The following is a 576,716-nucleotide window of genomic DNA, read 5'->3' as shown; positions in this document are numbered from 1 at the left end:
ACGTTGGATTTCACACTGTTTCAAACCCTAAAACTGAAATGCATAAATTTATCCCTGTTAACATGTAATTCCCTTTGTTTTCCTTTCTCTTCACTGTTTCTCTAGACATCCTCTTTGATTGTCATTAGCTAACTTCCCAAATGAAGTCTAAGTTTCAGGAATTGTATATGTCTTCTAATGTTGGACAAAGCCCGTTTGAGAACAAGCTGACACTTAGACTATTCACTGTCCCAACCTGAGGAGTAAGTGAAATAATATGCCAATTGTTCTTTAACAACAACAATAGCAAACTAGCTCAAATTACAGAAGAATAAGTGTTTTAAGGGACTCTTTTATTGATATAACTCTTTTGAGGTCATAACTCAAGGTCTTTTCCTCAGGTTATAAAGGAACCATTTAGATGAGCTTGTGTTTTCTTTCTCAATTTTATGCCAAATAAATATCTGGCCCTAAGGCAAGACAGCACAGGACAAGATGATAAACAGTTTTCAGAATTCTCTTTAAGAACTTCCATCTTACCTCTGGATCCCAGCATGCCAAGGCATGTGTTGGTACATCACAGCTGTGTTTATACAAGGAAAGTGAACTGGGAAGTTATACATCCAGCTAGTGAAATTGATCCAAACTGGCTAATTGGGGTCCCTAACTTATCTTTCTTCACTAATGTTTATTTTGGGGGAGTCTGAAAACTCCTGAAAACTGCTGTAATTATATTATCCCTATAAACATAGCCGAGGTGACCTGTTTCAGCCATGCTTTAAGACTAATCAGTTTATTTCATACCGTCACCAAGGATTATGAGAGAATCCTGATTAATCAAATCTGGAGTGGGAATTTCTAATTTCATTTGAACAAATAAATCAAATTCAAACCAGTGGTTCAGATAAGGGGCTTCAGAGTGAGTGAGACCAGAATTCAAATCCTGTGGGATTGTAGACAATTTACTCTGGCACTCTAATCCCCAGTTCTTCATATGTATGATATGGACGTTAGAGCTCTACCTTGTAGGATGGTTGTGAACATTGAATGAGATAATGAATCAGTCATTTAGTGCCTGATACGATACTGAATCAGTAACAATGAGAATTGATGACTGTGTTTGTTTTCTCTCTTATCACCTCCGTTTCTTTTATTACGTGAGAAGATACTCATGCAAAGTTCAAACTAGCTATAACAGACATCTGGGCAGAGTTCAGTTCTTGGGACAGTGTGATTTCTTATATGGAGCTTTGGGTATTTTCTTTTTTCAACAAAAATATTAAAATGCTTAAACACTTCCAGACTATGCTTTAGTGTACCTGCTGCATCCTGCCATCACTTGTGAACCATGGGACATGCATTCCGAATATAAAACCGGGAAGAACTATGCTGGCTTTGATGAATGCAGTCCTGTGCTTTACCAACCCCATGTAACAGGCCAACAAATTATGCTCCTTCTCTCCTTCTGTGCTTTGTACAGCCCCAGGAGGATTGTACCATCGTCAGCTGAAAATCCCCAGAGTGGCTGGCTGGGAAGCAAGGAAAATGGCTCAGCAAGGAATAGCAAGAATATTGATTGGAGGGCCACCTCTCTAATTAAGGGAACACTAGGTTTGTGATTCTGAGGAGCTTACAGTACCAATTTCCCAAATCAACTTGACATACTCGCTTTTCTAGCTGATGTCCCCTGAGGTTCTACCAAAGGCTTTCTAGTCAATGTAAGAGAAGCAAGCCCTGCAATGGCACCAGAGCAGCTTTTCATTTGATTTCCAAGGGTGGACAGTACATACTGAGACCAAATGCTTCAAATTAATGTTCCTAAGACCCAGGCAGCACAAGCTAGGATGAACGGAGAACACCAAGTTCTACCTATGATGGGTCTCTACTTTGCCAACTGTCCTACTCGACCAAGACCACCACCTTCTGAACTGAAAGAAAAATGGGATGATTACAATCTCAGTCACAGGGCAAGCAAGATGGCATAGGGGTTCACAGCATAGTCTCTGAAGTCCAAGAGTGGCGTGTTACACTACCAACAAGTTCCTTAAACTCTCTACTGTCCACTGTCCTCATATGCTAAGTAAGGATATAATGATAATGTCTGCTTAAAATTGGGTTACTGAGACTTGAATGATGTAATTCATTAAAATGTTTATATGATTGCCTAGTAAATACTGAGTGTTTAAAATACGTTGGCTGATAAGTAACTCATCATTCAGCAAGAGGTTAAAAGTTCTCTATTGAGATGAATCATGAGCTTAGTCTAGCTAAATGGAGAGAATTAAATTGCAGAAGAAGTAGCAGTGAGGTTTATTTGTCCTGCAATTATATAATATTAGGACCAGATGGTGGGCTTCCCTAGTGGCTCACTGGTAAAGAATTAGTGTGCCAATGCAGGAGACATGGATTCAATCCTTGGTCAGAAGATCTCCTAGAGAAGCAAACGGCAACCTACTTCAGTCTTCTGCCTGGGAAATCCCATGGACAGAAGAGCCTGGCAGGCTACAGTCCCTGGGATTGCAAAAGAGTCAGACACAACTTAGCAACTAGACAACAACAATGGCCAGGTGTATGAAAATACAGACGACAGCCATTCTTTCAGGTAAGAGCTCAGGGGTTATATGTGAGCAAGTAATAATGTTAGGTGGAAATCAAAGTAACATTTTTAGCACAGGTGTTGGCTCTAAACCTCAGTGCAAAGAGTTTTAGTGGACTGGACAGAACCATATGGAATACTGTTTTTGCCTAGGTAGACAATCAATCGATCACACCTGCCAGCTCCAAAATGAATAAACCCAAACATCCACAGACTACAAATGAGCATGCTGCAGCACTTGGCATCAAACTGCCCCGGCTGTGGTCCATGCAGTAGCTGTAGACCTAACTGCCACATGAGAAAAGAAAGAGCAAAGAGATAGCTCAGCTTGCTCCTGAAGTAAGGATCCTGCCCATGCCACTACTTAGGCTGCATGGAAGGAAGAAACAGAAAAGAGGAAAGGTAAATGGGAGAGACAGAGAGAAGCAAATACAGACACCAACCATTTGACGATGTACTTATGATCCCAGGAAGAGAATTATCCAGAAATCTAGAGACAGAGAATTCCTCCACTAGTACGCGACCTTGCCTACATCAGCACATACATAATGACTCGACTCCACACTCACATTTTCGGTCCAATCATTGTGCTTGAGTGCTTGAGCTTCACCAAGCCTTATCAGAGGGAAGATTAAAAAAAATGGGACTGAACATATTCAGTGTCAGGGAGACTGAATAAAGAATTCACTGGAATAGAAGCAAAAGAAAAAAATCGGTGTGATTCCACTTCACATTTGCTTCTTAACTCTTTCAAGCCACATACACAAAATCAGAGTTTCTCAATGTTGGCACTATTGATATTTTGTACTAGATATTTTGCTCTGCGTTCTTTGTTGTGTGGGGCTGTCCTGTCCATTGTAGGAAGTTTAGCAACATCCCTGATCTCTGCTGACATGCCAGTGGAACCCCTACACCTTGCCCCAGTTGTGACAACCAAGATGTCTCCTGACATTGTCAAATGTTTCCTCAAGGGCAAAATCACCAACAGGTTGAGAATCACTGCACTAGATTATACTGTTAGGAAAATCACCGAATCACAACCAGTGATCTTTATTTCTTGCTTCCACTACAAGCTGTTGTGGAACAGCTTAGTTAGGCTGACGACTCAGCTCCAGGATCAGACTAATTGAGGAGCCACCATCTGAAGCACTGCTGTTAAGCATGACACAAAAACACAGACTTTTGTAAGCCATGTACTGACAAACATAACATCCATCTAAAGATGATGCATACTTCCTTTCACTCACAGTTCATCAGCCAAAGCAAATCACAACGACCGTACACAACCGTAAGGATCAGAGAAATGCCATCCCATTTGCTTGTAAGTAGAAATATTTCGTGAACAGATTAAGGACAACCCCAGTTAGCATTTGAAAAAGTTCAGTTTCCTCCTCCATTAATTTTTTTATCTTTACTAGTTTCTTGCTTTTTATTTTTATTGGTATTGCTTTTCCAACTTAGAGTGTTTGCTTATTAATTTAGCCTTTCTTCTTTTCTATTATACAGCTTTGAATTTTCCTCTAGCACTTCCTTTCTTATATCTCACAAATTTTAATATGCCCTGTTTTATTTATTCTTCAGATTCAAGAATTTCCTAATTTCCACTATAATTTGCATTGGATGCGTGAGTTATTTAGAATTATTATCATTTCTTTTAGTTTATCTAAAAATAAGGTACTTTGTAGGGGATTCAGTTTGTAATCTCTTACTATGGGAAGAGAATAGTGTGTTCAGTATTCATATGATGCTGACTTTTTTTAATGCTGATTTTTAAAATTTGTTCAGAGTTGCTTTATAGCCAAGTAAAGAGTCAATTTTTGTTAACTGTTATATAATCCTTAAAACTGAGGGTCTTCTGTCAGGCGATTGTTATTATATATGATACTTAGATTAATGTTGTTTCACTTAAATATTCCTTATTCTTACTAACATTTTATCTGTTTGAGCAGTCAGTTTTTGAGAAAGAGAGGTTATGTTAAAGTTTACAATGTTCATTTGTCAGTTTCTCTTTGCAATTCTTGCAGTTTTTATTTTATATAATTTGAAGGTGTACACCAATTTTAAAATATTACCTATCTCTGAGGAGTTGAAATATTTTCATCCAAATGGGAACCCTCTTTATCTTCAGTCATGCTTTTGCCTTTAAAATCTACTTTGCTTGTTATTAATTAGCACAGCTACACAATCTTTCTTTTGGTTGCCTGGTATATCTTTTTCTATTCTTTTATTTTTAACCTATGTCCTACTTATTTTTAATTTTGCTTCCCTCAGAAAAGTTTAAGTTTTTTAATTAAAGTATAATTGATTTACAATGTTGTTCTAGTTTCTGGCATACAGCAAAATAATTCAGATTATATATATATATATTCTTAGAAATATATATATATATTTCATATACATTTTTTCCTATTATTTTCCATTATGGTTTACTACAGGATACTGAATATACTTCCTTGTGCTAAACAATAGGATCTTGTTTTTCATTTATTCTACATATACTAGTTTGCATTTGCTAATCCCAAACTCCCAATCCATCCCTGCCCCCTCACTACTCTACACCACATTGACCACCACAGATCTGTTCTTTAGGTTTGTGTGTCCTCATAATTTTAGACCAGTCTCTTAACATAAAACTGGGCTTTGCTTTCTTTTTAGTGCTATTTTTCTTTAATCAAATCCTAAAACATTTGTCTTTTAAATATATCATTTTTCCTATTTATAATAAACTACAGTTACATTTATATTATTTCTACCATCTTACTTTGTACTGTCTATTTGTCCTATTTGCATTTGTGTGGGTTTCCTTTCTTGCTTTCTTTTGAAGTGCGCGTTTATTTCATTCTATTTTTTTTCTGAGATTATTTCACTCCCTTCTGAAGTCTATCCTTTAGAAGTGATTTTGTTAAGAATTGTTGGTAGCCTATGAACACTGTTTTTATTTGTCTGCAAGTTTTTTTCAACTATTTTTGAAAGATGCATTAATTGGATATATTATTCTAGGTTGACCGATTCCTTCCTTTGATTTTTGAAGCAATCATTCTGGATTCCATTGCTGCTACTGAAATTCAGTTCTCATTGTTTAATTATCTTCTGCTTGCAATTAAATGTATAGGTAACATGGGGGAAGGATATTTTTCTGTTTGTTTTGAAAATTTCTTCAGTTTGCTATTTATGAGGCTTTGTTCATAAATTTGTTTTGTCCTGTTTGATATGATTTTAATCTGAGAATTCATGTCTCTCATTAACTCTAGAAATTTATCAGTCATTATCTCCTCAAATATTGCCTCCTCTTCTATTCTCTTCTTCCACAACTGTTTAGACAGTTTAGAGTCTTTTACTCTATCTTCCAGGCTTCCCTGATAGCTCATTTGGTAAACAATCCACCTGCAATGCAGGAGACCCCAGTTTGACTCCTGGGTTGGGAAGATCTGCTGGAGAGGGGATAGGCTACCCATTCTAGTATTCTTGGGTTTCTCCTGTGGCTCAGCTGGTAAAGAATCCACCTGCAATGAGGGAGACCTGGGTTTGATCCCTTCCCTTCTCCAGGGGATTGGGAAGATCCCTTGGAGAAGGGAAAGGCTACCCATTCCAGTATTCTGGCCAGGAGAATTCCATGGACTGTGTTCCATGGTGTTGCAAAGACTCAGACACAACTGAGCAACTTTCATTTCACTTCACTCTGTCCTCCTTAGCTCCTAACATTTTCTATTTCTTTGTTTCTCTGTGTTGCAATCTGTAATTTCCTCTGATTTATCTTCCAATCTAATAATTTCCTTTTTAATTGTATATAATCTGCAATATGTCCACTGACTCAATGGACATGAGTTTGAGTAAGCTCTGGGAGTTGGTGATGGACGGGCAAGCCTGGTGTGCTGCAGTCCCTGGGGTCTCAAAGAGTTGGACACGACTGAGCAACTGAACGAACTGAATATGCAATATGATCCATCTATTTATCTCAATAACACTATTTTTTAAATTTTATATGCTGTATTTTTAAAATCTGCCCAAGAGTTTTATTGATTCTTATTTATTACTCTCAGCATAATTCTCTCATGGAAGGTCAGTATAAAGAGCACCTAAAAGGAAAAAATCTCTTAACAATAGCAATCAAGACTTGATGATGCTACTAACATAAATAACTTCAATGCAAATTTCTCCCTTAGTTTAAATTTCGAGAATAAAAGAGGTTGTCTCGTATAATGCTATCTTTTATTGGATAACAAGAGTATGCAGATATTTTCCTTTTGCCCTAATAGCTCAAAAACCTGGAACTTATATTTATGCCCAACTGCAACAGATTTTCTCAGCCTAACTTTTTGGATTCAATCATTCCTTAAAAAATCCTTAAAAAATCATTTCCATCCTTCCTTTAAAAAAACAAAAAGCTAATATCCATGTACTCATTTCTATTTTAATATGTATTCTCTATTATAAGCATACTCAGATCCTTGAGGTAGTACGTGAGGTATAATCATAATAACAAATGTCCTGAGGCTTCAGTCTCATCATTGGTCAAATGATATTTACAGTTTTAAAATTTTTAATAGTGTGGCATAAAGAAAAATGGAACTTGCAGCAAAACATAGCTGAAAACTCATGGTAATTCCTCCAAATGAAGTCTTTCAATCCAGAGAACATCTTAATATACCAATATAATTTAAGTTTATTTGGAGGAATCATTAAAATAATAAAATAATCATTAAAATAATATTGTTAGATAGTGATAGCTAAATTTACTAATACAATTATAATCACTATTATTTCATTTCATTTGAGTCTCTTCCAACCTTGAGATAAGCAGGATGGATAATATCCCTCATTTATCAAGGAAGAAAATAGGCCATATTACTTCTCTATCACAATGAACTCTCAAACGTGACATGTGAAATGATTAATATGGATGTGAAAACATTATATATTATTTATCTTCAAATACATTACATATTATTTTATCTTTAAATACATTAATACATTAATACACCTATCTTTAAATACATTAATACACATGTTGTATTTATGCTTTTGCCTAAAAAAGCAAATAAGTGGAACCTTACCAATATACAGCAAGAAAGTAATATATATAATTTATAACAACTGTGCACACAGAGATGCACGCTCAAAAATATTTTATTGATAGTGATGTGACATTAAAAAGTTTAATGACATTAAGTTTATAAGCAATTGCTCTAAGCAATATAGTAGAAGGTACAAGATTAGAATACAGATCTATGAATATATATCCCTACCTGGACTATAGGACATCCAAACCCAAAGAAAAGGAAGAATTGAGGAAAAGTTTTAAATGAACAGGAGATTTACTACAACAAATAATAGAAGTTCCAAGACTAACTGCCTTGCTTTGAGAAATTAAGCATGATAGTTAAAAGTTCAAATTATATAGTTTTCTAAACAAGAAATAAAATATCTCAGTACGGAAGGAATGCATTTTTTAAAAAGCAGAATAGATTAATTTAAATTATACCCTAGTGGACATTTCATTATTAGGTTTATATATGATTGCATCTGGAAAACATCATTCTTCTCAATAGGAAAATTATGCAATATGTATTATATTCTGGAAGTATCACATAAAATTACTTTAATTCTCTCATCAGCATGTAGGTCCCAATTTGCTATAAGAATAATTGTGAAACAATCCTATCATATATGCTTTATGGAATGAAAAAAAAAAAAACTTTAGTCTCAAAATTCCACATATAACCAATATGAATAAAAAAGTATTTTTGGAATTCATCAATAAGAACTTTAACTGGGTTTAATGTCGACAATGGAAATATATTGGAATCCAGTTCTGTGATCAGCTGACCAGGCATTCTTATATGGCTGTGTTTATGAGGAATTGTGAAGATTACGTGGGTTAATACATATCAAACTTTCAGAAAAGTGTCCATCCCTCTTGTCTCTGCACATGCACACACCAGTAGCTCCAGGTAGGAGCCGCTGTCATTGTCAGCCCGGTGCCTCAGAACTGATGGTCATCTAAGTCCATCTTCCTAGAATCTCTAGTTTTACAGATGAAGAAACAAGCTTAGAGGAAATAATGAACACTTACAGGCCTTTGCTCTTTCCATATATTAGGCTGCCCTCAACCATCATTCCAGGACAATGTAATTTTCTCTCAGAGCTAATGTGGTTCTTAGAAGGAACTTCCCAGACACTTTGGGGTCCTCTCCCTTCTTCTAGAGTCTAAGCTGAACTGCTCAGTTTATAACCAAAGGGGTCACAAGCCTGAAGCCCAAAGATGTAACTCCTGGTTGAGGTCCCCTTGCTCACACATACATAAACCCACATGGTTTTCAAAAGCCCTTTAAAGCTTTGCTTTGCAACCTTTTCACCTTCAATAGTGTAACACATACACATCATTTATACACATTGTGAAAGGAAGGCAAAATAAACCCTCTTTCAGAGTTCAGCTCAGCCTGGGCTTTCCTTTAGTACAACAGCTCTCAACTAGGGTGATTTTCCTCCAAGGAGACATTGGCAGTATCTTGAGACATTCTTGATTGTTACAAATGGCAAGGAGAGGGTGTGCTACTGGCTTTTAGTGGGTAGAGGCTAAGGGTGCTGCTAATATGTACAAGACAGCCTCCTACAACAAAGAATTATCTGACCCAAAATGCCAATATTGTCATAGTTAAGAAACCCTGCTCTAGTAACTAGAAAACTAAGGTGCCTCCTATAATAGCACAGACATTTCCTGGCTGACCCGAGGCAAACTTCTTTGACTCTAGCAGCCTCTTTTGGATTTGTCAATAAAATGAGGGTAATAATAGAATTTTAACTGGATACAACAAGACAATCTATGTTAAACCTTCAATATGGTGCCTGTTTTGCAATCAGCAATTGATTAATTCATTCAGTAATTCATTCAATCAATTCATTAATTGATTAATTCATTAATTCATTCATTAATTCAACATTTATCGAGCCCAAGATGCTATGGACATAGAGGTTTGTGAAAACACTTACTGTTTCTGTGCTCAGAGAGCTACAATCTAGAGAGGAGATATTAATCAGAGTCACATGAACAATAAAAATTAGCTATTGTTATTGTTATTATTAATAAGAGATTTCTCTGGATTTCCCCATGCTTCTACTTCTAAGCCTTGCTGTGATTTTCCCATTACAACCCAAGAAGGGCTAATACCAAAGGTGAGTGGGCTAAAACTCTTCCATGCCCATACAGGGACGGAAGAGCAGGAAAGCTCTTTGCTCATCTGTCAGCTCATCGACCTCTGAGAGAAGCTGCCCTCAAGTTCTAATTGCCTGCTGCAAACTCCACAGTGTCTGGGGAGGGGGGCATGTGATCCATGGACAGCCCTGCCATCACGCTGCGTTGCTATAGTAAGGATGCCCTTTATTGATCAGACTAGCCTGGAGTCATGTAACTCCCTAGGCTGCCACTGGGCTCCGCAAGGGGCAGTTGGCAGCAGCGGCATCTGTCTGGACCAAGAGTGACCCCCAGCTCTGCCCTCTCTCCCACCCCGGACACATGAAGGCTGCCCACAAAACACCTAATGCTTCTTTGCAGTGTCTTGTCATTCACACACTAATTTGAAGTCACAGATCAAAACTGGATAGACACACCAGGGAAAAGAGATTTGAAGATTCCCTGCCTTCCCTAAAGCAACACTACAACCTTGCATCAGCAGCCAGCAAACCCATTGTTTTCCCCAGAGAATCTCTCTCCTACCCTTTAATTTCACCACTTTCTAGAGTCCTTCCATCTTGCCAACATTTTTATTATAGGAAGTTTGACACTGAATCTTAGCAGAAGTGCAATATGTCTGCTACCGATTAGAAAGCCAGTGTCCTGAGAGGTTAACAGACATATTCAAAGGTCATAATACTGGTTAATACAGCACAACAAAGACAGAGATCCAGGTTTTTGCTTCTTTCTAGCATCCTCAGAGAATGAGGCACCCAAAAGGTGTTCCCACATAGGCTTTCTTTTTCTTTAGCTTTCTAAAAGACAAGTTTAATTGTTTCTTCATATATCTGCTTATAAATTTAGGTGAGAAGCCATTATTTCTAAAAAATAAGATATTAAAATTTTCTTGCATCCTCCAGAACTCCAAATGTCACTGAATATTCACATTTATCTACTGAATACCCACCCCCATTGCCTCCCCACCACCATTCACATGTGTCAGTGATCTGTGAATTCACTAAGGGTCCTTGTTGGTGAGAAAGCTCAAGTAAAGTAGTCACATGACTAAATGAAACTCATACATTAAGTCAGCAGCAAGGCCAGAATTTAGGGTTCTAGTTAATGGCAAAATCATTTAAACCAAAGAAGGAAAATACACAGAAATTATCTTTCAGCTCTTTATTTTTGTGATGTCAGTGCCAGGCAACACTAATCAAGCACAGCACTCTTTTTATTGGAAACTTGGATTCAGTCTCAGAATTCTTAAGATGATAATCCAAACATCTATTACTCGTCAAGTTCAACATGTACTGATTCAGAAAGGCCTCTTCAAGCAGGATCCAGTTCAGAGGGGATTAAAGATGAGACGAAGACAGACATGTAAAGATTCAGGGAAAGAGCATTCTAGGCGGAAGGGAACAACATACGAAAAGTGCCAGATAGGAAATGATATTGACATATCCAAGGATCTGGAAGAGATAATTGTGGTTGCATTGCAGTGAGCCAAGAGGAGCAGGAGATAAAGATGGGTTAGGTGGGAGTTCAGGGGATTGTCCCCAAAGCACAATGGCCTCCTAACACCTGAGTGTTAATTTAGTGTGATTTAATTTGATAGGTAAGGTTAATACCAAGAACACAAAGTTTCTGCACAGCAAAGGAAACCATAAACAAAATGAAAAGACACCCACATAATGGGTGAAAACATTTGCAAATGAAGCAACCAATAAGGGATTCATTCTCTAAAATACACAAACAATTCATGCAGTTCTCTGTCAAAAAAAAAAAAAAAACAATCCAATCAAAAAATGGGCAGAAGATCTAAATAAACATTTCTCCAAAGAATACACACAGATGGTCAAAAAGCACATGAAAAGATGCTCAACATCACTAATTATCAGAGAAATGCCAGCCAGAATGGCTATCATCAAAATATCTACAAACAATAAGTGCTGCAGAGGGTATGGAGAAAAGGAAACCCTCCTACACTATGGTGGGCAGGTAAATTGGTATAGCCATCTATGGAGAACAGTATGGAAGTTCCTTTAAAAACTAAAACTAGACATACCATATGATGCAGCCATTTCACTCCTGGGCACACATCCAGAGAAAAGCATAATCAGAAAGGATACATGCATCCCAATGTTCATTGCAGCACTATTTACAATAGCTAGGACACAGGAGTGACCTAAATGTCCATCAACAGCGGAATGGATGAAGAAAATGTGATAGATACAATGAAATATTACTCAGCCATAAAAAAGAATAGAAAGTCATTTGAAGTAACATGAATGGACCTAGAGATTATCACACTAAGCGAAGTGAGCCAGAGTAAAACAAATATCACTCATATGTGAAACCTAATTTTTTTTAAAATGAAACAAATGAACTTATTTACAAGATTGAAACAGACTTACAGATATGGAGAACAAACTTATGGTTACCAAAGGGGAAACATGGGGGAACGGATAAATCAGGAGCTTGGAATGAACATATACATACTACTATATATAAGATTAAATATAGATAACCAACAAGGACCTACAATATAGTACAGGGAATTCTAGTCAATATTCTGCGATAACCTACATAAGAAAAGAAGTCTAAAAAAGAATGAATATATGTATATGTATAACTGAATCACTGTGCCATACACCCAAAACACAACATTGTAAGTCAACTACACTCTAACAAACTTAAATAAAGAAACATTGGTAGAAGGGGGAAAAGACAAAGACGACCCCCAAGGAATAGTTTTGTGTAGAGGACCTAAATACGAAAAAATAAACAGAAACACTGGGTATCTTGGTAGAAAGTAAGAAATCACTGTCAGCTCAACTCTGCGAGGGTACTGACAAACTACACGAGTCTGGATTCAGTCAGAAGCAGGACCCCTAGGAGGCAGCTGTATGTGTACATGTGCATGTTACAGGATTTGTTACAGGGATCTGACTTTGCACAACCGTAGGAACTAGTAAAGCTGTATCTTTAAGGCTGTTGTCTTTGCATCTTATGCTGGTTCTTAAAGCCTGCAGGGCAGGCAGCAAAAAAAGGAAAGATGGATGAAAAGTGAGAAACATCAAAGACAAGCTGGAAGCCACTGTATGAGCTGGAGTTCCCATCAACTGGAGCCTCTGTCAGTTCTCATTACCTCTGACCCGATGGTGTGGATTTCCTGCGGAAGTCAGAGCCTTTCACCATGGAGCTGAGCATGCACATTGCCCAAGAGTCAGAGAGAAGCTGAAGGAGGGTCCTGAGGAAGGAAAAATAGTTGCAGATCTGCCTGGCTGCAGCCAGATGCCAAGGAGGTGAGCCTTCAGATAAGGCACACTGTGTGTGAACTACAAAATGACTCCTACTTCCCTTCCAGCCTCCAAATTTCACACACGGACTTTCTCTGCAGCCCAGCCTCACTGGAAATACACCAGGAAGTGGGCTTCAGCCTAGATATTATATCACATCACATCTATCAACCAGAGGGTAGACTTGTAAGGCCAGCTTTTGCCTACTTACCAGCACCCCTTCTACTCTGCTCCCCTCTTCAACCCCACAAGGCCATGGTCATCTCTAGGTACACATGATAGGACTAAAAACTCACCCCTTTCTCCCTCTCCCCCTCTCTCATTTGCACCAGGACACACACACGCAGACTGTAGATATCTGAGAGGTAGAGTAGGGTGTAGCGGACTTGCAGAGGTAGAGGAAGGTGGAGGCTGAGGACAGGTGAATGGGTCTGCAAGCAGGGAGAGCTGGAGAAGAGCAACAAGCAAGGACGAGAGAGATTCTGTGACTCCTGAGAAACAGAAAGGCCCCTCAGGTCCTCCCTTTCTCTGAGGGGCCTAATTGTGCTTTTCTTCCTGTGTAACATGTGATGGCCAACTGCAATTATAAAAACTCCACTCGCAACTTTACTTTTGCAAACTGGGCTTTGTTTCTGGAGCCAATCCATCCCTAAGTCAGACAGTGGGGGTTGAAGACAATCTGTACCTGCTTCCCAGTTCTCCCCAGTTACTATATTGCATGACCCAGATGGCACAATTTAGAGGTGCTTTGATTCACACCCACAAAGACATGCCACAAAGTCATAGTAGATTGGAGGAAATGGCAAAACTAGGGAGAACTCAAAGAATCATGGAAATCTCTCCCACCCGTGCTGAGTGCTGGGCACGTCACGTCATGTCAGCAGAGGCCTCATAAGGTACTGGAGAGGTGCAATTTCAACTACTGCATCTCCTAAAATGTGCACTTGAGAGATGGCGCTCTTCCCAGAGCTGTCAATCTTCCAGCATTCATGATCCTGAAAACTGATTTAATAGAACATTTTAAAGTAACTTTTTCAAAACTCTATGCCAAAAAGAAAAAGGAAAGTGCTAATTGCACTTTAGAGCTTCAGGGGCTTTTCAGTCCAGGATCTCAAAGTACTTGATGAACGCTCGTTTCACACAACCTCGCCTCACCCCTTAGTGGGAATAGATCAGTATTGTTGAGCTCATCTTACCATATGGAGAAACCGAGGCCTTTCTGAAGAAAGATGAGAATGTCACTGCTTCCAATTTTCCACCTTAAGAAGAATTAAGGAGTAGTGTGGCTCATTCAGACCAAGGCTTGGTAAATGCCTCAGCCTGAGACATCATATCAGGCATATTTCTGTTGCACATATTTAATTTAAGGTGTAAGTTTCACTGGCCAGTATGCTTCACCACAAGCTAAGAGAGACACAAGCAACTGATAGCTCCCATCCTTGAAATTCTACAAAAAAAAAGCGGAATGAAAGTACATTCATCAGAGCTTCATTTTTCTAAAAGTCTCAAGGAAGAGTTTTGACTGAGTGGTTTGGATCTGCATACCCACACCTGGACCAACTGCTGAGGACCACAGAGATGGATACCGCAAATCACATGGGTTACCTTGTGGCCGATGGGGACAGGGAATACTACACAAAAAGGAGAATTAACCAAGACATAACCAGCAGGAGAACTGCAACCACTTTAAATTGTTCTTCAAGAAATCTACCTCAGCAAAACACACACCTCTTATCCTCTCCCTGCCTCAAGCACTCTACCCGGGTCTCTTATGTCTCCTGCATTGGCAGGTGGGTGCTTTACTGTCTGAGACAGTAGGGATGCCCGAATATGAAGACGACATGCAGCTAAGTTTTTGTGTATGTACACATTTGATTCCTTAGGGTAAATTCTTACAAGTGGCACACCCAAGTCAAATGGTACTCATTTTTTGAAGATATTGATCCTTTTTGTTGATCTGCTTTTCAAAAAGGGGGTACAAATTTATATGCCCATATAATATGTAAATGCATTATCACTATTCTCTTATCGACTTTTTAAGGAAATGGTGAACATGCAGTAAAATGGTCCAAAGAAACTGGTGAAACAGAAAAGAAAAGGACCCAAATATATTACTGCTTAGACAATTAGAATCTGAACAACTAAGAGCTGTTTATACTGACAAGGTATGAATGAAATCAGGCAAAATGAAAAAGAAGGCTGGATCTTGTCTCTGAGCAAGGGCTATGACCTTCCAGAATCAGGCAGCAATGTAAACTAGAAGTTTTCTTCATGCCAGCCAACTGAGCACTTAGAAGGAGCTGGCCAGGCACAGCTTACTTTCCCAGGCTTCACCCATGGGAAAGCCAGATGAACGCCTGGCAGTATGCCATGGGATTACATTTCTCAAGGATCATGGCTCTTAGAGCCATGGAGGCATACCTGTCAAAGGCAGACACTCTGGCCCATAATTGCCCCAACACACTGTGGCTAATTGCCATTGCTGAAAATAATCTCTGAAGATTATAGCCGGCATCATAAATAACTGGGAGTTCTGCACCGACACACTATGACAAGGTCTAAGTCCCTCTTATCTTTTACTAGAGTGAAGCTTGTGCATTCGTGTTACTAATGAATCTTTTTCATTTGTGCAAGTGATGTTTCCATTTGACAATGACATGAACATAAAGTGGAAGTTAATTCACTCCATTGTGAGAGGTTCATTATTTAACTTGATGTTGAAGACAAAACAATGTAGCTTAATAGATGACAAATAGAAATTAGTTGTGATGAATTTTGCCATTTAATTCTAGCAGGCTCATTGAATGTTTGCCATAAACATGGCAAGAAAGCCATTGCTGCCCTCTCTGTGGGTGGGATTTGTTCATTCTGCTATTTCCAAGGTATCACCCAAGGATTGGGAAACTCATTGGGAAGTTACACTGGGAAATGAGCAATTCCCAGTTACACAAACGACTTGAGACTAATGGTGATACACTGACACCGGGTCAGATTTTTCTTTTTATTGGATCACTTTTCTTTATCACTGGATAAACAATTAACTTACACAGCTGAACACTAGAAGTTGTATTGAATTTTGATAGCTGTTACCATTAGCATCTAAAACCTACACTTGTGGCTTTTTATTCTTCCATATGGAGATAGCTAAGTAATAAAAGAAAGAGCTATAATTCTAGAATTAAATAGAGCTTATGTTGGAATCCCAGACCAGTTAGTTACTAAGTAGGTGCTTTTAGGTTAGTTATTCAACTTCTCCTATCCTCAATTTCCTCATTCATAGAGTAGGAATATTATTAGTATTTACCTCATACTATAGATGGGATTCTGTAAAGGGAGTGATATGTATAACTTAGAATTTTTATAAAGTCAATTTCCTTGAAAAATGGTTAGCAATTCAGTCATTAATTCTGATGCTTTTCCCCTCCATCAAGACATACAATCTGTAAGAAAAGCAGGATATGTCATTTACACCTTCATCCCTTCAATAGACTCCTTCTCCCAAAGCTATTTGCATTCACAGTCAGTTCAGCTGCTCAGTCATGTCTGACTCTTTGCGACCCCATGGACTGCAGCATGCCAGGCTTCCCTTTCCATCACCAATTTCCGGAGCTTACTCAAACCCATGTCTATCAAAGTTGCCATCCAACCATCTCATCTTCTGTTGTCCCTTTCTCCTCCTGCCTTCAATCTTTCCCAGCGTCAGGGTCTTTTCAAATGAGTCAGTTCTTTGCATCAGATGGCCAAAGTATTGGAGTTTCAGCTTCAGCATCAGTTTCTTCAATGAGTATTCAGGACTGATTTCCTTTAGGATGGACTGGTTGGATCTCCTTGCAGTCCAAGGGACTCTCAAGAGTCTTCTCCACCTCCACAGTTCAAAAGCATCAATTCTTCAGTGCTCTGCTTTCTTTATAGTCCAACTCTCACATCCACACATGACTACTGGAAAAACCATAGCTTTGCTTAGATGGACCTTTGTTGGCCAAGTAATGTCTCTGCTTTTGAATATTCAGTCTAGGTTGGTCCTAGCTTTTCTTCCAAGGAGCAAATGTCTAAATTTCATGGCTGCTGTCACCATCTGCAGTGATTTTGCAGCCCCCCAAAATAAAATCTCTCACTGTTTCCATTTTTTTCCCATCTATTTGCCATGAAATGATGGGATCGGATGCCATGATCTTAGTTTTCTGAATGTTGAGTTTTAAGCCAACTTTTTCACTCTTCTCTTTCACTTTCATCAAGAGGCTCTTTAATTCTTCTTTGCTTTCTGTCATAAGTGTGGTGTCAGTTGCATATCTGAGGTTATTGATATTTCTCCTGGCAATCTTGATTCCAGCTTGTGCTTCATCCAGCCCAGCATTTCTTATGATGTACTCTGCATATAAGTTAAATAAGCAGGGTGACAATATACAGCCTTGATGTAATGCTTTCCATATTTGGAACAGTCTGTTGTTCCATGTCCAGTTCTAACTGTTGCTTCTTGACCTGTATACAGATTTCGTCAGGTGGTCCGGTATGCCCATCTCTTTCAGAATTTTCCACAGTTTCTTGTGATCCACACAGATAAAGGCATTGGCATAGTCAATAAAGCAGAAGTAGATGTTTTTCTGGAACTTTCTTGCTTTTTTGATGATCCAGCGGATGTTGGCAATTTGATCTCTGGTTCCTCTGCCTTTTCTAAATCCAGCTTGAACATCTGGAAGTTCATGGTTCACATACTGTTGAAGCCTGGCTTGGAGAATTTTGAGCATTATTTTGCTAGTGTGTGAGATGAGTGCAATTGTGTAGTAGTTTGAACATTCTTTGGCATTGCCTTTCTTTGGGATTGGAATGAAAACTGACCTTTTCCAGTCCTTGTCCACTACTGAGTTTTCCAAATTTGCTGGCATACTGAGTGCAGCACTTTCACAGCATCATCTTTGTATTAGTCCATGCCTTTTCTCTGAGGAAAGACTTTGTCCCCAATTTAGGTCCAACTGAGAATGTAATGAGAGAAAAGAAAGAAGGCCATTTTAGGAAAAATGTGCAAAGCTTTGCAAAGGCTCTGTGTTAGTGAGGAGTATGGAAAGTACAAGGCCTGAAAGAAATCCAGCTTGTCTTGAGCATAGAAATTCAGAAGATTATGGTAAGATAATAGGCAGAGTCAAGATTTTGCAGACCTCAGAAGGCCATGGTGAAGAGTTTTGTCTTTATCCGAAGAGCAATGAGGGAAGGCCAAGTGTTCCAACCAGGACCATAATACATTTAGATTATTTCAAAGAGATAACTCTGAAAGTAGTATGGAAATGAGATTTGGAAGTGGGCAAGAGTAGCTACAGCCTGACCAGGCTGGAAGCTACTGCAGTGGCCCAGATCAAGATGGCAGTAGCTTAGATGAGGCAGAGGTAGATAAAGTATGGAAAGGTTTGGTAAATATCTAGGAGGTGAAATTCATTAGACTTGGTAATAGATTCGATATGGATATGGGGATAAAGAAGAAGGAGGTATCAATGAGTTGCATGAATCATCAGGTCCAGTATCCTTGTTTAGAAATTAGGCTCAGAAAAGTAAATAAATTTTCTAGAAATCAACCCACATCTATTAATGACTGAGCTCATGACATGTGTATGTATATATAGTGTGCATGCATGCACATGATGTGTATGAGAGAGAAAGGATGTTTTTCTATATACTGTGTGTTCACATACAATAGTTTTATATTCCTAAATAAAAGTTAGAACCCTTGTGCCCATCTCACACCTCTATTAAGTGCATCCCTTTGACATATTATTCATTCTCTGTGCTTATTTTTCTAAACTGGAGTGTATATGCAATGCTCTATATACTTTTTTTTTCATCTCTCCACTGTGTGGTCACCTCATTTTTATTGTTATTCTGGATTCTATTCAATATATTAGTTTGTGGCTTATGTGAGCATATTTTAATAATTTTGAAGGAATCTTTTCATCATTGAAGTTTGCCTAAAGAAGGCCTGAAATAATCAGTATTTCAGATTTTTACTGCTCTCCACCACACACCCCCCCAACCATGCACACACACTCATATATGTTTTGCTATTTTAAAGAAAGAGATTTAACAGCCATAAGGCACTTTTAAAAATAACATTCACATCTGGGCTGACCACCTGTATGCCAAAATTTAGCTTGATGTTAATTAAAACAGGCATGTTATAAACCTCAGGAAATGGCAGCTGACCCCTAACTATGAATGTAATGCTATAATAATACGTAGTAAAAATAAGACATTTTGAGGCTGTTGCCCAAACCACTCATGCATTAAAATTCTCACCACTGTATACCCTTGTGCGAGGACGGGTAAATCAACTGCAGAAGTGGTCCAACCAAAAAATAATAATGATAACAATTCAAGGGGGTAAGAGCCATTCATTCATTTAACAGATGGCTTTAAATGCCTGTCCTGGACAGCCATTCCACCTTCTGAGAAAGATTCTGCCTGGAGTTTGGAAGAACAATGAGATTTACTGTGCCAGATATTATGATAGTATCAATGTGGCTGACATTTATTGAATATTTTACTATGAGTCTGGCACTGTACTAAGTACTTAACATAGATGATTTCATTTAATCCTAACAACCTTACAAGTCAAGTACTATGATTATCCCCATTTTACAGATGAGGAAACAAAGGCTTAAGTGATTTAGTTAACCTCTCTAGGTGGCACAGTGGCAGTACTGGGGTTGGAATGCAGCCACCTGACCCCATGGCCCAGCTGTCTCATAATGGCTCCACACAGCCGCAGAAACTTGCCTTCACTCCTACTTGGACCGTATTCCATCTGGAAACTTTTCCCATTCTTTTTCGATCCAGCCACAAGTGACCTCCTGCATTTTCTACCACCTCTTTCCCTGACCTTTTCTTTGTCACTTTCTCCCATGTGACCCCAGAGCCCTCATGTTTCCTTTTCACTTTCCCATCAGCTCTACTCATTTGAAACTACTTCTCTTAATTGGCTCTGGCACCCGGGCATTTGGCAACTCAGCTTTTGCTCTGCTTTTCATTTGCTCCAGCTAGTTATCACTGCATCTGGATTCTGAAATGGTCCTCTACTGCTCACACCTTCAAGTGTTGCTTCTTCAAGCAGGGTATTAGAAACTTGCATTTTAGGAAGGACATGTATACACCAAATGCAACTAGATGGTATGTATTTATACTGCAACTGAATTAGAATACACAGACATGGGCATTGCTTTCAAAAATAGAAATTCTCTACTGTACAAACTATGCTTTCCTGAGTACCCACTGGCACAGCTGTGAAAAGCACCTGAAGCTGTGAGTCCAAATTCATATCTGAAATGTCCATACTCATTTCTAAAACTGTACTTGTAAAAAGATTTTTTTAAAACCTCTGAAATTCAACTGTGCTACAGTTCCTGAAGCTATAACAATGGCTCTACAAGATGTGCAAGAGTCATTAAATCCATTGGTATGCAGAATGCAACAAGATTCAAACCAACTCTGATCCACAGGACCTGAAAGGCTTTAGGCATCCTGGTCAGGACACCAACTTTGAATCAGAAATATCAAGGTTTTATTCCCACTTCTCTGCTTATTAGCTAAGTGACTTTGGACAAGTCTTTAACTTGGCTGAGCCTTGGTAAATTACCTTTAAAACATAAATAGACTTAGAGGACCTTCCACGTAGAATTCTGATGAGAATCAAATGAGATAATACATTTCAAGTGCCCAATCTCATATGTACTCAGTAAATGATGCCTGTTGTTAATACCAATTCTTTCATAGTTGTTTTAATACTAGCAGTAGTGGTTGTAGTGATTGCTGCAAGAACATATCCAAGTTCTGTGCTACAAAAATTCTGACTATTCCTTCCCTCTTCAGCAGTATCTTCAGCCATATCAAATTTCTTATGTTTACCCCCAAACACCTTTCTATATATTCTTCTCTTTCCCTAGAAAAGACCCTATAAATTGGCCTGATAAAATACAGCTCTCAGATCAAATACTAGCACTTCTGTGAAGTTCACTCTTACTCTCCAAAATAGCCTTAAACATTCCTTCATGGGGTCGCAAAGAGTCGGACACGACTGAGCGACTGATCTGATCTGATCCCATTTTTAATAGAAGTATCTCCCTATTAGATTGAGCTGGTAGAGAAAAGTACTATGTTTTATTTTGGTGTTATATTCCCAACAACTCGTATCGGTTCAGTTCAGTTCAGTCGCTCAGTTGTGTCCGACTCTTTGCAACCCCATGAATCGCAGCACACCAGGCCTCCCTGTCCATCACCAACTCCTGGAGTTTACTCAACTGGTATAGAGGGTAGTAAATTGTAGAGGCCTATGTAGGAAGCTTTGACTCCAAGGACCAGAAAACCTCATCTCAAACTGAGCATTAAGCAAGTGTGTTATCCAATACAACATGAAATACAAAGACAGGGTGATGTTGAGGGCTCATTCAATGATTCAATATCACACCCCTCATCCACTCATACTGTTGCCCTAGTCTCAGACTTCTAGCCTCCAGAAGCACTTGAGAAGTAAATTTTTGTTGTTTATAAGCTAAAAAAAAAAAACAAAAAAACACACCCTTTCCCTTCCCATCTCCCTGCTGCCATCTCAGTGAGGCAGGTGTTACCTTCAAGTGGGAGTCCTCATGGGCATAAGATAGATGCCATCGCTCCTCATCCAGGTGCAACAATGACAAAAGAAGAAAGGAATTATACTGTCCTGTGCCTTTTTTAGAAGAGCTAGAAACCTTTCCCAGAAGCCCTTGGCATAGTTCTGATATTCCATTTCCCAGGATTAGGTTTTATGTTCATTCCCAAACCATTCATCCACAGGGGAAATGAGATTACCATGATTACTGCTGGACAGGAAATCAGCAAACTTTTTCTGTAAAAAACCAGATTGTAAATATCTTAGATTTGGCAAATCATACGTGTCCATTGCAACTCCTCAAGGTGCTTCTGTAACACAAAGGCACCCATAAACAATGTGTACATGAATGAGAACAGTTATTTTCCAATAAAACTATTTACAGACACTAAAATTCAAATTCCATATAATATTTGCATATCATGAAATATTCTTCTTCTGAATGTTGTCCAATCCTTTAAAAAATGTAGAAACGATTCTTTGTTCCAAGGCCACAGGAAAACAGGTAGCACGTTAGGTTTGGCCCAAGGGCTATAGTTTATGAACCCTTGGCTTACATTACTTGGAGTCAATTGTTCATTTAAGTCCTATTTACCACAATTTCCAAAGTGCATCATCAGTATTTTAAAAATTAATAATCACAGAGAACACAGTTCTTGCCTGAGTGAAGTTCAGAGAATATACATGTATATGGTTTTCCTGAAAGATGTGTTTAAAATTACTGCTTTTCCTACTAATGGTGGAGATACTAGGACTAAACAAACAAAAGAATTGTGTTTTGTGACAGCTTAGATATTAAATTGTGAAAAATGGAAGGTAAATAGTATTTGGTGTTACGATATGTGGGAAATACAGATTTTAAAAATTCATGAATATAAAGTCATAAAAGGTTTGCTTTGATGGTAAATAGGTGAAAGAGATTACTTAATGCATGTTTTCTATGTTAACATCTGACTTCACAATTTTCCAAACATAATGTTGTATGTATCTGATGCAGGCAAAGAGATAATTATAGAATAACTGCTTGCACTCAGTGTAAATTAATCAAACGTAAATTAAATAAACTGTAAATAGAAGATACTCCTTAGTTGATACGGCAAGTGAATCACCTCCATTATAGACTCATTTTTGCAAAATTACATCTAATCATAGTATTTTAAGATAGTGTTTGGTGAAACATCTCTAAATCTGTCAACAAAAGCAGCAATTACTTCTTTGCGGCTGAATACCTTTGCCAACAAACACCCATCTGTCTAGAAAGATTTATGTATGTTTCTGCCTAAAGACAGGGCTAAAATCTCAATGACCTCTGGAGGTTTCTTTCACCTTTGTGCTCTGAGCATCAATAAAAATTCATTTTAGAGTAATTTTACTGTGAACCTTAAAAAAAAAACAAAAAACTACAAACCTAAAGATATAATCAAGTCTGTTCTAAGAATCCCCAAAATAAATATTTTTCTGCGTCATTATAGAGCTTATTTTGCTCAATCAACATTTTAATGTTCCCTGTCAGTTGCTGCTTTAATAGAGTCCCAACTTCTTCATCCAGCTCATAAGACCCAGTGTGGTCTCAGCTGCAGTCAGCACCACTGCTCTTTACGCTATTCTGAAGGAGATCAGCCCCGGGATTTCTTTGGAAGGAATGATGCTAAAGCTGAAACTCCAGTACTTTGGCCACCTCATGCGAAGAGTTGACTCATTGGAAAAGACTCTGATGCTGGGAGGGATTGGGGGCAGGAGGAGAAAGGGACAACAGAGGATGAGATGGCTGGATGGCATCACTGACTCGATGGACGTGAGTCTGAGAGAACCCCGGGAGTTGGTGATGGACAGGGAGGCCTGGCGTGCTGCGATTCATGAGGTCGCAAAGAGTTGGATACAACTGAGCGACTGATCTGATCTGATCTGATCTGGACTGGTTCTCTATGTCCATCAAGCACTTGCTTTCAGACCCTGCCCCATGCATTTCCTTCTGCCCGGGCCACTCTTTCCCTCTCCCTATCTCACTTACCTCTTGACACAGTTGGCTTATCCACTTCCTTCATGCCTTGTCTTAGTTTCTGCTCCATCATAAAAACTACTGGCCATGACTTTAATTTAGGGCATTTTTCTGCCCCTTTTGCTAGCTGCCATGGGCTCTCCAAGTTTCCCAGTTCAAACTCCTAAGGGTGAGATTCAGATTTGTTCAGCTCACTTCTCACCCTAAGCTGTGTTAAGTTCAGTTCAGTAGCTCAGTCATGTCTGACTCTTTGCTACTCCATGGACCGCAGCACACCAGGCTTCCCTGTCCATCACCAACTCCCGGAGCTTGCTCAAACTCATGTCCCTTGAGTTGGTGATGCCATCCAACCATTTCATCCTCTGTCGACTCCTTCTCCTCCTGCCCTCAACCTTTCCCAGCATCAGGGTTTTTTCCAATGAGTCAGTTCTTCATATCAGGTGGCCAAAGTATTAGAGCTTCGGCTTCAGCATTAGTCCCTCCAATGAATATTCAGGACTGATCTCTTTTAGAATTGACTGGTTTGATCTCCTTGCAGTCCAAGGGACTCTCAAGAGTCTTTTCCAACATCACAGTTCAAAAGCATCAATTCTTCAGTGCTCTGTTTTCTTTATGGTCCAACTCTCACATCCATACATGACCACTGAAAAAACCATAGCTTTGACTAGACGGACCTTTGTTGGCAAAGTAATGTCTCTGCTTTTTAGTATGCTGTCTAGGTTTGTCATAGCTTTTCTTCCAAGGAACAAGTGTCTTTTACTTTTATGGCTGTGTAAACTGAAAGCTTATTAATTGGTCACTCTTGAGTCAGAGAGTCATCCCTAATCTAACTATTTGTGACCAGCTGCAGGGAGGTACAAAGAGTAAGGGAGTTTCCCTTAGCAAGTACTGTGGGTAGGAAAGTACATGCTGAATTTTTAAGTACAAGGAGTTTCCCAGACCATTGGAGTTAGGAATAAAATAGGTACATAGAATGCCTACCCTCTATTTTGGGCTTCCCCAGTGGTGCTAGTGGTAAAGAACCCACTGGCCAATGCAGGAGACACAAGAGACAGGTTCGATCCCTGAGTCAGGAAGATCCTCTGGAGGAGAACAGAGCAACCCACACCAGTACACTTGATTGAAGAATCCCATGGACAGAGGAGCATGGTGGGCTACAGGCCACAGGGTCGCAGAGAGTCAGACATGACTGAAGTGACTTAGCATACACGTACACCCTCTATTTGGAAAGTACCCAGGCAGAAAGTTCTTCCGGAAGGAAGAAGGGTTGGAGATACTATGACTAAACCCTAGGTTACTGACCTAGATGTAAAAGGAGATTTAGCATATTACATAGTGGAATATCTCTCATATAGCTCTCAATCCGACTTCCTTTATAGGAACTTGTTCCAAGACCCTGGAGATAAGAGCTAAACAAATAAGTTGAATATCAGAAGAGAAGTTAGAAAAACTAAGCCATGCTGTTTGGAATCCTCATCAAAAGAATGAGATGTTGGCAGAGAAAGAGGAGGGACAGACGGCCTGGCCATGTACGATGGCTGGTGAAAGATCAAGACAGCCAGGATGGCCATGATTGTCCTTCCTACGCTAACAAAGAGTAGAAGCAAACACCCAGGATAATAAGCCAAGAGGTCCTGGTTATATCATGGCATTCCTTAAAAGGCATCAACTGATGCCCTTTGATTTCTGTGAGATTTTATTTCCACCCAGGCACACAAAGAATAGAAGAGTGCCTAATGGTATAGCTATCATTGTTCTTTCCATGGAAAGAAAACATGCATCTTTAGTAAATCTTGGAGCAGATTTGCTTCTCTCTTCTGAGAAGTTGTCCAATGAGCACTGAGAGTTTGTCTTCCAAACATGGACTGTGCCCAACTACCAACCAAGGATGTCTCCAAGCACTCAATTATTTATTTTATTGTGCATCTTCTCTGTGCTTGGGTTGCCCCATGGGCGTGGCTTAGTTTCATTGAGTTAGACAAGGCTGTGGTCCTAGTGTGATTAGATTGACTAGTTTTCTGTGAGTATGGTTTCAGTGTGTTTGCCCTCTGATGCCCTCTTGCAACACCTACCATCTTACTTGGGTTTCTCTTACCTTGGGCGTGGGGTATCTCTTCACGGCTGCTCCAGCAAAGCACAGCCATTGCTCCTTACCTTGGACAAGGAGTATCTCCTCACCGCCGCCCTTCCTGACTTTCAACATGGGATAGCTCCTCTAGGCCCTCCTGCGCCCGCGCACCCACGGCTCCTTGGACATGGGGTTGGTCCTCCCGGCCACCGCCCCTGGCCTTGGGCATGGGGTTGCTCCTCCCGGCTGCCGCCCCTGGCCTTGGCGTTGCAGCAAAAGATGGAGAAGCTCTATACAGTCAGCAAAAACAAGACCAGGAGCTGACTGTGGCTCAGACCATGAACTCCTTATTGCCAAATTCAGACTGAAATTGAAGAAGTAGGGAAAACCACTAGACCATTCAGGTATGACCTAAATCAAATCCCTTATGATTATACAGTGGAAGTGAGAAATAGATTTAAGGGACTAGATCTGATAGATAGACTGCCTGATGAACTATGGACAGAGGTTCGTGACATTGTACAGGAGACAGGGATCAAGACCATCACCATGGAAAAGAAATGCAAAAAAGCAAAATGGCTGTCTGGGGAGGCCTTACAAATAGCTGTGAAAAGAAGAGAAGTGAAAAGCAAAGGAGAAAAGGAAAGATATAAACATCTGAATGCAGAGTTCCAAAGAACAGCAAGAAGAGATAAGAAAGCCTTCTTCAGCGATCAATGCAAAGAAATAGAGGAAAACAACAGAATGGGAAAGACTAGAGATCTCTTCAAGAAAATCAGAGATACCAAAGGAACATTTCATGCAAAGATGGGCTCGATAAAGGACAGAAATGGTATGGACCTAACAGAAGCAGAAGATACTAAGAAGAGATGGCAAGAATACACAGAAGAACTGTACAGAAAAGATCTTCACGACCCAGATAATCACAATGGTGTGATCACTGACCTAGAGCCAGACATCCTGGAATGTGAAGTCAAGTGGGCCTTAGAAAGCATCACTTGGAACAAAGCTAGTGGAGGTGATGGAATTCCAGTTGAGCTCTTTCAAATCCTGGAAGATGATGCTGTGAAAGTGCTGCACTCAATATTCCAGCAAATTTGGAAAACTCAGCAGTGGCCATAGGACTGGAAAAGGTCAGTTTTCATTCCAATCCCAAAGAAAGGCAATGCCAAAGAATGCTCAAACTACCACACAATTGCACTCATCTCACACGCTAGTAAAGTAATGCTCAAAATTCTCCAAGCCAGGCTTCAGCAATATGTGAACCGTGAATTTCCTGATGTTCAAGTTGGTTTTAGAAAAGGCAGAGGAACCAGAGATCAAATTGCCAACATCAGCTGGATCATGGAAAAAGCAAGAGAGTTCCAGAAAACATCTATTTCTGCTTTATTGACTATGCCAAAACCTTTGACTGTGTGGGTCACAATAAACTGTGGAAAATTCTGAAAGAGATGGGAATACCAGACCACCAGATCTGCCTCTTGAGAAATTTGTATGCAGGTCAGGAAGCAACATTAGAACTGGACATGGAACAACAGACTGGTTCCAAATAGGAAAAGGAGTACGTCAAGGCTGTATATTGTCACCCTGTTTATTTAATCTATACGCAGAGTACATCATGAGAAATGCTGGACTGGAAGAAACACAAGCTGGAATCAAGATTGCTGGGAGAAATATCAATAACCTCAGATATGCAGATGACACCACCCTTATGGCAGAAAGTGAAGAGGAACTCAAAAGCCTCTTGATGAAAGTGCAAGTGGAGAGTGAAAAAGTTGGCTTAAAGCTCAACATTCAGAAAACGAAGATCATGGCATCCGGTCCCACCACTTCATGGGAAATAGATGGGGAAACAGTGGAAACAGTGTCAGACTTTATTTTTCTGGGCTCCAAAATCACTGCAGATGTTGACTGCAGCCATGAAATTAAAAGACGCTTACTCCTTGGAAGGAAGGTTATGACCAACCTTGATAGCATATTCAAAAGCAGAGACGTTACTTTGCCAACAAAGGTTCATCTAGTCAAGGCTATGGTTTTTCCTGTGGTCATGTATGGATGTGAGAGTTGGACTGTGAAGAAGGCTGAGTGCCGAAGAATTGATGCTTTTGAACTGTGGTGTTGGAGAAGACTCCTGAGAGTCCCTTGGACTGCAAGGAGATGCAACCAGTCCATTCTGAAGGAGATCAGCCCTGGGGTTTCTTTGGAAGGAATGATGCTAAAGCTGGAACTCCAGTACTTTGGCCACCTCATGCGAAGAGTTGACTCATTGGAAAAGACTCTGATGCTGGGAAGGATTGGGGGCAAGAGGAGAAGGGGACGACAGAGGATGAGATGGCTGGATGGCATCACTGACTCAATGGACGTGGGTCTGAGTGAACTCCGGGAGTTGGTGATGGACAGGGAGACCTGGCGTGCTGTGATTCATGGGGTCGCAAAGAGTCGACACGACTGAGCGACTGATCTGATCTGATCTGATCTCTGTGCTTAGAATTGGGTCAGATCTGAGAATGATATTGATGGAAACACAGAACACACCAGAGCAATTAAAGAACAGAGGACAGTGTGTGGTCAGGTATCACACAGGAGAGTACAGATGACAGACCAAGTCAGGCAAGGTTAAATGAACTAGAATCATGATAATGAGATCAGTGATAAAGAGAGGATTAAATCTGAGCTAGCCTTTAGGAGCCAGCCATAATGGCCATTAAAAATTCTCCAAAGGATTTCCCTGTCTCCCCCCTCAAAAATAAGCTAAATATTAATAGTATATAAATAATTCAATTTTTAAAATAAACATATGACACACCTGTTACTTTTAAAAGGGTGGGGGGAGAGGTGTTAGCAAATCAAACCATTAGGTGTCACAAATCCAAGAAGGTTGGAAATCACCACATTCAAGTCCCCCTTGGATTTGGAGAGATTTATGCTTCTTAAGGGCGTCCAGACATTAGCAGTTCAAACCCCTACACTGTATCCTGGCTTCATTTAAAAGACCCAAAGGTCAGACCAAAACACAACAGGGCTTTATATGCCAATTTTCCTTGACTCTCTGTGGGTCAGGGGAAGTTAAGCTCATGTAATTAGGGGATAAAGACGGAGGCTGTGAGGGGGGATGGAAGCATGATGAAAGTTCCAGAGTTTAAAGTCTCAGTAGGAAGCCAGAGGAAAAGTCTGATAAAGTCATGTCTTTATGAAACATGTGTTTTCCATGGTAGAGTAAACGTATTTTCCATTTCACTCAGGGAATCTCTCTGCAACTTGGCACTCACACCTACCTCTGGGACAAGGACAATTCAAATTCATCACGATGGGGGCCTTCCCAGGTGGCACAGAGGTAAAGAACCTGCCTGCAATGCAGGAGACATGGGCTTGATCCCTGGGTTGGGAAGATCCTCTGCAGTAGGAAATGGCAAATCCATCATGATGATTATGACACCGTTGTTATCCTGAGTTGCCTTCTTACTCAGTTACAACCAGTTACCTTCATTCTAATATCAGCACTAAACGCATTTCATTGCACTAACTTTATTTCACGATTGATAATCCAAGTGACTTTTTATGATACTTCTCTTAAAAATAACTACACATATGATTATATAATATGCTTGAATTACCCATAAATGATGCCAAAGAACATGGAGGTTCCTATAGATGACATAGCCAGAGTCAGAAGTATAGTGTCAGCATGTAATCATGAAAAGAGATCAGGAAGAAAAGTCCAGCAAGAGTGAAAACAAAGCAGTGAAAATTAAGAACGTACTGAGAAAAATAAATGGAGAAAAGCCCTGAAATCCTCAGAACAAATACACAGAAAAGAATCTCAGATTGGAGGGAGGAGCCAAGATGGCGGAGGAGTAGGACGGGGAGAACACTTTCTCCCCCACAAATTCATCAAAAGAGCATTTAAACGTCGAGTAAATTCCACAAAACAACTTCTGAATGCCGGCAGAGGACATCAGGCACCCAGAAAAGCAACCCAACTCTTCGAAAGGACAGAGAAGAAATACAGCTCCACCCACCAGAACACCGACACAAGCTTCCCTAACCAGGAAACCTTGACAAGCCACCTGTACAAACCCACACACAGTGAGGAAACGCCATAATAAAGAGAACTCCACAAACTGCCAGAATACAGAAAGGACACCCCAAACTCAGCAATTTAAACAAGATGAAGAGACAGAGGAATACTCAGTAGATAAAGGAACAGGATAAATGCCCACCAAACCAAACAAAAGAGGAAGAGATAGGGAATCTACCTGATAAAGAATTCCGAATAATGATAGTGAAATTGATCCAAAATCTTGAAACTAAAATGGAATCACAGATAAATAGCCTGGAGACAAGGATTGAGAAGATGCAAGAAAGGTTTAACAAGGACCTAGAAGAAATAAAAAAGAGTCAATATATAATGAATAATGCAATAAGTGAAATTAAAAACACTCTGGAGGCAACAAATAGTAGAATAACAGAGGCAGAAGACAGGATTAGTGAATTAGAAGATAGAATGGTAGAAATAAATGAATCAGAGAGGATAAAAGAAAAACGAATTAAAAGAAATGAGGACAATCTCAGAGACCTCCAGGACAATATTAAACGCTACAACATTCGAATCATAGGGGTTCCAGAAGAAGAAGACAAAAAGAAAGACCATGAGAAAATACTTGAGGAGATAATAGTGGAAAACTTCCCTAAAATGGGGAAGGAAATAATCACCCAAGTCCAAGAAACCCAGAGAGTCCCAAACAGGATAAACCCAAGGAGAAACACCCCAAGACACATATTAATCAAATTAACAAAGATCAAACACAAAGAACAAATATTAAAGGCAGCAAGGGAAAAACAACAAATAACACACAAGGGAATTCCCATAAGGATAACAGCTGATCTTTCAATAGAAACTCTTCAAGCCAGGAGGGAATGGCAAGACATACTTAAAATGATGAAAGAAAATAACCTACAGCCCAGATTATTGTACCCAGCAAGGATCTCATTCAAGTATGAAGGAGAAATCAAAAGCTTTTCAGACAAGCAAAAGCTGAGAGAATTCTGCACCACCAAACCAGCTCTCCAACAAATACTAAAGGATATTTTCTAGACAGGAAACACAAAAACGGTGTATAAACTCGAACCCAAAACAATAAAGTAAATGGCAACGGGAACATACTTATCAGTAATTACCTTAAATGTAAATGGGTTGAATGCCCCAACCAAAAGACAAAGACTGGCTGAATGGATACAAAAACAAGACCCCTACATATGTTGTCTACAAGAGACCCACCTCAAAACAGGGGACACATACAGACTGAAAGTGAAGGGCTGGAAAAAGATTTTCCATGCAAATAGGGACCAAAAGAAAGCAGGAGTAGCAATACTCATATCAGATAAAATAGACTTTAAAACAAAGGCTGTGAAAAGAGACAAAGAAGGTCACTACATAATGATCAAAGGATCAATCCAAGAAGAAGATATAACAATTATAAATATATATGCACCCAACACGGGAGCACCACAGTACGTAAGACAAATGCTAACAAGTATGAAAGGAGAAATTAACAATAACACAATAATAGTGGGAGACTTTAATACCCCACTTACACCTATGGATAGATCAACTAAACAGAAAATTAACAAGGAAACACAAACTTTAAACGATACAATAGACCAGTTAGACCTAATTGATATCTATAGGTCATTTCATCCCAAAACAATGAATTTCACCTTTTTCTCAAGCGCACATGGAACCTTCTCCAGGATAGATCACATCCTGGGCCATAAAGCTAGCCTTGGTAAATTCAAAAAAATAGAAATCATTCCAAGCATTTTTTCTGACCACAATGCAGTAAGATTAGATCTCAATTACAGGAGAAAAACTATTAAAAATTCCAACATATGGAGGCTGAACAACACGCTGCTGAATAACCAACAAATCACAGAAGAAATCAAAAAAGAAATCAAAATTTGCATAGAAACGGATGAAAATGAAAACACAACAACCCAAAACCTGTGGGACACAGTAAAAGCAGTCCTAAGGGGAAAGTTCATAGCAATACAGGCACACCTCAAGAAACAAGAAAAAAGTCAAATAAATAACCTAACTCTACACCTAAAGCAACTAGAAAAGGAAGAAATGAAGAACCCCAGGGTTAGTAGAAGGAAAGAAATCTTAAAAATTAGAGCAGAAATAAATGCAAAAGAAACAAAAGAGACCATAGCAAAAATCAACAAAACCAAAAGCTGGTTCTTTGAAAGGATAAATAAAATTGACAAACCATTAGCCAGACTCATCAAGAAACAAAGGGAGAAAAATCAAATCAACAAAATTAGAAATGAAAATGGAGAGATCACAACAGACAACACAGAAATACAAAGGATCATAAGAGACTACTATCAACAATTATATGCCAATAAAATGGACAACGTGGAAGAAATGGACAAATTCTTAGAAAAGTACAACTTTCCAAAACTGGACCAGGAAGAAATAGAAAATCTTAACAGACCCATCACAAGCATGGAAATTGAAACTGTAATCAAAAATCTTCCAGCAAACAAAAGCCCAGGTCCAGACGGCTTCACAGCTGAATTCTACCAAAAATTTAGAGAAGAGCTAACACCTATCCTGCTCAAACTCTTCCAGAAAATTGCAGAGGAAGGTAAACTTCCAAACTCATTCTATGAGGCCACCATCACCCTAATACCAAAACCTGACAAAGATGCCACAAAAAAAGAAAACTACAGGCCAATATCACTGATGAACATAGATGCAAAAATCCTTAACAAAATTCTAGCAATCAGAATCCAACAACACATTAAAAAGATCATACACCATGATCAAGTGGGCTTTATCCCAGGGATGCAAGGATTCTTCAATATCCGCAAATCAATCAATGTAATACACCACATTAACAAATTGAAAAATAAAAACCATATGATTATCTCAATAGATGCAGAGAAAGCCTTTGACAAAATTCAACATCCATTTATGATAAAAACTCTCCAGAAAGCAGGAATAGAAGGAACATACCTCAACATAATAAAAGCTATATATGACAAACCCACAGCAAACATTATCCTCAATGGTGAAAAGTTGAAAGCATTTCCTCTAAAGTCAGGAACAAGACAAGGGTGCCCACTTTCACCATTACTATTCAACATAGTTTTGGAAGTTTTGGCCACAGCAATCAGAGCAGAAAAAGAAATAAAAGGAATCCAAATTGGAAAAGAAGAAGTAAAACTCTCACTATTTGCAGATGACATGATCCTCTACATAGAAAACCCTAAAGAGTCCACCAGAAAATTACTAGAAATAATCAATGACTACAGTAAAGTTGCAGGATATAAAATCAACACACAGAAATCCCTTGCATTCCTATACACTAATAATGAGAAAACAGAAAGAGAAATTAAGGAAACAATTCCATTCACCATTGCAACGGAAAGAATAAAATACTTAGGAATATATCTACCTAAAGAAACTAAAGACTTATATATAGAAAACTATAAAACACTGGTGAAAGAAATCAAAGAGGACACTAATAGATGGAGAAATATACCATGTTCATGGATTGGAAGAATCAATATAGTGAAAATGAGTATACTACCCAAAGCAATTTATAGATTCAACGCAATCCCTATCAAGCTACCAACAGTATTCTTCACAGAGCTAGAACAAATAATTTCACAATTTGTATGGAAATACAAAAAACCTCGAATAGCCAAAGCGATCTTGAGAAAGAAGAATGGAACTGGAGGAATCAACCTACCTGACTTCAGGCTCTACTACAAAGCCACAGTTATCAAGACAGTATGGTACTGGCACAAAGACAGAAATATTGATCAATGGAATAAAATAGAAAGCCCAGAGATAAATCCACGCACATATGGACACCTTATCTTCGACAAAGGAGGCAAGAATATACAATGGATTAAAGACAACCTCTTTAACAAGTGGTGCTGGGAAATCTGGTCAACCACTTGTAAAAGAATGAAACTAGACCACTTTCTAACACCATACACAAAAATAAACTCAAAATGGATTAAAGATCTAAACGTAAGACCAGAAACTATAAAACTCCTAGAGGAGAACATAGGCAAAACACTCTCCGACATACATCACAGCAGGATCCTCTATGACCCACCTCCAAGAATATTGGAAATAAAAGCAAAAATAAACAAATGGGACCTAATTAACCTTAAAAGCTTCTGCACATCAAAGGAAACTATTAGCAAGGTGAAAAGACAGCCTTCAGAATGGGAGAAAATAATAGCAAATGAAGTAACCGACAAACAACTAATCTCAAAAATATACAAGCAACTCCTACAGCTCAACTCCAGAAAAATAAACGACCCAATCAAAAAATGGGCCAAAGAACTAAATAGACATTTCTCCAAAAAAGACATACAGATGGCTAACAAACACATGAAAAGATGCTCAACATCACTCATTATCAGAGAAATGCAAATCAAAACCACTATGAGGTACCATTTCACACCAGTCAGATTGGCTGCGATCCAAAAGTCTACAAATAATAAATGCTGGAGAGGGTGTGGAGAAAAGGGAACCCTCTTACACTGTTGGTGGGAATGCAAACCAGTACAGCCACTATGGAGAACAGTGTGGAGATTCCTTAAAAAACTGGAAATAGAACTGCCTTATGATCCAGCAACCCCACTGCTGGGCATACACACTGAGGAAACCAGAAGGGAAAGAGACACATGTACCCCAATGTTCATCGCAGCACTGTTTATAATAGCCAAGACATGGAAGCAACCTAGATGTCCATCAGCAGATGAATGGATAAGAAAGCTGTGGTACATATACACAATGGAGTATTACTCAGCCATTAAAAAGAATACATTTGAATCAGTTCTAATGAGGTGGATGAAACTGGAGCCTATTATACAGAGTGAAGTAAGCCAGAAGGAAAAACATAAATACAGTATACTAACGCATATATATGGGATTTAGAAAGATGGTAACAATAACCCGGTGTACGAGACAGCAAAAGAGACACTCATGTATAGAACAGTCTTATGGACTCTGTGGGAGAGGGAGAGGGTGGGAAGATTTGGGAGAATGGCAATGAAACATGTGAAATATCATGTAGGAAACGAGTTGCCAGTCCAGGTTCGATGCATGATGCTGGATGCTTGGGGCTGGAGCACTGGGACGGCCCAGAGGGATGGTATGGGGAGGGAGGAGGGAGGAGGGTTCGGGATGGGGAACACATGTATACCTGTGGCGGATTCATTTTGATATTTGGCAAAACTAATACAATTATGTAAAGTTTAAAAATAAAATAAAATTGGAAGAATAAAATGAAAAAAAAAAAAAAAAGAATCTCAGATTGTCCCAGTGACAAACATTAATACTCATATTAACGTTAGATCCCAGAATCAGTCCCCAAGATTCCAGCTGTGCTGCTAACAAACTAATGAAGCCCATGATTCCTTCAGACTGGAAACTGGGGTTATGGATCTGGTGAGCTTCTTCCAAAAATTAAGTGTTACACTAATGACCATTAATAGTACATACTTACACAATTCACCAGGAACTATTATCACCAGTACTCATGACATGTGACAGTCAGTGTGTCAATTAGGAATTTTTGGTATATATCATTACAATGGGGAGTGATTTTTATGTCCTTGAGTTTTTTCAGTATTTATTCATAATCATAATCCATCCATCCTTCCATCCATCCAACCAACCTTCCTTCCTTCCTCTTTCCTCCTTCATCCTTACCTCCCTTCTTCCCTCCCTCTTTCCAAGGAACGTGTACTGAGCATCAGCTAAATGACAGACACTATTCTGAGCTTTGAGGAGACAGTGGTATACAAGAAGCACAAGGGCCTCACTCCAGAGTAGTGTATATTAATAGTTTAAAGAGAAAAAGCAGATAAGAATCAAGTAAAAAAACACACAAAGAAAATTTCAGATAAAGCCTGGAGCTGAGGGGGGAAAAAAAGTAACGGGAGAGAGTGTAGTTGCTTTAGAGAAGGTGATGGGGAAGACCCCTGTCTAAGACAGAAGTGACATTTGAATGTTGAGAAAGATTAGCTATAACTCAGGGTTTCTCAGCCTCAGCATTGGTGACATTTTGGACTAGATAATTCTTTGTTGTGAGGGATTATCCTGTGCATTGTAAGATGTTCATCAGTATCCCTGGTGTCTGTCCACTAGATACCAGTAGCAACCCTACATCCAAGTCAGAACTATAAAATATCTCTCCAGACACTGCCAAATTTCCCCCAGAAAACAAAATAAGCCCTACCTCTGTTCAAGAACCACTGAACTTTGTGAAGATCTGGATTAAAATTATTCCATAGAGAAGGACTGGCACAAACCCTATGATGAAAACAAGCTTGATGTGCTGAAGTAAGAAGAAAGAAAGCCACTGGAGAGAGAGTGCAGTGAGCAAAGCAAGATGAGGTTGGGAGGGCACTAGTTAAAGCGAGGACCTCAAACACCACTGTAGGGTCTATACTAAGTCATGAAAACACATTCTTGATGTGGAAGTTGTTAGTCCAATGGAATGAAGAATAAACATATGAACTGAGTATAGAATTGTCTACACTTTGGTACCCTTGAGCTAGCATTCTATAGCTTGAGGCATCATGCTGCATCTAAATGACCATACCTATGGCAACACTAGAGAAGAATCACCAAGGTACCTATTTTACCTCCATTCTAGTAATTATCTCCACAGTAGCTTATTGTATTTCATTCATCCCTCTTCATAAAAATGTTCCATTTCATCTTCAAAAGAGTTTGCATTGAACATCACCAATACTACGTGAAGAAGTACTTAATTTATTATCTTCTGTGGCTTTGGATGGGACCAGAATTGTCAATAATATAATAAGTCTTAGGTCACACTTGATTTGCATTCAGTTTACATGTTATTTTATCAGAGGTTAACAAAAAAAATTTGGCCTTGAATTACCAGCATAGGAATATCTTCTGATATAGGAATAAATATATTCTTCTCTTTTTTCCCAAAATTGAAAATGAAAGTCATTCAGTTGTTTCCAACTCTTTGCAACCCATGAGTCAGTCCATGGAATTCTCCAGGTAAGAATACAGGAGTGAGTACCCTTTCTCTTCTCCAGGGGATCTTCCCAACCCAGGGATCGAACCCAGGTCTCCTGCATTGCAAGTGGATTCTTTACCAGCTGAGCCACAAGGGAAGCCCAAAATAGAGTAAAATTAATTATTCCCCCAAATAGAATAAAATTATAAATAAATGAATTATAAATATAAATAAATTATAAATAATATAGATTCCATAAAATAGAATAAAATTAATTATTCCCCCAAATAGAATAAAATTAATAAGGCTAGCCCCTCTTGAAAAACGAAATAGACACAACTTAACACAGTAAATCAAATAGACATTCTCAGCTGGGTCATATCTGGAGAAAGTAGTGCTGAAAGCTGTAAGTGATTCTTCAACACCTTCCAAATTTAAACGAACACAAAAGTTCCCTTCAAAATTACACGAGCATGATTAATTGAGCTGCAAGCTGAGAAAGTGACTATATGTCAGGCATAACAACAAAAATAGAGATTGGAGCAATTTGTAAGTGGTGTGGCAGATACAGACCTTGGGTCAAGTAACAGAAAAAAAGGCAAGATTTTGCAAATAAGTAACATTGACAAAGGGAACAGGAGTGCAAAACATCTGTATCCTCCTTTCAGCTCAATACTCACAGAAGCTACATGCTCTAGTGAGGCGAGTTTGGGGTGAGGAAATGCAGTTTCTAACTTAGCACCACTAAATAAGTGTCTGACTTTGGCAAATCTCCATGTCCTGCCTCTACTTTTCTTCCTTGTCAAATGGGTGTAACAGTAGCAGGTGTGTTAACTCACGGAATGGGTCACGTGACCTAACATTACAAATGTGCAAGAAATTACACATAAAGTATCAAACTTCCAAAATATGTAGAGTGTGGTCAGCAAATCACTGCAAGGCCTGGCCTTTTATCCTATGAGTGGTCTTTTTTGACTGAAAAGAAGAAATTTCAGTAAAAAATTCCTTTTCAAATCATCACATAATCCATAGATCCAGATGATCTGGAGAGAATTCTCTATTCATTTCCCTCACATAGAAACAGATACCAGAATGAGACACAATAGAAAGGTAACTTTTCTAGGCCTGTCCTCAGTAGTCAACTTCACTGATCCCCAAGCACCCGCTTCCCATGGAGGACTAGATTCATTCAACAAGTCGTTATGGAACACCCACTCTGTGCAGGAGCAGTGCTAGGCCTGGGAAATGGAGAATCAAACTAGGTGTTTGTCCTTGAAGAGTTCACTCTACGGTTGACAAATGGAAGAGGGAAACCCTACCATTTGTTGAACACAGCACTAGCCAGGTACTTTCTCTATGGTCTTACACATTTCATGACCATTTTGCAGGTGACAAAATGAAAAATGGCATTTAAAAGAATTCTTCCTAAAATCACAAAGCTGCTAATTAGAGCACAGCATGCTAGCCCATTCTTTTCCTCGTGCACTTTAATTCCTCATGGATCACCTACTATGTGCCTGGCACAATGCCAGACACTGGGGACACAGCAGAGATTGAAATACACAAAATTCTCTCTTACAGTATTTACTTAATTGTGAGGGAAGACACAAAGAGCAATAGACACAGGTCTGCCTGAACCATAATCTAAGATCCTTCTACATGCTGCCTTCCTCAAAGTCGTCACTTTGCAGGGGTGAGCAGGGGTGGGGGCGGGGGGAGAGGGAAAACCTGTATACACAAATAATAAAACCAAACTGAATATCCCTAGTAAACCAGAAATCTAGAAAGAATGAAGCCAGATGACAGAGGTTGCCAGACTTAGAATGTCCTCTTCCAAAATTGAACTTGAATATGTTTGCATTTTGGTTGAGGGCCTGTCAGCTCAAAGGCAGGCTGCTCACAGACCACCAGCAGCAGCACAAGGACGATCCCCGTCAGGCCACAGATATGAAAACCAGCTCTCCACCAGAAAGACCCGAGTTTTACAGGAATTAAAAGGCCTGGGTGCCTGGCTCCAGGAGATGGTGAGACATGATGAAAGCATACGTCTGCCCGCCTGGCAGCGGCTCTCCCTGGCCTGGAGAGAAGGTGTCTACGCCAGCCAAGGGAAGCTGGCAGCAGCCGTGGCCTCGGATGGAGAGAAGCTGCCGCCAGCCAGCACCAGCACGGGACTTCCCTACAGGCGGCCCTTGCTGAAACAAAGAGGGGCGAAGGGAAGAGCATGGATGTCCAGCCTCCAGGCTCAAATCTGAATTCAAGAGCAGTGCTTTGCTAATGGGATGCCGGATCTGCTCCAAAACCTTCACACCATCAGGGATGCAATCTGAGTAATTTCCTGATGACTCTTCTCTGCATAATGGATTTGAGTTATAAAGGAATTTATGCCCTCAGGACCAAATTACCCAGATAATTGAAGATACAATAAGATGGAGGGGGAGAAGTGAAAGGAGAGAGAAAGGCCTCTATTATAGGGATTTCTCCTCCACTCTGAGGAACTCTGAGTTTGAACATTTGAATTCACTACAGCATTTAATTTTTAAAGTCATTTTATATCCACAAACTGCCCTGGTTTGCCCAAGAATTCCATTGCTTTCTTGAGTACAGTGAAGCTGCATCAAGGTCTAATTTAGCGCAGGCTTGCAAGTTTGGGAGACTAAACCCACCCACTCTCCCCTGCCCCCGTCCTCCGAGATGTGACTCCGCTTCCTAGTTTAAGCTTAGCAATCATAATCAATCTGTAACACTGCATTAAGGTTAGAAAGGCTCAATATAAAAACAGGGTTGACTAAAGCCTGTAGGCTGTCAGGGTCATTTTGGGAATGCCAGCTCATCCCCCAGTCATACTAAGGTTTTGATGGTGATTTTAAAGACAGGTTGGTTTGAATTCCTCAGAGCTGCACACCTACTCTGTTCCTCCTCACAGTGGTTCTCATACTTGAAGGTACACAAAAATTACTTGCAGGATTTTAGGCACAAAAACTAGTAACACTGTCCTGTATGGGTGCATTAAGGGACTTCCAAAGTTAATTTTGTCACCTCTGTGCTGACTTGACACCCCAAGCCCAGGGAAACTGTGTCCCCAAGGACACTGCTTGTAGGCCTAACTTTGGGATTAATAACAATAAGGCAAGTGCAAAATCTTGCTCCATTCCTCACTCAAAAGAAGAAATTCATGAAATGTCAGTGTCTAAAAGATTTCATAAAATATCCCTTTATCCATGTCTCTCATCCAGGTTCTCTGCCCTGCCCTAGGAGGTGGGAAAGGGACACAAAGAAACTACGTTAGGAAACTTTCCCAGGATTTGTTTGAGGTTTACTGAGAGACTTAGGCATCTTCACTATAGATTTGTTATTCATCTGAGCCCATTTTACTGTATTTAAGAGCCTCATTTTGTCAATATTTACAGAACTGGATGGACAAATGAAAGTCAAAGGCTCTAAAATATGGCTGGAGTCTTGAAGTCCCAGAGTCAGGGCTAGAACACATGGTGGCAAACATTGGTAAATTTGCTAAATTATGCATAGAATTCACAAGGCACCCAACACTGGCCAGCTCCAATAAAGTCTTCCATGAAATACCAAAGGGCTTGGTGGATGAGGGTCAGAGGGTGGTGAGTAGTCTGTGAACAGGTGTTAAACCACTTATTCAAGCACTCCTCCAAATGGCCTAAAAGATTTTCCCAGCATCCTCCTGCTCTCGATGAGTCACTGTGGGAATGGCAGTGAGGTTTGGAGCTGAATTATAACCATTCAGTGAAGCATTTCCCTTCAGACTGTAAAGGAAAGGAGCTATGTTAGTAAATTTATTGACTATTTCATTAGATCAATATGGAATATGATTTAAAGGGCTCTGCCCAGGCTCTTTAAATCTATTTAATCAAACCAATTAATGAAAAAAAGTAAAAAGTTGAAGCATATCCTGTAAGGTGCATCATAAATATATTCCCTTACTTGGGCTTTTGATCTCACCCAGGTAATTAACAGCTTTAGTTAAGTTCAGTCATTCCTTCATGCCTGGCTATGGTCATAAAAATCCCCAGGCAATGTGTAGCTCTTGGATTTATTATGTTTTTCTTACTGCAAAAACGTCTCTCACATTCTGCTTTCTCCCCGCCCCCCCCACCCTTGAGAAAGTTTATGTAGCCATTGCTTTTGCAGCTGTCATGAAGCCTACACTGGCTGGTGAGCTTTGTCCTGCTCAAGAGGCTGGATACTCTCAGCTGTTGGTACCCAATTTGGGAGCGTCTTTATGCTCACCTAATTGTTGGTGGGAGACACTAACATCCTAAAAGCCTGACTTCTAAGGTTCTCTGCTTCTACTGTTTTTTGTTTTTTTTTTTTTTTTTAATGAACGAAATGGCCTGTCTTTTACACCGACTATGGTTTTTCTTGTGGAAATAGTCTGGTATCCCTCCTTAAAACCACTGAAAATCAACCGTTCTAATCAGCAAAAACAACTCCACTCCATGAATCACCCTTCTCTCTCATTAATTCTTCTTTAAGTCCTTCTTCTATCAGTTCCTCAGATCCCTAGCTACAAAGCTTTGTGATGCCTGGGCAAACCAACACATTACCTAGAGATGGACAATGAAGTTAGGTGTTCCAGAGTTAGTGCCAGCCTGGCCTCTGAAGCTGAGCTTATAGCTTCATTATGCTTTACAGGTAGAGGAACCTCTGTTTAGAAGGGTGGCAAATGTTTCCCTCAAAGCTCTTCCCTATCTGCATTTGAGGAGAAGCTTGGTACGATTACCCAGGTAACTGCTCTAGGGTCCTTCCTTAGCGGAGTGCAAGGACTGAGAAAATGGTCTGGCTAGCTATAAAATTCAAACTGTGTGTCAAAAGGTGACCTTATTAAATATTCTTTGTGGAAAAAGAGAGATGAAACCCTTCATGACCAGTTTTCCATGGGCAATCAACTTGTGTTACCATGCACCAAAATCTATAGTATATATAGAAAGTCACTCAGTCATGTCCGACTCTTTGCAACCCCATAGACTATGCAGACCATGGAATTCTCCAGGCCAAAATATTGGAGTGGGCATCAATTCCCTGCTCCAAGGGATCTTCCCAACGCAGGGATCGAACCCAGGTCTCCTGCATGGCAGGCGGATTCTTTAGCAGCTGAGCTACAAAGTTGGGAAGGCTCAAAAAATTTTATTGAGAGGCTAAAACCAGGGAAATTGTTTTCCTCATTTAAGAACAATAGTAGCCCATTTTACTTTTCCCTCTGTTTACTTTTCCCTCCTTCTATTTACTTTGATCCAATTAAGTGTATACTGAATACTTACCATCCTATGTGTTGTCAGAAAAACACAAAAGAAATACATAACACACAGTGAACCCAAGGATCTTTTCATCTTTGCAGGAGATAAAAGTAGGCTGAGGTTAAATGCTCTGTTTCACCATCTTCCCCTTGACCAGACTAACAAATACTTGTTCACACAAACTCTGGGCCATAATTCATTCAACATTTATTGAGCATTTACTCTATACTATATACCAAGCTATAAATAGTATGTGCGTGACAAAAAGATAAGTGAGCAATCACTTATCTCTATGGGTTTACTGTAGAATAAAGGAGATATAAGATACTTACAAATAATTCCATGGCTCTTCATACTATGGCATTTACATGAATAAAACCCAGAAGAGTTTAATTCAAATCTTCATCATTTTAATACAGTCTAAGCTACCAATTCTACTGTACACTGAAACCACAATTTGTTTAAAATATGTAAAGGTCCATTTAAGCACACATCTGCTTTAGACAATACTTAATAAACTGGTATTTTAAAACTTGCAGTAATTCAAAATTCTGTTAGCAGAATGTTTAGCAGAAGGTACACTTGGATAACTAACTAGAAATAATGTGATTTCAAGGTTTCTAAGACACCTGAGGGGACTTGAAAACTGTTCTGAGTTGATTAACCATTGCAATCATGTTACATCACTGCCTTAAACAGCACATTGTTTCAAGAAACTCTTCCTTCCTAGATTAAATTTACAAAGAAATAACCCCTTCAATACTTTAATAAACTTTAGCTTGGCCTCTAGTTACATAATCCCTAATACTGACTTGCAGAAATAATATTCACTATTATATCTAAAACTTTTGAGCCCTTGCAGAAAGTCTCAGATATTGGGCTATAAGTGCTATAAGGACATCGTATCACTGACCATCACAACAACCCTGTTAGATAAGTTGTCTTATTAGTTCTATTTACAGATGAAAAATTGAAGCCAAAGGTCCCACAGCTTGTGAAGACTGAATTCAGAGTTCATACTTTTGAAAGTGAAAGTTGTTCAGTCGTATCTGACTCTTTGTGACCCCATGTTCTATACAGTCCCTGGAATTCTCCAGGCCAGAATACTGGAGTGGGTAGCCATTCCCTTCTCCAGGGGATCTTCCCAACCCAGGGATTGAACCCAGGTCTCCCGCATTGCAGGCAGATTCTTTACCAGCTGAGCCACCAGGGAAACCTAAGAATACTGGAGTGGGTAGCCTATCTCTTCTCCAGCGGATCTTCCCAACCCAGGAATCGAACTAGGGTCTCCTGAATTGTGGGCAGATTCTTTACCAACTGAGCTATCAGGGAATTTTAAATGAATCCAAAAATCAATGAACTTGTGTCACACCTATGCCATTCAGGGTTAAAATAAGTAAGTAGGTTGGCACAAGTCCCAGAAATATCCACCAGCACAGAGGGAACAAGTGTGATTTTTTTCCCTACCAATTTCCTTTCAACCTTCTGATTTCTAGTGGGACCGTTTTTGCTCTCAGACTCCTGTTCTTTTGCCTGCCCTCCAATCAAAGATGCTCAAGTGGCCAGATCCACTTAAAATATAGAAAATGTTCCTTCCTCTTGCTTCAGGTGCTTGTCTGTATGAGGCATCTCTGGGATGCTTCACAAAGAGGGAGCTCAGAGAATGGTGTATAATTCCCATCACTACAATTAAATTATTAATTTTTTTATCAATTAATTGGATGAGGATTGGTGGGAAAGACAGGCCCCAGCTCAGCAGAGCTCTACTGGGTGCTAGATGAAACAAGAAATCTGCCCGGGTGAGATGGGTAGAGGGGAAGAGAAGCCACAATAGTAATAAAAGTGAGAATCCCCTGGCTTCAGGAGAGGGAGAGCAAACCAGCTCCCAGGAGGAGAGATGCGGAACCATTCAGATTTCTCCAGGGGGGACTTGATGAAATCAGCCCTCCAGGTCTTGTAAAAAGAGACTACCACTTGCCCAGGAGTCGCTTTTCTTAATTCTCTTGCATACTGAGGAAGATCAAATCCCAGAGAAGAGAGGCTTCAAGCCTCCTTTTAACAGATGGAATGTATTCTTATTCAGAGTACTGTTCTTTAAAAAAATGAAAATAGCTTGTATTTTCTAGGTATATAAATAAATAACATTCATTATAAAAAATAAACTATTTAGAACATATTTTTCAAAAATTTTTTCTATTTACATGAAACTCCACTACCAAGACAGCAACGTTTAACAATTTAGGGAGCATCATTCCATACATTTCTTTTTGCTGATAGGGAGGTAGGGAAGAGCTACAAATAACCAGTTATTTGTTTATTAAAAAGATATTTACCAAATACCCACTCTGTGCCCAGGATCATAACTACATGTGCTTTTCTAAACCTTTTTTATTATTCAATAATATGATGAGAACTTATTTTTTATGTCAATAAAGATCTGTGTAATCATTTTGAATCATTTCATCATGTTTCACCAAAATTCCAGGGATGGGTCTTTAAGGTTTTCCAACTTCTTGCTATCAAAAATAATGCAACAAGAATTCTTTCAGTGTTTCTTTGATTCTGTCTTTCAGATAAAATAAAATTCCCTGAAAATTCAAAACAGCTTACATTCATATAATTCTTCACTACTCAAGTTGCTGTCATATTTACAACATGGCAATAAAGAGACTGGTTTCTGTAAAACTCACATCAGAATTGGTCTCACTATTTCACAGTTACATCACCTACTTCTGGCTTTCCCTAATAAATCTGAGAGAGTAAGGTTTTGACAGATGAGGAAACTGAATCACAAAATATATGTGTGTGCGAACAGGAGGGTGAGACACACCTAAAGACAATTCTCTGAAACTAGAAACCAAGTATCTCAACACCAGAGTGAAGTATAGCACATGTGTGTCCAATATACCAAAGAAGGCTCTAGTAGCCTCACAGACCCTTCTAGATAAAGGATCCTTGAGGGTGGACATTACCCTGTCTTACTCACCAGTGTACTTCCAGAACCTAGCTTGCAGCTTGAGATACGGTAGGTACTCAATAAACAGTTCTGGATTTAATGAACAAAACACAAAACAGGTCTTCCAGGACCACTGCAAACCATAGTCAACTTCCTACCCTCATGCCCACCTGGTGATAGAAACTGTGAAATAAAGCAAAGGAATCCATAGCTGATAATTACATATAGCTTTTATCTTACAACGAATTTCATGTTCTGAAGGACCTGTGAATAGTAAGTCTCCTTCAAAGCAGTGTCAGATCCTTGAACTGAAGGACTTAAACCAAGGGAAACTGATCAAACAGTAAACAGAAAAGAGAATTCTCTCAATGAGTGTTTTATTTTGCCCTTCCTGAAAATTTCCTCCCAGCTTCTATCAGCAAATTCCATTCATCTCCTCCATTTCTGCCCCTCCTTCTCAACCCATAATATTACCTCACCGTCTGCTGCTTTGTTAGAAATCTGTCTTGCGTGCTAATTTATATATACACACGCTGTGTATGTAAAGGAGCATTACCAAGTGGGTGGTTCTTGAAAATCAGCCATTCATCATGCATATTGATCACCAAGGTAGTACGGTATGAATCAGAGAGCAGCAATCATTAAATCAAAGATTTATACTAGTAAAAGAGCACCAAAGCAATTCGTCAATTCCATACCACCCTCAGTGATTAATTAGGTTGCAACCTGACAGCCTGGAAGCTGGTTCACAATTAACACTATTACAGTTAGAGGTTGGTTGTTTATTTATTTTTTTCCCCCTTCCCTTAAGGAATAAAAAAGGGAAGGCATTAGTCTTTTGGGTTTATGGCATTCTGTACTTTTCCTTCATTGCTTTTACCACAGTTGGTAAATAGTTATCATTGGATTATATGCTTAAATTCTCTTTTAATCTCTTAGATCCCCAAAACTTAAGAGCCTGTAGCACACAGTAGGTGCTCAATCAATGTATGTTGAACAAATGAAGTTTTAAGTAGATGCTTCTGATTCTTTGAGTACAGATGTAGCATCACTTATAATGGAGCTTCTTATGTTCCCCTTGGGTCCTATCCTTTAAAAAGTCCAACTCAATCTTTTTAGACTGGAGAACACTCTGGAAAATTGTTTGACAGCATTGACTAAAGACAAAACATGCATTCCTATAACCCGGCAATTCTAATCCTGGGTATGTACAACAGAAATGTGAACAAATGTTCAAAAGACATGTACAGGAATGTTCACAGAAGCACTGTAATTAATAGCCTAAACTAGAAACAGTCGACTATTCATCAACAGAAAATGAATAAATAAGTCACGGTCTGGTCATACAGTGAAAACTACACAACAGTGAGGATGAACAAACTACAGCCTCATTCAACAACATGGATAAATTTCACACCTCTATGCTGATAGAATGAAACCAGACACAAGGAACTACATGCTGCATGATTCTATTTATACGAAGTTCAAAACCAGGCAAAACTGATTTGTGGCATCAGAAGTTAGGACAATGATTGCCTTTGAAGGCTTAGTATGTGGGAAACGGCATGAAGGAGGCCTCTGAGTGCTGGTTACACAGTAAGTTCACTTTGTGAAAATTCGTAACCTTTTCTGTTGCCTCACTTGGGGATAATAAATAGAGCTATATGATTTACTGTCCTTTCCTATAACAGATGATAGTTCAACCAAAATTAATTTTTAAAAAACAAGTTAATTTTTTCTCTGTGTGATAGAAGAGTGATAAACATCTTCATGAATACCCCAGGCCCAGATCCAAATTTCAGAAACTATCTCTTGGTGGGATTCCAAAGAAGGAGATATTGTTTCAAATACAGGATTAAAATTACAAGTTCTTCAGGGTCCCTTCCACTCCTAAAGTTCTACGATAAGTAACCTTTTGAAAATTGATGGAGAATTCAATGGCCATGGATTTCTTGTGCTAACCTTGGACATTCTCAGAAGAGGGAAATGAGACAGTTAGAGGAGAACTCCTTCTGACTTACATTCAGGAGTCTGCATCACCTCTTATAATTTCCTCCTACAATACTTGAAAAGCAAGTAGGGGCCTCCTGTAAGTCAAGGTGGGGTAGAAGAAATGGATATGGTAAAGAAATGCTGTGGGTTTTGGAAATTCAGAAATTTCTGACAATTCCTAGAATAAGACCAGAAAACTAAACCCTAAATTTGTTTAAAGCCCTCCAGTTTCTGAAGGCCTCCTATACACCAGGCCCTTGGTTTATGTACTTTTTACATATTGTTTCATTTAATACTCAAAAAACCTCTTTGAGACCAGCACAGATTCCCTTCTACTATAGACAGGGTGAGTCATTTTCACTGTCTGAAACTCAGATTCTAATCTATACAATTGGGAATAAAATACAATGCCCATATAGGAGTGGTTATGAGAATAAGTTCTGGAAAAAGTTTCGCAGGGTAGAAAACCAAACTGAGCAACTTGCTAGGTGTGTAACCTTTATAAAATATTTAACTGTTCTCTGCTTCAGGTTTCTCATCTAGAAAATGAGATTGCTGATAGTATCTACTTCACATGATCATTATGAGAAGTACATGACATTTAGAACCAACCATGCATAGCACAGAGTAAGTTATCAATGGCAGGTATTTATTAATATTTATTTTATTATATACATGTATATACTTTACAGGAGTGCTGTACAACCACCAAATATTACATATTCAATTAGCCTAATTTTTAGTAAACCAAATTAACAGTAATGCTTCTCTACTAGTTTAGGATCTATTGGGGATATTTTAGTCTAGATCCCTGAAATATAGAAGAAATACTCCAAATTTTTGAAAGTAAGATCACATTGTTCTTGCTCACTTTTGTATCCCTGAGACCAACCACAATGCCTGGCATATCATAAGCACCCCAGAAATATTTGATAAATGGTTTATTAAATACTTCCATAATATACCTACTTTATCTCCCCACTTTGTACTCATCCAGAAGAGAGCCAGTTGTTTTCAGTAATTTTCTGTTAACAGTAATAACCACAGATATGCTCTAATGTTTTTTAAAAGGAACTATTTTATAAGATAAATATGTCTTTTCAGAAGAACTTACTATGTATTTTCAGTATATCAAAATCTGACTTACCCCTACCTGCTTTTCAAAAATTGCTCATCCTCATATGATACAATAAGAGACTTTCATCTTTAGTACATAAACCTCAAATCTATTCATGTGTTCATTCATTTATTCACCAAGTGTACATTAAGCACCTTGTATCTGTCTTTAGTAATCTCAGTTGCAAATTATAGAAAACTCAAACAGCTTTAATAAGAAGGGAACTTATGGCACATAATAGAAGTCCACAGGAAGCTGTGCAGGTTTCTTATTTGGTTTGATTCAGCGGCTCATTATGTCATTAAGGACCAAGATACTTGCATCTGTCTACCTTGTCATCTTTGATGCTGGCTTCACTCAAACTGGTAGTCTGACAACTACAGTTGTTGTAGGGTATGGCCAACCCTATTGGTTATCTATCCAACAGTCATACTCTCTCCCACTTCTCTCTCCAAGAGAAGCCCAGTTTTATTCAAGTATCAAATAGTATATTTCATCTTCCTTATGACCAACCTAAATAGCATATTGAAAAGCAGAGATATTACTTTGCCAACAAAGGTCCGTCTAGTCAAGGCTATCGTTTTTCCTGTGGTCATGTATGGATGTGAGAGTTAGACTGTGAAGAAGGCTGAGTGCCGAAGAATTGATGCTTTTGCACTGTGGTGTTGGATAAGACTCTTGAGAGTCCCTTGGACTGCAAGGAGATCCAACCAGTCCATTTTGAAGGAGATCAGCCCAGGATTTCTTTGGAAGGAATGATGCTGAAGCTGAAACTCCAGTACTTTGGCCACCTCATGCAAAGAGTTGACTCATTGGAAAAGACCCTGATGCTGGGAGGGATTGGGGGCAGGAGGAGAAGGGAACAACAGAGGATGAGATGGCTGGATGGCATCACTGACTCGATGGACGTGAGTCTGGGTGAACTCCAGGAGTTGGTGATGGACAGGGAGGCCTGGCATGCTGCGATTCATGGGTTCTCAAAGAGCTGGACACGACTGAGTGACTGAACTGAACTGAAGTGTAGATGTTAATTATCTAAGCCAATTATGGTCATTTCTTTCATCTACCCACAACTGTTTTGAAGAATGTACATGCAACAATTCTTGGCAACATAAGAGGAAGTCAGCTTTGGCCCTTCTAGGAATGTTTCCCACACAAGTCAGGAACTTGCCACCTTTCCTGCCTCTGGACACTCTTTCCTCTCCCGTGTGAGGATTCCTGGAGCTGCTACTATCATCTTGTCAGCACAAAGAAAGCTACCAACACACAGTAGAGAATGATGCAAGGAATCTTGCACCCCTGGGATTAACCAACCCTGTAACCATCCTACCTCTGAAACTCTTATGTGAATGGTTATAAAATAAACATGTATTCTTTAAGCTGATTTTAGTTGGGTCTTTGAGAAAGTTATAAAACACTGTGAGACATGCATAGTTATCACAACACAAACATAGCTACTTCTAAAGGAAAGAAAAAGATAATCTCTGAGAATTTCCCTTAAAATAGAAGAAAACTGACGCAGATACCTAACTTCTCTTCCTCCCCTGACATCCTCTCATTTCTAATTGGCCAGTATCAGATCATATGCCCACTGTTGAACCAATCCCAGGATAGAAAAATTGGATTGCTAAACCTAATCAGGCCCACCCTTGGGATCTGGAATTGGGATCAGCTGTGTTTAATTGGCCACATGGGGCAGGGTGACTGCAGGAATAGAACTGAGTTCTGTTGGGAAGAAGAGGTCGGCTAATAGATATTGATCTTCAGTATCCTGCTGACTACCATATGCATGACATGTACTAGACTTGGGACTCCCCAATAATCGGAAATGTTTAGCACAGCTGTACTTCAGTAATCAAAGTCTGCATCCTTCTTGAGACCCCTGTGTTTGGAAAATCTTTTAAATCTCAGCCAAGTCATCAGATCTCTAACAACTCTGCTAGGGCTCAGGTCCAAATGTGGAATTTGCTAACAGATTTCATCTAAAGAAAGGTTGGAGTAGGTTTCTCCCTACCTCCCACTAGTTGTGTGGAGCTGTAGAAACCATTCTTAAGCACACTGGTGTATATCAGGAATATTAACTTACTCCCAGGTACATTTCTAATATTCTCATTTCTGATCAAATTTTTCTGAATCTAAGTTCTCAGACTTCCAGGAGCCTAGAAAACCATTCCCCAAATTGGAAAGAGCTTCTCTCTTTGGGGCAGTATTTGTAGTGGTTAAGAATGGATTCAGATCCCTGATCCACCAACTAGGTGGTCCTTGAGCAAGTTACTTAACTTCTCAATGTCTTGATTTCCTCAACCATAAAATGTAAATGATAACCATAGGTTCCTAAATCATAGGGGTGTAGAAAGCATTAGTCAGTGCATGGAAATGCTAAGCACAGTACCTGTAAAATAAAATGTCATCTTAATAAGTGTTCCTTGTGTTTCTCCATCTCCAAGTCTTCCCTCTTAGTGCATCATCATAGAGGTGTAACATCACAATTAAAGCTAACTGATGAACCTTTCTGGTTGGGTGTTGTCAGTCAATCAAATAGCTTGAATTTTTTCTCCATTTGATTAGACAAATTCACTATTTGGTATAATAGTTAACTTGATCAAGTAAATGAAAAAAATAAAGCAATATTTATACAATAATTATCTTTACTCTTGAGCTTCCTCAGACATCCTAAGACTGAACCTTTCTGGACCAGTCCTTTGGAGACAAGGGTGGCTTCATCCCCTTCAAGCTGCATTCCTGGATTTTAGTCAGTTCCTCTCCACAGCCTCAGAAAGCCTGAGTTCCGAGAGTGCCTTAGGGACTCAACTTCATTGACTCACAAAATCAAAATATACAAATCCCCCTTTAAACCTTGATCTATAACTGGGAGAATATTGCCTCTCCACTGCATTAAGGCCGGCCCTATTACCTTACGGAATTACCCACAGTGGCAGAAATCCATTCACCTGATCCACTGACACCCTGGGGGCAGCTCAGATAGCATAAAGCCAATTGATAGATGTATATTTGATATATATTTTATGCCTGGAATTTATGTCTTCTGCATGTTTCATTTGCTATTCTGACTCACTTTATGCCACAGGAGAGCTGGGAAAATTTTGAGAGGGACCAAGAAAGAAATGGCATAGAAGAACAGGGTGGAAATCAAAACAGCCATTTTTCTTTCTAATCTAAGCCCTTAAACCTGAGATCCTGATAGCTCTAAAAGCAAAGAGGAAGTACTCCCTCCCTTCCTCCTCCCAGGAAGGGATGATGAGAAGGAAAGGAGCTAAAGCTGGTAGAAGAGAAGAATCCTGCAAAGTAGCAGCTGAACCAGGGCCCCACTACAGTGTGTGTGGTAGGGAGACCAGTGGTAGTGATAAAGACATAAGCAGTAATAGAACTCAAGTTATGCATTTTAATCTACAGTTATCAAAATTCTACCACATAGTTGAGCTCACTTCACTCTCAAGGTAGTCAATACTGGTATTTTCAGCTCCATGTTACTGATATTCCAGAGAGGAGAATGGCTTATGGCAAAACTGGGATTCAAATTCAGCCTTCTATCTCTCTAGTGTATGTACAACTTTTATAAGGCTTCTTCGTAAGCTTCTGTATATATAGAGAGAATTCATCATTATGCACATTATTCAAAGGCCTACCATGTGTCCTGTCTTTTCCAAATGCTTAAGTTTTAAAAAAGAATTTATACCAATTTATAATAGTAGCTCACATACACATACATGCTGCTGCTAAGTCGCCTCAGTCCTGTCCGACTCTGTGTGACCCCACAGACGGCAGCCCACCAGGCTCCGCTGTCCCTGGGATTCTCCAGGCAAGAACACTGGAGTGGGTTGCCATTTCCTTCTCCAATGCATGAAAGTGGCAAGTGAAAGTGAAGTCGCTCAGTCGTGTCTGACTCTTAGCAACCCCATAGACTGCAGCCCACCAGGCTCCTCCGTCCATGGGATTTTCCAGGCAAGAGTACTGGAGTGGGGTGCCACTGCCTTCTCCAATACACATACATACAAACACACAAATTCAATTCTCACAGTAACCCTGTTAAAGTAATACAAGGGAGTCTGACTCCAGGAACTGTGCTCTTACACACTCTGCCATACGGTTTTTCCCTCTTATTTCATGAGTGGAGAAATGGAAGTCTACCTCTAAAAGATAAAGTTGGCAATAAGACCAGGTCTCCTATTGGCTCAAGACTTGACATATTAAGGATGGGGCCAAAGTAGAGACATCAACTGAACCCAGTCCCCTTAATTAATTTCCTCTATTCTAATGGCTAAACTGCTCCATCGACATTGTTTATCGTGGGTGACAACCATTCATTTCACTTCACCAAGTAATTACTGACCACAAAGCTCTATGCCAGCCCCTCCTACTTCAGTGTGAACAAAATAGACACAGTCCTCATCCTCACAGAGCTTTCAGCCTGAAGAGTAAAGCAGATACTAAACTAGTAACAATGAAGAGTGAAAGCAATGAGGCAGCCAGTCTTTTTCATAGATTCTCCATAGGAGAAGACTGAAGAAGTCATGTAGTCTGACCCATTCAAAGCAGAAGTCTCCTCTATAGATGGTCACACAGCCTCTGCTAGAATACTCAAGGCCAGAAAGCTCCCACTTCCAACAGCAGCACATTCTAATTTAATCCTAAAGTTTTTGTACTGAGTCTATCTTAGGCCCCATAATATACGCTGTTGTTCCAAATACTGTCTTCTGCAGCCCATAGAACAGGATCTAACCCTTTTCAACACATCAGTCCTTCAACAGATTTGAGGACAGTTATCAAGTGGCCTGACCTTTTCCTCTTTTTGAGACTAAACGGTTTCTCTTCCCCTCAAACATGATTCTTAGGCCATGGCCTTCCAAACTCTTCCCTACTAGGTAGCACGCTGGGTGCTATCAAGTTTGCCAATGGTTCAGGTTAAAAAAAAACTGAAATGAATACTTTAAATGTAACCTGACCAATAGGGTGAAGTAGAACTATGGTCTACCTTGGATAGGATGTTGTTCTCCTATTAATTCCTGCATTCACTGTTTTAATACTGATCACACAAATTGTCACACGTTGTACTCAGGTAATTGCCCACATTTTTAAAGAGAAAGCTATCAAAGTCAGGTCCCCTCCAAACCTCTACTACTTCAGGCAACAGATATATTTTTTAATCTACATGCAGGACTTTACCGTTGCCCTTTTTAAACTTAATTTACCTTCTTGGTGAAACTCAGATGACATTGACATCTTTGTTGAATAACTGTCTTAGCTTCACAAAAATGATTTTCCTAAGAATCTATCAAGACTTAGCACTTGAGTTGAATAGGATTCTACTGTAACTAAAAATCCTTTCTCTGAAGCTCCTTAGTCCCTTTACCACTAGCTTTAGGGTCTGTGTCTCAGACTCCAACCTTTCTGTTCACCTGCTCCTTCTCCACTATCCCAAATTCCTCTCTCCTTTCTTATGAAAATAATTTAGTTCACCTCCAGTTCCAATCAATTAATTTACTATCTCAATGTACACAGAAAATAAAATTTAAAATTTCTTTTTATGTAACAGGCCTACCCTCCTTAGAAGAAAATATATGTACATAGATGATAATCATTATTCAGAAAGTACTTACTGAACTCATACTATAGGTCAGGCACTGAGCTCCTGGAAGGATGCAGTGATGTGTAATATCAGACATGGTCCATGACTTCATGCCACTTACCAAATAGTAGAGAAGAAGATGACATTAACTACACATAGTCAATGTAAATTACAGACCTAACAAAGCACTGGGAAGATAAGACAGTTCCATGTAATTAGAGGATTTAGTGTAGTCAGAGGGTCAGGAAGGGGCTCTCTTAAGAAGTGGTAAATAAGCTAAGAAACAAGAAAAAGGGGTGGACAAGCATATTCATTGTTACTTACAATGTTGAAAAATGGAAATGACAAATCAATGGCTCTATAAGGGAACAATGCTGCTGCTAAGTCGCGTCAGTCGTGTCCGACTCTGTGCGACCCCAGGGACGGCAGCCCACCCGGCTCCCCCGTCCCTGGGATTCTCCAGGCAAGAACACTGGAGTGGGTTGCCATTTCCTTCTCCAATGCATGAAAGTGAAAATGGCATTAATTTGTGGTATAGCCACATGATAGACTACTTGGAAACCATTAAGAACTAAATTTTTGATAAAAGATGAAACATGCAAACCAACCTAACTTTAAAAATAGTAGCATGAAAAACCCTAAAAATCTTAACAATGAGAATCCAGCAGTACATTATGCAAATTGATTCATTCCAGGAATTCAAAAGTATTTCAATCTTAGAAAATCCATTAATGAAATTCATCAAATAAATAAGTCAAAGGAGAAAAATATGATTACCAAGAAAACTGTCAAAAGTTTTTAATAATATTCAAATATATGTCTTGCTTTAAAAAAAATTTACTTCTTGAAAAAGGACATATGTATCCTCCCTCAAAATTAAGAATTATGCTAACTATTGAAACACTAGAAGCATCCTCACTAAAGTCAACAATATGACTTGAGGTTTTTCTTTTACATTTGTTATTTAACACTGTTCTGAAAGTACCAATTAGTGCATATAAAAATCAACAATAAGTGATACAACTATTAGAAAATGAACTAGCAATTATTTGCATATGATATGATTATACACTTGGGAAACACGGAAGAACAAAAAAGTAGAAACAAGCATTCATGAAATGGGCAGTTACAAACACAAAAATCAATACTATTCTTACAACTTACAGATTATAGAAGGAAAAAATTCCATTCACACAAGTAAAAAACAATTAAGGCTAAAACTTTAAATAAATTTAACAAAAATTGAGTGTAATATATATAAAAAATAAAATTACTGAGAGGTACAAATAAATAATGAAGAGACATAACTTGTTCCTGGATAAGAAGATTCAGTATTATAGAAATACCCATTCTCCTCCAAAAATCTAAAAATAATCAATGTAATTCCAGTGAAATTTGACCAATAATTATAAAAGTCACCTCTGGGAGGCTATTCACAAACAAATGAAAACATCCCAGAAAAATCTGGGGAAAAATATTAACGAGGAATGATTTGTCTTATGTATCATAAAGCTATTGTAACTTGAAATTGTTCTTCCTAAAATAAAAAATATACTCACAGAAGGAAGGAAGTAAATAGTAAAATCTAATGCTTTAGAAGAGAGGACAAACCAATAAACAAATAAAATCTGGTCTTTGAAGAAATCAACAAACCACTAGCTTACTTAATTTAAAAAAAAAAACAAAAAACAAAAAAGGAGAAAGCACAAACATCCAAAATAAGAAAAGGTAAACAGTAAACTGAAATACACCATTAGAAAATACTTGGTATAATTCTGTGTAATAAATTTGAAAACCTAAATAATGAATAATTTTAATACCACTCACCAAACTGATTCCAGTAGACCAAAGTTTGAACACACCAGTTTCCTACGAGACAAAAAGTAAGTTATCAAAGACCTACTATGAAACAGCAAACAAAGTGTCAGGCCTAAAAGATTTCATGCAGAAATCAGACCTTCAAAGAAGATATAATCCCAGGGCTACCCAACCTGTTCCAGAGAGTAGAAAAAGAAGGAAACCTTCCCAATTCCCTTTGTAAGTGTAACACTGATACCTGAATCTGGTAAGTAAATAAGTGTTAGTTGCTCAGTCATGCCCGACCCTTTGCGACCCCATGGACTGCAGCCCACCAGGCTCCTCTGTCCATGAGATTTTCCAGGCAAGGATACTGGAGTGGGTTGCCATTTCTTTCTCCAGGGGATCTTCCCAACCCAGGGATTGAACCCGGGTCTCCTGCACTGCAGGCAGATTCTTTACCGACTGAGCTACAAGGGAAGCCAAAAAAACTACAGACCAATTTCACTTATAAACATGGAAGCAAAAATAAATATAATATTAGCAAACAATCAATTAGCCAATTAGAATAATGTTCCAGCCATGCAGGGAGTGCTCAATCTATGGAGATTTATTAATATAATTCACTGTGCTAATAAATCAAAGGAGATCATACAAACCATGTACACTGGGAAAGCATTTGACAAAATTCAAATTTTTGTGAAATTTGTAAGAATGTGAATATTAAAAGAATCAGTCCAGGAACCAGAGGAAACACTGGCATTTCTGATTGCTTGAGGACAAAACACACTGACTCAGGCAGACAAAAGTAGCCGTGGCAGTCAACACACTGCATGTAGGCCACTCCCAGGTGGGTCCGGGGTGTCTGGGCAGGATATGGCACTCTGCCTCCTGCCCCTGCCATGTTAGAGAACAAACTGTGATTGTAAACCATCACTTTCATAGACTACTACGTTACAAAATGCAACAGAAAACAGACCTTTAGAATGGAGAAATCTAGCTAGGTATTTTTTATGTGAGTCATCTAATTTAATCCTCCTCACCACCACCCAAGAAAAAGGTAGATTCATTTCTATTTCATAGACAAAAATTCGAGGAGCAGATATGCTTAGTAGTGTACTCAGAGACTGGGTTTCTAAAACTGTTTTAGACTTAGCCATCCCTTTAATTGTCTCATCAGGGATCTTGACTGGCCAAATCCAAAAGTAAGCCAGAGGGCAGGGGAAGGAGTGGTGGATGTGACTGGTATCTGTCAGCCTCCTAGGCTCAGAACAGAGTGAAAGAGTAAGGTACACACCCAGAGGGGCCAATGCCAGATAACAGCCATATCCCACTTGTTAACATTAAGAATAAGAGAGTCCCTGCTACATAAGTTGTTCAAAGGTTAAGACGCTGCATGCAAATATCTCAGCAACTTTTTGGCACTGATAGAACTCTCAACAAATATTAGCTATGTCATTAGTGTGTATTGGTTCGGTTCAGTCCAGTTGCTCAGTCGTGTTCGACTCTTTGCGACCCCATGGACTGCGGCACACCAGGCCTCCCTGTCCATTGCCAACTCCCAGAGTTTACTGAAACTCCATTGAGTCAATGATGCCATCCAACCGTCTCATCCTCTGTGGTCCCCTTCTCCTCCCGCCTTCAATCTTTCCCAGCATCAGGGTCTTTTCAAATGAGTCAGTTCTTCGCATCAGGTAGCCAAATTATTGGAGTTTTAGCTTCAGCATCAGTCCTTCCAATGAATATTCAGGACTGATTTCCTCCAGGATGGACTGGTTGGATTGACTGGTATTGGTAAAATAACCTGAATTATATAAACTTCATTTTCAAAATTTAGCTTTTATCAGATCAGATCAGTCATTCAGTCGTGTCCGACTCTTTGCGACCTCATGAATAGCAGCACGCCAGGCCTCCCTATCCATCGCCAACTCCCGGAGTTCACTGAGACTCACGTCCATCGAGTCAGCAATGCCATCCAGCCATCTCATCCTCTGTCGTCCCCTTCTCCCTCTGCCCCCAATCCCTCCCAGCATCAGAGTCTTTTCCAATGAGTCAACTCTTCGCATGAGGTGGCCAAAGTACTGGAGTTTCAGCCTTAGCATCATTTTTAAACTTTAAGAACAAAGAGCAGCCGAGAAAAAGACACAGCTGGTTCCATCCACCAATATCCCCTGGAAAACTGGTTAAATATCACAAACAAACATCTGGGCAAAGAAGGATGCCTAAAAGATGAGCAACACTGATTTTGCCTCAAAACAACACTTTAAATCAGTTTTTATAAGTACTGCCAATGAAGAACAGTCTTACTAAGAGAGCATTTTTTTTGAGCTGTGGTCTCATTCTGAGAATATGCTCTTTGCACCATCTTCAAGATGCAACAGTTCACATTTAGTAATTTTGGTCATAAATGGCCACCTAAGTATGTCAGGAATAATTTCGAATCTGTGACCCTTAAACCTTAAAATATAGACGAATGTAATTAACCTACTTGCAAAAGTATAAAAAAAAAAATCTGCTCTATACGCTCCTGACTTGGGAACATATGGTGTCGGATTACATGGTTGGCACCTGGCTGACTGCTGGGTCCATGTGTCACATTCTTACACAAACAGGCAGAGGCGGCACAAAGCCTGCCCGGAGGAGTCTCGGCCAAATCCAAAATAGGCAGCAAGAGCCACAGGCTCGGCCAGAAACTACTATAACAGCCTGGAGGAGGAAATGGAGCTCTCAGCACCACCTCTGAGCCCCGTTTCTCCTTCTGCCCCACAACTTTCCCGTAAGTCTCTTGAGAAGGACCCATGAAGGTTGGTTTCTCTGTTGACATGTATCTGTCTACACCCCTGGCTCTATTTATTAGGAAGAAATTAAGATAGTTTCAACTCATCTTCAGGGTTGGCTCTCTTAAGGCATTTTGAAGCAAATTAATCCACACAAATGCTTTCCAACCCAATTAAACTTGTGCTTATCATTTTCCCCACCCCCCACCCCCCACCCCCAGCTCCCAAATCCTGGCTTGTCTGTACTTAGTAAAGGACATTCACCTCCAATGTAGGACAAAAAAAGCAAAGTGGAGAGTCAGCAGCAGCTCTGCATCCCTTCTCTGTTCTCTCTTGAAAGTGCACCAGTTTGAACCGGTTTTGCCTCCTTAAATAGCTTGTCAATTAAGTGAAACAGCACCAGCTGAAAAGAGTTTTGCTGCACAGGTTGTTGATTAATCAGATCTTAAGTTACTTTACAGAGACACAGCACTAGACATGTGCAAAACAGGAACCCACATCCCCAAGATTACCCTGGAATCAAGAATCTTCAGTCTACAAAACTCAAAAGAGTGAAAATGTTGCCACTGGAGCTCTTTACCAAGCAAGAAAATTTTCAATTAGGAAAACTTGGCTTCCAGCAGGACTAGTAGCCTATATGGACTAATTCTAAGACTAGCCAATCAGCTTCCACATTTGAAATTCCTCTAGCCCTTTAAATTTCACCTTAACCCTGGATCAGGGAGACAAATTTGAGAGCTTTGCCTCATGCCTTTTTTGCCTGTCAACCTCACAGTAAAGCTCTTTCTTTTCTTGAAAGCCACTGCCATAGTATGGGCTTCTCTGTTCATAGGGCAGGGAGTCCTTGTTTGGTAATACTCAGCCCTTATTGTAGAGCCCATCTCTATCTCTGAAAATCAATTCAAAATGCACTGAGGGAGAATATGCCCCTCCACAGCCCAGTTCCCCAATTTCCCATTGCAATACTGAATGTCCCCAAACTCTTATTATTTCTTTTTTCTTTTGATTGGTATCCCTCTTTTTTGCTTTTAAAAAAAAAAAAAAATGTGCCTACCCAGTTCAAGCTGAATCATGAGTCCAGAGTATGTAGCTGACGTCTGCTGAAGGGAGTTAAGAAACCCTAAGGAACTGGGTGGAGTTGGTACAGTTAGAATGAGAAGCAGCCTAGGGAAAGAGCCTGAGTGGCAGATGCATAGCTGTTTTGGCTCACCTGGGCCATCCCTTCACAACAAGCTGAGATGTGGAAGATATTAGTGGCAAGGAGGACAGGTCACTGAAGGGATTTAAAAATAGGTCTTTTTCAACCAACTAGAAAGATCCTTAGGAGAAGTCAATGGCACCCCACTCCAGCACTCTTGCCTGGAAAATCCCAGGGACGGGGGAGCCTGGTGGGCTGCCGTCTATGGGGTTGAACAGAGTCGGACATGACTGAAGCGACTTAGCAGCAGCAGCAGCAGAAGGATCCCTAAGATCAAAAGAGAAAAGACCAGCTACATCCACTAGTAAGGAATATACTCCTCCTACCCGCTTCCGATGTATACTGTCTGGTCAGAATAAGACAGTGAATGGGAGGACTGTTCTTTGCTTTCCATGTCCATCTTGGTGGCTGTAGTAGACATCTGCTCTTTCTGCTTACCCACAGTCTATTTCCTGTATCTTCTGTTAATAACCCTCCTGTTCTCTTAATGGAAGACTTCTTTCTTACTCTAACCAATTGTGATGAAGGTGCCAAGCTTAATACCTCGCCCCCATCCCATCACCACTGGCCACAGGGATAAGCATTCAATCCAAGTAGGTGAGGCAGCTTTTTCATTTTGTTGGCATAAATGAATTAATCCCAAGAAGTGGGCATGTAACCCAAACTAGGTCAATGAAAACCTTCTCTGATATTTACATAAAACTGGAGTCTAAAGCATTCTTTTTCCTCTGGCATCACCAAGCTGGGACTAGGTAAAGCCGGAGCTGCCTATGCCACATCCCCCACTATGTGGAGGAAGCCATGACACAGTCTGTATGAAGAGGCCGTAAATGGGATGGATATGTAGGAGAGAGAAAGATGGCACAGAGGGAAATGAGTTGACAAGAGATAAAAGAAAGATGGGAGAGAAGTTGGGGAGGATAATGAGGGAAGAGAGATGGAAGAACAGAGAAAGATGGGGGGAGAGAAAGAAGAAAGACAAAAATTGGAGACAGAACATGGTGCAAACGTGGGTAGAAATGGGGCGAGAGAAAGATGAAGAGAGAGAAAATGGAGAGAGATGGGAGAGGGAAAATGGGGGAGAGAGAGATGAGATAATAGAGTGGTGGGGGAAAGAGAAAGTTGGGAAGAGGGGTGGAGGAGGGAGAGAAATGAAGGAGAGAGGGAAATTAAAATTGGGATGAGAGAGAAAGACATAGGGAAAGGCAGATTGGAAGAGAGATGGGAAGAGGTGAAGGAGAAATAAGAGACAAAGGAGAGAAGACAGAAACCCAGTGGCTTTGCTTGGAGTCCTCCTTCCAGGCTACCCTTGAGGCCCCTGGCACCCTTGTGTACATGAGTTTACAACCAGGTTTGAATTGATCCTAACACTTGCAACCAAGAGTGGTAACCACTCTGATGCCCTTTATTAAATCCAAACCTATTTACAAGCCTTGCTCTCACAGCTTTGTTCTAGAACTCCAAGATGAACTGGAGGTTTCACCAATCACCACAAAGCATGATCACTCTTAGAATCTATCCACACTTCAAATAAGTGGAGAAAATATAATTTCCTTTCCTCTGCCTGAAGAGAGCATGTAAAGATCCTTATTTCTTTGGTATCTGGCTATCAGAAACCAATCTTCTGCCAAAAATACAAAAGAAACTACTTGGACGTTAAAAGCAGCATTTAGGAGAAATAATGTTGTACATCATACCAAAATCTAATGTGGCTTTATGCAAAATAGTAATGTGTCTAGTAATGCAAAGATTCTTCTAAAGTAGGTTAATAACAATCCAATATTATTCTCCTTTAAAAAAATGAAAATGTATGTTAAAAAAAAAAAGAGGCCTAAAGTAGCTGAATCTTGTACCCATTGATGGAGCTGATTTACATAGATAGCATTTAACATTCCATCATCATTATGCTATCAGTCTCCTGTCTAACATGCAAGTCTAAAGACATTTGGTGTGCTTAGAGGTTAAAAAAAAAAAAAAAAAAAAACTCTATACCCGCCAGCCAAAATGGTAGTAAATGACAAAAAGAAAAAAGAAAGAAAAGAAAAGAAAAAAACAGGAAAAAAAATTTTAGGCAGCCAGATGAATATTAACTGGGATGAGAAAAAGACTGTCTCCCCCTACCCCACTTCTGTATCAATATAGTAACCTAAAAGATTGAATAAAAGAAAACTAAATATTTAAGAATAAAATGTGATTATGAAATGGGGATCAGGGAGAAAAGGGAAGCATTATGGTAATAGTTGAGGCTGCTAGAGGAAGCAGCTTTGAGAGTGCCCGCACTGACTTAAATGGAGAGCAAATGTAAATGAACCCCAGTTCTTTGAGTCCTTTAGACTCAACTGTGTGAATATTCTCAGATTTTTTTTTTTTCTTTTAAAATGTTAAGTGAATTTAATTCTGATGAGAAGAATCAGAGAGAGTGCTCTGGGAGTCACGTCTGTCTGTGCAGTGTGGAGAGGAGAAGCAGGGGGCCACGGGTACGTGCATCCTCCTCAGGGTGAGAGCTCCTTCTTGGCCATGCATTGAGCTGTGACCTTGCAGATCTTACGGCCTCTTTAGTGCCTCTGCCAGCATATCAAGAGGGCCAGAAGGATCAGAGGTACGGTAGAGTCTGGGGCTTTGTAAAGCCATTGACCTCCATCACCCTAACCTCTAGGGGGTTCTGAACTGTATCCAGACAAGCTGAAAAGAGCCTTGGTTATGTCACATGTGTGCAGCCAGGGTGCGTGTGCAGAGGCACCCTTTAAATCACCTGAAAGAGAGGTATATGGAGGCAGAGGAGAAAGGAAACGAAAAACAATAGAGCATGGGGAGAAGCAGCAGGCAAGTAGAGAGGGGAGCAAGAAGGCAATGATGAAAGAGAAGATGCGGAAGAGGTGGAGAAAAGATTAGTCAAGGAAATATATATTTTCTTCACTTCTGCTCATCTGGTTTCTTACCCTGAACATCTAAGCCTTCTAGCAATTGCTCCACACATAGCTGCCCATTCCAAGCCCCTGGGCAGTCATCACTCCCATAATATGTCCAAGTGCGCATCAAAATCCTTTCAACACAGCTTGCTGACAGCCACTACTGTTTAAAAGGACAATGCCCTTAATATACAAGTGCCATCTCTAGGCCTTTTCCTTAGCCTTATATCCCAGACTGTGTGTCCTCTAGCAAATGTCAATAGCCTGGGATTGCTCCTAACATTGTTGAAATTTATTTACAAGGCAAAGGGACAGAAGTCAATTAAATAGAGTGTGATACCAAGAGAAATATGCAGAAACTTCCTGTTTTAAACTAACAACCTTGGGCCATGTTTCTTTTTGTCCTGCTCCACAGTGTGACAAGACTAAACCAGACAAACCAGGTTCTCCCAGCCAGCAGTCTAGTCTACGAAAGAACAAAGATAAAATAAAGTGACAGCTTTTGAATATTAATAGGGCATATCAGCAAGGGTGAGCAGCAAACAGTAGAAGTCATCCACAAGTTCTAAAAGCAGTTCCTAAAAGCCCGAATTCATCTCATCACTCCCCACTTAAGAATTCCACTAAGAAAATGAATCTTTATTTCAAAAATAAACTTCTGAGATGACTAGAGATGAAAGCAGAGAAAGAAATACTGAAGCACCGCAGGACCAACCTTCACTCATCCTCTCCCCCCGGGGCCCATCATGATGCCAAGCATATTATAGATGCCCAATAAATGTTTGTGGCACGAATGATATGAAAAGAAAAGGAACGTTTTAAAATCAACCTCAGAATGGGAATGGGCTTTGAAAACAGGCTGGCCCCAATCAGGATCACAGAAATAGAAAATGGAGTTTGAGGTCACTGAGATCTACTCCAGACATTACCTATAGAATCTTTGGAGAGTTTTCCTTTTTAAAGAAAAGTGGAAACAAAGTTTCTGGGGCACCCCATTTCTATCTTTCGTATTCACTTACCTACAAACTCATGTATTCAATACTCCTTCAATAAATGTTACTGAGTGCCTATTATGTGTCAGGCACTGTGTAAGGCTCTCAGACACTAGTGATAAAGACAAGGGACCAGTTCTCAGGAAACTTATATTTGCTTTGTTCCTCCTCTTTGCCCTAAATCTAAGCCTGGGCCAAACCATGACATGCGTTAACTATTTCAACAGCCTGAATTGCTTCCCTAACACAAATGTCCTCCACCCCTAATTCATCTTTCCCATCTAATTTTTCTAAAAGATTGTCATCATGTTGTTCACCTACTCCAAAATCTCCAGTGGTTCCCTATTATCTGTGATTCACTTTGCACGCTCAGTCGCTCAGTTGTGTCCAACTCTTTGCAACCCCATGGACTGCAGCACGCCAGGTTCCTCTAGTTCATGAAATTTTCCAGGCAAGAATACTGGAGTGGGTTGCCATTTCCTATTCCACGGGATCTTCCCCACCCAGAGACTGAACTTGTATCTGTTTCATTTCCTGCATTGGCAGGCAGATTTGTTACCACTGAGCCACCTGGAGAGTCCATAATTCACTGTAAGATCCAGTTATCAATCGTCCCTCGTGGTTCCCTTGGGCTTCCCTTGTGGCTCAGCCGGTAAAGAATCTGCCTGCAATGCAGGAGACCTGAGTTCGATCCCTGAGTTGGGAAGATCCCATGGAGAAGGGAAAGGCTACCCTCTCCAGTTTCTGGTCTGGAGAATTCCATGGACTGTATAGTCCATGGGGTTGCAAAGAGTCAGACATGACTGAGCAACTTCAAAATTATCAATCAGGTACTCTGTATTAGGCATAAGGCTAAGATAAAGTCTGTACTCCCCAGCACACACTGAGGGGTATATTGGTTATTTATTGCTATATAGCAAGTTACTCTGAAACGTGGATGCTTAAAACAACAAATGAGTATTATCTTCCAGTTTATGTGGGTCAGGTAGCCAGGAGAAGCTTAGCAATTAAACTGAGATTACAGTCAAGTTGTCAGCCAGGGCTACAGTCCTGTTTTCAAATTCTGTTGCTGGAAAAGACTCACGAAAGTTCTTTGGATAGCAAGGATATCCAACCAGTCAATCCTGAAGGAAATCAACCCTGAATGTTCATTAGAAGGACTGGTGCTGAAGTTGAAGCTTCAATACTTTGGACAACTGATTCAAAGTACTGACTCATTGGAAAAGACCCTGATGCTGGGAAAGATTGAGGACAGGACGATAAGGAAGCGACAAAGGACCAGATGGTTAGATGGCATTACCGACTCAATGGACATGAGTTTCAGCAAGCTCCAGGAGATAGTGAAGGACAGGGAAGTCTAGCTTACTAGTTCATGGAGTCTCAAAGAATCAGACATGACTTAGCAGCTGAACAACCACAACAGTCACCTGCAGGCCTAATCAACGCTGGAGGATATACTTCCAAGAAGGCTCACTCACATGGCATTGGTGGAAGCATAGTGACTAAGATCCTGGATTCAAATTCCACCTCTACTTTTGGCAAGTTACTTTAGCTCTGCCTACCTTGATTTCCTCAGCTATAAAATAATCTACTCTATATAAGCTGTCATGATAATGAAATGAATCAATATTTATAAATTACTAAGAAGAGTGCTTGTCATGTAATAAGTTCTATTATAGGATCTGTTAAATAATATAGATATTGTTTTTCTTCAAGTTCAAGTTCTATACTTCCATCAGATCAGATCAGATCAGTCGCTCAGTCGTGTCTGACTCTTTGTGACCCCATGAATCGCAGCACGCCAGGCCTCCCTATCCATCACCAACTCTCGGAGTTCACTCAGACTCATGTCCATCGAGTCAGTGATGCCATCCAGCCATCTCATCCTCTGTCATCCCCTTCTCCTTCTGCCCCCAATCCCTCCCAGCATCAGAGTCTTTTCCAATGAGTCAACTCTTTGCATGAGGTGGCCAAAGTACTGGAGTTTCAGCTTTAGCATCAGTCCTTCCAAAGAAACCCCAGGGCTGATCTCCTTCAGAATGGACTGGTTGGATCTCCTTGCAGTCCAAGGGACTCTCAGGAGTCTTCTCCAACACCACAGGTCAAAAGCATCAATTCTTCAGCACTCAGCCTTCTTCACAGTCCAACTCTCACATCCATACATGACCACTGGAAAAACCATAGCCTTGACTAAACGAACCTTTGTTGGCAAAGTAATGTCTCTGCTTTTGAACATGCTATCTAGGTTGGTCATAACTTTCCTTCCAAGGAGTAAGCGTCTTTTAATTTCATGGCTGCAGTCAACATCTGCAGTGATTTTGGAGCCCAGAAAAATAAAGACACTGTTTCCACTGTTTCCCCATCTATTTCCCATGAAGTGATGGGACCAGATGCCATGATCTTCATTTTCTGAATGTTGAGCTTTAAGCCAACTTTTTCACTCTCCACTTGCACTTTCATCAAGAGGCTTTTGAGTTCCTCTTCACTTTCTGCCATAAGGGTGGTGTCATCTGCATATCTGAGGTTATTGATATTTCTCCTGGCAATCTTGATTCCAGCTTGTGTTTCTTCCAGTCCAGCGTTTCTCATGATGTACTCTGCATATAAGTTAAATAAACAGGGTGACAATATACAGCCTTGACATACTCCTTTTCCTATTTGGAACCAGTCTGTTGTTCCATGTCCAGTTCTAACTGTTGCTTCCTGACCTGCATACAAATTTCTCAAGAGGCAGATCAGGTGGTCTGGTATTCCCATCTCTTTCAGAATTTTCCACAGTTTATTGTGATCCACACAGTCAAAGGCTTTGGCATAGTCAATAAAGCAGAAATAGATGTTTTTCTGGAACTCTCTTGCTTTTTCCATGATCCAGCGGACGTTGGCAATTTGATCTCTGGTTCCTCTGCCTTTTCTAAAACCAACTTGAACATCAGGAAATTCACGGTTCACATATTGCTGAAGCCTGGCTTGGAGAATTTTGAGCATTACTTTACTAGCGTGTGAGATGAGTGCAATTGTGCGGTAGTTTGAGCATTCTTTTGCATTGCCTGTCTATACTTCCATACTATAGCCCATAGTGAACTCCCCTTCACTAAACTGCTAATGTTGTAATTGTGACCCGTTTTAACCCTGGTCAGAGCTACAAATTATCCCTGAATTACCTCATCTGCAGACATTTCATCTTTTCTCCCAATTGTTGTTTCCTGACAGTCTTTAAATTCTGTACTTCCTTAGAGTACCTAGGAAAGAGTAAGCATTCAATTCAAAAAAGAATAAAAAAAGTAATTAATTCACATTAGCCCCTAGGAAAAAAAATTCATGCTGCTAGTCTAGTCTCCCCAAACACCAAGGAACCACATTCTCATTATTTCCACGTGACCCTCTCATATCATAGAGTTGACCCAAATTAGATTTTCCTGCAAGATCAGCCATATATTGGTCCCCTTCCTCACAAAGGAAGACTAACAAAAACACCCAAGATGATGGGGTGGAGTCTCCTTGGATCTAGAGGTAGAAGAAGACCTGAGCATCATACAGGAAGGCCCAGTATTGCTACAAAGTTCTGTAAAGCAAATAATATGTATCGTGGGATTATTAAATCTTAAGGAACCTAACATTTCAAAATCATTGCCAACAAATGCTCCTTTTCCATCCTGGACTCAAAACATTATGGAGTTTTAGGACTCTCTACCTACACTTTTTTTTTTAATGGTGGTATTTCCTTCCTTAGTCTTAGTCTATAAAATGAGAAGGTTGGACAAAGTCTCTAGGGTCCTTTTCATTTTAAAAAAAGATTGCTATTTTTCTGATTCTAATGCCTTCTCTGCTTTGCCAGGCAGGGTTTCTATGAAGATGAAGTTAGAAAATGTGCATGAAAGTGCTTTGAAAACTATAAAGCACAAATCAAAATGTGAGGCATTATCCTCATTGTTGTTGCCATAGCCCCAAAAATCCCTAGAGAAAACTTTTCAAAGACCTGCTTGATAACATCCCACTGGGATCCTAAATAAGAAAAGCTCTTCCTCAAGATCGCTCCTGCTGCTGGGAAGTCCACAAGGTTGTTTCTGTACATTAGCAGCTTCTCACAGCAAATGCTTTTCAGAGACTAACTGCCCACAGGAGGGGGGCAGAAATTATCAGGTGACCTAATCCTGAGGTCTAGTCTAAGTCCTGAAGGAACAAGGCTGTGCTCAATTAGTGATGTCTGCTATGGGCATGGGATGGAGAAGTGGTCTCCAGCTGATTGATATTCTTAGATTAGGTCCTTTTGTAGCTGGAATGTACAAGCATCAATTATGTGCCTGGGATTTTACTAAGGGTTTTACAAAAATGATTTCATTTTTGGAGTAGGTACTAATGTTAATCATTTTACAAATGAGGAAACTGAGACCCAAAAAGCTGACTAAGACCACACTGCTGGTATGAGCCAAAATTAGAAACTTAGGCTGAGCAATCCCAAGGCCAATGTACTTTATTATAACATCACACTGAACTTTAGCTAGGATCTTAAGACAGCATACAAGGAGCTAAACCAAAGAGGCTTCCTTATGCTTTTCCTGAATAATGGATGAAGTTGCTAGTATCAGCTCAAGGTTGGGAGATTATTGGCAGAATCTGGATTAGTACAGGGAGTGAAGCAGAAGTCTGTAAACTTCTTTTATTGCACACTCCATTAGTTAAAAATTGTGTCATCCAATTAAGCATAGATATCTACTTATATATGAAGGTATTTATTTTCAAATTGCAGGCATATATCACAATGCTAATGTATTAATACATATTAAAACACATCAAAAATAGAACATTTTAAACTGAGAAGCCTACACAAATACAAATTTTAACATTTTCTACCCAAACCCCAAAGGGATTAGTGTGCCCAGTCTCAGGGTACACACAGCCACTTTCTGTTACACAGAGCAAGAATGATGTGTTTTCTTTATTATACCTCTGTTTGTTTCCTCTTTGGGCTCAAGTTCAGGGCTAGACCTGGGCAAAAAAGGATCACTTCCTCTCCCTACCCTCCCTTAATTACCTTTGCTCCCCATCCCCACACTTCATCCCCATACTCTTTCCCAGGTTCCCAGGCACCCAAGCATCTTCAAGCTTTTCATATCCACTGCTCAAAGTCTCCCCTTTGAGTCCTTGTCTGGGGCTGGGACCTCCTGCTATGGCCAGCTCAGTTCAGTCACTCAGTCGTGTCTGACTCTTTGTGACTCCATGAATCGCAGCAAGCCAGGCCTCCCTGTCCATCACCAACTCACGGAGTTCACTGAGACTCAGTCCATCGAGTCAGTGATGTCATCCAGCCATCTCATCCTCTGTCGTTCCCTTCTCCTCCTGCCCTCAATCTTTCCCAGCATCAGGGTCTTTTCCAATGAATCAACTCTTCGCATGAGGTGGCCAAAATATTGGAGTTTCAGCTTTAGCATCAGTCCTTCCAATGAACACCCAGGACTGATCTATTTTAGGATGGACTGGTTGGATCTCCTTGCAGTCCAAGGGACTCTCGAGAGTCTTTTCCAACACCACAGTTCAAAAGCATCAATTCAGCGCTCAGCTTTCTTCACAGTCCAACTCTCACATCCATACATGACCACTGGAAAAACCATAGCCTTGACTAGACAGACCTTTGTTGGTAAATTAATGTCTCTGCTTTTTAATATGCTGTATAGGTTGGTAATAACTTTCCTTCCAAGAAGTAAGCATCTTTTAATTTCATAGCTGCAATCATCATCTGCAGTGATTTTGGAGCCCCCAAAAATAAAGTCTGACACTGTTTCCACTGTTTCCCCATCTATGTCCCATGAAGTGATGGGACCAGATGCCATGATCTTCGTTTTCTGAATGTTGAGCTTTAAGCCAACTTTTTCACTCTCCTCTTTCACTTTCATCAAGAGTGAACCACACATTTATACATTCATTCGTTAAAACACTTACTGATCACCTGTTATAGGCAAGCACTGTAAGAACCTGGGAAATCCAAAGCTGAACCAGTTCCAGGCATACCTGGACCAGAATAGGAATTAGTGTACACAAATAACTTGATATGATACTAAGTTGAAAGTGGTAAGTTCACTAAGAGAGACAGGGGAAAAATGACTTCTCATGAAAGGATCCATGGAATGTGTGTGAATAAGGAGACTGTGAACATGAGTCGGTGGGATTCAGAAATGGTAGGAAGTTTCCTTCAGGATCAGGAGCCAATGAGGAGGAATGGAAAAGAGGTGGGGTAACTTTCTAAGTAAAACAAAAGATGTGGGCAAGAGTTGATTCCATGATATATGGCACGACAACAATGTTCAAACAGAAAGAAAAGAACAGAGGGGCTAGAGCAACCAATCTAGAGAGTGCAGAACTTGATGCAGCTGATCGATGGCCATGGCTCAAACCCCAAAAGGCTCACAGGCTGAGTTAATTCCTTGAAGGCAAAGTATGCAGAGCAGCCAAAATCAGATTTACCTCAAGAAATGCTGCTCCCACTGCAGTGTACAGAGTAGACAGAAGGCAGGTAAAGGAGGGCACATCACCCTAACACTTTCCTCTGGAAATGAGTGCATCACCCCAGGTGTACCTTGGAACATTCTGGCAGGGTAAAAGACTGCTCTGAAGAATGTTCTTAGCCTAGCCTATTCCTCAGCTACTCAGGAACCCATCTTCCATCAGAATTAACCACAAAGCCCAGACTGCCAAAAATACAAATAAAAAAAGGCAGGAGATCTCCTACTCCAAGCCCTGCACATTTTGTACATCAACCCATCTCTACTGCCTGGTGACTTCAGGAAAAGATTTCCGGCCACTGGCCCTTGACAGCCTGGGCTGGGTCTCCTCCTGGCAGGACAGATTTCTTCTCTTGGTCAGTCAGAAGCTGGGGAATCAGATTTCCCATTTGGTTCCCAGGGTGCTCTGGCCTGAGCTGACACACTGCTTCCTTAAACATATTATGAAGATTACCAGCAATGTATCAAGGTGTCTTTGCAGAATGGTATAAACTTCGGCTGCACTACTTATTGCCATAAACCACACTTCCAGGTTTTTATTTATATGCGCATTAGTTCAATATGATTGGATCTGTAGGCAGCAGAGGGGATTGAGGTAATTTATATATATATCAATAAAGGTCTCCAGCCAGCCACTGGGTGCTCTAAGGGGAACAGTAGTTCCATTTAAAACATTAGGAACTGGAGAAATTGAAAATAACTCTCTATTTAGAGACCAAGGATTAAGGCATTTTGCAGGGAAGGTCTCAGCCCAGCCAGGATATGCTAAAAAGGTTGTTAAAATGTCATTTGGCTGATAGTTAAGCCACAGAATTTATCTTAACCCCTTCATTTAAACTGGATTGTTTTCTGTGAAGCATTGACCCTAACAGGCAGATAGCACAATGTGGTGGGAAAGGTGGCTGAGGGTATGAGCATATGTTCATGTTTGCCTCCTAATGACATTTCCACTTTCTACTGGAAGCATCATCTCTGCTACACCCACGGAGTGAGGTCTTCCTGAGACTTTTGGTCAAGGTTCTCTGTGGTCCCCAGCCAGAGGCCTCCTTGTCTAAGCTGAGCCAATCAGACTATCTTCCTCAGATTTCAACTACTGATAAAGTGCCACAAGGGGGAGAAATGGTAAAGCCAGCTCTTCCTGGTAGTGGTGCCCTGAAGAGACTGTTAGTTCCTACCGTCTACTCCAGTGGAGCTGCCCACACACCTGGGTCTTGTGCTTTCTCTTCCATTTTATGAACCATGATATAGCCTTCCAATGACTTTGGCTTACATTAGCCAGTGTGTTTGTTGCTTGCAACTAAGAAGCCAATCTAAATGTACCCCTGGGGCCAGGAGCCCAGGGCTTGGTCTCATCATCAGCTTTGTGACCATGGACAAGTGATTTCCCTACTCGCAGGTGTCAGTTTCCTCACCTGCAAAATGAAAGCACTCAAAAAAAGCCAATGGTTCTTAAAAATTAGGAACTGTACGAATCATCTGGGGATCTTTTTGAAAATTTAGATTCTGATTTCATCATTTTGGGGTGGGGCAGACATGTACTTGGCAGCCAGCCATGGTGCCTATCAAGATTTAAGAGCTCATTTTCAAATTATACTCGCCAGTATCCTCAGTTCTGGGAAGGACCCACAGTGACAGCTTTTGAGTGAAAGAAAAGATGACGAAGGTGGCCGTCTTGTTTCAACTAAGGCAGCTCTTCTATTATGTTTTATATATTCAGATTCTTCATTAAATTTCCTCTGTGAAAAGGGATCTACTGCTGACAGAAAAATAATTGATATCACTGAACTAAGATCACTAGATGATTTCCAAGAAACCTGACTGTTCTGATCCCATGAGGCAACTCCTGCATGGATTCCGAAGGGAAGCGGGTGTCTAACCCTTTGGGGAACTGACCACTGCATTTATTTTCACTTGAACTTGAGCTTAGAGAAACAAAAGCAAGATTTCAACCCTGAAATCATCTTCCTAACATATCCATGAACAGGAGTTGATTACCCCACTGGTTATGATGCAGCAGGTGAGGCTCTGAATGGCTGGCCCAGTGCGATGCAATTAGATGACAGCAGAGCCCAGTGACCTCTGTCATATTGGAAGGCTCTTCCTATGGTGCCTCTTCCTGCCGTGATATTTGAAACACCATAAACTAAAGCCAGAGGAGATCCATAAACAGCCCAGTTCTTATTTTTTTACTTTAGAGTCCCTATGTGGCTTCATTTATTTTCAAAAGAGCATGTGACATGTTCGTTGGCACCTTCCCTGCCATAAAATATCTGTTGACATTTGTGGTTTGGGGCTGGATTGGATTAGTTGCTGTTTCATTCCACTTACCGACTGCATGTAACACCAGGGGAAACACCACTCTTCCCTGAGCCCCCTGCCACATCTTTTGTTCTTTACCGAGAACAACCCTTATATGCCCTTTGCTGAATGGGAAGATAGAAAAATAACTATTCTATCTTTTATCAGCTATGCGGCCTTAGACAAGGTATGTCACCTCTGCCTCCATTTCTTGGCCCATAACTATTTCAAGGTGGGAGGAGAAGGGGACAATAGAGGATGAGATGGTTGGATGGCATCATCGACTCAATGGATATGAGTTTGAGTAAACTCCGGGAGTTGGTGATAGACAGGGAGGCCTGGCGTGCTGCAGTCCATGGGATTGCAGAGTCGGACATGACTGAGCCACTGAACTGATACTGAACTATTTCACTGCATTGCTATGTTCACAGTGTTCTCCACACCTGGTTGAAAAGTTTGATGTATCAGGTAGAGAGAGGGCTCCTAGAGTATATTGGAGGAATCAGATGTGGAGGGTGATTTAGGATAAAAATGCAAGATAATAACATGGTGCAATGGAAAGAACCCCAACCTAGGTGTGTCCTCACTAGTAGTGGGAAAATACTTCCCATCAGTAAAATGGAGGAAAGCAACCCTACCTTGGAGACAGCATATAAAAATATCAATATATGCATCACCACATAGCAAGCACTTAGTACATGCAAGTGATATAATGTGTGGCAACATGCTCAAAGGCAACGAAGGTAAAATATTATCATTCATATAAAGTATCATTATATATTAGAATAACATAGAGCTCCTTCCCAGATTATAAAGTCAACTCAGAGTTTTCTTCCATAAGTTGAACTCACAGAAAGCATGAGTCAAAACTCTACAGAAGCTAAAACAAATAAGCAACAAATTCATAACCATCTTCCACCCATGGGTCAAAAGTCTTGAAATTCCTACAACAGGAAATCTCTATTATATGTCAAGGCATTACATATGAAGGCAATTTGAGTATTAACCCATGAGGAAGCTAATGTTTTTTATACTTATCATCAGAAAGAATTTCTATTTAAAATGCTGATGGATATACTTTTAGATGTATTTCTATATACACATGTACACTCATAAATAAATATTTACTTTAAGGAGATTATATTATACATGCTAACATAGAAATAACTTTTTTTCTTAAAAATATGTCATTCTATACCAATGAATACAGATACCCATCATCATTTAATGCCTTCTAAATACTTTACTTATATAGATATACTAAAATCAAACAATTGGAAATTTAAATGGCTTTAAATTTTTGCTATTATCAACAACACTGAGACAAATAACTCTGTGATGTAATTCTGTGTGCTTATCTTTTAATGTCTTAGGATAAATTCCTAGATATGGATTTGCAAGGTCAAAGATACACACATTTAAGACTTTGCTATTGGAGTTTTCAGGTTGGGAAATGTATTCAGACGCTGAGAGGGATGCACCCCAGTTCCACTGGGACAGAAGGTCTTCCTCTAAGGACCTCTCTGGACTCTGCCCCATGTAACTCTTCATCTGGCTATTGATCTGTACCCTTTATAATATCCTTTGTAATAACCTGGTAAACAAGGGGCTAAGAAACAGAATGTAAGATCTGCCACTGATCAAGTGCTGCTGCCGCTGCTGCTGCTAAATCGCTTCAGTCATGTCCGACTCTGTGCGACCCCATAGACGGCAGCCCAGCAGGCTCCGCCGTCCCTGGGATTCTCCAGGCAAGAACACTGGAGTCGGTTGCCATTTTCTTCTCCAGTGCATAAAAGAGAAAAGTGAAAAGTGAAAGTGAAGTTGCCCAGTCAGGTCCGACTCTTAGCAACCCCATGGGCTGCAGCCTACCAGGCTCCTCTGTCCATAGGATTCTCCAGGCAAGAGTACTGGAGTGGGGTGCCATTGCCTTCTCCCAAAAACAAGTCTATTGGACACCAAAACTCACGTTCTTTTTGCTCTTGCTGGGCTTGCTCACGACTTGTTGGTCTAAGATTCAGGTTCTGGCACTTGGCATGTTGAGAAGAAACTGCACAATGAGAAGACTGTGGCCAGTTGAACAAGTCAAAGACTGAACGATTCTTAACTGACATGATTACAGCAACATTGTTAGCAGTGATGAAGCCAGCAGACTAAATATACCAAATAAGAACCTGTAAGAAACTAGGTATAAGTTTGAACAGAGGAACATGGCAGTGTGATGCTGAGAACTTGAAAAAGCTCTGGAGTATGGATATCAGACCTATGGTGAAGAGATGAACAACTTAGACTTTTCATAGCATGAAGAAAACAGGACTCCACAGTAACTCAATAATGAATATGTGAAGATTTATTTTCTCAGACTGCCTCTGAATCTATGATATGTACATGGCTTGATATGTTACCTTACACACAACTCTCAACATTTACCCTTGAGAGGGTTTAAATAAAATACATTCACATCTAAATTTTCTTTTAATTTTAAAAATAAAAGCTGTGTTATATATTTTCAAACTGTTTTTCTCCAGAAAGATAGTTCCTTAGGAACCTTAGATTCCTATGGACAAGTATAAGAGTAGAGTGACTTATTGTAACTAGTTGGTTGAACCATACAAAATTGTCATATTTGTAAATCAGAAGTGTTTGAAAAGTGGTAAATCATATAGTTCAATCTAATCATTCATCCCTAACATGAACCAGGTTTTGCTTTTCCATTTTAAGCACCATGTTGACCATTCAGAAAGGGGCAATTCACAGATTTGCTTTGTGCACCTTTTTAGGTAGGACGTGAGGATGGAATAAATGGAGACTGTTATCATGGCTCCTCTGAAAATGAACAAATATTTGAAGAACTATTTTCCATTCTGAAAACAGTCTGCTCTTAAGTAAAGTAAGCCATTGATTTTGAGCAGAGTGGATTGTTCCTCTACCACCCCATTTTTATCAAAGGATAATTTCAGTAAAACTGAAAAGAAATTGGTGTGCATTGTCATACATTCTTGAGACCACGTCTCTAAACCGACTAACCCTAAAGAGCCTTACAGTAACGCAGCCATTCCTGGATTGTGTTCCAGGGAGCACAAATCCTGCAAACGGTCTGAGAAGAAAAAGGTTTATAGTCAGATATGTTGGGGAAATAGGACATTTAAAGTTTTTAATTTATTAAAAGTAAAACTTTCAGTTCTCCTGGCAAGCCATTGTGCACTGAAACCTTCAAGGCTCTGAAAAGTCTTGTGGGAAAGAAACCTGCTTCTTCACTGAACCCTATGTCTCTCACACTCGTTTGGCCACAAATCTCTTTGATCATATAACATTTATTAACCATCCAGGGGGACAGACTTTCAAAAATGCCCGAAACTCTCATTTTCTTAGAGAAGAACCTAGATACAAAGGTGATACAGGATTAGAACTATTATCTCAAGCCATTCAGCAGGTGTTTATTGAGAACCTGCTGTGGGCCAAAATGCATGCCAGGCACTGGCATATGGTGACCAAGGCCTAATCCTTGATCTCAAAGTCGTTATGCTCTAGTGGGAGGAAAAAAGAAATCAACAGGCAGTTTCAACTTGTAATAATCTAGAACATGTGGATATTGAACACGTACCCTGTGCTATGGAATGTGTGGCTTCTGAAACTGAAGAACTGAATTTTTAATTTAATTTTAATAAATCTCAATTAAAAAATTAAAGCAGTGTAAAATATTTTTCTATTAATTGTACCTCTGTTGTTTTGGCGAGACTACGCTGTGCTGTGCTTAGTTGCTCAGTCATGTCCGATTCTTTGGGATCCCATAGACTGTAGCCCACCAGGCTCCTCTGTCCATGGGGATTCTCCAAACAAGAATACTGGAGTGGGTTGCCATGCCCTCCTCCAGGGGATTTTTCCAACTCAGGGATCGATCCAGGTCTCCTGCATTGCAGGCCGATTCTTTACCGTCTGAGCCACCACGGAGGACCTGGCAGGACTATATTTCACCTTAACTGGTGAAAATTCAGCATCTAAACTGAGTTGAGCTTCTGTGAGTGTAAAATGCACACAAGATTTCAAGGACAGCTCCCAAAACTGTAGACTATCTTATTAATAATTTTGTATTGACTATGTGCTGAAATATCAATATTAATATTTGTGGCTAAATAAGAAAAAATGTTAAAATTAATATCATCTGTCTCTAATTTTTTAACATGGCTATTAGAAAACTTGAAAATACATACATGGTTCATTATATTCCTTTTGCACAAAGCTGATCTAAAAGATTTAGGACTTTCCTGGTGGTCTAGTGGTTAAGAATCTGCCGGCCAATGCAGGGGTCCCAGATCCCATCCCTGGTCTGGGGAAATTCCATATGCCACAAGGCAACGAAGCCCATGAGCCACAACTACTGAGTCCCCGTGTGGCAACTACTGGAACCTACATGCCCTAGAGCCCATGCTCCTCAAGAGAAGCCACCACATTGAGAAGCCTGCCCACTGCAGCTAGAGAGTAGCCCCAACTTGCCACAAGTAAAGACAGCTTGCACACAGCAACAAAGACCTAGTACAGTCAAAAGTAAATTAATAAAAAATTTTAGATAAATTAAAATGTTTAAAAAAACAAAAGATTTAGAATGCACAGGAAGCAGGGATACCTAACCAAGATCTGGGGAAAGCTTCCTAAGTGACAATTTCTAATGTGAAACCTAAAGGAAGAGGAGAAATGTGATAAGAAAAGAGAGGAAAGAAGAGTGTTAACAGAGGGAATGGCTGTTCAAAGGCCCAGAGACCGCCTGGATCCAGATTAATATCATTTCTAGTGCATTGCACCTTCTCTTCTCCAGGCCAAATATTCTATAGATCATTGCTTATAAAACCACTAGACATTCTTTATTTGGTATGAAACATCTCTGAAACCACCCACAGATATTAAGGACTTGGGAAAGAGTACTATGTTCATATTTCCTGTATCTTAAAGCTAAATATAGATTCTACTCTCGCATAGGCTCCTGATTCATTCAAAACGTGCAGCAATTTTTTATGTGTGCAAATGAATATTCTTTAAGGAGACAGCTTACAGCAAAGCAAACATCATGTTACTCCCAATAAGTGTAAGGACAATTGGCTGTGGTGAGGACAGGTAGGTGGTCGGGTGCAGGGGCAGGAGAGGAGCTCAGAGGCAAAGGATGGGCACAAAGGGGGATGTTAGGAGGCCATCTAGCACAGTGGTGAGCACTCAGGCCCTGGCAGCTCCACTACTTACCAGCTGTGTGACGCCGGACAATCACATAACCACTGAGTCTCAGTTTCCTCATTGGTAAATGAGGGAAGGAGCAGCACCTATGATAGAATGTCCCAGCTGCAACACTGCAGACATGCAGGCCAGACAATTCTCTGTTGGGAGGGTCTGCTTTGTGCACTGCAGGAGCAGCATCTCAAGTCTTTACTGATCAGATGCCAGGAGCACCCCTCACCCGGGCTGTGACAACCACGAATGTCTCCAGACATCACCAAATGTCTCCCGGGGTGCAAAATCACTGCCCACTTCGAACCACTGATCCACTGAATGAGTCATTGTGAGGATTAAATAGAATCCTGCGTGAGAAGTGGAGGCACAGTGCTCGATAAACGTTTGCTAAATAAATACCTAAAACAAAGGGATGAAAAGCTCCTATAGGGATGAAAATGGCACTGAGAAGACCTGCCATTTTGTGAATTTAACCAGCCATCACTTTAGCCCAGGAATTTCCATCTATTCCCTCTCCTCCTCTCCCCTCACCCTAAGAAGCTAGGCCATGGGTCTCCAGAGTAATGTGGGCAGAAAGGCCCTGCAAATGGGACATGACTGCCTCAATGGATTTAATGGTGCTTTTTAAATGTGGATAATTATGGGCCCTCTTCTAAGCAAGTGCACCAGTGGCAGGAGGCTGTGGGCTCTGGGGCACCATGGGCCCACATAGCTCAGCTCCGTCGAGCTGATGGTAATGTTATTAAATGTGCTCTCTCCTTTTATTAGGCATCTTAATAACCTCTAAGTTGCACCCAGGAGAGTTGGTGCAGAAAAGGAATTCTGGCCAACCTAATTTGTATTTGAAAATACCCCATAGGCCAACGGAACAAGATTCAGATGAATTTCACAGGCAGCTGAGGGCTACACAAGGCAAGTGTTTCCAAATTGCACTCCATTGTTGAATGCAAAAAGCCTGCCTCGCTGCCTTCCCTATCCCCAGGCTTTGCCCTCCTCTTCTGCCCGTGCCCCTGTATCCCCACACATGCATATGCAGTTTGCACTTCAGCCGCTGGTTAACAAAAAGATGTAATGAGGGTGCTCCCTTGTCTACAGTGAAATGATGATAGGAGTGCATGCTTACTGACCATTTATTACCATGAGCCAGACCCCAGTGCATCCCTGAGAACAACTCAAAAGGTAAAGCACTCTCGTTAGCCCCATCACACAGTTAAGGAAAATGTAGTTTGGAAAGGTTAGTATCTTGCTTGAAAGAATTGTACAACTAAATAATTACAGAGCATGGACATAAACTTTATTCTATATAACTCCCAAACTGCTGGTCTTCACCACCACTTAACATTTCTTTCAATAATGGGGTGGTCACAGGGAGTGAGTCCATTTATTAGTTTACCAAGACTAGGTGACATATTCCAAACATATGTGAAGTGCTGGTAAAAGACAGTGCCCCTACTCGCAGAGATTTCATAATGGAAATTATATACAATGGAAAGAACATTTTAAAGGACTCAGGAAAGAAAAGTCATAACTATCATTCAACAAACATTTAGTGAGAAGCTACTGTACTCCAGGGGACTTTCCCGGTGACTCAGAGGGTAAAGAATCTGCCTGCAATACAGGAGACCCGGGTCAGGAAGACCCCCTGGATAGGGGAATGGCTACTTACTCTAGTGTTCTTGCCTGGAGAATCCCATGGACAGAGGAGCCTGGTAGGCTATAGTCCATGGGGTTGCAAAGAGTCAGACACAGCTGAACAACTAACCCTCAACTATACTCCATGCAGTGTTCTATCTATGGGGGGATATTGCCATGGCCACAAGTAAAGGCAATGGATTTGAGAAACTTTGCAGGTATAGAACAACTTGCCAGTCTTCACTGCTACTGTAAGAAATGGAGAGAAAGCAAAGAGGACTCTGCTTACCTAGACCAAGAGAGACAACAAATTCTGTAAAGCAATTATACTTCAATAAAAAAAAATAAATTCAAAAGAGAGTAGCTGAGGTTCAAAGGTGGGATTTGGGGAAGAAGTGACTTTATTTCCAGGTATGTTAAGATAGATTTGCCATGAGACATTGTATTAGTCTCCTATTGCTGCTGTAACAAACTGCCATGAATTTAGTGGCTTTAAACAACACAAGTTTAACTTTTTAGATCAGAACTCTAAGATGAGCCTCAAGAGAACAAAAATCAAGGTGTTTACAGAGCTGGTTCCTTTTGGAGGGTTCAGGGGAGAATCCACTCCTTGCCTCTTCTAGATTTCAGAATCTGCTGGCATTTCCTGGCTCCTGGCCATATCTCTGCTTCCATCAACACATAGTTCTTCTCTGTCCTCCTGTGTCCCTATTCTAACCACTGCTGTAATCACATCATTCCAAATGGAATAATCCAGGAGAACTTTTCCATCTCAAGAGCCTTAACTAAATCACATGAGCAAAGCACATGAAATATTCTTAATGAGATGGGAATACCAGACCAATTACCTGCCTCTTGAGAAACCTGTATGCAGGACAAGAAATAACAATTAGAACTGGACATGGAACCACAGACTGGTTCAAAATTAGGAAAGGGATATGTCAAGACTATTTATTGTCATCTTGCTTATTTAATTTATATGCAGAGTATATTATGTGAATTACCAGGCAGGATGAAGCACAAACCGGAATCAAGATTGCTGGCAAAAACATCAACAACTTCAGATATGCAAATGATATCACTTTAATGGCAGAAAATGAAGAGGAACTAAAGAGCCTCTTGATGAAGGTGAAAGAGGAGTGAAAAAGCTGGCTTAAAACTCAACATTCGAAAATGAAGATCATGGCATCCGGTCCCAACTTCATGGCAAATAGATGGGGGAAATGTGAAAAGAGTATCAGATTTCATTTTCTTGGGCTCAAAAATCACTGCAGCCATGAAATTAAAAGACGCTTTCTTCTTGGAAGAATAGCTATGACAAACCTAGACGGTGTATTAAAAAACAGAGACATCACTTTTTAGACAAAGGTCTGTATACTCAAAGTTATGGTTTTTCCAGTAGTCATGAACAAATGTGAGAGTTGGACTGTAAAGAAGACTGAGCACCAAAGAACTGATGCTTTCAATCTGTAGTGCTGGAGAAGACCTTTGAGAGTCCTTTGGAGACCCAGGAGACCAAACCAGTCAAACCTAAAGGAAATCAAGCCTGAATATTCATTGGAAGCACTGGTGCTGAAACTGAAACTCAAATCCTTTGGCTACGTGATGCAAAAAGCCGACTCACTGGAAGAGACCCTGATGAGTGAAAGATTGAGAGCAAGAGGAGAAGAGGGTGACAAAAGATGAGATGGTTGGATGGCATCATCAACTCAATGGACATGAGTTTGAGCAAACTCCGGAAGATAGTTCATGGGGTCACAAAGAGTCGGACATGACTTAGTGACTGAACAACAACAGCAACAAGGTAACATTGATAGGTTCCAGGGACTGGGACATGGACATATTTCAGGAAGCCATTATGCCGCCTGCTACTGCTATTATTCAGGAAGAGATGTTGAAATAATAGACATTAATTCATTCAATAATCATTTATTAAGCAGCTTATACTGTGTCCAGAAGATAATCACACCCAACAACTTGATTCAGAACTCATCCTCATAGCTCATAGGTGATGGGTATGTAGAGAGTGAAAATTAAAGAACTGAAGAAAACATTTTGGGGAAATCTACACATTTATGGAACAGACAGGAAAGGGAGAACCAATGTGAATTTGTCCAGGTTAAGACATGCAGCACCATTTATAGGGATTTATTTGTATTATATGAGTGACTATAGGTGATCATATATATATATAGGCTTTTCCAGTGGCTCAGTGGTGAAGAATCTATCTGCCTACAATGTAGGAGACACAGAAGACATGGCTTCCATCCCTGTGGCAGGAAGATCCCCTAGAGGAGGGCCTGGAAACCCACTCTAGTATTTTTGCCTGAAGAATCCCATGGACAGAGGAGCCTGATAGGCTGTGGTCCATAGGATTGCAGTCGGACACAACTGAAGCAACTTAGCACACACACATATATGTGGAATGTGATTTCAAAATATACTGTCTATTGGTGGTATTAGGGAGGAATCCAAGTAGATTCTTCTTGAGCAACAGCATCTCTGGAAAGTCTGTTCTCTAGGCTATGATCACCACTGGTGATTGTGGTTCTGGCCTGTTCTTTCCCCCTCCCTTTCTCAGCCAAGTGCAGCCATTAAGCACTTCACATCCAATCACTACAGCCTGAGTTCTTGGCTGCCCCAGTAATGGAGGCAGCAAGAATTTAATCCATGGCAGCCTCAGGTGCAGAAAGATGATACTAAATATTTCATCCCTGGGATGATGGGAACTGGAAGCCCCTGGAGAGGACCTGGCTGAATCTTTGAAGTGAGCCCTTCCAGGAATCCATTGGGTAGCTGTGCTATTGGCAATAATGACTGCCACTCGGGCCTTAACTTCCCAGTGGGAGGGGAAGCAGCATTAATGTGCAACAGTGCTAAAAGGCCAGCTCCAACTCTGGTTCAAAGAAATTAATTTTTTAAAAAATTTCTGCTTTCAGAGGTTTCTTGTCACCTCTTTGGAGCCAAAAGACATTTGTCACCCATTTTTTCCCCTTTTTTTGTTTTCTGTAAAGAGCCAAACTAAAGGAGAATAAAAAGATCTAACAAAGAGAAATCATTTAAGGTACATTTCTTCTCTTCAGGAAATTACCTGCTTTGGCTTACATCTTTAATGCCTCTCAGTCTTTAACAGCTAGCACAAGAAAGACAGTAAGTGTGAGAATGGAAGAGAGAAAACATGCATTATCTTGGTGGGAAATTGCATAGATTTTGTTGGTAAGTAAATACCATTTGTTAAGCACTGAAGTATTAAAATGAAAAAAGAGACTGTTTTTCCTTAAAAAATTAAGTGTTTGGAAAAACTGGATTAGATTTTTTTCACTACTCTTCACAAAATTGAAAACAGATGGTGTGACTGTAGACTTAAAAAAAGAGAGAAAGTGGAAAAGTTCAGCTGCAGGGAAACAGGGAAGGAAGATGACCTGAAATATGACCCCTCTGACCTTAAAACCTGAATTCAGATCTGGTTTGTGACCTTGGTTGGAGCTGCAGTCCCTGAAGGAGCGAGGTGTAAATTGGAAATCAAAGGAGCAGGGGGCTGGGCTCCCACAGGCACTTGGATGTGCCCACTTGACCTCTCCTCCCAACTTCACCTCTCCTCCTTCCCGAGAAAGCCCCTGTAAGAACTCCACTCCCCAGTCCAGTGAATTTTGCCTCCTCTGAACTTTGTTGTTAACAGGACCACACCCTGTGTCATGGATCCTGCTTACTCAGTGCTCTGTGGTGACCTAAATGGGAAGGAAATACAAAAGAGAGGGGGTATATGTATACATACAGCTGATTGACTTTGTTGTACAGTAGAAACTAACACAACATTGCAAAACAGCTATACTCCAATAAAAATTAATTTAAATAAGTAAATAAGGTAAAATAAAAGAAAGGATGAAAAAGATAGCAAGAGTTCCTTAAGGGGCAATGGGGTGGCAACCATTAGGAGCATGTGTGATCCCTTTCCCTGCACCCAAACTATTACCTGCTTCCTAGATTAGCCTGAGGTTGGCTTGATTGTAGGTGGAGCAAATACTTAGGCATATTTATATCCTCTGTGTTTCCACGGAGTGGTAACTGCTAAAGGAAATGTGAAAGATGACTTCAGGTGGTAGCACACAGATATTCTCTAAAGAGAAAACATTACAAATAGTAAGCATTACTATAGCCTACATAGAAAGCATTTTCTATTTAGTATCAATGAAACTGTTTGGTATCCTAAAAATATTCATATTAAGAAACTCTCAAAATATCATGACTATGAAATATAATAAATATATATTAGTTTTGTATTAACAAAAGTTCACATGAAAATTTAGATATGGAAAAAAATCATGAAGATGATTGATGTACCAAAGCTAAAGTGTTAGAAAACACTGACCTATGCCATTTACTCTTTTTTAATTGTCTAAAAATTATTTGTCAGTTGCTGCTGCTGCTGCTAAGTCACTTCAGTCGTGTCCGACTCTGTGCTACCCCACAGACAAGAGCCCACCAGGCTCCCCCGTCCCTGGGATTCACCAGGCAAGTACACTGGAGTGGGTTGCCATTTCCTTCTCCAATGCATGAAAGTGAAAAGTGAAAGTGAAGTTGCTCAGTCGTGTCCGACCCTCAGTGACCCTATGGACTGCAGCATACCAGGCTCCTCCATCCATGGGATTTTCCAGGCAGGAGTACTGGAGTGGGGTGCCATTTCCTTCTCCAATTTGTCAGTTGAGTGTATCCCAAATACTGTTTTTTGTGTATTATTATCATAGTATTTTTTAGCCTGAAAAAATATCTCAAGAATAAAGAAATAGAAGCTTTCAGAGCAATGACATTTTATTGCTTTGATAGTCAAGGCAATGAACTCTGGAGTAAGAGCAGACCTCTTCAAGTTCTGGCACTATTGTTTTCTAGCTGAACTTCTAAATGTATATAATTACGTACTCAGTGCCTCAGTTAAAGTGTTATGAGAAGAAATTAAATAATGCTTGAGGGACTTCCCTGGTGGTCCAGTGGTTAAGAATCCACCTTCCTATGCAGGGGACATGGGTTCTATCCCTGATAGGAGAACCTAAGATCCCACATGTCACAGGACAACTAACTAAGCCTGAGTGCCACAACTAGAGAGCCCACATGCTGCAACTAAAACTCAATGCAGCCAGATAAATAAATATTTAAAAAATAATATTACTTGCAAAGTACTAGCTTGGTGCCTGGCACATAGAAAGAACCCAATGTATAGTAGCTGTTAATTTTAATAATAATAGTAGCATCAACAGTAACAATAAAAATTGACATTTGTATGGAAATTCATATCTTTTAAATGGCTTTTATCCAGCCATTAGCATTCCTGACTCAGGAAACGAACCCAGGTCCCCCACATTGCAGGCAGACACTTTCCCGTCTGAGCCACCGGGGAAGCCCTAACTCATCTCCTAGGTGCCAAGTACTGTGTAAAACTCAGGGATTCAACCCTAGAATGAGAAACTTATGACTTCAGGGTAGGCATGGTAGAGACACAGACTCTAGAATCAAGTTGCCTATTATCAAGTTCAAGCTTTGCTACCTCTAGTTGTGTGGCCTTAGGCAAGTCACTTACCTTTCCACGCTTCAGTTTTTCTCATCGATAAAGTAGGAATAATTATAATAACCACCTTTGTAGGTTGTTGTGAGGATTAAATGAGTCTAGGTGTATAAAGTATATCAACATGATCAGAAATGTACCTACACATAATACAGTCCGTTTGCTTTAGCTTTTATTGTTGTAGTTGCTTGACCTCACAAGGCTATCATATAGTCTTCCACATTCCTTAAAATGGGCAGCTGCTTTCCAAACTTTGCATTCGCCGCAAATTATACTCAAGGAACAAAGGTGTAGCCATGTAAGAATGTTTGAGCTTTATCTACTGAGAACATTTTGCCACTGAGCTCAACCAATTACTTCATACAGATTCAGATGAAGCCAGTTTTATAATTGGAAAAGGTCACCTGTACTGTGTATTATCCCAGTCACTAGGAAAATTTCCACCATCATCTGCTATACTTAAATACTAAAGCATGCAAACATACACACACACAGACACACACACAGGCACACACACACACCTCCTATTGTGGGAAACTTCCTTATTGAAAGTTGTGCTATTCATGTAAATATCAAACAAAGCAACAACATGCTTTGCACATGAACCTCAGGCCAATTTGGAGCATGGAGACTTCTGTAGGAATAACAGTGATTATCTGAACACATCTATACTATCTGTGCAGGGCCAAGAAGAAATATAAAAAGGCTAATTCTTTTATAATCCAATCTTTTTTTTTTTTTTTTTTTTGCTATTAAGAAAATCCAGACAGGTATCTGAACAGTCAGATTCAACATGCAGATAACAAAGCTGCATGACCCAGCCCCAGAAAGTGTCAGACCACCCATTCTTTTGACAAGTGAAATCAGCCAAGTCAAGACATTCCAGCCAGAAACTGTGGCTGCTCCCTCTGATGGAAAAAACTGCTTCAATCCAGGCTGTGCCAATGCAGCCCCAGACATAAAGGTGATGAAGAGCTGTTTTCAAAGCCCAAAGTCTTGCCTCAGGACCATTTAGAAAACACTGCTGGCTAGGGAGCCATCATACACACAAGTCAATGAAATATTACCCTTAATTGAGTGGGCCATTTGAGAATGCAACCGAGAGCGTGTCCAAGGAGTCAGCACTCCCCTTTACAACTCCCTAAGCCCCTCCCGGGTTAGTATCCATTTAAAGAAAGAGAAAAAAAAGACCACTTTCATCACTTAAGTGTAAATGAATCAAAGTATGCTATGGATAGTGGAGCAATCAGCTTCCCCTGATGATTGATCTGTTAAAGGAAATGAAGGGCTATTCATTCCAGACGTGGTGCTCCTAAAGCACACTGCTGGGTCATGGGTTCCTGACTCCCCCAAATTCCACAGACACAGGAGGATATTCAGGAATTCAGCTGGGATGAAGAATACAGGAGAACTGTGGCCTATAAAAATGAGAAAGCTTTGGAAGAATCAGATCTAATCACCAAGGGCAAGCGAACTTGATCTCTAAGTCATTCTTCAAATTTTCACTTAGAAGACTTTTGGAGAAGCCACTTCTGGAAAAAACAGGTATCTTTCAATACTAAAGAGGCATACTAAAGTCAGCATTAGCAAACTGGCTTGCTTTCTTTGACCCAAATAGTGTTTTGTTTTTAAATAGTTGTCAGTATTTAAAAATCAGGATATTTTGGAATTTTTCATCTCTTGAAGATCATCTGATCCTTTGTTTCTACATGGAGAGAGTCAGCTGCAGCTGAGCAGCAGTTACCTCTTCCTACAGTCGCCATGGTCCCCACCTGACCTCCTTGACACACGTGTGTTAGCATGGCTTTCAAGACACTGACTTTGCAACTGTCATCATGAAGTTGCTCTGATGCCTGTATAGACGTCAATACAGAAACCAATTCTGATCCTCTGGACCTGAATAAGGATATATGTTATGGACTGAATATAAATAAAAATTCATCTCCAATTGGCTTGACATGAGCCCTCATCCAAAAGAAGCCTCGTGCTGGGTGGTGACAAATTGGCTCATTTAGATATTCTCTCTTGAAAAGTGTGACTCATCTATGATGTAGCCTGAGCTAGCTGTCAATTTTCCATGAGGCCTGTTGTACATCCAAGTATTAAAAGTATCAGAATCCTTGCTCAATGAGGGTCACTAAACTTCTCAATAAATTCCTATTTCTGAAGATAATCCAAGTTTATCTGTTTTTAGTAATATTAAAGACAAAAATATATGCCTTCTGCATATCTCAAAGCTTACCAACATGGGATGATACTGTTGTTGAGAAAGCATAGCAGACAAAGCATAAGCAGGGCCTCGGGACTCTAAATGGCTAATTTGAATCCCCGTTCTAGCCTTTGCTAAGCGATTTTAGGCAGGTCTCTTTACCTCCCTGAGCCACTGACTCCTCTTATGCAAAATGAGATTATTATCTATATGACAGTAGATTGTAGTAGTTGTAGTAATTAAAGTAATGCATGTAAAACACTTAATACAGTACTTGTTTATATAACATATATTCCATAAGTATAAGCTTAAAAACAAAATCTACAAATAAAAACTTTCACCTATAACTTGTTTAAATCCTTCACTTTAGTTTTCTCTTTCCTACCATGGGCTATCTAAATATAACTTGTATATCCTTACATTTTCTACTTGTGTCCCGAGAACTCCTTTCTCACTGGTATATTCTTCTTTTTCCTCTGCATTTAATTGATTAAATCCATATATGAAGGCTTAATTCAAGTTTTACTTTTCCAGCAAAGCCTTCTCTGACCATCCCAAGTATAGAATGAACTCCTATTCATCTGTAATCTAACCTGTGAATTGGTAGATATTCCAAAACTGTCCAGATGGTCACAGTGAAAATAATATTGTTATTCACTAGCACAGCAACCCGAAAGTGGCAACGAGAAAGAGTGATGTCTACTTTTCCTCCTCCCATCATGATCAGTATCTGGAACTGGATGATATGACATGGATGCTTCTCATTGCTCAAAAGTTCAGAGGCATTTCACCTCAAAATTCCCTGTAATAAAGTTTTTATACTAATAGCAAATGTCTGCTTCACAATCACTGTAGCTACTGATCCAGATATGGCAAAATTGTAGGTTATTAAAATGAGAATTTTTAAAATCTCTGCTGGAGAATAAAGCAATGAAACAGAGTCAGTAGGACTAGTTGCTGAATTCATTTCAGGGTTTGAAGAAAGGAGCAACTGAGGATGATTCCTAGGTTTGGAGATTAAACCACTGAGTGAACAGTGGGCTCTTTCTGATATAAGAGACACTGAGGGAGATATGGGAAATTTCTTGGGAGTGATAGGAAATCAAGAGTTTCGGCCACATTAAATTAGAGGTGCCTATCAGACATCCAAATGGACCAATGTGAAGGCAAGTGAGGAGAAATATCAAAGTTTGAAATATAAATTTGTGAGTTATTACTCTAGAGATGATATTCAGAGCTATGGTACTGGATCAGGTTACCTAAGGAGTAAAGATGGAGAGAGGAAAAAAAAAAGAGGGCTGACCTCATGAATTGCAGCATGCCAGACCTCCCTGTCCATCACCAGCTCCCGGAGTTCACCCAAACTCATGTGCATTGAATCAGTGATGCCATCCAGCCATCTCACCCTCTGTCATCCCCTTCTCCTGCCCCCAATCCCTCCCAGCATCAGTCTTTTCCAATGAGTCAGCTCTTTGCATGAGGTGGCCAAAGTTTTGGAGTTTCAGCCTCAACATCAGTCCTTCCAATGAACACCCAGGACTGGTCTCCTTTAGGATGGACTGGTTGCATATCCTTGCAGTCCAAGGGACTAGCAAGAGTCTTCTCCATCACCACAGTTCAAAAGCATCAATTCTTCAGCACTCAGCTTTCTTCCCAGTCCAACTCTCACATCCATACATGACCACTGGAAAAACCATAGCCTTGACTAGATGGACCTTTATTGGCAAAGTAATATCCCTGCTTTTGAATATGCTATCTAGGTTGGTCATAACTTTCCTTCCAAGGAGTAAGCGTCTTTTAATTTCATGGCTGCAATCACCATCTGCAGTAATTGTCCACAAAAGGGCAAAAGTCAAAGCAGGAAGACCATTTGGAGGTTATTAAAATTGTCTAAGTGATAAGACATGGTGACCTCTCAGGTATAAGATGGTTATCCAATTCCACTAAAACCTAAAAAAGTAAAGTATCTTTGCTGCCAACATTTTGGCAAAATTGAGGAGATGAGGGCATAACGTTTGCTTTTTTAAAAGACAGAATTAAAAGTACTAGAAATAAGGAGAACCTCACATTATCTAATCAACCATAATTGTCAGTCAACTACCATTTTCCATGTGAAGAAACTAAGGCTACAGAGATGAAATTATGTGTCCAAGGATGGGATTTATCTGTGTAGAAACAAAATTAGAAACTGGAATGCCCTGTTTAGTACTCTCTCCTCACAGCACAAGATCCCTCATGTAGGAAACTACAGCACATCAAAACTCCATTCAACCAAAGTCAAGAGGGAGAAATTTTTGCTTCATGGAGGCAGACATTTTAAAGTAAAGGTTAAGAATATGAGCTTTAAGCTCCAGTTCACACTTGGCCAATTATTATCTACCTCACCTTGGCCAATTTACTTGCCTCCTCTAAACCTCAGGTTTTGCATTTATAAAGTAGGATAATAATCATACCTGCTTCATAGGGTTTTTATGAGGATGAACCGAACTGATGTTCATAAAGTCATAATGCCAGACATGCAGCAAGGATTTCATGAAGATAGGTATTGGCATGACTCTTTGTCTTATTATCTCTAGTAATTCAGATATAAATCCAGAAGCCAAACTCAAATCCTTGTGGAGAATCTTAATAATTGAGAATGATTAGGAAGCGATAGCCCAAGGAGAGAAAAGATTATGACCAAAGTCATCAAGATGGTGGTGTGGGTCATATTTGAGGAAGAGTAAAACAGAAAACAATGACAAAACTTTATTTATGGGCTTAAATCATAGCTAGAAAAAAGGAAATTCAAGTTCACGTAGATAAGAAGTTTAATTTTTTGGAAAATGCTAGTCTATCACATCTGGGGATTTTTCCATGATTCACAAAGCACAGCTATGAGTATTTGATTCCCCATCCCTGCAAGATAAACTAGGCAATTACTGTCATTACTGTGCCCATTTTAGAGATAAACAAATGAGGCTAAGAGAGATTAAGAAATTTATTCAAGGGTTTGAAATCTAATAAGTGCCAGAGACCAGACTAAAGCTCAGGTCTTCAGAATTTTCCATTTAGGTGTCTGATTACTTGAGGGAGCCTAAGTACAGCTTCTGTAGCATTTGATGATTTTATGATGTGCTTTGCGATTTATGGATATTATTTTGTTGGTACCTCTCCACCTCATAATCTACCATGGTAGTGTCTGCCTTTTGTCTATGAAACATATAAAAGCACCCAGAGGTTGTTAAGTGGTGGGTGCATCCAATAAACACATAAATCATAAAAATACAAAAAGCATATGATGACTGGTTTCCTTTCTGACAAATCTGTTTCCTTCCTGACAAGAGATGCTGCCCTGTGGTTCCTCATGTGGGGAAATAAATGTCATAAGTTATCAGCCATTTAGTATTATGCCTTATATGCACCTGGAGTCCTGGGGGGGATTTAAATTTCAAATTGAGGCACATCATTTATGAGAGCTGGCCTAGCCCAGCACATAGGCAAAGTCAATAGGTCCCTTTAAAGTGTTATTTGAGAACCCTTAAAAATGTCTCTCCTGTCCCCAAAATATTTTCTCTCACTATCTTGACAGTCTCTAAAATTTCTTCTACCTTTATGCAATTCTTTGGACCAAGTTATTAAAGGTCCTTCCTTCATTATTCCAAAAATATCTGTTGCATAATGACATCTCAGATACTGTTCTAGGTGTTGAAGATACAGCTGTAAGCAAGACAAAGATCTTACCCTCATGGACCATTTATGCCATTGAGGGATGGAAGGGTAGATAAAAGGCAGGGTTGGGAGACAGGAAATAAGTAAATAAATAGAATATTGTTAAAATGTTTCCATTAAACAAATATCAATTACAGTGCCTACTATTCCCTAGTGGCTCAGACGGTAAAGCATCTGCCTGCAGTGCAGGAGACCCGGGTTCAATCCCTGGGTTGGGAAGATCCCCTGGAGAAGGAAATGGCAACCCACTCCAGTACTCTTCCCTGGAAAATTCCATGGACTGAGGAGCCTGGTAGGCTACAGGCCACGGGGTTGCAAAGAGTCGGACACGACTGAGCAACTTCACTTCAACCTCACTTCAACTATGTGCAAAGTTATCATAGGTCTTGAGAGAGTTTACACAGAAAGTTATTCAGTTCAGTTCAGTCGCTCAGTCATGTCCAACTCTTTGTGATCCCACGAACTGCAGCACACCAGGCATCCTTGTCCATCACCAATTCCCGGAGTTCACTCAAATTCATGTCTATCGAGTCGGTGATGCCATCCAGCCATCTCATCCTCGTCGTCCCCTTCTCCTCCTGCCTCCAATCCCTCCCAGCATCAGAGTCTTTTCCAATGAGTCAACTCTTCGCATGAGGTGGCCAAAGTATTGGAGTTTCAGCCTCAGCATCAGTCCTTCCAGTGAACACCCAGGACTGATCTCCTTTAGAATGGACTGATTGGATCTCCTTGCAGTTCAAGGGATTCTCAAGAGTCTTCTCCAATACCACAGTTCAAAAGCATCAATTCTTCAGCACTCAGCTTTCTTCCCAGTCCAACTCTCACATCCATACATGACCATTGGAAAAACCATAGCCTTGACTAGACAGACCTTTGTTGGCAAAGTAATGTTTCTGCTTTTGAATATGCTATCTAGGTTGGTAATAACTTTCCTTCCAAGGAGTAAGTGTCTTTTCATTTCATGGCTGCAATCACCATCTGCAGTGATTTTGGAGCCCCAAAAAGAAAGTTATTAGAATAGTTTAATTTGTCAGATTAGTCAGCCAGTCACTAACAACCTCAAAGAAGTTCAGATAGTATCAAGCCCTGTACAGTTTCTGGTCTCTCTGCATCTCCCCTCCCTGTCCCTGAAATCATTTGGTACCACTTCATCTGTAGGACCAGTCAGTTCTCACCATTCATGGATGGAAAGGTTTTAAGCAATGCCAGTATCCAACTCTTGAGAACTCCTCAAATTACCCTGAGCTCCCCTCAATTGCTCAAAAAATATTCTTGAGTGTCTGTTATGGATTAAAGGTGAGAGATACAAAGATGCATGAGATAATCCCTACTCTAAAGACTTTACAGCCTCTAGCAAGAAGAGAGACAAGTGAAAAATGAATTATAGCCCAGATGCTGAAGCCCTATTATTACTCAGATTTCCCTGCTATTCCTTCTAAATAAACTCACCATCTAGATTTCCCCTGGTCCAGAGAAGTGCCATCCAGTAGAATTTTCTACAGTGATGGAAACATTCTAAATATATGCTGTCAAATATAGTAGTAGCCACTTGCCACATTTTGAGTTGAACTGTGACAAGTGCAACCAAGGAACTGAATGTTCTATTTTATTTTAATTAACTTAAATTTAAGTCTAAGTAACTATATGGAGCTAGTGGCTACCATATTGGGACAGTTCAAGTCTAGAATTATGCATGTTGCCAGGATGAGAAAGTCTTGATATGAGCTCTTAGAATCCAGATTCTGTGAAGATATAGTTCCCATGAGCATATAGTTCTGCTAATTCCCATGGCTGACTTGCCAAAAATGTTGCCATTTTCCTAGAAGTTTGCTTGGACTTTTCTACTTGGAGGACATTTTTTCTCCATGCTGTGGTTCATGACCCAGGCACCTTTCATCTTATAGCTCCATATCATCCCCAAGGACCTCAGAGGCCTCTATATGTAAGCTGTAGATAGGAAGAGAGGAAGCAGAAAAGGCACACTGACTTCTTGAAAAACCCAGATAGAAAGGGTTTCTCTCCCATTCCATTGAAGAAATAGTCATGTGGCCACATTTGGACTCAAAGGAAGCTGGGAAGTATGTAGGCAACTGCCTCCCAATGATAGCTGCAATCTGTAGACAGAGGATAGCAAATTTCTGGTGGACAGGCATCCATCCTCGTAACAACCAGCACTAGCCCTCTGCTGGGATTCTGGAATTGAGCTGGGGAAAGCACCTAACACATGGCCCCAGGTAAAAGCTACTGCTCTGTCAGTGAAAACAGGAATGGTATTAATAAAAGTGTCACCAAACTCAATCTTCCAAACGGGAATTCAGAGAGTAAATTTGTGGCAAACATCTATGGACAAAATGCCCTTCATAGCCAAGCAGAGAATGTCTCCTTTCTTGTGAATGAGAGAAAGCTTCCTTATTTTCACTGGTTCTTCTCATACTAGACTTTCAACTATCCTCATTTACCAGAAAGTGTGCTGATGGGCCCAGTTGTGATTTTTCCCCATCCCCTCTCCACTCTCCATGATCAGCTTCAAAAGTGCCAGACCTTTGGATAGCTGGAGTCCAATTGGAGGAGAGAATTTAGGAAGTGTGAAACAAATGTTTCACCTTCTTAGCCCTGAAATGCTAAAGCTGTACATGTCAGAACAGGAGGGAAAGTTTGAATATTTGTGATTCATGGCTTTTATTTTTGTTTTGGCAGCTTCAGCTTCAGAGGTTTCCTCAATGGTGAGACCACATAGAATGCATTGCTCTGTTGTCAGGATCATGAATTACAGTTGTATTGATGACACTGGAACAGTGTTATATGAGTATCTTTCCATGAATAAATACAATGTAAGCCATATATTTCTTGTTGTTTATTAGAATGGCCTGAATCACTAAAGCAGGAATATTCCTATGCCAGACAGTTCTTCCCTAGTAATTTCACTGTTCCTTTACTGCAAGAGGAATTAGATTATCAATACATACACTCACCTCTGTAATCATGTTAACACTAAAAACTGTGTAAAATTTACATTATGAAAAGTGATCAATGATTCCATTGCTATTACTCTGTAGAGAACAGAATCTATTTGCTAGAATTGTTGTGAGATATAAATAATATATAAAAAGCACTTAGCACAGTCTCTAATACATAATAAGCACTTATTAATATCAGCTTTAATTATTATAATTAGGCTATATAGTGGACATATATAACCCTTTTGGATACTAATACTTCAGTTTTCTTTTGAGAAACATTTCTACACTAATATTAACCTATGTAGTTGTCAGTGGAGAACTATCATGATCTCCAGTCTCCAAGGGTGAACCCATGCTAAACTTGATCAAATGGTGAGTGACTGACCAGTTCAGGGATTGGTAGGTGATCCATGCCAAGCCACAAAAGCACCCTCTGGAGATCTGCTGAAACCAATGAAAGAAAAGTGGCCTAGGATTTCTGTTATCTTCCTAGCTGGTAGAAATAAGCTTAGAGCAGTCAAGGATCAACCTGTGGTGAGGGTGAACATACAGATAAAGTCAACAGAAAGGAAAGAAATTCTAAGAGATGAAGAGAGAACAAGACCCCAAAATAATATTTAGAACTCTGGGCCTGAAGAATTTCCCTCTCCCCTAAAAAATTTCCACTCTTCTCTAGAGCTTATTTGTATGGGATTTTTTCATTTTCAACATAAAAAAGGTTAAAAAAAAAAAGAGAAAGAGAGAGCTATTAGGAGAATCTAATAATTAACAGCCATCTTTTATAAGTGAGAACATATGAATAATAACTAAAGTATAAAATTTACAATTGTTTTAAAATTTACAGAGTACATTCATATGTTACCACATACATTGGATTATTAACATAAGCTGATACAACAGATAAACTTTAAAAGTTTAGCACAAAAAGGTTTATTTCTCATTCTCATCATAGTCCATAAGACCTAGGCATAATAGATAGCCCTTTTCCACCTTGTTGTTACACATTCTGGAACACATGGTCCTCATGGCAGGGAAGGAGACCACTGGAGGATCACACATGAGGTCATATAAAACCAGTCATGCAAATAGCGTACATCACTCCTGTCCACATTCTATTGGCCAGACTCAGTCACATGGCTCCAACTTAACTGCAAGAGAGGCTGGGAAGTGTAATCTTCCTATAGGCTCACAAAGAAGATATAGGATGGTGAGTGTGACATTATGTTTGCCACATCTCCTTTCATTTGTTCCATTAGCTCTCCCTTACCAGACAAGAACCCAGGGGTCTGGACCCAAATTGGATTAATGGGTCCCAGGAGTCTATCTGAGGTACAAGATGGAGTTGATTACAGAATTTAAAACTAAGGTTAGTGAGTGGCAACATCCCAGAGTGAAACTAAAAGTAACCTGCCAATCTAAAGAAGTCAGAGGGAGGTAAAAGAAATCAAGTACAAGTTCATAGGATGGATCCAGAGAAAGCAGATCCTGATCAGAAAAAACAAAGTGGAGGCTTGGAGGTATAGTCTGTAGGAATTCATCAGCTATGAAAACAGACATGGTCTCTTCTTCTAAAGGGCAAGAAGCTTCCACCAAGCAGAAGAGCGTGGGTATTCATAGTATATTCTTGACATAGGCAGGGTGGATATTCCTAATCCTGTTTGATGGTAAGGCTCAGAGAGGTGAGGGATTTGCCCAAGGTCATGCAGCTGGTAAACTGTAAAAATAAGATTGAAACCAAGTCTCTAACGTTCAATTCATGATGCAGGAGTTGGACTATTAAACCCATTCAGGCCTTTCCACTCTCTCTGCCCTCAGCAAATCCATGTGCCTGTTCATAAGCAAGAAAAGGAGGCAACTGATCCAAGATATTCAAGTTTCTACTTAGCCAGGAATGTGCTGGAATTTCCACATCTCCTTTTATTTGTTCCATCAGCTCCCCTTACCAGACAAGCAGGAGCCCAGGGGTCTGCACCCAAACTGGACTAATGAGTCCCAGGAGTCTATCTGGGGTACAAGATCAGGAGTTGACTACAGAATTTAAAACTAAGGTGCGTGTCACAGAGTCTGTGACTGTGTTCCTTCTTTCCTTATTTGAAATAGTATGTGAGCTTTCACTGTCCCTGAGTCCTGGGAGCTGAGCTGTGTATATTACCCCTGTGTCCTTCCTGCCCATGTAAATCCCTCTGTTAGTATTTGTCACAGAGTGCTGTGATGGCTCATTCAGCTGTCTGCATCCCCCTATCTGTGATGGCAGAAATGATGCCTGTCTAAAACTCACTGACGCCAGCCAAGACGTAGCATAGGACCTGACACACAGTAGGCATTCAATAAATATTTATTGAATTAACGAATGAATGGATGATCAAATAACATTTCTTCTATGGTTCTAGAATTTCTATCTGAACTAGAATTATTCAGCTCTCTCCCTAGATTTTAATCTTTATGAGGGCAAGTATTCCAACTGCCAGAATCTCCATGAGTATAGTCCCTACAGCACAGTTTCTGGCACGGTGAAGATACTCAGCATGCATATGTGTGGAAACATAAGTGAGAGAAAAATAGCTATAGCAATTTTTTTTAACAATTTCTATAGCTAGGTTTTACACTTAGAGTAAGCTTTTCATAAGTCAGCCCTACTTGTATCACCTTCTTTAAACTCTTTTCTGGCTGCTTATTTTGCTTTTAGTGTCCAGACAAAACTCCTTAAAATTACCTCCCCCCCAGAGCCTGCTTGGAGCCCTAACCAGGACAGGCCAGTATCTGTGAGTCACAAACCTTGAGATTCTGATGGGAGCTATGGCCCCCTTCTCCTAGGGAAAAAAAAAAAAACAACAACAACCAGTCATATGTTCATTTACGAGGATATATTTTGCATGCAATTTTATAAGGTTGATGAATTCTCTGATGTCTAATCCTGAGCCCTCCTGGGGCCCATAACCCCAGGCTGGAGGTATCTCAGTGGCCCACCTAATCAGTCCCCAGAGTGAAGACAGAGGTCAGTTCTGCCAAGGGCCTCCCTGCAGTTGCTCAAATACCAGGAAGCCCACCCTAACCTGAGTGCTAGTTCTGTTAGTTAGCAATTTAGAATGACTTTTCAGAGCAATCCCTCAGTCTCCCATGATACTTGTCTGACAACCCCTTAATCTTGGCAAGAGCTGCATTAAACCAACCTGTCATCGTCATCGCCATACACAGTGGCAGCTCAGAGAAAGACGCACACTCACTCAAAGCAGACTGTACAAACCGTTAAGAAAAAAACTAGAATCTGGGGGGCCTGTTGATCCACAATAAGCACTCAGGAACAGACAGACAGGGCATGCCAAGAGGCACTGGGCCAAATTCAGGCTTGAGGAAGGCTGCTTCCATCCTAGGAGCTGTCAGGAGTCTTCAAAAGGAATGTTTAAACAATCACTACTCTCAAAACTCAGGTCCATGCCCCATCGGATTAAAACAAAGGAATGGAACCTTGAAATAAAAAGGTATCAGGGGAAGTTTGCTGAGAATGGGATTTATTTTGACAAATTCAAAGAGCCCTGTGGTTACCTTGGTTCTGGAGAAACTGTTTTATCAGTTACTTTTGTGACCTATGAAATTCTAGACCCTTTCAAAACAAAAAGTGAAATTAGATTCATCTGATACCCCAAAATATTTTGGAAACCTAAAGGACAGGAAAACAACAACAATAGAAAAGCACGATTGGTCAAGCACCTCTTCTGGGTTAACCCTTTGATGAAATCCATAGTTGATGAGATAACTATTGTGATAGTTGTGACCTATCATTTTCTGGTCCTTTATTGTGTGCTAAGTACTTTTAAATTCTTTTTTTGAATATTTATTGAGAGTCCACTCTGGTAGTTTGATTGCAAAATTGGCCCTAATTCTTCATCCTCCCACCTTGAGCAAAGTGACCTGATCATGACCCTAGGCTTTGGCAGGCAACTCACTTTGGTCAGTGGGATATTAGCAGATATGAAACAAGTAGAGACTTCAAAAAGCATTTCCACCTGCATTCTGGTACCTCTGCCATTACTGTGAAAATGAGCTTGGACTAGCATTCTACAGGAGGAGGGCTCTGTGGAATAGAACCAAGTCGACCCAGGCACCATAGACAACAGTGAGCTGACTCTCAGACCCAACAGTGAGCTGACTCTCAGACCACGAGCAAGCCCAAGACAAGACCAGCAGACCTACCTAGCCAACATCCAACTAATGCTTGACATGTGAACAATCAGCTCACACATTACTGCTTGCTATTGTATACCATAAAAGTTTTGTAAAAAAAAAAAAGTTTTGTAAATAGCTGTTACATGGCATTATGGCAATAGATAGCTGATACACCAACTATGCACTGAGCACTAATCTAAAACATGGTATATAAGATAAAATGGATAAGGCCCTCCTTGCATTCTAGACTATGTTGCCTAATTCAAAATGTATAATAACTTTATAAAGTAAGCTATAGCCCCATTTACACATGAGGAGAGCAAGGCATAAAATGACTGCATTACTTGCCCAAGGTATTGTCGTTTAGTCACTAAATCATGTCCAACTCTTTTCTGATTCCATGGACTATAGCGTTCCAGGCTCCTCTGTCCATGGGTTTTTCCAGGCAAGATGACTAGAGTGGGTTACCATTTCCTTCTCCAGGGGATCTTTCCGACCCAGGGATTGAAACTTCATCTCCTGCACTGGCAGGTGGGTTCTTTATTACTGAGCCACCAGGGAAACCCACCCAAGAAACTACAACTGGCAAATAGAGCCAGGATTCCATTTCAAGCTCTATGATGTGGTGGATAAGGTGAATAATTATCTGAAAGGTGAGAATAATGAGAACGCATACCACAAGAATTACTGTGAGGATTATGTGAGATCGTGCATGTCAAAGAGCTTAGCAGAGGGCTCTGTACATAGGAAACTCAAGAAGGTCTTGTCATGGATAACACTATTTCTGTTGTCATTATTATCCTGGCTGTTGTTGCTATGATAGTGTCAGAACCCAGAGCCTCTTTAAGCAGTTCTCTATCATTGGATTGCCTCTGGTCTAGTTTCCTGTCCTTTCTGCCCAAACAGTATATAGATAGGACTGACTGATAAGCCTGGTAAATGTCACTCCTTCTTTTCATAGGGAAACGATCAACTTTAATAACCTTTATCCGTCTGAACCCAGAGCAGGTATTGGCCATCTCTGACAGATTCACAACTGAAGGAAGGTGTCAAACCACTCTGCTTATTTAACTAAGCGTGAGGTCCTTCTAAGTTAGCACCTTCTTCATGGGATTATTTTGAGGAATAAATGAGCAGAGCATTTCCAGTCCTTGTGGTGTCTGGCAAAGAGTGAATACTCAACAGTAATGGTGTAAACTGTGATAGTTAATATTACATGTTCACCGAAGTAATGAAGGGAATCCCACAAATGTGTACCCCTTTGACTTTTTCAAAATTCTTGGAAGACCATTTGCTCACATGATTTTTATAAATAGTTCTGAGAAGCAGGCAGAGGGGAATCTTCCCTGTTTCACAGCTAAAGAAACAGAAGCTCAGAGAGTGGGAATTTCCAGAGGCTACACACTAGGAAGGGATAAAGTCAGTCCAGAATCAGGGATACCCCCCAGCCCTGTCATCTTTCCTCCAAGTCCTCCTGGCTCCAAACTACCCCTGGCCCTGACAAAATTGCCATGTGGACAGCATTTACTTATCTCAGGCTTCGATTAAGGACGTTCTTTGCATAGAGATACACACCAGAGGCCCCCAATTCATTCTGTGGAGTCACCTAACACCCCGTGACTCGTACTAGAATGTAACCATGTGTTGTGAGCAAACTATAGGCTTCCCAAGAAAGAAGGGACAGGGAGACTCATCCAGTGGATGATTCGCACATACACCCTGGAGTGAGACATGGAAATTTGAATCCTGGCTCTACCAGTAACAGTGTGGGCAACCTCTTAACCTGGATAGTTTCAATATTGACAAGTAGGGTAATACTGACACTTTGGGATAGAAATTTCTTTGCTATGAGGAGATGACCTGTGTATTATAGGATATTTTGCAGCAAAACTAGCCTCTACCTACTAGATGCCAGTAGCACACCCAAGCCCTACTCCCAGCTGTGACAACCAAAACTGTCTTCAGACTACCAATTGCCCTCTTTGGGAGCTGTGAGACAAAATCACTCTCAGATGAGAATCACTGACTTAGCCTCTCTGAGCTTCAATGCCCTCAACTATAACCTTAAGATGATAATGATAAAGATGTCTACTTCATCAGGCTCTGAGGGGTGATGAGATGCTCGTATACTGGTGTGGCATAGGGCCTGGCACACAGTTAGATGATCAATAAATATTACATGCTGTTATTATTTACAGCATCAACCAAGGAATAGAGATCTTTGTAAGAGCCCCATTAGCTTACCAAATTTTGAGTTGAAAATTCAATTCAGCAAATAGGTATTGAATGTCCATCTCAACAGATATTTTGCCAACTACTGGGAATTACAGATTGAATAAGATTTAAACCCCACTCTCAAGGAGCTCCCTACCAAGCGGGAAGCTCACAATCCAGATCTGGTTCAAATTCTAGCTCTCCCACTTCCAAGAGTGACTTAAGGCAACTTGGCCACATTTGCAGGAGTCTTTATTATCTCATCTCTAAAATGGAGATAGTAATTAAAAACCTCTAAGAGAGTAAGCTCCTAACCATTAAGCTACATTGTCTCTCAACAACACCCATGCCCCCCAGTTTCCTGTCTGATTTTTTCCCCTCACCATACTGTCTGCAGCAGAAAGAATAAGTTCATAGCATTCCCCAATGGAAGATGCTATTTCCTTCCTGTGAACATCTATAATCCTCCAGGAGGTGACTGGGGTCTGAGCCCTGGGCTCAGACTTGAACTCATGGCCTTCAAAAAGTCACTGCACTTCTCTCATCCATCAGTTTATCCACCTCTGCGATGGGGATAACAATGGTGCCTACTTCGTCAGGCTCTTAGGATAAAGTGAGATCTCTCATGTGAAGCACAACAGAAAGCCCGGCACAGAGGAAGTACAGGATACCCTGTCACCATGGCAATGATAGTGTTGAGAAGGGGAAGAGAATGCTGACCAAGAAGAGGAGGAGGAAGATGTGGCTCTCCATGGTCTGACCCAGTAGCCTTTTGTGAGCTGTAGAAACCCCAAACTCAGTCTCCCTCCCAGACCCTGGGGCATAACCTGCAAACCTTTCAACATCAAAACCTCTTCTCCCCAGGCCCTCCTGGGCCAAATGTAACAGCTTTTTTGCAAGCTCTCACCAAACAATTCAAGTGGATTAAAATATGTATGTATATATTTATGCAGACAAGAAAGACAGAAAGCGTAACTTCTAGTTAGAGCCTAAATTTCCTGCCTCCAAAGCCCAGCTGGATAGCAGGAGTTCTAACAGAAAACAGCCCCACAATTAGCTGGAGTTCTGTAGCTGTCTGCAGCGGACTGCTTACGCCGTTGTCTCGATAGGTGGTCTCCCAGTTCATCAGTTCATAAATAAGTAATTTGAAATGTGTTCCTGAGGGAAATTTTCCTACTGCTCTCCCCAACAGACTGTACTCATCAGTTTTCCTGTTCTCCAGGTAGCTGCCGTCCTCATTTATAATGGCCAGAGGAACTACACTGTTCTAATTCCTGCTTCATTACATTGTCTAATGCGAGCTTTCACCAGCCTTGCACTCTACATTTCTTTATATTGATAAGAAAAAATAAAGGGTTGCATATATTATTTGTTGGTACTTTGAAAGTAGCTATGCTAGTGGTTTAAGTGTAATATTTTTACATACAAAACAAGATGGACAAGTGGAGCTCTGGACAGAGGTTTAGGAAATGTTAATCAGCTCTCAAGAGGCACATATGTGTGCACACAGAGTGCACAAACCACACACAACACAAACCATCACCTGTCTTTTACCTCTTGTTCCTTGGTTCCTGGCACAGCACACATTTAGACTGGCAGATATTTTTGTACACATCTTGATGCATTGTTTCAGCCCTATATTTTTTTTCCACTAGAAAAAATGCACAACCAGATCAAAAGCACCTGGTGACTTAGGAAAACCAGGGTCCCCCACTGGCGAAGCTAATGGAGTCACTAATTTGCCTGGCCAATAAAACCAATGATTTCTGTACTAAAAGCCTTTGAGTGAAGCCTCCAGGGCTTGCTCCAGGGGTAATGGAGAGGGGCTAGTTTCCTCTTAGCCAATAACCTAATTATTTTTTTAAAGCACTAACTGTACCTTTCATTATAATAATGCATATAATTGATTTTACTGATTATGTCTTTCATGGCATCTATTAGTCACCGGGAACTATATTTACTTCTTTTTGTTGTTTTTATGATTATTTAGCTTTGGAGTCTCATAACAGGTAATTAATAAAATATGTTAATCTGAGAGTAATTTACCTAATGAGATCTCCAGGAATGCTTTTCTCTCCTGAAAAAGGAATTCCTCCAAAGGCTTTTGTGAAAGAAAAAGCTTTCCTGGGAAATCTTGGCACAATCTGAAACCTAAATTCAGAGGTACTCATTTCTTTTCCTAGCCTCTGAAAGCTAAAGAATCCCATCAAAAGGATTTAAAAGTGAAAGTCAAAGACGATCCAGTTTCAGAGAAAACTCTCCCCTTCTCTAGCCTGGTTGTATAATCAACACCCTCTCCCTCAGTGACCACCATGTTAACCATGAATAGAGTTGGCCCTCCAGCTATCAGATAGCTCTGTAAGAATAAGACTATCATTCAGGAGGAGAGTAAGATTATTGTGATGCAAGAAAAACAAAACCAAAAGGGTGAGATGAAGAGGAGAAAGAAAAGGGGCTAAACAAGGACAATCTTTTGACTACAGGAGATTTTCAACATAGAACACATCACACAGTGAGAGAGGATGACAAAAATCCAGACTGATCTCCCCTTGTCAGGAGCAATTCACCTAGACCTGTGAGATGGGCCATGTACAGAGGAGCTCATTCTCTGGGATGCTGGTCAGACAGGACAAAGGATGTGTGTGCAAGAGAGTGGTGCTTCACACTGCGTGTCTGGAAGGAGACAGATCTGGCTCACGTGAGTTCTGCACCTGGGACTTGGTAGCCTCAGTCATGTAATTTCTTCTGTCTTCACCATATTATCTTTCATCTTCAAGATGGGGAGTGGACCACTGTACTACTCCCATCAGATCCATAAGACTGATGGAGACATGTCTGTAATGAAGGCAAACAGAGCTTGGTATTCACTAGGGTTTCTCAACCTCAATAAGACTGACATAGGGGTCCAATAATTCTCTGTTGACGGCAGGGCTGGGGGCGGGGTGGGAGTTGCATTGTATTTTATACAGTGGCATCTCTGCTTCTAGCCAGTGGGTGCCAAAAGCACTCCTCTTTCCTCAGTTGTGGCAATCAAAATTGTATCCAAATATTCTCAAATACAGGAGATCAAATAAATCAATCCTAAAGGAAATCAACCCTGAATATTCATTGGAAGGACTGATGCTGAAGCTGAAGCTCCAATACTTTGGCCACATGATGGCCAAGGAGCTGACTCATTGGAAAAGACCCTGATGCTGGGAAAGACTGAGGGCAAAAGGAGAAGGAAGCAACAGAGGATGATACAGTTAGAGAGCCTCACCGACCCAATGGACATGAATTTGAGCAAACTGTGGGAGATAGTGAAAGGCAAGGAAGCCTAGCGTGCTTCAGTCCATGGGATTGCAGAGAGTCAGACATTACTGAGTGACTGAACAACAACAACGTTCTCAAATACCCTTTGGAAGGAAAGGATACTGAGAACTACTGGCCAACACTAAAGACTCAATGAGCACTAGCTTAATATTGGGATGATCTTTTCTGAGAATCAACTAGCAGAATAGATGAGAAAACCACTTGAGGAAAAACACGTAGAGTGTTCTACAGTGAATTCCTTCAACTCCTGTCATGATTACTGGGAATAATCTCAGACTTCAGTTTGAGTTGAGTGTCTCCCATTGACATGAAGAAACTTCTTTCCAGAGGAGGACAAAATTTCCTGAGAGGAAGGGAGAATATGCCATAAACTGACTCCAGGTTATGTATTACATACCAGGATGTGTGGGAACCATCTCAGGCCCAGCTCCCAGAAAGCCAAGCCAATCTAAAACCAAAGGACACCAATATCAAGTATAAACACACATATGCATATAGCTGTAGTTATAAATAAATAGCTATATCACACACATAAGTCTCTGATACAGAAGCACAGAACTACAGTAAAGTCTGTTGATTGAGGGAAAATTGAAAGTTACTTAACCCTTATCTATAAAAAGCAAAGTATGTGAATCAATAAAGCCTAAAACCAACTTGCCTATCTTTGATTCCTATGACATATGACTTTCTCTAAAAATTCAAGTCCTAGATGCTTTTCTAATCCAGGCTACTTCAGGTTCTATCTTTTATGCAGTGAGAAAAAGTAACTTTCTACACTGAGTTTAGGCCACCATATGAAAGGCTCTGTTTACATGTTATCTCATTTAGCAAACTCCAGCCTGCCAATTTTAGCCATCACTTGATTGCCTCACTCTGTAGAAAAAGGAAATAAAAACCTGCATTTGTTATACATATGTATTCACACCTCCCCAGACACATGCACTTAATACCACAGAAAACCACATAAACACAAAAATAACAACAGACAATTGCCCAAACGTGTTCACACAACCCTCTCACACACTGATTCAAATATAAGTACTTGATGACATTCAAAGTCATAGACTGGATTTCCCAATAAGCAGAAAATTCCTGTGCCAAGATACACTGGTAAAATAGGAGTCCTCAAAAAAAATTTTATAAGGAATTTACTACTTAAAAATCATCAGAGTGAAATTAAAAGGAAAAATTAATTCTTTCTTATTCTTTACACTTCCATTACAATTTTTCATTGTTTTTATTTACTGTTACCTATGTTGGGTCAGCAGAGGTCAACATATTATTAATTTTTCAAGTCTTGAAAATCTTTTTTTTCTTTTCTTTTTTTGGCAGTGTGGCATGTGGGATCTTATTCCCTGATTTGGGCCTGAATCCATGTCCCCTGCAATGATAGTGCAGAGTCCTAACCAGTGGACCACCAAGGAAGACCTTTGAAAATCTTTACTGAGCCCTGAGGCACATTCAAATATTCACATCCAAACTGTAAAACGTGGATACTTAGGCCTGTTTTTACACGTACCCTTAAGCATGACTCTGGATGATGGGAAGGCTCTGTTCCAGCAGTCAGAGACCTGTTTTCCACCTTTACCTTCCACTTACCATTGATACTTTGTTCAGGTCTCAGTATCCCAATGTAAAAAAAAAAAAAAAAAAAAAACCCTAAATGGTGGGATTAGCATGGTTTCCTACATTCGATTTAGCTTTGAGTGTGTGTGAACCCCACCTTTTATCCAAGGTCACCAACAGCTGGGGGCCACAGAGTCAGAACTGGAGGTGATTCCTTCTCCTAGTTCAAGGCCTTTTCCACAAAGTTGTCTCCCCACACAGATGCCCCCATCCTGCTCTCTCTTCCCACAGCTCCCCGGATCCTCATTACTATGCATCTCTTCTCTCATCTCCTGCAGCCAATCCACAGCCCTCTCCCCACCTCCCACAGCTCTCGCGGCAGGTAGCACAGGAAAAGATAGCAATGGGGAAAGACAGCTAGGCACATTGAAGGGGTTACTTTGCCTGGGGACCCCTTTATCTGAAGTTGTCCTCAAAAGCGGAAATGAGTTGATTTGCATTTTCCCACTGAAGCATGCAGAGTAGCTGAGGAGTGTTTCTCGTTACCAAGTACCGTCTTCTCTGGTTTGCCCTGAGGCCTTCTCTGGGGCTGGAGCAACTCTGGAAACACCTGTATGCTGCCCATTTAAATACATGCTTCAGACAAATCTTTTTGGGGGTTTCAAAAGGGAAAGACTAATGCTTTCCCTCCGCAGCATACATTATCCTTCCTGTGAATGATGAAGGCAGAAATTAACTCTCTCCAGACTGGTTTATTTCTAGTCTGTGTATCCATACAATGCCTGCATTCCATGTTCTAGGCCTGGCAGTTGACAGCTTTCTCATTCATTTGTTCATTCATTCATTCAGCAAGCAAGCATTTACTGAGCATTGGCTCTGTGCGAAAGCCCTATGATGACAGCATGTCACCTACAGAGATAACTTTGACATGATTCTTGTTCTCAGACTGCTCCCAGCTGATCTGAGATCTTACTTGGGGACCTCACTGCATCTCAGAAATTGGCTTGGACATCATTATGGCTTGTTGCAACCCACACTTGGTCCCAAGACGTCTGCAAATTCCTGGCCTTCCTTCTCTTCTGTGCACCTGAGCCTGTTGCCGTGACTGGGCACAAGCACCTCCTGGCTTTGGTAACTTAATGGAAGAACTGAGAGGAGTGGGAGGGAGCGTCATCATGCACCACATGGTCTTCTGCCACCTCGGGGGCCCTTCTGCCTCATTCTCCATAGGCTCCCAAAGTCAGGGCTCTCAAAGGGTGACCTGTCTCACTGTGTGCATTCCTCAGTGAAGGGTGAGCTCATCCTGCTTTTCTCAGTGTGCACATCCCACAGACCAGTCTTCCCTCCTTGATATTCTCAAAATGTGCAGAATAAAGTTTTCCCTCTCCTTTTATTCAAATATTTAAAGTAGTAATCTTTGGCTAGCAAATAGATCAAACCAGTCAATCCTAAAGGAAATCAACCCTGAATATTCATTGGAAGGACTGATGCTGAAGCTGAAGCTCCAATACTTTGGCCACTTGATGCGAAGAGTCAACTCATTGGAAAAAGACCCTGATGCTGGGAAAGGTTGAGGGCAGGAGAAGGGGATGAAATAGGATGAGATGGTTGGATGGCATCACCAACTCAATGGACATGTGTTTGAGCAAACTCCAGGAGATAGTGAAGGACAGGGAAGCCTGGTGTGCTGCAGTCCATTGGGTCACAAAGAGTCGGACAAAATTTAGTGACTGAACAACAAAGTAGGAAAGTGAAGGAAGTCGAAAGAGTATGCCTGGCCCCAGGCAGGCAGTCAATAAATATAATGGGTGAACATATTTGAAGGAGAGGGTTGGAAAAGGTCTGTGGGTATTCAGGGCAGGAAAAGATTGCTCTCATAAAGAATTCAAAGAAGAAAGGCTTTTCTGCCTAAGCATGTGTTGGTACATGAGCTGCCCAACTCTCCTGTTACCTAGTCATTTCTGAACCCCGTGTATATATGCTTATTCTCTTTTCTTGTTTTGGGACAACTCTTCATGAAAAACAAGGAGATGAAGGGGATTTTGAAGGGCTGAACATAGGACTCAGGAATCATACATTCCTAAAAGGTCCAAGCAAAAAGAAGTTTTAGAGCTCGTCTACCTAGTTTCTCTGGTTCATAAAGGAGTAAACAGACCTATCCAAGGTTGTGCACCATGTTAATGGACCATAATGTACTCAACCCTCTTTTTTCTGTGGCAGAGAAAGCCAGACCTCTGATATGCTTTATCTGATCTGTGGAGAGGTGGTTTTTTTTTTTTTTTTCTGCCTCTTAAGTTGAATGAATGATGAACGTTTTACAACCATGAAATTTCACATAATCATCCAGAAAAAAAGTCAATGGTCTGCCAACACTGGGCTCACATTCCTGACCAGCAGCAGTGGCTGGAGCTGGGTGGTCACGGCTCCCTGTTTACACAGTCCCCTTCGCTCCCAGTTGTCACACTCAGCTGGGTCCCTGCATCACCATCATGGTCATGGCCACTACAGGCTTTTAAACTGGTAAGCCCTGCTCTAAGGCAAGCTTCCTGCTCTAGCCAAGAAAAAACTTTTAGCATAACTAGCTTCAAGAAGTTCTATATATGATGTGATTCTAGAAGAACCAAGAAACTCATTAATTCCTCTCCTCACCAAAAACTAATAAATTTCAGGCAAACAAACCTTTCCCTTTGTCTGGTACTGCCAGGAATTCCACTGTAGACTGGATTAAGTATTGTGATCCTCTGCATTTTGGATTTGAAAGAGAAATGATGAAGAAAGGAGTGGCCCCTAGCACACATCTCATCTGTTTTGATATTTTGGCTGAGGGCCATTCTCAACTATAAAAACTATCAGTCCCACTGGGTTGTGTGCGTACACACATGCACACACACAAACACACACCACACACACACACACAATACATAGCATAACACAGTGTCCTTGCTAGCTTTCTCTCTCTCTTGAAATCAGTCAAATACCCAACCTTGTTGAAATCGGACTCAATCAAAAACACACAAATTTCCCTTTAAAAAAGAAAACAATTTTCATAAAATAAAAATAGAGCAAATTGACCTCTTCGAAGATGCAAATGTGACGGTTTCCTCTAGAAAATCAGAGAGAGCAAGAACCAAAGGAACAGACTCTGGAAGCAGAGGATACTGCCTTGCTTTTATGTGAGGGTGACGACTTTGAGAGGCAGAAGGTATATGAACACATACACTTCCTGTGTATGGACAGAAAGAAAGGGAGAAAAGCCGTCATTTTAGCAAGAGTTATTTTATTGTGATACTGTGCTAACAGTTGGGTAAATAACAAAATACTATGCCAGATTTTAACAGGTCTTCTTCCTTTCTCTTGTTTCCATTGTGAGCTCCGGGAAATGGAGAGAAAATGTAATGAAGTATATTTCTTTTTAAGCGGCACGTAGCTGGCCTCTATATGTATCCTGTTTTCTGGCATCATTTTAATTAGGAAAAGCGAGAATATTATCGATGCTCCCCCACTGTCCTTCCCGGTGTCTAAGTGAGGGTTTCACAGAGAACTGGCAACCAACACAATTTTGACAAAGTGAACTCCTTTCTCGTAGAAGCATTCCTCCAATCCCCAGATAATACCCCTCATTCCTCCCACATTAACTAACACACACAACTTTCTTCCTCCCACCCTCCTCCAGCCCACATTTCTTCTCTCTGAAATGTATAACATAATTGTGAAGGCTAATTATCAAATAATGCTTAAGCCTTTGGGAGCAAGATAGGGGGTTCTAGAAATGTTTTTGAAAGTCCCCAGGCTGCAATAGAAACGTGATTAACTGAAACAAAAATGCCTGGTGAAAAGTTTCAAACTAAAGTCAGTTTAAAAAAAAATTTTAATACATATATATATATATATATATGTATTAAACATATGTATAAGTAATATTGTAATATATAATATATATTGTAGCATATATACAATGTACATATATATGTGTATGTATATTTTATATATATATTATGATATATTAGTTTTTTTAATTCTAACTAAATTCTCTAACATACTAGCACAGGTCCCTTAAAGAGAGAAATAACTAGAAACTGATCCATTCTTTTCCTAATACTGGGCTACCCATCATGTGTTTCTGTCTACTTGCTACCTCCCCTGAGAGAAGACCCTCAGCTGGCTCTTAGTCAAATGGGAGGGGAGAGAAATTCTGGACAATATAATTCTCATGTTGGCCCAAACTTGAGCAGATAGGACCTAACATACTCTTTATCATGCGGCACCCATGAACACCACATTTTCGAAGTACTGTACTGCATGCTATTGCAATGAGCAGAGCTGGGTGGTCCAGGAGGTTGGGAGAAGACAACTGGACCTCCTGCCTCCCTTGCCTCCTCCACTCCAAGCATGGGCATAGGTTTTGTATCGGCATGCTCCAACAAAAAGAAACAGTGGGTATGGATACATGTGTATGGGGGCCAAGGCCTCAGCTGTGATGTGTGGAGAAGTTAAAAGTAGCACACAGCTGGACAGATTTCAAATGTCCTGGGACCCTGAGCAGTTACAGAGCCAAAGGGGCAGGAGGTGGAGGAGGAGGAAAGAAAGTCTGAATAATAACTACGCATGCAAAGATCTGTCAAAAGAAGGTGCCTCACTCTTTCTTCAGTAGAAACCATGACCAGGATGCTGATTCTGTGCACAACAAGCTCTCCAATGAGAAAGAGAGCCCATGAATGAACCCTGGGTCAGAAAAGCAAGAAAAATTCATTCTGAGAATCAACTTGCAAATGAGCATTCCATGAGGATCAGCTATTGATTCAACTCTGGAGGAGGGGATACCCATGAGGTCCAGGGACTCACTTTCTAATTGAAGAGCAAGTCCTACTGGTTTTCTTTACCTCATGCCCAATGGAGACTTACTGCCTTATTCAAGGGACTCAGGCATGAATGGTAATTCTGGGCAAAAGACAGTCAGAATGTATGAGTGACAGTTTCCCTCTAGATTACTGGGCTGAAGCCTGGCTTGGAGAATTTTGAGCATTACTTTACTAGCATGTGAGATGAGTGCAATTGTGCAGTAGTTTGAGCATTCTTTGGCATTGCCTTTCCTTGGGATTGGAATGAAAATTGACCTTTTCCAGTCGTGTAGCCACTGCTGGGTTTTCCAAATTTGCTGGCATATTGAGTGCAGCACTTTCACAGCATCATCTTTCAGGATTTGAAAGAGCTCAACTGGAATTCCATCACCTCCACTAGCTTTGTTCCTAGTGATGCTTTCTAAGGCCCACTTGACTTCACATTCCAGGATGTCTGGCTCTAGGTCAGTGATCACACCATCATGATTATTTTGGTCATGAAGATCTTTTTTGTACAGTTCTTCTGTGTATTCTTGCCACCTCTTCTTAATATCTTCCGCTTCTGTTAGGTCCATACCATTTCTGTCCTTTATCGAGCCCATCTTTGCATGAAATGTTCCCTTGGTATCTCTAATTTTCTTGAAGAGATCTCTAGTCTTTCCCATTCTGTTGTTGTCCTCTATTTCTTTGCATTGATTGCTGAGGAAGGCTTTCTTATCTCTCCTTGCTATTCTTTGGAACTCTGCATTCAGATGTTTATATCTTTCCTTTTCTCCTTTGCTTTTTGCTTCTCTTCTTTTCACAGCTATTTGTAAGGCCTCCCCAGAAAGTGAAGAGGAACTAAAAAGCCTCTTGATGAAAGTGAAAGAGGAGAGTGAAAAAGTTGGCTTAAAGCTCAACATTCAGAAAACAAAGATCATGGGATTTGTCCCATCACTTCATGGGAAATAGATGGACAAACTGTGGAAACAGTGTCAGACTTTATTTTTCTGGGCTCCAAAATCACTGCAGATGGTGAGTGACTGCATCCATGAAATTAAAAGATGCTTACTACTTGGAAGAAAAACTATGACCAACCTAGATAGCATATTCAAAAGCAGAAACATTACTTTGCCAACAAAGGTCCATCCAGTCAAGGCTTTGGTTTTTCCAGTGGTCATGTATGGATGTGAGAGTTGGACTCTGAAGAAAGCTGAGTGCTGAAGAATTGATGCTTTTGAACTGTGGTGTTGGAGAAGACTCTTGAGAGTCCCTTGGACTGCAAGGGAGATCCAACCAGTCCATTCTAAAGGAAATCAGTCCTGGGTGTTCTTTGGAAGGAATGATGCTAAAGCTGAAACTCCAATACTTTGGCCACCTCACGGGAAGAGTTGACTCATTGGAAAAGATCCTGATGCTGGGAGGGATTGGGGGCAAGAGAAGAAGGGGATGACAGAGGATGAGATGGCTGGATGGCATCACCGACTTGATGGACATGAGTCTGAGTGAACTCCAGGAGTTGGTGATGGACATGGAGGCCTGGCATGCTGCGATTCATGGGGTAGCAAAGAGTCGGACACGACTGAGCGACTGAACTGAACTGAGATTACTGGGCAAGGCCTGACTCAGCTATAATTGGGACTAATGACACCTCAATACGCACACTTTCCTATGATGTGATGTCATGCCATCCAAATTAGACAGTTACTACTAGGATATATGCAGTATTCCATATTCCTTACAGCCATGGAAGAATCAGGACATATCTTCTCAGTTCAGTTTTCCTTTTGGTACAGGAAAGTAGGCTAGGGAGATTCTTCTTATTATTAGTTAGTAAGCATAAATGTAAACTACAAAATTCAAACATTGATGCTGAAGCTCCTATACTTTGGCCACCTGCTGCAAAGAGCTGACTCACTGGAAAAGACACTGATGCTGGGAAAGATTGAGCACAGGAGGAGAAGGAGATGATAGAGAATAAGATGGTTGGATCGTATCACCAACTCAATGGACATCAGTTTGAACAAACTCTGGGAGATAGTGAAGGACAGGGAATCATGGCATGCTGCAGTCCGTGGGGTTGAAAAGAGTCAGACTTGACTTAGCAACTGAACAGCAAAAAAACATTAGCCCTCAATGAAATTGCAGGCTTCCAGGAGACTATTCTGAGCTACAGTCTCATCACCAACCTGTAAATGAGTTTACTTTCTCTGTTATTAAGAATTCTTTTGTGCAAAAACCTTACCAATGTGGTATGTTAGATTGTGGCTCCCTCTAAAATATCCATGTTCTAATCCCCAGTTCCTTTCTATGAATTTTACCTTAATGGCAAAAGGGATTTTGCCAGTGTGATTAAGTGAAGGATCTTGAGATGGAGAGATTATCCTGTGTTATCTAGGTGGGCCTTCATGTAATCAAATGTGTATTTATAAGAGGAATGCAGAGACAGACTTGGCTACATGATGATGGAGACAGAGACTGGAGTGATAGGAGTTGAAGATGGAAGAAAGGACCATAAGCAAAGAAATACTGATGACTAGATGCTAAAAATCAAGCTTGCCGGGAGAAATATCAATCACCTCAGATATGCAGATGACACCACCCTTATGGCAGAAAGTGAAGGGGAACTCAAAAGCCTCTTGATGAAAGTGAAAGTGGAGAGTGAAAAAGTTGGCTTAAAGCTCAACATTCAGAAAACGAAGATCATGGCATCCAGTCTCATCCCTTCATGGGAAATAGATGGGGAAACAGTGGAAACAGTGTCAGATTTTATTTTGGGGGGCTCCAAAATCACTGCAGATGGTGACTGCAGCCATGAAATTAAATGATGCTTACTCCTTGGAAGGAAAGTTATGACCAACCTAGATAGCATATTACAAAGCAGAGACATTACTTTGCCAACAAAGGTCCATCTAGTCAAGGCTATTGTTTTTCCATTGGTCATGTATGGATGTGAGAGTTGGACTGTGAAGAAGGCTGAGCGCCGAAGAATTGATGCTTTTGAAATGTGGTGTTGGAGAAAACTCTTGAGAGTCCCTTGGACTGCAAGCAGATCCAACCAGTCTATTCTAAAGAAGATCAACCCTGAGTGTTTTTTGATGGAATGATGCTAAAGCTGAAACTCCAGTACTTTGGCCACCTCATGCGAAGAGTTGACTCATTGGAAAAGACTCTGATGCTGGGAGGGATTGGGGGCAGGAGGAGAAGGGGACGACAGAGGATGAGATGGCTGGATGGCATCACTGACTCGATGGACATGAGTCTGAGTGAACTCCCGGAGTTGGTGATGGACAGGGAGGCCTGGCGTGCTGTGATTCATGGGGTGGCAAAGAGTCGGACACGACTGAGCGACTGAAATGAACTGAACTAAACTGAACTGAGATGCTAAAAAGGGCAAGGAAACAAGTTATCTGCCCCCAGAGTTTCAGAAGAAATCTTGTCAACATGTGGTTTTAACCCAATTTGCACTTCAGATCTCTAGAACTGTAAGATAACAAATTTGTATTGTTTTAAGCCACTAGATTTGTAATTAGTTCATTCCAGCAGCAACAGGAAACTAATATAAAAGTCCAAGTCAGGTGGATCAGCAACTTCACACTATTATAGTGAATTATGTTACTTCAAACCAGAGAACATAGGATGTTGAGGGATATTTATTGTATCCCTTCTCCATTAGAAGCTATTATATTAAGCCACAAAATATGTTCAGTTCAGACTGGCTTCCATGCATTTGTTCCTGCCTTGAGAGCCACCCTCATCTATCCTACTTTAGATTCTATTGTGAAATAATTAAATGAAATCTCCTTAAACTTATGTTTTTGATGGAAGTGAGGTTTTTGGTTCCAAATTGTTATTTAGTCACTAAGTCATGTTTTGACTCTTTTGCGACCCCATGGACTACAGCCCACCAGGCTCCTCTGTCCATAGGATTTCCCAGGCAAGAATACTGGAGTGGGTTGTCAGTTCCTTCTCAAAGGGATCTTCCCAACCCAGGGATTGAACCCATATCTCTTGCATTGGCAGGCAGGTTCTTTACCACTCAGCCACCAGGGATTCCACCTTTGGTTCCAAATCAGTTCAGTTCAGTCACTCAGTCATGTCTGACTCTTTGCGACCCCATGGCTACAAACACACCAGGCTTCCAAATAGGCTTTAATAATTGGAAAAGGCAAAGAAAGATTTCTAATCCTACAAAGGTAGTAAGGTCTTAGCTCCAGTGCCAGGCTCAGATTTTTAGACTGTATAATACAAGAAGTCTCAGGGTACCAAACTGTCATTTCTACCAGCCTGCTGTTGTACTGTAAATGTATACTGTTCATTGGAGACTATGATCCAGTTTCTCCAATTCCCGCAATAAAATGAAAACAAAATTTTTAAATAGTCAGTCATTACCCCAAATCATAAGTCAGCTTTTAAATAGACACATATTTGCCCAGACGTCTTATGAATTATCACACAAACCAAACAATTGAAACTTACATTTAAAAGAGTTAACTGGAAGATAGGCAAAGAGGATCCAGTGCTCAACTAATAGGAGACTTCAAAGAAGAAAGCAAATAAAAATAGGAATCACAAGAGAATAATAACCAAAAAAAAACCCAAGAACTATAATTCAGCAAAGTTTTCCCAATATAAAAAATTATTTGAACTATATATTGAAAGAACATAGCCTATATTTGAGAACATTGACCCATAATGACCAAAATCAAGACATGGTCTAGAAAAATTATTGCATTTAAAAGAAAAAAGAATCTGGGTATCTAGGCAAAAAGAACATATAAGAGAAATCAAATTAAATTATCTTCTGATTTTTTTTTTGACAGCAAAGCTTTTTGCCAGAAGAAATTACAGTAATGTATTTAAGATATTCAAGGAGAGAAAATGTGAACTAAGGATATTTTATCCAGGAAATCACAAACTGCTAATGACATGCAAAGATTCAGAGAATATTATTCCCATGAGTCCTTCTTAAGGAGTCTACTAAAGAACAAGTTTCAGACAGGTATTGCTGGTGAATATTAGATATATAGTTTCTTGTAGCTAAAAGACTAAATGAGGGTTAAAAGGTAGAGATTCCAGTATGTAATGGCTATATGATTTAAAATGCAAATATATGACTATAAAAAAATGGGGAAATGATTAGCATATGCAAAGAAATGTTTTATCTGCTTTCAGTAATAATAATGTCAGTGATAGTACAGCTATTATTATTCTGATAATGTTGTATATGTGAAGCAGAAAAAAGCAAATGCTAATAATGGAATATTTTTAATTCTACTATCCCTTGCACCTTCAAGAATTCTCTGGTGAAAGAAAGGAGTTACTAAGGCAATGTTAAGTAAACATCTTATTTTACTTAACATCCTATCAGATTTAAATCTGAATTAGAAATATCAGTATGAACTCAAGATATTTGTTTATTCCAATTTTTTCCATTAAAAGGATTTAGAAACAAAAATTAACCTGATAGCTGTAAGCATCTCCAGCACTCAGATTTGACTTTCAAGTGACATATCCCATTGAGCGAAACCAGGATTTCTTGGACAAATGGCTAATTTCAGGTCTGCAGCAGGAAATATTCATGAGTTTGGAACATCTTAACATGAAGTTAGAAGGAAGTTGTAAAAAACCACTAAGAACATGTCAAAAGAATTCAGGAAGCACCTTGAAGAATTTTCCACAGCCAAAGATTTGAGCTATGTAGAAGATTGAAGCTCATCAAATACATACAAACCCATGAATGAATTAATGACATGCATTTTAAAAATAATAATTGGTTAACTTCAGACAAAACAATGATCCAGTTGTGATCTTGAAAACTAGGCAAACAAAAGGGTAATCAAACCTTGTCCTACCTATCCTATATGAATTGTAGTATGGTGTGACAAAGCAGCAGATGAGAGATATTATCCCTTTATATTTTTAAAATGTACCCTAAGTAACAAATAAAAATATACTATAAATTAAATTATTACTATTTTTCAACTCCCAATAAATTAATGAATGTCAACATGGAGTATCTGCTTTAATTAATATCAAAAAACAGCATAAACCAGACACAAGACATAACATCACCTATAACTTTATTAAAGAGATCAAATCTGTGTCAGATCAAGCCTCTCGATTTAGCTTCCAATCTGCAGGAAATACAAAAGACAAAGGAAACACACTGAAATGCATAATGAGTGAAAGTGGAGTCATGTCGGACTCTTTGCAACTCAATGGACGGTAGCCTACCTGGCTCCTCCATCCATGGGATTTTCTAGGCAAGAGTACTGGAGTGGGTTGCCATTTCTTTTTCTAGGCACTCTTCCTGACCCAGGGATGGAACCTGGGTCTCCCGCATTGCAGGCAGATGCTTTACTATCTGAGCCACCAGGGAAGAATCATGAGGGAGCAGTCAGCAAATCTGACTGTAGGAAACTTAACAAGCCAAATGGCCCAGACTTGTCCACGAAAAAATTGTAAGAAAGGGAAAGAGATAGAGGGGAAAATCATAGATTAAAAAGACCAAAAAGGTATATCAAGCTTAAAAACATAAGGGAAAGAATAAACTACAGTTCAGGGATACACACTTGAATGATAAAACCACAAATAAATGCAAGGACATCATTACTAAAAAAGTTAGGATAGTGGTTACTTCTGGAGGTAAGGAGAAATTGAGGTACATGGAGAACTTACAGGGGTGGCTGGAGATTCTATTTCTTGATTTGAGTAATATTTATAAGGGTACTCACTGGATAATAATTCACTAAGTCTTATATTTGGGGATTTTTTTTTTCTATCAGTTCAGTTCAGTTCAGTCGCTCAGTTATGTCTGACTTCTTTGAGACCCTATGAATTGCAGCACGCCAGGCCTTCCTGTCCATCACCAACTCCCGGAGTTTACTCAAACTCATGTCTATCAAGTCGGTGATGCCATCCAGCCATCTCATCCTCTGTCGACCCCTTCTCCTCCTGCCCCCAATCCCTCCTAGCATCAGAGTCTTTTCCAATGAGTCAACTCTTCCTGTGAGGTGGCCAAAGTACTGGAGTTTCAGCTTTAGAATCATTCCTTCCAAAGAACACCCAGGACTGATCTCCTTCAGAATGGACTGGTTGGAACTCCTTGGAGACCAAGGGACTCTCAAGAGTCTTCTCCAACACCACAGTTCAAAAGCATCAATTCTTCGGCGCTCAGCCTTCTTCAGAGTCCAACTCTCACATCCATACATGACCACTGGAAAAACCAAAGCCTTGACTAGATGGACCTTTGTTGGCAAAGTAATGTCTCTGCTTTTGAATATGCTATCTAGGTTGGTCATAACTTTCCTTCCAAGGAGTAAGCATCTTTTAATTTCATGGCTGCAATCACCTTCTGCAGTGATTTTGGAGCCCCCTCAAAAAAACTGACACAGCTTCCACTATTTCCCAATCTATTTCCCATGAAGTGATGGGACCAGATGCCATGAACTATCTTCATTTTCTGAATGTTGAGCTTTAAGACAACTTTTTCAGTCTCCACTTTCACTTTCATCAAGAGGCTTTTTAGTTCCCCTTCACTTTCTTCCATAAGGGTGGTGTCATTTGCATATTTGAGGTTATTGATATTTCTCCAGGCAATCTTGATTCCAGCTTGTGCTTCTTCCAGCCCAGTGTTTCTCATGATGTACTCTGCATAGAAGTTAAATAAGCAGAGTGACAATATACAGCCTTGACGTATTTCTTTACCTATTTGGAACCAGTCTGTTGTTCCATGTCCAGTTCTAACTGTTGCTTCCTGACCTGCATATAGGTTTCTCAAGAGGCAGGTCAGGTGGTCTGATATTCCCATCTCTTTCAGAATTTTCCACAGTTTATTGTGATCCACACAGTCAAAGGCTTTGGCATAGTCAATAAAGCAGAAATAGATGTTTTTCTAGAACTCTTTTGCTTTTTCGATGATCCAGTGGATGTTGGCAATTTGATCTCTGGTTCCTCTGCCTTTTCTAAAACCAGCTTGAACATCTGGAAGTTCACAGTTCATGTATTGCTGAAGCCTGGCTTGGAGAATTTTGAGCATTACTTTACTAGCGTGTGACATGAGTGCAATTGTGTGGTAGTTTGAGCATTCTTTGGCATTGCCTTTCTTTGGGATTGGAACGAAAACTGACCTTTTCCAGTCCTGTGGCCACTGCTGAGTTTTCCAAATTTGCTGGCATATTGAGTGCAGCACTTTCACAGCATCATCTTCCAGGATTTGAAATAGCTCAACTGGAATTCCATCACCTCCACTAGCTTTGTTCCTAGTGATGCTTTCTAAGGCCCACCTGACTTCACATTCCAGGATGTCTGGCTCTAGGTGAGTGATCACACCATTGTGATTATCTTAGTCATGAAGATCTTTTTTGTACAGTTCTTCTGTGTATTCTTGCCATCTCTTAATATCTTTTGCTTCTGTTAGGTCCATACCATTTCTGTCCTTTATCAAGCCCATCTTTGCATGAAACGTTCCCTTGGTATCTCTAATTTTCTTGAAGAGATCTCTCGTCTTTCCCATTCTGTTGTTTTCTTCTATTTCTTTGCACTGATCGCTAAAGAAGGCTTTCTTATCTCTTCTTGCTGTTCTTTGGAACTCTGCATTCAGATATTTATATCTTTCCTTTTCTCCTTTGCTTTTCACTTCTCTTCTTTTCACAGCTATTTGTAAGGCCTCCCCAGATAGCCATTTTGCTTTTTTGCATTTCTTTTCCATGGTGATGGTCTTGATCCCTGTCTCCTGTACAATGTCACAAACCTCCATCCATAGTTCATCAGGCACTCTATCTATCAGATCTAGTCCCTTAAATCTATTTCTCACTTCCACTGTATAATCACAAGGGATTTGATTTAGGTCATACCTGAATGGTCTAGTGGTTTTCCCTACTTTCTTCAATTTAAGTCTAAATTTGACAATAAGGAGTTCATGATCTGAGCCACAGTCAGCTCCCGGTCTTATTTTTGCTGACTGTATAGAGCTTCTCTATCTTTGGCTGCAAAGAATATAATCAATCTTGATTTTGGTGTTGACCATCTGGTGATATCCATGTGTAGAGTCTTCTTTTGTATTGTTGGAAGAGGGTGTTTGCTATGACCAGTGCGTTCTCTTGGCAAAACCCTATTAGCCTTTGCCCTGCTTCATTCCGTATTCCAAGGCCACATTTGCCTGTTACTCCAGGTGTTTCTTAACTTCCTACTTTTGCATTCCAGTCCCCTATAATAAAAGACATCTTTTTTGGGTGTTAGTTCTAAAAGGTGTTATAGGTCTTCATAGAACCGTTCAACTTCAGCTTCTTCAACATTACTGATTGGGGCATAGACTTGGATTACTGTGATATTGAATGGTTTGCCTTGGAAACGAACAGAGATCATTCTGTTGTTTTTAAGATTGCATCCAAGTACTGCATTTCAGACTCTTTTGTTGACCATGATGGCTACTCCATTTCTTCTGAGGGATTCCTGCCCACAGTAGTAGATATAATGGTCATTTAAGTTAAATTCACCCATTCCAGTCTATTTTAGTTTGCTGATTCCTAGAATGTCGACATTCACTCTTGCCATCTCCTGTTTGACCATTTCCAGTCTTGATTCATGGACCTGACATTCCAGGTTCCTATGCAATATTGCTTTTACAGCATTGGACCTTGCTTCTATCACCAGTCAAATCCACAACTGGGTATTGTTTTTGCTTTGGCTCTATCCCTTCATTCTTTCTGGAGTTATTTCTCCACTGATCTCCAGTAGCATATTGGGCACTTACCGACCTGGGGAGTTCCTCTGTCAGTATCCTATCATTTTGCCTTTTCATACTGTTCATGGGGTTCTCAAGGCAAGAATACTGAAGTGGTTTGCCATTCCCTTCTCCAGTGGACCACATTCTGTCAGACCTCTCCACCATGACCCACCCATCTTGGGTGGCCACACATGGCAAGGCTTAGTTTCATTGAGTTAGACAAGGCTGTGGTCTGTGTGATTAGATTGACTAGTTTTCTGTGATTATGGTTTCAATGTGTCTGTCCTCTGATGCCCTCTTGCAACACCTACCGTCTTACTTTGGTTTCTCTTACCCTGGATGTGGGGTATCTCTTCACGCTGTTCCAGCAAAGCGCAGCCGCTACTCCTTACCTTGGACGAGGGGTATCTCCTCACTGCTGCCCCTCCTGACCTTGAACGTGGAGTGGCTCCTCTCGGCCCTCCTGTGCCCGCACAGCCACCGCTCCTTGGATGTGGGGTTGCTCCTCCCGGCCGCCGCCCCTGGCCTCGGGCCTGGGGTTGCACCTTCCGGCCGCGGCCCCTGGCCTCAGGTTGGGGTAGCTCCTCTCGGCAGCCACCTATATCTGTGCTTAATTTTACACTAAAAATATTTTTTAAAAGAGTTAATTGCAATGGTTTTGTTCTCTATGTTAATTATTTGGTCTTAATAAATAAGAAACTCTCCCCAAAGCAAGGGCTTCTTGGGTATCTCCAGGACTAAGACGTAATAACTAGTGTCCAGCCATGAACACTGAATTTAGCACATGGCACAGTGATAAAGAATCTGCCTGCCAATTCAGGAGACTCAAGATACATGCGTTCAATCTCTGGGTCAGGAAGATCCTTTGCAGTAAAAAAAATGGCAACTTGCTATACTATTCTTTCTTGCCTGGAGAATTCCATGGACCAAGGAGTCTGGTGGGCTACAGTCCATGGGGTCACAGAGAGTTGGACATAACTGAGCATACACACACAGAGCTCATTAAATTCCTGCTGCATGAATCTATGAATTAGTCAGTCTATAGACAATACAAACACTCCATACTTTACAATGTTCTGTACCTTTCTACTAGATGGCTCTCCAGGCTAGAAAAATCTTCAGGAGCTCTCTATTACATGTAGGAAATGCTTATACTTTTCAGCTTCACATTCCAGCCTCTTTTCCAGAAACCAGTTCCAATCAATCTTTCCAATCTTACCACTGTTACTAACTCAAATGCTGCAGTCCAGCCAAACAGGTCTACTTTCTGGATTCTAGCTCCTATTTTTTCCATTTCCCCACCCTCATGCCTTCTCTGGTAGCTTTCACCTTTCTCTGTACTTGCATAAATTCTACTCATCTTAGAGCCACTTACGGGGTGGCTCTATTCCCATTTCTTCTCTGAAGTCAGTTCTTATTACTCTTCCCCATTTTGCTTTCTCTTTCTTTTGCTCTTTAACTATACCTATTATATTATCACTACTAGACACCTAGTCCTTGCTTGCACTATTATGAGAAAACATTTTTCCTTTGTTTGTTTGGGGTCTGCAAATATCCTCTTTATTTCTTAAGTCTGGAACAGTGGCTGATGCTTTTAAAAATTGTTGTAGAAACCCTACCATCACATTTTACACATAAAATGCTCCCAACCAGTATTTGTCATTTGGCGGTTAGGAGGGTAGGCGGATGAAATGTATGGATGGATAGAAGAATGAGTCAAATTATCATAAATTTGAGAGCATTCGATGGCTACTGACAGACAAAAGATATGCAAGTTTATATTCAATAAGGGCAAAAAAACAAGGGTCTGTTTGATCCTGAAAAAGATTCTGGTCAGAGGATCTCTGGTCAACTGTGGGCAGTTAAAGATGTGGAGCATCTGGAGAATGAGATGCTGAAATGAAAAAAGAGAACATTGAGAAGGACTGAAGGAAATTACAGATGAACTCCCTTTCACTCACAGCTTTTCCACATCTGGATCTATTAGTGATGAATCACACATTTAAATACTGAAATTTCAAGCAAAAATTTCAAAAATCCCATTCTATACTTTTTTTTTTTAATCTCTGTGCAAAAATCACTTATGGCAAGCTTGGGACTGGGCAGGACTATGAATTGTGTTGGCTGAGAGCTCCTTTTGTCTTAAAATCTAGGTATGAGCAATTACTGTGAAAAATCAGAGGCCCAGCTCTTCAGTTACAAAGGCGACATGTGCATAAAGAAAGAAAGAGAAAGTCCCTGAAATGTGTCAGCTATACCAGAGAACTCTGAGCTCAAAGAAATCCCTGTTCTGGTCAAAACACCAGGCTAGTGAGTAGCCTGGTGCCCAGGACCTGCTTCTTCTGGTTCCCTCCTTCCAACTAACCACAGGCCTGCCTTCCTTTTGAAGGAATGGTTCCAGGGAGAAATCTTCAAGGACTAGATCGATTAGAAAGAATAAATGAATGGGAATCTGTGAGCTGAACTGTCAGCAGATATAAGTAAACTGAATTCGAGGTGAAAAGAATGGGAACCTCCAGAATCTACAAACTCCTTTCCCCTCATGCTCAGGCATTTTCCCTCCAAGGTAGCCTGGAAACAAGAGAAAGAGTGTCCGTGGATTGGATACCTCCTGTGTCATGAGAACTACTTTTAACTGCTTCCATATGTGTAATTTTAATATCTAACCCTACCCCTCAACTTGCAAGGAAAGGATTATCTTCCCTATTTTACTGATAATGAAAACAAAGATTCAAAGAGATTAAGACTTGACCAAGGCCACATACCTAGTAAGTGTCAAAACCAGGATTCAAACTCCTGTTTCTTTTTCCTCCAATGCCCTGCCCATTACATCTCTAGCAGAAACAGAATCTTAGCATGTTTTAGCTGAGGGATGACCGTACTGTCATGCCAGTTTCACAGATGAAGAACGTGAAGCTGTTAAGTAGAAGCAACTTGCCTGATGACCTTCAATAACCCAGGCTTTCTTGTTTCCAGATTGATAAGTCACTTCAGTCATGTCCGACTCTGTGTGACCCCATAGACAGCAGCCCACCAGGCTCCCCTGTCCCTGAGATCCTCCAGGCAAGAACACTGGAGTGGGTTGCCATTTCCTTCTCCAATGCATGAAAGCAAAAAGTGAAAGTGAAGTCACTCAGTCGTGTCCGACTTAGCGACCCCATGGACTGCAGCCTACCAGGCTCCTCCTTCCATGGGATTTTCCAGGCAACAGTACTGGAGTGGGTTGCCACTGCCTTCTCCGCGTTTCCATAGGAACTCGCAATCACTTGTACCCACCAGGGTCCTACAAGAATGGCAGACTCAAGTAACATAATGAAGGTATAGTTAAATGCAAGGGCACATTTAAAGGAAGCTAACAAAGGCTGGTGAGACATTCCAGGTGTAGCAGCTACATGGGGACTAGGACCAACCCCTGTGCTGAAAGGATTAGGTTAAGGCCCCGAACCCAGAGAAACCTGTAGCTGAGGCTGAAGCTATAGCTGTAGAGGGCTCTGAACTTCAGTAGAGAAAGCCCCTGCCCACCTGTAGCATGCCCTGTCTCTTCTCCAGCCTGCTGGTGCCTTTCATAAGCTGAACCATACAGAAAACCAGAAAATAAGAAATTCCCAGGATGTGGCTTCCAAGGGTCAGAGCAAGACAGAGAAGGGAGGATAATGGACCTAGACAGGGAATGAAGACTTCTGAACACACTGCTACGTAAGGATGAAAGTGAAAGTGAAAGTCACTCTGTCGTGTCCGACTCTGCAACCCCATGGACTATTCAATCCATGGAATTCTCCAGGCCAGAATACTGGAGTGGTTAGCCTTTCCCTTCTCCAGGGGATCTTCCCAACCCAGGAATTGAATCAGGGTCTCCTGCATTGCAGGATGCTTCTCTGAATTTTGGTCCTTGGAAAGAGTTCTGTCTCAGCAGCTCAAAGTCAACAAAACCATGTAAGTGTCCCCTCCTAGTCAATGTAGGACCAGGAAGGCTTGACATGGGGAAATATAGGGCAGCTAACAGCACAGAGTTGGGTCTGTCACTGCCCACTACAGGAGTGTTATCCTAATCTGGCCAACTTGCCTGTGATGAAGGGGACAGAAGCCCTGCTCTAACCTTCTTGGGACCAAAGGCATGACCTTGGGACTTGGTACCCAGGCTTTGGTACCCAGGTCGGTCCTGGTATTCACTGGGAAAGTAATTGGTGTTTCAGGTGAGCTTATGTAGGCATTTGAGTATTCAAAATAGGAGGCAGGAACATATGTGCTAATTACCAGTGCTTGGAAGTCAATGCCACTTTAAAAATAAAGACAGTCTTATTACTTCTCAGCCTTTTGGCTAAGATCAAGTATCTTATCAATTTAAATAAAAGCAATCACTAAATGAAGGCATGTTAAGCATCTCAGAAAGGCACACTCCTATTATCTATGCCTTTAGCACAGGCATCCTTGCTTTGATGTCTCTCAACACACACGCACACGCACACACCACGCCACATCAGGTCTCTTAGGCCCAAACCAACCTTCCATCCCCTCCTGAAGTTTTAGCCCCAGCTTCACTGAGCACCACCTCCTCACCCTGATTTGGTCATATTTCCTATTTAGTTTAAATCAACAATCTGATTTTATCAACAATAATGCTTTATGGAGGTTTATTTCTTCAAACAGACTGCGCTCCTCTTTGCTATAAAGTTAATTTTATGTTCTTTGTTCACTTTCCTAATCTGCAAATTACATCCTCCTGTTCCCTGATTACTTACTATTGGAAAAACAGCCCCTTTTTGCTTCCAGTTTGAATATTCTCTGCCTTATCTTGATGACCCTAATCTCTCTCCCCTGACTGGCCTCTCACAGCAGCAGTAAGTAACCAGGCAGGGTGCAGCACAAACCCCCACAGCAGCGAGCCACCGGCCTGGAAGCCTGGCTCCTCTGCCGGCCCTTTTCCCCCCACTCCTTTACTCAGAGTATAGGAAGAGGCTCAGTTGCAAAAGGAGAATTAAAGATTCTGGGATCCACTCCACGCTCTCAGAAAGTCCTAGTGGGAAGACGGAGAACTTCCGACACTCAGAGAAACAAGGACAAATGCTTCGGAGGCTGACATTTGGCTGATACTGCATGAAAAATGACCTGACTCTTTTGTTGCAAACGCCTGGAGGGGGAGGGGCTGCAAAAGGAAGAGAGATCACTGGGAATGGAGGGAAAATAGAATCAGTTCTTACATGATCGGGATTTTTAAAGAGGATGGGGAAGAGATGACCTGCCTGTCAGAAATGTCAAGGAGTATTAAGCGTGTTTGTAACTGCATAGAGGGAAGGGAGGGAAATGGGGAAGGAGGAAGAAATTGACAAAAAGTTAAAAAGATGGAGTTGGAAGGAATCCTAGCAAACCTCATGCTTTACGAATGAGAACACTGGGGTCCCAGGATCAGACTTCAAGTTATAATAGCAGTAAAAGATGATGATATTGATGATAATAATAATGGCAAGTGATATTGGCTTACTGTTATTTATCAAGTCTATTCACCCTCTTACTGTCATGTAGCACATGCCATGTTCATTTCTATCTCTGGGTTTCCAACAACAATAAAAGCTAATTATTTATTATGTGGTGTGTGCCAGACATGGCCTAAATGCTTTACATGTCTTATCATATTTAATCCTCCAAAATGTTTCCAGGAGGTAAGTATAATTATCATCTACATTTTACAAGTGGAAAAACAGTGAGATACACAGAGCTTGATAATTTGTTGAAGGTGACAAGTAGGAAGATGGAGCCAGGAATCAACCAGGTCTGTCTATCTCCTGAGCCACATTCAAAAAATATTTGTGGAATGAATACATGACTTAAATCTGTGTATTTTTCACACAGACCTTGCTCCTGCTTTAGTCCAATGCTCTAGTTTTCTGGGGGACATTGCACCTCTCTAGGTTTCCTGATTTCTGGGGCAGAGTCATCTTCTGATACAATAGGCTGGGCCAGAGGTAGGGTAATTCTTTTTGTAAAGGGCTAAATAGGAGGGTTTGCAGACAACATATTTTCTCCGTCACATGTTCTTCTTTGTTTTTTAACAGTCTTTTAAAAATGTGAAAAATCATTCTTAGCTTGAGGGCTCCCTCTGCTCTGTTCTAGGCCCCCAAACCTTGGAGTGGTGCTTAAAATGTCCCTCTGTCAGTAGCATTGAAATATATGCATTACTATATGTAAAAGTAGGTAGCTAACGGGAAGTTGCTATATGACACAGGGAGCTCAACCTAGTGCTCTGTAACAACCTAGAGGGGTGGGATGAGGTGGGAGGTAGGAGGGAGGTTCAGGAGGGAGGGAACATATGTATACCTATGACTGATTCATGTTGATGTATGGCAGAAACAGCACAACATTGTAAAGCAATTATCCTCCAATTAAAAATAAATAAATTTTTAAAACTGTCCCTCTGTCACCATCTATCTATCCAATCATAAAGATTTTTGGGTTTGGAGTGTCTCTCAAAATACTCTTTACGTTTTTTTAGCAGCAGTTGGTGGCTCAGAGGTTGAAGCATCTGCCTGCAACGCGGGAGACCTGGGTTCGATCCCTGGGTCGGGAAGATCCCCTGGAGAAGGAAATGGCAACCCACTCCAGTATTCTTGCCTGGAGAATCCCATAGACAGAGGAGCCTGGTGGGCTACAGTTCATGGGGTCGCAAAGAGTCGGACACGACTGAGTGACTTCACTTTCTTTCTTTACTTTCTTTTTACGTTTTTTCATCCCCCCAACCCTAATCCAGGACCACACTACCTCATGCATACTCTCCCGTTCTCCAAAACAGCCAAGTGTCACCACTGGATCTATTTCTGCAATCATTTGCAAAGACCATTCTCTTGTTAAAATACCTTCAAAACTAAGCCCCTTACTCTGCATTCAAGGACTGATTCCCCCCAAATACAAACACACACACAGAGTTATTTGGTCTTTAGATGATAAAACAAAGAACAACTAACATTCAACGAGCATCAGTACAATCTAGCCACTCAGCCCCATGGATCATCTCATTCAAGCTTCATCAGAACACTATGAGATAGGCAGGATTATGAATCCAATTTTACAGATGAGTAGCTGAGGCTCAGAAAGGTTAAGAAACACATGCTAGTTTTTACAGAATAAAATAGTAAAACTCAGAACCAAATTGTGGCTATAAGACTTCAGACTCCCTTCCCTTAATCTCCCTGCATTACTTTTAACATACCTCCTGCTCTGCCCTTCCAGAGCCTCTGCACCCTGTCCCACCGAGAAACATCCTCCAAGGGACCACTGATTCAAGACACAGTGAGCCGGTCACCCCACAGGATTCACATCTCAACTCTTGGCCTGCAAAGGGCAGTGACCGCCTTGGAAGAGAAGCCTGTGCCTGTGAACTTACAGCACCATAAATTGAACAGGGATGACCTTAGGTATGGAGAGTGGGTTCTATCTAATGTCCCCAGTAGCCGGCTGCCAGCCAACAGGGGGGCAGCCCAGAGCAGCTACATTTCAAAGCAGCAGACCAGGGCAAGCTACTAACGTGTGGACACCACCACTCCACAATTTGCTTAAAAGCCACACTGTGTTTCCTGGACCATGGCCAGAGGCCAAAATACACACATTCCAGTTTTTACGACTATAAGGTAAGCATTCTTTTAATGGTTCTTTCCTTGTTCCTTCAGTCTCTACTGGGTTTTGTTTTGCTCATTCCATCTCCGTGTTTTTCCCCTTCTTCCCAGCTCTGCTCTCTGCCTTCCTTGCTTCCGCCCTCCTGCTTCAGAGCTTGCTTGCCACTCTTTGCTGCCTTGCCTTTCTGCAACCTGCCCATCACAGTGGTTTTCCCCTCCTTTTGGGCCCTTGGTCAGGTTTTCTCTAATTACTAGACTTCCTCTTCCTCTGTTTTCCTGTTTGCCTGGCAGAGCCTCCTTCCCCTGCCTTTTAAGTTTCCTGACTTTAGCACCGATTTGAAAGCTCCACTCTGGCTTCCTGGTCTTCTCACTTCCCCTACTGGTCCATCCTTTCTCTTCCACTGTGGCTCCCTTGCATGGCCCTTTCCTTTCTTTCTGGCCCCCTAGTCCTGTGTGTCCCTCTCGCCCCTCCTCATCCCCTTCACCCCTCACCGCTATTCTTTGTTCCCTTGTCTCCTGTCTTTCCTCAACCCTCCCATCTCTCCTCTTCTGTCCCCTCCTGGTTTCCAGCCCCCCCACCCCCACCCTTATCTTTGTTTTCCTTCCTTCTGGCTGCTGATAGAGGGGGAGTAGTTACAGACTGCATCCCTGATTTCACATGCAGACCCAGATTCAGCACGTCGGTCTCACACTAACATTGCCCAAGGAAAGGGAGTCTCGTCCCCCACAAGCAGTTTCCCCCCACAGTTTGAAGCTGAGCTAGAGGCTTTGGAGTAAAGCTCGAGGAGTGTGAGGCGTCCACCTTGGCAGGCAGCACGGAGAAAGGCCTGGCTGTTTCTTTTTCCCACTGATCTCATTTAAGTCAAGGCCAAAGACCAGTACTGGGACATGTCATTTGTAAGTTACAGCCTTGTGGTGGGACCTCAATGATCTTCCCTGCCCCTTCCTCACAACACACACACACACACACACACACACACACACACACCTCATATTCACTCTGTTCAGAGAAAAAGGCCCTGTGACTTTTCAGATGTGATGTTATGAAACACCCACACTGTAAAATGAGATCTCTAAAGGGAACCAGAACCACCACAAAAGGAGATGCTGCTGCTGGGGAAAGGACTGGCCTCCATCCCCTCTGCCTCTTGCCCATCAATTCTTTCCAACCAACTTCAGTTGTTCCTGTTTCCTTGACCCTTAAAGCTGAGCTGGCGTCTTTCCTTAGAGGACAGCGCCATCTAGCAGGTGAAATGCCAAACCCAGAGTGAGGAGCCCAGAAGAAAAGCGGCTTCCCCAGCTCCCAACCGGTTCCCAACTTCCCTTTTTAACCCTCAGCCAAATTCCAACTGGTCTGAAACAGCGATTTAACCTGTTGGCCTTGTTGGAGATTTCAGTTCATTTTCAGTCACCTCTACTTCTCTAGTGCCTGTTTGAGTTTCAGTTTGTAATCTTAGTTTCTAGAAAAGGCAAAAAAGTTATAGGTGAGCCAACAGGCTCTGCCTGATGCCAGGGAGCTCCAGGTAACTTTTTCAAAGCAAAACAAAAAAGAACATCCTAAAGATATCCAACGGAGAAGGCAATGGCACCCCACTCCAGTGCTCTTGCCTGGAAAATCCCATGGACGGAGGAGCCTGGTAGGCTGCAGTGTATGGGGTCGCTGAGGGTCAGACACTACTGAGCAACTTCACTTTCACTTTTCACTTTCATGCATTGGAGAAGGAAATGGCAACCCACTCCAGTGTTCTTGCCTGGAGAATCCCAGGGACGGGGGAGCCTGGTGGGCTGCCGTCTACGGAGTTGCACAGAGTCGGACATGACTGAAGTGACTCAGCAGCAGCAAAGATATCCAAATGGCACACGCCCTCTCTGGAACTCTGTAGCAATATTTTCTTCTTTTTTGTTTTTCTAACATTTCATCTTCTCCCTTCTTTTCACATGTATTGAGTGCCTCCTGTATGCCTGGATGTATGCTAATTAAGAAATAGTTCCTCTCTCCAGGAACCCACAATCAATGAATGCAGTTGTCAGGCTCTTGGGTTTGCAGAATGTCTGATCTGGGAGGGGGTCTTTATAATCCTAGCTGTTCTAAGGGTCCAGGGGGTGGAGGTAAGCAAGGGATGGTATATGAGTCTATTAGGGATGCCATAAAAGAATACTCCAGGGTGGGTGATTTGAGCAACAGAGATTTATCTTCTTGCTCTTCTGGAGGCTAGAAGTCCAAGATCAAGGAGGTAACTTTCTTCTGAAGCCCATAAGGGAAGGATCTGTCCCAGGTCTCTCTCCTTGGCTTGTAGATGACCATCTTTTCCCTGCATCTTCTCCATCTTCCTTCTGTCCAAGTTACCACTTCTTATAAGGATACCAGTCATATTGGATTAGGACTTTTCCCAATGACCTCATTTTAACTTAACTACTTCTGTAAAGACCCTTTCTCCAAATACATTCTAGGGGTTGGGACTTCAACATGAATATTTGAAGGGACAAGATTCAGCTCGTAACATATGGCAAATAGTTTTTATTTGCCTTGCAAATTTTAATCAACTGGTAGTGGCTGCCTAGACACCCTCCCCTCCTGCTAAAAAGGATAAAAAGACTCTAGACTGAGTCCACATGGAGTCCCCATTGCCCATATAAGCTACAGGCAGGAAAGTGGGAAGTGGCAGCATGGTTGTCACATGTCTGTCATTGGTGATATGTGGCATACAGACAGACTCCTAGGAGCAAGAAACATGTATCTCCACGAGGCATCTTGATGTACCCAAACATTTCAAAGCCATCAAAGCATATTTCTGAAAGAAGGTCCATGGCAATCATGTGGTCCTCTCAAGCCCTTTATTTTACAGATGAGACAAACTGAGATCCAAGGAGGTAACACTTTGCCTAAGATCACTCAGCTCCTCTGGGACAACATCAAGACCAGAACTTAACTTCATATCTTTAATCTGATGTCCTTTCCAAGACCTTGGTTGCCCCTATTAACATCCAATAAAGACAGAAACGCTTGTATTTTCCAAGCAGGATTCTTCAAATCCCCCGTTCCCTCAGACCTGGGAAGGAACCATGTGAAGAGATCTAAACTAAGAATTAGAGGTTCTGGTTGGAGTCTATGGTCAATGCCATACTGCCTAGACGACTAAGTGTTAAAGGATTCTGAAGTTGCATTTAGGCTTTTCCAGAGAGAATACCACCATCAATTAGTGATGTCTGCCATTGTTATGGACACAGGGTTGAGGAGTGGGGAGATGAATATTATATATTTACTGTGTTAGATAATCTCTAAAAGACTGCAAAGAGATCCAGTCAGTCCATTCTAAAGGAGATCAGTCCTGGGTGTTCTTTGAAAGGAATGATGCTAAAGCTGAAACTCCAGTGCTTTGGCCACCTCATGCTAAGAGCTGACTCATTGGAAAAGACTCTGATGCTGGGAGGGATTGGGGGCAGGAGGAAAAGGGGACGACAGAGGATGAGATGGCTGGATGGCATCATCGACTCGATGGATGTGAGATTGAGTGAACTCTGGGAGTTGGTGATGGACAGGGAGGCCTGGTGTGCTGCAATTCATGGGGTCACAAAGAGTTGGACATGACTGAGTGACTGAACTGAACTGAACTGAAAGTGCCTTCCAATCCTGAGACTCTGATGAGAGCCTTGGGCAGAAGTCATTGGCTCCTTCCTTGAACTTAACTAGAAAACTGTTAAGAGACAGACCATGATGAACCCAATGTCCAAACACAGTTATGTGACCTGCTCCAAGGGCGTTTAGCACAGGACTCTTCTTTATAGTTTCCTGACCCAGAAGCTCCAACTATCCATTATATACCCATCCATCATTCAGTCCCACTGAAGTTATCATGGGTGTTTCTCCATGTCAAAATTTCCCCCCAGAGTCATTTGGTGAGACTCAGCTCTGAGTTCTGGATGAACACTGGTAACTTCCATTTACATGATGCAGCAATAGGCAAGAAGTGTTACGTAGAGTTATCACTCTGCTATTGCAGGCCAGGGAACATGCATAGGTCTCTGCCTCATGGGCTCTGGAAGAGGTCAACTGCAAGAGACTAGGTACCATTTTTCAAAGGCTTTCCAACATGCCACAGTTTTATATGAGGCTGATCCATGCGGTTGCTCAGGGAGAGGAAGCAGTTGCAAGGGGAGTTGAAAACATTTGCAAAGGGATTCTCCTGGCAAAAATACTGGAGTGGGTTGCCACTTCCTACTCCAGGGGATCTTCCTGACTCAGGGATCAAACCTGTGTATCTTACATCTGCGGCACTGGCAGATAGGTTCTTCATCACTAGCACCACCTGGGAAGCCCCCATCATACTACCCATTACTATTGCCACTTTGCATATGAGGAAACCTACTGGGAAAAGAGGTAACTTGCTCAAGGTAACACAATTAATGTTGATATGTAAATGAGGGAAAAGGACAGTTCTCATCCCTACCACTACACGTGCTAGAACTGTTTCTAATGATCTGGGGGTCTGGATAGACTCATGAGAAATGGAAGCACAAGAAATGCCATGCCCAGAACTAGACTAAGGTTGCAGCCTAGCACCCTACTTAAATTCAGCTTGCCAACCCCTAGACAGGTACAAAGCATTCTGGGTCTCTTGGTCTTTTGCTGAGAGATCATAGCCATAGCACATCACTCTTTCCTTGTCCAGTGCAGGCCAAGAAGAGCTCAATATGCAAATGACGAGTGTCATTGACACACATCCCCAGAACCTTTCTAGATTAGAGGGCACAGAACACATGCCTGACTCTTGTTGCTAAGTTTCTGAGGCCATTCCTTGGCCAGAGGCTCCAGTCTCACAGGACACCCCACTGGAGGGTTAAGAAAAAGTGGCCCCAAGGTCAGCAATGTCTCCAAGGCACAGGCAGGCAGGCAGGACCAGCTGTGAGAAGCTGAATGGAGGCTGGCTGGGACAGCCTATGGGCTGACTGGGGGAAAGCCCTGGGTACAATGTCTTTTGCATCTGAAGAAGAGAGGAACATCGCTGGGGGTGGCTTCCGGTGCATAAAACATGAGTACAGTAGGGTGATCGTGGGTGCTGGCTGCCTATCTGCTCCTGCTTCTCCCTTCTAGCACCATGTCCAATTTTTTTTCCTCCTTCTCTTTCTCATCTTCTTTCTTATTTCTCACTACTAGCTCTAGATGAAGTTTTCTGAGTCCTAACCCCTATACAAGGCACAGTGCTAAGTGCTTCACATGCATCATCTTGTTTAATCTGGAAAACAACCCTCTGAGGTAAGCGATATGTAAAGATTTCAGAGAGGAAGAAACTAAAGTTCAGAGAGGATTAAATAAACTGCCCAAAGTCACAGATCTGATGCAGCATCCAAATCCAAATTCTTACTTTTGTGATCTTGTGATCTGCCTGTTGTACTACCTCACCCACAAAACCTGTTCGTGGAGAGGGAGCCCATCAGAACACTGCCTACCAGAGACTCAGCTTGGGCTAAATAATTTTCTTTTTTCTCAGCAGAAATTACCAGCTGTGTCACTGTATAAATTCCTAAAAAGAACTTTCTTCAAAAGGGAGATGTAGCTAGCAATTCCCCTACTAAGCAAATACACAGAGAAAATCATAATTCAAAAAGATACATATACCCTAATGTTGACTGAAGCATTATTTACAATAGCCAGAACATGGAAGCAACCTAAATTCATCAAAAGAGGAATGGATAAAGAAGATGTGGTACATATATATGGTGGAATATTACTCAGCCATAAAATGAAATAAAATTGATTCATTTATAGAAATGTGGATAGACCTAGAGACTGTCATAGAGAGTGAAGTCAGAAAGAGAAAAATAAATATTGTTTATTAACATATATATGTGGAATCTAGAAAAATTATATAGATGATCTTATTTGCAAAGCAGAAATAGACTCACAGACGTAGAGAACAGACATATGTATATCAGGAGGGGAAAGGGAGGTGGGATGGATTGGGAGGTTGGGATTAACAAATATACACTGCTGCTGCTGCTGCTAAGTCACTCAGTCATGTCCGACTCTGTGTGACCCCATAGACAGCAGCCCACCAGGCTCCCCGTCCCTGGGATTCTCCAGGCAAGAACACTATGTATAAAATAGGCAACCAATGAGAACTAACTGAATAGCACTACTCAGATTGTAAACAACTATACTCCAATAAAAATTAAAGGGAAAAAAATGAGATATTGTGAGAGTACTAGACTGTTCTCAAATAGTGATGTAATAAAACCTTCTACCTTTTGAGGGATGAGGAGGGGATCAGGGGGAAGAAGCTGGATCAATGTTCTAGGCTAGTGAAGGTGTGGACTTGAAGCCACCCCTTAGCAATGACTCTATTTATCCTTGGAAGACATTTGAACAAGTAAGGATATGCCAAGAGCCCACGAGGTCCTAGGGCAACCATGATGGGACCTGAACTGAAGCCTTGCCCAAGAGAGGTGCAGAATGATGTTTTCCGAGTCATACATGGGCCAGTGAGAAACCACATCACTAGAAGATTGCTCATATTCCACTTCCTTCCTCAGTGAGTGTCCAATAAAGACTGACCACCCTGTGGGCTACTTAAGCAAGCTCTGGGGGTTTGGATAATTCAAGGAGTGGTAGGAAACACTGAGCTTCCTCAATAAGGCGTGTGAGGATTTCAAGAAATTAAATGGAAAAATAAGAAAACCAACCCTTCTTGCACACTGAGGTTGTTCCACAGGCAGTGGTATTTCTGACTTTTTCTTTAGTGTTTCTCCTACTGCTCTTTCTAACCTGTTGGTGTGGCGTGATGTGACAAAAGCGTGGTTATCACAACTTTATCAGGAAATCCATAACTCACCAACAAGAATGGTTTCTTTCCCCCAACCAAGTCAGGGTCGCCACGTATAGATGCACAGGTTGTGCACTGCTCAACTCCAAGAGGTACTATTCACACAGGCTATGATATGAACAGTTTCTCTAGGTGTTATGCAATAAAAAGACACTGAATTGCACTCTTCCATTTTTTAAAGTCAGGTCACATACAACCTTTTCCACCCAGTCTTCCCCAAGCAACTCAGCTGACAAGAAGCACTCCCTGTTCTGTACCCACAGTGTACTCTCTGTAAGATTCTCTACAAGACACTTCCTGCCTGGTAGTTACTGTTTCATGTGAATAGCTGATCTTTCCCACCAGGCTATGATTCTTAACCTTTTTGGAGAAGTTCTGAGCCACTTCTAAAATCCTATCAAAGATATAAACACTTTTGGGAAAAACAACTGCACAAACACATGTAATTTTTTCTCCAATTTCCCAAAATTCGTGGATACCTCAAAAATCATCCACAGCCATTTAGAAGGGAGCTACCAGGGGACCAAAGATAATATCTGCCTTGTTTATCAGGGCATCCCCTAAATTAGCATAGTGCCTGACACAGAGTAGCATAATAAATGCATATTGAAGGAAGAAATGATTGAACCCTGGAAGGTTGTTGAGTGAAGGGAAAGTGTCAGAACCATTTCTGCAGTCTCAGAGAGCTTCCAAGACAGTGGCCCCTCAAAGAGCCTGGTCCTTCCAGGCTCAGCCAGAGAAGGAAACTTCACCAAGCTCCAGAGGTCCCACCATGAAAAGACAATGTCCCTGCTCAATGGAGTTTTTAGGCACTGAAGGGGAAATCTTACACAATGACTTTTCTGGCTATTTTGAGTCCTAAGACTTTATGTTTCCCTTCTTTTCTGCCCAAGAAGATAGTCCATTTAGTGAGGTGAATAATGTTGATAATATGAATAATAATCCCTTATTATAATGTTCAAATTAAATTGTCCTCCACATTTTGATATGTATAAGCTCCCCTAGTCTTCATACATTATCCAGTGAAAATATACACTCCCTTCATTTTCTAGATCAGGAAGCTGAGGCTCAGAAAGGCCAGGTTACTTGCCCAAGTCACACTGTTTGTCAAAGGTCAGATTAGCACCCTGGAATTCTGTTTCTCCAGCATTCTTTAGCTAACCTCACACTGCAATATAAACAATTACTGAATCCTACATTAAACGTCTTCCATATGCAGATGTCAGCACACTCTGAAGTTTAACCTATCTGGGCCATGCCCCAGAGTCTGTCTGCAACCAAGCTATAAAATCTCATCTGCTCAGCAGGTACTACCTGCCACAGGCGTCCAGCTCCCAGAGATCAGGCTAAATGTAGCCAGGGACTGCCACTAGATCTCTCCTAGGTCAACAGTCAGCAAACACAGTGGTCCAAAATGGCCAGCCCTCCCCCAAATGCTGGCCACTGGCACATCTCGGCCGCACCTCTTTCCCAAAGGTGGGTGAGCCGAGTCCTTACTCCTGGGCCACAAGGCAGGACAGGAGTGGAAGGCTTGGAACGTCAAATTCCACAAAGAACCGTTTAGATTATTGACAGAAAGAAAATGAGATTGGGAAATGAATTCAAAGGACCTCTCAGAGCTGGCTGCTGCTGCTGCTGCTGCTGCTGCTAAGTCGCTTCAGTCGTGTCCGACTCTGTGCGACCCCATAGACAGCAGCCCACCAGGCTCCCCCGTCCCTGGGATTCTCCAGGCAAGAGTGCTGGAGTGGGGTGCCATTGCCTTCTCAGAGCTGGGGCCCCTACTTAAAGGAAAAGAAGTCTGTGGAAGGCACTCTGAGTAATCTTTAAGCACATAAAGAGATGTGCTACTATGGATGATTTACACTCATATTTTCCCATCTGTATCATAGGTAAAGAAAGGTAAGAGCTCCCTTATATCAGGCAAATTTTAGGTAAAGTGTGAATAAGGACGTCACAACTGCAGGAGTGAATGAGAGTACAGAATACCCACCCTTCCTCACCCCACTCTCCACCCTGAGAGTTTCAGAGTGGCATTTGCAATCCCTAGTATCAAATCAGTTAAGGGCAAATCACCTCGCACTGAGTTAAAGGTGTAGCCCAGTTGACCTCTACATAGATCTCCCTTCCCTATTGGAAATTATGTTGCTACCTTAAATCATAGTAATGTCTTATATTTGACAATTCTGGAAGGTAGTCTGGGAGGCAATTACCATCTCCAGTTTATAGATGAAGAATGAGAACCTTACAGAGCAAGCTATGGAGAACCATGCATCTTAACCAGCTGGAATCTCAGCTCTAAGCAGCTCAATTGACGAGGTCTGAATCTTTGTGCCAATCATTGAGAAAGCCCAGGGAAGCCCTTACACAGACACTCTAGGATTGGAGTTGGACAACTGCACAGCCAGAGCAGCCAAGAGTGAGAAATCACAGTGACACCCCTTATCTGGCCAGAGCTGCCTGTAGATAAGGTAGAAAATAGTGCACGTCACAGCAACTTCCTGGGTTTGTGTTCAGACAACTGTTCCCCCTCAGTCCTATTAAAAAAGACTCCAGTCATGAAATGCTCCTCTCTTCCTTTCTGTTGCCTTCTGTTCTTTGCTCTCTCCCTAAGCCTCCTTCCTGATCTGATTGCTCCCTCTGCCTGAGACTTGACAGTCCTCACCTCTCACCTTTCACTGCAGGGCAAAGAAACCACTTGGCACGATGACAGGCAGTGGGGAAAGCCCGTGTCCCCCCAGTCTCCCACTTTCAAGAGCTAATGTTCCCAAAAGGAAGAGTAGTCTTATCTGTATATTGGCTGGTCAAATCTCTAGTGACTTGGTGGGAATTATTTTACCACAAAGTCTCCCTTTGCACCAGGAGTGATGTGTCTAGTCATAGAGATATGTAGCCCCAGGCTTCATGGTATTGGTGATCTGGTACAGGGTTTCCAACTCTGCAGCCTGACCTGCCAATGACATTCTCGCTTGTCATTTTCTATGTGTGCTGCAGTGTGTGAGCATTGGTCTGGTGGACCTACAGCAGTCAAATCCAAGACTCCTGAGGGAGGAAAGAAAGGCATTGAAAGGGGAAGAAGACCTCAGATTAGAGAAATGGAAGCCTTGGAGACCAAAGTTACTTCACAATATGTCTGGAGTTTACCCCATTCACTGTCACAACTGCCACCCTAGTACATAGACACACTCACCTCAACCCAACCAAAGAATTTCTATAAACTGCCTTGTAATGGCAACTGAAGTAGGATTTAGAGACCTTATGACCACCTACCTACTTCAATTTCCTAGCCAGCTATTTCACTTTTGTCCTGGTCCTCTTGAGATGTGGGAGGTGAGGTGGCCCAAGACCACACAGTATATGAAAACAGAGTGGATGAGAAATCACACCAGGAACCAAGGTGTCTGGATTTGAATCCTGGCCCATCACCTACCAAACCTACCAAACCTGTAACCATAGGTAGACCATTGCCTACCTTTCCTTGTCTGTACAATGTATATCTGAATAGTCCTTGTATTGTTTCAGTCTACCAAAGAGTAAATCAGATAATACACGGAGATGCTCAGTAGCTGAAACATAGTAATTGCTCAACAATATTAGTAGCCAAGTCTGGAGCTCTTGTCTTTTGTTTTGGTTTGCTTTTCCTTACCAAATTACCCTTTGTGTCATTGGGAAGAGGTTGAGATATTTATGACTCACTTCCTGATCCAGAGGAAAGAAAGATATTTTGAAATGTCACCAGAAATGCACTTTGTTCTTGCTGCAGACTCAGATGAACACAATTTTGATACTTCCCCACTCTAAGACTCATGCCCTGTTTAGAGAAAAGCAGACCCCAAATCTGAGGTCTCCCCCATCATCTCTCAAGACCAACTTCTTAAATCAAATCACAGAAGTATTCTCTTTTCAAATGCAACTTTGACATCAGACTAGCCAAAAAGATACAGTGCTCTGGTCTTGGTGACATGATTCTTACCACACTAGCGATCCTTGCAAAGAAAAGATATGAAAGTCTCATTCTTCCACAGAAGGGCTTGAGTAGAATTGAAGATTGTGCAGTTCAGCAGAGACTTGCTATATAATATCTGAAAGCACTAGACATTTGAAAGCAGAAATGTCTTTCTCCTTTGAGTATTGCATCCTAACTGCCATCTAGAGATGATTTATATGTGCTCATCCTTATTACAGACTACACATAATAAAGGCATGATAGAAATCATATCTGCATAGATTCAGGCAGCTCTGGGAGAGAGCCTGCCAGTTTTGTTTGACAAGACACTCAATCAAGCAAAAAGATTTAAAATATTCCAGGAGGATCCCATTGCCTGCTCAAGACTATATTTTTATCCAGATAACAGAAATCCTAATTGAGCACAACATTAGTACTCATTTTTCCTAACTCCTTCTTGCAATAGCACATGCCAAAAGAAAATTACAAAAACGTTTTGCTTTCATGGGCTAGGATTTTGAATAGGAAGAGTTTGCCATGCCATGATTCCCATAAACTCAGGCATCACCCTTCATTTGGGTGCTTCTAAGCAGAAAGTGAGGACTTCTGTGGCCATCATACTCAGAAAGAACCAAACCCTGGGCTGAATTTTCCCCTATATTTTTTACTCACTGGGTGAAAACTTTCCTTTGGGACTTCTCCACATGTTTCAATCCCTTTTAAAGTACTCCTTGCACTTAGATTTATAGCAGGGTCTGGAACGGGGAGGTGAGTGAGACACTCACTCACCCAGGTGTAAAATTTAAGGAGGCACCAAAAACCCAGGGATCAAAATAAGTAATATTTTAATGCAACACTTTTGATGATACAAATGAAAGCCAAAAAAATCCATGGAAAATAAAAGATCAGAATTTCAAATAAAACAAGACACCAAGTGTGCACTTGTGCAACACTGCCTCACATACCTCACCCTAACCCCAGCCCTGGCCACTAAAAGATTTATTTATAAAAAATCATGCCTGGTTTGCAAGTCATATTTTGTTGTTTTTATTTTTAATATCACTTTAAGATATTATTTATCTTGATCCCTGCATATTTTGGTGCCTTTTTAAATATCGACAGGAAGAAAACAACTTAGTTTTCTGGTCCAGCCTCAATATGTAGACAACAATGCTGAAACCCATAAGGAAATTTAAAAACTCCAAATTTACTTATTCAGTTACCTCCTCTTCTCATGGCATCCCGTGGCACCAAACACTTTTACTTCACACAATGGATGAGCAGGAGAGGTAGGTGGGGGAACCACCATCTCATCTTCTGAAAAGAATCTCTTTCCTAGCCATTACAAGAGCTGACAGATTGATAAAACATTTAAAGGCATAATGTTCAAACAGTGAAAAAAATTAAAAATGTAATAATAAAGTTAAATGTAACTGTTTTAAAACATAATTCTTCTGAGAGACGAGTTTTATGTTGGACCAGCATTTGAAGTAGCAGTAGTCATTATTAACGGGAACCTCTGAGAGAGAAGATTTAAATCACCAAAGTAATAAAAGCCGAACAAGGACTAGCACCTTGAAAGGCACTTGGAGAGAAGATTGCATACAAATGCAATTAAAACGATGCTTATAAAATACTAAGATGTTAATTGGGTTCAGTCCCAGAAGCCCCAGCAGTACAGTATGTCAGAAGTTAGCTGGTTTGAAGTTTAAAAAGAGTAGTTTAATTTGTACACCTTGTCCTAATTACAGAGCTTTCTGCAGCCTGCGTATCTGTATGGTTTATTGTAGCTTGGAGCTTTGTAAAACAAACACACACACCAGTTAATTGGGTTATTGCGATGGAAAATTGGGCTACAGAACAGCAACCTCACTTGCTGGTGTGCCTTTACAGCTGGTAATGAATGCTCCAGCCACGCCAGGGAACCCTGATTTGTAAGGTGTGCCGTTTACAGCTTGGTGATTCTGTTGGTCTGAGGAATAGGAGGTGATGCCATGAAAACAAAGAATCACACCAGATTATGTTCCCTCACGACCACGCTCCCACCCCAGCTGGCTTGTTCAGAACATTTAGCACCGCCCTCACCCTCTGTCCCTGGTCCCTGCCCTTTCAAACATCCCAGCCCGTCTGAAGGCCACATTCTCACACCAAGGCCCCCAGAATGGAGCAAGGACAGCGGCTCCTTCAGTAGCCCTCTTTTTAGAGCACCTGCAGGGAGACCTTGTGAGGTGGTGGTTTTTCTCCTAATCAGCAAATACGTAAAGCTATCAAAATAGGATCATTAAATCGGATTAGAAGTGAATGTGGCTGAATCATTTTCCAAGAGTCCAGTGAAACGTGCCTCTCACCATGTAGGGCTTTGACCATTGCATGCCTGGCACTACAAGCTTTCTTCATGAAGGAGGCCATATGGCTGTGATATATCGTGAGTTTACAGTCTCTTTTAATCACTCTACTGTCTCCTTCTACCTCTAGCTGCTAACCATGAATCCAAAATGAAATGAGATGAGAGTGTTGGGACTTTTATTTCTGTGCCAACTAAATTATTCATCTCTGGGAGGTTCAGAAGCAAGCAATAGGGTAGCAGACATTTGTGGAAAATTGCAAATGCAAGATTCCCAGGCTGGATCCCAGCTTATAGAAAACACAGAACGGCCCCCTCAGTCTTTGACCATGAGCAACAAAGAAATATCATCTTCTGCTACAGCCCAGAGCAGTATTCCACATGGAGTCCATGATCTAGTCTAGCCCAGGGTAACCACCCAGGGCAAACTCAAACCATCAATATCTGACTCCAACTTCCCCTCCTCGTGGGTGCAGGAGTTCCTGGCTCCTCACTGGAAGGAAAGTAATCTGATCAAGAAAGCCACTCTAAGAAATTGATGTCTGAAAATTTCCTCCAACCAAGAGTATCTGCAGTTTCAAAAAGAATGGCCATGGGTAGGCCATTCTTTAGAGAGATGAGAGAAGGAAGGCTTGGGGAGCCAGGGCCCTCACACAAGAGCCCATTTACCATGCTGAATGGACTTTAAAACTCTCTGGACAACCAGGATAAGCTTTTCAATGTGCTGGGTGCTGGGTGCTATAAAGAACCTCAGAGCACAAGGTGTCTCTTGTTAATGAGCTGATATTTTGGAGAGGCAAAGCCCACCCCTGGCTCTCAGGGCTGGTCTGGAGGGTGAGTGGAGTTGAGAACAGTTGCTATAGCAACTTTGTATGGTGTTAGGGTAATTATCTACACCAACGATTTCCCTGGACCTGAAAATTTGGAATTAAAAATGTTTACTTTGGACTAGTCAAAATCCTAAAGGGAAACTTCCCCTGTCCCAGAGCCTGGATTTTAACTAAGCCTAGCCATGCTTGCTGCCACTTAGCATCTGGGAGACGCGGAGCAGAGGCCCAGCTGTGTGAGCAATCTTGGCCCACCATTTAGCAGCTGTGTGGCCTGGGGCACGTTCCTTATCCACTCTCTGCCTCAGTGTCCCCATCTGTAAGCCAAAGACAATTACATAACCTTTCTCATGGGATTCTTAGGAGGCTTCAAGGCAATAATTCAGGTAAAACACTTAGAACACTGCTGGGAACATAACAAGCACTAAAGAAATGTTACCAATTATAATTATTACTATGAATATGATGTGTGTTTTGCAGATGAGGAATTGAAGCTCAGAGAAGTTAAGTAATATGTTCAGGGTCTGTCTCTCTGTCTCTCTCTCTCTCTCTCATACACACACACACACATACACACACACTTAGATGGAAGAACAGAAACTCAAATTCAAACCCAGGAATTCTGACCCCAAAGCCCAAGAGCTTAATCATTACAGAGAACAAGTGTTTCTGAAAGGATGCCTCCTTATAACCCAGGACTTATTTCTTCAATCTGGGTCTTTTCCAGCCCATAAACTGGAAGAAAAGGGGGAAGTGGGGACATTTGAGAACACCGTGGTGCCTGAGAGGCAAATCTGAGGAAAGAATAAACTTGCAGATCTTGAATTCCAACGTCACCATGGGCATACCACCCATTTCACAATTTCCCCCAGATGGGCCCCAACCCTGGGAATCAGACCTAAGGACAGCAGCAAGGACAAGTCCCTGGTGCAAAGCTGCTAGGGTTGCTGCTTAAAATTGACTCTGAAGTTGTATTAAGTAGCCAGAAAGCGTCAGCAAACCCAGCCTCCCTGACTCCGACAAGCCTGCGGCAGGCAGGTTATTATTATTATTTATTATTTGTTGATGGATATTCAAAGCCATCAGTCAGGTCTTCCCTCAGGCCAGGAAGCCGAGGAGCAAAGGCAGAGAAAATCCTGCGCTTGGTTCCCAGAGCTGCTTGGGAACTGAGAGTTATTAAAGTACACTTTGCTATTGCTATCAGCTCTGTGGGGTGCTTGACCCTACATCTGACTTCAGGCTTCTGCTGTCCCTGCAGCACAGGCAACAGAAAGTCTTACAAATTGCAAAGAGGGACGCTAGGGATGAACTGTGAGGAACTGGCGAGAAAGAAGAAGATGCGGGGCTGGTGGAAATGGTGATTTTGTGCCCTTGTTTTGTACCCTCTCTGCCTTTACCTTTCATTACTCCATAACCACTGGACTCAACAAGACCTGAAGATGAAGAAATTGCCCAAGGAAGGATGGATGGAGCCATAAAAGTTCATGGAATAAGGAAAGAGAAAGACTTATTTGCCACATCATGTCACAAGGGTGAATATTGACCATATCCCTCACTGGGGGTGTTCGAACTTTTTTTGACCTTGACTGTGCCTCAGAGTTAGAAATACATTTTGCAATATGCCTCAGACCTCCATGCACACACTCATAAGTGTGTGTGCAAAAAAAATGAAAACTTTTCACTTGAATCAATACTCACTTTTACCACACAGGATGTCCTCTGATATTTTCTATCTTATAATTACCTCTTTTTTAAAAAATCTTGGTGAAGACCCACACAATTAACTTCATACCCACCTTAGACCTTGGAAGTAAGAATCCTCTCAGAATGAAGTCAGGGAACCAACAGTTTTGACAAGCACTCCAATGGTTCTCTTGCACACAAGATCATGCCTTCGACACTCAGCTGCCTCAACTTGCCTTCTCAAGAAACAACTATATATAAAATAGATAACTAATAAGAACCTACTGTATAGCACAGGGAACTCTTTTCAATACTCTGTAGCGATCTATATGGAAGTAGAATCTAAGAAAGAGTGGATATATGTATATGTATAACTGACTCACTTTGCTATACAGCAGAAATTCACACAACATTGTAAATCATCTATACTCTAATAAAAAATTAACTAAGAAAATAAAGACAATTCAATTAAAGAGAAAAAAAAAAAAAACTATTGAAATCATCCAGGAATTCTCAAAGTCTGGAGGTGGCTAGTTTCATAATGCCTAGTCTTGGTCCATGATGATTAATTTTATGTGGCAACTTGGCTAGGTTATGGTATCCAGTTGTTTGGTCAAGCACTAATCTAGATGCTGCTGGGTAGGCATTTTGTAGATGTGATTAACTATTACAATCAGTTGGCTTTAAGTAAAGCCAGAACTCATGAGTGGAACTCATCCAATCAGTTGAGGGCCTTAAGAGCAAAGATTGAGAAGTCTGAGATTTTTGGAAAAAGAAATTCTGACTCAAGACTAACAGAAATCCTGCCTGAGCTGCTAGCCTGCCCTACATATTACAGACTTACCAGCCCTCATAATCTCATGAGCCAGTTCCTTAAAATAAATCTTTTTATATATTGTATGTGTGTGAATGTATATGTATATATATTTATATATTAATATATGTATTTATTTGTTCATATATGCATGTGTGTGTGTATGTATGTGTGTGTGTGTATATATATATATATAAGCATATATACGTAAAACTCTTATTGGTTCCTCCTAGAGGTTTGGTTTCTCTGGAGAATCCTGACTGATATAAAATCTAAAGTCACATTTACTATTAAACTTAATGTGAAAAAGAAAGTATTTATACTCTGGTGACAATTAGAAATTGAAACTAAAGGGAAGGAAGAATGGATTCAGAGACCCAGTAATAGATCTGTAATCTAGCTGAGAAACAAGCCCCTGAGCTTGGGGAGTGGGAATGGAGAGATAAGAGGGTGTGTTCCCAAGGCATTTATGAGCTTTATTCCATGGGAATTAACTGTCTATTTGTTACAGAGGTTGAAGGAGAAGAAGGAGTATAAAACTACACCCATAGTTTTGACTTGTTGAGTAGAAATACTAAACAGAGTGAGCAGTTTGTGGAGGAAAGATGATGAATTGAAATTTATACATATTACATCTGTGATCTTGCAAAACTCTGCATGTAAAGATACCTAGTAGGCATCTATTCAGCTCTATGTATGCACACGTGTCTGGATTTTAGAATCAGGCCCAATCTAGATAGAGATTTTGGAGTCATTCAATATTGTATATGAATAAATAGTATTTATTCATGTTGTATATCTATAAATAGTATTTGAAGAGATGGGAGAGATATGTATATTAGTAAAGACACAAATTGTGTGGAGGGTATTTATTGGCTCATATGCTTTAAAAGTACCAAGATATGCTGGCTTTAGATACAGCTGGGTAAAGATGTCCAAATGTTCACATCCAAATATTACCACCAGGAATCTGTCTCTCTCCATCTCCATCTTTTATCTCTGCTTCTATCCTGTCTAGGTGAGGAAATGGATACCAGCGCCTCCTGGTTGACATCCTACAAGTTTACTAACCACACAAAAAAAGACCATCTCTTTCCAAACAGTTCAAGCAAAAGTTCCATGGCTGAAAGTTTGGGCTGTTCCCCCAGGTCTTTCATGGTTTATGTCTCCTCATTCAGGTCTCAACTCAACCATCAGTTTCCAGAGAAGATTTTCTGACCACACTGTCTAAGATAGCTCCCCACCTGAGTCACTCATCTCACCTTTATTCTACTTTATCACTACATGATATTATCTTGTTATGTAATTTAGGTATTTAATTATTTATTACCTGTCTGTATAACTAGAATATAAACTCCATGAGCTAAGAGATAATTTGGTCCTTTTCACATTGTGGATTGCCAATCTCTAAACAGCACCTTCTGGCACATATTAGGTGTTCATTTACTATGTCCTGAATTAGTAGGCTTTGATGGTGGTGAGAGTATTTACACCAAAGAAATATTACAAATTATGGCCTCCTCCCACCCTGAATTCTGGTTGTTATTTACCGGTACATCAGAATCACATATGCTGAGAGACGTAGAGGTTTTATTCATCCTATCAAAAGAAATCAATTTGCTTTTACTAAAGGAAGGGTGGATGGATACTGGGGGAACAGCTGATGACTGCCATAGTAAAGTTGACTAGGAAGAGTTTATAAAACAAGCAGAGGGATATATCAAGACAAAATCTTGTAATACCCAACATTAAAAGGAGAGGTGGAAGAAGAGGAAGCCACAAAGAACGTAGTGAGAAGAGGCAACCAGAAATAATAAAAGCAAGTCTATGGTGTTACAGAAGTCAAGGAAAAATTGAATTTCAAGGAGGAATAAATGGTCCATTCTACCTTACTCTGCAGAGATCAATGTAGCCTAAGATAGTCATTAAAAACTAGGGTCTTGGCAGTCCTAATAGCACAGTGTTCTCCGTGTCCAGCCTGCGTCTTCCCCTAGGCGGGGCTGCCACTCTTGCCTGTCCGTTTCCTCATGGTGCTGTTCCAACGCCCGACAGCATCCACCGATTTAGAGAATAATGACACAGGAGTTAATTCTAAACCTAAAAGTCATGTGACTATCAGGTGGGAAGTTTTAGAAGAAATTGGAAATTGGGTTACAACCCGAGCCACACAAGCAGCTCAGAAAATCCAGAACACTAAAGCACTTTTTCCACCCACCAAAACAACAAATGTCAACAAGCACCTGAAACCTACTGCTTCTGTGAAACCAGTGCAGATGGAAGTGTTGGCTCCAAAGGGTCCTTCTCCCACACCTCAGGACGTCTCCATGAAGGAAGAGAACCTCTGCCAAGCTTTCTCTGATGCCTTGCTCTACAAAATTGAGGATATTGATATTGAAGACTGGGAGAACTCTCAGCTCTGCAGTGACTACGTGAAGGATATCTACCAGTATCTAAGGCAGCTTGAGGTGCTACAGTCCATAAACCCACATTTCTTAGATGGGAGAGATATAAATGGCTGCATGTGTGCCATCCTGGTGGACTGGCTGGTGCCAGTGCACTCCAAGTTCAGTCTGCTGCAGGAAACGCTGTACATGTGTGTTGCCATCATGGGCCGATATTTACAGGCTCAGCCAGTCTCTCCGAAGAAGCTTCCGCTGGTTGGCATTATGGCACTGCTCTTGGCTTCCAAGTATGAGGAAATGTTTTCTCCAAACATTGAAGGCTTTGTTTACATCACCAACAATGCTTACACCAGTTCTCAAATTTGAGAAATGTACACTCTGATTTTGAAAGAATTGAAATTTGAGCTGAGTCAACCGTTGCCGCTACATTTCTAAGGCAGGCATCGAAAGCCGGGAATATGGATGTTGAATAGCACACTTCAGCCAAATACTTGATGGAGCTGACTCTCGTTGACTATGACATGGTGCACTATCACCATTTTAAGGTGGCGGCAGGCACTTCCTGCCTGTCCCAGAAGGTTCTAACCAAGAAAAATGGAACTTAAAGCAGCAGTATTACACTGGCTATATAGAGAGAGAGGTGCTGAAGGTCATGCGGCACAAGGCCAAAAACATTGGGCGCGTCAACAAGAACATGACCAAGCTCACCACCATCAAGAATAAGTATGCAAGTGGCAAACTCCTGAAGATCAGCACAATTCCTCAGCTGAACTCAAAAGCCATCCAGGAGCTTGCCTCACCTCTGTTGGGACAGTCCTAAGCTCCAGGGCCCTGTGGAAGAGTGTGTCGTCTGTGCACTTTGTCTTGCTGATCTGGAATTCCTGAGTTTGTATATAATCCTCTGGTCTATCTCGTGAAACTTCTTCTCAGACTGGTTTTCTATATGTATATTGAAGAAAAATAAAGCTATTGATTTTCTTAAGGTGAAAAAAAAAAAAAAAAAGCTAGGGTCTTTACTTGATTGATAAGATGGCAAGATTCTGATATCCACTGGTCCACATTTCTCTATTTAGATTTAATGTATCTAAAGTCACTGAATAAGGAGATTTCATCTTGCTTTATAAGACACCTATCTCTTTTTCTCAGCTATTGGGGTTCTCTGTGCCTACAGAGTAAAAGCAGAGCTCTATACTTCATGTGGCTCATTGGGATAACACTGGCACAACAGATACTATTCTCCCTTTGGGTGATCTCACCTTCAAAAGCCCAATTTGGGAATGAAAGATACAGATAACTAATGATCCTATTGAAGGATCACTTCCTTCAAGTATCAAGTATGAATACTTCCATAACAAGTCTCCAAACTAAGTTTTCAGCTTAGACTGGAAACCACTGTTAATTTTGTGTTTTGGGATATTTGTTTACTGCAGAGCTATTCAGTCAAGAAAGAGGAAGGTTACCTGATGCAGGGCTGAGTTTACCAATCGCTTCCTGTCTGCATGTCCCAGCACTCCATCTAAATTCTAGGAGCCTGATCAGGAACCATTAATATCACAGACCTAGGAGACAAGACCTACATCACAAGTCCCAAAATGTACACTTAACACTAAGCTCTGTGATCCTACTTAAGTCACTAAACTGTTCTAAACCTCTATTTTCTATGAGAAGAAGGGTTGGACTATACCATTTCAAATATGTCTTCCGGCTCTAAATTTCTGTTTCTGTAGTTTTAACTACTCCTGTATTCCCAATTATCTACCATCATATGGAGTGTTTCAGTAAATATCCACTGAAGGATTGAAGGGTGAAGAGGCAAAATATTATCTAGCCATCATATCCATACCAGAAAAAAAGTAATGGGGAAAACATAGGCAAGCTACAACCAAGAAAATTAACATCAGGCCATGATGTTATAATTCATGGATTCAGAATAAGGGCTCTCTGTCCTGGCTCCCATTTGTAACTGGTTTATTACTGTAAATTCCAGAAGGCCCTCTTATAACAGTCTCCTTTATATCATGGCCCTACCCCATGGACAGTTTTGTAACACAACGATGAAAAGCCCCTTCCTTACTTTCAGCATTGCACTGACCACCATTGTCATTAGAATGGACCCCCATCACTGGCACTAGCTAAACTGAAGAGATAATTTGTATCAATTAGAGCTCTTTGGTAGAAAGCAATAGAAATTGACTTAAGGGGAGAAAAAAGTAATTGCAAGTCTACTGTGCAGCTTTGCTGAATAAAACGAAGAGTTGGTTAACCAAGCACAAGAAGAACAAGGACCCAGCAGCTCAGGCATATCAGTCACTCAGGATGCATTCTCCAGAGCATTGTTATCAGATGGCTCAGCTTTCTTCTGTCTCTATGTGTCTCTGCCTGAGATTCAAATGCTGGGGGAAAAAAAGCTGATTGGCCTGTTTTGGGTCATTATACTTACCCCTGGGATCAAAGAGCAGTGACTCTTTCCAGAAGAACGGCGTGCATACAGTCTATGCATATGTGTGTATATGTATGTATGTAGTATATAAGTACACACATGAGTGCACGGCACATGCATGTCTGTGCATGTCTGTGCATGTGTGTAGCTACATCTGTATCTGTATTTGTGTATGAGTGTATGTGTGGGATTGTGGACATGGGTGTGCATTGTCTTTTTATATGTACAGGTGCACATGTGCAGCAGAAGAACATGCTGGGAAGATACAGTTCACAGGATCAGGTACTTTTTGGTAAAGTCTTTAAGATGTTCTTGAATTTCAGTAACCTGCCCTACCAGCTAGGTAACTAGCTATATAACCTATTATGTCTATTTTTTAGTTACTCTCGTTTATAAAATGGGAATGCCAATATTTACTTTGTTCTAAGGATGAAAAAAAGAAAGAAAGACAACGCATGTATGCAATAGCAGTAAAACTGGCACAATAACCTCAATAAATAGGAGTTAATATTCTTACTATCTTATTATCTCTGAGATAGGCTAGGATGTTCGTAAATAGGTCAAAATCAAGTCAAAAAAAGTTCTATTCAATCTCATTCTTTCTGCCCCAAGAGCATCCACATTGGGAAAGTCACTCTGTCCCCATCCCCAGGAGGCTACTCCCCCACTCTCAACTCAGAGGCTTTGCTAATGTGCTTCTTTCCACCTGGAATACTCTCTTTTCTTGTAATCCCAGTCCCAAATCCTAACCCCTTCAGGACTGCATTTCCACACACGACCCCCAGTTAAGCCTTTGTCGAGACCCTCCGGATCTCCAATCTCCTGCTCCTCTGAGTGACAACAACACTTACAGGGAGATGGTGGCTAGATCCAATGGTTATATCCACCGGGGGTCCTGCATTGAAAGGGATTCTGAAACCAAGACCAGGTCCAGAATCAGCAGGAAAGAGTGCCACAAGAATTAGAGTTTATGGCATGGGGAGCACGAAGTAAGTGCTGTGACATACTTGGCAGGTGGTTGTGATGCCTGCCATGCTAGTCTTTGGTTGTACAATGTGTTGGACTGCTCACTAAATGCCCCATGTGTGCTCTTCCCTTGAAACCAAGAATCCCACCTCATATTTTTTATTTCTATCCCACTCTAGTGTGGTGCTGAGCATGAGCCAGGGGATCAATCAAGGCTGGTAGGAGGCTGAATTCATTCCTTTACTGGTAGCCAAAAAGCATGAGGTCATGTACTACAAACTGAGAGCATCTGGGGACAATGAACAAATGCAATCCCACAACCTTCTCAGCAGGGAACATGGGGACAGGGGCAGGATCATGACTTTCTGAGTTAGACTAAACTGGGTTAAACTCCCATATACCTATTAATTGGCTCATGTTATGGCCAAGTCATATAACCACACCAAATTTCAGTTTCCCTGTCCAAAAGGAAAGGCACTAACAATATCCACGTTACAAGTCATTGAGAGGATTAGAAAAAATCAAACATATAAAAGATTTGGTCCAAATCTGGAAAGAGATGAAGCATTCAGTATATCTGAGTTTCATTTTAAGATATGAATGAAGGATTTGAAAAGAGTTCAGAAAGTAATAACAACATTATCATTTCCTTGTCATTAGATCAGATCCGATCAGATCAGTCGCTCAGTCATGTCCGACTCTTTGCGACCCCATGAATCGCAGCACGCCAGGCCCCCCTGTCCATCACCAACTCCAGCAGTTCACTGAGACTCACGACCATGGAGTTAGTGATGCCATCCAGCCATCTCATCCTCTGTCGTCCCCTTCTCCTCTTGCCCCCAATCCCTCCCAGCATCAGAGTCTTTTCCAATGAGTCAACTCTTCGCATGAGGGGGCCAAAGTACTGGAGTTTCAGCTTTAGCATAATTCCTTCCAAAGAAATCCTAGGGCTGATCTCCTTCGGAATGTACTGGTTGGATCTCCTTGCAGTCCAAGGGACTCTCAAGAGTCTTCTCCAACACCACAGTTCAAAAGCATCAATTCTTCGGCACTCAGCTTTCTTCACAGTCCAACTCTCACATCCATACATGACCAGAGGAAAAACCATAGCCTTGACTAGACAGACCTTTGTTGGCAAAGTAATGTCTCTGCTTTTCAATATGCTATCTAGGTGGGTCATAACTTTCCTTCCAAGAAGTAAGCGTCTTTTAATTTCATGGCTGCAGTCACCATCTGCAGTGATTTGGAGCCCAGAAAAATGAAGTCTGACACTGTTTCCACTGTTTCCCCATCTATTTCCCATGAAGTGATGGGACCGGATGCCATGATCTTCGTTTTCTGAATGTTGAGCTTTAAGACAACTTTTTCACTCTCCACTTTCACTTTCATCAAGAGGCTTTTGAGTTCCTCTTCACTTTCTGCCATAAGGGTGGTGTCATCTGCATATCTGAGGTGATTGATATTTCTCCTGGCAATCTTGAATCCAGCTTGTGCTTCTTCCAGTCCAGCGTTTCTCATGATGTACTCTGCATATAAGTTAAATAAACAGGGTGACAATATACAGCCTTGATGTACTCCTTTTCCTATTTGGAACCAGTCTGTTGTTCCATGTCCAGTTTTAACTGTTGCTTCCTGACCTGCATACAAATTTCTCAAGAGGCAGGTCAGGTGGTCTGGTATTCCCATCTCTTTCAGAAATTTCCAGTTTATTGTGATCCACACAGTCAAAGGCTTTGGCATAGTCAATAAAGCAGAAATAGATGTTTTTCTGGAACTCTCTTGCTTTTTCCATGATCCAGCGGATATTGGCAATTTGATCTCTGGTTCCTCTGCCTTTTCTAAAACCAGCTTGAACATCAGGAAGTTCACGGTTCACATATTGCTGAAGCCTGGCTTGGAGAATTTTGAGCATGACTTTACTAGCATGTGAGATGAGTGCAATTGTGCGGTAGTTTGAGCATTCTTTGGCATTGCCTTTCTTTGGGATTGGAATGAAAACTGACCTTTTCCAGTCCTGTGGCCACCACTGAGTTTTCCAAATTTGCTGGAATATTGAGTGCAGCACTTTCACAGCATCATCTTTCAGGATTTGAAAGAGCTCAACTGGAATTCCATCACCTCCACTAGCTTTGTTCCTAGTGATGCTTTCTAAGGCCCACTTGACTTCACATTCCAGGATGTCTGGCTCTAGGTCAGTGATCACACCATAGTGATTATCTGGGTCGTGAAGATCTTTTTTGTACAGTTCTTCTGTGTATTCTTGCCATCTCTTCTTAATATCTTCTGCTTCTGTTAGGTCCATACCATTTCTGTCCTTTATCGAGCTCATCTTTGCATGAAATGTTCCTTTGGTACCTCTAATTTTCTTGAAGAGCTCTCTATTCTTTCCCATTCTGTGGTTTTCCTCTATTTCTTTGCATTGATCGCTGAAGAAGGCTTCCTTATCTCTTCTTGCTATTCTTTGGAACTCTGCATTCAGATGTTTATATCTTTCCTTTTCTCCTTTGCTTTTTGCTTCGCTTCTTTTCACAGCTATTTGTAAGGCCTCTCCAGACAGCCATTTTAATTTTTTGCATTTCTTTTCCATGGGGATGGTCTTGATCCTGTCTCCTGTACAATGTCATGAACCTCATTCCATAGTTCATCAGGCACTCTATCTATCAGATCTAGGCCCTTAAATCTATTTCTCACTTCCACTGTATAATCATAAGGGATTTGATTTAGGTCATACCTGAATGGTCTAGTGGTTTTCCCTACTTTCTTCAATTTAAGTCTGAATTCGGCAATAAGGAGTTCATGGTCTAAGCCACAGGCAGCTCCTGGTCTTGTTTTTGCTGACTGTATAGAGCTTCTCCATCTTTGGCTGAAAAGAATATAATCAATCTGATTTCAGTGCTGACCATCTGGTGATGTTCATGTATAGAGTCTTCTTTTGTGTTGTTGGAAGAGGGTGTTTGTTATGACCAGTGCATTTTCTTGGCAAAACTCGATTAGTCTTTGCCCTGCTACATTCCATATTCCAAGGCCAAATTTGCCTGTTATTCCAGGTGTTTCTTGACTTCCTACTTTTGCATTCCAGTCCCCTATAATGAAAAGGACATCTTTTTTGGGTGTTAGTTCTAAAAGGTCTTGTAGGTCTTCATAGAACCATTCAACTTCAGCTTCTTCAGCATTACTGGTTGGGACATAGACTTGGATTACTGTGATATTGAATGTTTTACCTTGGAAACGAACAGAAATCATTCTGTCATTTTTGAGATTGCATCCAAGTACTGCATTTTGGACTCTTTTGTTGACCATGATGGCTACTCCATTTCTTCTGAGGGATTCCTGCCCGCAGTAGTAGATATAACGGTCATCTGGGTTAAATTCACCCATTCCAGTCCATTTTGGTTCGCTGATTCCTAGAATGTCGACATTCACTCTTCCCATCTCCTGTTTGACACTTCCAATTTGCCTTGATTCATGGACCTGACATTCCAGGTTCCTATGCAATATTGCTGTTTACAGCATCGGACCTTGCTTCTATCACCAGTCATATCCACAGCTGGGTATTCTTTTTGCTTTGGCTCCATCCCTTCATTCTTTCTGGAGTTATTTCTCCACTGATCTCCAGTAGCATATTGGGCACCTACTGACCTGGGGAGTTTCTCTTTCAGTATCCTATCATTTTGCCTTTAAGGGAATGGCAAACCACTTCAGTATTCTTGCCTTGAGAACTTGTCATCACCGTGTGGCAATCTGGTTTCCCCGGAAGACAGTCCATACCAATCCTCCTTGGATCATGCCTGTGTAGCTTTTGCAAGGAGTCCCCTCTTCCCTTCCCACTTGGCCCCTAGCATGACCTCCCAGAAAATGCTCTGCCCTTTCACCACCCTCTTGGCTGGTAATTTGGAAATCTCCCTACCATCACAATAGGCTCTCTTCACAAAATAGGTGCGGGGGCTAGAGAGTTCAGACATGCTTTCCACTGAATCAAGCCTGTATTTCTAAGCTTGGAGTTTAGCACACTTATATGTGTGAAACATGAGTCAGGATCAACAGAGACCCTGGATTACCCTTGCTTATGTAATTTTCTGGGGAAATCCAGGGCGTTAAAATCACTAACCACGCAGCATCAGTTGACACAGTACCTGATTTTAGCACTAAAAGTTAATCTGCGATAAACCATATATTCCAAGCCATAGATGGAACATTTACTTTTTAAAAGAACATCTATTTATTGAGTGCTTACTGTGTGCTAGGCAGTATGCTAAGAACTTAATAGACACAGTAATACTTTATCCTCCCAACAACCCTCAGTAGTAGTACAAACTATCGCTTCTCTTCAAATCTATATAAAACCCTGTCATTATCTGAAATAGTGTGTTTCACTGGTAACTAAAATGTACATGGACATTACTGCCCCCTGGGCTATACCTCTGCCCTGCCAAACACTCAGCACAATCATCAGGAATCCAATAGGGAGAGATGCCCCGGGGCAAAGCTCCCATTTCTGCTCCAGAGCACCCAGAGACTTCCTCCTAGAAAGTCCATTAGCCCTGACAGGCATCACTGGTGTAAATCACCACACAGCACTCAAGGAGAATATAGTTATTATAACAATTGCTGCATTGCATGATGCTCATGCCATCCAGAAATGTAGGTCTAATTAGCTCTAAGCTGCAGAAGATTTGAGTATGGTAGTTTCATTTTGGCTTAATGCTCAGTGCCTGGTATAAAATCTGAATTTATTACTCTTTTTTTTAATCATTTCTGCATGGCTCAACCAGTCGTATCAAAACTACTGCATGTTACAGACTTTAAAAAGTGATTCCCTGTAGGCATTTTAAGGTATAGGATCTATTATGGGAAGATATATATTTGACAGCGTTCTGTTTATTACTCATTTCCGCTACATTGTTCATGAACATAGTGAAAAATGTTCACAGTGGTAAGTAACATTTTATTCCAGGAAAAAGAAACAGGGGCAACTTCCTTCAGTATGTACTAGAAACAGCATGTCAGCAACTACAGGACTAATGGGTGAATGCTTTGCATACTCCATCAAGACCCTCATAAACAAAAGAGACTGTTTTAATACTACATATCACCCTAGATTTCAACCAAAAATATTTTCTTATTTAAAGTAGTGTGTCGGAATTCCCTGGCGGTCCAGTGGTTAAGACTCTGTGATTTCACTGCCTGTGTGTGCAGGTTCGATCTCTGGTTGGGAACTAGGATCCCACAGTCTGTGTGGTGGGCAAATAAATAAGTAAATAAAAATAGTATGTCTCACCAGTGCACAGTTTGTTACCTTTCTGAACATTTTAAAAAGCCAAACCCAGGTAGCCTCATCTCTCCTGCTTTGGTCCTCAAGACCAGCTGTTTAGAAATAGGAAGTGAAGACATCTTTGTCATTTGTTCTATTTACTTATTACTTATTTGTGTCTGAACTAGTGCAGCTCTTTTCCCGAGATGTTGAAGGGAGCTGCCTCAAAGAGATCCCACTTTCAGGAATGACCTCAGGCACTACTTTCTGACTCCACTCCACACTTGCTTGCTCAGCTTCAGTCTCTCTAATTTCTCTCCTTATCATTATTCCTTGGCTCCCTAGGTTGTGGCTCTGGTCAGATTCTCTGCTTGACTCTCAGTCTGGCTTTACCTCAGATATTCAACTTAGGATTGCTCTGCAGCCCTTGGGTCACTCCCAACCCATCCCAGGGAATCTGAGTCTAGGTCCAGTGGCCTTAAGACTCCAACTGTCTAAAGTTCAGGTAATATTTTTGAAGAGAGGAGGTTTCAGGTAAAATGTAGAATTTACTGAGGCAACTGACCCCACTCAGTTCCTGTGTGCATATAAGATCTTTGGTGTGGGGTCCTTTCTGCTGCCCTTCGTGCACCTCACCAAAGTCTATGGGGCCCAGAGCTCTATTCTTCATAATGGCTTAGTATAGAGCTGGGCCAAGTGTCATCATGGCAAAGTTGACCCAGAGCCTGACCTCACTGAGCTACCCAATCAATCAACCTGGGCATTACCTACTTCCAGAATTCTTCCTGTGTGCAATTACTCTATCATTTAAACCCATTTTCATTAGATATTCTGTTACATGCAGCCGAAGCATCGTGATTAAATTGCTAGGAATACTACAATCTTCCATTCTCGAAGTATATAAACAAGTAGAGAAGAATGGACATGGACCTGATACTTGGATCTTGGAGGCACATCTTAACTCCCTCAGTGGCGCAACTTCATTTATTGTTTTATCTCTCTACTGAACTGTAAGCTTCTTAAGAGTCTAATTCCCTGTTTGGAGAGAGAGTATACTACTTATTGAGACTTTTACAAACTCAAACATCTTGATTGGATGCCACTGCCACTTACTAGTTGTATGATCTTGAGCAAGTGATTAATCACTCTAATTCAAAAAGGTGAGAAAAATAATATGTGCCATAATATCTACTTTATGAATTATTGTACAATAAACTGAGATAATCCATGTGATAAACAAACTTATCTTAGCACAAAATGTAAGCATTTTTAAAGAAGTTAATATTTTAGTTTTGTATATTCACCATCCACCTAGAATTCATTTTGACATTTAAAAAAAGATTGTTGAGTCAATGAGTGACTGAACAGATAGATGACTTAGTGAATGAATGGATGAATAACAACTTTGTTGCTTTGAGTATTCCAGGAGGCATAAATTTTTGAGATTTGAGACACTGAAAATCAGTTTATGGTGTGATATGACTTAAAATCATAGACTTTTCAGTTGTTTTATATCAAATGTAATGATTTCTTATTCATTCTTACAAATTTGGGAAAGATTTGCCCCAAAGACATGGATTGTCTTTCTTAGTAAATATTCTTTTCTTGCTTTTGTCCCCAAGGACACAGAGTAGAAATACCTCTCACTTTCAGGCCTGATATCAGCTTCCCAAAGCTGAAGGCCAGCTCTGACTTCTGAGACAAGGCCTCAGCGGACCCTCTCCATCTCCTGACCTTGGGAAGCTGCTGCAAGTGGCTGCTTGGTAGTAAGCAGGGAGTCACAGCATGCACCGAGTTCTCAGGGTTGACAGCACTGGAACAGAACAGAAGACACTTCAGATGGAGAGTAGTGTCACAGCCAAGCTTTCAATACCCAGGTATTCAGCACGTGGAGAGGGTGCTGTGGGATACCAGCTCTCCTCATTCTTCAGGACCACGAGCTGCTTGAGAATACTGGCTACTTAGAGCTTTAAGCGGAGTCCCTTTATGAGAATTGCTCAGAGAATTTCACAGAAGGAAGAGGCCTTGCCCAGAATTCTGTTCCTTCTCCAGTAGCAACCCACCTCCAATGACTGCTCATTTCTGAAGTTTAACCTCCTTGCCTTAATTCAGGGCAACCCAAGGGCCATCCCAGATCTGAGGCCATGACGTTGCTGCAATTACCAATCAGTTCTACATCTACCTCTATCCCATCACACTTCATTTCACTTGCTACTCCTATGAACAAGCCCTAGGAAATCTCCTGTGCACTAGTCACAGAGTTCAGTTCCAGGAAGTCTGACTTAAAATAGAATTGTTTTAAGTGTCAGAGATACAGCAAAGAATAGCCCAGAATTCTCATAGACTTAATACTGGAGGGAAGGAAGGGGGAAAGAATGAGAAAAGGAAATAAATAAAAATATAATATATCAAACAGGGATAAATATTATGAAAACAAATGAAACAAAGTAAGGAGAATGAAAAATGAAGTGGATGCTGTTTTCAATAGTCTCATTAGAGTACTCCTTCCTGATAAGGGGCATTTGAGCAGAGGCCTGAATGAAATGAGTGAAGCGTGTCAGAATCTGAAAGAATATTTCAGGCAAGGCAAGGGCAAGTGCAAAGGGCCTGGGGAGATGTGTTTAGTGTGTTTGCAGAATAGTGAGAAAACCTGAGTGGCTGGACAGAGTAGAAGAAGGGGAGAACAAGTGGTATTTTACATTTTTAAGTAATTCTTCTGGCTGCTATGTGAAAATGAGATTGGGACAGGTGGCAAAGGTGACATCAGAAAGACCAGTTTGGAGGATAATATAATACTCAAACAAGAGATAGCCAGCCCCAATAATCAAAGAATATGAGCATCTTCTTACATGCAAATCTGTGACTTACGTTAGAAAATACACCCACCTGTGTATATGCCCTGCCAAATTAGTTAAAAGTTCAAGGTCCCTTTTAAAGGCTCTAGTCACCAATTCTAACCTGTGTGTTTAGTGTGTGTATTAGATTGGAACAGGGAGGGAGAGTCCTCCATCAGTTCAGTTCAGTCGCTCAGTCGTGTCCGACTCTTTGCGACCCCATGAATGGCAGCACAACAGGCCTCCCTGTCCATCACCAACTCCGGGAGTTCACCCAAACTCAAGTCCATCGAGTTGGTGATGAAATCCAGCCATCTCATCCTCTGTCGTCCCCTTCTCCTCCTGCCCCCAATTCCTTCCAGCATCAGAGTCTTTTCCAATGAGTCAACTCTTCGCGTGAGGTGGCCAAAGTACTGGAGTTTCAGCCTTAGCATAATTCCTTCCAAAGAAATCCCAGGGCTGATCTCCTTCAGAATGGACTTCCAAGGGACTCTCAAGAGTCTTCTCCAACACCACAGTTCAAAAGCATCAATTCTTCAGTGCTCAGCCTTCTTCACAGTCCAACTCTCACATCCATACATGACCAGTGGAAAAACCATAGCCTTGACTGGATGGACCTTTGTAGGCAAAGTAATGTCTCTGCTTTTGAATATGCTATCTAGGTGGGTCATAACTTTCCTTCCAAGGAGTACACGTCTTTTAATTTCATGGCTGCACTCACCATCTGCAGTAATTTTGGAGCCCCAAAAAATAGTCTGACACTGTTTCCACTGTTTCCCATCTATTTCCCATGAAGTGATGGGACCAGATGCCATGATCTTCGTTTTCTGAATGTTGAGCTTTAAGCCAACTTTTTCACTCTCCTCTTTCACTTTCATCAAGAGGCTTTTTAGTTCCTCTTCACTTTCCCCATAAGGGTGGTGTCATCTGCATATATGAGATTATTGATATTTCTCCTCGCAATCTTGATTCTAGCTTGTGCTTCCTCCAGCCCGCGTTTCTCATGATGTACTCTGCATATAAGTTAAATAAGCAGGAGCCTTGACAAACTCCTTTTCCTATTTGGAACCAGTCTGTTGTTCCATGTCCAGTTCTAACTGTTGCTTCCTGACCTGCATATAGGTTTCTCAAGAGGCAGGTCAGGTGATCTGGTATTCCCATCTCTTCCAGAACTTTCCACAGTTTATTGTGATTCACATAGTCAAAGGCTTTGGCATAGTCAATAAAGCAGGGATAGATGTTTTCTGGAACTCTCTTGCTTTTTCCATGATCCAGCAGATGTTGGCAATTTGATCTATGGTTCCTCTGCCTTTTCTAAAACCAGCTTGAACATCAGGAAGTTCATGGTTCACTTATTGCTGAAGCCTGGCTTGGAGAATTTTGAGCATTACTTTACTAGCGTGTGAGATGAGTGCAATTGTGTGGTAGTTTGAGCATTCTTTGGCATTGCCTTTCTTTGGGACTGGAATGCAAACTGACCTTTTCCAGTCCTGCGGCCACTGCTGAGTCTTCCAAATTTGCCAGCATATTGAGTGTAGCACTTTCACAGCATCATCTTTCAGGATTTGGAATAGCTCAACTGGAATTCCATCACCTCCACTAGCTTTGTTCCTAGTGATGCTTTCTAAGGCCCACTTGACTTCACATTCCAGGATATCTGGCCATAGGTGAGTGATCACACCATCGTGATTATCTGGGTCGTGAAGTTCTTTTTTGTACAGTTCTTCTGTGTATTCTTGTCATCTCTTCTTAATATCTTCTGCTTCTGTTAGGTCCATACCATTTTTGTCCTTTATTGAGCCCATCTTTGCATGAAACATTCCTTTGGTATCTCCGGTTTTCTTGAAGAGATCTCTAGTCTTTCCCATTCTGTTGTTGTCCTCTATTTCTTTTCATTGATCGCTGAGGAAGGCTTTCTTATCTCTCCTTGCTATTCTTTGGAACTCTGCATTCAGATGTTTATATCTTTCCTTTTCTCCTTTGCTTTTTGCTTCTCTTCTTTTCACAGCTATTTGTAAGGCCTCCCCAGACAGCCATTTTGCTTTTTTGCATTTCTTTTCCACAGGGATGGTCTTGATTCCTGTCTCCTGTACAATGTCACGAACCTCATTCCATAGTTCATCAGGCACTCTATCTATCAGATCTAGGCCCTTAAATCTATTTCTCACTTCCACTGTATAATCATAAGGGATTTGATTTAGGTCATACCTGAATGGTCTAGTGGTTTTCCCTACTTTCTTCAATTTAAGTCTAAATTTGACAATAAGGAGTTCATGATCTGAGCCACAGTCAGCTCCTGGTCTTGTTTTTGCTGACTGTAGAGAGCTTCTCCATCTTTGGCTGCAAAGAATATAATCAATCTGGTTTCGGTGTTGACCATCTGGTGATGTCCATGTGTAGAGTCTTCTTTTGTGTTGTTGGAAGAGGATGTTTGCTATGACCAGTGCGTTCTCTTGACAAAGCTCTATTAGCCTTTGCCCTGCTTCATTCCGTATTCCAAGGCCACATTTGCCTGTTACTCCAGGTGTTTCTTGACTTCCTGCTTTTGCATTCCAGTCCCACATAATGAGAAGGACATCTTTTTGGGGTGTTAGTTCTAAAAGGTCTTGTAGATCTTCAGAGAACCATTCAACTTCAACTTCTTCAGCATTACTGGTTGGGGCATAGACTTGGATTACTGTGATATTGAATAGTTTGCCTTGGAAATGAACAGAGATCATTTTGTCATTTTTGAGATTGCATCCAAGTACTGCATTTCAGACTTTTGTTGACCATGATGGCCACTGCATTTCTTCTGAGGGATTCCTGCCCACAGTAGTAGATATAATGGTCATCTGAGTTAAATTCACCCATTCCAGTCCATTTCAGTTCGCTGATTCCTAGATTGTCGACGTTCACTCTTTGACACTTCACTGTTTGACCACTTCCTATTTGCCTTGATTCATGGACCTGACATTCCAGGTTCCTATGCAATATTGCTCTTTACAGCATTGGACCTTGCTTCTATCACCAGTCACATCCACAGCTGGGTATTGTTTTTGCTTTGGGCCCATCCCTTCATTCTTTCTGGAGTTATTTCTCCACTGATCTCCAGTAGCATATGGGCACCTACCAACCTGGGGAGTTCCTCCTTCAGTATCCTATCATTTTGCCTTTTCATACTGTTCATGGGGTTCTCAAGCCAAGAATACTGAAGTGGTTTGCCATTCCCTTCTCCAATGGACCACATTCTGTCAGACCTCTCCACCATGATCTGCCCATCTTGGGTGGCCCCACACGGCATGGCTTAGTTTCATTGAGTTAGACAAGGCTGTGGTCCATGTGATTAGATTGACTAGTTTTCTGTGATTATGGTTTGTGTGTCTGCCCTCTGACGCCTCTCACAACACCTACTGTCTTACTTGGGTTTCTCTTACCTTGGACGTGGGCTATCTCTTCACGGCTGCTCCAGTAAAGTGCAGCCACTGCTCCTTACCTTGGATGAGGGGTATCTCCTCACAGCCGCCCCTCCTGACCTTGAATGTGGAGTAGCTCCTCTCAGCCCTCCTGCGCCCGTGCAGCCACCACTCCTTGGACGTGGGGTCAAGGAAGTGATCCTGTGCCTGGTGGGGGACAAGGCCGCTGGGTCAGGGCTTGGGGAGACGGGGTGGAGGGGTGGGCCAGACCCCGCTGGCTTTACTCTGCAAAAATATGAAAATATGGTGGAAAATGGCAATGCTGCAGTTCCAGGTGGCCTGGGGGCGTGGCCAGTGCTCCCCGAAAAGGAGTCGCTGGCCAATTTGAGACCCCGACTCCCCTGTCAGCCTCACACAGGGATGCACGTAGAGCCGCCGTAAAGCCGTCAGGTAGTCCTCCATACATCCAAGCAATTCTCTAGCACCATTTACGTATTCTACAATTCAATTCAATCCTGATACTATCTATCTGAATTTAGCATCAGATTCTTTAGGTTACCAGCTCAGGCCCACAGGGCTGCCCACCTCTTTAGAGACTATTCACAAGCCCAGATGTTTCTGACTGACCTGTGCTTTTGACAAACTGGTTATAAATCTGAGGTTCCAGTGATGCCCTTCTTTGGGTTCGATTAATTCACTAGAATGGCTCAGAGAACTCAGAGAAACATTTTGCTTACTAGATTACCAGTTTACTTTAAAAAGAATATAATTCAGAATACAAATGAATGCCCAGATGGAAGAGATGCGTAAGACAAGGTATGTGGAAAGGTCATGGAACATCCATGCCACTCTCCCCAAATATCCGTGTGTTCACCAACCCATAAGCTCTCTGAACCCTGTCCTTTGGGGTTTTATAGGGCTTGATCATTAGGCATGATTAATTAAGTCAATGGTGATTGGTGTTGAACTCCATTTCAAGCCCCTCTTCTATCCCCAGAGGTCAGGGGACAGGGATGGGGAAGGAAGGAGGGGGAATGAAAGTTTCAATTCTCTAATCATATGTTTGACTTCATTAGCAACCAGCCCCCATTCTTAACTGGATTCCAAAAGTCACCTCATTAGCCTAACAAAAGACAACTTTATGTTCTTTTCACACAGGAAATTCCAAGGGTTTAGAAGCTCTGTGACAGAAATGGGGACAAAGAGCAAATATATATTTTTTATTATAAATAACAATATTACACCCTACAACCCTCATTTCAAAAGACGGTCAGGGGAAACTACTTTCTCCAGAAATGAGTTATCCATCACAGCAGGTATTTAACAGGAGACCCGAGGACATAATAGTTACAAAGGTGCTAAGAAGTAACCTGACTCCAGATATACAAAGTGTTTAAGGTAGATTTGCTGATGAATTAGATATGGTTTTGGAAAGGAAAAAATGATGGACAGAAAAAAGGAAAGAAAGAAGGAGGAAGGGGGGCAGGAAAGGGGGAGAGAAAGAGGGAGGGAGGGAGAGAGTAAACAATAACTTTTGAGATTTAGGCTGAGCAACTAAGATAAAAGATAAAACGAAATTGTTAAATTTTAAGCCTGTTAAGTTTGAGTCACCTTTAGATACTTAAATGAAGCTTTGAATAAGGAATTGGGACTCTGAAGTTAAAAAGAAAGATCCAAGCTATAGATATGAATTTGGTTGTTATCGGCATACATGGTATTTAAAGCTGTGAGCCTGATGAGGTCATCAAGAGAATTCAGGGCCCAAGAATACTCCAGTATTTACAAATCTAGGTGGTAAGAAGGAACCAGGAAAGGATACTGAGAAGGAACAATAAAGAGGTAGGAAAAAATCAAGTATGGTGTCCTGGAAGCCAGGTAAAGGAAGTATATTATGAAAAAGGGAGCAATCAACTGCTAATAGATTGAGCAAGATGCATCCTAAGAATTGACATTTGGACTTGGCAACATGGACTTTAATTACTGGAAACTTTGATAAGAACTGTTTGTCAGTGCTGAGGACAAAAGCCTTTGGAAGAGTTCACAAAAGAATGGCAGAAGGGAACTCCAGTTGAATAACAGAATTATCTGGAGTTCTGGGTAATTCTGAATAATAGAATTATCTGGAGTTCTGGTCTAAGACTCTGAAGTTAAGCCCAACTTCAAGGACTGCTGCATTCAATTAGCAGTGTCTGCCATGACTACAGGATAGGAAAACTGTGGTATTTATGCCACATATTTACTATTCTGTTCCAGGATATATAGTGACTCATTCCATATTTTCTATATACCTTTTTGTGCTATCATCCATTTGAGGCACTCACTAACAGTTAATTTTATATTATTCCAATAAACTTTCGGTTTCTCAACATCCAGATGTTCTTGGGTATAAAAGGGTGTTTAACTAAATTATATACCTTAGTTGGATAGTTTTAAACCAGTTTCCAGGGTACCATATAAAGCAGTTTATGACATACTGCAGTGTCCTGAAAGAATTTGAGATGTCTCAAAAAGATATCACATCTCTCTGAATAACTAATTGACTAAGTAAAGGGGCTTAGAAAGGGTAGAAAAACATTTGTCTATGTAGTGCACACTTGCATTTCCTGTCTCCCTCTTCCCTAGGAGTCAAGATTAGATAATATAGGTTTGTGTATATCTCTATATGTATGTATATATGTGTGTGTGTGTGTATATACATATTTTATACACATATTTCATTTGCACTGAAGGTCATATGAGGTTGCTCCATCAAATGGCCACAATGTACAGGAAGAGAAACTTGTAGGAACAAGAGGTACGCAGAAACATTAAAATTTAATTCAATGGGCAACTGATTCCCATTAAGACCATACTTGCTGTTTTGTCCTAATCTCCAAAAGCACTCACCCCTTTGGGAAAATATTTCTTTGCTATGGTTTTCAAAAGTTAATTTCCCTTTAAATTTGCATTCTAACACATACCTTCTCAGAATTGGAAAATGTCTTCAACTATCTTGTTCAAACATCTACCCTCTTTTATGAGTGAATCCTCAGTGTACTGGGCCTGAGAGATGGACCTTGGATCTCTGGTTAAACACCTCCTGTGAAGGACAACTCACTTGATCTGGAGAAAGCAGTTCCCTCCAACTGTCATTCTTTTGAAATGAGAGTTGAAGGGGGACCTAAACATTCAAATAACTGGGGAAATATGCACATAGGTGGTTATGTTTTCTCACATAACCTACAAGTTTGCACAACAAGAGGCTCAGATTCTTTGGTTATCTGGCGTTGATTTATTTTGATGATTCTCTAATTTCTGAGGCACCAAGACAGAGCAAGCATTCTTTATTTGTCAACTAAATGGCCTCCAACTATGCCCCAACTTAAGAGGGCTCCCATTAAAATAAACTCAAGGCTGTCTGATTTTTAAATCTCTTTTGTTCCTGGTCTAGCAAACATGTGTATGGTTGGGAGGGTGGAGGGACAACTAGAATAACAACCTCCTAGTTCTCTAATTATGGCACCAATAATCCCCTTTATATTCTGGTGTTTTGTAGCATGTTTATGGTTTTCATCTTACAGGCTGAACAAAAAAGCTCATTCCAGTTGCAACAAATTCATGCAGCCCCAGCCACAGGCCTCAAGCAAGGAAACAAACAAACAGAATGCATGGGAACCCAGTTTCTCAGATTAAATATGACAATGGTGTAGAATCCATATGTCACAGGAAAAGGGGGGTATTTAAAAGTCTCCAGGGTGCCCTGTCAAATCAGGATTATCCAGGACTCATGCAATTGTTCATTTTTTATCCACAGTGAAGTGTCATATGGATTCTGTCCTTCGCTTATGCTTAAAGATGGATAGCCAATTGTTTAAGCCTGGTGTTTTTCATTAATTAGGTCTCTGCCACCAAAGCTTTAAGTGAAGTCATCTGATTTAGACTTTGCCTAGTAGGCTATAGAAAATCGGTATTAATTACTATTTTTTGTTAATTTTTTATTTTCCATATGACTCAGATAATCAAGAATAGGGCTTTGAAATTTTACAAACCAATTCTCCATTGATAACAGAAACATTCGATTCATTTTCAGGAGTGAGCAATGTCATCAACTGGGCCTAGGTATGCCACAAGCAAACAAAGAAGAGCAAGAAGGTGAAAGACAGATTTTGTCTTTTTCCATGCATGGAGAGATAGAATAAGAATGTGTTTTAGTTCATCTGTTGATTCTAAATGCTGATTTACAGACTCAAGTATCAAAACGACATTCTTTCATTCTGAAGGGAAAACGGTTTTAAAGACCAGCAAGGCAATCTGGTTGTATCCATCATTACCCTTAGTTAATGACCTACTTGTTAGTTAGCAGCTGCTATTGCCAAGGAAAGGTACCTGGTTTCTAACAGTGGTACCTCATTGCTGGTAAGAAAGAGAGAAAGAGAGAAATCAATGGCCTGCCTCAGGGCCATGTGGGTGAGTGGACTCAGCTTGAAAAGGATGTGCTTTTCTTCAAGTTACCTAGAATAAATATGTCTTCGCCTTGAACAAAACCTGAAAATAAAGAACAATCTAGTACAGGATTACCCTCGAAAACTAGACAAAGTCAATTGGAAAGAAGCAAGATTATAAGGAAAGTATTTTCAGGGCTCACATTTCCTTGGAGAAAAATATAAACATAACTTTGACAACAAAATGCCAATTTATCCATTTCTTATGAAAAACTTGACTAGTGAGCAAAAAGAAAATCTTTGTGCCAGTATGATTGGGTACTCTCTTTCTGCTGTCAAGCCACATGCAAAGTCAAACTTGAGGATCAGAAGGGGACTTGAAGCTCATGAAATCATAAGGCTGCATAAATGGGATCTTTAATGACCTCCATCTGACAGTGACAAAGATCTTGCCAAATGGATCATACCTTGTCAAAGTCCTTCAGCTCAAACTCCTTACATTCATCTTCACATGAGCTCGAGCCACTAGAACCAAGAAAATAACCAAGTCTCACAAGCATAAGCACAAATCCATGTATTCAGAATATTAAAGACACAAGAGAGTAGTGAGAGTGAAAGTCATTCAGTCGTGTCCAACTATTTGTGACCCCATGGACTATACAGTCCATGGAATTCTCCAGGCCGGAATACTGGATTGGGTAGCCTTTCTCTTCTCCATGAGATGGTTCCAACCCAGGGATCAAACCCAGATGTCCTGCATTGCACGTGGATTCTTTACCAGTTGAGCCACAAAGGAAGCCCAAGAATACTGGAGTGGGTTGCCTATCCTTTCTCCAGCAGATACAAGAGATACAGATTAAAGGTGCAATCTAGTGCTCAAGTTCTTGAATTAATAATGATACTTTTTAAAAAGCAAGTTAGTTACATTCAGAGGATGTTATGAACCAATTCATTATCTTTATGGTAAATAAAGAGAAAGAATCAAGCATCTCCTATACGAACCCTGCCATTTGGTAGTCAAAGAATAGATGAGGGGAAGCATCTGTTTATAAATTTTCTAGCTAATAAATGAAAAGGAAATGATAGAATTAGACATCCCCATTTAGCAATTCCCAGGCATTGAGCATTGGCTAATGTTAACATCTAAAAACATGCATGTATCAGACTTCATGTGCCTCCTGGTGAAAGAACTCAGTGACACCTACCAAATGGATTGAACCTGAATCTAGTGGGGGGTCTCTGAATATAGTTCCCAACTTTAGAAAATACAGAAAACCTAGGAATTGTACAATGAATATATAATCAGCAACATTAGTATTTTAGGAAAACTCTACAGATGAAAAGGTAAATTGGAATAAAAAGAAAGGGATGTATGAGAAATCTGTAGATTAGAAGAGGCTTGAAAGACATCGATTCTTTTTTAATCAGAAAAACTAGAGTGTCTAAGGATGCTCACTTTCATGGTAAAACTATAACGGACACAAGGAAGAGATTACTATAAAAGTTCAGGATAGTAGTTATCTTGGGGAAAGGGGTAAGATCAGATGGGGCACACAGAGCGCTTTCTGCGATAAATAACACACTTTTATCTCTTGATCTCAGTGGTGGTTAGAAGGGTGCTCCTTCTAACTCATTAAACTATATACCTATTTTGTGTTTCTTTTTATCTGTTTGCTTTAACAATAAAAGACTTGCAGAATGAGTAATTTACTCTTCCTCTTTCTCTTTGGTTTTGTTTTATGGGTACTTGAGCCTCAGGAAAGCATCTAACCCTCCATAAGAAACTCAGCCATCAATCACTGCCCAGTGTCAAATAGTTTGGAACTACTACATGATGGGCTATGTCCATTCTAATTTGCTGACTTGGGTATGTCCTTGACTGACAGCTCTTATGGTTACTCTCTTATGGCCCAAAAGCAACATTTCTTAGAGGTCCTCCAGGAATACAAAGCCACCCCAGGAGACATACTAGGCTTTGTATCTTAGTGGTGACAAATAAGAGTTTGAGATGGCTGAAGTTACTGTCTTTAACAGTCTTCCTTCCTGTGGACCAGAGTGTGGTGGCAGTGTGTCTGTTGGGAAAAGGACAGTGACATCAGCATCCTAGTACATTACCAAGATGAAAAAAAATGATATCCTCAAAGCTAGTCAAGAAATTATACACCATTTAGGATTCCTACTTTCAGTAAAAAGTAGCAAAGCTACAAACAGTTCATAAAAGCTTTCCAGGGCATGCAGTAGGGTTGGGGAGGTAGTTGCTAAAAGTATCCTAAAGAACAGAGAAGATAGGATGACTTCAACTGTATCAGTTTTTACAGATCCTAACCCCCTTCCACTGCCCAAGCAGGCCTTGGCTGCATATGTGTCTACTTGACCAAAAAGAGCTCTGGCATTTTCTTTAGACGAGCCCATTCTTAGGCAGTTTGCAGCCAGTGCCTAGATACAAGAAAACCAGTGCCTTGAAAGCAGAAGTGAAGACCTCAGCTTCAATATCATGAGGTCTACCCACTTGGTTTTGTAGCTCCCTGCTCCCAAATCATTTCTGACTGTTATTTTTAATAATGATGATGATAAATTATTTTTGAAGTTCATGGCTCAAGAACAGTTGAGACTGGCTTATATTAAATTGACCAATAAAGTGTCTTGAGTCAAGGCAAATTGTAAGGGAATGCAGAGATTTGAGAGTATGGGACATGGGAGAAGAGGGAGCTATTGGAAAGCAATCTCTAAGCACAAAGCACTTTATAAGCTTTCAAAGTGCTTTTAAAGTCAATCTGATATGTAACTGAAAACTAACAAAACTGCACATGTATATCCCATACCTAGACTGCATTCACACAGAGCATGTAAAATCCAAAATGCAACGTTTTATGGGAGCTGAAAGTCATGCTGCGTCTGCTTATTAGGAAGCTGATGAAACAAGACTTTTGATGGCCTTAGTCAGAGGCACCCTGGAACCAGGGACAATAGCTCTGCCACACCCAAGCCCCTGTAAGGAAGTTTGGACTCCATTTCTTCAGTGGACACTCTATGGACTCTGTGATAACAATCCTTGAATTAGAAGCCAGTTTGTCCAATAGCCTCAGTTTATTGATGGAGGAACTAAAGTCTAAGGAGGGATACTTGCTTAAGGTCACCAAAGTAAACGTTAATTATATCCTCCCCTTCTTCCCAATTTTGTTTGGGTAATTATTTGCCATAATTCCATGTGCTCAGAAAAGGGGCCACTGCTGACTCCTGAGGGGTCATGAGCTATGCCTGGTCAAAGCCAATCATAGCCTCTCATTGCCCTTAGCAGTGACAGGTACGGCACAGTTGTAAGACCAAACCTGACCAATAGAATCTTGAGACAGTCTACTGAGGAATTCCTAAGAAATACATTCCTCAAGTAAAAACAAGTAAGAAGAAAAAGAAAAATACTCCTTTCTTCTTCATGGGATACTATAATGTCTGCATATGACACCTGAAACTTCTATAGCCACTGTACACCATGACAGGAAGGGCAAGCACAAAGATGGCCGACTCTACATCCTCAATGATGTCATGAACTGCCACTCTGGACTTCCTGTTATGCACGATGGTAAGAATCCCCATTGAAGCTACTCTTTTTTTTTCTTACTGTACTCTCAATTTCTTGCAGTCTGAAGCATCCTAGCTAATACAATCACAGAAAGTTTATGGCAGAACTAGGATTAGAACCAGTGGTCATGATTTCCAGGCCAGTGGAGGTTCTCTCCTTAAGAAACTGATGAAGTGTGTGAATAGATGTATCAGTCTAGGTTATGTCGCAGTAAGAAAAAACCCCCAAATCTCAGTGGCGTACAACAGCAAATTTCTCTTTCTTGTTTTGTAACATGTCCATCAAGGTTGGCTGAAGTTCTGCTCCAAGACTAATGGAGAAATTCTTTTCTGGAATATTGCTGGTCTTGTGACAAAGAACAAAGGAGAGCATGGCAAACCCTGAACTGGCTTTTAAAACTTCTGTTCAGAAATTACACATATCAATTTCACTCACATTTCATTAACCAGAGCAAGTTATATAGTCTAGCCTGGTATCAGTGAGAAGGGAGAAAAGGAAAATTTATTTACAAAACACCACATTTAATCTGTATTTAATGCTTCTAAGAAATATTTAACCATCCTGGATTACTAAGGTGGCTGCTGAATTGTTTGTTTGTTTGTTTGTTTTAACCTGAGGCCACAAGGTAGCTTGCAGGGTCTCACTTCCCCAACCAGGGATCGAACCTGGCCAAGGCAGTGAGACCACTGAGTCCAAACCACTGGACCACCAGGGAATTCCCTACTAAATTGATTTGAAAACATCTCTAAATTTTAGGATATTTTAGAAAACACATTGACCATTTCTTGTTTATAATAAACTCTTCTTTAAAATATATTTTCATCTTAGAATGATCACATGTCACATGTCCATTAAATTTTTTTTCCAAACTGTGTTACATATTTGAATGTTTCTACATGAGTAGACCTTAAATATTCTCACCATAAAAATCAAATGGTAATTTTGTGATGGGATGGAGGTATTAGCTAATGTCATAGTGGTAATCTTTTTGCAATATATAAATGTATCTATCATCATGCACCTTACATTTACAAAATATTGTTATTATATGCCAATTATACCTCAATAAGACACTTGCTTCTTGGAAGAAAAGCTATGACAAACCTAGACAGCATATGAAAAAGCAGAGACTTCACTTTGCCCACTTTGTGGGCTTCCCTAGTGGCTCAGATGGTAAAGCATCTGTCTGCAATGCAGGAGACCCGGGTTCGATCCCTGGGTTGGGAAGATCCTCTGGAGATGGAAATGGCATCCCACTCCAGTATTCTTGCCTGGAAAATCCCATGGACCACGGAGCCTTGTAGGTTACCATCCATGGGGTCGCAAAGAGTTGGACACGACTGAGCGACTTCACTTTCACTTTCACTTTCACTTTGCCAATAAAGGTACATATAGTCAAAGCTATGGTTTTTCCAGTAGTCATGTATGGATGTGATAGTTAGACATAAAGAAGACTGAGAGCCAAAGAATTGATGCTTTTGAATTGTGGTGCTGGAGAAAACTCTTTAAGAGTCCCTTGGACTGCAAGGAGATGAAACCAGGTCAACCTTAAAGGATATCTAACCCTAAATAGTCATTGGAAGAACTGATGCTGAAGCTGACACTCCAATACTTTGGCCACCTGATGCGAAGAGCTGATTCATTGGAAAAGACTCTGATGCTGGAAAAGATTGAGGGCAAGAGGAGAAGGGTGTGATAGAGGATTAGATGGTTGGATGGCATCACTGAGTCAATGAATATGAGTTTGAGCAAACTCTGGACATAGTGAAGGACAAAGAAATCTGATGTGCTGCAGTTTATGGGGTCACAAAGTGTCAGACATGACTTAGCGACTATACAACACCACCAATACCTCAATAAAGTGGGCGGAATAAAAAGCATTTTTTATTTCCAAATTAGTACAAGTTAAAAAAACCTAACTTTCCCAGTCTTACCCACCATATACAAATCACTAATAATTTGGTGTATGTCCTCCAGTCCTTTCCTATGTACTATATATATTCACATGTCTACACACACATGCGCATTTGTACATGTAGTTACGGTTTATTGGAAAAACACCATTTTACACAATTATACATAGTATTTTGGACATTTTTTTGCCTGCAAATATATAGTACTTTTCTTGTTGATAATTACACAGTATCCCATTATGTGTATATTAAATAATTTATATCACAATTTCTCCCAGGATGGACATTTAAGTTATTCTCATTTTCACCATCGCAAATGATTCTGTACTGATCATTCTTTTACATATAGATATATATAGCTGCAAACTCCTATAGTATTTCTGTAGGATAAATTCAAAGAAGTAGAATTGCTAGGGGAAAAGGCATACATATTCAAATATTTCATAGATAATGCCATATAGCCCTAAAAACAGAGAAGGCAATGGCAATCCACTCCAGTATTCTTGCCTGGAAAATCCCATGGATGGAGAAGCCTGGTGGGCTGCAGTCCATGGGGTCACTAGGAGTCGGACACGACTGAGCGACTTCACTTTCACTTTTCACTTTAACACATTGGAGCAGGAAATGACAACCTACTCCAGTATTCTTGCCTAGAGAATCCCAGGGATGGGGGAGCCTGATGGACTGCTGTCTATGGGGCCGCGCAGAGTTGGACACAACTTAAGCAACTTAGCAGCAGCAGCAGCCCTAAAAAAAGATTATACCAATTATACCATTGCACTGGTGACCCACTGAATCTAGTCAACAGTGGATTGGACAGTGATCCTTTTAGACAAAAATATGTGCTGAGATCCTGATATGTAGTCAGTAAAAAAAATACTGAACATATTCATAATGGGCCCTCTTAACAAGCATAAAACTAGTGAGGGAGAGAGAAGAGACATCAAAATACTAAAAATACATAAACGCTTAGCATAAGAAACTGGATCAGGTGCATGCTGAGATAGCTGCAGGAAGAAGCTCGGCAAAGGGAATGCTCAGAGAAAGGAAGGATATCAGTGTAGGGACTGGGAAGCCTTGCTGAAAAGGAGCAAAATCATTAATTACAATTGGTAGAAGAGGGATCTGAGATCAGGCTGATGGCAGCACTAGAAGCACAAGTGATGGCATTTATGGGCCAGTGAGCTCACAGAGTCGGTGTGCTGAGCCAGTCACATTAGGGTCAGTCTCTCCTTCAGGCCAAGATTTTACAGAACAGTCTGCCTTGGGTCATTTTCTGCAGACTGTCTTAGCAACTGGGGATTCTGTGGACAGAGGAGCCTGGCAGGCTAAAGTCCATAAGGTTGCAAAGAATTGGACATGACTGAGCAATTAACACTTTCACTTTCACTTTCTGAATGAATGGCCAGTCTATCTAAGTGAGACTAGAAGAGTTCTGCCCTGCATATTAGAGTCCCTAACTATCAATATAGCTTAACCATTTCATCCTCGGGAGGAAAAAAACCAACCCAAAGGATATATCCAATTCCCTAAAGGGTCTGGATTCTTATGTCCCTCCTAAGTAAAGCAAGAGAGTTCCAGAAAAACATCTATTTCTGTTTTATTGACTATGCCAAAGCCTTTGACTGTGTGGATCACCACAAACTGTGGAAAATTCTGAAAGAGATGGGAATACCAGACCACCTGACCTGCCTCTTGAGAAACCTATATGCAGGTCAGGAAGCAACAGTTAGAACTGGACATGGAACAACAGACTGGTTCCAAATAGGAAAAGGAGTACATCAAGGCTGTATATTGTCACCCTGCTTATTTACCTTGTATACAGAGTACATCATGAGAAACGCTGGGCTGGAAGAAGCACAAGCTGGAATCGAGATTGCCGGGAGAAATATCAATAACCTCAGATATGCAGATGACACCACCCTTATGGCAGAAAGTGAAGAGGAACTATAAAGCCTCTGGATGAAAGTGAAAGAGGAGAGTGAAAACGTTGTCTTAAAGCTCAACATTCAGAAAACGAAGATCATGACATCTGGTCCCATCACTTCATGGGAAATAGATGGGGAAACAGTGGAAACAGTGTCAGACTTTATTTTTTGGGGCTCCAAAATCACTGCAGATGGTGACTGCAGCCATGAAATTAAAAGACGCTTACTCCTTGGAAGGAAAGTTATGACAACCTAGATAGCATATTCAAAAGCAGAGACATTACTTTTCCAACAAAGGTTCGTCTAGTCAAGGCTATGGTTTTTCCAGTGGTCATGTATGGATGTGAGAGTTGAACTGTGAAGAAAGCTGAGCACTGAAGAATTGATGCTTTTGAACTGTGGTGTTGGAGAAGACTCTTGAGAGTCCCTTGGACTGCAAGGAGATCCAACCAGTCCATCCTAAAGGAGATCAGTCCTGGGTGTTCTTTGGAAGGAATGATGCTAGAGCTGAAACTCCAGTACTTTGGCTACCTCACGCGAAGAGTTGACTCATTGGAAAAGACTCTGATGCTGGGAGGGATTGAGAGCAGGAGGAGAAAGGGACGACAGAGGATGAGATGGCCGGATGGCATCACCGACTTGATGGACGTGAGATTGAGTGAACTCCAAGAGTTGGTGATTGACAGGGAGGCCTGGCGTGCTGCAATTCGTGGGGTCACAAAGAGTCGGACATGATTAAGCGACTGAACTGAACTGAAGTACCTTAACTTTAGCTTGCATAGAATCTTAAATCAAATAAACTAATGTGGATATCATCCATTCCTCTATAAGCCTGGATTTCCATGGAAAAAACAGAACTAACTCCAAGCTTAGGGGTCAGGATACAAATAAAGGATAAAAATGCTGCACATCCCCCTTCCCAAGGCCAAGACACATCTGTTCACAACATCCTTTTCTGTCAGACCTAGAAACAGCCTCAGAATGCTTTTCAACACAGCCTTCCAAGCACTCACTACCAATCAAATGGAACTGGCACTGGCATCGAAGCCCATCCATCATTTCTGATTCACAACAACAAATTAGCCATCCCCTCATCAGACATTCCCTCCCACCAATTACTTCAGCAACTATAGCTTTTCTCAGAAGAAGCTATGGACATCGGGACCTCATACAGACCTGAATAGTCCACACTGGGAAGTGGGGGGAAGGCTAATTCACCTCTTCTCATGCCCTTACACCTACCCCACAACAGCATCCACTCCTCCAAGCCCCCACATTCTTATTAAAGGGTTTCCCATGAAAATATTAGCTCTCAATCTGTTCTCCTCCCACCTAGAGGTAGTGACTTCATTCATTATTTCAACAAATATTTAGTGAGTGTCCAGTATGTGTCATGTCATGTTTTAATGACTCAGGATACAACACTGAAGAATATAGGCAAAATCTCTGCCTGATTTTGAGGGAATGACACAGACAAGAAGCAAGACAAATAGGTAAGTGCATAGAGGGCCAACTGCTAAATGCTAAGAAGATCCCAAAAAGCAGGAAAGGGGAATGGAGAGTATTGGAAGATGTGGGGTGGATAGAAATTTTTAAAAGGGAAAACTCAAAAAGGGAAAACTACTTGGGAGTTGACATGTGACAAAGACCTGAAGAAGGTAAAGAAGCATGTCATGACGAAGCACCTTCCTGAGAGAGGTCCTGGGGCGGGAGCAGGTCAAGAGCTGTGAAGAGGTAGATCTAAGTGGACACACTGGAAAATACAGGAGCAGATGTCAACAGTAGAGGAAGAGGATTGACATGGGGATGGGCTGGGGGTTACAGATAGTAAAGGGTCTCATTGTTGTTCAGTCGCTCAGTCATGTCCGACTCTTTGCGACCATGGACTGCCGCACGCCAGGCTTCCCTCTCCATCACCATCTCCTGGAGCTTGCTCAAACTCATGTTCATTGAGTCGGGGATGACATCCAACCATCTCATCCCCTTCTCCTCCTGCCTTCAATCTTTCCCAACATCAGGGTCTCTTCTAATGAGTCGGCTCTTCACATCAGGTGGCCAAAGTACTGAGGCTTCAGCATATTCAGGACTGATTTCCTTTAGGATTGACTGGTTTGATCTCCTTACAGTCCAAGGGACTCCCAAGAGTTTTCTCCAACACCACAGTTCAAAAGCATCAGTTCTTCAGCTCTCAGTCTTCTTATGGTCTAATTCTCACATCCATACAAGACTACTGGAAAACAATTACATTGACTATACAGACCTTTGTCAGCAAAGTAATGTCTCTGCTTTTGCATATGCTGTCTAGGTTGGTCATAGCTTTTCTTCCAAGAAGCAAACATCTTTTAATTTCATGGCTGAAGTCACCATCTGCAGTGATTTTGGAACCCAAGAATATAAAGTCTGTCACTGCTTCCATTGTTTCCCCATCTATTTGCCATGAATTGATGGGACCAGATGATACGATCTGCATTTTGTTTGTTTGTTTGTTTTTCCTTTTTTTTCTAATTTTATTTTATTTTTAAACTTTACATAATTGTATTAGTTTTGCCAAATATCAAAATGAATCCGCCACAGCTTAGTTTTAAGCCAGCTTTTTCACTCTCCTCTTTCACTTTCATCTAGAGGCTCTTTAGTTCTTCTTCGCTTTCTGCCATAAGGGTGGTATCATCTGCATATCTGAGGTTACTGATATTTCTCCTGACAATCTTGATTCCAGCTTGTGCTTCATCCAGTCTGGCATTTCACATGATGTACTCTGCATACAAGTTAAATAAGCAGGGTGACAATATACAGCCTTGACGTACTCCTTTCCCAATTTGAAACCAGTTTGTTGTTCCATGTCCAGTTCTAACTGTTGCTTCTTGACCTGCATACAGATATCTCAGGAGGCAGGTTAGGTGGTCTGGTGTTTCCATCTCTTTAAGAATTTTCAAGTTTGTTGTGATCCACACAATCAAATGCTTTAGCATAGTCAATGAAGCAGAAGTAGATGGTTTTCTGGAATTCTCTTGCTTTTTCTGTGATCCAATTAATGTTGGTAATTTGATCTCTGGTTCCTCTGCTTTTTCTAAAACCAGCTTGAACATCTGAGAGTTCTTGGTTCATGTGCTATTGAAGCCTAGCTTGGAGAATTTTGAGCATTACTTTGCTAGCATGTGAGATGAGTGCAATTATGCAGTGGTTTGAGCATTCTTTGACATTGCCCTTCTGATTGGAATGAAAACTAACCCTTTCCAGTCCTGTGGCCACTGCTGAGTTTTCCATACTGACATATTGAATGCAGCACTTTCACAAAATCATCTTTTAGGACTTGAAATAGCTCAACTGGAATTCTATCACCTCCATTAGCTTTGTTTGTAGTGATGCTTCCTAAGGCCCTCTTGACTTTGCACTCCGAGATATCTGGCTCTAGGTGAGTGATTACACCATCGTGGTTATCTGGGTCAAAAATAATTTACTTGTAAATTGTTACAAGTAATTTATTCTGAATGTAACAAATGTGGTGTATATATATAAGGAGGCGGGGAACAAGGTGCCATGGGAAATACAAGAGGAAAACTCAATGGCATCTGAAAATCTGGGAATGTTTCCTAGAAGAGAGACCATCTAAGCTGAGCCCTGTAGGATACGAAGAGTTTGCCCAACAAAGGATAGAAGAAAGTACCAAACAGAGAGGAAAGTATGTGTCCAAGAAGGTTGGAGGAACTGAGAGACGGGCTTCACCCTCATAGCACAGAGGGCAAGGGGGAGAGGGGTGAGTTGTTAGCCTGGAAAACAGCCTGAATCCGCAAGGCCTTGAAAAACTTATGTATGAAGGATCTTTGACTTCATCCTAAGCAGAAGAGGAAGCTTTTGAAAGGTTTTAAGTGTAAACACAATCTGCCTTACCTTTCTTTTTGTAAAAAATTACCATATCACCATCCCTGCTAACCTCTTAGATCCTTGAAATGACACAATAAATCAAAAAAAAAAAAAAAAAAGTCATCCCTGCTTCTTTTCTAATTAGTCATCTTGAAAGCCCACGTTTCATTTCTGAACTCCCTTCCTGGCCAATGGAGCTTCTGCCCCCTGACTCATCCTTGCAAAACAAAACTTTGCTCACTCTTTACCTGTCCATCACTTGGGAGAGGGAGACCCAGAGATGCTTCCTAAGGCAAAGCATGACATGTATGTATGAGAACACTTCTCAGAGAGTGAAGAAAAGAAAAATCGGGTTTCCTCTTTTTGCTTTAGGCTTTTTCCATACTGAAACTCAGCATCAAAACCATTTCAAACTGGGATGAAACCATATGGTTTCCAGAATCACACATTGTTTTACAAGGTTCAGTGACTAAAACCACCTTACTCTGTTAGTAGAAATGAACCAGACTTTTCCCATTTGTTACTTGGGGTCTTTACATGGAGGCTAATTAATTCATTTGTAACCTGCATGGACAACATGTAAGGTGTCACAGATGATCTGGAACATATATAACATCAAAGACAACATTCTTTCTTTCTGCCTGAAATCATTCTGAGTCCTGTTTTTCTCAAAAAGGAGCGTTTATAAATCTCCAGGCAGTAGGAATTTGTGTTGCTGTTTTGTTGTGTTCTTTGTATTCTAAAGTTCTTGGTATATTCCATACTCTAAATTAGACCTCAAAAATATTTCTGATTAAAAATTTATACAGCGCATGACAGCCTCTTTCTAGAACATAGCCCCTAACTAATTCATGCTCACTTACCCTGCAGTTTTCTATTTATAATATTGTACAATTTCTGTGTGTTTGTATTATAAATTATTAAATGACATCAAGGTTTTTATTTTGATGAGAGAATTTTTGATGAATTTGACAGTGTAATTACTTCAGATCCTGCTCTGGATTGCTGGGAAAATATTTAATTTTATTTACCTCGATGAATAATTAAAGCATGGACGTGGCGGTCTCTCTTGCTGTACCTTCTAGCTTCTTTCTTCTGTTTGCTTCTCTCTAATTAAAATAGTGATGCTTATATGAGTAGTAGCTTAAGAAATAAATTACCAATTTGAGGAAGAAGGGAGAGAAAGAACAGAGGAAGAAGGGAGATGATGAAAACTTGGCTGTGTTTTAGCATGTTTTTATGGCAAAAGCAAGAAAGGGGAAGAGCCATCTCCTTGTTTATTTAGTGAACTATCCTCCCAATTCTAGGAAAACTTATCTACTAGCCTCCCCAACTGAAACAGCAGAAATAACAACAGCAATGATAGCCAGGGAAATACACCACAATTCCATAAAGCCCAGAAGATAACTGATTTTTATATGTACTATCATATTGAATTCATGAACTACATGTTTACATGATTTCCATTTGGTTATCATAAAACTCCCATAATGTGGACACAGTCAACCTTAATATTCCACCTTAAGGAAGAGAAAGTTGAGGTTTAGTTTGATGAACAGCCTAGTCCCACATCACTGGAAAGAATGAGGTTCCAGGTTTCCTGACTCTTAATCCACTGGGATTAAGGCATCAAGGAATGAATTTTTTCTCACCCTCTGATCTTAAGCAATCCAAAATAACTGTTAAAAACAAGATGCATAAGTGTATGCTAAGTTGCTTGTGTTGTGTCCAATTCTTTGCGACCCTATGGATCTTAGCCCACCAGGCTCCTCTGTCCATGGGACTCTCCAGGCAAGAATACTGACTGGAGTGGGTTGTCGTTTCCTACTCAAGGGGATCTTCCCAACCGAGGGATCATACCCACACCTCTTACGTCTCCTGCACTGGCAGGCAGGTTCTTTACCACTAGTGCCACCTGGTGATGGTTTAGTCACTAAGCCATGTCTGACTCTTGTGATCCTGTGGACTGTAGCCTGCCAGGCTCCTCTGGCAAGGATTCTCCAGGCAAGAATACTGGAATGGGTTGCCATTTCCCTCTCCAGGGGATCTTCCCGACCTAGGAATCAAACCCAGGTCTCCTGCATTGCAGGCAGATGATTTACCAACTGAGCTATGAGAGAAGCCCTAAAAGCAAGATAACAGTCCCAAATAGAGTTGTTTATGTTAAACCCCAGGTCACCAAACTGAGATTTAACTTAATGATGGTTTTGGCTTGCTCAGAAATGGAATCTTTAACCTGTCAACAGGAATCACATGATCAGCATTAGTCAGTTAATCTACCTGCCAGACCTCTGTCATCCCCTAAAAGAAAGTAACTGCAATAACCAATCTGATTTTTTGCCTAATATAACTCCCTTGTTCCTGCTCCCTTCTCCTTATAAAAGTCTTTCATTTTTCATAGTTCCTCAGAGTTCCTTTCTATCTGCTAAAGAATTGTTTAAGTAAGCCAATAAGATCTTCAAATTTTACTGAGCTCAATTTTGTTTTATAACAATAAATGTGTTATTTGGCATTCAGTGTATTTGGATATATACACATGTATGCTGTGGTATGTGTGAAAGACTAAAATGCTTGAGATATCAGTGGGCCGAAATAGTACTGAACTGTAGATCAGTACAAGTCACTGCTCTAATCTATACTTGTTTCCTCATTCAAAAATGGAGACAGTATTGGTATCCATCTTTTAAAGTTGCAAACATTGAATGAGATAGTCAAAGAGAAGTCAGGAAGTCCTAGCTATTCCTATGTTCAGTGGCATATAAAGTTAGATATGATACTGGGAGCACCAACCACATCTTTTGTTGTGTTTAGTCACTCAGTCATGACTGACTCTTTGCAACCCCATGGATTGCAGCACGCCAGGCTTCCCTGTCCTTCACTATCTCCCAGAGTTTGCTCAAATTCATGTCCGTTGAGTCAGTGATGCCATCCAACCATCTCATTCTCTGCCGCCCCCTTCTCTTTCTGCCCTCAATCTTTCCCAGCATCAGGGTCTTTTTCAATGAGTCGGCTCTTCCCATCAGGTGGCCAGAGTATTGGAGCTTCAGCTTCAGCATCAGAGCTTGATGGGCTACAGTCTGTGGACTCACAGAAGAGTCAGATACAACTTAAAGACTGAACAACAACAACCACACCTTAGCCATCTCTGTATCCCCAACTCAGAATACAATGGAGCTTTAGGAAGTATGACTGAGTGGCTCTGGCTGGTCCGTGACCAGACAGAAAGCTCATAATTACATCATAAGGTACTGGAGGGCAGGATATTACCTTGTTCTTTTCCCCCACTCAGTGTATTGCTTGCACACAGATGATGCTAAAAAAAAAAAAAAAAAAAAGCCTGCTGAGTCTTACTAGAAGAGAATACTCAGTATCATCCACATAGAGCTGAAAAGGGTTGGCAGCAGATTTTCCCAGGAGTGTTGCCTGAGGCAAGAGCTATAAAAATCCTGGAAGTGCCAAGGCCACCTTAGTAAAGAACAGGGCATTGTTTAGGGCCAGAACCCCTAGTGAGTGAGGTCTTTTTCAATCAAAGACCTAGTCACTCGCCTGTGTTCCACAAGTCCCTGGGGCTCAGCAGTCATTGTGTGGTGGGGCCACTGAGGGTGGGGACGCCCACCTCCCAGACTGTATTGATTAGCTGCTCCATCTGCCACTCTGCAAACAAGCAGTGTGGGCCCTCATTGGATGAAAATGTCACCCATGGTAACAGATCCTCACAGCTGGTGTCTGACCACAGGACCCTCAGGGAGGGAATAATCAGATCCTGAAAAGCAGTCAGACCACACCAAGCTAAATACAAAATGAAAAAAATAAATAAATGTCTATTTTAATCTCCCCCCTCCCTTCTCAATCCTGAGCTCCAGACCTTATTCCCAAATTGCAGTGTCACAGCAGGGGACTGGTGGCTCCAAAGGCAGGTTGCTGGAGGGTCCTAAGAATAGTCTGTGGGAATTGTAACTCAGAGACCTCCCCTGTCTGGTTCAGGAGCTGTAGAGAAAATGCACTGAAATTCAGCTCCAGACACGCCTGACTTCAGTTCTTTCCTTGGAAGTCTGTTTCTGCCTCTCTCCCTCTTTTCTCTCCCTCTTCCTCTTTCTATCTCTGTTTCTCCCTACCTTCTCCTCCTCTCACCCCTTCTTTCCTCTTGGGTCTCTCTCTCTCTCTCTTTCTGTCTAACCCTCAAAGCTCTCCTGATCTTCCCTCCTTTCTACTCCTCTCTCCCCCCAGTTTTGTTCTCTCTGCACACAACAACATCCTTTCTCATTCTCTTTCCTATGTGATTCCTACTCCTTTTTCAGGCTTTGGCTTAAATATCTTTTCCTCTGGGGATTCTGACCCCTTACACCATGCTTTCCCTCTCACACTCAGCTGTCTGTCCTGTCAGGCTGAAATTACCAGAGGAGCAGGGATCCCCAGCACTTAGCACAGTGCCTGGCACACAGCAGAGGCTTAATAACTATTTATTGCATGATTAAACAAACATTGCCAGGTGCAAAGCCATTCTTAGAGGGCTTCTGGATATTATCAGACTCTGAAAAGTCCATGCCATGAGATTCTTTGTCAGTTTCCAGTTACTGAACTAGCCTAAGTCAAGAATAACGGGATTTGTCATTAAGGCACTGGAATAGCTCAGAAAGCTACCAGAACTGCTGACATGTGGGACTGGAGCATTCTTTGTCATGGGGGACTGTCATGAGCATTATAGGATGTGTAGCATCATTCCTGGCCTCAACCCGCTGGATGCCAATAGAACTCACTGCCCCATTGTGACAATCAGAAATGTCTTTCAGTGAGGATTCCAAAATAACAGGAAAAGTGTTCAGCTGCTACCAGCCAAAAACAATGACAGAAGTCCACTGCATCTTTTCAGTTAGACTACTGCTTCTCTGGGAATGATTTTGCCTGCCCACAAACAGAAACATTTACAATGTCCAGAGACATTTCTGGTTGTTACAAGTAGGGGCAGGGGACACACAGCACAGTGCACTGCAACCAGGAATGCTCTAGGCCACATACGGTGCCATGGTTAAGAAACCCCGAACCGCGTGGGTGAGGCAGGCTTAATGTCACAACTAGACGTTTCAACTTTTCACTTTGTGCCTGAGCTATGCATGTTAATCTTGGATTTCAAAAATACACTGGGCCCCTTGCTTCTTTAAATCAGCAGAAACTCCTTCATCCTGTGGAGAGTGCCTGAAGGCTTCCAAGATCCCCAGTGACGGACCTCTGGTAGACAACATGGTGTGCTGTGGTTAGAGTATTATTGTCTATATTTCCTATATTTTAAATCCCAAGTCTACCACTTTCTAGTCATGTTCTTGGACAAGTCACTTAAACTTTCTGAATCTCACGTTCCTCACCTATAATGTGGGGACAATAACATAGCTGCAAATGACAATCCAAGGAAAGTACATGACACATTACTTGGCACAGGGTGGGTATTAGCTGCTAGTTTATGTCACAATAAGCAGTTGAGACTTGAGAACATAGTGTTTCTCACTGATTAAGTTCTTCTTTGTGACAATTCAATGGCTATAATTATTTGATTAATCCATGGTTCTAACAAACGCTTTTATATAGATGAGCATTGTCCCTGGGTGCAAAACTGAAAAGGATAAGAGTACAGGGCATGTTCTGGACAAGGTGACATTCTTGGCCTAGGAGGAGCTTAAAGTGCATGGTTGGAGGGGAATTAAGGTCAGTGGAATTCAGCCATACATAGAGGACAGATTACAAAAGGCCCAGCCAAGGAGTAGGAAAATCAGTTCCCTGGGCATCAGAGGCAAACAGGGACTGTAAGCAGCGAGCGACATATCAGGTCTGTCTTTTCGGAAGTTGCTATGGCAGCACATTAGTGATTGTTCCTTTCCCTCACTGTAAACTCAATTATGCTCTCCCAACCCTGGTTCTTTAAGTTCCAGTGGAATAATTCTGGAGTGACAGGGGTAGGGTGGGGAAACGGCAATCTCATTCACCACTTGTAGTACTATAAATGCATGCCACCTTTCTAAAGTAGTTTGGCAATATGCCTTAAGTGCCTTAAAATATGCATGCCCTTTTGCCCTGGAAATTCCACTTCTAGGACTCTATCCTGAGGAAGTCATGAAAAATGTGCACAAATATTTACCTACAGGAAAGCTCACTTTTTGGCACTGTTTGTAGGAGTGAAAAGTTGAAAACCTCAAATGTTAAAAAATAATTAGCTGGTTACATAAATTAAGGTATGATGACTTACTATGCAACCATTAAAGGCATATTATTGGCATGTGAAAAACAGGTTACAAAAGAGGGCATACTGTAAAATATTTTTAAAACACACACATACTTGTGCACACATCCTCATCTGTTTATGTTATATATGCCCTTCTGTCCCAGCAAATCCTTTCTGACAATTTATCCTAAGGAATTAATGAAGGCAGAAATGGTGACATATGTAAAAGTGTATGCATATATAAACTGACACAAATGCACACAAAATAGTCTGGAAGGGTATATACTAAGGGATTATGGGTGCTCACTATTGGGGAGGGACTTTGGGGGACTATTTTATTTTCTTATTTTTGCTTTTGCAGATTTTCAGGTCTTTCTAAAAGGAGCCTATCTCACATTTATAATGTTAATTTTTTACATGTAAAAATAATAATAAAGGGAAATAAACCTCATCCCCAACAGTTACAGCCAAAACAGAATTTCATAGAATTTCTGATCATACTGCAATTTTTAAATCATTAGAAGGATCCAAGCTAACCCATACTTTGAAAACTGTTGCTGATTCTCCTTAGATTTCATTATAACTAATACTGGGTGTATACTGAATTTACTAAATTGCCATTATCTGTTCAGCTATATCCTAAGTGAGATGAGACTCCTTTCATCAAATTACTCACAGTCAATCCAGGATAAACCAGTCAATCCTAAAGGAAATCAATCCTGAATAATTATTGGAAGGACTGAGGCTGAAGCTGAAGCTCCAGTACTTTGGCCACCTGATGCAAAGAACTGACTCATTAGAAAAGACCCTGATGCTGGGAAAGATTGAAGGCAGGAGGAGAAGGGGACGACAGAGGATGAGATGGTTGGATGGCATTACCGACTTGATGGACATGAGTTTGAGCAAACTCCAAGAGTTGGTGATGGACAGGGAAGCCTGGGGTGCTGCAGTCCATGGGGTTGGAGTCGGACATGACTGAGCAACTGAACTGACTGAATCCAGGATAAATGATATATGTGAAAGAGAAATTAGGACAAATTCAAGGCCACACATGATGAAGTACTAAATAACAAGGCAGAGATGCTGGATTGTACTGAGGTTTAAAGAAGATAATTACAAATTGGAGGTGTCAGGAAAATCTTCCACACAAAAAAAGATGGGATGGTTAAAAAAAAAAAAAAAAGGAGAGAGAGAGAGAAAGGAGCAGCAACATCAAAGGCATAAAGGCAGGAATGATGATGTGAGTTTCAGAAGCAGTAAGAGACCAGCTTGGCTTAAGCACTGACTTCGTACTGAGGGCTGAAGACAGAATAATTTAAGGAGAAGCCTAAATGCTGGGGTCAGAAATTTGGGCAATAATGTCTGTGTAATTAAAGCTCTGGGTCTAAATATAACAAAGAGAAGAGTTATTTTAAAATATCAACTATTAACAAGATATTGATGTCACAAGCATTAATTATCTAGAAACCACCTAAGAGAAGCAAGTAATGCAAGAAGGATCATAATCGCCTCTTTTAAACAAACCCTCAAAAATAAATCTGAAAATAAGTTTTGGGAAAAGGTGATCCTTTCAGCAGAAGGCTGAACCCCAAGGAAGTGGCAAGAGAGGAAGGGGCTGAAGGAAAGAGAAATCATGCTGACAAATGGTAGGTGAGAAATTGGGATGAAATACTAAGTAGAAAAAATTTGATTCAGTCCCCAAAGTGGAAGTTCTGTAATGAGTGAAATTCATTATCTTAAACTTTTGGCTATGAGGTGTAATTGTTAACCTCTGCTGCTTTGGCTCAGGGCTCCCTTCAGTAAAATATATCGCTTGCCATCAAAGCTGATGTGGATTAGAAGCTGAGAGTGTGCCCTCCCTTTTAGGTTATATTAATATACCAAAATCGATAACATGCCATAGCTTTCAGAAGTAGCAATAAAATACCCTAAAATATTCCCAGAATATGTCTATAAATTATTTGTTCAATGTACTTATGTTAAAAAGGTTGTCAGTTACAATGTTCTGGAAGACTCTAAAATTACAAGCCATCGTATTTGTATTTGATAAAGCTCTTGCTGTCTGGGGTCACAGGGGGTTATGCTGTGGGGAAAAAAATCATTATTTTCTCTAATAAATAAATTACTTGCCTATATTTCATGTATCACTCAGGCCAGCCAGTATTGAAGGTTTAAATAATAAATAACAAATAGCTCCATTCATTTATTAATAATGATGCATCATCACGTGTGTGTGTGTGTGTTCAGGATATGAGTTTTTTTTAGACTCTTGGGGTGACAGATTGAACAGTAGTCATCTGAAAAGACAAAAGAAAATCATGCCTCTGAGATAATTAACATTTTTCCAAGTTAAGAAAATCGTCTAGTGCTGATGTATCTTTTCACTTGGCCACCTGATACAGGGAACTGTCTTGAGATGAAGTTCTTGAAAGGCATAGAACCACTCAATGCCTTTATATGATTTAATTAAGGGGGTCTTCCTTACTATTAACTCTTGTCAGTGAAGCACCAAGACAGGGAGTTCTAGGGAAGAAACAGAGGGGAAAGAAGACAATCAGATTCACTCCAAAATTCTCTTATTTAGTAGAAGGAGGAAGGAGGCTAGTCATGTCTACTCTGGGCAGTTTACATCATCATTAGTCTCAGTAATTAACTGACCCCACAGATGTTTAGTATCAGTCTCTGCCATACTGTCACAAAGTGGCTGTCACCATTGCCTGCTTCCATTTGAAGCAGACTCAGGCAGGTCAACCCAGGATACCCATTCCCACAAAAAGCTAGCTAAAAGATATTTTATGCTACAGTCCAGCCCCCAAGGAATACCTGGACCAAGGAAATGGCTGGAAACAGCTGGACCTTGCAATGAGTTCCTATTGGCACTAGGCCAGAGCAAAAGCAATCAGCCTTCCAGTGACTCCCAAAACAGATGGATCCCCTCTGTTCTCCCCTTCTCCATACACCTAGGGCAAACACAGGGCTTGGCAGGAGCTCTAGGGACACACACATATATTTAAAAGGACATAAGTCTCAGAACTACTCTTATAATAAATTGCATACTTTTTCCCCTTCATTATTTAGTTCTAGGGCAAAAGAGCTTTCACCTCTGAAAATTCATACAAGAAATCTGACCTGCTCCAGTGACCTAGCTAATTGGGCCCAAGAATGTTGGGTGGAAGAGCTAAGTTCTGCCTACTGTTTGGGGTCTGTTGCTGATCCCTTTTGCCCTAGGTAAATCTCTTCTCATTCTTTGGTCTCTTCTTTATGTGGCCCTCACAACCAAACAGCCACACAGAGCAGGGCACAGCAGGCTGCCACACTATCCTCCTTGTTTAAAGAACACGGTCAGCTCCTTGCTGTGAACAGATTTTCTTCTGTTGAAACAGGTTCATGTTTATCTTTCAAGTTCCAGCAACAAACTCAGGATTGCCAACATGTGCTGCACAGCTGCTGCAGTGCCTGATTTATGAACAAATCTGCATATAATTGTGTTGGTTCTTTTTTTTCATGGTCAATTTTTTTCTTTAAATAAAATGGCTTAGTCCAGGCCACATAAAGCCCCAATTCTAAGGTCATATAATTTTATGGACAAGGGGTGCGGGTAAAGTAGGGGGGGTTCTTTTGTATAGCACCTGAACTCATTAAAATCCTAAATTCCATAATTTTACACTACCATGTGCCACAACAGAACAGCCTAATTGCTTACCGTCTTTATGAGAACCACAAATGGAGCAGGAAAACCAGGGAACAGGTGGGAAGGCTACACAGGGGTTTGGGTGCAAGCCCCGTCAAGAGGTGGTGATCAGACCAGAACTGGATCACTTTGTATCATAAGAGACTTTATGTTCTACAAAAGTCTAGATGTTGCTAAGACTCAGTGGTGGTGCCAAATATACATCAAAATGAAGTTTTCCCAAATTAGACATCTCCTTAATGTGACCATATAGTAGCGATTTTTTAGTATAGGGCACTAGGGATGAGACAAGGAGAGATGGCTAACAATCATTAACAGGTACCTGCATACAAATAAAGGTTGACTCTTACAGTTCACCTATACAAAAAGTGATTTGTACATCAAGAGATCAAAATTTTTCCCTGGTCCCTCATGACAGCATCACTGATTTGAAGAGTCATGGATATGAAAACTCTTTAGCACCAACTCTACAGACATTTAAAAATTTTTAATGAATTAACTAGAATGACTGAATTTTTCAGCATTTTGATTACTTTGTTTTTGAAACAAAAGAAACTAACCTCTTTAAAGAGGGTATTATAATTTGGTGATTATAGGAAAGGGCTCAGAAATGTGCCATTAGGAAGAAGTTTCTGGTATATTTTTTTTTTCCTTACCTGCCAATTAATAACAAATACTAAGCCATCCAAACCCCAATTGCTGGATCCCATCCTCAAGACTAGACAACTAACCCCTCAATTCCTTCACTTAAAATTAAGAAAAAATTCAATATATCTCCAAAACTCAGTATTTCATTGAAGCCTCAAGAAACCTCCCCTCTGAAAATTAAGGGTGCTGGGGTTAGACTATCAGCTTATATAATCATGAGACACGAGAAGATACATTGATGAGATCCAGCTGCTGCTGCTGCTGCCACTGCTAAGTCGCCTCAGTCGTGTCCGACTCTGTGCAACCCCATAGACAGCAGCACACCAGGCTCCCCCATCCCTGGGATTCTCCAGGCAAGAACACTGGAGTGGGTTGCCATTTCCTTCTCCAATGCATGAAAGTGAGAAGTAAAAGTGAAGTTGCTCAGTCGTGTCTGACTCTTAGCGACTCCATGGACTGCAGCCTACCAGGCTCCTCTGTCCATGGGATTTTCTAGGCAAGAGTACTGGAGTGGGGTGTCATTGCCTTCTCCAGATGAGATCCAGAAATCTGCTAAACTGACAAAGGTTGGAAGATATCAAAAGACCAGAGAAGATGGTAAGTCTGTAGGTTAGCAATGGAAGCCACAGGTAAGAGTTTTTTAGAGCCAGGCACAAAGTCTAGTATGAAGTAAGCACTGAGGTTAAATGGATGGATGGATGGAGAGATAGATGGAAAGACAAGAAGAAGACGGTTGATGAGATCTGATCTCAAGGAGGCGAGTCCTAGAGATGGAAGTGGAACAGTGGTAGCCTGGGCACCCTGATGACGATCACAAGCACTGCTAACAAATGTTATCTCCTAACTAAGGCAGAGACATTACTTTGCCAACAAAGGTTCATCTAGTCAAGGCTATGGTTTTTCCTGTGGTCATGTATGGATGTGAGAGTTGGACTGTGAAGAAGGCTGAGCGCCAAAGAATTGATGCTTTTGAACTGTGGTGTTGGAGAAGACTCTTGAGAGTCCCTTGGACTGCAAGGAGATCTAACCAGTCCATTCTGAAGGAGATCAGCCCTAGGTGTTCTTTGGAAGGAATGATACTAAAGCTGAAACTCCAGTACTTTGGCCCCCTCATGCGAAGAGTTGACTCATTGGAATAGACTCTGATGCTGGGAGGGATTGGGGGCAAGAGGAGAAGGGGACGACAGAGGATGAGATGGCTGGATGGCATCACTGACTCGATGGACGTGAGTCTCAGTTAACTCCAGGAGTTGGTGATGGACAGGGAGGCCTGGCGTGGTGAGATTCATGGGGTCGCAAAGAGTCGGACATGACTGAGTCACTGATCTGATCTGAACTAAGGCACAGAGATACTTTACTGCTGCTGCTGCTAAGTCACTTCAGTCATATCCGACTCTGTGCGACCCCATAGACGGCAGCCCACCAGGCTTCCCAGTCCCTGGGATTCTCCAGGCAAGAACACTGGAGTGGGTTGCCATTTCCTTCTCCAATGCATGAAAGTGAAAAGTGAAAGTGAAGTCGCTCAGTCGTGTCCAACTCCCAGCGACCCCATGGACTGCAGCCTACCAGGCTCCTCTGTCCATGGGATTTTCTAGGCAAAAGTACTGCAGTGGGGTGCCATTGCCTTCTCCGGCTACTTTACTAGACCTGGTAAGACCTAGAAGCATGGACAAGCTCTTATTCCCCAAGTGAATTTACAGAGAGTACTCCTAGGCCTGGCCAAAGCTTTGACCACTCATCAATATTTCCAAGAAGCACTGCCAACTTCTTTAGAAATGTGTTGAAAGATGTCCTGCTTTCTGAACTGGAGGGACAGGATGTTTCAGCTTAATCCTCTCTGGAGACCTGAGATCTCACACCAAGAACATGGTGTCTTGATTAGGAACACACTGAGACAAAATGAGGCCAGATGGATGACTAGTGTGCCGGGTACAGTCTACGGGAGGGCAGAGGTCTCTTATTTAGGCCCAGTAATTAGAAATTGGGTCTAATACAGGAGAAAGAACACTGGGTGGGGATTCTTGCTTCTAGCTTTGCTAACTCCAATATCAGACCCAAAATACCAAGTAGGACAATTCTTTATGTCACTTCCTTTCCCCACTTTCTCTTCTCTTCACTGTGTTCAGAATCTGTTTCCAGGCACATTTCCTCACTAAACATCCCAGACATTCCTCACCTTTGACCAGTTCATGACCATGTAAGTACTTAAGAGCATTAAGCATTTTGCATTTATTGCTTCATCCAACATTAATGGCAACCTAGTAAGGCCAACACCATAATTATTCCCATTTAGCAGATAAAGCAAATGAGGCTCAGCAAAATTACATCATTTGATTAGAGATAACCTTGTTGATGCTTGAGGTTTCACATTTGGTCCACCACCTTCCTTGCTTGTCTCTTGTTTTACGGATCACACTGTAACAAAGCAATGCTCAAAGTTCTCCAAGCAAGGCTTCAACAGTACATGAACCAAGAACTTCCAGATGTTTAAACTGGATTTAGAAAAGGCAGAGGAACCAGGGATCAAATTGCCAACATCTGTTGGATCATAGAAAAAGTGAGAGAATTCCATAAAAACATGGCAAATAGATGGGGAAACAATGGAAACAGTGACAGACTACTTTCTTGGGCTCTAAAATCACTGCAAGAAGGTAGTTTGTTACTGTTGCCATTGTTTCCCCATGTATTTGCCATGAAGTGATGGGACGGAATGCCATGATCTTCGTTTTTTGAATGTTGAGATTTAAGCCAGCTTTTTCACTCTCCTCTTTCACTTTCATCGAGAGGCTCTTTAGTTCCTCTTTGCTTTCTGCCATTAAGGGTGGTGTCATCTGCATATCTGAGGTTACTGATATTTTTCCCAGCAATCTTGATTCCAGCCTGTGCATCATCCAGTCTGGCATTTTGCATGATGTACTCTGCATATAATTTAATTTAGTAGGGTGACTATAAAGAAAGCTGAGCACTGAAGAATTGATTCTTTTGAACTGTGGTGTTGGAGAAGACTCTTGAGAGTCCCTTGGACAGCAAGGAGATCCAACCAGTCCATCCTACAGGAAATCAGTCCTGAATATTCATTCAAAGAACTGATGCTGAAGATGAAACTTCAATCCTTTGCCATCTGATGTGAAGAACTGACTCATTTGAAAAGACCCTGATGCTGGGAAAGATTGAAGGTGAGAGGAGAAGGGGACAACAGAGGATGAGATGGTTGGATGGCATCACCAACTCAATGGACATGAGTTTGAGTAAGCTCTGGGAGTTGGTGATGGACAGGGAAGCCTGGCTGCTGTAGCCCATGGGGTAGCAGAGTCAGACACGCATGAGCAACTAACTGAACTGAACTGAACTGAAAATCACTGCAGATAGTGCCTGCAGCCATGAAATCAAAAGACACTTGCTCCTTGGGATAAAAGCTCTGACCAACCTAGACAGCACATTCAAAAGCAGAGACATTACTTTGCCAACAAAATCTGTCTAGTCAAAGCTATGGTTTTTCCAATAGTCATGTATGGATGTAAGAGTTGGACTATAAAGAAGGCTGAGCACCAAAGAATTGATGCTTTTAAACTGTGGTGTTGGAGAAGACTCTTGAGAATCCCTTGGACTGCATGGAGATCAAACCAATCAATCCTAAAGGAAATCAATCCTGAATATTCATTGGAAGGACTGATGCTGAAGCTGAAGCCCCAGTACTTTGGCTACCTGATGTGACTCATTAGAAAAGATCCTGTTGTTGGGAAAGATTGAGGGCAGGAGGAGAAGGGGATGACAGAGGACAAGATGGTTATATGGCATCATTGGCTCAATGGATATGAGTTTGAGCAAGCTCCAAGAGATGGTGGAAGACAGGGAAGCTTGGCATGTTGCAGTCCATGGGGACGCAAAGAGTCAGACACAACTGAGCGACTGAACAACTAGTACCAAAAAGGCCTGGATTTCTCTCCAGCCTGCCAGGTGTCTACTTACCCAAATAATGACTCATGAACTGACATACTCTGCAGACTGGTAATGAATATCACCTACAAACCACACAAATGTGAAGTATTATTTTACTCTGTGTGTGCGTGTGTGTGTGTGTGTGTGTGTGTGTGTGTGTGTGATGTATTAATCTCTGCTTCTGTCTGATTTCTGACTTGTTACTTATAGTCACCTGAATTTCAGACTTCCTAAATAGAGGTGGGCATTACACACACATGCACAGTAAAGTAAGACTTCACATTTGTATAGTTTGTTATGGTTTATAAAATACTGTAGATATGCCTGGTGCCCCCACTCCCAGCTCCTTTCAAATTTGGAAATGACTTGAGGCCATTTCTGTGCTAGAGCCAGAGGTGAGGTACTATCTTGCTGACAGAAATTCTTTATGAAGCATCCTCTCTCCCAGCATCCTCTAAGTCCCTCATTTATCCCTATGTCCCTCCCATTGAGTCCCGCTGCCTTTCAAATTGGCCTCATATGCACTCTTTTGAAACTTGAAATTGCCTTTCCTATCATATTCCTGTATCAGCAACAAAAAATTTCTATTATGTCCATGGGAAACAGTCACATAGTCCTGGCTATACTACTTGAACATTTACCATATTTATTGCACTGAGTTAAGCATCTTACATGTAGTATCTCATTTAATCCTCACAATATTTCTGTGAGATTTCTGTAATTTTTGTTTCCATTTAATGGGTGGATGAACCAAGGTCAAGAATGTGCCTAAAATCATACATTAAGGGGCAAAGTAAAGGTTTAAATCAGATCTTATATATGTTTCCAAAACATCATGTTCTTAGTTAGTATGCTAGAGGAGGCAATGGCAACCCACTCCAGTACTCTTGCCTGGCAAATCCCATGGACGGAGGAACCTGGTAGGCTGCAGTCCATGGGGTCGCTAAGAGTCAGACACAACTGGAGCGGCTTAGCAGCAGCAGCAGTATGCTATTCTCCACAATATGAGAGAATTTTTATGCTCTGAAATAAAAGAAGGCTTTCCAATTCTTCTGGATTCACCAGGAGTTTCCTGTAATTTCCAACAGTGTCCTGTCCTGACTCCCAGGTCAAGCATATTTTCAGTGGGGAACCACATATAGAACAACCTATGCACAGTCTCTGTGTCAGCTGGTGACTTGGTTGAAGGTCCTATGAAATATCAGTTTCCTGATCTCCAATGCAGGAAGCACAGCTACTATCAAAGATCATAGAACAAGAAGGCACCTTAGTACACCTGAAAAAGGCAACTGAATGCAACTTGGTCTTCCACATAAAAGAGAAACCCATTGTCATTTATTTTCGCTCAACAGGGCTGACCTTCCTTCCAGATATTTAGAAACCAGTGTCTTCCATTTTAGACCCTAATGCCCATTTCAGAACTCCTTCTGCCCATCAGTACATTCCTTAAGTGTTGGAAGATAACAAAGTCACTCATGTTAAAGGAATGACATACAGTATTTGCATTTAAGAGTGTTTACTTCAATTCAATTGACACAAGCAAGTGTTCTGCTGAAGTCTGATCTCCTAGGTTAAAAATACTTGCTTCGTCAATTTTTTTTGACCTCTCTAAGCATCTATTTCTTAAGTTGTCATGAATATCAAATAAAATAATGAAAGTAAATTACTTAGCCCAGACTGACCATTACAGGTAGTTAGGAAGTACACAGAGATGCTAAATCAAAACAAAAAGAGTAAGCATACATAAATCAAGCCAAAGTGCAGGGGAGAGTGATCACGGATGGCAAAGCTGTAGTTCTCTAACTTAGCTATAACAGCCAAAGGAAAAACTACATATGTGAAATTAAAGAGCATGGAAGAATAAAAGGACATGAAGCTCATCTTTTCCTAGCCCTTCTAAATGATACTGGGACTTGAGACAGAGCCTCTGCAGAGAGGCCAGATCTCTAGGTTGGCATGTTTATCTCCCCGTCCCTGCAAGTCAATGGGAAGCATAAGACCTGCAGGCAAGTTGGGGAGTTTCAGCTAAGGTCAAGAGCTTGGTCCTCTTAATGGAAATTTCTTCCTCTTTGGTGGAAGGAGTTAAAGAAAGAAATGAATAAGTAAACAGAACTAAGGATGATGTGGTGTAAGTTTGTGAAGAGTAGGTGAAATATCTGAGTGTGCTTTCAATAGAAAACAAATCTTTGAGCCTACATACTAGATATCACTTCCTTGAATGTGACTTAAGACAACCACATTGTAGAGAACAAACAAGGAGAATAAACAAACCCAGAGCTGTGGAACACATTCTTTTACAGAGGCCAAGAATATCTCCCATGGCCAGTTCTTCAGTGGCAGAAATCTTAGCATTTTCACTGTTTAAGGGCCCATGAAACCTCTGAATGAGGGACAACTCATTTCCTGGCTCTCTCTATTACAATTCCTTCTAATTTGAAAATTATAATGAATGCGAACAATAATCAGTTTGTAAATACTGTTTTTAAGTTCACTGAAGCTTTGCCAGGATATTCCTTCTAGGTAACAAGTATGTGGCTCATTACTCTCTCATTAGCAAGATAGAAATAAAGATGAAAAAAAAAAGGAAGAAAGAAAAGAAAAAACACCCTCTCCAAGATATTGTTGGAGTCTAATTGCCTGCAAGGAATTCTTAATAATGTTTACTAATGCCTTTTCAGCCTTGCCAATTTTATAACGCTCATTCCAGATTCCAGGTGTGATGTCTGCGGTCCCTGCTGTGATCTTAGCTAGTGAGTTTAGACACCTAGAATAGCAGCGTTGGAGAGTTTTTAGCCCCATCTTATGTCCCCAGAAAGCAATCACACTCACTGGGGCTTTAGAAAGCAAATGTGAAGCTCCAGCATTTTTATTTAAAGTGAAATATCTAATTGTACTAAAAAGCAGAGACATCACTTTGCCAAAAAAAGTCTGTATGGTCAAAGCTATGGTTTTTGCAGTAGTCATGTACAATGTGACAGTTGGGCCATAAAGAAGGCTGAGAGCCAAAGAATTGATGCTTTCTAACTGTGGTGCTGGAGAAAACGCTCAAGAGTCCCACAGACTGCAAGATCAAACCAGACAATCCTAAAGGAAATCAACCCTGAATATTGGAAGTACTGATTTTGAAGCTGAAGCTCCAATACTTTGGCCACTTGATGGGAAGAGCTGACTCATTGGAAAAGACCCTGATGTTGAGAAAGATTAAGGGCAGGAGGAGAAGACGGCAACAGAGGATGAGATAGTTGGATGGCATCATCGACTCAATGAACATGAGTTTTAACAAACTCCAGGAGCTAATGAAGAACAGGGAAGCCTAGCCTGCTGCAGTCCACTGGGTCACAAAGAGTCAGACATGACTGAGTGACTGAGCAACAAATCTAACTGGACAGGGACTGCCGTTTACCTAGACAAGACACAACACCATCTTGACCTGGCTCATTGAGAGCGAGGCTCTAAGAGTAGACCTTTTGCTAGACATTGCAAGTGGCTAAAAAGCATTTTTCCCCTTACCTCCTGGAAACTCTGGTAGGGCAAATTATTCCCTTCTCAGAAATATTGACTCTTTTTGTGTTTAATTCTATTTGGTGTTCTAAAAATCCAAAAACAAATGGAAAATATTTTAGAGTCTACATCAAATATTAGTTTTTTGAATCTCACCACTATTAAAGCAAAGAATGGCAAAAGGACTCACCAAGAAACTAGAGTAGTTTGGAGCGGGGTGCTGTTGGATAAAGCAAGGATGGTTTGTTTCCCTTCTAAACAATGTATAAATCATTTAAGAATAATATTTAGGAAATAACTCATTGATTCTTGCAAGAACTTCCCGTGTGAAGAAACCAAGGCAGGGAATTTGTAAATTCACTGAAGGTGAGAGACCATCTATCAGAGGTTTCCCTCACTATTTTGTCCCAGTCCATTCCTACTCTTTCCAAGCCATCTTCCTGCCTTGTTCTCCTGTACTTTAAGCATTGGAATAATCTTCTCAAGCCCATGAGGTCAAGGCTGAGAGGTGAGACTTTCATTTCTGGAGTTCAGTTTGAGGGACAATTTTGAAAAGGACTTACTCCATCTCCTTAATGCTGGTCATCTCTGTCTTTTAGTTTTATAGTGAGAAGAAGAAAAGGGGGAGGTGCATCCTAACTCCATCAAAATCCCCTGCATTCTAGTGTTTAAAGAAAAACTTTTGGTACTGACTTGTTTGCATGAGTCTGCTGTTGATTACACAGGGAAACCAAGCAGAAAACTGTGAACAAGTTCCCTCAACAGGATTCATAAAATAAGATTGAAAAGATATAAGAAGCCATAATTTCAAAACCACCAAGCTAAGATCAGGCACCATGCCCAGATCTGGGGTCTTTTCCTCACACAAGCCAAAGCCTCCAATAGACAAGCAACAACTCCTTTTAGCCTGGGACAGGAGAAGAGGCTTGGACTAGAGTTCAAGGGGCATGCCTCCATGAAAAGGCATTTTTACATGCTCCTTTTCTGTTCCAAACTCACAGTCCACACTTGGCAAACACCAATTCTCATCCTGGTCTAGCTGCCATCAAAGGTTTTCTGCATTCTCCTCTCAGAGAGAATCTCTAGTTCTAAGCTGCTGCTAAGTCGCTTCAGTCGTGTCCGACTCTGTGCGACCCTATAGACGGCAGCCCACCAGGCTCCCCCATCCCTGGGATTCTCCAGGCAAGAACACTGGAGTGGGTTGCCATTTCCTTCTAGCTTTTATTAATTCATTATCTGTATGACCTTGACCAAGTCATTCAACTTCTTGATCAATTTCTTTTCCTGCCCCCTCCAAAAAATTATAAAATCAGCATCTGACTTGACTCTGGGGATAAACAAATGAGAACACAATAAAAAAATACTCACAACTACCATGTATCGAGCAATCACCATGCACCAGACACCATGCTAGACATTTTACATACGGCATTTCAGTTAAATAATCCTCACAACAACCCTCAGAGGCAGGAAGTAAAGAGTGCTGTCACTTGCCAGCTGTTCAGGTCAAAAACCTGAAAGTCATTCCTGAATCTTTACCCTCACATTCTATACCAATCCATAAGCAAATCTTCTTGGCTTTACCTTAAAAAAGAGATTCAGACCATTTCTCACCAATTCTGTCTCCACTGCCCTGATCTCACCAACGTGCCTGAACCTCTGCAGTTGGCTGTAGTAACCACCGCCCTCAGTTTCATGTGTTCTCCACCAGCAGACTGAGCAACCATTTTAAGAAAATAAGTCAAGTCATATCTCCTCCCTGCTAGAAACTCTCCAACGACTGTCCACCACACACAGTAAAATGCATTTTGAACCACAGCTTGTAGGTCTGCCTCTTCTAACTTTTGCAGGGTCCAGGGCAAGAGTTCAAAGGAATGTTCACATACCATGTTCTAACTTTTTTAAATTTTAAATCAAGATAACAAACTGAAATTTTCTGCTTATCTACTTCATAAATATATGAATAATGAAACCTAAAAAAAGTATAAATCTATTTTTAAATGACTAAAAATATAAATCTATGGTTTTTAAATACCTGAAAATTGGCAAAATATCAGAAACTGTTCACTCTATTATTGTGCATTTTGGGTGTTTTCTTGATGGACTTGTTATATAGAACAAATAGTAAATAAATATGTAAATAATTGAAAAACTATAATCTGTAAATATTTTCTCATCTTAATTTCAGCAAAATTAATAATTGTATTATTATAATCAAGATTTTCATATGGTTTGCATTCTATTAACAAAAACGTGTGTTCTATTAACAGAAATGATCTTAAGTACTAAAACACAATTTTATTCAAAGTATATAATATTTTATTAAACTTTCATGAAAAATTTTAGTTAATATAAACTTAAAATCAAAATGCTTAAAATTATTCTCATGTTTACAAAAATGCTATTTTTATTCTAAAATATTCCAAATTATCTACTAGCATTAAAAGGCAAAGGTTATTTATATTAATAAATGTCAATATTTTAAATCAAATTATTTAAATAAGGCTGAAATGTATTTACATTTGAAAATTTAATGAAATCTTATTAAATATTTTATAAAAGCAAAACTATTTGTAATTCTAGACTGAAGGTTCATCTAGTTGCCAATGTAAAGATTCAGTATCACATCACATTTCATACTTTGTACCACTAATATTTGTAAATATATATATATATACACAATGTAAGAATTATAGAAATTTTTTACATTGCAAAACATTCTTCAGCCATCATATGCAATTGTATTCATGAGTACTTTCAGAAGCACATTTTGGAATATGAAGCAAGAAAATAGATGCTTGACACTGCTAGGAAATAATTTTGCACTTCATTATGCAAAAAATTTTGATATCTGAGATATCTTGGAGGAAGAATTGATCAAATCAATTTGTCTTTTATTCAAATACTTCATTTACTCAAATCTTTTCCAAACTCCAAATCAGTGTCTATTTCCAAGGTCAGCAACAGTACAACCTTCAATCAAAGTTCTACAGCTTTTGGATGCAGTGACCTTTTGCTTTGAGGACATAGGGCAAGTGTTCCTCTCAAGCCTCAATTGTGTTAGTTACAAGGGTGGATGTTTAGTGTCTGAGTTGCTCTGTGTCAACACTGAGCACTGAATCACAAGGAATAGAGGCCTATGTGTTTGTTAACATGATTTGCTTACTTGTGACTGTGGTGTTCAGGACCCTCTAATGCTTTCACCTGGGAGTGAGGGTAATACTAAGTCCTATATGACCTGGTTCCTGGGTACCTTTCCACCCCATCTCCTGTCATTCTCTTCCTTGATCATGCAGATTCAATGAGATTTGCTTTCTTGTAGTTCCTTGACTACAACATCCACATTTAATGCTTCAGAGGATTTTCTGTCTCCAACTGGAATGTCCTTTCTCTGATACTGGTGCAACTCACTCCCTCAGGACCTCATGTCTCTGCGCAAATGCCACCTTATCAAAGAGGCCTTCTCAGACCATGTTATCTATAGCAGTACTTTTATCACTTACCCTTTCATGCATGTGGGCTCAGCCACTTCAGTCCTGTCCAACTCTTTGCAACCCCTCAGGTGTAGCCCACCAGGCTCCTCAGTCCATGGGGCTCTCCAGACAAGAATACTGGAAAGAGTTGCCATTTCCTTCTCCAGGGTATCTTCCCAAAATAGGGATCAAACCTGGGTTTCCTGAATTGCAGGTGGATTTTTTACCCATTGAGCCATCTGGAAAGAGACCCTACTATTTCCTAACCCAACTTTATTTTCCACTTCATAGTAATTATCTACCTGGCATTAAACATAATATTTATACCTCTATTACCTGCTTTTTCAGACTAGAACATCCCACTTCTGTTCACAAAATGAAGTACAGTACATTTTCAATAAGTTTTTGGTATATAGGAGGCACTCAATAAGTACTGATTTCCTTTTTTTCCCTGTTGCCCAGTGTCCTTCTTTCTTTGGGGGTGAATGGATATTTTCAGATGAGATTTCTTAATCTTGAGGAAGAATTAGTTGTAGTTTCTCAGAGACTTGAAAGCAGCACAGATGTACCAGGTGTATGTCTGACCTGTTATCCCCAAATGAGGGAGAGAAGACAGAGGTACCTAACAGCATCTCAAAGTCACAGGAGCAGAGTCAATTGCAATGGCTGTCTATACTCTCTAGGACCAGTTGCCTCTGCAAGTGACCCACACATCTGGGCATTAGCACTACTGGACTGAGTTAGTATCTCCCCATACCCTCTCCTCCATAGCCATACCCCTTTCTGTTGTAAGAAAGCTGGGGCCAGCTCTCTGCCACCTACATTCTCCTTTTCCTATTTCCTACCACTAATTAGTGCATCAAGTATAGGCCAAGTTGCCATGCTGTTTCATTTAACCTTAACATCCAACATATAAGCATGCATATAAGCATGCATATCCACAGAGGAGGAAGGCGACATTCAGAAGAAAAACTTTTTTTCAAGGCTAGCAACTAGCAGACTTATATTTCTTGTACAGTTTTGTTTCCCTCCGAAGCCCATGATCTTAACTACTATGTCTTCTGATTCCTCAACTTTGTCTAGACTCGTCAAGTCAACTAAGACTCACTAGACACCTTCTAATGGAATGCCATGGTAGGTGCCATGCGGGACACAAGAATACAAAGATGCAGTCCATAGCCTTAAGTTGCTTTACCCTACAAGGAGAGGCAAGATTCTCACATATTATACCAAACCAAGAGCAAAAACTACAACACGTGAGTTCTCAGCAACATGAATGCTCTAGGAAGATGGAAATTAAAAAAAAAAAAAAAAAAAAGCTGTTTTCTTAAGAATTGAGAAGTAAAGAGGAGTGAATATCTGAACTTAATCCTAAAAGGGATATGGCAATACAGTAAAATATTCCTGGTTGTGCAGGGATACATGTATAGGTGATGTTCCTGTTCATTTGTATATTTACTGCACAGTATTTATTGATGTCTTATCATATGTCTGGCAATTTGCTGTGTGTTTGACAGCCTAAAATAAGCACTTTGTAGAGTAAAATCAAATGGCCATGGAAAAGGACAGATGTGAGCTCTGTGAAGAACAGGAGGCTGCCTTCCTGGCTCCAAAGATCCCATTAGGAGAAAATGTGTTCAGCATTCTTTCTTTATGGCCCAGAGTATAAGAACATTTTGTGCTCAGGAACCACTAAGTGGACCCTGGAGAACATCCATCCAGTCAGTTCAGTTCAGTTGCTCAGTTGTGTCCGACACTTTGCAACCCCATGGACTGCAGGACGCCAGCCTTCCCTGTCCATCATCAAATCCCGGAGCTCACTCAAACTCATGTTTAGAGAGTCGGTTAGCCATCCAACCATCTTGTCCTCTGTCATCCCCTTCTCTTCCTGCCTTCAGTCTTACCCAGCATCAGGGTCTTTTCCAATGAGTCAGTTCTTTGCATCAGGTGGCCAAAGTATTGGAACTTCAGCTTCAGCATCAGTCCTTCCAATGAATATTCAGGATTGATTTACTTTAGAATTGACTGGTTGGATCTTCTTGCATTACAGGGGACTCTCAAGAGTCTTTTCCAACACCACAGTTAAAAAGCATCAATTCTTTGGTGCTCAACTTTCTTTATGGTCCAACTCTCACATCCATACATGACTACTGGAAAAACCATAGCTTTAACTAGACGGACATTTGTCAGCAAAGATCTCTGCTTTTGAATATGCTGTCTAGGTTGGTCATAGCTTTTCTTCCAAGGAGCAAGCATTTTTTAATTTCATGGCTGCAGTCACCATCTGCAGTGATTTTGGAGCCCAAGAAAATAAAGTCTGTCACTGCCTCCATTGTTTCCCCATCTATTTGCCATGAAGTAATGGGACCGAGTGCCATGATCTTCATTTTTTGAATGTTGAGTTTTAAACCAGCCTTTTCACTCTCCTCTTTCACTTTCATTGAGAGGCTCTTTAGTTCCTCTTCACTTTATGCCTTAAGAGTGTTGTCATCTGCATATCTAATATTATTTATATTTCTCCTGGCAATCCTGATTCCGCCTTATGCTTCATTCAGTCCAACATTTCGCATGATGTACTCTGCATATAAGTTAAATAAGCAGGGTGACAATATACAGCCTTGACATACTCCTTTCCCAATTTGGAACAAGTCTGTTGTTCCATGTGCAGTTCTACCTATTGCTTCTTGACCTGCATACAGATTTCTTAGGAGGCAGGTAAGATGATCTGGTATTCCTATCTCTTTAAGAATTTTCAACAGTTTATTGTGATCCATATAGTCAAATGCTTTAGCGTAGTCATTGAAGCAGAAGTAGGTGTTCTTCTGGAACTCTTTTGCTTTTCCAATGATCCAACGGATGCTGGCAATTTGATCTCTGGTTCCTCTGCCTTTTCTAAAACCAGCTTGAACATCTGGAAGTTCTTGGTTCACGTACTGTTGAAGCCTCGCTTGGAGAATATTGAGTATTACTTTGCTAGCATGTGAGATGAGTACAATTGTGCACTAGTTTAAACATTTTTGTCATTGCCTTTCTTTGAGATTGGAATGAAAACTGATCTTTTCCAGTCCTGTGGCCACTGCTGAGTTTTCTAATTCATCCAGTACCAGGTCAGGTTTCAGTGGTGGCTCTTTCTTCTAATTCTCCTGGTGAGACAAACTATAGTGGTGGAAGGAGAAACCTTGAATCCTGGCTTTAACCCATGAGTTCTGTGTTACCAGGCAAATGACTTATCTTCTCTGAGCCTCATTTTCCTCGATTATAGAATAGGAAGGGTAATCCATACTTCTTAGGGTTGCAGTGAGGATTAAATGAGATAAGATCTGTAAAAACACTGGTATATGGTTGTTGGAGACCCAAAACTAATACTTCTTTCTTGTCTTCTTTGTTTTTTTGGAAAATAGTTTCTTGTTTTCTGAACAAAGAACTGTTTATTGTAAGGAACTGTGGTCTGATTTTTTTTCCGAAGCTATAACTTTACTGAATTCACCCACTCCATCCACCTTCTTCCCCTGCAAAGTCTCACCACCCACCATGCTCACTCCAGACACATTCCCAGCCAACCTCCACTCACCTTCATCTTCCTCCCACATTTAAAGCTTCAGCTTCCCTATTCAGGATAAGAATCTATACTGAATGTCTTAGACTTATTTAAACTGAAGGAAATGGCAACCCACTCCAGTACTCTTGCCTGGAGAATCCCATGGAGGGAGGAGCCTGGTAGGCTATAGTCCATGGGGTCGCAAAGAGTCGGACACGATTGAGCAACTTCACTTTCACTTTTCAGTTCAGTTCAGTCACTCAGTCATGTCCGACTCTGCAACCCCATGAACCACAGCACGCCCGGCCTTCTTGTTCATCACCAACTCCTGAAGTCCACCCAAACCCATGTCTATTGAGTCAGTGATGCCATCCAACCATCTCATCCTCTGTTGTCCCCTTCTCCTCCTGCCCTCAATCTTTCCCAGCATCAGGGTCTTTTCAAATGAGTCAGCTCTTCACATCAGGTGGCCAAAGTATTGGAGTTTCAGCTTCAACATCAGTCCTACCAATGAACACCCAGGACCAATCTCCTTTAGGATGGACTGGTTGGATCTCCTTGCAGTCCAAGGGACCCTCAATAGTCTTCTCCAACACCACAGTTCAAAAGCATCAATTCTTCAGTGCTCAGCTTTCTTTATAGTCCAACTCCACATCCATACATGGCTACTGGAAAAACCATAGCTTTGACTAGATGGGCCTTTGTAGCAAAATCATTATAAAGGGCAATCCTGGGCATCCCCCATCAATAATCAGGATCCTTCATTGGGATAGATGACTTGGCCATTAGATGTATAGTTTACCCATTTGGGAACTGGATTATTGTTTCATAAAACTGCTACATGTTGCTGCTGCTGCTAAGTCACTTCAGTCGTGTCTGACTCTGTGCAACCCCATAGACAACAGCCCACCAGGCTTCCCCGTCCCTGGGATTCTCCAGGCAAGAACACTGGAGTGGGTTGCCATTTCTTTCTCCAATGCATGAAAGTGAAAAGTGAGAGTGAAGTTGCTCAGTTGTGCCAGACTCTTAGTGACCCCATGGACTGCAGGCCACCAGGCTCTTCTGTCCATGGGATTTTCCAGGTTACTGTCATCATTTAATTATGTTGCCTAAAAAAATAAAAAAGATCATTTTCTCGAGTACAGTTGTGCAGCATCACTCTAAGTTTTTTGGATTCAGGGGTTCTTTAGGAAGCTAATTCTTCCAGCACATTTCCTGACTTCAAATGTTTTTGAAGGTGGATGATGGAAGGTCATTCTGCTTGGCACACTTTCCTTTACCAGGCTTCTCTCCTAAAAGAGTAGTTTGATCTCTATTTAACATGCTATTTTAAATCCCCCAGAAAATTGTGCTAGATTATATGGCAACATTTTCCTTTCCAAAGCTATTATGTGTTTCATCTTCCTTTATGTGTGTGTGTGTGTGTGTTTGTAGAAACATTGAGTGTCCTAGACACTCAATGCCAGAACTAAATTCTTTAATGCTACATGATTGCTCAAAAGGCACCTGTGGAAATTGCTCTTCCCCAACTATATGATAAATTACCAGTAATTCCTCCTTAAAATGCATCCTTTAGGGTTAATTTATTTTGTCTCTTACAATGCAGAGACATTACTTTGCCAACAAAGATCCGTATAGTCAAAGTTATGGTTTTTCCAGTAGTCATGTATGGATGTGACAGTTGGACCATAAGGACCACTGAACACCAAAGAATCAATGCTTTTGAACTGTGGTGTTGAAGAAGACTCTTGAGAGTCCCTTGGACTGCAAGGAGATCAAACTAGTCCATCCTAAAGGAAACCAGTCCTAAATATTCATTGGAAGGACTGATGCTGAAGCTGAAGCGCCAATACTTTGGCCACCTGATGTGAAGAACTGACTCACTGGAAAAGACCCTGATGCTGGGAAAGATTGAAGGCAGGAGGAGATGGGGATGACAGAGGACAAGATGGTTGGATGGCATCACCGTCTCAATAGACATGAGTTTGAGTGAGTTCTGGGAGTTGGTGTTGGACAGGAAAGCCTGGAGTGCTGCAGTCCCTGGGGTCACAAACAGTTGTACATGACTGAGCAATTGAACTGAACTGATTACAACGCAGTGAGCCACATAAGATGTCTGAGGCTGAGGAAGGATGCAGTAGTTGAAAGTATAAAAGAACCAAGACTTTCCTTAAGTTGATCACTGCAAAGTTTGGCTGGTGGCATTCAGGAGCTCAGTATACTATTCCTGCCACTTTTGTACAGGTTTGAAGTTTTTAAAAAGTTATTGTCTTGCAAGAGGTATTAGGGTCTGTTTCATGTACATTTTAAATCAGTTTATAAGGTCTGATAAAAATCCTTCAAGAGATAATACAAATAAGAACAATGAGAAACTGAAGAATGAAAAGCTTTGTGTCCATCTCCAGAAGACCGCCCTGGTTCAGAGCAACTGTGGATTGTAATCACAGCTGGTAAAATGTGGCCACATAACTGTGTAGAACTTTGAAGGAGAGGGAACTCAAGAAAGGTTTGAATAGCTAGATACTTCAAGTTGTTTGAAGGAGAGGTAGAGTTTGGATAGATGTAGGGAAAAAGGAGAGTACTCCAGAAGACGGAGATGAGGTACTGAGAACAGCACAAACTATTTCCTACATGGTTGTTTAACTTGTCTCTTGCCCTTAGTCTGGTCTTCACATGCTAATCATAGTATTCTTCCTAAAACACACATCCTACTGAAATTCATCCCCATTTTCTCATTGTACTTAGAATAAAATTTCAACTCTCTAGCACTGGCTACAAGTCTTAGTGTGTCTGGTAACCCTCTGTCTGGCCTCATTGTGCACTGTTTTCTCCTCACTCTCTTCTCTCCATGAATGCCAGAAAATGCACTAACATTTTAATAACGGCTCTCTTTGGGTCCACGGTTTATGGGTAATTTCTATATATCTTTTTGCTTGTTTTTCAGTTACTAAATTTTCTAAAATGAAACAAGATTATGTTTTTAGTAATAATAACTGGTTTTAAAGCTGAAAGTTGTATAAAGGAAGAGGTTTAAAGAGGCAATTTTCTCAATAATGTAGGAGGCTTTAGAGAGAGCAAGTAGGACAAGGACTAACTGTGAACAAGAGACAGGGAACTGCAGAAATGAAATAGCCCGGTAGTGGCAGCAGTCAGTCCTGGGGGCAGACCTGAAATCTCCCTGGAAGCACAAGACTGAAAGAAATGTAACATTTAACATCTATTCTTCTGAAAGAGCAAGTGGAAGCAAAGGCGAGAAACTGAGCAGCAGTATGCATGAGTCGCTCAGTCGTGTACAACTTTTTCCAATCCCATAGACTGTAGCCCATCAGGCTCTTCTGTCCATGGGATTCTCCAGGCAAGAATACTAGAGTCGGTTGCCATTCCCTTCTCCAAGGGATCTTCCCAACCCAAGGATCAAACCCGGGTCTCCTGCACTGCAGGCAGACTCTTTACCATCTGAGCCACCAGTGAAGCTCGAGAACACTGAAGTGGGTAGTCTATCCCTTCTCCAGCGGATCTTCCTAACCCAGTGATCGAACCCAGGTCTCTTGCACTTCAGGCATACTCTTTACCATCTGAACCATCAGAGAAGCCTACCAGGGACCAGTGGTATTGGGAACAGGCAAAGTTAAAGTACTTTGTTGTTATTTTTACTTGGTTTTCTTTGGTCTTATCTTGCTTTGATTTTGTTTTCTAACTTGAAGACATTCCAATATGTTTGCAAATAAAGGTAGTAGTCACCAAAAGCTCTCCCCTTCTCAGTCTATATCACATGTAGATTTTCAGTTGTTGTTTAGGGGATGATATTAAGAATAGAAAATATTTCAAACAAATTCTGTTTTCAACAAACTTTAGCCAGGTTTCACTTATTAAATAAATAAAAAACTATCCATAGATGAAAATATCATGAAGATTAACTAAGGTGTTTGGGAAAGGTCCTTCTATTGATATTATCAAAAATGATTCAAACTGGCTTCCAGCCTGATTTACTATATGTTGTTACTCTCACCCTAATTCCTGTCAGCCTCTGGATCTCTATATCAATGCTAATCTGAAAACGTGGCTCCCAGTGACCCCTGGAGTCTAGCTTGTAATGATTCAGTGAGTTAGGGGCTGGATAAATACATATTTTCAAAGAGTGTTTCCCACTGGTCTCAAGAGCTGGAAAGGGTTATTTAATTACATCATAAAGAGGCTAAAGAAATCGATGCTTGGTATCTTCAATCAACATGTAACTCAAAGAATTAGCTAGCCTAAACCTCACTTTTTGGAAAGGAAATTGAGCCACAGTGGCTAAAAGATCTGTCCAGTGGCCCCTACAAATAAATGCTGAGCCAGACTTGAGAATTCAGTGTTCAGACTCTTGATCCAGGGCCTTTTCCATAGACAATCATTTTACTAATAGTGCTCCTAGTCAAGACAAACATTTCTTCCCTAGCCCTCCAGAATTTCAAACTCCCTAGTATTAGTATTTATTATTTTTAAAGAAATCTTTAAAAAAACAGCTGACTTGATAATGATAAACAAGGCCCTAAGACAAATAAATTTCCCAGCATTGTTAGAACCAGACTATCTGTCCAGGCTCCATGATATGTATACCAAGGATATCTACAGGCTTCATTCAGCAAAATGGGAGTCAACATTGGTTAAGTATTGTTTTAACAGTCTACTGTCCAGCAGAACTGCTTCTATGTTTGTTTGGGTCTCTTTTTTCCAATAGCTTTGGACCCAGATCTCATGCTCAGGTGCAAAGAGCTGGCTGAGTGATAACCACTATGTCCACCTGCCCAAGTAAAGTAAGATGGGTCTTCTCGCTGCAGGTGGTAGAAATCCTGCCTTAGAATACCTCCATGGCTCCTTTCCCTGGCTCCTTAGGGCTGTTTCTAGGATGCCCTCCACCCTTCTGAGCCTTGGGCCAGCTTCTTAGGAGCTAGCCTTTCTTAACCCCATACCACCTTCTCTGATGACCCAGTGACATCATGAGGTCAGTGCTGGCAATAAAACTGCACAACTGGCTCCAGAGGAGCAGCTGTGAGCTCCAGAAGAGCAGAGGATTTACAAATCCTGAGAGGGATATGAACCTGATTCAGAGGAGGGGATGTGCCTTGACTTTGTGCACTTTTTTTCTTTTTAATTGGCCTTGTTATGACACAGCCCAGACATTCAGTCACCAAGTAGAGACAGCCTAAAAGTAATGTGATGAAACTTCTGTCTTTTGAAGGGTGAGTGAGTGCATTTTAATAATTAAGTTACCAGGGCTTTGATGAGAGAAAGTTAGGACCTCAAGAGGGACATAGTCCCAAACTCATAAGCAGAACTGTGAAATAAGTTAACCCTATAACCCATCTCCTTTACCTTTTCTCCCCAGTGTGTGCTGTGCTTAGTCTCTCAATCGTGTCCGACTCTTTGTGACCCCATGGACTGTAGCCTGCCAGACTCGTCTGTCCATGGGAATTCTTCAGCCAAGAATACTGGAGTAGGTTGCCATGCCCTCCTCCAGGGTATCTTCCCAACCCAGGGATCAAATTCAGGTCTCCGGCATTGCAGGTGGATTCTTTACAGTCTAAGCCACCAGGGAAGCCCAAGAATACTGGAGTGGGTTGCCTATCCTTTCTCCAGGGGATCCTCCTGACCCAGGAATCAAACCAGGGTCTCCTGCGTTGAAGACAGATTCTTAACCAGCTGAACTACCAGGGAAGCCCTTTCTCTCCCATGAATTCATTGCTCACCAATGGAGACTCTGGCTTGGATATGAGAGTCTGAACATTGGAAAGCTCAAATGTCAATCTGAGTCAGTTAATTTATGACAGAACTAAATGACATCAAGATTTCCCACTAAAACGTAGCTAAACTTGACTTTGGGGGACCTGCCACCAGGTGCCAGTTATCAGGACAAAAAATCAAATACTTTCAGTCATAGGGATGGTGACCTCATACCCCAGACTTAACTGATTTCATGTAGTCCTATTATTTTCAGTAAATCAACTAAGTCCAAAATTATATCTAATGTATATACAAACATGAAATAGAATGGGAAATAGAATGATATAAGTGACTATACTAACAGATTTGTGAGTCAGAAAGACATGTCGTTTATAAGCTTTGACCATGGTTAAGTCTAGTAACTTCTCTAAGCCTTGTTTTCCTCATCTGTAGAACAAACATATTCTTAATACTTACATAACAAGATTGTGGGGGAAAACTAAAGGAGAAAAGTCATGTAGAAACCTTAAAACAGCATTTCTTCAATAAATAAATCACTAAATATCTAAGTATGATTTTCTTTTTAAACCTTTGTTAAAAATAAATTCAAGGACTTCCCTGGTGGTTCAGTGGTTAAGACTGTGCTTCCACTGCAGGAGGCACAGATTTGATCCTTAGTCCCCCTGGTTGGGGAAGTTTTACATGCAGCCAAAAAAAAATTTTTTTTAATTAATAAATACACAAGTAAAATAACTCATAATTCTATGACCACATGATCTAAATTTTGGTTTGGAAATCAGTCACCACACATGCAGATAACTGGAAGATGTAAAATGTAAATGACTCAATAATGCTCTTCTCTATATGCATATCATTTCTATAAGACTCCAAATCCATTCATCAATGCCTTTTTCTCCTTATAAAAATATAATGTCATAAAGTTTAAAAGCAAATCTAAAAGGAAAGAGAACTGAACACACATCAGGAGAACTTGACTTCAAGCTGGCCCATGTCACACTGTGTGAAATCTGTTGGCCTCCTCTGTAAGATAAGGGCTTTGGAATGCAACTGAAGGTCCCTTCCACCCCTACCTTTCTAGTGACAGCTATTTCAGTGATTCAACAAGACATGACTAGTAACAGAGAAGGACTGACATCAGACAATTGTTCACTTCCACTCTTTGCTTTGCAGAAGGCATGTGCAAGATGACAAACGAGCATCCGACAAACAAGGAGTGGAATAGGGTGAAGCTGACAAATTCTGGAAGGCATGTTATTTCATTCTCAAGAAGGCAGAGTCATGGGTTAAGTTTATTAAGGCAGTAGATAACCCTATAGCCAGTCCCTCTATCCCAGAGATAAGGACCTTCACCTGCCAATCAAAAGATGGCCCAGAAATCATTAAGATCTGAGGAGAAATAAATGAAAAATAAAAGATACAATAGTAAAGATTAATAAAACTAAAAGCTAGTTCTTTGAGATGATAAACAAAACTGACAAATCCCTTAGCCAGACTCATCAAAAAAAAAAAAAGAGAGAGAGAGAGAAAAGAATCAAATCAACAAAATTAGAAATGAAAAAGGAGAGGTTACAACAGACAATGCAGAAATACAAAGGATTCTAAGAGAGTATTATGAACAACTGTATGGCGATAAAACGGATAACCTGGAAGAAATGGACAGATTCTTAGAAAAGTTCAATCTTCCAAGACTAAACAAAAAAGAAATAGAAATTATGAACAACCCAATTACAAGTACTGAAATTGAAGCTGTGATGAAAAATCTCCTAAAATACAAAAGCCCAGGACCAGATGGCTTCACAGGAGAATTCTATCAAACATTTAGAGAAAAACTAATGCCTATCCTTCTAAAACTCTTTCAGAAAATTGCGGAGGAAGGAACACTTCCAAACTCATTCTATGAGGCCACCGTCACCCTGATACCAAAACCAAAGTCAACACAAAAAAGAAAACTACACGCCAATATCACTGATGAACATTGATGCAAAAATCCTCAAAAATATTTTAGCAAACAGAATTCAGCAACACATCAAAAAACTCATACACCATAACCAAGTTGGGTTTATTCCAGGGATGCAAAGATTCTTCAATATATGGAACTCAATCAATGTGATACACCATATTAACAATAAAAGATAAAAACCATATGATCATCTCAATCGATGCAGAAAAAGCCTTTGACAAAATTCAGTAACTATTTATGATTAAAACTCTTAAAAAAAAATGGGCATAAAAGGAACCTACCTCAACACAGTAAAGCCCATATATGATAAGCCTACGGCAAACATTATTCTCCATGGTGAGAAACTGAAAGCATCCCCCTAAATCAGGAGCAAGACAGGGTGTCCACTTTTGCCACTATTGTTCACATAGTCCGGGAGTCCTAGCTGCAGCAGTCAGAGAAGAAAAAGAAATAAAAGAAATCCAGGTCGGAAAAGAAGAAGTAAAGCTCTCACTGTTTGCAGATGACATGATACTGTACAAAGAAAACCCTAAAGATAGTATCAGAAAATTACAAAGCTAATCCGTGAATTTAGCAAAGTTGCAGGATACAAAATCAATACACAGAAATCACTTGCATTTCTATATACTAACAATGAAAAATCAGAAAGAGAAATTAAGGAATCAATTCCATTCACCATTGCAACAAAATGAATTAAATTTCTAGGAATAAACTTACCTTATGGAGACAAAAGAACTGTACACAGAAAATTATAAGACACTAATGAAAGAAATGAAAGATGACATAAACGGATGGAGAGATATTCCATGTTCCTGGGTAGGAAGAATCAATATTATGAAAATGAATATACTACCAAATGCAATCTACAGATTTAATGCAATCCCTATCAAATTACCAATGGCATTTTTCACAGAACTAGAACAAAAAATTTTACAATTCATATGGAAACACAAAAGACCCCGAATAGCCAAAACAGTCTTGAGAAAGAAGAATGGAGCTAGTGGAATCAAGCTTCCTGACTTCAGGTTATACTACAAAGTTACAGTCATCAAGACAGTATGGTACTGGCACAAAAACAGAAATATAAACCAATGGAACAAGATAGAAAGCCCAGAAATAAAGCCATGCACCTATGGGTACCTTATTTTTGACAAAGGAGGCAAGAATATACAATGGGGCAAAGACGCCTCTTCAAAAATGGTGCTGGGAAAACTGGACAGTTGCATGTAAAATAATGAAATTAGAACACTTCCCAACACCATACACAAAGATAAACTCAAAATGGATTAAAGACCTAAATGTAAGACCAGAAACTATAAAACTCTTAGAGGAAAACATAGGCAGAACACTCAATGACATAAATCAAAGATCCTCTATGACCCACCTCCTACAGTAGTGGAAATAAAAACAAAATTAAACAAGTGGGACCTGATTAAACTTAAAAGCTTTTGCACAGCAAAGGAAACTATAAGCAAGGTAAAAAGACAACCCTCAGAATGGGAGAAAATAATAGCAAATGAAACAACTGACAAAGGATTGATTTTCAAAATATACAAGCAGCTCATACAACTCAATATCAGAAAAACAAACAACCCAATCAAAAGTGGGGGAAAAGACCTAAACAGACATTTCTTCAAAGAAGACATACAGATGGCTAACGAACACATGAAAAGAAGCTCAACATTGCTCATTATTAGAGAAATGAAAATCAAAACTACAAAGAGTCACCAGTCAGAATGGCCCTCATCAAAAAGTCTACAAACAATAAATGCTGAAAAGAGTGTGGATAAAAGGGAATGCTCTTGCACTGTTGGTGGGAATGTAAATTGATACAGCCAATATGGAAGATGGTTAAGGAGATTCCTTAAAAAGCTAGGAATAAAACCACCATATGACCCAGCAATCCCACTCCTAGGCGTATACCCTGAGAAAACCAAAATTGAAAGAGAAATATTTATCTAATTGTTCATTGCAGCACTATTTACAATAGCTAGAACATGGAAGCAACCTAGATGTCCATCAACAGATGAATGAATAATGTTGTGGTATATATATACATGATGAAATATTCCTCAGCCATAAAAAGGAATGTATTTGAGTCAGTTCTAATGAGGTTGATGAATATAAAACCTATTATACAGAATGAAGTGAGCCAGAAAGAGAAAGATAAATATCATATTCTAACACATATATACGGAATCTAGAAAAGTGGTACTAAAGAATTTACTTACAGGGCAATAGTGAAGAGACAGATATAGAGAATAGACTTATGGACATGGGGAGAGGGCAGGAGAGGGTGCGATGTATGGAAAGAGTAACATGGAAACTTACATTACCGTATGTAAAATAGATAGCCAATGGGAATTTGCTGTATGGCTCAGGAAACTCAAACAGGGGCTCTGTATCAACCTAGACGGGTGGGATGGGGAGGGAGATGGGAGAGAGCTTCAAAAGGGAGGGAATATATGTATACCTATGGCTGATTCATGTTGCTGCTGCTGCTGCTAAGTCGCTTCAGTCGTGTCCAACTCTGTTCGACCCCATAGAAGGCAGCCCACCAGGCTCCGCAGTCCCCAGGATTCTCCAGGCAAGAATACTGGAGTGGGTTGCCATTGCCTTCTCCAGATTCATGTTGAGGTTTAACAGAAAACAGCAAAATTATGTAAAGCAATTATCCTTCAATAAAAAAATTAATTTTTTTAAAAAGAGAGATGGCCCAGATTCTTTCATCCCATGAAGTTCAACAGCAAGGGAAATCCTGGCTTTAATCAAGGCCATCAGACAAACTTCATTAATATCTAAGAATAAGCCCTTAGGTTGTCCCAACCTCATTGTTCCTGGAAGTAAAACTGGCATCAAAATGTTTTCAAATGCAATGCAGTCATGATGCAACCATGATGAAAGTATGAACAAAGAAATTATTTTCCTGATGCAATCTTCAAACATGAACCAATAGCAATCATCATGAGTTCATCACAATATCAAGGACTCAGAACCCTTCTAAATACCAATCAATCTAATGGGCATAAGATTTAAAACCTATTGTCATCACCAATACAATCTTAAGTTGGATATATTATATATACATACACACATATATCATGAAATAAATCATGCTTTTCAAAAATTCTAAGGTTATCCCTGAGTGGTTGGATTATAAGCCATTTTTTAAATTTTACTTTATTATATTTTCCAATTTTCTGCAACAGGCTTGATTACTTTTATACTCAGTAAAGAAATAATTTTAAGACAGTTAAATTTTTTTTAATTCACCTTCATTGCTCTTTAACACTCTTCAAGGAAGACCACCAAGCTTGTCCCCTCATTTGTGAGACTAATTTGAATAAATTGAATAACATCTTAAATTTGCTCCTTTGAAATATTATTCTTACAACAATTCAAATCAAAAAAGAGTGATACGATTAGAAAACCGAACATCAGAAGGCCTAAATTCTAATCCTAGTTCTACCCCCTAGCTAGCTTGAGATTTTAAGCAAGTCACAGCTTCTGTGGACCTGAGAGTATGGGACTAGAATCAAAATGTCCATGTCCAAATTCTGCCCCCTGACATAAAGTTGTATGATCTCAGGCAAATGACTTAACCTCTCTGAACTTCAGCTGTCAATTCAGAAACAGAATAATAATTTTCCCTGTCTGGACTGCTATGAAGATGAAATGAGATAGTCTGCAAAGGTCTTTAGTCTCATACCCAGCACTCTGAAAGTGCTCAGGCAACATTAGCTGGAATATTCACCTTTCCTATCTCAAGCAGCGGAGAAGGCAATGGCACTCTACTCCAATACTCTTGCCTGGAGAATCCCAGGGACCAGGGAGCCTGGTGGGCTGCCGTCTATGGGGTCGCACAGAGTTGGACACGACTGAAGTGACTTAGCAGCAGTATCTCAAGCAGAGGGAAAGCTACCATGTTCCGGAGAGGGGTCTTCCACAAGGGCAACTGTGTCTCCACGTTTCAGTGCCTCCTCAGAGGCTTAGCCAGTTCTTCCCCACAGAAGCCAAAACTCTCTACCACAACCAAGTTCTGCCTTTCCTTGCCATTCACATATTTCCCACTGTCCTCCCCAAACAGGCTTTAAGATCTGCAGTCACCCTGGGGACCAGGAAGGAGTAAAGAAAAGCATGTGTTGCTTGCAGACATCCACAGAACATCAAGATGACCTCCTCTACCTTTAAAAGAAGCAGTTTGTATGTGTGGCTGGAGACAAAGGGAACACTGTTAACTTTTATTTGTCAGAGACTATCTCAGAACCCCTGAGTTTGTTTGATGAATTGTTTTGGGTAGATAAAATAGCCCTGTTCCCACTCTCCCTGTTTCTGCAACTGAGAGCAGATTAACAAAAAATGTGCTCTTCACATCAGAAAATGCAGCCCTACAAAAACAACTCTTGAGGGAGAACATTTTTTTTTGTCCCTGCTGATAATTTTCCCACGCTTTGTAGACAGCCCTGGCTGGCCTGAGCTCGGGGTTACCTTCTCTCATCTAGAAGCATCAGGCGAACCTAGGGTTGAAGACCCTGCATACGGTTTACAGCGAATACTGGAACAGATGGAAGATGAGCCCAGGGAACTCATAGGAAATGCAGAAGACTGACTCCCACAGGATGTGAGCCATGAGCCTGTTACAGGAAAGGAGGGGTGAGAGGGACCTTGGACTGCAGGAAAGTAGAGCCCAGAGAAAGCACAAAGAGTGGCCAAAGGCTATGTAGCCCAGGAGTTCACTGCCTGGGCTTTGGAGTCAGACAGACTTTGGTTCTCATCTCAGCACTGACTCTCACTCAGATAGGTAACCATGCTGAAACTCAGGCACAAGAGAGAAGAAGACTGATCTCACAAGACTAAAAGAAGCGAACGTCGATCAAGCACCTGGAGGGTGAAAGTGGTGGCTTTTATTAAGAGTATGTTCATCCTTGAGTAGGGGACTTTCTCTAGAGCAGGAAACAGTCCCAAAAATAAAACCGTGTTTTCTTTATTCACAGTTTAAACAGAGCCTTGGAGAAACAATGTAACCATTGCACATGCTCTGTACTTTGCAACTGTAGATAATAATACATTAAATTATAAAGGCTTTTGGTTATTGAGACATACCATGGTCCAGGAACCACTCTAGGTGTTTTTCAAGCATCCTCTTATTAGAAAAATCCTTAGATAAATCCTTATAAAAATAAGTATTGTTATTATAATCTTCCTTTTATAGGAAATTGGGTCTTAGAAATTTGCCCAAGGTAACTTAGATAGTAGATGGCAGAACCAAAACTTATCTGTGCACATGCATGATCCATTTCATGCACCTTACTGGTTTGAGTTACTAAAGACTTCAGTTCTTTTCTATAAAGAGATATGATGCTGAATGACCTTTTATCACATTACATTAGCCCTTAACCCATGACCAGGCTCACATATCATATTTGCACCATGCCTTCAATTGGGACCTACTAAAGTGACTGTAAACCATACGGAAGAATTTCTCCACCCAATCCCTGAAAACCCCTCATTTTACATAATCATTCAATGGTACACCCCCAAGGACCCTCAGTGATCATCACTCAGTGGCCTCCTTTTATGAATGAGAAAACAAGACTCAGAGGTGAAGTGACTATAGAAAAGACACACAACCAGGTCCCAGCCCAGCCAAGCCTAGAAAAACATAGCTATCCAAATTCTTTGCTACCATTTTGTGCTGTCACTTCTAGTGTTATAGTCTTCCTTTCAAATAAAGTGTGGGCTTTCACAAGGGTTAATGGTACCATTTCACCTTCCATCCCTGGTTCCCAATGTATGTGCCCATGTGACCACAGGGGAGCCTTCACCACAAATATAGCAAGCTGACAACTGCCACCCATGAGAAGACCTATTTTCAAGCATCACATATTTTCCTAAGCAGAGGGCATCTCTCTGTTACTCCCACCTTACTTTTGCAGCTTATCTTTGCCCTCTTGTTACCCTGTTGGGACCATGCTTGATCATCATACTAAAGTGCAAGTCCATTGTGGATGTTTATCCTCTTATCTATAGATAAGATAGATATCACCAGGTTTTGTGATATAAGGGCCACGAAGAGGATGAGTGTTCATTTATTCATTCAGTAACTCAGTTCAGTTCAGTACCTCAGTTGTGTGCAACTCTTTGCAACCCCATGGACTGCAACACAGAAATCTTCCCTATCACCAACTCCCAGAGCTTGCTCAAACTCATGTCCATCGAGTCGATGATGCCATCCAACCATCCCATCCTCTGTCTTCCCCTTCTCCTGCATTCAATCTTTCCCAGAATCAGGATCTTTTCCAAGGAGTCAGTTCATCGCAACAGATGGCCAAAGTATTGGAGTTTCAGCTTCAGCATCAGTCCTTCCAATGAATATTCAGGACTGATTTCCTTTAGGATTGACCGGTTTGATCTCTTTGCAGTGCAAGGGACTCTCAAGAGTTTTCTTCAATACTGCAGTTCAAAAGCATCAATGCTCAGTGCTCAGCTTTCTTTATGGCCCAACTCTCACATCCATACATGACTACTGGAAAAACCATAGCTTTGACTATATGGACTTTGTTGGCAAAGTAATGTCTCTGCTTCTTAATATACTGCCTAGGTTGGTCCTAGCTTTTCTTCCAAGGAGCAAGAGTTTTTTTTAATTTCATGGCTGCAGTCACCATCTGCAGTGATTTTGGAGCCCAAGAAAATAAAGTCTGTCACTGTTTCCCCATCTACTTGCCATGAAGTGCTGGGACCAGATGCCATGATCGTCATTTTCTGAATGTTGAGCTTTAAGCCAAGTTTTTCACTCTCCTCTTTCACTTTCATCAAGAGGCTCTGTAGTTATTCTTCATTCTTTTCTGCCATAAGGGTGGTGTCATCTGCGTATCTGAGGTTATTAATATTTCTCCCTGCAATCTTGATACCAGCTTGTGCTTCATCCAGCCTGGCATTTTGCATGATGTATTCTGCATATAAGTTAAATAAGCAGGGTGACAATATACAGCTTTGACATAGTGCTTTCCTGATTTGGAACCAGTTTCTTGTTCCATGTCCAGTTCTCACTGTTGCTTCTTGATCTGCATACAGATTTCTTGGGAGGCAGGTAAGGTGGTCTGGTATTCCCATCTCTTGAAGCATTTTCCACAGTTTGTTGTGATCCATACAGTCAAAGGCTTTGGTGAAATCAACAAAGCAGAAGTAGATGCTTTTCTGGTATTCTTTTGCTTTTTCTATGATCCAGCTGCTGCTGCTGCTGCTAAGTCACTTCAGTCGTGTCCGACTCTATGCTACCCCATAGACAGCAGCCCACCAGGCTCCGCCGTCCCTGGGATTCTCCAGGCAAGAACACTGGAGTGGTTGCCGTTTCCTTCTCCAATGCATGAAAGTGAAAACTGAAAGTGAAGTCACTCAGTCGTGCCTGACTTGTAGCGACCCCATGGACTGCAGCCTACCAGGCTCCTCCGTCCATGGGATTTTCCAGGCAAGAGTACTGGAGTGGGGTGCCATTGCCTTCTCCACTATGATCCAGCAGATGTTGGCAATTTGATCTCTGGTTCCTCTGCCTTTTCTAAATTCAACTTGAACATCTGGAAGTTCATGGTTCATGTACTGTTGAAGCCTGGCTTGGAGATTTTTGAGCATGAGAGATGATGCCATTGTGTGGTAGTTTGAACATTCCTTGGCATTGCCTTTCTTTGGGCTTGGAAGGGAAACTGACCTTTCCCAGCCCTGTGGCCACTGCTAAGTTTTCCAAATTTGCTGACATATTGAGTGCAGCACTTTCACAGCAACCTCTTTTAGTATTTGAAATAGCTCAACTGGAATTCCATCACCTCTACTAGCTTTGTTCATAGTGATGCTTCCTAAGACCCACTTGACTTCACATTCCAGGATGTCTGACTCTAGTCCAGTGATCACACCATCATGGTTATCTGGATCATGAAGATCTTTTTAGTATAGTTCTTCTGTGCATTCTTACCACCTCTTCTTAATATCTTCTGCTTCTGTTAGGTCCATATCATTTCTGTCCTTTATTGTGCCCATCTTTACATGAAATGTTTCCTTGGTATCTCTAATTTTCTTAAAGAGATTTCTAGTCTTTCCCATTCTATTGTTTTCCTCTATTTCTTTGCACTGATCACTGAGAAAGGCTTTCTTATCTCTCCTTGCTATTCTTTGGAACTCTGCATTCAAATTGGTATATATTTCCTTTTCTTCTTTTCCTTTTGCTTCTCTTCTTTTCTCAGCTATTTGTGAGGCTTCCTCAGACAACCATTTTGCCTTTTTGCATTTCTTTTCTTGGGGGATGGTCTTGATCACCGCCTCCTATACTATGTCACACACTTCTGTCCATCATTCTTCAGGCACTCTGTCTATCAGATCTAATCCCTTGAATCTATTTGTCACTTCCACTGTATAATTGTAAGGGATTTGATTTAGGTCATACCTGAATGGCCTAGTGGTTTTCCTTCAGATCAGATCATATCAGATCAGTCGCTCAGTCGTGTCTGACTCTTTGCAACCCCATGAATCGCAGCACGCCAGGCCTCCCTGTCCATCACCATCTCCCGGAGTTCACTCAAACTCATGTCCATCAAGTCGGTGATGCCATCCAGCCATCTCATCCTCTGTCGTCCCCTTTTCCTCCTGCCCCCAATCCCTCCCAGCATCAGAGTCTTTTCCAATGAGTCAACTCTTCTCAATTCAAGTCTGAATTTGGCAATAAGGAGTTCATGATCTGAGCCACAGTCAGCTCCTGGTCTTGTTTTTGCTGACTGTATATAGCTTCTCCATCTTTGGCTGCAAAGAATATTATTAGTCTGATTTTGGTATTGACCATCTGGTGATGTCCGTGTGTAGAGTCTTCTCTTGTGTTGTTGGAAGAGTGTTTTTGCTATGACTAGTGCGTTCTCTTGGTAAAAGTCTGTTAGCCTTTGCCCTGCTTCATTTTGTACTCCAAGGCCAAATTTGCCTGTTACTACAGGTATTTCTTGACTTCCTACTTTTGCATTCCAGTCTCCTATGATTAAAAGGACATCTTTTTTGGGGTGTTAGTTCTAGAACATTTTGTAGGTCTTCATATAAATCATTCAACTTCAGTTTCTTCAGCATTACTGGTCAGGCTATAGACTTGGATAACTGTGGTATTGAATGGCTTGCCTTGGAAATGAACAGAGATCATTTTATCATTTTGAGATTGCACCCAATTACTGCATTTTGGACTCTTTTTTTGACTATGATGGCTACTCCATTTCTTCTAAGGGATTCTTGCCCACACTAGTAGATATAATGGTCATCTGAACTAAATTCACCCATTCCAGTCCATTGTAGTTCACTGATTCTCAAAATGTCGCTGTTCACCCTTGCCATCTCCTGTTTGACCACATCTAATTTGCCTTAATTCACGGACCTAACACTCCAGGTTCCTATGCAATATTGCCCTTTACAGCATTGGACTTTACTTCCATCACCAGTCACATCCACAACTAGCCATTGTTTTCGCTTTGGCTCAGACTCTTCATTCTTTCTTGAGTCATTTCTCCACTCTTCTCCAGTAGCATATTGGGCACCTACCGACCTAGTGAGTTCATCTTTCAGTGTCCTATCTTTTTGCCTTTCATACTGTTCATGGGGTTCTCAAGGCAAGAATACCGAAGTGGTTTGCCATTCCCTTCTCCAGCGGACCACATTCTGTCAGACCTCTCCACCATGACCCATCCATCTTGGGTGGCCCAGCATGGCACGGCTCATAGTTTCAGAGTTACACGAGGCTGTGGTCCTTGTGATCAGTTTGATTAGTTTTCTGTGATTGTGGTTTTCATTCTGTCTGACCTCTGGTGGATAAGGATAAGAGGTTTATGGAAGCTTCCTGTTAGGAGAGACTGACTATGGGGGAAACTGGGTCTTGTTCAGACGGGTGGGGCCATGCTCAGTAAATCTTTAATCCAATTTTCTGTTGATGGGCAGGGCTGTGTTCTGTCCTTGTTGTTTGATCTAAGACCAAACTATGGTGGAGATAAAGATAATGACAACCTGCTTCAAAAGGTCCCATGTATGCACTACCACACTCAATGCCTCTGACCCTGCAGCAGGCAATTGCAGTCCCACACCTCCACCAGAGACTCCTGGACAATCCCACAAAAGTCTGGGTCAGTCTCTTGGGGGGTCACTGCTCCTTTCTCCTGGGTCCTGGTGTGCACAAAGTTTTGTTTGTGCCCTCCAAGAGTCTGTTTCCCAGTCCTGTGTAAGTTCTGTAATCAAATCCCACTGGCCTCCAAAGTCAAATTCCCTGGGGATTCTCAGTCCCTGTGTCAGATCTCCAGGTTGAGAAATCTATTGTGGATCCTAGAACTTTCTTAACAGTGTGAGGATTTCCTGGTGTAACTGTTCTGCATTTTGTGGGTCATCTGCTCGGCAGCTTTATGGTGGGGTTAATGGCAACCTCCTCCAAGAGAGCTTATGCCAAAGGCTGTGTGACCAGGTCTCATGCACCCAGTGTAACTCAACAAATTTAGTAACTCAACACATATTTATTGAGTAAATACTATGCAATAGGCACTGGGTTGTGTTCTGGAGTGTAGTGAACCACCAGATGTGAGTCTACAGCCCAGAAGGATACACAAATATTAAACTGACAAGCACACCAACAAATAAATTATGGTGAAAATGCAAGGAATGGTGAAAATGAAGGAAACCAAAAGGGGTGCTATGGAGAGGATTATAGGGAAGACTCACTTAATATGGTTGGATGGCATTGCTGATTCAATGGACATGAGTTTGAGCAAACTCAAGGAAATAGTGAAGGACAGGGGAGCCAGGCATGCTGCAGTTCACGGGGTCACAAAGAGTCAGACATGACTTAGTGACTGAACAACTGAACAACACCTAGTATCAAGCACTCAGGAGAACGTATCTCTGAGGAGATGATCTCTAAGCAGATGCCTAAAAAATTCTTGAGTTTCCCATAAGAAAACACAGATACTTCTCATAATTCTGTCCCTGATCTCCATTCCAGGTTTTTAGCTTGTCCCAAATCAGATTTGCTGCTGCTACTGCTGCTAAGTTGCTTGAGTCATGTTGGACTCTTTGCGACCCCATGGACTGCAGCCCACCAGGCTCCTCTGTCCATGGAATTCTCCAGGCAAGAATACTGGAGTGGGTTGCCATGCCCTCCTCCAGGGAATCTTCTCGACCCAGGAATCGAACCCATGTCTCCTTCAACTCCTGCATTGCAGACGAATTCTTTACCACTGAGCCACCAGGAAAGCAAATCAGGTTTAATACTTTCTAATTATAAAAATTAGATATACTCATTGTAGAATATTTAGAAACTCAATGAAAGAAAAAGTATATTGCCCATACATACTCCCATCATTGCTAACTAGAACATATAGATATAGATAGCTATTATATATACATAATATATGGCTTCCCAGATGGCTCAGTGATAAAGAATCTCCCTGCCAAGGTATGAGACCCAGGAGATGTGATCCTTGGGTCAGGAAAATCCCCTGGAGAAGGACATGACAACCCATTCCAGTATTCCTGCCTGGGAAATCTCATGGACAGAGGAGCCTGGTGGGCTACAGTCCCTGGGGTCACAAAGAGCCAGACACAATTGAGTGACTGAGTACCATGCACTATATATATGTATTATAAAAAGGAAACTTTTATTATTAAAAATGTGTGGAATGGACACAGTAAAAATGCAAGGCATAAAAATTGGTATAATAAAAATTAAGTTACTTTTCCATTCCAGCTGCTACCACCCCCAGATTTAGTCCCCAAAGTAACAATTTTTTGTGTGGACTTCAAGGTTTATATATGCATTTTTTTAACATAAAATGGTATCACTCTATAGACTCTATTCTGTTCTTGCTTTAGCATTTAACAATATATCCTGAAGAAGCAAGTATAGATAATCTTCTTTTTTAATGACTATTAATGACTATTTTTATATAGCTGAGACCATTTTGTATAATAATCTTGCATCCTGCTTTTTCACTTATATTACATCATTCAAAATTCTTACCTCCTCTAAAAGGACTTGCAACTTAAAAAAAAAAAAATTTTTTTAATGGGTGCAAAGCATTCTCTACTTACAGAATCATGAATTCATTTCTACAAAAATTTATTGAGACTCTTCATGAATACAGCATTGCTCTCTAGTCTAATACCAAAGATAGATATGATATACATATTAATATCTTTAAGAATAAGAAGAATATGCATTTGTACTACACACAAATGCCCTCTGCATGTTCACATCTCCAAGAGGTATCAATCAGTTCTGCTCTAGTGAAGTGAAATCACTCAGTCGTGTCCGACTCTTCAGGACCCCATGGACTGTAGCCTACCAGGATCCTCAGTCCATGGGATTTTCCAGGCAAGAGTACTGGAGTGGGTTGCCATTTCCTCCTCCTTCCCAAACCCATACAGTAAGCCAAAGTGAAAGCTGGTCGCACAGTATCCAACCCCACGGACTATAGCCTGTCCAGCTCTTCCGTCCATGGAATTCTCCAAGCAAGAGTACTAGAGTGGGTTACCATTTCCTTCTCCAGGGGATTTTCCTGACCCAGGAACTGATCCCAGGTCTCCTACATTGTGGGCAGATTCTTTACTAACGGAGCCACTGCTACTAAGTTGCTTCAGTCATATCCAACTCTGCATGACCCCACAGATGGCAGCCCACCAGGCTTCCCCGTCCCTGGGATTCTCCAGGCAAGAACACCAGAGTGGGTTGCCATTTCCTTCTCCGGAGCAAGACTAATACTTGTTCTTGCTGTTTTTGCTGTCTGACTTGTTCCTCCCATAACTAACTGTCCTCATCAATAGCAATAAGGTAAAGAGAATCATGAGATCAGAGAAGGGATCAAAGGAGGCCATTAGGCCGTCTTAGATCTAGGACTGAATCTCCTTCTGTTTCAGGAAAAATGTGTTTTCCATATGACCCAGGAGGTTCTACATTAAGGTAGAAGCTTAAAACACCAGCTGGTAATTAGGTGTCCCTTTATCTGGCCTTGTTAGGGGCACGTATCTTTTGGGAAACTTGCTGGGATTAGGAGGGAGTAGCTGAGAAGAGACAGCACGTGGATGCCTACCTAAGAACACCTCCACTCAATAGTTCTCTATCCACTTGAACACAATTACCAGTTCAGCATATATGTAGGTAGGTTCTGGAGCCAGAGAGTCACTACTTCCTAGACAAATTATGTAACCGCTCTATGGGTCCAATTTCTCCATCATTAAAATGCTGATTTAATAAAACCTACCACATAGGACTAATGTGAGAATTTCTTGAGTTAATTTTGTGTAAGTAATTTAGAACTGTGCCTGGGGCTTCCCTGATAGCTCAGTTGGTAAAGAATCCACCTACAATGCAGGAGACACCAGTTTGATTCCTGGGTTGGGAAGATCTGCTGGAGAAGGGATAGGCTACCCACTTCAGTATTCTTGGGCTTCCCTGTGGCTCAGCTAGTAAAGAATCTGCCTGCAATGAGGGAGACCTGGGTTCAATCCCTGAATTGGGAAGACCCCCTAGAGAAGGGAAAGGCTACCCACTCCAGTATTCTGGCCTGGAGAATTCCGTGGGGTTGCAAAGAGTAGTACACAACTGAGTGACTTTCACTTTCACATTTCACTGGCATATTGCTGCTGCTGCTGCTGCTGCTAAGTCGCTTCAGTTGTGTCCGACTCTGTGCGACCCCACAGATGGCATGTTAGCAGTACTCAATAAATGTTTAGCATTATAATTTGTAACAGGTAAAAAATGAAGCTGAGAACTAAAGTCTTAAAAATTTATTAAATTCCAAACAACATGACAGCAAAGACCCCCAAGGAATCAAATACTTCACAGAATCAACTATAAATATTCAACATTTCTCAATATATTATTTGAACATAGGATCTGGGGAACATGGTTAGAATAAAGCAGTGAAACTCTGCTTGATGTGTTGAAATATTAAAACCAAGGACTATTCCTAGCCATATAGACTTCCCTTCATCTATCACACAAACTCATGATAGAGGAGATACTAGTTATTATTTCAATTATCCAATCTTAAATGTTCTAGGAAGGGGTTAGGGTATAAATTTCTCTGAAAGGCACTCCAGGCAGAAGGAAATGTGTTAGCCAAGCATGGAAATATAGTGTGTGCTCAAAGGATGACAAACGGCTCACTGGAGATGATACTGCAGCCTTTCACATGACTGAAGCCAGAATCTAGCAGAAGATGACCCTAGAAAGTTTGGAATTAAGTCAAAATAGGCAGGGCCTTTAAGGCCACATAGAAGTGACTACATTTATCCAGTAATATAAGAAAAAGAGTATCTTTCCATATTTCTATTTTTAAATAGCATTATATGTGGCTATGCAGATAATATACCAAATGGCAGGAAAATCATGGGCAAAAAGGCTACCTTAGCTTGTTGTTAGTAATCCAGGTTGAGAGATGATGAGAATTTAAGGTTGGATGATGAAAAATTCAAGAGGAAGGCATCAAGAGACATTTCAGATATAGAAGCAATGGGTCTTAGTGACTGTTTAATATCGTAAGCAAAAGAAAAAAGAGAAAAGCTAAAGTTGTTACAAAGCATCACGAGGGAAAGACGAGAGATTAGAACACAGCACAGGTGAAGCGTTGGTGGTTAGGAAATGTTCATTGCAAACAAGAGTGTTGAGAAGGGCATGTTCTAGTCATATTGGGCCACAGAAGAATCCCTGGGTATCTGAGTCACTGGGTCCCCCTGGGGTCTAGAGACACATGAAGTGGAAATAAAATCATTAAAATCAGAGATGGAGGATGTTCCAGAGATAGTCTTTATCCATTTGACTATTGCGCCAAGTGTTGTTCCTGCCAGTAAGAACTTCCTTTCATTGCCTTCCAATGCTGTGACATTCTCCCAAGCCGCCACAGCACCTCTCTCTACCTCCCACCAAGAGTGATGTGTCCTTCCTCTGTACTGCCGTGGTACACAACATGCATGTGCATGCAATGTTATAATTATCTGCTCTTCTACCTATTTTCTTCTAGACTATGAGCTTCTTACTGGCAAGGAATGTGGCTTATTTTTTTCCATACTATCGATACATAGCACAATGTCCAGCACACAAGCTGAAATCAGAATTCTTTGATGCAGGATCCCTTTGTTGCCTAATACATGAAGATAATCACATGCAACTGAATAAGCCCCTCACAGATAGTTGCAATGTTAATGTCCCTTGACCTATTGAAATTGTAGGAGATACACAGTTTGATGAATTTTAATCAAGACACTCAGATGTTGTCTGCTGCACTCTAAGTGCACCATAGACCTATCTGCCTTTTCTCATATTCCTGCCACAATGATTTTGTTATCCCTGTTTCTGGAGCCCCACAATTAAAAAAAAAAATTTTTTTTTTAATCTTTACCCTTCCAATACCCAGAAAAATAACAACCAAGAAAGTAGAGACCAAATCCAAAATGAAAAGCTGATGACAAGCAATTTATTTTTCTATTTTAATTGTTTTATTTATAAACCTGTTAGAGATCCAAACGGATTGTAAAGACTATGCCAGGATTTCGAGATTTAATTTGGGTTTTACAAGCAGTGAACGCAAATGAGGCATTCATCTCAAAGTAATTTCTCAACTGATATTATCATCCTTGCTGCACTGAGAAGAAAATCAAGACACAGAATGGGGAAGTAAACAGTCCTAAGTCACATGCAGAATCTGAGAAGAATAGGAAAGGGAATAGAATTCCTGATTCTGAACACAGACCAGGGGCTCTTAACCTTTGGTGGACAGGAAAGCCACCTGGCACTCTTGTTTTAAACACAGATTCCTAGGTCTGTGTGTACGTGGACGTGGCAAATCCTTAGGAAGCTGCACTTGCCCAAGCTTCCAGGTGACTCTTATTCTGCCCTGTTTGGCTGAATCAGAATGCCATTTAGTGAAGAGTCTGGAGGAAGGCAGTCAGTAGGATTACGAAAGGCTCCTCCCGGTAAGCCCTTGGGCTCTTCACCGTGTTCCATCCTAACCAAGCCAGACCTGACCAACAGGAGCCAGCCCCCCACACACCCCGCCCCCATGTCCCAGAACCACTACTCCAATAGGAGAACTTTCCCTTTGGTCTGCTTCTGAAGGGCTGTGACAATGGGACAGCACCCCATTCCCAATCCTTCTAGCAAGTTTTTATTTCCTCTGTACAATTAATTAGCTAATAATTTTTGCTTCTGGTCCATTCCTCATTAAAAAGCTGAATCCCTGAGTTGGGGCTATCGGAACAAAGGTGGGAGAATTTATGTCTTAATTTTAGTTCATTATGGCAGAAAGCCTCTTACTCCCATCACTCTCCCTCCTCAGCCCCTCCCCTCCAAGTTCTGATGGCTCTGTAACCCTAAATGCCTCTCTCGTGGCAGCCACCGTGGACGCACTGTCTCTGCCCTTTATCTTCTGCTGCCTCATTAAGAGAAATGAACCTGAGTCTGAGAAAGATGACACAGGGGAAATAAAAATGTAATCCCTTGGTGCCACCTATAATGAATTGTTATGAAAACCATGAAAATATCTGTCTGCGGATATTGTTCTTTGATTTGAAGTCAGTGTTGTAAGCGGTAATTTTTGTCATTAAAGCTGTTAATCTGCCCAGAGCTCCTCATAAGTTTTTATGAAGAAAAACAGCCCTGCTGCCTCCTTGCTCATTGTAGGGTACTTTGGAGGCCAACACACATGCAGAGCACCATGGAATAATTAGCTTTAATTATGGCTGATACTGCTGTCTATTCAAAGTGGAGGGACTTCATGCTGCTAGGACTGGAGATGGGGTGTGCTGAGCCTTTGCAAGGCCAGAGGAGAGGGGCCTATAGCTTTAAGTCTGCGATCCCAACAGATGTACTCTGACCACCACATGCTCACGCATAGACAAGCACACTCTTGTGCATGCATACACACACACACACAGCAATTCATATCCCTCAATCATCTTACTCAAGTTCAACCACCAGACACATCCATACAATCCATGATCCACATATACTAAACCACAGTATATGTATACCAAGTCATGACAAGACATGTACCAACTAAGACAGGCACCACAAAAACTCAACATACATAATCTGCTACAGCAACAGAAATAATTATCACATACATACCCTCATTCCTCAGCCACAACCCACACTAACCACAACACATACACCTACCCTGACATGGGTGCCTAGGTATACAAAACCAACCCCAAATCAATACTTATCCAACTATGAAACACGCACCTGTGCATTAGCTCTGTGTGTGTGTGTTAGACGCTCAGTCATGTCCGACTCTTTGTGACCCCATGGACTGTAGCCCGCCAGGCTCCTCTGTCCATGAAATTCTCCAGGCAAGAATACTGGAGTGGGTTGCCAGCTCTAAGGGGCAGCCATATCAAACATCCCTTTTTTTGTGAAAAGTCTAGTAGTAAGTTCTGGAGGAGCAAAATGTTCTTGACCTCAGAGAACTCAAATGGTCAGAAATAAGCATTTAGACTAAAAACAACTAGCAATTCATTTAGCACCTGTTGACGTACTGATTATTGACTATAGATCGAGCACTTTGGAGCTTTCACAGATAAGTAAGCTATGGTCTGTGTCTCAATAAGCTTATGGTAGAGACAGATTGCCTTTCGAGAAATAATTTGGCTGCCAGCTGAGTGCTGTTTGCAGAGAGCCTTCAGCTATCTGCCACTCCAGGGATTACATCAACAGCAGAAAGCTGCTTCACCCAGGCTCACTTCCTGCCCAGGGAGGTGACATCTGATGACTGATCACTGTGTGGGTGTAACAGCCTGATCACTTCAGTCAATGCCAGACAACTCTGACCGGTTAACAGCTTCCCTCATCAGTGGAAGTTTTAGTAAGGTCTACATCTCAAGTCAATTTCTCCCTCTGCCCACTCCTCCTTTGTTTTTCTCCCTTCCACTGATGTTGCTCCAAAAGGGCACTCCCTAATAAAGACTCTATCCAACTCAACTCCACCTCAGAGTCTGCTTCCCAGAGAATGCAACTGTGACAGAGCTAAATTCAACACTATGCATGCTGTTGACCAAGTAAGAACACCAGAGAGTAAGTGCTAAAGGGACTATTTGGAAAAAGAGAAGGATTGAGTAGTAAGAGAAGGATTTCTGGAGGAGGTGACATTTAAACTGGATCTGGAATAATTGTTAGCATTACATAGCTGAGGAAACATAGAGATTTTTAGAGAAAAGCAACTTGGGTGGGAAGTACAAAGTGTTTTCTTACCTCAGGGAAATAGTGAGATGTAAAAGTGAAACTAGACTGGATGGAGTTTGAATTGAAAATTTTTTTTGAAAAGAGTTTCATTTCATCTGTTAGACCAATTGATCTCAACATTTGGCACTGCAGATTAATCACAAGGGGGACGTAACCCAAAAGTACATCCAGTATGGTTATAATTATAGTCATGGGAGGACATCATAAATTGAGGAATATTAAAAAAAAGAGAGAGCTGGTTACAGTCATATTCCAGAAGGCTGGCAACCATTGCTATAGCAAAGGCAATATTGGAGTTCTTACACTCAGGTCCTCCAGGCCGCCCATCCAGCCATTCATCAATTCAATATATATCAGGCACACACTCTTCGCAAATAATGTTCCAAATAAGTGCCCTCGTGGCATTTACTCCTCAGTCGTGAAGACAGATATTAAGCCAAGAAATGAACAAAAATATAGACATGATTTCATTTCAGTTGTGATAGTAATGTGAATACAGTATGTAATGTGAACAGATTAGAAGATTTAAATTGACCTACATTGGGGCAGGTCAGCAGTCAAAGTTTTCCCAGAAAAATAAAAATTTTAAACTGTGGGATCATTTTAGTACTCATTACTTAGCTGGGTCCTTCTGGGGTAAGTAAATGAGACCTGCCCTCAATTAAAAACAAAGAAAGGAAGAGAAATGCAAAACTTAGAACTGAAGACAAATTTTGCCTGTTTCACAACTTTTCCATAGGGAAGCTCCTACATGGAAAAGGAAAAGCCGCTAATGCCATTTGCTTTGTCATAATGACACATGGGATTATGGGTGGATTACACATATGTGTTTATTCCTCCTGAGAGAATATATCCTGGGAAGTGAATATATCCTGGGAAGTGGCTTAAGCTGGATTCCTAGTATCAAGTTGACCAAGGTTCATATTCATACTCTGCTTAAGTCCTGGGGTGATGCTGGGGTGAGGGATTCACCAGGTTACTTACTACAACATTAGAAGCAAGAGCTAAAGTCCTGCTGCCATTTCTGGAGCTGGCCACCCCCACCCCAACCCCAGGCCCCCAAGCATTATGCCTTATGTTACCAGATGCGTGGATAAAGGCTTTGTCCACAGCAGATTGAATTTAGAGACATTTGAAGTTCTCCCTTTGTTCCATTTCAACAGTATTCAAAAATATATAGCTTTGGTGCTGCTTTGAACTAATTTCCTAGGGAGTTTTAAAAAAAAGAAAAAAGACTTTTTCTTTGACTCATCACTCAATTAAAAAATAACATTTGGGTTTGGTTTGAGAGTTCAAAAAATTAGTATTCATTTTTTTAGTGATTCAGTTAATTAGTTCAAGTTCCTGTAACTGGCCTAACCCAGAAGAATCTATACAGTGAGGTACTGTGGTTGCTTAGGATTCACCGAAACTTCTCAGTTATTCCTTCTAGGCCTGGGTTTATGGGGCCAGGGGGAAGGCAAAGATGGCCCCAATCTGAGTAAATGAGATAGTGACTTCTAATAAAGTGAAAGTGAAAGTTGCTCAGTTGTGTCCGACTCTTTGAGATCCCATGGACTATACAATCCATGGAATTCTCTAGGCCAGAATACTGGAGTGGGTAGCCTTTCCCTTCTCCAGGGTGTCTTCCCAACCCAGGAACTGAACCCAGGTCTCCTGCATTGCAGGCAGATTCTTTACCAATTAAGCCACAAGGGAAGCCCAAGAGGGCTGGAGTGGGTAGCTTATCCCTTCTCCAGTGGATGGATCTTCCTGACCCAGGAATTGAACCAGGGTCTCCTGAATTGCAGAAAGATTCTTTACCAACTGAGCTATCAGGGAAGTCCAACTTCTAATAAAGGGAACAAACAAATCACACCATAAACTTTTAACTTTCTTAATATATATTTAAAGTATATATCAGGGCTTATCTGGTGGTCCAGTGGTTAAGTATCCACTTTCAATGCAGGAGACATGAGTTCAATCCCTGGACCAGGAAGATCCCACATGCCACAGGGCAGCTAAGTTCGTGTACCACAGCTACTGAAACCATCCACCCTAGAGTCTGTGCTCCACAGCAAGTCAGAAGCCACTGTAATGAGAAGCCAGAACACCACAACTAGAGAGTAGCCCCCACTTGCCACAACTAGAGAAAGCTCACATGCAGCAATGAAGACCCAGCGCAGCCAAAAATAAAAATAAATATATATATATCTGTTCAGTTCAGTGCAGTCGCTCAGTCGTGTCCGACTCTTTGTGACCCCATGAATCACAGCACACCAGGCCTCCCTGTCCATTATATATATATATATAAAATATTTAAATATTTCTATTTTAAAATAGAATATAAATATAATCTCCAGTTATAGCTGACTTGCACTGTTGTGCCGCAAAAACCAACAAACACAACACTGTAAAGCAACTTTCCCTCAATTAGAAATTAATTTAAAAATAAAATAAAGTATATATCAGACACTACAACAAACATGCATAACGCATAATGGTGACATACTAAGGATGCCTCTATTAAAATCAGGAACAAGCAAAAATGTTACTATCACTGTTAATGAGATTTGTTCTGGAGGTCTTAGCAAATGCAGTAGGACAAGAAAAATAAATGTTGAATAAACACTGTAAAGGAAAAGACAAAATTATTATTTGTAATAATGATTATCTTCCTAGAAAATCCAAGGGAATTAACTGAAAAACTAAACTAGTAAAGAACTTCAAGTTGACATAAGATGCAAGACAGGTAGAAATGAGTAGCTTTTATATACACCTGCTAACAGCCATCAGAAATTTTCATATTGAAGAAAGATCCCATTTACATAGAAATACAAACATAAAATTCCTAACAATAACTCAACAAAAAAAGATCAAGATCTATATTTTTAAGACTATTTTCAATAAACCCAGGCATGATTGAAAAGCATAAAATAACCTGAAGCTTAAATGCATGATACTCTGCAGGGGTTATGGATTTGAACTCCCTTCTGTCATAATTTTTATTCTTCATGAATTCTATATTCAAAAATAATGATTTTATTTCATTAGCAACCAGTTCTTTCCAGCCTTGGGTCATGAAAAACAATAGAATGCTGAAAGTCAGTCAAAGGATATGGCTTTGAGGTTGTTGTAGTTTGACCAACTGCATGGTCACCTAACTCTGGAATACATTTATACTCATCTGACAAACTTGAAGATAAATGCCTTACATTGAAAGTTAGTTAATTAAAATTTGCATATAATACAAACACGTTAATTATTTGTTAAATGAATAATTATTTTTACAACAATATATCCAAAATTGTCATGTCTCAAGTATAACAATGAGACTGCTTGATTTTACATGGCACCTTCACTTGCAATGTCTGACTTCATCCTCTCAAAAACTCTATAGTGTGGGTATATGAAGCATATATCCTGCTGCTTGGCATACACAATGTGCTAAACCTTTTATATACAATAATTCACTTAATGATGTCTCATGATACCTGAGATCAATGTTATTATGACATTTATTTTATGGACAAGGAAACAGAGGTTCAGACAGGTTGAAAATCTAATTATAGAGGCAGTAAGAGTCAGAGATATGATGAGTTCATCTAAGCCTGCCTTGAGAAACCTCACTCAATCCTCATACTATGCTTCTTCTGCTAAAGATGGCATCATTATGACTCTTACCACAAGCAGCAGCAGCAGCATTATTATTTACTGCATTAGCTTGACCAGGCTGCCATTACAGAATAAAACAGCTTTGCTGGCTTAAACAACAGAAATTTATTTTCTTACAGTTCTGGAGGCTCCAACTTCAAGACTCAAGGTGCCAGCAGAGTTGGTTTCTGGTGAGGCCTCTTACTTTGGCCTGCAATTTTACATGACAGATTGGTTTCTGGTGAGGCCTCTTACTTTGGCCTGCAATTTTACATGACAGATTGGTTTCTGGTGAGGCCTCTTACTTTGGCCTGCAATTTTACATGACAGATGTAAAATTCCTCACACGGCCTTTCCTCAGAGTGTGCACACCGTGATAGCTCTTCCTCTTCTTATAAAGACACCAGTGCTATTGGATAAGGTTCCCATCCTTATGACTTCAATTATCCTTAATTACCTATTTAAAGGACCTATCTTCAAATATAGTCTGATTAAAGATTAGAGTTTCAACCTATGAATTTCAGTCAATAACATCTATATTTCAAGATAAGGAAACTGAGATGCAAAGAATTTAATGGACTTGCTAAGAGCACACAGGGGCTTCCCCAGTGGCTCAGGAGTAAAGAATCTGCCTGCATTGTAGGAGCTACAGAAGCCAGAGGTTCGGTCCCTGGATGGGGAAGACCCCCTGGAGGAGGGCATGGCTACCCACTCCAGTGCCTGGAGAATCCCATGGACAGAGGAGCCTAGCAGGTGATAGTCCATGGGGTCGCATAGAGTCAGATACAACTGAAGCGATTTAGCATGCACACAAGCAAAAGCACACAGCTATAAAGTAGAGGAACTTGGGCTCCAACCTAGATATATCCCAAGTCTAAATCCCATGTTCCTTCCACTTCCCCACACTAATTATTCACACTGTGAGAAGGGTGAAGAAGGTATATAAACAGTGTAAAAGAACAGATAATACAAAACTCATTTTCATTTTGCTTTGGAACACTCCGGATATATTTTCATATCTTTTTTATCTTCATCATTAAGTGAAGCTGCTCAGTCGTGTCCGACTCTTTGCGACCCCATGGACTGTAGCCTACCAGGCTTCTCTGTCCATGGGATTTTCCAGGCAAGAATACTGGAGTGGGTTACCATTTCCTTCTCCAGATCTTCCCGACCCAGAGATTGAACCCGGGTCTCCCGCATTGTAGGTAGTTGCTTTACCGTCTGAGCCACCAGGAATAATAATCTTCACCATTATTTCTAAACTATTACTAAATGAGTTTGCATTGCCTTACTGTGTCTTCACCCCTACCCCCAACCTGAGAACAAAGAGGGTAGCCCAAAACCAAACTGACATGCACTGCAAAGACAGCAGAACATTTAAAACCTACCATAGCTAACCACACACTTATAAACCAGAACTGACTGTATGTACTTTGAGATACTTAGAGAGAAAGGGCTATATCAATTCAAATTGCTTTCCTACCTAGATATCTAATTCAACTTCACAGGGTCCTAGGATGCAGGTACAGAATTATTTTCTAGATATACTCATTCAGCTATTTATTGAAGTAGCATCTGCTGAGCAGGGTCCAATTAGTCAATCCCAAGCTAACTCATTTAATCAATAGATGGCAGTTTTTCTTACTTTCCCACAGATACAGACACTTCTGGTCAGAAAAGAGTACTTTCTTGGGGTCTTTCCTCAATGTCTCCACCCATATCTCCCACTCCCAATCTTTAAACATCAAATTAAGAAGATCTATCTCTGGTAATAGGTATCACTATTGGGCTTATTTTATAGAAGGGACAGAAAGGATGGAGTTCAATGGGACAGAGGGATGAAATTCAAAGCCACACAACTGGTAGTACCCAGATTAGAATCTAAGCAGCCAAATACCAGAGCTTATACTTCTATTTGCTATGCTGTATATATTTCTTTATGATATACTTCTTCAATTTGTTTATTAACAGAAGAACTGAAGGAACATTTAGACTTGCAAACTTTAGAGAGATTTGTTTAAGAGAAAATTCTTAAGCTGGAAAAACAAGGACTAAGAAGTCAAAGAATTTGTTCAAGGACAGAAGTCCAAGCACATGGATTCCTATCCTGACTACCCTGACCCATTTTCAGGGGTCTAGCACTCCTACAACCCTGGGACCATGGTCTGGAAGGTAAGAGAAACCTAAGTCCAAGCCCACTAATCCACTGTCCATGAGCATGGCATCCCCTCTGTGAGTCAGGGCAAGCAGAGTTACGAGTGTAAATAGTCTGCACTGTGCTCCACTATGGGCAATTCTCCCGATGGGGGGTGACTGAGAAAAATAAACAAATATAATAGATTGTTAATGTACAATATGTCAGAGAAGGCAACGGCAACCCACTCCAGTACTCTTGCCTGGAAAATACCATGGATGGAGGGGCCTGGCAGGCTACAGTCCATGGGGTCGAGAAGAGTCAGACACGACTGAGCGACTTCAGTTTCACTTTTCACTTTCATGCACTGGGGAAGGAAATGGCAACCCACTCCAGTGTTCTTGCCTGGAGAATCCCAGGGATGGCGGAGCCTGGTGGGCGGCCGTCTATGGGGTCGCACAGAGTCAGACATGATTGACACGACTTAGCAGCAGCAGCAGTAGTACAATATGTATGAAAGGGCTAAGTTCTAAGGGAAAGAAAATTGTTGTTCGGTTGCTAAGTTGAGTCTGACTCTGTGACCCCATGAACTGCAGCACACCAGGCTCCTCTGTCCCCCACCATCTTCCAGAGTATGCTCAAATTCATGTCCGTCTGTTATGCTATCTAACCATCTCATCTTCTGCCACCCTCTTCTCCCTTTGCCTTCAATTTTTCCCAGCATCAGGGTCTTTTCCAATGAGTCGGCTCTTCACATGAGGTGGAAAAGTACTGAAGCTTCATCTGCAGCATCAATGAATATTCAGAGTTGATTTCCTTTAGGGTTGACTTGTTTGATATCTTTGCACTCCAAGGAACTCTCAAAAGCAGTGACAGATTTTATTTTCTTGAGCTCCAAAATCACTGTGGACAGTGACTGCAGTCATAAAATTAAGACATTGGAAAGAAAACTGACAAACTTAGATAGTGTGTTAAAAATAGAGATATCACTTTGCTGACAAAGGTCCATATAGTCAAGGAAAGGAAAATAGAGTAAAGTAACTGGGATAGTGAGTGCTCCTTATGAAGAGGAAGGAAGGGAAAAAGAAATAGTTTTATCTAGTGTGGTCAGGGTGAGCCTCTGACATCTGAACAAAGACCTAAAGGAGACAAAGCACACTGTCATGCAGTTATCTGAGGAACAGGTATTCTAGACAGAGTGAGCAGCAAAGGCCCCAAAGGAAAAGGGTCAGAGAGACCTGTTAAGAAGTTACTGAGTATCCAAACTAGGGGCAATAGTGGCTAGAGCAGCAGCAACAGGAACAGGGACAAGTGGCTGAATTCTGAATATATTTGGAAGGCCAAGTCTACAACATTTCCTGACAGATTCATTGTAGAATGTGAGAGACAAAAGTATTCAAGTATGTCTCCAAGCTTTGGGCTTGAGCACATGGAAGGATGGGGATGCTAGCACATAAAGCTGGTTTGGGGGGTGGAGGTAGAAAGGAAAATCAGGAATTCAGTTTTGGATAAGTTGAGTGTGAGATGCCCATCATATAACCAAAACTAAGTAGGCTGTAGAATGGATGAATCTGGGGTTCAGGGAAGAACTCTGGCTAAAAATATACATTGGGAAGTCATCAGCATAGAGATGGTATTTAAAGCCACGCAATAGCGAAACTCTCCAAGTGAATAAATGAAGATGGAAAAAAGAGGAAGACTAAGGACAAGTCCCTGGGAGCACTCCAACATTCAGAGGTCAGGAAGAGGAGAAATAAAAAAGGAGATTTAGACTCAGCAACCAGTGAAGTAGGAGGAAAACCAAGCAAGTGTTTGGTGTTCTGGAAGCCAAAGGAAGACAGTGTATCCAGAAGGCGGAAGTATCCAGTTATATCGAGGTCAAAGCAGTTAGCTACATTAAAGCTGCTGATAGGCCACGTAACACAAGCTCTGAAAATATAACCACTCAATTAAGCAGTACGGAGGTAGCTTGAATACCTTAACAAAAATTATTTTGATGGAGATATAGGGGCAAGAGAGAAAGGGAGAAGAGAAAATGAAGCACAAAAGAGCAAAGAAAGAAAGTCACAATTAGCATGAAACATGGAATCAAGAAAAGATTTTTTTTTAAGATGTAAAAAAATAACAACATAGTTAAATGCTGCTGGGAATGACCCAATACAAGGAAAAGAGACTGAGGCTGCAGGTGAAAGAGGGGGCAATTGCTGAAATAATGTCCCTGAGTAGAAAAGAAGGGATGGGGTGAGGGCACAAGTGAAGATAGAAACATGAGTAGCTCATTTTATCATAACAGACTCAAGACAGAGTATAGCAATGCACATGCTGGTGGGTGGGGAACATAAAAGTGCTGGGGAGAGAGGAGCTGTCAATAAATAAAGACTAGAGAAGGAAGGAAGATCAGACCATGAAGGACCATATAACTTTCATAAGTGATCCAGACCTCATTCTGAGTACAATGTAGAGCAATATTAAACTTTAGGCAGACTTTCACTTTATAAAACTTATTCCCAGGAATATGTAAAACAGATTTGAGGTGGACAAGAGAACGGAAAGGCAGAGAGACCAGTTAGGAAGATGCTGAAGATGTCCAGCTAGGAGAAGATACTTACCAGCATAAATAACGGCAATAGGAAAAGAAATAAGATGCAAAATTTTAAAGCAGTGTGCTCCAAAGAACCTGATAATCAATTGACTATGATGAAAGGGGAGTAGGGATCAGAATATGACCTCAGTTGCCTGGCTAGAGGAACAGGAAGGATAGGCATGCCATTCACTAAGGAATTTAGAAAAAGAACATGATTGGGATAGAAGGTAAATAGCTGGTTTCTAAACCTCTTGGGTTTTAGACATCTGTAGGATACCCAGAATGAGGCTGTCTCCCAGGTTATGGAAAATGTAGAGAAGGAGCTGAGGAAAGAACTCTGAATTGGAGCTAAAGATGTGTGAATTCCATACATTCTAGACTTCTGTAACATGGACACAATGTAAGGAATTAGTTGATGTGTGTAGTGTTGTCTGCTCTTGCACTCAATGGTCCAGACCACTCTGCTCTCACAGGACTTGTCCATTTGACTTTTGTTGTCACTGTGATGTCAGTGGAGCCTGTTTTAATCTGCCTTTATTTCATATTTACTGTATCTGTGTAAAAGCATGAATGTGGCTAGTTCTGCAGAATAAATAACGAGCCTTTGTCACAGAAACTTAGAGATCGTTTTCACTTTCATTTTTATGGCTATGCTCTCTTTTTTTTTCTTTTTTTACTTTACAATATTGTATTGGTTTTGCCATACATCAACATGAATCCGCCACACGTATACACATGTTCCCCATCCTGAACCCCCCTCCCACCTCCCTCCCCGTACCATCCCTCTGGGTCATCCCAGTGCACCAGCCCCAAGCATCCTGTATCATGCATTGAACCTGGACTGGCAATTCGTTTCATATATGATATTATACATGTTTCAATGCCATTCTCCCAAATCATCCCACCCTCGCCCTCTCCCACAGGGTCCAAAAACTGTTCTATACATCTGTGTCTCTTTTGCGCACATACAGGGTTATCATTACCATCTTTCTAAATTCCATATATATGCGTTAGTATACTGTATTGGTGTTTTTCTTTCTGGCTTACTTCACTCTGTATAATAGGCTCCAGTTTCATCCACCTCATTAGAACTGATTCAAATGTATTCTTTTTAATGGCTGAGTAATACTCCATTGTGTTTATGTACCACAGCTTTCTTATCCATTCATCTGCTGATGGACATCTAGGTTGCTTCCATGTCCTGATTATTATAAACAGTGCTGTGATGAACATTGGGGTACATGTGTCTCTTTCAATTCTGGTTTCCTCGGTGTGTATGCCCAGCAGTGGGATTGCTGGGTCATCAGTTCAGTTCAGTCGCTCAGTCGTGTCCGACTCTTTTCGACCCCATGAATCGCAGCCCGCCAGGCCTCCTTGTCCATCACCAACTCCCGGAGTTCACTCAGACTCACGTCCATCGAGTCAGTGATGCCATTCAGCCATCTCATCCTCTGTCGTCCCCTTCTCCTCCTGCCCCCAATCCCTCCCAGCATCAGAGTCTTTTCCAATGAGTCAACTCTTCGCATGAGGTGGCCAAAGTACTGGAGTTTCAGCTTTAGCATCATTCCTTCCAAAGAAATCCCAGGGCTGATCTCCTTATAAGGCAGTTCTATTTCCAGTTTTTTAAGGAATCTCCACACTGTTCTCCATAGTGGCTGTGCTAGTTTGCATTCCCACCAACAGTGTAAGAGGGTTCCCTTTTCTCCACACCCTCTCCAGCATTTATTGCTTGTATATATTTATGGCTATGCTCTTGCTAGCTAACATAAAAGGATGCTACTATAAAGTGCATTCTAGGTCTTAACTACAAGCCAATTCTTTTTATCATATGCAACTGTGGATAAAACAAGCATTCTTTGTCTCCATCTATAAGATTAGCAAAAAAGCTAATTATCTAAAGCAGTGTTTCCTAAAATGTAAACACATAGCCCTCCTGTGGACTCAAAATGCTTTTAGGTGATGTGGGAGATGATTTTAGATGGTACATAAACATGGCACTAAATAACATTGACTGTCACTGTAAGAAAGTTTATTTCATTCTCATTTTCTTTCCATTCTCCTAACAAAGCCAGCATAAGGGAAAGGACTCACTTTCATGTTAGTGTGTCCTTAATTCTTACTAATATCCCTTTATAACAGAGATAAAACAGGTTTGGGTTCAGAGTCTTTCACAAATCACAGTTTCTAATTAGAACTCAAATATTGCTTCACTTTCATTGTATTCATTTTTATATTTAACTCCTATTTATGTCAAATGGTTTCCATTTATAGCAGGAATACCAATGTCCTTCTAAAATAGATTATTTTAAAGTGAATTAATTTCAAGAAAGACATTTAGTAAAAGATGTTTCTTAGATATGTACCAAACTATAAAGATTGTATTTACAGATAGTTTCCAGCAAAAAAGGTAAAATTATGACCCATGTACACATAAAATTGGAGAAGGCAATGGCACCCTACTCCAGTACTCTTGCTTGGAAAATCCCATGGACGGAGGAGCCTGTTAGGCTGCAGTCCATGGGGTTGCTAAGAGTCGGACGTGACTGAGCGACTTCACTTTCACTTTTCACTTTCATGCATTGGAGAAGGAAATGGCAACCCACTCCAGTATTCTTGCCTGGAGAATCCCAGGGACGGGGTAGCCTGGTGGGCTGCCGTCTCTGGAGTCGCACAGAGTCGGACACGACTAAAGTGACTTAGCATAGCATAGCACACATAAAATAAGACAAGTTAATTTTTATTTATTATTTAACTCATTACTTAAGTGAGCAAACAAGGTAGATGATATAACCAGTTCAAAGGAAAATTTGAAGAAGAACAATTTTGTGTTATTTTAAAAATGGTAAAGTAAATGTAGAAATGGATACAAAACTGACTTTTTCATGGGGTGAGGCACACAGGAAAGGCTTCTCCCTCCACTGGATAGAATTTATTTGCATATCAAGAAAATATGAATTATTTTGCTTCACTACCTGTTATCTGTAATTTTCAAAGCAATAAAATATTCCCAGAGCAGTGAAAGGTGAGAATCAATCAGCCAGGAAGGATGTACTATAAACAATGTATTTTCCATTGAAGCAAGACAATTTACAGACCAAAGCCTAGGGAGGCAGCACAGAATAGATGAAAAGGTACATGATGGAGGTCTGGATATTTGGCATATAGACCCTGTAACTATATGAGCTTGGGCAAGTAATATCTCCCCTTTTGACCTCAGATTACTTATCTATAAATGAAGGATCTGAACAAGATACTTTCAAAGGGTCCTACATGCTATGAAATTCTCAAATTCCTGATACATGAACACCCAGGACTTTAACTGCCTAACAGTGGCATTTTTAAACAGTACCTCTTATCCAAAAGGTTCTCACCCTGGAATTGACCTGCTCACCAGCCTTCACAGAGCATAACTGAGAAGCTCCCTCTGTTTACTCAGACCAGAGTAAATACCTGTTCAGAGTGTAGTCAATGAACAGGTATTCAGTGATCACCATTCATATACTAACGGCTTTGTTAGAAAGAAGTTGTCTTCTTTCATGTTCATCCTGTAATTAAGACTTCACTGAAATCCAACAAATATCCTTCATTTATCATCATTATTATTATCATGAATAACCAGAACAGAAGTCCCAGCTTCCACTGGCTACCATATCACATCATTAACTTCCTTCTCCCTGACCTAGCTGCAGGTCCCACTTCAGCTTGGAAAGTTCCTGTGCTGTGGAAGGCATTAACATAGCTATTTTAAAAGTAATTTGATATGAGAATTTCAGAGATGCACAGTTCAATTTTATACCTTCGAGGTTTTCTGGACTATCGTTTGGAGGAAGCTGGATTAATATCATTCGCATCAAGTTCAATCCATTCCTTCCTCAAACTACAGGGCATAGGGACAAGGGCAGAGGTTAAGAGGACTGTACTTCATGACCTCACACCAGGAAAGAACTCAGGGAGAGCCAAATATTGCCTTTTTCTTCTCAGACACTATTGCTGTATCGTCTTGATAGTGTACAGGAGTTGGGATGAAAAACTAAGAGGGTGGATGCTGCCACTGGCAAGCCTTGAATCTGAGGCTTGACTCAAGCAGGTTCATTCTTTTTTCTGCACCTCAGTTTCCTAATATGTTAATAAAAAATTAGAACATCAACTTCACCTCAATAAAAAAAATAATAATAAAATAAAAAATTTTAACAATAAAATTAAAATTTTTAAAATTATAATAGAATCACATGATTCTTGTGAGGCTTAAAACAAGGCATGCAAAGCACTGAGTAAAATATCAGTAAGCAATGACACATATTGTTGTAGTTGTAGTTGCCATGATCCTAGCTGAAGGCATTTGGAATTGGAAACCAGAAGTGACCACAAAAATAAGCATTATTCCATTCACTCATTCAACAGGCAAATTCTCCCTTGTCCATTTTTATTATCTTTCATTATAAAAATTATAATACAAGTTTATTAACATTTGTAGTCAGTGTTGGAAAGGATATACACCAAAGTACTAGGAGTAAACCTCTGAAGTATGGGATTAGGAGAATTTCAATTTATACTTGCAACACTGCAGGGTTTTATTTAATTATATATATATATATATATATATATATATATATCATTATTGTAAACATTTTTAAAGATTTCTTTTTTGAAAAAAATGAGATGCAAGCACTGTGAGCACATTATGGACAACTTGCAAAAACAAAGAGGAAAGAAAAGGGTCATCCTCCTACTATTTCAGCTATCCTTTTTCTGACTCCTCTGAAAACCCTGAAAGATGAGAATCCTGCAGAATGTTAATGAAAGATTCTAGATATAAGTATAAGGCTCTGGACAGCTGCAGTTTTGAACACATGGAACACCATGAATCCCACTGACTATCTGCTGAAACCTCTGAACTTCCTCCAAGGAACAGCACATATGTGAAATACATATGTGTTTAATACACAACTGCAGGGTGGTCCAAAGCCTCCTAAGATTTGCAGAGGTACAACAAACCGTAATATTAATATCCACAGAACACCACTAGCAATATCCTCCACCCATCTGCCTATTTGATTAAAGGCTTACCAAGAAGGTCTCATGACAAAAATATCTTCTGCATAGACCTCTCATGATTAGAAATTTCTTTGTAACAAGGCATTATTACCTATAAAACTATAAGCAGCTCTGAGAATTATAACACCTTTTTTCTCCCATTTTTTCATTCATTTTTCCAACAAATATTTATTGAGCATATATTATATTCTAGTCAATAGGGTAAATAAGAAGGCTTTCTTTAAACTCACAGTCTACTGTGTAGGAAAGCACTGACAGAGAGATGGAAAACAGATTTGTAAATGAACTAATTGGTGCTATTATTGGTTAATGATGAAAATGTAATTTGGCTATGAAGAAAACCAAGCGATGGAATAGGAAGACTTGGGGGAAGGACAACTCTACACTGAGGAAGCTCAGGAAGGCTTTCTGTGGACCTGCCTGATGAGTGTAAACCAGCCATACTGAAATATGTGAGGAAAGACATTTCATGTCTGTCATGGGAATGTTCACTGAATCCGCATATTACATTTTTTTTTCCTCAGATGAAGGCACTTTCTAAAAATAGGAAGAAAGCAAATCCAGAAAATAAGATAGCGCAAAGAGAGAAGAAAGGGGACAACCACAGAAGAGTTATAAATAGGGAAAAGACTGAGAAATATGGGTAGAGAAGGGAGGTAAAATGTGACACCTGACATTTCATTACAGTTTAAAATAGTTAGAACCTTTTTAACCCCAAGTAACACACATATAACTCCAACAAGCTTGAACAATAAGAAATTTTACTGGCTAACATAAGTGGAAATTCAGATGTGATGCAGGACTTGGGTATGACACCTTTAGGGCTCCAGGTCCATTTTCCTTTGATTCTCAAGCCCTCAGTAGAGACAGAGACACAGAAAGGTAGAGAGAGATCAGTAGAGAGATAGATGGCAGAAAGGAATAGAAATATATACAAGTATTGGATATGGGTATACATGCATGCTCTAATATTTCCAGGCTTTTCCATCCCCTTTGCTCCCAAAAATGTCTGGCTTTGCTCACTTCGTTTCTTTTACTCCCTAGCTCTTTGAGATACATTCTGCTATCGTCAGACTAGTTCTTTAGATTCTGTGATAGAAGTGGGAAGGCTAGATCGACAAAGGGCACAGAGGCTAGAAATGGAGATAAAGTTTTTCTGGGAATTTTATAAAATTATAGAAAAGGAGAGGTCAAAAGGTTTGAGGCAATTAGATGAGTAGATAAGACTGTATCTTTAAGAGAGCTTTTGTGGTATATGTATCCCCTTCTTAATGTTTGAGCAATTTAAATAAGAAACTTAAGTTGTTTGGGGTTTTGTTGTTATTGTTACTAAGTTCTTTACAACAGAACTCTGAGACTGGACTATGTGGGTCCTGGTTTCCGTAGGGTTACACATGCACCCACAAACACACACACAGAGAAATAGCAAAAGCTCACCAACCCTGTTTCTCATACCCCTTGAGAACAAGGTGGTCAAGAACTGTTCCAGTGGTGACCTTGTCTAGGCACGTCAGAAGGAAAGGGACCGGAATTTTGGCAAGCCACTTCTTAAAAGGTCACTGACCTCTGGTTTACACTACAGTTCAAACCATGAACTCTGTACTATAAATCATTGTTATTGAAAACAGCTTGGATGTAGTTTAAAAGTTCTTGGATTTATGAGCAGGAGACATGGGCTAAAATGCTTTTCCATAGCTCCCTAGCTTGGTGATCTTGAGTACATTTCTTAGCATCCCTTTAACTTCTGTAAAAGCAGTATAATAGTACTTTACTACATTAGTGCAACTGTGAGTTCATTTAATCTATGGGCTTATATATGCGGAATAGTTCTTATTCATGTCTGTATTCTTGAGACATAGCACATGGATGGCAAATACACAGCCCCAGTGCTGCAACTCCCCTACCCATGGAAAATACAGTTAATAAATAATAGCAGTTTGTTCCACTAAACCTGGCATAGGGCACTAAATAAGTAAATATTTGTTGAGTGCACGAATGAATGAACAGAATGCTCTAGGCAGTCACTACCAACTGACCAGAGCTGACTCCTGAGATGAAGCACAACTGCTAGCCCTGGCCCTAGTCTCTATTTCAGTATTAAATCACAATGCATGTCATTGATTGCTTGCCCATATCCTATAGACCAGAGACTATTTTTGTAAATAAAATTTTATTACAACATTATGCCATGCTTAGTCACGCAGTCTTGTCTGACTCATGCAAACCCATGGACTGTAGCCCACCAGGCTCCTCTGTCAATGGGATTTTTCAGGCAAGAATACTGGAGTGAGTTGCCATTTCCTTCTCCAGGGAATCTTCCTGACCCAGGGATCAAACCCATGTCTCCTATGTCTCCTGCATTGCAGGCAGATTCTTTACCCTCTGGCAAGCAGATGAGACCCAAAGACATACTGCCAAGTATAGTGACCTAGAGCACTTTGGGTGAGGTGGGATTGAAGATTATAGAAGAGTGCAGACCAAGAGGAGAAAAGCATGGAGAGAACATGAAGGAGGAAGTCCAAAGTCAAATCTGGTCTCCCACCTACTGTGCTGGAAACCAGCACTACCTAATAAATATAAGTTTGATCTGTTGGGTCTTGAATCACATAAGTTTGATCTGTTGGGTCTACTTATAAGTGAAATTTTCTCAATAGTAAATACTGCATGATCCACAGATGGTTGAAACCACAGATGTGGAACCTCAGATGCAGAGGAACCACAGCTGGAGAAAACCATGTATAGCAAAGGGCAACTTTAAGTTATACAAAGATTTTTGACTGTGTGGAATGTCAGTACCCATAATCCCCTATGTTGTTCAAGAGTCGGTTGTATTTTGGTTAAGAACTTCAAAACGTTTTCTGTAGGCAGCTTACATCAGAATCACCTGAGGAGTTTGCTAACAAATTCCCAGGAATCATCTTAGACTTAAGTCATGAACCCTTTTGGGGGAGAGGGGGATCCAGGAATCTTCATGGTTAACAAACTCCCCAGGTACTTTTTACACCCACTAATTTTTAGAACTGACCTAGAGAATATGATCTTTTCCCAAGTGAGAATTCCTGATTAGTATTTACCTCAGATGGCTCCCTTGTCACATGTATTTTCCATTGAAAGATGTTAAGATCAATGCATTCTCAAGATTTGAGTTCTATCTGTTGAAAGATACTTTTACTGCACCCATACTATGCCAAATATCCTGTCAACTCAACCAAAAGTACTGGATAATACTTTGCTTCAATGAATTGGCCAGTCAAAAATTGACTGATGATCCAAGAATCTCATGGAGACATTGGCCCAGAAAGAGGCAAGGACAGTTGGGGGTGGTGGGGAGGAATACGTGATGGAATGACTATATCTCTTATTGGAAAGTATCTTTACCCAAAAATAACCAAGATAAATTATTTGTGACTGTGACATAGGACAAAGAAATTCAGTATAACGGAGTTTACTATGGAAAAAATGCAACCAGTACAGTAAATCACTCTATGGGGAAAAACAAAAAGGAAACAGTGCCCTAGAGATAAAAATCACCTTTCTATTTTTGTGAAAAAAAAATTCCTTAGAAATATTGGGAAATAATTTATAGTAGGAAAAAAGCCATTATAAACCAAATAACCTTCCTACATGATAGCAAAGTATATTTTTAACATGGGCTCATTATACCTTATTTACTATCAATTCTAAGTAGGTTTTCACTTGCTGCCAAGGTTTGGCCCCAAGAGTATTAACACTAAAGCTAACCCTTTCTTCTCAAGGCTATAAATGTCCCTGAAAGGAGTTAAGGAATGAAGGTAGACTTCTCCCCAACTCCTGCCTCATTTCCTGACTTTTCAATGGCAGTTATTCATTACTTGTGTACCTGGGGTATCAAGCTATCTGCCAACTATTCCCATTCAGATTCTGCAAGCAGAATTCAGAAACAGCATATATTTCAAAGAATTCTAATTTGTTTTGTTAAAGAACTGCAAAATGAGTAAAACTATATTGGAAAACAAAATAATCAGCTAGGAAAATAAATGATTTTTGATTCCTAACTCACACCAATATGAATTTCAGATGAACCAAAGATTAAAGTGCAAAATATGAAACCATAAAGATTATAGAAAACACTGGGAAAATGTTATAATTTATGTTATGATTTTAATTTCCATGTACAATTCAGATGCCAAAAAGATGTATGGATGAATTTTACTCTACCAAATTTTGCATGAAACAAAATGTCAAGGGGAAAAATCAACAATAAATGGCAAACTGGAGGAAAACTAGATTGTAATGCATATCATAGGCCAAAAGCTATTTTCATTAATACAAAAAGAGTCTTTAGAAATCAATAAGAAAAATCCAATTACCAAAGGAAAAATAGGCAAAGACTATACAATTCATAGAAAATAAGCTAAAACAATTTTAAGCATATTCAAATTCCCCATAATAAGAGAAATGAACACTAAAAACTATATTGAGAAACCATCTTTTACCTATCAGATTGACAAAGAGAAAAAAAACTACACTACTTATATTGAAGGTAGGAAAATAGATGCTTTTAACACCTTATTGATGGGAAAGTAAACTGACTTAACCTCTGAGAAAGGCAATTTGGTAATATTTACCAAAATTTTAAATACATACAGCCTTCAACTTAATAATTAAAGTCTAATGATTTATCATGAAATTTACCTGAACTTGTACACAATACCCATGATTGTTATAGTATCATTGTTTATGTTAGTAAAAAATGGAAACATTCTGAATGTCCATCAAAAGAGGGCTAGTAAAAGAAATTATGGTTAATGCATAGAGTAGAATATGGTATAAAGCGACTAAAATTAAAGAGGTAACTTTATATAATTATGTGAATAGATCAAATATATACTAAGCAACAAGGTGTAAAATAGCATATTGTGTTCATATATGATAGGGCTTCCCTAGTGGTTCAGTGGTAAAGAATCTGCCTGCTAATGCAGGAGATGCGGGTTTGATCCCTGAGTCAGGAAGATTCCCTAGAGAAAGAAATAGCAAAGCACTCCGGTATTCTTGCCTGGAAAACCCCAAGGACAGAGGAGCCTAATGGGCTATCATTCATGGGGTCGCAAAGAGCTGGACCTGACTTAGTGACCAAACAACCACAAAGACAATGATTATACATGCACAGAATATTTCTAGCAGGTAGCAAGAGAAACAGCTAATAGTGGTCGCCTCTGGGGAAAACTGGGTGGTTGGGGAATAAGGGTGGGAGAGTGGCTCTTCAAGGTATATCTTTTGAATTCTGAACCATGGGCAAATACTACCTATTCAAGATATTTTTTAAAAGCTGCGAGAAAATTAGATAGCTATCCAAACTCTCTCATAATATTCTAAACGGGTCTTGAAGGCACACCTACTGCACCACGCCTATCTTGCATTAAGGAAAAGCCTAGAACCTTGGCAAATAGACATCTAGGTAGGGGTCAGGGAGCAGCAGGAAAGGTTTAAAGGAACTCCCACAGTGATTCAAGCTGGATTTCCCTCCAACCATCAGGATGCAAGGCTGGTAGCTCAGATGGTAAAGAATCTGCCTGCAATGCAGAAGACTCAGATTCAATTCCTAGGTCAGGAAAATCCTTTAGGAGAAAGGAATGGCTACCCACTCCAGTATTCTTGCCTGGAGAATTCCATGGACACAGGAGCCTAGTGGGCTACAGTCCATGGAGTCACAAAGAGTCAGACACAACTGAGCAACTAACACACACAGACACACACACACACACACACACACACATCACATATCTGATTTTGTGGGTGGAGATTCCTCCACACTATATAGTAGGATGCAGCATAAATCACCTGGTGTATAGAAGATATTCAATATATTAGTCCCACTGCCTAATGTCCTTTTTGATGTTACTATGAGGAAACAGCTTTATTTTCTCTTTTTTTTGCCCCTCAAATTCTCCACTGGTTATTTTAACATTTTAATTAATTATTTATTTATTTGCCTGCGATAGGCCCTCGTTGCAGCATGCAGAATCTTTAGTTGGGGCATGCAAACTCTTAGTTGTGGCATGTGGGATCTAGTTCCCCCAACAGGGGATCGAACAGGCCCCCTGCATTAGGAGCACAGAGTCTTAGCCACTGAACCACCAAGGAAATCCCACCCCTTTATTTCTTATGCTCTATCTTTGCCCTTTTTTCCAATCTCTTTTTTTCTTTCCTGCTGCCCCAAATGTAGACATAACAAAGGCACAAGCAAGAATGATTTGGCTTGATCGGAATCATTCAAAGATGAAGATGCTCTCTTGATCTTACCAAAACCATGCCCCAATATCTAAGATATTTTCTCCAAATGCCTGTCTCCTCTGGCCAGATTTCTCCATGAGGCCTGAAGAAGACATGAACACTGAGGAAGATGATTAAGCTGAATCTCTGAGACTTTATAAGAAACTTCTAGAGAGGGCTAGTTCTCCATCAGCTAAATGTGGAACCGGCCTGTGGAACTGACCCTGACTGCAACAGTACTTTTGAACAGGAGTTCAGGGAACGGGTCCTTCTTGGGTCCTAGCAAGGAGGTAGTATGGGGACTGGTAAGAAACCCCGGCATCATTAATCATCAAAGAAATGCCACTTGGCTGTCATGAGACATATAATGAAAACATGGGGACAAGTGACAGGCACTGAGACCCTGGTGGTATGGGGAGTCCCCTGGAGTGCTTAATTTAATGGGCAAGGAAAGGCCTATTTTCTCAAGGGCCTAAGTGTTTCAAAAACATTTTTCAATCGTGTATTTTCATTTCAACGATAATTTCAAAAGAAAAAAAAGTGTCCACCAACTACAAGACCAAAACTTCTCTGTTGCAGTGACAATTTGCAGTCGAAAGTTTACTAGGTCAGAATTTCCCAAATAGGGGTTGTTTTCTCTACAGTTCAGAGAATTTTTCTCCTTTAAAAGGGGTTCATACATTACACATGTTTAAGAAACTGTGGTTTTCAGCACTGTCTTTTCAGGAAAGTGAAATCAAATGTGAATGTTCCCATGCTCTCCCATCAGTGTCTTTGCACCAATTAACAACCAGACACACCTTTGGAAAGCAGGGTTCTGGAAGAGCACGGAAGGCCTGGAGGAGGGGTGGTTGAGAATATGGAATAGCTGGGTGAGACATGAACAGGACACTGAGCAAGAGAAGGGTAGATGCCGATGGGCAGAAGAGGACCTTGCAAAAAGCCTCTGGAGTACCATCTAACTTAATGTCAGGTGTCAGCCTCACAAATGGTCCGTGGGGATCCTGCGGCACCACCCAGAACTTGAGCTGCATCTACCAGGACAGCCTCCCACTCCTACCCACTGTGTTCCTATTGCCAATGTCTGTGCCAGCATGCCATAAACCCAAAACGTTGACTAGCCTGGGATTCCTGCTCTCCTCTCTCTAAACCCCACTTATTCTTCAAGGTTTACCTTTTCCCTGACCTCCCCCAGTATATCTTACCATCTATGCTATATACTTCATCACTTATCTATAAACTGCTTGAAATGCTCACTGTTGATCAACCTACATTCCTCTTGTCTCCCGAAGAATTCTGCAAGACCCATATGGGTAAGCCCTAGGAAAGCATCAGCCCATAATAATCTGTTATTTTCATTAACTACAAAGCACTTTGGGGCACATTCTCTTATTTTACTCACATATCCATCCTATAAGGCAAATCAGATGGGAATTATTATAGATTTCTATCAAGAAAAGGAAACATGAATCCCAGAAAATTTGGTGAGTGATTATGAACCCATTAGTCAAATTCACAAGCATATTAATAAACTCTCTAATAGGCCAATCTTCATACTGACCTGGGAGTCTCTTTGATACTACATGATAAGCCATAAAATTTTTCTTCAAAAGAATGGCATACATCCTGGTCCAGCATCCTCACTACTTTGCCTTCACAATACTCATCTGGGTTGCAACTTTATAGTTATTTTGTGATCATGATCTTGCAGCAAAGTAGGTGTTTAATAAATATTTGCTAATGGATTCTACATCCTCCACTAGACTGTAAGTTTCATGAGAGAAATAACACATCTGTTTTGGTCATTAGCATCCCCTCAGCTCCCAATTGGAAAAAGCAATGGCACCCCACTCCAGTACTGTTGCCTGGCAAATCCCATGGACAGAGGAGCCTGGTAGGCTGCAGTCCATGGGGTCGCTAGGAGTCAGACACGACTGAGCGACTTCACTTTCACTTTTCACTTTCATGCACTGGAGAAGGAAATGGCAACCCACTCTAGTGTTCTTGCCTGGAGAATCCCAGGGACGGGGGACCCTGGTGGGCTGCCGTCTCTGGGGTCACACAGAGTCGGACACGACTGAAGCAACTTAGCAGCAGCAGCAGCTCCCAAATAGTGTCCAGCACACAATAGGTCCTCGTGAAATATTTACTGTTGAATGAATGATTCAATTAGTCAATGTCTAAATGCTCTCCTATGAAAAGCATTTTATATACCCACAAACAGATTTCATTTTAAAATCTTTTTGTCAACTCCCCCCAAACCAGGGCAGTGAACAAAATAAAATTACTTCCAAGAAAATGAACTGTTCCCCAGTTGCAAATTGGCTCTAGATGCTGCTGCTTCACTCCCATTTACACTCTTTTCAGGCAGCTATTTCAGGTGATGGCATTATCATCGATGGAATTCAATAAAGTGACTGGCTTTCCCCCCCTCGACGTTTATTTTCTATAATCCGTCTTACAGCGGGAGACCATTATCCAGTCAAACAACGTTCAATTTCATCGGCATTACCGCTTCAAGGAAACATGCAGAGCATTTGCACAAACGGGTGTGTAGTAAATTTAGACTTTTAATAGGTTCATTCTTTATTAGGTATTTATTTCGGGAGGCAAAGCCCTAATTAGATTAAGCGGGGAAGCTAAAAAACTATGGAAACACACAGAGAGATTCCAGTATTAGATGGATTTGGTTTAGGTTTCCAGTTTTCCTTTTATTTTCTTTTCTTCAGATGGCTGCAGAAATCCACACTGCAATCTCCAGTCCCTCAGATAAGAATTTGCGAAATGAAATCCAGCCAACATTTTGTGTAAGGAAGTCGCATTTGTCTTTCTCCTACGCAAAGTTATTGTGGGACTGGAATCCAGGAAAAAGCAGCTCCTGGAGCCAATGGTGAACCCAATTTACTGTGGCAGATGAATATAACAAAGGTGGTGGTCTAGATGTTTGGCCTCAAGGCACAATTCAATTTTCAGCTGTTTCAAAGCTATTATGTCAAAGGCTGTTTGCATAAACATAATGTCGCCAGGGTAATCTTAAGGAAGGCAGGACTGGAGACGTCTGCCCTCTACTGCCCAAAATGGAAATAGCGTCTGGACATCTCTTCAATCCAGAATTGGGCTACAAAAATGTCTATGATCCCACCAAATAATGGACCATCTCAGAACTTTCTGAAATGTTTTTCTCAAGCTTTAAAACCAGATGTGATTGTCAGGTTTTGTTTTGAAGGAGAAAATGAAGTAGATTGACGATGTGATGAGTTGATTGATGATGTGGGAACCTAGAAGAAAGCTATTTCCCTTCGTAGAATCTAAAGGAAAATTCCCTTCACCCTCCCATCCACCCACACATATATATTTATATCATCACATTGATATTTAGTATGTTTTTTAACACAGAAGAAACAGACAATGACTCACAGGAAACAAATCAATACATTTCAAAAAGGACTAAAAATGTCACTATAATATATATATATAATGTTTACGAGGGGAAGAGTGGGAGAGGATATCTTTTCAGTTTCAAGTAAAAGTCTAGCTCCTTCTTTAGGTTTCTTCTCTTTTTGCTTTTTTTTTTTTTTTTTGACAAAAACTATGCCAAGATCTCTGCTATGTACTTCATACCCTCAGAGAACAACTGTCAACACGTAAATGTTTTTCCTTCCAAATACAGATAATTACTAACTGAAACAAGGGATAGGCCACTTTGGGGGAGAATATTTTAAGTAGGGTGCACAACAGTGGCAGCGACCCCATGGACTGCAGCCTTCCAGGCTCCTCCGTCCATGGGATTTGCCAGGCGAGAGTACTGGAGTGGGGTGCCATTGCCTTCTCCGAAACAAAGGGAAAGGTCACTGCAAATACATAGAAGGTATGTTCCAGGGGACACTGGCCTAAACCCAAACTTGCATGAAGTCAGTCTTGAACCGTACTTGGAACAGAAAACTGCTCATTAGATGATGCTGGACCCAAGAATAAATCCTCGACTGGATTTTCTAAACTGATGTCCCTATATCCAGAGCTGTCCTTAAATGTAGAATAAAGCATTTAAGCTTTATTCTACAAATGGCCAAACCTTGTTCAAGTCACTGGACACAAGATGTTCCTTCTGCATGCCCAGGCCCCCAGTAAGGCCATGTACCAAGAGAGGACAACATGAAGAAATACGTCAAAGTTACAGTCTAGTGCAGTTTATAGCTCAGGAAGAGAGACTGACATTCATTAGATTCATTAGACAATACCATCAAGTGATTAATTACAAAATGAAGAAGATTTTTTTAAATGATGTTCGTAAGGCAGGTTTAATAGAGTACCTACACAAAGTCAGTCCCTATAATGGCAAAATATTTGTCTATAACAATAAAAAATATCTACTACTTACTGGACTCTTTCCTCATTTCAGACATTATATGAGGTCTTCATATGGTTTCCTCATGGAATCTTCACTACTCCCCATGGCACAGACATATTATTACCCCATTTTACTGATGAATAAATTGAAGCTCTAAGATGCAAGTCACTTGTCCAAGGCCATGCAGCCAATAAATGACTAACATCTAAGTACAAGGCCAACACCCTTCACTGTTTCCTACTTTTCTAATTACCTAAATATTCTAGAAAATTCAGTCACTGGGTTTATGTTGAGGATCAACAATGGTCACTTTAGGCAGAGCTGCTGTGTTTATGTGATTAAAGTTTCAGGAGCAAAAAATAAAACAGTTAACTCCTTTAAGCTATAGGGGGAATGGGAGGTGACTGCCCAGGGTAGTTAGTAGGTAATGTGCTTTCTGAGGCCAGATTGCTTGGGCTCAAATCCCAAGAGCCACCAATTACCAAATGTGTGACCTTGGGCAGGTTTCATCTTCCCAGACTTCATTTCCTTAACAGTTGGATAGGGATGATAATAATAGTATCTTACCTCATAGGGTTGTTCATGAGGATTAAACAAGGTCACCCAGTATATATGAAGCAGTTAGAACAGTTTCTGGCATGGAGTAAGCATTGTATTTTGGATTCAGAATGAAAGCACAGGTGATGGTTTACCTCAAAGGGTTCTTGAGAAGATTCAATGAGATAATAGTTTTTAAGTGCTCAGAACAATGCCCCAAACTGAGTAGGTACTTCTTGGCTGCTCAGCGAAATCTCCTGTTGACTGTCCATGAGCAAGAGGAAGGGGGCTTCACAGCCAATGCCATCCCTGCAGCAACAATCACAGCTTTGAGATGAACCATGTGTGGGTTACCATGTAGGTGTCTGAGGCCACAGCACTCATCAGAGGCTCTGGTCTAACTGAAGAAGGGTCTTATATTGCACATTCATTTGAACTCGTCACAAACACAAAAGCCTAAGTGTAGGGGCTATACAGAACTACTCTATGTGGAAAAAAAAATTAAGGCAAAAAGTTATTTGGTTTCTTTCCACATTACCAGTGGTTTGCCTCGCCCACCCACAAGGAAACGGGAATTCAGGGATTGAGTAACTTCTCTGTTGGTGTACTAAAGGATAGGAAGGCACAATAGAATAGTAATTTAGGACATGGAATCTGGAGGCAGGCAAGCCTGTATTCAATCCCAGCTTCACCCTTTCCTTACATATGACCCTGACTGAGTAGCCTCAACTTTCTGAGCCCATTTTCTTGCAGGTAAATGGGAGAAAAAAATAGCATTTTCCTGATAAGTCTATTTTTTGGAAGAATAAAGCATGATAATGTTTTAATGATTAACAAGTGTTAATCATTAAAAACTAACATGAAAATAATAAAAGCCAGCACTTGGTGAGTGCTAACCATGCCAAGGTCTTTCTATGTCAGATTTATGCCTCAAAAGAATCCAGAATAAGTATTGCTATTAGTCCCATTTTATAGACGTGCTATGCTATGCTTAGTCATTCAGTCGTGTCCGACTCTTTGTGACCCCATGGACTGTAGCCCACCAAGCACCTCTGTCCACGGGGATTCTCCAGGCAAGAACACTGGAGTGGATTGCCATGCCTTCTCCAGGGGATCTTCCCAACCCAGGGATCGAACCTAGGTCTCCCACATTGCAAGCAGATTCTTTACCGTCTGAGCCACCAGGGAAGCCCATCTTATAGACAATGTTTGAGATAATTGAGTCACTTGCTGGCATAGTCAGGATTTTAAATCAAGTCTTATACAGCCTAGAAAATAACATTCCATAAGTGGTAGCTGTTATTTCATGTCATCAATTCCTCAATAGTTCAAACCATTATTTCTTATATGCTTACCTGTATGAAGCCAGGGCCTGTGAGAAAAGACCAAGCAGGACAAGTTGTGAATCTCATCTTCAAAGAGCTTTTAGAGTCATTGTTTAAAAAAGACACAGACACTTGATGAGTTATTACCCCATCTCTGAATTCTTCCAAATATAACCAGAGTCCTCCACATACAATATTCAACATTCCCTCTTATATTTGACTTCCCCAAATAATATCTCTATTACATGAAGTTAACACTATTCACCATTAGCATATTTGTTAGGAATTCTGAAGATGATGTATTGGAAATATGATGATAAAAAGCATATATTTACTATTCCAAGTACTCAGCATAGACATATATATTTTTCCTAACATCCATAGATTCTTCTTCAAGTAACAGCATCCCAACCTTGCTCTGGAGGCCCCTTCTCCAGCTCTCAGTCCTTGTGCTTTGGGTAGAACTGATTCCACTTCAGGAGTCAACTGGCATTGATGGGAGGTAGTGGTGGGACTGATATTAACTCAGGCTTAGTCGATCAAAAAGCTGACTTCTCCATCAAGCAATTGCTTTGGGGGTTGTAGTGGAGGTTGACTTGTAACCAAATTAGAGCCAGAGAGGATTTTCATGGGACTGATGGGAAAAAGGCATCATGTTTTCCTCTGGGTCTGCTAGCAGTAAGGAGAATCTGAGTCTGGAGCTTCCATGGCCATTGCAGGGAACCTCAGAATGAAGTGAATAAGACATGAGGAAGAGCTGAGAAATGGAGAGAAATCAAGTCTTCACGACATCAGTGGCGCCCTTGAGCCATGTGATTACCACTTGAGAGAAATAATTTTTCACTCTTCCATGGAAATCCCTTCTGTACTTAAGCCAGTTTGAACTGGATATTTGTTACTTTCAGTCAAATTAATCTGTACTAATAGAGGGCTCCATAAATATAGATTCATTCATTAACAGTAGTAGAACAGAAGAAACTGACTCTAATTCTTTCACACTTCTCATCCTTTGAACCATTGGCACAGCCTTGTGAAATGTCTCTCCAGAGTTAGAAATGGTTTTGAAAAACTAAAATGAGCAAAATATGCCTCAAAAACTAGAAATGAACCAAATAAATTTCACTAAACCTTAACTCCAACAATGTAAAAATAATATTGGCTTTACCATCCAACAAGTATAAACTCTATGTTCATAAAGCAAGATCACTCAGAATCCAGACCTGTGTGTGCCACAAGTAAGTTAAGATTAGGCTGAACCAAAAGTAAGTTAAGTTATAATTCCCAAATAACTGATTTGAAAAAAACAAAGCCTAAAACCCAAAGAAGTTTCCTTTTCAGGAAAACAGACACTGTGAGTAAAAGCAGCATTTTTTTGTAGTAGGACAATCGTTTGAGAAATTCATTTATGTTCTTTTCCTTTCTATCTTTTCATCCTTCCTTTTCCTTGCATCCAGTCAGGTACCAAAGTCTGTGCTTCCCTGCCCCAGGGAAGGTCTGTGACTATAAAACACCTTTCTTCCTTGGTTTTTGTTCTCAAAAGCCTGCAGTGGCCATGGCAACCAGGTGGCCCATGGACATTTTACTTTGGCCTACACAGAATAATTTTAAATGCCTGAGGCAACACTTGACAGGAAAGAGATTGCTCATAAAAGTCTAGATTTCTAGATTTTCTTGAAAAATCACAAGATTCAGCAACACAGGGCAACATGAGTGATGACAGCAAGCCAGAACTAGGCAGCAGCCCCTCTAGACAGACCTGCCAAGCTATTCCACTCACCTCTATTCTTATCTAGCCTCTGCAGTCACTTGAGTTTGCAATTCCTGGCCTAAATCTCAAAAGAGGGCATGCCAGGATAGTCCTAAAGGGATGGGAAAATAGAGTTGGAGATTAAAGGGAATTCCTCTGAAGGCAATGGCAACCCACTCCAGTACTCTTGCCTGGAAAACCCCATGGACACAGTAACCTAGTAGGCTGCAGTCCATGGGGTCGCTAGGAGTTGGACACGACTGAGCGACTTCACTTTCACTTTTCACTTTCATGCATTGGAGAAGGAAATGGCAACCCACTCCAGCGTTCTTGCCTGGAGAATCCCAGGGACGGGGGAGCCTGGTGGGCTGCCGTCTCTGGGGTCGCACAGAGTCAGACACGACTGAAGCGACTTAGCAGCAGCAGCAGCAGCTTATAAAAGCAAAAATAAAAATAATTATAAACAGTGCTGCGATGAACATAATTTCTCTAAAAATTAAAGACATTTTCAAAAGTTGAAGAGGAAGACAAAGAGCTGCATTCTCTCAATGAGCAGCAGAGACCTGAGGGGGCTGATTAGTAATGTTCTGGAAAAATAGCAAGATTTCAGCATGGAATGGCTGTGTAGTTCTCTGCTTTAACAAAGATGATCTTGTTCCATTTGTGGATTAAAGTCAGCAGGGCAAGAATCATACCACGTGGGCTGGATTCATGATTCTCAGCAACCAAGGCACACTGAGGGCCAATGACCCAGGACCCTCCCCAGGAGATGTCCCCAGGACTAAGTAAGGTTGAATTTCTAACCCACCAGGGAGACAGAACCTCAGTTGTTTTCAAATAAGGGTCCCCAGTCTCTAGGATCTATGCCTGATGATCTGAGGTGGAGCTGATAGTAATAGAAAGTAAAAGAAAGTGAAAGTGAAGTCGCTCAGTCGTGTCTGACTCTGCGACCCCATGGACTGTAACCTACCAAGCTCCTCCGTCCATGGGATTTTCCAGGCAAGAGTACTGGAGTGGGTTGCCATTTCCTTCTCCAGGGGATTTTCCTGATCCAGGGATTGAACATGGGTCTCCCCCATTGTAGGCAGACGCTTTTACCATCTGAGCCACCAGGGAAGTCCAATAGTAATAGAAATATGTGCTAAGTCACTTCAATCGGGTCTGACTTTTTGTGTCAGGCTCCTCTGCCCATGGGATTTCCCAGGCAAGAATACTGCAATGGTTTGCCATTTATCAGATCAGATCAGATCAGTCGCTCAGTTGTGTCCGACTCTTTGTGACCCCATGAATCGCAGCATGCCAGGCCTCCCTGTCCATCACCAACTCCCGGAGTTCACTGAGACTTACATCCATCGAGTCAGTGATGCCATCCAGCCATCTCATCCTCCGTCGTCCCCTTCTCCTCCTGCCCTCAATCCCTCCCAGCATCAGAGTCTTTTCCAATGAGTCAACTCTTCACATGAGGTGGCCAAAGTACTGGAGTCTCAGCTTTAGCACCATTCCTTCCAAAGAAATCCCAGGGCTGATCTCCTTCAGAATGGACTGGTTGGATCTCCTTGCAGTCCAAGGGACTCTCAAGAGTCTTCAGGGCACAATAAATGCAATGTGCTTGAATCAACCCAAAACCATGCCTCCCACCAACCCCCAGTCTATGGAAAAAATTGTCTTCCATGAAACTGGTCTCTGGTGCCAAAAAGGTTGGGGACTTTTGTTTTCAAGGAAAGATAAGTGTGATAGTTCTTGAGCATATGAGATTGAGAACTGCTACAATTTCCGAGTGTCCCAGAAAGTTACAAACATACCCACCCAAATTCTTTCATCCCTTGGTTTTGCCCTGTTTTTTTTTTTTTCCCATACATCTGGCTGGGTTTCTCAGATGGCCTCTTCCTAGAGCTCCTCTAGCCTTGGCCTACAAATACTTGGGTTTTATAATGCCATTAGCCCCAAGATGTTTGGAAGTTTCTGTTGCTCTGACCTGAACACTGTGATCCTGAGATTGAGCAGCAATTTCCAGATTCCTCACATACTAGAAGATTCCAAATGCATAGTTTTTTACCTAACAATAAAGTTCAGCTCAGGCCAGTCTGAAGAATGGGGTGATAAGACACTCCTGTGGTCTCTATAAAACTGAGAAGAAAAGTGGAGCCCTCTCTGGTTGTACAGGAGGCAATAATTCCACAGGGTCAGTTTCCTGGTGGCTCGGGTGGTAAAGAATCCATCTGCAATGCTGGATACCCGGGTTCAGTCCCTGGGTTGGGAAGATCCCTGGAGAAGAAAATGGCAGCCCACTCCAGTATTCCTACCTGGAAGTCCCGTGGGCAGTGGAGCCTCGTGGCTACAGTCCATGGAGTCGCAAAGAGTCAGACACGACTGAGCGAGTAACACTTCCCTTTAAGAGCATCAGCTTTAAAGTCAGAGAAACCAAATTCAAATCATGGCTCTGTCACTCACCAGCTTTTTTGTTTTTCCTTTAGTTCAGTTCAGTCGCTCAGTGTGTCCAACTCTTCACGACCCCATGAATCGCAGCATGCCAGGCCTCCCTGTCCATCACCAACTCCCAGAGTTCACTCAGACTCACGTCCATCAAGTCAGTGATGCCATCCAGCCATCTCATCCTCTGTCGTCCCCTTCTCCTCCTGCCCCTAATCCCTTTCCAGCATCAGAGTCTTTTCCAATGAGTCAACTCTTCGCACGAGGGGGCCAAAGTACTGGAGTTTCAGCTTTAGCATCATTCCTTCCAAAGAAATCCCAGGGCTGATCTCCTTCAGAATGGACTGGTTGGATCTCCTTGCAGTCCAAGGGACTCTCAAGAGTCTTCTCCAACACCACAGTTCAAAAGCATCAATTCTTCGGTGCTCAGCCTTCTTCACAGTCCAACTCTCACATCCATACATGACCACAGGAAAAACCATAGCCGTGACTAGATGGACCTTTGTTGGCAAGGTAATGTCTCTGCTTTTGTATATCTATCTAGGTTGGCTTTTCCTTAGGCAGCCTCAATTTCTTCAAAACAACAGTACTCATCCCACAGTTTTGTTGGGAAAGTTCAATGAGATAATGGATAAAAAGTATCTAGTTTAATATCTGTTCACAGTAAAAACTCAACTAAGGATTAGCTATTAAAAAGAGTAACTTCTTTGAAAGCTGCTAAGAGAATAGACTCATTGGAAAAGACTCTGATGCTGGGAGAGATTGGGGGCAGGAGGAGAAAGTGATGACAGAGGATGAGATGGCTGGATGGCATCACTGACTCAATGGACGTGAGTTTGAGTGAACTCCGGGAGTTGGTGATGGACAGGGAGGCCTGGCGTGCTGCAATTCATGGGGTCACAAAGAGTCGGACATGACTGAGCGGCTGAACTGAACTGAACTGCACTGAAGAGAATAGATCTTAAAATTCCCATCACAAGAAAAAAATCTATAATTATGTATGATGATGGATGTTAACTAGACTTATTGTCATCCTCTCATAATACATACAAATATCAAATCATTATGTTGTACACATGAAACTAACATAATGGTGTATGTCAATTATATCTCAATTTTTAATTAGTTTAAAAAATTATTGCTGTTGATGAAAAACAGTCCAGGTTTTCTGAGAATTCAGAGCCTAGATAGTGAAACCTGCTAAACCAACATGTGCCCAGTGATTTCATTCTTGAATATGCACTAAAGAAAGTGTAGGACACAGTGCCAGCACATGGCCACTCCAACCTCTGCTAAATGCAATATAAATACTTATCAGCCCCTCACTATGCACAGAGGAAGAACCAGAGCTTCCGTCTGCTCAAGGAAAATGGAAGCTGATACACACAAGGTATATGAGAAAGGAATTTCACAAGGTCAGTTGTCAGCTATTCCAGAGAACAGGAAGGAACCAAGATTAGTCAGTGGAGCCAAATAATCAGGACCAGAGACATCAGACAAAACCGTGAAGAAAGGCCAGGTTTTGTTCATCCACTACTCTCCTTTTTGGTATATTAGAATGAATCCTTCCAATTAGGAACCCAATGTTTCGTGTTGCCTTTAATGCCCAGGGTCTCCAAGTAAGCTAAATTTCTCAAGTACTCTTATGTACTCTGAATATTTAGGAAACATACCCTCTGCTCAAAAACTTGTTTCCTTGAAACAAGTATTCTCTTTCCAGTAATCCAAAAAACTAATTTATTCAAAAGGATTATGAAAGAATAGAGGTTTCCTTCACTACCATTTTTATCAAATCTGCATTTTTGTATGTTCTTAAATATGCCAAGACAAGCATTAAGTCTACCCCCAAGAATAACTAAGACATGGTGTGGAGCAGCCAGGACTGGAATTAAAGTTCAGTTATGAACTCTAAGGTGCTCCATAAGCAAGACAAGGGATGAGCATTACCGTCTAGGCACTGTTTCTTAAACCAAGGCAGGAAGGTGATTCTTTGCAATTCTACGGACTGTAGCCTGCCAGGCTCCCCTATCCATGGCGATTCTCCCGACAAGATTACTGGAATGGGTTGCCATGCCCTTCTCCAGGGGATCTTTCTGACTGAGAGATCAAACCCACGTCTTACGTTTCCTGAACTGGCAGGCAGGTTCTTCTACAGACATCACTACCTGGGAGGCCCCTAGTAGGGTGCTACCCCTTCCTATATAGGCAAAGCCTCCTTCTTCCTTCCTCCTTCCTCCCACCTCAATCTCTCAGCCAGGCTAAGCCCCAGGCAAATAGAGACTTCGAGGATGGCAAAGGTGGCATAATATGCAGATCTTTCTGTGGAGAGAATTCATGGCCCACAGAAAAAGACACTTTTAAAATCACCTCTGTCTGGTACTCTCAAAATATACAAATATCTATGAAAAGATATTGGAGAATTTTGTTTTGAATTTACATTTGAGCTCCTGGAATGTATTTATTTCTTTATCATGTCATCTGGATCTTCTCAAACCCTTGAAATCTTAAATAGGATTACCTCAAAATCCCTATTCTGCAGTGTGGGGGAAGCTCTACAGCTAAAAGACCTGTAATTTCTTCAATGCTCAATTCTTTCTCCCTGACTCCCATGTCCAGGGGACCATCTCTGTTTTCCACTGAAGAAACTCCAAAGTGAAGTTCAATCCTTCCTTGGGTCACCTCCAGTGATCCACCCATAGAGAGCTAGATATGAACAATGAGGATTTTTCAGAACATTTCAGAAAAAAAGACAGCACGTACCCTCCAGTGAGCTACATTAGAAACCACATTAAATGATCCCTATCTGACTGTCCATTAGATGGATCCAAGCTTCCCATGACCTTTTTACAACTCATAACTCATACCAAACATTGTTGTTTTTTGTGGCAGTTGTGCTGCTATTGTAATTGAGTGATTTAATTCAATATAAACAAACAGACAAAATGTAAGTATGAAAACAGTTTTCATTTCTATCAAAACTACGTTAAGGAATCTCCAATACTGTTCTCCATAGTGGCTATATCAGTTTACATTCCCACCAACACTGTAGGCGAGCTCCTTTTTCTCCACACCCTCTCCAGCATTTATTGTTTGTAGATTTTTTGATGATGGTCATTCTGATGGTGTGAGATGATACCTCACTGTAGTTTCGATTTCAGTTTCTCTAATAATGAGTGATGTTGAGCATCTTTTCATGTTTTTCTTGGCTATCTGCATGTCTTCTTTGGAGAAACATCTGTTTAGGTCTTCCACCCACTTTTTGATTGGGTTGTTTGTTTTTTCTGGTATTGAGCTGCATGAGCTCCTTATATATTTTGGAGATTTCATTCTTTGTCATTTGTTTCATTTGCAATTATCTTCTCTCATTCTGCAGGCTGTCTTTCCATCTTGTTTATAGTTTCCTTTACTGTACAAAATATGGAGCTCAACCCATAGTCTGTGACAACCTAGAGGGGTGGCATGGGGTGGGGGTAGGGAAGAGGCTTAAGAGGGAGGGAATATATGTATACTTATGGCTGATTCACGTTGTTATATGGCACAAGCCAACACAACATTGTAAAGCAATTATCCTCAAATTAAAAATAAATTTTTTAAAAACAGTTAAATGTTTTGTATAGGCTTGATAAAGGTGTTCTTATAGAGAAATTATTATCAGGTTCAATTTTTGAGAAAAAAGATCACTATAAGACAGGGATGGTAATAAACCTCTGGAAGGACTCCATGCTGAGATTACTTTCCAAGTTTCTTTTCAGTTGATAAGATACAATTTTTAAAAAATGGAATTCATAGATGATGCATTTGGAGTGCCTGGCGCAAGAAAAGCAAGGAGCTCCAAAAGCAGCCACTTGGCCAGAAAGCAAAGACCTTGGCCAGACATCAAATGATAAATCAATGAATGTATTATGGGTCTTAAGTTAAAATAAAATGTATAAATGCGTTTTTTAATGATACCCTGATTCAACTATTTTTTAATTAACTGTGGGACTGTTCCTGTTATATCAGATTAGAGAACTTCTGCCAGTCTTTAAAATTCACAGTTCACAGGGATATTTTCAAAGTTTTGAGTGTCCCCTTACCTAGTCCTTTTTCTACCCAATACCCAGCTGTCCCTATAATTTCAAATATCCTCCCCCATCATGGTTCGTTTTCTTAAACTGTCTTTTTTGGGGGAACATGAACGTGTTAGTTGCTCAGTTGTGTCTGACTCTGCAGCCCCATGGACTGTGGCCTGCCAGGATCCTCATCCATGGGATTTCCCAGGCAAGAATACTGGAGTGGGTTGCCATTTCCTTCTCCAGGGGATCTTCCCAACCCAGGTACCAAACCTGCGTCTCCTGCATTGATAGGCAGATTCTTTACCACTGAACCACCTGGGAAACAATTATACATATGACAAGATAACAAACCACTCTTCAAAGAAAATGGCAAGAAAACAACCAGGAAGAGATATTTGCAACAAATATAAGAAATAAAAATAGAAAATTAGCAAAAGACATGAACAGACATTTCACATAAAGGGAAACAATGAATAGCAATAAACATACAAGATGTTCAGTCTTATAAGTAATAAGAAAACAATGTATTAATTTCAATAAGATATGATTTCACATCTTAGGCAAAAACTAATAAGGCTGACAATAGCAAGCATTGCAGGGGCGGAATTCCCACACATTGCTGGTGGGACAGCAACTTCTATAAACATCTGAGAAAACAATGAGCATAAAGTGGAAAATACATCTATTCTCCAATCCAACAGTTCCATTCTTAAATGTACACAGTAGAGAAACACTTATCTTTGTGTACTCGGAAGACGTGTGAAAATGTTGACAGCATTGTCTATAACAAAAATAAAAACAAAACTTGAAACAACCCAAATGCCCCCTCAAAAGTATCATGGATTAAATAGGTTGAAATATATTTATCCACTGGATCACTGTACAACAGTGAAAATGAAGGGCACACAGGAGTCATCAAACATTGATGATGTCTACTTCTTAGGCTAGATGGTTGGTATGTGGTTGGTTATTTATCATCACTCTTTATACTGTCCGTCTTGCTATAGTCAGCCATTTATGTGCATATTTCGCTATATTGTCTAAAAGAGTAAAAAACTCACAAGTGCTACGAAGAAAAAGGATCAACAGCCAGGTGAGCATATGCCTCTTTCATATCTTCTATATAAAGCGAAAGCGAAAACGAAGTCACTCAGTCGTGTCTGACTCTTTGTGACCCCATGGACTGTAGCCCACCAGGCTCCTCCATCCATGGAATTTTCTAGGCAAGAGTACTGGAGTGGGTTGCCATTTCCTTCTCCAGGGAATCTTCCCGACCCGGGGATCAAACCAGGGTCTCCTGATTTCCAGGCAGACGCTTTACCAGGGAATCCCAAATCTTCTGTATGATACCTCCCAATTCTGATGGGACCATAACCTGCTTCATCCCTACAATGAAACAGTAAAGAAGTAATCTGAATCAACTCAACCAATATGGGCCACCAAAATACATCAGTGTGACCTCAACGTGGATTTAGACTAAAGTCTTGGATTAACTAAGTGGATGAACCTCAACAGAGAGACCACCTCAGTTTTTTTGCTATATACACATGTGTACTAGCTTTTACTCTATTGATCAATGTTCTAGTGTACCAAAAATTCATTTTCAGAGTGACTAGAGGGCCACGGCTCCCTCAATACCTATTTCCTGAGTCTCCTCAAAAGATCTTCACAATTTTTGCCAAAAGAATAAGGAAAGAACTTTGTAGCCTGAATGATTTTTCAGAGCCTGTATTCTTAACCAGGAATTCAGGAATAGGGTTCAAACATTCAAGAAATTCCTGAAAATATATATAAAACATTGCATTCATGTGGATGTGTGTGTGTTTTAAAGGAAGAGAGGTTGTAACCACCATTTGAGTTTCAAATATGACCTTCTAAAAAGCAGCCAGATTGCTCTCTTAATGGGAGACTAATCAAACCTAAGTCCCAATTTTAGATTGAAAGTTATATTATTATGTCCTGGGAAATCCCTCAGGCCTGAGAAGACCAGGGTTGTTGTTTACTCTAATACAGGGTTTCCAGATAAAATTAAGAATGTTCAATTAAATTTGAATTTCAGACAATGAATTTTTTAGTATAAGTATGTCCTGAGAATTATTTGTTGCTATCTGAAATTCAGATTTAACTGAGCATCCTAAGTTTTTATATGCAAAGTCTGGCAACCCTACCCTAATAGAACAATTAATAATAATAGATTAAATAGGAAGAGTAGTAACAATAGCAATAACTAACAATCACTGAGTATTTCTTTCATGTCAGGCATAATGTCTTATTCTATTCTAACCATATCACAGGAGGTTAGGATAATCACCATTTCCATTTTATGGATGCAGTAATTAAAGATTAAAAAGATGAAATAGCTTGTCCAATATCACATAATTAGTCAATGGCAAAATCAAATTCAAATTCAAGATCCATGTTCTATGAATGGGTGAAGGGAGAAGTCTGTACCTACAGATGCCAAAGGTAGCAGAGTTTGCCACCTGAATTCCCCCCCATAACCACCCCTTCTAATCTTTGTAATCAGTAACTTACCCCTGGGCTCTAAACACTTGACAGGCTGTGCATGGGAGGCTAACAGATTAGAAGCATTAGCACCATGACTTGACAAGCATCCTGTTTCTCAAACCCTGCTCTAACTCCCCCACTTTTCTCATAGGCTTTATCAGCAAGACTGTCCCTGAAGTCTTTCAGCCCACGAGTTGACAGAGGCTTAGAACATCAGCTGAAAATTCATTTGCCTCCTTGAGCTGCTTCCTGTTCCCCCAATCTATTAGTAAGCATGCCTGTTCAGAAGCTAAGTCATGTCCAACTTTTTGCAACCCCATGGACTGTAGCCCATCAGGCTTCTCTGTCCTGTCCAAATAGTCTTCAGGTTAGAATGATACTTTCATGGAGGCTGTCTAGATTTGCCTGGAACTGAGAGACTGCCAAGGAAGTCTAAAATGGGAGACTGCTAAAAATGGGAAAATCCCAATAAAACTAAGAAAGCTGGTCACCTATCTGTTTGGCAGATGAGTTACACACTTGCATTAATGTTATCTCACTTAATTGTCAGCAGAACCCTGGGATAGGGACATTTTACAGACAAGGAGATGGAACTGCAGAGATATTCAGTAATTGCTCAAGTGTGCAGACTGCCTGAATCTGAACCATCAATCGGACCCTGAGTCATTTCATCAAACTTTTCTAGTATCTCAAATCCCTTATCTATAAAAACAAGAATAATATTATAACCTGCTAGCACATTCTACGAAGGTTATGTGAGATAACACATTTAAAACACACAGCACAATGCCTGGTGCTTAATAAGTGCTCATTGCTGGAAGCTATCATATTAATAACTGTATTTTATTGCTAAAAGAATGAGGTATGGAGACTGTTCTGTCTTATCTGCATCAATCTCTAAGGTTGGAATATCTCCAAAATGTCCATCTTTCCCTTTACAGCAAGTTATTCAACTCTCATCGGTTTTTTCCAAAATATTTTTAAAAGCCACATTTTCTGCTTTTGCTCTCTCCTGTGAGTTCCACATTCTGATCACAAGCTGTGCATACTATGGAGTCCTTTTATTCAATCTATATTCTGCTGTGTCTTTCACAAGCTCAAAGGGAGTAAAGATCAGTCAGGATCTCCTTAATGAACAAATTCTCCAAGACCCAGCCCTGAGTGACTTGGTGAGCGCAGAGACCACCTATTCTGCTTCCCTCACCTCTGAGTTATAAACCATTACATGTGCTCAATAAATATTTACTGAGTTCATGAATTAATCAATCAATATCACTTCCTCCATTATCAGCCATGCTTGCCACTCTGTATTTAGAATAAACCCTTCCATTCTGTGAGTCTTATTTTTACTTCCCATCTTACAATTGCTAATTTTCTAAAATGTTCAATTAGACAAAGCTATTCACCAACCCAGTCACAAGAAGAAAATTGTCAGACTAAGTAACAGTCAAGGGATGAATGAAGGTAGGGTAGAAGGAATAACAAACCAAAAGTCAGAAGAACTGAAAAGCCATATTCGCCAAGCATCAGCTCTGTGTCTTGGGAGGAAAAGAAAGGCATGAGAATATTTGTGTAGCTCTTGCTACAGGCCAACTCTGGACTAAACACATTCTAAAGATTTTTTCAGTTTAATTCCCCTGCCAAGAAGCTATTTCTGTTCTGTTTTTAAGAGTAAAGAAATTAAAACTCAGGGATTTTAAGCATTTTTATCCAAGTTACATCTAGTAGTGAACTCAAGATCTGAATCCAGGTCTACTGACTACACAATACAGATTCTTCTCATTTCTCCCAACACCATCAAGCTGCTTTCTTAAAATAAGTGATTGCCATAGAAAACTGTTTCATTCAAACAGTCTCTAGTTTATGGGCCCAACACACTTCCCTTGAGTCAGATTTTGTTATCTATTTAAAACTTAGTTTTCCTCGAGGAAAAAGAAGGAGATTGAAGTAGACGATGCCTTTCACATTTTAAATCCTGTGACTTGGTGCCAATGCACTGAGATTCACTCTGAAAAAGAGGCTACTAGTTGGAGCACTCAGAAGAAGTCTGTCTGTGTGTTCAAGCATCCCTCCTTCTAGCATTATCAATCTGCCATATTAATATGTTAAGCTTGAGAGAAGAAATATGGAATAATGATTCCCTATATCTTTCAAGTAAGGGGATCCAGGCAGCACCAAGATACTAGAGGATTGAAATCAGCATGATTGCACTGACTTTGAGTGTCTCATGGCAGAAGAACAAGAAATGGGTTCTTTCATCACAGCTCCTTAACATGTTCATTCCAAATAGTCCAAGAAAAAGAAAGCTCTCCTTTCCATTTCCTTCTGGTGTTGGCATTGTTCAATATATAAACCATATTGGCAACCTACTCCATGCTTCCAGGAGCCCATCAAAAAGTAATAACCCCAATGCCTTAGAGCTGGGTAAATTTGCTGCTCTCAGAATCGCCACCCAGCTTGGAAGAGTTGGCTGACTTGAATAGATGGGACCAAAAAAATGTTCCAATTGGCTTTTTCAGAATCTTGTCTAATTGAACCATCTGCTGGAGGATAAAAACCATGTCATTTGGGCATGGTGATTTTAAATACTCTGCCAGCATGTGCAGGATAAAGAAGAATTGGTGGCATGTTGGTGATGGCTACAGGAGAACTTAGCACATCTGAGAACCAATCCTGAAATAGAACTTCCTAAATGCAAAATAAAAAGCATCCATTTTCCCTCCATGACCCCTGCCTCAATCCATAAAACCAAATATATGCTTACATATATTTGCCCAAATAAGGACATTCCTTGCTTTGTCTTCCCCTTCCATTACAAAGAATAAGTCTAACACAACAAAATGTAAGTCACCCTTATGGCTCAGTTTGCAGGGCTCATTAAAGTCCTCCTGACTTATCCTCCATTCTACCTATTCACCCCAAAAATGTATTAAACTCTGGCTCTATCACAGTGGCTGATATTTCCATTATATCCTCCCTTCATATCAAATGTGTATGTATCTCTCTAAGATGTGGAAACATAGTGTGATAGGTGAGATTCCTTAGACTCAGATCTTGGGAGGAGGGTTCACAGGCAAGTGATTTGTTAAAGAAATGCTCCCAGCAGAGATCAACAAGAGAAAAGCAGGGTGGGGAGAGGGAGAAGCTATGCCAAGGTTCACTTTCTGGCAAATCCGAATGAAGAGTAGATTCATCCCACAGGGAATCCTGGAATGTAAGTCACATACCTCAGAACTTGTCTCAATTTGAGATAAGAAAGTTGGGCTTTCACACTCCTACACAAATCAGCTATTGGCCAAAAGCAGCCCTGGGCAAATAAACCCCAAGTACTTCTACCACTCTGAGAATTTGAGTGAAGCCACCCCTATAGAACAAGAGTGGCCCTCAGAGACACAAAATCACAAGGACAGGTCGTAAAAGAAAAAGCACCAGAGAAAGGTACATGAAAAGGGTCTAAGGGGATCTGACAGAGCATGACAGCATCTGCTACATGCATGAAGCTTTTCTCAGCCTTCAGTGGTTTAGGGCAAAATGGCTACCTTAGAAGAGAACAGGATCCGGGAGGGAGGGTGCAGATGACAAGAAAGTTAAGTGACAGGATACTACTGGGTAAAAGGAAGTAGGGCTGTATGAGGGGGCAGGGTTGCAGTCAAAAACACTGGGAGCCAAAGGAGAAGACTCAGTAAGGGAGGGAGGTGGAAGAACAAGGTGCTATCCCGATAGCATTTGTACATCTGGGGAAACAGCTACTGAGCAGTGCAAAGGAGGGAGAAAAGACCAGAAGGAAGGGCACTAGATCAAAATGGGGGTCTAGTGCGGTCCCAGCAACCTCACTGTGACTCTGGACAAGCCATTTTCCCTCCCATCATCTCAGCTTTATCTTTGGTAAAATGAGGGCTGACCAGATTCAGTTCAGTCACTCAGTCATGTCCAACTCTTTTGAGACCCCATGGACTGCAGCACACCAGGCTTCCCTGCCCATTACAAACTCCCGGAGCTTACTCAAACTCATGTCCATCGAGTCGGTGATGCCATCCAACCATCTCACCCTCTGTCGTCCCATTCTCCTGCCTTTGATCTTTCCCAGCAATAGGGTCTTTTCCAATGAGTCAGTTCTTCGCATCATGTAGCCAAAGTATTAGAGTTTCAGCTTTAGCATCAGTCCTTCCAATGAATATTCAGGACTGATTTCCTTTTGGATTGACTGGTTGGATCTTCTTGCAGTCCAAGGGACTCTCAAGAGTCTTCTCCAACACCACAGTTCAAAAGCATCAATTCTTCGGCGCTCAGCTTTCTTTATAGCCCTCCTCTCACATTCATACATGACTACTGGGAAAACCATAGCTTTGACTAGATGGACCTTTGCTGGCAAAGTAATGTCTCTGCTTTTGAATATACTATATAGGTTGGTCATAGCTTTTCTTCCAAGGAGCAAGCTTCTTTTAATTTCATGTTTGCAGTCACCATCTGCAGTTGACCAGATTAGGACTTTCCAAAGCCTACTGCAAGAAACACTAGAATTTAATGAGCTATTGATAGGTGTTTGTGGCAAAGGGTTCTGCAGACACAAAGTTTAGAGAGCACTGCAGTTTCCTCTTGGAAGTCCACATTAACAAACTAAAAACCTTGCCTTTAAAAACTTAACTGCTAAACTCTGTCATTTGCTTGACCATAAGACTCTTCTGGTCCAGATATCTAGAATTTTCTGTGAGAACACTAATGTTTGGGAAATCAAGTTTCCTTCTTGCTCAAGTGTTGATTCTATTATTTCACAATTTAACAATTCTTGCACTCAGAAATTAGGTGAAATAAAAATGTGTCCATTGAGGGACACTCATGGCTATCAAAAGGCAACCAAGAAACTCAGTGATAACATTTACAACTACCAAGTATCAAGCAGTTAACCGATGCCAAGCACTGCAGCAAGCACTTTGTAAATACCATTTGATTTGATTTCCATAGGGTCCTTGATGAGTATTTTTATCTTCACTTTTCATATGATGTAACTGAGACTCAGACAGGTTCATTAAGTTGCCTTGGGCTCATAGTAAAGTTTAAAGCCAGGTGCAAAGCCTTAGCAGCTTAATGTCATGCCCCAGTGTTTGTCATTACCCAACTCTGGGTGGGGGGGGGGGGTCTTTGTTTCTCATCCTTCTCAAGTCATTCTTCACGTGTGAGAATCTTGGTCTTTTTGTCACTTCACCTTTGATACATCTATAAAATGAGGCTAACTGTCCTGGTCAATGTGTATATTTGGAAGCTTTCACAAAAATAATTATAAACTGTTTTCCAAATAAATAATGTTCTAAAATAATTTGAAGCTAATGTTGAAGACAAAAAATAAAATTCCATACATAGCTGTATGACTTGTGAGAAAATTGCTTCAATGAATCAACAAGAGGAATTATGTCAACATGATGAGGAAGCAATGATGCTATTTTAAGATGAATTCAGAGCAATTTTTACTGAGAGTCTGTTTTCTCTCACCCTTCTGGTAGACTACTTTGTTCTAAGGTCTAAGAGACTCTTCCTTACCACTGTCATATCATTACTGCTTCTAGAAATGTCCTTTGCTCTTCCTCCACCTATCCAAAGCTTTAAGGCTCTGCTTAGAACCTAATTCCTCTGTAATGTTCACACTCTCTCCTGTATAATCTGTGGTCAGTACTACCCACTGATGCCAAAGACTGACCCCACCTGTATTGATCTGACCTGTCCAAACAGTAAGTGCCTATCTGGGTTCAATCAGCCTGCTATAACAAAAATACCATAGACTGGGTAGCCTAAACAACAAATATTTGCTTTTCACAGTTAGAGAAGCTGGGAAGTCCAAGACCAAAATGCCACAGATTTGGTGTCTGGCAAGAGCCCACTTCGGAGAAGGCAATGGCAACCCACTCCGGTACTCTTGTCTGGAAAATCCAATGGATGGAGGAGCCTGGTAGGCTGCAGTCCATGGGGTCGCTAAGAGTCGGACATGACTGAGCGACTTCACTTTCACTTTTCACTTTCATGCTTTGGAGAAGAAAATGGCAACCCACTCCAGTGTTCTTGCCTGGAGAATCCCAGGGACGGGGGAGCCTGGTGGGCTTCCGTCTATGGGGTCGCACAGAGTCGGACATGACTGAAGCAACTTAGCAGCAGCAAGAGCCCACTTCCTAGTTCATAGACAGTTGTCTTCTCTCTGTGTCCTCACAAGGCTCTCTGTGGTCTCTTTTATAAGGGCATTAATACCATTATGAAGATTCCACTCTTAAAACCTAATCATCTAGAGTCCCACCTTCAACTACCATCACACTGGGGATTAGATTTCAACATATGAATTTGTGGGGGACACATGCACTCAGTCTAGGGCAGTGACTCAAAGGAAAAAAGTATGCATGTGTCTTGCATCACTCAAGCTCTAGATACTATCCCAGAACTGGACACTAAAAAAAAAACAAAAATTTGTGTAAGTTTTTGTTTTTGTCTTCTTGAGGATGGGACATGTGTGTTTTAACCATTTCATCTTCAGAATCTAACAAAGTCCAGCAAACAATTCTTCTTAAAATATTTTTGTTAAATAAATGAAAGAATAATTAAGTAGGAAATCTTCAGCTGACAATAATAATGGCAATAATGACATTTATTAAGTATTTGCCATATGGCAGGCACCATGCTCAGCACCTGTATTATATTTACAGAGTCATTTGAACTTTACAACAAACTATAATGTCAGCACTTTTATTAAGACTCCTTCAGAGATGAAGACACTGAGGCACTGACAGCTTGAATGACTGGTCCAAAGTCACAAAGAAATTAAGGATTTAAGCCTAGTCAGTCTAACTCCATGGCCCAAGCTCTTAATAATAAAGCTAATATCAACATCTGGACATTCCAACCACCTTCATAATGTCCCTGATGATGAAAAGGATCCAGAAAGAAATCAGATTGTTCAGGTGATCTAAGGTACAAACCACAGGAAAACTCATAAATTGACCCTCGGTGCAATTCTCTAGTCAATATGTTGTTTCCTGATATACTGATAGGCAAGAGATGAAGATGAAATTAAGAAAATCGTCATGCCCCTGGAGAAGCAAACAGGCAGGGTGTGATACCAATGCTGCATGGAGCATCTACCAGAAGGACCAACCCATTTATTCACACAAGAAACTTTTCTTGAGTACTTATGTGAAAAACGTATGAGTATTAGAAATACTCTAATGAATAAGATAGTCAACATACCTACCCTCATGAAGCTTCAATTCTGATGGGAGAAACCACACATAATTCAGTAAGCCAACCCAGATAATGTAAGACAGTGACGAATGCTAAGAGAGTAATAAAAGGGGTAATAAAATAAATGATAGTGGAGTGATATGGCGACTACTCTAGAAAGAACAGATAAGGAAAGCCTTTCTCAGAGATTATCACTGGAATAGAGACTTGAATTAAGGAAGGAATATTCATACAAAAACCTGAAAGAAGTTAAATAATCTGATTTTTGTCTTTTAAAAATCACTACAGCTGTTATGTGGAGAGTGAACTGTTATTGAACAAGTATGGAAATAGACCATTTAAGGGGTCAAAGACCAAGGAGGATGGTCATGGCTTTGATAAGGCTGCAGCACTGGAAATGATAAGCAGAAGACATAAGGAAGCACTGGAAAGGGAGGGAAAGGATGTCACCTAGTATGTCACCCTGGGAGCTGCTTTTAGGGAATACTGTTATGGGATCCAAAAACTACTTTTTAAATCCCTATCTTCTTCCCTTAACTTGCTTATCTGTCCATTTCAGAAAATATGTTAATGAGCATCGAAAGTCAATATCCAAATGTGCTAACAGTATAAAGGACTTTGAACTCTTGTACCAGCAATTTTATCCTTTTCAGAGTCCAAGTCCAAATTCCTTCAGGACAGGAGTCTATATACTTTTCCTTCAAATGGCCAGAGAGTATTTTCAGCTTTGCAGCTACAGTGTCTGTTGCAACCACTCAATTTGTATGTAGAAAGCAAAAACTGCAAGAAATGATATGGAAGCAAATGGGCATAGCTGTGTCCTCCCCCAAAATTTTATGGACAATAAGATTTTAATTTCATATAATTTTCCATGCCACAAAATATTCTTATTTTGATTTTTTCAACCAATTTACAAATGCAAAAACCATTTTCAGCCCATAGAATATACAAAAAGAGGTAGCGTTTGGTCCAAGGGCCACAGCAGATCCCTGCTCTAAGAGGATGCTGGCTAGAAGAGCAGGATCTCTAACAGCTCCCTCCCTGTTTATTTTCTCATGTAGCATCACTCTTATGGGCCCAATATAGGTCATACTGCCTATCTTAAATATAAGCATAAGCCAGATTTTATACTCCCCTCCATGGTGTTCCCCTTGGGACTCAAGGGTCTAATAGCCAGAGTGAGCTCATTTCACCAACAATCCCCACTTTCCATAATGGAATTTAATTATTTGGCCTGAGAAGCATTTAAGTTTCACTATACAGAAAGAGTCAAATAAATAAATAATAAAGGGGCACATTTTGATAGCACCTGCCTCAAAGATCTTAAAGACACTGTCATGCCTGCTTTAATATTTTATGGTGTAGAAATGTGACTGTTACCAGGTCATAAAAATATACTGCTTTTTATACCAGGTCAAAATCTAGGGCCAGTAGTCCTGTTTTGCAGCAGGATGCAGAAAGCCAGACAGGAAAGAGGATAGAGTTACCCCTTTTGAAATCTGAAGAGAGCTATTTAAAGATGATGGGCCAGATAAATTGCATATTGGATATTTTTTTCTCTCCTTCTGCATCTCAAAACAGGTTTCAGAGTCTGCTAGCAGCTGGGGCAACATTCATTATTTACCACTGGAAAGCCAAGAATCTCAGCCTCTGACCCTCCATTGTTGCTTAGGCATATTCTGGGAAGGGCCAAGAGGCAGGCAGGTGTTTCCTGGAGCCAGTAACACATGGTTTCTATGCAGACACTCCAAATTCTCAAATTGGAACTGACACTAGCAATGATCTACCCCAACATCCTACATCCTGGAAGAAAGACTCTTGCTGCATTGTCACTGACACAATCCCATCATGGGTTTAGAGAATCTGTCCCCTCCCTGAGCTGCCTTTGTCATCACTGGAGAGAGAACTGGTTGTTGTTTAATTTTCACAAAAATCCTGGAAAATAAGGATTTTTATGTCCACTGGTTATTTAATGTGCTCAGAAGCAATACAGCTGGGCTTTCTTGGTGGTCTAGTGGTTAAGAATACATACCTGCCAATGCAGGGGACACGGATTTGATCCCTGGTCCAGGGAGATCCCACATAACAGAGGACAACTAAGTCCATGTGTGAGCACCACTGAGTCAGAGCCCTAGAGCCCAGCTCCACAACTAGAGAAACCCCTGCAATGAGAAGCCTGTGCACCACAATGAAGAGGAGCCCCTGCTCGCAGCATATTGAGAAAACCCATGCGCAGCAACAAAGAGCCAGTGAAGCCTTAAAATAAATAAATCTTTAAAAAAAAAAAAAGCGTAATACAGCTAGTAAGTGTCAGGGCTAGAGTTTGAGCCTCAGTTTTTATTGGCTTAAAGACACTGCAATCAGCCCTTTCATCCTCCTCACCTCCCACCTCTCAAAACACTTCAGTACCCAAGGAAAATGACAATTTCCAAGATTGAGATGAAAAAGAACATGAGAGAGTGGGGCAGGGGTGGGGGGAGTAACGGTTCCACAGCTAGAGTTAGGTACTAAAAAAGCTAATAACTGATGTACAAGCAAACAAATGCAGAGAAAGGTTTTTGGCACCACAAAACAGAGATTAATTAATACTAGATTACAATGGAATTCCTATGGAAGTATACTTGATCCGGACCCCAGAATAACAAAGGAATTCAACATGATTAATGCTTTGAATAGCAAGGGATGTCAGAATGATTTACCTCTTACTACTAAAAGGGCTGCCAGATTGCTTTAAAAAGCTTTGCCTGACCCAGGATATTGGTATCTCCAGTATAATCAGCAATCTGGGTTTACTCATTTGACAGAAGCACTGATTCTTTCCCAATATAGCTTTGTTTTACATATCTTCTTTTCCCCCTTTATCCTCCTTGCCCCAATCTCTCTCCCAGTTTGCGATAATTCTGAAATCCTCAACAAGCCCAGCTAGGTTACCTGAGTGTTCAGAAGAACTAGCTTCAGGCAAAGGGCACTACAGGCAAAACCAGCCCAGACACGAGTTCTAGCAAAAGCAGCTGTTGCACCAACTCTGAAGGGGCTCCTTTACTTTATCTTCTCATTTCCCATCTTTGGAAAAATCTCTGCTGGTGAGTCATTTGTGGCTATAGGTGTTTAAAGCATTTATATGAGGAGAAAGACAGATTGATGCCTTTAGCACAGCCTGCCTGCTCTGGTCTAAGGAGAGGTCAGGAGGATGACAAGAACACTAAAGCTTAAGACGACAGAGTTGGCGCCAACATGCATTTAAGCAGAGACTGAGAGTCCAGAATTCCTGGACATCATAAAGAATCTATTATCATTGTGGTCACTTTCAGCAAGACTGATTTCATTACCATCTGTCTTCATCCACTGCTGCTTGGTGAATAAATATTAAATATGGAACTTTTCCTGGATTCAAGTCACTGAGGCCCAGAGGGAAGCAGTTATGTAACCATGTGATCTCTACACACCTCATAGCCATAGATGAGGCTAGGGGGTCAGTGTGGGGAGTGAGGCGGGCGGCGCGTTGGGAGACGGAGACACTACAGGGTGAGATAAGATCATTAGCTCTACTGAGTTGAAAATAAGTGTTCAGTTCTCGGTTGAGTAATAATTCTCTTTTCAAGGTGGGCAATATTTAAGCAATCATCTCTTGAAAATTGGTCATTACCACCAGCTAATAACTGATTTGTTAGTTAATAGCCCAAGGTGAAGCCAAGGGCAGCAAATGCTCTGACATACCATTCTCTGATGGCAGGATTAACAGGTTTCAAGGGCATTACTGCTATTATGAACCATGTTCACTGATTTATAACAACAGTAATATGTTTTATTTAAAAAAAAAAAGTGGGTGCAATGTCCTGGAAAAAAATCATCATTGTCTGGTGCTTTGAAGTTGAATAGCCATTATGCCACATCCAGGAAAAGATCCCCTCTGGTTCAGCAATAGGCAACCCCAATGCTTATAGGCTGGTCCTGGATGACTTGCACACTGTGGGATTAGTGAACCCAGAGAAACATCACTCAGAAGGTCCCAGGCTGTAGCTTTAATTACAAAGACATTGTTCACTTCTTCCTTTAAACATGTTACAGCTGTATATTTTTTTCATTTGCCAGTGTAAGGTCTCGAAGAACAAACAATGGCACCTCTTAGAACTGATATTAATCTAGGCAAAAGGCAGGACTCTTTCATCTCCAACTTCTGAATTTCTGTTTCTTTTTTAAATTTTAAATATTCTTTTTGAATATTTAATAAAGTTTGGTAAAAAAATATCTTATAATTGCCCACTGGGAAATCCTGAGGCTCAGAGTGAGAGTTAATATACTGGTGAGACAAGTCATCCTCCAAACCACAGCACAATATCACTGAGTCCAAGGCAGAGAAGCTACTATGGAGGGATAAGGTTTGGGGATCCCACTGGGAGCTTCCCAGAGAGGTTTCCAGCTGAATAATCACCACTTCCATTTTTGAAGTCAAAGCTTTCCTAGAGAGACTGGAATCATCTCCCCTTTACTATTTGTGAGAGCCCTTTTCTCCCTTCTCCCTTAAGGGCATAACTCTAATTTTATACTTCAAAGAAAACAGGCTCCTCTCCAACTAATCTAAGCTAGTGGTGGCAATTCCAATTCTCTTCCAATGATTAGTTTAAGAATGGGCATGTGACCCAGTTCAAGCCAATAAGACTAAGGGGAGATCTGTAGAGGGATTTCGGAAAAGGATTTTTTTAGGCTCCTGAAATCAAATGTACAAAATGACAGACGTCCATTTTCCCCCCTCAGCATGGCTGGTGAGAAGGTGATGTCGGGAACTATTGCAACCTTGTTGGGATCACAAAAAAGATGTCAACCCAACAAACAAATATGCCGAGGATGGCAAAGCAGAAAGATGGAAGTGACTGAGGATTTCACTTGGTTGAGCCTCCAAATGAACCAACTCTTTAACTTTCCTGTCTTCAAACTTTTTATTATTTGACATCACAAAAAATGCCCAATTGTTTACAGCACATTTCATTGGTTTTCTTTTTCCTTGCAGCTGACAACATTCAATCTGACACACTCTTCAAGTCCACCTCAAGAAACATGGATAAGGAAAGGTTCACAGAGAAGAAAGTGAGGACAAAGTCATCACAGAAGCTTAAATGCAAGGTTTAGGAAACCCAGAGAACATTTAAGTGAGTTCCATCTGAACGAATGATTCCTTGTACCATAAAGATTAGGTAGGGTCTTTCCCATGGCAAATGCCAAAGGACTGTGTACGTTAGCCAGAAAAATAAACACTTATCTATGCCAAATCCCTCAAAAAAAGAAAAAAATAATTAGAGTGCAGCTAGTGAAAATCACCTCACATACTCTATGAAAATTGAGTTAGGAATAATGTGTTATGATCAATCTCGACTCTCAGATTCACTAAATTTGGCTTTCAGGGAAATCTGTTTGAGGGGGGGAAAGCATTTAGTGAAGGTGGTTGCTTGGCTCTCTCAGGGTGAAGAAAAAAATAAAAGATGAGCCTTTGTAACTGATTATTTTACTAAATAAATATTTACTCACTGCCTGTCATGTTTAAGTACTGTTGTCAGGACAACAGAATAGCTGAAGATGCCTCTATCTTCAAGGAGCTCACAGTCTGTAGATTCCTAATGAAAGGTGATTGTGGGTTTCTCGAAGAGGTTAATGTAAAAATAGAAGCTTCAATCATTAGGTAAGTGAGAAAGATTCGTGCATGTAGTTGCCAAAGTCAAAACTGCAAAACATACCACTGACTGGCTCCCAGCCATTATGTGTGTGTGTGCTTAGTCTCTCAGTCATTGTCCAACTCTTTGCGGCCCCATGGACTATAGCCCACTAGGCTCCTCTGTCCATGGGGATTCTCCAGGCAAGAATACTGGAGTGGGTTGCCATGTCCTCCTCTAGGGGATCTTCCTGACCCAGGGATCAAACCCAGGTCTCCCACATTGTAGGCAGATTCTTTACCATCTGAGCCACCAGGGAAGCCCATGAATACTGGAGTGGGTAGCCTATCCCTTCCCCAGGCATCTTCCCAACCCAGGAATCAAACTAGGGTCTCCTGCCTTGCAGGCAGATTCTTTACCAGCTGAGTTACCAGGGAAGCAAGCCCCCCAATCAATACATGTGCCTGAAATCATCAGCTCTATGTTAAGGGAATAGGTTGTTACTTTTACTTTAGCTGAGACAGAGGCTTTTCACTAGCTAAAGCTTGATTTTTGAACTTCTCAAACTATCACACAATTGCACTCATCTCACATGCTAGTAAAGTAATGCTCAAAATTCTCCAAGCCAGGCTTCAGCAATATGTGAACCATGAACTTCCTGATGTTCAAGCTGGTTTTAGAAAAGGCAGAGGAACCAGAGATCAAATTGCCAACATCCGCTGGATCATGGAAAAAGCAAGAGAGTTCCAGAAAAAACATCTATTTCTGCTTTATTGACTATGCCAAAGCCTTTGACTGTGTGGATCACAATAAACTGTGGAAAATTCTGAAAGAGATGGGAATACCAGACCACCTGATCTGCCTCTTGAGAAATTTATATGCAGGTCAGGAAGCAACAGTTAGAACTGGACATGGAACAACAGACTGGTTCCAAATAGGAAAAGGAGTACGTCAAGGCTGTATATTGTGACCCTGTTTATTTAACTTATATGCAGAGTACATCATGAGAAACACTGGACTGGAAGAAACACAAGCTGGAATCAAGATTGCCGGGAGAAATATCAATAACCTCAGACACGCAGATGACACCACCCTTATGGCAGAAAGTGAAGAGGAACTAAAAAGTCTCTTGATAAAAGTGAAAGTGAAGAGTGAAGAAGTTGGCTTAAAGCTCAACATTCAGAAAATGAAGATTATGGCATCCGGTCCCATCACTTCATGGGAAATAGATGGGGAAACAGTGGAAACAGTGTCAGACTTTATTTTTTTAGGCTCCAAAATCACTGCAGATGGTGACTGCAGCCATGAAATTATAAGACGCTTACTCCTTGGAAGGAAAGTTATGTCCAACCTAGATAGCATATTCAAAAGCAGAGACATTACTTTGCCAACAAAGGTTCATCTAGTCAAGGCTATGGTTTTTCCTGTGGTCATGTATGGATGTGAGAGTTGGACTGTGAAGAAGGCTGAGCACCGAAGAATTGATGCTTTTGAACTGTGGTGTTGGAGAAGACTCTTGAGAGTCCCTTGGACTGCAAGGAGATCCAACCAGTCCATTCCGAAGGAGATCAGCCCTGGGATTTCTTTGGAAGGAATGATGCTGAAGCTGAAACTCCAGTACTTTGGCCCCCTCATGTGAAGAGTTGACTCATTGGAAAAGACTCTGATGCTGGGAGGGATTGGGGTCAGGAGGAGAAGGGGACGACAGAGGATGAGATGGCTGGATGGCATCACTGACTCGATGGACGTGAGTCTGAGTGAACTCCGGGAGTTGGTGATGGACAGGGAGGCCTGGAGTGCTGCGATTCATGGGGTCGCAAAGAGTCGGACACGACTGAGTGACTAAACTGAACTGAACTGAAAGCTACCAAAGTTGGAGACACCAGAGGATGAGGAGAAAGATGAGGAAGAATATTTGGCTATGGCATAAAGACTATTTTGGAAAAGCTTCTTACATGGTAATTTTTTCTGATTCAGCATTTTTTGATTGAGTTATTAGTCAACCAATGCCATCAGTTAGTCTTAGGCCTGACCCCAAACAGAAATTTAAATATCTTTGAATTTCTTCAGTAAAGGGTATGATCAATAGAGAAAATATATACCTTACTTATCCCATCTAAAAGAAAAAGAACTCTTCCTTGCTATTAGTAACAGAAAAGTTAGTAGTTCACCTCTACTCTGTAAAAAAAAAACCCAAAAGATGTATGAATAGTGTTCTGAACTTAATTTTTTTTAACTAAGACAAACCTGATGATGGGGACTAAGTTTGTCTGCCTACTTCCTTCCTATTCTCAATCTCCACCATCCTGTTTACAGAGCCCTCCTTGCTCTTTTTGCAACCCTCCCAGGCACTCAGCAGTCCCTGAATTGTAGTCTCCTAACCAGACCTTCCTTGCCCTCATAAGCACCCTTCATTCTCCCCACTCTCCCCACACTCTGCCCTCATCAAAAATTCATTTAATCAGTGTGTCATCCCTTTAATATAAGAATCTGGGAAGCAAGATGCTCTTAGTGGGTATGAATTGGTTAATCTGATACCTCTCCTAGATAAACTAGATGCATTTTTTACATAAACCTTCCAAGATAATACTCTAGCCCTCTAGTTAAGGATTCTAATAATGAGGATTTTTAAGTACCCTGGGAAACTTGAGAAGGGAGTTGGGGTCTACTCCTAAAAGCATACCGGCAAGTCACTGGAATTTACTTAGGGCTGGTCATCTCTTGAACTGGTAAAGAATCTGCCTACCAGTCCAGGAGATGCAAGAGATGCAGGTTTAATCCCTGTGTTGGGAAGATCCCCTGAAGAAGGCAATGGCAACCCCTTCCAGTATTCTTGCCTGGGAAACCCCATGGACAGAGGATCCTGGTGGGTTACAGTTTGTGGGGCACAAAGAGTCGGATGCAGCTGTGTGACTGAGCATATGCTCACGCGCATTTCCTGAGTTCATCCAAACAGTTACCTGAGATGCTTCTATGAAACAACTCACACGTTAACAGTCCTGTTCCAGAAGATCCCAGTACCCACCTGATGTTGGCTACAAGCTGAGGACTGTGACACTTCTAGAAAGCACTCTTGAATTGCTTCTAGACATTCATTTCCATTAAGGAAGCAAGAAGATGCTCTGCTTAACAATGACAACCTTCCCCTGTATATTCAAGGTGGACTAACCCATAGTAACAGAAACATTAAAATCCCTAAGTCTTAAAATAGTAATGTGTTGTTACACATAAAATTTGAGCAGCACGCCTACAATAGACAATTCAGAAACCCAGGATCCTTATATCTGGGGTTCTGTCATCTGTAATCCATAGCTGACAAAGCTCCCTGGGCTTCACCTCTGAGCTAGGGGCATACAGAAGAAGGAACACAGAATCAAAAGAGATCTTGGGACCTCGCTTGGAAATGACAACATTACTTTAACCCACATGCCATTGACCAGAACTCAGTCACATGCCCATCAAACTGCAGAGGAGGCTGGATAATGTAGTTTAGCTGTGTGCATGATAACAAAGTAACAGTATAGTGAACTCTATCTGCCACACCCTACAACTTAAAGGTCTGATAACTACACTCACTCCATACAGGCCTATTACTGACCCACAGCTGCAGATGACTGCATCTGACCAGACTTGAGTTGTCTCTAACAGCTTCTCCTATGGGTTTCTGTTTCTGAGACTTCACAAAGGTTCTTTGCTTGACCCAACTTTATTCAGGTTCCTGAACCTTCTCCAAGGCCCATGGGTGCACTTCCTTGAAAAATCTAGTTTTAGCAAGAGCACTAAGTTAGTTTAATCAGAACCCTCACCTGTGATAGCTGATCACCTTCAATATTGGATCAGGTTCCTCATACTCCACGGTCCCTCAGGTGATGTCTGATCACCCTGGCCTGTCTTCAGCAAGAATCCTATTAGATCAGTTTAGCCAAAACCCCTCTTATCCCTGATGTTTCCTCTTAGCATTTTCCACCCACTGATCCCCACCCTGTTCCTTTGCTATCAATTCCCATTTGCCCAATTTGTATTCAAAGTTGAGTCCAATGTCTCTTCCCAGCTATAAAATACTGTTTCAGTGGTCCCTATACTGTCACAATGGTCCTGAATAAAGTCTGCCTTACTATCTTTAGATGATCTAAATAGATATTTCTGCAAAGAAGACATCCAAATGGACAAAAAGCATGTGAAAAGATATGCAACATTGTTAGTTATTAGAGAAACGCAAATCAAAACTACACTGAAGTATCACTTCACACCTGTCAGAAAGGCCATCATCAAAAAATCTACAAACAATAAATGCTGGAAAGGGTGCATAGAAAGGGAACCCTCCTACACTGTTGGTGGGAATATACATTGGTACAACCACTAGACGACAGTATGGAGTTTCCCTAAAAAAACTAAAAATAGAACTACCATGTTATTTAACAATCCCACTCCTGGGCATACATCCAGAGAAAACCATAATTTGAAAAGTAAGATATTAATAGATGCACCCCAATGTTCATTGCAGCACTACTCACTTATATCCAAGGCATGAAAGCAACCTAAATGTCCACAGACGGAGGAATGGATAAAGATGTGGTATGTGGAAAATTACTCAACCATAAAAAAAGAATGAAACAATGCCGTTTACAACAACATGGATGGACCTAGAGATTATCATACTAAGTGAAGTAAGATAGAGAAAGATAAATATCATATGATATCACTTACATGTGGAATCTAAAAAGATGATACAAATTAACTTGTTTACAGAATGGAAACAGACTCATAGACTTCAAAAACAAATTTACAGCTACCAAAGGAGAAAGGTAGGGGAAGGATAAATTAGGAGTTTAGGATTAATATATACACATTACTAAATATAAAGCAGATAATAAACAAGGACCTAGTATATAGTACAGGGAATTCTGCTCAATATTCTGTAATAACCTATATGCGAAAATAACCTGAAAAAGAACAGATATATGCATATGTATAACTGAATCACTTTGCTATATACCTGAAACTAATGAAACATTGTAAATCATTTGTAGACCAATATAAAATAAAAATTAAATTAAAACAAAATAAAGTCTGCCTTACCACCTTTAACAAGTATCAACAAATATTTTTTTCTTCTTTAGCAGATTAGAAGTATGACCTTTATGAGATAAAGTTAGTACTCTCAGTTATGATAGATTCTTCTGGAAAAATTATCTTTCATTTGAAAAACATTATACACCTTCCAGGAAAAAAAAAAATTCCCCTTAGGAGTTTTCTGCTCTGGTCCCCAAAAATATATATCCATGGATACTTAAAAGTCTGAGAACAACAAACAAGCAAATACATAGGCCTCTGAAAACCCCACCCCTTGAGTCTGAAAAGCTTTCCCTGCTGTGGACCCATAGCATTTCTGTTTCATTGGTCACTTCACAGAAAGCCACAATCAAGGAAGACTAATTCAAGGATCATAAAGACTCTTTGATCCAGGGATCAGCTTTTCGAGGCATTTACCACTTATGGTCCAAGTCCATCCGCTTCATCCTCAGAAAAACTTCTAATTGCCTGGAGGGATACTCACTGCTTTCAGTGAGAAACCAGAGAGGTGACATCTAGTTTGTATTCAATAAGATAATTATTAATTCAATATCAAATTATTAATTTATGCCAGAAACTAAGTATGTATGCTGTCATCTTACAGCATAAATAATAGAAGAGATAAGACCTTGGACCACACTTTGAGAATCTCTAATATAATTGATTCCCACTCCCAGCTGGCCCCATCCAGGCAGAACCACATGGCTAGTTTGCCTCCTCCATCTGAGCAGCACTGATAAAAAGAGGAAATGACTATTTTGTGAATGATCGACCTCATGCAAAGATAACATTTTTAAAACTGAAGGTAAAAGCAAATGTTGACTAATGAATATTTACAAGCAAAAGTCCTTTTTTGGCTTTAAGATGAGTTTTTTATTTCTTAAGTATATTTATCCTGCAATCTCAAGATTTATTGAGTATGTATTATTTCCCACAAACTATTCTAAAAGGCTTTACACGTATTATTCCATTTACTCCTGAAAATAATCCAGTGAGACAGACATAATTCCTGTCTCCATTTAACAGATGGGCAAACTAATGCCTTTGTTAAGGTTGTATTAATAATATCTCATATTTGTATCAGGTACTACAGATTATTAAAAAATATATATTTTACTTGCATTATCTCATTTGATTCTTACAACATAGGAGGCAGATAGAGCATGTCATATTTTTCCCTTTTAGGAGAGAGAAAACTGATGCTAAAAGAAGTTAGGTTACTTGATCAACATCTCTCAGGATTTTGAAAGTGAAAGTGAAAGTTGCTCAGTTGTGTCCGACTCTTTACAACCCCATGGACTATACAGTTCATGAAATCTTCCAGGCCAGAATACTGGAGTGGGTAGCCTTTCCCTTCTCCAGGGGATCTTCCCAACCCAGGGATCAAATCCAGGTCTCCCACATTGCAGGCAGATTATTTACCAGCTGAGCCACAAGGGAAGCCCACAAGGGCTCAAATCTAGGTTTCCTAATTCCCAATCTCATTGCTCCGCTACATCACACTACTCTGCTTCACAAAGTACTCAGAGAAGGCCACTTTATTTCAAGAAAATGGACTAAATCAAAAGTTAAATTTGGGGCATATCTTCATACTTTTTAGTTCAGTTCAGTCGCAGTCCAACTCTCACATCCATACCTGACCACAGGAAAAACCATAGCCTTGACTAGATGAACCTTTGTTGGCAAAGTAATGTCTCTGCTTTTGAATATGCTATCTAGGTTGGTCATAACTTTCTTTCCAAGGAGTAAGCGTCTTTTAATTTCATGACTGTAATCACCATCTGCAGTGATTTTGGAGCCCAGAAAAATAAAGTCTGACACTGTTTCCACTGTTTCCCCATCTATTTCCCATGAAGTGATGGGACCAGATGCCGTGATCTTCGTTTTCTGAATGTTGAGCTTTAAGCCAACTTCTTCACTCTCCTCTTTCACTTTCATCAAGAGGCTTTTTAGTTCCTCTTCACTTTCTGCCATAAGGGTGGTGTCATCTGCAATCTGAGGTTATTGATATTTCTCCCGGCAATCTTGATTCCAGCTTGTGTTTCTTCCAGTCCAGCGTTTCTCATGATGTTAAATAAGCAGGGTGACAATATACAGCCTTGACGAACTCCTTTTCCTATTTGGAACCAGTCTGTTGTTCCATGTCCAGTTCTTACTGTTGCTTCCTGACCTGCGTACAGGTTTCTCAAGAGGCTGGTCAGGTGGTCTGGTATTCCCATCTCTTTCAGAATTTTCCACAGTTTATTGTGATCTACACAGTCAAAGGCTTTGGCATAGTCAATAAATGTTTTTCTAGAAGTCTCTTGCTTTTTTGATGATCCAGTGGATGTTGGCAATTTGATCTCTGGTTCTTCTGCCTTTTCTAAAACCAGTTTGAATATCTGGAAGTTCATGGTTCATGTATTGCTGAAGCCTGGCTTGGAGAATTTTGAGCATCACTTTTCTAGTGTGTAAGATGAGTGCAATTGTGTGGTAGTTTGAGCATTCTTTGGCATTGCCTTTCTTTGGGATTGGAATGAAAACTGACCTTTTCCAGTCCTGTGGCTGCTGCTGAGTTTTCCAAATTTGCTGACATATTGAGTGCACATAGCAGGGGTCCATTCCACTCTTTGACATTCTGTAGAACTCACCTGGCAACGGCACCCCACTCCAGTACTCTTGCCTGGAAAATCCCACGGACAGAGGAGCCTGGTAGGCTTCAGTCCATGGGGTCGCTAAGAGTCGGGCACAACTGAGCGATTTCACTTTCACTTTTCACTTGCATGCATTGGAGAAGGAAATGGCAACCTGCTCCAGTGTTCTTGCCTGGAGAATCCCAGGGACGGGGGAAGCCTGGTGGGCTGCCGTCTATGGGGTCACACAGAGTTGGACACAACTGAAGTGACTTAGCAGCAGCAGCAGCAGCAGAACTCACCTGGAGAGATGTTATTCTACAACATTCACAACTACTTCCCCAAAAATTCTTGAGAAAGTCTTCCTCAGAAAAGGCTGAAAGTGCACTTTTAAAAACAATTGAGTCTGTCTGACATTTTATATCATCTCAATACACCATTTATTTATCACTATTTTACTGATGTCACCAGTTCTCTACTTGACTTCCTGGTTTGGCTATATTTAAAGGAGTACTGATTATCAGCTTTGATACTTCTTGTCAAAAGAAAAAGATACTCCATCAATTTCTTTCCATCAGCCTAGATCCTCACAATTAATTTCTTTACTATTCCTATCAAGAAAGATAATCAAATAGCCTTAAGCAAATGAGAGAACAAGTTTATAGCAATGAAAAGACTAAAGAATAAAGGAGATTAGAAATGTATTCTATAAACTAGCCATCCACTTATGGAAACTTTGTTTTTAACTTTTATGTCTTTTCCACAGGAAAAAAAAATAAACAAAAATAAATAAAGTACTTTTTCTAAAGTACAGAAGGATTTAACTGCACATTTGTGGTTTTATTGGTTTTCCTAGAATTTACTACAATTCCAGAAATTAATTTATAAGTAATGGCAAGCATGGGATTGCAACCAATATCACGTGAAGAAAAGGAAAACACCTCAAAATGTTCTAATTGGCAAGAAAATACTCATCTGTGGCTGGCATAGCCAAAGAAGAATGGCAAATTTCACATACCAGACTTGGAAAGCATTATCAGTTTTCAGAATCTAAAACAACGCAATATTGTCTTTCCACTCTTTTCTTTTTCTTTTCTCTGTTCCTAAGCTCATTCTCCTGAAGGAATCTCACTGAAGCAGGAATATTCATCTTAGCAGAGGACCCATGATGCCACTTTCTTCCATCTTGCTTTGGTCATCCTCTACTTTTTAAAAGAAGGGTCCTGTGTCATTTCTATTTTACAGCTCTCTTGACAAATATGCTGCTGCTGCTGCTGCTAAGTCATTTCAGTCGTGTCTGACTCTGTGCAACCCCATAGACGGCAGCCCACCAGGCTCCGCCATCCCTGGGATTCTCCAGACAAGAACACTGGAGTGGGTTGCCATTTCCTTCTCCAATGCACGAAGGCGAAAAGTGAAAGTGAAGTCCCTCAGTCATGTCTGACTCTTTAGCGACCCCATGGACTGCAGCCCACCAGGCTATTCCGTCCATGGGATTTTCCAGGCAAGAGTACTGGAGTGGGGTGCCATTGCCTTCTCCACCTGACAAATACGACTAGTGATAATTATCATTAAAAAAAATTGACTATATTAAAATTATATTTCAAAGTTCCTTGGTCTAGTAGTAATGGTAAGCAGCTTTTCAAATATATAACAAGCGCCTCTTTGACTTTCTAGGTGTGGTATCTACTATGCTCATGCATGTGCGAGCTGAGAAGGAGCACAGATTACATGCTGTCATTTATGTCTCAGGGGGTTGCACCCCTCTCACCCAAGTGTACCCCATGTGGACACAGCTCCATTTTTATGAAACACTACTCTACCCCAGGTATCTTAGAACAGTCTCAACTCTGGGCCTGTGAAGCTCAAGCAAGGAAGAATCTAGCTATTAAAATAGGAAAAGACTCAACATTAGAGGGCCAGTATATAAACGGTGAAACATCAATTCCATTCAGCTATTTAAAAACATTCTTCCAAAGAATATTAATGATGTGGGGAAATGCCAACAATAAAACTTTTTTTAAAGAATAAGAAAAAATACACTCAAACATTAATAGAAACATTCCATCTCTAGATGATAAGATTATGAGTAGTTTTTTTTGTTCTTTATGTTTTTTCTACTTTTCCCATGTTTTCTACAATGAATATCTATTACTTCATAATCAGAAGAAACAACAAAGGCTAAATATTGAATAGCACAAAAAAGAACCTTTAGGAAAAAATCTATAAAATGCTAGTCCAGAGCTAGTGGGACTAAGTAGGTCATTATTACAAAAATCAGAGCCCCAGATTTCCCTCCACACTCATAAATGTTTGTCATCATCACCTCATTATATATATTTACATCCCCCACAACACTGAAACCTCCTAATTATCAAAGCCACATCTCAAGTTCTTTATCATCCCCAAAATGCTTAGTATAGTACTTTGTATAAAACAGGTGTTCATGAAATGTAGTGTGAATTGCTTTATGAGAGCATGATGGTTACAGGATCAGTGTGTTTAGGCAAAGGCCATCAGATGACAGGAAGAACTGAGGACCCAGACCCTTGAAACTTCAAGTAAGTATCTGAAGTAAGAAAAACTGATGAAAGAGTCAAATGTCTAGGAAGTCAGGCAGAGCTTACCTGGTGGGAAGGGTGGGTTAAAACAAGCATCTAGGAAGTCAGCTGAGTCAACAACCCTGAAAGCCAAGACAGCAAAGCATTGCTGAGTCTGTTTCAGCTTTCTTCTAAGCAGGGTAGCCCTAGGATCAAGTATGCTGGTGGCTACCCAGAGTTGTCTCCTGCATACACCAGGTCCAGATGGTTTGACTGAAAAACAATTGGGCCACAGAAATTTAGTTAACTGAACAATCTACAGCAGCAATAAAGAATTCATTGAAACAACCTAGTCCCACAGTAGAATATCTTTTAAAATGTCATTTATTGTTGTTTTCCACATTTCAAAAACAATGCATTTTCATTAGAGAAACATCTTGGATGACTAATCTAATCTAATCATGTTAATCAAATCTAACATGTCCAAAACCAAGCTCCTGATGGTGCCTCCCAAACCCCATCGGCCTGCAGGTCTCCCCATCTCAATTAATGCACTTCCATCCTCACAGTTGCCATGGCCAAAACCCTGGATTGACTCATGATTACTTTCTTTATCTCATATCCCATACACACATAGCATACTCCCCAGCAGGCCTTTTGCACTTGCTGTTCCTTTGGCTAGCATACGTTTTCCCCAGACATCCACCTCGCTCATACCCTTATCTCCTTTAGGTTTTTACTCAAAATTTACCTCCACAGTCAGACCTTCCCTGATGGCCTTCTTTAAAATTGAGATCCCTCCCCAACACTCTCTGCCTCTTCCCTGACTCATTTTTCTCTGTAGTACTTTTCACCATTGAACCTATTTTACTTAATTTTTTTGGCTACCCTTTCTCCCAACTGATATGTACCTTCAGGGGTGCAAGTTCCTCTTGTCTTTTTTTTTACTGCTTTCTCCCCAATGGAGAGAATATGGCTGACATTTAGTAGGGCCTTAATAAAATTTGTTGAATGGATTAAAAAATCACAAATAAGCAAAATAATTCCACCCAGGCAAACAGTATTCAAAGCTTGATGTATGGTTGTTCAAATTCTTTTCTATAAATTACTGTTATTGTATAAATATAGGTTCCATACCATATATATATTTTATATATATATATAAAGTGTCTGAACATGTGTGTTTATTTTATCACCACATAATTGTTGGATATTCTGAATATTTCAACTAAATCCTATCATCTCAATTTTCCACTTCAGTAAACATCAAAGAATAAGAATAATGGACTTGAAATGAATTTGAAGTAATAGTAAATATATGGGGAGAAATTAAAAAGTTAAATTTTAAATAAGCAAAAATCTTTAAAGGTGAATAAAGAGTGCAGAGTAGCCATAATCATGGACCAAAATTATCAAAGAATAATATCTGAAGAATATTTGTTTTATGTTTTTTCTTTTGCAAAATAGTTATGTGCATCAACTTATTTTTTACTAAATTATTTTTAGTCTAATAACCTGGAGCTTGTGTTGGCAGAAGTTAATAGACACATAGGAAGAACCAAAGCTCTCAGGAGCATTCTGATTCTGGCAGAAACAGGAGCAGAGGGTTTAGAACCATGAGAAGATCATCGTAAATGTTCTCCTTGGAAGACTTCAGGTCCTCAGACCACAGAAATTACCCAACACTTCAATTTCACCATCCATCACATTAAGACAGAAATGTCCCTCACCTCTCTACTACTCAAGGATGGATAATTAAAGATGAATCAGACCTCTCTGAGATTTTCAAAGAATAGTCTTGGCTGTGCTCAGTGGGTTTTTCCAGAGTCAAAAGCCAATGGAAAAGATTTTTGGAGTCCAGTGACCCTCATCTCTTTTTCCTGGTACTGCATGGAGGTTCACAGGGGGGTACTAAGAGGATCATAGCTTTTGTTCCACATCCGCCACCCTTGTTGGCCACTTTGGTTCCTTGGACTCCGTATTCATCTGAGAACCATTTAGTTGGTAATTTTGAGAGTTTAGACTGACTTCTCAATATCTAAATAAAGTGGATGATGCGACTTTTCTTAAAAGATGGAAACCAGACCCCCTGTTTTTTATTATCAATTCAACTACTGAATTGAGGTGTCCCCAGCAAAAGTTTAGGGCCTTAAACACTTCCAAAAGGGGATTTCCAGGAGGGAACCTGAGTAGGTCCCTACAGAGGATTCAGTCTTCACATAAAGGGAGGAGAGAGATCAGTCATCCTTCAGCAGTTGAACTTGAGGCCCATTTTGAAGAGAGATGAAAAGATGAAGAAAATCACATCCTGAACCTACCATGTGACATGCCTTATGTTGGTGCTTTCACATATGTTATCTTAGCTAATCTTCACAACCACTACATTAATAATAACTACCTGTGATGTGGGTATCATTATACCAGTTTTACACATGAAGAAAATGTGGCTCAAAGAAACTGTATAATTTCTAAGAAGCAATGTCAAAATTTGAAATCTTCTTAAAACTTCTAATTCCTAAATTATTACTTTGATCCAGCCCTTCCATCATGCTGTATTTTTGTTCTTCAAATATAAATGGAGGACTTCTCTGGTGGTTCAGTGGTTAAGAACCCGCCTGCCAGTGCTTGGGACACAGGTTCTACCCCAGGTCTGGGAAGATTCTACATACCGTGGGGCATCTAAGACCTTGTGCCACAACTGCTGAAGCCGGCACACCCACAGCCCACGCTCCGCAACAAGAGAAGCCACCACAATGAGAAGTCCACGCATCACAACTAGAGAGTAGTCCCCGGGCACCACAGCTAGAGAAAGCCTGCACATAGCAACAAAGATGCGGCACAGCCAAAATAAATGAACCTTTTTTTTTTTAATGTAAATGGAATAGTGGTGTCTAGAGTTGAGGAAGATGGGAGGGATGAGATATGACTCCTAAAGAGTATGGAACTTTTGGGGGGTGATGAAAATATTCTAAAATTGACTGTGATGATGTTTACCCAACTATAGGGATATACTAAAATCCATTGAATTTTATACTTTCAGTGACTGAATTGCATATGGTTTCTGAATTATTTTATAATAAAGATGCTACCAAAAATAACATTTAATGGAAGACTTTCCCCACCAGTGAAGCCACAAAACCCTCTCAGTTTACCATAATCAACATATCCTAAGGTTCAAAGGCTGTGCTCTGTATCTCTTTGTAATGTTATACAGTAGACAGTAAATAAATAGCTTTTAATAGTATTGATAGAGCAGGTCCAAATTTTCCCACTCCAGTCAATGGGGGAAATGCCCAGTTAAAGGCAGCTGAATGGAGGTCAAAACCATAATCCCAAGTGAAAATAAGACAGCAAAGTTTCTCTAGCATAGTCTTTTTTCTAGTTCAAGAATCTGTCCATCTCTTCACATTTCTTTCTCTTCCATCATCCCCACCATGATCTTGCAGTTACACAAATTCAGATTCAAAACTAGAAATTAACTGAAAAGTTTACAGTATTCTCCTCATTCCATGATGTCATCCTTTTGCCATGAATCATCAATTTTAATAACAACTTTTCAATAAAAGTGGAACATCACATAAAGCACATACATTGTACACTAATTCAGCACTTCAGAAATGTTCAAATGTGAGAGAAAATGCATCTTAGAATCAAAGAAAAGAAGTAATTTCCATGAAGGCGATAATCTAGTTAAAGCAAGATTTTTCCACATTTGAAGAAAACAAAAATGCTTTGTTTAAAATCAGAGAGGCAATGATTTTTTTAATAACAAAAATATAGGCCTGAGATGACAGGGAAAAAAAGCGGTATTTATTGTTACTGTGGAGGGTGGCTTCTTAGAACTTATCAGATTCTCAAGGCCATGCTCTACCAATTCATTTTGACTAGGATGAACTTTCACTCTATTTTGCAAGGGTAACAGAGGAAGTGGAAAAGTGTGTGGCTTTGGGCATCCTTGCTGAAATCTACATGTTCTCAAAGGCCTGGAGAAGTATGCATGATTGCTGGGACAACTTGGCTATTACCAGCATGCTGCAGAACTTTCAACAAAGGACTGAAGATTGATTGGAGCATCCAAGCCCTGAAGCCCACCTGTCCTTGCATAGCTCAGTTTTAGGGTTTCCCAGGTGGCTCAGCAGTAAAGAATCTGCTGCAATGCAGAAGACCCAGGTTTGTTTCCTGGGTCAGGAAGATCCTCAAGAGAAGAAAATGGCAATCCACTCCAGTATTCTTGACTGGAGAATCCCATGGACAGAGGAGCCTGGCAGGCTACAATCCATGGGGTTGCAAAAAGTCAGACACAACTGAGCAACTAACACATTCATGTTCAAAAAAAAAAAGACAGTTTAAGAAAATGAACCAAATCCTACCTACAAATCAATGCTTTGGCTCTGTAGTGTTGGTCAGTCCATGCAAAGGTGACTTCGCTTGGAGGCAGAAAGGAAATTCTAGCATCTCTGCCCCTGGCTTAATCATGAGAAGAATTTGCCTAGCCTAGCATCCCTTGATTCCTTTCTGCCTAAAGAAATAAGACCTAGGAGCCTCAACATCATATAAGCAAAGGGATTAAACAGGGTAGAGTACAAGGCTCTGTTCTGCTACTCTTGCTAACAACTTGATTACTTGAATTTTGGACAACCTATGCTCCCAGCCTACTCCATCTCCTACTAGATTCACACCCGCCCAAACCTCAGGTATTTGCTTGGTGGGAAACCCAAGACAACTCAAAAACCATCCATATATATATATATACATAATAAATGTTTCTTCTTGACAAAGAAAACACAAAATTCCAAACAAATGGTGATAATATAAGAAGAGATTTTCAATAGTCAGTTCTGTGAGGGCAGAAACTACCATATTTGCTGACAGAGGAGTTACAGAGATATTCTGAATATTTTGTATAGAGATTTTCCAAGGGAAAATTTTAATCATATTATTAATATCACATAGGAGTTAGAAGTAACTCTAAATTGTAATTACAGAGGATAATATTGCTTTGTTCAATAAATATAGCATATTACATACTAGAATCCAGTAGGAAAGTACATATTCTGGGTTTGAAGCAATATGCTGTTAACTTTGAGAAATTATAATTCAAGTGGCTAGAAAATTTACATTGGTATATGTTAAAGAAAAAGGTCCTCATTATCATAAACTTGAGACTGGTAGTTGTCCAAACAATTTTTTTAAGTCATTTAATGATAAATAAATTTGGAAAACTCAGCAGTGGCCATAGGACTGGAAAAGGTCAGTTTTCATTCCAATCCCAAACAAAGGCAATGCCAAAGAATGCTCAAACTACCACGCAATTGCACTCATCTCACACGCTAGTAAAGTAATGCTCAAAATTCTCCAAGCCAGGCTTCAGCAATACGTGAACTGTGAACTTCCAGATATTCAAGCTGGTTTTAGAAAAGGCAGAGGAACCAGAGATCAAATTGCCAACATCGCTGGATCATCGAAAAAGCAAGAGAGTTCCAGAAAAACATCTATTTCTGCTTTATTGACTATGCCAAAGCCTTTGACTGTGTGGATCACAATAAACTGTGGAAATTCTGAAAGAGATGGGAATACCAGACCACCTGACCTGCCTCTTGAGAAATTTGTATGCAGGTCAGGAAGCAACAGTTAGAACTGGACATGGAACAACAGACTGGTTCCAAATAGGAAAAGGAGTACGTCAAGGCTGTATATTGTCACCCTGTTTATTTAACTTATATGCAGAGTACATCATGAGAAACACTGGACTGGAGGAAGCACAAGCTGGAATCAAGATTGCCAGGAGAAATATCAATAACCTCAGACATGCAGATGACACCACCCTTATGGCAGAAAGTGAAGAGGAACTAAAAAGCCTCTTGATCAAAGTGAAAGAGGAGAATGAAAAAGTTGGGTTAAAGCTCAACATTCAGAAAACGAAGATTATGGCAATCTGGTCCCATCATTTCATGGGAAATAGATGGGGAAACAGTGGAAACTGTTAGACTTTATTTTGGGGGGCTCCAAAATAACTGCAGATGGTGATTGCAGCCATGAAATTAAAAGACGCTTACTCCTTGGAAAGAAAGTTATGACCAACCTAGACAGCATATTGAAAAGCAGAGACATTACTTTGCCAACAAAGGTCCATCTAGTCAAGGCTATGGTTTTTCCAGTGGTCATGTATGGATTTGAGAGTTGGACTGTGAAGAAAGCTGAGCACCGAAGAATTGATGCTTTTGAACTGTGGTGTTGGAGAAGACTCTTGAGAGTCCCTTGGATTGCGAGGAGATCCAACCAGTCCATTCTGAAGGAGATTAGCCCTGGATGTTCTTTGGAAGGAATGATGCTAAAGCTGATACTCCAGTACTTTGGCCCCCTCATGCAAAGAATTGACTCATTGGAAAAGACCCTGATGCTGGAAGGGATTGGGGGCAGAAGGAGAAGGGGACGACAGAGGATGAGATGGCTGGATGGCATCACCAACTCTATGGACATGAGTTTGAGTAAACTCCAGGAATTGGTGATGGACAGGGAGGCCTGGCATCCTGCGATTCGTGGGGTTACAAAGAGTCAGACACGACTGAGTGACTGAACTGAACTGAACTGAACTGAAACTCATAATGTGATGTCTCCAGTTTCCAATAGGTTTCCTTAAAGAGTGATGGGAGCTTGAAGACATTTACAAAGAATCCTTCTTGGTTTTTACAACATTGCTACACCAATCTTTTGCAGTTATTTCTTTTATTCCAAATTTGACAGCAATATACATAGTTTTAAAGATCACCTTAATGAGCCTTTCAGTTCAGTTCAGTCGCTCAGTCATGTCTGACTCTTTGCGACCCCACGAACTGCAGCACGCCAGGCCTCCCTGTCCATCACCAACTCCCAGAGTTCACCCAAACCCATGTCCATTGAGTCGATGATGCCATCCAACCATGTCATCCTCTGTCGTCCCCTTCTCTTCCTGCCCTCAATCTCTCCCAGCATCAGGATCTTTTCCCTTTACAAAGTATCTAAACCTATCCTCAGGTACATATTAACTTTGCACATATATCTCACTGAATTTCTCACTAGCAAATGGATAATTTCTCCACATTTCATGAAACAATGCATGGAAAAAGAAAGGGTAGTTATATGTCAACTGAATCTCAACAAAACAAACAAAAAAAGACAGACAGACGAGGTTACACAAGCATACAAACAGTACCTTTTCAGCCCTTCTTTAGACAAAGTAGAAAATATAGTTGAAATGAAATGTGTGGCTTCCAAAGAAGCTAACAGAAAGGCAAGTGTGGACTTATTTGTTAAAATATACATGAGAATGTGAAGTAAAAGAATGTATAATAAATGTAGCAGGTGGAAAAAAAAAAAGGCAGGGTGCTCAGAAACATAAGATCTCATTCAAGTGCCTGTGCCACCTCTTTTAGTGGTGTGACCTTGAACAACTCAGTGTAGCTTTCTGGAACTTGGGTTTTCTCTCAATAGAAGAGGTGGTCTAAAATCTGTAACTTTCAAACTATAATCCTAAGAATTTTGTGTACTTGCTCCCAGCTGACAAATGCTCTGTCCTAACAGAGGAATGAATGGGAGGCACGCATGCACCCACATTCATATACACAGCCACTCAAGGTTACCTGCTTTACATATCAGGCTTCCAGGTAAGATCCTCTTTGTTTTCTGACCTAAAAAAAAAAAAAAGGAGGGGGGGACAACAACTGGGAATTCAGGCAGGCTCTAAATTTCTCTGATTCTTCCTTCCATACAACCATTTGTGCAAAAGGCATCCAAAAATATGAGTTGTTGATGGTGTCTATTGTGAGCATTGCAACCCTGAACACTCAGCTATCAAGAGCTGCTGGAATTAAGCCCTTCTCTACATGCCAGATCCCTCACAAGTCTGCACATGTTTAAGATTTGAAACGTGCAGCCTAATTAGCAGAGAGAGAGAAAAAATAATAAAACCTGGCTGCTTAACATTGGTGTTGCCTTCCAATTGTACTCCCATTTGCAAATTTTACCATTGGACTCTTTTGCTGATGTAGTTGACATTTTATTTTCCTGTTAAGACTAAGCTCAAGAAAAAAGACAGAGGAGGAAAGAGAAGGAAAAAAGAAAGAACCAAACAAGCAGCCAAGTAGGAGAACAGCCTGATAAAGATCACCGGAAGATTGTTGCCTCTAAAAAGTTCAGGAGCCTTGTAATAAATAACCCTACATAAATCCAAAGAGATTTGAAATGTTTAGTTATTAAATGTGAGCAAATACACATACACACCACAGCTGAATATGCTTTAGCTTCATATCCTGAACACTATAAAAATGTCCTATTTATTGTGTTCTCAACAGTTTAACAGCTTGAATAGATTATATTCCTTAGAGGCAGCTACAATGCAACGTCCAAGTTCCTAAAGTTCAGATCAGTTTAGGGTATTAAAAAAAAATTTCCCATAGGAAGAATTAATTTCTCTGAAGGAAAAAAACAAAAACCAGGAGTGAGAATGTCTTCAATTAATCCATGTTTTGGACAGAGACAATGGAAATTCTCAGTCTCATAGGTGACTTTTGCAGAAAGGCTTAAACCAGAGTTCTCCCAGGAGGCCACACCCATGTCTGTTAGAAGTGTATAAGCATGAAAATATGTAGGACATTTACATATTCATTGCTCAAAGTTTACATAAACTGACTATGTCTGTACAGTTGATTCTCAGGCACTTTTCAAGCTTACATTTTATACCTGCTACCTTCAAGTTAGTCAGTTAGAAAGTTCACTTATCTATATTTCTTCTCACTCAGCTAATACTACTGTATTGGGTCCCCAGAGAGGAGGCACATTACTTAATTCACAGAATCAGAGGCAAGATTATGAGATGGGAAAGTTGAAAGGGTTTTATTCTCTACCTCTCTGACATACAGAATTAGGGACAGAGAGGCAAGGTCATTTGAAATTTTCCTATGGCCCCTCAGAGCTGATAAACCACAATTTGGAAAACATTAACCTAAAAGGGGGAAATATACAGAGTGAATTCGAGTGTGGGCTTTTGAGTCAAATAGTACTGGGTCCTTATCCCAGCTCTGCTTCCTGCTAACAGAAATCTGGCAAGATTTCAGACACTTTGTTTTCCAACATGTAAAATGGGAATTATGCTAAAGACTGTTTCATCAGTTCAGTTCAGTTCAGTTCAGTCGCTCAGTCGTGTCCGACTCTTTGCGACCCCATAAATCGCAGCACGCCAGGCTTCCCTGTCCATCATGATCTCCCGGAGTTCATTCAGACTCACATCCATCGAGTCGGTGATGCCATCCAGCCATCTCATCCTCTGTCGTCCCCTTTTCCTCCTGCCCCCAATCCCTCCCAACATCAGAGTCTTTTCCAATGAGTCAACTCTTCACATGAGGTGTTTCATAGAGATGTGCAATTAAAGAAGGGAGGCCTAGACTTAGTTCATTATTGTTTTAGCATCATTACCTCTACCCTTTGCTGATGATTTTGACATTTAATAGTATCAAAGGAGTCCTTACAGATAGAAAATTTCTCTTAACTTGTAAAATTCCATAATCAAACTTTTCATGTTCCACTTTAGCACAAGAACTAAGATTATTTATGGAGAATTCATATATATAAAAATATTTTTTGCAAACTAAGGTTGTATGTTATTAATCCAGTTGCCAATCACCAGAGCCCCCTCCCCGTACTAAGGTCACTATGCTGTTCTATACTATTGATACCTTGTAGTCTCTCTATACTTTTCATGGTTACTACCCTTTTACTTATCCACTAAAAAAAAAAAAAAAAAAAGAACCACATAGGTCTAAGCCATTTCAGGGACAAGGGTACAGTTAGGCATTATTTTCCCCTTCTCAGCTCTTCCATGTAAAGAGATAACCATGTAAAAAGATTCTAAAATTCAGCAGAGAAGAGGAAAGAGAATGTTAGACCCAGCCCTTGACTGATTTTAATTTGAAGCATTTCAGTATGGTTATTTCTCAGAGTCATTGAGGCCTAATGGTGCAATTTGATTTTGCCTAGACGAATTTCCCATGACAAATGATATTGGCTCATCATTTATGGTCGTGACTGAATGCCAATATTTTTCTTCCTCCAAAGCTTGTGTAGGACAGCATGGAGCGCTTATGTTCCTTAGAACATTTGTTTCCAATTTTACAAACACTGTGAATGTGGTTATTTTTGTAGCTCTGTTAGGAAAGTGCATGGCATTTGGTTTTCTTGTTGCAGTTAATTATAAATCATTAGGATTCCAATGCCCACAACAAAGGCCTTGGACCTTGAAGCTCAATCACTGGTGATTGCAATGGTCCTACCCACAGCCCTCCACCTCTTGCTTAATCTCTCTATTTCTCATAATGGGAGCAGGAGGGAGGAGGGGGAGTTATTTTAAGATGTTTGTATTGGCTTCTAAATGTGCAGCTTTGGTTCCAAGGTCTTCTTTTTTCCCAGAGCAAGATAAACTTCTTTGGGTTGTAAATCATGGGAGTTTTGCATCACTTGACAGAGTCCATGTTTGAAAGTCATTCCTATCGCCTCTCTGATGACTTAGGAAGCAGAGAGAGTTGCCCACGCATCATGAAAAGGACCCTTTCAGTAGCACTGGGCTTATGCCCAGATCTGTTGCTTTAGGAGGATAAATTATTTCTATTTTCATCCCCTCCCCACCTAAACCCCTCAATTACAAAAAAAGCATTGTGACCTAACTGGTAACTTTAGGACAAGCCACTGGCAAAACTGAGAGACCTAAGATAGAGGGCCCTTCCTCCACCTCTGAACTGACCCTTCTTCCTGCCCACAGCCAGACATTCACATCCTTGGGCTGCCCTCAGACCCTGCTGTAATTATTCATCCTATCCTCACTCCCCAGGGCAGCACCCGTAGTCCCAAGTTTTTCTCATTAAAATATCTCTGCCCTAAATATCATTTTCCCACAGGGTTCTGTTTCTTGCTAGAGAGCAAATGAGTACTCTAATTTTAAACAAACAAACAAACAAAAACCCTGCACTCATATATCAATAGGTGCCAACTGGATAACGAAGTGAGGAATAGACTTGTTTTCTCCTTTTATAACTTCCAAACTTTTCTTCATTCATGGTCCTTTGACTGAATCAGAGTGGGCAACTGACACTCTGCCTTGTTCACCTCTATCCCCAGTGCCTGGAACAGCCCTTGGTACCCAGCGCACTTCAAGAACAACTTGATGAATATATATGAAAGCCCATTCTACTTCTCCTTCCTTCCCCTGTCCCTGGCTGACCCGGAGGGAGGTCTTGGAGCAGAACTTCCCCACCATGAACCCAGTGAAATATATTCAGAGAGTACCAAGAAGGTTGACCCTGAAGACCACTTAGTCCCAACTCACCACTTCTATATAAGGAAACTGAGGCCCAGAGAATGGAAGATTCCTGCCCAAGGTCACACGGCCTGTAAGGCAGCTGTCTGCAGGTGTCCCACAGCAGCCTGATATACCAGCACCAAAAGCATCTGCTGCAGAGGATAAAAAAGTGATCAAAAACCACCACTACTCCAAAACATGAGTGACTTACTCTTGAGAAAGCTCCGTGCAGAGTTGGGCGTGGAGTTTTACAGGCACAAAAAAAATCACATAAAATACAGTAGGACACTACCTCCTTCTTTAAATAGTAACTTTATTCCTAGAGGGCTCTCCCCGCTGCTCATTCTTCAGGTCTCAGCTTAAAAAAAAAAAAAAAAAAATGTTTTAGAGAGGCCTTTCCTGACCGACTCCTGTGCCCTTTCCCTTGGTCATGCTCTTGCTTATAAACATGTATTCCATGTGCATCTTCCCTATAGACTCTTTAAAAAAAAAAAAAAAAACTTTTTATTTTGTATTGAGGTACGCTGTTCAGTCGCTAAGTCATGTCCAACCCTTTGCAACCCCATGGACTGTAGCATTTCAGGCTCTTCTGTCCTCGACCATCTCCTGGAATTTGCTCAAATTCATGTCCATTGAGTCTTTTATTGCATCTCTTCTTGCTGCTGCCCTCTTCTCCTTTTGCCTTCAATCTTTCCCAGAATCGGGGTCTTTTCCAATGAGTCAGTTCTTCACATCAGGTGGCCAAAGTACTGGAGTTTCAGCTTCAGCATCAGTCCTTCCAATGAATATTCAGGACTGATTTCCTTTAGGATTAACTGGTTTGACCTCCTTGCAGTCCAGACAACTCTTAAGAGTCTGCTCCAGCACCACAATTTGAAGCTCCAATTCTTCAGTGCTCAGCCTTCTTTATATCCAACTCTCACATCTGTACAAGACTACTAGAGAACCAATACAACATTGTAAAGTAATTAGCCTCCAATTAAAATAAATAAATATAATTTTTTTAAAAAAAGACTTCTAGAAAAATCATAGCTTTGACTAGATGGACCTTTGTTGGCAAAGTGATATCTCTGCTTTTTAACACACCGTTTAGGTTTGTCATAACTTTCCTTCCAAGAAGCAAGCATCTTTTAATTTCATGGCTGCAGTCACCATCCTCAGTGATATTGGAGTCCAAGAAAAGAAAATCTGTCACTGCTTCTAATTTTTCCCCTTTCATTTGCCATGAAGTGATGGGACTTGATGCCATGATTTTAGTTTTTTGAATGCTGAGTTTCAAACCAGTTTTTTCACTCTCCTCTTTCACCTTCAGCAAGAGTCGCTTTAGTTCCTCTTCATTTTCTACAATTAGAGTGGTATTATCTGCATATTTGAGATTACTGATATTTCTCCCAGGAATCTTGATTGTAGCTTGTGATTCATCCAGCCTGGCATCTTGCATGATGTACTCTGCATATAAGTTAAATAAGCAGGATGACAATATACACAATATACACTGACACTCTGTCTTGTTCACCTCTATCCCCAGTGCCTGGAACAGCCCTTGGTACCCAGCGCACTTCAAGAACAATTTGATGAATGTATATGAAGGCCCATCCTACTTCTCCTTCCTTCCCCTGTCCCTGGCTGACCCGGAGGGAGGCCTTGGAGCAGAACTTCCCCACCATGAACCCAGTGAAATATATTCAGAGAGTATATTAATTTGGAACCAGTCAGTTGTTTCATGTCCATCTGTAACTGTCACTTCTTGACCTACATACAGGTTTTTCAAGAGACAGGTAAGGTGGTCTGGTACTCCCATCTCTTTACGAATTTTCCACAGTGAGTTGTGAGCCACACAGTCAAAGGCTTTAGCATAGTCAATGAAGCAGTGTTTTTATTGAATTTCCTTGCTTTCTCCATGATCCAGTGAATGTTGGCAAATTTAATCTCTGGTTCCTCTGCCTCTTCAAACCCCAATTTGTTGTATACAAGAAAAGGTATACAGAAAAAGTCAGTTTTAATTCCAATCCCAAAGAAAGGCAATGCCAAAGAATGTTCAAACTACTGCACAATGACATGCATCTCACACGCTAGCAAAGTAATGCTCAAAATTCTCCAAGCCAGGCTTCAACAGTACATGAACTGAGAACTTCTAGATGTTCAAGCTGGACTTAGAAAAGGCAGAGGAACCAGAGATCAAATTACCAACATCCACTGGATCGTCAAAAAAGCAAGGAAGTTCCAGAAAAACATCTACTTCTGCTTTATTGACTACACCAAAAGCCTTTGACTGTGTGGATCACAATAAACTGTGAAAAATTCTTAAAGATATGGGAATACCAGACCACTTACCTGCCTTCTGAGAAATCTGCATGCAGGTCAAGAAGTAACAGTTAGAACCAGATGTGAAACAATGGACTGGTTCCAAATCAGGAAAGGACTATGTCAAGGCTGTATATTGTCACCCTGCCTATTTAACTTATATGCAGAGTACATCATGCTAAATGCCAGACTGGATGAAGCACAAACTGGAATCAAGATTTCTGGGAGAAAAATCAATAACTTCAGATATGCAGATGACACCACCCTTATGGCAGAAAGTGAAGAAGAACTGAAGAGACTGTTGATGAAGGAGAAAGAAGGGAATGAAAAAGTTTGCTTAAAACTCTACATTCAAAAAACTAAGATCATGGCATATGGTCCCATCACTTCATGGGAAATAGATGGGGAAACAATGGAAACAGTAACAGGCCTTATTTTCTTGGGCTCCAAAATCACTGCAGATGGTGACTGCAGCCATGAAATTTAAAAGATGCTTGCTCCTTGGAAAAAAAGCTATGACAAACCTAGACAGTATATTTAAAAGCAGAGACATTCCTTTGCCAACAAAGGTCCATCTAGTCAAAGCTATGGTTTTTCCAGTAGTCATGTATTGATGTGAGAGCTGGACCATAAAGAAAGCTGAGCACCAAAGAATCTATGCTTTTTTGAACTGTGGTGTTGGAGAAGACTCTTGAGAGCCCCTTGGACTGCAAGGAGATGCAGCTATTCAATCTTAAAAGAAATCAGTCCTGAATATTCATTACAAGGACTGTAATGCTGAAGCTGAAACTCCAATATTTTGGCCACCTGATACAAAGGACTGACTCATTAGAAAAGACCCTGATGCTGGGAAAAATTGAAGGCAGGAGGAGAAGGGGACGACACAGGATGAGACGGTTGGACGGCATCACGAACTCAGTGGACATGAGTTTGAGCAAGCTCTGGGAGTTGGTGATGAACAGGGAAGCCTGGCTGCTGCAGTCCATGGGGTTGCAAAAAGTCAGACATGACTGAGAGACTGAACTGGACTGATGTATACAGTACATGGAACTACACAGTAGGTCAGACTCTTAAGTGCAGGAATATGTCTGTCTTCATGCTGCAAGCCCCTAGCACAAAGCCAGAACATAGGTGTCCAGTGAATATCTGTTATGTGTGTTGTTGGAGTTGTATTTAATGCTACTTGACTGTGGATCATATTTGTTTCGTACAAATGGCTTGAGTTAGGCCTCCTGGTTTGTTTTTGCCTGTTTTTACTTGATCAATCTCAGCTTCTTTTCTGGATAGTAGATGAAGCTGTTCCTCAAAGAAGCTTGCTGCTGCTGCTGCTGCTGCTAAGTCGCTTCAGTCGTGTCCGACTCTGTGCGACCCCATAGACGGCAGCCCACCAGGCTCCGTCGTCCCTGGGATTCTCCAGGCAAGAACACTGGAGCGGGTTGCCATTTCCTTCTCCAATGCATGAAAGTGAAAAGTGAAAGTGAAGTCGCTCAGTCGTGTCTGACTCTTAGCAACCCTATGGACTGCAGCCCACCAGGCTCCTCTGTCCATGGGATTCTCCAGGCAAGAGTACTGGAGTGGGGTGCCACCGCCTTCTCCGCAAAGAAGCTTAAGTCAGTAAAAACATATGTGAAAGGATCTCATCCAGTTTCATTGAAGGAAATTTGCTAAAACTTTTTCCCTCTAACCTCCTTGCTATCAGGACCCATTTATAAAGCAGAGGGCTATAGCTACAAAGGAATTAGTCAGGTTTCCTCTTTTCTTGAGAGGATAAAAATTTAGTTTCTGAATAGAGTAAGCTATATGATGTTTTCACTGCCTATTCTGGGAAGGACAAGTCTATACCACCTAATGACTAGCATTTCCTCTAGGTTTTATTTTCTTGGAGCCTTTCACAGCAGCTGGCAACAGCTGTAGGGAGAGGACTAGCAGGTTAGCTGCCTCCAGACACAGTGGAGAGAGAAGGAACCACAGAAATAGAGCACAGGAGTCACTTTTAGGGGATCATTCTCCAATTTTCTGCCAAAGTGTTTTTGGTCAAGACAATTAATGGTAACTGGCTCATAACAACACTAGAAAAGAGTGAAGGTAGTTATTGTGAGGATAAAGAAATGCATTATGGGAAGGCAGGAGACTGTAAACAGCCAGGACTCAGAAAAGTAAGAAACAAGGTACCTTTGGGGTTTGACCTCTTAACACACACTATCCGCCTCTCTCTCTTTTTCTCTTCTTTCTCCATAACCCCCTCTCTAGAAAATAGCTTGTGCGTGATTTCTGCTTGAACATACCTATCATGTTTCTCTCTTCATACATTAATAGTTTAATTCTAGCTCCTACTGCTAACTGGAAACTGATTCTTTGTTTCTCAACTCAAAATCCCCAAAAGAGGAATTGGATTTGTCCTGCTTGTTTTATCTGGGACAAACTCCAATAACAAGTCATAGGTTATTGGCAAGCCCATAACAATGCTCACTTTGCCTCTTGTCCAATCAGTGTGGTAGGAGTGAGAATGAAGAGTGAGTTCCAAGGCATAAAACATAGACATGCCAACTGAGGAGAGGGTGATGGCAAAATTTCTTAAGAAAGCAATATAGATGGTACAAACAACCCAAATATCAACTGCTCTAATCCTCTCCCAACAGGGGAAGGCAGCTGGTGTCTAAGGATGCAGAAATTTAAGTCTTTCTAAGACAGTTGTATCAGAGTCTTTGCCTCACTGTTTCTGTGAAGGCTGACCACTCCCATCCACCAGCATCTGTGACTCTCTGCCTGGGACTTTGGTGGTCATAGACATACACTCAAGGCAAGCCAGAGGTGCCTGGGAGCTGATGGCACCAGAAGCAGCATTCAATTAATGACAAGTTGGAATTGGTAAATACCCCAGATGCTCTGGTTTTTAGGTCACACCATCCTGAGGTGCGTTCTACCCTTTCCCAGAGGTCCAGAGTATGACTGAGCCACGGCAACCCACAGAGTTAGGCTGCTCAATGACAACACTCTATACTGGCTTCCTCCCTTCCTAGTCTCACTTCTCTACTCTACTGCCTGTTCCTCTGAGATTCACACATCCTAGACCAGGGCATGCTTCTTAAAAGCTCAACCTATGAAAAAGGTTTTCCAGATTTAAGAGTTCAAACCAACACTTTCTTCGGACAATGTGATCCCTCTGTGTCATGGTCTCCTTACCCTATTCTATGAATCACCACAAACACTTAAGAATGGCAAGGCAAAATTCACAAATTTTTCATTTCCTACAGTAAGATATGTTTGCTCTGTGAATATCATTACACAACTGGTTCACTCCTAGATCTGCTGTACTTGTGGAACAGGTTGTATTCCAGAAATAAAAACAATAACTTAAGCCAATTTAAGGAATGGACAAGGTGGTCAGTCTCAGAAATATGTCATAGTCATAGTCAGAAAAACTCAGTCAATAACCAAAAAGGTAATTTAAAAACAACACAATTTCTTCAAATGGACAGGTACACTAGGTCCATACTTTAGAACTAACATCAGCATCATAAAGATAACAATTCTGCCCAAGTTAATGTAATAAATTTAATGCAATCCAAATAAAAATTATCAGCAGTATTTTTTAACTATTTTATACAGAAAAATAAATAAAACTAGCCAGAAAAAAAAAACTCATTAAAAAAAATAATGAGAGCAAATTAGCCCTCCCAGATATTAAAATGTGATATAAAGGTACATTAATTAAAGCAACATAATACTAGCCCATAAATATACATGAAATATCCCAGGAAGACCCCAAAACATACAGGAAATTAATATATGATAAAGATGCATTATTAAAGAGATGGTGTTCATAGAATAGATAGCCAGTTAGAAGAGAATTGAATCCATTCCTCTAATCTTAAAACAAAATACATTACAGATGCAGTGAACATTTAAATATAAAAACTGAAAACCACAAAATTATTAGGAAAAAAATAGAAGAAATTTTTGTACAATCTTGATACGGGAAAGCCTTCTAAGCATAATATATAAGTCAGAGTCATGAAACAGAAGATTTACCAATTTGACTATTTTTAAAATAAAAAATTTAAAAATTTCCACAGCAAAAATTTCCATAAGCAAAGTAAAAGGAATACATTAAAAAATGGGGTAGAAGACTTCCCTGGTTGTGCAGTGGATAAGAATCTGCCTGCCAATGCAGGGGATACAGGTTCGGTCCCTGGTCTGGGAAGATGCTACATGCCTCAGAGCAACTAAGCCCGTGCACCACAACCACTGAGCCCACACTCTAGAGCACACAAGCTGCAACTACGTGCCTACCTGCCACCACTACTGAAGCCTGTGCACCTAGAACTTGTGCTCCACAACGGAAGAAGCCACCACAATGATAGACCGGTGCATGGCAATAAAGAGTAGCCCCCTCTCACTGTAGCTAAAGAAAGCCCATGCAAAGCAATGAAGATCCAGCACAGCAAAATATTTAAAAATAAATAATTTTTTTTTTTTTAAATGGGGAAGAGACACGCCTGGTGGTCCAGTGGTTAAGAATCTACCTGCAATGCAGAGGAGATGGATTCTATCCCTGGAGGGAACTAAGATCCAACATGCTGCAGAGCAAGTAAGCCTGTGTGCCAGAACTACAGAGCCTGCATTCTGGAGTCCGTGAGCCACAGTTATTGAAGCCCATGTGTCCTCAATGCCTCTGATCCATAACAAGAGAACCCACCACGACTGGAAGCACTCACACCACAACTAGAGAGGACCCCCTGCGCACCTCAACTAGAGAAAGCCTATGCACAGCAATGAAGAGCCCAGGAGCAGTCAAATAATAATAATAATAATTAAATTAAATTAAAAATTTAAAAATTCTTAAATGAGGTCGATTTTTACAATTTGTATCATAAATGGCTTGGTTCCCTAGCATATAAAACCCCCTAGAAATTATTATACAAAATTAACAACCCAATATTTGCCAATAGATGTGCAAAAGACAAGTAGATAGTCCACAGAAAAGGAAGTCCAAATATTCTTAAAATATGATTAGTTACAATCATGATTAGTCTAAAAGAAAAACACACTCCTATATGACTCTCTTGTATGACTTTAACACTACTCTACTATACCCACACTTCTAACATCAAATGTGTGGGTTCTCCCAAACATTTGAGTTTGGAAAGCAATTCTTCCACCCCAGTTTAGTGTCTTACAATTTCTGACACTATCTACCGTGTGTGTGTGTGTGTTCGCAAGTGTGCTAGTCATTCAGTCATGTCTGACTCTGCAGCCCCATGGACTGTAGCCCACTAGGCTCCTCTGTCCATGTAATTGTCCAGGCAAGAATACTGGAGTAGTTTGCCTTTCCCTTCTCCAGGGGATCTTCCCGACCCATGGATTGAACCCAGGTCTCCTGCATTGTAGGCAGATTCTTTACCGCCTGAGCCACCAGGGAAGTCCTGAGTTAGTGTCAAATCCCACAGTTAAGGGCTCAGTCTTACAGGACTTCAGACACCACTTCGTCATTTCAGATGCTAATGTCATTTGATCCACTGGCTATAAATCAGAGGTTTCCAAGAGTCCCTCCTTCAGTTCTACTAGTTTACTACAGAAGCTCACAAAATTCAGCAAAATTATTTACTTACTAGGTTACCAGTCTATTATAAAAAAATATCTAACTCAGGAACAGCCAGATGGAAGTTCCTGAGGACTGGACTGTCCTGTTTCTTCCATGGGACAAGAAATGGTGAAAGGGATGTAAAGCTTCTATGCTATCCCCCCCAGCACCTCCCTGTGTTCACCAATCCAGAAGCTCTCCAGACACCATTCTTTTAATTTTACTGAAGCTTCATTATGTAGGCATGATTAATTGATTCAATCTCATGGCCCTCTCCTTTCCAAGGGCATGGGGGGTGGGAAGAGATTTAAAGTTCCAATTCTCTAATTCTGGTTGAGTCCCCTGGCAACCAGGCCCTTCCTTATGGATTTTCCAAAAGTCACTTCATTAATACAAATTCAGGTGTGATTGAAAGCGTTTCATTATGAATATCAAAAGACACTTTCTATCACTCTGGAAATTCATAGGTTTCTAAAGTTTTGTGCCAGTAATAAAGAGGAACTAAAGAGCCTCTTGATGAGGGGGAAGGAGGAAAGTAAAAAAGCCAACTTAAAGTTCAATATTAATAAAACTAAGATCATGGCATCTGGCCCCATTACTTCATGGCAAATAGAAGGGGAAAAGATGGAAGCAGTGACAGACTTCCTCTTCTTGGACTCCAAAATCACTGCAGATGGCAACTGCAGCCATGAAATTAGAAGACGATTGTTTCTTGGCAGGGAAGCTATGACAAACCTAGACAGTATGTTAAAACCAAAGACACTGACTTTGCCAACAAAGGTCTGGTCTGTATAGTCAGGCTATGGTCTTTCCAGTAGTCATGTACAGATGTGAGAGCTGGACAATAAAGAAGGCAGAGCACCGAAGAATTGATGCTTTCAAACTGTGGTTCTGGAGAAGACTCTTGAGAGAGAGTCCCTTGGAAAGCAAGGAGATCAAACAGTCAGTCTTAAAGGAAATCAGCTCTGAATACTCTTTGCAAGGACTGATGCTGAAGGTGAAGCTCCGATACTCTGGCCACCTGATACAAACATCTGACTCATTGGAAAAGTCTCTGATCCTGGGAAAGAGTGAAGGCAGAAGGAGAAGAGGGTGACAGAAGATGAAATGTTTGGATGACATTACCAATTCTATAGACATCAACTTGGGCAAACTCTGGGAGATGGTGAGGGATAGGGAAGACTGATGTGCTGCAGTCCCTGGGGCTGCAAAGAGTCAGACATGACTGGCAACTGAACAATAACAACAATGAGGGACAAAGACCAAATACTATATAGATTTTATTATATATACTCCCTTACTCCTTGGAAGGAAAGTTACGACCAACCTAGATAGCATATTGAAAAGCAGAGACATTACTTTGTCAACAAAGGTCTGTCTAGTCAAGGCTATGGTTTTTCCAGTAGTCATGTATGGATGTGAGAGTTGGACTGTGAAGAAAGCTGAGCGCCGAAGAATTGATGCTTTTGAACTGTGGTGTTGAAGAAGACTCTTGAGAGTCCCTTGGACTGCAAGGAGATCCAACCAGTACATTCTAAAGGAGATCAGTCCTGGGTGTTTTTTGGAAGGAATGATGCTAAAGCTGAAACTCCAGTACTTTGGCCACCTCATGTAAAGAGCTGACTCATTGGAAAAGACTCTGATGCTGGGAGGGATTGGGGGCAGGAGGAGAAGGGGACAACAGAGGATGAGATGGCTGGATGGCATCACTGACTCGATGGAGATGGCTGGATGGCATCACTGACTCGATGGATGTGTGTCTGAGTGAACTCCGGGAGTTGGTGATGGACAGGGAGGCCTGGCGTGCTGTGATTCATGGGGTTACAAAGAGTCAGACAGGACTGAGTGACTGAACTGAACTGAACTATACTAAATCTTACTACTAATAAGGTAAGTACAATGAAAACTATAGTAAAATACCATTTTCACTTATCAAATTGGCCATATGGAAAATTTTGATATTACTGTGTTGACTGGGTGACAGACAATCCCATACACTACTAGTGCAAATAAGAAGGGGAATATCTACTAAAATTTTCAATGCACATTTCCTTTGACCCATCAAGTTCACTTTTATGGGCAATTCAGAACCCTCTCTAGAATAAGGGTCAGCAATTTTTTTTTTCTAAAAAAGCCAAAAAGTAAATATTTTAAGCTTTGGTGCATGGGGTCTCTGTCTCAATTACTCAACCTTTTAGTGTAGTGTGAAATCAGCCATACACATTGCATAAATGAATGAGCATGGCTTTCCAATATAACTTTATTTATACAAACAGCTATAGGTGGGATTTAGCCTGAAGGCCATAGTTTGCCAACTGCTGCTTCAGAGGCAATGGCATCCTACTCCAGTACTGTTGCCTGGAGAATCCCATGGACGGAGGAGCCTGGTAGGCTGCAGTCCATGGGGTCGCTAAGAGTCGGACATGACTGAGCGACTTCACTTTCACCTTTCACTTTAATGCATTGGAGAAGGAAATGGCAACCCACTCCAGTGTTCTTACCTGGAGAATCCCAGGGATGGGGGAGCCTGGTGGGCTGCTGTCTATGGGGTCACACAGAGTTGGACATGACTGAAGCGACTTAGCAGCAGCAGCAGCTTCAGAGGCAGTAGGTGCAGAAAGGCTGGGCACATCCTCATTGTGGCAGAAATCATTACTGTCCCCAAACTCCATTCCGTCCCCCTAGTAAAAGTCCTGCAGCCAGAATCTGGATATCCAGATTGCACTTCTCAACCCTATTGGGAGCTTGGTGATCACGTAACTAAGCTCTCAATGACGTGCGAGCAAAAATTCTGCTTCCACCTCTGGCTCATTTCCTTAGGCAAGATTTCTTAGGAAGAAATCTCCGTTCTTTTCCTCTTTCTCACTGGCTTTTGACAATGACCAGAATAGCATTAAAGCCATATACTGAAAATGGCAGAGTTACCGTCAACCAGAGTACCTGAATGACGAGAGCGGGGAGAGTGGCTCATGGTCCCACCCATAAGAGAAACTGTTTCAAACCTGGTCTGAAAGGCAAAACCATTTTGCTCATAACTTCTTTCTGAGAAGTTAGCATTCCTGATAAAATGCTTAAGCAATTTTCTGTGAACTTTAATGGGATTAAGGTTTGCTCTCAGAAACCAATTACCCACATGCCCAATTACCCACACAGTCAGTTGCCAGCTGTCAATCAAGGGTCTAGTGACCTTTAACCAGACTGTCTTTTCTTTCTGTGTCTAGTCTAACAATGATTATCTAACTGAACTTTCTTCCTATCAAATGTCCCTACCAATAGTAAATTTGGGAAGTGGCCTTTCTAGGGTCCATTTCCCTTCTGTGCCTAATCGTAATAAAATTTTGATACATGCTCACAGCTAAATTGCCTGAAAACTTCTCTTTAACACTTGGAACACTCACTTGGTGCTGTAACATGAATGAAAAATAAATTTATGTTTCTTTAATCCATTAAATTTTGGTCTCTATTTTTGCAGCCAAATCTACCCCAATACATTCACATTTTCTAAATTTGTTTAAATTCACTAAATGCTTGCTTTGTGTCAAAGACTATATTAAGCACTTTACATGTGTTGTATGTCACTAAACTCCACTTCTTTCTCATAATACCTACCACTAGGACTGGATGCCAGGCCAATGACTACCACCACTAATAACAATACTAGTAGCAGCAATAACAACAAAAATAGCTGTAGTTAATACTTATTGAATGCTTTCTATGAGCCAAGCACTGAGCAAAACTCTTTATATCTTATTCTTTAAAATGTTATGGGGATTCTTCTTGGAAAAAGCAAGCAACCAATCCAAGTTTTATCACTAGTGTTAAGTTAATCTCTTCAATAAATTAATTCACTATATTTAGAAAATGAAAGGAAACTTAATGCTTTCCTAAGAGTAAAGCTCAAGACAATAACCTTGGTTGAGGAAGATCCAGAGTAAATGAAGCTCCTCTTAAAAGAAATATGATTTCCCCAAAGCATATTAGCAACATTGGGACAGAAGTGGCGGTGGGATTTTTTGTTTTGTTTTGTTTTCCCCAAAGGAACATTATTTTTATAGGCTGAGAAGCACCATATACTTTTGCTCTTTAGGGCATTTTCACTGGTCCTTCCCAAGGCAAAAATTTGAAGGTGCTCTTAAAGACTTTTCTCCTAAATGCCCCTACCCTTCTGGAGAAATTTCATCCCCAAAGACTTGACTGTGTTTTAAACCAACCTCAGATTATAGGCATAAAAGGAAGAATTAGATTTTGATTTGAAGAATGGGCTAGGCTTGGAATCAGTTCATTTCAGTTCAGTTCAGTAGCTCAGTCATATCTGACTCTTTGTGACCCTACGGACTGCAGCACGCCAGGCCTCCCTGTCCATCACCAACTCCCAGAGTTTACTCAAACTTATGTCCATTGAGTTGGTGATGGCTTGGAATAATTTAAGAACTGATATTGTCGTATTGCACTTCAGTAGGGTTAAACGAATTTTTTGTTTTGTTTTTGCATTTGTGGTTATGCTAATGAGCCTATGGAGAGGTTCCGTTCTGCACATGCACACACACACGCACTCACCTCAGTCCTGAAGGAGTGGGATGTCCTCCCTAGAGAACCCTGTGGTCCTCTCAGGTGAACCAGTCTCCTAGGACTATGCAGAACACGTGTTTTCCAGTGACACATTCAGGCAGCAAGAAAGAAAGGGTTGGAACAATGTAGGAATGACCCCCTGGTGTCAAAAGAAGTCTGGCTGCCCCATCTGTCTTTTGAGAATAAGAAAAAATTCTTGAATTTGTAGACATTTTCAAGTTACAGAAACCTCAAGAGAAAGATATTTAGGGCCCCTGCATATGAGGAAGAGTTTCAGCAATATTAGAAAAAAAAAAATTCATCCACCTATACATCCATCCATTTATTTTACAAATAATTATTGAGGACTTACTATATGCCAGGAACCATTCAAAACTTAGGGGAGGGGGGAGAATCAGGGAAGTATTGGTCAAGGGTACCAAGTTTCAGTTGGGCAAGATGAGTAAGTCCTAGAGATCGACTGTACACCATAGTGCCTACTGTTAGCAACAATGTGTTGTGCAGAAAGGGCAGCTCTTCTAAGTGTTCCGTCACAGTCACCGCTCCCCGGCCAGTAGTGCCTACTGATTCCTCTCAGGTTTGTGGGTGCTGCTCTGAGCAGCCGTCACCCTTTATACCAGAAAGCTGGCAGGCACTGTGAGGAAAAAACAAAACAAGAAGAAAGTAGAGGAGGTGCTAGAGGAAGAGGAATATGTGGTGGAAAAAGTTCTAGACCGGCAAGTGGTAAAGGGCCAAGTGGAGTATCTCCTAAAGTGGAAGAGGGTCTCAGATGAGGACAACACATGGGAGCCGGGAGATAACCTGACTGCCCTGACCTCACTGCTGTTTCTGCAGTCACAGAAAACAGCACCCGAGACAGACAAACCAGATGGAGGCAAGTGCAAAGCTGATTCTGATTCAGACAATATGGGGGAGGAGAGCAAACCAAAGAAGAAGAAAAGAATCAGAAAAGTCACAAGGCTTTGCCTGGGGTTTGGAACCTGAATGGATTATTGGAACTACAGATTCCAGTGGAGAACTCATGTTCCTGATGAAATGGAAAAACTCTGATGAGGCTGACCTGGTCCCTGCCAAGGAAGCCAATGTCAAGTGCCCACAGGTTATCATATCCTTCTATGAGGAATGCTGAGGTGCCATTCTTATCCCTCAGAGGATGATGACAAAAAAAACAAGAATTAACTCTCTTGAATACCAGTGGCTGTCACATCTGACTGCAGGTTTCAAGTGGGGAAAGAAGGAGTTCTACTTGTCTCGACACCATAAAGATGGCTTGAGAAGATGTGCTTTGAAGAGAAACAGAAGGCTAAGTGCTTCAAAGTCGTTCCATGCCGTACAGTTTGCACATCCATCTTGGTGAAGAGGAAGAAGAATCAGTGTTTCAATGCAACTCATTCTGAACTTCACTAAGAAAAGCAAAGGGTCTTCTATGATGGACAAAACTTGTAGAGTGGGATGTAGGAGAGCAGGCGATACTGTAGATCTTCAAAGAGCATCTCCACAACCCACAGCCTTCTTCCCAAGAGGGTTAACTCTGCATTTTTTACAGCATAGAATGTGTGTAGTTTTTGGCTATTACTGGTGTATTGTGTGGGGTCAGTGGGATGGGGTGAGAAAGGAGACTGGAGTTAAGACCATTTTTGTTAAAATTTGAATAAACTGTGAAACTGTAAAAGGGAAAAAACAAATAATGATGATTGGGTTCTGTGTCCAGAATATTGTATCCTTTCAAAAAATGTCATTGGCCACCTAAATGAGGACTGTGAGAGACTGTTTAAAAGTTGTGAATGCCTAAAATGTAGAAGCCAAGGTATTCCCTGCCTGAGATTAATGCTGGTCCCAAAAAAAGACTAAGCTAGTTAGGAAGTTAACAAAGTTGCATTTGGGGGATGGAAACTGGTTGAGAAGGAAATTTAATATATAAAGGAGGTCGTGGGATGGGGTGGGAAAGAAGGGAGACTGGAGTTAAGATCATTTTTGTTAAAATTTGCAGAAACTGTGAAACAAAGGAAAAAACAAATAATGATGATCGCTCAGTAGTGTCTGACTCTTTGCGACCCCATGAACCGCAGCATGCCAGGCCTCTCTGTCCATCACCAACTCCCAGAGTCCACCCAAACCCATGTCCATTGTGTCCGTGATGCCATCCAACCATCTCATCCTCTGTCATCCCCTTCTCCCCCTGCCCTCAACCTTTCCCAGCATCAGGGTCTTTTACAATGAGTCAGCTCTCCATATCAGATGGCCAAAGTATTGGAGTTTCAGCTTCAACATCAGTCCCTCCAATGAACACCCAGGACTGATCTCCTTTAGGATGGACTGGTTGGATCTCCTTGTAGACCAAGGGACTCTCAAGAGTCTTCCCCAACACCACAGTTCAAAAGCATCAATTCTTCGGCGCTCAGCCTTCTTCACAGTCCAACTCTTACATCCATACATGATCACTGGAAAAACCATAGCCTTGACTAGACGGACCTTTGTTGGCAAAGTAATGTCTCTGCTTTTTAATATGCTGTCTAAGTTGGTCATAACTTTCCTTCCAAGGAGTAAGCGTCTTTTAATTTCATGGCTGCAATCACCATCTGCAGTTATTTTGGAGCCCCCAAAAATAAAGTCTGACACTGTTTCCACTGTTTGCCCATCTATTTGCCGTGAAACGACGGGACCAGATGCCATGATCTTAGTTTTCTGAATGTTGAGCTTTAAGCCAACTTTTTCACTCTCCTCTTTCACTTTCATCAAGAGGCTCTTTAGTTCTTCACTTTCTGCCATAAGGGCGGTGTCATCTGCATATTTGATATTTCTCCCAGCAATCTTGATTCCAGCTTGTGCTTCTTTCAGCTCAGCATTTCTCATGATGTACTCTACATATAAGTTAAATAAGCAGGGTGACAATATACAGTCCTTTTTCTATTTGGAATCAGTCTGTTGTTCCATGTCCAGTTCTAACTGTTGCTTCCTGACCTGCATACAAATTTCTCAAGAGGCAGGTCAGGTGGTCTGGTATTTCCATCTCTTTCAGAATTTTCCAGTTTATTGTGATCTACACAGTCAAAGGCTTTGGCATAGTCAATAAAGCAGAAATAGATGTTTTTCTGGAACTCTCTTGCTTTTTCTATGATCCAGAGGATGTTGGCAATTTGATTTCTGGTTCCTCTGCCTTTTCTAAAACCAGCTTGAACATCTGGAAGTTCAAGGTTCATGTATTGCTCAAGCCTGGCTTGGAGAATTTTGAGCATCACTTTACTAGCTTGTAAGATGAGTGCAATTGTATAGTAGTTTGAGCATTCTTTGGCATTGCCTTTCTTTGGGATTGGAATGAAAACTGACCTTTTCCAGTTCTGTCTTAGAGGAGCTAATTCTTGGAATTGACAAGACCCTTTCTTTTCCAATTATGAAGTTGTAAATATCAGTTTCTCCACCCAAGCCACAGGCTGAAGTATTTAGGGAAGGGCAGAGAGTGGTATAGGAGGTAGGCAGATAGGGAAAGACAAGGACCAGTGCTCAAAGAAAACTCAAGTAGAAAACTCTTGGAGACTCTGTTTTTTGAACTTTGAAATCATTGGTGGCAGGGTTTAGTCACTGACAGCACAAGTTCAAGAGCTGAATCATTTCAAAAATTGAATCTTCTCAGGAGAAGATTTAATTTTCATACTGGGGCAGTGGTTCACTTTAAAACAAAACAAATTTTTTAATCCTAAGAATTAACTAAAATCCAAAACGCTGTCTTGGATCATGAGCTCCATCAGTTCTTGACATCATCTAGACCTGCATCTAGAACTCCACTGTAATTTTTAGGCATGTGTCAGGTTTCTGTGAAAACTTTTGTTTAAATGTAAATTTCATATCAACACTGTCAGTTTTCTGTCTTAATAAAACTATAGATTTATAAAAAGATAATAATAAACAAGTAAATTAAGAGGGTGGGAGGAAATGCTTGGAAATGATGAAGATGTTTATGGCATTGGTTGTAGTAATGGTTTCACAGATGTATATTTATCTCCAAACTCATCAAGTTGTATACATTAAATATGCACAGCTTTTTGTATAACAATAACACCTCAATAAAATGGTTTTTAAAAAACACTAGGGATACAACAGCAAACAAGATAGTCAAGGAGATGTGACCACATTTGTAACCCCTGTGATGGCTCATTCAAGCATCAAATATAGATTCTCTAATGTCATGTGTAGTTTTTTTTTTCAGTTTACACTTCATTCTTGCTCACTCAACCATCTTAAAAAGTGCATCTAACCCTCCATGTATAATGTTGGTTATATACAGCCAAACAATTGCCTCATTGGCCCTCCCCAAGTTTGAAATTCTCCTCAATCAGTCATCCTTCTGGGCTCAGACTTGTGTGAATGTCAGGAATTCCCTGGTGGTCCAGTGCTTATGCTCCATTCTTGCACTGCTGGGGGCCCAGGTTCAATCCTTGGTCGGGGAGCTAAGATCTCACAAATCAAGTGGCAGGGCCAAAACTAAATTAATTAATTAAAAATACACAGACTTGTGTAAATGTAAGAGTTCCAATTTAAATGCAAATAGCCCTGCAGCCATAACACATTACATCATTGTCATTCATTAACACCTTTCAAGCGTAACAGCAACTGGGAAGTCTAAGAAATCCTGGAAAGGGAGAGAACGTAAAAGTGCTTCCAGAAAGAACAAGGCCAGCTGGCAGCCTCAGCAGGAATATGGGAAAGGGGTTGCCAAGCGATTGAAGAAAGGTGAACTGAGCACACACTTCCACTTGGAGAGACTGAAGGACTTTGTTGAAGGACAACAGGACAATCAGTAACAAACTGAATGATGTCTGGTATTAGACTATGTAATTAGCTACTCATTTATATTCTCACGTATATCTGAACCTCTTAATGGTTCACAATCATTTTTGGAAGAAGATGTGGTATATTTTATGTAACAATATGGAGAAAAATCTACTTACCAGGAGAACCCACCCACTACCAAAATTGTTTACTTGGATGAATAACTAAATTATAAGCTTTGATGAGGAAGAAGGCCTTCAAGAGGCAGTTGATGATCACTCTGGGGCTAATTCCAGGGTTTGGCTTTGCTGACAAGGATCTATAAATTGGGGACAAAAGCTGAATAGGCTGGATAATAAAAGAGTCTTCAGAGGCTGTTTGGAGTAAGAGAGGAAGAATGACAAGATCACTGGCAGAGGACAGAAGAAGAATGAGGACCTTATTAGTTCTCTAATGTGTGGTCTCTGATGCAAATCAACTTTCCTATTTCCTCATGAAATCTTCAGAAAAAGTCCATTCTTGTTAGTGTGTCCTATTAACGGGGGTTCACCAAAGACATTAGGGAATAGTGTGAGTACCAGCCATCCACAGCAGTCTACCACATCTGGCTTCTACTTATGAATATTTAAAGAACTGGAGTCGTACAAGGCCCAATGTATGGAGCTTGTTGCTTAACACAGCATTATACATTTGGAGATGGGATTTTTATAATTTTTTATTGAAATACAGTTGACTTAAAATGTGTCAATCTCTGCTGTATAGCAAAGTGACTGAGTTATACACATAGAGACAGTTTTTTAATATTCTTTTTCATTATGGTTTACCACAGGATACTGAATATAGTTCCCTGGGCTATACAGTAGGACCTTGTTGTTTATCCATCCTATATACAATAGTTCGCATCTGCTAACCCCACACTCGCAGTCCAGCCTTCCCCCAGCCCTCCCCCGCTTGGCAATTCTGTTCTGTATGTCTGTGAGTCTGTTTCTGTTTTCTAAATAGATTCGTTTATGCCATATTTTAGATTCCACATGTAAGTGATATATGATAGTTGTCTTTCTCTTTCTAACTTACTTCACTTAGTATGATAATGTCTTGTTCCATCCATGTTGCTGTAAATGGCATTATTTCAGTTTTATGGTTTAGTAGTATTTCAATGTGCATGTACCATATCTTCTGTATCCATTTATCTGTCAATGGACATTTAGTTTGTCTCTATGCCTTGGATATTGTAAATACTACTGCTGTGAACACAGGAGTGTACATATCTTTTTGAACTATAGTTTTGTTCAAGTATATGCCTAGGAGTGGGATCACTGGATCATATGGTAATTCTATTCTTGGTTTTCTAAGGAAACTCCCCACTGTTTTCCATCATGGCTTCACCAACTTACATTCCCACCAATAGTGTAGGAGGGTTCCCTTTTCTCCACATCTTCTTCAGCATTTATTGTTTGCAGATTTGCTGATGATAGCCATTCTGACTGGTATGAAATTATATTTCATTGCATGAACTGAACTAAACTGAATAATAATTAGTGATGCTGAACATCTTCTCATGTGCCATCTTTTCACACTAGCTATCTGTAAGTCTTCCCCATTCTCGGGAGGCATGTGACTCTGGATTGGCAAGACTAGAGAATTCCACCAAGGCCACTTTTCCCAATGAAGACAAGAATTAGAGAACCTGGCTCTCCATTGAGAGACAAATACAATCCATGGGGCCTGGGAACATAAAGCTTCATGAAACATCTCCTAAAAATAAATTCCATTTTCTTCTCCATCAAAAGGCTGCTGAGACACCATTGGGTGGCACTATTGCTTACATTTTAAAATTTCAGATAGTCAAAGTCACATTTCAAACTCAGCAGCAGAAAGAATAGCAGAGCTTTCTCCAAGAAGCTCCAGAAGACAGCATCCTACCAAGGTATATCACCAATATGGTTAAACTTCAGAAGGTTCAAAGTAAGTAAAATATGATTTCTTAGAAAATAACCCAACTATATAAAAAACATTATCTACCAGATTCAATGAACATCAGCATCCTCATTACAATTTCCATGCAACTTGACATCCTAAAGAGCTTCTTTCCTCATTTGAGATGTATTGCCAGCAATTGCCACTCACTTCTGTTTAAGGGATAATGGGGGAAGGCATACTGTTTTGTGGCTTTTCTTTTCCACAAACATGCTTAAGCCTTGGTTAGTCGATTACCCCCATGACTCCTATATCCATTTACAGTAATTTCTATTAAGAAAAGTTCCACCTCTTGCACTAATGGGAGTTTTGATGATCAACTCAAGGTCCCTAGCTACTATATGTAGCTGCTATCCCTGCGTGGACTTCCACGTGCTATAGTGCATGCTATCCCTGCACTATAGAATAATGGATCTTTGAGAAATATAATAATTCTTCCTGCTCTTCCTCTCACACCCACCTTACTAGCAGATAGAAATCAGCAGGGGTGAGAGCCAGCAAAGCAACACTGGACACATTTGTCACAGTTACAGTTACCAGTGTCTGGCATAACACACACAGGAAAACACGTGCCACACAATGGGGTTTAATTCAACAGATCAACCCCCTATTAATTATATTTTTCACTGTTAATATTTTTAACTAATTTAAATAGCTCCATGCTGCTGTCCTAGAGTAAAACCAAACGTGTACACTGCTAACTGCATGACAATGAAAGATTATACTATCACAATCAATTACATGTGCCAACTTTTTTCAATGGCACATTCTGCTCGTGACAGCCAGAGAAACAACAGGGGAAAAGAAAGAACCAAAACATAAGCCATATACAAAATGAGAGAAAAAGACAATAGAAAATTATCCCAAAGTTTGATGCAACATATATGATTGATGGTAGAAGCCCTCCCCATTCAACCCTGGCTTCTAAAAAACAGAATAAAAAGCCCAAGACAGAGATTTTAAACAGAATCCTTGCCATGCTACTGTGTGGACCACAGTAACAGGAATGGCATCATCTGAGAGCTTGCTAGAAATGCAGATTCTCGGGCCTTACCTAGACCTAATGAATCATATCACACAGGTGATAGGCATGCATATTAAAGTCTGAGAAGCTCTGCTCTAGCTCACTGGGGTATGAGAAAACAAAAACCTCCTAATGATGGAGGGCCATTTCTACAAGGATGAACCTAGTGAAGGAGGCTAAGAAAGGAAGTAATGTTTTTATTTTTTTTCAAAGTGTTAATGTTTTAATTCTTTTTCAATGTTTTATAGGGCCTCTTGCCTGTAAGTTTTCAGATGGAGTCAGTTAGACAATGTGATGACTGACAAATGATTAATTTTAATTTTTAATTTATTTATTTTTTTAATTGAAGGATCATTGCTTTACAGAATTGTGTTGGTTTCTTTCAAACATCAACATGAATCAGCCATAAGTATACACATGTCCTCTCCCTTTTGAACCTCCCTCCCACCTCTCTCCCCATCCTATCCCTCTAGGTTGTTACAGAGTCCTGGTTTAACTCCCTGAGTCATATAGCAAATTCCCATTGGCTATTTATTTTACATATGGTAATGTAAGTTTCCATGTTACTCTCTCCATACATCCCATCCTCTCCTCCCTCCCCTCCCACCATGTCCATAAGTCTGTTCTCTAGGTCTGTGTCTCCACTGCTGCCCTACAAATAGGTTCATCAGTACCATTTTTCTAGATTCCATATATATGCATTCAGTTCAGTTCAGTTTAGTTGCCCAGTCGTGTCCGATTCTTTGCAACCCCATAAATCGCAGCACGCTAGGCCTCCCTGTCCATCACCAACTCCCGGAGTTCACTCAGACTCATGTCCATTGAGTCAGTGATGCCATCCAGCCATCTCATCCTCTGTCGTCCCCTTCTCCTCCTGCCCCCAATCCCTCCCAGCGTCAGAGTCTTTTCCAATGAGTCAGCTCTTCACATGAGGTGGCCAAAGTACTGGAACGTCAGCTTTAGCATCATTCCTTCCAAAGAAATCCCAGGGCTGATCTCCTTCAGAATGGACTGGTTGGATGTCCTTGCAGTCCAAGGGACTCTCAAGAGTCTTCTCCAACACATATATGCATTAGTATGTGATATTTGCTTTCTCTTTCTGATTTACTTCACTCTGTATAATAGACTCTACATTTATCTACCTCATTAGAACTGACTCAAATGTTTTCCTTTTTATGGCTGAGTAATATTCCATTGTACATATGTACATATGTACCACAACTTCTTTATCCATCCATCTCTTGATGGACATCTAGGTTGCTTCCATGTTCTAGCTATTGTAAATAGTGCTATAGTGAACACTGGGGTATGTGTGTCTTTTCAATTTTGGTCTCCTCAGGGTATATGGCTAGTAGTGGGATTGCCGGGTCATATGGTGGTTTTATTCCTAGTTTTTTAAGGAATATCCATACTGGACAAATGATTTTTAATGTCACTTTCTCCTTGTACTCTGAACATGCCATGTCTTATAGTATATTTTCAAGTTGCAACAGGACATAAAGATCTGTATTTTATTAATGACTTTGTCTTTTTACATAATATTTCAAGTTTTATTGCTTAAATGAGAAATCTAGATACATCTAATTCATTTATTTGTGCTATACCTGGAGAAGGAAATGGTAACCCATTCTAGTATTCTTGCCTGGAGAATCTCATGGACAAAGGAGCCTGGCGGGCTAGAGTCCATGGAGTTGTAAAGAGTCGGACACAACTGACAGGACTTAGCACAGCACTTATTCATTCAACAATAATCACTGACCATCTGCTATGTGATAAGCAGGTTTCTAAGTGCTACAGATACATCAGTAAATAAAACAGACAAAACTGCCTGCTTTTGTTGGGTTTGCATTCTTTTCAGGGGAGACAGACAATAAGAAAAATTAGTAAGTGATATCATATTTATATGCTGATAAGTGCTATGGAAAATAACAGAACATAGAGGAGCATGGGGGGAATAGGGAAGGGTTTGCAATTTTAAGTGGGAAGGTCAAGGTAAGTCTCACTTGAGCAAAGACTTGTAGCGAAGCAAGGGGTGAAACACTCAGATTTCTGGGAGGGGAGCACCCTAAGTATGACTGGCATTTTGAGGAAAAGAAGAAATTTATGGAACAGAATGATCAAGTAAAAGAGTAAAAAGAAATAAAGTCAGTTATGTAACAGGGGTGTGAATTAAGGCCTTTTATAAATAAGGATTCTTATTAAAAAAAAAAAAAAAAAACCTTTTACTCAGAGTCAGATGAGATGTCAATGGAGCTTTTTGAGCAGAAAAGTGGCATGACCTAACTTACATGTTTTAACAGAATGGTTCTGGCTGCTGTTTGAGAATAGACTATTGGGATAAGCAAGAATGGAAGCACAGAGACCAGTTGGTAGGTTTCTACTGTAATGCAGGTCAAAGATGATAGAAGCTTAGATTAAGGTGGCAGTAGCAGAAGTGTTGAGAAGCGGTTAGATTCTAGGTTTCTTTCATGAGATTTGCTGATGCTTTGGATGTGGGATATGAGATAATGAAGAAAACCAAGGATGATAAAAGTTCATGGCCTAAACAACTGGAAGGTTGGGAAAGATATGAATAGGGCAAGTCTATGGGAGGAAGATCAAGACTTTCTTTTGGACAGGTTGGATTTGCTTTCTAAAGGCAAAAACCCTAATGCAAAACAATGTTTCATGGGAGACAACTGTTTAGTTACTTTTTTTATTGACATGATGAGAGGTGGAAAAAATCTTCTGTAGGCACTGGGCAAGGAGATGAGTTGGAAGGGATGCAAAAGACATAAACACTTCCGAAGAGTCTTACTTCCAGTCCTATTACTTATCGGTGTATCACTTATGGGAGGCATCAAGTTTCATACGTCTCAGTTTCCCCATCTCTGCGAAGGAGCCCTGCGCTTAGCCCCTCCCTGTAAAGTCCCAAAATTAGGGAACAATACACAGACAAACGGGCACTCACATGCACCCACACGTGCACCTACACATGCACACACGGAAAGTGAGTCCACGATACCACATGAGCCCTTCAGAACTTGGATGCCAACCAGAGATAAGGGAGTAAAGCAGAAAATACTGACTTGACTCAGTATAGCTAGAATGAACTAATAGTGTGTTTTTTGCTATTAAAAAGTCTCAAGGGATTTCCCTAGTGGTCCAGTGGTTAAGATTTTGCCTTCCAGTGCAGGGGGTGCTGGTTCAATCCCTAGTTGGGGAGCTAAGATCTCATGTGCCTTGAGGCCAAAAAAAAAAAAACAAACCATAAAACATGAGCAATATTGTAACAAATTCAAAAAAAGACTTTAAAATGGTCCATATCAAAAGCACTTTAGAAAAAGAATAGTCAAAAAAATGAGACCAAGTTGAGTTATCAAAACCCAATGTGACTTTTTTTTGCACAACTAATTATTAAATCCACATTTTTACTATTACTAGCTTTTGAAATCACTTCACATTTTCTCTCTTCCATGAAGATCTTCTTGATAGGTTCACCAGGCTATCCATTTGATACTCAGTACACATAGTCTTGCATTGTTATTTATCTTTTATTTATATAGCTTGAGTCACCTCCTTGAATTCATCAATATTTTCAATTCAACAAGGCTTTTTTTATGGCACTGAATAGAATTGCTTTTAGCCACGAGAAACAAACAGTGTCAGACTTTATTTTGGGGGGCTCCAAAATCACTGCAGATGGTGATTGCAGCCATGAAATTAAAAGACGCTTATTCCTTGGAAGGAAAGTTATGACCAACCTAGATAGCATATTCAAAAGCAGAGATATTACTTTGCTAACAAAGGTCTGTCAAGTCAAGGCTATGCTTTTTCCAGTGGTCATGTATGGATGTGAGAGTTGGACTATGAAGAAGGCTGAGCGCCAAAGAATTGATGCTTTTGAACTGTGGTGTTGGAGAAGACTCTTGAGAGTCCCTTGGACTGCAAGGAGATCCAACCAGTCCATCCTGAAGGAGATCAGTCCTGGGTGTTCATTGGAAGGACTGATGCTAAAGCTGAAACTCCAGTACTTTGGCCACCTCATGCGAAGAGTTTACTCATTGGAAAAGACCCTGATGCTGGGAGGGATTGGGGGCAGGAGGAAAAGGGGACAACAAAGGATGAGATGGCTAGATGGCATCACTGAGTCAATGGACATGAGTTTGGGTGAACTCCGGGAGTTGGTGATGGACAGGGAAGCCTGGCGTGCTGTGATTCATGGGGTCGCAAAGAGTCGGACACGACTGAGCAACTGAACTGAACTGAACAATGGATACGGCTTGCATAATTTCACAATTTAATTGTTTCTGGCTATTTCAGGGCTGATGCAGAAGTTTAGCAATATCAACCAGTACCCAGACTTGCCCTACCCTTCTGCTCTGAAGTCCTTACTGTAATATCTTCCCCTGACCCCAAGCCCACTCCTCAGGTTAACCATTCTTCACAGTTTGTACCACTGGACCACCAGGGAAGTCTCCCTCTTTCTTATTAATAGCTTTCTGTTATCCCATTGGATGATTCCACCAGAATGTATTTATTCCCTTTTTAACAGACATTATAATTCTACTTTTCTACCATTAATTTCATACAAGATTTTGATGAACTTCCTTTAAATCTATCCTACAAACACACATAGGAGTCTCCTGTTGGCTAGCTTTCTGAAGCAGCTTGCTATATCATAATTTTTCCCTTTTCTCAACACTTGGCATAGTGTTTTACACCAAAGGGTGTTTCAACAGCATTACTCAATGATCAGTTTCCACAACCATCCCTACCTGATTAACGATCCCTTGAACTTTCTGCATGACTTTTTTTTTTAATGTTTCAGTGAGAGACTGAATTCTTGCATTGAGACAAATAAAAATGTAAAACCCTAATTCTGTTTTGTAGGATTTAAGTTATAATTCACTCCAATTTATTAAAAGGATGCTTTGGGGCTTTTTACCAACAACTTGGCATTTTTAATATGTTCTCATCATAAATTTTTTAAAACATTGTGTTTTTAAGGAACAAATTTTCAAACTGGCTTTTGAAAGTGTCCCCAGAGAACTGCTGTGGATTGCTACTGACGTGAAGAAAACCAAACATTTACCATGTGGAATTGTCATCTGCATATCCACAGGAGCCCTTCCCGGAGGCTGTCTGGGGACCAGAGCCCCCAAATTGCATTTGTGCTATGTGATGAACAGCAGGGAAAATGTCTAGTTTCGTGTCTTGCTCGTCTGATGTGGGTGCCAGTAAGTGACAAAACAGCACAAATGGTCTGTTTGTGTTAAGTGAAAATTGATATGGGCTATCACTTATTAAAGTACTTATTAAATGTGCACTTTTTTGTATGTGTGTTATTTAATAATGAGGGTAACAGAATTTCAAAGGCTTGCACCCATGTAAAACTGCATGTAATATCAGTCAATGATGGCTATGAAGAGGCAAAAAATATCATAGTTCAGTAATTTGTGAACTTGGAGGATGAGAGCAAATTCTCCATATTTGAGAATGAAGAAACTAGCAACAATTGTTTGGGTGTATAAAAACTCAAACATATGGGGTTGTATAAGAGTTCAAACATATGATGAACATTCATTGATCAAAACGAACCTGAGTGGCTTAGAGCATTTTTTCAAACCTTTTGACTGCAACGCACAATAAGAAATACATTTTATATCACTACTTCATGCAGACACATATGTACATGCCACACACGTGAAAAATGCAAGTTTAATCAAATAATACCCTTACTACATGGTATTTTCCATCTTATTCCATTCCATTTCAGTTTTCAGTGATGGTTCTGACTCACTGAACTGATTTCAGGACTGACTGATTGAAGGTTTATTATTATTGATGGTCAGCAGCTATCCACTAAAACTAGGGGAAAAAGCCAACTTCATGAAAATTGGAAAACTCAGGCACGTAACTGTCACATAGCTCAAGTTTTAGAGTCACAAAGATTTTGGTTTTAGTCCTAGCTCTATCACTAGTCTATCCCTTGGGAAAGATGCTTAAGTTTCATAAGCCTCAGTTTCTCCATCTGTGAAATGTGGATAAAAATAGTATCTATGATATGATAGACTCTCAAATGATAGCTACCATCACCAGTGTCAGGGGGATGATAATAATGTTGATGGACTCATTCAGCTTGAAATACGTCCCAGAAATGTGAACATAATCCAGGAGAGAGCAAGCCCTACAAAATGAATGAATCTTCTATGGTTGTATCATTCTATTTACAAATTGCACAGGCACCCAAATAAAGGTTTCCTAGAAAAAGAATGACAGTGTTTTCCAAGTCCTAAAAGGCACAGTTTATAACATAACCCTAAAACAAGTACATACGCAGGTATGTTCATAGCAGCACTATTCAATAGCCAAAAGGTGGAAACAGCATAAATGACCATCAACAGAATGGAACATCATTCAGTCACAAAAAGAAATACAAGTACTGAAACACGCTACAACATGGATGATCCTGCAAACCATGCTGAGAGAAAAATGGCAAACAGAAGTCACATACTATATGATCTCATTTATATGAAATATCCAGAATACAAAAAGCCATATAGACAAAATGCAGATTGATGGCTGCCAGAAGTTGAGGGGAGGAAGGAGAGGGAGAAAATGCTTAATTGGTAGGGGGTTTTACTTTGGAGTGATGAAAATGTTTAACTAGACAGAGGCAGTAGTTGTACAACATTATGAATGTACTTGATGCCGCTGAATTGTTTGCTTTAAAATGGTTGATTTTATAATATGTGACTTCCACCTCAATTTTCTTAAATGAGAATGCCTAGCACATAGGAAGAAACCCAATAATTATTAGTAAATTTTATTACCCGTTGTCTCTATATAAATATATTATTACATTGATATTCTTAAAAGATGGGTACAATCCAGAGGCATTAAGTCTGTCTTAGTAACATTCTAACTAAAAAGAAATTCACAGATTCTCCTCAAGAGTCAGAAAGAGAAGACAGCATCTAAAGAAAGCAACGTATTTAATACACAGAAAACTCCCACCAGAGCCACACAAATAGATGGAAGATGGAGCAACCATCCAAACCTGAATGCAAAAACACGGCACAAACCTGAAGGAAGAAAGTGATATTCATAAATATGCTTAAAAAGCAAACTTACTTATTTAATCTGGAGATGAAGTCTGTAATGGGGAGACTCCTCTCATGAGACCAACAAGCTTGAAGAGAAAAAGAGAGTGATTGAGGGAAAAGTACATTTTTTAGATTTTTTTTTTCTTATTGAGATATTTTTGACATACAACATTTTGTAAATTCAAGGTATGGAATATACTGATGTGATACATTTATATTGCAATCTGCCTGCAATGCGGGAGACCTGGGTTTGATTCCTGGGTTGGGAAGATCCCTTGGAGAAGGGAAAGGATACCCACTCCAGTATTCTGGCCTGGAGAATTCCATGGACTGTATAGTACATGGGGTCGCAAAGAGTCGGACACGACTGAGCGACTTTCACTATCATTGTAGCCTGAGCTAATACCTCTACCAAGTCACATAATTATCACTTCCTCTAGTACTGGGAACAATTAAGATCTAGTCTCTCGGTAAGTTTAATTTTTTTGTTCATAGTAGAGTTTTGTATCTATAATCACTGTACTGCATATTAGATCTAATCTTAGTTGCATACAATAAAAAATTAATAGGAGCAAAGTAACACTCTGTATTTAGGTGTCCTAAAACATCTATAATTCGGCATGTTTTAAAAGGTATAAAATCAGACTTAGGAGCTAAACATTAAAAAAAAAAAAGATGTGGGGTTTCAATTAAATAGCTGCTGTGTGGCTGCTTTAAAAAAAAAAGCAGAGATTTCACTGATAGAAGTACAGTGCTCATATCCACAGCAGGGAAGTTATCAGTCCCACTATAATCCCTATACCAAGTACCACACTTTAAGAGAGGCATTGATCCACGATAGTACATTCACAAGAGAATACGTTTGGTTGGCAAATGGCCTAGGAAAATATTTCAACAAAAACTGAAGGGATATCACCTAGGGGAGAGAAAGCAAAGAGAAATACAATACAAAGAAGCTTGGGAGTCACATTCTAAATGAACAAATGTGAAAAAACTTTCAGTGAAAATTATCTATTGAAAAAAATCCTCACAAACAACAAGGATTTACTGTATAGCACAAGGAACTTTATCTTCCCTGGTGGCTCAGACAGTAAAGAATCTGCCTCCAATTCAGGAAATGGGGTTTGATCCCTGGGTCGGGAATTCCCCTGGAGAAGGGCGTGGCAACTCACTCCAGTATTCTTGCCTGGAAAATTCCATATCTTGTAATAAACTATAATGGAAAAGAATTGACAAAAAATATATATAGATGTATACATATATATATATATATATGTATAACAAAATCATTTCACTGAATACCTGAAATGAACACAATATTGTAAGTCAACTATACTTCAACTTTTAAAAATTCTCCAAACGAACTGCAGAATACATACATATACATATATATATATGTATTTTTTGTTTACACACACTGAAGTTTGAAAATCCCAGAGGGAACAAGTGAAAGGAAATCATCCATGCAACTGAACAGACTTCAAATCTTGAGGATAGTTTATCAACTCCTAGAAGTGGCATGGGAGGTTGTATTAGTTTCCTAGGGCTGTTGTAACAAAACACTACAGACGAGGGAGCTTAAAACAACAGAAATATATTTCCCCCATAATTCTACACAGTTGCCAGATACCTAAAATGAAGATATCAGCAGGACCACACTCTCTCTGAGACTTCAGATAGACTCCTTCCTTGCATTTCTGTAGTTTCTTAAAGGGGCATCAAACCTTGATGTTCCTTGGCCTTGTAAAAAATTAATAAACAGACACCTCAATTAAATAGTCAGGAGACCAAAAGGGGGAGCTCCCATTACCTCTGATAATAACGTAGCCCAACGGGAAGTAGACCAACCTCCTCTTTTCTCTTGGCAACAACTCAACTAATGAAAAGTCATGGACTCTTTGTTTACTACAGCCCTCCCAAATTCCTTTTCCCCCTCTTTTAACTGTCCCTCCTATGCTGTGATGAGACTTGCATATGGCTTGCCATGGTGGTAGACCCCGAACTGCAATTGTTTCCTGATTCTGAATAAACTCATTTTTGCTGGAAAAGTAACTGGCAGTCTATTTATTTCAGGTCAACAGCCTGCAGCTGCATCACTCAAATCTCTGCCTCTGCTGTCATGTGACATTCTCCCAGTGTGTCTCTGTCTTCACCTGGCACTTTCCTTTTCTTCTAAGGACACCAGTCATATTAAATTAGTTCAGTTCAGTTCAGTCGCTCAGTCATGTCCGACTCTTCGCGACCCCATGAACCGCAGCGCACCAGGCCTCCCTGTCCATCACCAACTCCTGGAGTTCACTCAAACGCACATCCATCGAGTCAGTGATGCCATCTAGCCATCTCATCCTCTGTCGTCCCCTTCTCCTCCTGCCCCCAATCCCTCCCAGCATCAGAGTCTCTTCCAATGAGTCAACTCTTCGCATGAGGTAGCCAAAGTACTGGAGTTTCAGCTTCAGCATCATTCCCTCCAAAGAAATCCCAGGGCTGATCTCCTTCAGAATGGACTGGTTGGATCTCCTTGCAGTCCAAGGGACTCTCAAGAGTCTTCTCCAACACCACAGTTCAAAAGCATCAATTCTTCGGCGCTCAGCTTTCTTCACAATCCAACTCTCACATCCATACATGACCACTGGAAAAACCATAGCTTTGACTAGACGAACCTTTGTTGGCAAAGTAATGTCTCTGCTTTTGAATATGCTATATAGGTTGGTCATAACTTTCCTTCCAAGGAGTAAGCATCTTTTAATTTCATGGCTGCAGTCACCATCTGCAGTCATTTTGGATCTTAACACCATCTGCAGTGATTTTGGATCTTAACTTGATTGTATCTCAAAGGTCTGTTTCCAAAAAAGGTCACATTCATAAGTACCTGGAATTAAGACTTATCTTTTGGGTGCACACAATTCAACCCATGACAGAGGAATAAACACAATAGATTCTAAAGTAAATTTGCACACAGCACAATATTAGGTTTTATAGCAAACCCCTACTACATCAATAAATGTTACGGATATGTTTGTTGATGTGATAATTAATGTTTGCTAGACTTCCATCTAAATTTTCCTTGTTCCAACCTACATCCATACTATATGAAATTCTGAAAACTTTGGAAAGTTTTAGGAAGGAACTTGGCCAGCGGCTTTCCATCTCTCTAAACTGACATTGTTCTATGTTGACTGAACTAATCATCTTAACTTTCCCGCCCTCAGGCATCTTTCTAGAGAGGTCAGGTTCTAAAGCCATCAGGTAAGTACATTCAGGTGAGATGGGACTGTCTTGGCCTCACTAGTTAATAGCCACAGGCCTCAGTCACCTCATATATAAAATGGAAAAAAATAATATACCCCCCATATAAGGTCATTATGTATAAGTGAGGTATTAAAAATACCTGTGAAAAGTACACTAAGAACTAATGCTGGCCTCTTGCAAATGCCCAAAAAATGGCAGCTATTTTCATTGTTATTATCTAAACAAGCTCTATTGTGTGAAAAGAGAGTTGGTGAATTCTACAGTGATTGTAAGTGAATTCTTACAATAGTAAGTAAGCAATTACAGGGCTCCATAAGTGGTCTGGTCTGCTTTGCACAACAGAGCTCCCCATTCATAGATGTGTGTAAACAGAGGCTTTGCCCATCTTCTCAGAGATGTCACAGGATGTTTGCTCTCATCTGAACACACAGGGATAACACCTCCCTCACAGAGTTATTGTAAAGATTAAGGAAATGATAAAGGAAAAAGGTGTGACCCAGTGGTTGAAATATAGCGACGTGTTCAAGGGGTGGTACTACTATTGTAATCATATCAGCTACTAGGTCATTGTTAGAAAAGATTCTTACCCAGAACAGAAAAATCGATCAGAAGTCTCCCTTCCAACTCTCAGTTGACACAGCTTTACAGGAAGACCTATTGCTGAGCATATTTTCTAGTTTATTTAATATCTGCTTTGTGAATAAAGAAATAAAGTCTAGGGGTCTAAGAGCTAAGATTTTGAGGATTCTTAAAAGTGTTTATTCTGAGATATTCATGACAGCATTATTTATAAAACATTAAGACTAAGAAATAACTAAAACACAAAAATTAGAGAACTGGATTAAAAAAAAAAAAAGGAGCAGTACATGACTAAGAACACAGGCTCTGGAGTCAACCAGCCAGGTTCACAGCTCCACTCAGCCTAGGACAAGTTAAACTCTCTCACCACAGTTTCCTGTTATTCAGAGGATTAACAATGTTGTGATATATATTTTTTTAAACCAAGTCATAAAGTACCATGAATAAAATGATTGTTTTGTAAAATGTGTGTGTTTACACATGTAATTGTGGCATACATATATGTGCAAATCCATATACATGTGGGTGATTATCATGTGCACACATTTGTATACACACATGAATGTGGGCAAGTATGTATGTAGCAAAGGACTTTTACCAAAGAGTCCAGAGTGTCTCTTTCTCAGCAAGGCCATGTAGGATTTGATCCTCAGAAACTTAACACCCTCTACTCAACTTTCTCTTCTGTAAAATGTGCATGAGAGTAGGAACTACCTTCTCAGGTTATGAGTGAAGTTTAAGCATGTCAATATGTGTAAAATGCTTAGAATAATACCTTGCACTGTTTTTACTATTATCTGTAGGTAGTAACATCAAGGATAATTTTTGCTGTCCCCTTTACTCCTTCCTTATTGTCTGAAATTTTTTTTATAATAACTTCCTAGTTTGTTAAAAAAGAAAAAAAGGGAAAAAAATTTTTTTTTATTTTAGCAAATAACTGAAGGAAGAAAGGGGGAAATAAAAAGAGAAAAGAAAGGGAGAGGGAAAGGAGAGACAAAAGGAGGGAAGAAGGGAGGGAAGACTGCCCTCTAGTGCTAATTCCAGTTTCCCCCACAGCTGAGCTCTTCATTGGATCATTTTAATTGCTATGATTTGAATAAGACTTGAGGGGATTTTTTCCCCCTGGAAAATTAAAAGTTATTTTGTAATGCAAATGGTCTTTCTCTGGTACACTTGTCCTGTAATTGGGGAATTGGACATTTCTTAAAGGCAACACAAGCATGAGTGCCCATTCAGATAAAGGTCATCTTTTCTCTTTTCCTAATTTGAATTTTGATCATTTTTAAACATACAAAAGTTGAAAGGAGAGTACAATAAACACCTGTATTGCCGTCACTTGATTTCAACAAAGATTAACATTTTTTCATATGTGTTTTCCCTCTCTCTCAACACAGACATACATACACAGATTGATATAGAGAGAAAGATAGTTTTTTTTTTTTCTGAACCAATTAATTTGTGGACATCATCCCACTTTGCCTCCAAATACCTCAGCATGACTCACTTAGGAATAAGAATATTCTCTTCAATAACCACAATAGTGTTAGGTAAGAGAAATTACATTCTTACATCAGTAAACATTGCCATACAACTATTTATTCATCCCATGAATATTTATTGAGGACTTACTATCAACCAGTCAAAGACCTATAGTGATGAACAAAATAAATATGACCCCTGCTCATGGAGTGAGAGACATTTAAATATTGTCATCCAGACCACTATATAATTACTAATGTGGTGTCATAAAGGAAAGTGTCACACCATATATACTTCAAATTTACTTCGGATTATCTACAAAAATAATAACTATGACTAACACTGGTTGCAGTATTAATTAGGAGATTTCCATTTATGTCAGAAATCCAACGGAAACTAGCTTAAGAGAAAAAAGGAATTCATCAGTTCACCCTAGGCATACCCAGAAGCAGAAGCTTAAATTACTCCCTGTGAATTTCCAGAACCCACCCTCTTCCTCGGTGTCAATTTAATTCTCGGCCAGCTCTCTCAAGGGGCCAAAGAGATGATAGTTCAGGTATTCAGGAATCTATAGAACTCCATCTCCAGGGAAAGGTCTAAGTATCAGACCCTTACAGAAGACTTGATTTGCCCAGTTTAGATCATATGCTCTTTCCAAACCAATCCTTCAGGCCAAAGGAATGATTGTTCACATTGGTCAGGCTGGGTCCTATACCCATCCATTGTGCCTGGGGGACTGGTAGGATTGATGCCATCCAAACACTAAAGAGGGCTTTCCAGGTGATGCTAGTGGTAAAGAACACACCTGCCAATGCAAGAGATATAAGAGACTCGGGTTCGATCCCTAGAACAGGAAGATCCCCTGGAGGAGGGCACAGGCAACCCACTCCATATTCTTGCCTGGAGAATTCCATGGACAGAGGAGCCTGGCAGGCTACAGTCCATAGGGTTGCACAGAGCTGGACATGACTGGAGCAACTTAGCATGCAGTGCTCATGCAAACTCTTAAAGAATGGTTCCCATACCAGTATAAGAGGTGTTGAATGATCAAAAGCCATCTGGCCACTCCATGGTGGTGTCTGAAATTATGCCTCTTCTCAAAACCTTCATAATAGAGTGCACACTCCAAACCAAATCAGGCAGGTAGAGATAGAAGGCAAAGGCTTCCAGCTTCTAGCTTGGTCTATGCCTTAACAGGCCAAGTCCACCAGAGGTCAGGGCAGAGCACGAAGCAGGAATGGTCCAGGAGCGGGCTCTTCAACCCTGCTCAAATCAGCGAATCACAACCAGGTCCCTGGAAACACGGAGGCTGTAACCACCAGAAACGAAATCGAGGCTGCAGCAAAGGGCCAGATTTCCTTCAGAACTGGCTTTCTAAGGGACAGATGTTGACTGGAGCAGAGGCAGACAAGAAGAGAGAAGTGATTTCTGAAACATTCTCTTCTGCAGCGGCACATGTTATGCTGAAGAAACACAGCTACCAGGGCCTCAGAATCATGCCAAATGAAATGCAAAATACATCAGGACAGAATCGACCAGAAAAGCTGAATTCTGCGTCTCTATTCCTGCCTGCCTGTCTCCACTCGCCTTCCATCACACTTCTGCCCGCTCACTCTGTGTGTCACACTGATTGACTTTTTGCAGTTCAATCATACCAAGCTTGTTTACACTTCAGAGCCTTTGCCCTTGTGGTACCCTCTGCTTGGAGAGTCATTTTCCTAGATCTTTGCTTATCAGGCTCCCTTCCTGTCAAGGAAATCTCATGTGAAACATTAGTACTCATCTAAAGTGATGTCCCACCCAGTAGCACTAACACATCACTGTATTTATTTCTTTCAAGTCATTTCTCACCCTCTCAACATATCTGTTAACTTGTTGCTTCCCCACCTCACAATAAAGCACAGCAAACTCAGGGACTTTGTTCTGCAGTTTATCCAGCACCAGGAACAGTGCCTCCTCAGAGAACAAAAGCCTCAGAGAACATTTGATGACTGAACAAACTAATGAATGAGCCCCAGTGAACCACATATAAAATGACATGGCTAGATTATACGATATTAGCAATGGCTACCATACATATAGTGAAGTCACTCAGTCGTATCCGACTCTTTGCGACCCCATGGACTGTAGCCTACCAGGCTCCTCCCTCCATGGGATTCTCCAGGCAAGAGTACTAGAGTGGGTTGCCATTTCCTTCTCAACATATATAGTTGCATTTTTTTTTCAGCCCTAACAAGATTTCAAATATTCTCAGGACCTCAAATATCCAAAATGGTGTTTCTCTTGCCAAAATTCCTCACCTGGCCATTTATTTATATGGCTTAGTTTGGAACATTTCAAAATAACTTTTGCTGCATAAATATTTATTCAAATAAAAGTTCACCTAAAAGCCCTGTATGAAAAACAATTGAAAAAAATGTGTATTAGCCCAATAAAAAAAAAAATCCTCCAACAACCTTCAGAAACAGGAATCATAAAGACCATCATCAATGACCACAAGGTAACTGAGTTGAATGGAAGACATTTCTCTTGCAGAAGTATTCTAGCTAATAAATGAAAATATGATAAATTTAGTATTTTGCTACTTGTCATGATTTAATGGATCTCAACAATGAGCATGGAAGCCTACTAATTAACATCACAAAATGAGAGGCCATCAGCTTCCTGGAAAAGGAACACATCACCACCCATCTCACCAAAAAGATTACTTCTAAATCTGATCAACCTTAAGATTTTAACTATCAATTTACAGAAAGTACAGAGGAACCTGTTAATGTACACAACAGGATACAATCAGGAAAATCCAAAAAGTAGCAAATTAACAACACAAATTGCTCAAAAATAAAAAACAAGGTGGGGACAGGGAGGAAGGAGATGGAGTTAGATTGGAAGAAGCTTAAATTCATATCGACCAATCAAAATATATGAAAAATTTTTGGATTCTGATCCAGGCATATAATCTGAAAAACAAAAATGTTCAAAATGCATAAGACACTTTTAGCACTGCATAGATGATGATACTGAGGAATCATTTTTAGAATAGCATTTAAGTTATATTTCTTATAAAGAATATTTTTATTTTGTATCTCTAAAATAAAAACTGAAAATGAGTAAAATGAAAAAAGAAGTTAATAAAGAGACAAATTAAAAATCCTCACATATTTGGACATTTCAAAATATACTGGGCCCAGCCACTATGGAAGACAGTATTGAGATTCCTTAAAAAACTAGAATAAAACCACCATATGACCCAGCAATCCCACTCCTAGGCATATATCCTGAGGAAGCCAAAATTGAAAAAGACTCATATATCCCATTGCTCACTGCAGCACTATTTACGATAGCTAGAACATGGAGGCAACCTAGATGTCCAGTGACAGATGAATGGATAAAGAAGTTGTGGTACATATACACAATGGAATATCACTCAGTCATAAAAAGGAACACATTTGCATTAGTTCTAATGAGGTAGATGAACCTGGAGCCTATTATTCAGAGTGAAGTAAGTCCGAAAGAGAAAGGTAAATATCGTATACTAAAACATATATATGGAATCTAGAAAAATGGTACTGAAGAATTTATTTGCAGGGCAGCAATGGAGAAACTGAGAAATCTGTATGCAGGCCAAGAAGCAACCGTTAGAACTGGACATGGAACAACAGACGGGTTCCAAATCAGGAAAGGAGTACGTCAAGGCTGTATATTGTCACCCTGCTTATTAAACTTATATGCAGAGTATATCATGCAAAATGCCAGGCTGTATGAAGCACAAGCTGGAATTAAGATTGCCAGGAGAAATATCAATAACTTCAGATATGCAGATGAAACCACCCTTACAGCAGAAAGTGAAGAAGACCTAAAGAGCCTCTTGATGAAAGTGAAAGAAGAGAGTGAAAAAGTTAGCTTAAAATTCAACATTCAAAAAACTAAGATCATGGCATCTGGTCCCATCACTTCATGGGAAATAGATGGGGAAACAATGGAAACAGTGAGAGACTTTATTTTGGGGGGCTCCAAAATCACTGCAGATGATGACTGCAGCCATGAAATTAAAAGACACTTGCTCCTTGGAAGAAAAGTTACACCCAACCCACTCAGCATATTAAAAAGCAGAGACATTACTTTGTCAACAAAGGTCTGTCTAGTCAAGGCTATGGTTTTTCCAGTAGTCATGTATGGATGTGAGAGTTGGACTATAAAGAAAGCTGAGCACCAAAGAATTGATGCTTTTGAACTGTCGTGTTGGAGAAGACTCTTGAGAGTCCCTTGGACTGAAAGGAGATCCAACCAGTCAATCCTAGGGAAAATCAGTCCTGAATTTTCATTGGAAGGACTGATGCTGAAGAGGAAACTCCAATACTTTGGCCACCTGATGCGAAGAACTGACTTACTTGAAAAAACCCTGATGCTGGGCAAGATTGTGGGCAGGAGGAGAAGGGGACGGCAGAAGATGAGATGGTTGGATGGCATCACCAACTCTATGGACATGAGTTTTAGTAAGCTCTGGGAGTTGGTGATGGACAGGGAAGCCTGGCGCGCTGCAGCCCATGGGGTCGCAAAGAGTCAGACATGACTGAACGACTGAACTGAACTGAATGGAGAAACAGACATGGAGAATAGACTTATGGACAGGAGGAGAGGGGAGGAGAGGGTGAGATGTATGGAGAGAGTAACATGGAAACTTACATTACCATGTGTAAAATAGATAGCCAATGGAAATTTGCTGTATGTCTCAGGAAACTCAAACAGGGTCTCTGTATCAACCTAGAGGAGTGGGAGTGGGATGGGGAGGAAGATGGGAGGGAGGTTCAAAAGAGAGGGGATATATGTATACCTAATGGCTGATTCATGTTGAGATTTGACAGCAAAATTCTGTAAAGCAATTATCCTTCAATTTTAAAATAAATAAATTTAATTTAGAAAAAAGAAAATACACTGGGCCAAAAATTATTATCACGTTTCAAACTAGGAATAAAAAAGCCACTGAAGAATCATACAGGTTTTAATTTCTAAAAAGGCAAATAGCTATAATCCACATAAACGAAAAGCTGTTCTGGGTTCAATAATGTTTTTAAGTTTAAAATGGCTCTTCAGACATAAAAAAAGAGAGAGAGAGAGAGAACCACGTGGATTATCACTAACCATGAAACGTCCCTTTCTTGTTATGACCTTATAAGAAGCCATTGTTATGGAATTCTAAGAACCAATGTAAGTTCCTGGTCCTACGTTTGTGGTCCTTCTAGCTCAGGAAGCCAGTTTCCAATAACCTGAGGAACATTTGACCAAAGCCAGCTTGTTTTCTCCTTGACATTGTGGGCTTTCTGTAGCTTTCTATAGATTTTTTTTCTTTTTTCTTTTTTAATTTTTCTCATTCTTTTCTTCTTCTCTTTTTTTATTCTTTACTTTGTTATTCTATTCTCTTTTTTCTTTCCCTCATTTTTTTTTACTTATTCTTTTTTCTCATTTTTTTTACTTAGTTTTTTACTTTAGTCTCCCATTGTACCTTGATTTCACTATAAAGATTAGTTCATCAGGTGATCTTGGGAAGCAATTTACTATCCAGGTGTCCTGGACCAACCTCATCAGCTTTTCCCAGGTTTAGGCTGAATTTGGGTCATAAAGATAAAGGAAACCTTGCCTTCAAGTCCTGTAACAAATCCAAAATGATGCAGGGCTTCCTCTCATCTCTGCTGAGGAGAAGACCCCTCTTGGCAATAACCAGCTCCTCAAGACCATCAGCAAGGGTACCTTGCCAAAGTGAAGTTGGCCTGACACATCCTGATTGGGAAGGAGGTAGCTATGAAGATCATTGATAAGACTCAACAGGATTCCTCCAAACTCCAGGGACTATACTACAAAGTAAAATTTGAATTGGTGGAGGCTGAGGATAAGACTTCTTGTCATGGAATAGTCTAGTGAAGGAGAGTACCCAGTGGCTCCTGGAAGTTGACAAGAAAAAGAGATCCAAGTCAAATTCTGCCAGACAGTCTGCAATACAGTAGACTTCTGACCCCAGATAAAGCAAATTTCCTCCACAGTTCATTCAAAGGAAATCCCCTACATACTGGGCAGCATATTTGGGCTCAGCAGATTTTTGCCTCAATATGACCCCAGCCTCTCCTTCTGGCAATCATCACGGCTAGCACAGGGCTACTGGGGGCTTTTTCAGTAAGTTCTCCCTCAAGTTTATATTAAGATATGTTGGCTGCGATGGTGCAGGAGCGGGAGAGAGGAGCTACCCCATGTCCGAGGTCTGAGATGGTGGCTGGGAGGAGCAACCCCACATCCAAGGAGCGGCAGCTGCGCGGGCACAGGAGGGCCGAGAGGAGCTACTCCAAGTTCAAGGTCAGGAGGGGTGACTCGTCCAAGGTAAGGAGTAACGGCTGTGCTTTGCTGGAGCAGCCGTGAAGAGATACCCCACATCCAAAGTAAGAGAAACCCAAGTAAGATGGTAGGTGTTGCGAGAGGGCATCAGAGGGCAGACACACTGAAACCACAATCACAGAAAACTAGCCAATCTGATCACACGGACCACAGCCTTGTCTAACTCAATGAAACTAAGCCATGCCATGTGAGGCCACCCAAGACAGACGGGTCATGGTGGAGAGAATGTGGTCTGACAGAATGTGGTCCACTGGAGAAGGGAATGGCAAACCACTTCAGTATTCTTGCCTTGAGAACCCCATGAACAGTATGAAAAGGCAAAATGATAGGATACTGAAAGAGGAACTCCCAAGGTCGGTAGGTGCCCAATCTGCTATTGGACATCAGTGGAGAAATAACTCCAGAAAGAATGAAGGGATGGAGCCAAAGCAAAAACAATACCCAGTTGTGGATTTGACTGGTGATAGAAGCAAGGTCCAATGCTATAAAGAGCAATATTGCATAGGAACCTGGAATGTTAGGTCCATGAATCAAGGCAAATTGAAAGTGGTCAAACAGGAGATGGCAAGAGTGAATGTCGACATTCTAGGAATCAGCGAACCAAAATGGACTGGAATGGGTGAATTTAACCCAGATGATCGTTATATCTACTACTGCGGGCAGGGATCCCTCAGAAGAAATGGAGTAGCCATCATGGTCAACAAAAAAGTCCTAAATGCAGTACTTGGATGCAATCTCAAAAATGACAGAATGATCTCTGTTTGTTTCCCAAGGCAAACAATTTAATATCACGGTGATCAAGCCTATGCCCCAACCAGTAATGCTGAAGAAGCTGAAGTTGAACGGTTCTCTGAGGACATACAAGACCTTTTAGAACTAACACCCAAAAAAGATGTCCTTTTCATTATAGGGAACTGGAATGCAAAAGTAGGAAGTCAAGAAACACCTGGAGTGACAGGCAGATTTGGCCTTAGAGTACGGAATGAAGCAGGGCAAAGGCTAATACAGTTCTGCCAAGAGAACTCACTGGTCATAGCAAACACCCTCTTCCAACAACACAAGAGAAGACTCTATACATGGACATCACCAGATGGTCAACACCGAAATCAGATTGATTATATTCTTTGCAGCCAAAGATGGAGAAGCTCTATACAGTCAGCAAAAACAAGACCAGGAGCTGACTGTGGCTCAGATCATGAACCCCTTATTGCCAAATTCAGACTTAAATTGAAGAAAGGAGGGAAAACCACTAGACCATTCAGGTATGACCTAAGTCGAATCCCTTATGATTATACAGTGGAAGTGAGAAATAGATTTAAGGGACTAGATCTGATAGAGTGCCTGATGAACTATGGACGGATGTTTGCGACATTGTATGGGAGACAGGGATCAAGACCATCCCCATGGAAAAGAAATGCAAAAAAGCAAAATGGCTGTCTGGGGAGGCCTTACAAATAGCTGTGAAAAGAAGAGAAGCGAAAAGCAAAGGAGAAAAGGAAAGATACAAGCATCTGAATGCAGAGTTCCAAAGAATAGCAAGGAGAAATAAGAAAGCCTTCCTCAGCAATCAATGCAAAGAAATGGAGGACAACAACAGAATGGGAAAGACTAGAGATCACTTCAAGAAAATTGGAGATACCAAAGGAACATTTCATGCAAAGATGGACTCGATAAAGGACAGAAATGGTGTGGACCTAACAGAAGCAGAAGATATTAAGAAGAGATGGCAAGAATACACAGAAGAACTGTACAAAAAAGATCTTCATGACCCAGATAATCATAATGGTGTGATCACTCACCTAGAGCCAGACATCCTGGAATGTGAAGTCAAGTGGGCCTTAGGAAGCATCACTACAAACAAAGCTAGTGGAAGTGATGGAATTCCAGTGGAGCTATTTCAAATCCTGAAAGATGATGCTGTGAAAGTGCTGCACTCAATATGCCAGCAAATTTGGAAAACTCAGCAGTGGCCATAGGACTGTAAAAGGTCAGTTTTCATTCCAATCCCAAAGAAAGGCAATGCCAAAGAATGCTCAAACTACTGCACAATTGCACTCATCTCACATGCTAGTAATGCTCAAAATTCTCCAAGCCAGGCTTCAGCAATACATGAACCGTGAACTTCCAGATGTTCAAGCTGGTTTTAGAAAAGGCAGAGGAACCAGAGTTCAAATTGCCAACATCCGCTGGATCATAGAAAAAGCAAGAGAGTTCCAGAAAAAAACATCTATTTCTGCTTTATTGACTATGCCAAAGCCTTTGACTATATGGATCACAATAAACTGTGGAAAATTCTGAAAGAGATGGAAGTACCAGACCACCTAACCTGCCTCTTGAGAAACCTGTATGCAGGTCAGGAAGCAACAGTTAGAACTGGACATGGAACAACAGACTGGTTCCAAATAGGAAAAGGAGTACGTCAAGGCTGTATATTGTCACCCTGCTTATTTAACTTCTATGCAGAGTACATCATGAGAAATGCTGGGCTGGAAGAAGCACAAGCTGGAATCAAGATTGCCAGGAGAAACATCAATAACCTCAGATATGCAGAAGACACCACCCTTATGGCAGAAAGTGAAGAGGAACTAAAAAGCCTCTTGATGAAAGTGAAAGAGCAGAGCGAAAAAGTTGGCTTAAAGCTCAACATTCAGAAAACTGAGATCATGGCTTCAGGTCCCATCACTTTATGGCAAATAGATGGGGAAACAGTGGAAACAGTGTCAGACTTTATTTTTTTGGGCTCCAAAGTCACTGCAGATGGTGACTGCAGCCATGAAATTAAAAGATGCTTACTTCTTGGAAGGAAAGTTATGACCAACCTAGACAGCATATTAAAAAGCAGAAACATCTCTTTGCCAACAAAGGTCCATCTAGTCATGGCTATGGTTTTTCCAGTGGTCGTGTATGGATGTGAGAGTTGGACTGTGAAGAAAGCTGAGCGCCGAAGAATTGATACTTTTGAACTGTGGTGTTGGGGAAGACTCTTGAGAGTCCCTTGGACTGCAACAGATTCAACCAGTCCATCCTAAAGGAGATCAGTCCTGGGTGTTCTTTGGAAAGACTGATGTTGAAGCTGAAACTCCAATACTTTGGCCACTTCATGTGAAGAGTTGACTCATTGGGAAAGACCCTGATGCTGGGAGGTATTAGGGGCAGGAGGAGAAGGGGATCACAGAGGATGAGATGGCTGGATGGCATCACTGACTCGATGGACATGATTTTGGGTGAATTCCGGGAGTTGGTGATGGACAGGGAGGCCTGGTGTGCTGCGATTCATGGTATCGCAAAGAGTCAGACACGACTGAGAGACGGAACTGAGCTGAACTATTTTAGATTTGCCAGAATGAATCTGCATGAACCTGCAAAGCAAACACCATATGGAGATGCTCTAAGCTAGAGAGGCCAAGCCTCAGTCTGCACTTTACATGGAAGATGAAGATCATGAGCTCCACAGAGCATGAAAATTCAGCAAGATGCTCAACACAAAAAGCTGCCAGTATGAGCTAAACAAGGAACAGGGATACTGTGTATGCATGGTACCCCGGGGCCAAGAAGGCTTCCTAGAGTGGGAGGCGGAGGTATGCAAACTCTGATTGTGGTCCCTCAACAGGATCATTTAAACACATACCCAGCACCTCCATGGCCTTCAAAAGTATTGCCTGTAAAATAACCAAGGTGCTTTAGGGCAGTGAAACTACTCTATATGATACTCTAAATGGTAAATTCATATCCTTGTATATTCATGTGTCCAGAAACATAGAATGTATAACACGAGGAGTAAATCCTAATGTAAATATGGACCTTGGGTAATAATGGCGTGTCAATGCAAGGTTCATCAGTGGTAACAAATAGTACTACTATGGTCTAGTGGGAGAGGCTATGCATGTGTGGGAACAGAGGATACATTAAATTTCTGTATCTTTCTCTCAGTTCTGCTTTGAACCTAAAACTGTCCTTTAAAAAGGTCTTTTTTTTTTTTTTTTAAAAGACTGCCAGGAATCACCTAGGAGACAAAAGGTGGGTCCACTGGCTCCATCTGCTGGCCTGCTACTGATTCCCACACCAAAGGCAGTGACAGGACTCACCTGTTTCTCCTGGGGCAGTTATCCCCTTCCCTGCCATTCTGGGTCTTCTCTTCCTTATTTCTGAAAGAGGGCAATGGTTCTGTAAAATGAAGATAAAAAGATAAAACTCTTCCTCTTTCCTCTTTCTTCCTTCTTCCTGTCCTTTCTCCTCCTCCTCCCGCTCTTGAAATTTTGGCCTACACAGCAAAAATTTGCTTACATGTATATCAAGGATAATGAAAACCAGGTTTCTCACTGGGAAAAGGGGAGTTACAAATGTGGAAAAGGTGAAGGCAAGAAAAACCACTGTGGTGCTGGATTGGAACTGGAGGTATTGGTGTGAACTCGTGGTTTTAATACAGATATTAAGTATCTATATTTTAATATAGCCACCTAGGGGGCTTCCCAGTGGCTCCAAAGTAAAGATTCTACCTGCCAATGCATCAGACAAAAAATACTCAGTTTCCATCCCTGGGTTGGGAGATCCCCTGGAGGAGGAAATGGTAACCCACTCCAGTATTCTTTCCTGGGAAATTCCATAAACAGAAGAGCCTGGTGGGCTACAGTTCACAGGGTCACCAAAAGTAGGATACAACCTAGCAACTGAGTGTGCACATAGGCAAGTATATGTGTATCCATTCTGTCAACTGAGAGAGATTAGGAGTATGACATACCAGTACCAGTGAGTACCCAAAGTGCCCAGATCTTGGTTTCTATATATCATTCAAGAACCAAGACTTTAAAGGAAAGCTTGACTCCAGGGTGAAAAATATAAGATAAACCTGCAATATTGTTTAGTTAGGGAGTGTGGGATAGACATGTATACACTGCTGTATCTAAAAATGGATAGCCAACAAGGACCTACTGTATAGCACATAGAACTCTGCTCAATGTTGTGTGACAGCCTGGATGGGAGGTGGTTTGGGGGAGAATGGATATATGTACACGTGTAGTTGAGTCCCTTCGCTGTTCACCTGAAATTATCACAACATTGTTTGCTAATTGGCCATACCGCAATACAAAGTAAAAAGTTCAAAACAAAACAAAACTACAATATCTTTTTACTCCAGAAAGTAAGGAAGGGCTCAAAGAATAATGCTGCTGCTGCTAAGTCGCTTCAGTCGTGTCCGATTCTGCTCGACCCCATAGATGGCAGCCCACCAGGCTCCCCCATCCCTGGGATTCTCCAGGCAAGAACACTGGAGTGGGTTGCCATTTCCTTCTCCAATGCATGAAAGTGAAAAGGGAAAGTGAAGTCACTCAGTCGTATCTGACTCCTAGAGACCCCATGGACTGCAGCCCACCAGGTCCATGGGATTTTCCAGGCAAGAGTACTGGAGTGGGTTGCCATTGCCTTCTCCCAAAGAATAATGAAGACACACCAAAAAGACACAGAAATATCTATAAATAATCCAGAGTAATCACTTTAAATGGGAAAATCTTGAATCATTCTGTTTAAAATCATGAATGGAATAGCATCCCACAATACTAGTTCTATTGACATTGTGAAGGTCTGAGCCAGTACCAGAAGATGATAAAGAAAAATTGGAGTTTTAAGAATTGGAAGAAAAATAAATCTATAATTGATTTCATATTATTCAACATATAATTTTTAACTGAAAAAATATTTAGACAGAATTATTAGAATTAATAGAGTATAACAAGTAGTCTGATTATAGAAATATTTTATGGTGAAAAAAATTTATATTTAGAATTAGCCAGCTGGACTCAGTTTTGATGATCCAAATTTGCTGGCAATATTCAAAGCATTATAGTCAGGAGTAAGTGTTAGAACATATGCCTTCTCTCCCCATAAGGCCTAACAGGGGTGTCAACCTTGGCCACATCAATGTCAATGTTTTGGGCTGTGTGGAAGGTGGGCGACATGCAGATCATTTTTGTTGTGTTGTGGATGGATGGAAAGCACTGCCTGTTGACTTTCAAAGTCTATAGTTAAGCTTTGGAAGGAGAAGGGGCTTCCTTAACTTTTAGTGCCATCTTCATGAGATTAATATTATTTATGCTCCATTTCTATACATCAGCAATAAACAATTTTTAAATGTAATTTTAAAAACCTACTTACAGCAGTTCAGAAAATACCAAGATAGGAAAACTAAAAATGTGTCAGAACTACAGAAGAAAATATAAAATTTTATTAAGAAGACCTAAGTAAAAAGCAGAAATATGTACCACGTCCATGGGTAGAAAGAAATATTGCAGAGGTATCCATTCACTCCAAATCTATCTACAGATTCAGTTCAAGATCTCAACAGGGTTTTACATAAAAGTTGAGGATTCTAAAATGTATATGGAAGAGAAAAGGACCACGGATGGCTAGAATCATCTAAACCAGAGCAGGGCAGAGGACCTGCCCCACAAACTATCAGTAGTATTACGAAATTATAGTGATTAAGACAGTCATATTGGTACAATTTAGATAAATTAACAAGTAGAGTGAAATGGGGTGGGATAAAATGGGATAGAATAGAATAGAAGGCTGAGAAACAAACCCACACACTTATGTAACATTGATAAATGACAGACGTGACACATCACTTAGGAAGGAGTAACTATTCATTAAAGAGCTGTAAAAAAAACTACAATCCATGTAGGAAAGGAAGAAACTGGATCTCTGCCTCATACTATATCCAAAAGTCAATTCCAATGTATTCAGGGCATAATAAAACAAAAAAACTTTTTTATTATTTCTTGCTGAAGTATAGTTGATTTATAATACTGTATTAGTTTTAAGTGCACAGCATAGTGATTCAGGGTCTTTTGCAGATTATATTCCATTACAGGTTATTAAAAAATAATGAAAATAACTCCTTATAAAGTGAAGTGAAGTGACAGTTGCTTAGTCGTGCCCAACTCTTTGCAACCCCATGGACTAGCCCATAAATTCTCTAGGCCAGAATACTGGAGTGGGTAGACTTTCCCTTTTCCAGGGGATCGTCCCATTCCAGGGATCAAACCAGGGCCTCCTGCATTACAGGCAGATTCTTTACCAACTGAGCCACAAGGGAAACCCAAGAATACTGGAATGGGTAGCCTTTCCCTTCTCCAGGGGATCTTCCTAACCCAGGGATCAAACCGGGGTCTCCTACACTGCAGGCAGATTCTTTACCAACTGAGCTACCAGGGAAGCCCATGCTATACAGTATATCCTTGTTGTTTATCTAGTTTATGTAAAGCAGTGTATAGTATCTGTTAATCCCAGATGCAATCTATTAATTCCAGAGAGGGAGGAGGGACAAATTAGGAGTGCAGAATTAACAACATTAAGTGATTTTTTTAACTTGAAGTAGGGAATGATTTCTAACCAGGACATAAAAAGCATGAACTATGGGGGGGGAAAAAAAAAAAGATTTGTCTATATGACTGTTTAAAGAACTTATTGGTTATCAAAACACACCTTAAAGTATCTGAAATAAGTTACAAACATGAAGCAAATATTTTCAATACATGCAACTAACAAAGAATTAGCATTAAGAAAAGCTCCTATACAGCAATTAGTAAAACACAATTTCAACAGCACATTTTTTTTTTAAAGATAAGATAATAAATACTTTAGTCTTTGAGGACTATCTGGCTCTGTCACAACTATTCAGTCATTAGTTTTCAAAAGCAACCACAGAAAATACAATAACAATTACTTTTTTTTGGTGTGGTGAAAAAATTTAAGATTTACTCTCTCAGCAACTTTCAGGTTTATAAAACAGTATTGTTAACAGTCACCATTCTGTACATTAGATAAAGTAATAGAATCATGTTAACCAACCCTATTGTAATAATTTTTCAATATATATATGTATCAAATAACCATATGCACACATTAAGCTAAAATATTATATATCAATCATATCACAACAAAGCTAGGAAAAAATGTATTGCAAAGAAAGCACAGTATTCCAATAAAACTTCAGTTACAAAATGGAGGGCCAGTCCCATGGCCTTAACTTTCCAATATTTCTAATAAATTAATGATTGGGACTGAAATATGAGTTTGTATCATCTTTGCTACATAGTGCATGAATGCGTGCATGCTAAGTTGCTTCAGTCATGTCCAGCTCTTTGTGACCCCATGGACTGTAGCCCACCAGGTTCCTCTGTCCACGGCATTCTCCAGGCAAGAATCCTGCAGGGGGTTGCCATGCCCTCCTCCAAGGGATCTTCCCAACCCAGGGATCAAACCTGCCTCTCCAGAGTCTCCTGCATTGGCAGGTGGGATCTTCACCCCTAGAGACACTTGGGAAGCCCTTACTCTATAATGAAAGTGAAAGTGAGGTCGTGTCCAACTCTGCAAGCCCATGGGCTGTAGCCCACCAGACTCCTCCATCCATGGGATTCTTCAGGCAAGAGTACTGGAGTGGGTTCCCATTTCCTTCTCCAGGGGATCTTCCTGATTCAGGGATCGAACCTGGGTCTCCGGCATTGTAGGTAGACGCTTTAACATCTGAGCCACCAGGGAAGTCCTTACTATATAATAAAATACTTCAAAACTTGGTGACTTAAAGCAGTAAATATTATATATCATGATTTTGTAGATCTACTGGGCAGTTGTTCTAAGGCCAGCTTGGCAAATCTCTATTGTCAATTGGCAATTTGGCTGGGACTGGAGGTTTTAGGCCATACCCTAGATTGAATTTTCGTGTCCCCTCAAAATTCATATGCTAAAACCTAATCCTCAGTGTGATGGTATTTGGGGGTGGGGTCTCTAGGGTGACTATGTCTTGAGGGTAGACCCTCACGACTGGGATCAATGCCCTTCAAAAAGAAACACTTTTAGGGATAAAAACTCCCCTGAGTGTCTCCTTTCACATCTACACTTCATTTGACTTCACTTCTAACACCAAATGTGTGGGGGTTCCACACCAAGTAATTCTGTGACACCAGCCTGGCGCCCTAAATTTGACTCAATTCTGATACCATCTACCTGGAATAAACATCCTATGGTTAAAAGGCTCAGTACCACAAAACTGTACCCTGCCCACCCCCAATCTCATTCAGATGCTAAGCTCAAATTCAGTTGTTACATGTACTTCCAACAGACTGGCTATAAATTAGAGGTTCCCACATTCCTTGCCGCAAGTTTGATTGATTTGCCAGAGTGGCTCACAGAACTCAGAAAAACAGAATACTTACTAGGTTACTGTTTTATTGAAAAGACTATTAAGGATGTGAATGTAGAGCCAGATGAAGAGAGATACATAAGGCGAAGGCCAGAAGGGTACCAAGCACAGGTGTTTCTTTCCCCACAGGAGTGTGGAGTACACTGCTCTCTGGGCATGTAGGTACATTCTTGTTCATCAACCTGGAGAATCTTTGAGCCTCATCCTTTTGTTACTGAGCCCAAGTTCATTCTGCTCACCACAGGACAGGCCAACAAATTAGGAGCTAAGTTGTTGGAACAAGTATAACAACTTTTATCAGAAAGCTAGCAGACTGAGAATATAGCAGATTAACATCTGGAAAACAAACTCCCTCAGTTCGCTGCTGCTGCTAAGTCTCTCCTCAGTCGGGCTCCCCTTATATACAAGAGTGAAAGGGGGCGGGGCCACTGTGGTGCTGACCAATGGCTGAGCAGAACCACTAACCATTGCGGGTTCACGGTTGCTCACTAACGGTCCTTGTTTGGGGGAGGGGCCCGCTGCAGCACCAATCAATGGCTCAGCAGGGCTGCTATGGCTCAGGGCCTGCCTTCACCACTATTAAACCCTGACTATGGCACCCCACTCCAGTACTCTTGCCTGGAAAATCCCATGGATGGAGGAGCCTGGTAGGCTGCAGTCCATGGGGTCGCTGAGGGTCGGACACGACTGAGCAACTTCACTTTCACTTTTCACTTTCGTGCATTGGAGAAGGAAATGGCAACCCACTCCAGTGTTCTTGCCTGGAGAATCCCAGGGACGGGGGAGCCTGGTGGGGCTCCCGTCTATGGGGTCACAGAGTCGGACACGACTGAATTGACTTAGCAGCAGCAGCAGACAAATGCGACATCAGAAAGTGGCCCATCTGAAGAAGCACGGGCAGCTCTAGCAGTGTCCTCCTCCAGCTCTCCATGGACCTGCAGGTGGCCACGTGGAGGCAACTGATAGCGCCCTTTACTGGGATCGCTATCTGAAGCGGCGAGGCAGTGAGCTCAGCCCACCGCCGACTTAGTTCGTGACCAATAAGGGAACTGTGTCCCCGGAGTGGAGCTCCTACCTGCCCTGATGAGCGATGGCTGGTGCCAGGGAGGGACGAGGGAAGGGCCCATCACTCTTAGGGTTCAGGCTGAGAAGGTCGCTATTACACTTTTAGATTTTAATAGAGGCTTTGTTACATTGGAGAAGGAAATGGCAACCCACTCCAGTACTCTTGCCTGGAGAATCCCATGGAGAGAGGAGCCTGATAGGCTACAGTCCATGGGGTCGCAAAGAGTCAGACACGACTGAACGACCTCACTTTCAAGACCACAAGAGAGCTCCCTTGTTCCTTCCGCTGACTATGTGAGGACATAGCCAAAAGATGACTTTGAACCAGGCTCTCACCAGACACTGAATCTGTCAACACCTTGATCTTAGACTTTTCAGTCCTCAGGAATGTAAGAAATAAATGTCTGTTGTTTATAAAGCCACTCAGTCTCTGGTATTTCATTGTAGCAGCCCAAACAGACTAAAACAGGGTAGTTCACTCACATGTCTGGTGGTTGGCAGAACGCTCAGGGTAGGGGCCTCCTCTGGGCCTCTTGTCTTTTGTCCCATGTGTCTTCATCTTAGAGGAGGCTGATCTGGGTTTTGTCAGCGGTGGCAAAAAGGCTCCCAGCAGTGAGAAAAGGGCAAGCCCAAAGCACAAGCAGTTCTCAGGCCTCTGCTTGCATCAGATTTCTTAAAAGTTTCTTTGATGAAAAAAAGTCATACAGAAAGCCCAAATTCAAGAGTTAAAAAAATAGACTCTACCATCTCTTGATGGAAGGATGAGCAAAGAGGAATACAATATGGAATGGGAGGAATTTGCAGCCATTTTACAATGTACCTAACTGTAAACATTTAAATAACATGATGTGAATGCATATTCCAGGTAGTTGGTGATTGTAAATACATAAATTACTAACTTCTTGTGTTAGACCGCTCTGGTTTCTGATTCCTAAAGGAAAGCTTTTCCACCAATAACAAGTTTACAGAACAACCCACAATTTTGCTTTTCACAGGCTCTCTTGTGCCAACCTCTGCTCCGGATGGATCAACTGAGACATTTCAGTAAACACATTATTTAAATCAAGAGAACAAATGTTTCCTCCCCTTGAACCTCACCTATAGAGACTTACCAGACTTGAAGCGGCTGTGGATAATTCAAAAACATTCAAATAAACCACACAGTTCTATGGCTAGAAAATGAAAAATATAAAACTTTTTTATAATACAAACTACAGGATGTATTACATTTATAAAATGGAGGCATGATTTTTAAAACTTGAGAAACACCAACCTGGTACTAAAGAGATTTCAATTTTCAAGTATACCTCAAGCTCTGTAGAGGCCACTTCTCTTCAAAAGAGACCCTGTGGTCATAGGGTCCAGAGAGAGAGCATCCCTGGAACAGCCACAGGAATATTCTTCTCCTGGCTGAATCCACCCCCTGACTGGCTGCTACTTGGCAACCTGACAAGTGTTTTACATTCAAAAGGTCAAGCTCTGAGTGAATCTGCCCAGAGCCTCTGGTGAAAGGGGCCTTGCCACTCACGCCTGGATGCCCAGGCCTGGCGTCTGTCCCCTGCCCTTGCCATTCTGACAGCTGTGGAAGAAGGGACCCAGGCTCCCAGCTTGGGCTGTCAGCGCAGTGACGGCAGCCCTTCTATTGAAGGTCAAACTCTAATTCTCACTCCAGGGAGCCTTCCTTCTCTCTTTCTCTCTTTCAGCCTGTCCATCTTAATAATTGTTTGTATTTTTCTGGGGCTTTATAGTCTTCAAAACATTTTCCCTTTCACACTCTCATTTGATCCTCTGCAATAGGAGGATGGTGTCAGAACAATCACGAATTTCCCTTTTGTAAGAACAAACAGAGAGACTAGGCAATTGAGTGTTGGGAGAACATATAACGCAGCAGTTAAGAACAAAGGCTCCGGGGTTAGATTGCTGCCAGTTACCTACCAGGTAACCTCAGGCAAACTATATAATTTCTCTCTCGGTTTCCCTATATATGAGGTAGAGATATTAATTTTTTCTATTTCATAAGGTTTTTGCAAGAGCAAAGCATAATAAGAGTGTCTGGCATATAACAACAGAACAATAAACCATCAGGGTATTTTTATTATTCGTGTTGCTTCTGTTGTTATCACAAAGCTAATTAATAGCAGGCCAAGGACTCGAATGCATATCCATGGTCCAAAAGCTATACTATGTGCATCTACCTTTCAGTAAAGAGAGTCAGGGTTCTGGTTGTACTGCTCTCCCACTTTGAGAATCAAGTTATCCCATGAAACCGTCTAGAGGATGTGAGTGCACGCTCAGTCTCTCAGTTATGTCCAACTCTTGTGACCCCATTGGACTATAGACACCAGAGGTCCCATGGAATTCTCCAGGCAAGAGTACTGGAATGGGTTGCCATTTCTTCCTCCAGAAGATCGTCTTCACCCAGGGATTGAACCCATATCTCTTGAGTCTCCTGCACTGCAGGTGGATTTTTTACTGCTGAGCCATAGGGAAGCTAAGTCTAGAAGACACATCTTCTTTAAAAAAAAAAAAAACCCTTCTCTTACAGCTTCCTAAAACTTCAGAGAAGAGCCTGAGAGCCCTGAAATCTTGTTACCTCCAAAAAACAGGTATTAAAAAACTGGGTTAGTCCTTAGAATACTGTTAGCCTTTCCCTCCACAACCTATTATTCTAATCCATAAAAGTCAGTATTCCCAGGAAAATCAGCTCTAGTGACAAAGTTCTTCCTTTTAACTGGAGTTTCAAATCCCAACTAACCTTTCACAGAATTTGTCCAAAAATCACCAAATTTTAATTGTTTGAGTTCTTTTTCCCCCTTCATTCCAGGGTAATTATCAATGAATATATTAGTGAGCAGGGAGAGGTTAAAAAATCAGCAACAGGAAGAAGAAGGTAAAAACTTAAAAGAGTCCATGTGACCTACTAACCCAGCTACCATCACCTGAAAAATCCACAATTGACTTTTCTCACCATAAAGATGATTAGAAATGTGTAGTTATAGGATGCAAAAACAAATAAATGAAGTTTAGAAGTAGAAAACAATTAAATGTCAAATGTAACAGTGATAACATAAGAAAAAATCAAATGGAAGAGAAAATGAAAAGAAGAGTCAGAATTTCTAGGAAATACATTAAACCATAGCTTTGAAAGACAAAGGAAAGGGAAAGAGAGATAAAAATAACACAGAAATCTACCTTCATTGCACTGTGTCTGACCAAAGGACGGTATAATGAATCTCCCACTGCCATTAAATTAAACACAAATTGCTTTTATTTCTAATTAACATCAGCCTGAGCCAAACATGATATGTGAAGGTCTTCCTTTTTAATGCCTCTGCCATGCCACAGAAATATTAGAACCAGCATGAAAGATTATGGATGCTTTCCAATAACTTCCTCTAAAATATAGGCCAAATCTTATAGAAGTATATGTGAGAGTCATTTGAATTCCAAATGCATTTACAAGGACTAGCTCTATTACAGTGCATAGCAAATGAATTCATAATGAGGAGATATTCCAGACCAATTGTTTCCAAATTATGCTTTAGATTATCTTCATTTCTCTTTTGAAAATACACCTTGTTATTTTTAGCATGGCATAAGAAACCCTTGACTTTTCTGGTGTCAACTGACATCTCCAGTTTCTAGGTTGCTCTCCCTTATTCCTTTACACATCAGTTAGATATATCAGACTTAGGCCCTTGTCATTCTGAGCAAACTCCTACCATACTTCAAAGCCCAGTTCAAATTTCACCTGCTCTGTGAAACCTTTGCCAGTACTCCCAGGTGAAGTGAGAAATCCCTCCCGGATGTCCCACCACCTTATGTCCATGCAGCTTTTGTTCTACAGGTAGCCTTCAGAAAGAATCTTTCAATGCCTGAACTCACCAGGTTGTAAGTATAGCCTTAGTGCCTCTATAGATGGATTGTATTAACAATCAAGTAACAGAAATCTATAGGAGCTAACTTCAGTTTAAAAGAGTAGGGAGATGGGGTGCATATTATAAGCATACATCGGAAGCTCATGGAATCCAAGCCAAGACCCAGGGAGAGACCGATTTAGGAAATGGAAAGCCATCTGGAATCCAAAGGTCACTCTTTCCCACATTCCATCACCCATTCACCCCTACATCTGCTTTGCTCTTTAATCACTAAGACTGACTTTTCTGTTATCAGCCTACACAACAAAAGAGCAGAGTGGTGGTGAAGGGACTCAGTTCCACCACAGATTTTGTATCTATAGGGCAAGAGTTCAGCCATGCAAAAAGAATCCCTTGTTGTCTCTCATTTGGTCCCAATTCCAAATACCAGGAGAGGAATCAAATTGCCCAACTTGAATCAAATGTCCAAATGACCCAGTTTACTAAGTTTAGACAGTCAGAGCTATGGTTCAAATTCAGCTAGGGGGAACACAGAAGCCGAAGCAAAAGAGAAGGAAGAATCATTGTGAGCGAAGCAGAGAGCCCAAAAGGTGACTCCACAGACATTCTGTTGACCTAAAATGGAGGGAGGAAAAGAAGGAATAAGGGAGGGAAGGTGGGGGGATAAATCTAAATACAGGTGGAGGGCTTCCTGACGGTGATAAGACTCAAACCAGAAGATTAGGAACTGTCTTACTTGGGATGCTCATGAAATCCAATGGTAGTGACATCATCAATGTACATATGTATGTGATGAGTATCTGCAGGTAAGTAGCCACTGATATAGATGTTTACCTTCAAGAACATGTATGTCAATCAATAGCAGGATTTTGACTGCTGCTGCTGCTTCTAAGTCGCTTCAGTTGTGTCCGACTCTGTTCGACCCCATAGATGGCAGCCCACCAGGCTCCCCTGTCCCTAGGATTCTCCAGGCAAGAACACTGGAGTGGGTTGCCATTTCCTTCTCCAATGCATGAAACTGAAAAGTGAAAGTGAAGTCGCTCAGTCATGTCTGACTCTTAGTGACCCCATGGACTGCAGCCTACCAGGCTCCTCCATCCATGGGATTTTCCAGGCAAGAGTGCTGGAGTGGGGTGCCATTGCCTTCTCCAAGGATTTTGACTAGGGAAAATAAAAAATAAGCAGAATTCACTGAAGAACCCCAAACCAAAAAACCATGTATCTGTCAGTGCCACATACTTCAAACAACCTAAATGTCTGCATGTTCAGTAAGAATTAAAACATCTGGGAGCAGAAGAGAAACCCACATCTACTTACACACAAGTGTAAATGTGTGCTTGCACCAGACAATTAACTGCCCTTTGAACATCACACAGTCAACAACACTAAAGCCCTGGTATATGGTCAAAGTTTCCCAAAATGTGGTTCACATTGGATTCTTAGCCAAGAGATCTACATATTTAACAAGTTCCTGAGAAGGTTGTCATGCACAGCACCCTTGTAAACTAGTGGGGTAAGCAGCCTCTAACATGATCCCCAGAAATCTCCAATCTATACCTTTTGTAGGCCCTTCCCACACTCTACCAGGTATGGTCTGTATGACCAATAGCACATAGTAGAAGCAACAGTACATCAGAACCAATATTAGGTTATAAAAGATCGCAGTTCCTGCCTTGAGATTTTCTCTTTCAAGTTGGCCCTGTCTCTTTCTCACTCTGCTTCTCCCTGTCCTTCTCCCTTTCCCCCTCCTGCTCTCTATCTTTCCTTAGATCACTCATACTGTAGGGAACTGTATGATGAGCAGCCCTATGGAGAGAACTCTAAGGCGAGAAACTGAAGCCTCCTGCCAGCCGCCACAGGAGTGAGTTTAGAAGTGGATACTCCAGCCCCTTCAGAAACTGCAACTTGACTGCAACATCATAAGAGGCTCTGAAATCAAACCACTCAGCTCAGCCATCCCCAGATCCCTGACCCTCAGAAACTGTGAGATGATAAATGTCCATTGTTTTATTTATTTATTTATTTATGGCCTCGCTGCATGGCTTATTGGATCTTAGATCCCCAAACAGGGGTTGAATCTGGGCCACAGCAGTGAAAGCACCAAGTCCTCACCACTGGACCAGCAGGGAATTCCCCAGGTTCATTGCTTTAACCTGCCATGTTTTGAGATAGTTTGTTACAAAGCAATAAATTACACATAGCTTGTTTACAAAGACTGCCCCTTCCTCTCTCTGGTAACTGCTTCTCATATCGAGAGGAAGAGTTTATTTCTCCTCCATTTAAACCTGTCTGGCCCTGTGACGGGTTTGAGTAATAGGAGGCTGCAGAAGTGACACTCTGCAACTTCTGAGCCCACTTCTTAAGGGAACTAGCAGCTTCCACTTCCTACTGCTTGGAACCCAGATACATGCTACAAGCAGCCAAAGCCACAAGGAAAGGGTATATGGAGGAGAAGTGAGGTTCTGTTTGGCATCCCCAGCTGAGCTCCCAGCCAATGCTGACTGTGCACCAGGTGAATGAGCCATCTTGGACCTCCGACCCAGTTGAGCCCTCCAGATGACTGCTGCTAAGTCACTTCAGTTGTGTCCAACTCTGTGCAACCCCATAGACGGCAGCCCACCAGGTTCCCCTGTCCCTGGGATTCTCTAGGCAAGAACACTGGAGTGGGTTGCCATTTCCTTCTCCAATGCATCAAAGTGAAAAGGGAAAGTCAAGTCGCTCAGTCGTGTCTGACTCTTAGCGACCCCATGGACTGCAGCCTACCAGGCTCCTCCATCCATGGGATTTTCCAGGCAAGAGTACTGGAGTGGGGTGCCATTTCCTTCTCCTTAAAGTATCATAGCAACACTATAAGCTATAAACTATGTCCGGTTGTTACGTGTAGCTCCATATGGGGAAAGTGGGTGGGAAAGGTAAAGGACTACCCAACTCACCCAGAGCATAGTTAATGGAGCCTGGACAATCCAACTTCACATCCGTATAACCTATGAGGTACATGCTGCTATTACTTCCGTTTTAAAGACAAGGAGATTAAACTAGTCAGTCCTAAAGGAATATTCACTGGAAGGACTGATGCTAAAGCCGAAGCTCCAATACTTTGGTCACCTGATGCAAAGATTTGACTCATTGGAAAAGACCCTGAAGCTGGGAAAGATTGAGGGCAGAAGGAGAAGCAGGTGACAGAGGATGAGATGGTTAGATGGCATCACCAACTCAATGGACATGAATTTGAACAAATTCTGGGAGATGGTGAAGGACAGAGAAGCCTGGAGTGCTAGAGTTCATGGGGTCGCAAAGAGTCAGACATGACTTAGCAACTGAACAGCAACAACAACAAAGACAAGCAACCTGAAGCTTAAGAAATCCCTGGAACAAAGTTCACACAGTTAATAAAGAAAAGAGCAACAGGGAAAACTTTCTCTAACACCAATATTCTTAAACAAAATTCTCCTCTGCATACCCACATTCGGAGAACGTAGATTTTAGCAGGATCTGGTCCAATCATGTATTCTCAACTCTTCTGGGCTCTACTCTATCAGGTATTTTAAGAAGACGGGTCAGGGACTTCCCTGGTGACTCAGTGGATAAGAATTCACCTGCTAATGCAGGGTACACAGGTTCAATCCCTGGTCCAGGAAGATTACACATGCCTGGGAGCAACTAAGCCCATGTGCCACAATTACTAAGCCTGTGCTTTAGAGACCTCAAGTTGTAACTACTGAGCCTCCATGCTCCAGCTGCTGAAGCCCACGTATCTAGAGCCTGTCCTTCACAGCAGGAGAAGCCACCGAAATGAGAAGTCTGAGCACTGCAACTAGAGGAGCCCCCTCTCGCCACAACTAGAGAAAGCCTAAGTACAGGAATGAAGACCCAGCACAGCCAAATATAAATAAATAAATAAAAATTTAAAAATCATGTGTGGTTTAAAATAAGAAGAAGGGTCAGTGGATCATGCATCCATGATGTAAACTCAGCAGCTCCTTAATCTCTGCCTCCCTTTTTGGAGGAGATCGTCATAACTTAGAAATATTCCTTTGAGTTCTTTAAATACTCTGCAGACAGCTGGCCTATTTTCAGGAACTCCAAAGACACACACCTTATTTAGAAGTTCAGAGAGAGAGGAGGAGTCAGCAAACTCACAGACCTGAAAAAGAGAGAGGTATTTCCTCTGTAACTCCTCTCATTCTGAAAACCCTTTTGCTCTCTCCCTGTTTTAACTGTGAACCTCACCTACATCCAGGAAATGTAATTTTTCACCTCCATGCCCTACAAACAGTGAAGAAACAAAAGAAATCAACATTTCCTATATACTATTTCATTTGATTCTCGGGTTTATTTTTAATGCAAAAGGTATTTCACATGTGTAGCATGATGATTTATTGAGAATTCACTGTAGAATAATAATCTACTGAGACATTTCTCTGTGTCTATCTCTTCTTATCTATCAAGAAGGAATGAATGGTATTTACTCCTGCCCAGAAGGCCTTTCTTCCAGGGCTGAAAAGGAAAGCTGTCTGAAAAGGGATGGGGGTGGGAGGATCTTAATTACAACCCAAATCATCTCTGTCAGTTCTGAAGGCCTTACCCAGAGTCCCACCTTCAGGAGAGATAGGCTTTTTCAGGGCTTCTCTGATAGCTCAGTTGGTAAAGAATCCGCCTGCAATGCAGACGACCCCAGTTCGATTCCCGGATCAGGAAGATCCACTGGAGAAGGGATAGGCTACCCACTCCAGTATTGTTGGGCTTCCCTTGTGGCTCAACTGGTAAAGAATCTGCCTGCAATGCAAGAGACCTGGGTTTGATCCCTGGTTTGGGAAGATCCCCTGGAAAAGGGAAAGGCTACCCACTCCAGTATTCTGGCCTGGAGAATTCCACGGACAGTATAGTCCAAGGGGTCACAAAAATCAGACACAACTGAGCAACTTTAACTGTAAACACTCAGCCAGTTAGCCAGTGGGGATTGGGGTAAAGCATTCTCAATACAGTTCAGTCGCTAAGACGTGCCCAACTCTTTGTGACCCCATGGACTGCAGCACGCCAGACTTCCCTGTCCATCACCAACTCCCAGGGCCTATTCAAACGCATGTCAATCGCATCAGTGATGCCATCCAACCATCTCATCCTCTGTTGTCCACTTCTCCACGTGCCTTCCATCTTTGCCAGCATCAGGGTCTTTTCCAATGAGTTGGTGCTTCACATCAGGTGGCCAAAGTATTGGAGTTTCAGCTTCAGCATCAGTTCTGCCAATGAATAATCAGGACTGATTTCCTTTCGGATGGACTGGTTGGATCTCCTTGCACTCCAAGGGACTCTCAAGAGTCTTCTCAACACCACAGTTCAAAAGCATCAATTCTTCGGTGCTCAGCTTTCTTTATAGTTCAACTCTCACGTCCATACATGACTACTGGAAAAACCATAGCTTTGACTAGACGGATGTTTGTTGGCAAAGTAATGTCTCCACTTTTTAATATGCTGTCTAGGTTGGTCATAACTTTTCTTCCAAGGAATAAGCATCTTTTAATTTCATGGCTGCATTCACCATTATTAGAGAAATTCAAATAAAAACTACAATGAGATATCACCTCACACTGGTCAGAATGGCCCTCATCAAAAAGTCTACAAACAATAAATGTTGAAGAGGGTGTGGAGAAAAGGGAAAGCTCTTGCACTGTTGGTGGGAATGTAAATTGATACAGCCACTAAGGAAGATGATATGGAGATTCCTTAAAAAAACTAAGAATAAAAGCACTATATGACCCAGCAATCCCCCTCCTAGGCATATACTCTGAGAAAACCAAAATTGAAAGAGACACATATATCCCATTGCTCTTTGAAACACTGTTTACAATAGCTAGAACATGGAAGTAACTTAGATGTCCATCAACAGCTTAATGGATAAAGAAGTAGTGGTACATAGACAGAATGGAATATTACTCAATCATAAAAAGGAACGCCTTTGAGTCAGTTTTGATGAGGTGGATGAACCTAGAACCTAGTATACAGGATGAAGTGAGTCAGAAAGGGAAAGATATCATATTCTAACACACATACACAGAATCTAGAAGAATGGTACTGAAGAAATTATTTACAGGGAAGCAATGGAGAAACATATAGAGAAATGACTTATGGACATGCGGAGAGGGGAGAAGAGGGTGAGATGTGTGAAAAGAGTAACATGGAAACGTATTACCATATGTAAAATAGATAGCCAATGGGAATTTGCTGTATGGCTCAGGAAACTCAAACAGGTGCTCTATGTCAATCTAGATGGGTGGAATGGGGAGGAAGGTGGGAGGCAGGTTCAAAAGGGAGGGGATATATGTATACCTATGGCTGATTCATATTGAGATTTGACAGAAAACAACAAAATTCTGTAAATCAATTATCCTTAAATTAAAAAATAAAAAAAAAAGATTGCCAGGAAAAATATCAATAACCTCAGATATACAGATAACACCATGCTTATGGCAGAAAGTGAAGAGGAACTAAAAAGGCTTTTGATGAAAGTGAAAGAAGAGAGTGGAAAAATTGGCTTAAAACTCAACATTCAGAAAACTAAGATCATGGCATCCAGTCCCATCACTTCATGGCAAATAGATGGGGTAACAATGGAAACAGTGACAGACTTTTTTGCTTGGGCTCCATAATCACTGCAGATGGTGACTGCAGCCATGAAATTAAAGATGCTTACTGCTTGGAAGAAAAGTTATGACCAACCTAGAAGCATATTAAAAAGCAGAGACATTACTTTGCTGACAAACATCCATCTAGTCAAAGCTATGGTTTTTCCAGTAGTCATTGAAGTTGAAGAAGACTCTTGAGAGTCCCTTGGACTGCAAGGAGATCCATCCAGTCCATCCTAAAGGAGATCAGTCCTGGGTGTTCATTGATAGGACTGATGCTGCAGCTGAAACTCCAATACTTCGGCTATCTGATGCAAAGAACTGACTCATTTGAAAAGCCCCTGATGCTGGGAAGGATTGAAGGCAGGAGGAGAAGGGTATGACAGAGGATGAGATGGTTGGATGGCATCACCGACTCAATGGATATGAGTTTGGGTAAACTCCAGGAGTTGATGATGGACAGGGAGGCCTGATGTGCTGTAGTCCATGGGGTTGCAAAGAGACGAACATGACTGAGTGACTGAACTGAACTGAATAATGAGTGGTATTGAGCATCTTTTCATGTGTTTGTTAGCCATCTGTATGTCTTCTTTGGCAAAATACCTGTTTAGGTCTTTTCTCCACTTCTTGATTGGGTTGTTTGCTTTTCTGGCATTGAGTTGTATGAGCTGCTTGTACATTTTGGAAATTAACCCTTTGTCAGTTGTTTCATTTGCTATTATTTTCTCCCATTCTGAGGGTTGTCTTTTCACCTTGCTTATAGTTTGCTTTGCTGTGCAAAAGCTTTTAAGTTTAATCAGGTCCCACTTGTTTAATTTTGTTTTTATTTCCATTACTCTAAGAGGTGGGTCATAGAGGATCTTGCTTTGATTTATGTCATCGAGTGTTCTGCCTATGTTTTCCTCTAAGAGTTTTATAGTTTCTGGTCTTTTTAATCCATTTTGAGTTTATCTTTGTGTGTGGTGTTAGGAACTGTTCTAACTTCATTCTTTTACATGTAGCTGTCCAGTTTTCCCAGCATCATTTATTGAAGAGGCTGTCTTTGTCCCATTGTATATTCTTGCCTCCTTTGTCAAAAATAAGGTACCCATAGGTGCATGGCTTTATTTCTGGGCTTTCTATCTTGTTCCATTGGTCTATATTTCTGGTTTTGTGCTAGTACCATACTGTCTTGATGACTGTAACTTTGTAGTATAATCTGAAGTCAGAAATGTTGATTCCTCCAGCTCCATTCTTCTTACTCAAGACTGCTTTGGTTATTCAGGGTCTTTGGTATTTCCATATGAATTGTGAAATTTTTTGTTCTAGTTCTGTGAAAAATGCCATTGGTAATTTGATAGGGATCACATTGAATTTCTAGATTGCATTTGGTAGTATATTCATTTTCACAATATTGATTCTTCCTACCCAGGAACATGGAATATCTCTTCATCTGTTTATGTCATCTTTCATTTCTTTCATTAGTGTCTTATAATTTTCTGTGTACAGTTCTTTTGTCTCCTTAGGTAAGTTTATTCCTAGATATTTAATTCTTTTTGTTACAATGGTGAATGTGATTGACTCCTTAAATGCTCTTTCTGATTTATCATTGTTAGTATGTAGAAATGCAAGTGATTTCTTCTTTTTTTTTTTTTTAATTTTATTTTATTTTTAAACTTTACATAATTGTATTAGTTTTGCCAAATATCAAAATGAATCCATCACAGGTATACATGTGCTCCCCATCCTGAACCCTCCTCCCTCCTCCCTCCCCATACCATCCCTCTGGGTCGTCCCAGTGCACTAGCCCCAAGCATCCAGTATCGTGCATTGAACCTGGACTGGCATCTCGTTTCATACATGATATTTTACATGTTTCAATGCCATTCTCCCAAATCTTCCTACCCTCTCCCTCTCCCACAGAGTCCATAAGACTGTTCCATACGTCAGCGTCACTTTTGCTGTCTCATACACAGGGTTATTGTTATCATCTTTCTAAATTCCATATATATGCGTTAGTATACTGTATTGGTGTTTTTCCTTCTGGCTTACTTCACTCTGTATAATAGGCTCCAGTTTCATCCACCTCATTAGAATTGATTCAAATGTATTCTTTTTAATGGCTGAGTAATACTCCATTGTGTATATGTACCACTGCTTTCTTATCCATTCATCTGCTGATGGACATCTAGGTTGCTTCCATGTCCTGGCTATTATAAACAGTGCTGCTAAGAACATTGGGGTACACGTGTCTCTTTCCCTTCTGGTTTCCTCAGTGTGTATGCCCAGCAGTGGGATTGCTGGATCATAAGGCAGTTCTATTTCCAGTTTTTTAAGGAATCTCCACACTGTTCTCCATAGTGGCTGTACTAGTTTGCATTCCCACCAACAGTGTAAGAGGATTCCCTTTCCTCCACACCCTCTCCAACATTTATTATTTGTAGACTTTTGGATCGCAGCCATTCTGACTGGTGTGAAATGGTACCTCATAGTGGTCTTGATTTGCATTTCTCTGATAATGAGTGATGTTGAGCATCTTTTCATGTGTTTGTTAGCCATCTGTATGTCTTCTTTGGAGAAATGTCTATTTAGTTCTTTGGCCCATTTGTTGATTGGGTCATTTATTTTTCTGGAGTTGAGCTGGAGGAGTTGCTTGTATATTTTTGAGATTAGTTGTTTGTCAGTTGCTTCATTTGCTATTATTTTCTCCCATTCTGAAGGCTGTCTTTTCACCTTGCTGATAGTTTCCTTTGATGTGCAGAAGCTTTTAAGGTTAATTAGGTCCCATTTGTTTATTTTTGCTTTTATTTCCGATATTCTGGGAGGTGGGTCATAGAGGATCCTGCTGTGATGTATGTCAGAGTGTTTTGCCTATGTTCTCCTCTAGGAGTTTTATAGTTTCTGGTCTTATGTTTAGATCTTTAATCCATTTTGAGTTTATTTTTGTGTATGGTGTTAGAAAGTGTTCTAGTTTCATTCTTTTACAAGTGGTAGACCAGTTTTCCCAGCACCACTTGTTAAAGAGATTGTCTTTAATCCATTGTATATTCTTGCCTCCTTTGTCAAAGATAAGGTGTCCATATGTGCGTGGATTTATCTCTGGGCTTTCTATTTTGTTCCATTGATCTATATTTCTGTCTTTGTGCCAGTACCATACTGTCTTGATAACTGTGGCTTTGTAGTAGAGCCTGAAGTCAGGTAGGTTGATTCCTCCAGTTCCATTCTTCTTTCTCAAGATCGCTTTGGCTATTCGAGGTTTTTTGTATTTCCATACAAATTGTGAAATTATTTGTTCTAGCTCTGTGAAGAATACTGTTGGTAGCTTGATAGGGATTGCATTGAATCTATAAATTGCTTTGGGTAGTATACTCATTTTCACTATATTGATTCTTCCAATCCATGAACATGGTATGTTTCTCCATCTATTAGTGTCCTCTTTGATTTCTTTCACCAGTGTTTTATAGTTTTCTATATATAGGTCTTTAGTTTCTTTAGGTAGATATATTCCTAAGTATTTTATTCTTTCCGTTGCAATGGTGAATGGAATTGTTTCCTTAATTTCTCTTTCTGTTTTCTCATTATTAGTGTATAGGAATGCAAGGGATTTCTGTGTGTTGATTTTATATCCTGCAACTTTACTATAGTCATTGATTAGTTCTAGTAATTTTCTGGTGGAGTCTTTAGGGTTTTCTATGTAGAGGATCATGTCATCTGCAAATAGTGAGAGTTTTACTTCTTCTTTTCCAATTTGGATTCCTTTTATTTCTTTTTCTGCTCTGATTGCTGTGGCCAAAACTTCCAAAACTATGTTGAATAGTAATGGTGAAAGTGGGCACCCTTGTCTTGTTCCTGACTTTAGAGGAAATGCTTTCAATTTTTCACCATTGAGGATAATGTTTGCTGTGGGTTTGTCATATATAGCTTTTATTATGTTGAGGTATGTTCCTTCTATTCCTGCTTTCTGGAGAGTTTTTATCATAAATGGATGTTGAATTTTGTCAAAGGCTTTCTCTGCATCTATTGAGATAATCACATGGTTTTTATTTTTCAATTTGTTAATGTGGTGTATTACATTGACTGATTTGCGGATATTGAAGAATCCTTGCATCCCTGGGATAAAGCCCACTTGGTCATGGTGTATGATCTTTTTAATGTGTTGCTGGATTCTGGTTGCTAGAATTTCGTTAAGGATTTTTGCATCTATGTTCATCAGTGATATTGGCCTGTAGTTTTCTTTTTTTGTGGGATCTTTGTCAGGTTTTGGTATTAGGGTGATGGTGGCCTCATAGAATGAGTTTGGAAGTTTACCTTCCTCTGCAATTTTCTGGAAGAGTTTGAGCAGGATAGGTGTTAGCTCTTCTCTAAATTTTTGGTAGAATTCAGCTGTGAAGCCATCTGGACCTGGGCTTTTGTTTGCTGGAAGATTTTTTATTACAGTTTCAATTTCCGTGCTTGTGATGGGTCTGTTAAGATTTTCTATTTCTTCCTGGTCGAGTTTTGGAAAGTTGTACTTCTCTAAGAATTTGTCCATTTCTTCCACGTTGTCCATTTTATTGGCATATAATTGTTGATAGTAGTCTCTTATGATCCTTTGTATTTCTGTGTTGTCTGTTGTGATCTCTCCGTTTTCATTTCTAATTTTATTGATTTGATTTTTCTCCCTTTGTTTCTTGATGAGTCTGGCTAATGGTTTGTCAATTTTATTTATCCTTTCAAAGAACCAGCTTTTGGTTTTGTTGATTTTTGCTATGGTCTCTTTTGTTTCTTTTGCATTTATTTATGCTCTAATTTTTAAGATTTATTTCCTTCTACTAACCCTGGGGTTCTTCATTTCTTCCTTTTCTAGTTGCTTGAGGTGTAGAGTTAGGTTATTTATTTGACTTTTTTCTTGTTTCTTGAGGTGTGCCTGTATTGCTATGAACTTTCCCCTTAGGACTGCTTTTACCGTGTCCCACAGGTTTTGGGTTGTTGTGTTTTCATTTTCATCCATTTCTATGCAAATTTTGATTTCTTTTTTGATTTCTTCTGTGATTTGTTGGTTATTCAGCAGCGTGTTGTTCAGCCTCCATATGTTGGAATTTTTAATCATTTTTCTCCTGTAATTGAGATCTAATCTTACTGCATTGTGGTCAGAAAAGATGCTTGGAATGATTTCTATTTTTTTGAATTTACCAAGGCTAGCTTTATGGCCCAGGATGTGATCTATCCTGGAGAAGGTTCCATGTGTGCTTGAGAAAAAGGTGAAATTCATTGTTTTGGGATGAAATGTCCTATAGATATCAATTAGGTTTAACTGGTCTATTGTATCATTTAAAGTTTGTGTTTCCTTGTTAATTTTCTGTTTAGTTGATCTATCCATAGGTGTGAGTAGGGTATTAAAGTCTCCCACTATTATTGTGTTATTGTTAATTTCTCCTTTCATACTTGTTAGCATTTGTCTTACATATTGTGGTGCTCCCGTGTTGGGTGCATATATATTTGTAATTGTTATATCTTCTTCTTGGATTGATCCTTTGATCATTATGTAGTGACCTTCTTTGTCTCTCTTCACAGCCTTTGTTTTAAAGTCTATTTTATCTGATATGAGTATTGCTACTCCTGCTTTCTTTTGGTCCCTATTTGCATGGAAAATCTTTTTCCAGCCCTTCACTTTCAGTGTGTATGTGTCCCCTGTTTTGAGGTGGGTCTCTTGTAGACAACATATGTAGGGGTCTTGTTTTTGTATCCATTCAGCCAGTCTTTGTCTTTTGGTTGGGACATTCAACCCATTTACGTTTAAGGTAATTACTGATAAGTATGATCCCGTTGCCATTTACTTTATTGTTTTGGGTTCGAACTTATACACCGTTTTTGTGTTTCCTGTCTAGAGAATATCCTTTAGTATTTGTTGGAGAGCTGGTTTGGTGGTGCAGAATTCTCTCAGCTTTTGCTTGTCTGAAAAGCTTTTAATTTCTCCTTCATACTTGAATGAAATCCTTGCTGGGTACAATAATCTGGGCTGTAGGTTATTTTCTTGGCTTGTCAAGGTTTCCTGGTTAGGGAAGCTTGTGTCGGTGTTCTGGTGGGTGTCCAGTAATGAGTTATGAGATGTCTATGGTTTTGGGGTGACTTTGGGCAGCTTGTATCTTGAAGCTCAGGGCTGTGCTCCTTTGTTGCTGGGGAATTTGCTTGGTATGTCTTGCCCTGGAACTTGTTGGCCCTTGTGTGGTGCTTGGTTTCAGTGTCGGTTTGGAGGTGTTTGATGAGCTCCTGTCAATTAATGTTCCTTGGAGTCAGGAGTTCCCTGGAGTCAGGGTTTGGACTTAAGCCTCCTGCTTCCAGTTATCGGTCTTATTTTTACAGTAGTTTCAAAACTTCTCCTTCTATACAGCACCGTTGATAAAACATCTACGTTAAAGATGAAAAGTTTCTCTACTGTGAGGGTCACTCAGAGAGGTTCACAGCGTTACATGGAGAAGAGAAGAGGGAGGAGGGAGTTAGAGGTGACCCAAATGAGATGAGGTGGAATCAATAGTGGAGAGAGTGGGGTAGCCAGTAGTCACTTCCTTATGTGCACTCCACAACTGGACCACTCAGAGATGTTCACGGAGTTACAGAGAGAAGAGAAGAGAAGAAGGAGGAAGGAGACAGAGGTGGCCAGAGGGATAAAGGGGGGAATGAAAAGGAGGGAGACAGATCCAGCCAGTAATCAGTTCCCTAAGTGTTCTCCACCATCTGGAACACACATAAACTCACAGAGTTGGGTAGAGTAGAGAGGGGTTAGGGAGGAGACACAGGCGACCTGGTGGAGAAAAAGGAGAGTCCAAAGGGAGAGAGAGCAGTCAAGCCAGTAATCTCGCTCTGTAGTGAAAAATGGGTCCTGAACATTGGGTTCTTAAAGGTACAAAATTGGTAACAAATACATAAAAGCAAAAATTAAAAATCTAGAGTAGAGTTTGGAATTTCAAAAATACGATGTTAAAGAAAAGAAGAAGGAAAAGAAAGAGAGAAAAAACGAACAAAGAAAAACAAACAAGGTCGCGAAAATTATAAAGAAAATACAGGTACAAAATTGATAACTAATACCAAAAAGCAAAAATTAAAAATCTAGAGTAGAGTTTGGAATTTCAAAAATACCATGTTAAAAAAAAGGAAGAAGAAACATAAAGAGAGAAAACAAACAAACAAAAGCAATGTTGCAAAAATTATAAAGAAAATACAGGTACAAATTTGATATCAAATACCAAAAAGCATAAATTAAAAATCTAGAGTAGAGTTTGGAATTTCAGATATACAATGTTATATAAAAGAAGAAGAGAATGAAACAGAAAAAAAAAGTCACAGAAATTATAAAAAAAAAACTGTAGGTACAAAATTGATAACATATACCAAAAAGCTAAAATTAAAAAACTAGAGTAGAGTTTGGAATTTCAAAAATACAATGTTAAAGAAAAGAAGAAGAAAAAAAAAAAACAAGGTCAAAAAATTATAAAATATATATATATGAAGTTTGCTGAAGAAGAAAAAATAGGGTCTTTTTTTTTTTTGCAAAATAATAGGTTATAAAAGTGAAAATTAAAGGAACAATAGAGGACTTAAAAAATTTTTTTTAATTAAAAAAAGAAAGAAAGAAAGAATGATCGTAAAAATAGTAAAAATATATCTAGGACTTTCTCTGGTTTTGTTGTATGGTGGGTTCAGTTCATTTTTGGCTAGTTCCTTGGTCCGACTTATATTTCTCAAGATCTATAGGCCCCTTCCTATGTAGTCCGTAGTAACCACGGGGTTTTAATCTATTGCCTGTAGCTTCCAAGGCGTTTCCCTCTGTTATAACTTCTTCTGTTTGCTGGTCTCTTCAGTGTCTGGCTTCCGCCCTGACACAAAGGGGACAGTGGGGGAAACTTTTTTTTTTTTTTTTTTTAGGCTCACTTGTTCAGTCGCGCTGTGGGGAGGGAGGGAGGGATGCTGCAAACAAATAACACTGGCATGCGCTCGCACTGCCTCAGCCACACTGGGTCTGCCCCCACTCACGGCGCGTGTAGCCTCCCTGCCCACACTGCTCGGGCTCTAGGTTGTTCCGCCGAGAACAATCCGAGGCCGGCCCTGGGCTGCATGTACCTCCCAGGTCCAAGCCGCTCAGGTTCAGGCACTCGGGTAGTCCTCAGAGGCGCAGACTCTGTTGGGCCTGCATTTTGTGCTCTTCCCAGGTCCGAGCAGCTCAGGTGATGAGGTGTTTGGCGAACGCCAATGCTGCAACTTATCGCCTCCCCGCCACTCAGTTATCTGGGTGTAAAACCGGCGCACCTTCTCAGGCAGATGTTGACCATCCAGACCCCCAAGCAGTTTTAGCTAGCAAAGAAGCCTGCTTACAGTTTTATACATAATGTCTCTCTGGGGCTGCGATTGTCCCCTTCCGGCTCTGGCTGCCTGTTACCGGAGGGGGAAGGTCTGTAGCCGACTATCTCTGTTCAGTCCTTTGTTCTGTGCGCGGGCCTGGCGGTGTCTTAGGTTGGGGCTGGCTTTTCGCGTGGTAGATATTCCACAGTCTGGTTTGCTAGCCCAAATTATTTCGCTCAGATAGCGCTCAGGGTATTCAGGGAGATTCTTACTCTGAGCGATGCAGCCCGCGCCGCGCCTCCCTGCCCAGCCCCCGCTTGCTAATGGCGTGTGCAGGCGTCTGCGCTGCTTATCCGCTGGGGGAGTTACCGTAGGGCTCGCAATCTGTGAGTTTTAATTGTTTATTTTTTCTCCCTGTTATGTTGCCCTCTGTGCTTCCAAAGCTTGGCACAGACTCGGCAGTGAGAAGGTTTCCTGGTGTTTGGAAACTTCTCTCTTTTTAAGACTCCCTTCCCGGGACGGAACTCCGTCCCTCCCTCTTTTGTCTCTTTTTTTTTGTCTTTTATATTTTTTCCTACCTCCTTTCGAAGAGTTGGGTTGCTTTTCTGGGTGCCTGATGTCCTCTGCCGGCATTCAGAAGTTGTTTTGTGGAATTTACTCGACGTTTAAATGCTCTTTTGATGAATTTGTGGGGGAGAAAGTGTTCTCCCCGTCCTACTCCTCCGCCATCTTGGCTCCTCCCCCAATGCAAGTGATTTCTGTGTATTGATTTTGTATTCTGCAACTTTGCTAAATTCACTGATTAGCTCTAGTAATTTTCTGATACCAACTTTAGGGTTTTCTATGTACAGTATCATGTAATCTGCAAACAGTGAGAGCTTTACTTCTTCTTTTCTGATCTAGATTCCTTTTATTTCTTTTTCTTCTCTGATTGCTGTAGCTAGGACTTCCAGAACTATGTTGAATAATATTAGGAAAAGTGGACACACTTGTCTTGTTCCTGATCTCAGGGGAAATGCTTTCAGTTTTTCACCATTGAGAATAATGTTCACTATAGGCTTATCATATATGACTTTTACTCTGTTGACATAGGTTCCTTCTATGCCCATTTTTTGAAGAGTTTAAATCAAAAATAGGTGCTGAATTTTGTCAGAGGCTTAATAAAATTGAAAGCTGGTTCTTTGAGAAGATAAACAAAATTGACAAACCCTTAGTCAGACTCATCAAAAAAAAAAGAGAGAGAGACAGAAGTTCATAATAGTCTCTTATAATCCTTTGTATTTCTGCATTGTCTGTTGTAACCTCTCCTTTCTCATTTCTAATTTTGTTGATTTGATTCTTCTGTCTCTCTCAATTTTATTAAGCTTTACTATTGTTTCTTTCATTTCTTTTTCATTTATTTCTGTTCAGATCTTTATGATTTCTTTCCTTCTACTAATTTTGGGGTTTTTTTCTTCTTCTTTTTCCAGTTGCTTTAGGTGTAAATTTAGGTTGTCTATTCGATGTTTTTCTTGTTTCTTGAGGTAGGATTGTCTTGCTATAAACTTCCCTCTTAGAACTGCTTTTGCTGCATCCCATAGGTTTTGAGTTGTTATGTTTTCATTGTCATGTTTATAGAAATTTTTTAATTTCCCTTTTGATTTCTTCAGTAACCTGTTGGTTATTTAGAAACGTGTTGTTTAATCTCCATGTGTTTGTGTTTCTTAGTTTTTTTCTTGTAATTGATATCTAGTTTCAGAGCATTGTGGTTGGAGAAGATGCTTGATATGATCTCAATTTTATTAAATTTACTGAGGTTTTATTTGTGACCCAAGATGTGTTTCCTAAAAAATGTTCCATGTGCACTTAAGAAGATGTATTCTTCTGGGTTTGAATGGAATGTCATGAAGATATCAATGAGATCCACTCATCAAATATATCATTTAAGACTTGTATCTCCTTATTAATTTCTGTTTTGGTGATCTGTCCATTGGTGTGAGTGGAGTGTTAAAGTCTCCTACTATTATTGTGTTACTGTCAGTTTCTCCTTTTATGTCTGTTAGTGTTTGTCATATGTATTGAGGTGTTACTATGTTGGGTGCATAGGTATTTACAATTGTTATGGCTTCCTCTTGGATTGATCCCAATCAATCCAAAGAAGTAGTGTCCTTCCTTATCTCTTGTAATCGTCTTTATTTTAAGGTCTATTTTGTCTGATATGAGGATTGCTACTCCAGCTTTCTTTTGCTTCCCATTTCATGGTATATATTTTTCCGTCCTCTCATTTTCGGTCTATGTGTGTCTTTAAGTCTGAAGTGGGTTTCTTGTAGACAGCATATATATGGTCTTGCTTTTGTATCCATTCAGCCAATCTGTGTCTTTTGGTTGTAGCATTTAATCTATTTACATTTAAAGTAATTATTGACACATATGTTCCTATTGCCATTTTCTTAATTGTTGGGGGTTGATTTTGCAGATATTTTTCCTTCTCTTATATTTCTTGACTATATAAGTGCCTTTAACATTTGTTGTAAAGCTGGTTTAGTAGTGCTGAATTCTCTTAATTTTGCTTGTCTGAAAAGCTTTTTATTTCTCCATCAATTTTGACTGAGATCCTTGCTGGGTACAGCAATCTTGGTTGTAGATTATTCCCTTTCAGTACTTTAAATATACCCTGCCATTCCCTTCTGGCATGCAGAGTTTCTGCTGAAAGATCAGCTGTTAGGCATATGGGGTTTCTCTTATATGTTACTTGTTGCTTCTCCCTTGCTTCTTTTAACATTCTTTGTTTTTAGTCTTTGTTAGTTTTATTTGTATGTGTCTTGGCATGTTTCTCCTTGGTTTTATCCTGTATGGGACTCTTGGTGCCTCTTAGATTTGATTGACTATTTTCTTTCCCATGTTGTGGAAATTTTCAACTATAATCTCTTCAAAAATTTTCTCATACCCTTTCTTTTTCTCTTCTTCTTCTGGGACCCCTATAATTCTAATGTTGCTGTGTTTGATATTGTCCCAGAGGTCTCTGAGACTATCCTCAGTTCTTTTCATTCTTTTTACTTTATTCTGCTCTTCAGAAGTTATTTCCATCATTTTATCTTCCAGCTCACTGCTTCATTCTTCTGCTTCAGATATTCTGCTATTGATTCCTTCTAGAGTATTTTTGATTTCAGTAATTGTGTTTGTCTCTGTATGTTTATTCTTTAATTCTTCTAGGCCTTTGCTAATTGATTCTTGCATTTTCTCCATTTTATTTTCAAGGTTTTTGATCATCTTCACTATCATTATTCTGAATTTTTTTCATCTAGTCTGCATATTTCCTCTTCATTTATTTGGACTTCTGTTTCTTCATTTGTGTAGTATTTCTCTGCCTTTTCATTATTTTTTTTTAACTTACTGTGTTTGAGGTCTCCTTTTCCTAGGCTTCAGGGTTGAATTATTTCTTCCTTTTGGTTTCTGCCCTCCTAAGGTTGGTCCAGTGGTTTGTGTAAGCTTCATATAGGGTGAGATTTGTGCTCAGTTTCTCTTTGTTTGCTTGTTTTTCCTCTGATGGGCAAGGCTGAATGAGGTGGTAATCCTGTCTGCTGATGATTGGTTTTGTGTTTTTGTTTTGTTTGTTGTTTAGATGAAGTGTCCCGCACAGAGTGCTACTGGTGGTTGGGTAATGACAGGTCTTGTTTTCAAGTGATTTCCCTTATGTGAGTTCTCACTATTTGATACTCCCTAGAATTACTTCTCTGGTAGTCTAGGGTCTTTGAGTCAGTGCTCCTACTCCAAAGGCTCAGGGCTTGATCGCTGGTCAGGAATGAAGATTCCACAAGTGGTTGGTTATGGCATTAAGGGAAAGTAAAACAAATATCCAAAAACAGGAAAACCCTAGACAAATGGCAGTTACAAAATCAGGCAAATAATAATTAAAAGAATGGAACATACACATATACATATATACCCATGAGCAAAGTCAAAGCAGTCCAACAAAAATACAGTAGATTGATCCAGCAAACAAAGGAAATCAAAAATTATATTTACCAGTTAAGAACAAAACTAACTAAAGCACAAATCTTGAAAAGAAAACTAAAGCAAGGTGCCAAGTGGGGAATAAAGCAATGAAAAAAGAAAAAAGAAAACTAACAAATATGTTAAGGGGAAAGGAAAGAAAGAAAAGAAAGAAAGAATAGATATGCAAAGTTAAATAGAGGTAGATAAAGATTTATATACATTAAAAATTAACTGCAAGGGGAAAAGAACAGTAGGATAGGCAAACAAAGGAATAAATGTAGAAAAACTATAATAGGTTTAAAAAATTAAAATTTAAAAAAAGAGGAAAAAAAAATGAAGAAGAAAGAAAAAAGGGGGAAAAAAAGGAAAACTCCACAGAACTGCAAAAGCCCAACATAGAGGCAGAGGTTTATAAAACAGTAAAAAATGTGACTGAATATATACATATACATGTACACCCATAAGTAAAATCAAAACAGCCCAACAAAAATAAAGTACAATAGACTGACCCAGCGAACAAAGGAAACCAAAAGTTATATCTACCAGAACAAAACTAACTAAAGCACAAGCTGAAAAACAAAATTAAAGCAAGGTGCCAAGTGGGGAATAAAGCAATGAAAAGAAAACTGACAAATATGTTAAGAGGAAAGAAAAGAAAGAAAGAATAGATATGCAAAGTTAAATAGAGGTAGATAAAGAAGATTTATATACATTAAAGATTAACTGCAAGGGGAAAAGAACAGGAAAAGCAAACAAAGAAATAATGTAGAAAAAATAATAATAGGTTCAAAAAATTAAAATTAAAAAAGAGAAAATAAAAAATTGTCTAAAAGAAAACTCCACAGAACTGCAAAAGCCCAACGTAGAGGCAGAGGTTTATAAGAACAATAAAAAATTTGACAGAGAGAAAAAAAACCTCAAAAGCTTAATTAGATTTCATCGTGCCAATAAAATTGACAACTACAATGCGGGGGGAGGAAAAGAAGAAAGAAAAAAAAATCCAAAAGAATCTACTGCTGCTACTGCTGCTAAGTCACTTCAGTCGTGTCCGACTCTGTGCGACCCCATAGACGGCAGCCCACCAGGCTCCCCCGTCCCTGGGATTCTCCAGGCAAGAGTACTGGAGTGGGGTGCCATTGCCTTCTCTGAAAGAATCTACAGAACAAGTCAAAACATAAGAATAATAAATGTTTTTCTTGAGTCACTGCTGTCAGAGTCCTTTCACTTTCCCTCTCTGGGAGAGTGAAACAGCTGATCTGTGGCAAACAAAATGGATTCTCATTCCATTTAGGCTGCCACAGATCAGCTGTTTCACTCTCAGTCTTAAATGTTTCTCCTCTGACTCAGACAATTGCCCTGATGTGGGGATCGGACCCCTGCTTCAGTTCCCCCACTGGCCGAGGGCAGGTCTAGTCCTACTAACACTCCTGTTTTTTCCCCTACTTCCTGCTTCATCCTACCGAGTTTTGCTTCGTTCTATATATTCTTTTCCACTGGTCAGATCCTCCTGTCCGCTCTCAGCTGGTGTTCTGCATGCACTTCTGTGCCTGAAGGTGTATTCCTGATGGATCTGTGGAGAGAGATGTACTCCATGTCCACTTACTCCTCTGCCATCTTGTTCTCTCTATCCCAGCAATCTTGATTCCAGCTTGTGCTTCATCCAGCCCAGCGTTTCTGATGATGTACTATGCATATAAGTTAAATAAGCAGGGTGACAATATACAGCCTTGACGTACTTCCTTCCCAATTTGGAACCAGCCCATTGTTCCATGTGCAGTTCTAACTGTTGCTTCTTGACCTGCATGCAGATTTCTCAGGAGGCAGGTAAGGTGGTCTGGTATTCCCATCTCTTTTTTCCCACAGTTTGTGGTGATCCTCATAGTCTAAGGCAATGGCACCCCACTCCAGTACTGTTGCCTGGAAAATCCCATGGATGGAGGAGCCTGGAAGGCTGCAGTCCGTGGGGTCGCTGAGGGTCGGACACAACTGAGCAACTTCCCTTTCACTTTTCACTTTCATGCATTGGAGAAGGAAATGGCAACCCACTCCAGTGTTCTTGCCTGGATAATCCCAGGGACAGGGGAGCCTGGTGGGCTGCCGTCTATGGGGTCGCACAGAGTCGGACACGACTGAAGTGACTTAGCAGCAGTAGCAGTCATAGTCTAAGGCTTTGGCATACTCAATAAAGCAGAAGTAGATGTTTTTCTGGAACTCTTGCTTTGTCTATGATCCAACAGATGTTGGCAATTTGATCTCTAGGGCCAACTAATTGGCAACTATTTAGATTGTTCCGGAACAGAGAGAATTCACTTGGTGTTTTAGTGCATTGTGGATAAGAAACGAAATTCCTCAGGCCTGAGGGCGGGGAAGAGGAAGAGCTGGCCCCCCCTGCTGTGACCTTGGGAACCTCAGCCACAATCCCACCGTAGGGCTTGGCACCATGGTGACCACTTCAAATTGAGTGCCAGAAACTTTCACCATTTTCCTGGGCTGCATAAGCTTTGAATCTCCAACCATATTAGGAAAGGGAGCAACTGCTGCCCCCATACCCACATATACACTCAAATGACTGGTACTATCAGCCTAGTCAAGCTTGCCAAGGGGGAGCCTCAGCTAGGAGTAACATTTTTAGGATATGTAAAAAGTGCTGCACCCCACTTCACAAACCAAATATACTGCCTACAACACATATTTCCTACCAGCACACAAGGGAAAAAAAATAATTTCAACTTCTTTAATATTAACCTTTTCTTCTCTTTCCTCCTCTTGGTTCTCTGATATTGTTCCTGCTGTACAGGTGATACTTGAGGCAAGTCACTTCTTGTTTCTTTTACATATTTGCTTGTTTCATCCCCTATGGTCCTCCAGAAAATCATTTCTATGGCATCTTTCTTTTATCAGATCAATATTTACAGAATGTCAACTAGCTTCTGAGCACTTACTGGCAAATTAAGACCCACAGGCCAAATCCTGCCCACAGCCTGTGTTTGTGAACAGAGTTTCATTGAGATATATCCTCTCCCATTCAATCATGTATTATCTATGTATTTTCACACCTTATCAGTACATTTGAGTCTTTGCAACAGGAACCCTCAAAGCCTAGAATGTTTACTACCTAGTCTCTTTCAGAAAACATTTGCCAACCCCTGGACTAGCAGAAGAAAATTATACGTTGTACTGCATATTATTAACCTGTACTCTATCCATTTTGGAGGGTGATGTTTTAATAGAGGTCAATGCAAAGTGTTCTAAGAAATATCATTAGATTTTAATAGGTCCCCTACACTTAGTTTATAGCTGTCATCTATACAAAGTTGAAGCTTAGTGTTGAAAATAACGAACTATTCAAGCTATATTGAGTCAAAACTAAGAATTTTTTATGAAATAATATGATGCTGGTTTCTTCTCTATCAGTTAGTATTCAATTAGAAACAGAACCACTATCACTATCACAGAATATCAAATTTATTATTTATTATAGAAATGATATTTTGCACAATTGTGGGAGTAGCTGGGAAAGAAAAGTTCTGGAAAAGGCAACTGGAAGATGAAGGGAAAGTCACTAAGCAGCCTTCCTGAAGCCTAGCCTCGGGGGACAAGCCAGGACAGTCGGGAAGCAATGAGGGTACAGAAAAGCTTGTGTCTACTAACGTCTATATTGACATTGACATTGACTGCTGCCCCTCCTCTCCCTCTCCCTTTATAAGAGTCCCACTTGCACCCATTCAAAGAACAGAAATGCATCCCAAAAGTCTAGCCTTTGGAGGAGTTACAACAGTTTACTTTATATTGGAGTAAGAAGGGTCCACATTCAAACTCCTCATCTTTATCCTTTTATGTAAGAAGTGATGATGATATTCTAGTTTTACTTCTCTGCAGGAGTTTCTGTCTCACTCAGAGTAAGTGTTAAGTCTGGACTTAATTGATGTTGCAAAACTTCCAGTAAAGTGATTGGTTGAGTAATGGCTTTGAAATATCTTTGCAAGTTTGTTGACACTTCTCCCAGGAAATGTGGAGTCTAAATTCAAACTCCCCTTGATCACAGGCTGGCCTTAATGACTTCTTCAAAGGGATAGAATGCAGTGGACATGACACCATGAGACTCATAACCAGATCACAAAAAAAAAACAATACACCATCTACTTGGTTTTCCCTCTGTCCCTAGTACATGCATCTCTAGACCTCTGAGCTGTCATGTGTGTATGTGCGTGTGTGTGTGTGTGTGTGTGTGTGGTCAATTGTGTCTGACTCTTTGCGACCCCATGGACTGTAGCCCACCAGGCTCCTCTGTCCATGGGATTTCCCAGGCAAGAATACTGGAGTGGGTTGCCATTTCCTTCTCCAGAGGATCTTCCTGACCCAGTCTCTTGCATCTCCTACATTGGCAGGCAGATTCTTTACCACTGTTCCACCCAGGAAGCCCTGAGCCATCATATACAAAGTCAAGTTACCCTGAAGGCACCATGCTGAAGAGGTTACATAGAAAGACCACAAAGGGCTAGAGAAAGGTATCTGAGGAGGACTGGTTGGCCAGTCTTCAACTATTTAAGACTTCTAGCCCAGGCTAGGAGCAGCTTTCAGATGATTCCCTTCTCCAGTCTCCAAGCTGCCCCAGTGCACATCAGCAAGCAGAGCGGAAATGAGCATTCTCCACCAAGCCCTAAGACTGCAGATTTGTGAGCAAATTAGATGTTGTTGAATTTAAAATCCCTGTAGCTCAAACGGTAAAGAATCTGCCTGCAATGCTGGAGACTCAGGTTCTATCCCTGGGTCTGGAAGAACTTCTGGAGAAGAGAATGACAATCCACTTCAGTGTTCTTGCCTGGAGAATCCCATGTGCAGAGGAGCCTGGAGGGCTACAGTCCACTGGGTCACAAAGAGTCGGACACAACTGAACAACTAACACTACCTCTACTACTACTAGATGTTGTTGAGGAGTAAAAGCATAAATTTTGGGGTTGATTATTACGTATTTGTAGTAACTGAAATAGGATGAAAACCGAATTTTTCAAATAAGTTATGAAGTTCTAACTCAGAACAGAGTTATGTAGATCTGCCAGAGATTAAAAAAAAAATGTGCATATACCAATACCTCACTATGGAAGTTTATTCATACATATCATTTATCTATCTGTTCAACAAATATTTACAAAGCGTCTACTTTGTGTTCTGGGGATTCAGTAGTAAAGACAAAAGTGATCTCTGCCCTAATGGACCATTCAGGCTACTGTGGGCTAGAGAGACACTGTGGGTCAGAGGGAGAAATTTGTGAGTATTACAAAAGAAGCCCAGGATGTTCTGTCAGATAATAAGTCAAATGTCTTTTCCGGGAATGTCTTAAAGATACATTCCCCTTAATTTGTAAGAGTCTTTTAGATCCTGGCACTGTCCCAGACATATAGAGCAAAAGAAAAGATATCAATTTACAAGTTCAACAAATACAGGCTTCCTAGGTTACAGGGGTTGTTGGTGGCTGCTTTCAACTGTGGCAGTCATCGGTCCTTTCTCTGGATCAGACATACATAGACAAGATGCTAATTGTATGCTTTGTTCTGCACCTACTTTGAAATTATTTATAATGAAACTATAAGACTATCTTGGTGAAGGCAATGGCACCCCACTCCAGTACTCTTGCCTGGAAAATCCCATGGACGGAGGAGCCTGGTAGCCTTCAGTCCATGGGGTTTCGAAGAGTCAGACACGACTGAGCGACTTCCCTTTCACTTTTCACTTTCATGCATTGGAGAAGGAAATGACAACCCACTTCAGTGTTCTTGCCTGGAGAATCCCAGAGATGGCAGAGCCTGGTAGGCTGCCATCTATGGGGTCGCACAGAGTCGGATAGGACTGAAGTGACTTAGCAGCAGCATAAGACTATCTTGTCTAAGAAACAGTGCTGTTCAGAGTGGCCGCAGTTTGTTTGCAAATTGAAATTACTCACAAGATCTATATCAGAAGCTGAAAGCTGTCTCATCAGGCTGCTGATAATGAAGCCTGCTAACTATTCTAGTGCATAAAGTAGAATTATGAAAACTAATTCAGTCTAATTATCAAAGGGTCGGAGTTTTTCCGCTGTTCTCAAAATGCAGTCATTGAAGCAGCTCGAAAATTCACTGTCCAGAATTTAAATTACTTATTGCCAAGGCTCAGTGACTGCTCCAGGAATGAATGGAAGTGCTTAAAATCTCCGGACTGTTTGATTACAGGTACCCGTCGGTCATTTGCTCAGTCATATTCAACTGTGCAATTAAAACAAACGGTGGCGCATAAAAGGCTGCTTGAGGTAGATTTGGCCTGTGGGCAAAGTGCCAGTCTGTTAAAGGAAGTGCCAGGCATAGTGATGAAAACTATAAAAAAGACACAAGCTCTCATGAAACATGCCTTCTTGGAGCTCATAGTCTCATAGGGGACAAAGACAGGTAAATGGGTATCAATAACACAATGCCTAAGAGCTGCGCTTCAGAATGGTGTGGGATCAGGGAATGCTAATGCACAGAAGCAGCCTCTAAGCTGAACATTGTGAAGAATTCAGCAAGGCCACGGTCAGGGGAACGTGGGGAAAAAGAAAACACTGTCCAGACTGAGTCAGGTACAGCCAAGACACTGGAGAGACAGGATGTTGGAGGAACTGAAAACATTCAGAGTGGTTGAAACATTAAGAGGTAAAATGATGAGAGGTAAGTCTGGACAGGTAGGGAAAAGGGCCAGTCAGGTCATGGAGGGCTTTGTATGCCATTTTAAAGACGTTCAACTTTCCATTCCCTTGATTTTATTTTTAACACAAAAGATACATGTTCAACCAGCCTCAGAATTTTTTAAGAAATTCACTTTTATGAAGATCTCTAAAAAACACATAAACAAGATAATCAGTTCTCTGGTTGGAGGTCAAGAAGACAGAGAACATGGAGTTCCCACTCTCAAGTTCAAGTGTTTTTCTTCCAAAGACCAGTAGCTATTTACTCCTTTATCCACTCAGCCCTGAACTTTCTGCCCAGTAGATGGAGAGGGAGGCCACAGAGTGAAAAACATCATTGCTCATTTTCAAGAGAGAAATGTCCAGCAAAAACGATAAGGATTACTGTTTCTAAAAAGCAAAGGAAGAGGTAAACATCAAGAGTTTAGAACTATCAAAGGTTTCCTTTTTAATGTAAGAAAGACTCCTGTGTAGGACCTTTATGACATTTATCTGAGTCTCAGAAAAATCACATATCTTATAGTTCAGTACACAGTACATGTGATTATACTACCATCATTTGGTAGTCATCATTTTTACTGTAGACAAAGTAGTTACACATATGCAGATTTACCAGGTAACAGAATGACTACCACTACTGCAAATTGCCCTGTTTGAGAAAGGACCCAAACCAAGTGTAAGATGTCTCCTAGATTGAGTGTTAGACATTAAGTATACCCAGCAGGGTGCCATGGGGTAAGAATTAGTGTATGAATTATGATGGTTTAAAGAATGATGAATTAATGAAATATGATGGATTAATCATAGTGAATTAAATGTAAATTATAGTCTAAGTCTGGGCACAGGCTTGATGACATGAGGCAGAGAGGGTTTCTAGAGCAAACATAATTTTGTGTTATGAAAAAACTTCACACTTGCCTGAACCAATCAAGCAAAACTCACAGTAAAGAAAGTCCTTAGCTTAAAACTTACTAAATAAAAAGACAAGTGTATTAGTTTTCTATTGTTGCTATAACAAATTACCACAAAGTTAATGGCCTTAAACCATCCACATTTAGTATCTTACAGTTCTAAAGATCAGAAATCCAGAATGAGTCCTACAGGCTAAAGTCAAGATGTCAAGAAGGCTATGTTCCTTCTGGAGACTTTAGGGGCAAATCCATTTCTTGCCTTTTCCAGCTTCCAGAGGCTGCCCATCTTCCCTGGCTCATGCCCCTTTCCCATCACTGTATTCTGTTGTATCATTTCCTTTTTTGACTCTCCTGTCTCCCTCTTTCTCTCATAAGGATGCTCGTAATTGTATGAATGTATGTATGTGTGTACGTATGCGCATACTCAGTCACTCAGTCCTGTCTGACTCTTTGTGACCCCATGGACTGTAGCCCACCAATCTCCTCTGTCCATGGGATTTTCCAGGCAAGAATACTGAAGTGGGTTGTCATTTCCTTCTCCAGGGCATCTCTCCAACCCAGGAATTGAACCTGTGTCTCCTGCACTGTCAGGCAGGTTATTTACCTTAATCCAAGATAATCTCTTCCCGCCCCTCCCCCCATCAGGATATTTTTTTAATATAAATTTATTTATTTTAATTGGAGGCTAATTACTTTACAATATTGTATTGGTTTTTCCATACATCAACATGAATCAGCCACGGGTGTACACGTGTTCTCCATCCTGAACCCCCCTCCCACCTCCCTCCCCATACCATCTCTCTGGGTCATCTCAGTGCACCAGCCCCAAGCTTCCTGTATCCTGCATCAAACCTGGACTGGCGATTCATTTCACATATGATAATATACATGGTTCAATGCCATTCTCCCAAATCATCCCACCCTCGCCCTCTCCCACAGAGTCCAAAAGACTGTTCTATACATTTGTGTCTCTTTTGCTGTCTCGCATACAGGGTTATCATTACCATCTTTCTAAATTCCATATATATACTTTAGTATACTGTATTGGTGTTTTTCTTTCTGGCTTACGTCACTCTGTATAATAGGCTCCAGTTTCATCCACCTCATTAGAACTGATTCAACTGTATTCTTTTTAATGGCTGAGTAATACTCCATTGTGTATATGTATCACAGCTTTCTTATCCATTCGTCTGCTGATGGACATCTAGGTTGCTTCCATGTCCTGGCTATTATAAACAGTGCTGTGAAGAACATTGGGGTACACGTGTCTCTTTCAATTCTGGTTTCCTCGGTGTGTATGCCCAGCAGTGGGATTGCTTGGTCATATGGCAGTTCTATTTCCAGTTTTTTAAGGAATCTCCACACTGTTCTCCATAGTGGCTGTACTAGTTTGCATTCCCACCAACAGTGTAAGAGGGTTCCCTTTTCTCCACACCCTTTCCAGCATTTATTGCTTGTAGACTTTTAGATAGCAGCCATTCTGACTGGCATGAAATGGTACCTCATTGCGGTTTTGATTTGCATTTCTCTGATAATGAGTGATGTTGAGCATCTTTTCATGTGTTTGTTAGCCATCTGTATGTCTTCTTTGGAGAAATGTCTGTTTAGTTCTTTGGCCTATTTTTTGATTGGGTCATTTATTTTTCTGGAATTGAGCTGCAGGAGTTGCTTGTATATTTTTAATTTAATCACTTCTCAAAATCCCATTCTGCTATGCAGAATAACACAGTCACAGATTCCAGAAATTAGGACATGGACATCTTTGAGGGGCAGGGCATTATTCTGGCTCCCACAGTCACAGTAAGATATGAGGCCAAGACTTCATCTGGTTTATTCAACATCATCCTCAGCACACTAGTGGCTTATCATCAGTACTCAGTCAACATCTATTTAATAACTGAGCAAATGAATAAAAAAAAATATAAATGATGTGCTACTTCTGTGATAAATTCTCATGTAAATAAGGTATAGATGGTTCCAAAATTTGTAATTTGCTGTCTCTTACAAATAAAGGATTAAATGGGTACCAAGTTTCTGCTTGAGAAAATGAAAGAGTTCTGGAGATGGATGGTGGTGGATGGCTGTACAACACTATGAATGTACTTAATACCAATAAACAATTTAAAAATTGTAAATGTTACATTTTACGTAAATATTAATATACATATAAAACTACAATAAAAGAACATAGACTTAATTCAAAGAATATAAAGTCAAGAAAAAGGTTATACCATAGCCCTTGACCAAAACCATAACATCTGACTTAAATAAATATCCTTCTTATTGCAATTCCCATAAGAGAAAGGTGTGGGATCAGCCTGCCAATGCAGGAGACATGGGTTCAAGCCCTGGGTTGGGAAGATCCCCCTGGAGAAGGAAATTGACAACCCACTCCAGTGTTACTGCCTTGAAAATCCCATGGACAGAGGAGCTTGGCAGGCTATAGCAAAGAGTTGGACATGACTTAGCAACTAAACAGTAAACAGCATCCTTGGTCTTAGGGCTGAATCTTCTTCTCATTAATTTATTTGCCTCCTAAAGCACTACAATTTATCACAGGTTATGTTCATTAAGCCAAAATATTTTCATTATGCTTTTTAAGTTAAACTAATACAGAAGAGAGCAGTCAAGCAATCAAATGTCTACCTGAGCCTTTGGTTGGTTAATTTTTCTAAGTGTCCTCATTTGTCTGCATCATGGTTTTAAACACTCTCTAAAACACATTCTAACACACATACAAGCAGACATGCACACATCCGCACACAAAGCAAGCGTCCACATGGTGCCAAAATACTCTATGGGTTCACAGAGGAAATCCAGCCAGACTGCTTGGGCGGGCTTTCCACAGACTCAACAGTCAGGATGCGGAGTGAATCTTTCACTTATTTATCAGTTCATTTGGGGAAACTGTAGACACAGACTCAAACAGATCATTCTCAATTTTTGTCCCAAAGCAACAACTAGGAACCAATTAGAGCCGTTCTTTTCAATGAAGCTTATTATTGGTGCTAATCTGTGAATAGAAGAGTCCAATTGTGAGGAAGGTTAGCAACCCCAAATAACACTCCCATAAGGTTTATTACACTTCTGCCAACACCTTCGGGTTGCCTTAATTGCTTCTTCAGGGCTGGTTTCACACAGAGAATGGAGTCATTTCCAGTGCTCTAATCTAGTTTTCCCAGCATCAAAAGTAGAAGACAGGGAAGAGCACAGAAAATTTGGGTCACTCTACTAAACCTGGAAGAGAGATATTTTTAAGTAACAATAACTCATTCATTGGAAAAGACCCTGATTTTGGGAAAGACTGAGGGCAAGAGAAGGGGATGACAGAGGATGAGATGGTTGGATGGCATCACTGACTCAATGCACGTGAGTTTGAGCAAACCCTGGGAGATAGTGAAGGACAAGGAAGCCTGGCATGCTGCAAACAGTCAGACACAACTTGGTGACTGAACAACACACAATATTACACAACTCAAATCAATAGACTAGAATCCAGAGCCCAAACATGTCTTAACCAAAGTCTCTCGTGTTTCTTCTACATCACATACTGATGCACAGCTATAGAGTCAGCTCCCAGGAAAAGAACTAGCTGATATTTTTCTTCAACAAATATTGAGCAGTTATTCCTGTACCCTGCCCCCCTTTCAGCAGCCATGTCTCTCATGTTCTTGGAGGATTCCAGTCCCCCTGCCACACACCCTTGTTAAGGAAGAAAGCATTACGGCAAACAAACTTTCATGCCAACTCTAGCAAGAATTTACTGGGTGCTTACTCTGTTGCCTGGACCTCTACCAAATGTCTCATGTGCATTATAACATGTAAACTCTATTTCTTAGATATGATTGGATGAGACTGAAGTCTAAGACATCATTACCAAAACCAAAGCCTAAACTGATGACACCAGACTGAGTTCCAGGCCTTTCTATTCCACCACATTACCTTTGGGGCCATGACTCCATCTTCCCTACTTTAGTCAATGTCAGTAAGTGAAGTATAATATTGACTTTGTCATATAAACAAAGCAAGCCAGAGTGGCAGCGAGGAAAGCAAAAGAACAAGGAGTCCTTAGCCAAGGGAAGAAAGGACATTTCTATAAACAATGCTCTCTTACATTTTGCTTTCAAAGAATTTCTTTATAGCAGCAAGGATTCTATGAAATACATTTGTGTTGGAAAGCACAAGAATGCATCAACATTTCTTTTGTGCTTTCTATGCCTTGGTTTGGAGGAGCTTCACAGAAATTATTCCTTCCAGGGTAAAGCTAACCCTGATCATAAGAGATACGTAAGCAAAGATGAAAATCCAAAGTCAGTCTTCATAGCATCCCATGGCCCTCTCAATCCTCTAACCACCATCCAACATCTTAGAAAATTAGACTATATGGTTCCTAAGAGATTTGCTCACAAGAGGTTCATTATTTTTTAAATGAGGCTGGAGTAAAAATTCTCTTGTGAAAACAGCCTTTCTTTAGATAGCTTAATGTTATTTCCTGTCTCAAGATCTCCAGGGCAGAGAGCACCCCTGTGCAAAGTCAGGAGGAATGTGGTATGCAAGGAGAAAAGACTTTTTATAGAGACTCAGGTTAAGGAGCAAGAGAAAATTCAAGCTGGATCTTGACTTTTCTTTTTTTCTTTTCTCTCAACCAGTAAAACCACCCAAGAGATTTCCTGAATTCCTTCTACAGACCAAAAGACTGGAGATTTGAAAAGAGGGATTCTAAGCTCTTAATTTTTAGCTTTCTGGAAAGAAATCTTTTTCTCTGAAATTATGCAGAGAAACAGGGTGCTGCTGCTGCTGCTGCTAAGTCTCTTCAGTTGTGTCCGACTCTGTGTGACCCCATAGACAGCAGCCCACCAGGCTCCCCCATCCCTGGGATTTCCCAGGCAAGAGTACTGGAGTGGGGTGCCATTGCCTTCTCCAAGAGAAACAGGGTAATACCACACAAACAGTGGTAAACAACCTTGAAAGAAACTGACGGCAAATCAGTATGGCAAGGATATCTGCTCTCCTTTGAAAGTGACAGAAAACAATATAGTTGTCAGATACTAAGTTTCTAGCCTACAATACAGGACAAAGGATGAAACTTCTCATGGGTGAAATTAATACACAGACAATCCCCTAGGTGGCCTATATGTACTTCCCAGGGAAGTTGGTGCATGAGCTCAGAATGAATCAGAGTCAAAAGCAACAAACTGTTCCAGGTCTGAGCTAAGCTGATCAACAGCACGGCTTTTGCTTGAGCTTGTAAAATTTAGAGTTGAAGAGTTCTGTCTTCCACTGGCAAGACTCCTGGAGTGCTTGTTTCTGTTCCCCTGCTGGTTACAGCATTTGAAATCCCCCAAGTTGAGTGGCCCTAGTGGGGTGTGCAAGGAAAATTCCACTTCATCCAACTGACACCACGCTAGGGTCAAGTTGTGAGGTTAACCAAAACATTATGGTAAGTCAGAAAATAAACCACATGGGTTTTCCCCACTGACCCTGCCACCGTATCCATGGGGAAATCAATTCTAGACCTCACTTTCCTCCTCTGCAATGTGGGTTTGATTAGATCATCTCTAGCATTCCTCTAAATCTTCACAATCTAGGTTTCTAAATTTATCTGCGGTCCCCTTTTATTTCCCTCTATTTCACATCCCTCTTCCCCAGTTTTATCACTTGCCTACAAATTCCAAGGCAAAAGTCTGTTGCAGCTACTTCTGTAAATGACTACATCTGTAAATATTGTATGTGTGCATAGTCATTCAGTCGTCTCCAACTCTTTGCAACACCATGGACTGTAGCCCATCAGGCTCCTCTGTCCTGTGGGATCTTTCAGGTAAGAATACTGGGGTGGGTTGCCATGCCCTTCTCCAGGGAACTTTCCTGACTCGGGGATTGAACCCATGTCTCCTGCATCTCCTGCATTGGTAGGCGGATTCTTTACCACTGATCCACTTGGGAAGCCCTCTGTAAATATTATCCAATATAAAATACACACACACACACACACACACACAGTCAACAGGATAAAAATTAGTATCGTCATTTAGTAGATGCAGAAAACTGAGATTCAGGGAGCACTCGCCTAAAGGTCAAAGATCAAGAAAAGTTCTGTGTCTGGATTTGAATCTAGAACCATCTGACTCTCAAACTCACATTCTGACTACACCCTTCTGTCTCCCTGTGGGCCTGGACCTCTTCTATGAATCACATGACAAAAGGCTTTCACTCAGCTTGATCCCCTAAGTATCGAGCCTCTGTTCCCTGTCAAAGTTTACTTGTCCTAGCTCTCATTTCCTACAACACCTACCACTATTGCATTTTCTCTCTAACCAATGGAGGACTTAGCATCTATTCCAATCCACTTATAAAAAAAGAGGAAGAAACGGAAGACAGAAGGGGCAGCTTGCTCAATGTCACAGAGTATGTACAAGTAAGGCCCAAATATAGCCCATATTTATGTAATATCTCTTTTTAAGCTATCATATATCAATAAACTCACTGACAATTAAAATATTGTTGAATTCCCTTAGATCAATGTATTAACTCTCATGGATATTTTCTTTTAACAAAAAACACATGTTTCTTCTTAATAAGAGCTTATTTTGGATAATTTAGGAACTAAAGTAAATAGTACAAGAAAGAAATCCATTCATAATCCACCTAGAGAAGAGCACAATTAACTTTATTAAATTTACTTCCAGTACTTTTTCTTTTCCTTGACATTATTTCAGTTTTATTTATTTTTAAATAAAACTTGTTATTTTATGATTATAAAAATATGTAGTCCACAATGAGATACCCTTACATACCCTTCAGAATAGACTGACACAAATGAGATACACTTCAGAATAGAACATAGGCGAGGATATGGAGCAATTAGCGTCTGCTGACATATCAGCAAGAATACAAAATAGTACAGCCACTTTAGGAAAATGTGTGGCAGTCTCTTACAAAACTAAACATTCACCTACCCTTTGACCCAGAAATCCCACACCCAGATATTTACCCACGAGAAAAATATCTCCACACACACACAGAAAGAATACCCATAACAGCTTTATTTATAACAGCCCAAAACTGGGACTAGCTCAGGTGTCCATCAACAGGGGACTAGAAATACAAACAGCGGTGTAGTCATACCATCCCCAGCAACAGAAACCAAGTACTGATACGAGCAACACACTGGGCAGACTTCAAAAACATTATATTGCATAAAAGAAACCCTACAAAAGACTATATACTATACTATACTATACAATCCCATTTACATGAAATTCTGTAACAAGCAAAACTAATCTCTGCTGGAAAGAATTAGAACAGCAGTTGCTTTGGGGACAGAGATTGACTAGGAATGAGGGAACTCTCTGGGGTGATGACAATGTTATGTATCTCGGTAAGGATGTGCTGAGTGAATACATTTGTCAGACCTCACTGAATGCTACATTAGATTTGTGTATTTCGTTGTAAGTGAATTGTATAAGAAAAAATACACAAACCAATATTGAATTTTAGTACTTGGGAAGAAGTGTACCTATGTCAACAACTTATCATGAAATACATCAAAAAATTAGATGGATTAAATAAAAGACCAGATAGACATGTGATAAAGCAGGTGTAGTAAAATGTTCATTGTAGAATCTAGGTGGTGAGTATATGAATATTCATTGTAAAATCCTTCCAAATTTTCTGTAGATTTGGAAATTGTTACAATAAAATGTTAGGGAGAAAAGTTTTAAATATTATAGAAAGTATGAAAAATTTACGAAGTTCAAAGAAAATAAGACTCTCCCAAAACACTACTGCCTGCCCAACAGCAATACTGAGAACAAGAGTGAGCTGCTCTCCATCCTTTTTTTTCTGTATTTATGGATATGAATGGGTGTTTCACAAAATTAGTATCAAACAGATTTATATCTTTCTATTACGAAGTAGCATTTTATCAACGGCCTTTTTCCAGATCATTAAGCATTCTTCAAAAACATTGTATTACAATTTATTTAAACATATTTCAAATATTTTAGGTTTTAACATTTGGATGAACATACATTTTGCCTAGGGCCTGATAACTACCTAATGCTTTTACCAAAAGGAAGTGTTTTTAGGGCAGTACAGCATTGTGGTTTAAAGAGTGCGCATGAACCCAACTTCACCACCTACTCCACTGTTACCTTGAAAAGTTTTCTAAATGTCTCTAGATGTACTTCTTCTGTGCTCTGAGGTAGTTAGTGGAAAATGCCTAGCACTATGCATGGCATATAACTCCCCGTAAATGACAGCTATTATGATTTCACCCAGCCATGTTACTTGTATATTATGACAGCTAGTTGAGAATATATCTGACAAAGAAATACTCAGGGATACAAAGCAAGACCATAGTCATAACAAGGACTATATCTGATTTGACTTGGTATCACCATATCTTGCAAGGATTCAATCACATAAGAGGTGCTCAATAAATACAAGCAGAATAAATGATGAATGATATATAAAGAAGAGGGTAGCAACCTGGCTTCAGTTCAGCTAGGCCTGAGACCAGCCTCAACCTCCCTTGTACATTTTTCCTGCCCCTATACCGCTCTGGAAGCAGCTGAACACATCTCTTGCTTGTTAGTTGAAATTGTATAAGACACCTCAATTAACTAACTGGGAGACCAGGGTTCAAGGTCTGGCTCCATCTCTAACTAGAGTGTGTCTTTGGACTAAAACATTAGCAACAACATTCCCGTTATTTTATTAGACTCTTCAAATAGTCTCCAATGAGGGAGAGGAAGCAGAGCATGTCCTTCTGCTCTGTTCAGAGGAAGAAACTGAGGCCCAGAGAGGTGAAATGATTTGTCCATATTCTCTCCTCCAGACAGGAGACAGTCAGGTAAACAAACTCTACAGGCCGGCTTAGCTCTGCAAGTTTAAACTGCAATGTTTCCTCTTGACCACTGCCTGACTGCAAATAATTTCCCCACTGCACTGTCCTTTCTGCTATATCCTTCTGTGTTGCCTTCCCTCCCGGCTCCCTTCCCCAAAGCCAGCTGTGCCAAGCTGCGCTAGGGATTATTGCCAGCAGAGGGGGTTGCTGAGCCAAACTGGGTTTTCTCCAAATAAGGAAGCAAAAGAAGTACTCTTGCCGGCTGAGATGCAGCCTAAGTTCCTCATTCTAACCCGAGTTCTGAGAAAGACACTTAGGTTGCAGTAGTACAAAATACCCTAGGGATCTGTGGTACAAAACATAATCCGTGAGGAACATGTGCTCTGGTCTTAGCTCTGCCAATTACAACTCGTCACACTGGGCAAGTCCCTTCATCAAAATGTTAAAAAGTCCTAGCTCAGGGGTTCTCAGACCGAGCTGCTCATCAGAGGATCTCCAGGGCTGCGTATTAAAAATACACTATCTGGGGCCACAGACCAGACCAACTAAACCAGAATCTTCAGGAGTAGAACCTACAAATCTGTCATTTTACAATTTAAGATCCCAGGATTTTCTAAAGCACAGACATGTTTGGGAACTACTTAACTAGATACACTCAAAGGTTCTTATTTTCATTCTATGATTTAAAACTCAAAATGTATTGATCTCTTTTCCACTTCCATAAAATAGGACTGCTTTTATTTCTGGTTTAATGGTAACTGATTGCCTAAAGAACTGTCTTAAAAATGATTTGAAGGCAGGTAGTAACAAAACACAAGTCACACGTGTGAGCCACACATACAATTTTACATTTATAACCACTTGAAAAAAGTTAAAAGTAACAGGTAAGATTAATTTTAATGACATTTTATTTAACCCAATACATGCAAAACATTCTCATTTCAACTTGTAAAATTAAATATAATATATGAACTAACAATATAAAAATTGAGATATTTTACATTTTTTTCTTTTGTGCTAGGTCTTTGTGATCTGGTATGAATTTTACCCATACAGACTAGGTTAAGTTGGACTAGTCATATTTCAAATGACCAGTGGTCACCAAATTAGAGCTGTGAAGCTGCATCAATAGGAGATAGTGCAATTATCAATTAGAAGCATCCACAACGGGCTTAGTTGGAGGGGAGGCACTTGTGCTTGTGCCATATAGTCATCATCACTGGGTAGTGACACCAAATGGCCTAATTACTAGTTCTCTGAAGATTAGGCGAAAAAAGATCAGAGGTGACTCAGCCTAGGATTTAATCATGAGGAGGACACAGGAAATCCACACTAGTGATTAGTGGTTAGGAGCACTATAATTGAGTATAGCATTAAAATAAGAAAAAGATTTAGCCAAAACAAGTGGTAGAATACACCCAAGCACCAGCGCTTGAAAATATATGTTGTATTCTTTCTATGCAAACAATCTTCCTGTCAGGGTCAAAATAATGGGCATCCTGAAGAAGGGCTATTACTGATTGATTTATAAGAAGCATTCATAGTGTGGTTGAATCTCCACTGTGAGAAATAGCTGGCTGATACGCTGCAGAAGAAGTAGGAGAGAAGGGTACCTACAGCCATGAAAATAATAATGCAACCAGTAACAATAATAGATCTTATTTAAAATGTATTATTTTAAAAAGCACTTTATCCATTCTCATGTGTTCCTTACAACATATGGGGCAGGCAGGTGGGATGCATGTCCCCTTTTAGACTGGGGACCTGAGGTTCTGAGTGTTTGCCCAAGTCTCACAGCCAGAGAGTGAGTAGCATAGTTTCTCCACATGAAGCTCTCTGGTCCATATGGGAATTCAACCTTGGCCTCATTATCAGCGAGTTCTTGCCAGCTACTTACCTGATGCAGCTATAAATATTGTTAATTCACTTTTCAAAGGCCTTTCCTCTTCTAACAGATTAAGTTCCTGTTAGCCTCCTATTCACCCCCTCCTCTCTGTCTGCGTCTGCATCTCCTCTGTCTCTAATCATATGTGTCCCTGGAAGGTGTAAATGCCTTTGCCTCGGGCAAGGATGCCTTTTCTACAGCACCATGTGGAGCCGCCAGCCAGCTTGTAATGTGGGAGCAGCACTTTTCTCTGCAGGCTGAGTCCAGATAACAACTTGCAAAGTCATTCAGGAGGCATGGAAGGGTTTTGAACACAAAAGTGATGTGATGAGACAGGATGGTGTTTGAGGCAGGTAAACAGTTGAAGTGAAAAGAGAGAATCAGAAGTAAAAAGACGAAGAAGAGAATCATCATCATGATAATATCAGTTCTCCTTGTCTTTCAACTCTTAACTTATACCACTTCCTCAGAGTCCAATCTATCTGTCCAACTTATCTATAAAGTAGCCATCCCCTCACTATAAGATCATCATCCTTTAATTAATGCACAGCACCTGTCACTCTCAGATGTTTTTGTTACTACCTGTCCCCACTCCAAGTTGACTATAAGGTCCATGAAAGCACAAACTATCTGTTTTATTCATTGATCTATCCACAGACCATACCAACTACACCTGATCCATAAACACATTAAATATTAGTTTAGTGAATGAATGAGGAGCTGAGCTAAGTATTTAACACCGTTCACAGGTTATATCACTGAATCCTCACATTAATCCAAGGAATTAACTCTTATTATCTACACTTTACAGGTTCCCATAATCTAAGATGTGAGGTGACAAGAATTAATAATCTTCACACTGTAAAGTCTACAGTTGTCTAATCCCCAAATCTAAAATCCTTTCTTCAGTGAAACATTTCCTCATTCATTTCACACCTGCTTCAACATTGGAAACTGTTGACCCTAGGTTTCTCCTAGAAAATGTTTTTAGATTCGGTCATTCAACAGAAGTTTATTAAACACCAGTTATGTGTCAGTCAGTATTCTAAGGTAGGTCTTTGCTGATGACTCAGTGGTAAAAAATTCGCTTGACAATGCAGAAGACGTGGGTTTGATCCCTGGGTCAGGAAGATCCCCTGGAGAAGGAAATGGCAACCCACTCCAGTATTCTTGCCTGGGAAATCCCACGGACAGAGGAGCCTGGTGGGCCACAGTCCATGTGATTGAAGAGTCGGACATGACTCAGTGACCAAACAAGAGCACTGTTCTAAGGGCAGCGAATGCAAAGTTTTGATGGCCAAGCAGGAATCAGGAAGGGTCCCAATGTGTCAATGCAGTTTTTCTCCTCATCAATTTTTCTCAACCTCCCCCATTTTTCCTCTAACTCTCAAATGTGAGTTCCTCCAAGGTCCAGCTGCAGGCCTCTCTCTGTGTACATTTCCACCTGTGAAGGTGATTTCAATCTACCATAGCCTCTTACAACAGCCACCTCTGTGCAAATGCCTCCTACATCTACTATCTCTAATATAGACCTTTATCCTAAACTCCAAATCTGCATTTCTTTCCTACTTGGACATCCCATTACCACTTGATCTCAATTCAACAACCCTAAAATGGATCTATCCATGGAACTCACCCTTTCAAACTAGCCAGCATTCCTGGTGTCTCTTCTCTCAGAGAAGAAAGAAACCAAAGGGGAAAAGAAAGAAGACACTAAGGGGCAAACTAGCAGTAGAAGAATTGATTTCATAGGATGACAGTCAGATTGGGTGAGTCTGAAGTAGAGTGCCCTAGTGAAGAAGGAATTCATAGGGCCTGGACTCTATCTTAGGCCTGTTCATGCTGATCATGCTCAGCCACCTTTCCAATGGACTCTGAATTCTGTGTTTAGAGCCTATGAAAACAACAACAGAAGGATAAGACCCCCTCCAGACCGGGGAACCTTGAAGATCATATCTAGGTTACTCATCGCCTAAGAGAAAACATACACTAATCACCCCTTCCTCCAGATAGGCCATAAATTTTTCTGTATCTATTGCAATGTAACTTCAGGTTTATTGATTATTGGCTAATTGTTTGACTGTTTGAGCACATGAGCACATAGCACGTGAATCATGGGGTTATTGGATTTTCCTTGGTTATGTAAGTCTCAAGGAATTTGGAGTGGTGGGTTCAGACACGTACACATGGGGTATAAAGGATTTTCACAAATGCTGGTCGGGGTCCTTGGCTAAGAGGAGACTCTGCCTTGGGCCTGCCAATGTAATAAACTGCACTCCACTATCTGCATTGTCCTTCTGAGTGAGTTTGTTTCCCGGAACACGTGGCTACAACACTAGAAATCAGGGCTTTAAGTACAGTGGACACATATTCAGCTGCATCTAGGGAACACTAAAAGGTCTAAAGTCTTCATTGTAGAAAGTGGGATCAAGAGCTCATACAGAAATGTTCAAATCCTTGCAATTAAGCCATTATACACTGAAGCCCCCCCCCCCCCACTTTCATTGATTCCACTTCAATCCTCACGTGGGGATGGACTAGAGTTAATAAGGAAAACCTTTAAAAAAATATGGGCTTCCCTGGTGGCTCAGATGGTAAAGCATCTGCCTGCAATGCAGGAGACGCAGGTTCAACCCCTGGGTTGAGAAGATCCCCTGGAGAAGGAAATGGCTACCCACTGGAGTATTCTTGCCTGGAGAATTCCATAGAGTCAGACATGACTGAGCAACTAATGATTTCAACCAAATATACTTTCTTCTAGTACAAATTCAAAAGTTGCCCAAAGCATTTGAGTTGCAAAAACAACTGGAATACCCTTGACCTAATGGAGCCAGGTAAAGGAATGCAGAGATTGCCTAAGACTAGCCTAAGAAGTCAACTCAACTTCCCATTACTGGTGGAGGAATTCCCTATACTAAAGAAAAGAAAAGCTGAGTTTACTGAGGACAACTTCTAACCAAAAAAAAAAAATACCTGTGTGCTGCAAATTCTCTGAGAAAGAATGCCAGGATTAATGAATGATTTCTGCCATAGTGGGGAGGAAGACACAAGGTAATAACAAGATTATTTCACATAGTTGCCACCTGGGTGGTCAGACAGTTTTTAGATGTATTCTACTAATCATACTCAACAAACATCAACATTTTCTTTTTGTACAATGAAAAAAAGCAGATTTAATTTTGACCAAATATATTTTATTTGAATTAAGCTAAGGAATAGCTGCAACAATGCTATATTGACATGAGTTTGAGTAAACTCTGGGAGTTGGTGATGGATAGGGAAGCCTGGCGTGCTACGATTCATGGAGTCACAAAGAGTCGGACACGACTGAGCAACTGAACTGAACTGAACTGAAGGCCAAAGCCATTGGTTTAATCCCTGTGGGCAAGCAAACTTTGCTCTAGTGAACAATTCCTAATTTTATCTCTCATCAAAATCACATATTTACTTATAACCGTAATCTAGTCAGTTATGTAAACACTAGATCAAAATCAAATGCACTGTTGGTATTTAGATGTAAATTCTCCCCAAATTAACCTGTAGAGTCAATGCAATCCCAATCATAATCCAAGCTAGTTTCTTTATAGAAACTGACAAATTGATTTTTACATCTAAATAAATGCAATAGATAAGCAAAATAATTTTGAAAGAAGAAAAGAACAAAAGAAACACACACTGTCTAATTTCAGAAGCTATTATATAAAGTTATCTTAAAAGTAAAATGTAATATTAGTAAAAAGACTTAATTACAGATCAGTTGAACAAAACAGAGACTCCAAAGAGATCCACACATACAGACTCAATTTATTGATAACAAAAAAACTAGGCAATTCAAATGGAAAAGGATAATCTTTTCAACAAATGATACAACAAAATAAATTTCACCTTTCCTTTAAACAATATACAAATAATAACTCAAAAGAAATCAGAGTTAAATGTAAGAATCAAAACTATAAAACTTCCATAAGAAAACATAGGAGACTCTGGAGTAGATAAACATTTCTGAATTCAAACCTGTGAATACAATAGATTGAACTTAATCAAAATTTAAAATTTTGCTCTACAAAAAACATTATGAAGAAAATGAAAAGTCCCAGACTGGGAGAAAGTATCATCATAGTAGAGACTTGATGAAAGATTGTAACTAAAAAATATTTGTTTGTTGGTGTTAAGTCACTAAATGTGTCCAACTCTTTTGCAACCCTATGGATTGTAGCCCACCAGGTCTCTATGTCCATGGGACTTCCCAGACAAGAATACTGGACTGGGTTGCCATTTCCTTCTGCAGAGGGTCTTCCTGACCCAAGGATAGAACCCACGCCACCTGCATTGGCAGGCAGATTCCTTACCACTGAGCTACCAGGGAAGCATGGGTTCTTTATCACTGAGCCACCCAGGAAGCCCAACTAAAAACATAAAAAACACTTAAAACTGAATAATAATGGCTTAAAAATAACATATGCAAATATTTGAACAGTCATTTCACACACACAAAAAAGATATACAGCTAGCAAATAAGCACATCAAAAGGTGCTCATCATCATTAGCAATTAGGAAAATGCAATTTAAACCACATGGGATATCATTACACAATTCCTAAAATGGTTAAAATTAAAAAGACTGACCAGACCAAGTTGACGAAGATATAACTCAAATTTGCACACATGGTTGGTAGGAATGCATAATGATAGGACAACTTTGAAAACAACTTGAGAGTTTCTTAAAAAGTCAAATATATACCTACTATAAACTTCAGACATTTCTCTCTCCTAGGGATATAACCAAGAGAAAACAAAGTATATGTCCATAGAAAGACATATGTAAATATTCATAGTAGCTTTATTCGTAATAGGCAATTGGAAACAACTCAAATGTCTACCAATAGGTGAGTAGATAAACTAAAAACTCATACAGTGGAATACTACTCAACAACAGAAATGAACAAACTGTAGATACACACAACAACATGGATGGACCTCAAAATAATTAAACCAAGTGAAAGAAATCAGACAAAAAAGACCAATACTGTATGATCCCACTTACATAAAATTCTAGAAAATGTAAAATAATCTATAGTAAAAGAAAGCAGATCAGTGGCTGCTGGGGAACATATCAATAGTAGGAGACATGAAACTCATGAGAAGTGTGAATATGTTCATTACATTGATGCCTGTGATGGTTTCACAGGTGTAGACAAATGTTAAAGTAATCTAATTGAACACATCACATAAGTGCAATTTATTTTATGGCAATTATACTAAACAGCTGCTTTTTAAAACATGAGAAAAGACTAAAAATTTAAATAAAATGTTTAAGAAATTATATTTGATTACAGAATTACAGATATTGTACATTTTCTTTTGCCTTATTTATATTTTCTAAAATTCTGATATTATTATTTTTGAAGGTTTTTTTCCCCTCAAATATACCTTTATATTTGCTCATGATAACAAACTTAAACAATAAAGGAGTTTAAAAGGTAAAATCTACTCATCACCCTTACTACCACTATCAAATCCCAATCCCAAATTAACCACTGTTAACAACTTGGTATGAGGCTTTCCACACTTATATGCAGAGTACATCATGCGAAATGCCAGACTGCATGAAGCACAAGCTGGAATCAAGAGTGCCCAGGAGAAGTACAAATAACCTCAGATATGCAGATAACATCACCCTGATGGCAGAAAGCGAAGAAGGACTAAAGAGCCTCTTGATGAAAGTGAAAAAGGAGAGTGAAAAAGTTGGCTTAAAACTCAACATTCCGAAAACTAAGATCATGGCGTCTGGTCCCACCACTTCATGGCAATAGATGGGGAAACAATGGAAACAGTGACAGACTTTATATTTTGGGAGCTCCAAAATCACTGCAGATGGTGACTGCAGCCATGAAATTAAAAGAAGCTTACTCCTTGGAAGAAAAGTTATGACCAACTTAGCAGTTTTTAATATAAAAGCAGAAACATTACTTTGCAGACAAAGGTCCATGTAGTCAAAGCTATGGTTTTTCCAGTAGTCATGTATGGATGTGAGAGTTGGACTATAAAGAAAGCTGAGAGCCGAAGAATTGATGCTTTTGAATTGTGGTGTTGGAGAAGACTCTTGAGAGTCCCTTAGACTGCAAGGAAATCAAACCAGTCAATCCTAAAGGAAATCAGTCCTAAATATTTATTCGAAGGACTATGTTGAAGCTGAAACTCCAATACTTTGGCCGCCTGATGCCAAGAGCTGACTCATTGGAAAAGACCCTGATGCTGGGCAAGATTGAGGACAGGAGGAGAAGGGGACAACAGAGGATAAGATTGTTGGATGGCATCACTGACTCCATGTACATGAGTTTGAGCAGTCTCCAGGAGTTGGTGATGGACAAGGAAGCATGGCATGCTGTAGTCCATGGGGTCGCAAAGAGTCGGACACCACTGAGCAACTGAACTGAACTGATGAGGCTTTCCAGACTTTTTTAAATGAATAAATTAACATGAATTGTGTATGTGTGTGTGTACATACACATACATAGATTTTTTCCCCCCCATTTATGTAGGAAGTTAGATCATGCTGGGTTTTAGAGATTACTGAAATTACACTAATTCTTAGAAAGGCATGATGCATGATTCTACCCATTAGAAAACGGACTTGTGACTCAGGGTCATCTCATACTGGGTCCAGTGGTTGCCTCATTCCACCCCATGTCAAATACAAAATTTCTGCTTTGTGCATCCAAACTTATAAATTTGATCAGATCTGGTATAATATTCCTTTTACCCTCACCCATCCAGATTCATTCCCTAACAAATTCCCTAGATTTCTTTTTTCTTTTAATTTATTTATTTTAATTAGATGCTAATTACTTTACAGTATTGTATTAGTTTTGCCATATATCAACATGAATCCACCACGGGTGTACACGTGTTCCCAATCCTGAACCCCCCTCCCACCTCCTTCCTCCTCACCATCCCTCTGGGTCATCCAGTGCACCAGCCCCATACAAAATCTTTCAAAATTGTTGGCACTTATGATCCTTCCCCATGAGTTACACTTTGTACCTTACCTCCTGACTCCTGCCAAAACCAAGTTTGGGTTAAGTCTATAAGCAATGAGAGTGATGGAAGGTAGGTAGTGAGGAGGAGGGGCATTCTATTATAAAGCTACCACTTCAGAGAGGCTCTTATAGGAACTTCAGTCAAGGGAAACGGGACTTCTCCAATATGAAAGGTCACCACTACTAACCAGAAAGGCCCAGCAAAATGTGGAGTTTCAACAAATAACAAACGTCAGCAAGGATGCAGAGAAAAGGAAAGTTGATGCAGCCACTGTGGAAAACAAAATGGAAGTTTCTCAAAAAATGGAAATAGAACTACCATATGACCCATCAATTCCACTCCTGAGTATACAGCCTAAAAACAAAAACATTAATTCAAAAAGATACATGCACTCCCCCCCGACAATGTTCATAGCAGCATTATTTATAATTGCCAAGATAGAGAAGCAACCTAATTGTCCATCAATAGATGAATGGTTAAAAAAGGTATACATGTGTGTGTATACACACACACACACACACACACACCAGAATATTACTCAGTCATAAAAAAAAAAGAATGAAATAATGCCATCTGCAGTAACATGGATGGAACTAGAGATTATCATACTAAGTGAAACAAGTCAGAAGGAGAAAGACAACTATCATATGATGTTACTTATATGTGGAATCTAAAATAGGACACAAATAAATTTATCTGTGAAAGTCAGGGTCCGGAGCTCAGCCTGCCATGCAGGTAGAAGAATAACCCTGGGGTGGCCATAGGTGACAGTGAGGCCGGGGAGCCCTCCACCCAAGGGCATCCTCCTACCTCAGCTCCCACCTTCCCTGGACCCCCTTTCCAGAGACTCTGGTGGAACATTTGCTCCAACACCCCCAGGCAGCACTTTGACCAAGACCCTGTGGGAGGTAAAGGTTTATACGTTCAAGGAGGACCGGCAGAGGGATGACCAGGGCGCCAGGCATGTGTCGTCTAGCTACATGCAGAGGCTAAACGGCACGTCCCTGCTTGTCAGGGCCAAGAGCAAAATTAACCAGTGGGGAGGCGGCTGCCAAATACCTTTAGAACCTTTCGAATATCCCCCTACTGGTGTGTAAGCTTCACAGATTTTTAAACAGATGTCAAGATTCAAAGACCAAGTTGTTTTAATATAAGCTTTTCACATTTTTAAAGACTCACTCTTTAGGGATTGTCACTTCCCCAGTGGCTTACCATGAATTTCCCTTAAAGAAAAAGTTCACATCAGTTGTTTCAAACTGGAGAACAACAATGCCAAAGAAGTTCTCACACTATAGGGAATGTTCTATGCCCCACATTAGACTTCCCAACCTGAGGATTCGGCAAAAGGACTGGGAATCCTCAGGAAATTGGACTTTGAAGGACAGGAGGATTTGATTACAGAACTTCCACAGGACTGAGGGAAACAGAGACTCTTGGAGGACACACAAAAAATCTTGTGTGCGCCAAAACCTAGGGGAAACGGGACTGAGCCAAACCTGCCTTTGAGTGTTTGAGGCTCTCCTGCAGACGTGTGGGTCAGCAGTGGCCTGTCATGGGGACAGGGGCACTGGCAGCAGCGGTACTGGGAGGTGCATATTTGCATAAGTCCTTTTTGGAGGTCACCAGTAGCCCTACCTTAGATCCTGTAGACCTAGGACTGAGTCGCCTCAGGCTAAACAACAAACAGGGAGGGAACACAGATCTACCCATCACCAGACAATTGGGTTAAAGATTTACTGAGCATGGTTCTGCCCACCAGAGCAAGACCGAGTTTTGCCCATAGCCAGTCCTTCCCATCAAGAAGCAAGAACTATAATCCCACAGCCTCCAGAACAAAACCCACAATTACAGAAAGCTAACCAAAATGATCACATGGATCACAGCCTTGTGAAACTTAAGGAAGCTATGAGACATGCTGTGTAGGGCCACCCAAAACGGACAGGTCATGGTGGAGAGTTCTGGCAAAACATGTCCCACGGGAGAAGGAAATGACAAACCACTTAAGTATTCTTGCTTTGATAAGCCCATGAACAATATGAAAAGGCAAAAAGATATGACACCAGAAGATGAGTCCCCCAGGTCAGTAGGTATCCAATATGCTATTGGAGAAGAGTGGAGAAATAGCTCCAGAAGGAATGAAGAGGCTGAGCCAAAGTGGAAATGTCCCGTAGATGTGGATGTGTCTGGTGGTGAAAATAAACTCCAGTGCCATAAAGAACAATGTTGCATAGGAATCTGGAATGTTAGGTCCATGAATAAAGATAAATTGGGCATAGTCAAGCAGGAAGAATGAACTGGGAATGGGAAGAATGGGAAGAATGAACTTATACATTTTAGGAATCAGTGAACTAAAATGGAAAGAAATGGGCAAATTTAATTCAGATGATCATTATATCTAGTACTGTGGGCAAGAATCCTTTAGAAGAAATGGAGTAGCCCTCATAGTCAGCAAAAGAGTCTGAAATGCAGTACCTGGGTGCAATCTCAAAAATAACAGAATGATCCTGGTTCATTTCCAAGGCAAACCATTCAAAATCACTTTAATCCAAGTCTGTGACTCAACCACTAACGCTGAAGAAGCTGAAGTTGAATGATTCTATGAAGACCTGCTGCTGCTGCTGCTAAGTCGCTTCAGTCGTGTCCGACTCTGTGTGACCCCATAGACAGCGGCCCACCAGGCTCCCCCATCCCTGGGATTCTCCAGGCAAGAACACTGGAGTGGGTTGCCATTTCCTTCTCCAATGCATGAAAGGGAAAAGTGAAAGGGAAGTCGCTCAGTCGTGTCCGACTCTTTGCGACCCCATGGTCTGCACAAGACCTTTAAGAACTAACACCAAAAAAAGATGTCTTTTTCATCATATGCGATTGGAATGCAAAAGTAGGAAGTGAAGAGATACCTAGAGTAAAAGGAAAGTTTAGCCTTGGAGTACAAAATGAAGCAAGGCAATGTACTTTGGAGTACAAAAATAAAATGTTTTGCCAAGAGAAGTCACTGGTTACAGCAAACACTCTCTTCCAACAACACAAGAGATGACTCAACACATAGACATCACCAGATTAGTTCAATTCAGTTCAGTTGCTTAGTCATGTCAGATTCTTTGTGACCCCGTGGACTGTAGCGTGTCATGCTTCCCTGTCCATCACCAACTCCCAGGGCCTGCCCAAATTCATGTCCATTGACACAGTGATGCCATCCAACCATATCATCCTCTGTCGTTCCCTTCACCTCCTGCCCTCAATCTTGCCCAGCATCAGGGTTTTTTCAAATGAGTCAGTTCTTCGTATCAGGTGGCCAAAACATTGGAGTTTCAGCTTCAGCATCTGTCCTTCCAATGAATATTTGGAACTGATTTCCTTTAGGATTGACTGGTTTGATCTCCTTACAGGCCAAGGGGCTCTCAAGAGTCTTCTTCAACACCACAATTCAAAAACATTAATTCTTCAGTGCTCATCTTTCTCTATCGGAGAAGGCAATGGCACCCCACTCCAGTACTCTTGCCTGGAAAATCCCATGGACGGAGGAGCCTGGTGGGCTGCAGTCCATGGGATCGCTGAGTCAGACACGACTGAGCGACTTCACTTTTACTTTTCACTTTCATGCATTGGAGAAGGAAATGGCAACCCACTCCAGTGTTCTTGCCTGGAGAATCCCAGGGACGGGGGAGCCTGGTGGGCTGCCGTCTCTGGGGTCGCACAGAGTCGAACACGACTGAAGCGACAGCAGCAGCAGCAGCAGCAGCTTTCTCTATAGTCCAACTCTCACATCCACACATGACTACTGGGAAAACTATAGCTTTGACTACACGGACATTTGTGGGCAAAATAATGTTTCTGCTTTTTAATATGTTGTCTGGGTTGGTCATAACTTTTCTTCCAAGAAGTAAGCGTCTTTTTAATTTCATGGCTGCAGGCACCATCTGCAGTGATTTTGGAGCCCCCAATATATAAAGTTTGTCACTGTTTCTCCATTGTTTCCCCATCTATTTGCCATGAAAGGATGGGACCAGATGCCATGATCTTAGTTTTTTGAATGTTGAGCTTTAAGCCAACTTTTTCACTCTCCTCTTTCCCTTTACACAAGAGGCTCTTTAGTTCTTTCCTTTCTGCCATAAGGGTGATGTCATCTGCATATCTGAGGTTATTGATATTTCTCCCGGGCACTCTTGATTCCAGCTTGTGCTTCCTGCAGCCTGGCATTTCACAAGATGTACTCTGCATATAAGTAAAATAAACAGGGTGATAATATACAGCCTTAACCTACTCCTTTTCCGATTTGGAATCAGTCTGTTGTTCCATGTCCAGTTGTAACTGTTGCTTCTTAAACTGCATACAGATTTCTCAAGAGGCAGGTCAGGTGGTCTGGTATTCCCATCTCATTAAGATTTTTCCACAGTTTTGATCCACACAAAGGCTTTGGCATAGTCAATAAAGCAGAAGTAGATGTTTGTCTGGAACTCTCTTGCTTTTTGTATAATCCAACGCATTTGGGCAATTGGATCTCTGGTTCCTCTGCCTTTTCTAAATCCAGCTAGAACATCTGGAAGTTCACAGTACATGTACTGTTGAAATCTGACTTGGAGAATTTTGAGCAGTACTTTGCTAGCGTGTGAGATGAGTACAATTGTGCAGTAGTTTGAACATTCTTTGGCATTGCCTTTCTTTGGGATTGGAATGAAAACTGACCTTTTCCAGTCCTGTGGCCACTGCTGAGTTTTCCAAATTTGCTGGCATATTGAGTGCAGCACCTTAACAGCATCATCTTTTAGGATTTGAAATAGCTCAACTGGAATTCCATCACCTCCACTAGCTTTGTTCGTAGTGATGCTTCCTAAGGCCCACTTCATATTCCAGGATGTCTGGCTCTAGTCTAGTGATCACACCATTGTGGTTATCTGGGTCATGAAGATCTTTTTTATATAGTTCTTCTGTGTATTCTTGCCAGATAGTCAGTACCAAAATCAGACTGATTATATTCTTTGCAGCCAAAGATGGAGATGCTCTGTATAGTCAGAAAAAACAAGACTGGGAGCTGACTGTGGCTCAGATCATCAGTTCTTTTTGCAAAATTCAGGCTTAAATTGAAGAAAGTAGGGAAAACCACTAGGCCACTCAGGTATGACCTAAATCAAATCCCTTATGATTATACAGTGGAGGTGACAAAGAGATTCAAGGGATTACATCTGGTAGAGAGATAGCCTTAAAAACTATGGACGACGGTTTGTAACATTGTTCAGGAGGTGGTGACCAAAATCATTCCCAAGAAAAAGAAATGCGAGAAGGCAAGGTGGTTGTCTGAGGAGGCTTTACAAATAGATGAGAAAAAGGGACAAACGAAAAGCAAAAGAGAAAGGGAAAGTTACACCCAACTGAATGGAGAGTTCCAGAGTATAGCAAGGAGAGATAAGAAAGCCTTCTTAAGTGATCAATGCAAAGAAATAGAGGAAAACAATAGAATGGGAAAGACTAGACACCTCTTCAAGAAAATTAGAGATACCAAGAAAACATTTCATGCAAAGATGGGCACAATAAAGGACAGAAACAGCAAGGACCTACGGAAGCAGAAGAGATTAAGAAGACGTGGCAACAGTACACACAAGAACTATAAAAAAAGGCCTTATGACCTGGATAACCACGATGGTGTGGCACTTACCTAGAGCCAGACATCCTGGAGTGTGGAGTCAAGTGGGCCTTAGGAAGCATCACTATGAACAAAGCTAGTGGAGGTGATGGAATTCCAGTTTTCATATCCTAAAAGATGATGCTATTAAGGTGCTGCACTCAATATGCTAGCAAATTTGGAAAACTCAGCAGTGGCCACAGGACTGGAAAAGGTCAGTTTTCATTCCAATCCCAAAGAAAGGCAATGCCAAAGAATGTTCAAACTATTGCACAATTGCACTCATTTCACGTGGCAGCAAGGTAATGCTCAAAATCCTTCAAGCTAAGTTTCAACAATACATGAACTGAGAACTTCCAGATGTACAAGCTGGATTTAGAAAAGACAGATGAACCAGAGATGTAACTGCCAACATCTGTTGGATTGTAGAAAAAGCAAGGAAATTAAAACACACACACACACACACACACACACAAAAACAGCTTCACTGACTACGCTAAAGCCTTTCACTGTGTGAATCACAACAAACTGTGGAAAATTCTTAATGAGATGGGAATACCAGAGCACCTTACTTGTCTCTTGAGAAATCTGTATGCAGGTCAAGAAGGAATAGTTAGAACCAGACGTGGAACAATGGATTGGTTCAAAATTGAGAAAAGAGTATGTCGAGACTGTATATTCTCACACTGCTTATTTAATTTCTATGTAGAGTACATTATGCAAAATGCTGGACTGAATGAATCACAAACTGAAATTAAGATTGCCGCGAGAAATATCAATAACCTCAGATATGCATATGATGCCACTCTAATAGCAGAAAGTGAAGAGGAGCTAAAAGTCTCTTGATGAAGGTGAAAGAGGAGAGTGAAAAAGCTGGCTTAAAACTCAGCATCAAAAAACCAAGATCATGGCATCTGGTCCCATCACTTCGCAGCAAATAGATGGGGAAATAGTGGAAACAATGGTAGATTTTATTTTCTTGGGCCCGAAAATCAATATGGATGGTAACTGCGGCCATGAAATTAAAAGATGCTTGCTCCTTGGAAGAAAAGCTATGACCAACCCAGACAACATATTAAAAAGCAGAGACATTACTTTGCCAACAAAGGTCCATCTAGTCAAAGCTATGGTTTTTCTAGTGGTCATGTATGGATGTGAGAGTTGGACTATAAAGAAAGCTGAGAGCCGAAGAATTGATGCTTTTGAACTGTGGTGTTGGAGGGAAGACTCTTGAGAGTCCCTTGGCCTGCAAGAAGATCAAACCAGTCAATCCTAAAGGAAATCAATCCTGAATATTCATTGGAAGGACTGATGTTGAAGCTCAAACTCCAATATTTTGACCACCTGATGCAAAGAACTGACTCATTAGAAAAGACCCTGATGCTCTGAAAGATTGAAGGCAGGAGGAGATATGCACAGCAGAGGATGAGATGGTTGGATGGCATCACTGACTCGATGGACATGAGTTTGAGCAAACTCTGGGGGTTGGTGATGGATAGGGAAACCTGACTTGCTGTAGTCCATGGGGTCACAAAGAGTCGGACACAACTGAGCAACTGAACTCATTATACCAATATATTTTTTTAAAATGGAGGTGCACAGTACTGAACATTACTAGAATCTGCCCAAATATCACTACCTTAATTTTCAGGATCCCACTCCTGCCCACACAAAGCATAAATTTAACATAGGAGACCTTGTAAGATTTGTGAACACCATTTGTGTTATAATTCAGCCACTCACTGGATTAGACTTCTGGTTTGATTTTCAAAAGCCTAACCCCATGGCTACAAAAGGTAAGATTTTTTTTTTTTTCCCCCAGAGAAGTTGTAGAAGCTTTGTGTCTCCTTATTTGGCCCTTGAGCTAAGAATTAAAATCCCTGAGCCTATTATTTTCTTTATCCAAATTCTCTGGTGCCATTCAAGTAGTTAATCAACTCCACTGTCCTTATATTTTTATTTCCACTACAGTGTTCTCTGGTAGCAGCTACTTGTTATCTTTCATAGTAGGCACTTGGCTCCAGGTGACTACAGGTCATCAGTTAAGTAACTGATTAGCCACTATATACCATATATATCAGTATCCCATTTACCACTGGCAACAGGCTCATTTATGTCATAAAAATCAAATCAGATCAGAGCTGATTCCAGATTCTAATCCTTAAGGTTCAGTTTCCTGGAACCATTCCAGTACCAACAGCTCTATCAGAGAGGGTTCAGTCAGGGAAGTGCACTCACCCTGAGTATATAAAACAAATACTTTAATATAGAAATTGGATCTTACACAATTGTGAAAGAAATTGGGAAATAAAGGTGAAGTAGGAAAAACCAGATGATCTGAAGAGCCGCTAACCCGTCAACCTGAGAGGCCGAGAACCATCAGCCTCTGAAGTATAACTGCAAATAAGGAGCTTGTGGAAAGGTCTGTTGAAAGCTGTTGTTTCTGTGCTACTACTGCCTCTGTGGGTCCACAGCCAAGCGTCTGGTGCTGAGTCTGGGGCCCACAGTTACGAGAACCTGAGAGCACCAAGGGCTTCCCTGGTGGATCAGTCAGTGAAGAATCTGCCTGCAAGGCAGGAGATGTGGGTTTCATCCCTGGGTCAGGAAGATACCCCCGAGGACAGCATGGAAACCCACTCTGGTATGCTTGCCTGGAGAATCCCAAGGACTGAGGAGCATAGTGGGCTACAGTCCATGAGGTCACAAAGAGTTGGACACAACTAAAGCGACTGAGCACGTACACACGGGAGCGCTAACGACAAACTGGAACCCTCCCAGCATCTGTCACTACAGCTGACCACAACAATCCCCTGAGAGTAATGGCCACTTCTTCATTTCCATCTTCCCAATTTCACAAAAGCTCCTCTTTTGGCCAACTCTTAACACAGAACCGTATAGGAAGGGAACTCTGGGAAATGATTTCCAGTTAAACCAAGTTGGCCCAGCATAATTTAGCATGTATAGTATATAGCTGTCTCATGCTTTCTTTGTTCCCTTATTGATTATATATGCTTAAGTTGATCCTATAAGCTGTTTAAAACTGCTGCTACAAATATCCTTGAATATGTTCATATATATATAATAATATAATTGTATATATATATATATATATATATATATATATATATATATATATATATATATAATCTCGGAGAAGGCAATGGCACCCCACTCCAGTACTCTTGCCTGGAAAGTCCCATGGACGGAGGAGGCTGGTGGGCCGAAGTCCATGGGGTCGCTAAGAGTAGGACAAGACTCAGCGACTTCACTTTCACTTTTTACTTTCATGCATTGGAGAAGGAAATGGCAACCCACTGCAGTGTTCTTGCCTGGAGAATCCCAGGGACAGGGGAGCCTCGTGGGCTGCCGTCTATGGGGTCGCACAGAGTCGGACACGACTGAAGCGACTTAGCAGCATATATATATATATATATATATATATATTTTTTTTTTTTAACCAGTATTTTTAACATACATTCTTAGAATTAACATTGCTGGGCCAAGAATATATGCATTTCAAGTGTTTATAGATGAGTCCAAATTGTCCTCCAAAATGGTTATGTCAGTTTATGCTCTTTTCTGCCTTGTTTCCTTGTCCACACTATTATTTGCCAATGCTTCATTTCTTTGATTATTAAAATGATTGAGTCTTTTATATATTTTGTATGTCAAGGTGTTTATATTTCTTCTTTGACTTACGTTTATATTCTTTTCTCTTTTTATACACAATTGTCTCTTTCTTGTTGATTTTAGGAGTTCTTTATCTTTTAAGTGTATTTTAGGTAAATATATGCAGATATTTCCACTAAGCCTGTAGTTTACATTTTAATATGATTTATACTGTTTGACTTTTAACTTGTTTTCATTACAATCCTATCATTTAATAATAAAAATTTCAATCTGGGCTAGAGGGCTTAGTGATACTGTAACTCTGTCAATGTAAAAATTCCATACTTCAAGAGAAACCACAGATGTATAGATCCTATTGATGGCAGATTGGAAGCAAAGCTGTGCTAAGTGAAGCAAAGAATTGTAACTATTCCTCTGTGCTAAACAACCCAACTATAATTTTGAGAAAGTCCACAGAATCCTAATTCTGAATACAGAAAATCTCTTTGAATATTTAACCAATAATCACATGAAGTTTCAGAACTCTGACTGGAATTTCTTAAAGCCTATTCAACCAAAGAATACTAAAAATGAGGCACCCATGCTAACATCACCACCACAACCCCCTTTTTTCACTCATGGTCTATGTGTTAGTCACTCAGTCACGTCCAACTCTGTGACCCCATGGATCGTAGTCAACCAGGCTTCTCAGTGGAATTCTCCAGGCAAGAATGCTAGAGTGAGTAGCCATTCCCTTCTCCAGGGGATCGACCTGACCCAGGGAGCGAACCTGGGTCATCCCCTTTATTGGCAGATTCTTTACCTCCTGAGCCACTAGCGTAGACAGTGCTAATTGATTATTCTTTCTTTCAGAGCCCACATGTGATCTAAGAAGCTTTCTCTATGAAGCATTCAAGGGAGCTGCTACCAATCAGTCAGATAAAATCTGTTTTGCCACCCTGTCTGTAATCCAACCTTCCATTTTCAGAGGAAGAAATGAAAGTCTAAGGCAGGTATGTGACAACACAGGAACTTGCAGCAAGTAAGCTGCAAAGCCAGAATTCAAAACTAGCTTTCTGCCTCCCAATCTAACATGCCTTCTATGGGACCACTGTATCTTGTCTCTTTTGACACCACTAGAGAAAGCCCTTCACAGAGGATTTGGTGAAGACCCTTTCAAAGAGTGACTACTACATAAATGGTTTAATCACAGCATATGTATTAATAGTATACTGATAGCTTTAGAGCTGGGTTAACAGGGAACTAAGTTGGCAGTGAATCATCTATAAGAGGCTCTGAAATACAATGACAAATATAAGAAAGTGGGTATCTTGTCTCAGCGAAAGCTCCACATGGAATTGGATGAAACAATGAATAAGTTGCTTACAGAAGGAGTGGAGAGCAAGGGTCCTGCAAAGGAGCAGGCTCACTACCGAGAGATAGTGGTGAGCTGGTGGTCTGATTAACTTCTACGCTGGTGGTCTGATTAACTTTTGTTTTGAAAAGTGGAGCAATAATAAATTGTTGGGGACAATCAAGGAGAGAGTAAAGGCTAACAAAAGTTAGCCTTCTCTCAGTTCTTCCCTTACATACATCCCACGTTGCCTCTAAACTGATCCTAAACAAGTATCTAAGGACTGTCAATTTAAAGGATCACTATACTATTGCTCTGCTCTGAACACCAAATCATTGATTCTTAGGAGGCAGTTCCCTGTCTCCAGAAAGCTCTGTTTACCCCTGCCCCAAACTCTACTACCATCCTTGCATCTTAACTACTCGACAACAGCTTTCCTGATTCCCACCCTGCCCAGTGCTACCTATTTTTCCTCTTGTTTATCATCTGTAAGCTGATTAGACCCTGGGAATGTGCCACCTGTTATCAGAACCTCTCTATTAAGAGACAAGTTGCTTCTTCTCTACCAGGCACAAACTGAGCCTTTTCCTTATTTGCATGCCATGAGGCACCTGGTTGACACAGTCAGTGCTCAAAAAATACCTGTTGATGAAACGGCGAAAAGGAAACTCACAGTGACCTTGGGCTTGACTTTCAAAGGGTCTGCGGAGATCTTAGAAGCACGTGGAGTTCCATTTCCTTAAAGGCCTATCTGATTGGCTCCTGTGCCATTCGTGGTAGGATTCTGCTTAGAGAAGCATGATTTGTGAACGGCCTAAACTGTTTTTGTATTTTGACTGACTCCCATTTTATCACAGTACCATATAAAGAATAGCAATTGGTTTATATCTGCTCTCATGCCTAGGGCTAGCAACAATTGTGACACCCACGATGTAATTTATTTTATCGTGTTTCATAAAGGCTGGAATTAGGGAGAGATGAGAAAGAAGGAAAAGTGGGACAGGAATAAGAGGAAAATGTGGTGGTTGGTCATGTGAGTTCACTGATAAATGCAAATCTTTATCTAGAAGAGTGGTTCTTAACTAGGGGGAGATTCTGTCCCCCCAGGTAGATTACCACATTAAATACAGTGCATGCTAAGTTGCTTTAGTCATGTCCAACTCTTTACAACCCTATGGACCATAGCCTGCCAGGCTCCTCTGTCCATGGGATTCTCCAGGCAAGAGTACTGGAGTGGGTTGCCATGCCCTCCTCTAGGAGATCTTCCCCACCCAGGGACTGAACCAAGTCTCTTACATCGCCTGCATCGACAGGTGAATTCTTTACCACTAGCACCACCTGGGAAGCTCAAGTACTTCCAGTTAAATTTACTAATATTCCATTCTAAAATTTATTCATTGTCTCTCTGAAATTCAAATTTAACTGCTGCTGCTGCTGCTGCTGCTAAGTCACTTCAGTCGTGTCCGACTCTGTGCGACCCCATAGACGGCAGCCCACAAGGCTCCCCGGTCCCTGGGATTCTCCAGGTAAGAACACTGCAGTGGGTTGCCATTTCCTTCTCCAATGCATGAAAGGGAAAAGTGAAAGTGAAGTCGCTCAGTCGTGTCCGACTCTTCGTGACCGCATGGACTGCAGCCCACCAGGCCCTTCCGTCCATGAGATTTTCCAGGCAAGAGTACTGGAGTGGGGTGCCATTGCCTTCTCCATCAAATTTAACTATGCACCCTGTATTTTTAACTGTTAAATCCAGTAATCCTATCCAGGGGACACGTGGCAATGTCTGGAGGCATTTTTGATTGTCATAACTTGGGGATTATTAAAAGATAAACTGAAGCATGCTAACATTTTTAAGTTTATTTGAGCAAAAATCAATTCCTATCAGGCAGTGCCAAAGGGAAGTGATCAGGAACCTCCTCCAACAGGATCAGGGGCAAGACTTTTAGAGATAAGACACAGAAGCAATACAAGGAAAGTATTTCATTGGCTATGACTTAAGCAGTTGCCTTATTTGGGAAAGCCTAGTTTAGCCGTTTGTGCTTGGTTAAACTTAGGTTTTAAGTCCATAACCTTGGGGCATTTACAGGCTTAGTTGCGGTTGCTTTCATAGACTGCTAAGGTATTATAACCACTTCAGTTTAATGGCCTCTTTGTTTAATTAACTTCACAGGGTGCTAGTAGGTAGAGGCCTGGGATGCTGCTAAACATTCTCCAAGGACCAGGACTGTCCCCCCACATAGCAGAGAATGACCTGGTCCAAAATGTCCATACTGCCTCTGTTGAGAAGCCATGATGTAGAAGGATCATTTTCATCCCTAAAAAGTATCTGCTGCTGCTGCTGCTAAGTTGCTTCAGTCGTGTCTGACTCTGTGCGACCCCATGGACTACAGCCTACCAGGCTTCTCCGTCCATGGGATTCTCCAGGCAAGAACACTGGAGTGGGTTGCCATTTCCTTCTCCAAAAAAGTATGTAGTACAGCTAAAATAGTACTGTAGGAAAACAGTGTGTGTATGTATATGTAAGCATACCTATTTTCCCCAGAAAATATGTCTGCAAAGCTTCTCTCATTTAAATCTACAAGCTGTAATGATCTAGAGTTTTATCACAGTAATTTCTCCAATTTCTCCCAGGGCAAATATGATGAAATTCAGATCAAATTTTGGGGGAGAATATTCAGAAATAGCAAGTGATTCTCCAGGACCTCACAGAGAGTTAAGGAAAATAGAACTAAAGCTCACAACTGCTAAACACATTATTCATTCCAATAAAGCCAGTCTGTCTGCTCCTCTTGTGTTCAGCTCTCACCATGCTCAGAATCAGGTGATTGCAATGGGTTTTCGTTTCCAAGAGATCAAAAGTTTTCACAACTGATTAGTATCCAGAAAGCAACAGCCTCCTTTAACCTTGAGATGCAAATAGCCTGAGATTGTCAAGGGATCTGAAGGGCTGGAGGATTTGATGGAAGATCAAATTCCCGACATTTCCAGGGCAATTAGTTTCACACACAAAGTCACGGGAAGGTCCTGCCTACTCTCCTCGAGCAGGGAAGCTGTAATAAGGCTCCGAGCTTTACAAACTTGGACTAATTGGTCTGCACTCACCCAGCACAGTTCATTATTGTTATCCCCATTTCATAAAACACAGAAGGTGGGTAGAAATCTTTTTACTCCACCACCTCTGGGCGCGGGCTTCTTTAATATTTCCCTCTTTGGATCACTAGACACAAACTCCAGGTACCAAAGGTGGGGACTCCTCTGCTAATTATTCATACTAGAGGGAAGGAAAGGTCTAGAATTAAGTCAAATCTCTTTTCATGTGCCTCTTTAACACTCCACTTGAAAGAGTCCTGGACTCAAAAAGGTTTAAAACAGTGCAGCACTCTTATCTAATAGTTTAGGAAACCAGGGAGGAAGTTGCTGTCAATTACAGTCAGGACTTTGGAGCATGAGCTAAATTGATTTTGAAAGACCTGATTGCTGAACTGCTTCCCGAGCACTGGTGGCCTGGGACTGGAGCCACCGCTGAGTTCTCCGGGCGTGCCATGGCAGTTGAGATCCAGCCAGGTGGCCGAGTTCATTTGGTAACTCAAATGCAGCCTGTTGTCACAATGGATTTTCTACTCACAAATGTACAGTTAGGTCTACATGTCTTTTGTCATCACCTTGGCTCTCTGAAGGGCAGCATGTCAGCTTCCTCCAGTGCTATTTAATGGCTGGAACCTTCCATCTGGGACTCTGCCTGATCGACGAGGTTTATGACAATCTCAGACTCTCTGGGGCTTTCACCTTGGTGTTTCCCTTCCTCTGGCACCAATGAGGCTTCATCTTATGCGAGCTGGCAGCTGCTTTCTCAAATCGGTCAAAGGATACTGGTCACAAAGACTTGCCCAGAGAGAATGTGGCCAGCCAAAGATGTTGATGGGATCTTTGCTGGCAGGACTGACTCTGAACAGCTCAGTACTGGCTTATTCACCCTTTTGACTTTTCCCTACCTTTCAAGAAAAAGGTGAGGCTGATAACAGGAGGTTCAGGCCCTACAAAGGTTTCTGTCCTCCTCACCTCTAGGGGATGCTTGTAATAATAAGGTGTGGTGGTTAAGAACAGGGCTCAAGTCTTTGCCATTTTAGTAGCTTTGTAACCTCACACAAGTTACTTTTTAACTGCAATTTCCTCCTCTACAAATGGGGTATATTGATACTGAGACCACAAAGAGTGGTAGGGAGCAATAAATGAACCATTGGCATATGGCAAAGACTCAATAAATAAGAACCCTGAATAGTGGTGGTGGCGGTCTGTGCTTCCCCTGTCAATCAAAGTCATGCCAAATTTAAGCCTTCAGGCCCACTCTATGATACCCACAAAAATCAATCATAAATAAAAAGTCCAAACTCCAAGTTGCTTCATTTTCTTGTTTGCCTGCTGCATTCTAAAAACCTGTCTCTATCTCTTTCCAGTCCCGATGCCCTACTCCTGCCCTGTTTTTACTAGAAATCTACACCACTCTTTGACCTTCACTCAGTCAGCCCTGTCACAAGCACCCTGGCACACATTAAAATCCTGCTGCCCACTACAGCAAAACTCCTGCCGTCTCCATCTCTCTAGTCTCCTCCAGCATCCCAGCATACACACTGGGCTGGCTTGGGCACTGACAGGTCATACCACCACCTTCAAAGGGTGACTTAAGGAGTGTCAGGAGGCTATACTTGATCAAGGACCTCCCCCCCTGGTCAGTTCAGAGCCTCCCATTTGTCCTTACTGACCTAAAAGGTCCAGTGTGAAACAGTTAGACAACATCAACTAACCCAGGAACTACTATAGAAATGTTCATTTAATACATGAGAGATAAAGGAAAGACACTTCTCTTACTAGGTATCCAATGAGTCACTAGTTTACAAAAACTGATCAGATTAGTGCATCAAAAAGAGAGAAGACTGAGAGAGCTGGGTCACAGATGGGGAAGTTTTACTGGGATAACAGGGAGAAAACATTTTGCTGTATGAAGAACAAGCAGCTCTTAGGACCATAATTATTGGAGGAAGTGTGCGGGCTTGATATGCAGAAACTCAAAAGGTAAGAGGTCCAAGGTTGTAGGGAAGAGATGTAGGAAAGTTCAGTTTTTCCCATTTTCCGACTTACAGCCTGAGTCTTGCCTCCCTGAACCAGAAGGCAACAGCTGGCTGGCTGGCTATGCATATTCATGAACCCATGCTGCTGCAGACAGAAAGGTGTGAATATTTTAAATCTATATTTTCTGTTTCTGTCAGGAGCTTGAAAATTTTCTGCAATCAAATTATGGAAGGCAGGAAGTTTGAGGGTAGAAATCATTGTCTTTTGGGGCTTAAAGAACAATAACCTTTTCCACCTGCAGGATCTGTTGGGTAACTTATAGCAGAAGAAAGGGGCAGGGGAGGGCACTCCATGAGGGGCTTTTCCCATGTCCCTGTGGTGGTTTGCTTTATATGGGGGAAGAATTCAAGGGCAGAAAAAGCAATGATAAATGCAGATCAGAATACACAGACTTCTAAAGTATCTCAATTTATAAAGTTATTACTTTGTGTGACTTAAAGCAGCTGAAGTATGAAATGTGATTTCTTTGACTTCCATAGATGCCATTAACATTTAGCATCTAACTCCCTGATGCCTGCACACTTAACAATAAAGAGGAAAATAATGTAGGCACATATAGTAAGGTTAAAACTCTCCCACTTCAACCCCAAATCTCAGTGATTTGAGAGAGAAAAGTTTATTTTTCATTCCCATCACAGTCCAGTGTGGAATGCAGTCCCTCAGGTACTTGGATCCTTCCAGTGACTTCTCTTTGGAGCTGATCAAGAAGGCAGAGGGAAAGTGCCCAAAGAAGGCTTTCCTGTGCTTAAACAGCTCAGCCCAGAGGTGACTGATATGGGAACTAGTCATATGGCCCAGACTTAATACAAGAAGCTAGAGAAATGTATGTCCTCAGGCAGAAGAGAAAATGGTTTGGCAAGCACCTCATCTCTACCACAGCAAGTAACATTCATTTTAGCATCTAGTCAGTTTCCCATTTGGTTTTCCCTCTATTAGCACAATATATAATGCAGATCATGGCTGTGTTGAACAAGATTCACAAATTCAAAGTGTTCGTAGGAAGCATCTTTCCCTAGATGGCCACATCCTTGCCAAGTTTGCTGTCACTTTGCATTTCCTGACCATAACAGAAAGAGCTAATTAATCATGACATTTTTCCCTATAACTCCAGTCACAGCCACATAATCCTTCTCAGTACGAAATAGTATATAGATACAGATATATAATACAGTATATAGACACTCAGGACCAATGGATCAGAAGCAGCTTGTAATACAATATCTATTTTCATCAAGAATCACTTGATTTTTTCCCCTCATCTCACATTTTATATATGAAGGAACTGAAAACTTAGGGAAGTAAAATAACTTCATTCACTGAAAAAATTCTCTTTTGTCCCTACTATACACTAGAAATGCTAAGCTTAGACAATACTCCTTCAAACAAGTTACAGGCCTGCCTCCAGAAACTTACGGGAAAGTGGAAGTCAGATGAGAGGAGCGTAGTTACAGTGCATTGTGACAAGTACTAAGAAAGAGGTAAGGGTGGGATGCCATGGGAGAACTTGGCAGTGACATCCAACCTGCTACATCCAACCTGTTCTAGATGAGGGCTAGGCAAAATTTTCTAGAGGAATACGCATCTCCACTAATCATAAAAACGGACAAACTTTAGTCAAGCAAGGGGTGGAGCTGAAGGATAACAACATTTCAGGCAGAGGAACCAGCCTATGTAAAACTCAAAAGGTAAAAATCAGGATGGCAATCCATAGAAAACAGTAAGAATTCTATTTAGCCTGACTGCACTCCACAATACACAGAGGTGAAATAAAGGGTGTATCAGTCAGCTACTGCTGTATAACAAACCACCCCAAAACCTGGTGGCTTAAAATAATAGCATCATTATTATTGCTCATGAGTCTGTAGGGCAGCTGAGCTGTTCTTCTCATCTTGGATGGCTCATTCACATGTCAGCAGAGAGCTGGGCAGGTAGCCTTTCTCTCGCAGGTCTGGGCATTAGCTAGCTATAGACTGACTTAGGAAAGCCCTGGCTGTGACAGCTAGGCTGTCCTCCAAATAGTCTCTCATGCCCCTGCAGCCTAGCCTGGCCTTGTCCACATGGCAGTGGCAGGGTTCCAAACGCGAGAGCAAAAGCACTCCAAGCCTCTGATGCCAAGGCTCAGAAATTACAGTGCCACTTTCAGTGCATTCAGTAAGCCAGAGTGACAAGGACAACTCAGAGGGAAGAGGTGAGAAAACAGACTCTGCCTCTTGATGGGAGAAGCTACACAATCTTTCTGTAAAGCATGTGCATATCAGGGGGAAGGATTTAGTCTGTTTTTTAAAAAGTCAAACTGCCACAGACAGAGACCAGTGGCAAGAAGTAAACTGTAAAGACAGACAGGGCCAAGAAATAAAAAACCTAATTTTCCAAACTCAAGTGTTCAGAGAGGCAATGGAGAAACATGCAGGAGTGGCATGTTCAGATTTGAACACTAGAAAGGTGTTACTTTAACCCAAAAGATAGTTGAAGGCCTGGATTATAGCAGGAGAAATGGATTACGGTGTTTGGAATTAAGAGATAACTACAGATGCTACCTATCATAGGGGTGAAAAAGAGGGAAACATCTAATGTTTTATAGCTGGTGAGTGGAAGAGCTTAAAGCCAGGCCTTCTACACTGCAATCTCATGTCACTATCTTTTTTCCCCTAAGTATAGTATTTTAAGTTCATAGATTTTTCCATCCCTCCCCTACCAGTTAGTGTTTCATTGATTGTTTTCTAAACCCATTACCAGGAAACAGGCACCAAGGCCATTGTAAGAAGCAAACCTCGTTGAGATATGAAGCCCTGCTTATCACATCTAACTGTCAGCGGTAGAAAGCCTTTAGTGATAGAGAAATAACAATAGACCCCAATAACATGCGTATCCACCTGGTGTGGCCTGGAAAATCATTAACCATTGTTAGATAAAGAAATCACGACTATTGCTTTCCCAGGAGCATGCTTCTCAAAGTCGCTTATGTGAGAAGCAGCTCAGTTGTAAATCAACACCTCTCATTAGGAGCATTTACCCTTTGGACTTTCAATTTAGTACTCACTCATATATGAAACTATTCTGTTTTTCTCTGCCCACAGCATCTCAGTCCTTTGGCCAGTCTCTCTCAGCCAGCAGTCTGCAGGTCTCAGTTGAATATCAACTGTTCTAAAGAATAACTTCTCCAGAACTCTTCCCAAGTCAATTCCACGCGTGCCAAATCAATGTTGCCCATATTTTGTCTGATCTTTGTAAGCATACCCTCCAAATCTGATAAAGTCCACCTAATTGGTTTTGTAGATCAAGGTGACAAACAGAAATTAGCTTCTGTTTATTTATTGTAGACAATGGACCGTGCATGAGTGCTAAATCTCTATAGTCGTGTCCAACTCTTTGTGACCCTATGGACTATAGCCTGCCAGGCTCATCTGTCCATGGATTTCTCCAAGTAAGAATACTGGAGCGGGTAGCCATTCCCTCCTCCAGGGGATTTTCCTGACCCAGGGATCGAACCTGTGTCTCTTATGTCTCCTGCATTGGCAGGCAGGTTCTTTACCACTAGCACCATCTGAGAAGCCCACAATTGACCATACACTGCACTTTTCTAGCAAGGAGTTCCTTCATTTAATAGTACACCTTGACAGGTATGAGTCAGCTGTCATTATTTCTTTGTTTTCAAGTCCAATGTGACAGCTGATCTGCAAAGATGGTCTGCTGCTGCTGCTAAGTCACTTCAGTCGTGTCCGACTCTGTGCGACCCCATAGATGGCAGCCCACCAGGCTCCCCCCGTCTCTGGGATTCTCCAGGCAGGAACACTGGAGTGGGTTGCCATTTCCTTCTCCAATTCATGAAAGTGATAAGTGAAAGTGAAGTCGCTCAGTTGTGTCCAACCCTCAGCGACCCCGTGGACTGCAGCCTTCCAGGCTCCTCCATCCATGGGATTTTCCAGGCAAGAGTACTGGAGTGGGGTGCCATTGCCTTCTCTGCCCACCCTTTATATCACATATCCTTTTTCAGGAATTCCCACCAGGAAATAGAAGCTGTTTCCCCAGCTCTTGAATCTGATTTGGCCTCATCACTCACTTGAACCAACAGAATATGGCATAAGTGGCCCTGGCGTCTCAACTGACCTTGCAGCTTCTGGTGTGGCTCTCTTGGATCTGCTGCCACGTTAATTCATGGGAGCCTGCCAGAGAGCCTGCCAAGTTAGCCAATTGCAGGATTAAACAAGAGAACATGTACTGAGTCCCTGTGGAAAACTAAACAAGAGACTATGTCCTGAGTCCCTAGCACACAGTAGGTGTTACAGTAGATGTGAGTTTCTTGCCTCATTTTCTGTGGTAATCAGTTTCTATCAAGGTAAGGTTTGAATTAAATCAGTAATTTTTTCACATTTCTCTTTAAGAGTAGGAGAATGGTTTTCCCCTTTTCCTTGTTCAGAAATGTACTAAGAACCTGGTGTGAGGACGGCCAGTTGAAGTATGTCAGATACGATTACCATCTGAAGGACAACAGCAGGGTTCTTCAAAAACCCTCTGCCCCTTACTGAGAGAAAGGGTTCACTTTGTAATATGTTCTCAAGCCATGGGCACAGAGAGGACTTTGAGTTCTGAATACTAAGTATAGTTCAAAAATCCAACTCATTGGAAAGGAAAAAGGAAAATCACAGGTTTTACAACAAAGTCGCTCTTCAGGTTTTCAGAATCACTTGAAAAGACCAATTTTAGTGTTTGCCTGCCAAACCTGAGTATTTTTGTCCTATGGCTGCTAACCACATAGGTCTCCATGGGTCACCAAGGCCTCAGAGACTGGTCTGCTGCAGCAGGAAAAACCAGTCAAACTGGTGGGGGGCAGTGCAACCGCTGGTAACTTACTCCTTCCTTGGGAGTCCTTTGAGATTTACAAGGAGAAAGGGGTATGGGAGGTGGGTGGTGGCAGAGGTTGTGTGACATTCTCTTGCCAAGACAGTTGTGATAGCAGCAGCAGCAGAGCTGATAACAGTCCAAAATCTGGATCGTCATAAACGTCCTCACTGCCAGCAGGAAATACAATCAGCCAGGGTCTGCAGTCTTTCAAAAGCACCCATTCAAGACTTCAATGTACGCACTTCCACTCTCGGAGACTGTCCCTCCTATACAGGGTGCCGTGGGCGCTCGGGAAAGAGAGTAGAGAAGGAAGTAAGAAAGTCAATAATCCCCATAACCAGGTGCTTTAGCTGGGGCGGTAGGGTGGGGAAGATGACTCCTATGCCAGTTTTCTTTGGCATATGAGTTGACACTTGCCAATACTTGCTATGAATTGAAGTCTGTATGAAAGTTATTTTAATGAGTAGAAATTGTGACTTGATACTCCAGATATGAGCAATGTCACATATTTTTATGTTTATAAACCACACAAAATCCACCTTCATGTCCCAGACAACGAGGTCAGTGAGAAGATGACACCCATCATCAGTCATTTTTGTGGCTTCTCTCCTCTGCCTTGGTTTGCATCAGAGCATGGGTGGGGTGCGTTCCAGGGGGGAATGTAAAAGCTCTGGGCAGTCCCTTCTGGTCACTCTCACTACTATGCCTTTTGTGTGCCATGATAAAAAGCTGCTCCCTCTCCCTATGTCCCAAGACCACAAAGGCTGCGACACCCTTCCCAAGAGCATAGCATTCACACAACCACTTAGTGGCCAAGGGCCTGAGATTTTTGCAGGGCTTTGTACAAGAGGCAGCCCAAATTTCAGACACCCTGCACAGAAGTCTACAATCCCCATTCTGCCCTTGTCTCCAGGGCAGAACTTCAGCCTGAGATTTTTGAAGGGCTTTGTGCAAGAGGCAGTCCAAATTTCAGACACCCTGCACAGAAGTCTACAATCCCCATCCTGCCCTCGTCTCCAGGACGGAACTTCAGTACAGCCCTCGCATCTGGAAAATAAACAAGGCTGTCAATGCACCTGTGGAGCAGGAACCTGAAACTCAAGGCTGCCTGTCCTTCCTCAGATGGAAATGGAAAATCTACCTCCTCATTCATCGGCTCTGAGTCTACCACAATAAATAAAACAAAGCATAAACAAAGCATAAATAGTTATAAATGGCAGCCTGTCTGATGCTGAACCGTGGTCATTTCTCTGTATTTCCACTGTTGGTAAATAACAGTAAACTTTTCTTGATACTTTCTTGATGTGTAAAGTTGCTTGACAACTTGTCCATGCTTTCTTTGTCCAAGCTACTATGGTTTCTAAGACTGTCAATTCTCAGGGTGTCATCACCAATTATTTATATTTCAATATAATTACAATATGATGCAAAACTAGGTACTCATGTATAATGATCCCTTCTAGTAATCATCATTATCTTATATTACCCTTTATTGAGAGGTTATTTTGTGATAAGCCTATGTTAAAAACTATACTTGCATTATCTAATTTTGTTCTCAGAGCAACCCACAGAAGTCAATGTTATTATCCCCATTTTCCAGTTGTGAAAATCTAAGCATGGAAAGACTAAATTGCCCATGATCACTAGCTACTACACTAGTAGGGTCAAGGTCAACCTCTATGATACATCGTCTTCTACCACATACAGGATAAGCCCAAGTGTGGCTCACCAAGTCCCTACCAACCCCTCTGACTTTATACAGCCACAAGTATAATTTCAGGTCCATCAAAGAATATGCAGCTCCCTGAACACAACCTGTTGTTTTACGCCTTGGAGCCTTAGTTCCTTGCTATGGGTGTCTCTGCTAGGATCACCTGCTCCCCACTACTTTTGCTCATTCATTTCACACAAATCAGCTGAGACATAAGCTCCCAAGAACTTTCCCCAATCTTTTCAGCAGGCTGGGTTTGTCTCCTCACTCTGTTACCCCTAGCACGCTAGGCATTCTTCTGTCTTTGTACGTACACTGAAGCATAGGATTACATTTCCTATTTATTCATCTGTCCTACTAGACTTTGAGCTCCTTCAGAGACAAGAGTATGTAATATATTGTAGATTTTATATAATGTATAGAAATATACATTTTATATAATATACGTTATATTATATATATATAATATGTACAAGACCCTTGAGTCCACTGTTAATCAAAGCACAGATGAATGACAAAGGGAGTTATATCAAAATACTAAAGCATATCTGTATATCAATCAGTCAAATAGTATTTATGTGCATATGCTGCCGCTGCTACTGCTAAGTCGCTTCAGTCGTGTCCAACTCTTTGCGACCCCATAGACGGCAGCCCACAAGGCTTCCCCCGCCCTGGGATTCTCTAGGCAAGAACACTGGAGTGGGTTGCCATTTCCTTCTCCAACGCATGAAAGTGAAAAGTGAAAGTGAAGTCGCTCAGTCGTGTCCAACTCTAGCGACCCCATGGACTGCAGCCTACCAGGCTCCTCCGTCCATGGGATTTTCCAGGCAAGAGTACTGGAGTGGGGTGCCATTGCCTTCTCCGTATGTGCATATATAGACATATAAATATATACATATATACATATGTCCTGTTATATACATTAAATTTATATTTCATGATACATTTGTATTTTATATATATTTTTAATTTCCAATATCTCATAAATTCTCTATTGTATATTAGATACACAATAAATATTTGCTGACTTCCACTTCCAACAACATTAAGTGAGTTTCTGATGCTCATCTAAAAGTATTACCTACAGCTTTGAAACAATAAGTTAAAAATGATCACCATTTAATCTAACCAGTATTTATTATAGTCACTTAAAACAGCATAAGGAGATCTTGGAGAAAATTCAGGATGGCATATAGATGAAAGACTCTGTCTGGAATGGGAAGTAAGGAACTGAGTTCAAATCCCTTGTAGCTACTTTCCAGCTCAGGCACTCCCTAAGCTTCTATTGGTTCATCTATGGAACAGGGTGCATCATATCTTATTTATTAATACCATGAATGGTTTGTGTGAGGAACAATTAAGAGAATATTTATGAATCCTGAAAACATTAGACAATTAAATGGTTTTGTTTTGCTTTTCACAGAGCCTGGGACATAGTAAATATCCAATAATATTATTTAAATGAATTAATTATTAAACTTTTCATTCTCTGGTTGAGATATCAGAGAACAGGTTAAATAACTTATTTAAGTTTACCCCTAAACTATATAGTCACTGGAAGCAAGACATTTTTTTATTCCCAGCACCTAACACAGTATCTGGCCCATGGTAGATGTTCTATGAGTTTGTGGAAGAAAGGGAGGAAAGAAAGGAGGAACATCATACAGCTGAGAGTGACTGAAAAGAGATCCTTCCATCTGATCATGGTATTGGGTAGTCAAGGTCAGTGGTTCTCAACATACGGCCTGAGAACCAGCAGCATCAGCATCAAGTGGAAACTTGTTAGACTCACAGACTTAGAAAAAGAACTATGGCTGCCAGGGGGAAGAATGGGAGGAAGGGATAGTTAGGAAGGTCAGTATCAACATGCACACACAGCTATACTTAAAATGGATAACCAACAAGGACCTACTGTATAGCACGGGGAACTCTGCTCAGTGTTATGTGGCAGCCTGGATGGGAGGGGAGTTTGGGAGACAACGGATACATGTATATGTATGGCTGAGTCCCTTTGCTATCCACCTGAAACTATCACGACATTGTTAATCAGCTATTCTCTAATACAAAATAAATTTTTTTAAAAAAGAAAAGTTAAACTTGTTAGAAATGCTCAGATTTGCTGAATCAGAATCTCTGGAGATGAGTCCCTGTAATCTAGATTTTAACAAGACCTCCAGGAAATTCTGATGTGTGCCAAAGTTAGACATCATTGTTGAAGGAGAAACTCTTCATCATTTGCTTACATTTGAAACAAGAGGGACAGGGTGAATGTAGTGATATCTTTTAAATAATTTATTCAATACACGTAATGAATATTATTTTCATTGTTATTTCCTTCTAAATTAATATATTTATGATACAAGGCGGGTACATTGTTGGAAAGATTGCATCAATAATGCAATATGCTTTTGGTTAAAAATAATATTTACTGAATTATTTTCTAAGTATAGAAGAGTACATGATCATTGCTAATAATACGTATAATACTGAGAATTGTAATCACACCTACATAGTGCTGCTACATACCAGGCACTATTCTAAACACTTTTTCTATCTTAAATGACTTATTACTCAAAACAATCCCATAAGTAGGTATAGTTTTTATCACTTCCACTTTTTAGAGGGAAAATTGAGGCATGTAGAGGTTATGTAACTTGCAAATAAAGGTTACATGGCTGGTAGAGCCAAGATTTGTATCCATGCAGTCTAGCTCCAAAATCTATGAGATTAACCCTATTATACTATAAATCACCCATAATTTAGAGATAATCACTGATTATTAATATTTATGAAGGACTTAGAATTTTCCTTCAGGTTGGTAAAATATATATATATGCACTCACATCTGTGCATTTACATGTGTATATAATATATTGGCAAATATATTTACTTATAATTTATTTATTTACATGTAAATAATTTTAATAGTTTTTACATTTTTAACTTATCTTTATATTTTTTACAAATACATTTTTTACAATTTAAAAAATAAAATTGAGTAATATGCTGCTATAGCCTAATTACTTTATTTAATAATATATCATATACACATTCCAATATTACTTCAACTCTAAAATAATTGTAATGGCTATACTGAATTCTCTTCTAATTTAATCAGTTTTCATGTTGAACAATCAGATTATATCCAACATTTTGTAAGATAACTTAGTAATGAACATCTCTGAACTTAAGGCATGACGGTAACACACTTCAGTTTTAAACCTCTGAATCATTCTTTAACATGGTCCCACATAAATAAAGAAAAATAACTCTCTCCAAACTGTACATACAGTCAATAAACTTTCTTGCTTTAATACTTTATGACAGCAAAATCTAATTATGCCCTCCAGTCCAGCAACAAGACTATCTAATAATTATACAAGTCATTTAAAAATACTCTAAGTGACAATTTTATTAGCTTTATATTAAGGAAACCACAGGCACTATCATCGGAGATTCAGAGAGGCAGTAAAAGAAGAACTAAATAGCAATAAAAGGTCAAAATATTTATGAAGGAAAAATAAAAGCTCTCTTTGCATCTAAATTTATCCCAAAGGCTAGACAGAGTCTAGAACACAGCAAACGGTTTGTGAATGAGCCTGCCAATGCAGGAGAAGCCAGTTTGATCCCTGGATCAAGAAGATCCCCTGGAGGAAGGCATGGCAACCCGCTCCAGTATTCTTGCCTGGAGAATCCCATGGACAGAGGAGCCTGGTGGGCTACAGTTCATGGGGTCACAAAGAGTAGGACACAACTTATCAACTGAGCACACAGGCACACATCCATCTAACACCAATTAATCAATGAAAATATGAGAAAGACTAGAGAAAAGGAGAAAACAGGCCCCTTTTCCAGACTTCTCTGAAAAAGGCTATTCATCCCATGGAGGCAAATAATTTGAATATGATTCATCCACCAACACTAGAGACTAATATAAATAGTAAAGTGATTCATTTACACACCACCACATGTGGTGCAGCCTTCTAGGGCCTTGGTGTATTTGTTTGGTTTGGCCTGTAATCTCCCAAATCCAAACTCCCAAGGAACTTGAGGGAAACAAATTTATTTAAGTCAAACTGGAGGGGCCCAGGATGTTTGCTGCAAGCTAATAATAATAATGATAGGACCTCTGTGTCCACACCTGTTACAGTGGGAAGGGAAGGTATGACTCTACTAATCCAGATTTAAGTAGAGAATCAAGGCTGGGGAAGACGTGTGGGGAGGAGGCAGGTTGGCAGTGCCAAGTGTTTCAGGAAACTCCCTCTTCTTCTGTGTGTTGTGTGTGTGTGTGGAATCTGGAAAAGGAAACACCCAACAGTTCTTAAAGTTAAAATGACACTGTAATATGGAAGTGGAGCCTTATATTTAGAGTAGTTGTGGTATCTGTAACTGAAGAAGAAAAAAAAAAAAAAGATTGAAATAGATATATACTCCCAAGAGTGAGCAGGTCATTTCAGCGTCAGAACCTACAAAAACCTCTTTTCCTGTCATTATCTCCTGCACTTTCTTGCCAAAGAAAAATTTCATACGGCGGAGAGACAGGTTCTTCTCGTATAACTGATCCTTTCAGATCCCATAAGTAAATTTTAAAGCCATGCTGTTGACGCAAATGTTTGAGAATCCCAAGTCGCTGAAGTTGGAAGGACGTCCGTGTTCAACAACTCTCAATCTAGCATTTCTCATGAGAAAATGAAAGCCTAAAGAGGTGAAGTGACTTCCAGAATCACAGAACAAATTAGGGGCAGAGCCAGGATGAGGGTCACAGCTTTGATTTCCACTCCCATACCACATAGCCACTGCCCCACGCTTGTGACCTCAATGCTATGATATTACACTTCCTCAGACCATCAGCTAACAAATTTCATTTTACCCCAATACTGCTTAATTCCTTTGTATTCTTTTATTCAACACCTATTTACTGAGTACTTTCTAGATGTCAATGTTCTAAATGAAAGTGAGAAAGTATTTAGCAAGTTGTGGTCCTTGTCTTCATAGATTTGTGGGGATACAGACAAGGAGTAAGTGAAGAAGTTCAGATGGTAATACATCTATGAAGACAATATAATAATGTGGCAAAGGGTGTCTAGGATTAGAAGAGGCTACCTTCTAGAGAGTAGTCAGAAAAGGCTTAACTGACCCAGATGACATTTGAGTTAAAACTTGAAATATGAGTAGGAGTTGGTCAATCAAAGATCTAGGTGAAAAGCATTTCAAGCAGGGAAGAAATAAGTGCAAAATCCCTGAAGCCGGAATTCCAGCTTCAGATAAGATGATGTAAGCACGTTCTCTCCCACAGATGTGACTAGAAAGCCTCAAGTTTTCTTAAACCATAGAAGGCAAATTGGAGAAGACCAGAATTTGAAGTACCAGCAAACCAGCTGTGAATTTTTCCTCTTGTATCCTCAATCTGGTTTCTAGACATCCTGATATCCAGAGTTGGGCAGTAGGCACAGAAATAGAGGTTGAGAAGAAGCCTTCTAGCTCTAGGGTAATACTAAGGGAGAAAGGAAAATTTCTTTGGGTTTGTTTTCTCATGAACCAATCCTCAGACAATTAATTCCACAATAATTGTTAATATTGATAACAATAGTAACAACAGCCAGGGCTTATAGATGCCTACATTCTGAGGAAGGGAAGCTTTCTCTCTTACCAGAGGAAATTTGGTCCTAGGGAGATAGGGAGAACATCTATTGTTTTCTTCTATCTCGCTGTCCTCCCAGCACTGATGCAGGCATGGTTGTAGGAAGTCCATGGCTGAGTTATACCTAAGGGCCTGAGGACTGAACAGGAGAACAACAGGGACCTGGAAAGTACAGGGAGCTCATGGAAAGGGAGGAGTCAGAAAGAATTCTTTCATTAAAAAAAGAAAATGCAAACGACTCAAACATATGAAAAGATATTCCATCTCTTTCTGAGAGAGAAAACTAAAACCATGCTGAGGTATCACTTCTCACCTATCAGATGGCAAAAGGTCCAAAAGACTGACAACATATCCTGTAATATTACTTTGGGGAAACACATCCTTTTATTCCTGTGGTGGGAAGGCAAAATGGTACAACCTCTATGGAGCTTAACTGGCAATATCTACAAAATTCTCATTTTCTCTTTGACCCAGAAATTCCAAGTATCAATACCGAAACTACACTTTAAAAATATGAGAAGTTCTGTGTATACCATGTCAAATGCAAATTGCATTACTTGGAGTAAAAAAGACTAGATGCAACTTAAAATGTTCATCAGTAGGAAGCTGGCTGCATAAATAACAGTACATGCTCACAATGGAGTTCTCTAAGCTGTAAAAAATGCTATGAAGTGATTTCTAAGGTATAACAATGAGTGAGAAAACAAGGCAGAGAAGTTATTTCAGTAAACTCCTGTTTAAATACGTATATGTTTATATATACATGATACTTATGGTATACACACACACACACATATGAGCTTGTTGTTGTTCAGTCACTAAGTCATGTCTGACTCTTTGCGACCTTATGGACTGTAGCCAGACAGGCTCCTCTGTCCATGGGGTTTTTCCAAGCAAGATTACTGGAATGGGTTGTCATTTCCTTCTCTGGGGGATCTTGACGATTTGGGGGTCAAACCCATGTCTCCTGCATTGGCAGGAGGATTCTTTACTACTGAGCCACCTGGGAAGCCCATATAAGAGATTACGTATATTTAAAACAGAATGTTACCTATGGGAGAGAGAGGGAAAAGGACAGAGGGAATAAGATGAGAAACTAGACTCAATATAATTTGTTTTGTAGATTAGACTTCTAACCATTTAAATGTTTAGATGATTAACTAACAAAAATAAAAGCACTCCCTGAGAAATAAAAACAAAATAAGACAAAAATTAACAGTATATTGAAAGGAATTATTTCACATAATTTTAAAACATAGTAATTTGGCTGTATATCCCCAGTGGAGAAAAAGAACTGCAAAACTACCTTAAACTATGTTTAGTAATCATATTGCTATTATTATTCTGAAACTATTATACTCATGGTAGAACAAAGCAAATAAATTATCGTTAATATTGTTAGGCACCGATATTTTCAGATTAGAAAAAAATAAATACAAATACTATGAAAATCAAAGAAGTTATGTAATACTCTGTAATAATAAATTTTGTATTATTATGAACTCATGATGCCTTTTCTTCTTAAAAAAAAAAAAAAAGTATGGCCAAGATCTCTCCACTGAAATGTCATAAAAACAATAATAACTCCAATAACAATGAACAGTGCTAATCATCAGATCATGGGTCTCTAAATACCATTTCCTTGGAGAAATGCTTGACTTGAGGTTGGAGCAGAAAATGTAAAAGACAAGCTTGGATATCTTGTCATAATAAAAAGCAAGGAAGCAATTAAAGAAGTTTGGTGTTGCGTCAAAAGGACTCAGGAGCCATAGTGAAAAAAGCTCCCCTTGGACAAAGTTGAAATAATTTGAACATTAAAAAGAATAACATCTGTAATTAATTCAAACAAGTCAAAAGTATTAAACTTCATGAGTTCATTTTTTTTTTAAAAGCATTTTTGAAAGATGCCAGGGAACCAGCTCAGTATTCTAAACACTGGTAAACACAAAGAAAATCAAGCATAGATTTTTGTTCTTAGGGTTTCCAAATAACTGATGAAGGAAACATTTCTCTTTAGAAAAAATTCCAGTTGCATGAAGTAATGATTGAATCAGAATGTGGCCATTTTTGCAAATTCTGAATGAAATAATTCTAGTTAATAATCATCAATGTCAGCTTACATTACCACAGAGAAAGACAACCTCTCACTATATGCCTCATGATGGAAATTCCTAATACCACGTGTGTTAGTTTTCAAGGGCTGTCAAAACAAGAAATGTAACCTGAGTGGCTGAAGCAAAAGAGATTCATTTTCACACAGTTCTAGAGGCTAGAAGGGTGAAATCGAGGTCTCAGCAGGGTTAATGTCTTCTAAGGCCTCTCACTTGGACTTGTAGATGGTCCATCTTAGGTTTTCTTATGGTTTTCCCTCTGAAATTGTCTTTTTCCAAATTTCCTCTTCTTCTAAGGACACCAGCCATGCTGGATTAGAGCCCAGCTTAATGACCTCACTTTAACTAAATCACCTCTTTAAGGATCCTATCTCCAAGAACAGTTCACATTCTGAGGTACTGGGGATTATGATGTCAACATACAAATTTGGGGGAGACACAGTTCAGCCCCTAACAATATCCACAATATATTCTTGCCAATAACTAGAATCTGAATTAGATCAAACCTCTACTTTACAGGAAATATACCACTTTACAGGGAATACAGGGAGAAGAGAAACATGTTAAACAACATAATGGGAAGGGGCTTCCCTAGTTGCTCTGATGGTAAAGCATTTGCCTTCAATGCAGGAGACCTGGGTTTGATCCCTGGGTCGGGAAGATCCCCTGGAGAAGGAAATGGCAACCAACTCCAGTATTCTTGCCTGGAAAAATCCCATGGACAGAGGAGCCTGGAGGGCTACAGTCTGTGGGGTCGCAAAGAGTTGGACACAACTGAGTGACTAACACACACACACACACACACTCCGCAACATTCAGAATTTGAAAAACTGCAACTGACTTACTTCTGCAACAAATAAATTGCAAAGACAAAAGAAAAGAGGAAGAAAGGTACCCATAGAGTATCAGAGACCTAAGAAATACATGAATCAAATGCTATCTATGTGCCTCCTATGGATCTCAATTAAACCAAGCAATTTTTTAAAGGACCTCTCTGTGAGACAATTGGTCAATTTGAATATTAACCAATTCTGAGATTTTTTTACGTTATTAAGGAATTGTTTTTAGGTGTGATAATTACTGTGGTTATGTTTTTAAAACAATTCATGTGTCATGACGTTAGATTCATTAGATTCATGTCATGTCAGCAGATTCAGCCAATCCTAAAGAAATCAGTCCTGAATAGTCATTAGAAGGACAGATGCTGAAGCTGAAGCTCCAATACTTTGGCCACCTAATGTGAAGAACTCATTGGAAAAGACCCTGATGCTGGGAAAGATTGAAGGCAGGAGGAGAAGGGGACAACAGAGGATGAGATGGTTGGATGCCATCACTGACTCAATGGACATGAGTTTGAGCAAGCTCTGAGAGTTGGTGATGGACAGGGAAGCCTGGCGTGCTGCAGTCCATGGGGTCACAAAGAGTCAGACACGACTGAGGGACTAAACTTACTTACTTACTTAATATGGTGTCAAGTGAGTGTGTGCTCAGGCCTGTCCTACTCTTTGAGACTCCATGGACTGTAGCTCACCAGGCTCCTTTGTCTATGGGATTTTCCAGGCATGAATACCAGAGTGGGTTGCCATTTCCTACTCCAGGGGACCTTCCCAACCGAGGGATAGCACACACTTCTTTTGTGTCTCCTGCATTGGCAGGCAGATTCTTTACTACTTCACCACCTGGGATATGATGTCAGGGATCCATTTTAAAATAATTCAGTGGGGAAGGAAGCACACAGAGCAACAATGAGTTAATGCTGATAACTGGGTGATGAATACCAGCTCTCTACTTCTGGGTATGTTTTAAGTGTTCCATAATTAAAGGCGTATAAAGTAAACTGTAAATGAATGAATGACTGGGTGGCCATGTATCCCACTGGCCAATAGCCAAACAACTGAGATGGAAACAGGGAAGATCAACATACTAAGGGAGGCAATTGGAAATAAAATGCAACTAACACATGACAGCGACTGCCCTTTGTTGAGTAATAGAAAGCTTTCAGGACAAGGACTAGGCAACATCATCCATTTACATGCATAGTCACAAATTTCTACTGCCTTTCATCTTTATAATATTCCTGGAGCAGGGGACATATTGGGTCATTTTACAAATAGGGAATAGAAGATTTAGAGATGCCTGAAACCACAAGCTGGTAAGGACCTGAGACAAACCCAGGACTTAGATCTACTATATATATCCCCTTTCCCTTACACCACTCCGCCTCTGGGGGTTCAAAAGAGAATGGGATCATGGCCAAAACTTGAGTCAAGAGGGAGTGGTCTTTTATTATCTGGAAATAAAACTTTGTTTTCTTTCTTTGTTCTTATGGAAATGTGTTTTAAGAGCTTCTTTTGCTTTGTCCTCTACTTGTACTCTTGATTTTTTATTTTTTTTTTAAAAAAAGCACACTAAATGGTTCTCATACAAAAGAAATGTTTATAGTCATGTTTCTTCTGCAGGTTCATTTTTTAAATTCATATATTTAATTATTAGGCTGTGCCAGCTCTTAGTTGCAGCATGCAAACTCTTAATTGTGGTATGTGGGATCTAGTTCCCTGATCAGGGGTCAAACCCAAGCCCTCTGCACTGGGAGCAAGGATTGTTAGCCACTGGACCAACAGGGAACTTCCTGCAGGCTCATTTTTACAGTAATGAATACCGAGCCTTTTTTTCACCTCCATAGTAATATACGTAGAGCTATAACACCAATTTGAAAAGTATAAAGAAAACAGAGATAGTGTGGAAAATATATGTGCATTCTTTATCTTATGCTATTAGTTTCTAGGTATTCCTTTCTGCCAAAATAAAACTCTTCAGACATGATTCATATGCACATGTTATCTCAAATAAAATGGCATCCATCTTTTTTCATTTGTAGAGTATGCTTTGGTTCCGTTTTTATTTTCACTACACTCTTTTTAATAACACAGGGAAGTAGACTCCATTTTTAAAAGATCTCCATCAAGACAGGTAACAATGAAAGGATCAGCCCTTGAAGCTGAAGCCTGGCTCACCAGTGATTCTACACAACCAAGCATTACTCAAGCTACTAGAATGTCAGTTTATCTCTCACCCCAGATTTTTATCTCCCTCATGAAGGTTAGGGAAAGAGTTGAGGTGGAGGTGGACACTAATGATTTGTCCCTTCCAGAATCATGTGCTTGATTGCTCCTTCAAGCTGCTTGTTCTCTGGCCACGTCTCTATCTGCAAAGGTGTTGGGAGGGATCTGGGGAAAGAGAGCCTTTACTTTCCCTTTATGAATCTGCCTCGAATCGAACACAAAGGATTGGAAGTACAGGGATACATAGAGGCCTTTTGGTCTGACATCTCATTTACGAAAGGACTAACGTTTTCTTTTACAGACTTTTATAAGTGGGGTTACATATAAAGATAGAAAAAGGCTGACAGGAGTGGGAGATACTGATGTTTGCCTTGCCTTTCAGCTTTAGGCTTGTATCCAATCCCTGAGCTACAGCACCCATAGTATGCAATTTGTATACCAGGTAATTACCCTGTTAAAAGCACACTTTCATTGCTTGTATTTTGCATGTGTGTGTTGCAAAGCACTAATTTGTGATATGTAAATGTTTAAAGCATACCAGTATTTTGCAATCATATTTTGTAATTTCCTTGTTTTTTAATACAACGGCAGCCTCAAAAAATGGAAGTTGCTCTGGCCTCTTTGGATATCTGAAAGGCCTCTGAGAAGAGGAAGAGGAGAAGGTATGGTAGTAACAGTCACAGCAGTGTACATATACTAAGCATTTCTATGAGCCAAATGCTGCTTGGTATCCTAATTTGACTTGTTAATTAGCATGTTAATTAACATGTATTAATTAATTTAATCCTCACCTAAGAGGTAGATATTATCTTCATTTTCAGATAAGGAAATTGAGGCACAGATAATAAGAAGCTGTGTATCAAACTTTACTGAAGAGTTGGCAGAAGCCAAAGGGAATTACAGAGTGTGAGGGAAATAGTATAAAACTAAATACTAACTATAGCTGTCTGTGATTAAAAGGAAAAGCTGCTAAGGTTAAACCCTTCATAAAGGGAATTTCCTTCCTGGAAACCCCCTAGATCCTATCGTTGTTTCTGGACCCTCATATTCTCATATGAGAAAACAGCTCTTTTCTCTACCAATCTCTAGAAAACCCATCTTTCCTTACAGGGACTGTTCTTGCAAGGTCATACCTCTTCCCTGACCTTTCCACTAGGGAGTGTGTTCTTGCTCAGTCATGTCTGACTCTCTGCGACCCCACAGACTGTAGCCTGCCGGGCTCCTCTGCCCATGGAAATTTCCAGGCAAGAAAATTGGAGAGGGTTGCCACTAGAGAAAATATCTCAAATTCTGAGTTACACAGTCTGGCATAACACTCAGAAGTCAAGGAGGAGGGCAGTAGGGGAGCGGGATATTGGTACTCCAGGTGTCCAGCCCTCTTTGGTGTCTCTCTGACATGATAGGTGACAGTTAAAAATCGTCTATCTTGGCCTGTCATTAACTGTTGAATCTACCCTAAGCTTAACATTAATCATCAGAGGCAGTTAAATCTAAACCACTCCATAGGGTTACAAAGAACTGTACCAAAATGCTTCATAATTTGCAAATGTATCTGTCCCAACACTGGAGTTAGGGCTCTGAATTACCGTGGTTCCTTGGTGGGGTTCACTGGCCCCTCCCCTCAGTATGGTTTCCTTAGGCAAACCATCTTCCTCTCCATAACTGTCTGGGGCGGATAGGAAGTATGTCAGTGAGGGTATGAAGGCTTAGGTCTTCCAGCCCCACCACAATATAAATAAGGTCATCTGAGACTTTTTTTAAAAACATACTTCCTCTGTATTCTAAGACATCAGTAAAAGATTGTGGTTGATATCACTCAGTTACATTTTACCCCAGCACCAAAAGTATTTGAGAGATCCCTGAGGGCTTGGTTGTTAATAAATACTGTATAACCACTTTCTCTAAGGTAAGTACCAGGGCTTGGCTTTTACCCAGCTAAGTGGTAAGAAATCTTATGTTAATATTTTATTATGGTAAACATTATTTGGGGCTGGCTCTAAACACAGGGATAAATTGGTACTATAAACAATTCAAGGTCAGTTTTTAGAATGAAAGCAATGCACAGAATAATAAGTTCTCCAAAGCACTTTTACACCAACTACATTGTTTCAGTCTCATGATAATGCAGAAAGGTCGTTAGACTTGGCATTATTACTTCCGTTCAATGGAAAAGGAAATTGAATATTTAAGTGATTGGGTAAGGTCACTCAGCTAATTAAAGTGCAAAGCTTGCTTTCAGACAGCCTAGCCAAAGCATTGATGTTTGCCTTCTTTATACCTGTAAAGCATTTCAGTTATTCCCCTAATGTATAGTTCTATAGGAATCTATTAAAACTCATTTAATCCTTGTGATGGTTAATCTTATGCATCAACTTGACTAGGCTAAAGAATGCCCAGATAGCTGGTAAAACACTGCTTCTGTGAATGTCTCTGAGAGTGTTTCCAGAAGAGGTGAACATTTGAATTGGTGAACTGAGTAAAGCAGATGGCCCTCCTCAATGTGGGTGGACACTATCCAATCTGTTGAGGACCCAAATAAAACAAAAAAGTGGAGGAAGGGTGAATTTTCTATCTCTGCCTGTGAGCTGGAATAACCTTCTTCTCCTGCCAGCGACATCAGAACTCCTGGCTCTTGGGCTTTCGGACTAGGCCTGGAACTTATATCATTGTCTTTCCTCAGCCACTTTACATCATTGTCTTTCCTCAGCCACTTCCCTTAGTGGGTTCAGCAGTGTGTTAATCAAGAATACAAGTCTGACATATACACACTGTGATGTATAAAATAGATAACTAATGAGAACATGCTGTAGAGCACGGGAAACTCTAATCAATGATCTGGGGTGATCTAAATGGGAAAGAAATCTAAAATAGAGTGGATATACTTATGTGTATAACTGATGGACTTCACTGTACAGCAAAAACTAACACAAAATTGTAAAGCAACTATACCCCAATAAAACAATAAAATAAAAATTAAAAGGTAGACGTGGGGAAAAAAGAATACAAGTCTGAGATCCTGGAATGACCTCTGAAAGAAAAGTACTCAAACTGGAGAAGACAAAAATTCCTTATGGAAACTAGGAGCCAGCAAAAAAATTATTCTAGATATCATTATTGACATTAGGAATAACGCCTGAGAGTTATCATCAATCAACTAAAATATGTCATTGGGGAAAGAATAATATTTTCAACAAATGGTGTTGGGACATTCGCACTGGATATTCACACATGAAGAATGAAATTGGTCCCTGTATCATTATATTAAATTAGTTCAAAATGAATCAAGGGCCTGAATCTAAGAATTAAAACTATAAAACTCTTAGAAGAAAAGACAGAGATAGAGCTTTGGAACCCTGAAATAATCAATAATTTCTTAGAATCCACACCAAATGGACAAGTAACCAAAGAAAACATTGATAAGTTGGTCTTCATCAAAATTTTTGAATGTCGTGCTTCAGAGGACATTGTCTCTGAAGAGAATATCAAGAAAGTAAAAAGACAATGCATAGAATGGGAGAAAGTATTTGCGAATCATTTGCAAATCATCTAGCTAATAAAGGACTTATATCTAGAATATACAAAGAAATCTTACAACTTAACCATAAAAAGACAAAAAATTCAATGAATATATGGGCAAAGGACTTGAATACATAATTCTTCAGAAAAGATAAACAATGGCATATAAGCACATAAAAAGATGTTCAACATCATTAGCCACCAGGGAAACACAAATCAAAAGCACAACGAGGTACCACTTTATACCTACTAGGATGGCTATAATCAAGTCTCACAGAGAATGTGAACAAACCCTCCATACATTGCTGGTAGGAATGTAAAATAGTGCAGCCACTTTGGAAAACACTCTGTCAGTTTCTCAAAAAGATAAACAAAAAAGTATCATGTGACTCAGCAATTCTGCTCCTGGGTTTATACTCAAGAAATTAACATATGTACATACAAAAGGTTGTACACAAATGTTCACATTACAATTATTCAAAGTAGCCAAAAAGCAGAAAGAATGCACATCAATCGATGTATAGATATACAAAATACGGCATATTCATACAACAGAATAATATTCAGCCATGAAAGAGAAATGAAGAACTGATATATGCCATAAATGAATGAACCTTGAAAATACCATGCTTAGTTTAAGAAGCCAGACACAAAAGGTCACATATCACATGATTCCATTTTTATAAGATGTCCACAGTAGGCAAAGGCACGGAGACAGAAAGTATATTAGTGGTTGCCAGGGGCTGGGAGGAGAGGGAGATGGTAAATGGCTGCTAATAAATATGTGTTTAATGACAATGTTCGGGAATTACACAGTGGGATGTGAATATGCAAAGAAATAGAGGAAAACAATAGAATGGGAAAGACTAGAGATCTGTTCAAGAAAATTAGAGATACCAAAGGAACATTTCATGCAAAGATGGGCACAATAAAGGACAGAAATGGTATGGAACTAAGAGAAGCAAAAGATATTAAGAAAAGGTGGCAAGAATACACAGAAGAACTGTACAAAAAAGGTCTTAATGACCTGGATAACCACGATGGTGTGATCACTGGACTAGAGCCAGACATCCTAAAATGTGAAGTCAAGTGGGCCTTAGAAGCATCACTACGAACAAAGCTAGTGGAGGTAATGGAATTCCAGCTGAGCTATTTCAAATCTTAAAAGATGATGCTGTTAAAGTGCTGCACTCAATATACCAGCAAATTTGGAAAACTCAGCAGTGGCCACAGGACTGGAAAAGGTCAGTTTTCATTCCAATCCCAAAGAAGGACAATGCCAAAGAATGTTCAAATTACTGCACAATTGCACTCATTTCACATGCTAGCAAGGTAATGTTCACATCCTTTAAGCTAAGTTTTAACAATACGTGAACCAGGAACTTCCAGATGTCCAAGCTGGATTTAGAAAAGGCAGAGGAACCAGAGATCAAATTGCCAACATCCGTGGGATCATAGAAAAAGCAAGGGAATTCCAGAAAAACATCTATTTCTGCTTTATTGACTATGCTTTTAAAGTCTTTGACTGTGTGGATCACAACAAAATATGGAAAATTTTTAAAGAGATGGGAATACCAGACCACCTGACCTGCCTCTTGAGAAATCTGTAAACAGGTCAGGAAGCAACAGTTAGAACTGGACATGGAACAACAGACTGGTTCTAAATAGGGAAAGAAGGACATTAAGGCTGTATATTGTCACCCTACTTATTTTACTTATATGCAGAGTACATCCGGAGAAGGCGAGGGCACCCAACTCCAGTACTCTTGCCTGGAAAATCCCATGGACGGAGGAGCCTGGTAGGCTGCAGTCCATGGGGTCTCGAAGAGTTGGACACGACTGAACGACTTCACTTTCACTTTTCACTTTCATGCTTTGGAGAAGGAAATGGCAACCCACTCCAGTGTTCTTGCCTGGAGAATCCCAGGGACGGGGGAGCCTGGTGGGCTGCCATCTATGGGGTCGCACAGAGTCAGACACAACTGAAGCGACTTAGCAGCAGCAGCAGAGTACATCATGTGAAATGCTGGGCTGGATGAAGCACAAGCTGGAATCAAGATTGCCAGGAGAAATATCAATAACCTAAGATATGCAGATGACACCACCCTAATAGCTGAAAGCAAAGAGGAACTAAAGAGCCTCTTGATGAAGGTGAAAGAGGAGAGGGGAAAAGCTGGCTTAAAACTAAACATTCAAAAAACTAAGGTCGTGGTATCTGGTCCCATCACTTCATGGCAAATACATGGGGAAACAATGGAAACAGTGACAGACTTTATTTTCTTGAGCTCCAAAATCACTACTGACAGTGACTACAGCCATAAAATTAGAAGACGCTTGCTCCTTGGAAGAAAAGCTGTGACAAGCTACACCTAGATGGTGTATTAAAAAGCAGAGACGTCACTTTGTTAACAAAGGTTTGGATAGTCAAAGCTATGGTTTTCCAGTAATCATGTATGGATATGGGAATTGGACCATAAAGAAGGCTGAGCCCCGAAGAATTGATGCTTTCGAACTGTGAGCAAGAGAAGACTCTCAAGAGAAGACTCTTGAGATTCTCTTGGACAGCAAGATCAAAGCAGTCAATCCTAAAGGAAATCAAACCTGAATATTCATTGGAAGGACTGATGCTGAAGCTGAAGCTCCAATACTCTGGCCACCTGATGCAAAGAACCAACTCATTGGAAAAGACCCTGATGCTGAAAGGGATTGAAGGCAGGAGGAGAAGCAGGCGACAGAGGATGAAATGGTTGGATGGCACCATCGATTCAAAGTACATAAGTTAGAGCAAACTCCAGGAGATAGTGAAAGACAGAGAAGCCTGGCATGCTGCAGTCCATGGGGTCGCAAAGAGTCAGACACAACTGAGTGACTGAACAACAGCAACAAATGTGAATATGCTAAAAATCACTGAATTAATGTTAGAAGACCAAATATTATGCTACGTGAATTATATCTCAATTAAAAAAAATAACTTCCAGCTTCTTATAGGCGCTACACTAAGGAAGACAAATAAATCACTTAATTCATGGAATCTAAACCCATCACCACTGGAGAAGGCAATGGCACCCCACTCCAGTACTCTGGCCTGGAAAATCCCATGGACAGAGGAGCCTGGTGGGCTGTAGTCCATGGGGTCTCTAGGAGTCAGACAGGACTGAGTGACTTCACTTTCACTTTTCACTTTCATGCATTGGAGAAGGAAATGGCAACCCACTCCAGTGTTCTTGCCTGGAGAATCCCAGGGACGGGGGAGCCTGGTGGGCTGCCGTCTATGGGGTCACACAGAGTCGGACACGACTGAAGTGACTTAGCAGCAGCAGCAAACCCATCACCTGGGGCTTCCCAGGTGGTGCTAGTGGTAAAGAACTTGCCAGCTAATGCAGGAGACTTAAGAGAGGAAGGTTTGATTCCTGAGTTGGGAAGATCCCCTGGTGGAGGGCATGGCAACGCACTCCAGTATTCATGCCTGGAGAATCCCATGAACAGAGAAGCCTGGCAGGCTACAGTTCATAGATTTGCAGAGTTGAACACGACTGAAATGACTTAGCATACATGAAAACCATCATCAGGGAACCCAGTAAGAAAAGAATAATGTTCAGAAAACCACCAGGGAGGTCAGTTTGGCTGTTAAGACTAAAAGTATTCTAGGAGCACTCCACATCAGTCTCTAGGAAATCTGCATCATGCTTATACCATGACCAGCCCCAAAGTGAAGCTACAGTCTTAGGACAAAGCTGATCTCATTTCTCATTAACCTCCATCTTGCCATCTTTCAGATGTTTCCTCTGCAGTATCAGAAAGAAGCAAGGTCAAATTTATGACTCCTTCTCAGATAAATGAACTCAATTCATTCAGTATGTTTTATTGAGGTGCCAGATACTTCTTAGACCCAGGGAATCCATCATGATCAAAGTGGATGTTCTTCTCCATTGATTAAACTCATATTCTAATATGAAAAAAGGATAATAAAAAGTATGCTTTTTGTCTTCAAGGGCCTTCCCATTCCCAATCTATTCAATAGCCTTTTCTGATCTGCTTCTGGAGAGGTGGGGTGCATATCTGTGGATGGTATAAACCAGACTCCCTTTTACAAGCAGGAAACAGGCAGCAAGAAAAGAGAGATCAGGGTATTTCTTCTCCCTGCCTCAGCCCTACAGTTCTGGCAGATTTCAACTACTACATCTCCTGTAAAATAGACTTTCTCCGCAGTGCCAGATCTCATTGGAAATTCTACTTTCTTCCTCTGACTTTTTATACCAAAGCACATGTGGTAAATTATCTGAAAGAGTTAGTTGCTCAGTTGTGTCCAACTCTGCAACCCCAGGGACTGAAGCCTGTCAGGTCCCTTTGTCCATAGGATTTCCCAGGCAAGAATACTGGAGTAGGCTGCCATTTCCTCCTCCAGGGGATACTCCTGACCCAGAGATTGAACCTGGTCTCCCGCATTGCAGGCAGATTTTTTTACCATCTGAGCCACCAAGGAAGAAATGAAGATTATCTGAGACAATAGCTACCGATGATTCATTTCAACCCTTTATGTTCATACTGATCCGCCTCTTAATAGGTAGTAGCCAGTTTGCCTCCCCTTGAAACTGGACTTGCCTTTTGACTTGCTTTGACCAGGAAAATGTGGCAAATGTTATGCTCTGTTAGTTCTGGGGTAAGTCCTTAAGAGGCCCAGCAGCTTCCACTTTGACTTTCCTGGGACCCAGACACCTAATAAGCGCTCAGGCTAAATTATTAAATAAGGAGAGAAAGAGATATAGGCCTAGTCCAACACTCACCAGTCCAGCCACTCCAGCACAGAGGCAACAGATGTATGAATGCACCCATTTCGGATCCTCACTCAGCTCCAGGTGAATTTCCCCAGCCAACTCTATCAAGGAGAGAGTGGAGATAAGCCATTTCTACCAACCCCTACTCAAATTGAATAACTGTGAGCAAATAAATGGTGGGTATTTTTTTAAGTTACCAAGTTGTGGGCAGTCTGTTACACAGCAGCAGACAACTGAAACTGATAGTAATGGGTCCTCACTGCTGCTAGTCCCCAGTACTCAACATCCTTATTAATACCCTTGCCCTGACCTTGACTCCATGAACGGTTCATTGACTTCATTCTCTTGAAATAAACCCTTTTGAGTTCTGTTTCACCAGAAAGAGTGGTGTCTCTGCCCCGGGCCACAGAGCTACAGCTTGGAATTGCTTTCATATCTCTGGGTAGAGCACTCATTTCATTTGCCCCAGTAGGCTGGATATTTGAAGTAGAAGAAAAACAGAAAGAATGGGAACAGCTCCTTCCCTGCCATGTGTGCTTCCTCTCATCTCCCAATATACCTGAAAGTATGATTTTTAAAATGTATTCATTTATTTTGGTTACACTGGGTCTTAGTCGCTGCTCTCTGGCTTTCTCTAGTTGTGGTGAGCAGGGGCTACTCTTTGTTGCGGTGCACAGACCCCTCATTGCGGGGCTTCTCTTGTTGCAGAGCACAGGCTTTAGGCGCTCGGGCTCAGTAGTTGTGGTACATGGGCTTTCGTCTCCTGTGGCATGTGGAATCTTCCCACACCAGGGATTGAACCCATGTCCCCTGCAACGGCAGATGGATTCTTATCCACTGTACCACCAGGGAAGTCTTGAAAGTACAACTTTGATGGGTGTGCGCCATACTGCCCAAGAAGAACCAGGACTAAAAAATGGGAGGGACATTAAAAGGGATTTTTATATAAGGTATGAAAGCATATTTTTTCCCACAGTTAGAAGTAATTTGAAATTAAGGCAACATATTTTCATCAATACAATTGACAAAAACTGTAAAGAGCAATAGCATCTAGTGCTGATGAGGATGTGACAAAGTGGGCTTTTCAATATGTTGCTTGGTGAGAGTAAGAACTGCTGTCCTCTCTTTGGTACAAAATTTGCCAACATCCTTAAATTAAAAAAAAAAAAAAATGCAACATATCTTCCCCTGGCCCCACTTTTGAGAATCTATTCTAACCACCATATGTAAAGATGGATGTACAAAGATCTATTTTATTGCAATACTGTTTACAGTGGCAAAAATAAAAAGTAGGAACAACCTGATTATCCACCAATAAGAAAATAGTTCAATAAATTATGGGACATTCACATTAAGTGTGATTCACAAGGAATCACACTTGTATTAAAAAAAATGAGTTAGATCTGTATTTATTGAACTAAAGGGATATTTATAATATACTATTAAGCAGATATTTTAAAAAGCAAGCACCATGTATAGCATGATCCTAAAGCAAAACTTACATATGTGCACATAAATTTGTTTATATTTGTATGAACATGGAGACAGTATAGAAAAATACCTATCATGCTTTAACAAGATTACCTTAGTGGGGTGAAAGCAAATGGAAAAGAATTAAATTTCCTTTATGTATTTTTGGACTGTTTCACTTGTAGAGTATATGTCACTTTCATATTTAATTCTCCTGTCTCCACCCCTCTTTTCACCTTAGGCAAGCAGACCTAATTTGTTTCACTTTAGATCAATTTAAACTGTTCTAGAATTTTACATAAATGGGTTCATACATTTTTGTGTCTGGCTTCTTTTGGTTCACTGCTGTGTCTATGAGATTCATCCAGATTGTTGAATATATTTATAGTTCATTTCCTTTTGTTGCTAAGTTGCATTCCATTCAAGTGGTATATTACAATTTGTCCATATCCTGCTAATGGACATTTGGGTTGTTTCTAGATTTTGACTATTGTAAATAAAGCTGCTGTGAACATTCTTGCACAATAATTTTTTTATTGAAGTATAGTTGATTTGCAATGTTATGTTACTATCTGCTATACAGAAAAGTGATCTAGTTATATATACGCATACATCGGAGAAAGTGATGGCACCCCACTCCAGTACTCTTGCCTGGAAAATCCCATGGACGGAGGAGCCCGGTAGGCTGCAGTCCATGGGGTCGCAAAGAGTTGGACACTACTGAGCAACTTCACTTTCACTTTTCACTTTCATGCATTGGAGAAGGAAATGGCAACCCACTCCAGTGTTCTTGCCTGGAGAATCCCAGGGACGGGGGAGCCTGGTGGGCTGCCGTCTATGGGGTGGCACACAGTCGGACACGACTGAAGCAACTTAGCAGCAGCAGCATACATACATCCTTTTTTATATTCTTTTCTATTATGGCTTATCAAAGGATATTGAATATAGTTCTCTGTCGCACAATAATTTTGATGTAGATTTCCATTTCTCTTGGATACATACCTAGTATTTGAATTACTGACACAAATGATAGATATATAAGGATGCAAGAACATATTTTACTATTGAAAATTAAAAAAACAATAAAAACATTTCCAATGAAAACTTTGAAGAAAGAAAATGAATCTGTACTTCAAAAAGATAATAACCATTGCTATCTTTTTGTCTACTCCCTCCCTTCCCAGTAGGTGTTTGCGTTTGTCTGTCAGTTCTTAGGCTTCCCAGGCCAGACCAGTGACCCACTACTTTTCAGGATGAATCATCAAAGATGAGGAAATTCTAATGCTATACTTGCCCAACAGGAACTCGATTTAGATAACACCCACAAGAAGCCTTCAGATTCAAATGATAATTTAAGAGAACTGCTAACACACAGGAAAAGCAGCTTCCATAATCGGAAACTTCTTGCAAATCAAACAAAACAAAACTCATAACACTCCTTTTCTACAATAACAAGATGCCACCAGAATAGATACTTAGCATGAAAAAGAAGAACCGAGTCAAATCAATACATCAAGAAAAAGAGTAGCAGAAGTAACCCTACTGCAAGGGAGAGTTTATAAATAAATTGTGAACTAAACCTTGGTAACTTTCCAAACTTAAACTGAAAGTCCAGAATGCTACAAAAATCCAGTCAATAACAATGAAGACCTATTCTAGGAAGGACTGGCTAGAATAAACACTTTTTTTTAAGTGTTAATAAAAGGGCACTGCTACACTTGCCTAGAAAACCCCATGGACGGAGGAGCCTGGTGTCCATGGGGTTGTCGCAAAGAGTCAGACACGACTGAGCGACTTCACTTTCATTTTCACACCATCAATGACAGATTTTAGGGGTACCTGCTAAACCCATGGTCCACTATCACCCTTTTCTTAGAAGTGGCCTTGAGTTTTAACTCATAGGAAGGTCAGAGCATCAGTATTTCCTCTAGGATATGGCTGTTTGGACCAGAGATGGGTCTCTTACAGTTCAAGTTTGGATTCTAAGTGTCATGGTAAGCCAATGAATTATTTTGTGCAAGTAGTAACATGGTCTGATATAAGAATTGAAAAGATCTTGGAGGAATAAATTAGGAGGCATTTGCAGTAGTTCAGGTGAGAGATAATTAAGGTCCGCAATGGCAGTGCGAGAGAAGCCCTAGAGAACCCTTCAACATCTACAAGCCAGGGAGAGGAACAGAGGATTTCTGAAGTAGCTGACATGTAGGCCTAAAAGACTATGGGGTCATGAAAGCTAAGAGAGAAGGAGTTTTTGAGAAGGAAGAAGTGATCCACTGTGACTTGAGAAGCAATGACAAGGAGCCTCTTTGTGAAGAAGACAACCCTCTTTAAAGAGAGCAGAGAAACGGGGCTGTAGCAGGAAGAAGATAAAGTGACAAGGAAGTGACTATAGCATGTTTGTACTTTCTTGTTGCACTGCAGATAGAAATCTAAAAGGCCATGTTCTTAACCTGACATACAAGAATGCAGGTGATGAACTGCACAGAGATCAGGAGGGCACAGAGCAAAGCAGAGAAATCCATGGAAGTGGGTTGAGCCAGGAAATCACCAGCAAGCCGTGCTCACCTCCTCGGCTCATCTCTGATCACTCTTCCTGTCCCCGCTCCCACCACTGGGCCTTCTTTCACATCCAGAAACAAGCCAAGCTGCCTGCGGCCTTGGGCCTGGGCACAGGCTGTTCTTTCTGTCTGGAGTACTCTTCCCCTCTCCACCTCATTAACTCAAAATTGTATTTTCACCTTCACTTTAAATGTCTCATTCCCATAGAGGTCTTTCCTGGCCCTTTTCTCTATCCCATCTGAAGGAAACACCACCATTACATTCTCTCATAGCACCTTGGTTTTTTTTCCTTTTCTTTTTAAAAAATATTTATTTATTTGATTGCATCAGGTCTTAGTTGTAGAACAGGGGATCTTTTAGCTGTGACCACCCTGTTCTTTTCTCCTACCGCACTCTTTATCACATACAATGACAGATTTACCAAGGAATGATTTCTTTAACATCCGTCTACTCCCTCAGACTAAATTTCGTGAGAACAGAAATTTGTGTCTGTTTTCACAGTACAGTTCTTGGCAATGGGATCAGATCAGATCAGTCACTCAGTCGTGTCCGACTCCTTGCGACCCCGTAAATCGCAGCACACCAGGCCTCCCTGTCCATCACCAACTCCTGGAGTTCACCGAGACTCACGTCCATTGAGTTGGTGATGCCATCCAGCCATCTCATCCTCTGTCGTCCTCTTCTCCTCCTGCCCCCAATCCCTCCCAGCATCAGAGTCTTTTCCAATGAGTCAACTCTTCGCATGAGGTGGCCAAAGTACTGGAGTTTCAGCTTTAGCAATGGGATAAATGCCCAAATATCAATGTATATTTATTTTAAGACTTAATGAACCTATTCTAGTACCCTCTCCACATCACCCATGATCTCTGGATACTAACAGTGTAGCAATGATAACAGATCTTATTTAATCTGTTACATGTCAATCAGTGTGCTAGGAATTTAATGTATACCATCTCATTCACCCAGGTAAATAGCAGGGAGGGAACACAGCTCCACCCATCAACAGAAAATTGGATTAAAGATTTACTGAGCACAGCCCCACCCATCAGCTCAAGACCCAGTTTCCCCCTCAGTCAGTCTCTCCCATCAGGAAGCTTCCATAAGTCTCTTATCCTTCTCCATCAGGGGCAGACAGACTGAAAGCCTGTCTGCTTTCAGTCACAATCACAGAAAACTAACCAATCTGATTACATGGACCAGAGCCTTGTCTAACTCAGTGAAACTATGAGCCATGTAGGGCCACCCAAGATGGACAAGCCATGGTGGAGAATTCTGACAAAACGTGGTCCACTGGAGAAGGGAATGGCAAACCATTTCAGTATTCTTGCCTAGAGAACTCTATGAACAATATGAAAAGGCAAAAAGATAGGACACTGAAAGATGAACTCTCCAGGTTGGTAGGTGCTCAATATGCTACTGGAAATCAGGGGAGAAATAACTCCAGAAAGAATGAAGAGATGGAGCCAAAGAAAAAACAACACCCAGTTTTGGAAGTGACTGGTGATAGAAGCAAAGTCCGATGCTGTAAAGAGCAATATTGTATAGGAACCTGGAATGTTAGGTCCATGAATCAAGGCAAATTGGAAGTGGTCAAACAAAAGATGGCAAGAGTAAACATTGACATTTTAGGAATCAGTGAACTAAAATGGACTGGAATGGGTGAATTTAACTCAGATGACCATTATATCTACTACCGTGGGCAAGAATCCCTTAGAAGAAATGGAATAGCCATCATAGTCAACAAAAGAGTCTGAAATGCAGTACTTGGATGCAATCTCAAAAATAACAGAATGATCTGCTTTATTGACTATGCCAAAGCCTTTGACTGTGTGGATCACAACAAACTGGAATATTCTTAAAGAGATGGGAATACCAGACCACCTGACCTGCCTCTTGAGAAATCTGTATGCAGCTCAGGAAGCAACAGTTAGAACTGGACATGGAACAACAAACTGGTTCCAAGTAGGGAAAGGGCTATGTCAAGGCTGTATATTGTCACCCTGCTTATCTAACTTATATGCAGAGTACATCTTGAGAAATGCTGGGTTGGATGAAGCACAAGCTGGAATCAAGATTGCTGGAAGAAATATCAATAACCTCAGATATGCAGATGACACCACCCTTATGGCAGAGAGTGAAGAAGAACTAAAGAGGCTCTTGATGAAAGTGAAAGAGGAGAATGAAAAAGTTGGCTTAAAGCCTAACATTCAGAAAACTAAGATCATGGCATCCGGTCCCATCACTTCATGGCAAATAAATGGGGAAACAGTGGAAACAATGACAGACTTTATTTTGGGGGGCTCCAAAATCACTGCAGATGGTAACTACAGCCATGAAATTAAAAGACACTTATTCCTTGGAAGAAAAGTTATAACCAACCTAGATAGCACATTAAAAAGCAGATTCATTACTTTGCCAACAAAGGTCCATCTAGTCAAGGCTATGGTTTCCCCAGTAGTCATGTATGGATGTGAGAGCTGGACTATAAAGAAAGCTGAGAGCTGAAGAACTGATGCTTTTGAACTGTGGCATTGGAAAAGACTCCTGAGAGTCCCTTGGACTGCAAGGAGATCCAACCATTCCATCTTAAAGGAAATCGGTCCTGAATGTTCATTAGAGGGACTGATGCTGAAACTGAAATTCCAATACTCTGGCCACCTAATACGAAGAACTGACACATTTGAAAAGACCCTGATGCTGGGAAAGACTGAAGGCAGGAGAAGGGGATGACAGAGGATGAGATGGTTGGATGGCATCACCGACTCGATGGACATGAATTTGAGCAAGCTCCAGGAGTTGGTGTTGGACAGGGAGGCCTGGCATGCTGTAGTCCATGGGGTCGCAAAGAGTCAGACGACTGAGCGACTGAGCTGAACTGAACGATCTCATTCACCGCCTACAACAACCCTTTGAGTCAGGGACTCTTTTCAGCCCTATTTTCCAACAAGGGCACCAGGATTTAGTCAATATCACACAGCTTTACGTTGAAAACCAAATTCTACCGATACCTTAGACAGTGCCCAGACCTTCCTCCGTACCCCTCCCCCATTATACTGCCTCATAAGTACCTTTCAGTGCTTTTGCTTATTTGTTTATGAAATGGCAACCCACTCCAGTATTCTTGCCTGGAGAATCCCATGGACAGAGGAGCTTGGTGGGCTACAGTCCACGGGTCGCAAAGAGTCGGACACGACTTCACTTTCACTTTTACTTTCTGTCTTCCATATTTGACTATAATCCTCTTGGATAACAACAGGTTTTGGTTATCTGTTTAACCCCACTGCACATGATGCCCAATAGACACCAAATGTCAACTCTTTCTACCAGAAAGGAATGACTTGTGCTGACTGACCTCTTGCCCTACTCCCAGTCTTTAGCCACATTCATTCTGTTTATTAAAGAGCAGCAATTTGTCAGTTTGACTCTTGGTGTCCACTGCAGTGTGCTCTTCCTAGAGCACAATTCTTTTACTAAACTGATAAGAGTTCAAGGACCAGCAAAGTCTCCCGTGAAGTCCGGACATCTGGGGGCTTTCCCAGGACATTTGACTTTTTCCAGAAAGACTCTGCCTCAGAAACCAGCCAGCCCATCCTTTCTGATATCCACCCCAGTCACTCCTGAATCTGACTTGACAGCCAGATAAATTCCCACAGTCACAAGCCACATAGTTGCTTCATTGATGGCACCTTGGCTTCCTGTGAATAGAGTTTTCAGAGATCCAGCCACTAGAAACAGTGCACCTACTCTGGGCTCGCCTGTGGTCAGGTGACAGGAGAGACAGCACCCCAGAAGACAGGAAAATGATTCCAAGAGCACCTCTGCCCCCATCTCACTACTGCCAGCACCTGCACATTCTTGCAGAAGGACTGCAAGAATGGAATGTGTTGGCCCTTTAGAGCACCTACCAGGGTCTCTGAATAGATCCGCCTGAGCCCTGCTGACAGCCCTGAAAGGAAACTGCATTTCAGCCAAGAAGACCAGAACAGAGAGTTGACGAGGGCATGCCCTGCTACCAGCTTACCTGCGACATGACACTGTGGCTCCACTTAACTCCTTCCTCTTCACTGCCATCTTTTCTTTTCAGTTATCCTCCATGGCATTCTTTTCTCTTTTGCTCTCCACAACCCAACTTTTCTGTAATGTAGACCAAATTAAAAAAAAAAAAAAATCGCAAAGAATTGGACACCACTGAGCACGCACACACTCACGCAGACCCTACCTTAGACTTACAGTAGTTAACAACTATTGCTTTTGTCTATGTAAACAACTATGGCTTTCTTCAGTTTCCTCAGAGAGCTTTTGGTTTTCACTCTACACAGTTCTCCTAGGGCTAATGATCGCACAATGCGTGGCAGCAAGATAGGTACGTGAGCCAAACTGGGCCAGTCAGTCATTCCCTGTGCTATTAGACTCAGTGGATGAAAGACTAAAGTGTTTCTTTCCCATTGGTTGCCTAACCAAAAAATGGAATCTATTCTCCACAAGCTAATACCCTATTTCCTGCCAACTAGAAGAAAGTTAACTGCAATAAAGGAACATGAAAATCAGAGAGAGTTCTGACCGTCATTTGCTAAGATCCTGAGGCAAATTCAATCTATGAACTCCTCTGTCTCCTGGGTCAATAAATTCTCTTACTCTGTCTGGTTAGGCTTAGGATACTCTGATAGACCAACCCCTCATTATAAGGAAAAAGTTGAGATCCACAAAGTAAAAACAGTGAAAGCGGTAACTGCTTAGTCCTATCTGAGTCTTTGCAACGCCATGGACTGTACCCCGCCAGGCTCCTCTATCCATGGAATTCTCTAGGCAAGAATACTGGAGTGGGTTACCATTCCCTTCCCCAGGGGATCTTCACAATCAAGGGATCAAACCTGGGTCTTCTGCATTACAAGCAGGTTCTTTACCATCTGAGCTACCAGGGAAGCCAGAGATCCACATAACAGACTGATAATAATGATAAAGTAGAATTTAGTGAGGACTTACTGCATGCAGGACACAATGTGAAATGAGTTATTTGTATTACCTCATTCAATCCTAAGCATATCAGTTTGAATTTACTATGTTTACCAAATCTATTTGCTTGTTTAGTATGTCTGTTTTATCTCTGACTGTATGCCCACCACCTCACCACTCAACACAGTGTGTAGAACATAGTAGCAGCTTACTAAATACTTGTAATATTGAATAAATTTTGCGAATTAATATAATTACTAGCAGCAGTAATAGTAGTAGTAGCAGCAGTGTGCTGTGATAGGTCACTTCAGTTGTGTTCGACTCTTTGCAACCCTATGGACCAGAGCCCACCAGGCTCTTCTGTCCATGGGATTCTCCAGGCAATACTGGAGTGGGTTGCCATGCCCTTCTCCAGGGGTCTCCCTGACCCAGAGATTGAACCTGGGTCTCTTACATCTCCTGCACTGGCAGGCAGGTTCTTTACCATAAGCAACACCTGGGAAGCCCAAGTAGCAGGAGGATCACTAACATTTACTGAGTGTTTATTTTGTGTTAGATTTTATTCTAAGTTATTTTTAAACATTAGCTTATTTAATTGTCTGAGAAAGTTTTTAAGATGACTTTCTGTTATTCCTCATTATGATAAGAAAACTAAGTCACAGAAAAGAAAAGATAACACTTAAGTCGTGTCTGACTCTTGCAACCCAGTGGACTGTAGCCTGCCAGACTCCTCTGTCCTTGGGATTTTGCAGGCAAGAATACTGGAATGGGTTGCCATTTCCTTCTCCAGGGGATCTTCCTAACCTAGGAACTGAACCCAGGTATCCAGCATTGTAGGCAGATTCTTTACCGACTGAGCTATATGAGATGTCAAATAATTCCAAAGTCACATATTTACAGCTAGTAAGTAGCAAAACTAAGATTCAAACCCAGGCAATCTGGCTCCAGAGATCCAATTCACAACCTCTATGCTTTATGAGTTTACTTAACTTATCCAGAATGACCAAGCTACTGAATAGCAGATACAGAATTTGGACCTAGGTTTGTTTGAGTACAGATCCTGCACTCTTGAACCACTACTTTGTACTTTCTCTCTGTGGTTAACTGACTGACAGTTCACGGTATTACATATAATTGGGGCTCTGGGGTTGTACAATACAAAATCTGCCTAGCTCTTGTGGCAACCCTCATATTAATATCAGAAATCAAATATCTTGACTTCTAGAGAAAAGCAGTTATGTGTGATCAAAAACAACAGTCACTGGGTCAAATACTGAAACCAAGGTATAACTCTGCCTCTTGTTTCAGTTTAGATACTGCAAGAAGCAGAAGCCAAGCTGGAATTAGAAGTGTAGATCAGAGATTTATTAAAGGATAAATGGAAGAAGGAACAAGAGTATATGGGAAGAGTCTCAAGCTACAAGAAGTTCTGTCAAGGGAGAAAGGAGAAGGAAGGAAGATTGGGTTGGAAGATAATCTGTCCAGTTGCAGCAAAACTGAGGAAATGAGGGCCAGGTTGGGGCAGAGGGGAGACAAAGGAAATTGCTGGCTCAGCAAAGGAGTCTTGCATTGGCTGGCTCCAGAACACCTTGCTCAGTCATTGCCTGGGAGTAGCCCATTGACAGCACAGCCTTGGCATAAATGCTGCACCTCATTCCCAAGAAGTAGAAGTGGCTGCTGGAGCTGTTAGCTATCCACACTCCCCTCAATGGGTTCTCCTGAAGAAAGATCTGGGAGGTGCCTTCCCATGGCTGCCACAGCCCTGTACTAGGAATTAAACTCCTCTGAAAGACACACCAAGGAGCCAGCCATAGGAGATAAGCATACTTACAATTGCTCCTCACACATAAGTAACATTGCTGAGTACATTTGCTTTCAAACCTTGTGCTGGTTTGGCCTCATTAAAAGCCCATTTAGTAAAAAATATGTTTTCCTGAAGAGGGGTAGGTGGGACATTTTCTTGTTTATTTTTCTACTGTGGACACATTTAAATTGCCACAACGATGTTACTATGGAAACTGCTCTCAAAGTTGCAAGATAAAGGGTAAAAATGGAACACTTTGTTAAAATGCAAATGATTAGTCTTTGGAGACCAGACCACTTTTCAACAAACTCTCCTTGTTTGGTTCTTCTATTAAAGGCTCTTCTGAGTCAAAGGTAGACAGGCAGGTTTTTTGGTGTTATATTCTAGATGGCACTGGTCAACTGTGAACAGACCACAGGTGACAACATTGGAATAAGTCTAGACACTTTCAAACTTGCTATTGGAGCAGGCAAAGCAGGTGACAACATCGTACTCATTGGGTTACTCTGGTTGATCATGAATTACTATGAACGTGTAAACAGGCCTAGGGCAGGGAAGGCCGTTATTTTCATGCCAGGCTCTTTCTGCTGGTGTACCCTGGACCTGCTTGTTTGAAAGTTAACTTGCTGAGCTCTTATTTATGGAAAGCAGATTCTCTTTCTTATCTTCCCTGGCCACATTCCACCCTTCAAGTCTTGAGCTGGACAATCTATCCAACATGAAACACAAAATTCTCATTTGAAAGCCCTATTTCTCTGCCTATCTCTCTTTTCTTTTTTTTAAAAATTTTTGCGTGGCCTCCTTGCACGAGCGGCCACTGGGCGCTCCCGAACCTCGGGCTCCGGTCTCGCGGAGCCAAGCGAGCTCTGCCTATCTCTTTACGTGCACCTCCCCACCCACCTCTTCAACTCACTTTACTTCTGTCTGCCTGAGCACTCCTATCTTGACAAAGCTCTCAGACAGTTTTGATCTGATTTGTGCTTTTTATACTTTTCTGCCTGGCAATTCTTCCAACTTGTCTTGGTGAAATCCTGAAGTCTTACTGAAAGCTGTTCTAGAGCTCAGTCAGTCAGCTCAGTCACTCAGTCCTGTACTACTCTTTGCAACCCCATGGACTGCAGCATGCCAGGCTTCCCTGTCCATCACCAACTCCTGGAGCTTGCTCAAACTCATGTCCATCAAGTCAGTGATGCCATCCAACCATCTCATCCTCTGTCGTCCCCTTCTCCTCCCACCTTCAATCTTTCCCAGCATCAGGGTCTTTTCCAATGAATCAGCTCTTTGCATCAGGTGGCCAAAATATTGGAGTTTGAGCTTCAACATCAGTCCTTCCAATGAACATTCAGGACTGACTTCTTTTAGGATTGACTGGTTGGATCTCCTTGCAGTCCAAGGGACTCTCAAGAGTCTTCTCCAACACCACAGTTCAAAAGCATCAATTTTTCAGTGCTCAGCTTTCTTTATGGTCCAACTCTCACATCCATACATGACTACTGGAAAAACCATAGCTTTGACTAGACGGACCTTTGTTGGCAAAGTAATGTCTCTGCTTTTTAATATGCTATCTAGGTTGGTCATAGCTTTTCTTCCAAGGAGCAAGCATCTTTTAATTTCATGGCTGTAGTTACCATCTGCAGTGATTTTGGAACCCCAAAATATACAGTCTGTCCCTGTTTCTATTGTTCCCCATCTATTTGTCATGAAGTGATGGGACCAGATACTATGATCTTCAGTTCAGTTCAGTTCAGTAGCTCAGTCGTGTCCGACTCTTTGCGACGCCATGAACCACAGCATGCCAGGCCTCCCTGTCCATCACCAACTCCTTGAGTCCACCCAAACCCATGTCCATTGAGTCGGTGATGCCATCCAACCATCTCATTCTCTGTCATCCCTTTCTCCTCCTGCGCTCAATCTTTGCCAGCATCAGGAACTTTTCAAATGAGTCAGCTCTCTGCATCAGGTGGCCAAAGGGAGTTTCCTCTTCAACATCAGTCCTTCCAATGAACACCCAGGCCTGATATCCTTTAGGATGGACTGGTTGGATCTCCTTGCAGTCCAAGGGACTCTCAAGAGTCTTCTCCAACACCACAGTTCAAAAGAATCAATTCTTCAGCGCTCAGCTTTCTTTATAGTCTAACTCTCATCTCCATACATGACCACTGGAAAAACCATAGCCTTGACTAGACAGACCTTTGTTGACAAAGTAATATCTCTGCTTTTTAGTATGCTGTCTAGGTTGGTCATAACTTTCCTTCCAAGGAGTAAGCGTCTTTTAATTTCATGGCTGCAATCACCATCTGCAGTGATTTTGGAGCTCAGAGAAATAAAGTCAGTCACTGTTTACACATTTTCCCCATCTATTTGCCATGAAGTGTTGGGACTGGATGCCATGATCTTAGTTTTCCAAATGCTGACTTTTTACCCAACTTTTTCACTCTCCTCTTTCACTTTCATCAAAAGGCTCTTTAGTTCTTCTTCACTTTCTTCCATAAGGGTGGTGTCATCTGCATATCTGAGGTTACTGATATTTCTCCCGGCAATCTTGATTCCAGCTTGTGCTTCATCCAGCCCAGCATTTCACATGATGTATTCTGCATATAAGTTAAATAAGCAGGGTGACAATATACAGTCTTGACATACTCCTTTCCTGATTTGGAACCAGTCTGTTGTTTCATGTCCAGTTCTAACTGTTGCTTCTGAACCTGCATACAGACTTCTCAGGAAATCTTCCAGAGCTCCTTCCAGTTATTTAATGGATGCAGTATGAGGAACTGATTTGACCTGAAGAACTAACTACGGGTCAGGTGTTCTATATTCTTGATTTGGGATCATTTTTACCTAGCTTCATAACTAGCAGCAATCGATTTCATGTCTCCATTGTGAATCAGTCCTCAATAGAAATTCTTTTCTTGCAGGTTAAAAAAAATTTTTTTTTGCCATTTCCTTTTTATCATTAAAGTTTCAGCTTAAATAAAATGTCCTCAGGGGACTTCCCATGCATCCACTGCAGCGGGGTGGGTTCAATCCCAGGTGGGGGAACTAACATCCTACCTACCCCCCTAAAAAAAATGTCCTCAAAGACACCCTAAATATTCCCTAATACTATTTCCCTCTAACATCATTCTCTATAACATTCTCTTCTGTTTTCTTCACTTTCTATCAGCAATTATCTAAAATGTTTCCTTGATTACTATGTTTTCCTCCAAAGACCTTTAAGATCCAAGAGAGCTGAGGCCTTGCCTGTCTTCTTCCCAGCTGTGTTCTCCACTCCTTCAGTTCAGTTCAGTTCAGTCACTCAGTTGTGTCCAACTCTTTGCGACCCCATGGACTGCAGCACACCAGGCCTCCCTGTCCATCACCAACTCTCGCCTTACTCTCTCTCATGATACCATCCAACCATCTCATCCTCTGTCATCCCCCTCTCCTTCTCCCCACTCCTCTCACATAGAAAATGTTCAATAAAAATTTGTAGAATGTAAAGAACTGTAAAATTTAAGCAGTTTGACCAAATGAACTTTAAGAGTGTTTGTGGCTCTAACATGAACATTGTCAAAAAATGAGTAAGTGAAAAATAAAGTGACAATAATCATTGCAATAAAATAATGAATGCCGTGTAGGTGTGTATCTACACTTTGAGAATATACACCTGTCAGGTTCTTGGGCCCATCATAATGTCGTAGTGTTGTTTTTCTACAATTTCCCATGGAGTGTGAACTGAGGTTCTGAACTTTATAGTAAGTATCTAACAAGGATATTAAGTATCTGTCTAAATATAAGAGCACTGTATGGTAGAATTAGAATGGAATAGGTTTTAAGATACAACCTTTTCAATGTACAAGGATGGAAACTAAAGCCCAGGGAAGGAAATATATCTGGGCATTTGGAACCAAATACAGAATTACTTCTGTCAATGAGGAGTTCATATGCCAATTATACTTCTTACAGTCATCGCGTGCACGCTGTCACTTCAGTCGTTTCCGACTGAGATCCTACGGACTGCAGCCTGGCAGGTTCCTCTGGCCATTGTTGTTGTTGTTGCTCAGCCACTCAGTCATGTCCGACTCTTTGCGACCCCATCGACTACAGCACACCAGGCTTCCCTGTCCTTCACCATATCCTGGAGCTTGCTCAAACTCATGTCTATCGAGTTGGTGAAGCCACTCAACCGTCTCATCCTCTGTCGTCCCCTTCTCCTCCTGCCTTCAATCTTTCCCAGCATCAGGGTCTTTTTTAATGAGTCATTTCTTCGCATCAGGTGGCCAAAGTATTGGAGTTTCAGCTTCAGCATCAGTCCTTCCAATGAACATTCAGGACTGATTTCCTTTAGGACTGGTTGGATCTCCTTGCAGTCCAAGGGACTCTGAAGGGTCTTCTTCAACACCACAGTTCAAAAGGATCAATTCTTCGGCTCTCAGCTTTCTTTATGGCCCAACTTTCACATCTATATATGACTACTGTGTAGGGGTGCGGAGAATCCAGAGAGCATTTTTACCGAAGAATTCTAACTTTAGCTTTCCTCTGAAACTCTTTCAGCCTAATTTGGCGCACAGAGAACTACAAGTCCCAGCGTGCCCCGTGCGCAGCGGGCGGAAAGTCAGGCACTTCCGCTCCACGCAGCGCCTCTGCCCCCGCGTCTCGACGTGTCACTGGCGGCGCCGCGGCTGTGGCAAGAGAAGGAGCTGACTGGGGGAGTTTGAGGCGGCGGGCGGCGGCGGAGGCGGCGTGGACAGCGGCAGCGACCCCGGCCTGGATCTGCCCCGGCGCGGAAGTGTTCCGGGGTCCGTGGGGTACAGGAGAGGGAGGTGGAGGCCCGGCCCGCTTGGGCAAGATGTTGAACATGTGGAAGGTGCGGGAGCTGGTGGACAAAGCGTGAGTATCGGGGGGCAGTTGTGGCCGAGGCCCACGCGGGGGAGGGGCGGGGGGAAAAGGGAGCCGGTTCTGCGCTCCGGGCCGTCCGCGTCACGCCCCCCAGATGGGTCGGCCCTATCATGGCGGCGGGCGACTCTCTTCTCGGCCCGGGGCCGCGTCCCGATCCGCCAACCGAAGGGACCTTTTCTCTGTCGAAACATCTTAGTCCCCTTATCTCCTATCCAGGCCTTCCTCACCCTGCAGCTACCCCACCCCTCTAGGCGCGGACACTTTGATCAGGGGCGGGGGCAGGGTTGTCTCGAGCTGGGTCACTGCCCTGGCCGGAGAACTGTCTTGGCCCCTGGCTTTTGGTCTTTGCCTCCTGGGCAGCAGTGAAAACTTGAGGCTGGGGAAACTTATTTCAGTGGCTCCCTGTGCTCCTCAGCGGTTGTAGAGACCTTAGGCCTGGTTGGGATGTGTCCTTTACCTTGCTGAGCTTCTTTTAATTTCTAATGAGCCTGAGGTATTGTAGTGGGTGGTAGGTGTAACAAGTGGCCATTGTGGTCAGACTGAAGTTACTCAGACTCTCTCCTTTGCTTTTCTAACACTAGTGAGAGTAGATCACTGTGTAATTTACTGTGATTCCTTTCCTCTGTTTCCTTTTCCACTACATTTCATTTTTGGAGGGCCATTTGTTCCATTTAGTTTAATTAACTAATCACTGAATTAACAAGAAATGTCTCCTAAAAAAGGAAACAACCAAGGTTTATATCCTGTTGATCTACTTGTAAGTACAGACAGGTAAAATGACTAATGCATAGCTGATAGTCTTTAAGATTTAAGTGATCACTTTAGTATCTTACTACCCTAGGGAAACCTTAACACTTACATTGAATGTATCATACACATTATAACAGTGGTTAAACTAAGGTCTTCCAGAACAGCAGGAAGTAAAGTTTAAGAATTTAACTAGTCCCCTCTTTTCAGGTTTTAGCGATGATATAATAAGTGTAATGGCAAAACCAGTTCAGTTGTGCCACTCATCCAGTCTAAAATCAGGGAGTGAGGATGGCAAATTCTTGGCTTTATTGACCCCCCAAAAAATAACTTATTGTAAACTGCTATGTATAAATTAGATCCAAGCATATAATGTACAGCACAGGAAATACAGCCACCATTTTATAATAACTTTAAACTGTATAATCTGTTAAATTATTGAATTACTGTTTGTACACCTGAAACTAATAAATCAACTATACTTAAGTAAGAAAAAATTCAGTGGCTTGGATAATGCATCAGATAGAATTTGGAGTTTGACTGTATTTTCAAGTTTTCTGTGCTACTGAGAATGCAGTAGAGTGCCTAAGGAGCACAGATTTCTGAACCTGCAGAGCTGGATTCAAGCTCTGTAACCTTGGCAAATGACTTACCCTTGAAGTGTCCCAGTTTTCTCAGGTGAAATATGAAAATAGTGATGGATATTTACCTTAGAATGTTGTGAGAATTAAGGGTGAAGAACTTAAATAGCATATAAAGGCCATAATGCAGTAAGTGTAGATCAGTATGCTTTTGATAATTATAGCACGTGTTCTACATCAAGAGTAATATTAAAATTCATTAAGAGAAAAGCTCCATGTTTGAAAAGTGATTTGGTGGTTTTGCTTTGTCAACCATTTATTTGACCATTAAGTCCTCGGTCCTTTATTTTGGTTTTGTTTTGCTATTTATATATCCTTTGCTTTCCAAAGGTAAAAATAAAATCATGTTTTTGTTTTTTGGGTTTTTTTTAATCCGGGTTTTTTTTAATCCAGGTTTATTGGTTGTTCTTTTATATATGGTGTAAAGGATACCAGCTTAAACAGTCTTTGAAGATCCAAAAATCTCTACAGAACTGTTTCTTAACCAGAGGTCGGTGGAAGAAAAAATCACTAAAACACCTTCTTACCTTAGGGGACTAAATTTGTGGTACTCAAAAATTTGAAGACAAGGTACACTTTTTCAGGAGACAAATCAAGGCAATATTCTTGTTCTTGTTCTTTTCATGTTGTTTTTCTCACCTTTGTTACTAAGTTTCAAGTACCTCAGATTAAATTTGTCACATAAATAGCTATCAAGTCAATCTAATGGAAGAGCTGCTGTTGGAAAATAACTTCAGTCTTCCTTTTTACTACCCAAATAAGAATGGAAACCTGGGGACTTCCCTGGTGGTCCAGTGACAAAGACTTGGGGCTTCAGTGCAGGGGGCCCGGCCGGGTTCTGTCCCTGGTCAGAGAACTAGATCCCACATGCAGCAACTAAGACTAGGTGCAGCCAATTAAATAAGTAGCTTAAAAGATTTTAAAAAGAGGGGAAACTTAAACCAAGTTACTCAAGAACATGTAAGAATGTTGCCACCAAGGACTTTTTAAAAAACTTTGAGTGGTGTCTGACACATATTAGGATTAGAACATGAGGTTATTTTACTGATGAGTACTTAATTTTCATCTTTCATTGGAAGAAAAGAAATAGTCATCCACCCCAAATACAAACATTTTACAAAACCAGTACCTGTGGCATTATGCCCATTTAGACCGTTCATCTTAAATTGCCATAATGGAAGTGAAACAGATCCATAGAACAGCTATTCAGATTATCAAGGGGATAAGGTGATGAGGAAACTTGCAAAAGGGGAAACAATAAAGTGATTAAGGACTGCTCTGAGAGCTGTGTTGAATAGAAATGAGGCTTTATATGATATAGCCCTGGCTAGAGGTTTGGGGAGACCTGGGTTCACCTTCTGATACTGCTTTTTAAATTAGCCATATGTATAATTTGAGGCAGAATCATAAGACTCTCCAGAGCTTGGATTCCTTATCTTTAAAATGATGGGATTGTATTAGAATGACTTTTTCCAACCTTGTTGGCATTTTGGAAATACGAATTTCTGTCAGGGGAAAAATGGAGCAAGTATTTCATAACAGCAGATAAATTTTAGAAAGTCATTATCCACCAGAGACAGTTTCAGCTGAAAAGACAATTTTTCTATGTGACAGTCAATAAATGTTATATTTAATTGCTTTATGCAATAAATAAAGTGCAATCCATGACTGGAAAATTAGGACTTTTTATTTAGTATATATCCCTACCCAATGAGGTTTATACTTCAGAAGGAAAAATGCTCTTGTGTCCTCTGAAGCTACTGTTAGATCCAGTATGATGGCAGTTCTTAAGTATAATGATATATTTTAAATATTGACTTTTGAGAATTTGAAAACTTTCACGGAGGGTTAGGGAGATACTTTCCACAAGTTTTGAACCTGCTCGTGGTATTAAATGCCTCTGTTTTGCAGGACATTGTGGAACTGAGGAAAAGCAGATAAAACCAAAAGCTCACCAGAGCTTGGAGTGCCAGTTTCCTCCCACATGTACTCAAGTTGCATTAAAGGGAGCTGTGGCAGGAAAGGATAAGTGGCACCACTCCCACCAACTGGGACTAGCTTGACCACTGTCATCCTTTGACCTGCCTCTCTTCATGTGATGATGAAATAAAATTGAGCACTTTAATATTCTGTTACCCCATTTTTGGTATGAACTGAAAGTTGCTGTAGTTCTGTTGTGTTCTTCAAATTTTGGAAATGCAGTGAAGGTAACCTGGTAGTGGAGAATCAAACCACTTACTACTGCTTCCTGTTCAAGGCCAGCCAACACTTCTCTTTCATGCAGGGAGTAACATTAATGGTAAATCTATTTCATCAGTGGCCCTTACTCTCTTTAAGATAGTGATTCAAACTGCTAGCAATTGCTATAGATTGTCCATTTTAAGTTATTCTCTTAAGCATTAGCTTGCATTTTTTTCCCCTTTAAGATGATTTTTGTTGGTGTATTTGCATATTTTTAGTTTCTAAATGTTTGCATAACATAATAGAATCGTGCAAATTTCTATTTTAGTCTAGCTGACCCCAGAAGGAGAACCCCTTGCTTTTAATAGAAAATATTTCATTCAGTTATTTCAACAGTTAATACATTTATTATTTATTGGAATAGTACTGTATTTTCTGAACTTGAAAAATACAATACCTGTCTTTAAAAAAATTGCCACTACAACTTGAACTTATCATTGGTTTTCCCTTTCAGTCCTCAGATGTATTCCCCCTAATTTCCCTATCTTACTAGTAAATCTCTGTTCAGTTTGCTTCTTAGAATTTAAAAATAAAGGTGATTTTCAGCTTTCTAGTCTCTCCATATCAACTTTTCTTTAAACCAGTTGTTATTGCTGAAACAGTAAAATCATTATCCTGTCGTCCTCTCTTCTAGTAACTGGACACAAGTAAATACTAAGAATTTAATTCCCAAGAAAGATGAGTTTTACCTTTTGCGAGCATATCTTAGGAGTGATTTTTCTGTAGTTTAAATTAGTCTAGTTAGTACTGTTGCCAAGGTGCTTCTTAAAAGCTCTTAGCTGCATCTTACGTTTTCCTGTGCCCTAGTGTTTTCAAGCAGTTTTTCGTCTGTTTACTGATAAATCCACTAAAAGTATTTGGCTTTTTAAATTTTAAGTACCTCTAACTAACACTCCTAGGTTTTACAGTAAGGCTTCATAGTTGAACCTTTTTCTGTGCTCTTGTGTTATTTTCTTCCTATTTCCAATGTTTATTTAATATTTCCTTTAGGAAAGAAAGAGTATAGGCAGCTTAACTTTTTTTAATCGTGAAGAAATTTTATTTTATGTTTCATATTTAGATCTAATTGGAATTTAATTTGGGGCTTTTATTTTGGAAAATTTTAAATATATCCAAAAATGGAGGTAGTGAATCCCTGCTTACACAGACCTAGCTTCAAAGTTTGGCTAGTCTTGCTTTATCCCCACTCCATATTATTTTGAAGCAAATTCAAGACAATGTATCATTTCATTTGTATCAGTCTCCAAAAGGTAAAGAGTCATCTTTTTTTTATTATTATAACCAGATTATCATACCTTTTAAAAAAGATGATTACTTTATATCGAATGTCCAGTCATCATTCCTTTCTCATTTACCTCATGATTCCTCTTTGATGTTTCTGAGTTGGTGGGTGTATCTCTTGATTCTCTTTTTGTCTAGGTTCAATCCCGGTCTTTTTTTGCACTCATACTATTTATTTGTTGAAGAAATTAAGTTTTTTGTACTTTCTTCAGTTTGGATTTTGTTAATTGGTTCCCATACAGTTGTTTGTTTCTCTAACGTCTATATGTCTTGCAATTTGGTAATTGTATCTACTCACTTGATAAATTCAAATTCCAATTTTGGGGACAACAGGACTACTTCATAGAGTCAAAGTACATTTGCAGTACTTTTAATGAATCTTATGTATAAAGATTAGCTCTTTTTAGTCTTAGCTGACATTACCTAACATTCTAGGACAGTATACTTAACTGTTTATCTTTTTTTTTTTTAAGGTGTCACTTCTTATGACCTTTCATTGTTAAGTCTAATTATGTATGCTAGTCCCTGTATATATTTTTATATTACTTTTCTAGCTATATGCACTGTCTTATACTTAGGCACTTCGATCTGGTGTTGAGTGAATCTGGGAAGAAGTTTGTGGTTCAGAGATCAGAACTGGATTGAAATCCTAAGTCCATCACTAAGAAATAGTGATCCTGAGGATTAGGACAATATCTCCAAACTTTCCCATCTATAAAATAGGATGGTATTTTGTTTTACAGAGTTCTTGTGAGGATTAAATTTGAAACACTTAGCATAGTGCTTGACATAAAATAAACTCTTGAAATGCTACTTTTATTGTGCAAAGCACAAAATAATTTATAACAATTTATAACAGAAAAAATCAAAAGATATAGTGTTTGAAGGAATAAAGAAAATGTCAAACTAAATTATTTACAAGTGTGTAAGAACTGTGTCTTAATCCATAAATCATTATTTTCAATGTGTATTCACCTAAATAGACACATTAAGCAACCCATAGAACTCATAAAAATATCTCTGTTATGTATGCCTTGTGTTGTGTTTAGCAAATCACAAATGCCTTTAATATTGTAAAGCATATTACAGAAACGCTTTTGAAAGACACATTGAGGAATAAAGTCTTTGGAAAGACATATTGCAATTTCCATCTGCTCATTTTTTTTCAGCTTGTATTTCTCAAGGTTTTAAAGATGCTGCTAATATAAAATATTTCTTCTAAAATACATAAAGATTTATGAAGGCAAATTGAAGTGGACAATCTATCCTTAAAGAAACTGAACAGAATCAAGAAAAGTAACTCTAAAATGTGATTCCCAATTCATAATCTCTGATAGTAGACAAGCAGTATATACAAGAAAGGGGGCTTCCCAAGTGGCTCAGCGGATAAGGAACCCACCTGCCAATGCAGGAGACGCAGAAGGCATGGGATCAATCCCTGGATCAGGAAGATCCCCTGGAGAAGGAAATGTCAACCCACTCCAGTATTCTTTCCTGGGAAATCCCATGGACAGAGGAGCCTGGTAGGCTGCAGTCCCCATGGGGTTGTGAAGAGTCAGACACAACTGAGTGAGCACACATTTACAAGGAAAGCATGTTACAGTGTGCTTTTTAGTTTTTCGATACACTGTCCCAAGTTGGTAAGAAATCATTTTGGCTTACCAGAGTTCATTAGCCAGAAAATTAAATATAGGTAGAGTAACATAATCGGAGAAGGCAGTGGCACCCCACTCCGGTACTCTTGCCTGGAAAATCCCACGGATGGAGGAGCCTGGTGGGCTACAGTCCATGGGGTCGCTAAGAGTCGGACATGACTGAGCAATTTCACTTTCATGCATTGGAGAAGGAAATGGCAACCCACTCCAGTGTTCTTGCCTGGAGAATCCCAGGGACAGGGGAGCCTGGTGGGCTGCCGTCTGTGGGGTCGCACAGAGTCGGACACGACTGAAGCGACTTAGCAGCAGCAGCAGCAGAGTAACATAATGCATTCCCACGTTGGAACCAGTTGATAGCTCCTCATGACTGTGGATAGATCTAGCTAATGAATTATTAAATATGAATAATTTTGTTAATGTGCAACAATAGCCAGGCGTGTTTTGTACTTAAGTCCAGTTAGCCCTGTCTTGGAGTGTCTTCTTTTGACATAGGAATTTTGCTTAGTTTATAAATTCTCAGGAGAGTAAGTTTCGATCCCTGGGTTGGGAAGATCCCCTGGAGAAGGAAATGGCAACCCACTCCAGTATTCTTTGCCTGGAAAATTCCATGGACAGAGGAGCCTGGCTGGCTATAGTTCATGGAGTCTCAAAGAGTTAGATACAACTGATCACACACGCACACACCTGGAGAGTAAGTTATACATAATTCTAATTATGAATAATTTTTTATAGTGAAAGTCACTCAGTCATGTCCACCTCTTTGTGACCCTATGGACTGTAGAGTCCATGAAATTCTGCAAGCCAGAATACTGGAGTGGGTAGCCTTTCCCTTCTCCAGGGGATCTTCCCAACCCAGGGATCGAACCCAGGTCTCCTGCATTGCAGGCATAGTCTTAACCAGCTGAGCTACAAGGGAAGCCCAACTTTTTATAACTTCCACACAAACTCATCAGGTAAAATTTTTCACTCAAAAAAAAAAAATTCTTATCTAGATACTGGCGACTCATCCCACCCTGGCCCCGCTTTTGTTTTTCTCTTTGGCTGTACCATCGTGGCTTGTGGGATCTTAGTTTTCCCACCAGACCTTGAATCAGACCTTCTCAGTGAAAACGTGGAGTCCTAACCACTAGCCCACCAGGGAATTCCTTTAGATAGCCTTTATTTTTGTAAGAGAAGGAAGATATACATTGAAAATTCAATTTGTTTTTCTTGCTATTTATTTTCATGCAATATTAGCAATCATTAAAGAACATTCATCACTTGTAATTTTTAAGTGACTTAAGATTGTGTGATTAAAACTTCGTATTAACAGTTAAACCATAGTGGTATGATATGTTTGGTTTATAGTTATAAGTTTGGTACTGAATGGGTTTCTGAAGTGTATTTCATTTCTCATGAAGCCAAATAAAAATTTTAATCCTGTAATCTGCACATAGCAACAAGGGTGATCCTTTAAAACTGTTTAAGTCACATCGGTTCAGAACTCTCCAGCCACTTTTTATTTTGCTGCTCACCAGCCTCTACTTGGTCTAGCTCTGCAGCTCCCTCTGACCTCGTCTCCCACCACTCTCCCTCATTCACTGTTCCGTGTCAGTCTAATAAGATGCCTGCATTCACACAAGCTGCTCTGCTATTATTTTAGCACAAGCCACTTCTGCTACTTTTATTTACATCTGTCCATCTGCTGCCTCTGGGATGTAAGCCTCTTGAGGGCAAGTCCAGATACTTCTAATAAATCATTATTGAGTATTTGCCATGTGCCAGGAACAATAGTGACAGCATTATTATTAATATTAGTTTGTGATTGAGAAAATTGGCCACAGAGAAGTCCAGAAACTTGCCTGAAATAACACATATAGAAAATGGAGTCTAGATTTAAGTCTAGTGTCAGCTTTTAGAACATATATTTCACAGTTGTTGCTAACTTGTACAAGACATTACTGTAATAAAGGTGAATTACTGGTTTTACTTAAACCAGTTAAAAAGTACTTGGAAGAAGTTTATAAGCTTCTGAATCAAATTCAATAAGCGTTTATTCTTTTTTTCCCTATATATACTGGTCATAAAAGAAAATTTTTCTAGCCTCTGAATATTGTCTATAAGTAGGATGCCCTTCAATGATCGAGATGCAAACAGTTGTTTTGTTAGTGGAAAAGGAAATCTTAGCTATTATAATGAACTTACTCATTGTAATTAATCCTAAAAAAAAGTTCATGACAGTCATAAGCTGTATCATAGGTTCAAAATTACCCTGTAATCAGCTCCCACAGCTTTAATAAACTTCCCTCAAGTCTTTGATCTTTATGTCAGTTAGCTGTGCCTGTAGTGCTGTGTTGTATTAATCCCTGATATATGTCCAAAGTTTTCCAACTTTTCTTACACTCAGCTTAAATTGGGTAATTTGAAAATAATTTTCCTTAGTTCAGTATGTGCCTATCCAAGGAGGATGGCGTAGGTTGTAAATATCTAAATAGTATACAATAACTGAAAGTACATTACTGATATTCTTACTAATCTTACAAGGATCCTTCAGTGAGTGCTTATTAAATATCTACCATGAGCATTGTAGAGCACTGTAAACTGAGTGACAGACCTTATGGTTCCAGTGCAGCTTATGGTTCTGTTAAGTGGATGCACATGACAAGCACATGAAAAAGACAGAATAATATAAGATGGTATGATAGCCAGATTTGTGGTATAGGTAAATATGTAGAAATTCAGGGAATGGAAAGAACAATTAAGACTGAGCAAAAGCTTAATGAAGTAGATAAATCCTGGTATTTCAGTATTTCAGAAATGTGTATCTACTGAAAGGACGTTAAGGCCGAAAAAGGTATTAAACATAGAATGAAACATCTGAAACACAGGTCAAATGATGTGGTTGCTAATAAGAACCTACTGCTGAATGGTTCCAAGCAGAGGATGACATCAGTGATACTGTCTTAGAAGCTGTTCTGTTTCAAAAGGAAGTTCCCCTTCTATCCCCAGATAGTCCAGATTAAATAAAGCACAGGTGTTTGATGGTGTGTGTTTGTTTGAGAGTTTGAGGGGAAATAAATTATATAGGTTTCAAAATTTTAGTAGTTATGTTCTGGGAACAATTTCTTTAGTGTCAGAAATGTTGAGTCTAGTTTTTGGGATTTGAAAGTCATTTGAGTAAATCTAAGTTTAATCGATCTTAGGTAAATCTAAGTTTAATCATGGATGAAAGTGGGAGAAAATTTTGCTGACTTAATTTAAAAATTTTAAATAACACTTAAAATTTAAAAATATCAAGTATTAGAGTTCACTTACAGGTAGTTCTATAAACTCAAACTTTCACTGCTGAGGTGCAGGATTTCTCATTATTCTATTGATAGGATTTCTTATATTCTTTCACTTCGTGTTTGATATTTGGCAGTACATCTGAACTTAATCACATAGAGGTGGAAATACCTATAAGTGATGTGGTCAAACTGTACAATGTCAAGCATTTGTGTCTACAAAGGTGTAATTTTCACATATTTCCCAGTGTAGGATGTTTCATCATTTTCTCCTCTTAGAAGGGTTTTATGCTTTTCTTTAAGCTTAACTAATTTTGGTGCTTTCTTTTACATTACTTTCCTGAAGAAGTCTCATAATACAGTTAATAATTGTTGTTGTTTAGTCACTAAGTCGTGTCTGACTCTTTTGCGACCCCATGGACTGTATGTAACCCACGAGGCTCCTTTGTCCATGGGATTTCCCAGGCAAGAATACTGGAGTGGTTTGCCATTTTCTTCTCCAGGGGATCTAAAGAAGGGATTGAACCTGCATCCTCTGCACTGGCAGATGGATTCTTTACCACTGAATCACCAGGGAAGCCCAATGCAGTTAATAAAATTATCTTAATAGGATATTTTAAATAGGTTACCACATATTTTAAAAGATAATTTTTTATGAGTATGCCCAAGCTGAGCTAACTTCTTTGAGTTTCAATTTTGTTTTTAAATGAGGGGTGGAAGGAGTAATTTGAGGGAAGGCATAAGTCTGGGGATAAGATCTATTACCTTCTAGGACTGTTAGAATTAAATGAGATAATATATTATAAAAAGGTTTACCATTGTGTTATCAATAAATTCTGGTTCTTTGGTCTTGTTTAATCATGAGGTAACTTTAAAAAGCTGTAACCTAAAATTAAAAGATAAAGGTGAACAAAAACTCATTCCTTGGATTAGTTCCAAAGAGTAGGAATTTAAAAGTTGGCCAAACTTTTTAATAAACTTTAAACCCTTTTAACAAAATCTTTACTATTAAAGTTATTTTAGTAGCTACTATTTTGTTGTACCTGTAAAAACTAGAATTGGGATGTATAATGCTAATAATTCTTATGCTGTATCCATTTTTTAATACCCTGGGATGTTTGATTTGCTTCTGAGATCAGTTTAACATACACATCTCTTGATAAAGATAAATATCACACTGTCCTTTGTTTTTTGAGAAGAAATTGATTTACTAAATAACCTATTTAAGTGACCTTAAGCAGTTGTCAGCAATAGGAAAGATAGTTTCACAAGTAAACTTATACACAAAACAATGCAAGTCTAAAGCTGCTTTAAGTACAGAATAGGACTGTTTCTGGTTTTTGAATAGGAATAATATTCCTGTACTTAAAAAAAATATGGACCTCAGTAGCATATGCTTTCAAAATTTATTAGAAGTGGCATTTGAGAAACTTGTGCTTGCATTGATAATATGTGTCATAACATATATAGTTGAGTTTGTAATGACTGGTATTTCCAGAACAATTTTCAAATAAATGTTTTATGCTGAATATTTCTCTAAAAGTTATTCTGGCAAGTGGGAATCTGTGCTCTAGTTATTCAGAGTCATAAATAGAATATTACTGTTGTATCTAAATGTAACATTTTACTAGCTTTTATTAACTTGTCATTAAAAATAATAATATTACTAATTTTTCATGAACACTTTGTAACTAGAATAATCCTATAGAGTCATTGAGGTTGTGATTGGCCTGTTAGTTGCTTGAAATGTTTAACCTTTAGGATTTTTTACTCATATGAATAAGATTGCTTGACATGCTAACCTGGTTTGAGGCAAGGGGTGTGGTGGTTGATGTACCAAAAGAATAAGATTTGCATACATTATATTACTAATTGTTCCTTTTTACTGTAACTTAATTATAAAATGACGTTAATTATAAGACATCAGGTGAGCCTAAATATCATGTTTTAACTATAAACTTCCTTTACATTAAAATTGATGCATTCTGTATCTAAAAGCATAACATACAATGTTCACTGTATTAAAACTCTTTACTGCTTTAATGGAGGAATGATTATATTTGTCATGCTGTTTTATTTTCTGAGCACTTTCTTACATTCTGGCACAGCTGCTTCAAGCTTATCCTGTATTTTCACTACTTCAGCCCTGGAGTTGGCGATTTCTGCAAGGATCCCTGGTTTTGGTTGTTTTTAGCAATGGGACACATTTTTAAAGGAAATGTATGGTGGACTAGAGAGATTTTTCTGTCACAGTTAAGATGTTGCTAGAATTCCCTATGTGTAGGACCACCTACAGTAAAAGAGTTGGCACATGGGATAAAGACCTCTTTGGAAGTGCGGTGGTGGTATTTTTCTTTTGAATAATTAAGGTTTTACATTTTTGTTTCATATTTTTAAACCTTAAGATAATTAAAGATTTGTGAAGGGTGCTACATTGCCATTCTCTCCCCAACAATGCAGTTTGCTTTCTGTAAATCACTTAAGTATGAAAAGACAAATAGCAAAGCATTTTCTGTACAAGTATATATATCGTAGATAATGTGATTATGTCAATAAAGTGCCCTCTAGAATGTACTTTTCCTAATGGTATTTCATGTTACAACCTGTAATTCACATACTAAATTCCTGTTTGGCTTTTGAATTGTTTATACTAGCAGCTGATTACTGAGTAATTTAAGTCTCACTTAATTATGGCAGTACTATTCTAATTAGAGTGCTGAATGTTGGCACTTTATTTAGCAAGCAAATATAAAATACTTGATTGTGACATTTGTGGAAATAAGTATTGAATAATAATTTTCTGTAGATAATCTTAGGATATCTATCTTAAGTGTAGACATAATGCCTACTTTACCCCCAAACCAAATAGATAACTCAGTTGGAATATGAAATCCTTTTGACCTAAATTGGAAGGAACTGGTCCATATGTTGAGAATCTTATTTTCTGAACAATTAACAAATTATGTATGTATAAATGTAAAAAGCAGAAAGATTATATAATATTAAATAATTAAAACAAATACAAGTAATATGAACATTAAGAGTTAAAAGAACTTGAGAAATTTGCTGGAGATATAGCCTTGGTGTTGGAATTTAACATAGGTAATCTCCTTTTGGCTATGTTGAGATATATAAGGAATAAGCTGAAAACAATCCAATATATAATTAACATTCCTTTTAGACCGATAAGGTTTTTTTTTTTTTTGGCTGAAGATCCATCACTTTCAGAAAGAGATAGCCAGAGAGGACGAGGGGGCAGAGATACAGAGGCATTCTGGCAACATAAGAGAAACAATCCTAGAATGATAACATTTTTAAGATATGAGTTTTTTAGAATAAATGGTGATAATCTTTTCATGAATGAGTTATATATTCTTAATACTTAGATAATCTCTTAATAAAGGAAACTCAAATTATAGGTCTGCTTCTCATGTCAGATTACCCGTATGACAAGGAGAATGAAGTACACTAAAGGTTGCAGGGAAGCCACACGATAACCTGGCTTACTCATCTACAAGGGCCTCCCAGGTAGCGCTAGTGGTGAACCCGCCTGCCAATGCAGGAGACTTAAGAGACGCAAGTTCAATCCCTAAGTGGGGAAGATCCCTTGGAGAAGGGCATGGCAACCCGCTCCAGTATTCTTGCCTGGAGAATCCCATGGACAGAGGAGCCTGGCTGGCTACAGTCAGTAGGGTCGCACCGAGTCAGACAAGACTGAAGCAACTTAGCATGTGTGCATGCATGCATTCACTTAAATGACTGTTCACTGAGCATTTGGAACTCTTTCAGATACTTAAAGTACAGTTGTAAGCAAGTTTTGGTGGGGAGAAATAACTAAAAAGAAAAAGTAAGCAAAATAATTACATTTTTTGAGTGTTACGAAGAAAAGGGACTGAAGTAGAGAGTGGTGAATGGGGCTATTTCATTTAGGGTGGTGATAGTAGGCCTTTTTGGAGAAGGACATGGCAACCCACTCCAGTATTCTTGCCTAGAGAATCCTGTGGACAGAGGAGCCTGGTGGGCTGCTGTCCATAGGGCCGCATAGAGTTGGACACGACTGAAGCGACTTAACACGCATGCATGCGTTGGAGAAGGAAATGGCAACCCATTCCAGTGTTCTTGCCTGGAAGAATCCCAGGGACGGAGGAGCCTGGTGGGCTGCCGCACAGAGTCGGGTCACACAGAGTCGGACACGACTGAAGCGACTTAGCAGCAGCAGCAGTAGGCCTTTTTGAGGATATGGTATCTGTAAAGAATTTAGAGCACACAGAGTAAAGGAAGAGTGTTTTATCCTTGGAGTGTTTCACTCATGGAGTGAGCAAATAAGGAGCTGGTGAGAATATTAGAGAACAGTGTGGCAGGAGCATGTGGAAGAAGAGTGGTAGGCTCAGGGATTTGTAGGTCATTGCATGGAGTTTGGATTTATTTTAAGTATATTAAACAGTGGAATTTTGATAAGCAAAGGAGTGAAGTGATCCCATCTATGTTACCTTACTGTTGGTGCTGAGTTGAATAATGGATTGGAGGTTGAGGTGGGAACATGAGTAGAAAGGGGCACTGGTTAAAATCATGAGTATAGCATGACAGTTATGGAATGGAATGTAAAGTGGGCAATAAAATGTGTTTGTTTGCCTCTTATTTGTGTTACTTTGGAAGGAATACATGAGAATTACTGTTATACAGTATTTGCTTTGCTTTGTTCTTCTGTGGTAATAGATTGTGCAAAATGAGAGCCTGGTCCAATATGTAGGAGTTTCAGTTAACAAGATGCTGTGCAAAAGGAGGCTTGTGTATTAGAATTCCAGCATCTGGAGAAGTGAAATCCACGATGCTTTCAAATTCATAGTTGATACTGAGCATGAGTACGAGATTTAACAAAATTTTTTTAGCCTTAAATTTCATATTTAGCTTTTCATATATTTATATGGGACACAGAAGTCTTGGGCCGAGGTATCTTACCTTTTAAAGTCTTTGCTGGGGGTCAGTAAGCTAATTTTAGGGCTTATAATAATTTAACAAATCTTTCAGACTGACTCCAAAAAGCCTGGGATTGAAACATCTGTGACAGCTCTTTAAAAAGAAATTTTGTGAGGTTATTACTTCTCATGTCATTCTGTTTGTGTATATGTATATGTTGGTCAGCGGGTGTTTATTTTAGTCCTCTCTATTCATATCTTAATCTCAAAGTCCTTATCTTCCATGCCCCCCCCCCCCCCCGCACCCCCCGTCTGATACTCTCTGTTACCAAGAGATCATAGATTTCATTTATGTATTCACCGGTCAGTTATTAAATATTCCATTTTATGTGAGGCATCCATTGTTAGGTACTGAGAGGGAAACAAAAATGCATAATATATAGTACAGTCAGTACTGATTAATTGAGGTAGTTATGTTTTTAAAAGTTACTGCAAACACTGAATCTTTGTTCTTACAGGAAATACAGGATTAGGTTCCTGTGGGCCTCTGATCACAACATTTTCATCAACCAGTTAGTATGTAACTTTGTTTTATGTGTATTTCTGTTTAAAGATGCTTTCCTTATTACATATATTGTTGACTCATTAACATTGAACCCAGGGCCAACTATATTACGTGTCTTATATGAAGATATTTTTTCTATAAGGCACATCATAACCTCTTGGAAACACTAGACAGCACTTTAGCACTCAGCTTGGGGGCCATGTTAAACAACAAAATCAAGAGAAATCATAAAGATGTGAAAAATATGGCACCGAGTAAACCAGAGAAAGGACATTTGTTTACAGTATGAGAACTGAAACGAGAGCGTCACCTTTTTGACCTCATCTGGGACTGTAAGACAGGTAACTGAGAGTTTTGCTGCACACTGTTGACAAATGACCATGAAAGTGCTATGAATATTGATTTTGGTGTTAAAAATATATTTTGGCAAGGAAATAAACTGAGTCCTCAAATAGTCAACTCTACTTGCTTTTTAAACATATTAAGGAAATTAAATTCAGTTATAGCCGTTGTACAAGGCAGAATATAATTCATAAGAGTTATAAATGTAATGTTTATTTCTTCATAGGAAAGGAAGATTATGGGTTGGAAAGAGTCAGGAAGACTTCATTTTTGCATCTTTGTTTAAAACTAGGGTTGATTTTAACTCAAAGAAGAGGTGGGGATTCCGGGAGTGAACAGTTAGTCAGGTAAGAAAGTAAAGTGAAGTGTTAGTTGCTTAGTTGTGTCTGACTCTTTGCAACCCCATGGACTGTACCACAGGCTCCTCTTGTCCTTGGAATTATCTAGGCAAGAATACTGGAGTGAGTTACCATTCCCTTCTCCAGGGGATCTGCCTGACCCAGGGATCGAACCCATGTCTCCTGCATTGCAGGTGGCTTCTTTACCATTGAGCCACCAGGGAAGCATGCTTAAATTTCAACTAGTAATACAATATGATTATCTCATAAAGTAAATGAAACAGAAGTAGTGGGAGAAAAGGCTGGAGAGATTGGTTGAGGACTACTATCAAAAGTCAATTAGGACTTTTTTAGTCAGAGGAAAGAAAATATTTAAGAATTATAATCCTTCTGTTCAGTTATTCAATAAATATTTACTGAACATCTGCTGTCACCAAACCTGTTCCAGGTACTGAGGTTCTTAAGTGAGAAAGACAAAATCTGTGTTCTCTGGATGTTTTCAGTCTAGAAGGTGAGACAAGCAAGGAAACAAACATGCCCATTATATAGTGGCCCAGTTTTAGTTTTAGTTCAAGGTAATAGAAAGCACATACTGTTCTTTGCCATGTAGAGCATATAGGCAGTTCCCCAAAGTTGAAAGAAGATTTCTTGGAAGAAGTAACATTTAAGCTAAAATCTGATAAGGTTGGAATTAGGTGGGGGGATGGGATAGATGGGCAGAGGATTTAAAAACCAAAAGAAAGTATGTGCAAAGACCTGGAGAGAATGGCAGTGGTGGGACTGAAAAAATAAATTGGTATCTCATATGAAGGATTGAGGACTTCATCTTGAAGGTAGTAAGGAAATCTTTGCTGGATTTAAAATGGGAGGTCAGATAGATAAGATTTTTATTTCAGCAGGAGTTCACTTTGGCTCTGGCCTGTTGGGAGATAGATGGGAAGCAGACTAGTTACATGGTTGTTGGCAATAATCCCTGTGAGAAATGGTGGTAGTGGACTAAGGTAGTGGGGGTGCATGTGGGAGAAGCAGATGGACATATTTGAGAGATACTTAGAAAACGGAGTTGAAAAGGCCTGGGAATGGATTGGATGCTGGCTAGAAGAGGGGAGAGAAGTAATCAATAGAGATGTTCAAACTATAACCCTGGATGGTACTGTCCACTGCACAGGAGGAGGAAGATGTTTCGGGGAAGATGGATTTATTGAGTTTGTGGTAAGCTAACATGACCAACACTAAACACTAGGAAGATGAATCTGTTTTGCTTTGGAGGATGAATGAAAGGATAATACACCTGAATTGGAGAGATTGTTAAATGCTTTTGTGGGAGCCTGGGCTGGAGGTGAGTACCTATATTTTTAATGCAGAATGAACAGGTTTTGGAAATTAATAGGAAGTAGGCACTGTGGGAAGAGACTCCCAAAGATAACTCCGAACATCCCAACAACTGCACCCAGCCTGCCCAGCTTTTATCATGTGCTTTGAAATAATGTATCAGGGTGAAAAATGGTGAAGCTGCCTCCGTGTTGCTACCTCTTAAAATACATAGAGACGTTTTCTTGTTAAAAAGCAGCTCTAATTTGTAAGAATAGTCATTTTTTCCACTTTGGGACTATTGGGGTATCTCATATGGGTATTGATCCTTGTGAAAAATGTTAGGTCTGCATGAGGGAGCCTAGAAAAGCAGCTACTAGTGTGAGAGTAAGGCCCGTGGGGAGAGGTCATCTATCTCTTCCTGAGCTCTTTGCTGTGTTTCTTTTTGTTTAGCTGTGCTTCATAAAATATCATAAAATCAGTAAAATATGCAGGAAATAAAGATATTTAACTTTATTTAACTAATAAAGATATTTAAATAAGATATTTAACATGGTTATTAAATGAAGATTAAGAAATTAAAAATTGAAGCTAAAATAAAGTGAAAACTTTGGAGAGGTTGGAATAAAGTTTTAAACATTTAAAAAACCCAATGCAGAAAGGGTTAAAAAAGAGTAAAACAGATGAGACTTAAAATAATATCTGGGGAATTCCCTGGCGATCTAGTGTTAGCACTTGGGGTTTTCATTGCCGGGGCCACGGTTTGATCCCTAATTGGAGAACTAAGATCCCTCAAGCTGCGTGACGTGGCCATATTAAAAAAAGAAAAAGAAAACTAACATTAACAATAAAGATCAAGGTTTTTTGTTTGTTTTTTAAGTATGATAAAACTAGGTAAGAAGTAAAGCAAGGTTAAAGGCTGAAAGCCAACCAACAGTCTAAAAACATAAAAGGTTAAAGGAAAAACTATTCATGAGATTAAAGATAAGAAATAATAGAAAGTAAAAACAATGGTAAAATAAAAGGTATCAGCTGACAATATTTTTAGAAGTTTGGGGGAAAAGGGCCATTTTTTAAAAATACATTGAAATGGTTTCTTGGGACACTTAGGAAATGCTCCAGGGAAAAGGTATGTTGTCCCCAAAGTTTCAGAAATATTTAATATAGTCCCCTCTTGGAGACTCATAATGCACATGAGAATAGTAAAGTCTCCAAGAAGTGTTGCAGTAATAAAGTTGCCTTTGTTTTATGTAACATTTCCTAAACCTCACCATGGAACACATTTCTCACATAACACCTATTAATGTCTCCCAGAGTATTTTTCGCAAAACACTAGAGTACTGTTTCAGAAGAAAATAAAAATGGAAAATCTTGACAGTTACAGAGATATGTGTTAAAAGAAAAAAACAGTCATCTGGAAATAGAAAATGGTTTTGGGTTGGGGCTTGCATTCATTCCTTGGGAACAGGCTCCTTTCGAGGCAGCAGTGTCCTTCGGAGCTAAGGGCCCGAGAGTAACTTGATACTTCTATCTTCTGGCCTTCTATCCGTAGCTGTCTTTTCAGAAAGCTTTTATCTGTGCACAGCATACAGGCTGCTGAGCCAGGGGAGTGGAAGCCGATCCTCGGCAGAATTAAATCAGCCCAGCCAGCGGGCACTTCCCTAGCAAGGGTAAAGAAGTTGTATATACAAGTACTATTTTTCTTCCCCCCCAAATTAGGTTTTTTTTTTTGTCATTATATAAATGAAATTTTAAATGTGTGCCTCCACCCCAACACTTTTTATGGGCTTTTTAACTTTAGGCTTTGTCCACATGCACACGTGTTTTTATATAGTTGGTAGTTAGTGTTCATACAATTTTGTATTGTGAGAGCTGCTTTCTTACGGCTATGAAGGGAAGAATTTCCTACTGGTGGCTGCCTCTGCCTGTTCTGTTGCTGTTTTTCCAAGCACACTGCTGTAGCATTTTGGGAGCAGCTTCTCATTCTGCTTTCTTGAACCACACACAATAAAAGTCTTCCATTTTGCCACCCTCCTCAAATCTTATTGCTGCCAGAGTGCCTCTCTGGAAATAATAACTTGTAGCATCATGGGACTAGCCTACATTGGGAAAGCTTTTCTCTAATCCTGTCATCTGCTGTCCAGTTCATGTTAGCAGCACTTGTGCTAGAGAGAAGGGCTTCCATATAAGACCTGTGAATATCCAGACACTTCCTAGGATAATAATTTGTGCTGTTACACAGGAAACTGAATGGAGAAACTGGTTGTTGTGGCTTTTCTAACATCCTTTGTTCAGGTAGACACATCATGGAATCAGTTACATGGACCTTGTTTTTGGCATTTTGAAAGCTTAAAATTCTACAACTTACAGTATCTAAATTGTAGATATAAACTTCATGCTGAGAAAGTTTCTTTTTATAATAGCTTAAACATCTTTTGTTTTTCCCATAATTTGCTTTTGGAATGTCTGACTCTAGTAGTTGATACAGATGAGTTAGTTTAGTAAATCCAAAAAAATGTTAAAGACATTATCAGATGATATCAGATTACCAATATAGGAGAAATTGCTGCTTAATGTAAACTAAAACCCTAGAACATGGTTGGTGGTACTGAGATTAAAGAGAGTGAACTTCAGAATACAAACTCTGTTTGTAAAATGGCTTGTATTGATACTTGTCCTGTCCCTTAGAGAAACTCATTTCCAGATCTTTGGCCATTTTTAAATAATAGTCATCCTGCCTTGAAGTGTAGTTATATCTTTGAACTCTTCATTTCAGCATGCATACTGTGGGTCAGATAGGCTGCCGGTTACCTTGATTCTAAAGTTCCACAACAATGAATAGCATAGGTAAGTAATAAGTATTAATGCCAGTATATTCTAAGGGGCCATATAAAGAATATCTTCAAATTAAAAATGATAAATTCTGGCAGAAACATAACCATGTGTGGTAAATGCTTTACATGCCATTCAATTTAATCTCAGTAATACATAGGAACTACCTTTCAGATTAGGTAGCTGAGACACATAAGTGGTTGATTTATCCAGGGATCAGAGATAAGATATGGGCCATATTCATTTCTATTAAATTACTGGTCAATTACTATACATATTTTCTACAAAATAGCCATGAGAGATGAAGCAGATTGTGAAAATTAGTGGTTGTACAGTGTTTTCCTCTAGTGTGGCCTTGTGTTTTGGACCAGTTCCTAGAGTCAGAGTCAAAGCCCAAGCCTGTTTTAATGTCTGAATATGGGCTGCCATCAAATGGATTATTTAATTTGGTATTGCTAACCTCTGATGTTGTACAGGAAGGGAAATAGTTTTATAGTTTCTTCCTCCTACAGGTCATAATTTAGTTGTGGACATCAGGATGTTTTTCTTGACTTATCTGATCCATATAGTTTTCCTTTGCACATCTGTTACATAAATTACTAAACTACTTCCTTGAAAAGTTGCCAGTTTGTCACACTAGTAGTGATCAAGGGGTGGTACATTTTGGAAAAAAAGAATTAAATGACAGACTCTGAGGGGCAGAAATCCAACTACCATCCCAATTTAAGGTTTTTTTTTTTTTTTTTGGATCAATTCCTATATTTTTTTGAGGCATTGAAATAAAATTATATGTGGTTTCTAATGTGTTTCCCAAAAGACCATAAATATTTAATGATCTTTCATATAAAATGAGGTATTTTAGTTACTGCTTCTGTTAAGTTTTTATCTTTTCCGTGATCAATTTATTTATACATTCTAGTCTGGTACAAAGTTTGCTATTTGAAACTAAATTTGGAATGTTGGTTTCTTTAACAACTTTGCCCTTTCCTGACCTTGAATTCTGCATAAACCATAGAATAATGATTTTTCTGTGTTTTTCTTTTGCGGGGGGGGAGGAAATTCGTAAGATTTATTATTTATACTGGTTACATGTTAGGACCACTTTACACTTAAATGATGAAAAAATCAGAAATCTCAGAGATATTAGATGTGGGTCTGGTTCGTTTTGGCTTATGCAAACTGATAATGAACACTGGAAATTTTCATGGAATGTTCGGTAAATTTACTAAAGCAAGGAACTAAGTTATTTTTTTAACACTCATTGTGAAATTGTGTGGCTTTGGAGTGCTGGTTTTGAGCTTGTAATCTTTAGATAAAGATATCATTTGGAATACTGAAAATCTGTAATGGGTGTTTTTAGAGATTAAAAGAGAAAGTACGTTATAAATTGGTTAGTGTCAGTTACTGATAAAAGTTCTTAGATTAATTTTTTTGCATTACGTTTCCTACTGTTGTAACCGTTCTTTCTAAAATACAGTAGAGTCTTGATAGATTTTTCTGTTCAGAGTTTTGAGTTTTAAAGTCTTCTTAAAGAGGATTTGTTAACAGGAAATAATGTTTAATTTTATTACGATCCAAATCTGACTTGCATGTGTGGAAACTAGTCACTTAGCTAAGTCAGTCACTGGTATCCATCTTGGAGCTCAGCTTTGTTGTGTTCCAACTCTCAGGCTGTGATAACACCTTAGCTTTTTTGTGAAAAACAATTCACAGAAAGCCTGTGTTTAGTATTGGTATTGAATGTGGCAGAGCCTTATAAAATTCACAGACAGAAAATAGAAGTTTTATACATATTTAAAGAGGAACGCATTGGGTTTGGTGCTACCTTGGATTGATGACACAATCAAATCTATATGGAATCAGTAGAAGAAATTTATGGAACATGTTCTGCCATGCAAAAGTTGCTTACCTAAGAAATATAATTTGGTTAATTTAAATATTGGTTATCTTGTATTGAGGAAATATAATATGCAGAGGATACTTTAATTCTTGATTGAATTTGGGAGATTGTCAAGAGTCTGCATTTTTATACACAAAGGTCTTCAGTTTATCTTTCAACAGTGTTAGGGGTTTATTCTTATAGCTTCTTCTACCTTCAAAGTAATGCTTCATTTGTTCTCTGTTCATTCTACTCCCTGCCCTCCCCCCTCCCCCCACCATGCCACTGCAATGAAAAATACTTCTATAGAAAATAGTTTTGTAGAATTTATCCTTCCACTTTATCTGTACGTAGTACAAATGCAGTGTAAAATTTTGAGTTAAGATTGTAAGAATATTGAGCTGTATCTATCAATGGTGTTCAGTAATAGGAAAACACCACAGGTGATTAAAATTCTATACTTCAGTTTTCCAACCCCATAATAGTAATGGTCTGAACTGTTATTGAAATTGAAGGCCAGCATCACTCAGTATGCATCAAAGAATTTGGTAGTAGGATTGATGTGATAATAGCTTTTGATTAAAAAAGAGTATATAGTCCTTAATTTTCTTACAACTTAAAACAATTAGAATTTTTAAAAGTATATCAGGGGTACTTTTCTGTTAAAACTCAGTATTCAAAAAACGAAGATGATGGCATCCGGCCCCATCACTTCATGGCAATTAGATGGGGAAATGATGGAAACTTTATTTTCTCGGGCTCCAAAATCACTGCAGATGGTGACTGCAGCCATGAAATTAAAAGATGCTTGCTTGCTCCTTGGAAAAACAGCTATGAAAAACCTAGACAGCATTTTAAAAAGCCAGAGATACTGCTTTGCCAACAAAGGTCCGTCTAGTCAAAGCTATGGTTTTTCCAGTAATCATGTATGGATGTAAGAGTTGGGCCATAAAGAAGGCTGAGCATCAAAGAATTGATGCTTTTGAACTGTGGTCTTGAGAGTCCCTTGGACTGCAAGATCAAACCAGTAAGTCCTACAGGAAATCAATCCTGAATGTTCATTGGAGGGACTGATGTTGAAGCTGAAACTCCAATCCTTTGGCCACCTGATGTGAAGAACTGACTCATTGGAAAAGACCCTGATTCCGAGAAAGACTGAAGGTGGGAGGAGAAGGAGAAGACAGGATGAGATGGTTGGATGGCATCACCGACTTGATGGACATGAGTTTGAGCAAGCTGTGGGAGATAGTGAAGGACAAGGAAGCCTGGCATGCTGCAGTCCATGGGCTCACAACACGACTGAGCGGCTGAACAACAACTTTTCTATTACCTACTACTATGTGGAGAGAGAATAATTAATATGGTGTTTTTGAACGTTAATACATTTTCTGTGGTTTTAATGTCATATAGGCAGGCTGCTTGAGTTTTGGACTTAGTTTTTCTGCCTGTGCCGTATTTTTCAAATGTATTCAGTATCTGGCTATAGTATGATCTTCATAACTTGATCTTTAAGTATCCAGAATTATTTTAAAAGTTAGAAGCTTTAAAAATGATTATGGGACTCCCTTCCTCCCTCAATAAAACCTGATAAATTGCTATTTAATATTTATTTGGTTTTAATGTTTCTTGACTGTGAGAGCTAAAGAATAAGATATATTTCAGTGCCTATTATTCTTGTTGATTATTTTTAAAAGTAGCAGGTTAAATATTTTAGCATTTTAATGTTCTTCTCTTGAAAAGTGAAAAGGAAAACAGAAGGTACATAATCAGCATAGTCCTCTGTGTAAATAAGTTATCATAAATAATATGCACATGAGCATACTGTCAGTACATATTTATAAGTGGAAGTGGATTGATATAAGGTCATTTTTTTTAAGTAGCTTGGTTAGTCTTTTCTGAAATCTTGTTACTGCAGGAGCATGGTTAAGAGAGCCTCAGATTTTAGATGTTTTCAGTCTCAGTTATTTCCTATTTAAACTGATGTTTTCTTTACATTGCTTTTAAGAATATGTATGTTTAAGAGAGGGGTACATTGGTTTCCTCCTTTTTAACTGGTTAGTTTGTATTTAATTTTAGTAAAACCAAAGGAAATGTAATTTCCATGACCAAGAATATATTTTTTAAAATATTAATTCAGCATTTAGTTCTTTTTGTAGCATAACTTGTGATGTCATCCTACATATTAACTATATCAACTAGTAGACTTTTAGCTTAGGTGATATTATTAATTCTCTGATTCTGCAGCATTATGGCATAATAGGAAATGGGCTACATTTAATTAAAATTCAAAACCCTAACATCTATTGCTGTTTACTAGTCTTTTCATCCTGAGTGTAAGTTTATTTAAACTTCTCTACTAAGGAGATGCTATTAAATATTTTTCCCTTCCTCCTCTCTCAAATTTTTGAATTATTTTTTGGTAGAGGGACTTTTGCTAGTAATGGCAGGCTGAAGAGAAAGTGGCAAGCATTGGGTTTGTTATTTTGTTACTTCTGTAGTTTTCAGTAGTTAACTTACCAGTTTTCTTATGGAGGGAGTACTGTAGTTTTTTTCTTTGTTTTAGCATTGTAGCTATTTTATAACTAAGATGCTATGTAATCAAACATGATAATATCGGCTTTAGCAGCATTAATTCCTGTACTGAATCATTACTTGTGTTAGGACATTATTCATTGCTTTGTGTTTCATTTTCAGATCCAGAAAGGGCTTTTTTTTTTTTTTAAATGGGTAGCAAATACCCAGCCAAGTAGATGAACCAATTTTCCCACCTCCCCTCCCTATTTCTATACATTAAGATTTTTTGATAAAAATGAGAGTTATGTATTTGTAAAATTTAGGAGTACTAGACTTCTTCGTTATTGACCATACATTTGATACCATTCACAGAACTGTAGTAACATCTAACTTGGTTTTAAAATACGAGTATTGAACCTATAATTGTTCAGCTTGCAAGCAAGGATAATGTGGTGAAGACCATCATCCCCTGATGAAAAATGAATGTCACATGGTCCATTATCTAGCTTTTAGAGCAGGTATTCTTAAAATTATTTCCCTGCTATTTTGGTTAGAAACATTTTTAAAAAGGAACAGATTTTCCTGGCTTAAGTAACTTGTTACCTGAGAAAACTGTCTTTTTTCAGTGTTTATTTTAAGAGTATGTTATTGTTTTTAATAAGTTTTTAAAAGATTAGGATTTTAGAGGGAGCATTATAATTTTACCTATATCATAAAAGTATATTCTGAAATCTGTGGCATTAAGATAGAGAGGTCACTTTTAAATATAGATTTTAATGTCTAGAATCATTCTTCTCTAATACAGTGTTTTTTTAAGCAAGTTAATTTCAATATTAGGTACCTAAGTTGATCCCTGTGGTTTTACACAGGTAGCATTTGGTATACATATTTTAGTATGTGTACATACATATGTGTAGTTACTAGTTTGCTGCAATTATTAGTCTGATAATAATAAGACATTCAGTTGAGTTCAGTTCAGTTCAGTCGCTCAGTCGGACATTGGAAGTACAAATAATACTCATTTGATATACCATGATGCTTATTTGCCTATTAATAGTTAAAATGTTGCTAATGATGATATAGTACTCATTTGTATTCTTAATGGCATTTTAATACTTTCCTCTTTGTTACAATATAATATTCATGGGGGAAATTTTGGAAAATACAGGAAAAAGAAAATAGTTTGAAGGAAAAAAAAAACGTTATTTAAAACCATTACTTTGAATGCTGTGTTTGTCTCGTCTCTGCCTCTGTTTTTCTGACTCTCTTGTATATGTAAGTGTGGATGTTCGTATGAAAAAACACAAATTGAAAACCGTCTAATAGAAAATACTGCTAAATATTTTCTCCTGAATTCAGAATGAATAGTCTTTATAATAACTTTGAAACAAACAGTAGAATCTATTAAAAATATGGACCCATTTGATTTTATTTTTTTTTAATGTAAAATTAAGCAGGCTAGGAAAAAGACTTTTTACTAAATCAATTTCAATTTTCATTATCCTTTGTTAGCAGTTAGGACTGGATTATACCTATACTTTACCTTTTCTCTTGGTTTGTAGTTTTGTTTTAGCAAAGAATATTCTTGAATTTTTGGCAGGAAAAAAATACCATAACACTAAGTTTTTTCTTGTCTGTTATTTTACTGTTTCTTCTTTAAGGACATTAGAAGAATCATTGACCATCTGTAGGTCAAAACTCCATTTTAGCTTTTACTTTGAACCAATTTTGCCTCTAAACCCTGGACCAAAACTATTACCAAGTAAAATAATGTGGTATTTTATCAGTAGTGACCAGTGAAATAAGCAGAAAATGGGGAATAAAGAGGAGGGCCAAAATGAACACTAATTATTTACAAATTGAGTAATTGAATGAATATTGACTGTGTTCATATAGCCATAGAAGTGTATGTAGAGGACTTGAGGGTGTAACTTTTAGAAGTTCGCATTGAAAATCCAGTGATTGGGTGTAGTGCTGGGTTGTTCAGAGTTAAGTATTCCTCTTGGGGACTGGTAGTCAGTCTTGTATCCTATTGCTGGGATGTTACAAGGAGCAAATGTGAAAGTGTGTAAGTGGTTTGATTTCAATTGTGGGTTTTATCCTTATAAAAAGCAGTAGTTCTGTATTGCTTTAAGGTAAAAATCTTCAGCACATGAGCAGCTTCTTAATGTTCTTCACTCTGGTCAATCCCTGGTAATTTCCTGTAATTTTGTTTGCAGAGCGGATCCTCAACCTTTGTCTGATTTCTCTGTGTTTTAAAAAACTGATGAGAGATCCCCCTCTAGTGTCTGAATTACCCATTCTTAAAACATTTATGTCAGTCATAGGTTTTAGGAATTAAGCTAGCTGTGTTTTCCTTTCACATCTGGACATGATTTTTTTTTTTTTTTTAGTTTTTCGTTTATGAGGGAAAGCGGGGACTTTTTTTCCTTTCTTAAAAAGGTCGCTAGAATTATGGGCAGGGTGTGGATTGGGGACAATAGAAAACATGGGACGGGAAGGATCAAAATGCTATTTTTACCTTTTAAGAAATAATTATTTTTAAGTAACCTGGACTAAGGCCAAATTATACAGTGTTGTTTTGTTTTAGTTTACATTTGTTCCTGAATTAAGTGTAGCTTTAAAATACTTCATTTTGGAATTCTTCATTAGATTCTTATCCTGAGTGGTTTCAGTTTCTGGAAAGCAATGCTTTCATTGGAAAATGGTTTCAAAACAGAGCCTGATACTTTTCATGGAGTTTTCTAACTTGGTTACTTTTTGTTACTGTTGTTGCTGTATTTTTCCATATTGTTGCCATTTTATACTGTGAGTATGTTCTAATGGCAAGTTGTCCTTTTACATAGTTCCCATTGTTTTTCAACCAAGGAAATAGGAGATTCTTAAGATATTGGCTCTCTGCCACCTCTTCCTCTTAAACACACAGGGCTCAAACACACAGGCCTTCAGTTAAGGATCTTGTGAAGGGTTAGGGAAACAGGACCTTTCTCATTTGACCCATGGGCTTTTGTAACTTGAACAAGGAAAGTAGTGTTCTGAAAGCTGCAGCATTTATGAAGGCTCTTGTAAAAATATTTCATGTACATGGACTAGAGATTAACTCTTTTCATCTCGTTCTTCAACAAATTAAACAGTGCAAACAATTTCAAGTGCTTTCTTGGTCATGAAATGCTTGGATGAATTATAATCCTGATTGCTATTGTTCATTCCCATGCTGCATTTTGACACTATTAACTGCCTAACGCATGCATTCCTCAACCAGTAAGATAAACAAAAGCATTTTGAAATATGTTATTTCGTGGCATCTTAAATTGCAGATATGCCATTGGCTGCCTTGATTTTATTTTGGTTCCACTGTTAGCAAAAATGAGGAAAAAAGTTATCTCTCTATATTTATACATAAAATTGCCAATAGAATGATCACTGGGTTTTTATAAAAGTCCATTCACTAATAGTCTTAAATTTTAAAGAGGCAGTAGAGACCATGGATTTATTTTAGTGCTAGGGAAATAATTTGTATTTATGTTATCAAACCAGTGTGGTTTTCTCTAAGATTTGAAAGAAAGTAATAAATTTCATTTTTCTACTTTAATAGAACTGAATGTAAACCTAGAAGCCAGATTAGTTTTGTGATTTGGCAAGTCGTTTATGCATAATGGTTCCTTTAAGATTTGAACTAATACTGTTTATTAATTGAAGTATTTGTAATAAATTTGAAGTTTATATGTGAGAGATTTGAGTGCCAGTTATTAACAAACCTTCATTACTTAAAAAACAGAACTTTTTTGATAACTGAAAAACCATATAACAAAAGTGGGGTAGATATAACTAATGTCATTGTCACATCATGTTTAGTTGTTCAGTTGTGTCTGATTCTTTGTGACCCCATGGACTATAGCCCACCAGGCCCCTCTGTGATGGGAATCGTTTCTCCAAGGCAGGAATACTGGAGTTGGTAGCCATTCCCTTCTCCGGGGAATCTTCCTAACCTAGTCTTCGAACTAGGGTCTCCTACATCACGGCAGCTTCTTTACCATCTGAGCCATCAGGGAAGCCCATAACAGTTAGCAATTTCTCACTTTTTGACTATTGCTAAAACTAAGTGGACGAATTACCAAATTCACAGGCATCTGATACAATAATTTTTTCTGTAATAATTGGAGCTCTCTATGTCAAATGAGCACTACTACAGTATGTCACATTCTTAAAGTATTTATTCCTCAGAATGTCTTTGAATTCTTAAATCCATATAAGCATGAGAAATTCTTTTTTAACAACCAGATGTTTTGCCATCTCATATCTTAATTGTAAGGTGCTTTTTTCAATGGTAGTTCTTTATTATAAAAATATTACTTAATATTTTAAAATTCTAATAGGGGATATTAGCTAGACACTGTACCGTGGTATACCATTTGATATGTTACTCTTTGAGGTAGTAAATAATATTCCTCCTTATTCCCATTTTTACGTTTAAGGAAACAGTAAGAGAAGTAAAATAATTTTGCTAAAGATCACAAAGTAATTGTAGTCAGATCTCTCTGACTCCTAGAACCCATGTTTTGGACCACTGATGAAGTCTTAAGTGAAAATTAAATACATTGTCATATAATCCTCTGATGGAATATTATGTAGCCATTAAAAGTAAGGGTTACAGTGACATAGAAAATGAATGTGGTACAGTAAATTAAAAAAGGCAAGGATTACAGTTAAAATCCATAGTGATTCTAGACATCTTTAGTGTTTGATTTTTTATTGTGTTTTAATTTAAATACAGTATAAATAACATTCAGCTTCTATATAATTTTGCTCATTAACTTAAAGAATTTCTGTAAACAGGGGACCTAAGACTGAATGTAAACCAGGTCTGGTCAGCAAACTGACAAGTTAGTTTTATAATAGACTTTAGCATGTTCAATTTCCTTTTTAATTTGACCTAAAGCCATTTTTTACTGGACTTACGCCAGCTCTAATGTAATCTCTCATTTATATTCTTGAAGGCTAATGGAATAGTAAAATCTTCCTAAAGATAACTTAAATGTGTTATATAGTGTCCTAAGGGTAGCTTGTGCACAAAAGATGTTTTCTTTCCCACCCTGTAGAGGTATCTCATTAGGACACCCAGTAGTGTCATTATTAAGTTTTCATGTGTTTCTCAGTTTTGATGCTAATCTTTGTGTGTATGTGCGTGCATTTTTTTTGTCTTCAGCACCAATGTGGTTATGAATTATTCAGAGATCGAGTCTAAGGTTCGAGAAGCAACGAATGACGATCCTTGGGGACCTTCTGGGCAACTCATGGGAGAGATTGCCAAGTAAGTGATAATTTGACTCAGCAGTGCAGAAAGAATGCAACTATCTTTACCCAGAAATGTGAAATTTGCTTTCAATTTTAAACTGTTCAACTGCCAGATAATAATAAATTTTGCATATAATCGTTCAGATATCAGTGCAGCAAATTTTATGAGGATCCATTCCTCTTAAATATTAGCTCAATAAAGTAAACAAAATTTTTCTTTTTCAATGAAGTTTAGAGACTTTCTGTAGCTTAACTATGTAAAATTTTGACAAATGCATATAAAATGACTTAAAACTAGGAAAATTTTTTCCTGACAAACATCTGGCTGACTATGCCACTGAATGAAGGGCTCATGAAATATGATATCAGTGGGATTTATGTGCTAGATACTATATAAAATAGACATTTTAAAGGTACCATATCTAAATTTTTTAAAAATTAAACTTATTTTTTAAAGCTCTTTAGGAAAATACAGTAACTTAGAACAAGCCTGCCATCTACTGTCAAATCAACATACTACAAACTCTTGAGGAAAACTATTCTTTTTTCAGGGCTACCTTTATGTATGAACAATTTCCAGAACTTATGAACATGCTTTGGTCACGAATGTTAAAAGACAACAAAAAAAATTGGAGAAGAGTTTATAAGGTATGGGTATTAGTCTGTATTTATTACTTGACATGTAGAAGACATGAAATTTTAAAGTGTACATACATAAGTGATTATGATGGACATTGAATCCTAGACTAGAATATTCTAAAACAGATAAAAAATTGATTTGCTATTTGAGTTGTATTTTTTAATCACCATAAATAGCTATTCATATATTTGTGCATATCAAAAGTAATGAATCTATAGTGTATCTGTGTTTAGTGTTTGAGCATTTAAGATAAAACCACCCTCTAATATCATTTGTCATCTCTACATAAAAATTTTCCAGTAGTATTACAGTATTGTGCACCAGAAATGTGTTATTTTTAAATATAATAAATTCTAAATCATTAAAATTCTAACATTTTAAAACTTGCAGATATGTACCCTTCTGTTAGATTTCTTTCATTTAATTCTGATCTCATCATATAGTGTAGAATTCTAAACAAGATAGTAATCGGTTCCTCCACCTCCACTATATTTTCTTGCTACTTGGAAGGTTTTTTTATGCTTTCCAAAATGTTGTTATAATATTCATATATGAAGCTTTAAAAATAACATTTCTGGCTTTCAGCGTTAAAAATTAGTGGCTTTATTTAGTTCCATGTTTTTGATGATGTTTGTTTCTGAAAACGTTTACTGTCATTTCTTTAGCTTGTACAGTTGTAGTGATGAAATAGTTTAAATTCCTATAAATTAATTTTTTATAATTAGAGGGTTTTGTTTTAATAATTCTAGAGTAAACTACTTTTTTAAAGATTAAATTCCTGCTCAGATGAGGGTTTTTTGTCCCTCAGTTCTCCAGCCTAACTAGATTTTCATAGGTCTAATCATCTTTATGTGAGGTTTGCTCCAAACAAAGTTCAGAATTCATAATTCAGTGATTTTTTAGTGCATTCACAAAGTTGTGCATTGTTACTACTGTCTAAATCAGAACATTTTTCATCACCTCAAAAAGAAATTCTTAATGTTTTTTTCTCATATTTATTGACAGTAAGTTTTTTAAACAAAAGCCACATCACAAACCTCCCAAGTTAAATTTTATCTGGGAAAAGTGCTCTGAGATCATATAATTACCAAATAATTATTTTCTTTAATGTTTTTAACAGTAAAACTGAATCAGCTTTCTAAAAGCTTAGTGTTCATTTATATCATACATTCAGATTTTTCCTAACATCTTTTTCCTAAAAGATTAATTTTTTTAAATCTTTTGACACATGTATCCAGTGGACAGTTTATAACTATTTATTATGCTTGGTGTAAGAGGAACTCTAAATTGAAAATACGAGGTTTTAAATGTACTTAAAGTCTAATGTATGGTAAAGAATGCCCTCCCCCCCTCCGCTCCCCCCACCCCACACACATACAGATTATTTATTTGCTGTTAGATTTTATTTTTTTTAAGCTATTTACCAGAGCTCTACCAGAATTTATTTCGTTAAATCATTTGGTGCTTTGTATTTTTACAGTCATTGCTGCTCCTAGCTTACCTCATAAGGAATGGATCAGAGCGTGTTGTTACAAGTGCCAGAGAACACATTTATGATTTGCGATCCCTGGAAAATTACCACTTTGTAGGTGAGCAATAGAAAAACCTTATAAGCAAATTAAAACAGTAGTTGGAGTTGTCAGTCACCTGAACCAGCTTAGAAGCTTCTCTGCTCTAATTAGAATGTGACTGTTGCTGGTTGTGTGACGAGTGCAGAATCCAAGACGTGGGGCCCTAGAGTATTAATTAGTGAAGACAAGAACTTGCAGAAAAGACTGGCTAATAACAACAGAACCAACACAACATGAGTGTTCGGGTTTATATTAAAATATGCACTGGAGACTGGTCCCCTGTGGTGTCCATAAAGGAATAGCTTTAATCATATGGGAAGAAAAGGTTAGAGCTCCAAAACACACACATCTGTTTGAAGCCGGGGTTTTTTTCCTCCCACCAAATAATATTTACTGTGCAAAGGCAGCAAGGCCAGAGTGTGTTTTGAATGTGAAAGAGGATACAGAATGAACCACATTTCATTTTGTAGTGTACCCCAGTTGAAAGCACTTTAAAATTTCAGTTTTTCAGCTATACTAAATCCTGGTAATTCGTGTTTTCAAACTTGTATTGGGGAGAGGAAGGCATTTAGGTGCTTTTCAGTCATTAAAATGTAGATTTTGTTTTGTTAAAATACTATAGAAAGAGAAAATAACATTTTTGGATATTAGTCCATTTTTGTATGATTATTGTTAGTAATCCTTTTTAGTGGATCTTTAATTGATTTTGCATGGCACCGTTATCTGTGGTCCTTTTTAGTTCATTTCTGCAAGCTCTTATAAGCCAGAATTGCATCTCAAGACTTAGGATTTGATGAGGAAATGACAAAATTCAGTAACACAGTTTGCCTCTTTTTATTAATTTAAAAATACTGAAGGTGGTTTCTTACTTTGAAATTTTCATGTCTTTGTGTGTGTGTTAAAAGGTTTAATACATATTAACTGAATTCTTAAGGTTTTGTTTCTCCCTTACCATCCTCACAGATGAGCATGGCAAGGATCAAGGTATAAATATTCGCCAGAAGGTGAAAGAATTGGTTGAATTTGCCCAGGATGATGACAGGCTTCGTGAAGAGCGAAAGAAAGCCAAGAAGAACAAAGACAAATATGTTGGGGTTTCCTCAGACAGTGTTGGAGGATTCAGATACAGTGAGTATCAAAGACAGATTAGCACCTGAACGTCAGTTTAGCTTCTTGGGTATATTTTAAGAATCACAGAAGACAAAAATGCTCTTTTGAATATATATGATACTAAGACATATGTAATACTCATTTTGTTTCCTTTGGATCCTGTGAATCTGTTTTTTTTACTTTTGTGGTTCAAGAATATGATTTTAATCATTAAGCATTATTGAATGACCAAACTTTGAGTTGACATACAAAGAATAAAATAGATATATGTCCTTTCCTCTTGGAGTTCCCATTCTAAGAAGAAAAGGATTCCTCTAACTTAATCATTTAGAGCAATTAAAAAAAGTTTGATCAGGAGATTCATCCTGCTAATTCGAAACCAGTTTAGTTATATTTTTGGCTAAAAATAGAGCTGCAAGTTAGTCCATCCTTAATTCCCTCCCTTAATTAAGCACTGTGTTAATTTGATGTAGAAAAAGGTAACGATACCAACAGTTTTTCATCTAGGCCTGTCAGATATATGTTCTTAATATATTTAAGGACAGCTAGAACATTCATCTCTCATGTTTATTTTTAATGTATAATATAGTTTTCCTAAAATAGGTCACTAGGTAGGTGCTTGAAACAGATACAGAAAGTAAGAACTCGGTTTCACAGTATGTTCCTTTGGACTCGTTCTGTATTCTGTGAATGCTGACAGTCCCTTGCCATTTTGTGTAAGGGACTGGCCAATGCTTTGTATACTTAGCAGCTGCATATTGGAACTCTCTAACCACCCACAACCATAGCTGTTTTTTATATTTGAATTTCACTGAGATCTCATGATTCTTCATTGTAAACATGTAAAAATCTTCTATTTCTTACTTTGTATCTATAAAATATCTTCACTCTTTTGCTCCTCTGCTTTTCTTGCCATTAAAGAAAGTACTGCACTTAATAGGCTAATGTTTCTAATGGCAGAAAAATTCCTTTTATGTCTCATATCACATACTAGTCAGTCCTTGAATTGGCAAAAATGTTACTCTTAAATTACATAAATATGTTTTGGAGTTCTTGTTTAGGGAAGTAAGAAGTCTTTTATTTTTTACCCACGTATTCAATAGATACTCTATTCTTTAGATTTTTCAAGGTAGCTTTAGCAGATCAATGTGGTTTTTGGCAGAAATAGCTATTTGCCACTTATTTCCTCATTCTACTTGCTAGTAGTCCTTTTTTAAATCAGCGCAATATATAATTAGATGCATTTAGACAGTTGAATAAGTTTTTAGACTTCAGAGTGAACTAATTACAGCATTTGCATTAGAGATAGAATTCAGTGTCCTGTGTACCTGCATTGGTTTCTTTTATACGTTGTTTTTAATGCTGTATGTATTATTCAGAGACTTAAGTAGTCAACTTTAACTATTTTACATGGTTTTCATTTTGACATTAGAAAACGTCTTGCCAATATGCAGTCTCTTTGACACTTTCTCAGTATGATGTTTACCATGCTAATCACTTTAGTTTTCATGTGCTTTTTTCAATTTTTCCTATAAACTTGTTTTTTTCAACACCTAGTTCATCACATTGTTACTGAAGTGTACATATACATTGTTGCAAAGCTACTCACTTTTACAATACCATCCTGGCTTTAATTTTGTTTAGAAAACATTTTGTCATGTTCTCTTTAAGTTGGTGATCACTTTCAGATTTAGTAGACATATTTTTAAATCCTCAGACTCTTACAGAAAATTTTGCTCTGTAGTTTTACTTAGTAATTCAACAAAATGGTTTTGTTCAATCTCCAGTGGGCATGTATGCCATCCGAACTTCTTAACCAACTTTTAAGATAAAAGCTCAATTATCCACCTTTTGATTATTCTGCTGTTTCTTATCGGTCTTTCCTTTTTCTCTGCACCCTGCTTAGTTTTCAGTCTTTTCTTCTTTTTAACCTCACGTGATTTCTCTGACATTTTACTCTTGGCTCTTAAGTTTGGACATGGAAATGGAAAAGGTTCCAGTTAGTACCTGCAATTCCTATCTCTCCTCTAGGTCTTCAAGGACAAGGACTAAAACAGATTTGGGGGCTTTTTTCCACTGCCAATGATCTACTGACTCAATTCACAAATTCACACAGAGGCTCCCTAGGTTTTGCCAGTCCCAGCATATGTTTGGACTTGGTGTTTGAATAGATCATCACTATTCTGAACCACTTGAGCATATTTCATCATTCTAGTCTGTATAGTTTTTGGTAGTTAGAATACTATTTTCTCTTTAAAATAATTGAAAGGTGCTTTCCCAGGTGATGAAAGACCTTTATTTTTCTAGTTTGATAGTAAAGAATGACAGTTATGAGTCTTTACACTATTGAGATATGTAGCATTCAGAATAGTGTTTCCTATATAGTTTGTGTCTTTTAAGAGATTGTTGCTGTCCTGATGCTTTTCTAATAATTGAGAAACCATTAAGAGATGAGAATGAAATATAATGCAGTAAGCGACTTCTGTAAAAATAAAAAGATTTCAGGACTTCCCAGGCAGTCCAGTGGTTAAGACTCTGCACTTCCATTGCAGGAGTGCAGGTTCCATCCCTGGTCAGGGAACTAAGATCCCACGTGCCTCATGGCCAAAACAAACAAAAAACCCCACAAAACCACATAAAACCAAAAAGATTTCCATTTCTCTTTTGCTTATACACCCTGTTTTGGTTTTTGTGTTTTCTTTGACTCCTTTCAACAGCCCTTAAGAACTTCTGGATATGCTGTGCTTTGCATTAAGGTTGTATAAGTTTTCATAAACAAAAGCTTTTGAATCTGCATTCCTGCCACTTAATGACTGGCGATCCATGCTGTGCCTTGCTGTAATTGTGTTGATTCAGCACTGTGGGAGCTTTCTGTTTTCCTTTGAAAACTATTTTATTATGAGGAAAAGCTTCAGAAATAAGGACTATAGACCCTTTTTGAATTTAATGTCCTTAGAATCGCTTCTCTTTTTAATGCTTTATATAGGTGAAAGATATGATCCTGAGCCCAAATCAAAATGGGATGAGGAGTGGGATAAAAACAAGAGTGCTTTTCCATTCAGTGATAAATTAGGTGAACTGAGTGATAAAATTGGAAGCACAATTGATGACACCATCAGCAAGTTCCGGAGGAAAGATAGAGAAGACTCTCCAGAAAGATGCAGGTATTAACACTTTGTCTCCTGGGTCTCTCGGAAAGGGTACTAAATTTATGCAGTTGGGTCTTGGGTTTTTTTGTTTGAGTGTTGGCATTATCTGAAATTCAGCTTTTATTGTTTGTTTATTTAATGGATTTTATTTTTTAGAGCATTTTTAGTTTTATAGAAAAATTGTGCCTAAAGTACAGGGAGCTGCCACATAACCCCACCTCTCTGAGTACAAGCGTGTGCTCACACACACACTTTCTCCTGTTACTGACATCTTGCATTCATGTGTACATTTATTAACAATTGATAACCAGTATTGTTAACTAAACTCTTCAGTTTGCATTAGGGTTCACTGTGTTGTACAGTTGACAGATGCGTAGTGTCCACCATTACAGAACCACACAGAGTGGTTTCACTCCCCTAAAAGTGCTTGTGTGAAAATATAGAATAGTCTGTGAACTGTTGTCCTTGCATAGGGACATACTAATCTGGTTCCCCAACCAAGGATTGAACCCAGGCCATGGCAGTGAAAGTGCCGAGTCCTAACCACTGGATGACCAGGCAATTCCCAGGGAGTGCAGATTTTCTCTATTGTTCCAGTTTCTGTATATGCTGATTTATGCATATAGTGTGTGTGTGTGTATATATATATATATACACACATACATACATAATATATACAGTATAGCTGTTTATAAGATGGTAGATCAGACATTGTTTGCACTTAGTATTGGCACATTTTCCTTGTCTGTGTCCATTTATTTCTAAATTTGATCACATTTCCTATATGTTTTTATTCAGGCTGTTTAATTGGATTTTTTTTTTTCCAGTAAGAACTTTGATGGTTTATTTTGTACTTGAGCATCTGATGATCCAGGGACCTAAGGTATTGCTGAGGGATAATGAAGTTTAGTATATTAGGTTTAAAACAGAAGTTAAGGGGGTTGAAATTTAATTCTTTCTGCGACATTTCATTTAGATTCTGTGTCACTGTATACCAGAAAAAAAAAAATCCAGATTGATTTTTGAGCTAAAATATTTTCACATCACCTGTATTTTTGTAGATTTTATTTTCTGATGATGGGGTATTTGTATTTAGTTTCACATAGAATAGTACTTGGAACTTTTTAGCATTCACTTTTTGTTCTTACCTATCAGTATAGCTATTAATTAGTCTTTCTGCCAGTTAAGAGGGTAAAATATATAGCATTTAATCTGCAAAGCAAGTTTTATAAGATCTTTGTCATTTGTGTCTCACCATATCGCTAGTAGGTAGTCTAGAGCAAGGATTTTACCCTTAATTTTTGGAAGTAAAACCTAAGGCCCAATCATCTGTGTGGAACTTGCCTATAGTTACACAGAGATGCAACCACAACTTCAAGTGAGTTCATCTAACTTAAGTACCATCTCTTTTTCTCTTATTAAAAAAACTCTTTGACAGTTCAGATTAGGGGTCATGGAAAAGAAATAAAAATACAATTTTGAAACTATTAAGGTTCATCTATGGAATTCCTGTCTATTTATGGAATATGGTCTTTGAAGAACCAGAATTTATTTTTAATAGTTTGAATATATTTTACAACTAGATTTCTAGCTCTTTTATACTGAAAGTATATGCATATAGTAATAATAAATAGTTGAACTTTGGAAAATGATGCCTACTTCAAATACTCTGTGGTATTTTTCCCTCATTAGTGTTCTTGTGGCCCTAGCATTTACATTTTTGGTTTGATTTAGAAAACATAATGGCCACATTTTCTCTTGTTATATCCTGAAGAAGTATGGCAGTCAGGTAGGTAGGCTGGTTAGAGATCTAACTATGTACCTTCTTGTTCTATTACTTTCTCTTTGCCCTCTATACTCAATTTTTCTTTGTTTTTGTCTTCCTGTTCTTTTTTTTTCTTCCTGTTTCTCCCTTGATTTTTTTTTCCCCTACATTTGCCTCTAAGACAGGATCTGTTGAGAGTTCCTAAATCTTTTAAATAGAGTATTCAGATTTAAAAGAGTGAAAATTCAGTGTGTGTTGTTTGTTTTAGTTACTAAAGAGCACGCTAGGGACTTTATATCTTGGAGTATTTGTGAGAGAAGAATGGATTTTTAGACAAAGTTGCATGGGACCTCTTTGGCATGTTATCAGAATTTCAGACTTTTCATTCATCATTATATTTAGAAATTCTTGAACACTGATCATATATGAAGCTTCCATTTCATTGTGTGCTAGTCAGGTTTCTGTTCTCAACTTGTAAAGAAGTTATCTTGCTCTGGAATCAAATTGAACATGAGAAAGGTAAGAAATTTCAGTTTTAGATACAGGACTGATGATGGGAATCTTCAGGTTATTTGTTGCTAAGAAGGTAGTGACAAGGGCTTTTGAATACTTAATCAGAACTAGTAGATTCCTTAAAATGCTTGTAGATAAAAATACATTTAACCCCTTTACTCAGTGTGGGAAGTCATTCTTCTTGATTCTTGATTTATACAGGCTCCAAATTGATTTATATTTAAGTAGAAATTGCTTTAGTCTTAGTTAATTTGCATCAGTAATAATACTCATAATTTTAAGGAGAATTTTAAGTATTTTATTTCAGAATATTTATAATTTAAACCACCTACTCTAAAATTAAGAAATAAAGGTAATGGAACATATTTCAGGTAATTTCTCTGTCTGACTTGCACCAGAAAAAAACCCCTCAATACATCATTACTGGAGAATACATTATTGCTGACATTTTTAATTCGTGGCATATGAAATATGCATTTTTTACTCATTCTGCATTTTTATTTTATTTTTTTACTTTCACACTGTTAAGGAAAATAAGTTTTTTTTTAATATGCCCAAAAAAGAATTATTTCAAAACATTTAAAATACATTTAAATTTTCTGTAGAACAGTTTCCATAGTTTTGTAAAAGTTTGATCTCCTGATTCTATATATAGTAAATTAGAGCACAGTTGTTGTAAAGTGCATTATCTCCTGTTTCTGCATTTACAGATGAGAGTTTAATCATTTGAATTCAGATAGGATGATATTTAGAAGATATCCATTGAAATTATAATTATATATTTGCTTAGTATATGGGAGTCACTGACAGAATTATGTTATATAAATGAAACTGTAGTTGTTGCACAAAATCCATTTCAAAAAAATGTAACTTGCAGTTGTTTGAGCTCCCAGGGTCTCATTAGTTGATTCTGATATGATAATATACAGCTAATTTATTTTTTAATTAAACTTTAAATCTATTATAAATAAGCACCTGAATTATTTCAGGCCTTTTTATTTGTACACATTTATGTAAATGCTTTTTTGTAGCAGTGTTTTAGTCTTACCTGGGGAATTTGATGGATTCCCACTTCCCCTCCCCAGGGCACAGATATCATATTCAGATAGCTTAGATAACATTGTCTTGATCACTGTCAAGTAAGTCAAAGTACAGAATTTTGGAGTGACTGCATTTGAAATTCTTTACCTCAAATCACTGAAGGCTCCATTTAAAAATAATCTCTTGTCTTATTATTTTCCTTCATTTTTAATATCTTTTAGTGACAGTGATGAGGAAAAGAAAGCAAGAAGAGGCAGATCTCCCAAAGGTGAATTCAAAGATGAAGAGGAGACTGTGACGACAAAGCATATCCATATCACACAGGCCACAGAGACCACCACCACAAGACACAAGCGCACAGCAAATCCTTCCAAAACCATTGATCTTGGCGCAGCAGCACATTACACGGGGGACAAAGCAAGTCCAGATCAGAATGCTTCAACTCATACACCTCAGTCTTCACTTAAGGTGCGAATGGCACAAGTTTACACATTATACAGAATTTTAGTCTTAAAAAATTACTTTTAGATTTATTGCATTAGTAGTCTCAGGCATTTCTAGGTAATCTTATTAATTATAGATCATCTGGCATATATTACTCAGTCATTAATAATAAGAAATCTCTTTGGAGGAAGAAACCTGTCCAGTTGCTGAATGATTATCTGTGCACTTTCTGTGGAAATAGTAATGACACTCTTGGTTCATTTGGGAAAAGTTGTGAATCAGAATGTAGTGCCTTTATTTCGTACTAGACACTACCACTGTATGAAGTGCCAGATTCATTAAGGAAAATATGGTAGTGTTTGGAAGTTGTAAGCAATGATAATGTATATATATGACAAGTTAATATATAGGGGAAATGGTCTTGTTTAATACAGGGATGGTGCCTGTGATGGGAGGTTAATTTGCCTTGTGGTCAGTATTGATTAGTGGCAGCATTACTTCATGTACCATCATCATTTTGTTTTCCACCAAAGAAATGAAATCCACTTGCCAGATACCTGACTGCAAGCTAGTCTTTTGGGCAGAAATCTGCCAGAGGGAGGTTTACCCCAAAAGGCTAAAGAGTTGTTTTGTTACTGTACCCCTACTAGTGTTCTCACAGTTTGTACCTGCTCATCAAATGTAGCCTACAGAAAATATTTTGCTAGTGTATTCTGTGAATTGCAGGTGACTCTAAAAATAAAGCTAGTCCTACTTAGTGGCAAGAACTGTGTCAACTTTTCCCAAATATTTTCTGGTGTTTCACTCATATTGTCCTCTTTATAGATTTGATGAAAACCTCAAAATTCAAAATTATAACTCAACTTTAGTTGCAGTTAAAATGGGGAAATGGCGCTGTTATTTCTTTGTGTGTTAGCTTTCCCCTGCTGTAGATACAGTTAGTTTACTGATGACTCTGTAAGATTTGGTAGTCATAATTAAAACCCAAATACACGATGGTTGTCATATGGAGAATTCATTTAAGGTTGCATGAGGAAAATCATTCAATCTGTATATTTTTTTAAAACAATAAACTGAAACTTTTTTCATCTAAAAAGATTTTAAATATTAATTTGTAGTACAGCCTGAATGTATGTCACACCAAAAATATTTTATATTTGTAGTATATACGCTTTTTGACTTTCTTTTACTGCTGAACAGATGTTTTGAACTCGAAGTTCTTGAAAAGTTACTCAACCACTTCAGATATCTTTCAATCTCAAGGCCTTTTTGAACCACAGTATACAGTGTTTTAATCTTCGAACCTCAAATTAATATGCCTACTATTTACAGTATTTCCCTATTGCTAGCACTTTTGTTCTAATTTAGTGTGTTTATATTGAAAATATTGGACCTATGTATTAGAGTGTTTAGGACTATGGAGAAGAAAGAAGTTACAACTCTAGCCCCACAGTTTGGAAACTAAATATAAAACATATGTCAAAGTATATCAAACCAATATAGAATTATACTGACAAATATGATATACAAAGTGTTGCTAAACTTCACAGAATCATAAAATTGTAGAGCTGGATGGGATCTTGGCCTCCAATCCAGTAGATCTCAGACCTTCTTACACATTGAAATTACAAAGGGAGCTTTGTAAGACTTTACAGACCAATATCCCACCCTGGGCAATTACGATTCAGCATATTGTATATATATGTGTATATGTATATATGCGTATAAAGTGTGTGTGTGTGTGCTTCTCAAATGATTCTGCGTTAATATTTGAGTGGGATCTGGAAGGTATGTTTTCTCATAGTGAAATACAGTAAGAAAAGAATTGAGAAAGTAATCCAGGAGTAGTGGACATGCCAAACTCATCTGATTTCCGAAAAGAAAGGAGTTAGGGGAAAGAGGAGTGTGGATAAGTTAGGAATATAATTACTTAAAAATATCTCTTTAAAGGGATTCAAGTTCACTTTTCTTTTTTCAGAAAAGGAAATCTGCCTTTATTCAGATAATTACAGGTTTTTGTGTCTAAGTTGAGAATTAGAGATGAGTAGAGCAGATTTTTTTTTTTTTAAGTGGTAGAAATTTGTTTCCTAAGTTTATTAGTTCTGTGTGTGTTTCCAGACTTCAGTGCCTAGCAGCAAGTCATCTGGTGACCTTGTCGATCTGTTTGACGGTACCAGCCAATCAACAGGTAAGCTTCGACATTGGCTTTTGGTTGGTTTCAGAGTAATTTTTTTTAATGGCAAATAAGAGATGGAATGAAAATTTCTAAAAAATTTTTCTTACAGTAGATTTATTTTTAAAGTGAAATTAATGAGCCTTAAGCATTATTTAGGAGGAAATATTTAATTGCCTAAAATAAGGAAAACGAGTACTTAAGTATTTGGTAATTCAGTAATCTCTCAATTTCCTTAGAACTGAGTATTTGGGGTCCCTTTACTTTCTCTATAAGTGAAATATACTGCTCTTCTCATTTCACTGTCTTTTCATATTCTGAAATTAGCCATGCCTAGAGTTCATTTCGGAGAAGGCAATGGCACCCCACTCCAGTACTCTTGCCTGGAAAATCCCATGGACGGAGGAGCCTCGTAGGCTGCAGTCCATGGGGTCGCCAAGAGTTGGACATGACTGAATGACTTCACTTTCACTTTTCACTTTTATGCATTGGAGAAGGAAATGGCAACCCACTCCAGTGTTCTTGCCTGGAGAATCCCAGGGACAGGGGAGCCTGGTGGGCTGCCGTCTATGGGGTCATACAGAGTCGGACACGACTGAAGTGACTTAGCAGCAGCAGCAGCAGCAGAGTTCATTTACACTTTTCATTCATTTATTCAGTAAACATTTATTGAACCAGACACTGGCCTGGGTGCTTGAGGTATTGATATAATGCTTAGTAAAGGGTCACAAATAGTTACACATATACAGAGGAAAAGGGCATTCTGTGAAAGTGTGTGACTATCTACCTTACATATTTTAAGAGGGCTATATCAAAAGAATAATAGTCCATTCACCATGATTTTCTCACAGAGAAGTTCAATGATTTCTTCAATTTGATTTCTAATATGTGGTAGATTTTTTTTTAATTAATCCCCTATAAGTTGTTTTCAAGAAAATTGGTATTTTTAGGGTTGCATTTGAGGACTGTGGGGTCATAATAAACTACTACAAGTCAAAGTAGCTTAATAAATCTTTGTTTAAAGTCCATTTCACATTAAAATATAACTGGCAAGATAGGCATAGAAATGTCAAAGTAAATCTATTGTTTGTAGTTGTGTGTAATGATTTTTCAAAACTTAATTATTTTAAAATTTACATTAGAGTTTAAGTGGATGTTTATGATGAAAATTATTTCTCACTGATAGTTTAGTACATGTGATTAATTTAATAATTTACAGTGGGATTATTTTCTCCCGCTCCTTACCTTTTACCATAAAATTAATTCTTAGATTGGGTGTTAACTTACTAGGGTGTCTGGTTCAAACCAATGTCTGAGATTCTTCAATTTCCAGTCTCTCTTTTTCTGTAACTATAACTGTTCCTAAAATTATTCTTTAAACTCTATTGAACTGTCATGCCCAAAGTTACAAACAACCACATTAGTTGTTTAACAATTTATGTGCTGTCTTTTTGTATGCTGAAGATTTTAACTGTAGTATTAACTGGTAGTTAGCATGTAATCATATAGTAGAGACTTAGTGTTACAGAATATCAACTATTTTGGACTTCCTGGTATGAAATATTTAAGAGCCCCTTTCATGCATCTGTGTAAAGTTTTAATGGAGCAATCAGAGAAGAATTAACTAGGAAGGTCAGATGAGTGAATCCAGCTTTTCCTTGGTGTTAGTTATCAGGATTGCTTTGAACAGAGAGAATTACTAAATCCAACATGCTTCCTTTACTTGGCAAGAAACCTTTGAGTGATTTTTCTTTTCCAGTGCTAATAGTAGATTGACTAATTAAATAGAAGTAGTAGTTAATATTAATACAGTAATTGAGACAAAGTCTGAATGAAATCCGAAATATTTCTTGTCTTAATTTTTTATTTTAATATTTTCTAAAAACCATCTGATAGTGGGTTGACAACCTAATTATTTTTTAAAGTTCTCTCCTATTTGAAACAGTTTGTTTAACCAGTTTGTGCAGAAGCCCCTCCAATCAGTAAGATGAATTTCATTACCATGAATTTCTATTTAAATATTTTTAGTAATAATACATTTTAAATTGAATTCAGCAGTGGAGAAAAAATTGTATTTTAAATCTATAGCACCTGTATGTGAGAAAGTCTTAAAGAATCTACCATACTAGCATTGCTGTTTGGTATGCCATTTGGGTGTCATTTACCAGATGTGCCTGTGTTTATAATGGTGCCATCATGCAAGTAATATGGGCATGAACTGTAAACCTAAGCAGATATGACTTCTGTACCACTCACCAGAAAAATGTCTCCTTGGAGAAAATGGATTTTCTTTTTTTACGTGTTGTTACATCCTTCTTGTTAGCATCTTTAGAAGTATATGTGGTATAAAATCATTGTGGAATATCAACCAAGTTTAAAAATAGACATATGAAACCCATTTATCAAGATTTATTTGCGACTGTCTTGATAAATATCCCACTCTGGTGATGTTCTTTTAAGATCTGTACTCAAATAATATTTTGATGACTTTTATGTATAGTATATTTGCTGTATTTAAAAAATAAGCCAGTTACAAATATAATGCCAAGAGTCATTCTGTTTCATTTTTTAGTATATCTTGTCCTAAAAGTTTACGTTGTCTCCTTTGTCCCTTTTGTAATTAATGAATTTAGGTCTTGATTAACATACTATTCTATAAGTTATTTCTAGTATAATTAATGAGGTTGAAGAGAAAATAGACTTTACAAGGCTTGCAATATGTTTCGATTTTAAGTTAAAAAATACATAAGAATAACATACATCAAATCCAAAATCTTCACTTTATATACATTTTAACCTGTTACCCTCTATCCAGTTAGTTAGTTGAGGATATTTACATGGATATGGGCTTCCCTGGTAGCTCAGCGGTTAAAGCGTCTGCCTGGAATGCCGGAGACCCAGGTTTGATCCCTGGGTCAGGAAGATCCCCTGGAGAAGGTAGCCAAGTTACTGGTTGTTACAAACCAATTTATATATATTAGAATTTTCATGGGAGTTGTCTCTAGTTTAAACCAAGTTTACTAAAAATAAAATGTTTTACCATATTCTCTTTTCACTAATTAAAATTAATGTATGCTCATTTTAGAAATTTTATGGAAAATAATTCACTGTAACTGAGATAAAGTTAACTGTTAATAACTGGGGTGAATATTCTTATTTTATATTTTCTGTATTATCAGTCAGTATATTTAAGCATTATCTTTCAAATCTTTTTCAGGTTTCTAGATAAAGATTTTTTTCATTATTACATTTTTTGTAATTTCTTTTTCACTTAAAATCTCATGACCATTCCTTAACGATAGTTGATATTTGCATACCTTTAATTGCTTTATAATCTTAACATTATCTAAATATGCTGTAATCTACTTGATTGGTCAGCGTCTTATTTTTTGGACATTAGGTTTTGTTTCCAAACTTTTCTCTGTTATAAAAGTAGTGAAATAGTATCTTTGAAAATACTGCATTTTGGTAAGGAGAAAAATAATATTTCATTTTATTTTGTACATGTTTGATGACTGAATTTGAAACTCTTCATGTTTTATATGCCAGTTGTAACTTGTCTATTCATTTCCTTCGTCCTTTTTTTAAAAAAATGGGGTTGTTTATCCTTATTTTTGTAAAAAACTTATTTATATTAGTTATTCATCATATATTTATAATTTTTTGCATTTTCATTTTGTATTATTAAAATGCCTCTTGCAAAAGTTTTCAAAATATAATCTAGATTAAATTCTTTGTTAAAGAAAATGTCCATTTGTAGTTGAAGCACTGTCTAGTTCAGCTGTGTTTTTCCTGTTCAGAGTATTGCTTTGGAAATACATGTTCCCAGCTGGTGACTGTAAATAACCTCCTTGCTGCCCTGAAAAGGCAGATGGAAATGGTTCATTTATAATGACACCTCTCATGTGGGAATCTTGAAGGATAGCTCTTATTGTGAAATTTAGCAGTCTTCCCCATGCAGCAATTTTTGGTACATTATTCTTATTTAAATTCCCTTAGATAGATGTTATCTAGAAAAATGCTTAAATATAGAAATTTTGTTAAATTTAAGCATTGGTATGCATAACAACATGCATATAGGTATGGATAGTCCCTTCTCAGAGTGAGAAACTTTTCTAAATGAAATAAAAGATTTTTAATTTCTGAGATAGTTTCCAAAGTTGAGGATCACATTATGTAAAACATAAGTAGAAGCATAATCTGCAGTACTTGAAAAGATGTAGAAGAGTTAAATCCCTTTCAAGGAAAGGTGGCTTCTATTTGTAAAATATTTATATTTGTGTTTCTATTCTTTCCCCTCCAGTGTTCTTAAATTAGTCATATTTGAAATTAAATTCCCTATAGTATGGTTGGAGAAAATAATAATATTTGCTGTAGATACATTATGAACATTGTATAATTTTAGTTTAGGTGTTAGAAGGTAGAGCAGTAGAGTAACTAAAATAGATTATCACTTGAAATATTAAATTCAGGATGTGACAAAAATAAAACATGTCACCAGTATGAAGTTACGATTTCACGGTATTCAGTGCTTTTCTTCACAGCATGAATTTTCTTTGTAGCCCGGACTGGATAAGATTTGAAAAGCCCTAACTTATTTGGCATAATAAATTACATATTGATATCTATTCACTGCTTAAATGAAGAAAATGAAAATAATCCCCAGTTTTCCTTCTATTAATAATCCCTTAATGCTATAATAAAAGATTCTCTTTCTGTTACCTAACTGTATACTTGGATCATATGTGCTTGTTTATATAGTTAAAAAATATAGCTCACTGATCTTTTGTACACATCATCTTTTGTATATATTATGACATATGTACCTTTAGAGAGAAATCATTGTGATATTTATCTTTAGATAAAGCAGAAGTAGACATGTGAGCTGTAATTGTTGCTCAGAGTAGAGAACCTCGGCCTTCATGGAAGTTATTAGTTCATGGTGAATGGGTATATATGTGAATTTGTGCATCTGTTATGAGGTGAAGAAATGAGGAATTCATTAGACCTGCTGATAGGTGACTATAGTAAATGTGCATTAAAAAGAAATACCAAGTATACATGTATCGGAAACTGATTTGTTCCTTTTATTACTGCTGGCCATTTATTAAGAAGGGGAGATGGTTCTAGTTTAATTAACCCAGTTGAGTGTAGCAGATGGGGCAGAATGTCTTGCAGCGATAAGACAATTCAGAAATGGCACCAGATGTTGGAAGCTGTCCCTGGTGGTGTTTGAGTGCAGCCCAGATGTTCTAGTCCCACCTGGCTAGTTTCTAAGCACTGCAGGCTAAGCAGCTGTGATGTAACCTATATAATGTTCACATAACACTAAAAGCACTATAATTGAACTGCTGCTCTAAATTTCTAAGGTTGTGACTCTTTTAAGAGGTGAAATCTTTAAGGACAAACAAAAAACAAGGACAGCTATTTAAGGTTTTAGATCGGTTGACTATTGCTATTTCCTTGGTAACTGAATTGGGAAGTAGAATATAAAATTTACTTTTCAAATTGTAGATAAAAGGAAATATTCTTACTTATGTAGTGTTTACAAGTGAAAATTTGTATGAGAATGTGATGTTATGCAAGCAGAGATTGACCTGCAGCCTTATGATTTGAATCTCACCTCTTTAGAAACACGAGTCTGGAAGTAGCAAAAAGCTACTATTTTTTCAAATACTAAAAATGCAAGTATTTGCAAGTAAATAGTAGGAGAAAAAAAGTCCACCTAAATCATTGCATTCATTGTTTTTCCTGTAGTTATTAAAACCGACTTCTGTGCAGATCAACTTCAAAGTTTTTTTTTTTCCTGTTTCTATTTTTTTAAATACCAAGCTGCAGAAAATGTGTCACAGTTTCTTTCTCTTTCTAGTTCTTTTTTTTTTTTTTCTTATTGTATACTGTTTGAGAGAGAATTACAAGCATTGTGACATTTTACCCTAAAATACTTGAGTATATGTCTCCTTACAGCAAGGACATTTTCCATCATCATCATCATAATATAATGATCATACTTTGGGAATTTAACATTAAAACAGTATTACTGTATAATAGACCATATTCACATTTCCCTGGTATCTCAATTACCTCATTTCATGCATTTCATTTACTTGTCATGTTCCTTTAGGCTTCTTTAATCTGGAGTGGTCCCAGTCTTTTTTGTCTTTTATGATGACATGTTCTGAAAAGTCTGGAGAGTTGTTTTGCAGAATGTTCCTCGATTTGTATTTGTCTGATTTATTCCTCATGATTGGATTCTGGTTAAATATTCTGGGAAAATTTCTACATGGGTGATGATCTCTTTTTTAGTCCTTTACATTAGAAGGCCTATGAGTACTATTTTCTCCAATTATTAGTGACATTAAGTTTGAGCACCTGACATTGTTTAAGATGGTATCCATCTAATTTCTGCATTGTAAAAATAGCTTCATCCCTTTTTATTTTTAAATAATCTGTAGGGTCATGATTTGAGAATATGTGATTATCCTATTACCCTGAAACATGTTTCCCAGGTTTTAGCATCCATTTAAGATTCTTACATAGGGCGTGATTGGCCAGATAAACGGTATGCCTCCATTAGGTTTGTGAAGTGTTTAAGTAAGGGATAACTTTAATAACAGTTGTATCAATCAGTAGATACAGAACTGAGGGTGTTAGAGAGTTGGTGATAGCTTAAAGGGAACATGGTGGCATAAAAAGCTAGATCAGCTAACTAGCTTTTATGATAGGTCTTGGGGTCTAATATATTGAGTAATTTTTGAGTACTGTGCTAAAATAGCTTCCTAATAAAACTGCTATCAATTGTGCTGTGGTCCTAACAATTTTTCCCTCATATTTAATTTCTAGGCGGCTCAGCTGATTTATTTGGAGGATTTGCTGACTTTGGCTCAGCTGCTGCATCAGGCAACTTCCCTTCCCAAGGTATGATATGATTTGACTGGCCAGATATCTAGAGGCAGTGAAAAGGTTACCAAAACAGCTCTTCCCCCACCCTGTTCCCTATCTGCTTCTTTCGGCCATTTTTCTACTTGTAGTATTTGTAATTCCCACTTATCAAAGAATTTATTCACAAAGGTATTTTATTAGGCTAGTTCACTTTCACTTTTCACTTTTATACATTGGAGAAGGAAATGGCAACCCACTCCAGTGTTCTTGCCTGGAGAATCCCAGGGACGGGGGAGCCTGGTGGCCTGCCGTCTCTGGGGTTGCGCAGAGTCGGACACGACTGAAGCAACTTAGCAGCAGCGGCAGCAGCAGTATCCTAAATGTGCCCAATGAATTAATTTCATTGCAAACTACTCAGGTACACCTAAATAAAATTCTCCTCACTCATAAGTGACTCTTGTTTCGTTTTCTTTGGAGGGAGGAAGTGGGTGGGGGTAGGTGGGTAGGAGTGTGAATAAGTGTAAATCTCATCTTAGCAAAAGAAAATATTAATGATTTTCTTGAATGAAATTCAGGGACATTGGAATTGGGCAGACTATTTTGCCAAAATTCATTTCTTTGAAATTTAGGTATCTTAAGAGAATTTTTATGAAAACTAACTGAACTTCATTTTGACATATCCTTGAATGTGAGGAAAATAAAACTTCCTCATTCTGTGTTAGTTAAATAAGAAATTTTAAAATACCCTAGATTGCTGTGATCGATTCACAGTATTTGTAAAGATCAAATCATTATGTTGTCTACCTGAAACTAACAGAATGTTACATATCAATTAGACCTCAATTTTTTTTTAATGGCAAAAAAGTTTTAACATCTAAGCAAAATACAGACTTAAACATCGTGTATTGAGTGAAGGGCTTGTATTTTTTCCCTTTTTTATTAATATGTTTTATCTTACTGCCTCTGCCATATATATGAGCCTCTACCTTTTCTAAGATTGGGAATAATGCTTCTTGTCATGGTTCTTTATAATGTCTATAGAAATGTGTAGAATGGAGTCTTAAGTTCATTATTAAGTGTCTCTTAGGTTGTAAAGTGTTGGTTCTAATGTTTGTTTTTTCTATAAAATCTGGTCAGTCTCAAATTTGAGAGATAATATAAAAAACTTACATATAAAAATCATAAGTATGAGGTGAGGCAAAGAGAAAAAACTCAGTCTTATTTTAAGTAGAGTTGTATGTCCCCATTATTAATTAGATTAAAATTTATATTTAGTAACAGCTAGTTTAGGTTTGTGAGGATTTAGGAAGAAAGTTACATAGTTTTTAATGTGAATTGCGTTATTTGGACAACTTGTATAAATTCCAAGTATTTCCCAGAAATTAGCATTGTGGAGTAATGAAGTGCTTCATTTTAAAAGTGTGACTATGACTCCTAAACATTAATACCTTACTTTAGGCAAATCAAAGTGGAAAATAAACATTGCCCCAGTTTTACAGGCTGCTTGTGTAATTCTTAAAAGTTTTTATGTATATAAAGTTGCCTACTATGCAAATAATTCAAATATGTTAATGTTGGTAAGTGATGCATCTCTTCATCTGTATGCATGTGATTAATATAACCTGATCACCATTACGCAAGGGGCTGAAACTGTTGGAACAATGATTAATCATTTCTGAACAATATATGCCTCACTAGAAATCTCTTCCTCTCATGATTAATCATTTCAGATAAAGTTTTCAGAAGGGGCAACACATTTTGCCCCAGTTTCCATTCTTACTCTGTTTTCTAGATCAAGCAGATAGAAAATCAGCATACAGTTTACCTTTATCCAGCAGTCTTCCTTAAATTAATTTAAATTGTTTAATATATAGAACTAATTGTAAAACTCTTAATTCAGTCGTTTTTGTAAAGAAGATCAAAGACATGTTTTAGCAAAACCCTGAGGTAATGAATATTAGCCCAGTTCTTAAATTAAATTGTTGATACAGCTTGGGGTTTCTAATGAATTATTTTCTCTTTTGAGGGTGCTTATAATATAATATGGTAATAGAAGAATATAATTGTAAAGACTTAATGTTATTGTTCTCTTTTGATATTTAGCATAATGAGATACAGTATTATGGTGGTTGCTTACCTTTTAGGCTAGACAAAATGCATTTCCAAGTTGTAAGTGAAGATAGCAAAGCAATGGTGTGATTAATTCGGAACTGCACACTATTCACTTTCAGAGGACAGTTCACATGTAGCTCTTTCTTCACCTTTGCTTTTTTCAACTTCCATTAATTCATATGTATCTCTTTGTCCCTTTCTTGAAGTAAGGTTTGTTTATTTTGTATAGACTAACTTAAAAAAATTTTTTTAAGTATAACTTGACTTTATTGTGTTCTAAATACTTAATATTGTATGCAGAATTTATAGAAGCTTGACTTATACTTTTATATGGCATTCCTGAAGGAAAGAGTGACACTTGAGCTCACCTCTGTCTTTTCACAATTAATCCAAAGTAACAATAACAAACCTTAAATGGCATTTACTATATATTAAGTTATTTAATCCTCTCAACTTAGATTTTTTAAAAAGTAGGGCACAGGGAGCTTGCCTGGCTATCCAGTGGTTAAGACTCTGCACTTCCACTGCAGGGGGCACAGGTTCAATCCAAAGGTAAGGCATATAGAAGATTAAGTAGGGCCACACAGTCAGTTAGGGACAGAGTCCGTTCTCTAAAATATTTCAGTCTATTAATTAATCTATTAATTTTTATATTATTAAATACATTAAGTTCTTAAACTTATTATACTTTGAAGCATAGTGATAGTTTTGTTCCTTTTTAAAAAAATATTAGCATGAGTTCCCCTCTTAAGACTTGCCCCACTTTTTAACATAAATAGATTGAACAGTTCCATTTGAAGTGAGCAGTTTTCTAAGGTTATAATATCATAGCTCTCTGTAGCCTTTATATTTTAAGTGGAAGCATGGCCAAATGGGTGAGAACTTCTTACAGAAATTTACTAGTCCTACTCTTAATTTCGTTGCATTTTTGTTTCATGTTTTAATGAATTTGGGGTTTTATTTCCATGAGATGGTATAAGTCATAGCTTGCTTTCTCTTTGACCCTTTCCAAATAATGAATGAACCCTCCCAGCAAAAGGTTTAACCAGTTTAGAGTTTTGTTCTTGTTTTGAGGGGAGCTTAGCAGCAGCAGCAGCAGCAGGCTAGTTCATATTAATTTAGCTAGAAACATAGTTGATATGCATGCTTAGGTTGAAGTAAAGTTCTGGTTTCTATCATTTCTTTGTGTTACCTTAGACCTGCCAATGGCCAGAGATGGATTTTACTTTATATGTGGAAGTTTTTATTTTTTCTTTGCCACCTTGTTAAATAACACTCATGGAATATTCATGAGAAAAAATGATGTCCAGATGGAGATGGTACCTACAGATGCTAATTTGGATGGACACAGATCAGCTCTAATTTGTTTCAGTTGGTAGATTGTTACATTTGTTCTCAGCATCTCGGAAACTTTCTTACCCTTACCATTCTTTCTTTCTCAGTAACAGCAACAAGTGGGAATGGAGACTTTGGTGACTGGAGTGCCTTCAACCAAGCCCCATCAGTCCCTGTTGCTGCCAGTGGCGAGCTCTTCGGCAGTGCCTCACAGCCAGCTGTAGAGCTTGTCAGTAGCTCACAACCAGCTTTAGGCCCACCTCCAGCTGCCTCAAATTCTTCAGACCTATTTGATCTTATGGGCTCATCACAGGCAACCATGACATCTTCCCAGAGTATGAATTTCTCCATGATGAGCACTAATACTGTAGGGCTGGGTTTGCCCATGTCAAGATCACAGGTAAGTTACCTGCCTCCCTTGGAAATGGTAGTTCATAATTTTTGAGGTGCTGTGACTAATCTAACGGAAGATTGGCATAAAACAGAAAAATAAGTATGTGATACATAGATTACTTTTGTACATTGCATTATGCCCTTTCCCCTGGAATAGTCATTTGGTTCTCCAGGGCAAGGCTTTCTCACCCATCTGGCTGTCCCTGCAAAGCCAAGTGTGATACCTTTCACAGAGGAGGCATTTGCTGAAAATTTTATTGAACAAATAGTATTTATTTTAATAGTTTAAAAAAGTGTTTTTAAGAAGAAGGAATAGAGATATATTGCTAATACAGAAGATTATTCTCTAAAATAATGTTCTTCCCTATTCTGGGCCTCCTATACATTATATAATGTTTATATAGGCTTTCAACTCTCACTTTCATAAAGAAAAACAACTGAATAGGAACTTTGTAATTCACTTTAAAAAATTAAATCTAAATCACCTAATACTCACTTAGAATGAAAACAAGTGTATATTTGTCTGAGTTGTACCAGGAACTTGCTATTTTTGACTCAGGCTATTCAGAATATTTGCTTATGATGCTAATTATTCACTTTAATGTGTAGATTATCTTCTTTGGGGTGTTAGGATGAGGGAAGAGACGGAAGAAACAGAAAGGTGACTCATCTGTATGACAGATATTAGACCTAACATTAAAAACAAAGGACATAAAACCCATACCAGTGCCATTAAATTGAACTGAACAAGCCCAAGCTAGTTTATTCTTTATAGTGTTTGTTTCGTATGGTCTCATCATAAAGCCAGTCTACTTATTTACAGTCTTAATTGCATCTGTGTTGTGATTCTTTGCATTGGTCCATTTTTAATTATTCCTCCTACTCCTCTCTCTTTCCCTTTTTCTGTCCTTGCTGCAGTTATTCTGGTAGTAATTACCAGGTACCTCTGCTGCTTTTTCCTGAATCTCTCCTGAATTGGTCCATATTATACCAAGTTCCACTAGTGTTGCTCACTTCAGGCAATAGAAATGTACATGGAGCAAGAATATATCAGTCGGGTTTTCTGGAGTATAATTTGCTGTCTTGATGATTTTGCTTTTTTTTTTTAGCATGAGAACTTATACCCTGAATTCCATTTTGTAAGAATAAATTTCCACTTCTGTATTTCCTTAAAGTTGTACTAACCTGAAGTTAGTAGTTACCTTGGGATGGTGGCTGCTAGACTTGGGGTGATGGGAGGATAATTGTTAATATAAATATCTTAGTTTTTTTCTCCAAATATGATTTGGACTTCAGGAGGAATATTATGGGAGGCTAGTGGTACAGGAAGGGTATTGAAGACCTTAATATAGAACATTAAAAGTTTCAGAAGTTTATTACAGAGTCTAGTATATATCAGTATTTGGAGTTACTGTGATTAAATTGCCATTTCATAATCTTTATAGATAAGATACTTAATTTTTAGAGCATTTTTCTATTTTCCAGCCTTTGCAAAATGTTAGCACAGTGCTGCAGAAGCCTAATCCTCTCTATAATCAGAATACAGATATGGTCCAGAAGTCAGTCAGCAAAACCCTGCCCTCTACTTGGTCTGACCCCAGTGTAAACATCAGCCTAGACAACTTACTACCTGGTATGCAGCCTTCCAAACCCCAGCAGCCATCACTCAATACAATGATTCAACAACAGAGTAAGTTACTGCAAGACATCCATTTGTTTGTGTACTTGTAATCCTTTGCCCTTATGCCAGGACTACTTTAAAACGTACTGAAGGCAGCTTTGTGTTCACATTAAGATTTTTTTTCACATAAGATCTGGTATCCCTTCTGTCGCATTAAATTGCTTTGTATTCTGGTCTTAGCATGATAACATTTATTGTATGATGGTGAGTTTTAGGAGCCTGATCACTAAAATAAAAAATACTGTTTTTAACATAGGCAGATATGTCAAGGAAACAAAACTCATCTGAACTCCATAATCCAGGGATAATCACTATTAATTGATATTTCTTCACATTCCATCTTTGCTAACCGCATTTTTAATGCTTTAGAGTGTTATGTCTATATTTCTTGGAGTTCACATTCAACATTAAATTGTTGTTTTTCCTATGTTGAATATTCTTAAGAAAGTATGACTTTTGAATCTTTATAGTTATCCATCATATTACTGTGCAGTTCCTCTATTTCCATTGTTTCCAGCTTTTTGCCATAAATAACTCCATGATTTTGTGTAAATCTTTGTACTTGTGATTGTTTTCCCTTAGTATGATGTTCTAAAAATAGAGCAAGTCAAAGGATAAAACCTTTTTAAAGGTTTTGATACACAATAGCTCTTGACAACTTGTTACGTTGGATTCAATAATAGATTTTATAGGAATGATTTTAAATTGCCTGATGTTTTCCCCCAGGCCACTCTTACTGTTTCTACATCTTGGGGAAACCAGAGCTGACAGCCACTGAATATTTCTCAAGAGTAATCAATACAAGTTAATTGACAATTGACTTCTCTTATAAAATCACTATGAAGTAATTTTATTGAGGCTTACAAGTATTGATGGTCAGGAAGATTGTATTATTTTTCTGCTCTCTAAGTCTAAGATTATTCAGAATGGTAAAGTTCTTTTGTCTCTCTTCTTCTGTTAGATATGCAACAGCCTATGAATATGATGACCCAGAGTTTCGGAGCTGTAAACCTCAGTTCTCCATCGAACATGCTTCCTGTCCGGCCTCAAACTAATCCTTTGATGGGGGGACCCATGCCTATGAGCATGCCCAATGTGATGACTGGCACCATGGGGATGGCCCCTCTTGGAAATAGTCCAATGATGAACCAGAGCATGATGGGCATGAATATGAACATAGGGATGTCAACTACAGGGATGGGCCTGACAGGCACAATGGGAATGGGCATGCCCAACTTAGCCATGACTTCTGGAACTATGCAACCCAAGCAAGATGCCTTTGCAAATTTCGCCAACTTTAGCAAATAAGAGAATATAAAGGAACAGATTGAGTGAAGGATTCTTAGCGGTGTAGATAGGTGATATTGGGATGGAAAATGCTAATCAACTCCCCTTTCTTTTATCAATTAATTAAAATAAACCTACATTAAGAGCCAAAAAGGCTGTTTTATAAAAAAAAAGTGAAATGTCTAGTATTTTAGATGGCCAGGCAAGGGCACTTCAGATGAGGCAGTCTGAAACATTTTTCCAGTGAGACCACAAATGGGGTAGTGAAATTGTTGAAAGCCTTTATAAATTGAAGAGCCAATTTTAATATCATAATATGTGGGAAGACTAGAATAGGGCTGAATAAACATGTTTGAATCTCTAATTTTATACTTTTCTTTTCCTGAAGAACTTGATTTTTCTGTCCCTGAATCACCTTGTCACAATTGGGTCTGTTCCTTTTACTACCACTCTTGAGTCCATATATGAAATCATTAAAGTTGGATGATCAGTTTTTTATAAAAATATATATTTTTGTCCAAAAAAGGCATACATATGTGATTATGGCTAAATCAAAGGTAACTGGAATGTATATACTTTTGCTAATGTTCCAACAACACTGCTATTATACTATCCAAATTTTTATTGTAACAAAACCTCTTTAAGCAATTGGTGACAGCTATGGGACTTTTCCCATTTCTTCTGCTATAATTATCCTGTGCAGAACTAGAAAAAATATTTTTTTCGGGACTGCTCTATGGTTTCCTTTAAAAAAAAAAAAAAAACTCCAGTATTTTTGGTTTTAGCAGTCATTATTTACACTTTGCAGTGATTAACTTGGCAAGACTTCCCTTCCATGTTTATCCCTGTAGCCACCACGTAATAGTCAGGAACAGTCAAAAGAGAAAAATATTTATTTTTTTTGGTGTCTTTTAAAAAAATTGAAAAGGTGAAAATTCATTAAGACCTTAAATATAAATGTAAGAACTCAACAATGTTGGCTTTTAGATTTTATACAGTATTGTTTTGTTTTGGTTTTGAGTGTATATAATATGGCATTAGCAATATGGTTCCAATAGAGGCAAGTTAAATATCTATATTATTAAAGGAGACCTGTAGCAGTCAAAGATTTTATTGATTTAATGCAAATAAAGGAAATTAATTAAGATGTTTTTTGTTTTCCTGCTGTAATTCTGCATTAAGCTCACATGAAAATCATGATTCTAGAGTTTGGAATGCAAAATTGTTTCACCCTCAAGCTGGGAATATTTTTTAAAATGAATAATATAGGTATCAAATTATTACCTCCCCACTTTGTGTTGAAATTTTTTTAATTAAATTGATGAAACTTTGTTTCCATTGTATTCATAAAGTTCTGTTATACATAACATTAAAATGTTCATTAAAATCAATGTTGAACTGCTTTTTCTTTCATTATGTTAGACATTTGAGACCGTTTGGGGAAAAAATAATTATAATTTGGGTAAAGTAATTTTTATAAATAATTTAAAATTATTTAATGACTTCTCTATTCCTTCCTATCAGACTCTACTGTTAGGAATTAAAAATGAAGCAGCAAAGATATCCTGACCTGCTCCATTTTTGCTAATGTTCCATCTACAACATTTCTAATTAGGCAGAAATTCATGTACTTCTGCTAAGCAGTAATGAAAAGTGATTCATTTGCTGAATAAGAGATGAGAGAGAGTGTAATTAGCTGACTGTGGTTTTTAATCTTTCAACAATTCAGTGTGTTTAAATTAGTTTCAAAGAATAGGAGCTTTCAAGTGCTGTTACTTCAGAGCAATCAAACCAGGCTCTGGTAGCAGCATGGAGAGTATCTTCATTGATATTTGAAATCTGTAATCTTGAATTTTTTCTTTAAATTGAGAAGTATAGCATCACCTTCTCAAATATATACGGTCCTTAAACAGTTTGTTTCCAAACTTTTGTGTTTAAAAAAATTTTTTTAATAAAACTGAGATTTATCTCAAGCATTTTTTATACTATGGCTTCTTCCAGTGTTGTACTTCTGAAGACAGAAGTGAGCCCCTACCTCAGTTATTACTGTGTCTCAACATACAGTTTGCTGTTTTACTAGTAGTTTTTGTTTCAGAGCCCATGAAAAGAAAACAAAACTTGCCTCATTGGCGTTCCATTTGGTTTAATGATTTATCTCTGAATATTTGCTTAATATTTGGGGGAGTGAAGGAGAATTAGTTACTGTTCTTGCAATTTACATACACTTGTGAGAATCTCCACTGCCATTCCAGATTTACTTTTTTTCCCTCTTCAGATGTTTTTTACTTCTCTGTTATGATCTTCAGGAACCATAAATGTATACAGTGGTCTTGTATAGTACTTTGTATGTTTACTTTTTTTTAAATTTTAATAAATTGCCTGAATGATGTCCATAATGCTATTGGTTAGGGGCTAGTCACTAATAAATTGAGGCCTGTAGGTACTTATATTTGGAAGGAAGAGTTAATACTTTTTTTCTCTCAAGTATTTATGAAATAGTGAAATAAAGCTAACTGTCCTAAGCACAGAACACACCTTAATGGTGAATAGATTTCTGAAACAAACTGGCTTTGTGTGCTGCCCTAGGAGATAGCATTGCATTGTAGAATGAGCATGGACTTGGAAGCAGATCTAATCCTATTTTAACCTCTCACTTTCTGTGTGACACCTTGATCAATTTATCTGACTTTTCTGAGCCCTCATATTTTTTTCTATAATGAACTTAAAATTTAAAAGTGTTGAGTAATTAAATGGTGAGATCAGCAGCACTGACATATATGCTGTAAATGTTTGTTCTTTGCGTCTCGTCTTTATCATTTATGTAAATGTGCTTCAATGTCAGGAACTTCCTATGCGCCAGTCACTGTGCCAACCATTTCACCACATGTCATTTTAACCCATATGTCAAACCCCAAAACCTCATATTCCTAGAATATGAGTGTAATTAAAGAAACGGCATCCCACTCCAGTATTCTTGCCTGGAGAATGCCATGGACAGAGGAGCCTGGTGGGTTACAGTCAATGGGGTTGCAAAGAGTCGGACATGACTGAGCAACTAACACTTTCACTTTTCAAGAAAGCATGAGAAGGACTTCCCCTGGTGGCACAGTGAATGAGAATCTGCCTGCCAATGCAGGGGACAACAGTTCAATCCCTGACCTGGGACGATTCCACATGCCAGGGAGCGACTAGATTGGTACCACACAGCTCCTGAGCCTGCACTCGAGCACGGAAGCTTCAGCTACTGAGCCTGTGTGCCGCAGCTACAGAAACGCACGCTCGAGCCTGTGCTCGACAACGAGAAGCCACCTCAATGAAAAGCCCACATAGAACAACGAAGATCCAGTACAACCAAAAATAAAAATTAAAGACTGAGAGACTAAGTTGATTTCTAATTGAGGATTTTCCTATTTGCCTGCATTTAATTATTTTTAACAAAGTTGTAAATGAGCTGTTTTGTTAATGTATTGACTCCTACTTACTGCATTAGTGCAGATGTAAGGGGGAGAACAATGAAAGTGAGCTCTTGATTTGCCACACAAATAACCCTTGTTAAATGTTCACAGCTTTTAGAAGCAGTGGAGATCTCAACTTTTCTACCGACTTCTTGCAATTTTGTTGACTAAGATCTTACTGTTCTTCTAACATCCAGAGAAGCACTCTGATATAAAGACTTTTTTTAAAAGAATTTTATGTGTACTTTTACCTCATTATAACCTTAATTCTTAAGTGTCTTCCTTCTATGATAGTGGCAGCCTTGTACTCCTGGCACCCTGTCACACTGCCCTGGCTTACCCCAGTAGGTGGGAAATCAGCGTGCAGCCAATTCAGTGTTTACTTTCCCAGGAATTTGGGATGGATTTGAAAGTTCTGATGGGCAATTATAATTTGTTACTCTTTAAAAAATGTCAGGAATTCCCTGGCAGTCCAGTGGTTAGGACTCAGCACTTCACTGTAGTGGTGACCTGGGTTTAATTATTGGTCAGGGAACTACAATCCTACAAGCCATACGGCTCAGCCAAAAAAATAGATAAAAACAATAAAGTGTCATTACATTAAATAATGGAGTCCTGGACTATGGAACCTTACATTTCCATTTGATTTTTCTTAACTGTCCATCTTGCATCTGTATTCTTTATATGCTCCAAACACATTGTTTTTGAGATAAAAGTGCTTATAGTTGGTGTATAGAGTAGCTTGACCTCAGGATCCCTTTAATGCCATTAATTAATGAGTACCCCCAAAGAGCTTTTGTTTATGTGGGTCATAGCTAATGATATTAACTGTATTTGAAATAAAAACTGAGAAACTTCAGGGACTTTGCTGATGGCACAGTAAGAATCCACCTGCCAATGCAGGGGGCATGTGTTCCATCCCTGGTCTGGGAACATCCCACATGATGTGGAGCAACTAAGCCCCTGAGTCATAACTACTGAGACTGTGCTCTAGAGCCCACGAGCCACAACTATGGAAGCCCGCATGCCCTAGAGCCCACACGAGGCAACTACCGAGCCCACGTGACACAACTACTGTGCCCACGTGCCTAGAGCCCGTGGTCTGCAACAAGAGAAGCCAACAATGAGAAGTCTGCGCACCTCAACAAAGAGTAGTCCCCAGGCACCAAAACTAGAGAAAGCCCACATGCAGCCATGAAGACCCAGCTGAGCCAAAAATAAATACAAATAAAATACTTAACATTTTTAAAAACTGAGAAGTCTTTAAAAATATCAATTGGTTTTACTGTAATAAGCCCATTATCTCCCAAATTACACTTTTATTAAAAAATATGTTTTTCAAAATAAATTTGTGGGAAGAGTGGCATTGTTTTACATTTCTCTTTATTACCTGGCTTAATGAAACACAGCTGGATTCTCTTAACCTGCTTCTGCATTCAATCTGTTACGCCATGTTGTTTTGGTGGAAATACATGAAAAAAATCCAGCCTCAGAAATAACTGGTTGGAAAAGGTGGAACCTCATAAGTCCCTGAATGGGTCTCAGGGCTTTCTAGTGGTCCTCTGGCCACACTTGGGGAACTGCTGCTATCTGTTGAGAATTAATAGATAAGTATTTCCTGGTAACTATGTATCCATTTACTTGATTTATTCTGATTATAAGGTGATTTACTTGAGGTACAAAGAATTTAGTTTTGCCTTTCACTTTAGTCACAAGTAAAATGCCTGTCATGAAATTGCTCTCTGGACGTTGACACCAGAGCTTTTGCTCAGATTTTGAGATTATTTCTTCTGATACATAGTGTATATTTACTAGCTTCTTATAATTATGAAGTTTCTTACCTGCTCTATATTTTTTGGGAAAGCTTAGAGTGAGAGACTGGGTGTTGAGTGCTTAGTGAATTATGAAACTTTTGAGCCTCCTTTCAAGGTTCAACCATCCTTTGAGAAGAAAGAGTAAATGGGTCAAAGCTGAAGGTCTCTGAGTTGATCTTTAGTGTCTGGTAATTTATAAACCTGTTTTATTGGACTGTATTTTCTAAAATGTAGCTAAAGTATTAGGTAGTAGACTGTGTTCAAGTATTCCTAGATTTTTTTTCATGATATTTCACTTAATCATTAAAAATTAAGTCAAAGAAAACAGTCCCAAAACAGTCATGATAGAATTGTAGAAAGTCCAAACCCACCCGGCTGGGAAACAAGACTGAGATATGGTAATAAGCCACTTAACCAGAGAACGACTACCCACATTTTCTTCCATGTGTTTATTCGTGCAGAGATCTGAAGAATAATGAGAAGGAGCCAGCCCTAATAACTACGCATGTGAAAACTCCAAGTGGATAAGTAACAGAAGTTTAGAAGGGTGTATCTAGAGCTCCATATGAAAGGAAAGGGATTGGGGAGATAGCAAGGACATGGTGACAGTAGGTGCTTTGGGCAATCTACCTATCAAGTTACCCATGACATTTTTCACAGAACTAGAAAAAATAATCCTAAAATTCATATGGAACCACAAAAGACCCAGAATTGCCAAAGCAATCCTGAAGAAAAAGAACAAAGCAGGAGGCATAATCTTCCCAGACTTCAGACTACTCAAAACTACATTAATCAAAACATGATATTGGCAGGAAAATAGACATATGGATCAATGGAACAGACTAGAGAGCCCACAAATAAACCTACATACCTACAGTCAATTAATCGTCAACAAACGAGGCAATAGGAAAAAGTCTCTTTGGCGAGTGGTGTTGGAAAAGCTGGACAGCCACATGTAAATCAATGAAGTTAGGGCACACCCTCTGACCATACACAAAAACAAACTCAAAATGGCTTAAAGACTTAAACATAAAAAGAGAACACAGGCAAAATATTCTCTGACTTTAATGGCACCAACATTTTCTTCAGTCAATCTCCCAAGGCAAGGCAACAGAAAAACAAAAATGGGACCTAATCAAACTTGCAAGCTTTTCAGCAGCAAAGGAAACCATAAACAAAATGAAAAGAGAACCTACAGAATGGGAGGAAATATTTGCAAATGATGTGACAGACAAGGGCTTAATTTTCAAAATATACAAACAGCTCATACAACTCAACAACAAGGAAAACAACCAATATAAAAATGGGCAGAAGACCTAAATAGACATTTCTCCAAAGAAGAAATATAGATGGCCAAGAGACTCATGAAAAGATGCTCAACATGGCTAATTATTAGAGAAATGCAAACCAAAACTATGATGAGGTAACACCTCACACTGATCAGAATGGCTGCCATTAAAAACTCTACAAATAACAAATGCTGGCAAGGGTATGAAGAAAAGGGAACCCTCCTACACTGTTGGTGGGAAGGTAAGTTAGTGCAGTCACTGTGAAAAACAGTATGGAGGTTCCTCAGAAAACTAAGAATTACCTGTTGATCCAGCAATCCCACTCCTGGGCATATATCTGGACAAATATATAATTCAAAAAGATATACACACCCTTATGTTCATAACAGCACTATTCACAACAGCCAAGATATGGATGGCCATCAACAGATGAATGGATAAAGAAGATGTGGTATATATAAATATATGTGTATATATACATTTATATATATACACACATATATATAATGGAATACCACTCAGCCATAAAAAGAATGAAATAATTTGCAGCAACATGGATGCAACTAAAGATTATCATACTAAGTGAAGTTAGAGAAAGACAAATACCACGTGATATGTGGAATCTAAAATATGACACAAATGAACCTTTCTATGAAGCAGAAACAGAATCACAGACAGAACAAAATAGTGGTTGCCAAGAGGGAGGGGTGGGGTAGAGTGGGAGGTTGGAGTCATCAGATGTAAACTTTCATGTGTACAAGGGATAAACAACAAGGTCCTAGCACAGAAAACTATATTCAATAGTCTGGACTGGTATTAGTCGCTCAGTCATGTCCAACTCTTTGCAACTCCATGGACTGTAGCCTGCCAGGTTCCTCTGTCCATGGGATTCTCCAGGCAGGAAAACTGGAGTGCCATTCCCGTCTCCACAGGATCTTCTGGACTCAGGGATCGATCCCTGGTCTCCTGCTATTCTATTATAAACTATAATGGAAAAGAATATATACATATATTTTAAATGTTCAGTTCAATTCAATCACTCAGTCATGTCCATATAACTGAATCACTTTGCTGTACAGCAGTAAATCAACTATACCTCAATTTTAAAAAGTCACAAATCCCTTCCTTTAAAAATGTACACTTTATAATCTTTTAATAATTTATGCTAAAGCATTTAAAAGTTTTAAAAAATAATTGGTGCTTTGAGGGCTGAAGTAAGTAATTACTTTCCTCAAAAGTTCCTCAGAGGGAACTTTGACCACCAGAGACAGTGTATTCTGAAGCCCTAGCCTGTTTTCATTGCCATGGTTGTCACAGGGCTCACTTTATTTATTTTTAAAATTTTCATTGGAGTATAGTTGTTTTACAATGTTGTGTTAGCTTCTGCTGTACAGCAAAGTCAATCAGTTATACATATATCTATTCTTTTTTAGATTCTTTTCCCATATAAGTCATTACAGAGTATCATAGGGCTCACTTTAAAAACTTGAGTGGCAAACTGTATGGCAATAGTTTGATACTTATTGTTGAATCAGAAATACATTAATAGTGCATTTATATGTGAAAGATATGAATTTTGGTACCTCAGGGGCATTTATAAAGAAAGACCAGCTGAGTATTTCAAATAGTCATAACCTGCATTTGCATATTAGTTTACAGAATGGCTTCATAGTCATTTCCTCCTTGATACTCATAACAGTCCTAAGCTAAGAAGGTAAGGCTATGGTTTTTCCAGTGGTCATGTATGGATGTGAGAGTTGGACTGTGAAGAAGGCTGAGTGCCAAAGAATTGATGCTTTTGAATTGTGGTGTTGGAGAAGACTCTTGAGAATCCCTTGGACTGCAAGGAGATCCAACAAGTCCATTCTGAAGGAGATAAGCCCTGGGATTTCTTTGGAAGGAATGACGCTAAAGCTGAAACTCCAGTACTTTGGCCACCTCATGCGAAGAGTTGACTCATTGGAAAAGACTCTGATGCTGGAAAGGGATTGGGGGCAGGAGGAGAAGGGGGCGACAGAGGATGAGATGGCTGGATGGCATCACTGACTCGATGGATGTGAGTCTGGGTGAACTCCAGGAGTTGGTGATGGACAGGGAGGCCTGGCATGCTGTGATTTATGGGGTCATGAAGAGTCGGACACGACTGAGCGACTGAACTGAACTGAAGAAGGTAAAACAGTTATTATCTCCTTGTTAAAGATGAGGAAACAGGCTCCAGGAGAGCAAAGCTGTGACTGAAACCACATCTCCTAGGATAGGTTTTTGGAATCCAAATCCAATTTTATTCTACTATCCCACATTACTCCTCTATTAATATTTCAGAGCTTTTAATCTGAAGACTGTCATGTCCTACAGAGATACTGTCGGTTTTCCTTGCATATCCCTGATCTCTGACCACATTGGGCCAGATGCCATACGTAGTAGACAGCTGGTAAATGGCTGTTAACTACTATGTTTTTTAAGTAAGCACTGAAATCTATTTACATTTTCTAAAGGTTACCAGCAGGATATGAGCCACAGAGCAAATAAAAACTAATCTCTTCTGAAGAATAAAACCTTTTACTTCTTTTGTAGAAATAGTGATATAACTTGTGTAGGACATTAACCAAATCTCAAAGGCAGGAAATCCCAATAGATTTGGAGTAGCATAACACAAAGGCTCCTCAAGGGATGGGAAGACATATAAAGAACAAGCCACAGTACAGTTGGATGGCCTTGGATTACTTGTTTAGGGAATCCATTTCCAAAAAGAGCACTGCAATATTTTCTAAAGATTATGTGCTCTTGGCAATTTTTAATTAGCTCCTGTGATCCTTGCATTTGAGAAATAGAATTGAGATGCTCAGTCACCAAATAAAAGTAGAAATGGATTTTCTAGATTTAAGGTGCTCTTAAGGGACTATCTGAATTCACAGGTATAGAACGGGATTTTTATAAGGCATTTGGAGAAATTCAGGGGTCAAGATGCCAGAGTAGAAAGACCCTGGAGGGGGAAGACAAGATGGCCAAGGAGTAGGTGGATGTGGAGCACATCTCTTTACACAGATGCATCAGGAATATATCTTCAGATGCAGAAGATCTTGCAGAGCACCAGCCGAATAGTGGCAGGAGTCCTTGACCACCGGAAAGGAATATATAGATCCAGGCAAAATTTAGTAAGATGAAGGAAGGAAGGGAAAAATAGGAAGAGAGTGAGCAGGACAAGATCTGACACAGCTCCACCCATCGGCAGACAGTCTGTCTAAAGACTTTTCAAGCCCACAGCCACCTCCAGACCCACCCACTAGACACACTGCTGCCCACTAGAGGGCTGAGACTCAGTTCCACCCAGCAGTGGCCAGGTACCAGCCCTGCCCTCCAGGAAGCCTAAACTAGCCTCTGGATCAGCCTCACTCACCAGGGGGCAGACACCAGGCACAAGAAAACCACAATCCCACAGCCTGCAGACCCAGTCCACCCAGAGCAGGCCAGATCCTGCCCTGGGACCAGCTGGGCCCTGGCCCTTTCCACTAGCAGGCCAAAAAAAAGCTTCAGGATACCCCAGGCCTCATACCCAAATGTGTGCTAGGAACCAGCCCCCTCCTCTTTATCCCACCCTCAGTGATCTGATACTAGCTGTAGGATCCCTGAGCCCTGCAGCCAGACTCAAGGACCCAGCTCTGCCTGCCAACAGTAGTCTGGCACTAGCTTACCTGTGGGTGAGCAACAGCCCCAGAATCTTCTTCAGAACCCTGTCTTCACCCACCAGTGAGTTAGCACTAGACCCAGGGCCTTTTAGGGTTTAAAAGTCAGCCACCTAGTGACCAGACCCTTCTAGCCAGCAGCAACCACACAAAGCAGGGCCCGGCAATCAACCAAGTGAGGGGCCAGCCAAGCCTACCAGACCACCCACATGGTCAGTCGCCACATCAGAAGGTCCCACACATCCCTGTTAGGCAGAACTGCTAGAGCACTTAGCTTGGGTGACCAGAGGGGAGTGCACTGCTGGGATGCATAAGACACTTCCTACAGAGGACCACTTCTCCAAGGTCAAGAAACATAACTAACCACAGACATAAATAAAACAAATAGCAACTCAGACAAAATGAGGTGACAGAGGAATATGTTCCATGTGCAAGAAAAAGAAAAAACCCCAGAAGACCTAAGTGAAGTGGAGATAGGCAATCTACCTGAGAAAGAGTTCAGAGTAATGATCTAAAGATGATCAAAGAATTCAGAAGAAGAATGGATGCACAAAGAAGTTTTTAACAAAAAGTTAGAAAATATTTTTTAAAAGCCCAGAGATGAAGAATACAATAACTGAAAGGAAAAATACACTAGAAAGATGTAACAGTAGAGTAAATGATACAGAGAAATGAATCAACAAGCTGGAAGACAGAGTAATAGAAATCACTCCTACTGATCAGAAAAAAGTAAAAATGTAAAGAAATGAGAACAGTTTAAGAAACCTCTGGGACAACATCAAGTACACTAATCTTCATATCATGCTGCTACTGCTGCTGCTAAGTCACTTCAGTCGTGTCCGACTCTGTGCGACCCCATAGACGGCAGCCCACCAGGCTCCCCCGTCCCTGGGATTCTCCAGGCAAGAGTACTGGAGTGGGGTGCCATTTCCTTCTCCAATGCATCAAAGTGAAAAGTGAAAGTGAAGTCGCTCAGTCGTGTCTGACTCCTAGCCACCCCATGGACTGCAGCCTACCAGACTCCTCCGTCCATGGGATTTTCCAGGCAAGAGTACTGTAGTGGGTTGCCATTGCCTTCTCCATTCATAAGTCCCAAAAGTAGAAGAGGGAGATAAAGGGTCTAAGAAGATATTTGAAGCCATAATAGCTAAAAACATCTGTAACTTGGGAAAGGAAATAGTCACCCAAGTCCAGGAAGTGAAGAGTCCCACATAGAATTAACCCAAAATGGAACACACCACGACACATTGTAATCAAAATGACAAAAATTAGATATTAAAAGTAGCAAGGGAGAAGCAGTAAATAGCATACAAAGGAACTCCCATAAGGCTATCAGCTGATTTTTCAACAGAAATTCAGTCCAGCCGGAGGGGTATAATGTTTAAAGTGATGAAAGATGAAAAGCTGAGAACCAAGAATGCTTTACCCAGCAATGTTCTCTTTCAGAATTGATGGAGAAATCAAAAGATTTACAGATAAGCAAAAGCTAAAAGAGTTCAGCACCACCAAACCAGCTTTACAACAAATGTTAAAGAAACTTCTCTAGGCAAAAAAGAAAATGCCACAACTAGAAATAAGGAAATCACAAAATGAAAAAGCTCACTGGTACAGGTGAACATACAGTAAAGACAGGAAATCATCCATACACAAAGCTAAGTAGGGAGGTTATGAGACGAAAGCAGTAAAATTATCTATATCCACAATAAGCAGCTAAGGGATATATAAAACAATTGATGTAAAATATGACATCAAAAAGAGTAAATGTGAAAGGAGGAGAGTACAAATGGAGGGTTTTTCAATGCATTTGAAATTAAGAGATCAACAACACAATCATATATATATATACACATATACATATATATATGTAAATATATACATATATATATGGCACAGTCTCTCTCCCTATGTATACAGACTGCTATAAAGGGCATTTAGAAATACTTGGCAATTTGAAAATCCTAGTTTGCTTGCTAGTAATTGAACTATCTTATTTTTGACAGAAAAAATAGGAGCTTTAATGAAAGCGTAAGTGAGGCATGCTTCACAAAGACCCATTTTTCAAGTCGTCTTTTATAGGAAAGTGATAAAGTTAGATAAAAGAAATATTAAAGTAACTTTAATTAATTTAGTAGGCTTATCAGTGTTGTCCTTTGGACCTAATTGAACAAAGGAAAGGATACTTTGAAATTTTTCAGTTGTTAGGAACGTTTCACTTACTTTTAACTTCTCCCACATGGAAAAGTATGTATATATTATCTCCACATGTAAAATATCTGCCTATATATATTTACTATTATATAATAAAGATTGGCTCTTAAATGCTGTCTCTTCTCCAAATTTTTAGATATCCCAAGAGCTCTCAAATTTGAATGATAAAAAGGGTGCCATAAGGTATCGCTTTAGTAATTAACTAGTTCTTTAATAAGGCCTCAATTACTTTGTTTCATGATAAGGAAAAAAAAAAAATGTTCCAAGACACAGTTACATTCGACATCTGGGAACCTCCTAACAGCTGGCTACCTAATGAATATGCATCTGCTTAAGAGGCTGTAGACCATTAATAAACCAATAGATGTAAAGCAGAAACAATCTTTGTCAGCTTCAAATGAGATTGGATGCAATGTGCTGTGAAGTGTCACTGTCACATTGAATCGAGTTTGGGAGGTTAACAATCCACTGTTAGCTACTCATGTCTTTGTAGCTCTGTACTCGCGCTAACACTCTCCCCAAACTGGTGGCCACACTCCTTATGTACTACTTCTTTCTCCTGAGTGCCTGATTTGAGGCTTACAATGTCTATGCTTCAAAAATGTCTTCCATTGTGTTCTACTAAACCACATACTTGCCAAGACTCTTAAAGCAAAGGAGTCTTGGGCTTTCCCTGTGGCTCAGTGGTGAAGAATCCACCTGCCAGTACAGGAGACACAGGTTTGATCCCTGGAAGATCCACATGGACCTTCCTTCCTGGAAGGTCCAAGAAGATCTCACATGCCCAACTAAGCCCCTGCCCCACAACTACTGAGCCTGTTCCCTAAAGCCCGGGAACCATGACTACTGAGCCTACGTGCCAGCAACTACTGAAGCCCGCAAGCCCGTGTTCTGCAACAAGAAACAACTAGAGAGTAGCCCCTGCTCACTACAACTAGACAAAGGCCCACACAGCAACAAAGACCCAGCGCAGCCAAAAGCAAATAAAATTAAACAACAACGACAAAAGGAAAGGCAGGGAAAGCCTTTGCTTTTCCAGATGGGAAAGGCAGGAAATATCAGGCTCAAGTTGATACAAAATGGACTTGAAGTGAATTAGAGACTATTTAGAATGGAAATGCTATGTGTCTGCAGGTAACTTGGAAACTGCTGGATCCCTCAAAGGCATCCCTCATTCCCCATGCAGGTAGGAGTCAGGTATTGATAACCAATCTAAATGAGGCCCTCAAGTAAGTGGTGCACCCATCTAATAGTTGTGTGATCAGGACCACACTTCCCTAGTTTATTGATGAGATTTCTTGAGGGATATATGCATGAAAACCTTGTTTGAGATTATATCCTAGATGAGGGGATATTAGACCTAAGAGAACTTGCATTTTCACAACTAAATGTCTACCCATCACTTTGTTTTCACTGAAGTACTTGCTTACATATATATTTGGGAGAATATTAAGGGCAATTGGGAAAATTGGAAATTCTCATAAATTCAATTCAACTATCTTCTCTATTTTATTTCGCTTATCTTTTTAAACTGTGGTAAAAAATATATAATATATTTTATGTGTATAATGTGGTGAACTTATGTGTATAAATGTGGTAAAATAACATCAAATTTGCCATTTTCATCATTTTAAAGTGTACAGTTCTATGGCCTAGGTACATTCACATTATCATGCAGCCATCATCACCATCCATCTCTGGAACTTTTCCATCTTCCCCAACTGAAACTGTGTATTCTTTAAACTCTAACTTCCCACTTGCTCCTCACCTCAGCCCTGGAAACCACCATTCTACTTTTTGTCTGAATTTGACTACTCTAGAGACCTGATACGGAGAAGGCAATGGCGACCCACTCCAGTACTCTTGCCTGGAAAATCCCATGGATGGAGGAGCCTGGTAGGCTGCAGTCCATGGGGTTGCAAAGAGTCGGACACGACTGAGCGACTTCCCTTTCACTTTTCACTTTCATGCATTGGAGAAGAAAACGGCAGCCCACTCCAGTGTTCTTGCCTGGAGAATCCCAGGGACGGGGGAGCCTGGTGGGCTATCGTCTATGGGGTCGCACGGAGTTGGACACAACTGGGGTGACTTAGCAGCAGCAGCAGCAGAGACCTGATATAAATGGATTCATATAGTATGTGTCCTTTTGTGTCTGACTTATTTCACTTAGCATGTCTTAAAGTTCATCCAAAGTTTAAAGTATGTCAGAATTTCATTCCTTTCAAGGCTGAACAGTATTCTACTTTGTGTACATACTTTCGGTTGTTGTTGTTGTAAAAGTATGTATACACAATAGAATATTAGTCAGCCTTAAGAGGAATGAAATTCTGCCTGTTAAACGTACACTGTTTCTACTTACTGGTTGTTGGGAATAATGCTGCTATGAACATGGGTGCACAAATATCTGTTCAAGCTCCTGCTTTCAATTCTTTTAGTATATACTCAGACGTGAAATTATTGGATCATGCAATAATTCTGTGTTTAATTTTTAGGAAGTGTCATTTGGCTTATTTTGGATTTGGGTTCATCTTACCTTGATATGGGGCCCTTGATTGGGTTCCATTTTCCCCCCTTGGTCTTTTCAAGAAGAAAGCGCTTAGACTTTATTCTGTTTTGATTTTTTTCTCATTTCATGGCTGGAAAATAAGTGAAAATGCATACCATGGGAATACGTTTAAAAATGGGAATTAAGACCCACCCATTCCCTATGCCAGGAAAAATGTTTTACTACAAATGAGGTATTCTGTCACAAATCGAGAATTTTGGTTGTCTTTGAGAGAACCCATAGTATCAAATACAAAGGAAAAATTCTGTAATCTCTCAGTTGTGCAAGCAACTCCTTTGTTAAATAAAACATTACCTTGAATTCTTACACAGAAATTATTACATTATTTGTAGGAATGTAAGATCCATTTCCCCAAAAAACTATATAAAAATCGACACCACATCTACCACCCCCTTTAATATGCTCACATTACAGATGCAAAGTCAAATACCAAAAACTTCAAATGATGGACTCAGTGATAAAGGAAAGTGGTTTAGAAGGGAAGAACAGGTTGTATTGCTCATGTAACTATGATAATATTCTATGTCACAAACTAGTAGGAAATCATATATTTGGATATGCAATAATAATCTCTAACTCTGAATGGGAGGGGAGACATTTATTTGAAAGAATTCTAATGCCATACTATCAAGCAGATGTAATTATATTTGTAGCATTTTCCATACAAAAACTACAAAAACAATTTTTGTTTTTAAAGAAAAATTTTCCTAAGAAATTATCATGCATCTCGTATGTACAACTGCATATCTTAAACACTAACAAATAGCTTAAACTCAGAACATGTAAGTAGTATTATTCATTCACCCCTCGTAACATATATGTGAAGCAACCTCTTATTATTCTTTTTTCCCCCTTTACCACACCATGTTCCAAAACTGTTTGGTGGCAGATAATAGGTTCAGTGGGTTTCAGTTAGGAGCAATCTGCCAAGGCAGAGAAAACTATTTTTATTGTTATATGGCAAGTATGGGCCCCATGCTGAGGATTTTCTATGGGCTTCCCAGGTGCATTCTCAGGAATCAGCCATCAGTGTGGTTGATCAAATTCTTCAGTAATTCTAAGTCATTATTTAAATTCCTATTTTAGCTTTCAAAATTACATATTTTTATACTTTAAAAGGAATTTTCAAAATTTGTTATTGGATGGGCAAAAACATCAAAAACTTTGAAAAGATGAGACTGTATAACTCTTTGTAGCTAAAAAGAACAATAAAACATACAAGATCTGCTCAGGAAATACACAGGATTAACATGGCTCTGAACCTACTAACATCTTTTCCATTCCCTCTGCCACCATTCTCATTTGATTTCAGAAAGACTTTCACAAACACCTTGTAACAGCTTCCTAACTGGTTTCCATGTTTCTAATCTTCCCTTCATTTCAGAAATCTTATGCATCTTTCTCCACTCATAACATTCCCAACTGAATCAAGTCTAGATATTCAAGGCCATCTAACTACAGGCTACCTCTCCAGAGTTTATCCACTGGCTCTGCTCACATGCACCAACCAAGGGAGACCGCCCCCCAGTGCAGGCACACTCAGCGCCTGTTCTCCCGTCACTGAACTGGGATCCTGGAGGCCTTCACCTGGACTCATGGCATGTCTGTTGAAATACCCATACTTCTCTGTGAAGACTGAGGAACATAGGGGAAGTGATTGCTCTCTCTTTCCTTGGATAATGATATCAATAATAACAACAGAGTAGGCACTTACAACTGATAGTTTCCTCTCTGGGTGAAAAATAATAATAATATTATAATCAAGGTTCTATTAACCTTTATGATCATCTATGTGCCAGGCATTATGCTAAAAAGTTTTTGGGCATTCTCCCATTGAATTTATGATGTCCTGTCAGTTGAAATTATTATACAATGAAGTTACAGCTTGTGTTGGGTTTGATTGTAGAAGCAGGAATATGACAGATATTGGGTAGTGTCAGAATTGCCCTTGAAAATCTCTTAAGTTGTCATGGATTTGCGTATACAAGCCTACACAACTATATATGCATAAACATATAGAGTTACGTATAGCACGTAATAAAATATATGTAAAGTGGAGTGTAATTATATGGACCTGAGTCTTTAAACACTAGGACACATTCAAAGAGTCAGGTGGAAACTGAACCCAGCCGAGGAAACAGCAGACTTGGGCCTCTCACCATCTCTTGCAGGCCAAACATGCTCAAAGAAGAAAGGGTCAGAGAAGAGCCTACACTCTTTATCAAGTGCTACTGAAATAACACACAAATCCACAGTGTAGGCCTCATTTTCCAGATTAGGAGCAAACAGGGGCTCAGTAGAGTTGAAGAAAATGGCCCATGGTCCTGGCAGCTCTCCTAACTCCCAAGCCTGCGCTGTTACCCAGGTTGCTGGAGGTGTGGCATGTGGCCCCTTAGGGCTGCACTTGAAGTTGCTTCCCACATGCTGCCTTGACTTGTGCTTGATCCACTGTCTTTCCTCCACAACAGCAGATGTGTTGAACATTCGGGCCCTGCTGACTCACTGCCCAGGACACTAAGGACACAGCCCTGAGGAAATGTCACAGCTAGGCTGCCACTCACGCCCATCTGGGTGTTGGTTGTTATACAGATTGGTTCTTCCTTCTCTGTGCAGCATACTTTTTTTTTTTCCAGAAAACAAAGGACTCTTCTGCCCATCATATTTCAGTTATACTAGGCTAGCTTCCTTTTCCAGAAGGAGAAACTGAGGTCCTATAACTTTCTTGATAGAGCTAGGAAAAAAACTGAGACTAAATATTTCCAGAGAATATACAAGTTGATTCTCAAATTGTTAGCACCACTAACACCAGATGAGATCTTTAAAAAAAAAAAAACAAAAAAACCAGAAACCTATGATGTGGGAGGAGAACCACTGACATTGACAGAGCTGAGAATACAGACTTCTCAGTGATCCAGGTCAGTGGGTGACTGGGGAAACGAGGTCCTGTGGCACACAGCACGGCAATCAGTGGCAGAGCTAGAAGGCGCCTGAGAAGCCTAGCACACACAGTGCTACACCCTGCACAGTCTACAGCTTCCAAATGGAAGAGGAAAACATCTCACGGAGCTCAGGAGATAATCTGTGGCATGATTACACGTGTCAAGAGAGCCAGCAAAACCAATTAAAGGAAAGTCTACAAAATATATTGTTTTTTTTTAAATTATTTATTTATTCTTAGTTGCACTGGGTTTCCATGGCTGTGCAGGCTTTCTCTAGTTGCAGTGAGTGGGGGCTGCTCTTCACTGAGGTGCATGGCCTTCTCTTGCTGTGGAGCACAGGCTCCAGGCACACAGGCTTCAGCAGTTGTGGCTCACGGGATTTAGATGCCCTGTGGTATGTGGGATCTTCCCAGATCAGGGATGGAACCTGTGTCTGCTGCATTGGCAGGCAGATTCTTATCCACTGTTGTTGTTGTTCAGCTGCTCAGTTGTGTCTGACTCTTTGCAACCCCATGGACTGCAGCATGCCAGGATTCCCTGTCCTTCTCCATCTCCTGGAGCTTGCTCAAACTCATGTCCATTAAGTCAGTGATATCATCCAATCATCTCATCCTCTGTCATCCCCTTCTCCTCCTGCCTTCAATCTTTCTCAGCATCAGAGTCTTTTCTAGAGTTGGCTCTTCACATCAGGTGGCCAAAGTATTGGAGCTTCGGCAACAGTCATTCCAATGAATAGTCAGGGTTGATTTCCTTTAGGATTGACTGGTTTGATCTCCTTCCAGTCCAAGGGACTCTCAAGGATTTTGTCCAATGCCACAGTTCAAAAGCATCAATTCCTTGGCAGTCAGCCTTCTTTATGGTCCAACTGTCATATCCATACATGACTACTGGAAAAACCATAGCTTTGACTAAATGGACCTTTGTCAGCAAAGTAATGTCTCTGCTCTTTAATATACTGTCTAGGTTGGTCATAGCTTTCTTTCCAAGGAACAAGCATCTTTTAATTGCACGGCTGCACTAATTATCTGCAGTGATTCTGGAGCCCAAGAAAAAAAAAGTCTGTCGCTGTTTCCATTTTTCCCCCATCTGCCATGAAGTGATAGAACCAGATGCCATGATCTTAGTTTTTTCAATGTTAATTTTTTTTAATTTTATTTTTAAACTTTACATAATTGTATTAGTTTTGCCAAATATCAAAATGAATCCACCAGAGGTATACATGTGTTCCCCATCCTGAACCCTCCTCCCTCCTCCCTCCCCATACCATCCCTCTGGGTCGTCCCAGTGCACTAGCCCCAAGCATCGAACCTGGACTGGCATCTTGTTTCATACATGATATTTTACATGTTTCAATGCCATTCTCCCAAATCTTCCCACCCTCTCCCTCTCCCAGAGTCCATAAGACTGTTCTATACATCAGTATCTCTTTTGCTGTCTCGTATACAGGGTTATTGTTACCCTCTTTCTAAATTCCGTATATATGCGTTAGTATACTGTATTGGTGTTTTTCCTTCTGGCTTACTTCACTCTGTATAATAGGCTCCAGTTTCATCTACCTCATTAGAACTCATTCAAATGTATTCTTTTTAATGGCTGAGTAATACTCCATTGTGTATATGTACCACTGCTTTCTTATCCATTCATCTGCTGATGGACATCTAGGTTGCTTCCATGTCCTGGCTATTATAAACAGTGCTGTGATGAACATTGGGGTACACGTGTCTCTTTCCCTTCTGGTTTCCTCAGTGTGAATGTCCAGCAGTGGGATTGCTGGATCATAAGCCAGTTCTATTTCCAGTTTTTTAAGGAATCTCCACACTGTTCTCCATAGTGGCTGTACTAGTTTGCATTCCCACCAACAGTGTAAGAGGGTTCCCTTTTCTCCACAGCCTCTCCAGCATTTATTATTTGTAGACTTTTGGATCGCAGCCATTCTGACTGGTGTGAAATGGTACCTCATAGTGGTTTTGATTTGAATTTCTCTGATAATGAGTGATGTTGAGCATCTTTTCATGTGTTTGTTAGCCATCTGTATGTCTTCTTTGGAGAAATGTCTATTTAGTTCTTTGGCCCATTTTTTGATTGGGTCATTTATTTTTCTGGAGTTGAGCTGTAGGAGTTGCTTGTTAATTTTAAACCAGGTTTTAACTCTCCTCTTTCACTTTCATCAAGAGGCTCTTTAGTTCCTCTTTGCTTTCTGTCATAAGGATGATGTCATCTGCGTATCTGAGGTTATTGATATTTCTCCCAGAAACCTTGATTCCAGCTTGTGCTTCATCCAGTCCAGAATTTCACATGATGTACTCTGCATATAAGTAAAATAAACAGGGTGAAAATATGCAGCCTTGATGTAATTCTGAACTCCTTTCCCAATTTTGAACCAGTCTATTGTTCCATGTCCGGTTCTAACTGTTGCTTCTTGACCTGCATATAGGTTTCACAGGAGGCAGGTAAGGTGGTCTTGCTGGGAGCGAGCTCCGCCCAGTGGCAAAGGTCATGAGGAAGGAGGCTTGGCATACGCAAAGGCGGGATCAAGCCTCAGGAGTCCCCCTGGAAATTCTCAAGCATCTACCCCCAAAACCAGAGTCTGCCTACTTTCTGCTTTGTGCTTTCACCTACACCTCTGACTTTACGGGGGGGCTGTCCCCCACTACCTCTCTCTGAAAAAAGAGTTAGCTTACAGCTCCAGTTAATAATTCCTGGGTGTGACAGTGTTTCAACCTACAAACTCCTTTGGAAATCCTCTAGCCTGCCTGAATAGGTTTTTCTGGCCACATGTGTTTGCTCAGAGCCTCCCAACTGTGAGAGGCATGAGATGTTCTAAACTGTCTAAATACAGATTCCTTTGAGCAGTTAAAAGATTGACTAGAAATTGTATTGGTGAAGGGTTTTTCACTTGTTGGGCCAATGTTTGCTGCTAAGTCTCCATATCCCTTACCTACTGTGTCCTTGGCAGTGTATTGATTGATATAATGGGTGTATAGAAATGTAAGTAGTAGCCTCAATGTTTGTAACCTTGGACCCTTGAGTTAATTCTTTTCTTGATTGAGCCCACCTCACCTTTGCCCTACAGGAATGCAACTTTATCCAGTGCTTTTTAGAGGATGGCGCCTGACTTTAGAATAATCACCTTTAGAGAAAAATAAGTTTCTTAAAATGTTAACAGGCCTCCTGGCCAGAAGATGATGTAAATCAACTAAACTTTTGCATATGATAAGTTTGAAAGCCTGGCTTCGATTAGGACCAGGAACTGCTGTCCTTGCATGACTCTACCCCTTCCCCCATTATCCTCTATGCATAACTTAAGGTATAAAAACTACTTTGGAAAATAAAGTGCGGGCCTTGTTCACCGAAACTTGGTCTCCCCATGTCGTTCTTTCACCTTCTGGCTGAATTTTTCCTCTGAGGCGGGGAAGCTCGTCAAGCCTACTAATTTTGCCTGGGCTTCTAAGATCTGACTGAGGAGGCCTTAGTGTCTCCTCTCCTTCGGGAGAACAGGAGGACGCCTGCGGCCTTGATGTAAATTCCTTGCTTTGGAATTTTATTCAGCCTCTTTTCTTCACTGAATTTTCCTACTGAGATATCCTTATTTCAGCCTCTTTTCTCCACTGAACTTCCTCACTGAGCTATCCTTATTTCAGCTGCTTTTCTCCACTGAATTTCCTCCCTGAGCTATCCTCATTTTATTACTCTTTATATCTTTGATGAATATTTAAATAAATAGGTTGCCGATGCCGTCTCTCCTTTGAATACCCTGGATCAGCCGGGGCTGGACCCCGGCATGGTCTGGTATTGCCATCTCTTGAAGAATTTTCAAGTTTGTTGTGATCCACACAGTCAAAGGCTTTAGGATAGTCAATGAAGCAGATGTTTTTCTGGAATTCTCTTGCTTTTTCTATGATCCAACAGATGTTGGCAATTTGATCTCTGGTTCCTCTGCCTTTTCTAAATCCAGCTGGAACATCTCGACATTCTCGGTTTACATACTGTTGAAACCTCGCTTGGAGAATTTTGAGCATTACTTTGCTAGCATGTGAAATGAGTGCAATTGTGTGGCAGTTTGAGCATTCCTTGGGATTACCCTTCTTTAGGATTGGAATGAAAACTGACCTTTTCCAGTCCTGTGGCCACTGCTGAGTTTTCAAAATTTGCTGACATATTAAGTGCAGCACTGTAACAGCATTATCTTTTAGGATTTGAAATAGCTCAACTGGAATTCCATCACCTCCATTAGCTTTGTTCATAGTGATGCTTCCTAAGGCCCACTTGATTTCGCACTCCAAGATGTCTGGCTCCAGGTGAGTGATTACACCATCGTGGTTATCTAGGTCTTTAAGATCTTTTTTGTATAGTTCTTCTGTACATTCTTGCCACCTCTTTTCAATATATTCTGCTTCTGTTAGGTCCATACCATTTTTGTCCTTTATTGTTCCCATCTTTGCATGAAATGTTCCCTTGGTATCTCTAATTTTCTTTAGGAGATCTCTAGTCTTTCCCATTCTATTGTTTTCCTCTATTTCTTTGCATTGTTCACTGAGGAAGGCTTTCTTATCTCTCCTTGCTATTATTTGGATCTCTGCATTCAGATGGGTATATCTTTCCTTTTCTCCTTTGCCTCTTGCTTGTCTTTTCTCAGCTATTTGTAAGGCCTCCTTAGCTAACCCATTTTGCCTTTTTTGCATTTCTTTTTTTTAGGGATGGTTTTGATCACTGCCTCCTGTACAATGTTATGAAATTCCATCCACAGTTCTTCAGGCACTCTGTACCACCAGGGAAGCCCTCAAAGTTAATTTTTAAATAGCTTAAGGCAATACTTTCCAACACGTGGTGCTTTGGATTTTCTGTTTGGGTTGGTTTGGTGATTTTCGGTAGCATGTGAAAATTCTTTCTTCTTTGGGGGGAAGGGACATTTTAAAAGGCTTTTCCCCCCAGCTTTATTGAGGTAATAAAAGGTAACAGAGGTTTATTGAGGTATAATTGACAAAACTGTATGATATTTAACACGTTCATTGTAACAATTTAATTGATACAGGTTTACATTGTGAAAGGATTCTCCCACTTACTTCATTAACACATCCATCACCTCATATACATTTTTTTATGAGATCATTTAAGTTTTACTATCTAAGCAGCTGTATATTGTCACCCTGCTTATTTAACTTATATGCAGAGTTAGCAGCAGCAGCAGCAGCAGCAGCAGCAGCAGCAGAGTACATCATGAGAAATGCTGGGCTGGAAGAAGCACAAGCTGCAATCAAGATTGCTGGGAGAAATGTCAATAACCTCAGATATGGAGATGACACCACCCTTATGGCAGAAAGTGAAGAGGAACTAAAAAGCCTCTTGATGAAAGTGAAAGAGAAGAGTGAAAAAGTTGGCTTAAAGCTCAACATTCAGAAAACTAAGATCATGGCATCTGGTCCTGTCACTTCATGGGAAATAGATGGGGAAACAGTGGAAACAGTGTCAGACTTTATTTTTTGGGGCTCCAAAATCACTGCAGATGGTGATTGCAGCCATGAAATTAAAAGATGCTTACTCCTTGGAAGGAAAATTAGGACCATCCTAGATAGCATATTCAAAAGCAGAGACATTACTTTGCCAACAAAGGTCCATCTAGTCAAGGCTATGGTTTTTCCAGTGGTCACATATGGATGTGAGAGTTGGACTGTGAAGAAAGCTGAGCGCTGAAGAATTGATGCTTTTGAACCGTGGTGTTGGAGAAGACTCTTGAGAGTCCCTTGGACTGCAAGGAGATCCAACCAGTCCATTCTGAAGGAGATCAGCCCTGGGATTTCTTTGGAAGGAATGATGCTGAAGCTGAAACTCCAGTACTTTGGCCCCCTCATGCGCAGAGTTGACTCATTGGAAAAGACTCTGATGCTGGGAGGGATTGGGGGCAGGAGGAGAAGGGGACGACAGAGGATGAGATGGCTGGATGGCATCACCGACTCGATGGACGTGAGTCTGAGTGAACTTTGGGAGTTGGTGATGGACAGGGAGGCCTGGCGTGCTGCGATTCATGGGGTCACAAAGAGTCGGACATGACTGAGCCACTGAACTGAACTGAACTGAGCGGAACTTCAGTTATACGATACAATGTTATAAACTGCAGTCACCATGTTTTACATCAGATCCTCAGAATTTACTCATCTTATAGGCAAAAGTTTGTACTCTTTTACCAATCTTTCCCTATTTCCCTTACCTCTCAGCCACTTTTCTACTTTTTGTTTGTATGAGTTTGACTTTTTTTTATCCCACTACAAGTGATAACGTGCAGTGTTTGTCTTCCTCTGTCTGACTTATTTCACTTAGCATAATGCCCTAGCACTCCATCCATGCTTTCACAAATGGCAAGATTTCCATCTTTCTTACCACTGAATAATATTCTGTTGTACATACATTTCATAGCATTGTCCACTCATTCATTGATAGACATTTAGGTTGTCTCCATATCCTGGCTATTGTAAATGATATTGCAGTGTACTTGGGAGTGCAGATATCTCTTTTATATCCTGTTTTCATTTCCTTTGGATATAAACCAGAAGTAAAATTCTGTACAGTAGTTCTATTCTTAATTTTCTGAGGAACCTCCATACTCTTGTCCATAGTGGCTATACCAATTTACATTTCCACCAATGGTGCACGAAGTTTCCCCTTCCTCCATATCCTCGACAATACTTGTTGTCTCATGTCTTTTTGGTAATAACCATTCTCATAGGTGTGAGGTGGTATCTCATTGTGGTTTTGAAAAGTTTAATAATTACATGCTTTTTTTTTTCTTTTTTTAATTTCTCACTATTTATGGCAAGCAAAGTTGACTTTACATTTATGATAGTGATATAAAAGATCTTTTTTAATTTAAGTGAAAATGAGAAAATTTAAATACAACTATTCCTAAAATAAAAATACCATGGTACTTTGAGAAGGTAAAAATTGTGATGGTAATATGAATGGGGCAGAACTTGAGGAGACATTGGCATATGAATAACTGCAGATCTCTTTTCAAAGCTCTGATCACTGATCCCAAGAGAAACTCCAGGGAAGGTCAAAGGCCAGAGTGTTCTATTTAATGCATTTTCCATCCAGATTCCTATGCAAGAAAAGCCCAAAAATGCTCTTAAAGTGTTCCTAGAGGTGGATCTCTTCCCCATCAACATAAGGTACATTTCTTCAAGAACACTTATTCATTTACCTCAAGTTACCTCAATTGTTCAGAGCAGTGATCTTCAAAGGTAGGCTCACACAGGCCCAGATTAAGGCCAGGAGATCTATGAGGCATGACAAGAATGGAGTATCTATTTGTATTTATCATGTCTAAAATATAGAAAAATAACTTTCAGTTCAGTTCAGTTCAGTCGTTCAGTCGTGTCCGACTCTTTGCAACCCCATGAATTGCAGCATGCCAGGCCTCCCTGTCCATCACCAACTCCCAGAGTTCACTCAAACTCATGTCCATTGAGTTGGTGATGCCATCCAGCCATCTTATCTTCTGTCATCCCCTTCTCCTCCTGCCCCGAATCCCTCCCAGGATCAGGGTCTTTTCCAGTGAGTCAACTCTTCGCATGAGGTGGCCAAAGTATTGGAGTTTCAGCTTCAGCATCATTCCTTCCAAAGAGCACCCAGGACTGATCTTTAGAATGGACTGGTTGGATCTCCTTGCAGTCCAAGGGACTCTCAAGAGTCTTCTCCAACATCACAGTTCAAAAGCATCAATTCTTTGGTGCTCAGCTTTCTTCACAGTCCAACTCTCACATCCATATGTGACCACTGGAAAAACCATAGCCTTGATTAGATGGACCTTTGTTGGCAAAGTAATGTCTCTGCTTTTGAATATGCTATCTAGGTTGGTCATACCTTCCAAGGAGTAAGCATCTTTAAATTTCATGGCTGCAATCACCATCTGCAGTGATTTTGGACTTTACTAATGACTAATATGTAGACTGACAATAGAGCAGATGTCTGTTTGGGGTGGGACACTAAACACCATTTATGAATAGGATGTTCAGTCAAAAAAGTGTGATTACTACCAAATGTGATAAAGGGGTTGTTAAGACTAGGACTTGCACTACTCGTATGTTTGTGAACTGTTTTCTCTAGGCACACTTGCTCTCTCTTCTATCTATCCCTGAGTGCAAGAGGGTAGAAAACCCTGAAGATACCACTCTTAAATAAAGATGTGTGTCCAAGAGGCAGCCCTCACATGGGAAGGATCATAGGTTGTTTTTTACAGTCCTTGAAAAGTGAAAGTGAAAGTCACTCAGACATGTCTGACTTTTTGCCACCCCATGGACTATATACAGTCCATGAAATTCTCCAGGCCAGAATACTGGAGTGGGTAGCCTTTCCCTTTTCCAGGGGATTTTCCCAACCCAGGGATCAAACCCAGGTCTCCCACACTGCAGGTGGATATTTTTACCAACTGAGCCACAAGGGAAACCCAAGAATACTGGAGTGGGTAGCCTATTCCGTCTCCTGACCCAGGAATTGAATCGGGGTATCCTGCATTGCAGGCAGATTCTTTATCGAGTTATCAGGGAAGCCCTGATACAGTCCTTTGGAGATCTCAAAACCCAACCATCGTACTCCAGCTCCAAATTTCAAAAAAGAAAGAAGACCTAAGCCACAAATGGACTGGGCTCCCAAATCTTCCTAGTATTCATCTATAACTCAGAGTTAATCTTTTTATAAAACAGTTTATAGTAATCCACTTTCTTAGAAAAGATCTATTAATACTCAGTGTGGCAGAAATAGACATTTGCAATGACATACAGATTATAGTGCTGTTATAATACTAGTGATTAAATGGAACAAAAATTTAAAAAATTATTTTGAACCATGTGATAGGTAGAGAAAGCAATGAGAATGTAAAATAGAAACTTTTGTGAAGACTTCTGAAAAGACCTTCTAGTCTCCTTCAAGGACAAGAAAGAGATACAGAACTGGCTTTTTCTTGTCCAAGTTCACTGCAAAATTCACAGCGCTTCTCTTCCTTGATACAGAGTATCAACAGTGTATTCCTTTCACTTACATTCATGATTAGCATCCATTTGTGGGTTGGAAAAGAAGGAAAGAACAAAGTCTCATTTGACTCCAAAAGAACTTCACCCACAAAAGTGATTATTCACTAATAAAGGGGCCTGCTTATGTTAAACTTTTTCTTATCTTACTCAAAAGTTATGTTCTCAACATACCTCTAAGAGATAAATTGAGCTGGTGCTGGGAGTCAGGTACATACTGGTCCTCATGGATATATATATATATTTTAAAAAGGCCCAGTGGTTCACAAGCTAAGATCCCACTTTGCTAGAACACTGTTTAGTTTATAATGGACAGAGATTATAGGGGTTCTTCTTGAGGTCTTCCCTTAGGGCCCCAGGCGGGATGATACTTCCTCCATGTATTTGAGCTGCACTCATGTCATTGTTTGGGCCATGTTGCTCTTCCCAAAGAATTTAGCATCCATGGGACAATCTGGAAATTTATGAATATTTTAAAGATTCATCAACACATCATGTAGGTGCTAGAACAGGCTGGAAATACATAAACATAGCTGTAACCATTTGCAGAGCAGGACAGTGGCAGGAAGACATAAGGGAAGAGAAATATCTCTCTGTGTAGTTTTCACCTACCAACATACACACTAACAATAAAATGCACACAAGTTCATATTGGGGTCTGACTGCAAAAACGAGCCTAAACCTGCAAAAAGAATGGCGATGCTAATGACGGCAGCATAATAATGCCATGTCCCATTGTCCTTAACAACTGGTGAAACCGGGAGTGGGAGTTGGTGGGGGAGGGGAGGAAACAAAGTTTGAGTTGGCCAACACCGCCCCCCACCCCCTCGGCCATTTGTCACAAGAACCTGCTTCAGTCACTGCCATTACTATCTCCCATCTTCTGGTTGGCCTTTTCCCTAGCACTCTGCATTGGCTAAAGTGGCTGTTTATACTTTGTTCCCTTGTGCTGTATGATTTTTGTTTCTCTTCCCTAATAGAATGTGAGCACCATGAGAGCAAGGGACTTGTCTATCCCATTCATCGCAAGATCTCCAGTGCCGAGAACAGCGCCTGGTCCTAGGACGTGCTCAGTAAATAAATGTTGACTCAACAAATACCCTGAAATATCCAATAGATGATACAGGTGATCAACAGTGTTTATAGAGTAGACAGAAAGGACTCAGTACACGATGGTTATTATGGTTTTATTATTATATTGTTATTAGCCGGAAAAAAAAACCCTGATGCTGGGAAAGATTGAAGGCAAAAGGAGAAGGAGGTGGCAGAGGATGAGATGGCTAGATGGCATCACCAACTCAATGGATATGAATCTGGACAAACTTTGGGAGATAGTGGAGGACAGAGGAGCCTGGTGTGCTGCAGTCCATGGGGTCACAAGGAGTCGGATACAACTTAGTGACTAAACAACAAGAAGCAAGAAAGATCACCTAGTCTCTAAGTGCCCGCATTCTTTCCCAAACCAGTCAAAGGATCTGGTTCTTCTTGCCTCACCCTGATCCTAGAAATAAAACTCAGTTCCAAGCTGCTTCCTACTTATCCTCAGCCATAGCCCCAACATCTCTGTGCCTTTGACAAGCAGACTTAGTACTATGATCCATGGTCTCCTTTGAGAATATTGGGTGAAGAACCCCCACAGGCATGGCCTCAGCTTTCTTTGTTCACACTGTTTGCTTTGAAGACCTTAACACGGTGCTGAGAAATCAATATCCAGGGATGCCGCCAAACCTGCATGTGTCTCCTGATTCTCCTCTGGGAGGCTCGGCTCACTCCAAAGCACTGATAAGACGTGAAGTGCCCAGCTCCGTCCGCAAATTAAGCCCTTGTAAGTAATCAAGAAACACCAAGCTTAGTGTGCTGTGGATTTTCCATTGTGAGTGTCATTAGATGAAACCAAAGTACACATTACAGGTTTGTGTAATGAACAAGCCTCAAGTCAGGTTTGCCGTGATATGGTTATCAGTCATTGCACACGTTAATTATTTAGGAAGGCACTTTTTACAGTGGGTTTTCACTTAAGTTTAGCCCCTTGATGTATGTGGATAAAAATGACTAACCCATTGGACAGTGCTATTGTACTTGTGCATCTATCACTATTGGGCCTTTTTTCATAATTGGTTTATTAATTATAGCATCTTAATGATCTGTTTAAAATAAATAAACCATTTGCACCATTTCAAAGGTATTTTGTGAGGCTCAGCTGATATTAAAATAGCACAAGCCTTATGTGCTTTTTCAGCAAGTGACCTAATTAGTTAATAAAGTAATTGAATATTAAAAAGGATGTTGCAAGTGATTAAAATTTAAGAGCCTTCAGAATGTTATTAAAGCTATAAATCATACATCACTGTTTTAATTTGCATAGCTACAGAATTACTAATGGTCCCACGTGCACAAGGGGCTTGGCAATTAGTCCTTTAACAAAATGTTGGTGATGCTGAGGTACCAAATTCTTTCAACCTCTTTTGATAGCTAGGTAGAAACCTGTTTTTGCTAGTCTAAATATCTAGCTGTTGAAATTGCTTGCTCCCTTTTGACAGGTATAGGCATTCATTCACTCAGGAATGAATTGTCCAAGAATTGCTAGGTGTTGAGTGTAAGGGTAAGCCAAACACATCTGGTCCTAATGACATTTATATTCTAGAGTTAGTTGGGTGGAGATACTAGTCAAAAACTTCCCTAAATTCATGTTTAATTACAATAGGTGATAAGGAGTTATGAAGGAAAAGTATATAGGATACTCCAAGGGCATTTTGCTGGTGACATCTGACCTCACTGGCTAAATTAGGGACAAAAGACTTAATTCCAGGCAAAGGGCCTGCTGGGAGCTCTTGTTCAAGCAGGAAATCCCTGATGAATCTGCCAGAGGCGTGTATGAAGGACTGGCTGAAAATGCTGGTTATTTACTCAACAGCTGTCATTCCTTCCTGGCTATCAGAATCCCAGTTCTGTTTGAGTACAGGACTAGTACTATGCTCAAGGAAAGCAGGCCAAGGCCTAGGGATAAATGATGAGAAATCTAAACCAATTGTTGCAATCCCATTGCCCTTTGCCTATGATTGGTTTAAGGTAGATGTGTTCTGAGGAACTTGAAGAGACTTTCTGGAAGAAATTTCCACCGTGGATAAGGAGGTACACAATGAGAACACGACTTTTCTCTATGCTTTTGGATGTTAGCATGAGTAGCGGTGCTACTTGGAGCCATTGCAGCCAAACTGAGACCATGAGGGGAAAGACAAAACAAACAAAGCCACACACACACATGAACACATTCCCTAAACCTGAGGCCTAATATTGTCGAATTGCTGAACCGACTCTGGAAACTTCGGACATCTTAATATATGGAAGAACACACTTGAGTTGGATATTCTGTTACTTGCTGCTTAAAGCATCTTAACTGAACCAGAGGGTTCAAAAATGAAGATGACAGAAGCTAAAAGACAAATTAAGAGGCAAATACAACTGTCAGATGAGCAGTGATAAAATGCTGAACATGGTACTGCGGAACAAGAGAAATGGAAAGTAAAGTCACCCAGGCCAGACATCCTGGAGTGTGAAGTCAAGTGGACCTTAGGAAGCACTACTACAAAGCTAGTGGAGGTGACGAAATTCCAGATGAGCTATTTCAAATCCTAAAAAATGATGCTGTTAAATGATGTACTGAATATGCCAGCAAATTTGGAAAACTCAACAATTGGAGTTTTGAAGTATTGGAAGGTTTTGGAGTATTGGAAAAGGTCAGTTTTCATTCCAACTTCCAAAAAGGGCAATGCCAAACAATGTTTAAACTACCGTACAATTATTTAGCTCATTTCACATGCTAGCAAGGCAATGCTCAAAATCCTTCAAGCTAGGCTTCAACAGTCCATGAACCAAGAACTTCCAGATCTACAAGCTGGATTTAGAAAAAGCAGAGGAACCGGAGATCAAATTGCCACATCTGTTGGATCACAGAAAAAGCAAAAGAATTCCAGAAAAACATCTACATCTGCTTCATTGACTACATTAAAGCCTTCAACTGTGTGGATCACAACAAACTGTGGAAAATTCTTCAAGAGATGGGAATACCAGACCACCTTACCTGCCTCCTGAGAAATGTGTATGCAGGTCAAGAAGTAACAGTTAGAACTGGACATGGAACAGACTGGTTCAGAATTGGGAAAGGAGTACATCAAGGCTATATATTGTCACCTTGCTTATTTAACCTAGATGCAGAATACATCATGAGAAATGCCAGGCTGGATGACTCACAAGCTGGAATCAAGAGTGCCATGTGAAATATCAACAACCTCAGATATGCAGGTGATACCACCCTAATGACAGAAAGCGAAGAGGAACTAAAGAACCTCTTGATGAAGGTGAAACAAGAAAGTGAAAAGGCTAACTTAAAACTCAACATTCAAAAAATGAAGATCATGGCATCTGGTCCCATCACTCTATGTCAAATAGAAGGGAAAAAATGGAAACAGTGACAGATTTTATTTTCTTGGGCTGCAAAATCACTGCAGATGGTGACTGTACCCCTACAATTAAAAGAGGCTTGCTCCTTGATAGAAAAACTATCACAAACCTAGACAGTATATTCAAAAGCAGAGATATCACTTTGCCAACAAAGGTCCATCTAGTAAAAGCTTTGTTTTTTCAATAGCCATGTATGGATGTGACAGTTGGACCATAAGGAAGGCTGAGCACAGAAGAACTGATGCTTTCAAACTGTGGTGCTAGAGAAGATTTCTGAGAGTCCCTTGGATAGCAAGGAGATCAAACCAGTCAATCCTCAAGGAAATCAACCTTGAATATTCATTGGAAGGACTGATGCTGAAGCTCCAATACTTTGGCCACTTGATGTGAACAGCTGATTCACTGGAAAAGACCCTGATCATGGGGAAGATTGAGGGTAGGAGGGGAAAGTCGAGACAGAGGATGAGATGGTTGGATGGCATCACCGATTCAATGGACATGAGTTTGAGCAAACTCTAAGAGATAGTAAAAGGCAGGGAAGCCTGGTATGCTGCAGTCCATGAGGTCACAGAATCAGATGTGACTTAGCAACTGTACAATAACAACAAAGAACAGAGCTAAGGCATTGTAGATACAAATCAACAGAATTTGTCAACTTACTAGTTATCTAAGGTGCCAGGTAACGGTAAATGCCATTCACTATTTCCTACATTCCAGGCTCTATTCTGAGCACTTGACATGCGTGTTTCATGTCTTCATTTCAACAGCTCTATGAATTACTGTTAGTTGTCACTATGCGTGGATCCTGTTTTATGCCTTGACTTTTCAAGTCAATCCCCATAGCCTCTATTACCACCAGTGGGCAAAGCAAATGACTTGCTTCAGACTCCTTGGGAGAGCTGCTGGCTAGATTGTGCCTTCTCCCATTTTTTGCTTCATAGCACACATACGGAAATGATAGTATTTTAAAGCACACCCTAGGGTAAATGCGGAGGGACTTGGGCATCTCTATGGGGCTTGGCAGAAGCCTTCATTACTCTTTTTATTATATAATTATAAGAAAATAAAATTCAAAATTTAGGGAAGATATTAAATACTGAATTTGTATAAAATTTCTAAAAAATAATCTCTTTAATTTTTAATGAAAAATTTGCATTTGCTTTTTATGAATATAGTTTTTAATATCAGATTTTATGCTTGAAATAGCAATTCCTGATGAAGACTTTAATTCAATCAAGACTTTCTAATCACGGTCTCTTCACATTTTTGATAGCCATCACTAACAATAAACTTTGTTCACACAGATGATATAAATGAAAGTAAAAAACTTTTTGAAACCCTTCCAAAATTTTTTTACAACATTTGAGTCATATTTAAAGAATCTAACAGTTTTTTTCCTTACATTGACAATTGTGCTGTCGAAATTCCCTGAGATTGTGTGAATGAATTTAAAATCTTTGGGAACTTTCTCAAAGTATTTTAAAACAATGATAATGCTTTAATTTGTACACCAGTCATGCAAAGTTAGAATAGTTACTAAGCACAGGTAGGTTAGATACCACTGAAAGGGCATGTCAGTTCCCAACAGAAGAAAGAATCCAACGTGTGTGAAGACAGAGTCAGCGCTGTCCCGCCAAGGACGCCCTGCCCCCTCCTCACTCCTGCTGAGCTTCCAGCTGTCTCCACCTTGGCCGGTGCCACACTTCTGTCAGGGCCCATGTCATGTGCAACCTATGCCCTTGCACGGGGACCCGCACTTAGAAGGACCTCATGCTTGGCTGAATGCTCTGTGGTCACCATCTTGAAAGGAACTTTGAATCTGGAGCCCCACATGTTTGTTAATTGTTCACGGAGCCCTTCAAGTAATGTAGCTGGTGCTGGCCTCTGGGACTCCTGGAACACTAACTCTTTCAGTAGCTAACCCATGCCTTTGTCCTCGTGATGGGCAGTGGCAAACGGATACCACTGGCTTTTGAGATGTGAAGCCACTTCCGAGCTGCTGCATTCAGCTTGACTGGGAGCATAACAATCCAGATGTCACTGGGCCTGTCAGATTTGATGTTCATATAGCCATGGGCCACACCTCTGTACCTTTTTCCATTCAGCCACCCTGATGGAGCCACTGATGCTTGTGGCTGGAAGTGACTGGCCCACAGGTTCCAAGAACTGAGAAGGCCTCAAATTATATGAGTCAAGATGCCACAGCTTACCATCTGGGCAGTCCTATGCAGAAAGTCCCCAGGCATCTTCCTGGTAAGATCTGTGACCTGAGATAGGTCCTCCAGGTCCTTGCTGAAATTTTTTCAAATCGAAGAGTTAGTATTCAGTTTTGAATACTCACTTAGTGCAAGAGAGCCTAGATTTGAAGTGTGATCACTGAGGGTCATATCCTAGAAGGAATAATATGGATGGTAGATCTAGAAGGAAACATTCAGAATCCTTCTCTGTGCTTCCTTTGCCATGAGAGGGTTTAAAACAGCTTCTCCCAACCATTTTGGAGTTGGAATCTCCATTTGACTCTTGGTTTGGTGTCATAATGTTGGTCTCTATTAAAATGACACATATATATTAATATTTAAGGGTATATTAATGTGACTATCTCTCTATATATAATTTTATAAAAATAAATTAAGTTAAAATAGTTGTGAGCCATTCAGGACAGATGACTCTTAGTCAGCCCAGGGCAAAGCAGCTTCTGCCAAAATACTTTTCATGGAGCAACAGATATGTTCAGATAAACTCTGGGGATGGGGAGGAGGAGTGAAATGCCTTGCTGAGACAACTGGACCAGGCGAGGGTAGGGAAGAGACCATAGGCCTCAGAAGCATCACATGGAGTTTCAAATGAACTAATTGCTTTCTGCCCTCAGAAACAATGAGCACAAAGTAAGCATCAGTCTTAGAACAAGGCCGTACAAACGGAATCCTAATAGATTAGTCTTAAGGAAATACTATTTTCACACTATTTCATATAACACTCCCCAGTCACACAATCTTACTGATCTAGCAAAAATCATGCAATGAGAACTTTATAGATGTTCCTGGCATGGAGGCGTCTGCTTTCTCTTTACTGTGAGTCTGTGTGTGTGTGTGTGCACATGCAGTCGTTCAAAGTAGTTCTTGTGGTTAAAGTAGTCAGTGGGTCCACATACAGTGGAAGAAAGCTGATATACTGCACTCTCACTTCTTGTATTTTGATTTTCTAATCTAAGTTTTTCCAGTAGTCATGTATGGATGTGAGAGTTGGGCCATTAAGAAGGCTGACTGCAAAAGAATTGATGCTTTTGAACTGCGGTGTTGGAGAAGACTCTTGAGAGTCCCTTGGACTGCAAGGAGATCAAACCAGTCAATCCTAAAGGAAATCAGTCATGAATATTCATTGGAAGGACTGATGCTGAAGCTGAAGCTCCAATACTTTGGCCACCTATGCAAAGAGCCGACTCATTAGAAAGACCCTGATGCTGGGAAAGATTGAAGGCAGGAGGAGAAGGGGACAACAAGGATGAGATGGTTGGATGGCATCACCAACTCAACGGACAAGAGTTTGAGTAAACTCTGGGAGATGGTGAAGGACAGGAAAGCCTGGCATGCTGCAGACCATGGGGTAAAAAGAGTCAGACACGACTGAGTGACTAAACAACAACAAATCTAAGTAAGTCTTCTGGCACTTATAAAATGGTCTGGCCCTTTTGCTACTAATTCATGGCTTTCTAAGAATGATGAGAAAGCTACCCAAGTGGGAAGACCCAAATGGCACTGAAGTAACAGGAGTGGTCGCAGCAAGAATCCACAAAGTAATGAAGACACAAGAAAGAAAAAGCTATTCACTTTCCAACCCTTCTATGTCCCTGGTAACTTCATGTTTCCACATGGCTAAAATTTTATGCTCTACCTTATGGTATATTTGAATCCAGATCTCTATATGAGATGTGGGGCTCATCTCCGGACCTTGGGGCAAGGACTTGGGACTTCACACTCAAAGAACTCACACACAGACTGGGATTCTCTCCCAGTGAGGCTATGAGCCCTCTCACAGGTCCAGAGAGGACTGGAAGCTGTCCATCATTCAACCCAAAGTTTACAAATGTACACATTTACAACTCTTTGATATTTCTTTGCTTTTTAAATGCATTGGGAGCCTCAAATTACAGAAGTGGCCAGGCTCCCTCTCAACCCTGAAGAGGCCCACATGTGTTGCTATGTGTCTTTTTATGTGTATTTGTCCTCCAGTGCACATTTTCATAACTGGATTGGATGTAACATGCTCAATTAATTAAGGAATACATTTTTATTACCAGCACCACTACTGGTTACATCTTGATCTCCATAAGGAACTGGCTGACTGGGGAGATAAGCGTGCACTGGCTCATGACTGGAGGGGAAGAAAGATGTTGTGCAGTCAACACATCCGCTTTGCACGTTTGTGCTTTGTTTATCATAAAATGGGTGATAATGATAAGGATGTGTAAGAAGCACGGTGTTAATGATAGTGCCAGTGGAGACTGCGAACAAAAGCCATGACTTTGAGCAAGAGCTGGATATAAATTAAACCCCAGATTGGTTCAGACTATAGGTTTTATAGTTATACATTTATGGCTATTAGAAAGACTATTAGAAAGACTTGTGGCGCTGAAATTTCTGCAAGAATAATTTCATCAAGTGTGAAACTCCCTAGTCACTGATCCCAACTTTTCCCATGGAAGCAATTGCTTTAGAATATTGTTTTTGCTGACTTGGTCATTTTATTACAGAACAGTATGTTTATTATGTAAGACATGCAGTTTATATCCATGCATTTATTAACACATGGGAGGATATCGATCACTTGTGGCCCAGGAGGTCTTTGCCTATAATCTGAAGATAAACAGTTTAATTTCAATTACTGCCTATTTATTTTTATGTGTACTTTCAATTTAAGGCAAATTTCCCTAATTTGCATTGATGGTAGTAACGCACGGCTTCCTTTTAAGTATTAGCTTAAAAAGTGAGGCAATGTGTAGAAAAACATCAAAGAAATAAAAATACAGTGGTCTGCTTGGGACAACGGAAAAATCATGGAGATGCTCTGCAAATGACCCAAGTCTTGGAAACCATGGGCTATGTAATAATAAGGAAGATGTACGTTTTGGGTTGGGATTCTGATAGCAATGATGGCCATACAGTCATCCTGGAGACCAGTGCCACAGTGTAAAGCTGCTGCCTGGGGCCCCAGGAGCATGCTTTTCCACGTGACACTAATTGGCCCACACAGGAGTGAAACCATGACCCTTCCCTCATTAACCACATGCTCAGACCAGCTGAGCTAGCTCCCTCTGGGTCACTGGGGTCGCATGTAGGAAATTACCATTCCAGTGCCCTGTGGTCCTCTTGTAACCCCAACTAATGAATGTCCCGTGGAGCCTAATGTCATTCCTGGGGGAGCACAACACTCTCCCAGTGGTGAAGAAGTTGATGATATCCTCAAGTTTTAACCTAGGGAGAAACAACTGAGGAGGTGCCGAGAACTCAGGAAGCCTGAGAACAATCTTTCAAGGTCTGTCTGTCTGCTAGAAAAAAAGGATGACAGCATTGTGCTGCGTCCACTTGTTTGCCTGGTCTCAGGACGTGAAACACAAGCACAGGGAAGTAAAGAAAGCAGCTAAGCATCGCACAGCAAGCTCATCATAGCATAAATGACATTCAAACTTGCTGTCTGGGCTGAGCACTTTGTCACCAACCCTATAAGATAGGTGGTATTATCCCTATTTTAGAGATGAGGAAACTGAGGTTTAGAAACCACTAGTAAGCATCTAAGATAAGGGCTCCTTCTAGGATTGTCATATTCTGGAAACTAACACATCATCAAGTTGAAGGGAAATTTTACAAGACAGCTTGTCAATCTTTCTAGGAAGACTACAGGCCTTCAGCTAATCCTTTTGTCCTGCTTTAGCACATCCAGAGTTTAGCACTGAGAAAAGTTTTGTTGTTTTGTTTTAATAAGATGAATAAGTCAAGACCTGCAGAAAGCATTCTTACCAGGTTTTGGAGAACACTGGAAAGAAAGGGCTGGCAGGCTTTCTACATGCGTTCCTAAGACTTGGGAAAGATCACTAGCTGTCCCACCTGCTTTTTAACAAGACTATTAGGTTGATACCCCTTCCAGGGCCAAACCAACCGGTGGGTGAAATGAAATACCACATGGTCCTCACTTGGCAGCCACTCTTACCACAGCTGGACCACTGCCCTGGGGGTGCCCACCGCCACAGTCCTTCCTGGGAGCCATGAAGCCCTGTGTATATGTCCACTTTCAGTCAAAGAACTGGGCAAAAGGAACTAGACATGTGAAATACCAAAAGCTCTAGTTTAACTCAGTTCTCTGGTTTCTGATTAATCTAAGGGGATTAACTCCACTTGTCCTCAAAGCTTCCTATTCAATGCCTGAGAAATTTGATATGTTTAAGGTACAACTGGCTAGCAACAAACTTAAGAGTCAGAGAGACAGACCCCAAATTTACCATTTATTACCAGGTGAGATGTTGGTAACTTATTTAATCTGTTCCAGTTTCCTCACACACATATTGGGGATAAAATCTCCCCCTTGCTGTGGTTTTATCTGAACAAGGTAATGCATGCAATAGGTTTGGCACTTGTATATTCCTCTTCACCAGAGGCTGCTGGAAAATTATTCCTTGATGGAGAGAGAAGAAGGTCTTTTGAAGGCCTTGATGCGAAGTGCTGGGAGACTTACCAGCACTTCCCACCTATTTCTCCTGCTCCCAGAGCACAGCCTAAAACACCACACTTTTCTGTGTCTATTAGAAATTTTCCTTGCTTGCAGCCTTGGACTGGAGGTTTTATACTGGTTATGGAATCACAAGAGAAATGCAACCTCTCTCATAAAGGAGCATCAGGCATTAACACTGGGAGAAAGTGAATTGTTTCCAAAAGCAAGACAGCAGCTGAGAAATAGGGGAATCAAGTCAGTTTTTCTGAAGTAATCTCCCGCCAGCAGGCGGGAAGGGGACAGGTGGAGTTGACAGCATTCTGAGAAGAAATGAGGAACTCCACCATGTGAGAATATCAGCAGACTCCCTAAAATAGTGGACACTCTCCTGTTTCTCTCTTCCTTAGGCACTTTCACTGGCTAATGGCTGCCATCAGGCTTCCTTTCACATTATGGAAATTCAGCAGTGGTAAGAGACGGTTATATTGCCACTTGGGTTGATTACAGTTTGCTTTTCCTTGATTATTTAGGTTCAGACTGGCGAGTGTTTAGCAATAAATGGTAGCAGTAACTGGAGATCTGGAGCCTCAGGTCCTTCTGGGATTCTACACTTAAGCAGTTCTCTTTAAGCTACTGCCATCTAGTGGTAACTGAGCAGACTGAAATACCCTTCACGTCTATCCAAGGAGAAAACGGGGCTGGACAAAGCACTTGTTTTCTCTTTGCCACTCCTATCCAGAAAGCAAAAGGAGAGTAACAGATGATAAATTTTATTCCACTGGCCTCCACTCCCTGCCAATATTTACCCAACACTGAATATTTTGTATGTCAAGCTAGGAGACTCTTCTGACTATTTTGATTAGAGAGGACATTTTTATTTAATCACAAGTCTTTGAGATATAAAACAAACAAGCAAGAGCCAGAACTGGAACATGTGGGTCTTGCCTCTCTTTTCCACTGTGATGGCTACAAACTTCTTGTATGTCAACTGTGCCAAATTTAATGTATCCTTTGAAAGTAGGGAATTGGGTCTTTACAGTTAACTTGAGGTTCCCCCCTCTAAGAATCAATGCCATTTTTGTTTGTCCACCTTATTTGGGTGACTCAGGGCTAGAAGCACACAGAGGATGTCAAGTAATCAATGTGGCAAATCTCTGGGCAGATCAACTTCTTGTATGTGCACAGAGGAGCCAGTGGCAAATTCAGATATTCCTGGAAGTGTGTCAATCAGCGAGATGTGGTAAAATCCTCCAAGGGGAGTGAGTCAATGGTGATCTCAGCAGGTCGTGAAGAGAGTGGATTAACACCAGTGAGCTACTAGATAGGATAAATTCACAGGGCAATGACCATTGCTTGGGGCTTAGAGAAGAGAATTCACAAACGTGGGCCAAGTTCCTTTTCTAAGTGTGAACTTCAAATAAACTTGGATAATGATCTAGATACATGTGCTTTGCTAAAGAAAAGGCACAAGATTACAACAATGAGACTGCAGAAGGCTTGTGACATGTTAACTTTCTAGATGGGTGTCTTCATGGGTAACAGATTCCCCTGCCACCTCCTTTCCGCCCATCCCTCCTCAATTAGCAGAGACAAAGCAGCCAGTTTATTAAGACAATCATATTTATTACAGTTTCCAGACTCCTGTATGACAAATACTGAAAGCAGAACATTGCAAACTGATGTTACTAGCAACAACCCTCCATATACAGGAAGGGTTTAGGTGAATTTAACAATGAGGAGTAATTTCAAGACAAGATTAAAAGTCACGGTTTTTCTTGTAGCAGCTGGTATATGAAGAGTGAAACTATTAATACACAGAGTCATCCAGGTTTAGCCTTGTCTAAAAAACAAGGTAATCAGTCACGGTGCGGAGGGGATTCCCCAGGGCTGCCAAATAGGAGCCTAATGCCTTTAGATGTCAGGATGGAATAAGCAAATCACTTTTCAAGACATCACTTACTATCTGTTTTACTGTCGGGACAACAGAAAAAGAACTGGACAGCTGCCCTAGAGCTTAGCTCACACATAATTCAGCCAGTCATTGTTTCAGTAACACCCCTAAATTTTTTAAAAATACATTTTACCCCCACAGCTCTAAAAACATAACATCAGACATTTGCTCCAAAGGATTAAAAATCAAAAGCAATTGCCATGTACTGGGAATAGCTTTTATAGCTTTCCTGTGGGACAGTTCCTATCTCTTCAGAGAATGTTTTTAAAGAAGCACTGGCTCTGGTAGCTTATCGAACTACTTTTTACTCTAAATAAATAAAAGACCAACTGAAGGTCTCAGGTGTACTTCTTTTTTTCCTGATAGATCTCCAAACCATCCAAAGCCATGTCTTGACAGACAGCTTTCATTTTTATTAGAGGAGTGCAAGAGAACTTACAAACATTTGAAACATACTCAAAACACCACGAGTAAAGGAGGCCCAACCCTTCCTCAAAGCCCAGGAAACGATGCAGGAACCCCAAAGGCTTATCTTAAATCCATCAACTCAATTTGCCAGGAAGTAACGACAGACCACCCACCTTTGTAACATAGGCCTAGATGAGATTTTCTTTCTTCACAAACACTAAGAAAAGCCATCTGGGAGTTGCTACCCAGAAACACACAAGCTGATGAACAGAAGCTACTGAAAAGGGGTCGACTGCATTCTATACCTGGCACAGGAAAAGAAAAATTCAAACAACTACAAACCATTCTGTTTATACCATGACACTCTTAGATGAATCTTGGTCTTCCCACAGCAACCATTTCATTCATAAAAATACATAAAGGATTAGAAAGCTTTGGGGCAGCACCAGTGACAGCTAGCTGTCTTTGAATAATTTAAATTTGTTCCTAAAGGCAAAAATAAAAGAAAGATTTTTAAAGTAATTTACAGAACAGATTCTATTTCATGATTTTGCCCATGTCTGCTGCTATGAAAATAGTACAAATAGAAATACAAATATCCACTCTGCATCAAGTTAGGTTCTTTCTCAAGGGGTACAGGCAGTACACCTCGGTTTGTGTAAGGCTTCTGAGGCTGGGGCTGATAATCCCTTAAGGTACTCCTGGACCTTTTCACCATGAAGATAGGTAAAGCCCTTCTTCATTCACTAACGACACTGGCAAGGGTTCCTATGCACCTTGACTTTAATGCTAACAGTTTCTAGGCTTTCTGACTTGACACGCAACATGCAGAGAGATAAAGAAACCAACTGGTCCAGGGCCACCTGCCACTGACAACTCTAGCTAACCATCTTGCTAACCGCCCACCTCTATCATAACTGGTCTCTGAAAGAAAGCAGAAATACTTCCTAAATACCAGCACAAACAACCTAAAGTGCAGCCTCTCCTAGTGGTGAAGCAGACTGAACCACCTCTGTGCACAAATATTGGCCCATGAAATCGTCCTGGGGGTGAAGCCACACCTTCCATCTCTCAGTCCCTTGTTACTTTCTAACAAACCTGGATACGCCTGAGAAGACCTCTAACAAGTTCATAGGTCTGCCCTGAAAACATGCTCCCTTGTCTAGAGATCACTCTGAAGAACTTCACTTCAATGTTAAAAAAAATAAGAACTAGAGTCTCAATCTCAAATCCCTGGGGAATACTAGAAGCCAGTTGTGGTGTATACCGGCTGTTTAGGGCCCCCTTGGCGAGCTGATGGGGGGCCTCCAGAAATCTACCGTTCTGGCTGTTACTTCCCCTTTTTCCCCTTTTTCTTTCCTTGTCTTCTCTTGAGGAAGACTTCAGTTATTTCCATAGCAATTTGTTAAAATGTCTTAGATGATCACATTTTTGAGCAGCATATACATTTTTAGAATATATTTTTCCTTCGTTTTGAAAAATTTCTCCAATAATAAAGAAAAGGCAATAATTTTAAAAATTTACTTCTATAAAATAATGATTATCATGCTTTGTACAAAATATCACATTTACTAGACAGTAATCATCCCAGAATCACTGTCCAAACCAATAAATGGGGAATATGGGCACGTAAGACAGATCGCACACAGTTTTAAAATAATTTTTAGAGCCAGAATTGTTAAGTTGGGCAGAAAAGCAGTAAATCAATCGTTATATGGACACATGAAAATTATATGCAAACAAGGAAATGAGCATGTGTTTAAAATAAGTCAGGTTAGATTTAATCAGGCACTACGATGAATAGAAATTGATTATATTCCATTTAATTCCAAATTTCTCCTTTATTGTGAAAATTTAGTAACTATTACAGCTTCCAGATGAGGGACAAGACAGACAGACAGATGGGGACAACCAAACAGGGGAGATCGGTAAAGGGGTAAAGGTGGGGTGCCTGATGATTAACAAGACGACTGATTTTAGAACATACTATTTAAAAAGACTCAGACTGGCAGTGTCCAAAGATAATTGTTCACTTGCATGTGTAACCTAGAACCTCTCTAAATGTTTAGTGCATCTCACCTGGTTCTAAAGAGTATACTTAAAACCCATTTTGAAACAAAATCAAATAAAACAACTTCCACAGATTCCCTTTCAGGGATGTGCTGTTTTTAGATTCACATCCTTCCTTCAGTGCTGGCAATATAAACCCCCAAAAAAGCGCAGGGGAATTCCCTCTCATCACAACCAGAAAAGGGTGGGGGCTGGGATATGGGAGAGCAGCAAAAAAATTGTTACTTTTCTTTCACTAAAGATATTCTTCTGAGAACTTCCATTGTCCCTTAGGAGAAAGGAATGGAACATGGAAAGTAGTTCCTGAAGATATCACTGCCTTCTGATGACAAGAAGATCATAACTGCTAACACCTACAGAGATTACGTTCTTATATTATATAGCACCTACTTTGCTCATGAGACAGTGAACTTCTAGCAAGCTATGAAACAGAGTGAGTAAAAATTACTCATGGCACTTAAGTATGTTAAAAGACTTTAAAATGCCTTCCCCAGATTCTGTTCCTCAGTGCCCCTGTGAGGTAGGTGTCTGATAGGGAAAACCTGAGGCACAGAGGGGTTAGTCTGCTCTCCTCTCACTCCAGAGGCCCAGCCAGCCGAAGGACCAGGAGTCCCGGCTCAGCTCTCTGAGCGTGACTCACCTGCTTCTCAGAAGGCTCATTTAAGTTACACAACAAATACAGCAGAGGAAGTTTTTCTTTTCAAACATTTTAACTAGCGAGCTATTTCTCATTCTCACTTTGAATGTAAGATATCTAAAATAAAACCTAACATAATCTAACAAAACAAAAGGTCAATATTGCCTAACAGTCTGTGTCGAGATATAGCCTATTTTGCACTGGTGATTGAGAAAGCATATGATTCAAGTAGAAATAGTAGCAGGTGGTCTGGTGTTTGGTTACTCAAGCCGGGTTGACTAACGTGTCCCTTACAGACACTGCTGTTGTACTTTGTGAGAACCTCTTTGGCCTGACACAAGGGAATAACACTCCACCCGGGTTTCATGGAAAACCATCCTGAAAGACACTCGAGGCAGGGCCAGCCCTGCCCGGAAAGGGTACTCTCAACCACATGATGTGTGTGTATTCTTGAGTTCATGCAGAACTCTTTGCAGCCAGTCATGAAGGTGACAGCCTCCTGCTATAAAGCTCACAGGACAGGTCACACTATACACAGGGGGCAATATGCAGGCACATGCACTAGCACCATGCCACAAAAGTGAAAGAAGAGGACAAGCGCATCTTCCAGTCCCACTGGTACACCATCTGCAGAAACTCCCTCTGGCAAGAGGAAAACCAACAAGGTCCCCTATTTCTTCCCATAACATGGAGAGGGGTGAAGACACAGCATTCACTGGAGCATGCCACCCACCCAGATTTCACTCTTACATAAATGTGCAGCCTTCTTATATCCTACAGATATTAAGAGATAGCAAAGTACATTCCTCGATCAAGAGAGAGTGGTGTAGAGTGAAACTTAAAGGTCAGTTACAAGGTGCGGATGAAGGGCTCAAGGCAATTTATACTGCTACTCTTAGATACAAGTTAATGAGTACTCAGGGCACTAGCTTTTAGAAATAAGATCATTCTTCCTGAGGAGGCTTTCTCCTTCACCATGCTATAGTGTCTGTGGAGTCAATTCAATTCATACCATGCTCCCCAATTCAAGATCTTATATTTGGTTTGAGTGTATGCAATAGACCGTGATACCAAATCAGATGCATGGACCATGCTCTGTACAACTTTTGCTGTGATATTAATGCAAACACCCACCACCCTCTCAAGCCCTGTTTTCCCTTCCGGACCTCATCTCCCAGAGGGCCTGAGCCTGGCTCTATGCTCTGCACATGCTGGACCAGAGGGATCACTCCAATTTCGAGTTACACTGGGACACTAGGATAAGCATAGCAGCAATTCATGCACTGTATTTCTAAAACCAAAGCTCAAGTGAGATTGAGCCAGTCACTGTGCAAGATGAACCAGCAGGACGTTCTCACCTCGAATGAAAATCTGGTTTATATGTCGAGTGAAAACCTGCTGGTAATCCACTTTGGGCTTTCTCTTTTTCTTACGGGACGGACCCCTGGAAAGGGTGGTAGCCCTGGAAAAGGTACCCCCCGCACTGGACCCTTCTGTCCGTGTAGTCCTCCCTGACAGCTCTGACCTGGACTCCTCCCTTGCAGACGCCTGCAAGGAAGAAGGGACGGAGCGGGAACGTCTGCGTGAACTCCGGTCGGTGTCTCCTCTTCCCCACACCGAAGCCACCTTCCATGTGGATGTCTGGGAGTATCTGGAGAGAGTGGAGTCTTCAACTGCAGACTTAGAATCTGTTTCCTTCTTGGAGGAATCTTGCAGTTTTAGTCGATCAAAGAGCTGCAAGGAAAGCAATGACAAGTATTAGCCTTCTCTTCAGTTTTCAACATCTCTTTTTTTCAATATACAAAGGACAGACTAGATTCCTTAATCATGCTCTGTAGACTGTCTGCTTTGCAATTTTAAAAAAAAGTAACAAATTTTCTATTTCTAGCCATAACTCAGATAAAACAGTAAGTATGTCAAGAGGAAAAGTACCCATTTTTTCTATGGTATAAAACTGAAAGACATTCAGACCTGATGAGGTAACTTGTTGCTCAAACAATGTGCAAGTAAGAAATACGGACTCATTTTTTACTCACTGGATGAATGAGAAGAGACTAATGAAGATCTTGGTCCAAGCATGCCTGGTTGACAGCAATAAGGCTTTACTGCTGGGAAATCCTGGCCCCTAGGCTCAGTGATCTTAATTCCTAAGCTTGAAAGCACACTGGGTACTCAAAGTCAGGGGAAACTGCTTACCCTGGTGAGAGTCAACGAAGAATCCCGTTCATATGCTTTGCCTAGAACAGGTTTTCGGTAGGTCTCATCCACATCAGTAAGTGCCTGGAGAAAAAGAGACCAAAGGAAGGAAAAATATGGTATCATTCAAAATATTATTTTTATAGCTTTCAGGACAAAATTTAAATGGCAGAATACCATCTAATTATACCAGTTTAAACTTAACAGGTGACTCAGCTCTTGGGCAGGAACAAATGGTAATACACGGTCCCCTCTGAATAGGAACGCCAAGCTGTTACGACCATGTAAGATGGGGTTCTCCTATGGTAAGGGGCCATTGCAAATGTAGGGTAGAGGCTCTTAAATTTCAGGGAGCATGAATAATCTAGGAAGCTTATTAACACATTACTGACCAGAGATGCATTAACACCACAGGCATTAGTTTCTGCAAAAATCCTCTGGTCAATAATGTGGCAAAATATAAATCTAAGGCTATTCTGATTCTGTACATCTGGGATGAAGCCCAGGAACTTTCTGTTTTAACCAGAAACCCCATGATTAGAATGCAGGACAGCCTCAGACCACACCTTAAGAACACTACTGCTGATTTTCCCTTTTCAGTCTCTCTGCTTTATGACAGCAATGAAGAGACTAGCCAGGGTAATACACAGAAATGCCGGTGAATTCTTGTTGATGAGAGATCAACCTTACAGGACAGCCATTAGGATCAAATGAGATCATGGATGAGAAATGACTTTGAAAAGTGTGAATCATCTTACAAACATAAGCTGACAGTATTGTTATTGCCACCACTGTCAAATATATTCTCTTAAATCTCTCCCTTCAAAGGTAAACTTACAATAATAAAACATTTTCCCCCTACATTTTAGAAATGAGAAAACTAAGGCTCAGAGAAATTACTTTGCCTCGAGTTACACAGCCACCAAATGTTAAGCTAGGATTTGAATCCAAGTTTTATGACTCCATACAGTTTAAAACATGGTCTCAGAAGCCAGAAAAGATAAAGTTACAGTCCCTTTCACTTACTAAGAGTGTGATTTTTGGGACCAACCTTCCAGCCTCAGTTACTTCATTTGTGAAATAAAACAGTGACAGACTTACAACTCATTTACTGAGTTATTACATATAAAGTCCTTTGTACAGGATCTGGCATATAGCAAGTGCTTATCAAGGGGCATGCACAGAGGAAGATAAAGCACAAAGAGAAGAAAAACTGGCGACGGAAGATCATATGGAAAGAAACACTAGAAAGGCCCGGTGGCTCCTACTCTAACGGTCTCATATCGTAGTTGTGCTGTGTGTCCTTTTTCTCTTCAAATGTCTGTCTAGTAAATAGACAGTAAGCCTCTAGAAGACTGAGGGCGCATGATACACTCCTTCATAAGCAAACACCATGCAAAGTGTCTGGCTTATTAATATGGCTGCTTCCCCTCTATCCTCATCTCTCCTTCCAAAACTTGCAGTTTAAGTTCCTTCCTGAAATTTCTGTACCTATATGCCCAGCCAAAGTAGGAAGTCAATAAATATTTTTAAACAAACGAAAAATAACCAGTAAGAAATCAATATAAAATTACTAAAAGAAGAAATAAGTAATTATCCCTAGATTTCTCAACCCTGGCACTAGTAACATTCTGGACCAGATTATTCTCTGTTGTTGGCAGGATATTCTGTGGATTGTAGGGTGCGCAGCAGCAGCCCTGGCCTCTACCCACTAGGTGCCAGTGGTACTCTGTCCCACAGTCGTGACAATCAAAAAATGACACTGCCAAATGTCCCTGGGAAGGAGGCATACGTAAAATCATCCCAGGTGAAAGCCACTGCCTTTAGGGAAAACAATAAAAAGAACTTTTCTGTTGTTGTCCAAGAAAGTTCAAAGATTCTAGGGCTTCCAGGAAGTTATTCTGGAGGTTTTGCTGAATAAAGTCCTTGAGATATATAAAAGATTTAATCCTTAGGAGGTGCTCCAGTTCCTTGAGGAAGGCTTAATTACCATATTCCAGAACTTGTCAAATGCAACGAGGAAGCCTGTACAGACGCCCCGAAGTCCCTTGAAAGTGCGGATGTGAACATTCACCTTCACCCCCTCCCGGATACAACGATGGAGTTCACCCAGAGGGCTGCCTTCGTGCACTGAAACAAGAAGAACCATCAGCACAGAATGAATACTTGCTCTCATTCCCAGAATTAACAACCAAGACCACCCAGCCATCTCCAGCAACACAAGGCAACATGGTATGACACTGGCAACCACACCACAGGAGCAGGAAGGCCCAGTGGGCAGCATGGCAAGTGCAGGCACAGTACACTGAAATGAGACAAGATTCCCCGGAACATGGATAAATCCCCTGCGTGGCTACCATCCAAATGTTTCACTACCCCCATATGCTATTTCTATGATGTCTCTGATTCTAAGAGGCAGCATCATTTAAAAACTTTTGGGGGCAAAAAACCACTATACTAAATGTGCACATCAGCAGCTAGATTCTTCTCAGTTCTCTGCCTTGTATAACAACCTTTTTTCAGGATAAATCTCATGAACTGCATATCATCCAGCTTGAGCCTTCCAAAGAACCAAGAACTTTGGTCACAGGTTTAAAGGAAACGAACCGTGTGACTCGTCCACCCTGAAACACATGCAATCTCGTCTGAGAGAGAATGGCTTTTTGGCCCTCTCGGTCTAAGCTACATTACGCAGAAGCCCATGCTCTTAGGCCACTAGCGTTTCAGTGAACATTATTTTCACATGAGGAAGAGGAGGCCTGGTTGTATTCCAGGCCTCACTGATGTAAAGGCACCTGCCGAGTATCTGACTCCAATGAAATTGCTGATAAGCATCATATGAAAAGAGGAGTATGACAATTCATATAAAGAATGTTGGGACTATAATCTTCAGCCTTTATTATGATGGATTCTTTTTTTTTTTTTTCAGAGCTTGAAAGCAAGACTGAGCTTTATTTTTATTATTTTGTATTAATTTAGCCATCACAGTATGGTGACTGTACTACATAAAACCTCCCTAAAGAAAACTGCACATGCATGCATACACACATGCACACACACACACACACACACACACTCACAGTTACACAATCTCACTCTTCCCCTCAAGTCTGAAAGGCACAGTTCTTTGGAAGTTATTGTCATTGATAGTAAACAAACAAAAATATATGTTTTATTTTTAGTATAAGCATAAAATAGAACAAGTGTCTTGCACTTCAATTTGGATACGTAAGGTGGTTACTCTTAACCTCCTTACCCCTCACTCATGAACTGGCTTATAAATGAGGGCAGGGATAAGTTAATAAAAGAAGATACTCTTGGATTAAGTGACTTTGTAGATGAGAAATAGGAGGTTGTCAGATTGAAGATTCAGCAAGACGGCAGAGTGTCATAAACAGTGGCCTTAGAAAGGAACACGAGAACCTTGGCCTGACCTTCACCATCCATCCCTCCTCTAGCCATATTTTAAAATTCTGTGAACCTCTGACATACTAAGGTATGTGTATATACACATATCCGGATACATGTTACAGATGGTGTCAAATCAAGCACTGTAAACAACATTTAGGTCATTATAACTAGTTGTGTGAACTTGGTGGACTAAGGTATGTGTATATACACATATCCGGATACATGTTACAGATGGTGTCAAATCAAGCACTGTAAACAACATTTAGGTCATTATAACTAGTTGTGTGAACTTGGTGGGCAACTTTTTCTCTACAAGTCCAAGTTTCCCCATTCATAAGATGAGGTTAGACTAGGTAACTTCTAGTTTCATGTAATGAATAAGTTCCAATAATTAAATTTCTTAGAAACTGGTCACAATGCCTAAATTACTCTACTTGCCTTCCACATTCACTCCTCTTTCCCACCATACACATATGTTCCACAAAGGCTGGAAAGGCCACTCTTTTTCTAACTTAGAAGAAAACAGGGGCATTACTCCCCACACACCCCCAAATCAGGGAGAAAGGACAAGCATGTACCTTAACAAAAATCTCTTATTCTAATTAAACAAATGGTAAACTCAGGTTTTCAACCTTCATATCTGTACCTTTGATTTTTTTTTTCTTCCAAAGATTTAACAAGGTATAATTCCAGGGAATATTTCTCTCATGTGATCAAAAATACAACACTGGCACACCACCTAGCAGAGCAAAATCCCAAGAGATAAAAAAAGTTCCACATTCAGAATCACAAGGCACATTTTGAATCTCTTCTCAGCAGTATTTGTGACAAACTCCAAATGGATATGAGCCAGGCTTCTAAAACTATATCTATGCCTTATCTTTGAAGAAGTTATTCTTCCAAATCCCGCTCTCCACTGCCATTACCCTTGGGCCACATCCTTCCAAATTCAGGTCATTTTTAACCCCACTCTTTTATCTTTCCCTTTGGAGAAGGCAATGGCAATCCACTCCACTACTCTTGCCTGGAAAATCCCGTGGACGGAGGAGCCTGGTAGGCTGCAGTCCATGAGGTCGTGAAGAGTCAAACGTGACTGAGTGACTTCACTTTCACTTTCATGCATTGGAGAAGGAAATGGCAACCCACTCCAGTATTCTTGCCTGGAGAATCCCAGGGATGGTGGAGCCTGGTGGGCTGCCATCTATGGGGTTGCAGAGTTGGACACGACTGAAGCGACTTAGCAGCAGCAGAATAGCCAATACTAAGTCCAGACAAGAGATTCTCAATAACTAAGACCTGACCTTTCTTTTCTGTTTCCACAACCAACAATACAGTCCAGAGCCTCATCATACTATTGGTTCACTTCAAGAGTCTCCAAGCTCCTCTCCTTCACATCAACAGCAGCAGCAGCATCACTGTCACCAATATTATCACCAATTACTGAGCCCTCAGTATGGGCCAGGCCCTATGATAAGTTTAACTTTACATGTTATTTTATTTTTTTTGCCACACAGCATGTGGGATCTTAGTTCTTGATCAGGGTTTGAACCTGCATCCCCTGCATTGGAAGTGTAGCATCTTAACCACTAGGTCACTGGGGAACTCCTTGATTTGTATCTTGAATGTGGTGATGAATTCACAACCTTTTTACTCACCTGAGGAGTGAATTTTGCTATATGTAATTTAGCATATCTTATATGCTTATTTAGCATATATTACATGCTCAACAGCCTTATTTTTAAGTAATTGCTGTTATCGTCAAGCATGCCCTTTCTTAACCTCAAGACCTAAAGCTGACTTCTATATCAATTCTTTTTTGGAAAAAACCTAATCCTCATCCCTGCTTCTATACTTTTTTTTGCTTCCTGAAGGTCATCAATTTTTTGTGATATCTACTCATCTCTACCATGTACATCCAACTGTTTCCAGAGGTAGGATTAAAATTTTCAATGCCTAGAGCACATTTTGAGACTTTGATTCCAGGCATACATTTAATTGTGGAAAGTTGATAAAGCTGGCCCTCACACTCTTTCATCCTAAAAATATGGCAAAGTGCTCCACCAGTAAAGCCAAAACCACTGACCACATAGAAATACTTCTTTTGTCTTGAAAATCTTGGCAGCAAAGCAATACTTGGCAAAATGGAAATAAATGTTACAATCTGAGACTTGGAGGGCATTTCAAAGATCTGATAGTGGCAAAAACTACGGGCAAAATAAGCTCCCCCAAACTGCTCTTAATTTAGGCACACGCATAATCTGTGTCACTGCTGGGCAAGCAAACTGGAGTAAACCCTAGCTTAGGCAGTGATGCTCTGGCACTGGAATCACAAAGGCACCCCTAACAGCACTCAGTTTTTTAGGATGTTGCTCTCTTAACACACTTCTAGGAAATAAACAAAATATTCCTTTACGTAGCAAAACCCTCCATTCCAGAGGCAGTGATTTAATAATGCCACAATTTAGTTATCAGGATACAGATGCTCTGAATGGCTAAGTAGGTCATTGTGTTCATGGGGCAGATGTCAGAACTGCTTGCCAGATGACAAAGATATGACCCTGGGCTGTTTCTATTCCGTTTATGCAACACCTAACTCACACTTAGCAATCTCTGCTATTTACAGCTTTACTCTAAGGAACTATTAGGAGGCTGCAAGAAATCCCCTCGTGCCATTTACACCTTCAGAACTCAAAATAACCTGTGCATATGGTAATAGGAGCCTGACAGACAAGAGTCCCTGCACTCAGCCCTGCAGCGAAGCTGTAAAAGTGTCTGCCCTTTAGTGGCCTTCTGTGCCTGCTGCATTCCAGTGAACACATGTATGTCAAGACCCTGCAGCCCTTTCTGCCTACAGCACTGAGAACGAGCTGTCACTTAATGTGCAGAGGTCATGAGATTATGTCCCCTGTGCTATCTGAACAATTTCCTCATACTGCGTCCCATCACCCACAAATCTCACTGACCGAACCACTCTCCCTCCCCTAATACTGGCTGTGCCCTCCCTCCTCTCACCATGCGTGGCCCCAAGACTTCATCACCCTCTGCAAACCTTCCCCATGATGTCCCGTTTCCAGGCTCACCACCTCTCCAGAATCCCCCGGCCACCCCCCACCCCCCAATCACTCCGCAGATCGATTTCAGCAGGTTCCTCATCACCTCTGTGGTCACTTCTGTGGCCCCCATCACCTTTACGCATGTTATCCAAGCAGACCCTACCCAGGGCTACTTATTCCCTCTACAGCCTTGCCACTCTTCCTCACTGCCCATACAGACCCTGAATTCCTCAAGCTGACCCTCCCCACGGTCGCTGGTTATCTCTTCAGCCTTCACCAAGACCTTCCCCCTGACACACACACAGGTCCGCGCCAAGCGGCTGTCACCAGGGACACGCCTGCAGGGCCGCCGCCTTCCGGACAGCCGGCCCGGCCCCCGCCCTCCCGCGGGACTCACAGGGCATTCTCGTGAGCACGTTGCGCGGCGCCTTCCTGCTCCGACCCGGACCCCGCCGCCGCGCGTCGGCGGCCTCGTCCCCTTCCTCTTTGGCCACCATGAGGCGGCGGAGGCGCTGGATGCGCTCGGGGTCCGGGGCGGGGGCGTCCGGGCGGCGGCGGGTCCTGCCCGAGGGCCCGGCGGCCGCAGCGGGGCCCCCTGAGCCAGCGGCCGCGCCCCGCGCCCGTCCGCGCCCGCCGCTCCGTAACCCGGTCCTGAGGAAGCTCTCGTACTCGGCCACGTTGTTGAAGCAGGGCGCGTTGGGGTAGGGAATGGGAGGCAGGTGGGGCGCATACAGGGCCAGCAGCGGGTCGAAGCTGTCAGAGCTGACATCCAGCCGCGGGCTGGGCGGGCGCGCGGGGCTCCCAGCGCGAGCCGACCTCGCCCCCCGCTCCCGCTCCTCCATGTTTGAAAGGCCCGCAAGCCGAGGCCGATGGGAAGAAGGAGCGGGGCCGCCAGAGGGCGTCACTGCGCAGCCGCGGCGCGGGGTGTCTCACTGCGCCCGGGCGGCCGCCAGGGGGCAGCATCTGCCTGCGCTCTGCGCCGCCAGGGGTGTGGTGCGCGGTAGCTACTCGCCCGGGGCTCGGAACGCATCAGCGTGCGGGGGAAGAGGTTCATTTGTGTTAACGCAGCGTTTTCCCATCAATATCATTATCACTTTAGGTGTTTGCTGATAGTCCAGATTCCCTGGGGATGGAGGCTGGGCCCGTCAGTTTGACAAGCTCCCCAGGTGTTTCTCGGTTCTCTGGTATTATGTTCTACTAGTAGCTTGGACTGGCGGGAAGCAGTGGCTAGAGGGCAAAGTGAAAGTGAAAGTCGCTGCGTCGCGTCCGACTCTTTGCGACCCCGTATACTGGAGTGGGTAGCCTTTCCCTTCTCCAGGGGATCTTCCCAACCCAGGGATCGAACCCAAGTCTCCCGCATTGTGGGCAGATTCTTTACCAGCTGAGCCACAAGGGAAACCCAAGAATGCTGGGGTGGGTAGCCTATCCCTTCTTCAGCGGATCTTCCCAACCCAGTAATCCAACGGGGTCTCCTGCATTGTAGGCGGATTCTTTACCAACTGAGCTATCAGTGAAGCCGAGGAAGAGGGCAAGGAATGTCCCAATTTGCTCTAATGCTGAGCATCACTGGAGTTCAGACGCCTGGGCTCCAACTATTTAGCTTCTCTGAGCTTTACATTCTTTTGCGATACAAACAGTTCAGTTCAGTCGCTTAGTCGTGTCTGACTCTTTGCTAGAAACTGTTTCAAAGGAACTGTCTGAAGAACGAAAGATATGCATATGGGGCGTAATAAATGCTCTAGGAATATTAAGTGTACAATGAAAGTGAAGGATGATGAGTGGACCCTAGTACTGCATTTCTTACACCTAGGCAAAAAGAAATTTACACACACCCCAGAAAGATGCTAGTATTAAAGAAAATTCACCATCACTGATCTTCTAAGTATTGCTAAGCACCTGGAGGAAAGGAGGATCCAATTGGGATGGCATATTTATAAAACCTGGCTGTACTTTAGAGCCTGTTTAGCAGAACCTTTTTTGTTTCTTGATGTTAAAATAGTGTAGTCTACATCAAAGGTCCAGATACTACCTCTTCTGACAGCATTACTTAATTCAATAGGTATTACAGCGTAAATATTAAACCTAGGATATTCCTCCGCTCAAAACCACCCTCCCCAAGACAAACCTCACTCCTGCCAACTGCTGGCAATTCAACCAGCAAGCACATGTCCTATCTTATAACAAAATCAAGTGATACGTTTGTAGTATCACATAACACCCACAGAAAACAAAACTTTCTTGGGTGGCTGTCTTAAAAATTTGTACAAACACCTACTTATCTATACTTGTTTTTATATAGAACGCTGTAATTTGTTTACTATTATGTTTGCCAATCAAGAGCTACATTCTTACTGCCTTACTTGGCCTATCACAGTGTATCTAGATGTACAAGTCTAGGTTTTGGTATAGACTAGTTACCCAAAGTGTGGTATATTGACTACACCCATCAAAAGTCTTTGAATCCCAAACTCTTCATGGGGAGAGAGCTTGGAACTGGCATTTTAAAAGAGCATTTCAAGTAAATTTTTGTATCCAGAAGTCTGTGAACCACCACTGTGATGAAGGGATGTGAGCCTGGCTTATGTAAGGATGTTCACACATGGAAGTTGGACTCATATACTGAATTTGTATGAAAAAAAAGAAAAAAGAAAAATCAGGCCAAGGGAGTTGAAACCTTTATTTTTTTTCTTCTCAAAGAAATTTTATCAATTACCAACTGTAAGCCATGTCTCCTATTCCCGTGGAGTGAGAACAGGGAGGGAAAAAAAGGCATCAACAGATGGGGTGTCAATTAGTGAGATGAGACCAGTCATCGCTCTTTCAAAAATACATTTTCTTGGCTGTAAATTCTACAGTGTAAGACCAGGCACTGTGATGTGGGCTTTTAATTAATTCTTTATAGAGCCAAATTAATCTTTTCCCTCTAAAATATGAAATGAATATAAAAGGAAATGTGAGTTCTCTACCAACAATCCCCACTGCCTCCTCGCTTCGGAGGCCACGAGCAACATGCAGTTCCTGCGGCTCCTCGCCCAACTCGTCAGCAGGTAGAACCATTAGGGCTCCTCTACTACCTGTGACCCAAAGATGAGTGTTGGTCCCTCTGCTCTCCAAGTCAAATGCCATTGTTTTATTATACAGAGGCTACCTGAGAATCTTTTTCAGGAAGTCCAACAGGAAGGTGACTTTCAAAACTGAAGTGCCTCCTGGCTCATTCAATCTCACATTTTCCTTCTCCCATATAGACATGTAACTCTCTTTCTCCTGAGAAAGAGTAAGCAGCCTTGTGATCACTGCCCCTGGTGAGATGAGGAGGGTCATGCTGACAACTCCACAAAATCAGTCCACGCAATATTTATGAAGGACACCCAAGCTACAACTCGTTAGTTCAGCGCAGGTTGCCAACTTGGATAATGACACAAAGCCCTGAGTTTGCCCTGGAATTCCTGCATTCAGAGGCACTGGGAAGGCATCAACCTACACTAGTTCCAGGTCTGCCAAAGACGAATGCAATTAGGTGGCTGGGAAAGGTGAGGTGACCGGGGTCACTGGATTCTGTGATAAAGAAAGAGCAGGTGACAGTAAAGTTTGGGCTCATCTTCTAGCAGAGGTGAAAAAAGCTTGACAGGTTTTTGTAAGACCCATGCCACAATCTAAAAATGATTCATCTACAAGGCATAACATAGTTCTTGCTTTATAAAAACAGTACCACAATTTTTTTTAAAAATGTACTTCTACCAAAGGAACCACGTTTGAACACTGCAAAAAGGTGTTCCACTTAAAGCAGAACAAGATATACCACCCACATCCACCCCTTTTCTCTCCGCTCCTCTCCCAACCAGAGGCATGTCACTCCCAGGAGACTTCTACATGGCACAGATGCTAGGGCCAGCAAAGGCCTGGAGACTTGGGGGCCGAGATGGTTAAGCACGCCAGGACTGAAAAGCAAAGGGTCAGCTGTCTTCATCCAGGATCTCTGGATGTTCCTTCCAGAAAGCATCCCCAATGATATTGCAGTGTAAGGGCACCACCATAGTCCTGGTCCGGGTCACCGCCATCTTTTTTCCTTCCATTTCTGCTGGCAGCTTAACTTCTTTTGTTGTGATTTCCTCCACCTATAGGTAAAGTTAAAACACTGACATTGTTAACTAGAGAGTGGCTTTGGGACAGAAGATGGAGAAGTGGGCTATATATTTGGTTGGCCAAAACATCCATTTGGGTTTTTCGAAAAACCCAAATAAACTTTTAGCCAACCCAGACAAATATATATTTTCAGACAGATACATATCTTACTATGCCTGAACTTCTTTACAACTAAAAACACTTTTTAAACAGTTATGCTGCTCTATTCTGAGAGGAGATCTTAGGAACACAGAAGGGACTCTTTGTTACCTGTTAGCAATAACCATAGAATTAAAGATATTTCTGCTTTCCCACCTGCAGGTCCAAAGAACAAATACTTAAAAAATACTAATAAAAGAGCTGAAGTTGCCAGTGAGATCCTGAGCTCTTAGGATACTTACTCCCTTAATACTTAAAAACATTCATTTCAGAAAAAAATACTTTAGACGGAAGGAAATAAATTTAGAGACATCATTATGCCCAGGAGCTGGATCAGAGAGAAAATATTGGTAGAATTAAGGATTTAGATGAAAGGAGACAGAATATTAAGTTAACTATGACTGTCTAGAGAATCTCTCAAACATTCTGTAAGGGACAGAACCTTCACATACAACATCAGTTCCTCAAATTATAGTTCTCATGGGATGGGTGGGCCATTTAATGGTCCAGTGTGGCATTTTTTTAAATGTTCTTTGAATGCAAAAATTCTCTTAACGGCACTAAACCTGTTAAAGGGGTTTGATTTGATTTGGGGAGAGCTTATGACACAAAAAAATAAATTCTAAAATTCTGCTTATAGAAGGGGGGAGTCCAGATCACAAACTTGACTGATGAACTGACGAAGCAAGCATCCATAATAATAATCTATAGCATCTCGTTTTGGAAAGGGTCTAATCTGTGCCAATGACTGGAGTCACATCAGCACGCAGGCAGCAGGCAAGACAAAGCATGGGTTGGGCACAGGCTTTCTTTCTGACCTTCGTTTTCCCTTAGACATAACAGCATTACCTTCTGCCATATCAACACAGTCCCCTTCCTATACATCAGTGGCTCATTATTGTAGTTGATGTTGAATTCAGAAAATAAAATCTCATTCTTGTCTGCTGCAAGAGTTCCCTGAAGAAATAAAAACAAATATAAAAGGCTCTGTAGGTCTTTTCTCTCCCCTAGCTCCACCTATCCATTCCACTCTCGATCTAAACTGCTAGCAACAAATCAAGAAGTGGAAGCATTTCATCAAACATCATACAGGTATTAATGAATTTTAAGAGCAGTTCAAATCTTAAATACAAAAGTCCATAAAGTTCTCTTCTGTAGCAAGTAACTGGCTTCCCCAATCACTACTGTGATGGAGTGAGAGGCACTAATAGTTAAGAGCATTGATTCTGTACTGGATAGTTTGTATGTTTTATTTGACGCTCATAACCATCTCCATTTTAGAGATGAGCGCTCAGAAGCTTAGAAAGATTATATAAAGTTTCCAAGGCCAACGGTGCTCTTACACTTAAGAATCAAAATCTAAATTCAGCGCTTCCAAACTCTGGCTACATCTACCAGTCTTCCTATTATTGCTACCCATCTTTATCACTGTTGTTAATAATGACAACTGTTTACTGAGTCATTATAATGTACCAGGCATTGTATTAGGAGTTATTACAACACATCTCATTTCACAGTTTACCTGCAAGTAGCATCTAATAATAAAATAGCATCTAATAACAAAAGTATTTATTAGTTACTTACAGTGTGCTTTGTACTAGTCTATGTGTGTTTTACATGCATCATGCCACTTAAAATTCTCACTATAAACCTGTAAGGTAGGAACTATTATTGTCCACATTTTACCTATGAAAAACTAAGGCAGAGAGGTAAAATTAAACAAAAACATCTGAGTACAATTATTTGACTCCCCAGAGTCTGGGGTCTTAATGATATACAAGAGTCCTAACCCCAAACTCCAGGTCCCCAGCAGCCAGGTGGGGCTGACAGAAAAGACGAGCATGTGCCCTGTATAGAGGGCAGCCAATATCAAGCTCCAGCCAAGCATTACCATGTGGGAGTGTAGAGCCATTGATTCCATTTTCCAGCAGAGGACACTGAGGATCAGGGAGTGGTTAACAGCTTACCAACAGTCACAAAGCAAGCAAACAGTGGATCTGCTACTAGTGTGATCTTTGTAACTTTTCAAAACAAAGCTGTAAAAACTTAAGAGCTTAAAAAGAAGGCAAAATGTCATGAGAGATCATAAACTGTCCCCCCTGAAGTCTTAATGCAGTAAGATCTATATACCTGTAATCTCTCTTGGGCTTGTAATGGTGTTAAGCCTGACTGCTGTACAAGTGCCCAGAACACCGTATTATAAAGATTATTGATGTGACCTGTAAGGAAAACAGAGTAACACTGTGTAGGGATATAGAATCTTTTTTTTTTTTTTTTAATATTCACCCTTCCAAGAGTACTAGAGCCCAATCTCTCTCCTCTTTAAAGTACAGAGACCTCAGAAACATTTAGTTACGTGTCAAAAGTCACACACAGGGAACATACAGGGAAGCAGTGAAGCAGAAAAAAAAACTTATTTTCTAACAGTTTTATCCTGTCGTTTCAGCTGTGCTTCACACAAGTCTGTTGACTTGTGCATTAAGCTAAAGAATACTTTCAAAGTTATTTGATGTGTATTATTCCCACCTCTTTTCCAATTCTTCTGGAAAAATCAAGACACATCAAATGAGTAAAAGTCTCACAAATATTTCATCATGTAAGGCAGGGTCACAACTCAAATACCCACTAAAGCCAGCATGAACCTAAATGTGGAAAGCAGAGTAGGTGATTCCAGAGGAACAACAGAGAAGTAGAGGCACACTGGCTCCTGTGTACATGCACATGTGTATGCATGTGTGTGTGTGTGTGTATAAAGGCAGAAGTCACTATACAGGGTCTGACCAATACTAAATGGAAATACAGACTTAGTATTGCCAGATCTTCTGATTTAAAAAAAAAAAAAAGCTAAAAATAAGGAATATTTACATAAAAATACCCAATTTTTCAAGTATTTTCAACTAATTTTAAAAACCTGAAATACTGCATTCCAAACAAAATACACGAGCCAAAACTATTTCAGAGCATCACCTCTAATATAACGAATTAGTGATGTAACTATTAATACATCTGTTTATTTGGTTTCACTTACAATCTGCTTGCCGCCAGCTGAGATAGTCCTTTAGAGTCTGGTTGCTAGGATACACTATGACTCTTCCATCAAAGCCTGGGGGATACAGAAGGGGCTGGTCCTCAAAGTAATCCCGCCAATAAAACACATAGCTGGAGGCGAACTGGGAAACCACGTGAGTCATAAACTTACTTGCAGAAGGCAGGTTGGGTGCAGCAAGAAAAAAGAAAATACATGGTATTAATTCAACGCTATGACAGGGTCTGTGGGTGCAACACAGTGATAACACAAACTGTCTGGAGAGCCAAGAGATAATATAAATTGAGTCAAGAAAAACTATTTTAATATTTGTTATATATTTAAAATGCAGCCTGCCTCTCTTTCTAGTCCTATAACGTAGTTTACTATTATCAAATGATTTTCTATAGGATGTGATGTGAATTGATGGTTCAAGAGGATTTTCTTCAAGTCTTGGGAGGAGGGACACCACTCTTTTAAAAACACACCAATTCATTACATGACCTGTCTTCTGTGAAAGTTTCAACATACCGCCAAATTAAATATATGATTTGTCTAATTTGTACTGAGATCCTCCTTACTTAAACGTTTAGTTTCTGTTTCTAGTTTTCATGTTCAGCTTAGAAGCTAAGGTGATGTGAAATGGAAGCAGCATACAATGCCCAGATAACATATGGAAGTACAACAGTCTCAACTTCTATACATATTATCAGTTTACCAATGTGTGTGCGTGTGTATATATACATATATAGACATACATACACACACATACAGATTCTGCAGTTGCAAATACTACAGTCTGCAAGTTTATGATTAAGATAGTGAAAGTCACTCAGTCCTATCCGACTCTTTGCGACCTCATGGACTATATATAGTCCAAGGAATTCTCCAGGCCAGAATACTGGAGTGGTAGCCTTTCCCTTCTCCAGGGGATCTTCTCAACCCAGGTATCGAACCCAGGTCTCACGCATTGCGGGCAGATTCTTTACCAGCTGAGCCACTAGGGAAGCCCAAGCAGAAGCCAGATGCTGGTAGGAAATTTTCTGAAGGAGCTAGGCCACATAATTACCTGGCTCTTCTTTTAAACCAATTGCTTTTTCGCTTGAACACAAAGCTGTACTCATCACTCTGTCCATATGCAATCACAATATCCTCCAGTTCGTTCATTACAGTTTGGGCACATTTGGTCATTAGATGAAGAGCACGGCTGTCATTAGGTTTTATAAAGCTGTGTTTCTCAGCAAACCTTCAAATGGGAAAAAGAAAAGGGAAAAGGGCATGGCTGCAAGAGACTTTGTCATTAATACACAGATTAAATAGGCTGTTCATAAAGGAAGACACTGTAATAGTGCTGAGAGTCCAAACATTCCAGGAGCCACAACCCAATCCATTTCGTTAAGAACTCCAGTTTTTTGTTTTTTGTTTTAGCTCTGACCAACTGAGAAAAAGGAACATATATACTAATCCTCCATTCCCTTTTCTGTGAAATGGGGATAAATTTACTTCATAGGATTGTCCTGCAGGTTAGAGGGAGGTAACAAACGTAACTATGCCTGGCTCCTTGGACTGCTCAATAAATTTTAACTACAGTAATCATTACCAAAGTAGTATTTTTAAAGAAATTCCCATCTTTCTGTTACTTTGTTTTTTTCTGACTTTTCCCCTCCTGAATCCAGTCCATGTGCCCTGTTACTTATAATGAAACAAGAATATGCTCTGTATAGCGTTGTCCACAGCAAGCCCTCAAAGATACCTAACAACCAGTTTGGCCATCGGTTGAAGAGCTGAAGTAAAGCTTCAAGAGTGACTTCTCCCACCAAAGCCTTGCCAATGGACAGCTCGTCACCAGGGGAGCACCCTGTCTCATTTTTAACTATCCAGACTACTCGCGTTCAAGCCAGTTGTAGCCAGCACAGAGTGATGCTTAAAGCCGCGCAGTCATTGGCTGCCACGTTACCACGGTAACCACGAGCTACGGGCGGCTACGGAGAGGCCGCGTTCACCGGAAACGCCTGCGAAGCACGCACCCCGGGCCGAGCTCGCTCACCGATGGAAATTCCTGCCGTCCAGTCGTACCACCACCCAGCAGTGGGGCAAGCATGTGTCGTCAGCCTCGAAGTCCCGCACGTACTCGAATTTGCTCTTTGCCATGGTCGCTCCCAATTTCAAGCACCGTCTCAGAGTGACGGAAGTAGCAGCCAAGCAATCGCGAACTTTCAATGCGCCAGCAGCCCACATTTCCCCCAAGGTAGGGAAAGGAACAGAGAGCTCCGCCCCGGAAGTTCCTGTGTCTTTTCGTGGTCGCTCTAGCCATAGTGGAGGCCAGCATCTCGCTTGCCTCTCCTTGTAGTTTGTAATTGACTTCCGGGCCTGGAAGGAGGGTTCCAGTCTTCCCTTAGCACTATTCTTAATTGTTGCCATATGTCCTCTCGGTCTGCAACAAGTCATTCTCACGAAATTAAAAAAAATTCATTTCTGGCCAAGTTTTAAGGTTTAATGGTGATTTTTTTCTTTCCAAATAGCATTTGTTAATTTGCTGTAAAAAAACGTGGTGTATATCGGAAAATATAATTAAAATTAATACGATGTCTCCCTTCTCCCCGCCAGAGCATTGTGGATGGTTCTTTCCGGTCTCTTTTTATATATTATGTTTACACAGGGAACACACAAAATTGGAATCAGACATTTGTACAATTTTTATATTTTTCACCTTGAGTAATTTTCCAACGTCATTAAATATGCCAAAGGGTGACTTTAAAAAGAAAAAACGGCCTCATATTCTAACATATGTAGTAGTAAGTTAACTCATTCAAATTTTCACAAAGGCTAAATGTTTGAGATGTTGTTGCTGGTGCTTGCCCGCGTGCCAAGTTGCTTCAGTCCTGCCCAACTCCTTGTGACCCTCTGGAGTATAGCCTACCAGGCTTCTCTGTCCATGGGATGCTCCAGGCAAGAATACTGGAGTAGATTGCCACGCCCTCCTCTGGGGGAATATTCCCAACCCAGGGATGGAATGAACCCTTGGGTCTCTTATGTCTCCTGCATTGGCAGGCGGGTTCTTTACCACTAGTGTCACCTGGGAAGCCTTAGTAAATACTAGTTAACAATAAAACCCTAATAACTGTAGAATGCTGTATGATTTATAAAGCGTTTTGGAATTCATTGCATATATATCCCCTAAGAAAATACTATTCAAACAATATAAGAAGATAAATAGTGAAAAGTAAATCTCTCACTGACCCCTAACTCCTTACTTTAAGCAATTACTGTTACCAATTTCTTGTGTACCCATTGAGGAAGAGATATTGAGATAGAGATGGACACAGAGATACAGATGTCTTTTGAGGCAGATTATGCTCGAGACTGAAATTGTTGCTAATTTTTATCTACTGTAGGTTCACTGAGAATTATAATTTCACAAGCCAATAGCATACAGGATGTGTCTCTTAATAAGCCAATAAAGAAATAACCTACTGTAAATGATAGATTGGTTACACTGTTGTTCCAGGCAAGGGGAGATAGGAGAAATAAAGTCCAAATTCAGTTGAAGTGTATCTTTCCTATGAGGTTGGTTCTTAGAGAGTTGGCTTAGCTAACCACAAGCTGATGTCTAGCTGGTAGCTAAAGAAAAGTAAGAAGTCCCCTGATGGTAGAGCATGTTGGTAGGGAATGAAGCCGTGTTGAGGGGCAAAGTGATCTTTGTGAGGTTGCTGCGCAGCTTTCACCACTGTGGTAAAAGAGTCACTTTTACCCCAGCAGGAGCATAATGCCCCAGGGTCTTCAGAGAGTTGTTTAGGTCAGTAAAGAGTCACCATGCCCAGGTGGAAACTCTTGGACAATCCTCACAAACTCTAGGTACTTACTGTCTATATTTTTCCTTACCATAGTTGCTTTTTAGTCTGTTTTTATTAATAAGTCCCAAGTGGGGGTCTTCAGCAGCTGAGCTATTGACTGCTTCTTGATCACAACAGATGAGATAATGACATCCTGATACAACTTTCATTCTTATAGAAAAACTGCTTTATTTCTTAAAAAAAAAAAAAAAAACTTTGTATTTTGTCTTTGCCATAAACAAGTGGATTTAAACAACTTCACTTTAGTGATAAACAAGTGGGTCTGAAATCATATCAAACCACTTGGAGGTTTCTGGAGCAGCCTAGCCCACAAGACGAGAAGGAGCGGTAATGTGGGGTACCTGAGGAAAGGATGGGGATGCCTCACTATGGTCCCCTTCAGCCGTTGGGGCCTGGAAAAGGTCATTCATTGTCAGTCCCATCAGAAGGCTCTCAGAGGTTGGTGGGAGGCAGGAGCCAGTAGTTGCCTCTGAGGCCCCTGGGCAAGTAAAGTCACCCCTCCTGGAGAAGACTTGGAGATAGAGCAAGAAAGGCCAAAGGGAGCTATGGCTGCTCCTCTTCAAGGAATCCTTGGAGGATCTGGCTGGTGCTAAAATGGCCCCACGCACCATTTTAGCCAACCCAGGAAGAGAGGACTTTCCACCACCAGGCCAATTACATAGAATGCACCTGCTGTGTCCATACCCCAGTCCAGCCCTCGATGGGAATCAAACCTTGAAAACAGGGGAGTGATGCAGAGAATCTCAGAACCAGACTGTGTCTCCCACCTTGACTTCAGGTTGTTGGAGAGCGAGCAGAGTGAAAGAGCAGACCCCGGGCCTCCCATTCCAAGCCCTTTCAACTAAGAGGCCTGGCCTGCGCTGGGGCTTCGAGGAAGGGAACACTTTCACAAAAAGACAAATACTGTATGATTCTGGAAACTGAATGAAGTACTTAGAGAAGGCAAATTCATAGAGACAGAACACAGAATGATGGTTGCTAGGGGACAGGGGCAGTGGGGGAAGGGAGTTGTTTACTGGGTATAGAATTTCTGTTTCGTAAGACAAAGAGTTCTGGGGATTGGGTTCACAACAATGTGAATGTACTTAACACTACTGAATTGTACACTTACAAATGGTTAAAATGGGAAATTTTTTATGTGTATTTTACAAAATTAAAAGTTAAAAAAATTCTGCACATAACAGATATTTGTGACCTAACTGGACACTGATGTCTATTTTTTAAAACATTCTATTATTTAAAAGATCACTTACTCACTAAGACTGACAGAAGAAAAGTTGCCTTTGGTATGGAAGCCATATTTCAGTTTGTCTTCCCCGATGCTGACTTATTTCATTTTTACTAAGAGCTGTATTATGTAAATGAAATTTAGGGTGGAGCTGGCTAAGAAGGAATAATTTGGCTCTAAAGTCTCCTTCCCTGCTCTGAAACACTCTAATCAAATTTCTGGCTGGGAGTTACGTGTATTCATCCAGGAATGAACTCTTTGGTTCTGATGTAGTTTGGATGCAGAGAGAAGCATTAGGACATAGCAAGACATACACAGTGTAAGATTTAGAACTATTACTCTAGAGTAAATTAATGATTACAGGTCTTATAATTGCTGTAATACATTTATTCTGAATTTTTGAGATGCAGCTTGCATAAGTCAGAATGAATGGATTTCATTTCTGAATAGTCATTGACTGTGTGTCCTTAAAGAGACAGGTTTAGTCAACCACTCATTCTTTCTCTTCTTAGTAGAGGTTCCACAGTGTGGTCACTGGAGAGCTTGGAAAAAATATTACAACAGAAAGGGGAAATTAGATGTATGTTTCATAGTTCATTTGATCTTGTTCCACTCTCTCTCACAAATTTACTCATTCATTGAACAAATATTTCTTAATTTCCTACTATGTACCATGTACAACAGGATGCAACAGCAAACAATATAGCCATGTTACCTGCACAATGGAGGCTTCCCTGGTTAGCTCAGTGGTAAAGACTCTACCTGCCACTGCAAGAGACATGGGTTTGATCCCTAGGTTGGGAAGATCCCCTGGAGAAGGAAATGGCAACCCACTCCACTATTCTTGCCCAGGACAAGAATAGTGTTCTCTATTCATCCCCATGGACAAAGGAGCCTGGCAGGCTACAGTCCTTGGGGTTGCAAAATAGTCGGACACAACTTAGTGACTAAACAACAGAACAACAACCTGCATGATGGAGTTCATGGCCAACGATGGAGCAAGATATTAAACACGAGTTTCACAAGTAACTGTTAAACTAGAATTGTATTAAGTGTTGTGAAACAGGTTGGGGGCCCTGCCCTGATTGGGGGACTGGGGATGAACCATGAAGTTTTCCCTGAGGAAGTAGCACTTAAACTGAGGTCTGAATAATGAGATCAAAAGACTGCTTGCTGTGTATGTTTCTAGAGTTGTTGAATGAATGGTTCACCAAAACATTTTGCTTGTATAAAGTTTTAGAAAAGTACGTGGAGTGATGTGAGTTTCCATATCATGGATCAGCCAATTAATAAACACTTAATGGGAACCTTCAATGTATAAGGGCACTGTGCAAGGTACTGACTGGGAAAAAAAAATAATACCTTCCAGGTGTAAAAAACTTATAATTCCCAAACCACACTCCCATTTATTATCTCATTTTTCCTTTTAATGAGTCTGAGGGGGGAAAATAATCCTCTCCATTTCATAAGGGCTTCCCTGGTAGGTTAGTTGGTAAAGAATCCACTTGCAACACAGAGACCCTGGTTCGATTCCTGGGTCGGGAATATCTACTGGGGAACAGATAGGCTACCCACTCCAGTATTCTTGGGCTTCCCTGGTGGCTCAGCTTGTAAAGAATCTGCCTGCAATGCGGGACACCTGGGTTCGATCCCTGGGTTGGGTAGATTCCCTTGGAGAAGGGAAAGGCTACCCATCCAGTATTCTGGCCTGGAGAATTCCATGGACTGTATAGTTCATGGGATCCCAAACAGATGGGCACGACTGAATGACTTTCACTTCACTTCACCATTTCATAAGAAAGGAAACAAATTCTACGGGAATTGGTTAAAGGATATGCCCAATATCCCATGGCTTCCAAAGCCAGAATTAGAACCCAGTCCTTTTGATGCCAAGTCCAGGTCTTCTCCACTCAACCACCCTGCCTTTCTATGTTTTAAAGGAATGAAGTGGACAGCTGCTGTTTTTGCATACTCAGCATCCCTGTTACTCTCTTTTAGCATAGGCACCCCAACTCTCCTTTCCCCACCCTCAGACCATTTGGCTTGCATGGGGATGACCCTATTCCACTTTTGCTCCTGGGTGAGCACTTGACTAAAACCACTGTACTGTCACAATGTGAACTAGAAAAATGCACTCTTTTCCAGGAGATATAGCTGTGTACCAGGCAAAACTGTGCTAAGTATGCCCTACAACCTCAGCTTCTGCTTGTTTTCTTTGCAGTGAATAACAACCAGCACAAATGCTTGTGGTGGCCCCACTAATAACTGAGATCTGGCTAATCAGGCTCAAAGATATGCACCTAGACCAAGTCAGGTCAATGAGACAGACTAGCACTGTGTTAGAATGACTGTGAAAATGAGACTTTCCTCCTTTTAGAGTTGCTGCACTGGTGGCCATGTAGCTTCAAGTAGGAAGAGCCCCTCCTCCTTCCAAATTAGCCAACACAAAGTGAAAAAATCCAAGAGATGGAGAAAAAAATTTCTGATGACACTGAGCACCATGCTCAGAGATAGTGATACTCCTAGACTCTAAGTTCCAGAAAATCATAAACCTTGTTTAATATTTTTCAAAGCTGTATCCTCCTTGCCTAGAACAGTGGCACATGGGACGCAATCAATAAATATTTGTTGAGAGATTAAGCCAATAAGTTCCTTTTTTTATTTATGAAATTAGGTTTCTAGATGTCTTAATTCATTAAGGGTATACTCATTTTGCCCAATTCTCTGTTTATTTCCATGTATTAGGTAAGCTGGTTATGTTTCCTGATCTTGGAAAAGTGACCCTATGCAATAGATGTCCTGGAGGGTTCAACAGTACATTCCCCTCTGATCATCAGAGCTATATGCTCTAGGGGTGCCCCATATGTGGGCTGCATGGGTCCTTTTTGTAGTGGGAGTGGCCCTGATCCTGGCTGGCTCTCAGGTCCTGCTTCATGAGGTGGCTGCGATTTATTGGTGGGCAGGGTCAGGCCCCAAAGTGGTCAACTGTGGGACCCTGGGGCACCGAGCTGGTGCTGGCCTGCTTGTTGGCAGATAATTTCTGGTGCTAATAGACAAGCATGAAGTTCCAAAATGGTGCTTTCTAGCACCAGTGTCCTTATGGTGGAACAAATTCCCAAAATTGGTGGGGTCGCACAGAGTTGGACATGACTGATGTGACTTAGCAGCAGCAACAGCAGCAGTAACTATGTCTGCAGGGGGAGTCCTACCTGCCTTTTGTCCCTTTTCGAGATTTGCCAAGATCAGCAAGTGGGTTTGACCAAGGCTCCTTTTAAAACTGCTGTCTATGTAATGGGATTCTGAGCATGAGAAATTTTGTGTGCACTCTTTAAGAGCAGAATATCTATTTCCTACAGCCGTCTGGCTCTCCTGTATGCAAATCCTTCAGTTCAGTTCAGTTCAGTCACTCAGTTGTGTCCGACTCTTTGTGATCCCATGGACAGCAGCACGCTAGGCCTCCCTGTCCATCACGAACTCCCGGAATTTACTCAAACTCGTGTCCACTGAGTCAGTGATTCCATCCAACCATCTCATCCTCTGTCATCCCCTTCTCCTCCAGCCTTCAATCTTTCCCAGCATCAGGGTCTTTTCATTAACTCAGGTTAAAGAGTCAGTTCTTCGCATCAGGTGGCCAAAGTATTGGAGTTTCAGCATCAGTCCTTCCAATGAATATTCAGGACTGATTTCCTTTAGGATGGATTGGTTGGATCTCCTAACTGTCCAAGGGACTCTCAAGAGTCTTCTCCAACACCACAGTTCAAAAGCATCAATTCTTCAGCTCTCAGCTTTCTTTATAGTCCAACTCTCACATCCTTACATGACTACTGAAAAAACCATAGCTTTGACTAGACGGACTTTTGTTGGCAAAGTAGTGTCTCTGCTTTTTACCATGCTTTAAT

The 576,716-nt window shown here is 40.2% G+C and overlaps 3 protein-coding genes and 2 pseudogenes across 18 annotated transcripts; 3 read left to right on the top strand and 2 right to left on the bottom strand.

Annotated features, from left to right (window-relative positions):
• The first annotated feature begins 145,301 nt into the window (after positions 1 to 145,301).
• LOC785561 (G2/mitotic-specific cyclin-B2-like) lies at positions 145,302 to 146,663 on the top strand (annotated as a pseudogene).
• On the bottom strand, positions 146,663 to 561,275 carry LSM11 (LSM11, U7 small nuclear RNA associated). 10 transcript variants are annotated; one of them, XM_059888903.1, is made up of 7 exons: positions 366,850 to 367,463; positions 341,300 to 341,378; positions 327,154 to 327,263; positions 325,552 to 325,609; positions 287,117 to 287,157; positions 286,972 to 287,027; positions 146,663 to 160,847 (listed from the first exon to the last, which is right to left on the bottom strand). In XM_059888903.1, the coding sequence occupies exon 7, from the start codon at positions 151,667 to 151,669 to the stop codon at positions 150,701 to 150,703; it is 969 nt and encodes a 322-aa protein (XP_059744886.1). In that variant the 5' UTR covers positions 151,670 to 160,847; positions 286,972 to 287,027; positions 287,117 to 287,157; positions 325,552 to 325,609; positions 327,154 to 327,263; positions 341,300 to 341,378; positions 366,850 to 367,463; the 3' UTR covers positions 146,663 to 150,700. The 10 variants fall into 10 exon arrangements, with proteins under 10 accessions (XP_059744886.1, XP_059744884.1, XP_059744885.1 ...); XM_059888901.1 differs by lacking the exons at positions 327,154 to 327,263; positions 366,850 to 367,463 and adding exons at positions 436,996 to 437,087; positions 445,037 to 445,147 and having other exon boundaries at positions 286,972 to 287,157; XM_059888902.1 differs by having other exon boundaries at positions 146,663 to 160,769; positions 286,972 to 287,157; positions 366,850 to 367,462.
• Positions 311,106 to 312,138, top strand: LOC785534 (chromobox protein homolog 1-like; annotated as a pseudogene).
• Positions 452,385 to 509,957, top strand: CLINT1 (clathrin interactor 1). Of its 4 annotated transcripts, none has more exons than XM_024994438.2 (13): positions 452,421 to 452,641; positions 472,727 to 472,797; positions 482,382 to 482,486; positions 483,022 to 483,118; positions 484,591 to 484,699; positions 485,645 to 485,809; positions 488,778 to 488,955; positions 492,481 to 492,727; positions 494,822 to 494,891; positions 501,720 to 501,794; positions 505,313 to 505,605; positions 507,084 to 507,288; positions 508,241 to 509,957. In XM_024994438.2, the coding sequence occupies exons 3-13, from the start codon at positions 482,395 to 482,397 to the stop codon at positions 508,585 to 508,587; spliced, it is 1,878 nt and encodes a 625-aa protein (XP_024850206.1). In that variant the 5' UTR covers positions 452,421 to 452,641; positions 472,727 to 472,797; positions 482,382 to 482,394; the 3' UTR covers positions 508,588 to 509,957. The 4 variants fall into 4 exon arrangements, with proteins under 4 accessions (NP_001098887.1, XP_024850206.1, XP_005209732.1 ...); XM_059888310.1 differs by lacking the exon at positions 452,421 to 452,641 and adding an exon at positions 469,345 to 469,978; NM_001105417.1 differs by lacking the exon at positions 472,727 to 472,797 and having other exon boundaries at positions 452,385 to 452,641; positions 508,241 to 509,711.
• A 1,813-nt stretch (positions 561,276 to 563,088) lies between the features above and the next one.
• On the bottom strand, positions 563,089 to 569,992 carry THG1L (tRNA-histidine guanylyltransferase 1 like). 4 transcript variants are annotated; one of them, XM_024993974.2, is made up of 6 exons: positions 569,489 to 569,775; positions 568,805 to 568,981; positions 567,739 to 567,908; positions 566,841 to 566,929; positions 565,560 to 565,667; positions 563,089 to 564,544 (listed from the first exon to the last, which is right to left on the bottom strand). In XM_024993974.2, exons 1-6 carry the CDS (start codon positions 569,506 to 569,508, stop codon positions 564,383 to 564,385), a joined length of 726 nt encoding a protein of 241 aa, XP_024849742.1. In that variant the 5' UTR covers positions 569,509 to 569,775; the 3' UTR covers positions 563,089 to 564,382. The 4 variants fall into 4 exon arrangements, with proteins under 4 accessions (XP_024849742.1, XP_015327824.1, XP_015327825.1 ...); NM_001080233.2 differs by lacking the exon at positions 569,489 to 569,775 and adding an exon at positions 569,783 to 569,992 and having other exon boundaries at positions 563,092 to 564,544; XM_015472338.3 differs by lacking the exon at positions 569,489 to 569,775 and having other exon boundaries at positions 567,739 to 567,904; positions 568,805 to 568,893.
• Between the last annotated feature and the right edge of the window lie 6,724 nt (positions 569,993 to 576,716).

Source organism: Bos taurus, chromosome 7 (assembly GCF_002263795.3).
Source record: "Bos taurus isolate L1 Dominette 01449 registration number 42190680 breed Hereford chromosome 7, ARS-UCD2.0, whole genome shotgun sequence".
Taxonomy (NCBI): Eukaryota; Metazoa; Chordata; class Mammalia; order Artiodactyla; family Bovidae; genus Bos; species Bos taurus.
The sequence above is the reverse complement of the archived record's forward strand: the minus strand, read 5'-3'. Positions and strand labels throughout refer to the sequence as shown.

What these genes read in the sequence shown, in the direction of transcription:
- CLINT1 (NM_001105417.1), top strand. Translation starts at nt 452,601, where the DNA reads ATGTTGAACATGTGGAAGGTGCGGGAGCTGGTGGACAAAGC. An exon ending in ATTGGAGAAGAGTTTATAAG is followed by an intron (nt 483,119 to 484,590) that starts GTATGGGTATTA and finishes GTATTTTTACAG; the next exon opens with TCATTGCTGCTCCTAGCTTA. An exon ending in GGAAAATTACCACTTTGTAG is followed by an intron (nt 484,700 to 485,644) that starts GTGAGCAATAGA and finishes CCATCCTCACAG; the next exon opens with ATGAGCATGGCAAGGATCAA.
- LSM11 (XM_002707831.5), bottom strand. Translation starts at nt 561,271, where the DNA reads ATGGAGGAGCGGGAGCGGGGGGCGAGGTCGGCTCGCGCTGGGAGCCCC. An exon ending in CGTGCTCACGAGAATGCCCT is followed by an intron (nt 556,096 to 560,826) that starts GTGAGTCCCGCG and finishes TTCTTGTTTCAG; the next exon opens with TGCACGAAGGCAGCCCTCTG. An exon ending in CTTCGTTGACTCTCACCAGG is followed by an intron (nt 553,504 to 553,965) that starts GTAAGCAGTTTC and finishes CTTTCCTTGCAG; the next exon opens with CTCTTTGATCGACTAAAACT.
- THG1L (NM_001080233.2), bottom strand. Translation starts at nt 569,973, where the DNA reads ATGTGGGCTGCTGGCGCATTGAAAGTTCGCGATTGCTTGGCTGCTACT. An exon ending in AAGCCCAAGAGAGATTACAG is followed by an intron (nt 565,668 to 566,840) that starts GTATATAGATCT and finishes TTATTTCTTCAG; the next exon opens with GGAACTCTTGCAGCAGACAA. An exon ending in CTGTGTTGATATGGCAGAAG is followed by an intron (nt 564,545 to 565,559) that starts GTAATGCTGTTA and finishes CTTTACCTATAG; the next exon opens with GTGGAGGAAATCACAACAAA.